This window comes from Symphodus melops, assembly GCF_947650265.1.
Source record: "Symphodus melops genome assembly, chromosome: 16".
Lineage (NCBI taxonomy): Eukaryota > Metazoa > Chordata > Actinopteri > Labriformes > Labridae > Symphodus > Symphodus melops.
This window is the reverse complement of record NC_136706.1, coordinates 17,901,240-18,385,126: the sequence shown is the minus strand read 5'-3', so window position 1 is coordinate 18,385,126 and position 483,887 is coordinate 17,901,240. Positions and strand designations below refer to the sequence as shown.

Genomic DNA, 483,887 nt, shown 5'->3' with positions numbered 1-483,887 from the left:
TTAATTATTGTCAAAAGTTATTAAAAATGCAACTGACTGTTCTGAGATAATTATCTCCTTTGTTAGAAAACCAGGGCTCATTTAATTTCTTCAGACAAACTTAAAGGCAGGGTAGGTAATTTTCAAAAACTAGCATGATTTTTTAAAGTATCATTATCTGCGTGCTCTGCCTTCACCTGCCCTCTGCGCCCCTGAGGTATCTGAATTTACTGAAACAAAATGTTCTGCCTTTGGGTGTGCAGCTGCATATTTGGGTTCATTGTGTCTGAGCTTGTGGGTTGATAAGGAAAAAGGCTGGTGCAGGACATAGATCTGACAGCATCTGTTGCCCTTTGTGTTACATACATTAATAAATCTGAGAGATATCTTGACATGGGAGCGTTTGTGTTGGAGCCAAAAAGGATGTTCAGGAAGTTCACAGAGTAAGAGGGATGCATGAGAAAAGTGTAGTCGAACTCCTTATTAGGAAACCGATGTTTAAAAGATTTTGATACAAATATGAGTGTATTTCCTTTGTTTGGGGCAAACATTCGACATTATGCCTCGCCAAGACTGTCCATCGCAAGTCTGTATGATGCTGATATTCCTGTTAAATAACTTTATTCTGCAAGCAAGTCAGTGTCCATGGAGATTTCTTAATCATTTGCATTTTGAAGAGATCTGTTGGTGTTTTGGACAAGAGAAACATCTTTTAAAAAATTGGGTCAAAAAGACAAAGACCATGTCCTCAAGGACTGGGGACATTTCACCACTGATATACCCCGCTCTCTGCCCCCACCGGCATATGCCTACTTTTAATTCAATGTAAAGTAGTCAATTTTGATGTTCATTTTATATACATGCATTCATCATGTTAATAATAATAAATGCTAATTAAATAATTTATAATGACAATAACAATGACTACATAATATAAAAGCTCAAACACATTTTTTATCAGAATAACGTATTAAGAATAGGCAAAAAGTAAGTCGAGCCGCAAATGCCATTGCAGGGCTATACACCTTTAAGATAATTGTAGTGGGTGAAACTTGTAACAATTACGCATTGGTGGGCAGAATTTGTCACAAAAATATATGGGTAAGCGGAACTTGCAATGTCTGCAGATAGGTGGGCCCAGTCTTGATGTCTACCCTCACACTCTCATTGACTTTGAGACGCATTCCCGTTAAGTCTGTGTGGGCTGAGGGCTGTCGTTCTCACTCAGAATATATGAGCCCTTTATGAACCCTTTGCTTAACTGGGCATTTCTGCAGACTTACTGTAGAAGAAGTGGCAAAGCCCAATTTCTACTGATACCCTTTTGAGCCCAACTTGTGCATTCAATGACTTTCCGGGTATTGTCAATAAAGACCTTAAGGGCTCAGGATTTATGGAGGAAATCGACATTCAGCTCTCCAATTGGGTGAGCCATGCTCTGAAAATGTTTATTCATGAATAACATTTTACGACTAGTTTCTTAACGGTAACAAAGAAAAGATAGATACCACGAGGGAAAAAACGTTTGGTAGCCGAGAGAAATTGATCTAACTTCTTAAGAACAGCTGTTCCTATAGCCCTGGCAATGTGGTTAAGTTTGAAAGGCAACACATGTCTTATTAGCTTAATCAAGTGAACAATTTAACCCAAAACATAATTCCTTTAACCTGAACCTAACCAAACCTTTGCCATTGATCTATAAAATAATGTCATCAACAGAAAAAAGTCATTGTATAGAGCACTCTATGGCCTACTCGCAATCTCCACCATAAGCACCAAACCTCAGGAGTTATTAGAGGATAGGCATGTTGTGCATGACACCGTATAGTCAAACTGCAAGCTGTCAAGCTTGCCCTTGATTTCATTTTAGCACCAATGCAGACATGTTAATATAGGCACACAGTCTGAACAAGTAGCATTCATGCAGATGCAATGCTCCAAATCTAGTCGATCTCAATTCTGTATGACGAGAAAGGCTGGAAATTAAAAGCAATGATGTGTGGACCCTGTGTCTGAGCCAGCTGCAGAAGTTCAGCATGGCCACCATCAGATGATGCTCAGATGGCCAGTGTGGCCCCAGGCCGAGCATTGAATTCATCTATGACGTGAAATGGTATAAGAAGACGAAAAGAGACACACAACAGTGACACATATAGCCTGGAAACAGTGCATCGCCAGTGAATCAAAAGAACTTAATGTCTTTCTCCAGCATGAATGTAGGGTTGTGACATTTTAGTTTTGATGTACTGCATACCTTTAGGGAAACTAAGCAACTAAAGAAAATAGATGACAAGCCATGAACACATTATAAATATTGTATGTATGCCAAAAACAAAAAAGGCCAGATGTCATTTGCAGATAAACTTCTGCATAGATTTCTTTCTTCTCAGAGACCTAAATGGCAACCAAGGCTGGTTATCAATATAAGGAAGACATTGGATACTGGACTGAAAAACCAACTCTCTCAGTTATCCACTGATTCTTCAATTCAGATAGACTGCAGCTGAGAGTTTTACAACATCCTGTTGGGGGGCACATCCAAGCCACAGGGGAGTCTCCTATAACTCTCTTGTGGAGGCACTAAGTTACAATTGTGTTCTTTGACACTTCACCTCCAAATAAGCAACCAACAGATTGTTTTTAGTTAACCATGAACAACCTTTGAGATGAACACATCAATTGACTGGGACCAGGTCAGAAGACCTCCTTTCTGTGAATTAATCAACATTAACTAAAATCGTAAAATCTCTGAGAAGGAACCTCTTGTTTGGACCTGGAAATCTTCAAGAAGACATAAAACTGAAAGAGAGACTTTTAGGTTCATCAGACTAAAAGACTTTGTGTATCAAATAAATGTCCATTTAATTTCTGGTTTTCATATCTATGTTTGTCAGGTTAAAAGGGACAGTTTGATTAGATTTTCTTTTTCATAAATTGCTCAAATTAAGTAAGACATGTTTAAAAGTGTTTAAAAGACCACCTTGTGGTCAGTATTTTCTAAGACACATACAACTTTAAACATATATTTAGACTCTGTATTATCATATTGCATGTTATCATCAATATATAAAGTGGGTAAGGTTATATTTTCTATGTTTTCATAGTATTGTCTTCATTGTTTTCTCGTCTTTCTGATTCTCAAGAAGGTGATCTGCTGGTCTGATCACTTCTCTCAAGATATCTCTAAGATGTCTTTTTATTTTTAAGCCACACGTAACTTCACGTCGTTTTCTTAACTATTTCATTCATCATCTTTTCTGACTCAGTCTAACTTGGTTTGGCCAAACAAGTTTGATTTTGAGTTAGTTAATTTTAATCCATTTTTGATCCACTCGGAGCCGATGAGACCGACACCCTGCTTCAGCTGTTGTGACCCTTGCACTGCTGTGTGACATCACTTCTACCAGATTGTTGTGACAATCATGCCGGCTTAATTTCTGGACGACAAAACGGTACCTTTTAAATGCTGGACCACCATGAAGTTGGACTGAACACCATGAACGTAAGATCCTGTCACAGCTTCGACATCGAGGGAGAAAAGTCCAGGAAGGGTCGTTGTCAACACAGTCACTCCGAGGAGATATTTATTTATACCAAATTCTCTAATCACATAATTTTTCTAACCACATTTTTCTTTAAGTCACTACCAACCGCTCATTAAATCGGAAGATGGTCCCCCGAGGAATATATTAGTATCTTAATCAATTAAAAACACTACATCAACCTGAAAAGTTAACCCATGGTTTCTGCGAGTGCAGTCACAGAAGAGAGGCAATGTCAGCTTCATATTACCAGTCTCCATGGTAAATAGGTCTGCCAACAGCAGAGTGTTAAGAACTCAGGGAAAACCATAACAAATTCAGACTACAATTACAAATACAGGAAGAACTAACCGGGGAAAAACATCCCTGACTGCGAGAATGTGCTAATTGAGGCGGATCACTGTCACTCTTTAGTTCACAATGGACCTGAATAAAACTCTATTTACTTACTTTAATTATTTTCTCATATCTGGCATGTCTGACTGATTAAGATATAATAATTCAGCTACAATCCCTGATGCATACGAGGGTGATTTGGGGTTTACAAAATGAATTTTAAAACATCATTTAAATGTTTGATATACATCTTAAAAGTCAAAGGCTGCAATGTTTGTTTAGTCTTTGTTGAAAGTGCTTGTCAATCTCTCTCTCCTTCCTTCCCTCTCATGATCTGCTACCTATGTGATCAAGATATCTAATTGGTCAGTGGGTGCAGGCTCCAGAATAATTTACAGATTGTCAAACAATCAACCAGCAGCAACACATACAAATGAAAAAAAATAGATTATTAGACACGAAAGGACACAAATAATACATTTTAACAACAAATATTTGTCAAGATTGCCCACAAACACATCAGGGAGACCATTTACAGTCACCTCCATATCATTGAACATCCTCTTATAATCATCATATAATCAAGTCTATGCTCTTTTTGGCAGTCATTCCAAGTTACGGGAATAGCCAAATGAAATGCCTTTTCCACTAGTTCATTTCTGACGTTTGAAAAGGTCATGGAATCGAAGAAGGAAATACACCTAAAATAGATTCATAGATATAAATTAGCCAGTGTTTAAATCCATACAGCACATTCGTACAACAAACAGTAATGAGTGAGGGAGTTAAGATAAATGATGAACCTGAGAGCATCATGATTCACAGAGTCCAGAGAATGTACGACACACATGAAGAAAACATCAGCGTATAGACCTGCACAGACACAAAAAGTGGTAGCAACTCTTCTTCTTGTAAAGTTCAAGACGTGAGAGGACCAGAAGAAAAATAAACATCAAACCATTTTGTTCACACAAACTTGTTAGTCCAACCTCTGCATGAAATTTCATGCCTGAGACAAACCATAAGGCCATAAGGCGTTCTGTTTGTGTCAAACATGAAAACAAACATTTTCTCTGTAATGTCATTTTACTTTACTTTGTTCTGTAAACACAATTTAGTTTGAGATATTAATCATAACATTTGAGCTTTCCTTATTTTGTTGGCTATCATTAACTGTAATGGCCTTGCCTGGAGTTACCTTAATATCTAAAAAATCCTGCGTCAAGTCTATGACTTGTTTGTGCAAAAAAATGAAGACAGAAGTGAGGAAAATGAAGAAATGAAAGATGATACCAACTTAGCTATGAACTTTGTACAAGTCCTTCAGGAAATTCTGCAGCCATACCGACCCATAAAAGAAATCACTTTGTTTCATGTGTTCCACCCTGCCCTAAGTCAACCCTATGGGGTGAACAATTGCCCACAAATTGACCCAGTGAATGACTGAACGAGGGTCAACAAAGAAGTAAACAAAAGTCAACACCATAAAAGCACAAATCCCTGTTGAAGAAGCAGCAAGGCAGCGTTCCGTTCTCCAAATGCATCTGCTTTCCGTAGTCAGCCCCAGGGTTTTCCAGCATGCAAGACAAGGTGCACACTGTTGTTAATCAAACTCACCAGCAGAGCAAGACAAAAGCAGACCAAAGAACAAAGAGAAACACTGAAAAGAGAAAAATTGAAGCCATAACACTGGGCCACAGGAACCCTCATAGTTCAGGGGTTCTAAAGGCTAAACTTTATAAAGGGCCTGGTCCAAAGTGTTTGTCGTGAGTGCATATGTGGCGCTGTAAAATAAGACCCTTGGACTCTAGACAATTCCGCAACATGGGGCACAACAAAGCTCAACTGCTTTTGTAGTTGATTCCCCAGTCGGGTTTTATTGTTGTCACAGTGAATTCACATTGCAATAATGATGGTGCAGAAATCTGACTGGTGAATACACAACAGGGGCTCCACACACACACACACACACACACACACACACACACACACACACACACACACACACACACACACACACACACACTCAGACATGCACGCACACTGAAAGCTGGTCTCCCCCGCTGGCTCCGCTGTCTTGCCCCTTTAATGCCTCTGTTAATAATGCCAGCATGGAGGTGGGACGACTTGATCACACCAATTTCCCTGTGTGACATTCATATTGAGGTGAGATTTTACAGGGACGTGAATACCTCACTTTGAACTGGAAATATGAAGAAGAACTTTGAATGTGGAGAGTAGGACTGGGACAAAGCCTTTTAATTGCACTTGGAACATATTGTTTCTTAGCATTCGATGACATAACAGACGCCATCCCCACAGACCCCTTGTGTAACATTAAACAAGCTCTTTGTAAATGTTCAAAAGCAAAGACTCCCCTTTGCCTCAGCAGCCTCTGCGTGCTAGCTGAGTGGCATCACCCCCCCCCCCCCCCCCCCTGTGTTATCATTGCTCCCTCTCTTCATGGTGGCCTTCCTCCTCTTCCTCCAGTATTTACCTGACATTTCTTTGCTGACACTGGCACCAACGGCATCAAGGTCCTATCTGTGGTCTAGGAGGAGGAGGAGGAGGAGGAGGAGGAGGAGGGAGACGGGGACAGGAGGCGAAAGGATCTCCGCAGCTCTGCTGATTTACAACCCTGCTTCCTTGACCGTGGCTCCAAGTGACAAGGCCAATGCCAAACCTCCATTGGGCAGCACCTTGTGCTTGTTAGATTAGTTTTATGGCTCTTGTCACTTGCATGCCCTAAGTGCCTTTCATGACCGAGCTACACTTCACTAAATGCCATCACCAGATTCTATTTTCCAGTTCTAAAAATGCAGCACTGTGTGATTGCTTTTTCAATAGTGCGGTTACAAATGCAAAGAGCTGAGGCATTGAATCCTGAGCACAGCTGGAAGAGAGGAAATGGTTGGCTTGTTAGGTGAAATCCTTTAAAATAAAAGTTGTATCATTGTTAGTGACTGGCTCAGAGGATCAGAGCAGGTCTGACATCAAAGGAGCTCTGACCCATAAAATAATATTGTGATCCTGTCAGTATGACCACACAATGCTGGAAATCTGCAGCTGCTCTGCACAAAACAGAAAAAAAACCTTTCAGTTAACATGATGTTACACACTGATGCTCAGTTTATTGCAATCTTTGAGTTATTCCTATTGAATGGCTTTCTGACACACTCACACTGCTCCTGAAAATTAACTGAAGAGACACAGTTCTAATAATCACCATATTAAAGAAATTACTCTCCTGGAGAGAGTTTATATGAGACTCTCTGAGAGATGATTTAAATTGTCTGCCCTCTGGGGAGACCGCTCAGCTGTCTGATATGTGAAAGAAAAACATTGGAAATAAAATTGACAAATTACAATTTCAAAAAAAGATGCATTTTACCACAAGTATGTGACATGTAGACAAAATTAATGTATGAATTCTGAATTAATCATTACATACAATCAACATTTTCTGCCTTCAAAAAGCAAATGTGGGTCTTTAGCAGCAGGCTTCTTGACCTGCTGATAAATGTAATCTTCTACTCAGTTCTTTGCATGGGGAGTGCAATTATAGTAACCACAATCATATATTAACACAAACGAGTCATGTGGCATTCACTGACAGTATTTCAGGCTTTTATGAAATTAGAGTATATGCTCGACTGTGCGCTGACATGATGCAGAATTAAAGTCTGAGCACAGCATGAAAAGAAAAGCTAGATGGTCAGAGCACCTACCTGACACTTCAATTTCATCAGGATGCTGGACTGCACTTACCAAGCAGCCACTGGAAATAGTTAATTCTTAGAACATTTTACACAGACTATTATATATTTTTAGATACAGATCTAATGTGCAGGGATATATTAGTGACACTATGAATAACTGAGAATATGCTTCATGGACAATCGATGCCTCAATATAACAAACAAAACAGAGGCTAACTGTTGAACCAAAATAAATCAAGGAAAACAAAAGACAACCAATTCACCTCCCTAACTAACCAAAAACACAAGAAAACAAGCTTATAGTAATAAACAATTCATTCAGCTATACCACGTCCAATACAAAACTAAAAGGAATCAAAAAGTATATGTGACGTGGCTGGTTAGAAGGTGAGGAAGATTACGTTCCCCCTGCCCGCAGAGACATCATCTTACTGCTTTTAATTGTAGAAAAGACATCTCTGCAGTGTATTATCGGCTCCTGGGGACGGCACACATATTCATGTACAAGAAGACAGCACAACCAACACATCCCAGAAAATGTAACATTTACATTTGTAACAGAAGTGGTGGGGGGTTTAACTGAAAATGTTCAACTCCTGGAAACACCCTTAAAAGAGTGTTGGCATTTTTAAATATTCTGAAGTTTTGTTTAGACTGTAGATTTAACTGAGACCAAAATAAGAAAAGGCATTTGCATGAAGATTCTTTTGAATAGGGAAAAGTTTAATAACAGGTTATTAAACAATTAAAACACTAAATATAGATTCCAAGGCCTCATTCAATTTACCCACCTCTGGTTTGAATAATGATGGTTCCATATGAGAGAAATAGATTAAAATATTTGAGAGATTACAATGTTACAGAACAAGTTCAAAACATTTATTGGAAAGCCTTTTCATCCTTATCCCGTCTCTAACGAAATAAACTGCATTTAGCACAGCCGCAATAATTATGCAACAGGAGGTGGGATAAAGCAGACTTCCCACTCATGCTATAACGATGACCACATATAGCCGTCAGCATATCCTCCACCACAACACCTGCATAATGGACTTAAAGAAGAGAATCTTGGTAAGGGGGAGCAAAGCTCCCGCATGTGTCTGTTTGTGTTTTTGGCGATGAAGATGGATCACGCATAACAATAAGAAAACAAAAGCCCAATCACATTCGACCAAATCAGCCAGCAGCTGTTAAACACTGCATTGAATGCCTTCTCTCTGACTCTGTCCCTCTATCCCCCTCCCTTTCGCTCTCTCTTTTTTTCTCCCACACGCGCGCGTCTGCACACGAGCGCACGCGTCCCCCACACAGCCGAGCGCGCACTCGCGAACCTGCTCTTCGATGCACTGCACAGGAGACCCTGACAGTGCCCGAGCCTCTCTGCCTGTGATCGTTGCCTGGTGTCTCCACTCCGCTGGATGTTTGCGCAGAGGACACCTGCCGCCTCCGGTCACTGAACCGATCTCTGCACCGACCCCCCCGCGGCACCCAGCGCGTTTCCACCTATTAACTTTTGCAACGTGTTACGTGTCAATCTTTCTTCTATTGTATCGTGAACCTAGTTCCAAGACTATGGTTCTGTTGGACAAGAAGACCCTGTAAATCCAGGCATTTGACTTCCAATTTTGGGATTGATGGAACGCTTGTTTGTGACAGATCTGGAAAGTTGCGCTGCGCAAGGGAGCATGGGCGCAAACTTTGAAAGCTTTGTATAATAAAGAGACAGTTTTTTGTTTTTTAGAATGAAGGCAGGCGAGTCAACCCCAGCGTAAGAGGCGAGCGGAGCTCCAGGTATTGTCAAGAAAAAAGCACGAAAGAAGTCGTGATCTGTGCGGCGGATTGCGCCACGGAGGACAGAGGAAACGCACCGATGAGACATCATGGGTAAGTAATCAGAGGAAGTCTGTCTCTTTCTGAAACGATTACCGCCAGAGGAAAAGCCCCGGAGTCTGCACTATTATTAGTTGAGCGCACTTATGCTCCTTAGACAGCATGGGTTGCGTTTCTCATCCTTAACGCATCTGTGAGTTTGTGGATAATAAGAACATTTCATCAAATATAGTGTTTCAGGGCTTTGCTCTTTGTGTATTTTCTGCACATTATTCTCTGCGATTTTCTGCTTTAGCGACTGACCTCATCACTAAAAGGGGATTCTTCTCTCGGCTTGAATTTAAAAAAAAAATGCAGGCGGGAGTGTACGTGCTTTTTAATAAGAGGGTTGGGGGACAAAAATACTCTCAGATATCTGAAATTTTAATATCAAAAATCTGCATCAATCGACATGCGATTCTGTGCACAGTGAGTTTAAGCTTAAAATAGCTCCCATGATTTCCTTGTTACTGAAGCTGAAATGACAAGTTGATTTAAAATATCACAGCTCTGACTTTACATTGACAACATGTGGTGAAATCTATCTTAGAGATGTTTCCCCCTCACTCAGCTTCCTCCGGTCCTTCAAATCACAGCTCTGACATGTTTTGACTCCGTCCTATTTCTTCTACCTCCTCTCTTCTCCTGACAGCTCTGGGCACCTACAATCTCATCCCACACTGCCTATCACCTCCTCCATTTTACTGACTGTGGGTGCTCCAAAACCTCAGAAACCCACACCACTGTTCCAGCAAGGGGCTTTGCGTTCAATTTTTCTCCTCGTGTTGTTGGGGGTGCTGTCAAAGGAGCTGTGGGTGTTCAGAATTGTCACTGAATTTGCGATGAAACGATGTGGACTTTCAAGTAGTCTCACAATGTTTCAAGCCCTTCTTTGAGTGCAACTTTTGCTGTAGAATTATCTCACTGAAGGATCATTATGTATATGCAGGCAAGTGCACCCATGCAGGTGTGCACACACATAAACAGGGCATGCTTGATATTAGGTGCAGAGGGAGGCAATTAGATCATTGTTATACCGTTTTGTTACGTTTGTTTATTCCTTAATGTTTCGAAAAGCTGTCAGGCTGCAGGGATGAATTCGACTCACATCTGTGCAAAAATGAAGCATTTCTCAAATAATGAGCAGCTTACTGCAACTAATGAGCACACACTGCTACAGTTTTAATTATGTCATCACAATTATAAGCCAAAATAAGTGCTTGCATTTATTTGTTTGTCCTCATTTTCTACTTCAGCTCTCTCAGCATACTGTATGCATCCACTATTCATACAATGCCTTGTTTTCCTCATACTGAAACACGTACAGATGAAATGGTGATAAAGGGTAGGTACCTTCTAAGCAGAAGTTTTCTACTTGAAAATGACAAGGCACCACATTAAAATTATGTCCAAACATCTTCACAGAAGTGGAATAGGATTTTGTCATGCCTGAGGGCTGTGAGGAGACGTTTGATTATTCAGTATTTTACTTAAAAGTACAAATTAGAGTTTAAAATATCATTCCCAATCTTAAAATAATTGCTTGTTTCACTTATTAAACAGTTTAAAACATTAAAGTTTTCCACTTACAGAAGACAGACTGGCATGAAATCTTCAAACTGCTTTTTTTAAATCTCAAAATTGATTTAAACTCAGCTTTAACTCAACTCAGCTTTATTTATATAGCCCCTATCATGCACAAAAGATGCAGCCCAAAGTGCTTCACAGAAGAAAAGGCAGTACAGAATAGAACACACAGAATACCAATTATTTGTATAGACAAAAAATAATAATAGTAAGATACAAGCAGCAGAAATCCCTGTTAATTAAAAGCCAGAATAACAAGGTGTCTTATATTCTCTGTTCTGATGTCCAGAGTCCAGATTTAAAGGACCATAAACATCTCTGTGTTTACTCAAGTTATTCACAATGATCATTTTTAATGCCTTATAGGTAGGAGGAAACTTGTGTCCTATTGTGGTCAAATAGACTTTAATCAGTGTTTCAAGTTGCAAAACTTCTGAAACACCCTTCTTTTACCGACAACAATAAAACTGAATAAAATATCGTACAAGTAATGAGCTGATAAAACATAAAGACCCCGGGTAATGTAATGCAGGAGTAATTGTGAACACTGCATGAGCCCCATGGTCTCTGACTGAACTCGATCGCCTGCTGTAGTAGAACTGCTTGGGCAAGAACAACAGGACAATTATGCTCAAATAACCTTCAATTTATTCAATAATCCATCAGTTTCTTAGCGCAGCCAGAGACAGTAATTGGTCCATCGAGCTCATTCCTGCAAAACCTAAGCTAAATTTGTTCCTTTTTTCCCCTCCAAATAGAAACCTGTGGACACACTTTTCATTCCACTTCTTAAAGCTTATAACTGGGCAGATAATTAGAGGATCCAATGATACTCACCGCTGGCAGAAAAAGCTCCAACTTTTCCTTACTGCTGTCTGTGAAACCATTATGCAGTCTTAGACAATGGATTTGGAGCAAGTCTCTCAACTTTTTGAATTAATTACCATATTCAAACTGCCATTTTTTAATTAAATTTAAAAAGTACATTCTTCTAAAAGATGGGTTCCTCTATCTTGCACATTTAAGACATATGATTTGGTTGAACCCTATAGTCTTCTTCCAGAGCCATGCTGCAGTGTGCAGCATGTACCATGCTGTAATGAAAATGTTGTACTGGTACTCAAACAAAATAAAAGCAAAAGACCTAAGGCTGCAGCTGAAAAGATTTGCTGTAAGGGTGAGGCATGTTTCCTGATTCTGAGGCAGAATGAAAGTCCCCATCAGGCACTTTTTTTTCAAAAGTTTTAAACATATTCATTTCACCACTACCCACACACACACCACTAAACCGTCACAAAAAAAGAGCATCACATCGCACGCCCTCACTCTATACCTTAGGGTCCTTCATTTTATTTGTCACATTGTTTGTGTGCAGAGTGCTGGGCTATCTTCTATAGTGACACTTTTTCCAAGTTAGCACTTTCCATCTGTTTCGTGGTTTTTTTGTTTTGTTTTTTTTTTCCTTCCTTGAAATTCTGAAAGACTCAAACAATGAGTAGCGCACGCTGAACTTGTGCAGTGAAATATGGGCAGAGACACACAACTGAGAAGTCTGGCAGTAAATACTGCACACAAAGAAAACTGCAACAAGAAGGACGTGATATTTTATTATCTACTTTGTATGGCAATGAAGCACACTGCAGCCTACGTTTGGTTGGCTAGATTCTGTACAACTGACAGTTTTTATATTTCAGATCAATTATTAACATTTCATTTAATCTAAATGACAACATTGTGATCTTCCATCTACATGTTTTAGTTTGAAATGATGTTTTCTGAATGATAAATTGTCATGACTAAATGATAAGCGATCACAGTTAAAGTTCAGAACCTTCATTATTGATTCACTTTGACACTTAAGCTGCACAGTGGGTTGACAAACCCCACAAACTGGCATCACATTACAATCTGAAGAATGCTAAATCCTTATCATTACATGAAAGTATGCCACATCCCTCTACCAACTTCTAACAAAAGACAGGTCTTGGATAAGAAGGTCTTCAGACCCCTTTAACAAATGGCCATAGTTTGCTTCCTGAGAACTGTCTTTTGGGTGAAGTACAGAGCGTAGAAAGGCTGTGGATATAATTATAATGTACTTTGGTTCGAAGAAATGTAATTATTCTGTCTTTTTTCACAACATTTAAACACTTGGAGGTGAAGTTCTTTACCAGATTCACTGAAATACAAGAAACAGAGAACAATAAACACCAAAATAGACGAGAACTTGGTATGCAACTTGTAGATTTTTTATTTATTTATTTATTTTAGGCGGGACTTGAGCTTTTTTCTGATTAGACAGTGGAGAGAATTGCAAACAGGGGAGGGAGACTGGGGAATGAAGTGCTGGAAAGGAGCCACAGGCCTGGACTTGAACCTGGGCCACCCGCTTGGAGGACTATGGCCTCTAAAATGGGATGTGACTGAACTGCTAGGCCATCTGTGCCCCTTAATGGAGATAGATTTTGGTTAAAAATGAATCTGTAGATATATGTAACACATTTTTATGACACTTTTAGGATTTCTATTGAGTAACTCTTTTGGTAACTATGTTCTCAACCGTTATGTTTTCCCTCATACGAATTCTATTAGTTATAAGCAGCAATGTCAAAGGCCAATTTGATGTTGACATTCTTTTTGGACAAACATACTTTAGATTTTTTTTTCTAAAGTCAGATCAAATAGAGCTGGTTTAAAAAATAAATGACATTGAAACACAATGGGGTCGACTATTTACTGGCATGAAGGGCTGAATTCTGATGAAAAATGTGTTTCACACTTTTGAATTGATTGGCTTCTTTAATTACCAGGATGCAACACATACAAATAACGGACACACACACGCACGCGCACACTGAAAAGCAGACATCTCTGATGTCTGCTTTTCAGCTTTCACAACAGGCTTGTCTCACTGTGACCAGCCTTAACCTCTCAGTTTGTGCTGATCTTTTGACATGAACACTCATCTATCAATGCAGCTCTCTGCCATCCTGCACAGATTTCTAGGCGAAAAAGTTCCGTGTGTGTGTGTGCATTTGAGTGTGTCAGGGTCCACAGGCATCAGCATCAGTGGAGTTCCATATAAGTGAGATACATTTGGCCTGTAAAGGGTTTTAGCTGTCACTTTTTGACTTGCTGGGTCTGGATGTTAAGCACTGTGAGGATCAAGACGGAACACTTACAGTGCTACGCCAGATTTATTGGGTGCTACGATTCACATCTGGAAGGTGGCAGATTGTACGATGAACAGTAACTCCATAAGAAAGCGATTTAATTGGATAAGAGGTATTCCATGGGTGCTGCTAGAGTGCAACAGTACTGCTACTTTATAACTACGTGAAATTAATTACTGTTAGTTCATATAACATAATTAATGCACCAAATATAAAAAGCTTTTCTTGTAAAAACATGTAAATTAATCTATTGTTTCTTACAACTGTAATTTTAGTTACAAAAAAGTCGAGTCCAATGTGGCTTTTTATAGTATTGTACAAAAGCAATATCACACTTAATGTCTGCTGTTGTGCTAATTAACAGCACAGTTGGGCTTTTCTTTGGTACTCTTCCTCCAGCTTCATGCTTACAACTTAATTTAAGACAAGTTTGGTCATTACTGTAAGGTCTGACAAGTTTTTAGGCCCTTGTGGTTTCAAAATTCTGTCCAGGGAATCAAGATGTGGAATGCTTTTCCTGTAGAGCTCAAACTGGAACCAGCCATTTTAAACTGGAACTGAAACAGTTCTGGACTGCACGATACTGCAGTGGTTTCCGCCGATTCACGCGTACACACCGCGGTCCGTCAGCGCCAGGGTTTTGCCCCATCAGACAGCGCACGCCCTTCCCCACTGGATCCGTTTCTGGAAGAACAGTGCAGCGGGGCACACCCATGTGTAGCTGTACACACACCACATGAGAATGACAAGATCACACAGGAATGAAGAAGGAATTAATTTGTGCAAATAACATGTTGCTTTGTCTTTCTGATGATGATCTGTTGTTTGTTTGATGCCTGTTTTAGCATAATGTTGATAAAGTGATGATAAATACGATCGTGAGTCCGTATATTGCGTTTTATTTTGAAATTGACCGGATGCTTTGTGCTTTACATGGTATAACGCCCTGTCCAGGTTGTCATATTTTGTCTAAATGACGTGTGCTTGCACCGTACTGAGTCAAAAAATAGACCTGCAGCGTATTTCAAATGGAGCAGAGCGTCTGTCGCTGGTGGCACGCTCCAGAGATGGACTGCAGCGCCCGCTGTTTGAACAAAATGATTTTTGTATTTCCTACCACTGCAGTATTTCTACCTTTCACTGAATTAAGAAAAAAAAGACAGAATATTCATAAAGCTCAAAGTCACTGAAATATCACACAGCACTACAGCTGAGAGCAAGCTGGAAGCACCAGACCGGAATGGTTTGGCTTGCGCTCCTCTAAAAAGTCATTTTTCCAACTGACCTTCCATCCAGCACATCTCATTACGACACATTTTTTCTATAGCGAGCAGCTAAGGCGGTAACACAAAACCTAGTAGTGTGAAAAAGGCAACACGCACAATAACCAATTAGCCTTTTATGAAAGGTCTCCATCCTTGCAAATCATATTTAACACCCTTGACATTTCAACTAAGTGGTCTCGGCAAAAAAGCTGTAGTAGGTACTGATTGCTGTGAGACAAGCGATTGTGATTGCATTTCCGCCTGTTTTTCTTTGTGATGTGCATTCGGGTTTGTGATGTCAAAACAATCTCATTCAATCAACTAAAGAAATAATACAGGTTTGTGATAAACATCTCATTGGGCATTTATTGTTTTTCATGTAATTGTCAAAACGATTCCAGCATTTCAAAAGTGAGGGTTGTTAAACTCACATGTAAAATCCACCACCATGGGACTCTCAATCAAAACACTAAAAAAAGATGATTCTTAGGCTGGCAGGAAATCATGGGAGTGATTCAGGCCTGAGAAAGAGAATATGTTTGCAGACGATGTATCCGCGTATAATTTGCATGACGTTCTTATCACAGCATCACATACAGTAACAGTACGGCTGCTTTCAGTAGCAGCTCACGGTTCCTTATGCAACGCTTTTTGAAATGTTTGACATCCTATGTTTCCGACAAAAAACATTTTGTGTCGGTCATGGAGGCTCATTACAGTGGCTGCTGCGACAAGTCAAGTCCTGTTACCACTATAAAATTACGGATTTCTCTGGCTTTGATAACTGTTGGAAATATTTGAAGTAATACAACGAAAAACATTTATAACATTGGTTAAGTTTATTTTTAATAATTAAAATATTTGAATGTTCACATTGTCATAAAATTCCACAAATAATACCTTTAAATGTAAGTAAAAAATACGTCCATTTACTAATATAACAAGGTCTAGGTCTTACTTTTTTGTGCTGAAGTTGATGAAAAAAATGCTTTTGTATGGTTTGACATCCTTTGGCTGAAAGGCAGAATATGCAACATTGTTCACCGAAATACAGCAGAAGTCAAGGATGTCCTTGGTCAATGTCTCTCTGAGTCATGACTGTCTGCCACGGGTGAGAAGTGAGTCTCGCTGGCTGTGTTGTTGTCGGAGCCGTGTTTACATCAGGTTTACGGGGACAGCCTTTATTGAGCATGAAAGATTTCTTTAGCCTCCACTAAAGAAATCCTTTTTGCTCTCTTTCACCCACTATCTACCAAACACTTCAATATTCATTTTATTTTTAGGAGAGTCTGATTACTGTCTTCTACTGCAGCTGTCCCTCACCTACAAGCTGCTGGCTTTGCTGTGGCAGTTATATCTAATGAAAATAAGTCTGTCTTTCGTCTGAACATTTATTTTATTAAGGAGCACAACATTAAAAAAAAATTAGCATTACCATTAGCAAATTAGCATTTTAATCATTACATAGTGTTTTCTTGTAGTTTTACTGTTATTTAAACTGGGCTTGCCTAAAGCACTTAGCTAAATCAAACTGTATCTTTCTTTACATTTATGTTATATTTACATATTTATATAAAGCTACAGACAAAACAACTACTACAACAATGGCATCCTAATAGTTTACCCATACCTTCCATCCAATCAGTAATGAGAATTACCTTGGCCATGGCAAACAGTGAATGATAAACACGTCAATCAATAGACATGGTGTCCATCACGGCTGCACTGCACTTACAGTGAGAAGCTAATGTATGTTACAGGCAGTTTCTCTTGTGGATAAATAAGAATTCTATAAACCCTATGTTGCTAATCCCATTGATCTGGAATGTAAATGATTAGAGTAAGTGAATCAATACACCTAATCATGGCCTGAGGTCTTTAAGAGGTAATACCTTATGCCATTCTCATTTTCCTATAAAAGGGGCCTGGCATGGAAAGCAGAACAATCTGTCTGTCATTCCCCTTTTTCACTGATACGCTTCAGTAGGTCATGGACTCACTAGACCCTAGTAACTACATCCCTCACAAATCCAGACAGAATAACTGAGCTAACATAACTGACTGTTCATTTCATTTATATGTTGAATGGATTACTACCGCCCCATTTAAGCAGTATTTTGCCATTACTGGTGTCATATAAACCCGCCACGCTCGAAATTTCCATTTATCTTTTTCTGTTTTTCTATAGTTTGTAGTTCAAACTCGCTGGTCCTCCTATCTATGCATGTGTGTGCAGCTCCAGAAGCAGTAAAATAAGCTTTTATCGTAAATCACCACTTTTATACTGCTTCATGCTTTTTCTGCTTGCCAAAATTACAGCTGACCCCCCCATTTTCAAATTAATGGGTGTAAAATAATGGGTTTTAAGTGTGTAAAAGGTACTTCATTTCAATATTGTAACACCAATGTGTTCAATTAATCACCGTCGAATGATGGGCTCTGTGACTGGAAATATGTCACATACTTCTGTGCCCGGAAAGTATTTTTAATTTTATGTGCCTTAAATCTGAGCGAACACACTCAATAATGTAATATATCACACATGCAGTACTGCACTAGAGTTTTGCTTGCCTAAGCTCGATCACACGCCACACGCTTTAAAAACCCTTGGCTCACCGAGTCAGTGGGAAAGACAGTTTGCTTGGGTGGCAGTGGGAATGGAGGAAATATCATGTCAGTATATGAAGCCCTCAAAACGTGAGGAGTGTTTTAGCTGAATATAAGACTGAACTTTTCAACAAAGCTGTTTTTCATTTCTGTTAACTGTGCAACCATGGCTTTGTCAGATGAGTTGATGAAGTTGTTAATCAGCTTCCTCTTACCATTTCCACCAAAAAGAATCAGTGTAAATGTGCTTCACTGGTTAAATTACAGAAATAAGACATTTTCGCCGAATGCACAAACAAGACAAAATCCATAAAGAGTGACATACTGTATGACTTACTGCTTTTCCACTAGCTAATGAAAATTCCTGACAGCCGCTTAATGAGAAAACATCATTCTACTATAAATGCTACAATGTCCTTTTTTCGCTTTCTTTGTACTGCTAAAAGTATGGTAAAGGAAGGAAAGGAACCCCTTTCTTTTAAATGTGCACAACCTGTGCTTCAGAAAACCATTTAATAAGAAATAGTAGATATATTTTGTTTTCGAGCGCACTTTTCATTTCTTTGAAGTGCCCCAGCGTTCAGCCTTAAACACTGTTGGCCAACCCACTTGGGCACTCTGGGTAATAGCCTTTGCATCAGTGCTCAGAGCACCGTGCATTCAAATGAAATATCAACTTGTCGCACGGCCAAGGAAGACGACAGCCGACACTGTTAGGTCTGCCAGAATCCACTCTGTCTTCATGGGGGAGGGGGGAAGGTAGCCTTTCGAACACAACTGTAGGTGAGGTAATAGAGGGAAGAGAGGTTTTTCGGAAATGATGTAATCATTTCACTTTTTCTACTTTGTGCATTTGCAAGCTCATTTTGTTTGACATTTAGTGTGAACATTAGAGGACACCTTTAGCAAACTGCTCCCAGTCTGTGAGTAGTTGAGCGCAGAGGGACACTACAGCACAGGTCTTGTAATTTAATTCATGTTTATTGGCTACAGTTGCATCTTAAGCTGGTGTTAATTGTGTCTGAGCATTGTTTTTTTGCACACAATAAAAGGAAGAGAAAGGGGTTTCCTTTGTGCAGTTCAAACAGTTAATCATCTTTGTATTTCGTTTACACATTGCAAACTCTGCAGGTTTAAACTGTACAAATTCATCTTCAAAATGCTGTAACCCCTTTGCAAGACAATGTTCACAGGTCAAAGTTCATGGTAAATTAGTAAACAATTCATCAATTGCTGTTCTTTTACAACAACAAAAAATGGACTGCAGGCTCAATCCATAGAAGGCCAATGATGAAAATAAATCTGTCTGAGTGTATAACGATAAGCCTTCCAGAGAATCCACTGCTGATCATTGTTTAAAATAAGTGGAAAAAACAGGCTTAGGACTTGAAAGTAGTTAGGATAAGATTAACCTTGGTGATAATAACACCAGTACTGCATGCACTTTATTGCTGTACAACATGTTCAAATCTCCAAGATGTATCATCTCTGGGAGAGATAATATCTTAGAAACCCTCTGGCTCAGATTGGTCATGCTCTACTGAGAAGCGAGCGCTAGGTAAACAGATGTGTGTAGCTTTCAACAAGATCAAATCTCTTCCAAGAGGGATAAAAAAACCTGCCTGAAGCGTGGCTGCAAGGTTTTATTTTAAGGTTCTCAGTTTACGTGTGATTTAGTTTCATTTATTTCTATCCTTTTTCAAACTGATGATGTAAAGACTCGTTACTTTCTTGGATACTGGTAACCTTTAGCTCTGTAAAAATAATCAAAATTGTTATTGAGCTACAGTTAATAATGTGTTGAGTGTTTTATACAAATAAGCATTACTGCGTATACATTACCTCTGCATCCACTATGGATTAGTAGGGTAGGTCTATCATTAGGCTTTCTTTCACTGAAAAAAATGGCAAACCCTACATATTAAATTACAAAGAGAGGGTTTGAATTTATTTTACAAAGATGAGTTTGACATGTGTTAAATGAGGAAAACTGGGGAAAGGTCCAGGATAGGAAAACAGCTTCTAAATTAAACCAGATAGCACATGAATTTGAGGCTTATGTTCAGGTCAATCTGATTGTCAGCACAGAAAATAGAGACCGTGAACTACTCTTACAGCTTACTGCATAACCCTGATTCTTGTTCTGTGCAAGCGGCAGCCTCTCGTGTTGACAAATGAAGCTATAGTGCAAAAAATTGCAATTTCTTAAGCATCCTTGAGGCTTGCTGCAAAAGCCTGTCAAACAAACTAAAAAAATAATTAAAACATAGAAATAAACATGTTTAAAGGCTGGTTCATAAGAAAAATGTGGTCTAGTTCTTGTCTTTTAAGCTCCACCTTTGCTCCATCTCTTCGCCTGTTTCTAGGTTGACCAAAATGGAGATTGAGGCAGCATTTTCAATATGTTATTGTCCGGGTCAAAAGTCTTCAGTGCTTGACATCACTGATACTACCATGTTTCATACAGTCGATGGTTCTTTTTTGCCAGGTTTTTTTTTTTTTATCCGTCCGACTGCATGGGTCTTACCCAGTAAAACTTTCACTGAAACGTATTGCAGATGGATCATAGCAGAACAACTGAATTATATGGGAATCATGGGAATAGCTGATATCAAACAAATATCAGCTAACTTTGCCCTTCTTATGTTGAGGGAGTCTGCACATGGTGTTTTATATTGAAATTGACCAGATGATCTATGCGTTCCCATGTCTGACTTCCTGTCTGGGTCGATCTTCTCTGTTTAGCTTGAGTTAAGCTGGATGTGGGCGGGGTAAAATAAACTTGGTGCATATTTAAAGAAGAGTACAGTGGAGTGGCACTTCTGGGAAGCTTGTAAGACGCTCTTACGAGAGAGGGTGCAATCTACTCCGAGGGTGTGCTGCGGACGGCACGCAGTGCACGTGTTCTGTGGAATCAAGCAGTGACTTTATTAAGGACAGCTTGTCAGGATTACTTACAATGTGGTTGAATAGTTTTCTAAGAAAAATCAAAGAACAAAATGCAATGGAGATGCAGATTATCAACAGCGAAATCTAATAGAAAGGACTACTCGAGGGATGAAAGCAAAAATTGGCATCTCAAAAGACATTGTTTCTGCAAAACTGGTGCAGCTCTCTGCAGTGTTGGGGTAGTTTTTTTTTTGCTGAACAAACAAATGTTTTATCACCACTTATTTGAAGGCTCTCTGGCTTTGCCACAGCCTGCAGATTTGTGCTTTGCCCTGGGCTGTTTCTTATGTTTTGTCTCCCTCCAGATAACTGTGGGAAGAGATTGTGTCAGTACATCCAGATGAAACTGTCCAGTCTGTCCCGAATGTATTTTAAATCAATATTCCATCCATCTCATCAAATCTCACTAAATTACTGGCTCTTCAAATTTCACCACATGATTTTTTTTGTTTGGCTTTGCATTCCTCTTAAACTATACAAACACAACACTTTCACACATTTGCTTTCTAGTGCCACTACAGATGGACTATTTTCCACATGTAGCAAATGTAATCTGCTGCTCCTGCTGCCTGTTAATAAACAAAAAACATTGCTTCAGCTTTTTAGTACAACTATATGGGTTCCCCTCATTTTCTCATCGATACTGACTCTGCAACTTTATTATACTATTGTCCTAGACTTTATTTTCCTTCCCCGAAAGTCATGAGACCCCACAAGGCTCAGGTTAGTAAAAATAAAAGGCTGTTTGTAAGTCTATTCAAACAGCCTATAAGTTAATTATCCATGTCCTTGGATGTGCAAATTGTGCCCACAGATTTGTGAATTGTGTGCACAGTTTACAAATCCCTGCACACACCCTGGATTTATAATATATTATTTTAAAGCCCACAGCTTGCTAATCAAGAGGTCAGCTTACAGTAACAAAATGGTTTTCCAAATATAAAAGAATGTGAAATGTGTTGGGTCAACTTGAAGACAAATTAGCCAATTTAATGTTATAGTAGTGGCACTGAAGGATAAAAACTGCACACTGACAATACTGGTATTGTCATTCTAATCATGACATTTAAAGAAGAAAATGCATGCCTTCATTTGCATCTAGTGCATGAAAACACACTTAACAGATCAGCTAACATCCTCACATGTGTAAATGCTCTGCATTCTGCAGTCATTGTAGATCCCTTTGCAGTACGGCGGTAAGATGGTAATGACTGTTTCAGGCTGTTTCAGACTCAGAAACAAGCATTTAAAATTATTTATGGAGAAATTATGTGAAACGTGCCTTAACTAGCCTCTCTCCATAATTATTATTTTTTTCTATACTTGCATATCCACAACAGAGGTGAAGAGTGCAACCATGACTCTTCCACATTCTGATATTTGAATAAAGAGTAAAGCCTGAGCGATTCCTTTCCCTCGAGTGAGAGTTTAGAAACTGTTACTTTCATTCTGATCTGTAATGCCTCACATGAGCACTTACTGCTGAATGACCAGTGGGTTCTTTTCATTTTCCTTTCAATGCAGAAATTTATGCTAAACCATTGTGTGCTAATAAAGATGAGGACACGCTAAGGCGTCATTGAGCCAGTAGCTATTGTTCTACTTTTTTAAAATACATACAAATCCTTTATTCATCTTTTTGTTATGTTTTCAAGCATGCACGATCCCAAACTTAGGGTTTAGTGATACGGCATAGGGAGATCCCTCTAAGGGGTTTCACAACAGACGCTTCAAAATGCTCCAACGGGATTATCATTTAGGGAACTGATGACTGTGCACAGAGCCATGGATGCTTGGCCAGTTCACTGAGTACCTAGTGATGGAAGTGGCGGTGCATTTATTGCTTGGAGGACTCAAGGGATTTATTTATAGCACATCTTTTCACATAGCCAGTGTCTCCACTCATTTTCAGATACTCATTATAGCAAGTTTTTTCTCTGAGCTTTTTCTGCTGTTTTGGCTGCAGAGTTTTTTCTTTTGCTCTTCTCTCCCGCTGCAGTCTGGCATACATACTATTATTTGACCTCATTATTTCCATTTGACTTTAATAAAGTCATTAAGCATAAAGCTACACAAAGCTTGACAGTTAGTCTTTTTGTAAGGTAGCATAAAGTGAAAAATATCACATCCATCAACAGTAACTGCATTGTGGCGTTAATGCTTTTTTTGTTGTTGCCATTTTTACAGTTCAACACTCACTTAAACATTTGCTATCTGAATTTAATCCCACTGTCATTAAGGTGATCCAGAGGCATACATTTTAAATCTTCCAATTCTGTACAGAAATAAATAACTTCCGAGGATTGAACAGCAAGAGGCATGTCCAGACTTTCCTTGACTGCGTTAGCCCATCAGGGGAACTAACTTTTGCAGGGGGGAGGGCCTTGTCCTTGCCAGCACTCTGGACATCCCCCTGTGTACAGTGGAGGTGAAGGTATTTGGTTCGAAAGTGGTCCCATCCTAATGGTACAAATTCATATAGATTGCATTGCAGCAATGCAAGTCATATTAGTTTATCTTGGTCATACTAATCATTAATTACTTGTTTATAATTGTAGCTAATTGTCATTATTTAATGTTTACATTGTACAGAGAGAGCACAGTCTGTGTGATAAACATGCCTGGCCAATAAAACTGATTCTGATTCTCATGTTGCACAGCAAATCACTTAAAACATGAATACTGCATTATTTCTAATCAATTCATTTTGAAAACATACAGCTCAAAATACAAGCCAACTTTGACATTAGTGTTGGCTGTTTGTTGTGTTTCGCCTCCTACTAACTGCAACATTGAAGAGATTTATACAGAGAGACTACTACGCAAGAGAAAAAGTGAAATTAATTTAAAATGTCTAAATAAGTGTCAGGGTATTCATTTGTTCTTTTCCTATTGACAATTAGATGGCAACAAAAAAAGCACGCCCATGGAGAAAGAGAATAGTGACAAACCAGCGGTACGTGATGAAGGCGATGATGTGGTACAGTGCATGTTTGGTACCCACTTTAGCATGAAACTGTCACAGTGCTGTTTGGCACTCAGCAAGTAGTGGTATAATGATGCATAATAATGTGCTCTCTGCTTACAACTTGCCAAACTATGCAGGGACAGCAGGTTAGCATACATAAATGACAAGCAATTTCCTGGACATAAAATACATCTGTCTCAGAGCATGGCTATATATTAAAGCTATTAACATCATTAAAGATAATGTACAGTATGGTTTATGCATCCATGATTTACTGTTCGTTCACAACTTTGTGAAGACGTGACAAGGATACAAACAATGTGCAAATATATCATTTGCATCATCAATTTATGCCCTCTTCCATCTTTATTATGGTCTCCTCTGGTCTGTTTCTCTCTCTGTCAGTCCAAACTCTTCTGGGAAGCAATTTGTGTTTCCAAAACTTATGTATACTGACTTGCACACTCTACCAGCAATATGATGCATTTCTTTTTCTGTGTTTTTGCTTTTCACTCGCTAGAAATGTATTTTACGAAGATTGTCCAAATTCGAGTTGTTTCGAGTTCATGCTTTATGTTTTTGCACTTCACTTTACCTTCAAGATATTTTAACGAACACTTAAGACAAAAGTCTCTAGCTCTATCAATGTATCAGTGACTGTCGGTAGATGAAGTCTTGGTCTCGGGCTGCTGTTTTTAGTAAGTTCAGGTTAAGTTGAGCATGAGGATGTTTGGATAAAGAATTGGATAATCATGGCTTCAGTTGAGAGCATTAACATTCATTGTGTCAGTAACATACCCCAAGGATAAGAGTAGACATGCATGTAAAAAGTCTATGCACATACAATCAGGTCAATTTTTGTGATGTTTGATACCATCATATCAAGCAGGCATAAATGAATACTAATGCTGGAGTAAGGAGGAATATGGTTTCCAATTCATCCATATATTTTCTCTTATCAGCAACATATAAAAAGATAGGTGTTCTTTATGAATATTTATGTCCAGGATAACCAAAGGTGCTGCATTAGAAGACATTCAAAGCATCACATATACATTTTATTTGACGTTGAGTGCGTGAGCCCCATGTACAGATTAGCCATTCAAGCCTTCAAGCGAGCGGCCCAGGTTCAAATCCGACCTGTGGCTCCTTTCCCGCATATTTCTCTCTCTCTCTCTCTGATTTCTTATATCTTTCCACTGTCTTAGCTTTCATACAATAAAAATAATAAAATAAAATTTGATACAAAGTAAAATGTTAGGAGCCACATTTATGTAAAAACACAAAACAAAACAACAACAAAAAAACAGAACAGAAACATCCAATCCTATTTCCTGATATATTGGGACATTGTGTCAAATGTGATGATTTCCAAAACATTTGAACCTCATATTTGATTGCAAATTGTATTAAAATAGTTGTGAAATATCACATGTTGAACTTGAAAGATTTGTTGTCCATGTCTGATTCGAAGTGTCATGCTGACAACATGATATACAAAAATGAGAAAATGCTTTAATGCTTAAAAAACCCACCTGATTAATCTCAGTTAATATTGTTAACTTGCAACAGGTTAGTAACATACATGGTCGTGTCTGGAAGGGGGACCTCAAAAATCCTAAATTATGATTGGCTATCGGCCTTGTCAGAAGCTGGACATTTGTTAACAACATTTCTGTCTTTTTTTCTTTTTACAAAGTCTAGTTCTTAAGGTTCTAAAGGCCAAGAAGATATATGTAGCCACTTTTAGGTTTCATAAAATGAGGTTAGATTAGTGGCATTAGAAAGGTTATTTAAATGAAATTCTTTTATATCTGTGCATTGAACTAACACTGACCCCTGCATAAGTCAGTGCTCCAGTTTGGCCACCCCAGTCAGTAAAGCATGGACACACCCCTGGTAACAGGGTCGTGTATAAAAAGAGAATCCCAGAAAAACTGAGTCTTTCTGAAGCAAAGTAAGGGAGGAGTGCATTTCCCTGTTAAAAACTACGCTGGAAAATAGTGCAACAGTTAAAGACTAATTTTAACTGTTAAAATTGCAAATAATTTGGTTGATTATATTGTCTACAGCAGGGGTCTCCAACCTTTCTTCATCTGAGAGCTACTTTGAACAAATAAAAGTGGACAAGAGCTACCTGCATCACATTGCTTGCAATTATTTAGATAGCAAACATCAGCTGAAAAAAGGTAATGTTTGTACACGTCTGAAACTGCAATAAACCAATGCTTATCAATAATCTTAAATTCACATTAAAGTCAGACAAAAAAAACAAACAAAACATGAATATTCTACACTACTTATTGTGCCAAATAATTAGCTAGGTTACTGAAAATTCATGTCACTGTCCAAGAAAACTTTTCTACTTTACTGTACTAGTTTTTATGGGTCAGATTATGAATAGTGAGAAAAAGTGCATTTACTGTCCTAAGATTTTTTTTATTTTTATTCAAATTTTGAACAGTCAGTCAACCTATAGGCGAGCTACTGAAAACCTGCCCATAAGCTACCTGTTGGAGACCCCTGGTCTACAGTATGCTATAACTAAAATAGGCAGAATACCAATGTAGTGGCATGTGATCTCGGGCAACAATGCATTAATAAAAAAACAAAATTCTTTCGTAGACACTGCTGCATATACTCTTCAGGAAGCCATTGTCTAAACACAGTTATTCAGAACAGTCATTTAATGCAAGCTATAACTCTACCATGCAAAGAGGAAACAGTACAGAAGTACAATCCAGAACACATCCGCCTTCTCTACATTAGGTTCATGTTGAAGGTTCCATATTATATGTTTTTTTTACTGGTTTTATAGGATCTTTAGTGTGTTTTCCAGGTGTCTTGTGCACATCTATTTGCAAAAATTCAAAGTCTATGGAAATGCAGCTTCTCCTACCTCCTCCTGTTAGCAGTAGCAATAGCTCCACACCGGTACTGTACAATCTATATATGCTGTATATCAGACCCTTTGTAACTCACAGCAACAGACATCTCCTCAATGTTTCCTTTCATCTTTGGCGAAACAAAATTAACATCATCCCTCCCTCTATGCCTTTGTCTGTCAGATCTGTAGCTGTGCACAGAAATGCAGCTGCCTAGAAACTAAACATGAGTCCAAAGGGGGCCTGCAGGGAGGTAGCAGAAGATTTGAAAGCAGTGTTGAGATATGAACATCCTTAGTCTCATCATTACTCAGAGTAAGAGCAGATGGTAGCCCTGGGTCAAGGATTTTACCCCTGACATTTAGAACTGACATTTAGAACAGTCAGAATGTATTAGAGCAGTAACACATTTAATGTATTTGGCTCTGCATAGCAGGATAAAAAAATAATAAAAAGATAATAAGGTTTAAAAGACCAAAGGTAAACTCTGATTAGAAAGTGCTTTTAAGGGGTGACTGAATTGGACAGTTAGAGGCCACACATCTTAAAATCAGCTAAAACATTCAAGATCTGAGCACCGTTAACCTAGATAAGACTGATTAAAGTTATTTTACCTTTTTGGATAGGACAGCTGAAGAGAGAAAGGAAATGTTGTGAGGAGAGAGTGGGCGATTCCATGATGCTGCAAAGGGACAAAAGTCGGATTCAAGCCCAAGGCGGCTGCAACAAAGAGTATAGCCTCTGTACACGGGGCGTGCAACTGAACCACTTGGCTACCTGCTCCCCAAAAGAGAAGATTGAAGACTGGGTTTAAAATAAAATGAGGTTTCGTCTTAGACTGAAAACAGCTTTTATTTGCTTGGGGGGAGCTGGCTGTCCTGTCTATGTAAACACAGCTCTGACAATAACACAACCAGTGGGGACTCGCACTTCTCACTTACTGTAGACTGTACAGACTCTACTTAGTATACTGTAGACTTATCACTGTAGACACCTCATGTGTCAAATATTGCACATTCATTCTTAAAGGAAGAAAATGCATTTCTTTACACGTTTGGTGGCAGGATTTCAAAAAATGCAAGGTCAACGGGCAGAACACTTGAGAGTTCTGAAAAACTGCACTGCAAATAACCCATGTTTTCTTTTTAACATAAAACATCTATATGATGGAGTGTAAAATCTTTATATCACAGGGCAAGGTTGGGTCATGCTTCTAAGGAAAGGGAGATTTATTATTTTTCTTAGCAGTGGGGACGTAATGTTTTTGCTATAGAATCCTCAGCAGGTTGAATCTTTTCACAAGAATACATAATGCAAATTGCTAATTGTTCTGAATTTTAATAGGTGAACATCTGAAACCAGAGTTGTTACTTGTGATCAAAGGATGGCTTCAAAGAGTTGTATGCAATGTATGTTGTGATTTCTGCTACAACTTTTTTAGAACACACTATAATTTTCTATAATAGTCAGTATTTTGAGGAACATATTAATGATTTTATATTTTACCCTTTCATAGACTTCAAATGTCATTCGTTACCTTTAAAGAGAAGTGATTCCATTTGTTTCTCAACACTCATAATTTTGAGCAAAATACAGAGCATGTCCACTAGAGAGTGTGTTATGCTAGAATACTTTCTATTACTATACTTTACTTTTTTTTTGAAGAAGAAGAAAATAACTTTTTTTTTAACTAATTACTTTTTCACTCCACGTCAAATATTTTTAATAGTATTGATAATAATGCTTTAATTTATAATAGATTTTAAAATAATTGTCAACTGCATTGTCAACTCTTTTATAGAAGATATTTCCTGAGCTACACAAATTTTCGAGTCTTCTTGGCCATCTTGGTTTGGAGACATTGCTGATACAATTACAATGGCTGTCGAGTGGCTGGTCGTAGATGACTTTCTAATTTCCACTGAAGTAGATAATATAAAACCACTCTCTGCTCTTGTAACAAAGATCTGGAAATGTCTTTTAACATTTTTAATGTGTTCAAACGGTTGTGAACCCCTTTTCACTTTAAAGGATGCTGAATAATGTGACTTGATCTTTGATGGATGAAATTAATTATTTACTTCTCTCTGTCTCTCTTTATCTTATATTCCCTCACAGGTCCATTGCTGTGTGATGGACGACTGACACACCTCCTCTTTCCTCTCCTCCTTCTTCTGCGGGCTCCCTTGCTGTTCAGCTTTGTTGAGCGCACATGCCCAAATAGCTGCCGATGTGAAGGGAAAACTGTACATTGTGATTCAGCCGGCTTTTTAGATATCCCAGAAAATGTCACAATAGGCTGCCAAGGCCTCTCCCTTCGTTACAATGAACTTCACTCCCTGCTACCATACCAGTTTGCGCACCTTGGCCAGCTTCTTTGGATATACTTGGACCACAATCAGATTTCAACAGTTGACAGTCGTGCGTTCCAGGGAGTCCGCAGGCTTAAAGAGCTAATACTGAGCTCCAACAGGATCAAATCCCTCCACAATTCAACATTTCATGGAATCCCCAACCTTCGCAGTCTGGACTTGTCCTACAATAAATTGGAAAACCTGCAGCCAGGTCAATTCCATGGCTTACGAAAACTACAAAATCTTCATCTACGTTCGAATGGGCTCTCCAACATCCCTATTCGAGCGTTCCTGGAGTGCAGAAGCTTGGAGTTTTTAGATTTGGGCTACAATCGAATCAAGGCTCTTACCCGCACTACTTTTTTGGGACTACAGAAGCTGATGGAATTGCATCTGGAACACAACCAGTTCTCCCGAATCAACTTTTTTCTGTTTCCACGGTTAGCAAATCTGAGATCACTCTACCTGCAATGGAACCGTATTAAGGTGGTCAACCAGGGCCTCCCGTGGACGTGGTATACACTTCAAAAACTTGACTTGTCTGGAAATGAAATCCAGGCCCTGGATCCAGCTGTGTTTCACTGCTTACCCAATCTTCAAGTTCTCAACCTCGAATCCAACAAATTGTCCAATGTGTCTCAGGAGGCGGTGTCAGCATGGATCTCACTGACCTCCATCAGCCTTGCTGGTAACATGTGGGATTGTGGAACTGGCATATGCCCTTTAGTTGCATGGTTGAGGCATTTTCGGGGTACTAAAGACACCACCATGATATGCAGCAGCCCAAAGTATCTGCAGGGAGAAAAAATTATGGATGCCACAAGGGACCATGGTATTTGTGAGGAAACTGATTATGTTCTGACTGAAACCCCATCTCCTATGTCAGAGCTCATTTCTGAAGCCACTGCTGAACCAACATTTGCACCTACTAGTGGCTCGCCACCTTTTCCACTAACTCACAACTATGGTCCTCTCCCCCCATTCAGACCTCGACCTATTCCTCACCCTACCTATCCAGGTCATTTGAGCAAAGATCCAAGAGACTCAGTTGCTCGCACGAGGCCGACTCACCTACCACCCCCAGAGACAGAGCACATGACTCTGCACAAAGTGGTAGTGGGCAGCGTTGCACTCTTCTTCAGCATGTCCCTTATCTTGACAATTATCTATGTGATGTGGCGGCGCTATCCAGGTGCAACAAGGTTGCTGCAGCAACGATCCATGGTGGGAAGGAAGCATCGCAGAAAGAGTCCAGAGCCAGAGCAGAACCTGAGCACCCAGCTCCAAGAGTATTACATGAGCTACAACCCTGCTGCCACACCGGAGGCATTGGAGGTGCTAGGCAATGGCACAGGTTCCTGCACTTGCACAATTTCTGGCTCCAGGGAGTGTGAGGTATGATCCATCGCATCAGCCTAAAATAAAAACTCAAAATCAAAACACAAAGACCCAACAGAGAGGTAAATCTTTTATCAAATATGCCCTGTAAAAAGCTATTGTTAAAACACAGTTAAGCTCCCTTGACACTTGGTTTATAACATGCTTGACTTCAGATGTTAGATGTCTCCAATTATTCAGGTTGTACTTTTAAAATCTTGAAGTGGAAAATGGAAAGCTTTTCTGATGTAGGGGAATAAATCTACCACTAAAGACCAGAGGAACACATTGTTACAATGACACAATACCAAATAGTGTTCTCTCTGGTTCTCTCTGGTTTTTGATGAAATTACATTGAAGTTAACTTTAATTTAAAATTATCACTTTAACAAAATGTATTTAATTAAATAATTTCTCATGTGTCGTACTCTTAAGGATGGTGAATAACTGGAAAACATCTAACTGTTTTGTAGACACCTCACCTCTTGCATGGCATGGCTCATGCATGTTTAAGCAACTTTTTAAGCACGTTTGTTTTGTGTGTGTGTGTGTGTGTGTGTGTGTGTGTGTGTGTGTGTGTGTGTGTGTGCGCGTGCATTTTTGTGTGTGCAATTATGTGTCTGTGTGTATCTGCTTGTGTGTTTTGGGGAGGGTGGGAAAAGGAGAACTTCCTGATTGCCATAACTCTAATCAGTTTGAAAGTTGCAACATTATCAATTTGTGCAAATGTACTGCAAGGACGGATCAAGTGCATTGTTATTGATCAGGATTCTTCTAATTCTGGTATCACATTGAAAAGTATGCAGAGTTGCATCATGGTGCCTTTAAGACGTCTAAAAGGGTTGGTGGTTTGGATGGACGTGCCCTGTAACTGCCCTTCAATAGGCTGTTTCTCTGGAATAAAGCACTCTCCCTGTTGTGTGGGGGAGAGTTACGTTAATCTGCCCAGAGGCGAGGCACTACAGTAATCCCAAAGCTTATGATGTGGCTTAAATGTGGATCCCTCCACTGTGATAAGGAGAATATTTATAAACCATGGCAATTACAATCAATGGCTGGAAAACTCAGAAATAAAGGTAGCCTTATAGTAATTTTAAGAAAAAATTGAACCTTTAAACAATGGGTGCACACCTTTGTTATCCTGCAATGGGTCAACCAGGGTTGAAAGTTTGTGTTTTCAATCTTTATGCACATTTATTTATTAGAGCAGCAGCTAATCAAGCAATCACTGAGTTGGTGCTCTCTTTGATTAGATGGAGCAATTCAAACTCTACAGTCCAGTGGAAGGGCTGACAACAATGTTAACTCAAAAGCCATATTTCTCAAGATGAGATCATTTAGTTATTATTGCACTATTGAAGTCAATTGTTATCTAATATTTAGTAAAAACACAAAGAGTAAGACCTTTGGTTATGTAGCACTAAACAAGGTCCCTGAGCAGGTTCAGTGGCATCTGCCCAATTCTGAACTAATCTCCGGAGATCAAAAATGAAGTTGCAGAATGTAAGCAAAACTAGGGCTTGTTCTGTTTGTGGAACAAGAACAAAGTCTTGCAAGAGATTGATAACTCTGCGTAAACATTGATCATTCAAGTTATTTTTTCAGTGCTTTGATATTTCATCAGGTTTTGTAGATTTGAAGCATGCTCTTCTCCACAGTATGTATCCAATATCAATTTTAATTTCACAGAGAGCCTCTATGATCCAATAGTTGCCCATTGCTATACTCCACAGTCCTAACAGGATTTGGTATGTGGCATCTAGGTTAGCTACTTTGAAGAACATTACAAAAAAAAAAGAAAAGTTTATTAAAAAAACATTAGCTATGTTCTAAAACTGTCATTTATGTGTAATCAATTTGGGGTTAGTGCAACGCTTTATGATGAATACAATGTAGACATCATAAACAAATTCACACAATGTTATGCTGGTTTATTTCAGGACTTTTAAAGCAGGCACAGAAAACGCTCCAAGACCTTGGCTCAGGCAATGGTATGTGCAGCCCTGTCCGTGCTATGTTAGTCATACATCTGGCACCAGAACAAAGCTTGACTGCAATTTGCTGCAAAACACAAACAATGTTCTGATTCTCTCCTCTAACATGGCAACATTTCTCTAACAATCAGCATCAGTGTTTTTCTCCCTCAACATAACCTTAATCCAAATCTCATCATCTAAAAAACAATCTGTCCTTTCAGTACCATTGCAGGTTGTCAACAGCAGTCTGTTGATTGTTGGGAGGGAGGTGGTTTCTACGCTGTTTCTTATTTCAGCTGTTCAATAATTGAGAGGCTGGCGTAGGCTTGTTTAGTGTGATGAAAGGACAATCTTGCTGGCCAACACAGCTGGCTGTGGTTTTTATTATGGGCCTGTACAGTGCCAACAGTCCCTGTGGATGGTAATATTGAAGAACAAAAGCCAACACACATATTTACCCTGCTGTGGTGAAGAAACAGTGAGGTATTGTCATGGGAGACACTGATTTACTGGATTGTGTCAAAGCCCGCCAGGAAAGGGTTCACGCTACCTTCTCCCGTTATTCCTGGAGGTTTTGGAGATTACAACATGAAAGCCTCATTAATCCCAAACAGAGGTTATCATTAACTCTGTCTTATCAGACATTTAGTTCAGGTTAAAATTGTAGGCTTTTCTCACAAAAGCTGTATTCACATATGCACTCCTGAAAATGTGTCAATAAAATGCAAGGACAGATCTGGGTGAGTAATGTAGCTGTTTGTAAGTGCACATGCGGCTCTTTTGTGCATGCATAAAAACCTCAATAGAATCGGTGATCCTACAGATGGTCCTGAAAATGTGCCTATTTAAACAAGAACAACCAATTTTGCCAGCCCCGGTAATAAAAAAAAAGTCTATGTACGGTCAGGAGTGAGCCAATGTGTGAATTCAACAGTTTATCTGTTTTGTGGCTTTTTAGGATCTTTAATGAATATGACAGCTATGAACTAGAGGAAATGTGTCGAGAGAGCGCGGGGTATGAAATCACCAAATAGCATCAGGATCTAAAATAGAAGCTGCACTGAGTGCAACAAAGACTGTCACTGATGTCCACAGGGTGCCTGTTTTTTAACTGAGCTAAACTGGTGCCCCTGAATACAAGAGTTACTGGAATAGGCTGAAACATTTTTTTTGAGTTATGCTCACCTCAGTTGCCTCTGCCCTGTTTTTTTTTTTTTTTTACTATTGGGCTGGTATAGCATAACAGACCTGACACACGTCATAGTAATACTCCTGCATGGGCTACCCAGCTGCACTCCCTCACCTGTACCAATTGGATTAGTTCAGCTTGTGCGTCAGACACAGACAATCAGCTGCTGTGAGGAGGAACACATGCAATAACAGAAAATCTCAGGACCTGAATGTCCTGAAAGTGACAATTTGAGTTCATATGTGTGAATTGAATATAAATATGAAGAGATGGAGGGGGAATAAAGTTAATCTCTTCTTCGTGGACCAAATTTGAATGTTTGATAGCTTTCTATTTCAAAACAAATATGAATAATGGCAACAAAGTCGTCCCCATGTGACTGACAGGCAATCAGAGCTGGCATAAACAGAACATCACAGTCGGCTAATTACTGCAGTTAATTGTTTATATATCTGGTAGGACTGAACAAGTATTATATTACATTCAAATCCAAGATTAAAAAAATAATTGATATTAAAATCCTGACAGTGTGACTAGCATATAACAAGGCTTTACATGTGGGGGTGAAGAAAATTAATTGAAAAGTATACAAATTGAGATTTTTGGCCCTCTGTCATTTTTTATCAATTTAAAGATTCTAAAAGAGGACGAGTTAATCTTCAAAGAGGGACAGTGTTTGCACATTTTGGATTTGAGAACTTGATAAGTAGCTTTCCCAGATGAAAGCACCTCATCACCCAGAGACTAACATCGGCGAGTGGATGACTGAACTATTGCACTGATACACAGGGTGGGCCAACATCCCATGCGTCTTCCGTTGCGTCCTTGAAGCCCCCCCCTTGCGTCTTATTCCCACTCACCAGAAATGCATGTTGAGACATGAGGAAACAAGCAGTGATGTGCCAATGTGATAAGGACATCAGTCGATGACCTCTGAGCTGTCAGTGGGCTTTAACAGCTGCACAAACGCACCATGTAAAAATACACACAGTAACAGTGTCTTGTCTCTGATTAGAGACACTTGCACATGAAGAACAACCTGCAGTCCATTTAGTCTGTTCATTTCTTTTGCTTTAAACCACATTAACTATTTCTATTGCCCAATGCTTTTATTTAACCAAGAAAGAAATGAATTGAGATTAAAAATCTTTTTTCTACATGTCTTGGCCAAAACAGTCAAACAAACAACCAACAAGCGATACATCGTACAATTAAACAGCAGATGTTTGTCAAGATCGCCAACAAACGCATCAGGAAGAACATGAACAGCCTGGTGTGTCTACCTCCAAGTCTTTGAACATCCTCTTATAATCATTCAATGAGAACAGCTCAGTGAGTCTCAGCTCTTTTTTGTAATTCGTTCCAAGTAAAGGGGAGCAGCAAACTTACAAAACCTTTTTCTCCCAGTTCAGTTCTATCGTTTGAAACAGACAGTAAAGAAAAGGTCCTGTACTCTCCTGACTGATTCAAATCAGAGGGTATGAAGAAAGTAGACATAAGATAAACTTGCGGATGAGAATACACCAGTGTTAAAGTCTGTGTGGGGTCAAAGACGTCCATCCAACATGTGCATACAATAAACTGTTGTGAGTGAGCGATTTAAGATTAGTGATATACCTCAGAACTCCATGATACAGGAAGTCCAGAGCAGGCTAAGCTTTTATAGGAGGCATGCATATCTAAAACCTCCACTGAGTCCAGCACAGACTTGAAAGTGGCAGAAACCAGCCTCTTCTTAGATTCAAAAGAAAGACAGGATTTGATTTTTGAATAGAAACCCAGTTTCGGCTTTAACCCCTTCGCCAGCTGCGACGTGTGACAAGAGAGATTCATCATGTAAAATACTAAGATATCGGCAGCTTGAAACAGACTCAGTCACTATACCATGTACTGTACCATGAGGAGTAAAGATAGAAGAAAGGTTGCATTTAGATTCTGGATTAGCAAACCTCCTGACTTTGGTTTTGTTTGCTTTTAAGACATGTTACGATTTAAGGAAAATGTTGTAAGGAAAATACAGTTCAGTACAAATAAGTTGCGTTTCATTATAGTGTTATACTTAACATGTATGGTCTGACAGAAATTCCTCTAAAGTTGAAAAAACCCACAAATGGAATCTATTGGTACGATGGAAAGACTGGTACTTTCATTTTCACTGGTCAAAATGCGTCTTTATGACAAAATAACATAAAACTGCCAAAACAACCAAGTCCACACGTACTACATGGCAGGTATTTATGAAAACGGAGGGGTTTTTAAGTTCACTGAAATCACACCTTTAGGAAAACTCCTTCTCGGGTTTAGATTTTCAGAAACTCTGTTTAAGGTGTTTATGTGTAGAAGGGGACAACTGAGCTTTGTGCTTGTAGTGTCACACTTTGCGCTGTTTTCTCCTCCATTTGATGATATTGTGTGACGCTGTCACTTTAGTTTACATGAGTCAGTGAGATAGCAGACGGAACCATGTTGTTGCTCACCCTTGACTGACAGGCAGGGGTGCCTGAATGGACAACTTTGTAAAATTAAATGGTCATTGCAGAGGAACGACGGGAACATTTCAGCATCCCAAGGACATTGTTGTTGACAGTCATAACAGTGCGTTTTGCGTTGTTGTGTGGACAAAGATGTTTTTGAAAACTAAGCATTTGTGAATGGGATTGTTTTTAATCATGGTGTGTGTGCTGTGTGAGTGTACTGGCTCTTTAAGAGTTGGAACTGCTGAACATGATCAAGGTGGGTCAAGGTATTTGTGCCATATGTGTACCACAATTGTGATGCAATTATTACATAAAATATCAAGATCGATTAATAATTGAACCAACTGATATAATATTTTTTGTTGTGGTTAAGTACTTACATTAATTACGATATTTCCCACAGTTAACAGGAAAGACGTGTCCAAAGTAATACCTTGCTCATCAAACATTTCACTTTTATTTACTATGAATTTAGCTGTTTTACATCAGTTTTTGATGTGGAACGAGTCTCTTTTTCTGTGGTTAGGTTCATGTCGGAACCTTCGATCTACAAGAAGGTCCTTAATTTATTTCAAAATAAAAGCAGGGTTGACTTCAAACAGCAAGTTCATATTCTCAACTAAGAAAAAGCTAAAAAAAAAAAAACAGTATTAAAAAGTAATTCAAACTTATCCAACAAGAGTTCTTTGTTGGGTCCAGCTATCATTTCTATGGCCACTAAAGTTTGTTGTCTTAAAATGAAATCAGTTTAATTAGGGGTTTCAATTTCTGTCTGAACAGATTATTATTATATTATTATAAACACATTGTAACAATCTTTTTTCAGATCATGATGACTGGTGCCCTTGACTTAACAATAACCAGTAAGGTTTGTGTTGATATTCTGCTTATTTGTTTTCAGCCGAGAGAAATGTGAAAGTGAAAGAAAACCTTGTGAACCTGAAATTCTACCCTATTTAAAAAAAAAAAAGGTTCAGCAGAAGAGTGCGACTTTTGTCCTTATCTTGCAAAAACAATTACATCCTAATACAAATAAAACTCCTGTGCCATGATTTTGCAAAGCTAATTATGTGTTTGGGCCTCATTATTGTTGATATCACTTTGTCATGAAGCACATTCGGTTGACCTCCTTCCCACAGGGACTAACAAGCTTTGTCATTACATCAAGCAGGAACCTCCGTGAATACAAGTCGTTGTGAATTCAACAGCTTGAAGCCTGTAACATAAATATGAGCATATTGTTATTTACTTTTTAAAGGAATTACAGTCTCTAGTTAAAGGTCCCTTATTATGCCCATTTTGGGGTTCATATATGTAATTTATGTGTCTACTTATGTACGCTCACAATCGCTAATGTTAAAAAAAAAAAAGTGTCCTGTTTTCATGTTCTGCAGCTCCGTCCAGGCTCTCTCATCCACCTATATTTATAAAGCTCAGAATCCCCCATGAATTAAAAAAAAGAAAAGAAAAGAAGGTTCCCCATGTGTGCCAAGTTTGATCTGATTGGTCGGCCGACCTGCTCTCTTGTAATTGGTCAGTTGTTTGTCTTTTTTCTCGGATATATTTCCCGCCCCTTTTATATTGGGAATGTCACAGTCAGTCCGAGGGGAGCTTGTGATTGCTACAACGAGCCAATGAGCTTGGATCAATGACGTCTCTGTCTTGTGATGTCACAACACACATTTTCAATGAGGGAGAAGAGGGACCGATTGTTTTATGCGGCTATTGCTACTGCTGACAGGAAGACGTAGGAGAAGCTGTGTTTCTATAGACTTTGAATTGGTTGTGCCTAATCATGTCCAAGACACCTGGAATACACGCTAAAGAGCATCTCAAACCAGAAAAACTATAATATGGGACCTTTAACACCACGTACAGTGTGTAATGTGCTTTCTGTAGTTTTTGATACTGCAGTTGTGACACAGTGTCCCTCCGTTACAAGGTGTGTTGTGTCAGATGTTTGCTTATGAAATGAACTGCAAACCATAACCAGCATTATTAGTGTTTGCTCTCATTGTGCAAAGACCGATGCGGACACAACAGGAGCTGCGTGCGAAACTGAGCACAAAACACAAAACTAACTGAGACAGGAGGGCAGAAATGTGAAAGTAAGAGAGCACAGCGTGACAGCAGCATGAAGCAAAGCAGTGCAACTCCAGCCCTCCTGTTCTAAATCTGTCTGTTTCATCAATGTTTGTGAGTGAAGACTGCTTTACCACTTTTCAAATCAGAGGGAGGAAACAAAAAAAAATGTCGGCCTGTCTAATGGAACTGAGTGTCCTCTGACAGAACCATCCAGAACGATATGTGGCAATCAATTTGATGTTTTCCTAACGTCTCCTCTTGTGAAATCATCAGCTCAAATGTTCTTTTTTTGGAAGATGCTTTGCTTCATGATCAGATTTCAGCAAATCAATTACCATCCAATCAGCCTCCCTGAGCTGCTTACATAGCCTTAGACTTATTTTTTATTTCTTCAAAGTCAAGTGTGGATAAGCAAAATTCATTTCGTGATTGGAAGGAGACTTTAAGGGATAAAGTTTGAACTTTAAACACACGACATATGTAGGCGAAAGGACACAGTAATCTGTCCTAGCAGTATCCTTCACACTGGCAGTGAAATGGTCGCAGTGAGGAACATCTGGCTTTATGTTGTGTAGATTGTGTTGACATCCACTGTTATCACAACACAGATGAGGAAAGTAAAATAATAAAGCATCAGATCAAAAGTGAAACATAAGTCTACTGAATGTAACTCAAACTGCCCAGCCTTGTTGGTCAGTTTCCTCTGCCTGTCTGACTTTACTGATAAATTGCGTCCCCTTTTCTAACTGCTTACATTTATGCAAGAGGGCGATAGTGCTTCAGAGAAATGGAGAGTTTTTAAAGAGACTGCATGTAATGTCTGATTGTCAAGATCTTATCAAGTACAGTAAGTGATAATGCATATTGTTTAAACAGCATGGAACCTTCAGTAGGACCACGACCTGAAACAGGAATCTTGTCTCACCCTGAAGAGCTTCCTCTGCCATAACAACCCACGCACTATCAATGCTCTGCTGCTTACATGGCTGTTAATTAAGAAAATCAATGATTTGACACAAAATATTGATTTGGATATTTACATCTTTTACACAAATCTAACTGTACAGGTAGTCTTATTTGTCCTGTGCTTTTTTTGGAGGCAAATGGCTAAAGAGGAGGTGATTCTGATCATAATGATTGCTGCCAGGATGCTGATTCTGTTTTAAGCACCAGGCGCTGTCGTCTGTCAACAGCACTGCTCGCACACTGTCTGGTAGCAAGAATATTTTTTTTTTTCTGTCACTAATTGTCACGGCTTGTTGTTAAGAAAAATAAACAGTGTAATCATGCAGCCCAGATACTGTTTGGTCGGTGAGAGCTCAAACTCGTTGTTTTTCCTCGTATCACAGGAATCTTTTGGGCGCACATTTCACAAATTGCATCATTCAAAAAGCTGGTTTTCCTTTATTCACTGAGCTGAGAGCTGAAATGTTCCCAAAGGGGCTATGTTATATTCAGTTTAGGCACCAGTGCAGTAGCCATTTTTTCTGAACATGAGGTGGGGTGAGGTGAATTCACGTGCAATTGTGATGGTGGCCTCCATGATGGCTATATCATGATCATTGATTTTGGCTGTTACTTTGACAGCCCTATCTATAATGTCCTAACATCAATACACCTATTCATAGTGAGTGATAATCCGTATAAGAGATAGTTTAATTGAAATAAAAACTTATCTAGTAGTAGACGAGAGTAAATGGATTGAAATTATTGAAAGAAAAATCCCAGAAGCAGTTAAATAAACCAACCTCGACTAATCAAGGTCCTCTTTGTCTTATTTTGCAGAAAAATCTGATTTGCCAGTTCACTGTCTCTCTCTCTCTCTCTCTCAGGTGTTTCTTCAAGCACTCTATTCCCTCTCGGAGATATACAGTGCCTGAACACCTTCTCTCCTCAGATGGCTTTGGAGAGAGAGGGATGTCACACATCCAACCAACACCGCTCACTTTGCATGTCCCCTGGCTAATTTCCTCCCTCCAGTTCCGCTCCACTTGACAGGCATTCGCCCAAAAAAACATTTAGAAGAACACATTCATTTTCCGCTCCCTCTCCCCTTCACCTCATCAGTTTTACAGAACCGTTTAAAGCTTAAGTGCAGGCACGCGGAGAGAGATCTCAATGAATATACAGAAGGTCTCATATTCCAGTTAAGTCCTTTGCTCCCCCACGTTTTCGCATCCCTTCAAATTCTCCCTCCCAGGCACAAACAGCAGCTTTTAATGTGTGCATCATGGAATCCTCGCTAGCCTTAAATTATTCAATTCATCATCTCTGTTATCAAGCAAGATAGAGTTTTAAAGGATTGAATTATTAAGAGGTCTTTTAAAGTTTATCGGGAGCTTTCTGTTTTTGTTCGATGCAGTGTCTCTACTCCCAGATTTTACCTCTAGCCTGTGAGAAGCATTATACTGCTGCTGTCAGCCAATAACTAAACTGCTATTAATGGCAACATGGGGGCTAATGAGGCCAACACACAGGTTTCTCTCTGCTTCACTCAAGTGTTTGTTCTAGTCAAGAAAACAAGGAAAAACATCTCAATTTATCATCATTTTAAAAAATGCCGACACCAGAACACCTGCCTGGGCAACAATGTCTGCAAACCACCTCAGTGAGAAATGTTTCCACTTATCCGGGACAACAACCTCTTAACTATCTCAGGGGGGCAATTTCATGGTCTCTTCCCTCAATTGCTGGGTCATCGTCAAAAGTGACTCCTCCCTGCAGAGGGTGAGCTGGATGATGATGCACGGACTAAAAATGGTGTAAACGTTGCTCTTTACTCCAGGCACTTCTCCCCTATCCACTTGCAGAGAGATACAGTCATAACCGACTCAAACCCCAATGAGCGGTATATTATTAGCAGCATCCGAAGCTCGGCTCGGCCCTGCAGCTAAGACAAACAGAGATCTCTCGTTTTACTGGATTTCACAACAAAAACACAGAGGAGGGATTCTACAGAATATTTTTGATCGTGCGCTTTTGTTTGTGTCTTCGACTGAGAGGGGGGAAAAGAAGCTCTGTGGCATCTTATATAAAAGATCCACCCCCTCCATTGCCCTAAATTGAATTTTATAATCTTGTATCTGCCCCGCTCCCCAATCCTTTTCCTCTTGCCACAGGCGTTGGCAGTTTCTGTATATTTCATCCGCAGATAACAGTAGCATCAACCCACCCACCTTCATTTGTTCTGTCAAAAAACACACAAACATCTTATTTTTCTACAGTCTTAATAACTGCACCGCCGGCAGGAATGCTCAAATGTGGAGATACTGATCTGTATCATGACATTACAACACCCCACGATGAAAGTGAACAACACACCTGCCCACACCCTCCCACAAAGTCACAACAGACAGTGCATCCATGCAAGTTTTGCACATAGAGCGTACGGTAACTAAAAAATTAAATCTGTGCTGAGATGGACTGTAAAATAAAATAAGCATTGTTTCAGGGGATTCTCTCATAAAAAAATGCTAATTTATGCTGTTTCTTCTTTTTTTAAATGTATGCTTTAAATGCCTGGGAGAAACGCGAAAGGGAATGAACTTTAACAAGCAAACAAACAGGTTATAAAACTTGCAGCTCTGAGAGGAAATGACTGGGGCAGAGGAGATTTGAAATTACATGTTGTAAAGGTTTGCTATTTTGACTTGGACTAGATCAACTGCTGTTACATGATCAACCCTCACCAAAGGATTTATTAATCTGACTAAACCAATATTTTTGTCTTAGGAACCATTAAAATGACTAACTGTATTTCTGACCCCCAGTGACGTGTCGCACATATGTCAGTCAGTTTCAAGAGGTTTCACTTAAATATATTTAGATTCCTTGATCTGAATGAGATAGCCTGCTGACATTGACGTCTTCCCCATTCCTTTCAAAGTGAAAGATGTATCCTCTTATCCTCTGCTCTAAATGTTCAGAGTTATTAATGAACAAGTCAAAGTATTCCTTTTTTATTTTTATTTTTTTACAGTTTTTGTTATTTGATAGGACAGTGGATAGAGTTGGAAATTGAGTAGAAAGGCAAACACTTTTCACATTCAGTTGGTGCCTTGCTCTACGGCACTGTTCGCCGACACTCTCGTCAATGCACGATGGTCCGTCTTCAGAGAAGGCCAGCAGAGCCAATATGCTCTGCTCCGTTTCAAATATGCTGTAATTCTATTTTTGACCGAGCTGGCTGCAAGGAGGCATCAAGCAGGACTGAGTAGATTGATTCAGACAGGAAACTTACAGAACGCCTTAACCCCTAGGTCACCTGCACCCCAAACCAGCAACTTTTTTGATCGTTAATTGATTCTTTTTTTCCAATTAAAACCTCTACATTGTGATGATTCCTGCTTGTGTCTCATGTGGTTGTCAACTGTATACAAATAGTAATTCCATCAACTTGGCTGTTCCTCAAAATAATCAATTTGAAGACGTCACCTCAGGCATTTAAGAATTTTGATTGACATTTTCTGGCGAATGGTCAATATAGAAAAAAATAATCCTTTTCATTCAGACAGCACACGATTTTAATGGTTTGAAATTGTCTTTGCAACAACATTGTCTGTGTTTGGCATGTGCTCCACCCCTCACAGAATAATGGTATATGCAAGGATTTTAGGACTAATGTGATAACCTCCCTCGTCAAAGTCTACAGGTGGATGCTGGGGTGGTGGAAGAGCTGCATGCAACAGTGCAGGACTGTTGCAGGGCAGAGCTGGCAGTGACAGTAGAAGGAGAGACCGCACATCGTTCAGCTGTAATAGACCATTCATTTGTGAAGATCTATTTGTCAGTGATTGTGGTCGATGACACATTTCAGTGTAAAATCCGTGCTTGAGTTGCCTGTATGGACTAGCTCGGAGGCATTGCTCCATCGATCACAGATGTGCTGTTTTGTCAGAGGTGTTAAGAGGGTGGGGTTTAGCTGACTCAAGATACAATCCTGGTTTGCTGATGGTTGACAGTCATAAATGACAAAACATTGTGCCATTGTTATTTTTGATTCAGTTAGCCCAGAGCAAAGACAGCAGTGCAGATGTGCATCATTTGCCCTGCCTCCCTAACGTCATGCTACATTACAGTTCAGTTGATTCTTTTTTTTTTTTTTTTGTCAAACATGTACACTGGTCAATCCAGCTCTCCTGAGTTCCTCTCTTTCTGTTTATCTGGATCTCCATTAGTTTTAGCATAGCAACAAGCTATTCTCCCTGGGGTCCCTAATGAAGTGCATACAGGTAAAATATAAATAAAACAATAAGATGATATTTCTTCACCATTATTAGGAGAACAAGTCTGTAGACCAGTGATGGAAAACTTTAGTAACACATTACACTCTTAGCTGCAGCTCATCAGGATATTAAAAACCAACATTGATATTTTCATCCTTAAATATGAAATAGACATTAATGAGCTAAACAGAATTGTGACCAATTTTAACCTCTTTTTCAGTGCAGTGAGTTTTCTTTACTGGTTAGTATTAGTATGAAAATACATTTGAAAATCTAGGACTATCCCTTTAAGCAGTCTTATTTTCGAGAAACCTTTTGTATGCATTGTCACCTCAGGGAGGAAAAGAGTGCAAGCTATGCAAGTAGCTCTGCAAAGCTGATTGGATAATAATTATTCTTGTTAGAAGAATCTGGCAAAATGAAAATTTGAGCTGATGATTGCCATAGGGAGTTGCAAAAGTTTTTCCAGACGGAGAAATATCCAATAAATATAAAGACATTTCAGATAGGTCCAAATGACAGATGGACGGACTCAATACTGGCATGGCTTAAAAATGGTAGAATGTCATTTCTTCTTCATTACCCTTTTACTAACCCTGAAAGTTCATGTTGAGACCAGGAGTAACTCAAACACTGAGGTTCGGGAACCACTTGGCCAAATGATTAATCTTGAAAAATAATCCATAATAAAAATTAATCAATAGTAGGAGCTAGTATGTAACGTTCTATTCCTACAGGGACTGAGCACACACACTCATCAACCCATCCGTCTTATTTAAGCTTCCCTTGTAGCACCTTTGATACCTCATTTGCAGTTTTATAGCCGACTGTGAGCCTACTGAGTTAAGACAATGATTGGAAATAAAAGCTACAGGAAAACAGCTGGAATCAAAATAGAAAAGGAAGGAGGCACCGTACCATTCCAGCTGCAATTTATATTCCTATGGGGTTGGTGGATAATGTGTTATCAGGAGAAATGTTACATGAAATCTCCCCCATGCTGAGTGAGAAAGCAGGGCTGCAGTAAAGTTGAAATATATGACCAGTTAACCAGTTATATCTATTATGATGATTAAGATGCAGATGTCTGTCTAATAATGTTTATTTCACGCTCTTCAGTCAGTCTGAAATTCTACTGAATGCTAAGTGCAAGAGATGTAAAGTGTAATTACATATCTAACTCTTTGTGCCTTTCGATATTAGTCAATAGAAGCCTTTTGTTAGTAGTTTATACTTTAATAGGACCACTACACAGTTGATTGTCCACCATCACTGCACTGAAAAGATGTTTTTATCTCACTTCAATTGAAAATGTGTTTTTAGTGCAGTTTAGTGCTTTTATCTTTGGTCTTATGTTCTCATCTTTTATCTGCTTTGTGACAAATTATTGATTTTATTAAATCTGAGTTGCCATTCTGATCTCTATCTGATAGCCTCAGCTTGCCTTGACATTTTTCTCTTAACCACTCTTAACACATTGAATTTAATTTCACAATGCTCTGACAGTTTTTCTTCAAATATTTGAATTATTAAAGAGTGGTTTTCAGAAAGAAGCAGAGACATTAGTGGAGACACCATATTTTGCAATGTTGCCCTATTGGCACATTATTCGTTTGGTGGAATCAGGCAACAGCCACAGATACCCACGAAGTCCACTCCTTTTTGAAGAGCAAAAATGGCATGGCCTCTGAAAAGTGAGCATCTCTGTATGCCAGAGGAACAAATGAAAAGAAAGTGATCTGTTCTTTCTCAAGTTCTGACCATTGAAAATATTAAATTCACATCTGAAGGCTGATTAAGATCTGCACATAACATGCTCCCTGTTTCGGTGTATACTGTGTCTTAAAATGACTTGGAGGCTCATAAATGGTATGATTCAATGGCTGTTCGCTAGAACATTTTTTCTGCATCTACTGGAAATGGTGTATTCTACATTGACTATGGACACCATAATTACCAGAGTAATTTTACTCTGTAGAAAAACAATATCTTGTTTTCCAATAAGAGATCTGAAAATGTGACCTTGGATTAGTCGTGGGCATTCTTCTCTCCTGCATTCATTACACGAAACGGGGAACTGTTGATTGGAAACAATGGTGAAAAGCGTCATTACTTAATGCAAGAATCGATGCAGGATTGTATCAAAGCAGTTCATTGTTATACACAATTTGCCACACACAGAAACACACAAAAAAATTCATTTCGATTGAGAAGTGTTGGGACAAATATTGTGATGCACTTAAAATGCAATTAATTTCGATTAATTAAATAGAAAGCCCCGAGTTATTTAGATATTTTTTTTCTTTGGCTTCATATCGTGCTTCTATGGCAGCATGTAATATTTCACTTTAAAACTAACACTAAAAGGGGCGCCGATAGCTCAGCGGCAGCGACTGCGCGCGTACCATGTTGCGAGGCCTTGCTCCTCGCGCGGGCGGCCCGGGTTCGCGTCCGGCCTGTGGCCACTTTCCCGCATGTCTCTCCCCACTCTCTCCCCCTTTCCGACTCTATCTGTCCTATCAATAAAGGCAAAAAGGCCAAAAATAATCCTTAAAAAAAAAAAAAAAAACTAACACTAAAAGACATCTTACAAAACCTAAATTTTGTGTTTTTCTGCGGTGGAGAGTCCTTGTAATCGAGGTTACCTAGCAAGATTGGCCTTTTTACCCTTGAGTGTTCTTGAATACATTTAAATGTAGTCTTTTAAAATGTTTTACTCATGACGTGTACGTTCTACCTTCAGAATGAAAAATAGTAATCCATGTGGAGCAAGCAGACATCACACAAAATGTCTCCACATAGTGGCAAAAAAACCATGTAGGTTATCGTTTTTGTAATGTTGGATCGAGAAGGACAATGTCCAGATGGAACCTATTAAAAGGCCTTCGATGTCTCAATGGTTTTTCTCCATTTCTATATTGAAAGTGTTTCACTTCACCAGGGAGTTGGTGGGGCGTATTCCAGTTTCCAGGATTAGTTGGAACTTTTACTATAATGTTTCTTGCGTGGCATTTTTTTTGAAAAGGTATCACATTGATGGTTGTGGGTCGTATTTGCATGCTATTTTTAGTTAAATGTCAGATTACACCTGCTCTTTAGTAACCTCTAATGACAGTCTAACACTGTCATTAGCAGTTGCAGTAGAAGTGCTAATTACTCAATTACACCCAGCATCAGCGTCAACAGCTTCATCCTGCACCTATTATAGCAGTAGTATCATCCAAAGTCAAAGCTGATAAGTTACATATAAACAACATCTGCATGATATTATTTTTGTCACAACTAGAAATAAAATTGGACAACACTAACATGTCATATAATGTCCTAAAGTCTTTAAGGACATTAAACACAGCACTGGAATAATTGATTTACTGGCAATGCTTGAGTATGGTAGGGTTTTGTGCAAAGTAAAGTAAAAAAGAAACATTTATTTGGCAGAAAATTATGGAACAACACTAAACTTATTTTACTGGGCTTGTCGTTTTTGGCCTTAGAATGAGAAAACTGGAGGCCTGGAAGCTCAAATACAAAACTGTGTTTTGCTTTTGTTGGATTAATAGCGCTCAGCTAGACCTCTGATGTATTTGGATGCATTTTAATATCCGTACCATGTCTCCAAAAAACCCTTAGAGTCATCCAATTTTGCATAATATGAGTTTTTATGATGTCATGTTTTATCCCCTCTGATCCAAGCCAGGAAGCTAACGCGGGATCATGCACATTTGGCCCCTGCAGTCCAGGAAACACGACAAGTGACACATCTATTTTTGGAATACCGAGATTAAAGTTGTAGGGAGGCAGTTTCATTAAACAATTCGTCGAATACAACCCTGGTTCTTATCAGGCTGAAAAATAAATCTTTTGATGAGCAGCCTTTTTATCAAAAGGTCAGATTTGTGGGGGTTGAAAAGTGCATGAATAACACCCATCCCACTCCCTCGTTCAATAACTACAAAACCAAATCTGAATGAGACAGCGTTCACTCTGAGTCTGGTATCCTGTGATTTCAGATAATTTTCTCCGTTATATTCACATGCAAATTCCCTGTTCTCAGTATGTGAGAAAATTGTTTTTCCTCAGTGAAAGGATTACATGAATGGAATGAGTGGATACCAATTGTTGTTTGGAGATGAAATAGTGCTATGAATAGGTATAAATTTGTCATTTGGCCCCATTTCATAGTCATTTCATGCGTCTGGTATTAGGGATGAAATACAGATGAGAAGTAATACGGTGTCTCTGTCAGCCAGATTATAAATATGATCAATTCAAATTTCCTTTGGATTTATACAAAAATCAGGCTCAACTTAACTCCAGATGGAGAGCCATCCAATGCTGTTCTGTTTCAACCAATACTACAGTAAAAACAACAACAACAACACACGAGTGAGACTGTTTGACAACTACAAGTGAGAAAGTCGAGTAGTTCTGCTCTCAAAGACATGAATCAGAAGTAGAAATAGTTGGAGCGTTTCCACAGGCTTTTAGATTCAGTAGATGTCGCCCTGCACTAAACCCCAAATGTAACTGCTGTTTGGCAACACCTCTGCTATTCTGAAGAGAATGGAGGCTTCGATTACCAGGGACCAGCATTGTTTTGTTAGCGGGCTAAGTTCGGACTTTAGTTAGCTTATAATTTCATATTGCACACAAATTGAGGAACTTGGTGACCGCTGTGGACAAAGTGGTTTGTCTGGACTGTTTTACAGACCTCATCCAGTTCATGTTCACATGTTTAAGTAGTGTTAACATGTTTTTTATAGTTTTTGTATTTCTTTTTCAACAAAGCGTGTACAATGAAATCTGAATTGCAGCATTTTACAATGAAATTTCTTTTCGACAAAATATGTACAGTTTTACATGGATGTAACTTTTTTTTTTTTTTAACCTGAGCCGACCAATAAATTGGCCAATTGGACATAGGTCCAGCAGAGTCTCAACTGGTTACTTTCCAGTTGAGTGACCATGACCAAGTGTTTCACAACTGCATTTGAGGGATCAACACAATAGATGTGTATATCTCTTTCTACACACTGAAGAAAGATCTAAGAGAGATATCAGCAATATTGTATCAGAAATTTTCTCTCCCTAATATTCATATCTGTAACGGCACTAAAAATCTGTTAGGCCTAAGTTTGATTAAAGATACATTGCTATGAATTCGAAACCACCCTAGAAAAACGCTTGTTTTAGGGAGAAAAAAAAGAAAGGCACAAAGAAAAAAGGAAGTAATGAAAGAAAGACTGCTATCTCTCATCTGGTAATAGAGGTGTTTCTGCTTACGAGCTATTGACAGTGGAGGGTTGCAGGTCTGTCAACCGAAGGATCCTAGACTAGAATTTCTTGCTTGATCCTCAAAGAAAGTATTTGATTTTTTCAATTCCCAAAAATATCATAATATCAGAAATCCATAATAATGCATGTGGTGGTTTAACCCTCCATGGTATGCATTATATATTATCAATAAAGAAGATATCCTCTTGTTGCGCTCAGCCAACATTGTACCATTGTGGAATACAATTCAACCAAATCATCATCTCTTCAAATGATCATATCAAACAATTACAATCCTTGTAATTTTAAAGTAAAACATTAAAATTCATCATGACCTTATGGAGCTGCATTTACCAAATCACATACACAAGAAATCACCTTCCTCACATATGCACATCATAGCTTATTAAACTTAAGGAAGCAATTACTCACACTGGTAGGGTGGTACATTTCGAGCACTGCACACATGGGTATTTGCCTTGCCCTTTTTTTCATCCCAAACAGGCCAGTGACCTCTTATCAAGCCTGCCAATCAAGCCGCCAGATTCCCCATTCTCACTCTGAACTTGTATATATATATGCCACCTGATCCTGACGATCATGCCATTGCCTCCAGGGCTTTATACCCTTTGCCTTCCAAGCGCCATAGAATAGGGGCTTGCATCAAATCATAGGTGCAGATATAAATCGTAGTCATGGAAAATACATTAAAACCATTCTCACTCTATTTCTTACAAATAAAATGTTCTTATATTCTAAGATAGTACAGTATACCAAGCATGGCCTCATGTGATTCCATTACAGTGCATTGTCTCTGGGCAGCATGCAATTTTTTGTCATTTCCAATGATACTTTTGATGATGTGTGATATAAAGTTTATCAAATTACTCTTTAATAACCAATGAAGATGACTAAGACATTTTGTAGGTGATTATCTGGGTTTCTTATTCTATAAAAAGAGAAGAAAAGATAACAGGCTATGTTGCCTGGAGGCAACAAGTTACCATAGAGGCTAAAAGATTTTTCTTCGAAAACATGTAAGTGAAGTCCTCTTCAGTGGCTCTTCAACAATCAAACATCCCATTGGGGTCAGGCTATGTTTTCGCCTTCCTATAGGGAGTATGGTGAAGAACTTCAAAGTTCATCAAATTTAGGCATGCACAAAAAGTCAAGTCAAGTCAGATTTATTTATAAAGCACATTTAAAAAACAATTTACAGGTGATCACAACATCCACAAAAAACACAAAAGAAAATATGATAGATTCAATTGTGGCTCTGTATCAGGTTGGGACTGAGACGACAGTCTGATAGTGGTGGCTGGGTGTCAGGCGGTGATTGAGACAGCAGTCTGATAGTGGTGGCTGGGTGTCAGGCGGTGATTGAGACAACAGTCTGATAGTGGTGGCTGGGTGTCAGGCGGTGATTGAGACAACAGTCTGATAGTGGTGGCTGGGTGTCAGGCGGTGATTGAGACAACAGTCTGATAGTGGTGGCTGGGTGTCAGGCGGTGATTGAGACAACAGTCTGATGGTGGTGGCTGGGTGTCAGGCGGTGATTGAGACAACAGTCTGATGGTGGTGGCTGGGTGTCAGGCGGTGATTGAGACAACAGTCTGATGGTGGTGGCTGGGTGTCAGGCAGTGATTGAGACAACAGTCTGATGGTGGTGGCTGGGTGTCAGGCGGTGATTGAGACGACAGTCTTATTGTGGTGGCTGGGTGTCAGGCGGTGATTGAGACGACAGTCTGATAGTGGTGGTTGGGTGTCAGGCGGTGATTGAGACGACAGTCTGATAGTGGTGGCTGGGTGTCAGGCGGTAATTGAGACGACAGTCTTATTGTGGTGGCTGGGTGTCAGGCGGTAATTGAGACAACACAGTCTGCTGGGGATGGCTGGGTGTATGTTATTGTTATATTTAGGGTGTCTCAAGCTTCTCAACGGAGAGCTGTTCTATGTGCTGCATCGTGTTGGTTGTGCTTATTGCGATATTTGGATACGTTTATTGTCTTGTCATTTTTGTGCTCATCTCGCTTCTACACCCTTCTTATGCCATTGCAAAATCTTCACTGGCTTCAGTAATGTCTTACACCTCTCCTCTTCAGATACAGATGCTGAACAAAAGTAGCCAAAGCGGATGTTAAAAAAAAAAAAAAATTATATTTGTTTGTCATAGATAAATATTGTCCGCATTGGTATTGATTTTAAAAAGGTATCCCAATGTATCATTTAGTCCCAAGTAATAGGTGTAAAACGTTTCATCGAAAAAGTCAATGTGGTGGTGTTTGTCTTTGTATATCTGATCACTTTCATAAGAAGTTAAACACTGCTTGGAAGAGCTTTGAGTGAAGGTATAATTGATATAACTTTAACTATTGCCTTTTTTGGCTCCATTAAAAAAAGAAGAAAAAAACAAACCCAAACACCAATTTGCGAAGTTATAAAAAAGTGAAATGAGTATTACTCTCACTTTTAAAAGAAGCAATGTGGTGAGTCAATTTTTTTCATCTCATTGTATGAATATTTCTGACTATTTTGATGTCACTAAAAGTGCTGGATAATGGATGCACAGTGTGGGATTCTTTAAGGGTTACAAAAACAATTCTGAAGTGAAAAGATAACCCTTAAAATAAAATAAAAATAATATGTGTCAACTCAGTATGATGTACACTGGAAATTATTTTAAGGTTGAGAGATTTACAATAATAAGCTTTGGCTGAACAAGCTATACTTACTAAACAAACCTTACATGACAAACAGATACGTTTCCAGTTCACTTGCAGGACACATTTAACCAAGAACATAACGGATGGACAGTAAATCAACTGCTCCATGAAGGAATTATTAAATAGCACAGCATGCTTTTTACATTACTTTGTTAATTCTTAGGACATGATTCTAAGAAAAAAGTGCATATATTTTTTAAATATATTTCTTTTTTAAACATTTGTTCATTTTAAGCTAGTTACCGTACAGCTCCACTGGTTCACAGGCTTAACGTTTTCTATTCATCTCTCTGGAAAGCTGGAGATGGAGTCACGCAGTGCCTGTTATGATCATTGCGACAAGTTTCAAGAGGGGCCCCGGCATGCTTGCTGGACAAGAATAGTCCAAGGCTCTATTCTATGCAACTGACCGCTATTGAGGCGACGTAACCTACTGCGTAACCTACAGTAAAAAAAAACTTGAAGTAAAACTCAGAAGTAGGTCCAGGAGAAAATTAGAACAATCCCACTTTTTAGTAGGTATACGCCCGACGAGTTCAGTGCTCAAGCAATCCCTAGTGTCTTCACCTAAATCAGTGTAGCCATAACAATATAGAGGTGTCAACGGTGTAAAAATCATGCAACATACTTGATGGGTTGAATAATATAAATGTCCCTAAAGCTGAATCTCTCAACAGACTGGATAATATTAACGCAGCATATCACGGCCGTAGTTCTAATCTAACAGACAACACTGAGACTCTGTGCAGGCTGAAAGATAGATCATTTAATGATCAGTGTGGAGCCATTATATACAGTACAACAGGTGTCATAAATTCCTTCCCACTTTGGATATTTCTATGGTCTGGAGAATCACATCACCTTTACTCTTTCAATGTCAACCCTCTATTTGAAGAACAATTCCTCATTCTACTGTCAACTGAGGCCATACATTATACTTTTGGAATACCTCAAATGACACGCTTCTCTTCAAAGATGGTCATAGCTTCTCAGAATAGATCATAGTCTGCTAACAACAAAGTCGGCTCTACAAAGTGTAACCAAACTGTCTCTGAACGTATTCAGAGAAATTCGCATTATCAATACTTATTCACACAAATAGAATCTTGATTTTAAGAAAAAAAATCTAGATGTTTTTTCCTAATCTTAAAACTAAAATGTGAAATACATGTTCAATATTTATGCCCCACCACAAGTAAATCTGTCAAGATTTGACAGCATTAGAACCTTTAAAGGATATCAGGACATAGTTTTAGATTGTAGGATGGAGGATGAAGGCCCAAAACAGGCTGGATTTTCATCTAGTATGCACCTTGCTTACATTGTTGATGATGCATTCAATCACCAACTGCTTGGTCTTCTGGAATTGCAGATTTGCAAGCTACACCTGAGCGACATGGAATTTTTGACATGTCATTAGCATCCATGGTGGCTCATTTTAAATCAGTCAACAGACACCTCTTCATTTAAAGAGAACACAGCTTTTCAAATTGCTGCTCACTGTGCATGAAAGGGTTCACAATAATCAGTTTAAGTTATTTGTACAGCCAACTGTTACATGGACATTAGAAAGTTATCAATAAGTACTGCGCTGTTCACTTACACTTTTGAATAGCCAACATTCATTATCGAAAACAATCATATTTACAGTATAGCAACTACCACAGCATTGCATTATGCATAAGCCACGGCTTGTTTGAAAGGCTAAATTAAAGCTGACTGATGGTAATCAAATATCTTCCCATCAACCAGAGTGCAAAATACTGTCCAGTGAAAATAATGGAACATTACAAGTGTTCACAACAATCCTAGAATACTTAATCATATCAAATGCATTGTACTGCATCCAGACGAGCCTGAGATGTATTTCATGAAGTCAGTGAAAGATTTTGATTCTATACAATGATGTTTACTGATTCAGCATCTGAAGTAAAGACATGAAAGAACCAAAAAAAAAAGGACATTTTCTCACATTCTCCATATTAAAAAGTATTTTTTGGAAGACTGAACAAAAGCTGAGCAGACTTGAAGTTGCACATTTTGCACTCTGCTTTTTGAAACTACATCGCTGACTCTTGGATCTCTTGAGTCTCTTTGGGAATGAGTTATTCATGCTTATAAAATGATGATTAATTGAAATGTCTCTGACTAAAGGAACACGAATTCTCATTAAAAACTCCTGTTCTCACTAAGATATTATTGAGTTATATGATACAGAAACTCATTATTGTGTGTCAGTGAACTATTGGTTCAATTTTCCAAGTATAAATAAAATTAAACAAAGGAAATTAGACAAAACATTTTCATTTTGTGGTACCTTGACAGCTATGATTTATCACAATGTGTCAATGGCCTTTACAAGACCAAATAGATAAAAGCTGTTTAATGAGAAAAAGCAGAACCCTCCTGTAGCTCAGCTTCAGACTGCACCATAAATGACGTTTGGGGAAAAAAGAGGGGTTTGAACATACTTTAGGTCATCAGCTAAAAAATTACATGAGCCAAGAGAATATAGGAATTTACCATCTGGTGTCTCAACTGTCCTTGGAGTCTTTCTGTGTTATACTCAGTGTGCTTTTTATATAAATACTGAATGCTGATGAAATGTAGGTCTTCTGCAGGTCAAAGAGGGCAGTTAATTGTGTTTATCAGAGTGGAATTACTTTTTTAAAAAACCCTAACCCTGGGCAAAAAACAAAAAACTTACTTCAGAGAGTCCAAATACAACAAAAACTCTAACCTGAAAAGAACACAAAAAGTCTCTACCAGAAACACAGGGATATTGGCACAAGAACACGGATAGGAAAACCTCTGACATCCGACAAAAACCGACAACGAACAAACACAGAGGCTGTGTCTCAAATCAGTGATTCCCAACCGGTGGTACGCGGACTCTCCGCTCGTAAAAATCTTTTTAACTGCAATGCATGATGGTATATATTGCTCGGAGTGTGACCATTGGGGATACACTACTTTTCAAAGTGCATTATGGGATACATTAATTGGACAGCACTACTACTGCCACCAAAGCTGGCAGTAGTTCAGTCTGCAAGGCAGCTCAGGAGCGCTCGTTGTGGGCAGCCCTCTCACTCTCTCCATTAATGTCCATGTCCATAAGATCCTGTTTGTGCATGTATGTGTATTTCAGCCGATGTGTGTATAGCATGTTCAACATATAACGAGTGTAAAACCAAATTTCCCCCAGCAGAATAAATAAAGTGTAAATTACTGTTATCATACAGTGAATAGGAAGTGATTTCAGACACAGCCAGAGACTAAATACAAAGAACAATCAAACACAGGTGAGACAAATGATACAGGCGAAGAGAATAGGGGTAATCAAAATAAAGGGAAACACACAAAGGCAGAGAGAAACCCTTAAGAAACGATTCAGACACAGAGAGCTCAGTTTAACAAAAACAAGATACACTGGTACGAAACAAGACCAAATGAATCATGACATATCCTCCAGTACCACATGTTCTTGAACACAGCTTAGTGGCTGTTTGATGTAATTCTTAATTGTATAATCCCATGGTGTATTCTTGCTGTTGCTAAGGTCAGTACTACTTATTGTTCTTAATGGGAATCTCTATGGGTAAAAAACCCCCCCTCTGCACTCTTAAATACTTCACCTGTTGAAACATGAATCTCAGCTACCTCAACTGCTCATCACTATATTTCAGCTCATTGAGATAGTCATGAACATCCGATTCAAAGCAAGGACCTTCAAAATCCCCTTCATCCATATCAGTTTAAAGTTGAAACATACTTTATTCATTATTGTCAGTTCTTCTCAACCTTTTCCAAAGAGTGTGTTAGCATAGCTTCCTAGCGAGATGGCGAACAATGCTTTAAGATTCTGGAAGTGAGGTCCCACCCATCTGTAAAAGGTCTGTAGCTTCATTGGGTCGAAAACATGAGGAACTAGCAATGTAGTTTCACCACCTCTAACTGTATGCACCTCGACAGCAGCACTCTGACAACCCCTTCCTGTCTCAGGGGAAAATGAGAGCAGGATACACGACCGTTCAAAAGTGCTACTTGATGTCAAACGCCGTTTTAGGTTTGCGTAAAAACTTTAAAATTCAAGTGGGGGTCTTAGCTAACGTAGTTTATCTCGTCTAACAACATGTCAACATCTCTTAAGCTTTTGTTTACCACAGACCTTATTTCAGGCGTTTAACCACAAACCCATTCAAAATTCCCATAGACTTTTAGAGTTAGGAACCCATGGCTCTAAAATGGTAACTCACTTCTGGGTTTTAGGACTCATTCCTGTGCTGGTGCATGCACCTGTCTGTTAGTCAATTTAGCATTGGCTTGATGTTTTAACAATGGAGGTTGCTGCTTGGTGGATAAACTTTTCCTGAATCACTGTTTAAAGCAACAACTGAAAGGACTTTCCACCTCTTGTAGAATGGTCTTTATTGAACACTGATGTCCTTATATCACCTTTTAAAGATAAACACAGCATCAGACAGAAGTCAGGTTCAGTATGAGGTGCTAAGTTGTAGGCTAGCCAGTTGTAAGGATTCAAGAGAAGACTTCTCTGTCGAGAATCCGAAGCGTGCATGTGCAGGATGGGAGCAGCATTGAGATAAATTTAATCTTTTTTTCAGGAAGGGCAAAAGAAATGGGACACAATTGACTTGAACTTTTGCTGCTTTAAATAACTGCAGACGAGAAGCTTATTACCACAACATAAGGGGCCATCGATGTCAGCTTTAGACAGAATCAGTCGAGGTATGGATTATCAAGGTCAACTGTCTGCTTTGAGATGATCCAAATCCAAGGACACCAAATGCTTGGAGAGATGATCTTATTAATGGTATCTCAAAGAACAAGTGGAAAATACTTACCAGTTCTGACACTGACACAATAGTGTGATACAGTCAAATTATGATCCTAACTTCCAAGACAACTGTTCTAAGAGGGGATGCTGAAAGATGCAGTTGTTTTTGGAAACACATGCCTCACGTGCAACAGAGACCCCTCTCTAGGCAAAGCTGCGCATACTCACTCATAATCACTTTGCACCAGACCACAGCAGCACCGTGTCCATGATTAAGTTGTACCTGCTCCAGGCAAGGGCTGAGTGATTGCAATGAGGTGGGAAAGTATGGATGGACGGACTTATACCACCAATGTACAGAAATTCTTTATAGGAAATTGTCCTGCTTTGCTGTGGAGAAATGAACACATATGGTCAGAGGGGAAATCAAATTATTTCAGAGAGCTATAAGTCATGTTTATGGACTTCTTGCAGATTAACAAGGACAGAGGATAGAAGAACCACCTTGCATTGGTTTAGGTTCTTGGCTTTTCCATAATTTATCATGAATATATTTGCTAAAGATTTTCTCAAGCTGAATATACAAGGTGAAGGAGAGCGATGTTATTTAATATCAATGTTTGGGCAAAAGAATGAGCATAACAAGTTAATTAGTGTAAAGTGTCCTGCAGGCTTGGAGGACAGCTGTGGTAGAAAAGCAAAGGAAAACGTACCTCTACCTGCTGAGGCTAACACGTCTGCACAGAAAATGAAGAAATTAGTAGAGTTCAGAAGTTCAAATGTGAGGGATCTTTTAATATCCTGCTGTGTTGGAGACAACACTTTTGTATACTTGTATAGTTGTAGTACACGTTTCCCGATATTTCCGATGTGATTATTGCTGGAGCTTTGTGTGATGAAACCTTATTTTAAATTGATCAAGGCTTAAAAGACATGTTGTTCATTCATCTTCCAAAGGGGGCACAGTTTGATTATCGACTTTGCACAACACAGCAAAGTTCTTAAAGTTGTAGAATTTTGATGCATATCATATTTAATTTGTTTTTAAAGGTTATAAACAAACAAGTACTGATATTTTTAAATGAGATGTTGAGAAAATCTAAATTCAAATTCTTTTATTATTGTTAAATTTATACTGTAATAGTCCAACATTTTGTGAATAAGCATATTGCACAGTTTTAGTGAAATAACATAGTCTAACATAGTCTCCTCAATGCCTCTGGAAACAGGAAAAAAAACTGCTTGACAGTAAAATAACACAATATCTCTATAAGGGTGCGGTCACACTGCAAATGCACGGTTCGGATTGCCAGGCGGGGCAATCGTGCTTGAGTACGGTATGGTACGGATAGCCAGAGTGGCCACGCTCTAATGCACTTTGCCCATGACAAGAGAAGCATACAGAAGCCTGACATTCTTTTCCGTCACAGTACGCTGTGTATGGTTAACTAGCAGCTATAACTTGTGAGAGGTGTGTGTGCAGAGTTGGACGACATAGAGGATGCTCATTGCTCACTTCACTTCGTCAGTCATCTTGCAAGAATACACCGTGCATAAACGAATAACGCTGCTAAACCTACGCATGTTTTTGAAGTAAGGCAAGATGAAAGAAAATTACACAACTAACAAAATGTTAATTTGGCGTGGTCGTAGTGGGAATAGACATTATGTGCCAGTAGAACATACCTTTCTGGGTAAAAAAAAATATATATATATATTTGCTGTGTTGATTTATGTTTTCTGGATTCTAAACTTGTGAAGAGAATTTATCGAGCACCACATGATACATACAGGGAGAGACTTTAGGGGGGAGGGTCGCTCTGTGGCTCCTAATGCGACCATCCATTACCTGCATAAATCACAATCATCATAAATCATAATGTTTAAGCACAGATAAACACCAATGCTTATGCACTTACATCAATATTGCACACACGCTGAGAGCTTCCATCAGGGAAATTTTCAGTTTGCTCCAAGCTGCAACTCACAAGATCAGAATTCAGCAGGAGTCGTTCCAGCTCTACCTTTAGACCACAGTTTGCATCTTTTGCTTTATACACATACTAAATCACTTTTGGTTTAACTTCAAATAATGTTTGCAAGAGAGACTTGGTCTCAGTGGCCCAAACACATGTGGGTCAATACGTCCTCACCTATATTAAAATGTGCTTCTTGTTGTCAGAGACAGGACTGGCATAGAAAATAAACAGACTCTGTTAAACATATTTCCTTTCTCTCATATGGGAGTTACCTTACTGCATTTCACAACGATAAAAAAAGAATTTAAAGTCAAGGATATATGAAAAGACAAATATATGCTCTTTTTTTAAACCAACACTTTTTTGGACTACATGAAAGCTGGCAAATCCCATTGCATCATATTGAAAGCTTTGAAACCAATACAATTCACAAGTAAAAAAAAAGAAACCCACCATATGTGTCTACTGTGCACTTTAGATTGATCCACACTAAAAAAAAAAAATAAAAAAAAGAGGGGAATATTAGCTATCTTTGCACAGACTTATTGTGTGAATTTTTAACATGCAATATATTCAACAGCGAGCATTCCATTGATTGTAGCATCCTGAAGGGAAACACACTCCCTCCATCCAGCTGCCATCCATTTTACATTTTAGATGGATAACTTTTGATTTTCTCTTAAGTGAATCAGGCGTTCAACAAAATGGATAAAAAAAGGTTTGTGTGCACAACCTTGGCTCAATTTGAATGGGGTGGTAAACACACCATTGCATTTAAGCAGTATGTAATATCTTTGTTCGGCAAGTTTGGAAGGAGAAAAAAGAAAAGGAATATCAAAAATGCTCCATTTCCACTGCAGCGATTTTTCCCATTGAATACACTTTTCATTATCATTTCATTGCCATGACTAGAAACTAAATTCTGGGAACACTTTTCCACTCCCCAAAAGGTCCCTCTCGGAAGGTAGTACTCTGAAAGTAAAGGGACTTTGGGGGTGGGCCTTGTAGCACTATATACATTTCTGTTTTTGCCACATGCAATGTGCACATGCACATCCACCACATTTCTTACTAGTCAAGTCAGCAAAGCATTAGAAAAATGTCTTGACATGTCAGCATATTCATTTGCCCATAGGTGTGCCTCATGCCAGGGACATACCTTCAAGGAAAACCTGACTTTGAAAGCTGCTGAGGATAAACTTAAATGCGACTGCAGGATTTCCTGTTTGTGTCACCTCCATTTTCCCCCTAAACATTTTCATTACTACATTTTCAACAGAGTTAAACCAATTATTTATATTCACAAGTGTAAAAGTTAGAAACCATCCTGTTTAAATGGACATGCAATGTATATTGGGTCTTAAAAGATATAACCAGATGCTGTCGTACTCATTTATTGGTCCCATTAGAAGGAGCCTTTAAAATCGGACAGCCTTCAAAGCTGCTATGATGCAATCAGTCTTCATATGTACCCTTGGAAGGAGGTAGCCCTTGAATTGAGACAGTATTTGTGTTTCTTAGACTGTGATCAGACAACATTGAGTTGAAGAAACCTTTGACTCACTGAAAAAAGTAATTTCCTTGGACTCAAAGTCCCAGGTACTTTTTACGGAGTGTTACTAAAACCACATAATCTCTTTCTATCAAGCCTGTCTGTACAGATTTGATTTGATTATACAGTACATGATCAAATCTGAAGGGTAACAGGAGCTAAGCATTTAATTTAGTCTTAACAATGAAGAAAAGCACATTTTATTCTCTCTGCTAATGTGCGTCACTGATTCCCGCTGACCTCAGGATCATGGGGAATCTCCTCATCCTAGCTACGAGGCAGGTTCTGCGGTCCACACTGAGGCACGCAGGCTTTGCTGATGTCGTTTGTCAGGAGATTCTCTCAGATTAGGCATATGCTGTATTAAAAGAAGGCCCTTGGTTTCAAAAGTGAAGCAAATGCAGAACCCCTTTCGCCAGAGTTTTTATTCAATTGCCATCAGGGGGCAACTCTACGTTGTAAAAATAAGCATCTGTGCATTAGCCCCTGTGTGAAATAATGACCTCAACTATTAATTTGCCTTTTAACCTTAATTCATATTTTCCTACTAAATTTATAGTCAATAAAGTAGGTCATTTTCTTAGGGCTAACTGTGGTTAAGAAGTCCTTTCTACAGCAATATAGATGCAACACTTTTTTTAAAGGTTGCCACTTATGGCTCTTAAAACCAAAGTAGGTGATGGTAAGTACGCATAACTGAAGACTGAAAAGAGGAAGGTACCTGAACAAATGGGTGACCATCGGCCTGTAGATGGTCTTTGGTGTATCAAGCTATACCGTATAAAAAGGTACGTCCTTTAGATGCCACAATGACTCACTGTTACATGCCAATCAAACAGGGTGCAAGAATAGGTCACAATTTTAGAGCATATTGAGTTTCTGGCTGCTGTCATTGCAATTTTTGCATTTTTAGTCCAAGTCATAAAATATTACTGGGGGCAAAATTTTGTACTTGCACTGTCAAGATTTATACATTCATATATGTTTGCCCTCAGCACCAATATCAATCTTGATAGTCTTTTTTAATAAATATTTCAAAACAGGTGTGGGTGCATTTCAGCAGAACAATTATTTAGTTTGAATGTCATTCTCTACCTTTTGAATTATTACTAATATGAGATATTCTTCCAAATGTTTGTGGAAAAGAGCCAAAGGTTTGATTCTAAATAAAGACAATTAAGTAAATGACTTTGCACTTAATAAACACACAGCCTCATTAATGTGTTTGTTTTTTTAAGGTGAGGCATGACTGCTTTGACCAGTCTGAAAACACAATGAGGAGCCATTAATGAATGTCTGTCAGACCATTAGCAACAAGTCCATTAATTTACCTTTTATTACCACTAGACACTGCCTCATCAAAGAGAGGATCCCAATTAGTCAAACCCAATTCCACAGATGCTTGTCCTGTGTAATTAAATAATGCTTTTATGACAATTACCGACAAAACAGACAAAAATGAATTATGACTGCTGTTCATTATGAGAGATTTGTTATTTAGCTTTTATTGATCAGAGGATTGGGTGTGTGTTGGTGTCTCAGAAAGCAAGAGGCAAAGTTTAAGTATCTGTGTTCTGAAGATCAAGGGCTTACACATCGCTCCCAGCAAAGTGTTACCATGTATAATTATTGTACTTCTCTTAACATGCTTACCTCTTTGATTTGCCATGCTTTGTCTAACCCATACATAAGGATTAGAACTAAACCATGGCTGCTGAGAGCTCCTTTGATGACGTGTGAATTTAATGCCAATATTTAAATACAAACATATGCACACGTATCAACTCACAAAAGAGACACTGGGTTCTTCAGACCTTGTTATATTTTATCAAAGTTGTTGTGGAGAATATTCCAATTATTTCAATAATTTTACTATTCACAAAAGAATTGGAACAATCAGTGGAGTTCATATAGTCTGCCTCCATATTCATGATCTTAAGGGAGAGAAGGGAACATGCAACTTCACACGAGTGAATAGACAGCTGGGTAGGGAGCTAGAACGGGGTAATTGGAGCCTTGAGTAGAGTAAGATTCTTGTGATTCCTTTGAGAATGGCAGGCATATGTCTGTGTTACTTCCAGCTGTCCTGACTTGAGAGCAAGCTAATTACATCATGTTTGTATCCTGTTAGTTAATCCTCTAATTAAAAACAATTAAAGGTGTTAAAAACAGGCAGATGAAAGTAGGGGCTGCTCTGGTCATGGAACCTGTGTTCTTAGAAAGACCTGACCTTAGTCTCAGAAGTGATCACTTTTAAAGTGCAATCTGTACATAGCAGGGGAACAGCATACATAATGCTGGACCTTTTGGTTATTGGCGTTCTGGTTTTGTTTTGTAATTAACCCTATAGAAATAATTGGAATACTCTCGGCAACAACTTGGGTAAAATATAAAATGACATGCATATACAGAGTTGAGGCCTATTGTTGCCTATAGCTTGGATTGATGCTCAACAGCTAGCTGGATTTTCTTTTTCTCCACTGCAAAGAAAAAAACATTTACATAATTCTTTCTCAGATTTGACATCCACACAAACCCTTCAAAAATGTGGCTGAGATCAGTAAGAGGACAGTCATCAAAATAATGTGTGAAGTTCAAAGCTCAGAGTGTTGTATTGGTGTTGATAATAGGTGCTATGATAGCAATAATAAACATGTATACTCTTAAGTTCAAAAAATGGTTTTCCTCTGAATAGCTCATGTCTTTCTTGGTACACAATGTGCCAGGGTGATTCTTTTTATAATTCATGCATTTAATGGTAATAAGTTTCATAATTACGGTTTAGGCTGAACTGACTGCAAATGTGGTTGCATTGTAGCCTTTTGCCAGGGGGTCTGTGGGTTTGTTTTCAGTTTATTCTTCAGGGACAATACATGTTACCATCTAACTAAAGTGCAGCAGATGTATTGTATAAAAGGACTTTTGGCCATGGCTTTTTTGCAATCCTTGTCCCTGGTTAGGCTTTTGGGTTTCTAGGTTGACCGAAAGTTAGCGAGACACTTCACAACCAATATGGCGACCACCAACAGCTAGCTGGATTTTATGGCTTTAAAGTTCTGCTTCAGAAACCAATGAGGAAAGTCACTGAGATAAAATACTATTCTAGTCTATTGTTCTTTCCAGTAAAATCTAATACATCAGTCATTTAAAGACAATAATTTGTGGGTTGCATATGGAAACATATGCATAGTCAATGGACTTTAAGGACAATTATACTAGTCCTGTCTTTATTACTCTTCGGGATACAGTTTTCTTGACCTCATACTGATTGAATAAAAATTTTATAAAATTTTAAGATTTCAAGAACTCTCATTACATACACTCGCCCAAAAGAGGAAAGGAATCAATAACAAAAAGCATTTAAATTCAGTGTGCAGCAATAATTAAGCATTTTAAATCATTCAAGTTTGTGTCCTCTACTTCCAAGGGCAGATGCAAGACACAAACCAGTCCCTCCCAAGTAAGAAGTTCACATCCTCACTTGGAGGCTATGTATGTCAAACAGTAGAACAACAGCATGTCCTATGACAGCGCTTTAGGGGAATCAATTGGGTGACTGCTACATATTATGCCAAGACAACTAAAAAAAAAACCAAAAATGTGAAGTCTGAAACCACCAGGATCACCCGTGGCCCCTGTCTTCTCCAAACTAGAAGTTCATTCTGGGGGACCAAAAGTTTTGATTGTTATTGGATGGAAGGAGATTCACAAAGAACAATGATGCAAACCAAATCTCTTTATCTATCCAAAAAATATTAAAATCACATTTTAATTTGTAGGCTGGTTGACTTGTCTCTGAACATTACATTAGCCCACAGGGAACTTGGTTTGTGAGGGGTGAATGATTTGGGCTCTGAGGTAGAAGAGATTCCTTGTGGCCCATTGACAGAAGTTCTCTGTGATCTTGGATGGTTTTAACCGAGAGCAGCCCTTGCACAACATCGCTAATATCCTGCATTTGTGGGAAAGAAGGACCCCTGACCAAAAGGGATTGCCAAGTTTATCCTGGGCCCTTGCCAGCAACTCGTAACTCCCACTTTCTCTTAAACCAAGAAAATGTCTTTGGGCTAGCCTTAGAGTTGATCTCCACACACTTGGATTGAATATTCATGGCAGTAGCATCCTTTTAAGAGGCTACCAGGAAGGTAAGGAAGGACAACTGCTTTATTCAGATCCATAAAGATTGTTGTCCTTGAGGACTATATGACCTATCCAGGAGTCCTGGCATTAGTCCTTTCCGCCCATTCATTTTTATTTTTGGGAGGGTGTAGAAGAGAGCATGCCTCTGGTGACAGATGACAAAACCTAATGTCGGTACAGCATCAAATCTTCCTCAAAAGCAGAAGTTCAGTGCTGACTGCCAGCAGCGGAAGTGATGAGAATTGGTAAAATCTGTACGTATCATGTCCTTTAATTCCCTGTGGTGTGGAAAGCAATGTCTCCAACTAAGGCCTGAAAGCCATCAAACATCCAATGGTTGTTTACAATGAGCAAGCTTAAAGAGGTGTGAGTGACAGAGAGAATTTCAATCTAATTGGACCATACACTTGAATAAAATCATTCTCAAGGACCCATATGAGTTTTTGCAAATAACAGCTCAGATGTCTTTGTCCATGACGCAAACATTTGAGCCGTATAGAAATAACCCAGACAAAACATTATGACAGCAACAAAAGCATAGCAAAACAAGAAACAAAACATTTCAGGAAAATTGCAAGTTATGGTTTTGTTCTTGTCGCAAAATTGGGGGCTTTTACAAATCAAATAAAGCATAATGAGCCCTACAGCAGCTGTCTCAGTGACTCTAGTTCTATAAGCACGGCACCCCTGCAGTCACACAACAAGATATGTGAACAGCTCTTGAATCAGTAGGAGGTGCGACTGTAATTTCAAATTGATGGCATTTCAATGTCTTTGCCCGTACACAACATCAAATCAAGTTCTACAAAGCACTGAGTACAAATAACAATTTTGAGCGATAAATTGCAGTAATTCATTTTAATTATTTTTTTTGCCTTCATCACAGAGACAGAACAGTGAATAGTACGAATAGTGAATAGTAGTAGTGGGGAATGACACCCTGCAACAGCAACCATCAATGTATGAATGTGGGAGTTAAGGGTTGAATGTGACTAGTATTGTGATAGGGCTTTGAGGAGTCCTATGACATGCTGTCTATACATGAAATCCATTTACTCAAACTATATATGAAAACCTCCAAATGCTAACTCATTCAATATCAAATTGAAGATCAAGTTGTGATTTTAAAATGGAGGAAAAACAGTTGTTGGTTTTGGATTTAGTCCAATAATGTTAATTTAGCTGAATGTTCACTGCAGCAACATTATAAAATTTTACCAAGCTCAATTGTGTTTCAGTCTAATTACAACATCATTTTTAATCAATTTCTTCTAATTTTCATACTTCAACAAAGCATGCTCCATTACCAGTCCTGGTTGGGCAAAACCTGTCAATATCATTGATCATTCAATGTGATGACAAAAGTCAAAGTGGGAAGAAAATCGACAGAATTATTGAATCCCTTCTTTATGCACCTCTCCCAAGGGATGATGTGTCTAGGATTGTGTGCCTGCATGTTCAGAGCGTTGTATGCCTCAGTGTTTGCATCAGAGTTGACGTGCATGTGTGCAAAGCACAGCCTGAGCTTATTTCTGTGAGCTGTTTCTGTTCTTGTGCTCTGTCGAAATTGTCTAAGGCATGACAATTTGTGCAGCTGTCTTCACATCACTCACATCCACCTGAGAGGTAGATAAGGAGTTGAGTGAAGTCTTATCAGCCTGTTTGATAACATTTATATAAAAGTTCCGCTCTGGGCATACGCGTCTGAGCCCTGTGTTACAGAGATCCTCCTCACACTGACAACAATCTAAGCTTGAGCAGCAGAAAGTTGAGCTGGGATAAATTTGAGCAGATCTTGAAAGCTTTGGGAAATTGCTTAGCCTGGCAAAACTCTTAGCATTTGTATTATTAAGGTGTTGTGGAATAACCTGTAGCCAAGCTGCAAATAAGCTGTCTTAAAAGGTTAAGTCATAAAGCACTGGGTTTCAGAGAGCCAATGCTCAGGGGCAAACTTGGATATGTGGGTTGAGTGTGGCTCGGCCTCTTTTAGAGTGAAGATCAATGCAAAGCTTGTGCCTCTTAAATGAGAGTAAAATGTCAAAATCTCTTACTAATTTGCAACAACATCTCAACAAGCTCTGTTTGACCCTGTGGGAAAACACTGACATTTAAAGGTCTTTCATTCACTCGCCATGATTTCTAATTTTTCTCTTTCAACAGACAAAATGATGCTATGTGAAAGAATTGAGCCTATTTACTTCGACGGAAATTATTCAAAGTAACCAGTCGAACCATGCGTTACAGTTTTAATGAAGTTGCAATTATGCAGATGATCAAGTACTGTTCTGTATGGAATTATTATAAATTGTAGTAGTGTCCTGAGTCCTTGAAACCTTACAGCTCACTTGACCACTTTTCCCAACCTGCAGTCTGTCAATATGACTACTGTGTAAATAAAGAAAAAGCTGTTAGTGCTCCGGCCCTTGTTCAGGCACCAATCAATACTCAACTGGAGAGTAATTGAAATATCTATTATATTAAATAATGTGGCATTAAAGGACAGAATGTCCAAAAATGTAAAAGGTTCTAGTGAATAAGTTTGTAAGTAATTCATGTTTAATTAAAATGTTAAATATTAAGACTGTAAGAGCCCTCTGTCTTTGGTTTTAGTTTAATCTCAGTGAGACATTAGGGAAGTCAATCCACCTTGACTTCCTAAGCCATCTATATACGTGGGATTTCATCATGTGCTTAATTGCCTACCCTAATTTGCTTTGCTGGCACTGTCACAGCCCCATTGTACCGTTATCAAATCACTGGGCACTGTAATTAACTTTACATTGTAACCACCACCTCCTGTAAGTTGCACACACCAGCTGTTAAACGGTTCAAACGTTATCGTCTTTTCACTCTCTTTTTTTGTTTCTTTCCAGCAGAATGAGTACACGTGTCCACGCCCCCTACCTGGTGCCTGGCTGGGAGATATGCCGACCATCCATTAACCCCCAAACAGGAACTGCTTTCGGATTGGGTCACAACACGCTAAAAGAGAGATGCAGGAGAAAAACGTATCCAGAAAACTTGTACGGATCCAGCCATCATAATTCAAACATTCAAGGATGCATTTAAAATGTTGCCTCCATGCTAACAAGGGAAACCACCGGCCAAGACAAAGAAGAGATAATACTTTCTTTTAAGTTTTCTGAAGATTTTATAAAGTCTGTTTTTTGGCCTGTGGTCTTTGGTCATCAGCTTTGCTACGTTCCATCCGGCTTCATCAGCACACAGATACTACTGACACACATAGTTGTGAAAATGCAGGAAAGAGCCGAGGCTTGGGAAAAGACTCTTGAGCACTAATGGATGGTTTTAACCAAAATGGAAGCGCATTGTATCGACAGTAATTGCTTATTGTCTCCATGAGGACAACATGGCATTGTTTCGAACACAGGGAGACTATAATAATTTAAGAGGCTTTAAAAAAGTGTAAACCGAGCAAAGAATCAGTGATGAAAATGCGCTGACGGCCGGGATCTTGAATGCTATGCTCACACAGCTGTGTTTAATTTAAAGTGGGTTTCAATATTTGATTAATACAAGGCATCATGTTGTCATCTTTAAATGCTTTTTTTTTTGTGCTTTTTTTCCTTTCTTTTTTAAGAAAGACTAATCAAAGGGGTCAGATGGTGTAAATGTGCCTCACTGGAGCAGAACATTTATGAAAGGAGTCACTGAGTTATACTGTGCACCTGTCAGTGATGAGGAATCTGCTTCATCAAGTCAGCAGAAAATCAAGAGATCAAGTCAGCAGCTGGAAGACTGTTTGAAGCCTGTGAGAAGTTGCCAGTGGAAAACAAGCTATCCCCCAGCCAATGACTCTGTGATTTTTTGTTGTTGTTGTTTTTGTTTGGTTGTTTTTTTTCTTCTTCTTTTTTTTCTTCGAAGTTGTTTCTAGTTACAATCAAACCTCGGATATCAACTTTGTATTTGAAGTTTGAGAAAGCAACCAGAAGCAAATAAGAGCTCCTTCTAAGGGTTAAAATTTCTGAGATTATAATGTTGTTAATGTTGTACTTTATTAATATGTGTTCCTGCCATTTTCAACGCCAAATACCATAGAGCCAAATGGAGCCTGTTAGGCCTTTGGCTCTCCCAAACATGGATTGTTACAGATCCAGGATTTGTTCTAGTAAAAGAAAATCCACAACAAATATATAATGAAGCCTCAATTTTCCTCATATCCAGCAGTGCTCTTTTACCAAATTGGCTTTTTCTTCTTTCATGTGTGTAATGTGTACGTCTTTGTGAACAAACAGTGACGCAAGGACAGTCTTTGTTGGGAAGATCCTGTCTGTAAGAGGACTTTGAGCACTGCTTTCATTCAGAGACTTATGTTGGAAAACATGCTACACTCCCCTTAAAATATTCGCCTGTCTCTCCCCCTTGAAGAGACTGCTGTTGTTGCTGTGCGCGTTTCTAAGTGTGCTTGTGTTTCATCCGTTCTGGGTTCTTCTTTATATTTCAGATGCATTGAGTTGTGTTTGTTTCGACCTTCTTTCTACACAGGAAATGGTAATTTTCTATTGTAAATTTTTTGCTCCCCCCCCTTGAATTTGTCAATAGTTAGTAAGCCGCTGTATTCTTTGTTCACTTTCAACAGTATGTTTTATAATGAAAATAACTTTTTTGGTGAGCAATATGAATTGGTCAAATTAAAATATTCATCAATCATTTTTTGTGTTCCAGATCAATGTGATATTATCTACAGTGGGTGTTTTTCTGAGTGCGAGCATGTGCTTTCCTTCTTCATCATGCTCCCAAGTCTGCATTCTTGGTTGTTGGAGTGTGTCGTACAGTATTCCCTGCAGAGCGGTGGTGACGAGGCTGTCACATCAACATTAGCCTCATTAATTTAGAGAGCAGAACATTGATCTCTGTTCGACCGTTCCATTCACCGTGGCGCTCAGTGTGGGCCCCACTAGACCTCTAATTACGCTTCTTGTGTAATGTGTTGCATATCTCAGGAGGGGGGACCATGCTTGGTGAATTTTCTCCATGTATATACCGTGCTCAAACCTGTCAAGCTGTCAGCTGAGCGGTCCAGATGGTCAAATTGCCTCACTTTCCATGTGGCGTTTTTGCATACTGCCTTCAACCTATCTGCCCCTACTTCTACTCGCTTCCTCTCCCAATCCTGTCTTTCTCTCTGTTGGGCACTCACACCTTACTCACTTTTTTTTTTTTTTTTTTTTTTAGACGCTCTTGGTCAGGTTTTTGAATCTGTGTCTCACATTACTCCCCTACTCAACCCCATCTGTTTTAAAATCTGAGTTCAACCAGAGTACAGAGAGAATGTTCTTACTTTCCCTTGTGTTAACCAGTCATGCTGATACTTTACACTCTGTTAAAATGAAATAAGATAAACTACATGGCAAAATTCCACCAGAAACAAACATTGAACCCAGTGTTAGCATAGACAATTTGTGCATGGCTCTGCTGAGCTGCATCAGCTCCGGCAGTCTGAAGTCCTCTGCAATAGCGATGTGTTGTTCTCAAACGATTCATTCAAAAGAACCACATTTTATGGGTAAATGAAACTCAACCGAATTATTTGTGAGGAGAATGAAGGTCTTTTTTTTTTTTACTCCTCATGTTCAGTATCTGTTTCACTTTTGCTATACCTCGTGTTCAGTGCTTTATAATATCCCAATAATTGTACAGTTTTCAAAATTCATAAAAAAAGAAAACAAGTTTGTCAAATAAATCAACTTTGTTTTGTGGCTCGGTGAGGAACCTGGCAGAATAAGCCGTTTCTCTTACAAGAGTCGTTCATTTCTCAACTTCAGTTGAGTGTCTCTCTCTCCACAAGTTGCATAATAAGAAGAGTGAGTCGCTCAAGCCTGCCCTCCCCTCATGTCTCCTAGCTATTGCTGGTCAGTCAGTCATTCGATTTGTGTACGGAACGTACTGCTGCACAACGCAGAAAGGGAGCCCTGTGTCGCTCGAGCCCGCCCCCTTGATCCTCCTCTCATGTCTCGAATATCACAAACATTTTATTTACAATTAACAATTATGTGTTACTGTCAGTTTGCAAACGGTTTATATATCCATACTTAATTTCACTCAGCGGGCTGTTTTATCATCCACTACCGACGCTCTCAATTCGATTGTGTTTCAGTACAATGTGTGGGACGGGTTGGAGATTCTCACGTTCACTGAACATAGTGTGGGAGCTCTGATTCTGTCTGTCCCTCGGCATCAGTCAGTCAGCTATTCGTGTACTGAACACACTACACAGAACAGTCAGGAGCGCCTGCTGCCAGATTAGCTCGAACCCGCCCCTCCCTCTCATGTTCTCTTAAAGTCATAAGTATTGCCTGGAAACCATTGTATTAAGATGTTGCTTAAATGTATGTGACTGTCATAGCAGCTTTCAGGCGCTTTATCTAACCAAAGTCTCAGCTCATTGGCTTAATATTTATGAAGGGTCATTTCAAGTTCGATCGCGAGCAGAACTAAACATGCGGCCCGTGTTTCAACTCATTGGGTTGTGATTTGCAGTCAAGGCTCCGGTTAAGCACCGAACAATACGGTTAAATCTTTCACTAAACTGATTCTAAGGAACTGCTTTTCCCATCCTTACTCTGCTGCAGATATTCAAGGCTTCTACTTTAGCCAGATGCTGGTGCATCAGTTTACGAATGAGCAGTACAGGAAGTCAGACACAAACGATTTTAAGACATCAGGCTTTCAAAATAAAACACATATTGAAAGTTAGGAACAACAAACGCACATATCAACCTGTGTTGAAGTGTTTACATCCAGTTTTATACCATCATACATTATATTACCCTGCGCTGACTCGTTTATTACTGCAGGACCTTCTTGGTCTCGGTGCTCCAGCTGTCTGGTGGTGCTATTCAGTGTCTAGCTCAGACACGCAATGCACATGTATGGGTTCAGAAATACAAAGCCATTCATTTGCAGTAGGGGTCCATATGCACTGCTGCAACAAAAACAACATGAATTAAATGTCCAGAAACAGAGGGTCTCACGGTCATCCCTTTTTGGCTCTGCAGGTTGAATTCAAACAAAGCAAATTGCTCTATGATACTAATAGAATAGAAAACAAGCTAAACAAACTTCAGGCTCTAGTCGTCTTCAAATCCTACAAACGAAACAACAACAAAAATCCTCTTGATTGTCTCACAATGTCGCTCATCAGGGTTTGATTCAGAGAGGCTGGACGTATCTATTTAACTGGAAAAATCATCACCTTCAGACTGGTTTCACTCCTTTTTGTACATTTTCCACCTGACAGGTTCATAATTGTCCCGTCAGTCTGAGAGGGACTTTAGCGTCATTTGTTTAAAGAACTCCAGAGCTACTTTTGTTTTCATGGCACTAAAACAGCAACAAATATATACTTCCACATCTGTCGTCTAAGACGTCGGTTTTAAAGGTAATCTTCTGGGAGGAGATTCTGTGACATGTGGATGATTTTATTTTGATACTGTTCCTAAACCTGAATGGACTACTCAATATACGTGTTCATTTAATAAATAATTCACTAGAGTATTGATTATACTAATTAACATAATGTCGAAGGTCTGAAAGAGAAAAGTAAACATTGCCATTGAGTGAACTTGGTCTTTAAAATGTGTCTTAAGCTCTATTTCTATGTTGTGTATGTTGTACATTCCATGTACAACTTTTTCAGTGTCCCCCTTTTCCTTTCTGTGTTTCAGTCTTATCTGCTGCTGTTCTCCGTAACTCAGTCTCTGTCTCCGTCGCTGCATGTGTTGTGGCAGCACAGACAGGGCTGTATGCCTGCGAGCAGACTCCATGCATAATTCATGCAGCTAGGGCTCCCTGTTGACCCGAGTCCAAACAGTTGGCAGTCTATAACACTTCCACAGAAGAGCCCCAAGAAGAAGATGCTGAACTAGAAGCAAAATGCCCTGATGTAAGATTTATCAAGCCCCTCGGATGACAATGCAGACAACACAACATTCACATATTTTCTCTATCTGCCACCACAGATTAGAGGACAGGGATAGCTTAAAGTGTGTGGAAATCTTTGAAGCGAAAAAGTCATGCACAACAGGCTGTGTAAGAAAATATATATAAATATACATTTGTTTTTATTTTTTTTTCGATGTGGAAACTGGAGAAAAGCTTACATTTAGAAAGGGAACATTTTCATTACATAGATAAGATCATCTCATAAATCTATGATGAGTTAAGAGATGGTCAGCCTTTACAGCACACTTCAACACATGGTCAATCAATGGCAGACATCCTTAAACCTCAAAATCAAACAATAGAGAAAAGGAAAACTTGATGAGATGATTTTAAGGCAGACTTAGTTGAAGAACTTCTCTTTGAAGATTTCCTGGTTGGCAAATGCATAAAGGAAACAACGACTTCAACTGAAGTGTTTCTCCTCTTTCTGCTATCCTGGGTCCTTGCTTTTAAGAAACCAATCAATCAAACTGTATTTGTAGAGCACCTTTAATACAAAGTTTATATCATAATGAATCAAACAGCAACAGCATGACTCCCCCAATCAACCCCACCATACAAAAACTCAGGTAAAATAATTAAAACAGGGGCTGATGGACCGAAGAAACTCTATCATTAATTCTCAATGAAGAAACACAGGAGGTGGAAAATTTGATAAAACTAATAGAGATAAAATGAGATTCAATTGAAAGCTAGACTACAAAAGTAGGTTTTGAAGTTTGCTTTTAAAACTGATTACATTGTGTTCTGCCCTCAGGTCTCCAGGTAGGTTATAATATAAAGATGCCTCACCATAAGTTTTAGTTTGAACATGCAGAACAACTAAAAGATCACTTCCAGAAGACCTGAAGGCTCTCGTAGGCTCATAAGTTAAAAGGATAAAGAAGTGGGAACAAGACTATCAAAAGCTTTAAAGAGCAATAAAAGAATCTTAAAATTAATTCTAAAACATGCGGATAGCCAATGCTGAGATATTAAGGTCGGTGTAATGTGCACTCTCTTTTTGGTCTTTATTAACAGTCTTGCAGCTGCATTTTGCAGAAGCTACTACTGAGAAATGTTCTTTTTTTGGAAGACCAGAGAGAAGAGCATCACAGTAATCTACTCTGCAATTGATTAAAGCACGAATAAGAGTCTGTGCATTGGCTTGAGAGAGAAACTGTCAGACTCTGGAAATGTTCTTTAGATGATAAAATGCATTTTTGTTTTACATTCCTAATATGTGGCTGGAAGCTGAGGTCTGTGTCAAATATAACGCCTAGATTTTTGACCTGCTCACAGGGATTAGAAGACAGTACTTGGAGATTGTTATTCAGTTTCTCTCTCTGGACCCCTGTACCAAAAACTAAAACCTGAGTTGTGTCCTGGTTGAGCTGTAAAATAGTTCTCTGCCATCCATAACTTAATATCCAAAACACATTTAAAAAGAGAATCAGTTGGCTCTGAGTCATCAGCAGAACACAACAATGTAAATGAGCCGCAAATAACTGACTAATGGCTGGCTGTGGATGACTGAGCAATGAAACATTATTTTTATGTTCAGCTTGTCACTTTGATCTGACAATTCCAACGTGAAGTCTAATTCAGGACAAGTGAGCATTGCAGCTTTAGCAATGCTCTCTAATCACTCAGAACCTCTTATATGTTGTACCTTGTAGTGCTTTCACACTTGCACAGAATTGCTGAGTTGCACCTGTGAATGCAGTCAGCCACATTTTCACTCTTTCTCCGACCAGGATATTTCCGCAGAAAGTCGCAGCTGATGTGAGAACACAGCAGGACATAATCAGATCAAATCCCCCTGCACAGGTGGGAGGGAGTAGAGACTTTTATTCCCTGTGATCTGTGCTTGACCACAGCCTGCATGCTCAATCTATATTCTATAACATGTTATTAAACCCCAGCATGGTGTTTTCTGTTCATCAGTATGTTCTTCTCTTCCCTTTTGCTAATATTCTGATTATGTTGAACTACACAAAGGCCCATGTTCTCATTCCAGCATCATATAGCAGACTCTGCAGGGTTTTTACTGCATTCAGAACGGCCGACTCCACCTAATCCCTCACCACTGGTTGTTTCTATGGGGAACACAGTATTCCAAGATGGCTACAGAACATTGTGAATAAGTAAACCCACGGCCAAAACAACAAAAGAGAAAGAAAAGTGAGAGAAGAGGAGCTTTTGTGTTTTTGTGGGGGTTTTTTTGCTTTGCTGCTGTACAGGCATGGCCTAAATAGTTTGAATAAAGTGGACTGGAAAAAAAAAAGATTCTAACAGCAGTAAAAACATAGAAAGTTAAAATATGGCTAATTTTGTAAAATGAGAATACATCTTGGGTAAAGAGGTACACTTCTCTCTGTGTCTGTCACGATTATCGTCAGGCTACATGTGAGCCATAAAACTTTGAATTTGATAGAATGTGAAATTTAAAATCCATGCGGAAAGTACCAGATATTTATTATTGACTGAAATCATTTTCCTCTTATGAAATGAAGAGACAATAAATAAATAATTTATTTTGCCAAAGTGTTTGATGCTTAAATTTCCAGGGGGAGCACCTTTTGATCCCTCCATTTCACTATTGCTTGAACCAGTAGCTTCTATTTTCATTTGTAAAATAAATTAGGCGTTAACATGATATCTGTTCCTTCTTCAACTACTCAACCATCATAATTCGGATGTTGCTTGTAAAAGTGTTGAACCAACATACGCACATACCCTGCTCTGTTGCTTCATCCGCTACTTCTGCGTCATTCTTTGTGCGTCACGTCTATCCTCAGAAGACCTACGGTCCCGTCTCAACAGGATAGCCTCCTGCTGTGAGGTACAAGTGTTGATGACCAGATTAGGGGGATTTCTGAAGCGGTTCTCCTGAAATTGTTTTGACATTATCAGGAGTGCATGTGAAAACTGCTTCGGAGTGAAACTCACTGGGTGGTGCTCACTTAATAAGCTTGAGAGAAATTAATCGACAGCTGCTTGAGTGAAAATAGTTAGGAGCTGAAATACCAAACATAATCACAGAATGAATAGCAACCCATTTATATCCACACACGTCAAAACAGACTCATCAGTAGTTTCGCAACCCACACCAGAGCTGCATTCAACAGATCATGTGCTTGAGCCATCTGCTCATGACTTGGGACTGCAGGGTTATCATCGAAATCATATCTGCTACTGTCACTGCCTACTGCTTGGTATAATGCTTCCCCCTGTTTCTGTCTTGATTTTAAACACATAATCCCCCAGAGCAATAGAAACTAAAGAAATGTTTTTGTTGTTCGTGTTTGATTGATCAGGAGAACGCAACCTGTAAAGCATGTCCCAATCTTCAGCATTTATTCAGAACACATAATCAAGCTCTGTCAAATTTAACAACTGTTGGCCTTTCAAACTAAATGGGAGACACAAGAGAGATAGCTGTGAGTAAGCCTTAGGCTCTGTGGACAGAGCCTTTTTTTTTTCGGGGCAGGAAAGCTGTGCACCCCGGAATGTTTGCATGAAGTGTTTGTGCGCTGAGAAGAAAAGTGCTGCACGTCCGTCCTGTCTCTATGACAACAGTGTGTTCAACACAGCTCTGTTACTTTATACTGCATGTTTTATATAATTATTTTATAATAATACTTTTTTTATTTTTTTTTATTTTGGAATGTGAACAATAATTGAGATGGATTATTAAAAAAATGAGTCTAAAACCTATTTTTGGGGAAATCCGGCAGTTTAGTGAACATTTCTCTATGCCAGCAACAACAAAAGACATTGTTGGGTAGCCGACTTAATAGGAACAAATAACTAATAGACCTTAAAAAACTGCATGGACATAATTTTATGGATAAATATGAGCTAGAGTCCAGGCTACAGGGAGGGGGGCAAGTAAGAAATAATGACTGGAAAGGTAGGAGTGATTGAAGTGAAGACCTGCTCTTAGGAAATAGTAAAGAGTTCAAATAGCAAACCACACTCAACAGTCCAATACAACATTTGGTTATAAAACACCCAAGGCCATTGCTGGACAGGGTCCATTTCCCCTCTTCCTGCACCAAGTTCCAGCGTCTTTAAGTAACACTGGGGTTGGCAAATGGGAAAATACATATGAATACTAAGTACCTCCGAAGTAATCACACACATCACACCACACAATCAAAACCACTGAATTGAGTTTAGAATGTTTTTGTTTTTTTCTCAAAAAGTCTTGCATTCACCTCTTTGTATACAACCATGGGAGTGTGTGGGTATAGTCAATGGGAAATCTGGCCTTCAACTTCAAACAGAACTCCAATGTATTCAAGTGAAATATCAAAACAACCTGAAAGTCCATTTCAACATTCTATTTACAGATGATGTGAAGTGCCTTTTGTGGCCCAACTTAGATCAATTTAGAGAAGCAGAAAAGAGATGCTCCCAAGAAAATGCTGCAAAATAGAAAATGGGGCTGCCTTCTGAAGGATATAAGTTGTTATTGAAGGATAAAAATTGCTATTTCATCCTTTTCCTAAATGTTGTTAATATAAATCTGACTCCTCTAAATAATTACCTCAAATCTCTGCGCATTCTTTTGATGGGATGAGAGGAATGACTGGAGGCGTCGCTTTCAGGTTAACAGAGTTTATTAACCCGATGAATCAAGAATAGAAGTTACAGAGTCTCTGGGTTCAACACTACGCGTCCCTGACAACAGACAGATGCTGGATCAGTTCACGAAGTCTGAGCCCCGACTATCTTTCCCTGAACCCTTTTATCCACTAGACAGAGATTATCTAACCAAATTATGCATTCAAGAATGTGCGGTTTCCATCCTCCGATTGGGGCAACTTCCAAATTATGCGTCTTCGGATGAGTGGTTCCCCTTCTCTCATTGGTGCATCTACTCCCGAATCCTTTCACCTTCTGTACGGGAAGACACATCCTACCTGTCCTGTTTCTTATCACAACCTGACATCTCGTCTAGTAACTAATTCTTTTTAAGGAGAAGACAATTTAGGTAATTAAGAATCAAGGCTCACTCAACCTATATAAAAGTGGGTGAGTGATTAACTGTTCAGGGCCTTAAACTAAACCTATGTTTGAGTTGGTGAGTGATTCAGTTTAAAGGGCCGCATCAAACACATGTTGGAATGTGCACTCACTTCTGCAAGCCCTCTTCACACAAACACCTTACTGAAAAGTATGACAGTTTTATTAACACACACAAACCTGGAATAAAACATGATAAAATAACTGGTGTAATATAAATGTAAGCGAACATCATTCAAACTGTAAATATCAAACCTTTCCTTTGCACCGGGTGATGAAACTTTATTGCAGTAAACACATTGATTATAAGCAGAAAAAGGCCTAATATTCTATCACTTCAACAACCGTTTTTGAAAGAGGTTTTGCAAGGGCACACTGTTGTAACGTCTTTGGGAAAAACTTCCAACTGTGATTTGGATTAACCCTCCAACACATCCATTTAACAAAAATTCCATACCAAACCCACCAGAGAAGGCTTCAGTCTATATTTCAAAGCAAGGCTAGATAACTTCCAGTGCTCAGGCTGCGACATGTCAGGGGCAACCCAAAAGCGCCATTCCGCTATGCTCCGCTCAAAATACTTCACGACTCTGATTTCATCTGAGGTAGATTGGGAAGATCAGAATACACAAAACATCTGGTCAATTTCAAAAAGTTCCCACTCCCAATCACATCACATTACTATATCTGCTTGACATCAAAACAGACACCTAATTAAAAACGAATTAACATTGGATAGGAACCTGTTGTTTGTATGCTGTTTAAGCCTTTATTCTGGCATGGTCTTTCCGTTCTCCTGGGATTTTGTGATTACACAAATCCAGCGTCTTTGAGTTGCGTAGCTGTGCTGTGCTTCACAAGCAGCCTCAGAAGGGTAATGATGTGTGCCATCGCACGCAATAAAATCCCGGTGCAGCAAGAATGGGGTGCACACACTGCACAGGGATGCTGTGTGGTCTCAGGGTAACTGTTTTTCCTTAGAAACTGATGACGTTGATTAAAGGTGAAGTAACATTGCATGTCGACCAACCCCACTTCATTGCCTTTGACATTATTTACAAGCGCTCCCCAAATGAGCACAACAGGGAGTAAATTCATCAGCCATCTCATAATAGAGGGACAGAGACTTTTATCCAACAAGAAATAATTTGATGACACTGACCCACTGACAAATGAGCATTAAAGACCCATAGCTTTATAAATATACAACATGGGGTCTACTGCTACATAAAGGTCAGCAGCAGCTGCCACTTCAAGACATAGAGACGGGGAATACACTTTAAATATCCTCCTGAACCTTGATAGATTCATCTGTATTGTAAAATCCACCTGATATGCAGCAGCAGGCTAAGACTTGTCAGCAGGAGATGATAATCAATTTACGGATATTAAAATCTGAAATTCATGCCTTGGAGCAGATAGTCTCTTTTATGAAATGCCACGTAGCTTGGAAAAGTGGCAGATGACCTTGAGTACACGGGTATGAATCTATGATAAGAGAAGAATGCTGCAAAGAGAAGCACTGAACAGAAGCTCAGCAGTTTAGATCAAACAATGATACAAAGGCTGGTAACGTAAGCTGACACATGGACACATCGCTCTCGCTGGCTTGTAACATTTCTGTGATAAGTAGGTTTTTGAAAAAAAAAAGCTAAAAAGAAGACAGAGAAGAAGTACCCAATGTTAAACAAACAAAAAAAATTGCAAACGATAAAATTCCATTCAACACCCTTTGACAGCAGAAATGAACATTACAGGCTGGTACAAAAACAAACTTTGAATAGCTTATTTGTTGATACACAATGTACGATCGTTCATTTTCAAAAAATAATTCAGATTGTTTTTTTGTTTTAAGGCATCAGTCATAGTGACTGTTTACCTGGAGGCTTAAGTCCCACCTCAGCTCCACCTCTTTGCAAGGTTGACCAAAAGACACTTTGGCCCAGATGCAAACATAGGTACCTACATAAACAGAATAAAAGCACCATAAAGCAGCTGAGAAACATGAACCAAAAGTCCATACACAGCAAGGACTTAGTCCCAGAGCCCAACTAAGCAGAAAAGCACCCACATGACATCCAGAACAAGCTGATAACACACACCAACCAAACATAGCCAAGGATAATAATGCACTTCAGCAGGAGCACTTACCTTTTTTGAGTGGAGCAGTGGTTTCTGGCATCCTTGCTAATGCTACGCTCCTCTTTAGAAAACTCTGTTGACAACAAGTTCATGAAAACCCACCTTCTTGCTTGAAGTGACAATTCAGAGAGTTGAATAGTCCTCAAACAGAAGCCTCTCTTTTTGTCTTTCACAAAAGGACTCAGAAGCACAATGTTGCTTGCAGTCTAGCTTGTTCAACAAGCTAACTGCGCTACATGCTACCTTGCCAACCACACTACACCTTTAAGGTACCAAAGAGACTGCCCCTTTGGGGTCCACTGGGTATATTGAAGCCAGTGATGTGAACTAAGGGACTTGGGTAGGGGCTTTACTGCCTGAACTGAATGGAAGTGTTACCTCCCATTTTTGTTCATTACATTGGGACTTCTTAAACATATTAAACAGACATATTTAAAGACATTTCCAGGATAAAATGTTTTAAATCTTCAGCTTTAAAATCAATTATTGTTGAAGTGATAATTTTCATACAGCGATGTTCTGAAGGCCTTTAAGAGTTTATGGAGCTGGGGATGGAACCCCTTACCTTTCAGTTGAGAGACGACTGACTCTTTCAGTTGAGACACAGCCCCCCCCAATTATCCTTTACGCAAAACCTGTAATAAATACATTGAGTAACAGCATCAATCGTTCAATGTCTTATTGAAGCTATAATGACTCAATTAACCAAAATGACCTTCTGTTTTCCATCCTTTCAATTGTTGCCGTTTTATCTTAACATGTGAGGTTGTGATAAACATGCAGACTGGAGGTATATATTATGAAGCAGTGCCTCGAGACAGTTTTGTGTGTGAGTGCGAGCGCTGTAGTGCTCAGTGACATTCCTGCTACTCTCCAGAGTAATGGCTGTCTAAAGCATTTCTACATGACAGTGTGATTGAAATGTTGACTCAATTAACTTCAGGACTGAATTTCTTTAGAAGGGCTGGGATGTTTCAAATGGGACTAGAATTATTCAAACATGCATGAGTAGCCCACGGAAACATTTTATAATAGCAATGTGTGTTATTCATTATTCAGGTAGATTATCATTAAAGATCATGATGGTAGATGTAAAGATGTTTGTGTTGTGTATGTATAAACACTTTTTAAATATAACACCAACAAACCGTAAACCAAATATGATAATCCTTAGTTGACCAACAACTGGTCATATGCACAACACAAATATGAATCCATTTCCATCCATTTATGAAGCCATTCAGACCTGCGGAATAAAGGAGGATTTTTGCCGTTTTGATTCAATGGATGCTTCTACACAGGCCAGGGCCTGCAACCTTAAAGCCTTTAGCTCTCTTTAAAAAAAAAAAAGGTTTTGTATGAGCCTAACTTAAAAGGTCTCCAAGATATCCAGCCCATTTAAAGGCTTAAGAACAAGCAGCAGAAACAGAGTCAAAAGGGAGACCCAGCAGGAGAGAAGCACCAGAATGAGGTGGTGTCATCTCTCCTAACAGCAAGGCCTGACATGCAGTGTTATGAGGCTTCAACAACACACCAACATGAAAGTAAGATGTTTCAAGGGGGGGTTACTTTCAAATGGGAAAAGATGTAGGTGTGGGTGGTTATAATCCAGATGATTCACAAAAATAATCCTGCTTTGAAAGTTGTGAGAGCTGGAAAATAATGTCTATCACCATCTATTTGTTTTTCCTGTCACACTCCAAAGATCAAACTATCTGTTTTAAGAATTGCGTGCATATTTGCCTTCCATTTTTCTGTCTTTACCAGCTTGTTTGATCAACCTTATAAGATGCTTAAATTGGAGATGCTTAAAGAGATAACACCCTGGCTATTTCTAGAGAAAAAGAGTGTTACTAAAGACATTAGAATTAATGATTTGTGTCTCATAGCAGAAGCCGATTAAGTATAAATTAGACCCTAAATTGATTCTTTTGAATGAAATACGGATGGCAGAAAAAATGTAATAGGCTAATTCATTAAAATGTCGGGAGTTCCAAATCCTATTGACTGATACCATGATGGTGTGCCAGTGAATACTTCTGCGTAGACAGTTGGAGGAGGTAACCAGTCAAATGCTACGTAAACAAAAAGATAATGATCTTATTTAGTTTGTTTCCATAAATGTATCTTTTAAGGATTTGCAGTTTTCACTATGCTCAAACTGAGCTGATAGTTTTTTTTTTTTTTTTAATTTCCCGTGACGTGTCATTTTTGATAAACCAGATCTGCTGAATGTCTACAATCTACCTTAAACAGAGTAACTGATCAACAAGCATTACATAGACAACTTTAGATTTAAACAAACCATCTGAATTTCTGTGATATTGTTTGTCAAATGCCACAGGCTTGGTCAAAGGCTGTGACAATCAGGGAGACAACGAAGGTAGGCTTTCATAAGTGATTTAATTCAACAAAAACATTGTATAATGGGGCGCTGTTAGTATCAGGGTACCAGCCATCATCATGCTGGCCTTCAGAGATGGGGACAAGTACGGAGCACACAAAGTCCAGGTGCAGCTCATAAATCTAATGATCCTTGCAAACACAACCCTTGTAATACGAACAACTCAGCAGAGCTCTGACAGGAACACCCAGTGGTGAGGTGGAGGGGGATCGCCACACCACAGATAAGACATATAAATCATAGTGTCTGCCTCAAGAACCGCAAGTGGTAACTTTAAAACAGTGTTGGCACTTTACAAATAAATATAGATGGATGTAAAGCAACACCATGATTAGTTTCAGTTTAAGCTAAGAATTTGTGTTTTTCCCAATTGACCTCATTCAAAAAGTTGATTGAGCCATTAACTAATAGACTGATTGAACTATGCAGGGAGACAACACCAACATATTACAGAAAGAACTGTGACACAACAACTCTTTTTGTTTTGTTTTGTGACTAGGTAATACTATATTGTGACATACAGTCACTATATACTGTAGAAATCTCCCTCTCCCTCCCATTGTCTCGAGGTGAATTCTCTGGAGGATCTGCTGCTGCGTCCTCTCCGGACTGGCTACACATATAGCACCTCCGGATAATCTCTAGAGTTTTTCGGAATATTTCCATATGTGTGAACAGGGTTATTGGTAGACTGTCCTTGGATTCAGGCCTTCTTAAAAAAAAAGAAAAAAAAGAAGATATTTAAGCAAAGATATGAAGTAGAAGAAAAGAAGTGGCACTGTGGATAGAAACAATTTGTTTTAATAGTTAAGGTGCAACCTTTAACAGGCAAATATGAAAAACAAGAACAAATCCTCATAACTTTTTTCTTGTATTCAAACCAGCTAAATTTAACATCTGAGCAGCTGCCTTTTGTCTTTGAATTTTCAGAACATTGGACTTGAACACTTGAAGAACACTTTTTTTAAGTGAAATATCTTTATACCATATCTCATATGTACAAAAATTAAATAAACTTAAAAGAGTTTCCAAAGACGCCTGGAGTAGTTATCCTCTTTTGAAGGATGGGGAGCCATGCCACTTAACTTAAGTGGCCTTATGTCTTCACTTTAGCAGTGGCTCCCACAGCATGCACAGTGGTTCAACTAAGCTTATGAAAAGGACATTTGCTGCATTGCGTGTAATCAGTTTACTCCTATATTCAGTTAGGATATTGTTCATTGTACTGAACCCCCGTTCAAATTCAACATTGCTTGCTGAGAGCGTGTCCACTGCCATGAGCAACCGACTCATCCTGCTGGGAATGCTTCCTCCTCCACTTGCCTTGGATTCAATGAACCCGAGGTGTGCCTCTTGTTCATTGAGATGAAGGACATAACACAAAGCCCTCACCTCATCTTCTCCACACCGAGTATTGTCATGGTCCCATTTATCAGGGTTAAGGACTGCATTTGATTTATGAAGCTCTTGTAAGCCTCTTTTTTGTTGGTTTTGACACTGGCCTGTGATCTTTTTACTGATTTTGTCTTCCTTTCAGTTTCTCTGTCACTGAATAAACTGTGCAGAATAAATGATGGGAGATCTGCCTACTCTTACAAGGTCCCATATTATGCCCTTTTTGGGGTTCATATCTAATTTAAGTGTCTAAAGTACATTCACAATCGCTAATGTTCGAAAAAAGTGTATATTTTCATGTACTGCTGATCAGGGCTGCCCCAGGCCAAGTGAGGGCCCTAAGCTGGATTTTATTTTGGGGCTCCCCTTCCAAGAACATAACAATAATAGAAAATTACAATTACTAATGAATCAAATGAACAGCCTCTATCAACAGTGGAACAAGAACTTTACAGATCAAAAGTGGAACAATAAAAGTATAGATTGATAGGCTATAAACCTGAGCCAACATATAACCACCAACTGGTCAATTGAAAACTAATTTTTTTCAATAAAGCTGAATATATTCAGTTAACAAGACATTTAATAAATGGTCATCAGGGCCGCTTGAAAATGTAATCTCCAGTCCACATCTAGACACAATTATCATCTCTTCTGTCTCATGATTAGCACGAGCAGACATGCCAGCAGTTTATGTTTAAATGCCACAAAGTTTTTTTCTTTTTTATTTCAACAACATACCCACCTTCAAACACGAGCTTCTTCTTGTTTGGACTTTTTCTTTCTTTTGCTAGCTCCCGAATCTTATTGACGTTTGGAAACCATCTCTCTCTCTCTCTCTCTACTCTCTACCTGCAAACTGCCTGCCGGCCCATCTGACCGCTGATTGGTCAGATGGTGATGTTTCGCGCATTCAATCATTGCGTCTCTTTTTTTTCTCTCTCCTGCCTACGGCTGACTTGGTTGCGGTGCTCTACGCGCGCAGAACAAAAAACAGAAAACAGAACAAAACAAAACAAAAAAAATGAGCAGGTGCCAAGTCTGATCTGATTGGTCGGCCAATCTGCCCTCTCATAACTGGTCAGTCATTCGGCTTTGTTCTCGGATATGTCCCGCTCCTTTAACCACATTGGGAATGCGACAATCAGTCCGACTGGGAGCTTGTGCTTGCTACAACAAGCCAATGGGCTTGGATCATGGGTTTGTGATGTCACAAACTGATTTTCAACGAGGTGGGCTAGGGACCGAGCGTTACAGCTTTAACTGAATGTTGTCCTGCACTTAGGCTTTCAATGTGTTTGACATACATTGCCATGATTTCATGGGCCTTTGGTAGTGTGGTCTTCCTGTTCTGAAGAATTTATCATGAAGAATCAAGAATAAAATGAAGTTCTTCAGTTTGGTCAGAACATCTTTCAGCAGTGCAAGACTTTTCCAGAAGTTAACAGAACACAACTTAGACTTCAGACCTCTAAATCTGGCCCTCACTTTACTGTTTCTTGTATCATCCTCTGATGCCTCTCGGAAATGTTATGCCAAGGCTAGATAAGTGTGCCAAACTGCAGTGACTGCTCTGCATGAAGAAGCTACCCAGCAAACACCGAACACTCTTCCAATCCTTCTGAGTATGATGTGTAGGTTGTAAGCATATTTACTCAGCTTCCGTTTGTTTTTGGGTTACTGGCTATATGAATAAATACAGGCTGTTAAGGAAGGCATGGAAATCGTTTGTTCCCCCTGTAGCAAGCGCTTGGTCCACAGCTAGCTCCAGTCTGTGATTAAGACAGTGCCACTGTACAATGTCAATCAATTCATCCTGGAGTAGCATTCCTAACACCTGGCTTCTCTTCCAGCATTACATTGGCTGCAAAATCCAATGAGAACTTCCTGCAGCAACTCAGTGGTGAGTACATTTTAAAACAAGCATCTCATAATCTGTTCTTGAATATAAGCAGCACACAGACTATCCAGATCAATCTGATCCAATGGCAAGACAATTGGCCAAGTATCCATCTACACTAACTCTCAAAAACACCAAAAGTGTTGACTTATCAGCCTGTAGTGTGATCTTGGATCGAGTTGGAAAATCATCTTGAAAACTCGAAAATGATCTGAAGTGACTGACTTCATATCAAAATTGTTTTTTTCATTCTTATGCTTTTTGGTAATTCATTTATGCGGATCCATTTTTGTTCAAATATAACTTTTAACATTTAAGTTTCACTGATCTTCTTTATAGCATCCACAGTCTTTTACTGTTACTACAATTTTCCGACCTAATTAAAATCACATGACATTGTCAATAAAAACATAGATTCTGCACAGCGTAGACAGAAAAAACACTGACACTGACAAAACCCGACGAGACATGGACTTCGAGATACAAGACAGAGTTTGGGTCCGAGCCCATCCCCTCTCCAAGGCCGAAAAATCCTTTACTGTCAAGCTAGCCCCTAAATGGCAAGGGCCCTATCGAGTGGTTGAACAGGTAGGACCAGTGAACTACCAAGTGGTTCTGGAGGATTCTGGGCAGGACCTGAGGGTTGTACACATTTCCCAGCTGAAGCCCTGCTATCCCACTGCTCAAGAGCTGGAGAAACGGGAATACCAGCATGATTTAGAAATGTTTCTGGAGGACTCTGATGAAGACCCAATAACCCCTGTCCTGCTTACTGCGTTGGAAGGGATAGACCTGCAGGAGGACAAGAAGATAACAACAACAACAATAACAATAACATTCATCAATTAGTTCATTCATTCACAAATCCAGCCGTTCACGCCCACCTAGCACCAATCATCCAATAACGCATGATTTAAAACCCCACCTCCAAACACTTGCGTTCGTGACTGCTGAAGAGACACGTCAACACACCAAAACTAAAATACTCTTACCTGCTTGCGGAAGTATCTGCCATTTAAATCCCATGATCGCTGCCTCTTGAGTAACGAGCTTCGTGACAGGCATGTCATCCCTGACTAACCTCAGATTCTACTGACGGGAGGGTGGGAATCCGTGGTAAAACCTGGAGTGGATCATTTATACATTGGATTGTTCACGGATTGAAAGAACGGGTGGTGGATTACATGGAATAGACTGTCCTCATTGAACTTCAAATAAACAAATGAAAACTGAACTGGTGTCTGGTGTATATATTTAATGTAGAATTGTATTGAACCTGTTGTTTGTGCACGTTTGTTTGTGCGGGTTTAAGGTCTCTTTGTTCAAATGTAAAGTATTATTATTTGTCAGACTGATTCTGGCACCCCTCCCTTTAACACCAGACCCATTACAACACACTGGAAGAAGGATTTGTCAACTTGGAAACTTGGACCATCCAAGCAGCATATGAATGCAGCAAAAGGCGGAGGACGATTGAAGTTCGGTTCATTTGATCAGTGTGAACGCAAATGTACAGGTAATCAGGCACTGTGCTCTGGTCCGCTTGAAGAGGTGGTCTTGATCACATTACATGTGTCCTTGTGGATTAGCACAGCCCGGGCCAATGCTAACCATCCTCTGAGCTGCACGATAGATGCAGAAGTAGGAAAAGGGTTGTTGGCATTTCAGAAAGAACAATAACATCCACTGTTAGCAGGATGTACTGTACATACTGCCACCTGTTGTGTCGGACTGTGTACTCACAAGTTTACTGAGGCACAATATAAACACAGAGCAGCAGGGGAGAGGGGAAGAGGGGAGGAATCGTGCTCGGGCACGGTACAACACACATACATGCTTAATGTGAAAACGCCCTGAGTTAAAATTAAAACATTTTTTAGAATAGTAAATTAAAACAGATATTATCCAAATGTCGTCAAAATTAAATATCTAAATAATTAAGTGGTAAGGTATTTGCAAGGACAATGTTTGCTTTAATTTATTATGATGCGTTTCTAATTAACCTTTAAATTTTAGAGAGAAAAAAAAGTGTATTTAGTCCCAAAGTTTTTTCAGGATTCTCTATTGAAAAGGATTCATAAATAAATAAATATCCATCGGTCTACACTTTCTCTTCCATCTATTCAGTGTCTCATAGAGGCTGAAGTTTGTCCCAGCACACACACAGAGAAATGAGTTTAGGGGTCACTGGTCACAAGCCAGAAATAACTAATACAAAATTAAGTTGAGTGAAGGCGAGCACGTGTTTTCCTCACATGCTGTTCACATGTTCACAGAGCAGCTTGAGCTCACCTCCCCACCGAGTGGCCGGCAACTCCTATACCAAAGAAACATTTATATCTGGACGTAATCATGACAGGATGAAGCCTCATCTCAGTGTTCAATGACTTACATATCTAAATCAATCACATTATGGGATTGTGCTCGTCATACTTATGTGTTCAACCTTTCGTTAACTCCTAAAACAACCTCAAAGATGATGAAAGAGGCCAAAAATGAAATATACAATAATACAATCTTCTCTTGTCCTTCCTCAATAATCTTGTCCTATTTTTTGCCATTTAATCTCCTCTCATCGACATCCTTCCGGCATGTCTCCTGGGAGGAACAAGATAAGACTTTTTAATATAATGAAGTAAAAAATTACATTTTTATTTTATAAGCAAGTGTTTTCTTTTAAAGATTGTGCCACGTTCGGAAATTAGATCCATATATGAGATCATAGATCGTGAGATCATATTTGAGGCAGCAGTATTATTGGCCTTGTATTGAAGTAGATTTTTTTGTGTCTTTCCATCTGTGTTTATAAGGTTCAACCTGTGATTACTGCTACTCTGTGCCCACTCACTTTGAATGCGTATGATGTTTTTAGTTTGGAAAGTTTTACTTTCACCAAAGTGGAAACTTTTGATATTTTGATACCAAAAATTCAAGCACCCTCTATCTGCTCGTTCAAAACTCTAAGAAGGTGAACATATAAATCAGGAAAACAAAAAGCACGCTTTAAACTTACTGCTAATTAGACCTGACCTTAATAAGATGTAGCTGGGTTTGTGCATTCCTCTTTTAACAATTGGAGGAGCATACTGTAACTACAGCCGAAATAAGAAAGGAGAACTTGCAATTTCTCGCATCTCATCAGAACAAGCACGGAGTGGCCCTTTTAACTTTCAGCTGTTTTTCGTTAAAGCTAGTAAAAGCTGTAACACTGAGGTATGTGGCAGGCTGTGGCTGGAAACATAATGTCAATAAAGATCTGGGATGTAAGGAGATCGTGCTTTAAGCAGAAAACCAGAGGGATAAAAAATATTATCACAGCTGGTTAAAGGGATACTTCACCCATTTACATAAAGCTGTGTCTCATTAGAAACATGGTAGAAGTGTTGAATGGTCATGAATCCAACCATCATTTTGCCCTGAGACGAGAAAAAATTGTTTTTCTTTGCTTGAAAGTTTTCTTCAAGCTCTACGGCCACAAATAAAACTAGGATAAATATAGGAGATTATTTTGAATAATGAAGAGAAGTTAGAATGCAGAAATGTTTCAAGGTTTCTGCGAGTGCATTCAGCTCATGGGTGGAAGGGACGGGGAGACAGCTCTTATTAATGGTTTAAATTTAGGCTGCAGTACCTATTTTAAATGTTAGGTGTTAAGGTTACATATTGCCCTTTTTTTGAATCTAGCTTTTTTCACAGTCTATCCTCCAGTCAGGTAGCGAGAATATTTTGCATATATTTTATCACAGAAGGCATTGATTAAAATGTATTCAGTAGTGAATTGACATAAATTATTATTCAACCCCTAAGCTGTAAAACCATGCTATTGTTAAAAGTATAGAAAAGGCATCAAGCTTTAGCGTCAACTGCTTCACATCAGGCATACAACCATCTATCCTCCTTGCAGCTGAAGTGAAGCTCGTTAACTCCCAGGTGCAACCTGTTAAGTCTCATTAAGCTTGTTAGCGGCCCTCCTCCCCTCTTAATGTTAATGGTTTAGGAATTAAAAAACTAAACAAAATTAAGACAGCTTCACAAGGTCCTTTAATACAAAAACAATCAGCTAATTGTTCACATAAATGCTTCAAGGATTGAGACTGTTTCAAATTAAAATATTCTTCTTTCTGCATCTTGTCCCATCTCCCCCAGCCCATTTCAAGCCCAGCACAGTTTAGCAGATGGCTGTTCCGTCATGAGCCCGGGTCTGCTGAAGATTTCTGCCAGTTAAAAGGAAGTTCTTTCTTGCCACGCTATGAAGAATTAAGCTGGGCTCTTGTAATATAGCCATAAGTAAGGTGATTTACCTGCTTTTTGTAAACATAACGATGAGCATGGTCTTGTTAACTGCTCTTTCGTTAATGTTAACAGACAAACAGTAAGGTCCTTTACCTGCTTTTGTAAAGTGTCTCGAGATAACGCCTGTTATGAATTGACGCTATACAAATAAAGATTGATTGATTGATTGATTGAAATTTACTATCATGACAGGAGGTTGTTGCAGAGGCCCATTTTGTGCGTCTAACAAAAGTGCACTATGAATAGAAAGACCAGCGCACAGCTCAACTCCAGCACTCGTCCCCTTCAGTTGTTCTGATCGGCTTATTTTTTAACTCTTGGCATGTTTTTGCTTCTGCTCTGATTATAATGGTATTCACATTCAAATCTTTCGGCTTCCCTTTGTTTAGTCTTGTGTCCTTGTCCTTGGTGCTGAAGCTTGGCTTTAACAGAGTATTGTTTAGAATACAGAGGCAATGTTTTTCTTGCATGAGCCTGCTGACCCTGCTAGACTTAATTTTGTATGCATGAATGTTAGCCATTGTTTGCTAATATTACCTTGCTGTCAGGTGGCTTTGTCATACTTACTATTTCAGTGATCTCAGAGACTTTACACCGTGTTGTCCATGCAGTTGTTTTATAAGTGACCCTCATGTGGAAATCTGAATTGAAATCAGTTTTGTTCTGGAGCTGCAGTGTATGTAGAGATTTTGTGTTGTTGGCCTTGATTCAGCCTGGACTGGCTAAATTAAAAAACAAAAAACAAAACACAGAGGGACAGGCGGTTGATCCAGTGCATGACAGTGATAACACAGACAAATAGAAAGCTATGGCACCAACTACTGTTCAATGATCAGCGGGTGTTGGTGATCCACACTGGAGGCAAAATTTGGACCAACAAAAATCCTTTGAATCAACTGTGCAATCAAGTGATAACAATTTAATCTCCTTTTTTCTGGGAAGTTTTCATTAAATGATTGGTTCATCCAGTGTTCTCTCCAAGAGTAAACACAGTCAACAACCACGACCTGGCCTTTTTGTTTCACTGGGAATTTTCTAATATTCCCTGTAAAAGCACCCATGTCAAAATAATGATACACATCTGGGTTTCGTCATTTTCATACAGAATAATAGTGACCATTTAATAAACCTCTTCTTTTGCAAAGAAGAAAAAAAATCAACTTCAAAAATGTTCGGAGCGTTGCAGCATAAGCGATAGCTTCACTGCGAAACAATAAGGTTAGCAGTTTGTTGTCATTGTAAACAAAAAAACAGAATTATTATATTAGGGATGCACTTTGTTATCAGCATCATTTCTGCGGATTTTAGACTTTCAGCTATCTGCCAACATGCTGATATCTGCTGATATAATAAACCAATAAAACAATAGGCCGTTGCTTTCGAGCTGACAAGCTTGAAGTCCACGTCATGTCTCCCTGGACGAGGGTGACATGCATGCAGCACATCATGATTACGTCATGTATGTCTGTGCATCATGAGAGAGGGACATGCTAAACATGCCCACGATGTGAAAGGGTAAATTCTCTGAAACATATAGAAAGTTGCTGTTTGCAGTGATTGTTCAGCTTCGGTGATTTGAAGAGGAACTTTGGACATCTCAAGAACCATCATTCCAACTGAAAAGCAGCAGAAAGAAAAAAATCACAAGAAGCCTCTTCTTCAGTACTTTAATAAAACCATGAAATACAGACCACCTCAGGGCAAAAATCATCACAGAAACCGATGAAGTGTTTTGCTCTGGACATGAGAGGTTTTCATTGAAGATGTCATATTCTGAAGATTGTTTGGAGCCTTACAACAAAGTTCCCAGTTGGAGTTATTTTTTTTTTTGATGTGGCCTTACCTGAGCTCTAAGCTGTGCTTAACAACATCACTGAGAAGCTAATCGCTATTTTTACCACAGACATCTGGACGTCTGCTGTTATCCATGCTAGCATGCTGAGCCTCACAGCACAATGGATAGACAGGAACTTTGAACTTCAAAAGGCTGTCCTTCATTCACAAAAGTGCAGAGGATCTCACACTGAGGCTGCAATCGCAACCGCCTTGGATGTCACGTTTGTAATGTGAAAAATCTCAAAGGAGAAAAAGCAAGTAGCAGTGAGAGACAACACACAACATGGCTTAACCCTGTAAGACCCAAATATAGAAAAACCTAAAAAAAAAATATTTGACCTTTCAGATGTTGTTTTAGGAGGCATTTGATGCAGAAATTAAAGAGTTTTTAAAAAAAAAAAATGTATGTACGTTTTTAGAGAAATGTTGTAATATTGCAACATTGGACTTAGTTGGGAGCAGAATTTCTGTTGTCTGAACAATTCAGAACAACTAAGGGTTCATTTGCAGGGTTGATTGCTTCCTTTGCCCCCTAACAGTATAACATTAATAATAATCACACATTAGTCATATTTTTATGAAGTCATTTATTAAAAACAATAAAAATATAAAAAATATTAAACAAGATAAAACTCTTTAAAAACGTTTTTCCCCCCTCTTTTTTTCTTTTCTTGACATTGGTCATGAAGACTTTCATTGGTGGTGAAAGTCCCAAAAACAGTCCCTGTCGTCTGTAAAGCAAAGGCGAACATCACACTTTCTGCATTGTGTGTTGGTGTATCCTTTATTGCAGTGTCTGCAGCGTCCTCTCCCTGTCTTCCTTGGGAAATGGGCAACTAGATCGTTGCGTACATCCAATGGGAGGTGTGCACATCTCTTGGATGGCCTCTTCTGAGCATTCAGAGGGCTTCCTGATGTCACTGTCTGTGTTGCTGGGCTCCCTTTGCCTGAAGATGGCCGTCCTCTCTTTGGAGTTTGAAGTGTTGCATTTACCAGGATGAGAGAGGATGCTAGCTGTGCCTGAAACTGTCTCCTGTTCATTGTCTCTTTGCTAGACATCTTGAGCGCTTTACAGTCCCGCTTGTAGAGCAGCCAGGCATTGACCACAGCGAGGATGATGGTGTGCCAGAAGATGTACATGTACCAGCGACGGGATTTGATGGGGAACTTATATTTGTCTGCATACAGTTTGTAGTTCTGACCTTCTGGAAGTGTGGAAGCAAGTTTCATCACAACCTCACCTGACAATCCAAGTTCAGATTTGGCTCGTATTCCGTTGACACTGCCTTGGTAGACATCAAAGTCACACATCATGCCAGAGATCCCAGTTCTCACCCACACTTTGAATCCCCATGGGTTTGGCTTGCCTCGCATATATTGCTTGATGCTGCTGAATTTCCCCTTGAAAGGAATCATCATCTCATCCACAGAGTTGTGCTCTTCTGGTACCACCTGCAGGCATTTCTCTCTGAATGAATCAAGCCACAGTCTGAGTTTCCATAGTTTGTCTTTCTTTTCCGTCTCAGATACTGTCATGTTGTTTACAAAATGTAATGACGTCAACAGGGATTGGAATCTGTTGCGTGGCATCACATCAGCAACAGGGGAGTACCGCGTCTCTGTCTCCCAATACATACGGGTTCCAGCCATTTGTACCAGGCCCATCTTCAGGTACATGCCAAGCATTTTTTCGATTTCCTTTGCTGTGGTGTTTACAGATGTTCCACGCTCCTGAAAGCTGTACTCATTCGTGTTTTGTGCCAGAGCCTCAACCATGTCTTCGGACACAAACTTCTGGAAGTATTCCAATGGTGTGTGGAGGGAAATGTCATCTGCTGTGATATCCAGACCAGAAAAATCAGTGTTGGGACTGATGAAATCTTTTTTCAGCCAGCGATACCTGTCACGGGACATGGTGTGTTTGTTTGTTTTTGGCTCGATGTCCATGTAATTATCAGCTGGACAGTCCATGGGTGGTTGGTTTTCTTTGTCCACTTCTTTACAGACATCTTCATCAGAGTCTTCATCGCTTTCATCGGTGTCACTGCTTTCCATTTCCACCTCACTCTCTCCATTTTGGACCATTTCAATGACATCCCGCACACAGTATCGTGGCTCTCTCCTTGCTGGTTGCATTCTGAAAATAAAATATAAATTAATTAACATGTGTATATATATATGTTTTATATATTGTAGTACATAACCTGAAGGAATAGAATAGGGTGGTGGACTAGGTGTTCAGGGTAGAAATGTTTTCGAGGCAGACAATACTGTCTGCCTGGTAAGTCGCTTTGGACAAAAGCGTCTGCTAAATACCCTGAATGTAAATGTGAATGTAAATGAGTTAATGGCTCTAATTATCATACTAAAAGGAAAACATGCATACCCCCACTTACATCCACACCCCACATTCAGGAACATTCCTTTCCCCAGAACTGAATTGTCTGTTGATATCCTCTTTGTGGACAAAGTCATGGAATTTTAGGTCAGGCTGATCAAATTAACTACATTTTTTAGAAATAAAACTTTTAAATCAGTCAAACTTGACCATAACACAACAGAAGGGTAGAATGTATAATATCCATGTATAAAGAAAATACTCTCTTTCAGGCAGTGGTGTAGTGGAGGGAATACAACCTGTTTGAGCCCACTGCAACAAGCCAGCTATTTTGACTACCACATTCACCCAGTGTTGTATAATTGCAACAATTATATAACAAGCTCTAAATGAAATTTGATGCATCTATTCCACAATAACTACATATGTACATGCTCTAGACATTGTAATAACAACCAAAAAAAATATAAAAGACATTACTTACTTGAATCTGATGAATCCAGTCCAATGAAACAAATAGTTGTTGTTCGAAGGAAACCTTGAGAGGTTGTGTGAGTTCATGGCCAGAAGGCGTGACTTGTAAACAAATGTAAGATCCAATAGCATTGTGAGACTGAACAATAGGACCCAATGACTATGTAAATGTGGTAAAAACTAAGATAAAATATAACAGATTGTTTTTTAGGATGGTTAAAGGTGACGTTGTAATTTTACAACAAGGGGTGTTACAGGCTTAAACAGTAATGGAGTCAGATGTTTCAAGTATGCCGTGTATAGCACACATTTTGCAGCTCATTGTGTCAGTGCAGCAGAAAGAAAGAAAGAAAAGAGTTGTGCATTTCAAGTATTCATAACTTTCATTCAGTTGACTCAAAGACGGACAGAATGAGCAAAGGACGCTGCTGTAACAGCTTTAACCAGGTGGAATTAAAATTCTTTTATGATGCAGAGCCTGCTGGCAAGGGTGCATATGGTGCTGATTTTGACCTCCAGGTGACACTAACAGCATATCAATGGGGAATACTGCAAAATATGATCAACCTCCTCGCCCCCCTCGAGCAGCTGACCAGAGAGATCAGCTCTGCACAGGCCTCCGCTGCAGATGTCATCCCAGCTGTGATGGCACTGACACGGCTGCTTAGCAGGAGGAGTGACTCAGACAGCGGCGAGTAAACTGCCAAAAGTACACTACCAGAAGCTGTCTGTGTAAAACTCTTCTTACATTGCAGCCTACATAGATTGGTATTCTGACACAGAAAAGGAGAAGGGAGGAAGCAAACTGCTACTGAATGAGGTGAAGGAAATGACAAGCAGCAGTGATGGTAAGCACTGAGATCCCCCCCCCCCATCAAAGATGAAGGCAAGAACTAGAACACTGGTGGAAAAAAATCATCCACCATGCAAAGTATGTTTGTATCTGATTATTTCAAAATGAAATACATGCAAAATGATGCTGCCGACTAATAAAGAAAGTTATTCCAAAGAAAGTTGGCCTTAAACCCTAAAGTTACTAAATCACAGCTGAAAATGCAGCTGCACAATTAACTTGTTAAATTCCTAGAACGGCTGAAAAATCCTGATGTATGTTCAGCAGGAGAAGCAGGAGAGCTGTTTTGGCAAAGAGAAGAGGCCATAAGTTAAAAATTTGCCAACATTAACGGAGTAGCAATTGGTATATTTGCATAACAAAACAACCAACTGCAGTCAAACCATAATTGCAGGAATCATCTATCCCCTTGATCACATCATTTGGAATAAATGATTTTTTTAAGCGTCATGAAGTATTTCGTTGCAGTTTATTGAATCCACTACACTAATCCTCTGGTAGAAGAGAGGCTGTGCGACTGGATATACAGTAAGTCAGTTCACAAGTACCTTTGTAACTTACATACCTTACGAGGGATGGGTATTGTTAGGATTTTATCCATACATTTACTGATACCAGTACTGCTTAATGAAACCAACAGTAATGATGCTACTCTTAATCATTTTGTGGCAACAACTAAACCCATGTCATTAAAGATGTTGAAAAAAAATAAAACTACAGATTTCCTTACAATAATATGATTCATTAAATGTTTATGTTAAAAGGAAACATTTCTTATTTGAAAAGGATATATTTGAAGTTGAGGCACTGGAAATGCAGTATATTATTGTTTAACAAACTCCCCAGACAGTTTAAGTAACCTCATAAACATGATGCTAGCTAATTAACTCTTACGCTACTTTGTTTTTGCAATTTAATAATTATTGCCATTATAGTGCAATTGTCTACAATGTGCTCTGTGACACATCTCGCTGTACGTCTGAGCCTATCTATCACAGTAAAACGCTGATTAGTTGAAATAAGATCTTTATTTAACTGAGAGCGAACACAACAGATCATTCATCCTGCAGTCTGTTGTAAAGCTGTAGGTAACAACCCTCAGACACATCACTGAAGTAAATGGACTGCATCTCTCTGTTAACAGTGACAAACAGTGTGTCGCCTGAATGATCCTCCACAGACTGAAGGGCAATGCTCGATCCTCCAAGTGATAAGGAGCAGAAATAATTCTTTGACCCAGACAAATGTGATGCTCATATAAAAAGATCATTCAGTGGTTAATTAAGTCATCATTTGGCACACACACACTGTACCTGTGTAGAGTACGCAGAAGGCTTTTCAATACTTGCTGTGCACGCCTCACATTGAGCCACAGGAGTTTTCTGTGGCAGGCTGTAATGACGAGCGTCTCTGTGAAGTAAATTCAATTATTTAATTGTATTGGACTGAACAACTGAAAAGAGGAGGGACTAACGTAAATAAGGACAAGAGAGCTAGACGGTACTGGAGTCTACCTGCACCAAAAAAGACAGGTTTTACATTGAATACAATTTCTAGTTTGGTGTTGTTAGGAAGTCCAGGATCATGTGACAAGTGAAAACCCTGTTCAAAGAAATAGGAATACAAAATTTAAAGCAACTCTTATTCATCGCAGTTTACAGTGACACCAAGTCCGTTACATTCAGTTACAGTTCAAGGCTATCGATCTGTTCATTACAAGTTATTATCAGTTGATTTCACCTGCTTCGGTGCAATTGAAAGTGACCAAAGGTGAAATGGAGAGGAAAAGCAGGATGACCCCCAAAAGACATTTTCACTCTCCTTATCCTTGCTGGCTGATTCTTCACTAGTTTTATGTTCTGCTAGTGTCCTTGTACAGTAATGATCTTGTTTCGTTAGCTACAAAAAGACTCATAGAGTCATAGTCACAGTTGCATTGAATTGACTTTAGATTCATCACAGCAGAAAGACACCTTCTTTCAACTCAGGCTCTCATTGACTTGGAAGAGTAAATGGAAAACAGAAATTGGTTAAAATGGAGTTTTAGTCAGGGGGTGGTTTTTCCATGAATTTCAATCAAAAATTCATGAATATGAATATTAGGGAAATAAAGTGGGGCATTGGGATAGTGGTGGCAATTTTTGAAGCAACACTGAGGGATGTATTGGTAAGATTTTTATCCGAATTGATCCTTGCTGATGTAACAGGACTGTTGTTGTCAGAATATTATAATCAGTTGAGTTCAGCTAATCCTCAAATATAACAGAAAAAGAGACCATAAAAATCATTGTTTATTTCCTGGTGGTCAAACAGATGCCTAGATTGTGGCTGCTGGGTGGCTTGAAATAGATTACACAATCTGAATCACTCGAAGCGTAGCTGTCTAGCAATGTATGGCATAATATTTAGAAACACAAGTTAAAATGTGTAAAGTGTAAATAATCATGATAATAAGAAAATACCCCCCCAAGACCCTGCCGTCCTGCGGGCAGGCCATCAAATCTTTCAGATTAACCTGAGCGGGAGAAACCGTCAGCGTGCTGCAGCTGACTGATATCCATTACCGCAGGGTTTTGGCAGGCAAATGTTTGTTGCAAAACCTTCAAAGCAAAATGTGTAGCAGAATAATTTGTGATTTTTTATTACACCCTTTTTATATTCCAACAACACCCACAGACAGCACCTCAGGTGAGCTGTGTGTGCGGTGACAGTCAGAGATTCCTCTGTAACTCATTTAAACGGTGAGTTGAACAATATGAAGTGATGAAGGTTGTGGTAACAGTACCAGCATACATTCCAAACTACATTCACCTCTGGCAAACATAAGGACGTGGCAAGAGTATGGAGCAGATACCATGAGAGCAGCTGTTGCACAAGGAAAGATGGACAGGGTTGTAAAAGGGCATCAACAGCAGGATCAGTATTTACTCTTTTATGGCACTTCAAAAGCCCGACAAAAATACCTCCAGCAGGTTACCAGGGTGAGGGTTTCTCACCAAACCATCAGAAACAGCCTAAGGACCCACAACCATCTTCTCCATGAAAAATCACAACATAAATGTAGGATATTTGTCAACCAATGAGATTTATATTCTGAAGAATTGTGCAGTTTGGACCTCAGTCGGTACAAAACATGTGACAGGAGAAAGAAACTGAACAAAACAAAAACGGTTCAAAAGTGCTTCATACTGAATAAACGGCTGCACAACCCACCTCTGGGTCCTGACCCACCAGAACCACTTGATCTAGTTGGATAGAGTAGGCAGGTCTGTGAATCATGGAGGAAATCGATTCAAAATCACTTGTTCCTCTTAAATAGAAAGATGTCTATCAGATAGGACTACAGTGGAATCTTTTTTTTTTTTTTAAAAGCTGCAAGAAATAATATCTTCCTAATCGTCTGACTTTGCATCTCACGTTTTCTTCAGCAACAGGAAGCAAATTAAATGCACTGTTTCATGCATAATGTTTAAAAACGCTTTTTGGGGTCTAAGTTGGACATGGCTTGAATTTGATGTTGCTGTTGTCTCTATTTTATGTGAAATCCTTTAAAAAAATGTTACTTTGCATTTAAACTTCTGTGTTACCATCTGCAAACGCATGAGCATATTCAGGCAAATGGCAACTCTACAGCACTGATTAAATCGTGTGCAGGGGGGAAAAAAACTCTCAGCCTTTATGTAATCGTATCTGGACAACTTTCACACAGCTTCACATTCATAACAATAGACAACAGGAAAGCAGATATGTTCACCTCTTTACAGATGCCACAAATTAGCCTTAATTTTACACACAAATTGAAGGTGTTAGGGTTTATATAACAGTGTTGGGGCACAGCGTTGTGTGAGGACACATTCATTTGCTTCTTATATAAAATACAAAGTAGATGACATCCATACAGGTGTCTGAAGATAGGTTTTTATACTATTTAAGGAGAGTATTGTGTTATATAACATACCTTAAAGAAGACTGGTTTTATTTCTGGGAAAAGAGTTCTTTGTGATTGTTGATTACGCGAGACTGCAGTGTATGATTTTTCTTTTTTAAAGTTGGTCCTTATTGCAAAGAAAGTGGCACAGCAGGTGGTTATATAGGCTACAGTAATTATACTTAAGAGCCTTTATTGGAAATATAGGGAATGAAATAAATGACACAAAATGTATGAAGACATATTCCTCTGTGCAGAATCAAAAGTGATTATGATGATGCCTTTCTGTCATTTCAGATTTTTCATTAAAGTGCTTTTGTTTTCAGCCTTGAAACTTTTAAGAGCTGAAATATTCATAAATGCCGCTCACCCTTCACTTGGGAACAACTCCATGTCAAGCAGTCTCTCTAACTTCCTGATTCTATTCACAGGCTGGTAATGTACTATCTGTATAGCTTCTAACTCATCCTTTGGCCTTGCACTGTTTCACATCGTTGACACTATCACATATAATGCTAAACGTCTTTTCTGTTTTGTTTTGTGAAGCTGTCTAACATCATGTCAAACAACTTGCATGTGAAGCAATGGACCATAGCACTGCTGTGCCAAAGACAAACGTCCCCCTCTGGGGAAATAAAGTTTACTCTCTCTCTGTGGCTTTTTAAAAGCTGAGCCAGCATTTCACAGTCATCACGCATTCACCATCAAACCACAGAACAAGATTGTGTTCAAAAATCACAAAACAGCAACTGACAAGGCACAGTGACAACTCCCCACATGGCCTTCTACTGCATGCCTGAAGCTGGCGATGACATATAGTGTATGAAGGAAACTCTTAGCCACACTAGAGTCCTTATCCCTGCACCTCACGTGGGGGTCAAGTTGGAATAAAGAAAAGAAAAGGTCATATTAGGAACTGAAATGGTTCCAATAATAATTCCATAATTAACATTTCTTTGATACTGTCTTTAAAAAGTGGTCAATCCAGGATATCAGTTTGTCAGCCAGTGTATGGGTATGAAATCTAAAGTTTTCAGGCCCGAAAAAATATTGATGTCGAAAGTAGACAGCACAGCTGTATTGATAAGTAGGTAGATACTTTAAGAATGCTGCTACTTGGAACAACTGTATAAAGTCAACCCTAATGTGATGAAGAACGAGATGGGACTTTGAGAACATTTATGAATAAAACTTGGATGACAAAATATTTGACAGGAAAAATGGTCTTTAATTTAATCCAAACTAACCACAGATCAGCTGCAACTTGTTCGACAGTTTTCACCTTAAAGAGAAATATTGTCACCTTTCTTTTTAAGTTCACTCATTACTACCCTATTGCTAACAAAACCTAATTAGGTTTTGGGGTCCTCAATTTTCAGGTTAGCGTTCCTGTAGTGTAGCAATCCAGGCCATACAACAACGATTTTAATTATGTGACATCCAATAACGCCATTTAACGGAGTAGTACTCAGTTTTAGCGAACACAACAAGTACAGAAATCTGAGTTGGTATCAGGATAATAAAAAAAGTGACCAAATGGTGGAAAACACCCACACATGTGGGTTGGTCTAAATTCAGCCTGGACCAGCTTAAATAATGCCAGGGAGACCAGGCAGTTGATTTAGTGCAAGCTGGAGATAACAAAGACAAATAGCAAACCATAGCGCCAGTGGAATCAGATGAGCATTCAATGACCAGTGGGTGTTGGTGATACTCTCCAGAAGGGACATGGGGACGGACCACAATCCTTTCAATCAACAGTGCAATCGAGTGATAGCGATTAAATCACTTTTGCTGCATTATCGTTGTGTGACCGGTTTATCCATCTTAGACCCATTTGAATGTCTGTTGGTGATTTTGTGGGAGCGAACAAGCCCATGTGGCTTTGCTCCAAGCTTCTCAAGCTGGTTTTACGGCTCTCTGGGACACAAAGCACAGCAATGCAGTGGGAAAACTGCATTTTCTCACTGCAACATGGCTTAAACACAACATAATCAGTCTGAAGGGTTGCAATAAAAAACACAGCCTTTATTTATGTTTCAACTGTTGTTTAATGCTAAAGGGCTAAATGGGTATGCTAAAGACATGAATTAGATTTTATTCTAATGGAGAAGAAAAGGGAACAATTACTGCAGTCTACTGTGATCTAGTCTGCTGTGTTTACAGCAGTCTTTACTATTAAGGAAGCCACTCGAGAGAGTGGATAGAGCTAATGCTTCAATTTACAACTCTGGTTCGTGGAGAAGTGTACTGCCAGTCTCGGCAAAGTGTTACAAGGAAACATTTACGATGTCGAAACAAAGAAAGGATCAACCACCAAAGTAGAACAGATATGGACAACGATGAAAAGAAATTAAAAACCCGAAAATTGCATGAAAGCAAAACACATAAAAGCAAAGCAACCGTCTGTGAGTAAAAACAAGGATAAACGACCAATCACTGCTTTGAGGTTGGAATGCAAAGTACCAATGAAATGACTCCTTGGATCCCTGTGCGTTATCTACCCTTGCCATGCACCAGCCTGAACTCAAAGTGCTTCAACGTCGCCAGAGGTATTCCACGTCTACCGTGAGAGACCAAATGACCACTGCCCATGGCTGACTGCAACATTCACTGTGATAATGTTCAGTGTTTTCGTGTTACTAAATGAGATATGAGGTAGTAGTTGAACAAACTTAAAAGTGGTATTCTGAGGTCTTCTCTATGCTCTGTTGCAGGGCGAGTTTCTTTAGAAGGAGCCCAGAGGAGATGTTGTTTTTCACATCTGGCTAGCTTTCCAGAATTGCAGACCCTGCCTTCAACGCCTCGCCCCATGATCTGGAACAATATAAGCTATTTTAATAATGAATAGATGTGACACACGTTTTATCATAGTCATTTGGAGGGAAATTAAACAAAGAACACTATTGAACTGCTGAAAGAGGTCTTTCTTTAATAAACACATTTTAAAAGGACACATAGTCATGAGGGAATGTATACAGTAACCCCTCATCTTACGTCACAATAAAATTCAATATCAGAGAAGTTTGTCAGGTTGATTCATCAAAGTTGTTACCACATCAACATACCCTGCCTGGTTGCTTAAAATCCATTGGTGATGTAAGACTTAACCTTTAGCAATGCATTTGGATGACGAGCCAGCAAGACGGCTGCACTTATAGTCATTGTAGAAATGACCAAAGTCTTGCCTGAAGGCAGGTATTTGAACCAGGATGATTGCCTTTTCTGGAAAGGAACCTTGACAGTTTGACCACGCCGCACTGCTTCCTGTTCCTCCTGGGTCAGCTCCGTCGGGTAGAGTTCAGCCAGGACTTCCAGAGCAGCTCGCTGACCTGATTGTATTGCACCACTCATGTACCCACACCACTGGGTGGCTGTTTCTGTGCCTGCCCAATGGATCCTGCAAATCAAGAGAATCAGTTTGTCATCGTTTACAATCAAAGCTTTGTATTAGTGTTCCTTTTCTTTAGTCTCTATTAGAGTAACTTCAGTGTTTTAAACTATTACAGCTCATTTACATTCAAAGTTTTACAAAGTCAAAGCTTCTAGCTGATGAGATTTCCACTTTGACTAACTGATACAGTTTAAGCTTTGGCCTTTCAAAACTCTCTGTTGGCTCAGGCGCTTCGTGTGTCTTGTGCACTGAAATTTGCAAGTACATGCTCAGCAAATTAGGCTGAGCGTCTTCAAAGCTTTTAAAAGAAAAGCCAAATAATGATGCTGCTCATCATCCCCTTTATGTCTGTTCCATGAAAAAGGCAACAAAGTCTGGGATGTCTAATAAAACGTATGACCATGGGAGCCAGGTTTGTTGTCAACATCCGTCGACAGCATGTGCTTCAGGACTCGCACACAACTGTCACAAAGTCAACCTCAGCTGGAGCATGAAGACCTTTAGGGCTTCGTCTTTGGCACGAAGGTGGAGTTGTGGGTTTGATTGTGTAACTGGCTTTTTCACAGAAATAGACAATAGACAACAGAGCTAGTGCAATGACAAAAAAACAACTGGAAAACACACACGCACACTGGAAACTGTGCGCGAGTGTGTGTGTTTCTTTTTTTTTTCTTCTTTTTTTTTTAAAGTGGAATGTGGCAGCGGATGCTCCTGCTGCTGCCAACTGCCAGTCCCAAAGAGCTTGTAGACAATGGCTGTAGAGCTGAAGAATCCCAAACTCTTTTTAGCAGTGTGAAGTCACACTAAATAGAGGACATTTCAAAGTGCAGGTTGGCTACTTCTTTGCCCGAACAGTAAAAAACCGAAAAGAGTTGGGGAATTTCTAACCAAACACTCGATGACAGCTCTATTTCGGAACTTTTCTTTCAAACACGATACCCCATTCTCCATCAGAACAGGCTGTTGGATTTAATGTTGCCAACTTGGAATGCTGGGTGGCAGAACGACACCGCGCTAAAACAGAAAATAGCAAATGTTAGACTGACACCATCAATTCTCAAGTCTTTGTTACAGTATGAGCAAGTTCTTGTCTATCTGTGGGGTACTTTGGGTGGGGGGGAGGGCTGTGGGGGACTTGTGTATGAGTGTGTTTTGGGGGTCTCTCTTTTGCTATTTTCTAATACGTACTGTACACAAACCCACACGGGAATCAAAGCTTTTGAGGTGAAATGTGACAGTTACTCATGCTACTACTGCTGCCAACAGCCAGCCCTAAATAGGTTGTAGACAATGGCTGCAGAGCTGAAGGTAATGAATTCCAATTTTATTTTTATAAGTGTGAACACACCAGCGAACTTAAAGTGCAGGTTAGCTCCTTTGCAAAATGCCTAAAGTCCTTGGCCATCGAAAAGAGTTTCAGACAGCTGCAAAAAAGTGAGAGATGCAGAGAAACATGATTATATAACTTCCACTTCCAGCAACACTGACCTGCTTATATGCTTACAATTTACAGTGGTTTTGATAAATTGATTGCATGTGCGAGCAAGGCATAGGTACCTTTTGTCTAATACAATACCTAAACTTGTTTACCCAAACACATCTGGACATCAGAGAAGCACTGTATTCTGTATTTGAGATGTTTCATGGTCTGATCTTTTATGTCTACAAATATCTCATAGAAAGAATTCTATGGTCTAATCTCTGAGAAACATCTTTGACAAAAAGTCTATATGACCCTCTTGATTTCACACGGGCAAGATTCAGAAGACTCAAATAATATATTTTTTTTATATATGACTCATGAGGGGAAATGACATAAACAGTAAACATGTAATAGAGTGTATTGCTAAGCCAGTTCTACCATGCAACAAAGTGACCTTGGTTGTGATAGTAACGGCAACGGCAACCCTATAAGTGCAGCTGTAACTGCTGTCATGGTTAGGGAGTGAGTGACTGTAAGTTATAGCAGAGGTCACTCTGAACTTGTAGAGTCTGTGACCCTGAACTTGACCGAGTATAAGATGATGTGTCCAATAAGATGTCTGAACATGTGTTCAGACTGTCACACGTGTGCGCCAGCGTGTCCTCGCTGCCGCCTGCCCGCACTTCAACAACTGTCCTGGACCCTTCACAGTGCTGGAGCCATGGTCAGGGGTTTTCATCGCCATCGCCTACTTCCGTGTTTATGCCGGCTTTTCTAGCGTGGACCAGCTGGAGCTCACGTGACCGCTGGATGTGCCTTCGTCCAGTCCCGCTCCGCAACACGGACACTACCTCCGAGACGTCAATCCACGTCGGCCTATTGGATGCTCGTTCAATGTGACTCCGACACTTTCAAGAGTCAACTGGGGACGTTTTTATTTGTCCAGGCTTTTGGTTGGTCTCTTTTAGGGCTGCTATGGTCTCTGTACTGTCTGTTTGTTGCTTGAGATGTTTTAAACCCTGTTTGTGAAGCACTTTGTGGCCCCTGCCTGCGAAAAGTGCTATATAAATAAATTTTACTTTACTTTACTTACTTACATATTATTATTACATACACACAGATTTATGTGCATTCATCAAGTGTCCTTCAGCTACTTCGTGTGTGTGTGTATGTGTGTGTGTGTGTGTGTGTGTGTGTGTGTGTAGGTGTGTGTGTGTGTGTGTGTGTGTAGGTGTGTGTGTGTGTGTGTGTGTGTGTGTGTGTGTGTGTGTGTGTGTGTGTGTGTGTGTGTGTGTGTGTGTGTGTGTGTCAGAGTCGGGTGGGAGGGTTAGTCAAATTTTGGCCTTCTGTGGGTTACCCCTTTCGGAGACAGTTGAGCAGATCTGAGAGGTTCGTGGCATTTAAGGACTCCCTCGCCTTTGCTCTGCAGCCATTGACAGATATCAAATGTGAAGGCATGTTCTAATGGAACGGATGGACACTTTGATTGGGTTATCTTGTGCTCTTCAGTTTCCCTTTGAGGTGAGTTCAAGGATTCCGTCACAGCTTCTCCATGGATGAAAGAGGCATTCTTCCAGGAGGCTTGAGGGCTCCACAGAAAGCGGGGATTTCTTCAAATCTTTAATTAATTTCTGGCATTCTGGATGACATGCTCCCTTTTTTTTTGTTTTTTTTGTCAAGGTTTATTTTTTGGCTTTATAGCCTTTAATCAATAAGATGGTGGATAAAGTCGGAAAGTGGGGAGAGACATGTGGTAAGGTTGCCACGGGTCGGACGCACGAGGACTTTAGCCTCAATACATGGGAGCTCGTGCAGTGCCACTGCGCCACCGGCATGCTCCCTTTTAACCATTTGTAATTATTTTCTAGATTCATTTTGGACTTGTTATGCCTTAAGACAGTGGATAGACATGGAAACCTGGAAGACAGAGTGGGGAACAGCATGCTGGAAAGGGGCAGGTCCGATTCAAATGAGAGATAAAGCCTCTGTATACAGGCCACGCACACTAACCGCACGGCTACCAATGCCCCAGCTGTTTGTAATTCCATGTGCCTGCATACATATTGAAGTTCTTCAACCAGGAATCACACATCACAGCAATGTAAGCAGTATGAGGTACATGTATCTTCAGATAACTGTAATCCTGGATTTAGTGAGGACGGATTATTGGACTCAACTGCTTAGGGGTCTGGTTTGTACCAACCAATTTGATCTGCCTACACATCAATGTACAGAACATCTACGACACAAAACACTACCTGAACTACATTTCAAATCATAGTAAACACGTATAAAAGATTCAACCCATGTGCTCAAAAGCACATCATGTTTCTCTCGAGTCTCTCTGTTACTCTCTTCAATACCTGCTCCAACCACTGACCACCAATCAGAATAATGGAGAAGCCCCCTCCCTTAGCGCCTTGAATCTGCCCTGGATCCCTGATGATTAATTCAAGTTATCTCAGCAGTCCTGTTGGAGACGTCTCTGGTGCTGTAAAGCAGGAAAGGACGAAGACCGTCACAAACTGATGGCTCTTTTCAGCAGTTGGGACGAGTAGCTTCAATGAGAAATGTTCACAAGCATTTTGATTGTTCAGTCCAGCCGATACTAAAAGATGAGGCTGAGAGCCTCATCAGCAGAATACTCGAGACCTGGAGACCTCACAGTGAATGGCCTCTTGGCAACATGTCAACACTTTGGAGTTCTTAATGCACACCAGCTGCCTATACACTAAGAGGTCTTGCAGCCTAATTTGTCTCCAGGAATTGATGAATGCTGCATTTCACAGTGCTAAAAATTGCTCCCCTAGAATATTTGTTGAAGAAGCTTGACGTCACACCAAATGCAGCACCATACACTGCAACAGACGTTATACACTCTGGTATGAGGGATTTATACAGCAGTGACTCAGCTAAGAATTCAATAAACGCAAAGATCTCTGTGTATTCTATATACAGTCCCTCTCTTACTCTGCCCCCTTCACTTGGAACGCCCTTCTGCAGGAACAGAAGCCGTCTCACTTGATCCCCTGAAGGGATTTAAGAGTACTTTGGTGATCTGTGAGGGTTTGTTCCTGTACATAGTCTTTTAAAATCCAACAACCACTTGTCACTGGACCTCTTCTCTTTATCGTTTTTATTCTACTCTGTCAGTGCGTGGAAAGCCTTTACTGTCTGCGCCTTTGTTTTGTTGTGCTGATAAGTCTGTCATTGAGAATGAATGTTGCAGTGTTTATAAAGACTACATTATAACTAATGTACAATATGTACGAATAATGTCAGAAAAATGTTGCAATGTATTGAAGTAGGATAATCAAGAATAAAATAGGCAGGAGCTGTGTAGGAAGAAATCAATCAACACAACCATTAAAGTGTCAGGCATAATAGCTGGTAGGTGGCAGTGAACGTGGTAATAAGTGGCATCATCACGATGAGGAAATTAAAAGCTTGTCAAACAAAAACAAGTGCTGCGTGATTATACTAAGATAAGACTAAAGTGAAACTGAACCGCTGAAAGCATGACTACGCAAGAAATAATTGATTCTGGGGGTGAATATACGTTTGTTATGTGATGCTGTTGACAGCTGAGTTCACTTTGGACAATACCCAAAAATCATATTCAGATAGTAGAACAGCATGACAAATAGCATACAACACAATGAAGAGTGCTTTAAATACTGCAGGAGTCCTGTGTGTTAACAAAATTACAGACATAATATATATGGCACAATTTGTATAACAACATGCATCATGGAGATCAACTGATAATGGCCTTCATTTAAAGAAAAAAACCCACCTCTGCCATGTTTCACCACTTGTTTTAGAAAATGTGTCCACAAAGAGTTTTTTCTAAGCAACTGACAACTGTTGGTCATACATTGGTCATTGTTGACAGATTGTTGCAGTTTCTGTACCAACTGTTTTTGCTTTAGGAGTTTAAACTTCTACTCGCGACTGAACGGTACTTGTGCAATTGGCATAATGGTGAAAGATCTGAAGTACTGGCCTGATTCATCATTTACTTGAATAAATGGATCTTTTAATCAAAAGAACGCTCCAAGATGTTTATTTACGGAAGGAAAAAATTTGTATGTAAGGTGTTCCTAAGCATCGGATTTTGTGGTACTCAGATGTCCACATTATGTTCACATGATTTGCAACATTTCCCATTAAATGTTTCTTCTCATGGTGCTTTTTAAGTAGTGGTGTAAGGATTAATCTTATTCATTGATTTATATTACTAAAATCCAACTACATCAAAAAGTGCTCGGCAAGTTGCCCTTCACAGTGACATAAATCGATCTAAAAATCAGTCTGTGGGGAAAATCTAATGTATCGATACTGAGACTTTCTACACTGCATTTAAGTGGGGCAAACTTTTTATAGATGTATTTTTAGCACTTGTTATAGTTTAATTAAAAAAAAAAAAAAAAAAAAAAAAAAAGTTACTCCGATTCGCTCTCCCTCGCTGCGCGTGATGTTATTGTCAAGCGTGAGAAAGACAATAACAACAACAAATGAAGCATGGCTGAGGGTGTGAAAGGTCCCGGTGAGCGAGGAATTTACAAGCCGCATTTAAGTTCCAGCGTGTGGAAACATTCCGACTTCTGCATGAAGAGAAATGTCCTTGATAAGACGCTCGCTGTAAGCATAGTTTGTAAAACTCCAATAAAATACAACGGGAATACAAATCTTTCTAGCCATCTGATGAGACGCCATAGGAGAGCAATGCTGAATGGCCCTCTTGCACAGCAGCAGCAAGGTGACGTTAGCTCTGCCAGAGTCTCTGGCCTAAACAGCATGTTTGTTCGAAAACTCGGCCGCCACTCACCTGGGGCTCAAAACATTATAAAGTCAAAGTTCATGTTTACTTCTTTCAACACTGGCCAAACATTACTTGTGCATCCCAGGCACTAGTGTGCGAGCAGGGAGAGTTTTTAATACTGCTGGTGATATAGTGAAAGCACAGAGAAACGTTCTGAGGCCAGATCATGTTGACCAGTTGAAATTTTTGGAGAAAAAAAAATGCATTGAAGAGAAGTTTGTTGCTCTTGATCTTTTGTTAGCTATTTTTGTACTACTTTTTGTATTTATAAAATTAGTAAAATAGGTTAAATCATTGCTCATTTAACCTGAATAGGATTTGCTATTATAGCCATTTCTACATGGAAAATGAGACCAAAAGCAGCAGGTAAAAACACTGTTTCAACATAAAGTGTAATAAAGAATATCAATCTGAACAGAAATCGGTTAATATTTGGTTAAACATTGCACTACATTGTGTCTTAACTGAATTGGCAGGTCCTGAAGTGGCACTTTAGTTCACGCTGTTGTTGTGTGTGCATCGTGCATCTGTGTAAAGAGGTGATAAGATTCCACCTGTGATACAATGCTTCTCTTATGATATATGTATTAAATTGCAATGAATTAATCACAACGCCTGACAAAATTCAAGTTTGTCAAAGGAAAAACAAAAATATGGCAGGGCTAGTTTTGAATGCGTATCGTTTCTGAGCCAGCGCTTTACCCTTAATGAACATGTTGAGTGCTGCAGAATGTACCATCAACAGTGTCTAACAATATTCATAATGTAACATTTAATATTAGCATTGAAAACGAAATAACAAAACTTGCAATTTGTCTTAACTACTGCAAAAGGTTTCTGTTTTGCAGTCGTTAAGCTCTTACATAGATCTAAGACTAAGAGCTTATGTGTTTCTATTCTTTTAAAGCTACATCAGTAAGAACTGATCTAATTTTGTAATTACAGCTTGGAAAACAGAAGAGCTTAATGTACGGGTTTATACAATTATTTTTTTTGATTGGCTGGCTCGGTAATGCTCTGTAAAATTCAAATTCAGGGTACAAAATGCATGAAGGGTCTCTGATATATCTTTGTTGTTTCTTGACAGCAGTTCAAAGCAATAAGGAAACAGTGTTCAGTCACTTTCACAGCTGTTTTCACCATTCTGTGGATTCTAGCTGGACTGTCAAGGATGCTATACCATATCTAATGTTGCTAACAGCAACACAATGTAATCACTTCCCTGACACTGAACATTCTGAGCCTGCAGATAAAAGGACGCCCCTGGGCCTGCCTGCAACAAGAATACATTTTTTTTTTTTTTTTTAAATGCAACACTTGTTAAGGGTAGAAGGTATGAGAATAAAGTGGTCTACCATTTACAGTCTCAAACGAGCAATTCTAGTTGTGTGCAAGTATGGGATGAATCTAATCTCTAAATGTAGGAGCAAAGACAAAAGAATCCCTCTGAGCGACTGGGATTATATATTATATTTTGACCTCCACTGTATACTAACTGATCTGCTGTGTTCCATTTAATCACATTTCCCAGTGGGCTGAATCAGATACTGTAACTGCAGATGAATACAATGGATTTAAAAAGAAAGTGTTCCAGATTTTGACTGTAAATGCTCATTCTGACTCGAGGTAGAATAAAGCGTTTCCTCAATTCCGTCATTGTTCTTAAGAATTTAATTACACTGAAAGCCTTTTCTGGAACACAACAAAATACAATGAAATGCTATCTGTCTGTTTGCTCGGGAAGTGTTCTAAAAACTGTCTGACGGATATACTGTAACTGTAGTTATGACCAGGGATGTTTCGATTTAGTCGACTAAACGCTCAAATTATCACCTTCACTCGTCGGCATCAAATAGGCAGTCAATTTAATTAATTATTATTATATCTTTGGTGCTGGTCGAAAAATATCCTCAAACTTCAGAACAGCCACCCGCAACTAACTGGTCCTGTAGCCAGAGAATGTTTGTAGCTCCCGTTAATGGGTCGCTTTTCCAACTCTACAACCAGGATGTAAACAAGAACAATGAAGGCAAGGAAAAGTGCGGCTTTAAAGTATTTTGATCAAGAGAATTGACATCAACATCTATGCAAGCTTCGTCAGGTTAAACTGGCATGCAATTCTGAGAAATGTGTAACCAAGTCATTATGGTGTGCAAAACCTGCAAGGAGGACATAAAGCTGGTGCTGCCAGTACTGCTAACGCTAGCCACACGTAAATAGTCTTTTGCAGTGCAGGGCCTGTTTGTTTAATTTGTCAGCCTTATTATCGCATGCAGGGGTCAACATATAGGCATTTTGCAGCACCATATCTAAATAATGTATATACCAGTAATGTATAACGCAGATAACATAAAGTTTCAGTAGCACTTTGTTGTCATGACTTAGCTTTCATTGGCTCCTAATGCCCGGTTCACACGGCAGGATTTTAAAATTGTCGACCGATTTCTTAAACCTAAGAGACCACACACATGGCGATAAATAATCTGAGGTTTCACAGTTTTGGTTGCACAGTGTGTGGTGTGTGGCCACACGGCAACATCAACACACCACACAAACAGATTTCACTCGCTAACATCCCCTGTCAGACGGGAAGTCTCACAAAACCTCCCGAGATCAAACATGATTCCAGAGTCAAGAAAAGGATGAAGAAGATGCTATGGCGATCGTTTGTGCTGTGTTCCTATGTGAAAAAACACGTTTTAAAATGAAGAGCCGTTGGTCAAAGGAGTGGACACCACAGGAGCATGGACTGTACTTGCTACATGATGATATGGAGGTGAGTTGTTGTTGTTGTTTTGCTCCTGGCGTTTCCTCGCCACCACGTCACCTCGCTTTGTGATTGGCTACGCGTCACAGTCAACAGGCTCGTGCTGGTTTCCCCTCGGGGGACACAATGCGATGAGAAATCGGGCCGAAACAATCCAACAAGTTGAATATCCCTGATTTCAGATCGAAGTGGTTCCGACGTCCTTCCGAGCAGAAATTATCGGAAGGGGAGAATCGGGGCCAAAATTGGCCTAATCATCATGCCGTGTGAACTTGGCATAAGAGAGCTCGGGTGGGAGGCTGGGGGTTGGATGAGTCTGCAAGTTCTAAGTGATTCACCCGTTTCTAAGAAATCACTTTGTGTACAGAAAATCTACTGTGTAGGCAACAAATTGGTTACTACTCAATTTTCCGCATGCATAGCTGGTCCACATTATGCCAAACTTACTACAGTACTGGCACTGCATGCACCACACCGCTTCTGTGCCAGTCCTTTGAATGCCATGAGGACTCAACCAATTGGAAATGTTCTGCGCCAAAAAGTCTGAATACTTTTGGAAAGTGCGACGCATAGATATAGAAAATATCTTTCTTAGGGTATAGTAAAGTCCTGGGACTTTATTTAATCCCTGTTAATTTTGTTGACAATACACTGACTTCTAAAGTTTTAAGTCCTTGGGGACAGTTCTTCCAGTGGAAACAGCCACAGTCCCTTGAGTTTTCTATGTGCTGCTGGGTTCTTAAAAAGATATTCGGTGATTCTCTGTTCACAGTCTAATCTTTGTGTATTCCGGAATGCTGCATCATCCTGGTTGTCTGGTTTGACAGTGACTTGAATCTTAAGCAGCACACAACAAATCTTGTACAGTCAGTTTTTATCATCTCAGAAATATATTCAGAAATTCTATCAATTTCAACTTTTGAATACACTGAGACATTCTTAATTGCTTTTATCTCATCACACCTCTATCAGTGTAACAGCTTTTTTTTTTTCCAGCCTGAGCCAGAACTGATGAACTCTGGATGTTGCACAACTCAGCTGCCAGGCTTTTGAACTGAACCAGAAATCATGGTCACATCATGACTGTTTCAGCATCTTTACACTAGCTCCCTGTAAGTTTTAGGATTGGTTTTAAGGTTTTACTGGTTACTTTTAAAAGCTCTCCATGGCGTTTTTCCCCAGATACATCGATGACTTTTTAGTAAATGTACATTCAGATCCTTGGTCTTCTACACCAATGTGTTTCAAATTAATCAAAAAAGGAAAACAAAACTCACTAGATTGATATCCAAAATGTTCAACCTAGAAAACCAGCAAGCGAAAAAAAACAGACAGCAACTAGCAAAAAAAAAAGAACTCCCTCAGACACAAATGACTGACCACCTACCTACTGTACCTACCTACCTACGCACTTCTTTTATGCACAGTTAGAACAATTCTACGTACACATTAGTGAACGAGGCCCATTAAGGCCAATCAAAGAGGAGGGAAACACACAGAGGCAGAATAAGAAATGACAAACCAGTAATCACTAAAGATTAAAATAGGAAACACACAAAGGAAACAAACACAAGTGAAGAATGAGAACTAAAACGACATCAAGAAATCTTAACTCTGGAATACAAAACGAGAAAAATACAAAATCATGACAACTCAGTAACCTTTTTAAAGTGCTTTTTTGGGACATACTTTTATGGTTGAGCCTATCCTGATTTCACTAGAATTTGAATGAAATTTGAGTCTTACAATATTAAATTTTTTATTTTTTTTTTTCTTTTATAAACTGCCTTTTATATTGTTGTATTAGTGCCGTCCTTGTAACTCGATTTTGAAAAACGTTCTCAATGAATAACGGTTTATATTATAATGATAATCCCCTTGTGCATGAGTGGTGTTATATACAGCACCATATATTATTTGTTTACTCATACTTTACTGAAGTCAGCAAACTTTTTATTTGAGACTTCTCTTGAGATTACAGTAGGTCGTTTTTATGCATGATCAGCACCTCTATTCTGGCACGATATCTTTCTTTAACTACATCCTGAATGGAGTCAGGATCTTCACTTTCCAATGGGGCTGGAAGCCATAGGAGGACGTGCTTCTGTTGAAGACAAGCACAAGTATCTTATTATTTGCTTACTTTTCCATCACACATTTGTTTTTGTCTTTCTTCCCTTGGATTTTACTTGTATAAACAGATGCTTTGCTTTTGGCCTGTGTTTGGCATATCACACTCTTACTGTTGGCAGGAAGCGATCCTCCCAAGGCTGTTTCTTGAAAATTGTACAAGCAGTGTGGTTGCACTTACAACTTTCCAACGGAGGATGTGTGCAGTAGATGTTTGCAGGATAGTCTGTTCATATAATTTGACTATGAAGTTTTGTCTTGAAATCAGTTCAGGCATTGACCTTTTGAAGCTGAATATATAGAACTGAGGAATTCTAATATACAAAAAAAGTTGTTCAGTTGTTTTAATGCATATTTCCCAAAAGTTTCCTTGTTGTTAGATACAGACACGTCATCTTTGGTCATAGTTGCAGCCATAAAGTAAACAAACATGGAAACAGAATCAAAAGAGCAACCTATAGTGTTGGTGCACTGTAAAGACATGCACGTGTCTTGAAGTCCAGTGGATGCCATGTTTTAGGTCAAGGAATATTGTTCAGTGACCTTTTAGTATTTCTGTCTGCAGTCAAGCTATTGAGTGGTAAACATTTGGGATTGCGTAAAGAGCAGCAGAGGCCAGCGGATAAATAAATAATATCCAAATGTAACAACTTTATTTGAAATAAAATGGAAACAGTTTACTGGCCAAACGATGTTTCAGTATCACTAATCCCTTTCAAATACTACACTGTATGAGGTCCACATTGGTTGCTGTTTGTAGCCCAACGATTGCAGACTCTTTTGGGGTCAGCCCAGAATTGTTCTCTGCAGTTCTGTAATCAAGCCAAGCAGCGAGCAGAGCAAAAATAAGAGTAACTATAGCAACGCTAGATAGACTGACAATCAAAATATTTGCATTACAATTAAAATGGAGAATCATCTGCATACTGTGGACAGGGTGCATGCACGGCAACAGCAAATGGTCATTCAACTGGAGATCTTGTGGTGAAGCCTGCCCATTTCAGCAAAGTGTAAACGCAGGTGGTCTGCATGTATGTTATTTGCCAGAATAACTTTCAGCTGGTTTTTGATGAGAGCGGTATAAATCTATAAACCTTGTCTTTCTACTGTAACTCTGCTTCCTTTACTAAAGGCTCGCTGAGGAATCAACCTGATATCAAGCCGTTCTTTTTCCACATCGTTTTCACATTCTCAAAAGACCTGAACTGCAGGTCTGAAAATAACAATCAGAATAACCACATAGTGGACCCTTTTTTACAAATTACATTTCCCCCTTGCTATGCAGCAAAGGGATTCTAAGAACAGGCAATGATTGCTATGAATCACCGTTCACCGTTTTCTAACTTCCTATGGTTGAATTTCCCTCGGGATCAATAAAGTATCTATCTATCTATCTATCTATCTATCTGGTAAAATAATTGGAGTAGGATAATCTGAGATATGTGAAAGGTAACAACCGCTGTTTCAGAGCGCTGCTCACTAACACTCATTATTGCTATTGCAAGAAAGTTACTTAGCTCTGTGTGCTCAATGTTGGATTTTATTGAAGGTAATACCACCTGAAAGTAATGTAAAGGTTTTGTGTCCAGTAAAAAGCTACAGATCTCAACCTAAAAACTGAACCCTCGAATAGAAGCGTCGGAATAGCACGACATGTTAAAAGATAAAATGCTGAACTACGTTGGTTTTTTATAGAATAAAAAAATGCTGCTAGTGCAACCAATTCTGTCTGTAGACACACAAGTCCACTGAGGTTTGAACAAAAACACAATTGTAAAAGATTTTAGATCCTATCCTATCCTTCCCTTATGGTTCTATTTATCCAAGGAATAAGAAAAGCAGCATAAACAATTAATTTTGTTGTTTGGAAATAAAAATCAACATGCTCATAAAAAACTCAGATGAGAAAAGAGCTCTGCGTGCATTTAGGAGCAGTTAAGGGTGGACATACTGCACAATACCGGTTGACACGTTGCAGGTTTCTTTCTTCCTCAACATTTTCTCCTCCTTTTTTTCCTCACTACACCTCGGCATAAGAAGAGAGGACCTATCTGTAAAAAGCTCACATACTGACCACTCAGGCATGGCAGGATAATTACACTTAGAGGGGGAAAAAAACACACACAGAGGGGTATTAAAATTCATGCAATCCCTAATAAAGTAACAGAAAATAACTAGACAGTCCTGAAATGTGTTGTGCTGTCCAATAAAGCACCGAGCATAGGCTCGTCTTCATGACACGTGCAGCATTAGTGTCAAGGTCAAAGCATGTCCTTGAAGATCCATTTGGTGTACGGAGAATGAATGTGGATGAGGGCTGCCGCTTCATGCTGCTGTTTGAGTTACGTTATGTAATGAGCTTCCTCTGCTCCCTGTGGACTTAATGTCATTATAGTAATACATTACCTGGATCCCCCTCCCCACCTCTCTGCTCTCAATCGCTCAGCTTTGTGCATCCCTGAACAGGCCATCTGAAATGGATTATAGGAGGTTTTCCTGCGAGAGCACCACTCCTGCCCTCTCGCCGTTTCTTTGGAACCTGACTAATATGTATGTGCAAAGGCATAATCACTCCCACGACTCATGTCAATGATCTGTAGGCACTGGCTGAAAGTGAGTAATACCTGGTTGGCAGGGTGAAGTGCAGACATTGTTTCTGTGGTATAAAAATAGCAAATGCATCAAGCAACTACAGTCAGTATCTCCCCTCCAGTCATCTAGTGCAGAGTGATACTATTTACTGAATAATAACCTCTTCATTTGGTCCTTTAAAAGATTTATGTCAAAGTTTTACAAACTGTCACGCCTGTTTACCTTACTACATCCCTCTATATACCCATCTTTATAACATAGAACACAGAGGAGAGGTGACTCTGTGGTGTGTTTGTCTTCAACGCGGTGATTACCTGCCACATGGATTCCTCAAACTGGGATGGTAATATGTTAGCAGACCGGGTGCCATGACGTTAACTGGGCCACCCCAACTGTAGTCCTCCTTGGCCCAATCCTATGAGAACACAAAGGTTAGTGAAATGAATGAAGTAGTGTTTTATGGCAAAATTCAAAAATCCTAGCTTAAAGCTCCAGTGAGACATTATTCGCTGGATATGACAGAAACTAACAAAAGTAAACAAGACCGTCAGCAAACAACATTTTGTGACAAAATGCTACCTACAGGACAGGATCAGCAAAGAGATAAGAGGCACTGCTTAGACTCAGAGATTACCAAATTAGCCAAAGTTCCTCACAGCAGATAAAAATAAAATGAAAAAATTACCCAAATCTAACCGAACTTAATTTAAGGTTATTACCGACAAACACACAATATACTAGTGCTGGGTATTTTCCAAAACCCCCCGATACAATACCTATCACAGTTTATTGATTTTGGATAATCACCAGGTCCGACACAGAATTCACCAGAACAGTTATTTATTGTTGAGACTAACAGTAAAGGTGACTTACAATATAGAATTTACTTTCAAAGGTCTTTCAAAGTGTCAGTGCTGAGAACTGTGGCCTCTTACATCCTCTGTCTATAACATTAAAGCTATTAGCAGGTCCCATCTCCAAGGACCCGATAAGTCAGTGAACGTAACATAATGAATTTAAGGGAAGGCGCTGCCCTTTCTTTAATTGTTTGTGAGAATGGTAGGGAATTTATATCCAACTGAAACATTTATTGCCTAAATGTTGAATGATTCAACATTGATATGGTATGCTCTAGACAACAATACTTACTTTAGGTCTCACAGATCATTGACATCCTGTAATGGTAAACAATTGAAAAATGAAAGACAATTGGTATCATTTAATTCTAAGTACCTGTGAGGCCACCATAAAATCAGGCTAATTGTGACTCTGAACACTGTATCAGAAATCTATCTATCTATCTATCTATCTATCTATCTATCTATCTATCTATCTATCTATCTATCTATCTATCTATCTATCTATCTATCTATCTATCTATCTATCTATCTATCTATCTATCTATCTATCTATCTATCTATCTATCTATCTATCTATCTATCTATCTATCTATCCATCTATCTATCTATCTATCTATCTTCAAGGCAATGTCCAGTCCTCTCTTGCTTTTCAACAGTGAATAGAAAAAAGCAGTCTAGTCTCACTCATGTGCTGTTTCACAGCCCCTCAATGCCTGGTGTACCAATGTAAGTCCATTACATTGGTACACCAGGCATTGACTAAGCAGCTATTCTGAATGCATGTGGCATGACTGAGAAAACTAGGATGTGTGCTGCATGTTATATGTTCAATCCCTGTAGCTGTGCTCACATGTAACTACAAAGCTCTTGTTCTTGCCTTTTGATTTTCTTGAGTAGCTAATAGTATTGAACTATAGCAAAACATAGCCTGTCTGTGGGGGTCTTGACTTGTCTTGATTTAAAATCTGGAGTCCACCCATTCTGAAACAAGACAAGGCCGAGTAAAAATGCTTTCAAAACCGAGACCTTTCAAAAAGCGGTCACAAGACTGGTCTTAAGACCAAAACCCATTTCGAGTACCACGACCCGAGTAGCTCATAACCGATGTAGGAACGTTTGAAACATTTCTCGTTGGTTAAGTTTATGCGCCAGAACTTTTTAACAAAAAAGAGCTCTGGTGGCACAGTGGTTAGTGTACACGTCCCCATGTATCAAGGCTATGGTCGTCACGGGCGGCCCGGGTTCAAGTCTGGCCTGTGGCTCACTTCCTGCATGTCGATCCCCACTCTCTCTCCCTGATTTCCGTCTGTATCCATTGTCCTTCCTCTATAATAAAGGCGCAAAAATGCTTAAAAATAAATCTTAGAAAAAAAAAAAAGAAAAGAAAAATAAAGAGTATGATTATGATCATTGGAAAGTTTAGTACCAGGACTAGTTGCATGATGAAAGTCAGTTACTTAAGGTACAGTACCTTATGTGACGCACACGTTAAATAAGGTAAGCCACATCGTACATGTTATTTAAACAGATAGTCTGGCTTTTTTTCGAAGAAGAGCTGAGGAACTACATTGTTTGAAAAAAATCCCAACAGGAGCCTAAACACTTGTTTTTGCCAAAGTAACTTAGTTTAAACTATCCAGTAAATGTAATCCTAATCTGAGTTAATGTATTTTGACAAATGTTGACAACTTCAGAGCAGACAAAGCCTCCCTGTTTTGTATCTGGTGAAAAAAATGGACTGAAATGTTGGCAACACTCAATACTGCCTTAAAGCAAACCATTACTGTTTTATTACACTAGATATTTGAAAATGAACCACTTACTTTTTCTTCATAGTGGATGAAAGATGCAGCCTCAGGACCAAGGTATTTGACAAGACTGGAAACAACAGCTTTTCTCCTGTCTTCACCCTGCAAACAAAAGGACAGCCTGTGCCAACTTGGTACTCACATTACACCGGCTCATAACTCACAAATGCAACTGCAAGGTGCTAAAATATGAAAGCCTATTCTAAAAACGGATCCAAGCTTGTCACAGGAACCGGCATTCAATTTGAAAAACATGGAAAGCACACAGTCCTGGTTGCGTTTGTGTGCATGGTGACAAAAACATCTTCATGAAACATACTGACAGATTCATCAGCATGTCACTTTCTGTTTGCTCTCAGTCCAACTTGGTCCTGAACCTCATAGTATCTGATTCCCCTCACAGAAATACAAGGATAAAAAAAAAAAAACAAGGCAAGATAAAGCATGCGCGCCAAAGTGCCTTCAATGTGCAATTAATTAACTTTTGAAATATGCTGCATATTTGCTTACAACGAAAAGCCATACCATTATGGCCACTGACATGTGAAGTGAATAGCAGTCATCATCACTTCACAGTGGCACCTGTCTGTGGGTGGGATATGTCAGGCAGCAGGTGGACATTTTATCCTCAGAGTTGATGTTGGAAGCAGAAATATACAAGGGATAGGAAGTCAGTAACTTTGACAAGGTCCAAATTCTAAATGCTAGATGACTGAGTCAGAGAATCACCAAAACTGACGCTCCTGTTTTCCTGGTCTGCAGTGGTCAGAACCTCTCCAAAGTGGTTCAAAGGCATTCAAGGCCAAGGCTCAATGATGTGCACATAAAGTGAAGGCTAGCCTGTGTGGTTCAATCCAAAAGAGCCACTGGAGCATAAACTACTGAAAGTTCATGCTGCGACTGATAGAGAGGTGTTAGAAACACACAGTGCATTACAGTTTGTTTGCGTTTTGGGCTGCGTAGCCACACACGGGTCAGGTTGCCCCAAGGTGACCCCTGCGAACCACTTATAACACCTGCAATGTGCATCTGAGCATCGGAACAGGATTACAGATACATGGAAGAAGGTGGCCTAGAGGACGAAGACAACTAAAATGCCTTCAAATTCCATCACAATCCTTTCAATTATTCCGTTTTTTACAGGCCATTTGGACCACGAAGTCTGATCAGAGAAGGCCCACATTGAAGCTTACAAGAGCCAAAACATCCCTTGTAAGATCAGGACTGTTTTGGCCCTGACCTGAAAAAGTGAGGCGCCTAATTGGTGTATAGTGTCTACTAAACATTTTCAATATATTACGATTCAATTGTAGAAAAATACCCTCTGAACTACAACTGCACCTGTGAAGCAATAAATAAATAAATCAACAAGTTTATTCCAAACAGGTACACTATGCAAGCAAAAAATAAAAAACAACAAAGTATCCTTAGCTTACACATAATTAAAATGATTTTAATATAGCACACAGCGTCTTATTGTAAATTGGATGTTTCCTGCCTCACATACAGCAGCATTGTTTGTCTCTGTTTAGTAGTGAGGCAGCAAGTGGGGGTTAATTATTTAGCAGCATGTGCAGCACAGGACAGCAGGGAGACAGCAGCTCTGGAGCGCTGAAGCAAGTCAAGCTAATGACCAAATGCCAAAACAACAGGAGAGACAATGGTGGATTTATTTATTTTTCAGGTAGAGGGAACGCAATGGGACTAAATGAAAATGTCAACACTGGAGGTAACAAGGAAAAGAAAGAGGTCAGGTTGTGCTAAAAAAGTGTGTGCGAGAGCAAGGGGATTATAGTTGTCTGTGGAAATACCCAACTTCTGGTAAAATATTTAAAATGTAATCTGCAACATAGCCATCAAGGCTTCATTAATCAAACAACACATTTGTTGGAGAAATCAATTAAGCAACGTCTGCAGGTGTTAATCCTGGGGTTTTAAAGGTCTACAGGACTGGTACTTGTTTGTGTATCTCGAAAAAAAGTTCAACCTTCTGAAACATTAAAGGCAAATTTTGGCAGTTATTTAAAACCGACAGGAACATCCTCGAGTTCTCTTCAGTCCATATGCTGCATATGAGTTCAGTTGGTACTTTGACTCACATGCCACTGGGTCGGAATCTCTGGAACAACCCTCGACTGGTTTAGATTCTGCGTCATCATTAACCGTTATTGAAGTTACAAGAGATCATTGAGCGTGACTGTCATTCAAAATGATGCTGAGAATACATACATAGTGGAGAAACACAATGACTTAATGCTACCACAGGAAATAAAACGAATAATTAATGCAATTTAAAATAATTTAGAAGGCTTGACATTACTTAAGTGAAAAGTCTCCAAGTAAAATCAAATAAAACAGTAACAGGCAGCTATTGGGTTGTTAAAAAGAACATTCCTAAAGTGACCAAAAAGGGTTAAAAGTACTCAGTTTCAGGTCATGTTGTAAAATACTCCTTCCTTCCTTGTGATTAACAACTCTTCATCCAAGTCTAAGTCCTTAGACCCTTCGTATTTTTTATTTACATGCCTCCTTTCGGTAAAATTGTTCATAACTACAACCTCTCATTTCACATTTACACGGATTACACCAAGTTATGCCTCCCTATTCAAATCAATGACCAAACACAAGCCTCCGCTCTTGCCAAATGTCAGGATGATATAAAGGCATGGATTGCACCACTGCACAGAGCTTCTCCATCAGTTTTCCAGTAAGATTGAACCCTAAAAATTCTCTGAATTATAATTGATTATGAAAAAATTTAATCGAAAAGGTTATGATAGACAGCATCTTGCTACTCAAGATATTTTCTAAAATCAGGACTTTAATACAACACAATACTTAAAAAAAGTCATGCATTCTGTATCTTGATATCACTCATTTATTTTAACTCTCTTTATTTTGATATAAACTAGGCCTCCATGCATCGATTCCAACTACCAGAATGTTCCAGACTGCCTTCGAGACAAAATTGAAACTTAAGGCTGGTTCACACCGCAGGATTTTAAAATTGTCGGTCGATTATTCCAAACTTGAGAGACCACACACATGGCGATAAATAATCGGAGGTTTTACAGTTTCAGTCGTACAGTGTGTGGTGTGCGCCCACACGGCGAGATCAACACACCACACACAAACAGATTTCACTCGCTAACGTCCCCCGATCTCGCAAAACCTCTCGAGATCAAACGTGATTCCAGAGTCAACAAATGGACAAAGAAGATGTAATAGGGATCATTTGTGTTGTGTTTTTATCTGAAAAAACATGTTTTAAAAAGAGGCGTCGGTCAAAGGAGTGGAGACTACGGGAGCATGAGCTGTACATGCTACATGATGATATGGAGGTGAGTTGTTGTTGTTTTGCTCCCAGTGTTTCCTCGCCACCACGTCACCTCGCTTTCTGATTGGCTACGCATCACAGTCAACAGGCTCGGGGAACACCACACATGATGAGAAATTGGGCCAAAACAATCCAACAAGTTGAATATTCCCGATTTGAGATTTCTTCTGAACAGATGAGAGCAGTCTTAACACACCACACACGGCAGGATGATCTTATAAGACTATGTTATGATGATCGGGGCATCCTTAAGATTATCGGAAGGGGAGAATCGGGCGTAATTATCCTGCCATGTGAACCAGGCTTAACAAATCACACCCATACTAGCTTCCCTGTACTTGCTTCCCATCAGCTGCACAATAAAAAAAAAATCTTCTGATTACGCACAAAAACCTTCATGGCCTTGACCCGACCTACATCACCTAACTCGCATTCCCCGACAGCCAGACCTCTCAGATCCAATTATTAGGAGCTCCTCACCATCCCACACATTAAACACAGTTTAGAGAGACCCAGACTGTGGAACAGCCTCCCAATAAATATTATAATGGAGAATCTCTTGCTGCTCTAAAAAATGCCTCAAGACCTTTTGCCTTCACATACAGCTGTCACACACGATGAGAGCCTTCATCGTTGTGTGTAACATTCTTTGTTGCACTGTATGCACTGTACAGTATGTGTGTCAGACTGTGCGCATGGTTTCTTGTCTCTATGTGCAGATGCCTGCACTGTGTTTATTCCACATTATGAACATTTTCTAAAATTGCTCTGTCCTTAAATTATCTCGTGAAGTTTGCTTAACTTCGGTACAAACTTTGCTTGTTTTAAAGCGCTCTGAGTAAATCTGACCTTGACATGCAATCTTCACACTGCTGCCCCTAAGCATTTTGTAGAACACACTAACTATCTGTTTGACAATGCTTTGGCTGATTGCTTTTTACTCAACATGAGATGTTAACAGTGCTTGTTAAAAACATCCATCATTGCTATTAATATCACTTTGTGATGCTTAAATCCAACTGCAGAAAGCCATTCACTTATTGATTGGCATTGAATATTACTATCATCTAACTACCAGACCTTAGATTTAAGCTTTGAAACATGGTGACATCCCACCATCTTGGAAGATCAATATTAGCTCCTGATAGGAGAATATGTCACCCCACTCACAGTTTTAGAGGAGATAAACCACAGTTTATGTAAACTCTCATCTTAAATACAACAACAGCCTGATGATGGGGGAAAAATGCATCAATAAGTTTGCTAATGTGCCATTTATAAGCATAATGAATCAATGAGAGTACCACAGCATCAGACTTTAGTCTGGAATACCAAAGAAATACATTGTTGGTTTCAAAACAATATGCTAAAGGAAGACTGTGTGATATTTTATACTTAAACACAGCTGCAGTGAAGTGTATCCTGTTTCAATCTCTTTGATCCATGACTGTCTAAAATAAGTGAGAAGCTCGAGTCCCACAAGCTGAGTAGGTTACTTTAAGTTAGTACACAGCTTATCTACTTATTAACTTTTACCCACTCAGTCGGTAAATGCAACCGAGTAAAGTAGTCATAGCTTGTCAAGCTTGCTACTATAAAAAGCGGTCCAGTTTAAAGGTAATTCATATTGTTTTGTGTTTCTGATGCACTCTGAATTGTTTACAGATAATGAAACGTGACAAATGATAAACTCTGTCAGGTTACGGTTTATCATGATCCGGTATCACCTAAGGCCAAAATATTACAACTTTGACTATGATGGGCAGTGCATGCCACTGTTTGCAACCATAAAACACACAGAGACACTGACAAAACATTATCATTGTGAAACTGACGAAATCCGTCATTGTGAATGAGAACTTCAATCTTAGCACTTGTGAGAGCATCTGCAATCACATCAATAAGTCATTACCTCTCTGGGGCTCCACTGAGTGGCAAGCTCGCCAGCAATGAAGCCAACCAAGGCAGCATTACCGCTGAAGCTCGTGGCATCAAAGGTGACACAGAATGGACAGTCGACGGAAGAGCCTGTCACTATTTCTCCAGAGAAGTCCTTCTCTCTCCAGAAAGCCTGCAAGACAAACAAGAGACAGTTAAACACAGAACACAGCTGAAAACGGTAACCTCCAGCCCTTTGGCCTTTCCTTCCCTGAGGAGAATCAACTGCACTTGAAAGATACTGGGTGACACAATGGGTGAAGCAACAATCAATTATCCCACAAACTATTTTCATTCAATTCTTCCCAATTCTGCAGTAAAAATATCTCTTTAAAATATCTCGAAACCTGTAAGATGGTGAGAGTTGGATGAGATTTCATGGCATTTAACTTTGAATGATTGATGTCTTTATTTAAACATGTTACAAATAACAGCAATACATGTAGTTAAAATATACAGAAATAAAACAAGGTCCCTTATATGACATCCTTCCTACTGTATATTACAGTTTACATGCCCGAAAATGATTTAATCACATCTCTTTAGTCACAACTGATTTTCAGTTTCTAATTACACTCCTATATTATAAACACCACCATTACCAGAGAAAATACAGGAGCTGAATAGTATATACCATAACTTAGTAATGTGTCAAAATATACAATAACAACATACAAACCTAGATAACGACTGACAAGCTATGATCCTCAAAGCCCTCCTCAGTCCTGTACCTTAAACAAATCAACATTTTATTACTACACTGCTTTAAATGGCCTTCTTGGATAAGAGGATTTTGCAAACATCCTTGACCAAACAAATGAATTCAGGGTTTTGCTCATGGTCACTAGAAAAGATTTCAAAAAAGATTACCTGTAATTGAGAAAAAAACAAAAAAACTTGGGATTCAATGCAAACTAAATAAATAAGAAACTCTGTTGCAAAGTAGAAAAGAAAACTTCAAGATTTCTGACAAAAAAAAAAAAAAGCACCAATGATAAAAAAAAACCTTTCACCAATGTAAGCATGTCCTATTAATTAGCAATGAAAGGGGAGTGTGCAGCAGAGAAGCACAAAAAGTCCAACTTTGACCCTGGTAAGCTGACATGTGACAAACATCTCGAAGTGTAAACACATCGTTCCTTTCTTCGACGTAATTAACCGTTGAAGCTGTTGAGGACATAACATACAGAAATAATATTTTTCACTTTGTTAAATTCTGTCTTCATTAAGTGAACGCGTACCATACACACAATGCATGAACACAAAGAGTGCTTTTTGTTACATACAGAAAGCTGCTCGTGGAATGGCGAGGTGACTTGCTGTTATTCTGTACAGCAGTGATTTAGGCAGAAATGGGAAAACGGGGTGCAAAAAAAAATACAGGGGGTGAATTTTTTTTTCAGTGTCACTCACGGCGGAGCGGAGGTTATGTGCTCCCTAACACACTGGTTTTGAACACACACATTTTAGTTTTCACATTTTAGTTTTCCCAAGCTTGATAATGTTAATTTACTGTACAGCCCCTGACGCACCCCTTCATCATTTGACTGCAACTCACTTGGTTCATGTTGTCTAACCCAGGGTTTCTTAACCTTTTTGACCTTGGGGCCCAACATTTTCAGGGCAAGGTAGTCTGGGGCCCAATCGAGTAAATGGTTCTGATTTAACTTTTGTGGTCATTTTTATTTAATAGCTATTTGTGTCACTATGTAGTAATAATGAATACTGTTCTTAATTTGTATGTTTTTTAATCAATATATAACCTATACATAGGCTAATTATGCATAAAACCTTGCACAAGTTAACAAGATCATTTAATTAATTTTGCTCATATAAAACCATGTTTAAGTGCATGTTTGTCAAATAAGTAACACAATATAAACTTAGCAAAAAAAGCAATAAAATTAGGTGCTCAATGAAGTTAGGTAGATTTGTTGAAATTAAAAAGAGCATTCTGTTTTGTGTAGCGCTGCCCCCGTTGCTGTCATTATTTTTTCGTTTTAAGAACCTCTCCATTACGTTTCCATTCAGATTCAGGCCCGGGGGGTGAAAACGCAAGCTTTTGAATTTGACCTCCAGGGTGGAGTGAAACTGATACGGGGGGCGTATTGCAGCCATGTGAACGAAACGGAGCGAACTCTCTGGCTGCGATGACCTCACCACACCTCCCCCCATACATTTGGACATGCGCAGTAGTCGATAACAAACATAAACAACAAAGGCGGCGGCTATGTGCTTCAGCAGCTATTCGCGTTGTGTAGTCTCTTAAAACAGAACCTTGATATGATACATTGTGTATGTCGCCGCTGAAAGAGCATTGAATACTTGCGTCAACCTTTACCCAAGCACAGGGCGACCATATGCAGCATTTCGGTAAGACTTGGGAGAAATAGCTGCTAAAGAGGATGTTGTGGAGGAAGTGGTTGTACTGGTGAGTGTTGCGCGTTGTAAAGTTCCACTGCCTACTACTGGCCGGGCATGAGAACTACATCGTTTTCACTCAGGCAAGACTGCCGTGTAGACGGTCTGTACTTCCAATCCGGAGTGCAGTCGTTTCAATGCGTTTCTGTCACAGCGTCTCCGTGTAAACGGGGCCTCAGGGTAGTCACCTAGCAGAGTTGAGACTTCTCCGTAGACGTTAAACTAAATATTCTTCTCCTTCTCGCCATGTAGGCCTACTTCTAACTGGCGCATTACTACCTCTGGTGGTCGGAGAGTATATTGCAGGCCAACGATCACGGCCCTTACGGCCCACAGATGCAAACATATTATCCCCTCGCGGCCCTGCAGGTGGCGCTCGCGGCCCCATGGTTGAGAAACCCTGGTCTAACCCCTTTGTAGTTGGCCCACTGCTTCTATCTGCACTCTCTTCTTTAAAAAACAAACAAACAAATAAATAAACTTATAATATTACATGAATCATCCAGTAATAATAGATCCCTAGACCTTGATAAGTCAATCATCTGTCAGCATGTGAATGTGAAGCCGACCCAAAAACGTGGAGCTAAACACTGCAATTCGTTGATTGGTTGAAAGAATCGTCACTTCCCGTGTTACGTCGGTAAACAGAACTCCGCCGTGTTTAAACCATTGACTGGAATAAACAGCTGATTGTTTACGTCTGTATTTCTACTTGCCGCACACAGCCTTCTCTGAAACAAAGCTGGATTGAGTTCTTGTAACAAAGAGTCACATATCAGTGACAGAGGAGATGAACTGCTGGATGTCTTCCAGCGTTGGTTTTGTTTGTGTAGCGTATTTCTTCTTTGTTGAATGTATTAGTTAGTGGATAGCTGTTAGTGGTTAGCTGCTATCATATGACGCTATTTACATAGCGGCTATCGTCATCCGGCTTACACGCCGTCTACCAAATAGGGCACGGGTGGCAGTAGAAACGGAAACGGGATCAGGCTTAAGCTTTTCAGTACCGGTATTCGGCAAACATATTCTTTGCCAGAATTAGAATGTAGCCCATCCATCCATCCATCCATCCATTTTCTGCTGCTTATCCGGGGCCGGGTCGCGGGGGCAGCAGTCTAAGCAGAGACACCCAGACTTCCCTCACCCCAGACACCTCCTCCAGCTCTTCCGGTGGGACCCCAAGGCGTTCCCAAGCCAGCCGAGAGACATAGTCTCTCCAGCGTGTCCTGGGTCTACCCCGAGGCCTCCTCCCGGAGGGACATGCCCGGAACACCTCCCTAGGGAGGCGTCCAGGGGGCATCCGGACCAGATGCCCGAACCACCTCAACTGACTCCTCTCGATGTGAAGGAGTAACGGCTCTACTCCGAGCTCCTTCCTGGTGACCGAGCTCCTCACCCTATCTCTAAGGGTGCGCCCAGCCACCCTACGGAGGAAGCCCATTTCGGCCGCTTGTATCCGAGATCTCGTTCTTTCGGTCATGACCCAAAGCTCATGACCATAGGTGAGGGTATGAACGATCAGGATGATTTCCATTTGCCAGCGAGCCTATAGAGAAGACAAGAGCCTACGGCCCGAACGGCAGTGTGGAGTACCCGGCCTTCTTGGAGTCCCTGGGAGGGGTGCTGGACAGTGCTCCGACTGGGGACTCCATTGTTCTACTGGGGGACTTCAATGCTCACGTGGGCAACGACAGTGAGATCTGGAGTGGGGTGATTGGGATGAACGGCCTCCCTGATCTGAACCAGAGTGGTGTTCTGTTATTGGACTTCTGTGCTAGTCACAGTTTGTCCATAACAAACACCATGTTCGAGCACAGGGATGTCCATAAGTGCACGTGGCACCAGGACTCCCTAGGCCGGAGGTCGATGATAGACTTTGTGGTCGTGTTATCTGACCTTCGGCCATGTGTCTCGGACACTTGGGTGAAGAGAGGGGCTGAGCTGTCAACTGATCACCACCTGGTGGTGAGTTGGATGCGCTGGCAGGGGAGGAAGCCAGACTCGGCAGGCCCAAACGTGTAGTGAGGGTCTGCTGGGAACGTCTGGCTGAACCCTCTGTTAGCGAGGTAGACCGGGGTGGTGGTCCCTCTTTTCAAGAAGGGGGACCGAAGGGTATGTTCCAACTACCGGGGAATCACACTCCTCAGCCTCCCTGGGAAAGTCTATTCCAGGGTTCTGGAGAGGAGGATCCGGCTGATTGTCGAACCGCGGATTCAAGAGGAACAATGCAGTTTTCGTCCTGGCTGTGGAACACTGGACCAGCTCTACACTCTCCAGCGGGTGCTCGAGGGTTCATGGGAGTTTGCCCAACCAGTCCACATGTGCTTTGTGGATCTGGAGAAGGCATTCGACCGTGTCCCTCGCGGCGCCCTGTGGGGGGTGCTCCGGGAGTATGGGGTTCGGGGCCCTTTGCTAAGGGCAGTCCGGTCCTTGTACGACCGGAGCAGGAGTATGGTTCGCATTGCCGGCAGTAAGTCGGACCTGTTCCCGGTGCGCGTTGGCCTCTGGCAGGGCTGCCCTTTGTCACCGGTTCTGTTCATTATTTTTATGGACAGAATTTCTAGGCGCAGCCAGGGGCCGGAGGGGGTCCGGTTCGGGGACCACAGGATCTCGTCTCTGCTTTTTGCAGATGATGTGGTCTTGTTGGCTCCATCGAACCCAGACCTCCAGCGCGCACTGGGGCGGTTCGCTACCGAGTGTGAGGCAGCTGGGATGAGGATCAGCACCTCTAAATCTGAGGCCATGGTTCTTGACCGGAAAAAGGTAGTTTGCCCTCTTCGGGTCAGTGGGGAGTCCTTGCCCCAGGTGGAGGAGTTTAAGTATCTCGGGGTCTAGAATGTAGCCTAATCAGATATTTAGCACGCCATATAGAAACACGTGTAGTAAGCACGTCTATTAAATATTAAATGTAGATATTTGCATGGCCTAGGTCAAGCCGTGCAATTATTTCAAGGCCGTGTTTTTTTTTAAATAGGCCGTGCAAAAAGCGGTTTTGCGGTAGGCTACCTAATTCTATGCTGTACAGGCTGAGTAAAAGAATTGAAGGCGGCAGCAGCTGAACCACCACATTCTATAAGAATATGTCCATATGCAAGAAATGTATGCTATGTCTACACATTTAACTACAGTTTAACTACATAACTTAGAAAAAGAATTGACAATAACACAATATAAACAAAAGGAAGATCTAGTATAAGGTTCTATGATTTCAACAGAAAATGTGAAGACAATTTGATGCTGTGCTTTCTTAAATAGCACGAGACCAACAGATGTAAACTAAATGTCTGATGGAATTTTAAGTTATTGGCTCCCTCAAGCATGGTTTCTGTAGCCGAGTGGCAACCTCGTGGCTTCTTGTTATAGTCAGTAAGGAATTCTTCGGGTCAGTGGAGACTATTGAAGACCAAGATTTCCAAGATTTGCATTATACCTTTTTGACTCACCTAAATTATACAACATTGGAAAAATCACATCTGCATTTTTTCATTTTACTTGTTATAACTATTGTGAGTGTATATGCATGTCTGATGTATATGCATTCCTATGAGTAAAGCTACACCTTAATGAATTGTGACCAGATATTTTTGTATCCACAAATGCAGATACTGTATACTCTAGGGGTGACTTCCCTTTGTGATGTCACAAAGTGAAAATCTCCAAATGAGCACACATTTTTCTTTAAATTTAAAGAGGCAAAGAGGCAAAAAGATGACGAGGATGGACTTTTCCCAAAACATGGGGGTTTGTTGACAGACTAGGGACACATTGTGTAAAAATCCAGTAAACTATATTTTGCCTTAAATGTGACCTTTAAATTACTTTTTAAATTGATATTAAATTAAATATTATTTTTTACTACCTTTAATTTCTCTTAATTCTGTTTGAACAACTACTGACTTTATTTAATGAATGGCCATGATACAAAATGTGCAATATTTATGTTGTCTTTTATTATATTGCTGAATTGTTAGTATGAATAAATGTTGCTTTAATTGTAAAAAAAAAAAAACAACAACCAGAAAACCAAAAAGCAGAAACAACACTTCTCTACATTGTACTGTGCTTGCTAACCCTATCCCATGCATTGCTTTAAGAACAACACACACCTGTTTTGCTGTATGATCTTGAGCTACCAAAAAAAAACAGCGGCACGAGCAGCAGCAGCGAGAATGCTGTTGAATTATAAAGCATTCAGAATCATACAACATTTAGGACTCTTGGCTGTCAATGTGTGTTTGTTTCAATTTGGGGTTTTTTCAGAACATCTGCCAAAGAGAACTTTCAGGCAGGCCAATTTGTGTGATCAACAAGCGTGAAGTTAAACAGCATATCTTCATCCAAATTCTCAGGCTCAGACTGAATTCTAAGGAGAAGAAGCACTGCCTTGCAAACCCAACAGCATGCTGGAGCTCTACAAACACACACGCTCACAGCTCTCGTCGAGGCTGTGTCAGCTGTCTACTTGGTCATGTTAACCGCCTACTGTTCAGGAAGACGTACATGGAATTTCTCACTCAAAACCGACTGTCATCTGTCAGCCCTCAACAATCCACCACTGGGATTGGACAGGTTTGCCGATAAGCAGGGTCCCTCAGGCTTTTGAGTTTTCTGGCGACACATAATGCAGAGAGGGAACAACAGCTGGAGGTGTTGCCCTGGGTAGTAACCCAACAAACTTTGTCACAGGTTAGTGAAGACATGGATATATTGCCCAGCCCAAGGCTGCTTCTTCTTGATCTTGCTTGGTAAAATCTCATGCTTCTAGGATTGTCTCCCATTTTGGAGAAGATAATCCAAGACAGGAAAATAGACTTTATGCTTTCAGCTTGCGAAAGTGATTTGACAAGAGAAATCCAGTGAACTGCTAAGTCAGCTCAGTGTTCACTGTTTTTACATACGAGGAAGACATTTGCTGCCGTCTGCTATCAAAGTGTCTCATTTTCTCGAGCTAAAGCTTTTCGACGAAGGTTTGTTCATAGCCACTGTCTTCCAATTTCGTTTTTTCTGACAGGGAGTACGATGGCAGTTATCACAACTAAAGTCACTCTTACTTTCTCTTCAAGGGAGATATCAGCAAATCATGATGCATTTTTAAAAAAGTTTGTATGCACAGCACTTTTATTTATTTAAATCCAACCGGCAGTGTGGCTCTGGATAAAGAATTCAGCAAGGTCCACAACATGCAGTTTCTGTGCAGCTGTGTAGCTCTGTACCATCTGTCTTCCCTTTGTGAAGTCTTCACTCTGACTCGCTCAGAAAGGTAGTTGAGCATTCAGCTTAATGTGAAAGTTCTGAAGTAAAAACCACAGGTGGCCAGTCTATTATCATCTCTCTCCCCTCTCCACTGGTCATTACCTTTCATTGAGGAGACTGAACAATCACAGGCGCAATTCACAATGTTCATTCGTCGAACAATTTTCAGGGCTAGCCTTGTCTCTCTCTCGATGTGAGCCTGGGTGTAAACCTTGATAGCACTCTCCTTTGCAGCGGACATCAATAGCATCGGGCACATTTCCATCTGCACGACATTGACCATGTCTGGCCGTCTCTCACACCCAACAGCATCGCCATCCTTGTCAGTATCCTGGTTACCTCCCGTGTAAACTACTGCAACTCTCTCCTCTCCAGTCGACCTCTAACTGGACCAAAACTCAGCTGGCCAGATCATCACAAGAACCCCCTCCATCGACCACATCACTCCAGTCCTTCAACAACTCCACTGGCTCAATGTCCAATAGTGCACTGATTAAAAAATGCTGTTTTTATGTTGTTGATTGTGTTCATGTTTGATTGTGTTGTTTTTAATTCTACTGGAAGATGACTTTGAGTTACATGATCAGCACCCATGAATAACATGCGTTATTATTACTTATGATGTATGCATGCTCAGGTTGCCATACTCAATGATTACAGCCTGGAACATCAGCTCAGGTACACTTCAGTATCTGTCCTCACGGACACACTGACCTGATTGACGTCTCAGCTAGATGTAACGGTTTGTTCGGAGGCTTATAAGCTCCAGCTCTCAGCCTGTTGTTAGGTTGACTGAAAGTTAGGCTGAGACAGAAAAAATCCAGCATGGCGTCACTAAGCCTCCACAGTCCTCTGCAGCAACAGATGACTGACGTCAATCAGGCTATGTCCATTCATATTTAATAGTCTTCGGAGAGAAGCCACAGGTCGGATTTGAACACGGAGTGCCCTCTTGGAAGAATATAGCCTTTGTACATGATGCAAGCACTAACCAACAAGCTACAAGCGCCATAGACGCAGGCAACTTTTTAGATAAATAAAATTGGGAGAAAAATTTGTGTACACCTTTTACAGTATGAGGCCCCTCTCCTATGAAACCATCTACAAGTGTCGGTCCGGGAGGAAGACACACTGTCTACTTCTAAGAGTAGCCTTGAAACTAAAAACTTCTTTTAAAACAAGAGGTTTTTAGTTCGGGCCTGCTCGGACCAGGACCTAGTCATGCTGCTTATAACGACAGGAAATGTAATACACTGAGCTCCTCACTCCTCCGCCCTCTCTAATTGCACGTCATGAACTTTTCATCTTTCCTGGAGGAGATGAGTTTTCTCATCTCGCAGGTCTCTGTGAAATGTTGTTACCAGTGGCTTCTGTGGACCCTCTTGACTGCCGATTTGACAGTCGCAATTATTTTTAGTCTGTAAATGTACATCATCTGCTTAATCTTATTATTATGTCAGTGTTGCAACAACTCCTTTCATCGCAATATTTATACATGCCGTTTCTCGAGGATTGGTCTCTGAAAAGGATATCATAAAATTACCTGTCAGAGTAGTTTTATATTTAGATTGAGTGATTAAAAACATTTCATATCAGTTGAACGAATAGCATTTTTTAAAAACAGGCTAGAAAGTGCTCTACAAATAAAACAAGAAAGATATTGTAAAAAAAACAAATCCACAACTCTCAAAACTAATTGATTAGACAAAAAATGCGCAGGCATCTGAAATACAAGCAGTATACCTGTGCCCTCTCACAGGACAAGAGCCCAGCAAAGAAATTCCCCATCCAAACCAGAAAATGACTAAAGGTACGACACAAAGGAGAGTCTGCAGAGTGAATGTTAGAAAGACAAGAGGGAAGGCAGAGTCAGGGTTAGAGGACACTTTGGGCTGCACGGTCTACCTTCCCCCTGATCCCTCACTCTTAGACGATAAGAGAGAATGCTAGAAAGAGGATGTAAAGGCAGAGTCCGGGCAGAGCAAATTGATACCGTGTCCCCTTATGATGGCTGCCATTGTTTCTGAAAATAAAGGCTGTATGACGACAGTGTTCAGAATAGCTATCATTTTGGAGACCGTGGAATTTGAGATCTTTCACCACTTGAAGTTGTTTCACCAAAAGGCATTTTATACTATCGCTTTTTAACAAAGGGATGAAGAAATTTGGGGAGCTACGGACACCCGGCGCAAGGTGTCCCAGCGTGCATCGCAGTTGTCCTTCCTTTTTTTCTCATGACGAAGGTACATCGATTCGATCTGGGTTGAAAATCTGTGACGTGATCCGACCTGTGGGATTTGTGATCCATAATACGGCTGAATCAGAGTGGCTCAGTCGCATAAAAGTCAGTAAGCCTTGGAGAGACAGCTCAGTATTATGCCTTTGTAAGTACATGTGAACTATTAAAGGGATACTTCACCCATTTACATGAAGCTGTGTATCATTAGAAACATGGTAGTAGTGTTGAATGGTTGTGAGTCCAGCCCTCATTTTGCCCTGAGACGAGAAAAATATGTTTTTCTTTGCTTGAAAGTTTTCTTCCGGTGATGCAAAAAGCATCATCATCATTCACGACCATTCAACACTACTACCATGTTTCTAATGATAAACAGCTTCATGCAAATGGATGAAGTATCCCTTTAAATGAGGTAAACATGTTTGGGAATGTTGTATTGAGAATAGTTTGAAGGTAACGAACACTGAGAAATTAAAAAGGATTGTATCGCTTTTCAATTTATTCGTTCAATTTCCTATTTCGAAAGAACATCAAGGTCATTTAACAGCAAATACCACAGTGTGAAAATTATGACAAAGAACATGACAAAGACAACAACCATGTGTGTCCTGCATATTTTGAATAGTCTCAACTATTTTGACCCCTTGATAAATTACAAGTCCATTTCATGAGTAGGTTGGTTGAAAGCTTTTACAAGGTCCTGTTAATACTTCTCAAAGGACCTTTGCCGAGGTCAGTTTCCAGCAGAACCATGAGCTTTGTTTTGCACAATAACCTTTTTTGACATGCAGCTTTTGACCATGACCAGTACCCTTCTTTAACCTTTATACAGAAAGAGACAAATTCATAGGCACCAGTCAGAATCATTAATGTAAATATGAATGTAGGAATGGATGGACGAGAGCAGCTCCAATTGGTAGCCCTTACTGCCTTTTTACATAGTAGTTAGTTTTTTTCTCACATGCCTGATGTACATATGGCACATTTAATGGTGTTCTGCAAGAAAAGAATAATGACCCAACAATGAGTCAAACTGACGTGGCCAGATTCACTTCAAAATGCACAATAATTGGATCCAGAAATCAAATGTTTGGCACACAGCTTAATATGTCAAAGAGAAAAGAAAATCAGACTTTCAATTACTTACATAAAAGTATCAGAGGGGAGACAAGATTGTTCTGTGGCTTTTCAGGTTGTTAGAGGGCTTTTTGAAATGCCCAGTGGTGCTGAAAAATTACTTATTATTTATATATATTTTTAAAGAACAACTGCAGAAGCAATGGGGTCAAGCACAGTGAGTGGCCCAATCCAAATGTTTACTGGCATGAGTTGCAGAAAAGGTATTGTTCATTCTGCTTCTACATCCGTGGCTTACAGGCACACTTCATGGAAGTGGGTTATTGTTCCGACATCTCTTTCAATTGCGCTTGTCCTACTTTGACAAGTCTAAACACATTTGCCAACAGCTGCTAAAAAAGAATAACAACATGTGAAGGTCCACAATCAAGAACTCTTCAGGTGCTCTGAACACACAAGCTTACTGGAACAAATGTATTACCTTGGCCTTAACACTTCAAATACAAGAGCTCAGGAGTGAGAGATAACTCAAGAGGACATTTATAATCAGTACAAAGTAATACTATCTCCATCTTGATCAAAAACTTCCACGAAATGTCTTATTTTCACTCGTACCCTTTAATCTCTGTGGCAAGGCCTTTTTCAGACCAAAACCAAATACTAAATTTGACAAATTGGCCAAAATCATTCAAAGACTGTTTCCACTGCAAGTCCTGTATGAACATGCTGCATGTCCAAAGGAAATAGCCAAACAATATGAGCAGAGCACAGCTTGGTCCCCACAGATAAAGGTTCAATTACATTTTACAATCACCCAAATTGATGAAACCCCATAGCCCTGATCTGCCAAGAGCTGAAGAGACCATTTCTGTCAGCCAGACAGTCCTGAGGCCTTCAGCACAAAGCCCGACATGTCCCAGTCAGCCTCAGGGCTCCATTTCAAATTTGTAACAATCATGTTTCAAAATGTATTGCATGATGCCAAAACGCAGTAGATGACAATGTTATCAGGCCTTTAAAAGATAATTAGCTTTAGCGATTGTTTAAACTTTATACAAACTAGAAGACAAATAAAGTCCACACAGTCTACTTTTAGAATAAGAGTGGCTGCTACAGGAGGAGACGCTCAGAAGAAAGAGAGCAGGAAGAGATAAAGGAACACATTAAAACAAAAACAACCAGAACAATGCCTGTTTTCTGGGAGATTACATTTTAAATGTTAAAAGCAGAACTTATTTACACGTCAAGACAGCCACATCTCCAGTGCTGTGCTACTCTTTTCATGACCTAATTAATCAAGCTTTTTTTTCATTGATCTTGATGCATTTGCAATATATTGGTGACATTTATGCCAACAAAAGTTAATTTAACTTTGAATGTAGTACATGTATAAATGAGGACCAGAAATACGTACACTTGAAAAACATAAGGGAGGGTAACTATTGTATCTCAGACGCTGCCTGTGAAATGGAAGAACGGTGGTTGTTCCCATTTAAACGATCATCAGTCAGTTGTCAGAATGTCAGTTCTTAATGTAGAAGGGAAATGTACACACAGACTTTCAATCATGTGGCAGACATATAACCGAGTCCAGCCGGCACTAAGCAAGACAAATAATACTTCATATTAGTGACCATTATTTTCATTTGTTCATTGAGATCCAAATTTATGTTGGACAGAAATCAGGGCGTCAGATCTCATACGTGTCTGCACGAGCACAACGGATTTTATCTTTATTACAGTAGACACATTTAATCTACTAACAAGGCGAAAGCATTTTGTTAATTAATTGTGTGGTTGTAAAGTGGAAAAGATTGAACAAATCGAATCCTTCCTGCTCCCTTCTACAGTCTGCAGTAGGCTGTCACAGGCCTCCTCTGCTATGAAGGAGGTAAATAAATACATGTTTGAAAATATTTTGCCCTCACTTCGGCCGGTGGCACGACTGTGAAGCCTTGTTGCACTGCAGATAGAAGCAAACACTTCTTCCTGGGAGAATGATTCCATCTCATAAATGTCTGAAAAGTTTTTTTTCTTTCGTTATTCTATTTTTTATTTTTTTTTATCCAGTTTATTTCCCCATTGTTCATTCAAGTTGCAACTGCAAACATAATGTAATTCCTTCACCTTATTTACACCATGTTCATGAATCAAAAATAACCTGAGTACCTGCAACCCACGCACGAGCCGAGCTTTCACACGACACAATCAAGTGTGAAAGTGAAGCTACTGTTCCTTGCTTACCATGAAATCAGCACTTCCAAATAGGCCTTTACGGCATTAAGTAAATATCAACAAGCATTTAATATGACAAAACGTTTCATTGAGTTCTACAATCAACACCTGAAACATAAGGTTTCTTATGTTGCAGAAATAAAAACGGTTTCACAGAACAACCCCTTGCAACTATGATCAACATGATCACTTTTTCGATAAACCGTATAAGAGATGACAAATATGTAAAAGCTGCACAGCCTGTTAAGATGACAAAGACTGATTGTTTCGAATGATTGCTTCTGTATTGGTATCAACATTATTCATGTAAACGTCTGTTCAACTGTGATTTATCTTCTGTTACTCACCGTCTGGTAGGTAATAATGAATTTCATCATGTGGCCCACAGGCATGTTCTGGGTAAGGAATTCTCTCTGGCTGGGCAGGGCTGGCTGGTACTGGATCTTTGCTGAAGGGAACAACAGAAGACCATAAATCTAAAAAAACCCGGCATGCTCTGTTTAGTTCACTTTAATCCACCTTTCCCAAGACTCACCTGATGTAGTATCTATGTACAAAGAGTAAGACACGTCTTTGCTTTATTGAAGAGAGACAATGAAGGAGGGGAATAAAAATGAAGACTGATGGCACTCTTGAGTCTGTGTCTATCGATCAGGACGGTTTTATCTTGAGTCATTGACCAGCATAAAAGGCCTTGAAAAAATCCCTATGACCTAATAGCACTCCGGCTACAGATGCGCAGCGGAGTACTAATCGCACTATTACATTTGTAAAAGCTCCATCTCACTAATGTGAGAGCAGTCAAGTAACTTCATCAGTACCATATGAGGTAAAGCATGTCATGCATGCAGAGAGGCCAGACTGCCTCAGTGCTTGATCTGGCAAGTGAAGCACCATCTGGCCTGAAGCCAGGCTTTTAACGAATGAACCAGTGGAAGATGTGAAACATCATTTTGAAACTGTCAGGAGACTGTCAGCAACCTCAAAATAATGCCCTTAATGCTAAACAAAATTGATGAGCCTAAAGCTGTAAAATTGAAAAACAGTGACATGATAAGTGGCTCCAAACTAATTTGACATGGTCACTTAGACGTTCGAATGACAGCACTGTACACATGACATAAGAGCTGTCAAGTGGTGTCATATCCATTATACTACTTGTTTTGACACCGCAGCCGTCGAAGTTGATAGCAGGAAATGCCGTCTACCTCATTATTTGACAAGCAAATCAAGCAAACAAGTTAAATCATTGACGACTAAATGAGGCATATTCTGGCACATTATTCTTTTGAACACGAAAGTGCTCTACAGTGACAACACTGTCATCGACTTCCAAATGCCCAAATCTGATGTGACACTTTTGAGAAGTTTCTCACAACTCAGCATCATACTGAAATCAAAATGACATGGATAAACAGGTTCAATGGGACAACAGTTTATGTAACTAAATAACATCGGAGTACACGCATAAATAAGGTTCTGTTTGCCTTTAGGTGGCTGTGGCTGGCGGGTAGATAGAGGTTGAGTGAACAGTCTGAGACATTTACAGAATGTCAAAATAAGATCATTTTTGTGCTTCCCTTTCCGAGATCCAGCAATTTTTAGACCTGTATTTTTGAAGTGGCTGCAAGGTTGGGGACCTTGTTTAAAATTGGCTTTGATAACAAACAGCACATGGAATGTCAAAGATTTCGGTCTGTAAAGCCAAAAGAGTTGCCTGGGAAATGCCAAATTATCTTCAACTTCTAACAGGTGTTTCCTTTTTGGTTGGCATAACTCCAATAAAGAATTGGCACATGAATTTGTCTGAAATCCAGTGTATTATTTTGGGGTTTAGAGAGGGGTTTATGAGGATATTGGGAGAACAAATTGACAGTTTTTACAAAACAGGCAGCATGGCTCGTCTCAAAGAGTTGTTTGGTCTTTCTTAAAAACTAATCGTCCGGATATTTGTCTTGTTGCCATCATAAGGTTGATATTTGTTCAAAGCATGACATTTTTATGGTGGGCTGAAATTGCCTATGGCCAATTTATTTTCAAAAAATGAGAGAAGAAAAAGTCTGATTAAAAAAAGACTCAGACATTTTCATGAAAACACCAATGCACCTCTTAATTACAAGCAAGGCTAAAAACCTTTTTGTTCGTATGGTTTGGTCTTTGCAGCTGCCATGGTAACGTCTGCTTGTTACAACCAACCACCTCTGCTCATAGCTGCTGATGCTCAACATATTACTGAATGGGTCCCAAATTAACATTATCATTCAGCGGCCAAGGTGGGGAGTAGATCAAAAAAATTCACCGGCCAAACATTTATTTTAAACTGACAAAACAACAAATAGTGTTTATGTGTCAAATACACATCTGTAGTTGTACATTTCATTAAGAAGGCATTACATTCTGTTGAATCAAACACAGATTTAATTCACAGATTTAAACATTTTATTAGATCAGGAAATTGAGTAGTTTCCAGACCCCCCTGCATATTACAGAGTAAAAATTAACATCCATCAGAAAATAATGAATCATTATTCCACGAAACAAGTTCTCTCTTGATTTATCTTTGACAACTTTAGACACTTCATATAATCACCCTGCTCATTATTAGACGTGTGTATCTCTGACTGTTCAGCACACACTATATCTGCAGTGTTTCTAACACAGCGCTGTTTCACAGAGTCTGAGTGGAGATGTTCACAGACTGAGACTACAGCGACTGTGAGAGGACCTTGCTATTGTTATGTTAGCTACAGACACTGTGACACTGAACGAGGAGAAGTTGTACTTATCACTACTTAGACCATATTACTTGTTCCTGACTCGGTTGTATGGATCACGGATCAACTGTGTGCTGGTGCACTAAAGGTTAAAAGGGGCGTGTTGCACGTGAGTGTATGTGTGTAGTTTTGCGCTGACGTGTCATGACAGCAGAGAGAGGAGCAGGTAGCTGCAGTTCGATAAAATGCTCTTAATACTCATAGCATAGTTTTTTATGACTGTATGGTAAAACAGTTAGCTTATAAAATGTACACTTTACATATACAAAGATAAATGACACAAAATTACTGTAATCTAAAAACAGTCGGCTGTGCTGTTGTTCTTTTCTCTAGTCCCTGATCAAAACAGCTTTTATAAGCATGTAGACAAGGTGTAACACAGCCAACAGGACTCGTGGCCTTACTTATTGAAGACAGTCATTAGTCTAGTCAGAGAGATGTTAATATAGGATACAACATGCTCACACCGAGTATTTAACCAGAATTTAAACATCCATCAGTTCCTAAATAGTCCATATGTGATGAGCTGGGATTAAAGTGTTTGTCATGAGGATTAAGTATGTAATGTCGAGCATAAATTCAATTTAAAAAAAAAGTGTTATATATATATATATATATATATATATATATATATATATATATATATATATATATATAGTGTGACAGGATACATTTCCAAATGATGGAAGCTATACACAAAAATAAATGAAGACATTTCGTTTCACTTCTTATTTATGTTGTTATCTTGGCAACAGTGTTTTTTTCAAGGTAAGGGTTAGATACAGATAGATACACTAATGCAATCTCTTTGCTGCTAATCGGTATCCTGAACCAGAAGAATCAAAGAGTCCCTGCATTAAAGTTTGACCACAAAGGATAAATAAAGAAGTCCAAAGGAGGACACGGCTTATCCTTTGACCAGACGTAGAAAATTATAGCAAGTTCCCTCCAAAAGAAGCCGACACAATCCCCATCTGTTCTGATCTCTGGAGGACTCTAATCTGACAGTCATCAGGCTGCTCTGTGCATCATTCTGTCATCTTTTAGGAAGAACAGCTGCAAGTTCTCAAGGGCTCAAATGGAGCATTGTGGAGCAATCAGCATGACTGCTGGTTTTTGACCATTCAAACTCTGACGTCTAATAACACTGCTCCTCCCACAGTCGTTTCCTTTCAGTCTACCCATCTGGAAATCAGTCTTAATCTCCCTGTCGACTTTGAAACTCTGTTGACAATTACTCCTCTCACTTCTTTTTTTTCCGTCTGAATGCACCCTGAGAGTCAGGACAACGTTGACCTTGTCACCCCATGTTCTCTCTCCCTGCGCTTCGAGTGATATCCGTTTCATAGGCTTATTTAAAATATCTATTGTTTTCTAAATGGGACTTTTTTTTATGCACAACCCACAGGCACTTTCAGTGTCTCAGACTGTTAGGAGGACGAGAAAAGGAAAACATGAAAAACCACTCAAATTAAGACATCACATCAAAGGGATGATGACTCAGAGATGCAGTTCCTGACTAGAGATTTATAGAGAGTGATGCTAAGACCCATGGAAAAGAAAAAAAACAAACTGAAAATAACTCAAGCGAACTGGAGCAGAGGTTTAGTTGTTTGTCACACTGTGAATCTCTTTCAACCTTGTAAACCAATACAGTGCAAAGTATGAGATGCAATTATTATTATCATTGTTTTATTTGGAGGACTAGCTCCATTCTAAAGACATACATCTACATATAAGTTAAAAAAATAGCTTTAAGACAATCATACCGATGCTTCTACATAGGTGGCTGGTGTCATACAGAACTGAGACGAGGATTTGAAGGCAACATGATGATAGGATTTTGAGAATCATTCAGGCGGCAGATAAACAACAGGTAAACTACCTGTTGTGGAGAAGATGAGAAGTTATTGCACACGCAACCTGTGTGGCACGGATAAAGCTCGTGACAAGAGAAAAAAAGCCTTCAGGGTGGATTTTCAGAGGGCGCGTGTATAATTGTGGTTGAATTAAGTTAAGTAACAAATATCAAGTAACCTCTCAAGGTCTGCAAGATGTCTGCTCACTGAGAAAAAAAGGAAGCACTCTATATCTTCACATACGTGAGCCACAAAGAAACTCAGGCAAGCTGCATGCGCAAGTCCTGCCAGTTAGCAACAGTTCCTTTTCATTACCTACAAAGAACAGAGACATGGCATACAAATAAACCCCTATTAAAACGAACATAACCGTGTGCAGGAGCTTACTGGACCCCAGCATAATGCTTGTTTATTGGCCATTGGTATAGAATCCTTTCACTGGAAATGTGCATCAGTGAATAAGGGGGGCGGAAGCTCTTTAGGACCACTGATGAGGGATGTATTTGTTTAGTCGTTGAGTTAGGATATTAAATTACTTCCTTTAGAATCACAGACAACATTATTTGTCCTGAACTCCTTTTTTTTTATTTTAAGCTGAAGACGCTGGAACCTCTTTTACCATATCTCAAGACAGCAATCCTTACAGGAAAGTCAATAAAAAGAATGTGTAAATTACCGACTGACAGACAAAAAATAATCAAAGAAAATAGCCCACAGTGTCATTCATCTATAGGGCCTTCAGAGTTAGGTGGAACAAGCACTTAATCCAAATGTGAAAGATTGAGTCAGGTATCCAACAGCATGTAGCATTACTGATCTTTCATTGAATTATGCCAGCAGCCCCTTGACACTTATTGAAATTGAAGACAAGGTAGAAGCAGAAGACACCATCCCCCATCTCTCCCTCACACACTGTATGGAGGACATTACCTAATGATTTCTGCTGGACTTAAAAGGAGGCTGATTCTTTGGGCAAACATGGATCCCAGTTATTTGGTTTTGATGTCTCGTAAATGAATGATTAGGAAACTGGTGAAGTGGTGTGAGTGAAGAGACGAGGAGTTAAAAGCAATCCATTCAAATAAAAAAATAAAATAAAAAAAACCCACACTATTTCTTATATACATGTGAAATATTTTCTTGACTTGACTTTCTGTCTAGTTTGAGTCATTTCAGTGTACCTGCACAGCAGCGGCCCTGTATGGAACATCTGTGTCACCTGTGAAAACATCGACTTACTGTCATTTCTCATCCCTGTCATGTAAAAAGCATTCTAACACTGATTTCCTGGTCATAGCTGGGTCATACATTTTAAGCCCAAGATGCAGTTCTTATGCTGTGCTGCTCAATGCTGCCAGCTAAATGCTTAGCCACAAAGTGAAGAAGTACAGGATTGGTGTGTTTAAAAAAAAAAAAAAGAGAGTACAGGTTGACTCAGGTATTTTGATCCGATCATTCAAGTTCTCAATCTTTTGAGGGCAGCTGTTTGTATTAGCTGAACATTTGAAGCGTCTGTGAGTAATAGACGTTTTTTAACTCATCATGAAACACTGAAGTTATTACCGATGCCTCTTTATGAGCTATATACGATACACAAACAAAGCCATCCACTACAGGACTGACTTTTTCTGGGCAGTTTTTTTTTTTAAATCCCCATAACTGCATTATGGGACGAGATGATGAATCAAGGAAAAACAACATGGACCACACTCCAGAATTGTACTAAAAGGGTACTAGTCCATCCCAGGGAGTCTTCACCTTTCATTGTTCAACACCGAAGTAGTAAACGTAGACTAAGAAACATAGTGCACAAAACACTAGTACTAAATTCATAATGACAAGTCTCACAGCAGATAAAGAAATGTCTGTGATCAGTCCCAAGAAACAATTAAATGAGACGTCCTCATTTAAAGCATCCGGAATGAGGATAACTGAAGAATGAATCCAACAGGTTTCTCTCTGCAGAAGGATTCTGTCTCTGTCCGCACCTCTGCGTGGCATATTTACAACTTCACTGCCCACGTAATGCAAGTCCTTTAAATTAGGATGGGTGAAATGATTACCCTTGATCGTAGAATAACAATGAATGCAATCATGGCAGGGAAAGTTGCCGTTAGGGATGTGAGAAAGAAAATGTTTGGGTTTCCAGAAACGATTACGGTAATTACATGCTGAAGAGACGCCGTTTGTTTCACAGCAAAGATTCAAAATTGGATTAGCGTGAGGGAAGGTTGCTGTTGGCAGTTTGTGTCAAAAAAACACAATGTTTGCATGTACAGGACAAAATTAGCAAAGAGATGAGAAGAAATTGGGTGGTAAATGTTATACAAACTGGAAGTTCCTTAAAGAAGCTTTCACACGATGACAAAGGTGACAAATCCTTAAAAGAAAAGATGTTATATTGAAGGAGAGCTGTGGGTGTCATGCATATCCAATCAACGCAAAGCACCCGGAGGGAAGGGCAGGCAGGCACATTTTCTTCCATTACCTTTTGTCGTGTAAATAAGTTTGTTCCTTTGTTTGCTGATCAGAAAGGCCACAGTTGTAGTTTTACAGAAATACAAAGCGACCAACTTAGCATCTCCTCGCTTAAGATATGATTTATTCTTTTTCTAATTTTTATGTAAAATATAATGTTTTAGACATTGATTGTGTTGCGAAACCTGTAAGCCAATAAAAGCAATATCTATAATTTAATAATTATCTATAATTTAACCATCAAGCCAATTCAACAAAACAGACTGCCTGGTACATCGCTGAGAAAGTCCCCCCCCCCCCCTCCCATAGAAGAAAAAAAGCACCAGCTGCCCTTGGGTGGAACTCCTTTTTCAAACTATTTCCACATAACAAAGGGAATCCATTGGAAAACAAGTTCTGTTTTCACAGAATTATACCGCAAATAAAATGGATCTTCAACTTAAATCCATTATATTAAACACTCCCCTGTGCTCTAAATTATTATTATTATAAATTGCTCTAAAGTGTTGTGCTTGAATGAAGCACCAGAGGAGTTTGTGTCCCTGTAGAAACCAGTGTGTGTCTCTTTAAATAAAATGAGCTCCCTGCACAAACATTTTGCTCTTGTTTGGAGGTGGAGGAGGCCATGGGTGGAGATACCAGGGGAGGGGATTTCCTGGCAGAATCAAACTTGTGATGTCACAAACTAAGGACATTTGAAACAGAGCATTTTTCTGTGTTGTCAGACTTATGCAAACCACAAACAAAGGACTGGAGGGATTTATTTCTAATTGTGTGGGTCAATTGGCACTCAGGTTACCAACATAAATGTTTAAAACCACAGTTAAAGAGGATTGTTCATAATATGTCCTCTTTAAAGTCAGTATGAGTGTCAAGGTGTCAACATGTCACATCTCCACAGTGAACTGATAACATCTCTGGTTGTCCTTTAAAAAGATTCACATTTTTCACAAGTGAACAAAGCTACACTAAGGCCCATGTACTATATTAGTGTACTCATAAGTGCACATCAGGAAACATGTAAATAAATTCACGTAGGGAAAGCTGAATTAATTTCCATAGATTTTAAACTCATCAAGATAAAAATCCCACTGCGTTACTTATCATCACAATCACTTCAGCTCCCACTTTTTGTTTAATCCTTCAATTAGGCTCCATTAGTTTCACTCACAGCGCAGCAAAAACTGGCCTTGAATCCTGGCTCATGGTGTTGGTTGGCAAATCAATGCTAATGCACTGCTTACTGTTTCTCTGCGAGTGATAGCAAAGCTGTGGACTAGATGGTGACAGTCAGATGGAACAGTTTCCTCACCACTGACCAAGCCCACTGTCATTACGGCAGCTCCTCCTCCATAAGAAGATAGACAGCGATATCAGATGAGGAATTGATTGGCTGCTTTTAAAGTTCACTTTTAGCTTGATAAAATTCCCCTCGAGTCAGGCGCTTCAACTTTAAAGAGTTCGGTCAGAACACACATACAAACGTACTGACACACTGTTAGCATATGGTGCCACAGACTCTGAACTTCATGAAGTGGGACAGAAAAAGACATTGAAATAAAATGTTTATTTAGGAACTGCAGAGCTGTCTCTGTAACTATCTCTGAATATAAGCCTGTATGCCTAATTGCATTATACACCAACTGCATGCTGAGAAAGCTTAATTAGGATTCCTTTTGTCATGCAATCTCAGAATGAATAAACATGCAAACCTACTTACCAACTAAAAAATGCACATACTTCTTCAGCCATATCTTCAAGAGTCAACACAAAGCCAGCACTCTCATCTCCAAGTTCATTCTTCCCATGCATGGCAATCTCATATGCAGTGAAACCAAAACAGTTCATAAATCATTGAGTTAAGGGGGAGAGGTGGCAACCAAAAACAGGAGGGGAAGGGGTGACGGGAGTCATTATAAAAGATGAATGGATAAACAGGGAGATAAATTCAGGAGCCAAGAACAGGACAAACGTGATATGCTCGGGAAACACAGCTCATACCCAGCAATTTTTTTTTGTTGTTGTTAGTGTTAGTGTGTGAAGACACCGTTTAATGCCAGATACTCCCAGAATTCCAGGAATTTTTAATATGCATTCCCCCATCCACCCCTTCATTGGTTCAATGCAAGTGAACTAACTTGGAATAACGGACACATGAACGCTGCTTTTCACTTCTAGTGTCCAAGTGAGGATTGGAATCCTCTAGAGTCATTATCATCTGTCCTGCTGGCTGCATTAAGCGCTCTTTTTTCCTGCCTCACTAACGGGAAAGCCGCTCAGGTTTGCCCACCTCCAGAAAATTCTAACGAAAACATTCCACACGGATGACATCAAGGAGTGATCTTCACTTTAATCTATCCCTGACTCCTTTTCGAAGAGGCGACGTCTCAATCACTGGCCTGACTTTGGCTTTTAAAAGTCCCCGTCAGTCTTCCCACACTGATTTAAGGCCAAAGCGTGGCACTATGGCATCCGAGCCAGAGCAATCCATGCTGCATAATTCAACACCCCTCTCAAACCTGTCTCATTAAGGAACCTGGCTCCGGTCCACGGCTCAGCGTACGAGGCTTTGACTGACACATCTGTTGCCAGCTCAGTACAAACAGGCACAGATCCACAGCAAGTCCGAGCTTTTGCTTCGCCACCTTCAGAACCCAGGTTCCATCCTCAACATATAGCAGCACCAAACCCAGTCTTAATGAATAATAAGTAAAAAGCCTTGTTTTCAACTTGGGATTTTTTAAAAAGGCGATGCAAGCTGGTTAAATTAAAACGTTCTGGTTGGTGTGAACAGAGAACATTTTCCTGCGGGGGTCCATGTTCTTCTCTCATCGGTAGCTCCATCCCAGAGAGGTTGTTAATGACGTGTTTTTCTCTTCTCCAACATAACAAGTGCTGCGTGAGCCCTCTGTTAAAACTTTCGCCTTAACTTTTTGCCCTTGAGAAAGTTAGAGCACCAAACAACTCCTCCCATGGGACTGGCCAAAGGCAGGATTTACTCCAACCCAAGTTTCAGTGCAACACCAAAAAAAGGTTTTGGGAAAATCAATGCTTTATCTGCATGGATGCACGGTTTGCCACATTTGACGGACATGGTGAGAAAGGAGGATGTTTGCCTCCTGCTTCAGTGAGAATTTAATTTAGCAAGTCAACGCGTACTGACCTGCCAAATGTGGGGGGCAGCTGACGATCACAGCTCTGCACTTGAACGTGTTGGTCGCAGTCATCACCGTGGCCCACTCAGCATCCTGTTCAAACAGACAGAAACAGAAATAGAGCTATGCTATAGTGTGGCTGTTTCTAAATTTGGACACAATTTTAATCAAACACAGAATGCAAGTGTAGTGATGTGACTTGTTTTTCCAGTAGCTGAACCCATGTCTGACTATTTCTAAATATCTTTATAAAATAGTGATTAATTTTGATCCAATTTGCGCACTTCTTCATGGAAAATTTCTTGATTCTTTGCACAAAAAAAAGTCTTCTTGAAAAACCAAGAAGAGCATGATTAAATGTGAGACATTTGCTCATGGGCTCATTAAGCCTGCATAAAACGGTTTAAATACATCTATATATCTATATCTTGCTTAATGGACCAATAACTGTAATGTAGATATTTTATTGCCTTATAAGGAATGAAAATGGTCTGCAAACAGAAGAAGATATTCTAGTAACCTATGGCAACATGTTCTACTGTGGGTCGCTGATTTTCCAATCAATACACACAGTCTTGACCAAAAATTACAGAGTTCTTACATGCTGGCTTATTTTGCTCTCAAACTCATCTCCACCATAGGCTTAAGTTGGCCTCTGGTGATAATTAAATCTCACCCACCAAAGAACATCACAGGGAAACACTGAAAGGTCTTATCTTCAGAGACTGTCAAAGCACTACATATTTTTGGATTAAAAAAAATTGAATTTATTAAAATTGTCCTCTCTAGATTGATTCCTAGGAAAGAGAAAAGAGAGAGTAAAAACCCATCAGTGAATAAAAGTTCACATCTTCCATCACCACAGTATCAATCGCTTTTTCTTTAAGGCTTACTCAAGGTGAGAGCTAAAAATTATCATTGTTGCAGCTCCTGTAGATTTGCCAAGCTTCCCTCGGACTTTGTTCACACTGCCGCCCGAATCTGATCAAACGAACTGACTGTCAGCATTACAATTGCAAGTGACCAGATCCGATCTTCCGGTCTGTATTGACGTGGTCTGACACAAATTGATTTCTATGGTACCAGATTACACCCACACAGGAAATACAGGGCTGCTGTTTTCCTCCATGTTTATTTTTATTCTTACTGTTTACTTCCAGCTCAGACCAGTTCGTATAATGTGCCTTGAATTTACTTCCGGCTTGCTGGATCTACTTTGTTGTTGCTATTGTCAATGATGCTACGTTGCAAGTGACGCAGAGGACACATTGAATCGACCATGATGTTCAGGTTGAGTCGGATCTGTAGGAATCAGATTTTAATCGTCTTAGAAACCACCTGTGTGGTCATGTGGCTTTTTGTGTCCATAACGGCAAAAAACCCCCAAAACAAAACAAAAAAACTACATACGAACTGGATGTGCAAACAATCTAATTTGGAGTTGCATTGAAGTTTCAAAGAAGCTATTCTTTTATTACAACTTAACGGTCCTCTTCATGAAATAATAATTTGGTTTAGTTTCTTTTTGTTTGGTGCAGTCTCTGAAACTAAATATGGTGACTGACACGTCACTGTGTGAAGTCCGCTGGCTGTCCGTCTGGGTTCCCTGAGTGCCCTGGTCAGCTTAGGTGATGTGGAAAATGCTAGTTCCCTGTAGCTGTGAATGTGAGTGTGAATATATTTGTGTCAATATGTGTTAGCACTGCGATAGACTCGGAAAATGTCAAGGTTGAGTCCTGTCAGCTGGACAGGGAATGCTACAGCCTCCTCTGAGTATAGAAAGTAGATGTCTTCCTACTTTTTCTTTTGTTCTTTCTCTCAATATCTTTCACTTGGGCGAAAGAATGCAATGACCAATCAAATTTTTTTTTTTTAAATAACCTGCCTCTTATTTTCTTGACACTGTAGGAGATGGTTTCACATTTGGGACCCGGGCCATAATCTAAGAACGCTTAACTCCAAAGTTTGATTCATTTGATCAGTTGGGACAAAAACGCACCATACACATGCCGTAATCAAGAGATGGCCTTGTGCGCGATTCATGTGTCTTCAAGTACGGTCCGTAATGTGAACGCAACTGTGCTCAAACACGGAAGTGGACCGCTATTTGACGTAATTCTGATTAGCTCCTGTCGCTTAAAAAAAACATTGTATCTACTCTGCGTGAGTCTGTTTCATCCTGAGCTGCACGGTAGATGTGGAAGTAGGAAGAGCGTCGTCTCAGAAATATCAAAAACATCCACAGTTAGCAGGATGGAGTTAGCTTGCGGTTGGTTGCCATGGTTGCTGCTTCTTCTTCTTCTTTTTGCTTTTTGGCAGATTTTCCAAAGCCAATCATTTACTTTAATTGACAAATTGAAAAATGTTTTTTTTTCTGCTATGATATTACGTCCAAACAATTCCTGACATCTGGAATGTTTTGACTTTAACTGCCAAGGCATTGGTTTAACAAACCTAACAAACTATCATTTATGTTTCCACTAAGTCCTGGCATAGATTCTACATGAATGGAGCACATTCTTTATGATCCAATTGTCTCTCACTAATTATTATACTTGGATTGCTTTGAGTTTTTTTTGCTGTTCTTTTTTTGTTAGAAAAGAACAGATGGAGCAAAATGGCTGTCCTCCAACTAATTTGAATCAGGTATTTAGTCCATAAGTATTTCATAAGCTAAAATCCAATTAAAATATTTGTAATCCTGTATGGACAACATATTTACACAATTAAATATATAACCAGTAGGACCAAAAACTATATTGAGGAGCCGCTCTGTTGAGTCTTCCTGGTCTCTCGGCTGTGGATAAGAATGGCAGTCAGGCAGAACACACCGTGCATTCGCAGGAGAAGGCCTGTTTTCCCATGGAGGAAGCTGTTATCTCTGCGTCGCGCCTCATCAATCCCTGAGTGAGCCGTTACTGTACTCTACCTGCCATATGGCCTTCACAGCGGAACCCAGCTGGACGTTCTTCCACCCAAGACGTTCCGCCAGATGCTCTGAAAGCTGTTGGGTGCCTCCCTGTGGAGAGACAGATATTACATTTCCAGGAGGGTTTTAAACCCATCGATGGGGAGCAGCATGTTTGAAAGTAAAAGGATCACTTCACCCCAAACTACAAAACAACAAACCACAGGTGGGATCTGGAAATACATCCAGATGATTCAATTGTATTTCTTAAGGTTAGGAAACCCCTTATTGTGTAAAAGCAACTGATTTCGTAAGCAATTGAGCATTTTGTCTGATGACCTAAGCAGTATAAGCAATCAATGTTTTTGCAAAGAAAAAACTCAGTTTCATGATTTGTTCTTGTTTAGTTTTAGATTTTGTTAATTTCAGGGTTTAGAATTGTCTCTTTCTTCCTTCGTGTTGCTCGGTCCCCTTGTGGGCAGGGTCTGAAATTAACACCCGCCAAATGCGGGTTGTGCATTTTAGATGGCTATCCGCCACAGGGCGGGTACATTATTTACCAAGAAGTCATTAAAACTATGCTATGAGTTTTAAGCGTGTTTTATGTAGCTGCCCGCATAGAATTCATGACTGTGAGATGGGTAACATCAACTTATCTAAACATGCACCCCTTTCATTAATGCTACAAATGAACAATGACCTCGGACAACCACTATGGAGTTAACCTCCATAGTGTTTATTCAGGCATACTTAAGATATATCCATTTAAATTACGAATGTAATCAGAAATAAAAACCTCCCTTGAATTTAATAACAACGGTTAGGTTAGTTCAGAATCGCGTGCGATGCCCGAAAAGCTGTCATCAGAAGAAACATTTTTTTTGTTTCTGTGAAAAAAGAAAGAAAGACGATTAAGATTATCTAAACTAAACAAAGAACTGAAAAACTTTGAGACAAAGCACAAAAAAAGAACCAAACCCAAAACTTACAGGTAAATTAAAAGGCAGAAGAAATTAAATAAATATAATTTATTCCCAAGAAATGGAGGAAAAAAGGATTTACACTGAACAAAATTATTATGAAGCTGATTTGAAATGTTCTTGTTTCCACACAATTCATCAGAGAAAAGAGCCGGACTCAAAAAACAGTGTACAAAGAGGGCAAAATTCAAATAGCTTTTAAAAAGTATCAAAAGCAGTTATAGTCACAGCCACGTTTAAAAGATGAACCACAAAAACCACAAAATGATTGGAATCCCTAAACTTAGCCTCTCCATCAGAGGATCAAAAGCCTAAATTGATAGCTGATGAAATTCAGCGATAACTAGGCTAAAAGCAAACAAGTCACCCAGCCTAGACAGCTATATACAGAATGGTATAAGACTTTTAGAGTTGATCTAATCCCTCCAGGTCTCCTTTATACTTTTAATGCAGCTTTAAAAGATGATAAGGTCCTACAATCATGGAGGGAAGCTAAAATCTCTGTCATTACCAAAGAAGGAATAAGAAGGATACGAAGGGTCGTTTAAACCAATTTCAGGTCTTAATGTTGATTATAAAAGATATACTTCAAAACTTGCAAAGATAGCTTATCCACAATGACCAGACAGGTTTCATCTCACAGAGAACAAACGCATGATAAAAGACGCACACTTAACATAATGGATCATATTCACGGACAGACACTAAAAGCCCTGCTGGTCAGTCTGGATACAGAGAAAGCTTTCGACTCTGTAAGCTGGAAGTATTTATACATATAAGGTCCCAAAAAGGAGATTTGGGTTTATCAAGGAAATAAGTATGTTATTCAAAAATACAGCTGCCCACATTAAAATAAATGGATTGGATTGAGTGGATTATGTCCGAAAGAACAGAAGATTGCAGTATACACATAAGATGTACTTGTACACTTAATTGAACCCTCTAATTCATTTGCTGAACTGATAGAGCTTTTAGACTCCTTCAGTCTATTTTCAAGGTATAAACTTAATGTTCAAAAAACTCAGATAATAACTTTTAATTTCACTCCAACAAAACCTGCCAGAAAAAGTCTTGAAAGGTTGAAGTGGGATCAGACTACTCTGAAATACTTAAGGCTTCTGCTACCATAAGAAATTCAGACTTTGGGGAAGATTAATCATGATCCCCTCCTGGCTAAAATAAGATAGCATATAGCAAGATGAAAAACAATTTTCTGAATGGGACAGAATTATCTCCAGATATATTAAGCAGGGGAAAAAACCCTTTAAACCATTACAACTCCCAAAAAGGGATGGAGATGAGGCAGTACCACGTATAAAGATTATTTTTACTCAGCTCAATTAAGACCATTGTTGAATCTATGCGACAAAGATTACAACTTCAGACAGAAAGACATTGAACTCTCATTTACTAAGAACTGCCCAATCCAGTCAAAACTTGCTAATGATGATTAAGGGAAACATTTAGGAAACTTACAGAACCCCTGGATTAATTTCCAACTGAAAGTCTAAAAAGCTATAAAAAAAACATTATAATCTACAAGATAAAATAGGACTACTAAAATGGTGCACTGATGACCAGGATTTTAAGCTGAACCAACTGGACTCCAGATTTAAAGACTGGACAAATAAAGAAATAACCACACTATTTCCAGTTACTGAGAAGGGAGAGAGAAAATATTTCCTTGCACAACAGGATTTCTACAAATATTTACAATTACGGCATTTTTTTTGACAAAATCATGAAACATTTTCCCACCAGATATGGATGAACCTGTGCTGAAGGAATTTATAAAAGCCTACAAATCAGAATTACAGAAAGGTTTGATATCCAGACTATGTAAAGACTTAAAAAAAAGAAGAAAAAAAAAGAAAATCATATAATCATAAAATCAAAAGAATGCAATTTCGCTCAAATGGAGCGTAGCAGGACTATTGTGAATTTCTGTGGAAATGTACTAATTCACATACGTGGAGAAAGTTCGGATGGAAGTGTCTGATCAGGTTTTTTATAACCCCAAAACAAAAACCATCATCCACAGGAGAGGTTCCAGAATGCTGGAAAGAACATGGGAGCCAGGATGCCAACCATTGGCACATACTGTATTTTGAGACTGCCCAACAATTAGACATTTCTGGTCAACAATCCACAATGTTTGTCCACAAATTTGAGTTTTGTACTTAGTTTTTTGGGGAAAGTTGACGGTATAATGGCCTTTAAGAAAACCATTCCTAGACATTGGCTACATCCTGACCCACCACAAATAGAGGTCTGGGAGGATATACAGTAGTTAATAAAATGTGTATTATGGATGAAAATGACCTTCCCACTTCATTTACAAATGGATAAATGCATGCAATTATGGTTCTCATACGTACGTTTTTCATGGCCACACTTCCCGGAATTGATAAATGAATGGATACTATACCGTTGAGGTTACCCTCTCCATAAATAAATGTGTATGTGTACTGATGTAATGCATCTCTGTCATGCATCATATATGTTGTTTTCTGTATTTGTGCTCTTAGCTTTGAGACGTAGAAAACACGTAGAAAACATGTTGACTTGTCTCCTTACGTACTGTAATAATAAAAAAATAATAATAAACGCAACTCCACATTCCTCTAAACAGATGGTACATAGTGATATAGTAATATGATAAATATTGTTTAAAATAAGTTTTTTGAAGCATACTTTCATTGTACACCCTTAATGCGTTCAGTAACTACATTGCTAATTGTCTGTGAACTGTTCTCAACCATCTCTAAATAAAGAATTAAGAAAGGATAAAGATGCTTATTGGGTGTATTTCACCATACAGTCTGTGATGTTGCCATGCCTGCAGATTAGTAGCTAGATATTATAAAAAGCTTAATAAAATAATTGTTACTACTTTCTTTAGGCTCATGATTGTGTTTGTCCTAGTCACTGCTTCAGTAGTTTAAGTGTTTACTAGCAATGATGGGAAGAAGAGAAAAAGTTTTATTTTTTGACAGTTTTGGAGACTTTGTGTGAAGGCTGCACTGTTCGACAAGAACAGAGAAAAACAACCTGCTTTGGTTTCCCCTTTAAGCAATTCCACAATAGAGCCATTAAAGATTCTCAGCCATCATTATGACTTTTAAAGGAAGAACAAGAAACTTTTTACACATAAGTAATGTCTCTCTGAGTCCTGCCTGACTGAGCGAAAGAGAAGCACGAGTCCTGCTGGCTGTGTTGTTGCCGGAGCTGTGTTTACATCAGGTTTACATGGATGGAATACCCTTACGTATTAAAGCTGTTTTAGTCAAGGACTAAAGAAAAGAAGAATAAAAAACATATTTGAATGTCACACACGTTTCTAGATCACGATGATTCTCTGTCACTTTATATGCAATGTGAAGCTATGAGCTAATTAAACAGCCCTAACATTAACCTGCTAACACAACAGTTCAGGCCACAATCAATTACAACGCGAGCCGAGGACAATTTTGTCTGCAGTTTGTGCTAAATGGGGTTTAATTATGATGCTCTCCATTTGATGACTCCTCTGTGTGAGCGAGACTGGAGAGGGTTTGGAGGTGGGTCGCTGGAGGAGAGCGGAGGCTTCAGTCTGTTTGAGCTGCAGCCAAACAGCAGTTTGTTTCGGTTTCATGCTGGTGCTCAAAGGTGATATCTATTGGATCAAAAAGTTGCACATTCTTCCTTTGAGACATTCATGTTGACTACGTGTCCCAGTCTGTGAATTCACATTGACTTATGGCGTAGCTGAAGCTTGAGAAAGCAGGGCTCAACATATAAACAGTCAGATATGCACTCACGCTCTTGTGACACCTGTGTTACTACAATGCATAGAGAGGGGATCACTGGGATGGACATGCCATTACGCCTCTGAGGCAGACTGTGTTGTGGATTGTAATTTGCCAATAGAACAAAGAAATAGACAGCTGTGAGAAAAATGGGAAGAAAAAAAAAGGCCTGAATCAAACAAAGTTGTGCTTCAGGAACTATGTAAGCAAGGTACCTTTATCTTCATCTCTTGAGCAGAACCTGGGGTGGTCTCCAGCAGTGGCAGTAGCCCTCCACTTGAAGCAGCATACATGAGGAAGAACAGGAAGGACATCTGGGCTGGCTCCATGCCAAAGACAGACCTGCTACACATCCCGAGCTCCTCTTTCAGTTCTGTCACACAGGGATTCATGCAAACATACCTTGGCTTTAATTATATGCATTCCCTCGCGGTGACAGTCAATCTGTAATATATTCTGCAGCATGAAGGTGAACAGTTGGAACAGTGCTCAGTCAACAAAGCACAATTTACAGCGGAGAACTATGTCATCTGGGAGGACAATGATTAGTGTTTCTGGAGTCTTGTCAAATTGAGATACCTTTTTAGTCTGCCGTAAAAAATCGGACACAGCAATGCATTTTTTTTTTAAATTGTTCATTAAAGTCGAGCATAGAATATGGATCTTTAATGTCATTGAATACCTCAAGCATCGCTCAAATAAAAGGCACAGTGGGCAGTCACTGTTTGACCGCCTGGCCTTTTATCAAGAGCCATCTTTCAATGGATGTACTGCTCCAGCATTATCTATATCAGCTAACATTAACCAGTGTGAGTGGGGATATAACACATAATTATAATCTGCATGCTTTAGAGGTGGAAGCTTTTACAACACTTGTCTTAGCTGAGAAAACGGTGAAGTCAAAGTCAGACTCTGGTCTGGGTTTGACGAGAGACAGGACGAGCCTGAATTGAATGCCACATACATTCTGGCTGAAGCCTCCGCTCTCCTCCAGCGACCCACCTCCAAACCCTCTCCAGTCTCGCTCACACAGAGGAGTCATCAAATGGAGAGCATCATAATTAAACCCCATTCAGCACAAACCTCAGACAAAATGATCTGAGACAAACGAACGTTTCATACGACAGGACAGTTCGTTGACTCCTGGGACGACACAAGGAAAGTTATGGAAGAAAGAGGCTTCAAGGACCAGAAGGAGACAAGAGTATGAGCTGGGACATCTGCAGTAGGTTGTAACTGGTTAAGTGAGGTTAACGTCAGCTAGCTGATGTATGACCAAAAAGGCTACATTAAGAAGTCACAGTGTGGAAAATGCTATTTGCAATTAGCTGTTACTCTCTTTCTGCTTACACAGTTGCCAGTTTGTTTACAGGCTTTTACACAGTATTGATATTTTCGAACACGACTTCTCTCAGTTTTATCACAGCGTGTTTGTATTCATCAGCTGGTTGTTACAGCTGACAGCAATCAGAATTACAGAGTGCTGTGCTCAGTCCAAAGCTTAGCATGTAGTCGCTCCTAAACACATTCTAAAGCGATTCACTGAACGATGTGTGTATGTAACATGTTCAACATTGTCGAAGGGGGCTCCAGGAAAAAGGGCCACGCGAAAAATATCAACGTTTGCTTCTCATCTTTTCAATACAGTCACAAATCACACAGCTGTGGCAACTGTGTTACCACAGCAACAGAAGTTTAGGTTTGTTAAACAGCTCGTGTTATTATTGTACTGATAACATTGTATTATCGTTTTGTTTTTTTCTTCACACACACTGACCTTCAGTCCATGCGTGTTGCTCAATGAATGAGTGCAGCGTCATACTGTCCAGTTCTGCGGCATTGGGTGTCCTCGAAGGATCCTCAACACACACTGTGGCACACAATCTGTCTATCTGAGAGCAAAGTACGATCACAGCAACACACCCACACTGTGAACAGCTTGATTCCCATTGATAAAGGAAAAAAAACAACTAAATAATACTTGGAGGCTGCCAAATAGGATTTCCTCCATTCTTCCAGCAATTTCCCCATGTTTACGACTTCCCACTGCTGCTCTAACATTTTATCCTGGGCAGAAAATTCTCCCACACTCTTCCTTTAAACACAGTTTATTGTTCGGAAACAGAAACAATTTTTAAATAATATCTTTAAATACCTATGACATGCACTGACAGGTGTGATTAGTCAGTCTGGTATTTAGAAGCATTTAGAGAAACGCTCTGAATGAACAGTCCTGAGCACAAAATGAAGATGTTTACATGCATTGCCTTACCTTCCACAGTATCTGGGCAAAGTCCAGCATCGTCAAGGGTGAGAGGAGAGGGATACTGGTGTTGTAGGTTCGAACTTTGGCATTTGGTCCACCCATGTGGTGCACCTTGTTGCCATCATTGTACTGCGGGTAGGTCTCTAAGCCCAGCTCCTTTATGAGCTCTAAGACGTGTGTTTGGGTGCTGAAAGAGAAAGGACACCAATTTGGTGCAGATTGTTGACACTCTTTGAAAAGTGGTAATCATGTGGAGGCCCCTTAGAGAGGCTCTCTCTTTAATGAAGCTGTTATCAAAATGCTCTCGAACAATGTTCTTAATCTCTCTGAAGAGGAAGAAAGATGTTCAGTTGCTGACATTTGAATGCAGGTTGTAGCCTGTAGTGATACACTGTCTGTACTCTGAAGCAGTGTGAATGCTAAAATAATTTTCTAATTAACATACTTGCTCAAACAAAGCAGGGCAGCTGACATCGACATCCTTCATCTTGTCCGGAACGAAGCAGTTTCAATATACACTACATAACTTTGCACATAAGTATTCAAGCTCTTTTAGCACACAACTCAGGGTGTCTACTCTTCGTCGAGGAAATTATCAAGACTTGACTCCACACAATAGGACCCCTTCAACTCGGATAGCTCACGTTGATGAAGGTTTATCAGATGAATACTCGAGGAGACATGGTTCAATATCACACTTGTGGTTCAGTGTCATGCTCAGACACAACTGCTGTACTCTTCCAAAGGCTCTGCATATATTCAAAAGACATTGTCATTATCAGGGTCATATTGAGCCTGGAGTGAACAGCAAGTTCTCCTAAACATCCTGCATATATTCAGGAAGAGCTGTTGTCTCTCTCCCAGCTGTCCTTGGTCTACAGAGCTGAACTGCATCAGGTTTGACTGACATCATCAACAGTGAATTAACATTACACATTAATTAATTACAGAAGTTCAATAACACTCTTCTTATAATAAATCATTTAAACTCTTTATCTGTCATAATATTTAAGAGTCCTTTTAAATCGCCGGTATTGTCTGTACTTGCACAAGGGCGGCCTCAAGTTTGCGTGCACACGTGAATGAAGATTTATTTATCCCCTCTGCCTGCACTCATCACATCGACCCTTTCAAGCTTTATTCTTCAAGGATTAGTCACAATTGAAAGAATTGTAAGAATTGCAAATACACATCTGCACAATGAGAACTATGAGCTGCCTGTTGAAACACAGCCGGAGTGGTGGATGTAAACACAAGTCCCAGACGTAAAGCAAAAAAAAAAAAAAAAGAAAAAAAAAGTTGATAACACAGTCTGTTTACACAGAAATGTGTCTTGCATTACAAGCTCAGAAATCCTTGCATCCCAATCAAATCCCATCACTGTGTTATTCCTGTAGTTTTTAATCAACCTTACCTTCCTACCCACTGCCCCCCGAAGTCCCAGCGATCCACACCATTGGCTGCCGGAATTTCCGTGGACAGTGTTCGACCTCCCACACGATCTGTACGGCACATCAGACATTATTCAATCCGAGCAATAACTCTTCAACAGCTTCACACGCAAAGAAACACCTTCTTCTGAAATGACTCACTTCTCATACTGCTTTCACTCCTGTTACACTTGTACAAACCTTTTCCTTCCAACACCAGTATAGTCATATCTGCATTCCTTTTTCGGAGCAGATGAGCTGCACTCAGTCCAGATAGTCCGGCTCCAACAATAATAACGTCCCAAATTTCTGCAGTCATGGTTTAGCTTAAGTTACTCTGTCTTTTTTTTTGTGTGTGTGTGCCAACTTGGCGTGCCGTCGAAAAGCAGGAAAGTAAAAAAGAGAAATCCAACTTGTCCAACCCATTTCTTCTCTCTATCAATTAGGTCATCCTACAACGCCTGGGCAGCTTTCACAACATTGCACTTTGGAACTGAGAACAACTGAGCTGTGGCCTACTTGGCATACAATCAGCTGTGAAAACTCCAGTAATACAAGCCAGCAGAGGGCTTTTGAATCCCTAACAGTGGAGACATTGTCAGATGGAATGTCTTTTTACACTGAGTTTGAGTTTAGAGATTTCAAATAAATGCTTTGATAAACAAAGTGAATAAGTCTGACTGGAAAAAAGAAATAGGTTTGTAATGGCAGGATATTTAGGTGTGTTAATTAGAAAATATTGACACTTTTATAAGAGTCAGTTACTTTAAATGTTACCCTAATATAGTTTGAATGGATCATACTGCTGCATTCTGCAGTTTTAGCACAAAGACAGTGCATAAAGAAGCATTATCTAACCGTTATGGTGACTCAAAGCAAGCCTGATGTTTATTTAGATTGAAATGAAAAGATGTTTAATTGAAAAACCTCAAACTGGGACACAGTCAAAGGAGATCCATCCTCAGTGAAATGTATATAATAGACACAGAATGGAGTCATTTATAGTAAATCAGGAACAAAAAAATTGATCAAGCTATTACAAGCATGGCACAAATGAGAGTGATGCAAAAAAAACAAAAACAAAAACACATGATGGCGGTCTGAGCTTAGAGAATGCAAGGAAAATTAAACATTCCTTCAAACAGAATCTTATAAATAAATGTGGAGCAACAAGCAGCGTGCTGGAAGTAACACGGAGGACAATCTGAAAACTACTGGCATGGTTTGGCTTGTGCAAGTTTGTACCTGCAACAGGTAGCTCGTGGGCAGGTTTTCAGTCGCTCGCCTATAGGTTGACTGACCGTGTTAAAAAATATAAAATCCAATGACAGTAAATGCACCTCTTCCTACTATTGACATACTTGGCCCATAATAACAAGTAGTCATAGCTGACTATGTGAAACAACAAGAATTGTAAAATTTCATGTTTTTTGTTTTGTTTTTGGACCTTGATGTGAATTTAAGATTATCAATGAGCACTGTCACACGTGTAAAAACAGGAGCTTCATTCAGCTGATGTGTGCCATGTGAATTAATGCAAGCGATGTGATGCAAGTAGCTCTTGGCCACTTTCATTTTTTCAAAGTAACTCTCAGATGAAGAAAGGTTGGAGACCTCTGTTATAGACTGATCTGCATATCTTTATCAGAGATGCTCTTGGAGGTATTTCTGCAAGTGAAGAGTCTTTTTTGTAATTTTATTTTTATTTTGTTAAATGAGGAGAGAAATGCTGCTTCGGGGGAAAAAAACACAAAAAAAAAACACTGTCAGCTCCCAAGGACCGTTCAGATCAGTCTTCCAAGAACTGACGAAGCCTTTGAGAAACTCGGTAAAGAAGGCATCAACTATAAAAATGATTTCCTATTTCTACCAAACGTGACCCAAAGTCAACATTCATGATTCAACGGGTGAAGTATCCCTTTTTATGGTTGAATGTGTGCAAACAGAATGGGCTCTCAGATACATTAAGGGGTGCTTTAACCCTCTGCATGTGTTTGGTGAATTACATTCCATCCTATCCTTTTAAAGATAAGTAAAGAGGCACGCAAGTCACACAATCCTTGATGGCTTCAGGATCTCGATGTTTCATGCTTCCAAGACTCAAACAGAGAAACTCACTGCTGTACTTGCTCAGTTTGGTTTTATATGTTTCTTGTTATCTGTCCAACTTAAGTCAAACTTGGCATGGTGTTATTTTGTCTAAAACTGAAGTTAAACAACTGTGTCGGGCTTTTTTCTTTGTTAAGTTATTCTCTCAAACATTCTATGCGTGTGTGTTTTACTCCTAATGCTGTAGAGCGAGGAGCAAGTTCCCATAAGATTTATTAACTGGCTTCTGAATCTTGACTTCAGCATTCTGCATTTAATTCCAAGTTGGTAAAACACCAAAAGCAAACATATGCTTCTTTACACACCCAGCAAACAAGGAACATTAACATTTGTATGAAGTAGTGATTGTGTCCACCTGATCAATGTTAATACTTTCTCTCTCTCTCTCTCTGAAGTTTCGTTTTTCTTTGTCCTGTTTCTCAGGGTTAGGTATCAGGCTCTTTAGCTAAATGTTCCATTGTGTTCACAAGTTTGTCCCCAGCTCAAGTATCAATCCAGCTGAGGTTAAGGGCCTGTCAGATTACATACAGAACAAGAGGAGGTCCTAAACACTTTATTCAAATGATTGTTCTTCAGTATTGAATAAAAAAAAAAGTAAGGAGGATAAGTTTCATGGTTTTATCTTAAGGAGAAATATTGCTTTTCCCAGAAGTTGTCTTAAACCAGTCCGAATCACTAAAGATGAAACAGGTGGGCTTGTGGGGTGTATCATGGCTTGCTCTGGTTCTGTGTCCAACACTCTTTAGCAGCATCTGGTCGCCATAAATCAGAAATATCTTTCAACTCGCATTGCCCAAAGCCTGCCAAAACAAATAGACTCACAACACAAGAAAACCTGCATGCTGATTAAAAACATTTTTTGATTCAGATTCAGAGGTCTTTATTCATCCCAAAAGGGCAATTCAGTTTACAGCCGAGCAAGTCTTATTATCCTTTTTCTATAAACTAAACGAGTCCTCTGAAGGCCACGACAGTTTCTCATTTCCAAACGCTCTTCGGGAGAAAACAGCATTAAGATTAGCCTTCCTTAAAACCTGGTAATGCACAGAAACCCTGCTGTCAGGTGCTTCTGACAGAACAACCTGCTCACCTGAAACCTTGTGTGTTCTTCTTGTCCTTTATATTTTTTGTAACTAGTGGTGTTATGGATTACAAAAAAAGGACATTGGTAACACAACGTTCCTACTCTTCAGCTGGACATGCTTCAACTGTAATTTAACATCAGCAATACAAATCAAAATGCTTCTTTATCAAACTCAACGTATTACTTCTTCTATTCCTTCACTGTAAGCTTCATTTAAATGATAGAGGAAGAGCCCGACTGATTTATCCGACCATAATATCTCTCTCTCTCTCTCTATCTCTAAAGATCAAAGAAAGGTCAAATGAAGATGTCGGCCAAAATATCAGTATCATTGCTTAATGATTAAATAACTGAAACCTGAACTATCTTTTTATTTAGAAAGTACTTCTAACATCTGAGTACAGCTGACTGTCATATGATTATCGGACCTCAAATTACCTATAAGCTACAAAAAGTCGATTTCAATCTCTTTTTGCTGTATTTTTTCTTGAATGAAGAACATTGTTGAACATCTAACACAAGTTTACAGCAAACAGACCACAGCAGGCTGTAATGACAAAACATGAAGCTAATGAGTGTTGTCACGCGCAGCCACCAGCTGTTCCCTGCATGACAACGGTGGGGCTACACAGAGAAAAGACAAAGACACGTTTGAAATATTAAAGCTTGGATCTGTGTGAAAGTCTGACATCTATTTTACAACTACCATCGTCGTCTTCCTACTTTCTACACCCCCTCCACCATGTTTGTATACTTTACATCAATATGCGTCACAGATCACGTGCGATCCATTCCACTATTTCACACAAAGAACCTCATCATAGAGGTGCTTTAAATGGTGTAAGGTTTATATAGATGTGTAAATCCAATAAGACAGAGCAGTGGGCAGCATTGTGTTTGCTGAAGCATGTGGAGGTTTTCAATGATTTACCCAAAACATGTGGACTTCTGACGTTTTATCAACAAAGGACCAAAAAACAAGTAAATAACTAGACCTACATTTCGTTTTGGTTTTTTTCTCCAAACAATAGTTTTGATCTCACTTAAAGGCAAAGTATGAAAATTACGCCACCAGGGGGCTCTTAATCAAAACAATAAGAAAAAGTGACGTTGAGGCTGGAGGGAAACATGGGAGTTCTCTCTGCTACTCCACCCCCAACTGAACCCACGATGAAAAAACTCCACATCAAGAAGAACGGGCGAAACCAACTTGAGAATAAGAGTGTTTACCAACAATGTTTTTAAGTACGTTTGACTCGACGTGTTTTTAATCACAGCAGCACTACACAGCAACAGTACAGCAGCTTTTAATAGATGTTCACACTTCCTAAACATCCTGAGTTTCCACCAACTCATCATCAGAAACCTAATCTGCAGTAAGTACATGGTCATTAATCCTGTTTACAGAGGGCTTGCTTTGTATTGGTTCTAAAGCCGCCCTCTCTCCGATTCTTCTCAAGCAATTCTGACTTGTTGAATTTCATTTGACTAAAATTGTATTCAGTGGGAGTGGTTGTGGCAACTACAAATACAAGGGAAAGCAGAGCTGAATAGCAATACCAAGGCAACCTCCTGGTAAACGAGTAAAGCAGGTTGAGCAACCATCCAATCAAATGTCTTCATTGTAATGAGGAGGGGGCGAAGGAGGAGCTCCCTGTGAGGTAAGAAACAGTGTTGGCAGCACAGTCCTGCTTGATCCTTTGACATTTGGATGTAGTATCTGCATTCAGGTAGGATCAAATTATACTACGTTTGTTTTAGTAGTTTTTTACATTTCCTGACCTTTTACATATTGGTGCACGGTTCTTACTGGATGATGACATTGAATATGACCACGTGCTCTTTTTGTGTCTTTAGTAGGACCACCATCATGTCCAGACAAAGCTGCACTTTTTCAGTGCCAGTGTCCTTCCTCAGATGTCCGCCCTGGTTGTCTGTTTATTTGTTCTGCACTGCAGCCCTCTTGAGCAAAGGTAATAAAACATAATTAAAAACACACAACATATAGGTACCACAGGAGCTGTAGGTGGTGACTTTGGTTTTCTGACAAATGATTATTGATTGAAGCATCATCGTGGAAGTGATAACTGAGACCTTCAAGTCTCATCTCTGTTGATCACTGCTCAGCCAAAGGCCTCAGTGGAGTAAGCTTCCCCATGTGTTACCATGGCGCTCACTGTCGGTCCAATCAGACTTAGAGATTAGGCCTCCAGATGAGTGCGTACTCCCTCATGTTTCCAGGGATTTGAGCTTATGTGTATGTTGTTTAATTCTCCACTCAGGGTGGGGCTTCTGATAAAATGAGCTGCAGATCTGAAACATATATATTTCCCTTTAGAAAGAGACTTGTTTTTAATAAATGGAAGTGTAGTTTTCTTTGTATATTTGAACAGTAAAGTCGTATAAATTAAAGGTCCTCTCCTGGTACATGAGTGATAGTAACAGATTGAAAAGATGCCCTGAAATAAGAGTGTTTCACTGTGCTTAAACTGGTCTGAAACACACAGTATGTACATTCCACCACCAGGGGGCTCTCAATCAAAACAATATATCTGAGCTCACATACCGTGCAGTAGCTTGTAGAAGTGCAAAAAAGATGGCACTAAAAGGGCAGCACAGAAACTGACCGTTGTAGACTTTGCGGTACAACGCGACAGGAATCATCACGCAGGAAGATTGTCAAAACATTTTCTGTCCCTTACATACGGCGCTCTTATAGTCCGGAATTTACAGTACACAAAAAGAAATGGGCAATTATTTCCTATCTCGATGTCTGTATGTACATGAACTTCAAATGCACTTTGAACTTTTAATGTACTTCCTGTGCAACATTGAAGAAAAAAAACAACAACATATTCTTACAATTTCTTGGGTTAGCATACTTTAACTTTTGAATTTCAAATTTATTGTCTCCAATTTAGTTTAAAGCCGGATGCAAACAAGACAGAGGACCTTTTTAAAAAACACAGGCACATACACTCAGACAAAAGAAACAACATACACTGTGAACAACATTAAATACAAGAGTTCAACAGGTAACAACAGGAAACTGAGACTCAGAATTAAACCCTCAGTCTTCATTAGAGTTCAGTTCTCACTGAATATCAGCCTGTTATCGATAACAATACCCCGGTTTTTATAACACTGCACGTTTTTTTTTTTATGATAAAAAAAATAATAATCATGCAAATGATAATAATCTGCAAGTACTCGTTCATTAGGTAATCCGAGTACTTGAGTACCGATATGACAGTCAATTGCCATCCCTTGAAAGAGTACACATGTAATGAGAGAGGACATTCAGGGCTATAATGTGGAGTGGGATTGTGTTCAAAGCAGAAGAAAACTTTTGCACGTCTGCAAGATGCAAGCATAGAAGTCAATTGAAAAATAACCATTGTTGTGGGCATAAATTATGCATGGAAACATGTCCACTTCCCTCAAACCACTGAAGAATAAAAATAGGATTCTCACAATAGCGGAATTTGAAGGACAGAGTCGTAAAGTACAAGCTAGTGGACTGAAGAGTCACTGTGCTGTCCTCACAATATGTGTCTGTATACTGCTAGACAGCCAGCGAACCAAAAAGAAAAACTCCAGAGACAAGGCTTGCTTTTCTTGCTTCGATGAAGCTTTCTTGTAATCACTTCCGTGGTAAATGAGTGTGTGAGTGAGAGTGTATGTATGGTAACTGTAACATACAGAAAAAAGGACAATCACCATCTATTCTTACATGTAGCATGTTAACACAATTAGCCGGTCAATGCACATTAAACAGTGACTGCAACATCAAGTGGCAAACAATAAAGTAACATTTAACAACAATTTGTGACATCTAAGTAAGTGCTTTGGACACGTAGATACTTGCAAAGACGAAAATTTCCCAAGGCTCAAACGTTTAGAACAACACAGCGTGTTTATGAGACCTTTTCATACTGTTTCTGCGGTGTGCAGGCTAACTTGCGTCTACCGCGAGAAAAAACACCAAAGATTGTCTATGCACGAAAAGAGTGCTCACTCTGGAGTAACCAAAAACAATCCTCACTGGAGAAGATGTATCACTCTGATAATTTTTCCAAATATCTTTTTAACACTTATGAAATAGCTTTTTAACTAACTTAAACCTTATGAAATTATAAATGTCTTTAACCGAAGACATGACAGTCACCAAGGGGAACAACTTCTTACCTTTGTTGCCAGAGGAGCATAAAGGTTTTATCCAATCTAATCTAGTCTAGAGAGGGACATGAAGAAATATGGAAAGTGACCAATGTACCTTGTTGCCAGTTGGCCAAGACGGAAGTTTATAACTGAAGATCAGTAACTCTGTTGTTTTAAGAGCAGAATAACTTGTGAACAATTTACACCATAAATAGGTTTTTAAGTGACTGGCATCTCCCTTACAGCTATTTACAACACAAGAGAAGCCAATGAATTGTTACAAACTAAACATGAAATGACTGTTTGTTTGTTTTTTAAACTACACATCTACCAAGTCTACAAACAACATACTTAAAAGACTAAATAACTAATACTATTTATAGAAACACAAGTGGTATTGTATTTTGGGCAAATCAAGCTGCACTGGGGACTGAAGATATTCATTTAAAAATTAACTCAACTCTTTACCATCTGTTTGAACTCCATGAGTCCTCAGTATATATCCTGCCATAAGCCATATTCTCCCCGTGCACATTGCTTTTTCAAAACAAACTCTGGACTGATTGACTCGAGCTGTTTACAATGAAGGGCAGCAGAGAGAGTTTGAAGATTGCACTGGTTGCACAGCAATCACTGACACAAACATCATCTCCGAGTATTCTCGTCCGCAGTGATTTTTTTCTAGAATATTCGCTGCTGCTTGCAAACATTGGCTCACTCTCCACTTCCTTTGGAAATGTTAGCAGGAGCCTGGCACCAACTCGTCAAGGAAGAGTGGGCGTGTACACATTCAGCCAAGTTTACACCCCCAGCTAGGCCTACGCAATTAATAAAATTCTAATTGTGATCACGATTTTGACCCAAGCAACACAACTGACACTGATTATTTTTGGTTTAAATGTGTGCACAGTCGTTTAAAAACTCTCTGTGGTCCTCTACTGACAATATGAAAAGAAGTACAAACTTAAAACCATGTTAGGTTATTCATCATGTTCAGTATATTTTCTAACTTACAACTTTATTTTGCTCCACTTGGTTGACTCAGTCCAGCCTTGGCATGAGAAGAGTGGTGTGATATCTTATTCATATAAACAATAAATTGTTTTTTAAGTACCAAAAAATAATAAAAAATTGTGACAAATTATCAGGAAGTCAAAATAGTTAGAAATCATCACGATTACCCTTTTGACTAAAATTGTGCAGCCCTATGACTAAAGCGTTGTAGAGATATACAAAGTTTAAAATGTTCAATGTTTCGCCAAGAAGGACTAAAGTGGCGTCTTCTGACCTTCAATCACAGATTTATGTTTTTAATCTAAACTCTGTGATTACTGTATGAATGCTGTCTTAAAATGGTCCGAAGAAGCAGAGGGTTTTCTGGCACAAGCTTTACTAACTGGTAAAGTGAATGACAGGTGAAAGGCTCAAAATGCTGTAGCAACACCTGTAGCAAGAAGATCAACTTTATTCACAATTTAGACAGACACGTTTCAGCTCGTTGTGTTTACCAATAAAACAGATTTACTAACATAATTAAATAGTGTAGTAGTCAATTAAAAGAAAGCTCAATCAATTAAAAAAAGGTTTGCTTAAACTATAAATATGAAGGGAAGTGTATTTGATACAAGGTCCTCCTGATAAAATATATGTAGGTGAAACTTCCCTCTCATTTAAAGAGCAGATCACCGAACACACGAGTGCTATTTAAAGGAACGACATCAAGAGCCCTGTTTCCAGACATGTTAATGAAAGAAAACAGCCCATCTCTGATCAAACTGAATCCAAGAGGTTTTGAGGTCAAATTCATCATATCAGAAAAAAAAAGAGAAGCATTTTGGATTATTGATTTCAAAAGTTTATTTCCAGTGGGGATGAAAGAAGATTTTTTTTAATCAACGAGTTCCTATTATGTCCTGATGCTCTTTCAATATTTAACAATGTTTGGTGTAGTTGTTTTGTGACACAGCCCTCACCTCCACGTTAACCGTCCAACAGACCCAACCAGCCCACCGTGCATGTGCCCTATTGGTTGATAAACACATATGAGAAAGGATGCATTTGATTGGATGCCTTTTTAAATTGTATTCCCTTCCTTTTAATCAAGTGCCCACCCTATTTCAATGACGTTAGCAAATCTGTTTCTTGATGACCCTGATGAACATCACGAGCTGAAACACGTCGGTCTAAATACTGAATACTTACTTTGTTACTACAAGTCTTGCCGGATCGTTTTGACCTCATCTTTAAACTGCCATTTTAATGTGCTTTTTAGCCAGCCTTCCTTTGAGAAATTAATCCAAATAAAAATTAAATGTACCCATTAAAATGTGAGCATGAATGCCATAAATTGCAGCTCAGTGACAAAACGGCTTCTCTGAGTCAGAATTCATTACATTCATCCTTGAGGCTTACGGTTGGGGATTATGGAACAGCTAATTTGTGTGTGTGTGATTAAATTCAAGACTTGCCTGACTTTCTTTAGAATTGAAGACTACACAAGGGATGCAGGTGACGTCGAGCAGCCCACAGACCATCCAGAAGGCTGAGGGAGAGAGTGTGACTTTGGGCTGCAGATACACTCCGAGCCCCTTCGACACCGGAGAACTGGACATCGAGTGGTCTGTGGTCAGTCCAGACCCTACGCAGAAAGATCAGATGGTAAGAGCCGCAATGAAAACGTTTAATTAATACCATGATTGTACATGTAGGGTGTTATATAAAGGGATTATATAGCAGAGCTTCTAATTTATGCTAAGATGCCCTTGTGTGTGCCAATGTGGGTCCCATTTCGCCGACATTTGGGGACACATTTCAGACTTAAGACCAGTTAATTGGGGACGGATTATCACATTTTGGTCCCAAATTGGGAAAAGCAGATTTTTGGCTCAGTGAACGGGTGACAACGAGGTTTAGATGAGTGAAAATCTTCAAGAAATGAATGTAAGTCGAAGTAAATTTCTGTGTTTCTGTGTATGCGTCTGTTTCCTATCCAACCTATTTCTAAGTTTCAGAAAGTTTCTGAGAACAAGTACTCAGTTATACAATGTGAAGGCTATATAGGGCTCTGGAAATAATACTAATTTCTTTCATTATTCCATGAGACTTGTAAAGTGTCCAATCCAAAAAGACCTAAGGGTTGCTCAAGCACTCAAGCAATTACTTATCTGAGTTCCAGTTAAAGTCCCCATGATTAGAAACACATTACAAAGTTCCTCCTTAAGACACACCTTCTACGGCCCCCTTCGGATTAAAACAGGGCTTGACCAAACGTAACTTCAGAACACATGTCCGCACAAAGGTTGGAAAGTGCAACAAAACCCGTCTCGAGCCATTTGATAGTGGCATGAAAAAAGCTGCTTTAAAACATCAAAGGAATTCAGATTGTTTGCCTTGTCATCATCATGTGGTGTCTGTCGAAATAAAAATGTAGAAAACAGGGTGATTTAAATCATTCTCTCTTTTTCCCCCCACTTGTCTTTGATATAGGATGAGTCATAAGTGTTTGAGTCCTAAAATGATGTTTTTCCCTTTCATCTTTGGCCTTAGGCAGCAGCTGTTGATCACAGTGAATACAGGGACTGATTAGGTTCTTCTTCTCAGTAGGACTGGGTCTTTTGCAAACATGTTCTGAATCTGACACTAAATATAGTATATCCACTGCAAATCCGTTTACCTGAAAAGATGAAAGTGGATCTCCGAACAGGCTGAAACAAACAGGCATTATTATCACTCTATGACGTTTATGCTAATGTGGTTATTAGATTAGAAGCCATACGTTTTGTTGTGAGACCCATATGTCGACTCTGTTTTGTTCAGCTCATTTCCTACACCAGCGGCACTACATTCCTTCACAGTGACAAAACCCTCGCAGAAGGCCTTCACTTTGCTTCTCCTGACCCGTCGGTGGGTGACGCTTCGCTCTCAATATCTGTGCTGTCGTCTGCTCACAGTGCCACCTACCAGTGTAAAGTGAGGAAGTCACCTGGAGTGGACATGCGTAAGGTGTCACTGGTCATCATGGGTAAGACAGGGCATTGGGATGGCAGTATAGAAACAGAACTGTTACCTGACTGCATTATTTATGTGCATCACCCTTGACAAGAACAAAGGGTTTGGTTTGAAAGGAAACGTACCTGCACAAATTAAAATTGAACATTTTGGGATGTTTCTTTTCTGGAAAAAAAGTCACATGCTGATGTAGACGCAATTGCAGTATCTCACTTCACTACATTGCGAGTGATGCAGGCATATCCTTTGAGACTGCTTCGTTTTATTTCAGTAGATTTTAAATGCCTTGTGCATTAAAAAAAAGTTTACTAAAAAGGAGCCCAGTTTAATAAAACATTGTTATATATTCTTTAAAAGTGAAAGCGAAGAGCACCTTTATGATTGGCTATGAAAAAAATGAACCTCAGTTTTTTTTGGTCACAGGTTTTAGTTTGGTTCTGATGGCCCGTGCTGTTGGATTGGTTTTATTTTATTATTATCATTTTTAGACATTTTAGGCACATTTTACAAAAACAGCAAGGGCTTAAGGGGAACAACACTCCAACAGAATTTCTTTATTTTCCTTTAAACCAACATTTAAAAAAAAAAAAAACGGTTTCCATTTCTACACATTCTTGGTGTTTGTTGTGAAGTCTGAAATGAAGGCAGCATTGAATTAGTGCCATCTAGAACATGTACAAAGAAGTCATATAGAGGAATATCATACAGTATTTGATCTTTTTTTTGTATCATTTTGGCAGAAAAAAGGTCATAGAGCACTCATAATTCATTTCGTATAGAAGTCTCAAACGCTTCTTCATTTACTCTCACCCTGTCCTCCTCATCATGCAGGGATCAGCTGGTGATTTATCAATCTTAGTACATGGTGATTGGATATTAACTCGGAAGGCAGGTTTCAATAATATATTGAGAACTAATGCATTCCTAGAATATCTGAATATGCACTGAATCTCAGCGCCTTTAATCAAATTCAACAATATGTTCCTTGTCTATTGTCGAGCAGCCTGACATGATTGTTAAAAAGGCCTACAACACACACAAAAACATACAAAAGAACTGGAATGAAAAGGTATGAAGGCCATGGTTGGTGCATTATGCATTATCAAGTTTCATAAATTAAATCAAATGATAATGTTGAGTATTTGGGTCAGGGCTTGACTTGTTGTGTGAAAGCCTACTAAAAGAGCACAGGAGTTGTACAGACAATACAAACTCCACAGCAGATGCTGCCCACAGGATCATGAAAAGGCAAAGACAGCCTGTACTCTCAGCACCACACAGGGCGCACTGACAACAAAACGCTACGTTGCTAGGCAACACAGTGGCTGTCGATGTTCCCCTCTTGTGAATGGTTTAAATCAATCAGTGAGATTGTTGTTGTTCCCTATGCCCCTGGCTGCTCCTGCGTACTATTTCCTGCTCAATATGGTCTAAACCCAGCTGCTTGAACTTCAACACTCCTGAAACATATCAACAGTGACCTCATAACTTCATCGATTGTTAAAACGCATGAAAGCCTCTGACATTTCCCAAAAGGTGGATGTTTCTCATTTGACTATAATCTCCTGGAAGCGATAGCATTACAAACAAAGTCTATTGAGTTAGTGATAAATGCCTGCCTGCTTGTTGTGTCTACACTTGACATTGAGATTTATCCTCCTGCAGAGCTGCAGTCACATCAGGAGCTCCTTCATGCTGCAGATGCTAATTCCTTTCACTTTTGTTCAGTCCTCACAGTCAACCCTGACTTTAAAACAGAGATTAAAAAAATACCTAAAAACAAGTGTAGATAATGGTCACAAGGCTGTGAGGGAGTATTAATATAGTGGCTTTTTCTGTCATTATTTAACGCTTTTACAGGCCAGGTACTTTCTGTAAAGTTAGCAAAGTTTGTTCAATGAGGATTCAATTCAAAAAAACTATTAGTCCCCGGGGGAGCAATTCAAAGGCACACAGAGCAGTAAACCTCCCAAAGTTTGGGTCAAAATGCACATGCTTTTAGCCACTCAAAAAAATGACAAAAACAGACAAGTTGGACAGTTTTCCCCATAGTTTCCCATTTTTTTCTGTTAGAATTGGCATTTCATTCAAACTATAAGTAAATGAACATACCATTGGAGCTTTCACTGTATGCTATGGCGTTAAATACCAAAAACAGATTGCCAATCCGCTGTTGGTCTGCTGCTGTCAGACTCCTAGAGACAGCAGTGATCTTAATTTTAACCACAGGGATTAAAAGAAAACATATTAGGAAGACAGCTTGACAAAAAAAAAAAAGCTATGTTGAACTAATAAAGATTGAGCAGTGGGTGAGACACTGAAAAGAGGCTCCAGTGATTTGAAATGACACCTCACTTTAAGCCATTTATCAGTGCGTAAGTCTTCACGTTAGCCAGAAGGTTAAAGTCATTCATTTGATTCTTGTCCAACTTATCTTATCTGAAGAGCAAGAGCACATACTGTGCTTGAGGAGGTCACCTCATTGGCAGATTTATTTATCAGGATTTGATGACTCAATAAATAAATTCAGGCAGCGACGTCTCATCATGACTAAGCTAATTATCGCCTCAGTTTAAAAACAGCTTCCAACTCAAAGTGAGGGGAGTAAAAAGCCAGTCAGGAAGTTGTTATCGAGAATAATTGAGGATTTGATTTGTTGCGACTTTTCCATTTTCTTTGGGGAAAGCAGAGTTACAGCTATTATGAAATTTAACTCCATTGCAGAAACCAAAAATGAAACTACCTTTGAACGTAGATATCTTATGACTTATTCATTATGCCTCACAATGTAAAAAAATATGTACTGTACGTGATCTACTGCTCTCCTGCACAGCTAAAAATATCATCCTCAAACCAGTGCGTCTACATCAAACTCAGCCTAAGTAATGTCAACATCACTTCCTGTTAAGAGTCAAATGTTCAAGTGTTTGAGGCACACAGTCTGCAGTCTTAGATTCATTTCAAAAGACAAACATGTTTATGCTCAATGGATGCAGATTCCTTTTAACGCAGTTCAAGGAGAAAGCAACTTTACCTCACTTCATTATGTCACAGATCAAGTATGTCTCCAGCCTTTTTTCCCCCCTCACATCAGAATGGGTATCAAAGCTCCGTCAGATGAAATCACCTCAGCCCTCAGGTGGAAACCAAAGAAGTGTGAAACTGCAGTGCTTTGCTTATCAATAGGAAACCTTGAGCAGGGATTATACAGACACAAACAGTCCTGAGAAGGAAGGCCAAAAAGAAACCATGAGAATCAATGATCAAGATGAAAAAGAATCTTTTGAGTGAAATTCTGAGGTCTAATAAACACTCCACTATCTCGTCACACAATCAATCCCTTTTTCATCAGGAAAGATTGTGATGATCTTGTCCTTATTCCTGACATCACTACTCTCTATGTCCCTTCATTATTACCTCAATGCTCACATAGAATCTGACGTATAAATATGTCTTTAATGGTGTCAATTCATCCAACTGGAACTAGGCTAAAAATGCAGCATCCCTTTTCATCACAAAGCCTTGAAGCTTTCATGTTTTTCACAGCATTGGAATGGGAATGGCAGCATGAAATTATCCATTTGTTGTTTGATTTCAGCCAAGCCGTCTGTGCCTAAATGCTGGGCGGAGGGAGGGGAGCTGGTCGGGGAAGCCGTGTCTCTGCACTGCAAGTCTGCGGAAGGCTCCACTCCCTTAAAGTACACGTGGAGGAGGGAACGCGGCGGCCCCATCCCCGCTGCAGCCTCACAGAGTAAGTGTGACCTCTGCTGATGTCATCATGGTACTACACATCAAAGAGAGGAAGGAGAGGTGGGAGTATTGGGGTGAGGTCGAGACACTGCTGTTTAAACGCTTCTCAATTATGTGCAAGCTAAACTCATTGTCTTGATGCCAAACAATGAACATTATGATTTTGTTCATCAGCTATTTTTCAAGATAGTGGAATTGAGAACTGCATTGCTTGATCTATGTTCAGTCCCTCCAGGATTTCGCAAACTTTTTGGGAGATTGTTGCGGCCTAAAATGGATGATTTCGCGGCAGCTTTTGGAAAAAAAATTGCATGCATTGCAATTTTTTAGAAAAGAAAAAAAAATCGCAACCATGGGTCAAAAAAGGATCAAAAATATTAAGCATGCAGTAAAAAGTGACGGAGCAGTATCAGCTACACAGCGGCACTTTGTCAACAAACATGGAGACAGGACAGACCAGGACGCTTCATGCTCACTCTCCTGTGCAATGTGCATATTAACAGGGAAGTGAGTTTGGTCCGTGGTCACCAAACTTTGGTGACATATAGCTCGCTGTTTTCGCGGGGGACTACTCTGATTGGTGAAAGTAGCGGGGAAAACTATTTTGATTGTTCAAATTTGCAGAAAAGTTGTGGTGATTGGACAAAATTGCAAGGTCGCCCAGAAATCGCGGGGATTGGTTGAGTTTGCGTGAATTGTTGCGATGGCAACATCGCGACTTCCTGGAGGGACTGTATGTTGTATTTGGACCAAAGCACTGCACAGATTTTTATTTATAGTGCAGGGGACTGTTTGAAAAGGTGAGAACGTTGTGTAATATGTCCCCTTTAGGGTGGTTAGCTATACAGGACTTCTGGCCAGGATTCCCTTTGCCAAGACGAGCAGTTTGAAAAGCGAGAACAGAGTAACAGCTGAGGGATGATGCCTTTGAGCAGACTGTTAGCTTCACTTGCACAACACAATGATTTGAATACTTATAATACCGCATTGAATCTTTTAGAATCATGTATGTTTAATTAATTGAACATGTGCCGTTAGTCTTGTGAAGGCACACAGACATGCATGTGATTTAACACTTGCAGAAGGATCCCTTTCTGTGCTATCCTCATTGAAGCCCCTTGAGTGTTAAGCACATGTACAGTACATGAGTTAATCTGTGTTTGTGGGCGTGTGTATGTGTGCTCTGTCAGACAGCATAACAGGGGAACTGAGAATCAGCAACCACTCACAGAGCTTTGCAGGAATCTACCTTTGTGAGGCGAACAATGCTGTTGGAGCCGAACACTGCAGGATCAACGTGAAAGCGAGCAAACGTGAGGATAACACACCCCCGTGCACAGTGTTTCAGTCCACATATATCACACATGACACACTCATACAATCGTCAAACACCCTACTTTGATCCTCTTTAGTCTCCTCTCTTTGTAGCTCTGCCACAATCTCCCCGTTGCTCCAGTTCTCCCTCACAGGGATTTAACTGTACAGTGTTCTGAAACATCGCCTTGTTATCTTGTCTTACAATGACAGAAGAAGGTCAAAACCGGTGTAAAAAAAAAAATCACTTAAATCATTAGATAAAAATGTCTTTGGCCTTGAGCTGTTCATCACAGACTTCCTGCTGCTCTGTCACAAAGTCACTCATGGGTGATGGTGAAATGATTCCGCTGCCTAACACGTCAACAGACACTCTCATCTTTATACAGTTCGACTAATGAAGCAAAAAAAATATGGCAGCAACTGAAAATAAGTGGACTCCTTAAAAGCAACTCAGATCATGACAGAAAGCAGAGAAATACCAGAGCTGCCTCACAGGGAATGAATCTAAGGATGGTAAGTGCACTGGGGGTGCAGTCTGTGATTTAGTGCCACATTATGTGATAAATCATATCTAGGTTGAGACTCAAACAGGTCCTCCCCTTTCTGTAGATCCATAAAATAAGTTTGTCTTCGTTTACCTTATGATCTGTGGAGCAGAACCCCCATATTACATCTTGTTGAGTCCATAACTTCTTCTCCTGGTGCGCAGATCTTTGGCTTCAGGGAGGGAATCATTCATTTTCATGTTGTACGCTGTCCTAGACCAGAGGTTTCCCGATCACAAGGCCCTGTAAAATCATTTACAAGACATTATAAAGCAGGTCAACCACACTACATTCATTTTAGTAGTGTAGTCGTTCACTACTTTTTATTGGACTTAACATCAAAGCTTGTATAGAAAGAAATAATACAAAAACAATCATTTGTTTTTCTTCAAAAACATATTGCTGACCACTGACAATGTTTTAATAGTTGACACAATTCTGATAGTTTTAGGATTGATAAAATTAAGAAAAGAATAAAAGCAAAGTGAATGTGATAGCCTGAAACAACACAGTCTGGGTACAATAGGCATTAACCTATTTCAAGAGTTTACTTCACAAAGCCAAACAATTACCGCTGCACAGATCCTCTTTTAAAACCACAACAAAATGTTTGTGCCCCATAAAGATGAAAACAAGGACATTTTTGTTTTCTAAAGTCTTAATGTGGGTAAAGGTTTGTGAAGAGGACTGAAAACAAACCCCACCTGTGACTCCATGCAAATTGTAACAAACACATCTCTAACCTAGTTCACGGCATTCGCCCATTTAGTAAAACATCACATTTACTGTAAAGCCACAGGTTAACATGTGAGTGTATAATAATAACAATAAATATAATCTTTCTAAATAAAATGCCAAATATGATTATACCTACTAAGTTATCAATGCTACCACATTTCATTTCAAATGCATCTCTCCTGATGCTAGCTTACATTACAGTACATTTCTCCACATGCTCTCAAGTGCGTAATGCTCGGTGTACAGTAATTAGGTCGTAAAGTGCTGACAATATTTTATGAAATTTATCTTAAAAATTTTGGAAGTAAAAAAATTGAGAAATGACAGAAAAAGTTTTTTGTCGTTGCCTAATACCTAAGCAGTTGAAATGTAGGCAATCCATGGAATTTGTTGAACAATGGCAATACAGTGTGTGTTATAGTGCTGTGAGAGGGCAATATTTATTTTTTAGAGTTTGCAGGCCAAAAGTGAAAATAAAGAATATAAGAAAATAAGAATAATAGAGTCTGGTACATTTTTCACAATGTTCTTCCCTGCAGCAGAGCTTCTGAGAGAATAATTCGTTGCTATTCATACTGATTTTACAGCTCCAAACAGAGCAGCGGTGATAGTCGGCACCGTCGTGGGTTCTCTGCTTCTCATCTTCATCCTGCTGGTCTTCATTGTGCTGTTATTCTGGAAGTTGAGCGGCAGACATCGCCATGAAAAGGAGTTTTCCAATGAGATCAGGTATGGCACTGCACGGCAGCTCCAGCAGAGATATCAGGGCACAGGTAAAAGTGTTGGCAGCTTGATGGTTAGATAAGTGAGCCACTGCGAGGTGGGAACAAATCCACAAACTGTCTGACAAGTTTCTCCAAGTGTTCATTTATCACCAGAAAGTCCCATGAGTCAGAAACTTGTGCCTCTGTTATTCATGAGCAATGCTGTCAGCTTGTAAGCGTATGTTAGAGGATGTGAGCATTTGGTCAAACCATCATAGTGTTAATAGAAAACGCACAAAAAAGTACTAATTTTATAGATTACTTTTTGATGCACGAAAAAAGTTATAAAACAGACGTCGAAACCAACTCATAAAAGAGACAGACACCTTTATCAAATTAACACACAGTAACACCAATCAGATAACACAAGAAATATACCCCATAATAAAATAACTTCAAGAAAAACTGTGAGAAAATTAATTTTTTGAGACTTTTGAGATTACACAAGTCTAGACAACACACCGCTTTCTTTTTTCCTATCAATCCTTATCAATATTGAAGTCAAAAGGACTCACGTCAGGTGGAATCAACAAAAATGATGTTGCCTATTGTTGGTATGAAGAAACAAATCGTACCTCCCAGAAGAGTTCTGATCTTATCGGCCCTCTTTCTTTGATTTACAACAAAAATCTTAAAAAGGTTTTTTATGATGCCTCACTTAGTACTAAACAATTTCAATTTGTGTGAAAAGTGCAGCCTCTCTTCAGGTTGATAATGATGCAAATATAACTGCTGACATTATAAATAACATCAGTTCCACTGCATGCTGTATCTGAAAGTCAGAGTAGCATTCATTAAAAGTTACTAAGTCTCTCTTCTTGTTGCTCGTCTCAGTCTTCCTTCAGAGTGAGAAACATAAAAGGCTTGCTAGTGTCAGTCAGCAAACACTCGCTTGTTCTTGAGTGCGGCTTGCAGCATTAATGTGCAGTATTGAATGTTAAAAAAACATTGAACAGCGACATTTTAAATCCTCGCTTCTGATTTTAATAGACTTCCTGTGTTATAACTGCTGCATTTATTCAATTTTTATATTTAACGATCAATCATTCAATCAATCAGTTTCGATTTAAACCGCTCCATGTTATAACAAATGTTATCTCATGACACTTCACATGAGGATCTAGACTGTCCTGAACAAGTACTATGCAAGAGTGTCAAGAAAAAATGTTGTTATGAGACAAACGCTCATGCAGAAGCAGACTCATGGTGCACTGCCAACTGCATTGAAAGGTGGGGTAAAGACAGTTGGGAAACATAATAAATGTAAATCCCAATGAAGCTTTTTTTGGTCTGAATTTTCAAACTCTGGAAGGAGCAGAAATAATGAGCAAGCATCATTTGATAAGAGAGCAAAAGTCTGACATATTGGAAATACTCTGTTTCCCTTCCAGAGACGAGGGGGCTTGATGCAGTTCTTTCATTTGTTTGTTTAATATAAAACTCAAGCTGAAACAAAATCTACCTGCCAGAAGCAAAATGTACAATGACAATGTGACATTTTTGTTTTCGTTTAGTTGTAGAGCACTTTCTGTTGCTCTAAGCAGTTTCCAGGCAACCAGAAGATATTTGAGCAGTCTATTTTCCTTGCACATAGATAAATAGTCTAGAAGACAAACCTCCATAAATTATCTGATCGATGTGACATTCTTTTGTTTCCTATAGAATAGAAAGGAAGTATACTTCACTGAAATGGGAACTTGAGAGGTGCTAGGCTAGTTATTTAGACCTCTTGCGAGTCTTTGCTAAACTCTACTGATGCTGTCTGTCGTATTATGTAAAGGAAGACTAATATCTCAATATCTCATTGAACTAATTCAACTCAAGAGACAGCTGTTGCTCTATTTTGACCCAACTTATAAACCCAGGGACCATTTTCTCAGGAACTACAAGGTTCCTTAAGCTGATGTGTGACTTCAGACTATGTTAAAGGACTCCAGAGACCAGATCATCAGCAACGCTGCTCCACCCCTGTTGACTGGATGGAAATGTGAAACAGAGTGATATTGTAGGGCACGTCCAATTGGGAAGAGGAGGCTTTGGCCTTACAGCAAGTAAGCCAACTTGACGTAAGGCCTCAACATCGCATAGGGGAAAATGGTGGTCGACCAGGTGCGCCGTCTCTCTTGTCAGGCAATGGCAATGGACGAGGTGGGAAGGCCTGGAAAGGAAAAAGTTCCGCTGGAGGAAGCTCTTTTAAATGGAGGCAACATCAGCTTCATCATCAGAGCCACTTATGATGTTCTCCCTTCTCCAAAAAACCTCCAGCAATGGTATGGCGAGGATCCAACCTGTGCCCTCTGCCCAAATCCAGCAACTCTCAAGGACGTCCTGACCAGTTGTAAGACCAGCCTCACACAAGCTCACTACACCTGGAGGCACAACCAGGTCCTCAAGAATCAGGCAGCAGTTCTTGAGAACAAGAGGATTACAACCAACGCCTTGCCCCTGAGAGCAACAAATTCTATCACGGCCCCATCCTTTGTCCAAAAAGGACAAAAAAGCCCAATCATCCCCCTACTAAACCAGAAGATGGACAACTCGCCATGGCCCGGGACTGGAAAATGCTAGTCGACATTGGCCAGCAACTAATCTTTCCACCTGAGATTGCAGCCACCACCCTTAGGTCAGACTTGGTACACTGGTCCCCATCATTGAGGTCCGTCTACATCACAGAGCTCACAGTCCCATGGGAGAATTTAACAGAAGAAGCCGATGAGCGCAAGAAACTGCGCTACATAGAACTGGCAGCAGAAGCTCAACAATGAGGATGAAAGCAAAAGTCTATCCAGTTGTAATAGGATGCAGAGGTTCTGTGGCTTCTTCTACCATCAGGCTGCTGAAAGACCTTGACAACAAGCTCTGCAACAGACTACTAGATTAGTCCCTGAGGCAGCCGAACGAAGCAGCCAATGGATCTGGGTCAAGCGGAAGGACCCTTGCTGGGCTCAAAAAGCAAGACCATAACCGGCTCACTAATCCCCCCCCAACCCAATCTGAACTGCTAAGCGGGCTTTTCCAAGCCAGCAGTGTCAGCCATCAATAATGGAAGCGACACCTCACTGACCAGAGACGGTTTCTTCAAGCCGAAATGCTGAGCGGGCTTTTCTAAGCCAGCAGTATCATAAATAACAAGGATGCAACACGTCACCAACCACAGACAGCCTTTCAAATCCTCAATACGTCAATCTGAACAGCCTATCTAAACTGCTGAGGTGGCATTTTTTTCAAGCCAGCAGTATCAGCCCTCATCAACCATAAGTGGGCCTATCAACAATGCGTTGCTGAAGGAGGCTGAAGGTTTACTGCTGATGACATGTCCCGTGTTTCATGATTCTTAAGAGTCCCTGACTCTTTTCTATGGGTCCCTGAAGCTTTTCTTTCTTGCAATATGAATGTAATTGCCATTAAGCAAAAATAAATAAAGGCATATCTCTGTGACATTCAGCTCATTTTATAACAACAGGATAATTTGGAGCTCAAACATTACTGAGAAAATAATGTCTATTAAATCTTTGAAGGTTCTGTCATGGGAGTGAGCATTAGTTTAAAAAGTATAGTTATTGTCACAGACAGACGCCTTGGTCGAAAATTGAGTCATATTAAAGCTCTGTTTTGTCTGCTCTAATGAAATTCAAGAAAATAGTTCTAATGTTTAAATGCCAAAACCTTTCAGCTGAACAACACGGTTTTGCATCCTTATAAAGTGTTTTTAAATGGAAAAATGTCACTTGGTTACATGACTAATTTGGGCAGTAAATCTTTTCTCCTGTGTTACTTTTTCTGTTTTCAATTTGCATCTGAGACAGGCGGCACAGTTTGCCCCATATGCCCTTTAGATATATACAGGCTGTTATATGAAAGGAAGGAAAGTGTATTATGGATGCCTATCAACGTGAGTCAAAGGCATCCTCCAAATGCAACTTATACTGTATGTACCTCCCCACCAAAGAGGCAGAAATGAACACATCTCATCACTTGATGTTAAAGCATCATTCTGTTAAACACAGCTGTTCTTTCTGGCAAAGCAAAGCAGGCCTATTCATAGAGCACCTTTCAAAAGTACACGCTAACGTGCTTTTCGTGCTCACAAGAAGGAGTAGTCATATGAAATGCGCCATAATCAAGCATCATTAAGCTTAAGCAGCAGACAACATTGTCATTGGCTTGAGCAGTTGCCTGTGGTCTGCATTGTTATGTTAGCAGGCTAATGGTAGCACACTCTAAATAGTTTGAAGCTTCATATTGCATGTATATGTACTCAGTTATGTATGCATATTGCAGGCTTCTTACTCACTGTAAACAGTCATGACTCAGAGAGACATTTACAGAGGATATCCTAGATTTCCAGTTGTATTTATGAGTAAAATGTCACACATTCTTCCTTTAACATATTTGATTTTTTAAATAATCTTCCACTAAAGCTTAAAAGTTATCCACTACTGAAGTTCAAATCAATCAATCAGCTTTTATTTTTGGGGTGCCAATTCCCAACAACTGCTATCTTTAGACACTTTATCAAAAGGGCAAGTCTCGACTGTACTCTTGCAACGTTAAAGAAACCAAACACTAGACTAACATGAGCAAAACACTTATCAACTTTTTAACACTAGAAAGGAAAAACAAACAGGTAAAACCCCTAGACTAATGCTGAACAGCCATCTGTTGCCTGAGACTGTGTTGGACTTGATAAGAGAGGTAGAAGGAAATGTAGAAAGAAAGCGATGGATGGAGACAAACAAAAGAGAGCAACAATAACAACAGCAGTTGGTGGCGACAATTATGACAAAAGTCTGTGCAACATTAGAAGGACCAGCTAATTAATGATTTACCAGCTTCAACAAAGTTCTCTTCTTAGCGTATAGACTCCTTTGAGTATAGACTCCTTTGAGATCTAACTGCCCTCACAGGGTCTACATTTTTATTTTAATGACGATAGTTTTTGTCATGATGAAGATGAGTGATTGAGTTTAGAGGGTTCTTGTTAGAATGTTGAATATTGAATGTAACTCTATTCAACTTAAATAATGTTGAGCTATTGAGCTAATGGTCTATTAAAACAATTAAAGGTTGTAGCAATATTCTATGTTGTGCTAAAGAGCAAAAGGAAACAAAAAATAAAATGCAGCGGACATTTTTTTTCCAGCATTATTCTCAGTCTTTTAGTAGCTGTTGAATCGGTGGACATCCTATTTTAGGACTTAATTTCACAACCGACATACACAAGTATCTATGTGTATGATTCTTCGAACACTGGTAAGCTGTTGATATTGAACATGGGCTGGAAAAGTGCAAAAGTATGCTCTTAGTTTTTTTTTAAAAAGGGCAGCGTGGGAAAATGTGTCTCAAACCAAGGGTCCTGGTTCCCTACTGGTTGCTGATGTTCTGTAGATGGCCTCCCTGACATCCCTGAGTGTTTCTACTTTTGCAAGTAAACAATGTCTCCCAAATAATTTGGAGTTGTAGTTCACATGCAGTTGAACACGGCCCACATGCTTTCAAAGTAGATGGATGAAATGAGAGCAGTGTCAGTGTGGGAGGAATGTTGTGCACAAGAGACAGAGAAGCACTTCAAGCCACGATCCTGACAGAGCACCTCCATATCTGTGACATACAGGAGGAGAACTCTCCTCATGTGAACATTGTGGCAGTGGTGAAACGCTCGAAGGGGAAAGATGGCAATGCAGTCATCGTTTGAGCCATGACAACAGCCAATATCACTATCACATCTGCAATTGTGTTAAAGATAAAAAGTTAACACCGCAGCCTGAGTGGGGGTGGAAAAGTTCAGTGATGAGTCATGCAAGGTATCAAAGCAGTTCAAGTACTTAATTCTCTACATTTGTACAGACGGAAAACCCTAAAGCTCTTCATGAGGAACAAAACACCAGAGCATTAACTGTGCAGTAAATTTGAACCAAAGAGGGAGCAACTTATTTATTTATTTTACCTGCAATATATTTTTGGACAATCTGTAAAGTTCATGCAAGCCTTAAGCACAACACAGTTACATCACCATCCGTATACATAACTGAAGCTTCTTATGTTTAAGTATTCAAACACTTATTTGACAAGCATATTATGAAGCAACAAAAGCATTCATCAGGGCTCTGATTATACATGCACGTACACTTACCTTTTAGGTGTGGAATGTCTTTGTAAAAATCCTTCTCGGAAATATCTGACTTCAAAACTGCCACCAGCTTAACATCTAACCAGCAACATGACCATCTGCTGCATTATATGTGAAAGTAAAGACATCATGGTTTATTAAAGCTGTCCACTGCAAACGACTGCTTGCAGCAAATTAAAAGAAAAACACTAATGAGAGTGCCAAGACTTAACAACAACAGTAGGGAAGTAACACAGAAAAAAAGCGCTCAATGATTCTATAAACATTTGTTGACCTGTTTGGAACTACAGATGAAAATTCTGGAAAATGTTATATTCCTTTTTAACAAATTTAAATAATTTTAATAAGTCTTAGAAGTTTTCAAAACATTTGTATGAAGATTTGTGCTCAAAATCCACTCTGACCTGTATTTAAGCATTTCTATAAGCTATTAACTATAAACTATTTCAGCCCTGCTAGGACGTTTTTTATGTGTCCGTAGCTTTAAATGCAAATGAGATGTGTCTGACCAGTGTCTGACCACACCCCTCTCTGTAAAGGGTTTGGTGCCTTAGGCTTTCTTGCACCATGTCCGATAGTTTATGGTAAAAAAGTGCAGACTCAGAGGGCCGAAACAAACATCTGAATAAATCAGCTGCGGGAGTGTCACTCACAATTTCTGAAAAATGAAGCAAGCAAAAGACGGATAGGATGGACTTTCCAAGTCAGTGTGTGTGTGTGTGTGTGTGTGTGTGTGTGTGTGTGTGTGTGTGTGTGTGTGTGTGTGTGTGTGTGTGTGTGTTGTGGGGGGGGGGAGCTTTGTAGACAGTCTTGAAAACCATAGTAAAGTTTTTTTTTGCATAATATGTGACCTTTCAATTTTTCCATTATACATTGTAATGTAACCTGTATTTTTTATGTTTTGCCTGTTTTGCCTTTATTAGTGATAGGACAGCTGAAGAGAGACAGGAAATAATGGGATGGCGGGGGGGATTACATGCAGCAAATGGCAGAGGTCGTATTTGAAATCGCAGCTGCTGCAATGAGAATGAGGATTATAGCTTCCGGACATGACGTAACCACTTGGTTATCTAGTGCCCCCAACTTAACCTGTTTTCATTATAAGCATATTATAACAGCTTATATAGCAGCAAATAACACAAGCTTTAAATGAGTAATCATCTTTCTACAAACCACAGAAATGGAAGGATTTTACTTGACCTTAAACAGCAAAGAAAAAGTCTCAAATGTAATCCTCTTCTCAGGTACACATGGCCTATCGTTTAGGTCACACCCTATGTGCGGACTCTATATTCCTCAAAGCCGTTGGACTGGGGTTTAAGTCTGACCAACACGTCATTCTCCACTCTCTCTCCTTTTAGGTTTCCTACTCTACCCACTGTGCCATCACTTGAAGGAGAAGAAGCCCAAAAATTAATTAAATCAAATGTAGTTCTTTTCAAATCTTTCTCAGGAAAAACAAACTGCCTGACACCGTGCAAATTGATACTTACAATTAAGTGGGAGTTAATTTAATGCGTGTAAATTGCTTTAAAACAACTTTATGTAAAAAGATTTGCATCTTCCCTTGCAAACAAAACAATTAACCGGTAATTTAATTCACTGAATGAGTTCAGTAATTTTTACTGCTAACACACATCCTTTCAAACACATTCACACCTCAATCACAGCCTGCCTAAACATCAGACATTATTTCCCATGTCAGATTAACAAAAACATATTTATTCCATTTACAGCAAAAATCTGAGTTCTCTGCAGAATCTGAAAATGCCAAAGTCGATCAGCTGTGCGGGCGTTATCTTTGACAGGGGAACAGATCCCAGCTGCTGCTGCTGCTGCTGCAGAGTTACATAAATGCAGTATGCAAAGACGCTTTCTGAGTTTGAACGTTGGCAGCGGTGTTGACGAGGGAAGATTGTACTGTATGCTTCTTGTCAGCGTTTGATGGTTGAACTACCACCAGAGTGAATTTTATGCTTCAGTGGAAGAGGAGGAGAATAACAGAGCCTCTGAGAAAGTAGAAGCTCGAGGGAAACACATCTAAATAGGCAAAGACAACAAATATTTATGCCCTTAACCTGCGGGGCAGCGTTATTTTGCTCAGGAGAACGTTGCACAGCGGGGTAAATAAGGATACAAACACACAGAGGACGGCCAAAACAAGCAGGCGTTCAGAAACCTAGTAGACATAAAAGCTACAAGAAAGTTACTTAAAACAGCATTTGTCTTTCAATGTAAAAATTACAGAAATACAACTTAATCCATAGGGAGGAGAAATATTGAATCTTTTATGTAGTGGACAGAGAAAAAAAAAGAAGGCTTGAGCTTCCTGGTGTAAAGAATTGTTTTTTTTTTCTCCTTGATATTTTAATTCTTAACTGTTCATGAAGTTTTAGCTAGGGTGTTGTCTTTGAAAATCTAACCATATTGGGATATGTTAATGGTCAAACAAGGATATAATAAGGGAATTGTCAGTACCCACATGATGAGAAAGTAGTTTAATGCAAATCCACCCAGCCTGTCAGTTAATGCAGCCTTACCCGAAAGCTCCATAAATAGGTTCTGATTTATTAAAACGACAGCTCTGTCCATTCACTCAGCCTCTTCAATTGCCTTCTGAGCCATTTCCCCATGAAAAAAGGAAGCCCTGATTCTCTGTATTCAAATGACTGAACCTATAAGCTATTTCCAAAGCAAAAAATCATTTAACTTTGTATTTTTTCATTCTCCATTCTGTTCTGATATCTAACAGGGAGGATGTTCCACCTCCTGAAAGCCGCCCTGTGAGTCGCCACACGAGCCGGAGCACCACTCGGCAGCCTCAAGTTTCTTACTGTCAGGTTGAAGGCAGCGAGGTGAACTCTTTCAATGAGGCATGCATGCATACTTACTCACACAACAGATACACACCAGTCAAATACACAGCAGTCGAATATGGCGGCAAGGATGGAAATGCAGTCTAACGATCTGTAGGAGATCTGGACTGAGAAGTTTGGCTCTCATTGTGATATTTGCAGTGATGCTTTAATGCCGCCTGGACGCTTTAATGCCGCCTGGACGCTTTAATGCCACCTGGACGCTTTAAAAAAACAAAAAAACAAACAATTTATAACAGAATGTGCAGTAAGAGGACTTTGTCATATCAGACTGGTATCACTGAAAAAATCAATAAATGGTAAATGGACTTGAGCTTGTATCGTGCTTTTCTAGTCTCATTTACTCAACGTGCTTTAACACTGCAGGTCACACCTACCCATTCACACACTGATGGCAGAGACTGCTTTGTAAAGTGGCCATGAGAGGTAACCAACCCATGCATCCTATGCATCCTCTATATACCGCTTTTCTGGTTCAGGCTAACAGGGGCTGGAGCCTGTCTCTCTATCTCAGCTGTCATGGGGCGAGATGCAGGGTACTCTCGGAGTACTCAGACTCGCTGGGGAAAAAACAGGAGAGGTCTGAGTAAAAAAATGTGTTTGCGTTCACACATTCCTCTGACTGATTCTGTCTTCTCATCGTAAATAATTGGACATAGTGCAAGAGAGCCCAAGCAACCCAAGCCTTTCGGGTGAGGTCGGACACAGCTCATTTACATTTAAAGCTACAGAAACAGCCTGTTTTGAGCAGGGCTAAAATACAGGGTCAGAGTGACAAGAAACTTTGCAGACACTTTTTTATAGAGGTTGCCAATGATTGTTAATTTGATGTGTGTTTAGTCTGAAACCAAAGCTTGGAAATAATTCAGTCTGAATTTTAAACCAAAGAAGAAATATTTATTTCATGATAGACCTTGTTTGGAAATATCAAACCATTCAAAAAAAATGTACACATTTAAGTACTTATGTTTCTGAGGATGTATTGACAGGACTTGAAATATCAATAGCCACATGCAATGGGTTCCTCTCCACTACATAAACAGCGACTACATCCCTCCCCATCTTCCTCATTCGAGACAACATAGAGGTCTCCTGTGTGTCTCCGTCACACAGTGCTAAGACTTTTCGTGTTTCTTTCTCTGAGTGGTCCTTTTTTCACCATTACAGAAATCACAGACAGTCATGAGTTTAGAATCTAAACATATTACTTGGACTCCTTTAGTCTTTGTGAAGGGGCTCGGGGTGACGTGCTCAGTGTTTGCAGTTTACTTCTCAGTGGAATGCAATTGAAGAATTCAGATGGATCAGCTTTAGTTTGGTCCATTGATTTATTTTTGACCCATTTGTATTTCACAGAGAGCTACTAATAGAGCAGTTTTAAGATAATGATCATTCCAATTCGATTTGCCAACTCACTTACATATTCAGTATGTCATTCCTTTATTTTCAGGTCGAGAAATTGGCGACTCCATTTTTCACTCTGAGCATCAGGTTCAACATGTAATAACCTTCTGAAAGTTTTGACCACAACCAGCATTTAAACTATTTATAAAATAATCCGATAAAGTTAGCTAAAGTTAACAGCAACTCAGCTCACAGTCTCTACAACCCTGCAAGGACTGTGAGAAAAAAAACATGAATAACATGAAACTGTAACCGGTCAGTTTGAGTTTGTTTGCCTGAAACCTTTTTAAATAACTTTGGGCTTTAATAGTCATTGGAGAGAATAGTGAACAGGGTTGGATACAGTGCTGAGAGTGGAGAAAGTACATGCGGCAAAGTACTGAGGGTTCGAGGAGAACCAGGGCCGCATGCTTGGAGGTGACCCTACTGCTTTATTAAGTTTGCTTTAATGAGTTCAGTTGGTGTTGAACTAAAAAGGCCTCTGCTAATAGTTTGGCTCTCATTAGACCAATGATGAACACTGTAGCAATCATAACAAGGTTAAGGACCAGTAAACAAGCAGCAGGCAGCCCATCATGCCATCTTGAACCATCATTATGGCATCCAACAACCTTTTCTTCTCAGATGTACTGTTTTACCTGCATATAATCATGTTTGTTTTATGCTGGGAATAAGATCTCTAATGATAATTCCAATCCCACCCATAAAACAAAAAAACAGGGGGATATTAATCCTGTTTGAGACAAGATTTTGTAAAGAGTACAGGCCGCTGCTATGCTGGTGATCTTGCATTGCTCTGTGTACATGCTACAGCGAAAAAAACAAACTTGCAAAGATTTGACTGACAAAGTGTGTGTTGACTCAGGGTCTTCTTGACTGCTGATGTAAGTGGGCAGCCCATTAAATTTTTTCCCATTATAGATACATTTACTTTCTATCCATCCAAAAAGAAAATTCAGTGTAAGCTGTAATCAATATAAAAAAAATATATATATATATCTTGCTATTGAAATGTGTCGGTTGAACAAACGACGGTTAGAGGTACCGCTTCATATTCTGTATTAACAAAATGGTTAAAGAAAGGTAAGCTGAAAGGGTCATCGAAAATTTGCATTTCTGTTTAACTAGAATTCGAAAGGGTTCTGGTACATCCATAATTTAAAAAAAAGACTTATATAAGCTGAATGCCAACATAAATCCTTAAAAGGTTTTGATGGTACTAAGTAAAAGGAAACACTGAGCACAGCAACCCTCAACCAACACAAACATCTTCAGGGCTTTTTTCCTGTGGATTCATGTTAATTAGCAAACACAGTTTTCCTTAAGATTGACAGACTTTTGATACTTTAATTTTTACCAGTCTGCACAGCACCAGAATGGATTTCACACATTTAAAAAAAAAAAAAAAAAAAATCAATAACATTAAGGGGAAACAAAACCCATCACCTGATCATCTGTAAATATAAGGCAAGGTACAAAAATCATAACAATGGATCAAAACTCCATGCAGACATTAAAACATGACTGAATTTGGCTTCAAATAATAATAATTATAAAACCTGTTGGTCCAGTTCTCAAAACTTAAAAAATAACCTTGATTTTGTGCAAATAAATCAAAGAAGGAAACAATGAACACAGAGATTTCAAAGTGTGAAGTGGTAGTCGAGCGGAATGTCTTGATGTTTCCCTTTTCGTGTCCAGGTTATTACGCCCACAGCCAAATCTGACGTGCACCATATATGTCATGGTTGTTGTCAATAAAAAACAAACAAACCAAAAAAAAAAACGTCCATCTGTCTCTCTGAGTCCATCCAGTCTTCAGTATGGATGAGTTAAATGCTTCATCATCTTGTTTTTATGAGGGCTCAGAAGGCAAGCTGTCCCCAGTATGTTCTATAAGTGCCTCTTCCCTCCTGGACAGATTCTTTTAGGGGATGTCAATGTTCTTTACTGGCTGATGTTGAGGTTCAGTAATCGACCATTTTTCAAAGGCACCAGACTGTACATTGGTCTGTGTATATGTATACGTGTGTGTGTATATGTGTGTTTTTGTGTGTGTGTGTGTGTGTGTGTGTGTGTGTGTGTGTGTGTGTGTGTGTGTGTGTGTGTGTGTGTGTGTGTGTGTGTGTGTGTGTGTGTGTGGGTGTGGTTGTGTGAGCCGCTCGTGGGCACATGCATACATGGAGAAGTAAAACCAGTCAAACTAAGTCAATTCCCTCCACTGGTGTCAGCCCACAAGGCATCACCATGACAACTAAGGCAAAATCTCTCAACATGAAAAACGCAAGCGTCAGTCTCTTTTTTATTTCTTGTTTTAGGTTTTCTCATCTGATTCTTTGCTGTTTCAAAAACAATTCCCCAACAGTAATCATTAGTAATGATAATAATCTCTATTCAATAAATTATCTATACTGTACAATTATTTCAACTCGCATAGACCTGCAACAAAGGGGCGCCTTTTTCCAAGGTAAAGCCTTCCATAGTCCTTTTCTGCCGTGTGCTCAGTTCAATACAGCAGACAGAAAGCTTTTTTTTTCTTTTCTTTTTCCTGTACAGAAATCAAACAGGAAATCCTGCAACAAAAAAGCAAAGCTGACAAAGCATATTTGAAGATAGAGAAACAGTGTAGAAACACTTGCTGAAAAAATGGTTTGTAGCAAAACAAAATAAAACAAAAGGTTGTGTTTTCTTTGTGTTATTTTCCTGCAAAGAGAGAGAGAGTGAGAGAGAGAGAGAGAGAGAGAGAGAGAGAGAGAGAGAACTTTTCTCTGAGAACAGTAGATAGAAGATGGGTCCTGATTTAAATGGAGCAAGGCCAGCAAACATCCAAGCTTTACTGCACTCCTTCTTCATCCACATAGGTGGAGGGAAACCATCCAATCTGCAACATAAACAAGGATTTATCAGAATACAGCCTTCAAACCTTAAAGAGTCTATCTGTCAGCTTTTAATGGAAGTAAGCTGCAGAATTGAAAAGATAAACATTTAATAACACTGAAGTGATTCCATTGCATGTGCAGTATTTAAAGATCACACAAAAGCTACTGAGCTGTATAAGGCAGCAGCATCAAGGTTGCTAATTGATTGCATTAAGGCACCTTTTACCTTGCATTTAAATGCATGTGCATTTAGCCAAACAAACACAAAGGTGACACCAAAGTGAATGCATTGTAGGATACACGCGGCATAGCTACTTAAGACACTCTCCAAACTTTCCTCCTATTATCCAAGGATGTGCATGATTTCTGATAACTTCAAAACTCAGATAGCAGTCTCGACTGACACACTACTTGAAGCTGTTGAAAAACTACTTCAACCTGTTGCTAGGCAACAACTTTTTTTCCTCATTGGAACAGTGGGTACTGAACCACCAGAGATAGAGGGCCAGTGAATTTATAAAGATTCAAACATTTAACATGAAGAAAATGGGCCTCTTGTTACAGACTCAAAGTGATTATTTCATGGCTAAGCATTAAGTATTAAAACTTTAGAGACAGGACTCATGTGCTTCCAATGTTTTGTATTTTCTGAAAAAAGAAACTCCTATTCATACCTGGCACTTTGCCTATCAAAATAATGACAGTAGAAAATGAAGCATTAACATCTTATATTCAAAGGGATTCTTCTTCCCTTAAATCAAACAGCATTTTTAATAGATGCAACAATTCAATTTGGGCAGGAGCTACCTTTTCTGAACTTTAGTCAAGTGACCTTTCAACCAGAAACCAACTACATTAACACTTGTCTGGGATCCAATAACACCATGAGCCAAAACACCTCAGAAAGTGGTGTTAGTAATCAGAATAAAAGCAATATAAGCAGGTAAGGGACCTAGAAGGTTATACAGTATCTGGTTTGATAAGAGATGTTCTCAGACAGATGAAAACGATGCAAGAAATGAATTTCTGGATCTCCAGCAAAGACATTATAATTATGTTCACAGAGTCTACTCAATGAAATTGGTTGCTGACCCTTCTGTGTGAAGACTACTGGTACTTTTCCCCACATGTACTTGGTCTTGTATTAAGTGGCCATATTCTTGGGAAGGTCTGCCTTCAGTCTTTTGGGCATAAATTTACCTAATTGTCTTGTACTTTCTTATATGCTGTCCTTAACTTGGCATTGACGATAGATAAAGGGAGTGATTAGCTAGTCTTACAGCAACAAGGAAGCTGATTGCAACATGCTTAAATGTTCCACTGTCACTTTCCTCTCCAGTATGGATTTAAACAAACAATAGGCAATTTTGGACCACAGAAACCTTTTATAGTTCTAGGAAATGTTGGAGCCCTCCTACATGTTTAATAAATCAGCACTGCAGAAACTAAGACCTAAGTTAGTGAATATAACTCTGTTTAGCTTCTGCTTCAGAGTAGGTACTGTGGCCTTGTGAATACGCACAGAAAAAAGTTTCCATGGTGTGTCGTTTTCAGGGAATTAACTCGTGGATAGTTCCACTTTTGGCCCCTATGAATCTGGCTCTCCACAGAGACTCCTGCCAATGATACTATCTGATGGGCTTCAGGGCTGACCTTTCTCAGCTTAGTAGGTTCAGTTAGCCATCGTACTTTCTTTCACCTCTGTCTTTAAAACCAGAAACAAAAATAAGGAAAAGCAAAACTTAATTTTGTACTATTGGGGAATTCTCAATCATGTATTTAGCTAGTTGTAGCTAAATGCTAGTTAGTTAATGCATGTCAGTTGTGTTGGTGTTAACCTCTATTAACTTCTATCAACTCTTGTAAATGTCAATAAATAAAAAAGATCATATTGTATCTGTGGAAAGCTTTAGAGATGGGAGTAAGAAAGATGCAAACACTAAAGTGTATAAAATGACATAACATCATACAACCCAGTTTTGATGTTCAAATACTGAATACTTGAGTGCATCCATCCTTTTAGGCTTCAAAGCAAATGAGTCACATTTATAGCCTAATTGCAAAGATCCTACCATTTAAATCTGATATCACATCCAGTTTTAATGGCTGCCTATTAAACTGACACCTTATCCAGCTCTTAGTCTTTTACTGTTTTCTTTCAACCATTTACTTTCACTGCACTTTACAATTACACATAAAGACTCATACAAGAGCCTACAAAGAGCCGTGCTTAAAGTTTAAGTCCTAAACTTGCATGAAAAGGACTTTCATTAAGTTCCCACCTTTTTCATGAAGCCAGTCTTAATAAACCAGGAAATGGGGCAAATCTACAAAGATTACAGTACTTAAAGCCTCGTCTGTCATCCAAGGCTTTTCAGCCTGGATCCATCATTCCCCGCTTCGTGGTCAACTCACTCGTCCATTGGCCTCTCCTTTCCACCAGCCCTGGTCTCCTCCGATCTTGCTGTAGATTTTGACAACGTCTCCCTCTCGGAGTGACAGCTCTCTCATGTCTCGTGCTGCAAAGTTATACCTGGCCACTGCTGTGCTGACCACCCGTGGAGTAAACACTGTGGAAATGGAACCAATGAGAGCTCAATCAATTTGCATCGTAAGAATTTGAAGGCAATTAGTTGAAATAATAAACTCATGTAACAACAGGCTCTGTTTATCAACGGGATGGTGAGGAGGGGAAAGGTCATACTGAACTTTATCCTAATGATTAGTTGTGAAGAATTAGCAGGAACAAAGATGGTTGGTGTTTTCAGAGTGTAAAACATGACACAGTGTAGTCACACAATGATAAATGAGCATGAGACAAGTTGTTTCATCATGGGAGAGGAAATTGGTTTTCTTCTCTTGATTTAATGAGGTAGTGTCATCCTGGGAAGAACTAAAATGTTCTCACTAATGAAAAGAGCGCTACAGAGAAGAAGTAATGAGGTCGAGTGCACAGAGGCTCATTATGAAATTACAGGCGATGCAGGGAAAGGAAGACAACAGCAGCAAGATTAGAAAGACAAAGAGTACCTGACCAAAAGGGAGCTGGGCTCTGAGAAGACGAGAAGTTGAGGCCCTGCGGACTGAGGAAGGAGAAGTTGTAGGAGGCGCATGTGGCTGCTGAGAGGAGGAGAGACAGAGAGAGCGAAATAAAGCTGGAAAATGCTTTAAGGAGCATGCAGAGCCTGAGCAAGAAAAGCAGAGGTAAATTCAAAGAAAAAAAAGACTTTAGAAGAAGACTTTATGACCTTGAGAATGTCATTGTCTTGATTTGACGACTTATTTAATGTGGCTGAAGACAACTGTCTGTCTGTCTGTCTGTCTGTCTGTCTGTCTGTCTGTCTGTCTGTCTGTGTCTGTCTGTCTGTCTGTGTCTACATTTTGACTTGTAATGTGTAATAAGGTTTAAAAAAAAAGTGCTGTTGAATAAAAGCAAAAAAGAGCTACCTTAAACATACCTCATGGTCATTTCCAAGAGAAGCAGAAGTTAACGTTCGTAACCTTAGCAACAACAACCGGGTTGCAATCTTTCTTTGAAGCTTGTAATCATGCATATATAATTGGAAATAGTTTATCCTTCACCTGAATGGTTATACATGGCGTGAACTGAAATGCGTCACACACAATCTTTCATGCACAGTTTTCATACTGGTTTGCAGTATGCCTGACACCAAAAAAAAAACATGTGGGCCTACAATGTTGCCCTTGACAAATACAAAAAATTAAAATTAAGATTCAAATCAAGAACACACCATCAAAAAGAAAACACATTTTTTCTCTCCCATTAATTCAGTTCAGCCAAAACCCACAGGAAACAATCTGCATGCAGTGGCCAGTTCTTCCTGCTTGTGGAACAAAGGCAGGCCACAGCCAGTATTGATACGGTTTAATGAGCTAAGGATGCTGCCAATTTGGACAGCCAGAGAACAGGCCATTGAGTCAGCTGACAAACTCTCAAACTTCGTCTTTCTATCTACCATAGTTCAAACTGCAAGTCCCTATCTCCTGCTTTGCTCCATTCCCCTCTGGGTTTCCTCTAATCCTCACTATATGAGTTAGAACAGTCAGTGGCCTTGGGAGGAAGAGCACCAGTGACGACAAGGACAGACGGAGGTAGTCTGTCAGTTTTATTTTAGCCTTCTTTGCCGTTTCCCAAGCCAAGTCGACAAGGGTATCAAATTGATTCCTGGATCTGCACATTATAATGTCCCTTCAGAGACAACTTTGTATTGTAGAGATTCATGGAAGCTGGCAGTTTTTAGTGCCTGGGCAAAACATCCATCCATCCGTTTTCCACTGCTTCAGCTTTTCCCGCTCACAATGGCTGAGGGCGAACTAAGGAGGTTCCATATATCCTTTGTCCTTCACTTTGCCATCCAGCTTTTTCTGGGGTCATCTGAGGTGTTCCTAGGCCTGCTTGGATATCTAAGTCCTACAATTTGTTCTGGGTCTCCCCTACCAGCAGGGTAGACCTTAATAACCACACCAGGGACATGTCCAGGAGGCATCAGAATTATATGCCTGAACCATAGACAACATAAAATCAAAGGATAGAACCAAAAATTCTGGCCTCAACATTTGATGTTTCTGCCATTTCATTGGCAAGTTGAATGTGTGATTTGGTTAGAAGAAGAACATGACCTCAAATCTGCAGCTCAATTAATTGATCCCAACTTCGCAGACTCTAGCTCCAAATGTGCAATGTGTCAGTGCCTGCCACTGGGGGGGGGCTTCATTTTTGAACAGCGGAATGAGCTGGAGAGCCGTCAGCTCATTAGCATTTAAAACTATAGACAGTAACTGTTCCGAGCAGGGCTGGAATAGAGAGGTTTCAAAAGCATGATAAAAAAACGCATGAGGGTGGGTTTTGAGCAAAAAACGTCTAAGTCATGTTTTGGGGAGCTCAGACTTAATTCAATTAGTAAAAGTAAGGTTAATACAATATGTATAATAAACCTTTAAAGTTAGTAGGGACTTCACCACCAGCCCAACATTACGACATTCATCCTCTCTAGTTTAGCTCAATGTCGCAGAGGTCTTCTTTTGGTCATTTGTGGGGGAAAACAAATCTAAAATTGAGTTTTGAATAGTTTGAAGTACAATATATTAGTGGAGTTGCTAAGAGGATTTCATAATCTCCCATGAGCACTGTCAAAGGACCCAAATGGCAACAGGAAGTGGCCTTTTGGCTGCTCTCATCAATTGATGTTCATGTATCAGCTTCCTTTACATGGTTGTTTGAAAACGAACGGAATATGATTTAGGTGACGAAGCAGAGTTAAAATAGTAATAGTGATGTGGGGACACTTACCTGGTGAGCGTGTACTGGCCCGTGTTAGCGAGCGTTCCCTCGATTTGTAGGGGTATCGCAACGTAGTATCTAACAACTTGAAGCTTTCTTTCAGTGAATGTGACTGATAGTACTCAACCAGCTCCTGTAATAAGAATCAGGATGGAAGAAAATGGAAGATGGTTTGAGTTACACATTGCATGGTATTGTGGGTATCGTTTGTGGTTCAACTTGAATAAAAACTTCAAACAAACTATGACTTACCAAAAGACTCTCAAACTTCTTTGCCTCAGTAATGTGAATCCAGCTGTCTTTCTCAATGACTTTGATGTGTTTTACCTCGTCATTAAATCTGTGAAGCCAAACACCACAGTTCAACCAAACAGTTCTTCAGTTCCCAATCTCCTTGGTACTTTCATTTTGCTTGTTGCTGTTACTTATTGTTTTGCTTCAGAGTTATGTGCCTGTGGGGTGATGTGTTCAGCTGCTGTCGGCATCAAATATTTAGATATATACCTGAAGGACTAAAACAACAAAACACCCTTTTTACAGGTTCAATCTGACAGCCAGACCTCTTTCATAATTTGTCTGAAGGCTGGTCCCTGAGACCCATTTTCACCTGTCTTAAAAAACAAATGTGCAGAAACATTTCTCCCGGTTCATCACAAGTAAAATAATAGAGTAAAACATCCAGTAAAAAACTTCTGCATATTTGTCATGCATTCTCTCAGAGGAAATACACACAAAAAACCTGAGGTTGAAAAAAAACAAAAAGAGAAGCAATTACCGAGTGGTAATTAGCCGCTAAAAGATGCAAGGAAAAAGCTGACGAGGGGAACCACGTGAGAATATTTATTTCCCGTGAGATATGGATGAAAAGCTTCCCCTTGAGATTCCCCACCCCTCTCTAGAGATGTGGAGCACTCACTTGATGCTAATGGCGAACCTCTCTGCCTCAGCTGTCCTCTCTCTGATAAGATAGGTCCCACTGCTGTGGGATTTCAAAAGGTTGTCTGCTTGCTGGCGCTCCATGTTCCCTGCAAACCTAAAGAGCAGTGCAGAATAAATGCTGTGACCTCCAGCTGCAAAGTTAGATCATCAAGTGACATATTTGAAGGCCTTGAAAATCCTTGACATCAAACATCCAAGTAGTAATTAATCTTGTGGCAGCAGCCATGTTTCGGGGTCAGTGCTTCTTAATTTAACTATCACTTATGTCTATAGTTTTCTTGTACTGTATTTACATTCATTGATCTGAAGTAATTAAAGGGTAGTGACCTGCAAGAAATTGAAGAACAAAGCGTGCAAGGCTTTGATAAATGAGAATGAAATATTATTAAGTCCACAACCTTCAGGACATCGAAGTCTTACCAAGGATATCCATAGTAATCTGCTTCCCTTGAGGACTGCCGGCTGGATAATGACTGGAAAGGCTTCCATAAATAACAAACACAGCACATTAAATGACTCATAAACAGAACCAAAACATAGCACAGAAGTGGATCATTTACAGGTCGAACCCACACAGGTAATTAAGTGCACACTTAAGAGAGAAAGCTTGCTTTGGAATGCTCGACTACCACACGGGTTTACATACCTTAGGGTCCAAATAAGGTTTGACACATGAACTGGGGAAGAAGCCGCTCTTCTGAGTTTGCATCAGCTTCCCCTGCAAAGAAAAATGAAGGGCATATTTAATTCATAGTGCAATGCAGACGCTGCCCTTTAAAAGGCAACTATAAAAACATTTTCACAGAAGACGAACAGATCAATCTGATATTTGAAATAATAAAAACTGAATAAATTGAATTAAAAAAAATTAGTGTGTCAGAAAAGTTACAGTGCTGTTATAAATTGCCCTCAGATTTAATGGGGGGGGGGGGGGAATGCACTAGAGAAAATTAAATTCAGTTCATTAGATAAGAAGTGGCTTGTAGGGAGTCAAAACTTAAACCTATAATACATTTTGAATTATAACAGTTAAAATGGCTGACAGGGATGTATACCAAAGCCCTGTGGTGAACAGAAACACAGACTGTCTTTATGCAAAAGGTTTGGCTTATTTTTCTAGAAATAAAGACGTGGGAGGATAGAAGATATGAAAGATGAACCTTGAAATAGGACACGTTTTTAAAACTCTTCTGTTATGTGAAGCCGAGGTAAATTCCAATTTTACACATCAGAGTCACACTGCATGTGGACAACATGATACATTTATGTGGCTTATTTGTAAAGACTGTGAATGTAACAGGGGTTAATGTACTTGTGCTTTAACGACATAACCATTGGAATTTCACTCTGATGTCAAGTGTTGCTGCAATGTTGAGAAAAAGAAACGTTCGACAAATGTAGCAGTCAGTGTTCAGACAGAAGTTCAAACGACTGGACTGTCTGCTACCTGAAGCGATCGACTCTTCAGCTCGAAACACTCATAGACCTTTGCACAGAAAGATTGAACTGCAGAGGCATATAGTTAACAGGAGGGTTTAGATTAATGGCTTCAGAAGGTTGCCCTGGGTCTTTTTAGGAAAAGCTAGCCTGATGCAAGGAGTTGAAAGTGTAGAGGAGCCAGTGACTCAGCTGGAGTGTCAAAAATGCCCAGAGCCAGTATGTAAGAGCTGCTGTCATCCAGCCTCAGTCACAGGTGAGGATCCTCTGGGTTTGCAGGTACAGCTTCATTGATGCTCAACAAAGAGATACATTCGGGTTAACCTCTCTAAAAGATAAGGCGAACGATTGTTACAGTAGTGTCTGTTTTTTCAGACACAAAAACATCAATATTCTGGCATTAGTTAGCCCTGGATTGCAGCATGACTTGAAGAAAATGAAAGAAAGAACTGAAAACCAAGTGTCCTTTTTTAAATTTTAGAATCATAAGTTCCATGCGAAAGCACACAGAAAAACAAAAAAAACAATGCAACATTATATCCCAATTTGATGTATACTCTTTGTGGAGCAGCCTCAATAAAATAACTGCGCCACTGCACTATTATCTTATTTAGTCTTATACATTTTAGTCTTTAATTACCTGTTCATATTTTTAGCTAATTTTTATTATTTAATGTTTACATTGTACAGAGAGAGTAGTCTACCGAAGTTAAATTCCTTGTGTTTTAAATATATCTGATTCTGCTATTTATGTGTATTTTAGAAAAGGTTATCTCCCCAGAAATAGTCTTACAAAATCATCATGTGTGCGCTTAATTTTCTTAGAAATTCTTCAGCTAACTAAAGGCATGAACTAACATTGGAGTTTACAAAAAAGTTAACAACATTCCTGCAAGATTTTAATCAATGTGAGTAAGTGTGTGTGAATAAAACCAACAAACACAGATTTAATAATGTGAAAGATGTTGTTTTTTTTATGTAGACGACTTACATGACCTGTAATTATTACCATCTGGTGACATGGAAAAGTAATATAAACCCACACCTGACACGAATAAGTGGACAGCAAACTTTTAGGTAGTTAGAGCAAATGAAGGTTTAGGAAACATGCTATGTTAAAGAGTTTACTTCTCTGACAACAACGCAGCAGCCTGTATGTGCTCCATCTAAGCCTCAAATCAGGTCCGGCATGGTTTGTTTTTTGTTTTGATGAGAGATGGTAGACGGTTTTGAGGTGACCCCACAGAACCATTCTGGACGGCCCTCAGTTCACGAGGTAAATGGCAAACCAACAGGTGTTGCAGCGTTAGAAGAGTGCAAGCCAAGTAGTTCTGATATAACTGATTCTAAAAGAAATATTGGAGATGGTTTTGAAAAATGGAGAGAGGGTCTGCAAGTATGCTGAAAGGTTTCAAGACTAATGCAGAGCTGGTTAAACACTGAAACCTCCCTGACATGGCAATTTGGGTGTACATCGACTGTTACGAGGAGAGGGCAGCAGGAGACAGCTCTCGCATGTGCTGAATTTAGAGTGCAGTACCCATTTCAAACGCTAGGTGTCAGAGTAACATTTTGCTCCTTTAAAGTCATTCTGAACAGTCCTGCTGTGCGCTAGATTACTCTGACCTTGGCTGCATTTATATCTCATAAAACCCCAGTTGCTTTTGTCGCTTGCAGCCTTAATTGTCCTTCCAGACATGTGGCATGAAATGTTCTTTCCACCTTCATGTTCCAGATTGCAGCGACAAATCACAGCTTACATCAGAACTATTCTAGTATTTGACATGTATGTGAAAATAATCTAGTGTTAAATAATTGTTTAATGTAATGTTACAATTAGATTTACCTATTGGAGTTGTACAACAATTTAAATGTCGGGGGAACCGAGGCTTTCATCTGTTCGACATGCTGCCCTCTGGCAGACACTACAGGTGTGTCCGAGCTCGGACAAACAGCTTCTTCCACAGAGCCATAACCACACTGAACCTGGACATAAGCTGACCATCCTACCTCTACCACACACCCTCACACACTACTGGCATGTGCAATACTCTACATTTCAGACTGGAATGTTTATTTATTTAAATTTACCCCACACTGTGCAATACTTATTGTAAATTTTTTCCACTATAGTTTACTTCATACTGTGCTATATTTATTATATCTCTGCTACAGTTTACATCTCATTCGGTGCAATATTTATATTTATATCATATATCCTGTTGTAGTTCTACATTTTTCATACTGTGAAAATATTTAATTTTTTTATATCCTGCTAAAATTACATTCAATACAGTGCAATATTTATTTATTTTTTTATATCTCATATACTGCTAAAATCACATCCATACTGTGCAATATCTATATTTTTATATTTTATATCCTGCTTAAATCACTTTCATACTGTGTAAATATTTATATTTTTTCTATTCTATATACTGCTAAATTACATTCTATACTGTGTAAATATTTGTATTTCTATATTTTATATACTGCAAAAATTACATTTCATACTGTGATATTTATATTTCTATATTTTATATACTGCAAAAATTACTTTTCATACTGTGATATTTATATTTCTATATTTCATATAAGGCTAAAATTACATCTCTTACAGTGAAAATAGCTATATTTTTGTTTATACCCTGCCATGGCTCACGTCTCATACAATGCACTATTTATATTTGACACCCTGCTATAGACCTGATATCTCGTACTGTGCAATAAGAAATCTGATGTCTGCAAACTGTAAGGAGTCCTACCACACATATCCCACCTTTCGTTAACTAGGGTCACTCTTTTTTCTTTTTGACCCATACGCTTCTTGTTGTTGTTTTTTTTTTTTTTTTATTCTTAGCTGTGTGCACTTTAAGGTGAAGCCAAGTAATCTCGTTGTACAATTTGTATAATGACAATAAAGGCATTCTATTCTTTTCTATTCAATAGCCTGGTTTAGTGCGCATGCACCATGTTCAGTGGCTATATTCCTCCAACCAGGCAGCATAGGTTAGAATCTGACCTGCGGCTTCTTTCCTGCATTTCACTGCCCTGATTTCTAACTCTCCTGTCACTCAAGCTTAACAAAAAAACACTTTAAAAGGGAAAAAACTGGGAAAAGAATTACATTTTGGCCCATTTGTTTATCGCCTAACAGAGGGAAAAGGTTACAGTTGGATTAGAATAAAAATAATTAAAAACAAATAGTGAAAACAGTAAGTCTGGTTCTGTATGAACTGTCCAATTGTTTCAAAAAAACAAGTTAGGTTGTTGGATAGCAGTGACCTATGAAGTCCCTGCACCAGATCAAAACAAGTTGTGGTGTTTTTGTTTGGATTTAACTTTACAAAGTTAACGAGTTGGAGTTGTGGGTGGAAATTACATTAAGTTACCTCTGAAAAACTTAAAAGTCACAGAATATCATCCAACATCCTCACCCACACTAAGACTAAGAAGATTATTTTTCAAATATTTCTGGAATTTGTCTGAATGTGTTCGACTACATTAGCTAAAAAATATTCCCTGTGTGATTTACGAGTTTGCCACTCCATCAATGTGGCTGTATTTCAGACTGTGATGCATTACTTTTGCATACCAGAGGTGGCTGAAAAAACTAGGGGCACTGAATTGCTACATTTAAGTACAAATCTCTGGTACAGTTTCCACATTTTCTGCTATTTTAACTTAGGTCCAGCACAATTCACAGTACATGCTGTACATGAGTGTGGCAAGTGTAGTTCAGGTTAACTTTTATATTTGAAACTTTTCAATAAAATCATCTCTAAAGAGAGGCTAGAATGTAAAAGCTGTAGCTTTTTCTCAAACACATCCCACTGGGTAAAAAGTCACTGAGTGCTACTCTGGGCACAGTTTGAATCATCAACTTCAAGCTCTTTCAAAGCTGAAACTCAGCACTTTAAATTCATAGTCAATGTTCATTTCATGACCAATGAACATGTTCACAGTGTGCTGGACAAAAAAAAAAAAGGAAATGGTTTCAGATAGAAATGATACCGTACCTCCCACCACGCCGTGTCAGGATCTCCCTTCAAGAGTTCAATAAAATCTCCTGTTTGGAAACAGAGCGGCGTCTTCCCCGTAGCTGCTGGTGTGCCGTGGTAGTTCCTCACTGCCACCATCTTGGGACCTGGGAAACACAGACAGTATAACTAAAGGTAGGGGAAGTATAGCTAAAAAGGCAAATATGTTGTGCATAAAATGTAACAATGTGATACATGCTGAAAAATGATACAGCAGTTTTTTTGCATAAAATGTTGTCCACTCAGTGCTAAAGTATACTGGGTTCAAATCTGTGCCAGGACCTATGCATTATCCATTTCCCTGTCTCCTTTGCTGCTAATAATCACAATAACAACAATCTCATGAAAGAACTCTGAGTACATGTTGTATTAAATCTTATTTTGTACACCAAATTTCACATCCATCATATGTCAAAGGTGTACATGATTTTGAATATTAAAACATATTTCAGATACGTAGTCCATCTTTGTCATGTATGCATTGCTAACCAATCTACATGGAATGGAATGCTTTGGTTTTGTGTGCTGCATCTCTCCACTAGATGGCAGTAGAGAGCCATGCTGCTCAAGAGCAAACTCCTTATTTGACAGCTGATCAAAGTCTTCTCAATCATGTGTTGCTGCTCTTACCTGACGATATCCCGGGTTCCTGTCGAAGACAAAGACAAAGACGTGGTCAACAACAATATCTCAAACAGAGGCTTCACTTTAACAGGAAAGATTCTGTCTTTAAGGGGATCACTATAATTATAATTATAAATGCAAATATAATACTAATACAGAATGTATTGTGGTTTATTTTGGGCCTTTGTTTAGAGACAATACAGTGTTTAGAGTAAGAAATCAGGGAAAGAGGGCGAATGGCATGCGTGAAAGGAGCCACAGGTTGGATTCAATCTTGGGCCGCCTGCCTGGAAGACTAAATCCCCTGTAACATGGGGCCCGCACAAACCACTGGCGCCCACAAATACAGTATTTTGACTATTAGAAGATCTACTTACCAAGTCAAGAGGATCTGAAAGGAGACAAAAGATAAAGTGTCAAAGAGGGTTCATAACTCGGCTGAAAAATCAACGAACTAAACAGAACTTTTAACCACTGCAGCTGTCATAACATGTTTCAGGGCTTCACAAGACTCTTAACTACTGTACGCAATACAGCAAGATATTATTGTTAGTTTTAATTTGTTTTGTTCCTTCTTTATTACAGACTAATCCAGTAAATGACTGGGGATTGAAAAGCCTCGATCACTCCACTGGTTTCTGCCTCCAACATCTGCAGGGTTGAATGTGAGCTGTCAAAAGAAGTGAACTATTTTCTATTTCCCTGTGGTTCATAAAATGTCCCCACTGTATGACCACCTGACAGTTTGATGATATGACATACTAGAGAACATAATGTGAGAGCTGCATGGAATCATTACAGACCAGATGCATTAGCAAAACCAAAAAAATAAGAAAAGGAAACAGGAAAAAAGTGCTTTGAAACATCACAAATAGTGCAGCTGTCAAAACTACCTAGCTAGTACAAGGTACACTACACAACACTTTTCAATTACCAAGTATGAAGCAGATGGTTCAGTTTTTAATTTCTCCATTATGCAATCTCACTTTCTAATATGTTAAATCTAAAGTGTTAAAATTCCATGATTAAGGTGCCTACATCAGTAGCTAATGTCTGTTTCTGTTTTTTTTTTTTTTTTTGACATGCAAGAAAAGAGAGGTTAGCATCCAGGCTGTCGGCTTGGAGGGTCATCAACTCCATAGGGTGTGACTAAACCAGTAATCAGTCTGCACTCCTTCCAGTATGTTTAATCCAACAATATCTATGTTGTCACAGTCAGCAGGTAGCATCTGACATTGAGTTGCCACCACAGTTATGGCGACCATAGCAAGATAACAGCGCCCGAATATCAACCACTGGACTGGGGATGCTGGCCTCTTTTTAGTTCCATACCCAGTTTACCCAGTTACTGAACACGTTTACTGAGTTTATATACACAGCCATAGGAGTTGTAGTTCATAAAACGCTTAAGAGAATACTTTTGGTAAATACATTTAAAAACCCAAATGAAAGTAATTTTGACCCATTGTGAGGAAGTTTCAAACAATGCAAACAAGACCCACAAAATAATGCTGGGCAAACGTGAGAAAGCTACAGTACAGGTAAAACCATTGTTCGCTGACAATAAAGTTACAGTAAAGTACTTTCCAGGGCGCCACGATTATTGAAATATTTTTCATTGTGTGTTTCTGCAACCAAGCGTTACCTAAGAACGTAGGTTGCTGTGCACAGAATACCCCGTTGGTTATTGTTTTTAACGTGTTGGTTTAATTAAAATTGCTAACAAGTCTACATATGGAAGTCATCATGATGAGCCACAGAGAGACTTTTTTTTCTTTTTTTACTTGAAAACCATAAAAGGTTTGAAACAATGGATTTAATTAAAAGAAAAAAATACCTGCTGTGAAGGCTGTGGCACATTTATGCTTATCTTTCCTATCACTCCAAAGTTGTAGTTTTTTTCTTCACTGGTACAAAATCAAGTGAAATACATCACAAAGTAGCCCCACTGTCTCATAGGAAAGCTACATAACCCCAAAGAACCCACCCCCCATTTTTGTATCAGATAATGTGAAAACAGACCAGTGCACAGGTATCTACAAATGGACACAAATACATTTAAAAAATCAGCGTGTATTTTATAAATACACAAATACAAGAATCTCAGTGTCAAAATTATTAATGACACTTCTTTTACCTGCATTACCAGTTTACTATCACACTTTGACTCTTTATATCCACAATCCAAAAAAAGGATCTGAATAGGCATTACTGCTAGAAGATTAAAGGAAACACCTACTGATTTTACAGATGGTGATGACTTCCAGACACTCTTTGTGTGCTCCTGTTCCACAGCGAGAGCAGTAATAGCCCTGGTAGAAGATACCCCTGGAGGGAACACACACACACACACACACACACACACACACATTAGTAATGCAAACAGGAAGTGCCTCAGACACAAATTCACTTCATTGTAAAAACGACACACAAGGGGAGCTGCTGCTTGGTACAATAAGCCTGCGATTGTGCACACACGATCCATCATGTCGACTCTTCGATCCTTTCAAATCACTGAATCAACCTGATCCATTAAAGGCTGTGCACTACAGCACTGTATTTGTTACGGATACAGTAACACTGCATGAATTGCACACTGCCATGTTGAATAGTGAGTGCCATAAATCACGATGGGATCTGCTGGGGCTGCAGCAGTAATTAGCATCTAGCGGGGAGTGCTAACGCTGGTCCCTGCTTCCAGTGGCTCTGTGAATTTAGGTCAGCCAGGCCATGAAATTTGTGGGTCAATACACAGAGTGGAGTTTAGCAGGCTGACTGTAGTGGTGAAAGTGGTGGCTCAGTGACACGGGTTGTCCCTTCTGAAGTGGAGCAGCACTCTCACACAGGAGGAGGTTTGCTCAGGGACAGAGTGGAAGGAGTGGGAATGTTTAAAAATAACATCAGAGTCTCAATCACACTTAGTGGGACATTTTCCAAAGATGACTTTAACACTAATGAGGGGCTACGTTCACCAGAAAGTCTGTTTGTTTGTCTGTTGCTCTCCTAATGTGGCTGAATTTCTCTCCAGTTAAGAGCTTAAGCTCTGTTTGATCTTGTTTACTAGCAACATTAAATACTACAACCACTCACAATGTCCTGTACTACATTACAGTTGCATATGTTGCATCAGCTTTAAAACAAACATACGCAGGAGCAAATTATGGGAAAAGATTTTCTAATTTCTGTTGCTTTATATGTCAGTTCTACTGCAATCCACATGTAAATATGTAAACAGTATATGTGTGCAAATATGTCATTATTTATTTTGAAAAGAAAAACCTAGGAAAAAAATTAATCACCAACACTAATAAGCCATACAGTACATTAGTTAGACACAACTGTGATACAAGCCCAGTATTTATCTATATGGATTAGTTACTGATAATCTGGAATTGGGTTTTGTTTTGGCTTAAATTTAATTTATTTTGGGAAAAAAAATGTATTTGTGTAAATACTGTCTACCTGCAGGGTGCAGTATTGGTAAAGAAAACTGAGGTTTAGGTGCATCCCGAAAAATGATATTGAGATTATTGAGAGCATTTAAAGCACGTCTCCCACAGCAGAGGTGATGACCTGCAAACCTTACTGAACTAGACTGACAAACATGTGCAATGTGACCAGACAGCTTTCACCTGCAGAGGTGCTGTTTGATTGAATTCCTAACCTCCAATCAGGGTTTCCCTTTGCACCAAGCTGAGCTGTTTCCTCCCCCTTGCTTTCTGGTTCTAAGCTAAGTGAGCAGGTGACACGTTGTCATATTCACATTTAACACTACAGAAATGAGAAACTATCTTCTTCTAAAGCATGTTTCTGAAAACACCAACATTTCTGTTATCGAAAAATGTCTCGGCGCAGGGCTTTCTTTTTAAACAAACGTTGCCCATATAAAAACACAAAGTGTTTTGAAACTGAACATTGCTGGATATTTTAGATTCCCTGGAAAGTCTGGAGGAGGGAGCATTTATTATTCATTGTGGAACAGAAACGTGCTGTGATGTAGCAGTGGAGTTATCCAGGTCGTTACCTTAGGAGCTTCTTGCAGGCTCGACAGTTGGTGTTTTTATCAAATGTGTGCATTTGGAAATTATGCTGATTGGCTGTGGCTCTCTCTGGCTTGATGTTGGACCTAGGGAAACAGTCAAATAACAGGAAATGGATTTTGCTTTTATTTTAATAAAAAAAAAAAAAAGGTTGTTTGTTGGATTTTGAATTCACTAGAAGAGCAAAAAAAAGACACTAAAAGTTTAAAATGACACATATTTACATCGCTGATTTTATCCATGTTGCCAAGTCCAACATGTAACAATACTCACATGGCCATGTCAAACTGTTCCATCCACTTCCTCTTTGTCTCCTCAGTTTTACAAAAGAACTGGAAGCCATGTTTCCCTTGCAACTGGATTAGGTAAAAACCATACGACCACTGAAGAGAAAAAGTGAGTGAGGAACAGATGGTAGAGATAAATATGGATGGCAATGAAAGAGACAGGCACAGAAGCTTGTGATACCTGAATAAATATGTAGGAAAACATATTGCAATTACAATCGCATTTAATTTAGAACTAACAGACGCTCCACATGCTTCAGCGATGCATCTGACTAAAAGCTGGAGGCGGAGCCGGTTGGTGCCAAGCAATCACACCCAACAACACCATTGCCAAAAATAGGCCACTATTATGAGAAGATGAGCTAAATAAAAAGGGTCAGTTGAGCTTACCATTTTTCCACTTGACTGGTAAGCATGCAAAAAGAAAGACACGAGAGAAAGACCCAGTTACACATGCAAACATGGAGAGACACATGCAGATTCAAACCAAAAAAAAAAGAAAGCCATGTTAGACCGTCGGCGTGATGCTCTGCAGGACGATTTCATGAATTCTAAATGACCTTCATTTCATTTACATGGTCGTTCAAGCACGGACGGGCACAATGCAGACCTTACACTTCAATGCATTACTCATAAATTCCATATCGGAAATTACCATCAACATGGTCCTTCAGCTCAAGGGCAACATTTGTAATGATTACACAGGAGGTTTCATCACCTGCACTAGCAAGGCCGTTTTTTCCCAGATCTCACCGTTTTATCAATATTTTCGTTCCATTGATAGATTCAAAATTAGAGTACCATTCTTACCTTTTTCATGTCTCTGTTGTTCATTGGGTCGTCTGACATTTTATACGACTGAAGTTCAATAATCTCTTTAAGCTCATAGCTGTAGCCTTTCCTCTTGCAGACTATGACCACTTTATCAAACAGGAATATATACCTGAAGACACAAACAACGAAACACAAATATTCATTTTTCATTTTGCAGTGAGGACATGTCTTAACATGCACTGAACTCCTCTATTTCTGGTTGGATTTCCAGTGCAGTTTGACTCACCGATCCTGTTTCGTTCGGTTGACGATGGAGCACACCTTCAGTTCTCCATCTATCTTTGGCCTCCCGTACTCCTCCAGTTTCACCTGCTGCTTAGGTCACAATCAGAAACAGAATGTCAACTCACTGTCGGCTACAACGTCTACATTTAATGAGAAACCCATTCATAATTTAGCTACCCTTGAATATCTGAGAGAACCACTTCGATACATACTAAAGGATAAAACTGGAGACCTTTTCAGTCCATGTGTAGTTACTTTTTTGAGTTGTTTAGTCCATATGTTGCCATGTTCTTGTCCAAAATTAACCCATTGGCCATTAATAGTCAACTATGGGAACACACTTGAGCAGTTAAACAGAGTAGCAGTCAGAGTGAAAAAAAAGAAAAGGCTTTGTGAAAGTCAAAGAAACCAAACCTGGGAGAGTGTTGTGAAAATAAATACGGGAAATAACTGGAGTCTCGACTGTACATAACGTCTCTTGATCATGTTCTACGACATGATTTATTAGGGACATTTCACTGTCAGTGGATCATGACAGGTGGAAACAAAATGATATCATTTTTTGAGCAGTGGATTCAATGGTTGACATCTTTAACAATACTCTACTGCTCTGTGACACTTTGTGACTAATCATGCTGACTAACTTTTAATCCCAGCCTGTTGATTGCATTGGTCATGGTGTATTAGTTTCTAAAAACAAAGAAAACTGACTTTTAAATTAGATGTCAAATCTTGCAATATACATGAAGAAAGAAGCTGGAAAATTGAATCATCATTGGGAACATACGGTTCTAAATTCCAAAAAGACAAAGCTGGTAGCATTTTAAGGAATGTGGTTTCAGAAATACTGTACATCTTGACTCATAAAGCAGAGGGTTGAGTATAACAGAAAAACAAATTGCAGTCATCTGTGAGCTTCAAAGATGTTGACAGGTTTTCTAGATATTCTAGCTTTGGTTGAAAGAACAAGGCTAGCTGCTTAAAGTCACGCGGCAAATAAACTTACGAGCTGCAGTCTGCAGCTTCATGTTCAGCAGTCCTATGTTATCACTGTGTAGTAAATAAGCATTTTCCCCTAATATTACAACACATTCCTTAAAAAAAAACATGTGTCAGGTGTATACATATTCAGGTTGATTCCTTAAAACAGATGAACTTGCACAAAGGTCAAAGGTCATGCCTCATGTAGGGAAGCTATAGTCCTCTTATAGGTTGGTGGCCCCGGTTCAAGTCCAGCCATGGGCTAATTTCCTGTATGTTATTAGCCATTCTTTCTCTCCCTGATTTCCTTCTCTATCTACAAGCCCAAAAACTGTATCTAAAATATAACTGTCTTTAGAAATAAGATAAGGATTCAAAGACACAGTCAGTGAGTGTAAGTTCTTTGTGAGACTTAAGTAACACTTTAGAAAATGAAGGTCACAATATTCACCATCAACTAGTTCCTTATTAGCATGCTGGCTTCTTATTACTAGTTATGAAGTGCTTATGGCCATAGTTTACAGCTTAAAAGCCATTCGAGGTTTTCCCTTAATAGCCCCGCAATTTTTGTTTGATTATTGATAGCAAGTTAGGAAGGTGTTATACATGAGTTGTGCTCTTCATAGCTTTCCTGCTGTCTTGTACTTCATAAGAGCCATACTAAGCACAACATGTTAATGACATTATCAACAACTTAACTATTAATAAGTAGCAATTAACGATTAGCTGATGACCTATTAGCAATAAACTAATACTGATCACACACTGGTCATGTAGAATTAGGTCTCAATCAGCACTTAATAATAATGCTGCCAGCATAATTAGCATGTTAATAAGCAAGTTGAGGGTGAATATTGTGACCTTAATATAAAAGTGTTGCCAAACATGCTTATGATATCATTTCTCCAGCTTCTATAAAATTCATACCAGTCAACAAGTTGTGATAGTATTAAGTGGAATTGACAGTTCAAGTACGATCGAGCAATCATTTAAGGCCGATTCTTAAATTTGTATTTCAATGCCTTTAAACAGACCAAAGCCAATGTTTGGAAAAAATGCTCCACTTGAAAAGAAAATGATATTTCAGAGGAGTTCACAGTACTTACAAGATTCTCTATTGAACTTTGAAATTCACTGATTTTCTTTAGTGTCTCGTTGTCCCTCTTGACTTCGTTGATGTACATGGCCAGATCCTGTGAGAGAAACACAAACGTTCTTTCAGCCTTCAACTCAAAATCTTTCTGACATCTGTCATATCATGCTAGGTTTACACTCCTTTGAGGCACAGTAGCTGTTTGGAACAATTTATACAGCTATGCCTTTGAGCACTGTGGACTACTTATGTAATATTCTTTAAAGCCCACTTATGAACCCACATTCATGCTCATGTGTTACACAGACCTGCATAGCCTCCAGAGCCTCCTTTAGTTGTTGTCTCTCTGGTCGGTCCGTTGAGTGACTAAGAAGTTCCTGCAAGAAGCAACATGAAGATATACATCACACTTAATATATCATACCAACAACTACTCAAACTAATATAAAGGCTCTGTTTTGACATGTTGAGCTGCTCTTTACTGTGATTACACATGCGACACTGATTTTGCTGAGATATAGATTAATATGAGAACCACTAACAGCAACACACAGGTTCTGCCTCCAACCTTGTTCTCTGGCAAATTGGGCTGGTTTAAAAAGTGGAAAAGGAATATGGCAGAATATGACAAATGTACAAATTAATTTTAGAAAAATGGTGTCATTAAATCCTTGATTGTTTTATTAATAAAAATGAAATGGTGCCAGCTTTCCTACCAGTTGGCAAATCCAATAAACTCTGCTTTGGAAATGCAATGTGACACACAATGAAATTGTTGTACTTCTTTAGAAAGCTCATTGAGACACAAGATCTGTTTTCAAGAGAATCCTGTCCAAGACAGCAGGATTAAAGTTTCAAACAAACAACAAAAGACAGACTATAAACAAACATTAATCAACACACCTGAAGTGAAACCATACACTTGTCAAATTATACTTCATCTCTGCATTTAAAATAATCCAAGTGCTTCAATCTTGTAAATGCTCGTTGAAGGTGAGTCTGCATCACAGACTTAGATGATGGAGCAAAGACGAAAAGCATTTCCATCAAAGACAGAGTGAGTTACTGAGATACTGACGAGTCCAGCTACAGCTGCTGACAGCTTTGGGAATCAGCAGAGAATGTACAGAAGAAGGCACTTCATGTAGTATGGCCTTATAAAGATAAATGTACCAATGTTCCATCCTTTGGTTTTACAAGATAGACAAACGTACTCCCTGATAGAAAACATGATGTGTCTGAGAACGACCGTTTATGACAGACTTTTACAAGAAATCAATGCTAGCAAAGAGTTTCATAAGACAGTTGTAACGCTGTAGATACTTCCGCCACTTCCGCCACTTCACCACCCCAACTGTGCAAACATCCTGAACTAACATTCTCAGTAATTATTTTATTAACAAAAGCAATATCCCCGACTGGATTTCCAACAGCAGCAGCACCAGCATCATCAAGTGAAAAGCACTGCTTTCGAGCTTGGTTTCACCTCCTTTCTCGACTTTCTTTTTTTATCCAAGTAACCAAGTAACCTGCTTACTCAGCAGTTTTTTGAGCATTTGAGCAGGAGGTACAGCATGCTGCTGTAAGAACACATTCACCCAACTTCAGATGAATAACCTGATCACATGGGTCCCTAAAAAACACTGGGAGTCCATCAAAAATTCAAAACCCTTCTTGAGGAGAATGACTTATGAGATGATGTCGCTGAACAGACTTTATTTAGAGTGCAGCTCTGATACATAAAAGATGACGAGAGACGAGTATTCAAGCCAAATTGTATAACACTGCTTTGATGAAATCTATACAAAATCAGCTGAAGATGTGCCCTTAGGCATGACTGGACACACACACACACTCCCAAACAAGACTTGTCAGTCTGACATGCCCGGAAGCCACAACACAGCTGAGTTTTACGATAGAGCTGTGGGAAGTTGTGAAATGGGGTGCGTTTAATCTGATTAGCGCGTGGTTGACTTCACCTCAGTGCCTTGCTGAGACTCCTGCAGTGGCTCCATTCAAACTAATACACAAGAAGCAGTACTCTCTGCATAGTCCCACAATCACCTGACGTAAACACCCGCCTCCACCCGAGTCCATTTCCCACCACATCATAAACTCTGATACTTGCTCAGCCGTCATTTACATGCAAAATAAATCACTGGGATTATTATAATGGAAGGCGTGTCTTATACGTGACCACAAGGAAAAGAGCCGCAGGGAAAATGTTGGCAGGAAAATAAGGTTTTCAATATATTTTGCAGTTATACATTTGAATACAAGAACAAACAGAATCCCTGCTTGGAGATGGCAGTCGCTTAATTTGCTTTCCAATTATCAAAAAAAAGAAATTAAAAGCTATATAAAATATGTTGCTCAGAACATGCACACAGGCACAATGCAGAAGCTTAAATGATGCAAATGTTTGCCGTTTTTTTAAGTCCTTAACATGACAGCTAATTTATACTTTCAACTTTCCCTTTATTATCCCTTAGGGGAAATTTGTTTTTCAAGGACACAGGTGTAATTGTTTTACAAAGAAACACTGGCAGAATGCCGGTCCTTGTTAATTTTTTCTTTTGTATTTTTCTTTCTTTTTTTTTTACATTTGCGGGCCATTTATGCCTTTATTGGTTGAACAAGAGAGACGGAATAAATGTTGGAAGGAGAAAGTGGGGGATGACATGAGGCAGCTGAGGGTCTAGGTCGGATTAGAACCAACGACTACTGAAACAAAGACCCGAGCCTCTGGTCATGGGGTGCATGCAAAATTAACACGAGGCTACCTGGCGCCCAAGAATGCCTTTCCTTTTCTTGATTGACTTTTCTTTTGTCGCTATTTTGACATAGAAATATGCGTATTTGTCTCAGAAGACAGAACAACACAGAAGGAAACAAAAATATTTAAAAATCAAGGCTGAACCAAAGAACAAGCACAGACGAAAAAAATACACAGCCTAAGCAGTATAGTTTTAAATGTCAGGTAGCAGTATGTGTTACCACGGTGACTTTTTAAAGTAATAAAGTGCATTTGACAGTTTCCAAAAGGGCAAAGAGTGGCTGCGCAAATGGTTGATGAACTGGCCACGAAAATAACAACAACAACACAGTTTGGCAGGGCGAAAAGTCAGTGAAACAATAAAAGACAAAGGGCAAACCAGAAGAAAACGATCATCAGTCAAACCTCAGTAACAGACAGACCGTCGTGCAGGGTAGATGGTTCAGACAGAATAAACAGTAATGAATCTTTCTGTGACTAAATCTTTCTGTCTACATATAACAAACAGAAATAACATGCTGTTCTGAAAAGGAAATATTTACCTTGAAGTATTGCAAGGCTGAAAGCACATGTTAAATGGCCTCTACTCTCATTCATAGAAAATATCTATTGTTTTATATAAGTAGCCCAACAGGGACCTGAAATCGTTTTTGAACAATCCTTGTTTTTGCATCGGTAGAAAATGACCACTTGCATATTTTTTGTTTGTATCTAGCCTTTATTTAACTATTTAATTAACCAAGTGAGATCAAGATCTCTTTCACAAGAGTGACCTGGCCAGGAGGGCAGCAGCATACGTCATAATAACTATCAAATTAGTCACAAATAGTGAATCGTGATCACACAATTTGAAAACACAGGCACTGTCCAGTTGCCTCATGTTTTTTATCTTTTAACATCAAGTGAAATGAGATATGCCAGATTCAAGACACTTTGGAGGCAGTTCCTTGCAGCAAAACTTAACGCTCTGCTCCAGAGCTCAGTGTGGAAATGAGGAACAGACAGTATGTAGACTAAAAACCAATGCATGTAAACTAGAGTGCCTTATTTCATTGATGTACCAATGGAGGAGCTTTTTACTATTTTGGGAAATGATGCAAAAAAAAAAAAAAAAGGCAGTATACTACAACTGAAATGCATCGTTCATAAAAAAACCTGGTTGCAAAATGATGATTGTTGATATCCCATTATCATGCAACATATACAGTTTGGAAAAAAAGATTTTGAGGAAATTAAGCTAAAAAGAATTTATCTGACAAATTTGAAACTTTTTTTGGTTACAGTGAAACTGGGCCACTGCTCAGATGCATAGCACTGTAGATGCTGTGAATTCAAGATGACTCCAGCTTCCTCTAAGAAGAGACAAGCTACACAGTTTCAGAGCCTTCTTTCAAGCCTCAGGGGGAAATGAGTGTTTGATAATTAAAAGATGGAAAGTAAAGTGTGAAAAAGCTATGTCCATTCCTTCTGCCTTAGTCATCAAAGTGATGAAGATTTCCTTTCTTTAAGAAAGGGAGAGAGAGAGAGAGAGAGAGAGAGAGAGAGAGAGAGAGAGAGAGAAATTCAAAGAGCTGTGATGCACGCAGAGATGGACAGTCTATTCTGAAATCAAATGATTTGGATAGAAATATAAAAAGTGCTCTGCTTTGATGTTTGACGCTTTTTCCTACTCTTCAAAGTTGCAATTAAAAATGGATTGTATTGTAGTTTCTGCTGTGTTGAGATGCCTCCTACCTTAAGTAGTAGGTGATACTTCAGCACCCGCTGCATGGGAACCACCAGCAGATCCTGCAGCTTGAACTTCCCTTCCTGCACTTTCATAGTGCATTCCTGCAAAACAATGACACGAGCAGCAGGGAAGTTATTACACGTTGCATAACGCTGCATTGCACATTTCCTGCTAAATAAGCCTTCATTCATTGTTTAATAATTCATTGTGTTTTGTTGCACTGCTATAACTGCTGCCACACATTCATGGTGCATTCCATTAGTGACAACAAGGCCGGTTTATTCACTGGGGACACAACAGCTCTGGTGGTGCCAGTCGTTTGTGACGCAGTAATGCCGAATGCTGACTGGCAAATTCTTCCGACTAATGAACATTTCTATAGACTTTTGTAAGATTCACACTATAAGGCTCCCTCACATGGTGTGTACAGGCATTTATTTATTTACTTTTCTCAAACTGACAGGAACTGTTTATCACTCTTCTGGTGTTGGAAAACAGCGGGAAGCTGTTTAACCCGGTTTCAGAGTGCTTCTCTTTTCAGAGAGAACACCACATTGTCAGCATCCCTGGTTGTAATAATTGATTAATCTAGTCATTAATCCTATCTTTACAGAAGTTTGTTAGCCCTGTTCCAAAATCCAGACAAAAACTTCCAAAGAGCAATGGTCTAGAGATGATTAGTCAATTAAAGTAGTGTCAACAAAAAGGGCTTCACCAGGACTGAACTCAGACAGCATTAATATAAACACGGACAGTCATTTCCAATCCTCTCCTTCCTCGAAATGCAATTGAATGTGCTTTAAATGCGACCCTGAATGTTTATTTTGACAGAAATGTTTGAATCAAGCCTTTCTGATGCCACATTTGTAAATCACATTTTTGCCTTGCTGATTTCATCTCAGTAAGTCCACCACAATGGCAAATTTGAACCCAAATTATGAATCTATTCAATGTCATCCTTTTTCCACCAGCACTGATGTTATGAAGGCTGTCACATTCTGTATTATTTTGTATAATTTTCCCTTTGAAGGTTTATGTGTTAAAATAACTTCTTTGGCTTTTAACCTGGTTAAAAATGTTTAAACACATTTTTTTTTACATGAATTCATGAACTGGTATTTTTTCCTTTTTCTAAAAAAGTGTATCAACACCAATCAGATGATCATATCTGAGAATCATGTGTTAGCATGTCTACTGGTTATGATGAATGAAAGTCTTAACCTACTTTATTGTTTGTGTCTTGGTGGTTGCTGGTTTGAGATTTAATGTCACTAATGTCCTGCATCTGATCACCATGATTTTAAAGACTGCTGCTTTCCCTGCAGGCACATGAATATCACTGTGCTTTGTTTTCTGGAAGGTGGGGGAGTCTGATGTGTGACATGCTGTCCTGCAGTATCACCATCTTTCTATTATGGAAAAGTTGTTTTGGCCTGTCTTGTGGCTTTACATTTTTTTGTGGTTTAATTTTTATTAATAAAGACACTTTCAAATTCGCCATTCAAAATGTTTACCTGTCCTGCACTTGCACTTTAGACACAGATTTAACGAAGGTATTGCTACTGTAACTGTGTGCTGCCTTTTTAGTTTTCTTCTGCTTTATTTAATCGAGGATATTTTTACCGGGAAGATTTTCCGTACTTTCTGAAGTTATTTTATTGATTACTGCTCAGTAGATTTTTAGGTATATTTATGTGTCTATACTGTTACATGTTTTCTTTCTTGGGGCTGGGAGAGTGTCTCTTTATGTCTGCAGATGCATGAAAAAAATGACAAACTGAAACTTCAATCCTGAATATCCAAACAGTCCGCCTCAGTGTTTCACAAAGGCGTCAGTTAAACATGGAGTTGACATGTCTCCTGAGTAATCGGCTCACAAGTGGATGGCACCATGCACAAGGGTTCAGGATCAATATAACCGATGCTATTCAGCTTGTTGATCACAAATTTTTCTTGTGCAGTCTCCAACTCTGTCCACCTTGGTACAATATTATCAAATATTAAATACTTACTGAATGAAGACCGGACACTTTAAATCTGTATTTTTAAGGACAACAAGCTTCATAAACAACGTCTTCACATCCTGAAATGTCATCAGAAATTATTCTAAAAATACAGTGCTCATGAGGCACAGGAGGAAAACATTTAATCAGTCATGTATAAGAGTTAGTGGACTCTACATGTTGAATTAAATTTATGCATAGAGAGTTGTTGCCCTTGACATGGCCTAGGAGAAATGAGTGTATATACCACCAGACCAATGTGGAAAAACGTGTCCTCTGACCACCTGTGTGTGTCACATAATGCTCAGATCTCACTAATGTTCTCAATGTGTCCTGGATGCGTTTATATCCTGTAAGTGAAACTGTCCACCTTGGACTGATGTTGATGTTGATACACGGTGTCATGGGAGTCATAACATCCCCTTTTTTCATCTCGTTTTGAGGCATTTAGACTTGTTGAAAAATCAAAGAAGACATACACATCCCTCTGTGGGTGCTGCATCCAAATAACAAGAAATGTCAGGAAAGCAAAACAAGATCTGCACACATCCTGCACAGGAGCTTCTTGGTGTGTAGATGCAAAGTCAATCGTATCTCATTTGTTTTGGTATGCGTGTTAAAGGACATTACCTCTACTTTAATCTTGACATCCTCTCGTGTTGCTATGAGCTCATCCAGTGTCTTCTGGGCGTTCTCCATGTGGCTGCAGTACTGACCGTAGATCAACAACCTGGAAATGGACACAACAATCAACAATTGATTAGTATAATTCTGTGTCAGAGCTCCTCATTCTCCAATTCTCCAGTTACAGCCATCTGAAACCAATCCTATTTTCGGCTGAAAGCAAAGAAAGTGTAAAAGAGTAAAGACCCGATATGGCGTACCAATGAAGTACTATAGAGACAAATAGACGGGAAAATTACAGACTTGCTGATTACATTCCATTTTTAAGCTGCAACTGCATTCACTCTCAAAAGGCCCTCTGCAGCTGAACACTTGTAAAAAATGTTCTTGCTCATAGCAATAAAATATTAATGTCTGTTAAGAGAAATCTGCAGCTGAGATTTGGAGTCGGATATTTTCTGCTTCCTCTGTGTGAAAACTCCAAGACATGAGGGCACATCAAACCTGTCCATAGCTTAGCGTATGGTTAAAATGAGGTTCAAACAGGAATAATGGGGTTATTCTTTATCATCAAAATGTTGGAATTATATCATTTCTTTGTAAAAACATAGAGACAAGGAAAATTGCTGCGAGTCAGCAATTAGCTTTGCGATGGTGATCGTCTTGAAGCCTTCAGGCGACGTACTGCACATTAATTATTTGATTAATAACACAATTTGAGCGGTCAGCTTGAGAGTCATTAGGCACTATATGGGCCAGATAAATGAATGTGTATAAATGAATTATGATTAGGAGTGGACGTGAATACCATGAATAACAAATGACTGAATTCTGATCCCAGGGTGACATTTAAAGGGGCCTGCATCGTCTTGCAGGCTCACTGTATTCACAGAACACTAATGAAAGACTCAGTTTTGTATCAGCTGCTCAGCAGAGTTCCTCTTATCAGCGTGTGAGTAAAAAAAGAAAATCTTAATTTCAAGCAGTGAGGATATGAGAACTGCGTTCATTAGTTATTACAATGGAACCCTGACACAGATCTGTGGGTTCAGCTGGGAGGAAGTTCAAAGTCATCTTGCCTGGAGGATGCCACTGCACGTGGCACACATTCCTCCTGCTCACTCACTGACTCAAAGTAGGGCATTGGCACTGCTGTTATAGTGCTAAACCACCCCACCCCTCTGTGCTCCCCACCCCACTAGAGTTGGCGAGGCAGCGCAGAGACCTGGCCCCCTGAAGTCTAATTAAGCCTCTTATAGATCTGTGACGGAGACAAGGGCAGAGTCAAACATACATCTTTTGTGCTTAGTTTTACATTTTTCGTTTTTTTTCTTCACGTTTTTTTTTTTCGTAAAAAAAGTTGCTTCAGTTTAGCCAATAGGGTTACATCCAACTTCATAATTTTAAGAGCATGAAGTCCTGCAAGATGACTTACACCATGTTGTTATTGAAGAACTTGCATAAAGATGACTTCTTTCTCCATGTCCTGTTCTTTTAATACTGCTGACTCATCGTTTATTGTATTTCTGCTTATTCTTGATGTCTATTGTTTGTCTGCATTTCTTTTTATACCACTAGAGGAAAATTGATAGTAAAACAAAGGTTAAAAAAACAGACTAACCTTTCTTATGTTCCACACATAGTTTTTCAAGAAGATGCCATGTGCCAACTTTACAGCGTTTCATTTGCTAGTCAAGGAAAAAATGTCTGTCCTGCTTTTCTTTGTCTCATATTATTGCCATGGTCTTTGAATTTGTTGGTTGGTCCAAAAACTATTTTGAAGATTATTTCCTTTAGACAGTTACAACCATGTTGAAGGCAGAGTTGGTAATTTTTTGAAAATAAGCATGAATTTGAAAGTAGCATTCCTTCAGCCCAGCCCCTCCCCTCTGTGCTCCCTATAATCTACACCCTTCACTTAAATGCATGAGTCACATGCATTGTGTCATCCCATGTCTCATTCAATGGTTACTAAAAACTAAACTTTATCATAATACATGTAGAAAAATAAATATTCTAGATTCTAAAATCAGTGACCAGCTTTGACTGTGGGCCAGTGTAGGCAAGGGGAGTGAATGAGAAGACAGGGAGGCGTGATTGGTTCATCAGATTGGTTCCTAGTGGCAGACATTGGTCGAAGTTTTTACAGGTTTACAACTGCTACAGATGATGGATTTACTTTGTCCCCTTTTCAGAGAACATGAATGATGCAATTTCCATCAGGACCTAAAGACAATTTCAAAGAAAATCTTAAAAAGTGCATCTGGAGGAAATGACCAACCCTGTCTTTAGTGTATTTCTAAAATCCACACAAATTAAATAAATTCATTAAATGTGAATGGAAAGTGACTTTATTCATTCATAATGACAGTGACACTAAAATGTCCATTTAACAAAGCAAAAACAGTTTTTTTCTCTTGATCTGTAGTATATGGGGGGCTCCTGTCCTAATGTAAGCAGACTTGGAAATCCAATTATGAAATAAGAATATTTGTCTTGGATTATAGAATGATTACAGTTTCAGTTCTGTACCAATCTCTTAAAGGAAAAACTCTGCACTCGTAATGTTGACTGAAAAACTGTGTAGTGGTGTGATATTTTTGTCAGAGGTGGAGTTCTTACAACTGAACCATCATCTTTCTCTTGAATAGCAGAGTTTTCTGTCATATCCATTCATCAGACGGTCATCCTGTTTTCCTGAGAGCTCCACTTATGATTACTCAAGCTTTACAGGAGCCCTGGAGACGCCTCCCTGCAGTTAGACTTCTACCCTGGTTAAACTGGCCCTGGGCTAACAAGCTCCTGATTAAGACTTGATCCACACTCATGAAGACAGGTCCCCTCAGCTCTCATCCATCCAAGACAACTAAGTTATTGAGATACATGGGTGGTTGATTCATTATGAAACAGCAGGTGGACCATGCAGGGCAGCATGGTTTGTAGCACCGATCACATATCAGATATGACACAGATTCTTTAAAAGCTTCACAATTTATTTTTGGGCTTTTCATCCTTTTAATAGCCGGACAAGAAGGTGGAGTCAGACATCAGGGAGAGTGAGAGAGAGAGTCGATAATGACACGAGGCAAAAGATCCACAGGCAATAATTTAAAAGATCAACTTGCTTAAGATGAACACGATGAAGGATGAGCACTTACTTCTGGGGTACATAACACTTAGTCCTCCTCAACAGGGACATGTGCAGTTTCTGAAGGCTAGATATTATCACGGTTGTTTTCACGATCATTTATATTCATCAGTTTGTGGCCTTAATTAAGAAATGTTTTCACAGGGACCTAAATGTTTTTTGTGTGTTTTTTTCAATCAAAGCACTTGCAAGTGAATGGAAATGATTCAAAGAGGAATTTATCTGCTCCTCTAGCTGAACTTGAAAGAAGGCTATCGTTCATCTTTTATGTGCAAGCATGTGTGTGTGTGGTTGAGTGGGTGGATGTGCTTGTTAATAAGTGTCCCACTATGTCCCGGGTAGCGTAGGCTGACAAATGTCTGAGCTAATGTTTCATTTGCTAAGGCTGATGCAGTAAACCCCCTCCTGTAATTGAGGCATATTCAGCAGATCTGATTCGGCCATGATCGACCCTCTTATCCCCCACACAATGCACGGCAAATAACACAGCATTGAGCCGTGATTTGGCCGGAATCAGTTGTGCAACTTAAAAAAATCTAAGCTGTATTTGCTCAGTGTTCCCGTCCTCTGTCGAGATGTGCTGCTTTGACGACAACGATAGCAAAGACTACCTGTATCACCTGTGAAATAATTCTACCAGGACAAAAAAACTTGATTTCAGGGCAATGGTATCTTGACAGACTATTATTGGCGCTCAAACAAGGCTTCAAGTACAGAATCACTTTAAAACAGCACTTCAGGCTACATACACACTGTCAGGAAACAAGAAGCACGTGATGATTCGCTAGAATAAAACCTCTATTTAAGATATCACAGGAAGAACTGCAAACAACTGCCTGTTAGCACATCTCAATGGGTAGTACTAATTGATAGAACGCCGGCTGTACAGGCTAAAAGAGAAAACGAAAAGAAAAAGAAACACTTCCTCTCATCCAAATGTCCCGTTAATGAAGTATGTCATATATTTGTCTGACTTCAGAGGCTAGTGTCAAGCTTTGTCTGCCTCCATTGAGAATGCCAATGAAAAAAGGGCTAACGACATGCAAGCACCCTACTTCCTGTGGCAGGCATCCTTTCTTCATACATAATGAGGTCATGTCATGACAATAAGCTCAAAGCTTATTTCAGCCAACCTCCGGAAACACTGTTGGAAAGATAATAACTCATCACATCATTTCCTGTCTCCAAAATGTTTACAGAAATATTTGCAATACAAAGTATTTATAGTATATCAATCAAAGTCTGACTGTAGCATTTAGTATCTTTTTTAAACTGTAAATGACGATCTGCATTACTCAAACTTCTGATGCTCCTTCTCAGCATTTTCAACAACTTATGATGCAAGCAAATGTCAAGTTTCCCTTTTAAAAGAGTCATGAAAGAGTTCTATAGACTAAATGTGAGTTTGCACTGAGTGCATCAAAATTGATTATGTTGATATGTAAGTATCCTAATAATATGCTGAATGATATTCCTTCATCAAGAAACATTTACAAAGATAATAGAATAGAGTTTTTTTTTTCCTTACAAATGTACATGTGCTCCCTCACTTGGCTCAACTTTGATTCCTCGGTCAACAAAAGCTGACATGCTATTTCTTATATTGTGCAATCTATAATTATAAGCAATCATCATTGGAGTGGATACAGACACAAGTATGAAGAAAAACATAAACAGTACAACCACAAACCAACTGTTTTTTTTTCTGTTTTTTTGTCAGTTTCCCTTTGGGTAAGAGAGTTACGCAGGTGCAGTCAAAACTGGCTGTCGACATTTGTTTCAGTGTTGTTGATATGGCCCTGCTGTGCTGGCCTCTTTCATAATGAGGATGCTGTCGGGCATGTTATTTTACAGAAAATGCAATTTTAACTTACTGCGCTCTGGGCCTTCACCCCCCCGCCCTCGTGCAGCCTGAGAGCCGAGTGAAATGACTGAGAAACTCGCCAAGCAAACCAGAAGTGACAGGCTGTGGAGCCAGCTAATATTCTCTGACACATGGCATTGGGACCCCCTCACCTCCACTCAACATATTCAGCACACAGCAAATGGAGGAGAACATAGAGCAAAGACCTGCAATAAAGAGGCTCATAGTGCAGCCATGATTAGGCAATGTAAGAGTATCAGCGAGCCAGATTACTCCGGAAATGAGTCGGGGAATGTTGGAAACAAGGATGTCAACAAGAGGGCACTTAGATGCCCTTTTAGTTTTAAAGAGCTTCCTCTGAGCCCACTTTTCTATTCAGGTCAGTTCTGAATGTTGAGAAGTGTTTGAGATAAGCCAATGACATTTTTAACCATGGCTTTCACTTCTATGACGAATAGAACAAAAACAAAATAAACCTTTTCATCTAGTGAGCCGACGTGAGAAAAAAAGAAAAAGAAAAAAAAAGAAGGTACAAGCACATTGTTGTAAAGGTCACTGGGACTTACACGCATGGATAACCAAATTAATTATTCCAAGTCAAGTCCTCAGAATAATCGCCAACATGCCTGTTGTCCAGATCCCCCGGCCACTGTAGCTTATCGCAACGGACAAGAGGGGCTCATAATGAGGCAGGTATACATGTCAATCACATGAAGAGAGGCAAAAGCTTGTGACGCACAGAATCTGCAAATCTAATGAACTGCTCTCTCCAAAATAACCCAGCATTGCATTCTGGGGAATGTCACCAACAGTAAATATGAATGGTGTGTCATCAGAGGATTTGTGTATGAATAGAAGGTAAATGTGAGCTGTTTCTGTCAGAAATAGAAGGTCAGAATCCATCACAAAACAACCTGGTAGACTCAATGTTGTGATCTTTTGTCAAGGTAAGGTCCTTATTAAGTACATTTATAATGTTAAAATGTATTGTTTCATATTTCAGTGTATTGGTTGACAATATTTTTGATTACTGTTTTACGATCAGTTTTCAACATAATCCTGTCACAGGAACATGGTAAATAGATGTGAGCTTGGAAATGATTTTCTAGTCTTCTGACTACTCAAAGTAACTTTAGTTTAGACCTTGACAAAGTAACTATATGTGTATATATATATGAACTGTATATATGTATACTGCAAAGAAAAGCATGTGTTGAGAAATATTAATACTGCAGTAGAAACATTGTATTCATTGGCCCTGGATAGACAAGCACTAGCCCCATGTACAGAGGCTGCATTCCTTGACCCTGCAGCCATGACCTCATCCTTTCCTCAACAAACAGTTGTCATTTATTCAATTTAATACTTAACTCCCACTCATGCACCACTTTGCCTTTTCCTGTACAGAATTTATTCTTGTGATATTTATTAAACCAATAAGTGGACATAGTTTACAGTTCATGTCCTTGTAACAGAACTAGACGACAGGAGGACTAATAAAAGGAGCTCAATGCAGTCAAACAAAAAAGAAAATAATGTGAAGTCAGTTCAACAGTCATTTCATTTAAAACTGTGATATATATATAAACTATAAACATGAGCCAGTTCATTTTAACATGTGTGAAATGAACCTTAAGCTAGCTCTATTAAGTGAACTTACAAAACACTGCCTAAAACAAGACCTATGACTTTAAAAACAACATATCCGGTAAGAATTCTGTTCACTGCTAATTGAGTCCAACCTCAGAAGAAAGCCTAATGTTAATAACAGCACATTCGCTGCACGGCCCGGATAAAAGATGTGCTGTTGGTTCAACCTTTTTGTAAAACCTTTTTGCCCTCAATAGGTACCTAGAATCATTCTTGGGTCCATGACTTCAAGAGGACTTGAAAAGACCTTAATCCTAGTGGACAAAATCAAGTCCACAACTATTTGTCTTGAATTTAAGGTAAACAATCTAACTGAACCTGGACACAGCACTGACCTCAAAATGTGTGTGACCATATCAGTGGTCAGTGTGTGGTTTCAGTCTTGTGAACAAAAAGGAACAAATTCCAAGTAGACACATGTCAGTTGTGCTCCTTGCCCACTTAACGTTTGTCATAATGCAGTAAACCCATTACTACTTTCCAGGCCAGTTTTGTTCAGTAAAAAAATCCATTCTCAACATTATATGAGGCATTATGGCTTTCATTAAGAAAAGCACAATAGACTAAAAAAAACAATGTGATCTACCACAAATCAACAGAAGATTTTCTTTATGTATGAGTGCATTGACATGTGACTGAAGCAGCATTCTGGGCTGGGAACTGGAGTCCCAATGTGGACTAAAATATTGACGTTGGTCTGGTAGCTAGAGAGGTTCCCATGTACTGCTAAGGTGCCCTTGAGCAAGACAACAAACCTCCAACTGATTTGCTATGCTCCCTGGTAGCAGTGTTAAAAAAAAAATAAAAAAAAATAAAAAATTTCCCTCAGGGATTAATAAGTAAAATAAATATATATATTTACAGGGAGTAATATAATCTCAATAACAACTGACCATCAGCTTACTGAAATCATTTTATCTGGGATTGGGCGCAAATAAGGATTTCCAACCGCTGCCCTATCAGATCAGGGAGTCGTGAGAAGATAAATGAAGAATAAGTAATAATAATGCATGTGTACTGCCTTTATCTGTAAGTGGGAATAAAGTCTCTAAAAGTGTCACACTAACTTTGTGTAATACAGCTCTCCAAGGCTTCAGGAAGAGGCCTGCTCTGAGCCTTTTTTCTGTATGCAAACTAACATTGCCTAAAGAAATACAAAGTGATTGCCTGGTTCAGGTTGGAAGGAGAAGGATGATGAGGAGTAAAAAATATGTGCTATCAGGATCACTGTGCTGGGGATTATAATGCATACTTCTGTATGCAAGAACAGGTACATGCTGTGAAGTGTGTGACTCACTCTTTCAGTAATGGCTGCATCATTAGAGGAGAGTGGCTTATCCATGGCTGTGTATGGAGCCATGTCCAGGGCCAGAACCTATCATCACCGTCATTACCATTACCTATGAAGAAGCGGTACTCAGCACACAGCAGGGAGGCAAATCGCTGCTCCCCTCAGGGATGCAAATTACCCACACATTGCCCACAGCAGCAGTGCAAGATTGAGATCCGTCTGAGAAATCCCTGTTCCCTAATAAACCTCAGCTTTCCCGACTCACAGCGCTTTCATGTCCCGACAACACATAAATCTCCTGCTAATCAAGTCCTTTCCCCAAACACTATCAAAGTCTATGGGAAAACCTGAAAGAGCTTTTTTCAATTTCAATGTTCGAAATAAAATTTTAGTGTTTTGAGGGGTTTTTTTTATCCGTGAAACACAAATGATAAGACTTAACTCCACTGGCTCCCAGTTACTGCTCACATTAAATGTAATCCTCTGCAATTCGCTTACAGAACAGCAACACATTTGGTGCCTCCTTACTTAAACTCTATTATCCGCCTTGCCCTCTACGCTCTGCAAATAAAAGGCGTCTGATCCAAACTTGACAGCGGGGGCCGAAGGCTCTAACTAAACTCTTCACCTGATCTGCAGTCCCTTTGCACCTTTAGGGAAAAGCTAAAGACCCAGCTCTATTCATGAACACCTACAGACACCTACAGAGATGATGGTTTTGCTCTTATATGGCTGACGGATGCTCTTATAATTGTGCTAAACATAAGATCTGGGTGCAGACAACCGTTAGGCGTTAATAGTTTTATTCATAAAATAAAATGGATACACCTTATTTATGATGACAAAACTCAATGGATAGGTAAGAGGTATGCATTTTAACAATGAAATTAAAGCTGTAGGAGATTGTGAGTCATGTTTAAAGATGATAAACAGCTAAATCTAAAAAAAAATAATACAGCAAAGACAATCATGACAAGCTAAAGCAGTCTTAAATGGATTAACGAGTTGAATGGAGAACAACTGGTGGCATGCTCTCTCAGCTTTTCTCTAACATTTTTTGCTTTTATTGACTTATTCTTTGAACACTAATCCCGGAAATCCTTCCACTAATCTGTGGATGCTCAACTTGATGCAGCACCAACAATTTGAGAGAGCAGACAAAGAAAATCCAGCTTCCTGTCAGCTAGAAGAACATTTAGTCACTAAGAATGGAGCGTGGGCACTTATAGCTCAAAAACTGTTCATCTCCTTTTACCTGCTCAATCTCAAGGTCTATTTCACAAATCTTTTGGTGCTAATGACTCTTAAGGTGCAAACATGGCCAAAAAGTGCCGCTCAGTGCAGTTTGCCCTTGTTGTGTGTTTGAACATGGAGAAAAGTAAGGTCTGCAACTTTACGCTACACAGAGTTGAGCTCTCATGCTGAAGCTGTTTTTGTGGATATAAACTGATGAGCTTGAGGGTTTATTTTGTTGCCCGACTTGAACTTAAAACGTGTGTGGCAGTGCTAAAAAAAGCATGAGGCTGTTAGCGCGGGTGTTTTAGATGCATTATTTTCTCTTAATTATTGTGTAAAAAAAGGGAAAACCTTCCCCCAAATGACTGCATAATGGCTTTTTTTAAAAATATTTGTAACCAGCATCAACACACAAAGGTGAAGTTTGCTCTGCAGCAAAGCTATGGGTGGATTCAACCCCATGCATGTCTTCTGTGAGACAGATGGAGACTTCTCGATTCATTTGAAAACTTTTGCTGGTGCAAAAGTTGTGCATACATATTATGCATTAGGACATCTATACATTAAGGCAAAAATATAAATATGTTTGTAACGTAATGCTGAGGTTACAAACCTTTCTTTGAAGTCGAGGAAGATCTTCCCAAGGCCACTTCCTCCACTCACCATGTTCAGGTCGATGGCACGCAGCAGAGCAAAGTGGACTTTGATTACATCCTGAGTGGACATCATAATAAATATTACAGTCAACAGATTTGAATACACATTTCTTCCGTTAAATACCAAGTTGTTTACAGTTCAATGATGTATTTATTCAGACTAGTTCAGTATATAAATAGTACAGTTTTCTAAGTCTTTTACAGTCTGATATAGTCAACTGCATGTCTTGGTATATCACAAATACATAATTTAAAATAAATGCTGTTAGTGTGGACATTTTTTCAGATAATCATTGCAGTTAAATATAATGCTAGTCTAGGTTTTTCATTTCTATTCTTAACATACAATATGAAAAGTACAAAAAAACTATTTGTCAATCCTTCTCCTCGTGTTTCAGAATCAGTTTTTATTGCCAAGGACATTTATATATGTTTGTCTTGGTGTATTTCTGTCAGTGATTCACAGCCATAACCTTATTAGTCAACAAGGCCGGTTTTCATTATGAAAACGAAAAGGCTCATTTTTGAGGCAGGACACTCAAGTCAAGGTTTTCACTGTTTATTCCAGCAATTTGCATTTTATTCTGCCGGTGTGACTCTATTCATGTGTTGCTCTGAAACACGTCTGAATGCAGACCCGTCCCTGAGCTCACACCTTCCCCTAGCAGAGTCTGAGATAAACAACTTTTAATGAACATGATTCAGTGCTAAACATTCCAAATAAGCAATGACAAAATGCTAATACAGGAGGAGGCTCAGGGATGAGGGGAGTTACATTTCTGAAGGCAGATAGCTTAGAGTTTGTGTATGCACACTGAATAAGAAACACAAATTTACAGTACAGTAAATGGAAAGACATGGGTCAAGGATTTGTACATGCGTTCATGGAGTGACTTCCAAACCACCTAGACTAAGACCTAAGTTTGTTACTCATACATACACTTGTGTTTCATATGTAACTCCAAAATCTCAGCCTGAGGCCTCGAGTCCACCTGACGTTATTTACTCAGCAGCAGTGTCTGTTTTCAATGAGGAGCGTTTGCAGCAGCAGGCGGCCGTCCGGAGAAAAAGCTTAGCGCCTTCTGTCCTTTTTTTTCCCAAATGGTCTGCCTTTTTTGTGCCACCACGCAAAGCGATTTCAGTTGAAAATCTTTTAACTTTTCAAAAGGGTGTTGTTGACCTCACAAATGCCCTTTTAAAAATATATGATATTCTCCTATTTCGTGTCCTATGGATCATGCCCTGTATCAACATGCTCCCTACTCTGTGTTCAGATGAAGTAAGAGAACAAGCATACTCCTTTCGATGCTCAATTTATAAAAGGGACAAACTTTTTTTTAATTTTAAGATACTGTTGTCATAGAGACCACATGACACAAGTGCAGCACAAGCAATTCATCGTTCGTTTGTTGGGAATGTATTATTGACCAGGTTCTGCGAAAGAGTTTTAGCCAACTCTTTTCATTGAAAGTAAATAACATATTCTTGTCCCCACTGTGATAAAAACACTGAAGCCTGACACCAAAGTAGAAGTGTACACCGAACCGTGAATTTCGAATCGCGTCACACGGCTAACTTACACAAATACTACACATCCTGTCATTCATTCAGCCATCCATACACATATTGAATTATTCACACGGAGTGCGGTACATCCAGGCGTGCTGTATGTTCATCATTTTCTCTGCTTGAGCTGATACTCACCTCAAGATTGACAAAGATAGCCTCCATGTCCTGTGGACTCAAGACTTGCTTCAATGGGATCATGTAATTCTACAGAGAAATAGGAGAAACATGTGTTTAAAGGATATAAATAAAGGAGAAAACAAAAATAACAATAATCTTCATATTTGAGAATTGTATTGACCAAAAGATCTGTAAGAAATCTTAGAGTCAAATGTGAGGGTAGAAATTAAGATTTAGCTATACTGTGTAAAAACAGCAGCTGTAATGTTGTGAACAAAGACGTAAGGATATTACAGCTCCCGCTATGAATGCACAAGCACAGCAGTTCTCTATTCTGCTTGAACTCTAAGAGAGGTAAACCTCCCTATTGTTTCAATAAAATTGTTTTATGGTTGTCACATTCCATCATCGTAAATATAACAAATACATCAACGAAGAAGCAATGAAGAGTTGACAGGCTTTATTAACCCCAACTCAATTAAGCTTAACGAGTCCTCTGATCATCCGAAGGTTATTTATTCGTATTTAGTCCCGTGCTGGCCCGACGTGGAAAACACAGGACACACATTTTGTTTAATGAAATTAGCCAAGCTGATGATTTGTGGGGCCTCTATCACATCGCAGTGTCAGAGAGAAAAGCGATGTGTTAGCAGCGCTGATCTCAACTGTGGTTCATTTTCACACTGGGAGAGACGGGGTATGTATGTGTGTATGTGAGAAAGAGAGAGAGAGAGAGAGAGAGGGATTATGACTCTTGAAGCACACAAAATGTGTATTTTTCATGGAAAACCTTGGAAGTAGACAGTAATAACTTCCCTTTATATGGATCAAATCTCCAACACTTGTTGACCATGTGTGCAGGACTGTGTGTTCAAGTATACAATATGTCTCTGTGCCTTTGATGTCCAGGTCTATACTTAAAGCCCCAGGGGTCATAGTCTCCTATGGGGCCTGAGCTAATAATAACCAAATTGATCTGAACCTGACATTTGTGCCCCCCAATGAATCAGCCAATAGCTGACATTTCCATGCTGCGACCCGGCCCACAGGCCGGGAACACAAAGAAGACAGCAGGACAAAAGGAAACTCCCACATGCTGCACTGCTTCTTCCAGGATACACATATACAGTATGAGCCCGTTAAAATATATGTGCACTGACACATTCTCACAATCACCTTCTCGATGTCCTCCAAAGTCTTGTAGTACTTTGCTTCAGTCTCCTGGATCTCGACTAAGCAGCAATTTCTCTTATCATCTTCAGTCATACCCATTTTCTACGGAGAGAATTAGACAGATGTTAGAACAGGAAGATCACACTGTGTGATTGTTAGGGTTGTTTATTTAATTGACAACACAATGTGAGATCGTTGCCTTGTTTCTGTTATGATTGATTGGCGTTATAAGTATGACTGTGGAGGATTATGTATTTTGGACTTTAGTGATTGTTTCTAGCTAATTTTAAGGGACCAAAACTCATCCCAGGTTAAAATCCAACCTGTAGCTTCTTCCACGCACTCTCTCTCTCCCAATTGCTGACTCTTTCAACTGTCCTGTCTCCTCAGTCAAGGCATATAAAGCCCCAAAATATACCTTTAAAAACATGTGGGGCACTAGTGACCTAGTGGTTAGCTCACCACATACCGAGGCCGCAGTCCTCTAAACTGACAGCCCAGGGCCTTTCCCACATGTAGTTCTTCCTGATATCAGACTCTATCCACTGTCCTAGCTGTACGTGAAGGCTTAAAAAGCCCCCAAAATAGAAGTTAAAAAAATGCCTAACATCATATATATTATAAGGGACCACTACATTATTTTCTTTTCATCATTTTTACTGTTTTTAGTGAGACCACCAGGATTATGTTTTTCTATATATTGGTGATTTATAGCTTAAACGTGGACGTGTAATATGCAAAAACTGTTTGGCATTTGTTGGTTTCTTTTCATTTTCAAACAGCGTAAAACTTGCACAATCCTGACCATCGATCCATGAAATTGCAGCATCTCTATAAGATTATGCCATGGAGTCTTTCTCAATCAATATACACTTATAGTGAATTACCTTGTGTACATAATGAACCACTGACAAACACGTCTGCAGATTTGATGTTAACCATGATGGGATGACAAAAAAATCAAACTTCAAGAGTCTAGTTTATCTTGTTTTTCACCTGATTGAAAAGTAAAATAACGCCTTCAAGAGAGTACTGGCCAAAACACTGATTGTTATGGCTTACTAACACACTGACTAATTAAACTAAAAGCTATTGGAGCACAAGAAAATTACAAATCTAAAGCTGTTAAAAAAATAAATACAGACTGTGCGGAGCTACAGCACTGTCCTTCAGGTTGGACTCTGCAAGCTTGTCACAGTATGTGTGGGTGGACTAGCCCGAGGAACAATGAATATTTATGTAAATGTGGACAGTTCAAGGTTTTCAGTGTATGGCTATGCAAGCAGGGGTGTTGTGAGGGGGTGGAAGATGATGGGGAAAGACACAAACGTATCTGCATAAAACATTTCTCATGAGACCAGATGTCTGGGTAAGTCAACATGAACTAACATGGCATGATTTTCTTTGAAAGAACAATGCACTGCTGTCTGCTCTAATGAGCATGTTTAAATCCTACATAGGTACAGGTTTCAGCTCCGTACATATTGTTTATGCTTTCGCAGTGCAATGAGTAGCTCAGCTGGTAAATTACTGATTTGGCCATTCAGGAAAGATTTGGCTGTTCTAAACAAGCAATGACGATACAAATTTGGAGATAACTCTGTAAAAACGCATGTCCAGTCCAGGCCTCAATCCAGCATGTAATCAACCAATCAGAAGCACGACTCAAAGCCAGCAGGATAATTACTATTGTCTTGTTCTTTCAGGTTCAATGTAGCAGCTGTGTTCATCGGTGATGTCAGTGAACGCTGCAGTCACCAAGCTGAAGTCACAACGGTCTCCAAAGGGCCCTGATTCAGACTCTGAACCAGATGGGATCCCCCTTTTTGTCTCGATGGGCTCAGCTCAGTGCTCTAATTGGCGTGGCGTTCTCTTGGGACTGTTTTTAAATTAAGTGTTGAAGGGAGTTAGCCGACAGGGTGGGGATGAGTCACAATCACATGAGCACTCACCTGCATGTATCTGATCTGCAGCACGGAAAAGGCAAAGCAGTGCAAGTCAGAGACAGTTAAGCAAGAAATACAAAAAGTGTGTGAAGACAAAAGACGTCATTCAAACACTCACATAGGAATAAAAAGGGAAAAAGGGTGTGATTGCTTTATTATAGTTTTGAATGTACAGATAAATCCTTAAAGAAAACAAAAAAAGTGTCCATGTCACTAGAAAATGTGATATTTAAAGTAAGTCACGTACTTTAAAATGGCATCAGATTTACGGTATAAAAACACTCCAGACAAAACCACTATCAATAACTGAAACAAAACAAAGAAAGGAACTTGTGTCACTAAATTCTTACCATGGGTTGTCGTACTTCCACCTTAATGATGTCCTCATAGATGTCATCCCCGTCGTCCTCGCACGGCACACAATCGTAGATGTCATCCTCACCCACGTCATGCTCACTGTGAGAAGAGAGAGCCTTCTGTCACTTTATGAACTGAACCATGTGGCATGGAGAATTTATTTTCAGATAAATACATACTGAAGCTTCAAAAGAGATGAGGAGGGAGCACATCAACTCACATGGCTCTTATTCGATCATAACTAAAACATGTGCATCAAACTATAATAGCCGTTAAAGCACATTTTTAATTATTAAAATGTGACAGTACACGACAATTAGGCTATTAAAATGCAATGACAGTAATGCTCATTAAATGTGCCAGTGGTGCATGTTCCAGTTTCATGTGGTTATGGCTCATACTGCAATGATCATTGGACATAAAATGTGACACACAGACCCAGGTTTGTATTACAAAACCATTTCTTCTTATGACATAATGTCTGTATGAAGTTCAAAATATCGTTTTGTATTGTAAAAAAAAAAAAAAAAAAAAATCATCTTGTTATGTCAAAACATTTCAAGTTTTGATGTGATACTCTTTTAGTTTTTCGTTGTTTATTTCTGGCTTTGCAGTCCGAAGCATCAAAACACAACCTGAAATCAAAACCACTACTTTCACTTTGCCCAAAAGACTCATTATGTCTCTTTTAAACTACTGTGACAGTCGACAGGCACGGAGTCATCGAAGCAGTGCAAGCTCATTATCTTTCACAAGCCCTGCCTGTAGAGTCCTATTGGAGTTCCAAGCGTGGGGACACAGAACTCAATGTTCAGAAACATCCAATGCACTGCGTTATTGAGTGGCATTTCCCTTTAATGTGTTTAAGTTGCTTCGGCACCCAGCTAGCTAACTGACCTTTAATTAGGCAAGCAGCCAGCAGAGAAAAGACAGTTACTGTGGAGAGGAACGTCGTCTGGGAAAAATCCTCATGCTCCGAGAGTCCACACAGAATCTCTCTCTGTTGTGTAAAAGCAATTATTGTTTTGGAAACTCATTGAGGCGGTGGAGATGCCTCAGCAGGATTTCACTTTGGCTATGGGCCCACATCGATGATGTTAATAAACAGGGGGCTTAAGGTCGCCGAAAAAGGGAAATAAATGATTAAAAACTGTAAATAAATAAAGATAGGAAAGAGGTGTCTGCTAAATAATGGAGGACAAAGCCTGGCAACTCTTGTTTTCCTAATTTACACAAAATTCCACACTCATTAATTGTAATGAGGCACAGTATAATGGCCATGTTAAATGTTTCCATTGATTCAGTTGAGTACAGTTGGCTCCAACTTAATACCCCTTTAAAAACCTAGATTACATGTTTGAAAATGTGCAGAATATTACAACAAATATTTGGATTGCAGACAAAAAAACAATATGGACATGATTCCAAGGTATACTGTAATCTGGAGTTATAAGCAGCTATACATACCCTTTATAGAGATGGACATTGACATAAAGCCATGGTTAATGTTTAAAAGTAATTGTGTTTTCCATGGTGGGGAACAGACCTATAAAAAGAGTGTCGAGGATTTTTTTTTTTTTTTTTTTTACACCGCAAAAGGCCCCTGCTCTGGTGGAAATACTTTGGAAATTTACAGGGATTTTCAGGTGTGGTTTGCAGTGCTAGATGTTTCTGTTTGGTGAATTAAAGGTGTAGCCTTTTCTCACATCAGCAGACTTAACTTAATGTGTCATCAGTGGAAACAAAGACCACAATGGGCTTCAGGTAGTTTATTTTAAAAAGGCTCAAGGGAATTAAAGTCCTTAATAGTAAAGCAGCTTTCAGGTCGATTGGTTTCTAAAGCAGAGTTTAAAGCCAAAATTTGGCAGTCACCACATAAGAAATTACTATTTCTAAACTAATTCCTAGTTGGTTTAGTAGAAAAAAATGGAGCATTATATATTAGAAAATGTTTTTGGGGTGCACTGCTGCCGCAGTGGTTGGTGCGTGCGCCCCATTTATGGAGGCTGTGGTCCTCCAAATGGACGGCTTGGGTTCAATTCTAACCTTTGGCTCCTTTCCCACACGTTATTTTCTCTCTTTCCCTGATTTTCATCCCTGATTTCCATCTGTATCCATGTCTTGTGACAAAATCCCCCCCAAATAGATAAAAAATCTTTGGTCAAACAATGTCCTTTGGTTTGCTAAATGTGGCTAGCGTTATCATTAGCAGCCTCTAATCCCCCCTTTAGAATAACATCCACATAACATATTTGGGTACATGGTACATACACATGGGTATTATGGTACAACAGTATATGGAGCACAATCAACCAACGACAAAAACTCCATTCTCCTAGTTTAAGTACACCAGCATTCACCTAGCCTTTACTGAAACTTGAGAAAATGAATACATAAACATTATCAATAAATAAAAGCTGGGATTTAAGGGGTAATTGAAGGAGACTAAGTTTTAAGCTTTGCCCCTCTGCTGAAATGTCCTTGAGCAGGACACTTAAAGCCCACCAGCTCAAGGGATGCCATTTTGCAATTTGAGCCAGTTTGTTCAGGGCACAGAGAAAAGAGGATTTCTCTTCGTTGGATGAATAATTTCTGATCCAAATATATCCGTCAGGGCCCCCAACATGAGTGTTCTTAAAATGACTCTTGAATGGGGCTATAACCTGGCTGCCCAAACACAACTCAAGGTTTAGACAACAGAGTACAGTTTTACGAGGCTCCACGAAATAGGATATTTTGAAACAATCTTTTTAATGAATTCACATATTCTGAAGCAGCATTTACAGGTATTAAACATGAAAATGACAGGTTTCGAGATTTGCTATTATTCTGACACAACCGGCTGAATCTGCCATCTCTACGACAACATTCTTTGACCGTCAGTATGAAAAGGGGACATAAATTATCAGAGAAGACAGAGCTGCCCTCTATCAAATATTCAGCCTGTCGTCATGCTCGTGCAGGGCTTGTTTGAAGTTTTAATTGAGGTGGCTTGGTTCACTCTCAGCCCTGTTCTCCTTCGCTCTTCATTAAGTAAAAGTGGCTGATGTTGAATACTGAGGAGGCAGTGTGGGAGGACGGCGGCCAGCCAGCTAGCCAAAGCTGTCCCATCGGTGTCTCCTCTCTGAAAGCTCCACAGAGACCCATGTGTTGTACGGCAGGGACGATTCAGAGTGCAGATGTCGGACTTCATTTTGCTTTGATAACTCAGAGACAGAATTACTGCACGACTGAGGTCTGGTGCGAAGATTTGAATAAAACCTGTGGAAAGATCTAAGATGAGGAGGATCTCTGAGGAGAGGATGAAGCAAAAGTTGATTGTCTAAGTTTTTTTTTAATTGCAGACTTTGTAGTAAAAACAATGAACAACTAAGCCCTGACAATAAGCGAAGACCTTTTTATGCTTTATTTTTTTCCTCTAGCCTCCATCTATTGATTCTGAACTTGTACTGTCATTAGTGATAGCTTTTAAAACAGAAATATTCTATTGATCAGTGATGACATTTAAGCCACTTCCTCTTTCCCAGTTGGTAATTTTGTCAATATCCAACGATCCATCGGTCCAACTAGTCAAGTCATGATATTTTTAATGCATTTCATCATTGATTACTGCATTAGACTGACGTGAATTCACAAGTTCAGAGCTTCTCATTTATCAAAGTTCATTTCAGACAATCAGAGTCGATTTGGCCCTTTTCCTAAAGGAATGGTCTGTACTGATTATTCCAAATATAATCCAGATGATTCAGTTCATTTCAAGGATTGTATAGGTCCAAATCACTCTGCCTGATTGTTTTTGGCAACCCCCAGAGGGTTCCAGGGGCCCCCCTCTCTTAAAAAAACATTGTTTTAGATTAAAAGGACATTTAGATTTGAAACTTCCAATAAGTTGTGATTAAGTCATATAATTAATTAACTGCTTAGTTGACTACTATTTGACTCTAAAGTCAAATTACTCTGTTGTAGCTCCTTAAAGTATGCACGTTTGTTTCCAAACAAAGAAAAAGGAAGGTGTGTATTGTTTGTGCAACTTTGTGAAGACATATATAAGCTTAGATTTTGATGATAATGCTATTATGTAAAGTCAAGTCAACTACAATTTCAGGTATTTCTTTATTGTACCACTAATTCTGGGTCGGGTTGAATTTTAGCCTAATTGTCCACTGTTCAGCTTCTCCTGACCAGTCAGAAGGTTTTTTGGCACTGGTGGTACGACTGCACACACAAAGTTAGAAAGGAGCCACAAGCTTCTTATTCTTCAGATTGTGCATGCACAAACACACAGATAGTGTCCTAAATCACCAAGGTAACAGTAGGCATGCCTGTCTAATCTGTCTACTGGAGAACACAAGGTGGACAAAATCTGGTCCTATTCACGTATTTTTATGTGGGTTAAAATCTAGTCAAGGTCATAAAGGCTTATGTCAGAAAAGGTAAGGGACTTAGGCAGGTAATATTGATGGTTGCATTTAAGGAGCCAGGACTGTGGATGGGTTTGTGTGTGTGTGTGTGTGTGTGTGTGTGTGTTTGTGAGAACAAGTGTATTATAAGAAAAAGAAAGTGTGACTAAAGAAAGGGACATATTTCTTTACCACAACTTTACAATTTATGTCGCCTTGTCTCCTGGGCTTTAATGGACCATGATAAATCATTTAAATGCATGCTTGTGTGTGTGTGTGTGTGTGTGTGTGTGTGTGTGTGTGTGTGTGTGTGTGTGTGTGTGTGTGTGTGTGTGTGTGTGTGTGTGTGTGTGTGTGTGTGTGTGCGTGTACGTGCATTTGTGTGTGATCTAGCATGTGTGTGCATCACAATGCATCACTAAGAAGGGGAGTGGGTGTAGAAACCTGAGGACTCATGAATTAGACCTCATTTTCTGTTTGATTACACAGTGACAGGCCAGAGGGTGTCCGGTGCTTTTGCACGCAATAGGCCTGCCAGCACATTGCTCTCAGGCTTCGGTGCCATGGAGTTAAATTAGTGGAGGGGTGGAGGATGACTCACCATATCAGAGCTACACATGCAGTCCCCAAAGGCTGGTCTGGCTTTTAGGTAAGTACTTAAATAATGTTGTGTTTTGTACGTAAAGTTCTTTTTGTTATAGCCACATCTTAATAAAGCAATGCTGGATCTGTACAGCTAACCAACAGGCATTAAAAACACAAACTTAAAAGTAAACCGGAAATGTTCTGTATGTTGAATAAATCACATGAACTCACAATTTGAAAAACTTATTGAAATAAACGAAATGCAGATTAGGTTTTTATTTTATAATCTGCATGGAATTAACTCTCGAAGTCTGGACTGATCGAGGCAGAAAAAAAACAGGAGAAATCACAATCATTTGAGCTGTTTTTCCATAATGCAATTCTTCTGAAACTCCACTATGCCACGCCACAATGAACATGCTTTCCTTTAAATCAATGCTACATTTGGTTCAGCAGAATCACAATGACAACAAAAGGGAGGAGAACAACATCCTGGCGAACAGAAAACAGAACAAGTTAAGTATGTGCGCGAAGATTGTAGCGGTAGCAGGCAGACAATGCACTGGCTTCAGTGCTACTACCCATCCCGCTCGGACTTGCTGCGGGAAAGATTACAATGATGTGGCGGGAGAAACTCTGGGTGAAGTCAGAGTAAAAAACGTGGCTGTTTGCATTCACATACACAGCTCCTCCTGGAAATATCAGGAGTTTTCTGCTAGTGTTTCAGCCCACTTATAGGAGCATCTTCAAAGGAGTATAATTATCTATCTGCACCCTATCTTATGGCCACACATCTGTCGTTGTCACGTAGTTCGTTAAAAAGGACACTGGAAAGGAACTTGTTAAGGCTCAGCCACGAAGACATCACATAAGATTAATAAAGAAATACCTCAATCTGAAGTAAAAATATTATCCTGATTGGCAGGACAAGAAGAATTACTTTGGGTTCAACAAAAATAAAAAAAATACTTTATAAAAGCAATCAAACAAAAGATGCATAAATGCAGGTCCCCAAGCCCTGGAAGATATTATTTAATTCCAGAGAGTGAACTGTGAGTGTAATTATTCCCTGCTTTTTGAGCCTTACATAACATCAACAGGTGAAATTTTAATTTATTTCACACACTGCCAAACTCAGACTCCAACACACCCATGATAACATTAATAACAGAGAATGGCAGCATTGGGTATGAATGAGAAGTAATATGCAAACATGTAATTGCACAGTCTGGGATTAAAAATAATTAAAGGGAGTTAACTGGTTGACTATTGAGAGGAAATGTTTTTCAATCAAACAGCCTATAGTGTATTAGGTCATGTTAGAGGAAGCATTAGTTTCAAGGCAAATAAATGCCAAAGTTTCAGTCTGAATAAGCAAATTACATCATCACAAGAAAAATGACAAATAGTGTAACTATATTCTGTGAATTTAATGATGTACTTTTCCAGCTCTAGTGTATGTAAAAGTAAACCCTTTGTCAGTGAGAACTCTGGGGTCTTTTAGGATATGAGGCAAATATTCACAAGATGCCTCCTCCAATCAGCATTAACAACCATTATCTCAAAATCTCTGTATCTGACACAGACAAACGGCAACATGTTAGAGGGAGTTAGCAAAGGTACATAACTGTCAATAAAACTTTTTGAGCCACACTGTGTTTTAAAGTTCATCAGCCTGGCAGACGTTGATGGCTGAGTGTTAGGGATTCTATTAGTTTTCATGTTTAGCTTAGTTTTTTTAATTCAGTCATCCACAGTGAGCACTAACCCTGTGAGCGGGTGGAGGGGTCAGTGCTTTGCTCAAGTCCACCTTGGCAACTGTCCAGCTATCAGAGCAGGATTTCCAGACTTGGCCTGCACTGGGACGTGCACCAGTGACCCTCAGTTCCCTGTCCAAGTCCCTACAAACTGAGATACTGCCCCTCCCCCTCAGGCAGGAAATAACACATTTATAAAGTTTTAAATAAGGCTAATAAAGTGTGTTAATGCCTATAAAAAATTTTCTCGGTTTTATTTTGTATCTTCTTTTCACAGCTCATTGGATTTTTTTTTCCATATTTTTCAAAGCTTTTTAGAAGCTATTACTTTTATATAAATATGTTGTTTCTGAATATATGACAGTTGGTGACATTAAATCTCAGTTTGAACACTTCAGACTCAATACCTTGCAGTAAATAATACCTTGGCTGAGCTCCATCCGTTTCCGCTATTGGCTTTTCATGTCAATCTGCCCAAGGGATTAATGGAGCAAAATAAACTGCAAAACAGTGACACAAAAGCCTCCTGACACGGTTTGCTTCGGAATGGAAATCTATGTGTGGCTTTCACAGAGGCAAAAGTCCCTTGGCGACTGTACCCTATCCACCCCCATTTCATGCTTTGTCAACTCCCGGATGGAGTCATTGAAGACGAGTACTCAGAGTCAAAGTAAGAGATGTGACATCCTGAAGCAACAGGAAGGACGTATAGAACAGAATCACCACATTGACCCAGGAGACCTCACTTAGGCAAGATGTTGGCCCTTCACCTGACTCAGTCGAGCAGAATGCAAATCAAAGGACACTCTCTAAATGCATACACCTGCACATTCCAGAAAATTGTAATGCCTTTTATTTACAGAAACCAGCTCTGACAGCTTAAAGCCTCAACAGCTCACTTCTGAAATGACAGTGTAAATATGGAAATCCTGAAACATGGCAAGTGACCTCGACAAAACCTCTAAAAATATCAACTGTCAACCACAGGTACATAACAAGCCCCTTATTGTAAATCTAATAAAGTAGTTATCTCTATAAATACAGTGTAGCATCATTGCATTACAGAAGATTGAACTCCCAGCCATCCCCAAGAGACCTCTGGGGGTCCACCAGTTCATGTCTTTTAACTTCACCACATTAAAATGAAAGGTTAATCAATAGTTTCTGCTGCACGGGCTGCTGGAACAGTTTCCAATTTAACTGTTGGTGCTCTGACATGAGATCAGTTTTTAAATCTCGCCTCAAAATCCATTTTATAGATTGCCTTCCATTGCAGTTAGTATCTTTTGTCGTCTCATCACTGAACCTAATGATGCCATTTTATCCATTGCATTGATTTTTATCGTACCCTATAAAAGTGCCATCTTACTCTTCAATGCTGCTTTATTTTCTCACACTAAACATGTTTTGGTTACAATATAGCTTTTTATTTGTTATTTTTTATTTGATGACTTATCATATGTTCTATCAGTGGATTCTTTTCCTCCTCTAGGAATCCATACAAATTCCAGAAAAAGAAAAAAAAAGGGAAAAAAAAGAAAATTTTCATATAGTAAGATCATAATTGTGCTCCCACACACTCCTGCACTCAGGGTTTATTATGCATCAATATTTCAGGCTAATTAATAAGTCTTTGAGAGCAGGCTTATTGCAAGTGTGGCCTGTGTGCTACGCGTGTCAAATTGGATTAGGTGCAGGACCTGCTGATGAATCAATTGTGCTCTCTGTCCATTGATGGAACTAAATGCATATGTGTTCTTTGTTAAAGGTCAAGAGCAGCAGTGTTGCACAGTGAAATGATTAATTCTATCGGCGCCAGCCGGCCTGTACTGACAGGTTACATATAGAGCACCATGTTAAAACACCACTGACCGTTTCAGGAAAAAGAGGTGAACTTTAGCTACATGCTAATAAAAGGTTTAACAGGCCAAAGCTCACTAATGGAAAAAAGGGATTTAGAAGGTGAAAGGTTGGAGGTCAATTTAAGACCACTAGCCTGAGAAATTAAAAAGTATATAACTGCATCAAATCACACTTTTAAGTTTAACAGCTTTACAGGGAGGCTTGGTGATGTGATAGTGATAGTATGATCACTAAAAACTGATCAATCTAGGCCCGACTTTTGCCCAGTTAACTTGTGCAAATCAATTCAAAAGACACTGTCTAATTCACAAATGCCGATGCTAACAGCCATACGCAGTTAGAGCAGAGCAAAAACGTAATGCTGGCTGAGACAAGGTTGTAACTTCTGTGTTACATTTTTTCTTAAAAGATGTCAAATTCAAACTTTCCAACTCAAGACAATGAATCATATAACAAAGGGTTAAATCAGGCCCAGACTCGCAGTGGCTCAACACTTCATCCAAATCTGTGAAAACGGTCAGGACTTGGGAGCAGTTGCACGCCAGGACGTAAGATTCCTGTGCTGACTGATTCCATTCAGACAACAAGCTTTTTTGAAATTCTGTGAAAATCCTTTTACAAGTAAACAATAACCAAACCGACAACAAAACAAAACTCAACCCTGAAAAAGTGCCCCCTCCCCTCATAGCTCATCAGATCATGTGGATGAAACAGCTCTGTCAGCATGAGGTGCATCGGCACGCGGAGTAAAGGTGCAGACTGCTTTCCTCCACAGTCAGACACAAAACAAAAGCAAACCACACACGCTTGAATGCCCCTGAATATTATTAACTTTGTTTTTACTGAATCAGACCTTGACATGGAGCAGATAGCAGGAAAAATGCTTTTGGGAGATATTAGTTACTGCAGTCCATTGTTAGTGAACCAGGCCATTTAAGTTACCAGACCTTTTACAGGGTATATTTCATGCTGATTGATTAGAGATGAGTTCTGAACCCTGAGTAGAGTTTTCAGCCATGTAAAATAAGTGGCCACAATGCAGAGAAAAAAAGGTGCATTCAGAGGAAACCGGGAAAAATGTTGCATGAACATATGAAGGAAAAAAGTTTATCAGTCAAATAAAGAAACATGCATAACATTTCCTGATGTGTATTGGGACATATCAGTGAATATGTGTCTAACATAAACTTCTCTCGATTGACGCCATGCTTTCATACATGATGGACAATTTTAGTACATGAAGAAAGACATGAAGATATTTCATGTTTTATTTTCTTTCAATGAGAACATTTAAATCACGTTTCTCTTTCCTAAAATATTAAAATCTGTGTTCTCTTCTCTCTTTAGGATGTCCTTTCTTTGCAAGATGCTCACGATGCTCATCAGTTGTCAAGGTAAGAGCCCATGTTCCAGGCTTTCAGGGCTACTTGTTTGGCTAAGATGCACTCTAATCCAGTATTAGCCTGCTTGGCGGTAACTTCTGTCCTCCAGCAAGAGCACTCTCTGCACCACAACAATTCAGCGAGCATACACTATACACACACACACACATATATATATATATATATAACCTACATTCTCCCACTCGCCTCTCTCCTATCTTGTAGTGATGAATGGCACCCATCTCAGAGTGATTGACTAATCATTCTCAATTAATCTGCTGTCACTGCTGGAACTCTCAGACCCTTCGACTCTTTTTCACACCCGACATAACCCGCCCACCCATCTAACACATTGCCAACGAGGCGAGCAGAAAGGCAGCTCAAACATAAGCCTGAACAGAGATGGCGTCACTATGGCAACGGGCAGAGTGACAGAGAAATTTGCGCTTATGTAATGAGACAGTTCGGGGGGGGGGGGGGGGGTTGGAAGAAGTGTGAAGTGTGAAGTATCAAAAGCTGAACATTGTAAATGATAGATAAGACCAAGGGTTATTTTAATTTATTGTTTGTTAAAGTAAAACTGAATACACAATAGGAATTATTCATTGAGCAAAAAATATTCTGTCCTTTTTTTCTTTGATGGTATTCAATTAATTTGCAGCAGAGTAAAAAAGTAATTTGCAATTTTAATCAGTATCAAGTAATTGTCTGGTTTGTTCTTGTTGGAATACAACTCGTGTTACTGCAAAGGGAAATTAACTGTTTTATTTTGCAGCAGCTGATTCAACTTGTTGACTTATGTGATCTGAAAAGAAAATTGCTATGAAATGTTGTAAAATATTTCTACCACCTGTTTTGTGCAAAGCTGACGACGCCTCATCTTCTATGTTGAGAAGTTTTTAACTTAAAAAAAAAATATATATATTGCTTAAATATAAAAATCAGTCAGACGGGGAATGTTGTGACATCACGCCCACCTGTCAAGCCTCAAACTTTCTGTCCCTATGTGTATGATGGAAGTGGTATTGCATTGTATTGTATGGTGGCATAATGTATGGTATTGTGTCACATGGCAGCATATCGTATGTCATCTTATGGTATCGCATCATATTGTAGTAGAGAAGTACTTGCACATTAATTATTGCAGCCTCTGTTTACAAATCTGACAACATTTAGGAACTAACAATAAGTCTTGATATATGTGATCACCTATTGAAATGATATCGACCACACTGTGAGGATAACATTCAATCAAACATTGAGAACATAAACATACCAATAAGGTAGATGATGAATATTAAATGTAAATCATTCATTGTTTTTTTTGTTTTTGTTTTAAATTATATGGTTAGGGAAGTAAAGGTTAGGGTTGGAATAAGATGTGTTGGTGCTTCAGGTGAGTTGAAGTGTCCAGTGTGTTCTAATTTAATAAACTGACAAAAACAAGGAATGTGTACTTACTCTGCCAGCTCTTCAAGGCTCCGGTACACATCATCCTCATTCAGAGCTGTGTCCTCTGATGGAAAGGGCCTGTAACACAAACACACACACACACACACACACACACACACACACACACACACACACACACACGTGAGCAAGTGTACAAAACACATTATTACGACACACATCGACCAATGCAGGAAAAAAAAAACAACCAGTCAGAAACAGCGCATTCTATCTACCAAGTTCTCACTCTTCAGCAGTTCGACAGCAGGGTTATTCAACAGAGGAACTGGTCACAAACAGCAATGTCAAAACACATCATACACACTGCTGCTGACAGCTAACAAAAAAAAAAAACAACAACTGGAAGAATGATCAGGTGTCTTATAAACCCTCTCCAGAGGTTTGGGGCAGCTTTCAAGGACCCTTAAGGAATAAGTGTGAAATGTTGAAGAGAACAAGTCCAGAGCAGTTATTTTTTATTTATTTATTTATTTTTTTACATAAGAGAAGCCTTCTCTGCCTATATTTAAACCTTCTGTTAAAATAACAATTTGATGTTTATGCAAGTTACAACAGCATAAATAAAAAGCCTTGAACTCAGCCTGTTACACAATTAAATCCTCGTCTTAAATTTCATCTTCCTCATGCTGTATCAACAAACACGATTCTCCAGGAAGTGACGGAGCATAGAAAAGCAAAGTGACTAATCAATTAGCTCATTAAACCGGCTGGATTTAATTCTAATCTTTTAAAAGATATCTGCAATCCATAAACATCTCTGAAGTGCATGATTAGATCTCGCTCGCCTTGCCGTGTTTATGCTTCCTTTTTTCTTTCACGAGAGGTGATTGCTGCAAATTATAGCCTATTAGCGTAATGTTGTGCACAATTGAAGCTCTTTGAATCTAGTGAGGTCAAGAGTGGCGCTCATCACCTACCACGCTAAAGTACTGAACTGAAAATAATCTGCAATATTAAAATAAATCCTGTGCATGAAAAATGAAAAAGTATTTTCGAAGCACTGTAAGTGTTGAGAAGCTTTGTAAGCAGGATGTGATAGATTTGGAAGGATTGAAACCATATCTCTTCACTGATAGAGCACAAACACATGTGAAATTTGAATACTGACAAATATTGTTTATGAAATTCTATGTAAAGGGAGTTTGTATGGTGCACTTCTAGTGTTCTGACTACTCAAAGCCCTTTAACACTGCATTCTATAAGACACCTACTCAGTCACATACTGATGGGAGAGGCTGCTATGCAAAGTGCCAATTTTAATTTATGCAACTTGGGGTTAAGTGTCTTGGGGATTGAACCCTTAACTTTCTTATTGAGAGACAACCAACTCTACTACTGACCTGCCCCTATATGCCCATTCGATGCCGGGAACATGTTTGAAAAAAAGTAAGGACAGGATTGTGTTCATCACTGAAAAGCATCGCCTCTTCTTTTCTTTTCCAATTCTTGTTTTACGTAGGACTTTAGCTGTTCAAAAGTCCAGGGTCTCCTTTTTCCTATTTTACATTTCATAATGCCCCCCACATCGTCAATGGGTGACAAGACGGGACAGCAGAGCAGTTCAAAACTCTTAACCTTTTACTGCCATGCTTTTGAAATATATTCCAGACAGCAGTTTGGAACTTGTAGTCCCTACATTCAATTTTATATTTAAACAAAATCATCCTTAAACAGCAGTTAGATTATTTGCCCATGTAGCTTTTTACAGAGCGGTGATTCTCTCACCATCTTTGCTTCAGACAGACTTGGCCTCTCCATCATGTTACTCACCAGTTACTGCCACTTCACCTTATTAAGTGAGAGAAATTCCTTTCGGGTGTTTTTTTTTTAGCCTGTTAAAAAGGTTCAAGTCTTTTGTTGCCATTGTCACAACTTTTGTATTTTTTTAAAGGTTCAGTTTTGGGCCCATTTAGATAGGACAGTGGAATCCAAAATTGGGGAGGGAGAGTGGGGAATGACATGTTGAGAAAACAGAAACCGGCTGGACTTGAACGCAAGACCGTCCACTAGAAGGACCGCAGCCTCTACACACAGGGCTCATGGATTAACCAACAGAATCATAGAATGATTGCAAAATGATGTTAGTTGTCACACTCTGTTATCTTTATATTTTATACAAAGTCCAATTTGAGGCAGGACATGGGGTTAAATAATAGTGACCAAAAATAAACAACCTGAGATTCAAACTTGAAGTAAGTATTGTTCCAGCTTTCAAAGCATCCAAAGCCTCGATCTTCAGATATTCCTTAGCCTTAAGGATTTGTTGTTATTTTTCAGCCCTGTGTGTTTGTCATCAATATGACAGAAGGATTCTGCGTTCGCCCTCCTCTCCTACAGCAATAAATCCCTAACAAAGCAGCAGCCAGTCGTGGTTGCTGCTGCGGTAAACAGCTCCGCAAGTTTGACCTTGACTTCCCCTGTATAATGTATCTACTGAACACATGATTTGTTTTCCCACTGACAAAGAGCCTCTGGAAACACACACACACACACACAAACAAAAATAAGGGAATCTATCATTATTTAAGAAAGAGATGGAGGGTTACAGAGAGTGAGGGTTTCATGTTCATGTGGAGAGCTTGTTGCACGCCCACATCTTTGACTATTAAGCAGTTTAAAGACAGCCCTTCAAATTATTCTACTGTTCTTGTTTCACACCCATGGATTATGTCTGCCCCTTGAATACTTGTAAATTTTAAATTATGCAAAGTGCACATCACCTCACATATTGATCAAATTTCTTTGCACAGTGCCATTCCCTAAGGTTCAAACCATTCTTATAAACAAGCTCATAAATAGTTTTGGGATTGACCATAACTCCACGAGTTCAGCCCTTATATGTTTAAAAGAAAAATGAGGCAGAGCTGCCACAGTAATCTCACAGAAACTAATACAAAAATAAAACCTCAAACACTGTTTATACTCTGTTTACCAGAAATGTCATGAAAGTAGCCAAACCAACTACATTTAGGTAGTCCTCAATATGCCTGGAACGGATTATAAAGTAATTTAGTCAACCAGCTATATTACCCATCATGCAAAGAGAGACATACCACATTCAAAAATAGCTAGAAATTACATTCTGTACTTCTCAGCCTGCATGAGCTGACATACAAAATAAATAAGTATGAAATGTGTCTTCTCTTTTAGGCTTTTTGTGCCTTCATTAGAGGGACAGGACAGTGCAGAGAGAGCGAGACGGTGGGGACATGCAGAAGGGGAGCCACGGTCTGGAATTGAACCGGGTCGAACCCTGACCACCGCGCAACAAGCACCCCCGATGAAATCTGTCTTTTGATTAAGACCTTCTACATCTAACAGAGCATTTCATGATGATTCATATAATGTTAGATATTTCAAAATGGTAAAGACTCGTCACCTGAGTAGGAATCTTGAAACCGATCATCCTCTGAGAGAGATACCAATCAGTATTTTTGTTGTAGCCAGTGGTTGATGTCAAATGAGTTCCACCTAAGACTATGTTAAGCTCCATTAAGCATAGTCCTCCTAAATCTGTTACTTCTGAGTTTCAATTCACCATTAGGTAACTATTTCACAGAGACTTAACTCAAGCCCAAAAAGGAAGAAGAAGAAGAATTCTGACCCCCGTAGTTTGTTGAATGGAGCTCTGATTAATCATTTATTTAAATTTGTATGACTTTATTTAGAGATAGTGCAGTGGATAGAGTCAGAAATCATGGAGAGAGAGAAAGGGAGGGGAATGACAAGCGGGACAGCCGAAGGTTGGACACGAACTTGTGGGCCACAGTCTCTGCACTAACCACGACACTGACGGCACCTCGAAATTGATGATTTCTGATGGTATTCTAAAGGCTGATTGACTTTCCTAACACAGCATCAGATCAGGCAGATTTGTTGTTGCTTGATTTAGAGCTGATTGGTGTTGTTACATTTTTATGGGGATATCTGTTTCAAGAGAAAATAATAATGATTGTTAAAATATTGCTGATGGGAACCAGGATGTCTTAAGCGCCTGCTATTGAAATTTGTTTCTTCTGCATTACACTGCTGATACATAATTGGTCTAAAAAGCTTGGGATACAAATGCAGGGAAATCCTACCACTTCCAATGCTATAAATCCAGCCCCCAAAGTATAGATTGGTTTTTTAATCTGTGAAGACAAAACTTCAATATTAAAAGATCTCAAACGCTGATAATGTTGCATCATCGACCTGATGGGCTGTGTCCTCAATCAAAAACAAATTTAAAGATCATGTTTATTGATGTCATCTAAGGTGTGCAGCAGATATTGCAGCAGGAAAGAAAGAGCAAAGAGGAAGACAAGGACATCTCTGAAGTAATAAGGACGATGATATGGGCAGTTCAGATGTTAAAAAGCCTGCAAAAAAAATCGCTCTGCTCCCTATGAACTCTCAGACTTAAAGTCCTTTCACTGCTTAATCCCAATTTATTGTGATAGCTGCCCTGAGACTTAAGAGCAGTGGGCCAAATATCACACACGAGTTTGGTCTTTGTTATTTGTCATTTTCTTCATGTGTGTGTGCTTTTGTGAAAACTGTGTGCGTCTGTGTGACACCACCTATTAGCCTCTGTGTAATTAAAACAGTGGTCACACAGAAAGTGTGCGTCAGCCATCGAGTTAATGAATGCTCAGCTCAATAGTCAAAGGTCAGCTGGTCACCCTGAAGCCTCACACACACACACGCCCCCACACACGCACACACACACACTCACGCCTTCACACACACATACACATGCATGCTCAAGATTGTGCAAAGAATGCAGCAAACTCAGCCTTTTAAAGTCTTTTTTTTGATTCATTAACTTTGCTAATTGTTGCATGTTGAAGCTCACAACTTCATTAAGACTTCTATATTTTCTAAAGCTCATTACATGTGGAAATAATAAGAGAAAAACAGCCTCATCTGATTTATGTAACTTTCTGTCTCTCTGTTATGAAAAGAAACACAGCGCAGTGGGTGCATCCTCCAGAGCACAATAACACACCCACATGTGATGGCCCCCCTACAATGAAATGTGCATTATATTATAAGTTATTAATGGAGTCCCGCAGGGCAAAATTTAATTACGTAGTAGTTTGGGGAGATATCTATCACCTCAGTGTTGTTTTGCGGAGCCAAGCATGGCCCAATGCTGCCGTTTTAATTTCAGCTAAATGGTACAACTAGGAGTAATTGAACTATGTTTATAATTTCATCAGAACTCCGATGATGAGGCGTCTCTAGGCTTTTCAATAATGCTTCATTGTCTTTCCTGGAAACGTGTGAACACATGCTGTTCAGCTCTTTACGATGTTTGCTAAGCTGGAGCGTTAAAGTTTATTTCTTAATATTTGTCCGTTTCAATAATAAATAGATAAATAAATATTGTTTGTTTATCTCTAACAGGTTTTCTGTTATACTCACATACTCTCAATATTTGATTTTTTCAAGTGTCATCTTTTAAATTAAATCTGTAAGGTCTGGATACAGCTTATTCTTTATTATAATTGTGAACTCAACATAAGAAGACTACTTAACACATGAGTTGCTTTACTTTGTTACTTTTAGTTTCAAAGCCAATCAATAACTAACTGTAGTATTTTTTTTCACACGTCACATATTATTGTCCTTCTTTGTTTGTTTTCCTTCACTTTATTTCGAGCAATGATGTTTCTGTATTTCCTCCTTTTGTCTGTTACATTGTGCGTCTGTTATGTTTGCTTTATTCCACTTCATTTCCTTGCACGACGTCTTATTTCTTCAGCACTGTTTTTACTGCCAGTGTTGCATAAAGGGAATTGTTGTGCACATGTGTGCTGGACAAAGCCGCAGTGGGCCGCTCCCATTGATCAACTGTTGTCAAACAGCACAACAACAGTGTAGTCATTAGGTGTGAGTGCAGCTCCGGTGGCCAGCTTTGGTAGCAGTTTCCTGTCCCAGGACACGGGCATGTTTCTGCTGGGGTCGATAAATTGCTGGAGCTGGAACCAGCCGGTGCGCTTTGATGCTTATTGTACCATGCCTGTCCATAAAGACTCCCGTTTCCCCTTTAATCCTGAAAATACAGCTCCATTTCAGAGTCGCTGTTGCCTCAGGGAGGGTGTGTATGAGTGTAACATATGAGTAAGAGGCTCTTTCACCGCATGTGTGGTGTTATTTCCACAACATTTAAGTGGGAATTTAGCACACGCGATGCTTTCAAAAATGCCATGAGTGAAAACCAAGGAGTGGATGTGTAATGTGATAACTGCATACTAATGTGAATGATGTAATGCAGTGTCGTGAGGGAGCAGAGCCGAGCGAGAAAGGAAAAGTGTAAACTGTGATTGTTTACACTCAGTTTGCCCCCCCCCTCCAATCATCTTGAAGATAAAAGCAAAGAACAGACACGCACATTTCTAATATGGAAAAGTGCTACCAAAGCTGGCCACAGGCGGAGCTGCACTCACACATGATGAGTACACTGTTGATGTGCTGCTTGAAGAGACAATTGTACATTAGATTCATTTTTAGGATTATAATTACATCATTTCATCCAACACTGTGTTTTAATTGCTCTTAATGTCTTGTGTTTTTTAGCTTTTGTAGCTTTGTAAAAAGCTTTCATGGAAACAGTTTCGACTTCTTTTTTTAAAGAAAATTTAAAAAAAAAAGTGTTTCTATACAAACAATTTATTCTATCATATTAACACATCCCATAATAAAAAAAATCAAAGGAAATTAAAATACAACATGTGACTCACAGGGTTTAAAGGACTTTGTGATCTAAACCTCGGACAAACTTTCTCCTCATCTGCTCTCTCCCTTTGTGCCGACATCTCTCAACAACGCTGATCCCCCCAGCCCCAATACAGTACCAGCATGGATCAATGGTGAACTAGGGCAGTGCAGCTCAGTCAAGTTAAAGGTTACAGTGGGGTTAGCTGAGGACAGTACAGATAAGCAGTGGGAAGGATGGGAAGAATAACAGGACAGAGCATGACGCAGGCTTACACTGGAGATAAGCTGTGAGAAACAAGAGGTCAACGCTGAGGGCACAAAGAGACGGGAGCATGAGGCCTCGACACAAAGAGGATTTTACAGTTTGAGACATAAAGAGGGACAACCAACTGGGATCAACTTGTGGTTTAAATGGACAGTTTTTAATATTAGAGCTGGATGGGGACAGCAAGATACAATAAAGTTTAAAGAATTCAATTCAAATACAAATATTTGAAAGTATTGCAATGGTTCTCAGTAGCAGTTTTAAACAGTAGTGTTATAGGAGCGTACAAGGTTTTCAAAGAGAAAACAGAGCACCAAAAAACAACAATTTGGAAGGCAAAAATAAAAATAAATCTAATTTAAATATTTCAAAAATCATTTAAGACTCTTCTGTGCTGTATTCAAATAGCAGGACAGTGAAGAGAATTGTTTGGCAAGATATGGAAAAAATGAAAAGTCTTGGGAATGTGGGTTAGTAAAAAGTGAAAAAAAGGGGGCCTTCACCCGACCAATATAAAATAATGCCTTTGGACTTATAAAAAACATCAAGTTGTTTGCAGAGTCCTGGATGATTACATAATGGGTAGTGTGTTTATCTATTTCTGAATGGGCACAGTATAAAAAACAGAGCCTTAGTTTCCACCTGGAGCTGGACTGATATCATAGTGAAAGAGACACATAATGTCTGATTACAGTGAAGGACATCAAGGACAAGATCAATGAGCTCCAACAGAACGTCAATGGACATGCCTGTGGTGATGTTAGACTTGTACTTCAAAAAAGGGGCTCTCTGGCATTTTTTAAACCCAATGGGTGGTGTAATGTGACGACCACACTGATCTGAAAGAGCTGAGATATTGCAAAGCACATCACCCTAAAAAAAAAACCTAAAGCTAAAGATCCTCAACTGTCCTTTTTTATCACATCTTGTGTTTCTTTTAGGCAACGAGGATCAAAGCCCGATCAGACTTTCAGCTGAGGAGCAGCACACCTGCTTCCTCTTCATATTCTGTCTGAGCTTTTGCCAATGGAACCACTTCTTCTTCTGATACAATTTTAGGGAAATGAACAGGATTCAAGAGAAGACCTTGGAGGGTGTGAATCACAACATGAAGCACCTGCCAAAACTTTAATCAGAATCCTCAGGCACTGATCTTCCACCTGCTAGTGAGTCCTCACTTGAACACAACATGTTGCTTTGATAAATGGTTTTGTGGTTATTTTGTCTGCCTCAGAATGATAAAGAATGGTTCCGTTTCATCTTTATCAAGTATTATAACTAGCTTTCAATAAAATGGTAAGACAATAAAGTTCCTATTTTAGTGTCACTTTTTCTTCAAGTGTCTTATTATGCTTCGAGCTAATAGCTACAATTGCCTTACTGTGCCATGATGGTAAATAGACATTAAGGGCAAAGCATAGTGTCGGTTTGTACACTACATGTGTGACAGTGTATGGTATGTGTTTATAACGGTTGTCATGTCTGTGGATAGTTGACGGGGTCTTTGATGCGAGACAGAAGAGGTCTGACAGGTCCTTGGACCGTTGAATGTGGCTCACCTTGCCCTGAGCAGAATCGCTAAGAAGCGGGTGAGGACAGCCTTTAGAAGGTCAGTGAACAATTATACTGTGCAAGTGTTTTGCTTGATGGCTACATCCTGTTCATACTTGATCATCCAGTACATTTGCCTCAGACCTCTTGACACGTGTAATCGGCCCTTGAGCTTTAAACCTTGTAATGACGGCAGTTACATAGAGAAGAACGCTTAAAGCTACATTAAGTACTGTCATGTTGGTATGGAACAAATCTACTGCCAAATGAACCTTTACTGGTACTTGCAATGTGTCACGTTCTGAACAATGCATTTGTGCTGGGTAATTACTCTCTGAGTTGGAACAATGTTTTTCAGATGTAAAAACAAATAGTCCAAACCTCTCAGCTTGGAATTTTATAGAAGATATACAATATGTAAATCTTTCATACAGCTCCTACTAGGGTCTTTCAGCAAGAGGCAACATTTGATTGTGAATCTGCTTGGTATTGTTGTGTTGTCTGCCTCCTGTTAGATGTAACCAAGTGAGATATCCTTTTCTGCCCAGAAGGCCAACATTGCGTCAGTGGACAAGAACATGGTTGGTGCTGCTGCCAAACAAATTATACTCCAACTAACTAGATGAAGCCGGCCTACTGGGACTTGACACATGCAGGGCCAATACAGTGAATTTGGCCTGGTTCAGTTTAAAATGAATTCATACGGAGGAGTTTGTATGTAATTTGCACCCACACCTACTGTAAATACCACAGGGAAACTGTTCTTGCTTTATAAAATTGTATGGTAGACTACCAACACTGTCCACTAGGGGGTTGGACTGTCATTGGATGGCAGTGCAGGTGTTAGTGTTCAGCTTCAGGCCTTTGTACGTGTTGCAAAATTCAACACTGGACTGGAAACAACATTGAGACATACACTTATAATGGGGAAAGGTTGAGAGAAAAAGCAGACATTTTCAGAGACAAAAAGGTGAACAATATTTATGTAGACATACATATATATATATATATATTTATTTTGTATTTAAATTGAAATGTCATTTTTAAATTGACTTTTTTTGAGTATACTTTGCACTGCCATTATGCTACTGCTCTACATGCCTTAGAATTGACCCCAGGGACAAATCAAGTTTTTTTTCATTAAATTGAATTGATATGCTGTTAATCACCTTATCTGACACCTACCCGACACAGCAGAGATGACACATATTTTCAAATTATATATATATATATATATATATATATATATATATATATATATATATATACACACACACAGCCTTCTTCTGGAGCATCTTGTTTGCTGTTGTAGGTCGCTTAAAGGAATTAATACTCTTTCATTGTCATGAGCAACTTAAAACTCCTTACAGCTTTAAAATCGACATACATTTTAAAAAGCTTCCAATGAGTAATCTTTGAGTTAATAGTGTGTGGTAAGATACATATAGTCGAGATACCTGCAATACAATTCATATATTGACACATCCATTTGAGAGACTTTAGTTCAGTGTACCATTTGATAACCTAGATCAATCATTTTTTTTGTTCTGGTCATGACCTTAGTGAGACCTTTCCTGATGAATTCATACTGTATTGATTCCCATCAGCTCATTGTACTTTTACCTGATTGCCATCAAAGCAGGGTAAGGTCATGGTACCCTGCAGAGCTAAAAGGAATTCAGTGTCTTGTTGAAGCACACTTGAGTGATGACACACTTGTTCAGTTGTTGGACTTGTGCTACAATTGTGGGAGCTATTGTCCACAAAAGCAAGAAGCAACTACAATGGCAGGCTGTCAACGTATAACTTTGAACAAAGTCTTTAAATTACCAAAAAAAAAAAAAAAAAGAAAGACTGGGAAATAACAAAAACTGATTAGCACTTGGCCTGACAAGAGAAAAGCAGTGTTGGCTGCTCCACCACTTTCTGGTTCTTAATGTAAAGTCGTTGGTAGAAGAGATACATCTCAACATTTAGTATGCATATGTCCATGAAAGCACTGTGGAAAGCTCTCTGGAGAGGGAAATTATCTATTGTCATTTAGCATTCCCTTACACTGTATACTAATCTGACTGATGATATTGCTGTCCTTTTTGGAAAACAGTCCTTTTATATACAGTACAATTCTTCTTTTATCAATAACCAGCATGGTCTTCTCTTCTGACCAGCGATTTGAGAATCAAAACCATGAAGGAAAGTTAAGTATTTAATCAATTTCATGCCTGCTGAATTTAAGATCAACTCAGAAAGTGTGACTTACACTGTGGTCATATAAGGTTTAATTTTGACACCTCCAAAGCCAAATGGTCAGAGTGGACAGGCAGTGAATTAGCCAGCAGTCAGCAGGTTCTGTTGTCTTTATCAAAGGCGAGGGAAATGTTTCCTCCCTCTCCCCCTCTTTTTCTTTCATTTCTTGGCACAGCTCCTAATGACTGATCTCCATCAACTCATTGCTCAGACAGATAAAGTGGATTTTTATGTGTTGCCGGTGAGGCACCAAGCTCCAAACAGATTGAGCAAATGAAGAGGAATCAGCAGCTTATTCCGGGCCTGATACAGAAGGTGAATGATATTCACAGCTTTTCTATTATCTGTGAAAAATGATGACCAGAGCATACAATATCGAACTCTGACTCCTGCAGCTGTGTTTATGATGTTCTTCTACATACAAAAAACACTATCTGACTGACAGATGGAAAAGGGTTGTGGATTATTTTGTTCCTCTGAAAGATAACAGCAACTAAAAGCTGCAGCTAATTGCCTCAAAACTGGAATTGACTATTAAATGAGCAGCAGATGTTAATAGCCACCTCTATCTCAATACAGGCCTGTATGTAAATGTGTAATACATTCATCCAAATGGATTTTGTGACATTGAGCCTCTTGAGTGCTTTGGCTCATCAAGTAATAAATGAGAGAATTACAAATGAAATGCTTACCTGATGCCTTTGATTTGGGCGATACTGTGGTGGGAGATCCTCGACAGAGCAGAGATCACCTAGAAAAAAAACAAAGAGCGATAAGAAGTTACAATGCAATCAAGGACTTGATTGTTTACCTTGAAAAAATAAATCAATACATTTTTGATGTCTTATAGCGTTTATCCTGACATTTTCTTTTACTGATATGGTTATTGTACTGTGATCCTGTTTTACTTTGTGAAGCCCTCAGGATAACTCTGCCCTGTCTGGGGAAGATAATGGTACTCAAGCAAAAAAAAAAACGGCAATTGGTTACAAACAATTAGCTGTACAAGTATCCGAAAAAGAAACCATCAGAGGGAACAACCAATTATAAACTAATGTAGTAAATAAAAGTAACCATTCAATATTCATTAAGAGGCAACAATCAGTGAAAGAGTAAACAAGTCTCCAAAGAAAATTATCAACTCTAAAAGAGACTAAAAACATATCGTCAGAGTAAACTTTTTGGGTGAATGCAACATATAACATCAGTCATAAGATCTATAAACAAACACAGCAATTAACTTTTTAAGTACTTAAAAAAACTAATCATCAGAGACAACAATCAAATGTGAAAAAGAAAAACATTAAAACAGATCGTAAAATGTAGCAATTTACAATGATTAGAGGCCGACTGATGACTCGACCAGCCGATAATATAATAGCATTAATAGTCGATATTAGCATATCCAGTGTCTATTGGTAACGGCTCATTTTATCGCAGAAATTTGTGATGAAATGTATAACCAGATTTATTCAACGGTCAAATAGCATTTAATTTGTGTCTCGTATTACACTAGCAGTTTTCTTTCATTCTGTTGATTAATAGGTCGACACAATAAATGTGTATAACTATTTCAATCTCTTAAGATCGAAATAGATTTAAGAAAAATATTGTCAGATAAATTAGTATGGGATTTTTGTCTCTCCTATTTATCAATACTGATATCGGCCCCATAAATGTTGTATTGGTCAGGCCCTTATAAGAATAAACTAAATTATTTTACAGTAAGTATCGACGCAATTAACAACTAAATCAATACATTCCACAAAGGAAAGCAGTGTTTTAAACTGCATTTGATGAGCTACTCGATAGTTCACTCAAGCATTCAAAGTACTTTAAGCGTGATTATCAAGCCTCACTCGCATGTTTCTTAGCAACCCCTCAGAGGCATACACAGTGTCACACAGGACTGTCTGTAAACATAATGCATGCCACCATGTTCATGTCGACATCCGAAGACATGTGTTGCAACGTCACGGATGGATGGGTATGACTTCGGTTACATTGCACAGTAACACACACACACACACACACACACACACACACACACACACACACACACACACACACACACACACACACACACACACACACACACACACACACACACACACACACACACACACACACACACACACACACACACACACACACACACACACACACACACACACACACACACACACACACGCACACGCACGCACGCACGCACAAAAACACAAGCAGTCACACATTCAACCATCCTTATATGTTTTATAGTTGAGCTTCTGTTTAGTTTCTTGTCTTGTTTTTTCTATTGCTTTACCTTTACTGTTTTTTTATTAGGAGAAGGTTTAAATATGGGCCATATCTAAGCTGATATAACGCTGCTTTGGAGCCACACACTAGTGGACTTATAGAGAAGGACTACAGATGGCGTGCTTCCAGGGTCTACAGAGAATGGTCTGGAAAAATGAGCGAACAACCGACCCAACACACACACACAAACACACACACACACAAACCCTGTCTCCTACGCCTCATTACCCACTCCTGGGTGTATTTGGACTCACAATGCTGTGGCAATGCCAGATGTCTCCTTGACAGGGAGGAGAAAATTGTTATCTCAACCCCTCGTCCCTGGCAGGTGTGTCAACCAGAGCCTCTCATCAAACACCCTCTTCTCTAAACACACAATGCAACAATCCCAGCGTACGTAACATTTAACATTGACGATGAGGTGCTTCTAATGGCTGTTGTGAAGAGAAGACCGCCACTTTACCCTGGCAGAGAACTCACACTGAAGCACTCTTGACCAAGACCTGTCTTTCTCTCCATTTAAGTTGTTCTTGTGTTTAACAAAATCAGTAGTCGAGAGTGGAGGGATTACGCGGACCACTGTTATGGAGTGTGTATACATCTAATTCATTTACATCTAACCACTCTATGAAGGGAAACCTCGAAGGGGCTATTGCTTGACAGGATGATGAGGGGTTATTCCGCTTTGTTGCTAAAGACCCGTGTAATAGGCAGCCGTGTTCATGCTTAATGGCTCCAATATGGGGCCAGTCTACCATTACACACCTCCTTTACAGATATTCTAACTGCACTTAGCAGATAGAGACCAAAAAGGAAGAGGGAGATGGAGTGAATAAGAATGGCTTGCTAATTTAGCTTAGCGTCCCTGTCTGGCCAATGGTTGGAGTCTTTAATAAATCACTGTGGAGAAACCCATTGTGCTGCTGGATGGCATGCTGCCCACCTGGACGTGCTTCAGGGTGGGATCACAGATGGCATACAGCCCCACAAGCCTTATTAGCTCTCTTTTTAAAGGTCTTATTGGCCCATTATTGTCTATATGGGAGTCTGATAAAATGTATAATTCAAAAAAGGAGTGATTCTCAAAATGAAAGTTTTAAATAAAAGAATTGTTTGGATTGATTGAGTCATGGACACATTTAATAGTGCTAAATAATTAAGGCTAGGTTGAGAGATCAGCTGTGGTCCCATCCAGTTTACACAGCTGGTCTCATCTAGATCTGTTCAGGTTCACAGGGCAGAGTGAAGCTGCTGGCTTTGAGCCATGAGGTCACAGCAGACCCACTTCCTTATCTGGGCCCGGGGAGACGAGATGTGAGAGTGCCAACACTGAGCATGCTGGCGTGACTTCCGCACATCATCGGATAAAGTCCATTAATATTAGATCTCGAGTTTCCTTAAAGATTGAGGCATTTGTTCTGATTTTGGAGTTCGTGTAAGACACGCTGTAATGTGAAAAGCATGTTTCAATCATGTAAACAATGGCGTATCGTGACTGAAGGCGAACTTGCAATCTGTTTAACAAGCAGCTGATGTTTTCACACTGTGACCCAGTGCAGAAAATGTCAGCGGGGTTCCTCATTTATCTATGAATGGAGAGCTGCATTTACATTACTTTCTCCTAAAGTGTCAAATACAGCAGCTTTGTGAGAAACATGACTACAACTCGGTCAAACAAAATCAGGACTAAATAATACTGATGAGACTTAAAATAAATGTTGAGTTCTTTTCAGAATTTCCACCTTTTAAGTTTTGTAATTTACATTACAGGCTTGTTCACACGGCAGGATTTGAAAATTGTTGGCCAATTTTCCAAACCTTAGAGGCTACACACATGGCGATAAATAAGGTTTCACAGTTTTGGTCGTACAGTGTGTGGTGTGACTTCGGCAACATACGAAAACGTACTCAAATAAATCCAAAAACGTCCAAAAAGCCATAAGCAGAAAACAAAGTAAATTCAGAGAACTACAGACCACAGAAGACACACACACTACGCGACACTCAACAGACAAACTACAATGAACTGACAAAGAGGTTAACAAACACAGAGACTAAATAGACATGGGGTAATCAGACACAGGTGAGACTAATCAGGGTAATCAAGACAGGTGGGACACACACAAGGAACCAAGAAGGCAAGACCAGAACACTGAGGACAAGTACAAAGTAAAACCTGATACTAAAAACACAACCTAAACAAGATAATACAAAATAAAACAGGAAACACTTAACACTGGACTAAAAAACACTAAACCAGGAACCCCAACACAGAAGTAAAACAGGAAACAACACCACAGACAACATAGAACGACACAAGGATACAAAGTAACACAGGAAACACTGAAGACTGAACTAAGAAACGTGTTCAGTGAAATAATGAGAACTAAAACATGACAGGAAATTAGAACTTAATCAGAGTGTTTTAATCATATCAAGTACAATTGTTATGCATATATTATTTGCATTATAATTGACTGACGGGTGGGCGAGTCGTAGCTGTTTGCCAGGAGGCTTAAGGCTTGACTCGACTCCACCTCTATACCTGTTGCTATAGCTATGTTGAGATAACAATTTCCAATATGGTCACGGGCCAAAGATGGGCTGCAAAGCTGTCTTCAGAAACCAATGAGTGAAGTTGGGGAGACAGTACATCCATGTTTTAAACAGTTCAACCCTTTCCACAGTGTTTGTAGAAAGGGTTGGATTTTCTAATCACTTGAAGGAATATCCAGAAGCTTTCTAGAAGTTACCCCCTTTCAAGTCAATAGACTGTACATGATGCTTAGACTTTAATCACAGATATCACATTCGATATCTAATTAAAGGTAGCCAGTCTGCCTGATTGTCTCTCCCTTCTCTGCCTATGTTTGTTTCCCTTCCTTCTGCCTCTAATGCACACTCTCACCCTCTTCTGATCCTTTGGTTCAGTCAAAGCCTTTGAGTCCCCACACATTATTAATTTCCCTCTCATCTCGTGCTCTCCGGGGGGTCTTAACTCCGGCTGCTAGCCAGAGAATAAAGCTTCTTCCACCCCTCTACGAATATGGAAAAGACAAGTCTCACGAAGGAGTGAAAGCTTTGGTTTCTGAACCGTCAAACCAATATCTTCACTTAATCATCACCTCTGTAGCCCCTGGCATCCCCTAACCCACATTTGACCCCTTCTGTCAGCCAGAAGGATGTAATTAAAGGCACGTGAAGTCAGGCAGGCTCACTGAAGCTCACAGTTTCAACACAAGGCTGACATGCAACATTTGCAATCCACTTACTGCATAACACGTTTGTGTGCATCTCTGTTTAAAATGTGTGTTTTATGGGGGAGGGGTAGGGAGGGATAAAGATTGCATCAATAGATTAAGCGAGAGGCGATGCCAAGTGTTTGCAAACACACGCCACACTTTCACCTCAATCACCAGACGCACCACATGTGGCCTTTGTGCCAGCTGGGGGCAAAGTGAAACCTCATGTGACCAGCCTGCAGCCAATCAGAAGACCCTACTAAAATGTGTAACCCCTGGCAACCAGGCTTGAATGATTATGCATGGTCATCATTCAAGAGTGAGATCAAATCAAACCTGCAGCCATATGCTGTTAACAGTAGGAGGGCAGGGCTGGGATGTGATTATGATCTGAAAACATGCACGACTGGACTATTGACAGTCCATCACAAACCACACCCAAACCGCTAATTCTGTTTATAACTGATGTGGTTCTGACATGATTATATTTTGCAACACAAATCAATGCATGATTTGGAAGTCATCCAGCAAAGAGGCTAAATTAATGAAAAATTCATCCCATTACTGTTGTGCCTTTTTCATATTTCCCTCTCTCTCTCTTTTTTTCATCCTCCGACAGCTAAGTCCCTGATAGTGTGAGATATTTATGAAGACTTCACACTTTGATAGGACAGCATTGCTCTGCTTATGCCAGGCTGCCAACGTGGTAGGAATGAAGCAAAAGGGGCACGGCGTGGGAGAGCTGAGAACAGATGGCTGAGTGGGAACCCTCCATGCCCGACATCAATAATAGACAGACAGGGAAGGGACGTCTCAGCCTGTCCTCGTATGTGTGTGTGTGTGTGTGTGTGTGTGTGTGTGTGTGTGTGTGTGTGTGTGTGTGTGTGTGTAAGAGAGTGCGTGTGTCCCACTGTCCCACTGCCTCTGGGAGTTTCTGTCTTCTACAAACCCTCTCTTATTCTCTGTCTACTTTTTTCTTTGAACCCAGTCTCCAATTTTCTTCCTTTTTCAGTTACGCATGCAGTTCAAACACATAAATGCCAAAAATATTCAATACAGTCTCCTCCCTGGTTGTCACATACCAACACACTGTCACAACCCTTTTGTGTCTTGAACAAATGCACAAGGTAGCTCTGTTACTCGTCATACAGAGAGATGGCTGCGTCTACATTATTCCTGTCTAACATGTAGTGAACGTCAAACTGTCTGTTGGTTAGCTTGAAGCATAAAATCTCAATGGGTTAAAACTAGAAGATATGTCTCTGTGTGGGTTTATTTTAAACCAAAAGGACCCAATGTATCAAACTCTGTTGCAGCCTTTCTTCTCTTCTGGGGGAAGTTTTTTTTGTTGTTAAAGCGCCAACCACAGGGCACTGGTGTTGCTTAGTTGGTAAAGCAGGCTTCCTCGTGGGGATGGTTTCAGGTTTGATTCCTGATCCTGACTATGTCTGGTGCCTTGTATGTGGTCATTCCCCATTTTCACTCAATACATTTCCTCTAACTCTATATGTTTTACCATGTCAAATAAAGGTCCAAAAAAGCCAAAAACAAATCTTGGAAAACCGTCTTCCATCACTCCCAACAACAACCCCAAACAGACATTATTTGTCTTTTGACTAAGCAGTTGAACTACTTTCTCTGTATCTAATATTGCAGAGTAATGGTGTAAAATTGGAGTTGAAAGTCTGGTGAGTCTTCTTCAAAGCTTAAAGGTTATTTCTGTATCCAGCATTTATAAAGCAATGTAGACATGTTCACATGTCTGGTATAAAAACAACAATACATATGGGGGTTGGAGTTGGTAGGTATTAACGGAAATATTGATCTAGATTGACTGAAAGTTAGAAAGAGTCAATATCCCCAAAAAAGTGCCCGCCATCGTTTGGCTTCCAAACACCTCTTAAGAAGACAATGTTTGTCACCACTGAGACTAAGTTTGTCTTTCATAATGGAAAAAAAAAACCCAACCTAAACCACACATTGGATAACTTGAATGGGTTCCTGCATTCCTTGTGTATGACACAATTACTTTTTCAAGAAAACTCCTGTATGAGCGCGATTGGCCTTGGGGCATCAGCTCATCTTATAGTTGCTGAGTGCCTCCATAAATCCTGATTGCAGTCAGATTGGCACCTGACACATTGCAATAAATCCTCTCAAAGCAGACCTTCCAGCTGCTTGATTACAGGGGATTTATTTCACCACATACATCCAGACTAGAACAGCCTCCAGGCTGGCCTTAAGGACCAGAGTAAGCCCGGCTGCTGACCCAAAGACCCCGTTTACCACCGCAGCTAGACAAAATGGCCATAAGCCGAAAGAGCGCTTTAAGCCAATACAGAAAAGGGAAAAGAGTTAGAACTTTTGCCGTACACTAAAAATGTAGGGTAGCTTTACAACATGTAGATGGTGCTAAAGGTTTAAATAACATATCGAAAAGTTTTCTTGCATTTCCCACAACCATCAATTTGAATTATTGATGAGAATATGTGCCTATGGATTGCTGCATGAGCTTATTTAGCTTTGAGAGCTCAAACATCGATTTGATCTGAACCTGTGCTGCTTGAGCTGGAAAGGCCAATAGTGGCTAATATGTGCAAATTGTACTCCATAGATCGTGTCAACCTGGTCAACACCTGCCAATGTGTTCCAGCCATGTCCATGACCTGTCTTAATTCACGCTAAATCACCGTACACGGGCCTGCTCACTAATGCGTGACAACGCACATGTGTCTCAGCAGGATGAACACGTATGAGCACACAAACACTTAAGCCTGAATGAAATTCATGTGTGCTGTGGATGGACTACACTTTTCTTTCACACACTGACATAGGTACAAACACACACAAAAAAATCAATGGTACACAAGCTTGGAGAGCTCGCAATATTGGTAGAGAGGCAGGTCCGGGATGAGATGGGGCTTAAGAGCAGTTGATCCAGATGTCTGCGTTCTAGATAAGAGGATGATGGGAACAAGAAAATATTGGAAGGGAGAGACAGGTAAAAAAAAAGTCAGACTCAAAATGACTCAGCCCTGTAATTACCTAAATATCAATACAATGCAGCAGTAGAACAGTACATTCCCACACATTAGAGTTGGTCTAATGTCAATTCCAGAATTGGTCTCTAAAATGTTTGACCAAGTTTTAGCATGTATTATATAGTCAATGAAATGTTTGGATAAAGTCATCAATAAGCTATATTTTACCATACATTTTTCAGTTAAATATTTAAGGCTGTTTACTGTTAAAGTTTAAAACAAAGCTCAGTTTTAAGTTAGAGCTGTGGGTTAAGCCCACAACTGTCAATTTACTGAATGATCTAGAGGTCATTTTACCAACAGGTTGACATACTTCAGTCACTTTATGTCAGCAAACACTCATGACTACAGGCATAAAAATATGTTTAAAGAAGAGAAATCATGCAAGAACAACTGTATTACACATACCAATAGTAGGCTCGAATTGAAATTTGAATAACCATTTAGTGAAATTATCTTTGTGGATTGTTTTTGACTTGTTGGGTTTCACCTCTAAAGCCAAGGCTGAATGCAAAACAGAAGATTGACGGGAGTAGAAACCAATGTGCTTGAGTTTAAAGTCAAAACAACTAAACATATACCAGGGTCTTGATATTGTTGACTGCACTGTGATCATTACAAGTTGCCATGGATTCTTTCTCTTTGTGTGCAGCATTTCGTTTCCCCATAAACCGAGCTTAATCGTTTGGTTAAAAGGTTGACAGATATGCTGCCTGAATTACTCGGCATTATTACCACTGAGTAAATCTACAATTGAGCTGCCTCAGCCAAGCAGCATTAATAACCCCAATAAGATTAGCACAACAATATAGCACAGAAAGATGCTGCTTCACTCAGCAGCAGCAGCAGCAATAACTGATCGCTTATGATGGTTTTGCTTACAGCTCATTTGTTGCACAGCCAGTTCATCCATAATAAATGAAGAGGAGATGTGTTGGGAGTGTCACAGCAGTGTTTGGGCTCCAGGCTGAGGGGGGGGGGGGGGGGGGGGGGGTGTTTGGAAGTGAGGAGGAAGTTGGAGGAACTAGCAGGTATCTGGTGACTCAGCAGCAGCCAAGCAAAGCTCCCTTTACTGATGAGCACTGAATAAAGATCTCTACATGACAAGTGTTGAGATAAAATCAGTTTTAGCTGGTTTGGGCTGTGACATATAACTGATTCATAAGACATTTTTGCATATTTATTGAGAAAAATGCTAAATTTCTGCTGGTTCATTGCTCTAAAATGAGAGAATTTTCAGCCAACATGCCGCTTGTGGTCAAAGCAATTTACATTGTGCAGAATAGAAGTTTGATATGATATATTTTAACACACACATTTTTCATCGACAAGCACTATTTACACTCAAGTGGACAAGATCAGCAAAGACAAAACTTTCTCTTCATGTTCCTCCAAAATCAAGGGAAAACTTCAAGTTGTTATAAAACTTCACTGTGGTGAATTTTTTCAAAATGTTTGCATAAATTCAATAACTACTCACAGACTTTGAAGGGCACAAAAAGATAATGTATTTGACAATGACTGTCTACATTGGGATTCAAGATCAATGAAAGAAGTGTGTATTTGCTTGTCCCCCCTTCTCAAACGTCAAAAGCTCTCCCTAAAGATTCTTGAGGTGAGAGTTCAACTGAATGTTTATAAAAAAATGGGATGTGATAGATGTGTTGCTCAAGTCTTAAGGGTTCAGTCAGAGAGGTGAGTACATAAACCCATCTACCCTCCCTCACATTAGACTCTGACTCTTAATCACATCCTGCAGGCTCACAGTTTCTGACCTGCCTGGAGGGTGATGGCAGCACGACAACTTTGCAATGAGCAAACCATGGAGGATGCCTGCCTTTACACATGTTTGAACAAAACAGCTGTTTAGGGACATGGTGGCAGCTGACAAAACAGTGTGATCTAGTGATGAAGAACAGCTCCTCCCCCCTTCATAAGATGGCTTCTAAAGCCATGCTGAGCTGATGCCTTTCGTGAAAACAAAGGCTGAGCATGAGGATGAAATGATCACACAATGAGCTGAAAATACAACTGTGATTGTAAGTGAGAGCCGAGGCGAAACTTGGAAAAACAAAAGAGCTAAAATTCATCTGCAGGGCACATTTTCACGAAAAAAGCATAACGCAGGGTGAGGGTGATCAATTCAGGGGCATCTTTGGTGTCTGGCTGCAGGTTACCATGCAGAAAACAACACAAGAGCCAACATCAGACGTGCAATCTGTCCACTGTTGCTCGTCCAAAATCCGTGCAGGTCAATTTTTCCACTATTACTCATGATTTCACCACACTGCTGAGAAAAATCACAACCTCACTCAAAGAAAATAATTATAGACAAGGAAATGAGAAAATGTGTATGGGTGCAATTTAGAGCGTTTCTGTCTTTCTGTGTGTTTTGTTTGGCTTCATTATTCACCTCTTCCCAAACATGTGTTTGACATGTCCATGCAAGAATGACTGAGCCTCCTGCTGAGATGAATATTTCCCAAGCGTCATGCCATATTTCATCAGGCGTCTTTAAGCATCCAAACTATTGGGCCGTCATTGACATTTTAATCAGTAATATCATGCTATACAGGTGATAGACTTTGCCATTATAAATGATGGTTTCATGGCATTCTTGGTTAGGTTGATTGTCAATTCTTCAAAAGGTGTAAGAGAACTTGTAAGAGGCAATTTTGTGCAGTAAAATAAAGTGCATCATTAAGTGTAAATCAAAGGCACCATTTGGGCAGCTTGAGTCCACATTGCATTTCTGGCTTGAGTGGATAATAGTTTTAAGAGGATATTCTGGATCTGTGAAAACATCTGCATCAGGGCTGCACAATAAAACACAATTTTATTCTAATCGCAATATGAGCATTTGGAAGAAAAGGGATTGCAAAACACTATATCAATTTAAAAAAAACAAACTGGCAATGTACTCTCACTCACCATGTATACATTGAACCTGATGAATGGAGACCTGTGTATTATAGCCATGCTCTCACACAATTTTGATAGTCAGGTGAAGCTCATGCTAACACACAGCTATCCTTTTGATGTTTTTTGGTGTCAAGAGATATAGGTTTCAAATAGCTATAAATGAATGCCAAGATGTATTCTTAGACATTGTTTTATTAATTCTATTCCATATCATTATCGTAATGTTTGAGATATCTAACATTGTCTAAGCCTAAGATATTAGTAGACAGAAAGTCCAGCTGTGATTCTAAAGTAAATACTCCTTTCTGAGCAGTCATGACTGATTTGTTTCTGTGTCATGTAAACTACGAGAAAGTCTAAATCAAGTTTCCTTTTTTCGCCTACCTGCCACTGTGAATATTGGATTCAAAAATCTAACCGTCACTCTTTTTTTTTTTACCTGCCACTTCATTACCAGCAGCAAAAAAAAACAAAACAAAATGTAACGCTGATAATATAAAATAGGATCACAGTAGTTAAATAATGTACTATTGTATGGAGCAACTATTAAAGAAAATACTGAAATGTTTTTTTTCTCACTTATAAATCAGGAAAAACCCTGTGTGTTGTCACAAAGCAATCTTACTTTTATTTATCTGCCCACTGTGACGGGTAGGTTGAGCAAATCACCCGCCACTGCAAAAAAAACAACCGTATTTGGCGTGGGACGGCTGCTAATTTCCAACCCTGGTCTAAAATAGATTGTGTAAGGGTGAAGATTAAGGTGCTCATTACTTCTTTGACAATCGAAGAGCAGCTTAATTCCTTGCTCTGTTACTTATTTAAAAAGTGAGAGTTAGCACAAACCTTTTCTTGACCCTTTAAATCACAGCTCTGCACCACAGGATTACATTTCACATCTGTGGTTTGAATGCACTTTAAAGCTTGCATAATGTATCTTAAAGTTCAATGCTGGGTTAACAATCATATTCTACATTCACTGCTGAGTCAACTATCTACTGGCCCTCACAAGGAGGGGGAAGCAAAGAGAGAAGTTGTTTTTTTTAACTCAGAACAAATTTCGCAGATCAAGCAAAGGCAGCATAAAATAAGATCATGCAGAGCTGGAAGCTGAAGGCAAAAGAAACATTAACTGCTAACCACAATTTTCCAAATGTGTCATTACATAAACACGGGCAGGTACAACATGTGCTTGTGCATATGTGTTTGGAGTATATGTACACATCTAACTTCATGTACAGCATTATTATTGTGTATGCATGAATAATGTGATATTGCATCAAAAGAATGGGCTTGCAATAAGCGATAATTAGTTCTGCCTGTTTGTTGAATGAGGAATGATAAGGTCAGGCTCCAGTTATACTTTGTCTTGCTCCAATCTCAACAACAAACAGCTGCAGCCAATCCATTAGTCATAACACAGACACTGGCCCTTCACTTCTCAGCTGCGGAGGACAAACACAGCAAGAAAACCCGCTGTAACCACAAGCATAAAAAAACATTATGAAGTGGCTTCCTTCCCAGCTGACATCAAGTATGCAGAAGTCGAGTATTATGAAAAAGCATTGTAATAATGATAAATAAGCAGGAGGGAGAAAATAACATTTCGACACTTAGGGTACACAACTAATTTAGTTTTAACTTTAGAAACAAGCTGAATGTTTGCAAAATGAGGAGCTGACTCTCATAAAACATAAAACAGCCTTTTTTTTTTAAAAACAATCTCTAGGTTAACATCTAACATTTAAAGGCTTCAAATGATTTTTTTGTAAACATTATCACCCCAGGAGATAGATATAAAGATCAACAGGATCAAATTACTAAGTTTAATTTAAAAAACAAGTGCTCTTTTTATGCACTGCAGGTTTGCACTGGGGGTTGGGGGGATTGCAATTTCATCTGTGCTGTATGTTTAACATGGAGCATATTTGACAAATAAAGAACCTTGAACCTTGAAAACAAAAAAAAGTTTCCTTTTTTTCTGAATTTTTAAGACATCAGGTTTGGTTCAGTATAGTTTGTGCAGACAGTTTGGAGTCCGATTGCCAAAAGAGTGTCTGTGAAAATAAACCGAGGGCATTAGGTTGTGCGATATTTATTTACCACATTACCAATTCTTTTACAAATGATGAAGGAACTGTATAGATATTTTTTGTGATAGTAATAATAATAAGGTTAGCTTTATGTAAGAGCAGAAAACTTCACAAATTAAATCAAACACAAAGTATACAGTCATGCAGGAAGCAGAGGTTCAATATAAAAGGACAATCATCATGCAGGCTCTGTCCTTTTCAAATGAGGGCTATAATGAACAAATTGGCAGGTGCCTCCATTTTTCGATTGTTTCAGTAGTTCAATGTGGTCGTACAACTATCACAATGGTTGCCGATCTCTCTGCTCCAGTGTCGACATTCGAAATGATCCGCGACGCAAAGCTGCTCAAAGCGTGCGGTGACACAAGGGTTTAAGGCTTTGGAGCAGGTCGTGGTGATAAGGACAAACTGGGGATCACGGGAGGAAACTGGATTTCCCATTGATGTGTTAGGGCTGGACTGATGAGGCTAATACTTCCTCATAGTCCTTATCAGACACAGGCACCTGAGTCTGTGTGTGTGTGTGTGTGTGTGTGTGTGTGTGTGTGTGTGTGTGTGCGTGCGTGTGTGTGTGTGTGTGCGTGTGCGTGTGACATGATGGTCCAGTACATGTCAGTCTATCAGAGAGCACTGAGAGAATGAATGGGATTAGACCAACATGCGTAATCCAGCTGGCCTGTGGGACGGAGGTCTGCACACACCCCTCTGCTGGAGGAGATAAAGCTGCTTGTGGGGGGGGGGAGCAAACATCTGAAGCTTCTTATTTTCTGCACAATGTCAGTTTCATCTCTGTGGGGAGTACTTGAGGAAAAAAAATGAATGATGTCATCTGGGGGGGGGGTCTAGGTTTTTGGACAAGGAAGGTGCTTTTTTAAATTCAACCCAGGAGATTGAATGATATAGCACAGAGAGGACAATGATGCAGACTTTGGCACCTTTTTAATCAGGCTCTTATTGGTCTATTTATTCAAAAAAGGTGCAAGACCAAACTCTTGAAGTACCTCTTTAAATGACTTCGTCAAGAGTAATATATGATAATAATTATGTTGTAAAATCTAATAGCTGATTGAAGAGCTGAGGATATAAAGTTTGTGGAAAAGAGAGCGGGGTAGACTTACATTGAAGGATAGAGGCCAGGTCCCAAATCGACTGATGCATTGAGACCTGCAGCCTTGGTGCAAAGGGCTCCCGTTCCATTGACCGAGCTAAACCAGAGCCCCTACTGGACTTTTCTACAAAGATACATTTCTACCTCACTATTAAGGTTTTCCCATTTTTTTTAACCACACCTTTTAAATCTCAGTTTGCTTTTGTTTTTTTGGGGGGTTTTTTGTGATGACGTACCAAATATTACAGAACCTTCCGAAAAACAATGATCATCAGTCTTTTGTTATCTTAAAGTGAGCAAGAGAGACCTGCGAAGCTCCACTCAAACTCAAAGGTTAGCAGATAACGCATTTCATTATGACATATTGCACGGCCCTTGGCAATGAATGTTTATAGCAGTTCAGCCTGGTCTGACGGACCCTGAATCTTCTCCCAGAGAGCAAAGACAACTGCACAAATGGATAATCTTGGCTTTTTAAACACTTTCAACCTCAGACTTTTGCTTTTCATGTCCAATAAATTAACAATTTTCTGAATATGGTGACGATAAATATTCTATTCCATGGATAATCTTAATCAATACATGTCATCCTTTAACTCTTCTGTATTTGTTACCGTGTTTATAACCCCTCCTGAAATGCAGTTTGCTGTCTCAGTGTGAAATATATTTGATCTTGGCTGCATCTCCTGAGAGACCATTAAACCCTATTTACTGCATGGACGGAAGAACATGTGAGTGTGCACATGGAGAAACATGTGGAGATGCATGTTTTTACGTCTGCACAGCCATGTTTTGTTCTACATCAACTCACAGAATCAATCACACACATGCAAACATACTGCACACGTGCATCCATGCATGCATGCTCATCCACACACAAGGGCTGACATGATTAATTCAATATTGCACGGGTAAGACTATCCAAATCTACGGGGTATTTCTTTCAATAATCTCTTTAATCATTTTCTAATAAGCAAAATCACATTAACTGACATAATTCCAAACACCAGACTGTATCATATTCATACACTTGCCTGGCTCCGGCGCTCATGCACAACTACACTCCAAAATATAAATACCCCTCCAGAGTGGAGAGCTTATTGGTGTCTTCTTTCAGACACAAGTCGACAGCTTTGCCTCGTCTGACTTTAAGTCCTGCACCCCCTGGTCTTTGGAGAAGTAGTTTTTCTGGAAGACGAATTCAACAGCGACCCATTGGTGCTTTATATTCCAACTGGCTGCAGCTGAGCACAGAGATACACATGATCTTTCTCCCCCTCCCTTCCCCTCTCCTTCCCTTCAACTCTGCCAAGTCTCTCTTCTCTCTCAAGCCCTTATCACACACTACAGTGTTTACCCGTCGGGAGGGACGCATTTAGCAACTGCTACCTTTATATTCACCTCGTAGAAAGTCAAGTGGGAGGTATCCGTATCCACTTCAGGGAGGGGATAAGCTGGAAACGCTGGCATCTAAAACATTTTCAAAGAAGAAATTCCTTGCTCCTTCAAAGTAAATCTTGACACTGCAACAATGCAGCTTTGCTTCTAGTTGTGTATGCATGGGGGGGGAGAACATGGTTAATGCCAATTTCCCTTTCACTTGCTTTCACCTGACACAACAACTTCACCAATCATGCCCTATAAAAGATTTGTAAGGCATCGTCAAACATGTGCTCAGTGGACGGGGGGAAAAAAACGAGCATGCCAGTGAGAAAAAGAGAGAAAGTTAGGGTAAATTCAGTGTGATTGATACCTTAAGTCAATATGTGACAGAAGCTTAGTGGCCACTACCTAGAGGGCTTCCCCGATTGGCCAGGAGTATGTTTCCATGGGAGCAGTGAAAGTGACAACTGAACAAAGGGCTTCCATTAGAGGCCCTGTCCCCTCCGCCCAGCCTCTATTAAGACCTGTCTGTGGGACACCTAAAGCTGCTGACAGATGAAGAGAAGCACGAGGCAATGGGGAGCAATCTACACGATCTAGACAGACCGCCTTCACTGCTGCAACCAAAGGTCTAAATATTATTAAAGCAAAAAAAGGAAACACATACAGTGGCAGGAATGAATGACATGGGATTGTGTAAAGAGCAGACTGATTTATTAGAGGACATATTTCGGCCAGTGACTAAAACATCAGTATCTGTTTATGTTCATCGATGTGCATCGATATGTGAACTTGTTTTGTACATCTTTTAGTTTGTTAAGCACGGAGTGACTTGATGAATGTTTTCTACACAGCCTGTTCAAGGTGTGAATGTTTCCCAGCTCAGTGTCTGTGCAAGAGGTATTAAGACATTAAAGTGAGGCCATGTTAGATCACTGTTGTGCTGTTTACATAGAAGTGGTAATATGTATTTTTTAATAACTTATATGTTATAGTAAAGCACCAGAAAGACTCAAAAGCAGCATCCTGGTTCAAATGATATCATTGTGCAGGAAATGCAGAACCCTGCCCTTGAAAGAACCGAGTTACACTCCCCCTTCCTGTTGACTCGCAAACTGAGAAAGCAACACGACAACGCTCTTTAACTCAGTCGAAAATTCTGACGCAGCAGAATCTTGGTAATAAATAAAATATGAGAAAGACAGACTAATTACAAAACTTTCAGCACTTGTATGCCTTGTGTTCTCTCTCTCTCTCTCTCTCGACCGGATTCCACCCCCTCACCTGCTCAATACCTGAGTGAAATCTGTGCTCAGGGCGGAGGGGTAATTCAAGCAGCCAGGTACGAAAGATGGAGGCATACACACCCTGGTCAGCAAGGTGGCGAGGAGCTCATGTTTCCCATGTTTTTTTACGTTTCTCCCTGTAGATCTGTCTTTTTGTTTCTTTACATTAATTTGTTTGCTTTAGTTTAGTGCTGAGAGCGACGACCTGCAGCAGCAAATGATACAACCATTAATGCTAAGCAGACATTACCATGAACAAGAATTGGGTTCAAATATGATAGTCATTTTATTTAAGTTATTTGTTGAGGATAGTATTATTCTGAGGCTTCACTTGATTTATTATAAAATACTGAAACAACTACGTTTTATTTAAGTCTCTGTGTGATTTAACTCAAAATATGTTGATAAAAAAACAGGATTTGTCTACATATTGATATTAATCACGTCAGTCAGAACTTAGTACATTGATAAACATTTTATCAGTGAAATGCAAACTCTCAAACCAGACTGCTCCAAAAACAGATGGCTGCCTTTTTCAATCAAAACTAGTGGGGCACATTTCATGAACCCTGATCACTCATAAATTGGAAGCTCTTTCATTGGAACTTAATTATCATGAATTATGCTGTATTACTCAACGGAGAACATAATCATAATCCTCCAGACTTTAATGACTTTGCAGAAGAGGGGACTAAAAAGGAGGATTTCAGCAGTGTTGAAGTGAGAAAAAAATCATTTGTTGGGGGGGGGCTTATATTAAGTACTAAGCTAATGCCAATTACAGTCTTACAAAGAGCTGATAAATGAAAAAAAAAAAAAAAAGATGAGGTCATGAGCCCATGAACACCATCGCAAATCAATGAGAGAGAGAGGGGGGGGGGGGGGTTAAAAGGGAGGGATTTGGTTTACAAATTGGCAAAAAACAAGACAATTAAGCAAAACAAGACGCCATTAAAACGAGTCAAAGAGAGCTGTGGAAAACCAAGTCTGTGTATAGTTTTAGCTAATAATAGCCTCTAATTACTGGATAGACAAGCCAAGATCTTCATAACAACATTTAGACCATTTGAATGTACTGTATGTAAGTGAAAGAAAAAATCTCTTAAGTGTGTTTAGATTTAGTTATGGCACATTAAATTACAGATTTATGTTGACATTTTGTGCATCCACAAATATGTCAAACAAAGAGTCCACAAACACTACAATCGCCTGGAATTTAAGCGGCAGGCAAATCATGAATAAGACCTGCTGTTTGCAAGGAAACCACATTAAACTAAATGAAAAGACAGATTGAATATTTAGACTGGCTTAACGCAGCTCAGGGCCTCCTCTCATATTCACACAAATAATCTCCTTTACCTCAGCTTTGCATTATTCATGAGATCAGAGGTTCTGCGACACTGCAACGACTCATAATACAATGTGTCTGCCTCCTACCATTGCACTCTACATACGGCTGCATATGAGAGGTGAGGGTTGCGTGCACCTCCATTGTGTGATTTTCTATAGGTCACTGGTGGATGAATTCCTCACATATGAAAGCGTATGTGTAAAAGCCCCATACATCCCCATTGTAACAGGATCAACATGAACTGTCCATAAGTATGAAGAATGTGTCAGTCACAGTCAGGCCCTGTTCCAGCCTCTGGGCACAGGAATATGAGCAGAGTAATGGATCCTATCCTCCTCGGAGCCGTTTCATTCTCAGAAAAACGCAAACTGAGGAGCCATCAGAGGGGAAGTAAATGACATAGAGTAGCAGGATGATACCTTGGGGATACATGTGCATCTTATAGATGGCACAGTTCTGAAGTTGTGGAGATATAAAACTATATACAGCATATAAAAAGTGGGCACAGCCTGTTGGTTTCAACTGGAAGGCAATTTGAAAATGCCTTTAACCTGCAGGCTTTCAACAGGCCAGCAGGGGGAGTGGGGAAAATAAAACTGATCAAACATCTACTAGTAAACAGAAATCTCAGTTGTTTTACTTCATAAACAAATCCTTTAACGTTTATGCTTAAATTGTTAGTTACATGGTGTATTATTTAATACATTAGGATGTTCTCTTTGTCAATTATAGTTATAGTTCTTTTTTTATTTAAAGATAGATACAATTACAGTGGCAAGATGTTACCACAGTAACCTGTCCATCCTGTCCAAGTACAGTATGGTCACTCACAGCATGCCTAAAAAAACAACAACATTATGACAACCACAATACAAGAGGCTTCAAAACTGAAGTCCACAACCAATAAAAGTGTCTGCAAAAAAAACTTTGTGACAACCATTAAAAAAGCGACGTTCCTCTCAAGAGGGATTTTTTTTTTTTTCTTGGAAAAATCGGGAACATTAATGAGCAGGCATACACAAACCTAGGATCTAATGATAAAATAAGGCACATTTTGTAACATTAACAGACACATAAACAGACAGGGAATTTATGACACTAATGAAACACTAACAATCCTCACTTATAGTACTAATGTACACACAAACTTCGTAGTGCCTCATTGGCTTTGGACAGGGAAAAAAAAAATCCCAGTAAATATTATGAAAATAATATTGTTATATTTTTTTATTGGGCCTGAATATTGTTCCATCACTGGACATGCGGATATATTCCAAACAAATATATGTGGAGGAGAGTAAAATAATAAAACCCTGAATAATTAGCGTTCTCTTTGTAGTGACTGTATGGTTCGGTTAGGTTAAAGATTATATTTGAATCATCACAGCTATATTGAGAAAAGACTCAAGGGAATAAATTAACACCAAAAGTCAGATTTCTGACGTGTGTGGGTTTTATAGGACCCACTGTATGTGTGAGAGCGAATGTGTTTCCATCTGTGCCTACAGATGGGCATGCTCACATGTTGTGCATCACTACTGTATACTTGTGCATGTTCATATAAGCATACAAACGCATGACGAGATGAACAAATGCTTTTAAACTGATGCATGGGTAGCAGTCATTGTGTTTTAGAATAGGAAGGAATTTGATGAGTAAGTAAGTTAGGTCAGAATACAGTAAGTGTGGCAAGTGTGGATACATGCGGCTAATGTAAATGTTCATTATGTACATAGTGAAGCAGGTGGTATTGTTTCACCCAAACATCCAAGAGACAAAGAAGATTGAATCGTAGAGCTACAGCACAGAGAGAGGGAGTCACATCTTTCCTTCAAGTCTAACACATGCCTCGCAGAGAGGCGAGAAAGTTGGAAAGTGTGAAATGAGCCGGAGGTATATGGAGAAGGGGGAAGATATGTCAAGTCTGACTTTATCTGTAAAACTGATAGAGTGGCGTGACGTACTGCTGTGCACACAGTATGCATATCTGTAAGGCATTCATCTGAATGTGCTGTACTTGGACAAAGCACTCGTACAACAGTATGTGCTCACGTTGTTATTGAACTCTTTGAGATATGTTGAAGAAGCCTGTATTTTTTTTTACCCCCCTGGAACCAATGATTCAGTTAAAAGGGTGTGTTCAAATTAAAGAGAAATTGCTGTTGAAAGGGAATTTTAAAAAGAATCTAATGTCAATAAAGCTATTCAAAGGTGATAATTACTGTTGTGCCATAACTGACACTTTACTTAATAAAGGGGAAGTTGTTGGAATTGAATAATGGCAATTAGAAAATATTTAAATTTGGATTAAAACAGAACAAATTCCCAGACTGCTTGAACTGCTTCATTAAATTCCCCTGGTATCAAAGGCACGTGTTACATCAGTCCTTGTTCACAGTGAAGCAATGACTGTATTTGTGACCTGACAGGAAACCTTCACGCCCTTTATACGCCATGAAAGGAATGAAAAAAAAGAGTGAAAGGCAGTGACTACTGTTTCACAACAGGGGGGATTCACAGCGTGCGACTGACACCAAATGTGTGATGTGTGTGTGTGTGTGTGTGTGTGTGTGTGTGTGTGTGTGTGTGTGTGAGTGTGTATGTATGGAGGGGATGTTAAACATGGGCGGTGCCAGGGTGGGGTTACGTGGGATTAAGGATGTTTTTAGCAAAAAAGTCTTTATCGTTCATCATTGCGTACATTTTTTCTGTATTAAACCGGAGCATAAACTGTAAGAATCAATTTGCTAAAAAAAAAAGAGAAAAAGAAAGAAGAAAGACACATGGCCCTTAATCTCCCAGATACAGCATTTTTACAAAACAAAGAAATATCAGCATTCATTTTCTTTGGTGTATCTCGAGCTCTCTGATAATTAATCACAATTTGATGCCCCAGACTTACTGACTTCAGGTACAAAGACCCCCAATCTTTCCTGATTCTGGCTCTGCCTCCTGTTGCTCAGGGTTACAGAAAGGTTACCAGGTCGCTCTGTATTACCAGAAGCACTGAACTGACAGACAGATCTTCACACATGTGCAGTACATCAAAAACATCTAAGGGGTTGTTGGTGGGGGTTGGGTACTAATGTCAAATCCTAAAGACTTAAGCTGTCAAATGGGGGAAATAAAAAAAACAAAAAACATTCACACCATATCCCGAGTCAGAAATGTAGGGGGGGACCCTGCACTTGTTTGAAATAAAATAGAATAAACCAAAACAGCTGCATAAAATGATCAAGGGAATAAACATCCAATAGTTTGACACATGAAACGTGTAAAGCCACAACAAGGGGATGTTTATGTTGAATGCTGTTCTGCTGATATAGTGTAAAAGCATCCAACAGTTCAAAGTGATGGGAACAGCGGGTGAGAGCAGGAGAATGGAGAAAAAACACAAAGTGTCACTACCTTGAATTTCAGCCAAAACGCATGCAGTTGCATAAAATAAAACAGACGACAGGAGCAGGAGGGGGTGCAGTGTGTTTTTCAGTAGGTTCGATTAAGGCCATTTGGATTACATGTTGAGAGAACACCTTTGGGTTCAGAATCAGCTCACAGCACCCCGAACTCACAGAGGCAGGTTGGATGTGTGGGAGAGTATGTTAAAAGGTGGGAGGAGGTGCTATTCTTGGGGATGATTATGTCAGTTCAGATCTGACAGCTCAAAGCCTGACTTCAAAAAGACTCATTCCTTATTAATGTCTTTTGTGAAGGGAGACAATGCATTTCTGGTGCGCCGGGGGTGGGGGGACCAAGTACATTCTATGTATGAGTGGGTGGTGCATGTGTAGGCTATGAATGTGTGTTTACAGCCTCAATGCATGCATAAGTGACAGATCAAAAGAGAGCAACAAATCCCGAAGATAATAAATTGGGTCCTCTTGTGTGCTGCCACTCCATATGATGTCCTACAGAAACAGAAAGATGCCTCCCGTGGCTGTGACTTCATGAACCGTGAAGGAACGGCACATCAAACTGGGCGACAAGAGCAGAGAGGGTGTCATGTCACATTGGACAGAGGGGAGTTCCTTTCCTCTTAACCTTTGATGATGGCCAGACACATCAGCAGTCTGTATGGTGTTTCACTTGTAAAAAAAAAAAAAAAACCCACACCCCACATACTTTTTCTTTAATCCTACCCCCTGCTTCTCGCTGCATATTTTCACATCCCCTGACTCTAAAAACACTGTTAACAGCCTGTGCGACAGCGAGAGAGCGTCAGAGTGTGGGAAGTGTGTGCTGGATGTGTGATGTGGTTTGAGCTCCAGGCGACGCCAACCAAACTGAGCTCGTCAGCCAATGTGAACAGACACAGAAAGAAGAATAATACATGCTGATGAGAGGGGGTGGGTGGGCAGAGAGGTTGGGAATAGGTTTGAAAATTAGGTGGCCATCATTGACTGGTGAATAATTCTCTCTCATGAAGCTGGTTAATGCCTCTGCCAGAAAACACTGTGGCACTTTGTTGCAGCCACTGTTGGGGCTCACATCTCGTCCTACCTTTGTTTCCCTCTCAATTATTCAAAATCCTTTAATCAGTTTAATTTTAAAGTAGCTGCATTCCCAGTTGCAAGCAAATACGTTTTCCACTCAAGGTCCACTTGAGGTTGAGTCCAGAAACAAAGGAATCCTTCTTAGAGCTCATATTAACATGACCATTATTATTATTATTATTATTATCTATACCAGGATTAAACACATCTGCATCATTGTAAGCTGCTGTATAGACAGTTCACTTCATTATTGGTTAAAATTGTACATAATGTTTTGAAAACTCATCCGTTTGAGGGACTCACATGAGGGCTAAAAGTTTTGCATCGTAAGGGTTAAAAGGGGGCGTGGCTAAACTGGCTGACAGGTGGACATATTGTAGCCACTTATCAATGTTTCACTTGAGCCAATTCTGACCTGCCATAAACTGTCAGCTTTTTAACTGTTTTGAATATGCAAGTTAGATGACGAGCCATTGTTAAAAAAACAACATATTCATTCTCTTCTCTCTTCTCCCCTGCTTCTCCACAGGAAGTCGTGTAAAGTTGGAATTCCAAACATGGCGACCACTTACAGTAACAAGGCCTCTTCAGAGAACAGTGTTGATGTCACTGAAAATAAATCCATGTTGTATTATAGTCCATGAGACATGCACATTAACATGACCCCTGAATTATAACGGCATCACACAAAGACAGGTTAGATCTGACCTACCGGTACTAAAGATTCCATTGTGAAGGGAGCTGCAGTTCATTACTCATCAATCAAAAAATGTAGAACACACGTTACACATTTGCTGATGAAATGCACTGTTGCTTCTGTTTTGGGTATGACTGATTACTTTACTGATCTTTACTTGAATGTGGCTGAGGAGTATCCACTGAAAAGATAATTGTCTCCTTTTAAACTTTCCTAAGTACATGTCGGTGTGCACTTTGCTTAGGATAATGTAACTAATACACTATCTGTCTGTAGGCTTTCAATCACTAAGAATTTGTCACACTTGTATCTGGTTTGGTTTTAATTGATTGATAACTGATCGATAACCACATCTACTCCTTACAGATGCTTAAAACATTGCCATATTAAAGTTGACTTACACAGTGACTGCAAAGCTGAATAACTATAATAAGATGTCGGATAATTCCTCATATATTGTTCCAGTTTAAATGTGTTAAACACTTTTCAGTATTTTTAGTTACAAGGCAAGAATTTTTCATTTAAAATGAACTTTGCTGCGACAGAAAAAAAAAAAAAAAAAGCATGCAGCGTCTCTCAGCCACCATGTATTTGATCCATGTTTGCTCTGGAGCAGAACTCAGGGAAGTGGAGATGTTGTATCAAGGGAATGTTTTCAGACGCAGACAGCGAGGCTGAGCAGTGTGGTTAAACAAGTGCAGGAATCTGAGGCTTCTTACGGCTTCTGTGGCGGCAACACAAACACTCGCTATGGTTAGGAGGGAGCTTGCTTAACAGGATGTGGGAAGCTTTTCTTTTTGGTGTTTCCACCTCTTTCTGTATGTGTTCACTCGAGCTTGTGTGACAGTATGTCTACTGGCTGAATTTCCATAATATGAGCACGAGTGTGTGTGTGTGTGTGTGTGTGTGTGTGTGTGTGTGTGTGTGTGTGTTTGAGGCTGAGAGAAGAAAACCTTTCTAAAGGGATTCACCACAGACTGACTGTCAGTCTCTGATGGGTGGGGCCCACTAGAAGGAGGAGACACATTTTGTCTTTAGCGTTTACTAAAAACAACATTTGTGTTTTAAACCAGATTATGGGAAACTGGTACCGGAAAAGACAGACAGGCATAAATCTCCTGAGGATGATCATCATGTCTCAACCACTTACAGACTCCACCCAAGACGAAACGTTTTGTAAAGTACAATACTCTACTCGCTGTAGTGTTATTTTTGAATGATATAAATCACTGTAGATTGGGATTAGTTTAAATAGGATTGGAATCCATGCATCGTCTGTCAGCAGACTACAATCCCATTGCATGGACACCTATATACTACAGGTCCTGCAGACAGCATTGTTGTGTCATGGAATAAAGCTGAACACATTACAAAAGTCCATGTTATTTAAACAAAAGACAAATCAATTCTTCATACATTCTGTGCTGCAGCCAGTTGTGGGTGGTCATTTATTCTGTGTATGATCAATAAATACTGTATAATAAATCTTAGTAGTGAGTGCTTCAATGTACAATAAACACCCTCTTCCCTGTCAATGAATGATTGATGAGAAAGTATTATTATCCTAACAAAGCACAAGCGTTTCAGATTCTTATCACGTGCCTTCATCTGTGTCACACAAACAGAATTATCCACAGTTTCCTTAATTTGTACTCCTAAAGCTAAACAGTAAAATCATGTGTTACTTAATACTGTTTTTGAGGGTCTCCACACTTGGTCGGGACACTTCAGCATACTCATTACTTTGGATGCCTCTTTCTAAATATCCCTTAAACATTAGACTCATTGTGTGACAAGTATCCTTGACAACATTTTGCAGTGCTGTATTCATATTTTCAGCTATTAAAAGTTGATCTTACTGCAAAAATGCATGAAATGATTGTATTTCCTTCTGACATATTTACAACTAAATGTTCACATATTTAACACTTCAAAATTATAGATTTTCCAATGCAGGCTTTTATTAAAACCTTAAAATTAAACTGAGATGCATCAACCAGGGCAATGCATATAACCACACGTAGCACAGTCACATGGACCAGAGGCCAGCTGCGCTCATAATGCTAACATTAGCCACACTTGGCAAACCAAATTACATGTTTACCCCCAAAAACTCTAAAATAACAGTGTTGAATTTTGACTGATGTCTCAGTGTCTTCTGTCTTTTGACAAGTCAGTTATTGTCTGAGTTAAAATTTGTGTTCAACCAACTGAAAGGCACAATGGAAATCCCTAAATAATCTAGTTGATCTTCTTATAACTTATGAATTAGTTTTGTTTTCCCTTTAAATCATAATAAACAAATATTAGTAAACTAAATAAAATATTTTCTGAGAGCTACCTTAAGTTTTAATATTGAATGTTTAAATCATACTGTATCTACAGTATATATTTTATCAGAGGTCAGATTAATTGTTTTCTGCCGATAGTAGAAGTTGAAGAACTTGCTAGTTAATGATCAAGATTAGTGTCCCTTCATCTTTAATGGTGGATCTGAGGCCACTTCTGTGGAGTCAGTGTGGGAGCAGAGCTACCAAACCTCAAGCCACAGTCAAGTTTCAAGTCCCCAGTTTTGAAGTCCCATACGAGTCCCTTTTACCTGAGTAGCACTTGCTGTGCCTCTTTCGGACTCCACTCCAATAAAGAAGAACTCGAGAAGGGCCCAAGTCTGAATCCTTGACTGGAGTACTACAACACTGTGTGGAGTGTACATAGGCTCAATAGCAGCACTAACACTTCACTAAACATCAGAAACTCAGAGAGAATGTCCCTAAGTCTCCATTTGGCCTTCACCTGAGAATACCTCTGAAGATAATACCATTTTTATTCTTATTCGATTTGTCGAAGAATTCAACCAAATATGTTTCAGAAAACAGATGTGGCGCCTGAGTGGCAACAATATCACCAACATTTTAAACATTTCCAGTATGAGGCACTGGAGGAAATCCGATAAAACAGTCTGGTTCATCAGTATGCTCCCTCAGATTGCAGAGGCAGACGTACTTCCAGACAGCGGCTGTCAGGCTGTCGTTCCTGCTGCTGCTGCTGCCAGACACATGTGCTGTTGCCAACTGCCTCACTTACCCTAATGAAAAACAAACACTGCTCTGCACAGGAGGGACCACACGTTGAAGAGTCTGAATTAAGCAATTTGCTGCGATGCATAGCCTCAGAAAGTGACAGAGACACAACAAATTACATTGTTTGCTGTGATTGCTTTGAAGGGAGGCTGAGCTTGTAATGCAATCCCTAAGCTGAACCCAGGGGAGCAATGTAAAGCAGTTGAACAGGATGTTTCCCCTAATTATCCCAGTTATCCAAACAAAAAAAGAAGGCTTAGAGATAAAGAAAAAAAAAGACAACCTTTATTGTTGGGTAAATGTGCAATGAAGTGAGTAACACAAGTCAGCGCCATATGACCTCGCTGACGGAGGTCTGAATCTCCTCCATCCCCCTGTGGCATTTTGGAAGCATTTCTAGGGAGGGATCCCTTTACCCCACACACAGACGTCTCCAAGAGAGAGAGGGAGAGAAGCCATGCACGAGTGACACATCATAGCCTCAGACAGCTCACTGTGTCAGCTGGAACAGACAGAGGCTCATTATGGGTCTCCATTCAGTGTGTCTCACCAGGGATAGGACTTGGGGGGGAGGAGAGAGGAAGGGGTCTACAATCAGCATTTTTTCCCCTTCGTTTCAGAAAAAAAAAAAAAAAAAAAAAAAGATGCAGACAGAGGAGTCCTTGGTGGATAAGATCAGAGACAACAATGAAAGAGGGTTACACGTCTTCAGCTAGAAGAGGGGAGATGCCCCATGGCTTGTGGCAGAATACTTTGGATAATTTACAGATTCCACTGACAATAATGTTGAAACCAGCTGAAATGCATTTTCTATTTAACCTATTTCACACTCCAAAACTCAAAAATATTACACCTTCATTCAAGTAGATGTTTTTTGTAACTTTTGTGCTTAAACCTAAAAAATAAGGAAGCGGAAACAAGGTTTAAACATAATACAGACACATTAGTGCAGTGTGTTTATGGAAATATGAGGGTGTAAGGTTACCTACACATCCTGTTAGATATAGAGCAATATTAGTTTTCGTTTGGAGACTTAATCCATTTGGAAATCTGATCTGTGCTAGTGTAAAATTCTCCTTACTTTACACCATGTAGCTACTAGATGCCATCATGCTGGTTGTCAACTCTGTTTGCTGTTTGGTGCTCGACAGACAGCTTTGTCACAAAACCTTTTTGGCAGTCTGGCAGTTTGATGCTACTTGACTCTCTGAAGACAGGGAAACAGCAAGAGGCTCGAGATATTTTTCTTGAGGTAAATATACTGTACATATAGGGTGTGATAAAAACGTCAAAGTATTCCTGTTGGTTTCAGGGATATAAAAACAAAAAAAAATTCTCTGGTCCAATCCGTCTAATAACTTGGGGTAGAAACGGTCCACGTCATCCAACATTTCTTGTTTATTCTCTGCATTTGTACAAAAATGCACCTAAGCCAAGGAAACATCTTCGCCCTAACCTCTGTGGAGTTTTCTCTATCCATGAGAACCAATAAGAGCAATGTCTGACTAGGATATCATACTCACATGAACCCAAGCATGCACCAGATATGCAAATATCAAAGGATCTCCAGAGCAAGTAAGACACAGCACATGCGCACAACATCGTTTGGTGAGAAAAGCTAAAAGTAAACGTATCATATTTGACAATGAAAGTTCCCAGGATGCCTCTAACTTTAAGTATGTACAACTCATTATCATAAAATATTCATCATCCCAAAAACTAGAATAAGAGTACCAGTAAGGCAGCAAATGACAACTTGGCTGCCAGAATCTCAAAGGAGCTTTAAATTATTTACCTGGCACTTTTTGTACAGGACTGGGAAACAAGTAAACATCCTTTCTTAGACTGACATTGTATGTCAGGCTGGTGACAGTCTGTTTTTTTCAGACTACTTTCTCCCCCATGGGACCTCATGAGAGTGAATATCTGTTTTCTGAGCAATAAGTTTGCACTGTTAAGTCGAAGTACGATAACTGCTGAATTTGGCGATTTAATTGGACTACCGTCCTTGTCCCAGTATAAGCGCACTGTGGTAGAATCTATTTATTGACACAACATGTCTGACTCCACTCAATGTCTAACTTGCCCTCTTTTAGCTAGTTGCTATTGAACCTTCTTCTGGTTGACATTGCTCACAAGTAAACACGTTAGCGAATGTCAAACTTGTGTTTGTTAATCAAACGGTAGAATGGACAACTTTACAGGAGAAACACGTTATTCAAGACATACATGTTAACATGCATTTTTTTAATTAGATGGATGGATGGATGGATGGATGGATAGATGGATAGATGGATAGATGGATAGATGGATAGATCAAGTAACTAACACAATAACTTGACTTTTCTAACTGCATGTAAATTGAAAATACAGTTACTTTCCCTCACTTCCATGTCCATCCCTTCAGCCTTTTTACATCCACAAAAGGGAAAAAAAAACCTCACGTCTCTCATGGGATTTTTGCAGTTTTAACTCTTGGAAGAAACATGAACAGAAAGGCCAGCTCACAGCACGTTCTAAGTTCTCTGCCTTTTCTCATGCAATGCAGCTAGAGGGATTTTTAAACAGGGCTTTCCAACCAGGGAAATCCATTAAGTTGTCAGTTGTCGCAACAGGGCTGGGAAAGTGCTGTACATATCTCACTTGTCTAATTTTATTACTAAACCATGCTCTTTTCCATAAAGCCTGGAAGTGCTATTAGAGGGCACGAGAATGGCTATTGGAATCACAATTGCTCTATAAGGCCATTTTCACATTTCCCTTCACAATTTAAGAGCAACAAAAAAAGCGTGCACATTTTAATAATGTAATACAATCTGCAGCAGTGCCTGCACACTAAAAGGACCGAACATTTCCCATACCTCTTTCTCACACTCGTTAGAAAGCTATCTCATGAAATAGACATCATATTATTTGGTTTGTTGTGCGGTTTATGCATGTCAGGATGGTAAAAATGTTTGACAAATGATGTTCCGGGTAAAACTGACCTGTCTCCCCTGGTTCCCCTCATCCGAAAGAACACAGGCAAGGAATGCACGCATGCCGTGTTTATGTCCATTTTATTGAGCAGACGTGCTCTCCACCATCAGAGGATGTCATTCAGAATCTTTGTCAAACACCCAGATAATAAATCCAACACACATGAACAATGCCAGAGGAAGACAATATCCTGTACCTCAACTCTGCCACCTTGATGGAGTTACTGGTGTCAGCAGTATCATCGAGTGTGTCCCTCTCACACACCAAACAATTCAGTTTGACAGCTGGTTTTTATTATTGATGTGAAAGCTCATCCCTTCGAGGACGCCACTGACCTGTCTGTCACTTAAATGTGACCCAAATCAAAACAACCGAGAGTGGACAGGACAGCTACATGCACGTATAGACAGGACATACACACGCAACGAACACTGAAAAAAGGAGCACCAATGCCAACATACACACAGGAAAAGGGCTCCTGAGCAACAACACAAAGAGAAAGTGACACTCCCAATAACCTTGAATCCGTTGGGTTTGGAAGAATCTGACAAGCAGCGCTACCACCCAGGAGGGGTTGTGGGGTGAATCCAAGACTATCACAAGTCCTTGAATGTAATCTCTGGAGGAAACAGCAACATCCCAGCAAGCATGAACATATACCTCTTACATGTCTTACATCACACAGGCCCTTCCTAATGGATGTCTTTGAGTCACCCTGCAAACTCATACACATGTTTGTGTTACTCAACATAGTGTTTGTGGTGTGTTATATGTTTTCCTAATCCAATATGCATATCATTGCTCCAGGTGGGAGAGTCACCTCTTAAAGCACTAAGGATGATGTAATCTGGCCAGGAGGTGACTGACATAACACTTGTGGACAGATCCTGAAACCGCAACCACCATCAGCATAAGTGGGCAAGACGCACTACCGCAGTGTTCCAAAATCACTGCTAAAACAAGAGTGGAACAAAAGGGGTGAGTAAAACCACAGAGGACTATGGGGTCAATGAGGTACTGGAAGGAGTTCTCAGCCTTCACTGAAAGTCTAAGACTAACATGATGTAATGTTTTCCCAAAGCAACAGGCTTGCTAATAGTATTTTGTGGGGCTAGACCACAACAAAAAGTTGAATTTGACAAATATCATTAGAGAACTGTACCAGTAGTGGAATCATTGCAATAAAGCTAAATACAGTGATTATGAGAGACATTCAAAAATAACTGCTCAACTCACTGGTCAGTAGTTGTCCATCTGGTAAAATTGAATTCAATACTTTCCTTTTAAAAGGCAACTTTCATATCCCTTTATTCTGACAAAAACAAATGATCTCTTTGGACATACCTCCTTAATCCTTCAGCTCCCAGCTCTCCTCTTGCTTCCACACTTTTGAAGTGTCAATATGTATTGGAAGTTGTGTTGCTGTTTTTTAAATGTCCTTTAAGGCCAATTCAAATATTTTCCCTTGGTTTAAAAAGGCTGTTGGTTCTCCTTTAGCTTTAGTCTTGCTGCAACGCTACTTCTTTTTGCCTAAAGACCCAGTGTCCCTGAGAGGACGGGGCCAACTCTAATTCAAGGAAGTAGTTACTCCACAATATGTGTGTAGTATATATTGTTCTTGATATATTCATATCCATTGTTTTCCATTTTTAAGTCCTTTAATGACCTTTGATCTTTACCAGTTCCTATAAAAGTTTCTGATTGTAGTCATTATTTTTAATCTCCAGCCATTAAGAGATTGTTAAGTAAATTGTAGAGGGTAAAACCAACAAAGGACTAAAAGGGTCTAAAAAGTTCTGCTGCCCTCTGGAGTCTGGGCTCTATCTTGAGTTAATATGGTTATTAAGATACTTTTCGATTTAACTCTCAGAAGAACAACTGTACCACGTCCCTGAACCATCCCCATGGTCAAATGCATATCCCATGAGCCTTTGGCCAACAATGAGGACTAAGGTCATGGCTGGGAGAAAGTCAGTCACTGTGGCATGAATAATGCAGGTGCCAAAATGGTGGCTCTTTTATATGTGACAAGACCACGTTGTCGTGCATGCTCTTCCTCTTCCACAGAGACCCCATAGTGTAAAGGCACTCTCTGTAATGAGCAATAGTCAGCTGTTCTCAAAAGTGGCTTTCTCGCTTTCTCGAAGTGAGAAAGCATGTTGCCCTTCAGCCCAACTACCACTTGAACTCTTTTGCCCTCAACTCTTCTGGGACAAACCAGGTGATCCTAATGTGGGATAAAATTAGCCAAATGTGTTTGTTTCATCTCAGTAAAATAAGTATATTTCACCAGATTGACATCTACTATAATTTAGCATAATAATAGTTTTATATATATATATATATATACACAATGGATATTATTTATTTTTTAAATATTAAAGTTTAGCTATTTAGCTACAATTTAGATTCTGTTTAGTCAATCAGTAAGTCTGCCTTTCATCTTCAACCCAAAATTAACATGTCGATTATTCTATTTTTCCCCCCAAAAAATACAAATGCACCTCACAAAGCTAAAACTGACATGAGCTGATAAGTTAGGATTTACAAATGCTCTCCTACCTTTGGCTCCAACATGATAAATACCTCAATGCAAAATGTTGCTTTTATATTGAATCTAACAAGAAACTGAGGTTACATTTGATAAATCTTTTATAAATATAGTCAAAGGGGTTTACTCTTGGGTATCAAGTCTTATTTTGCAAACTGTTTGAATACAGAGGGACCATGTCTGCTGTTAAATGTGTTGATGAGCATCATGTGGCAGAAGAAAAAAGAAAGAACTATTACCAGAGGAAGACAAAGTCAAGGTTAAAAAATGGCCTAAATGTCTGTGTACACATATTGAAAATACTGTACAAAATCAGCAAAACATGACTTTGGACATGTCTATTTTGTAAACTGGGTTATTACTTGTATTTAACATAAAAGTGGAATTTACCAGTACTTCATTTTAGAAATTTAAGAGGATGGAATAGATTACTGTCACACTTTTTTTTTTTGTTTAAAACTGCATTACATACCAAATAGACATTTTAAGTCAGTAAATGTGCTCCTGTGTTTAGACTTACCTTTAACTTTAAAGAAGCTGCATGCACCATCATCTCTGCCTCCCATTATTTGAACATACAAAGCCTCTAAGATTGCATTTGGTCTTCTGAAAAGCATCAAGCTTTGCCTTTGTTTGGAAAGAGGGTAATTTGTAAAATGTTTGATGCAGCATAAACAAGGCTGACAGGAAGGGAAGGCTTTCACTATAATGTGCTTTCTCTTGTTATTGTCCCAGGAGAGCACCCATAGATTCCCATAACATGTTTAGAATGGAGATACTAATATTGTAAATACTAATATTCAATTTGGTTACGTAAATTTTGAATTAAGGTGAGCATTTGCACACATCAGGATGTGTTCTGGTCTGGTCGTTTCACACAGGGATCCTGCTGTGACTGCAGATGAGCCGTTTGAATGGCTTCGATAGATGCCACAGTCAAGGACATGATGACAGTGCATGATTTTTTTTTACATTCCATTTCATTAAATGGTACATTAGCCCAAATGTACCTGAGAGAAAGGGGCTGGATGAGGATGGGAGGGGTCTTCGGGAGGAACAGGCGGAAGTGCTGTAGGAGGAACAGCAGATGGAAGGACACAGAGAGGCAATAATGTAACGTTTCCAGATCACTGGGCCACAAGCCACTTCAATTACTCTCTTTTTAATGGTATTATCTAGATCTTTCTCTTACTTCCACTGTCATATCTTCTTTCACACTTGCAACAAGAGGAAACAAATTAAATATAAAATAAGGGTTTTATTTGTTTTATACCCTTTTTATAATGGAAGATGGTGCATACTGATCAGCAAATCCTGGCTAGGAAATGGGATGTGTCCACTAGACACAAAGCAGGAAGGATGCAAAATGTGGAGGCAAACAACTCTACATGTTTACTGCTCTGGGCTGTGCATGTAACACTTGCTACCTTTTTGTTTATTTATTGCTTCCTAGACCACACAGGGAATTGAAAAGAATAAGCATAGAAAGAACAATAGGGGGAGATGATTGCTGTTTTCCTTACTTAGTGACAATTCTGTTCCTTAGAGAAACATGCAACACACAGCCAACAGCTCCAGGCAGGCCTCTCACATGGTTTACAGTTTGTACGTTAATAGGAGCCAGTTGAGTGCTGGTGTCGCTTTACAGTGGCGGGTGGAAACCGCTCGTAATGGTGACTGGCTTCATTCAGACTGCAATAACAGAAAGAAACATAAAAAGCCTCTCGCAAACATTCTAATTAGGCCATAACATTTGTGTAAACACATGACGGACAGCAGGTACAAGGCAGTGAATTAGCTTTAAAAAAAACACACTTTTTTTCAAGTTTCTTCCAGCCTTCATGTTTGTGTTATAGCCACCAAAAGCCAAACATCTTGGTCCCTCTTATTCCTGAAACAACAGAAACAAGGACACTCTTCTTATTTTTTTAGAATAATATTATCACAATTCTCCAACTTATGTCATTTTCACACCTGCAGAAAAACTCAGGATATTTCCTGGAGGAGCTGTACAGTATATGTGAACTCAAACAGCCACATTTTACAATCAGACTTCATCCGGAGTTTTTCCTGACAGATGCAAACAAGTCTGAGCAGGCTGATGTGAGAACGCAGAAGGATATTCTCCAGAGAATTCACCTCGAGCCAATAGGAGGTGAGTGACATTTCTATAATGTTACTGCTGCACACTACTTCCGCCTTGTTTTTTAACATTGTGTCTAACTCCCCCCAGCTGAGGTGTTACTTTTGAGCATCGAGGGGAAATATACATGTACCCATCGAGACGAAGCTCCAAATATGCTTTTACAACTCAAGTATGGTAGTATAAAATGGAAAATGATTACAGGTACAGGAAAATGAGGCCATATATTTGCAAATAATTGTTTATAAATTTCACATGGGTAAGAATGTAATTCTGTTGTTAATGCAAAGGAATATGCAAGAAAAGTTGTTACAAGTCAATGCCACTATGTGTAAGTTAACGTAAGAAAAGCTGTATGATTATTTCCATATCTGAAAAAATAATGTTACATACCAATTAATCAAACATTTTATCACCTACCCCTACCCTTCACACTTTAGTTTTAAAGTGCCACTACCAACGCAGAAGTCAACATTTGCATCATAACAAAGCAACATCATCCAGCCAAGAAATGTGTTGGTGAAACTAGTATGCGCTAATGATATTCCTGCTTGAACCATTTTTAACATGAACATGAATTTTAGTGGTAACCTGCCATCATTGTGGCGAATGCACTAAAGGATTAAATGCATTACAACGGATTTAATCTTCCTAGCAAAATATCCCCTGTGTGTGAAAACACAGCTTTGCCATGGTTGCTGAGGTAAACATGACATGCTATTTTTTAGTTGCTGTAATCTGATGCAGGTGGCTAAAACAATATTGAGGCTATGTTTCCCGCTGTTCAATTTCTCAAATTTCTAAACTTCTTTATGAATAAGGCAAAACAACAACATTGTGTTCAGATAATACGGTCACCTAAATAAGCACATCATTTTGAGGCTGCAGTGTGGTATGGCCACTTTTTAAAGTGGAAAACATTTGTGAGATATTCCAAAACTATCTAAATGAAGAAATTTTAAAAACTCTTGGAATGATAAAATACTTGCCTGTCATCCATTAGAGCTTTTTGAACCACTGACGAAAAGCGTCTGGTAGCTTTAGCACACTTAACATCTTAAATTATGAACTGTTATATGATTATTTGCATAAATGGCAAAGTGGTTGCATGAGACCCTTCCAAAAAAATGCAGCTAATCCAAAAATAGTTCTGCTCTCCGTCAAAGGATAAATGTGAGCTGAAGGGATTCTGAAAAGACTATTAACAAAGGCAGGTTTGTGGTCAGACCTTCCATTTATTTTCAGTTATGGAGAAATACAGTTCATGAAGAACCACAGCAGCAAAGAAAAGGGGAATATACGAATACTAACTAATGTGCAAAAGTAGTTCTTACAGGTGGGTGAATTCCCATATTAGCTTTATGGATAGTGAACCTTAATATGATGATTGCAAGAGAAAGTTCCCTTGTTTTAAGATGTGATGAATACATACTGGGTGTCCCTGTTACTTCACATCCACTCCGCTAAATTGCTTATTAGCAGCTTCTAACCCACTTGTGCCACCTCCATCTGGATGCAATAGAGCAGGTCAAATACCCAGGCTTTTAAATGGGTAAGGACTTTCTGAGAATCCTAAAGGGTGTAATAACTGTGCTGCTGTGGAGTAGAGACAGTTTGGAAAGACTTGGCCTAATTGGCAGGTCTAAATTCTCAGCAGTCTTCCTATAAAGCTGGTTCTCTTCCTGAGGAAAAGGCTCATTTTGAGGCCGGCAGGCGAGCATGCAGCAGCAGGCTGTGGACAGGGCTGCACTGCAAAGAAAGCTGTCTCTGTTTCAACCTCACACTCCTCAACCTCTGGCTACACACACACACACACACACACATACACACACATACACATACACACTGCATAGAAATGCAGACTTTCAGCAGGGAGACATTCTGGCTTCACACAATGTGCTCTGACAGAATTTCAGCTACTGGGCTGAGTGACTGAGCTACCAAGTATGTGAATGACCAGTGTGCAGTGCTTTTGTGTGTGCATTTGTGTGTGACATCTCTATTGCCACCATTTCTCCGAGCCTCCCTCTGGGGGCCCTGCTGCTGGGAGACAGAAAGCAGTGGACAGAGGCAGCCTTGTGCGTGTGTGTGGCTAAAGTATTGACTCTATGTCGTGTCCATGTACTGGAGGCAGCTGTGCCAGTTGGCATTTCCACTGGGGCTTTGTAATAAAAAGACCTACTTGGCTGTGCATCAGCGTCACAATGACTTATCAAACAAAGCTAAAAAGGACAAGAGACATTTGTTTCCATGGTTTTATGCAGCAAATCAAAGACTATTTTAGTCAATGGTTTCAACTGTTTTCTACATGAATCTGGTACATGACACACACTTTGGTCATATTAGTGCGTTTTCTCTTTGGTTGTTTATTTTGTTGCGAAATGTTAACATTTTCATAAAAAAATCATTTCAGTAATGCCCATGTATATCATTAATGTATCAGCTAATTAACATTAAACAAAAAGTGAAGCATCTCTAAACAAAAACATTTTGACCAGATAATACCATGGCATAACAATGGCCACAATATTGTCGTAAGTCATTTTGAAGGGGCCACTCCAACAATCAGTGGCAATGTAAACCAAAGTTGTTTTTTTGGCCATTTTGCCTTCACTTGATAGAACACCTGAAGAGAGACAGGAAATGTTGGGAGGAGAGAGTGGGTGATGACATGCTGATGACAAAGGGCCAAGGTTGCATTTGCACCCACAGCCACTGCAACAAAGACTATAGTAAGTGTACATTGGGTGCGTGACATAACCGCAAGGCTGGTGGCACTTTAAAAACCCATATAGTAGTTAACAAGAACAATCCACCACAGATGACAAACTCAAGTCAAAGAAAGTCATTGGGGCACTTTCCAATAAAAAAGTGAAGAATCACATAAATCAGAATATTTTGACTTGAAATCATGAGGAAGCAACAGCACAATCCATCCACTCAATCCTCGTAAACTTCCCCTGACATTTGAACACTACCACTTCCTGGTTGAGCTTGTTATTGGTTTGACTGTTATAAACAACATTTTACATTTTGCACTAAAACATTTTTAGTTTTGCTTTCAAAATAAAGATTATGGTGAAAATGAAAACAGGGAAAAAATGCATAGTTGAATGGTTACTGTTGCAGACTTCTATCTTTGGTGAAGTCAAACACAACTAATAATAAAACAATCATTGACAGGATCTGTTTATGTGTAACAGAGGTCCTTCAACTACTGCTTCTCAGAGAAGAGGTTGGATTTCTAGTACAAGGTTTCTTAGTTTGAAGCATTTGGTTTAAAATCTGCAGAAACTAAGACTCTTTCTTTCCCATGTAACTGTATCATTGTAAAACGCTAAAAAATTTTATACTATGTTGCTGCTTCACTGTGCTGGTCTTTTCTTGGTATGTTCATCAGGTTTGTCTTCATCAAATGTATCTGCTATATTTGGAGGAGTTGGAAGGTCAGCTCTCTAACGGCCATGCCTTGGGACTCCCACATCCATTAGGCATTATTTCAGTGAAAAGCCTTGTCGCTGCACGGGCCCAGAACTGCTTACTCATGAGACGCACTGCCCTCAAAGCAACGACAGTAGCTTTAGCAGTCACAGGATCATACTTAACGAAAGGACGACCTCAACTTCAAGCCGTTTACCCTCAGCATCAGAGGAACTCTCAGAGGAGGGTAGAGCGACGACAGACCAGAGCGTGCAAAGGAATAGAACTCATGAGTGTAATGCCTGAAGGGCCTGCCATTAAATATAAATGAAAAGTACACTGAGAGGCGCCACCTGTGGAGCGGAAAGTTTGCCCGGAAAACACAAAGATCAGTATTCTGTTTGAACAAATCAAACTGATCAAACAGATTGCTGAGAAAGAGAGGAAAGACACAGGGGAGAGAAAATGTTCGATGACAGAATTGCTCCTTGTTTGGAGATATCTAGTGATGTTGGTGTGGGGAAAAAAAAGATGCTTTGTTGATTCAAATGAATGTTTCATAAAGAAAGGAAACCATAATGCGCAAAACTCCACATGTTTCTGCATTCATGAATATCAAAATAAAAACTGAAACATTTGGGTTAGGGTTCAAATAAAGTGCACATATCCCAACTCATTAGTTGCATGTTGCACACTTTTGTTATAACAATCTCTTTAATGCCTTTATTCGAATTACTATATTTCTAGAGCTTAACTGAGAATTCCTATAACAAGCCTGCAAGTAAGAAAAACTACCGCTGATACAGACTTCAATCTACACATGCTAAGCTAAGTACAGGCTTAAAAAGGCCACACTGTCACAGTATTGAAGCGCAATTTAAATTTACTTCAACTCATTTACATACTTTAAGTTAGCAGTTTCAACTAGATGATGGCAAGAACATGAGCAATAAAAAGCCAACATCCTACAGATACGCTAATTATTAATGGAGAACACATGCACTTAAATTTAGTGTATCCTCAATATCGAGACATCGATTCTGACTTCACGTATTTTTCTTAACTTCTACAAAGTGTTTTAATGATACAGGCAGAGATTTCAAATGCATTTGTCAATTGACGTTAGTTCCTTTTTTTTTTTCCTGAATGCACTGATTTTAAATTTCAGTACACGTTTCAGACTCCAACAATACCACATACATTCAAAGTCTGAGCTGTAGCACTGCAACACTGCTGCCTGGCATCAACTCAATTTGATGAAAACAGTAATCATAATAATCAAATCTACCGCCAAGGAAGATAGCACAGAGGGGTGAACACGGGGAAAGTCTGCTGTCTTCTATTCCACTGCTCGGTTTAATAGCAAATACAGCAGGGAAAGGAAATATTTCTAGAGGCAATATAACCAAGGCCATCTCAACCAATAATCAGAGTGGTGACCTCCTCAGTGGAAGAGGACAGTATCCTACTGGAGGGGTTCAGGAGCAGCTGGAGGTCTGATGAAACATATTATTAAGCAACAAAAAAGAAATACTATTTCAGGGGTATGAAACATTTAAAAAAGATGATAGAAATGTTGGATTTGTTCACTTTGACAGGGTAGAGCTTATAATGAAAGTTTTGACAGTTGGGGCACTTCTTTCCAACACGACGCGTGATTAAAAAAAAAAAAAGGTCAAATTATTCATGATTAAATGAATTTTGAACAAGTAAAAGGACTTTGAGGAATGAATCTCAAAGAGCAATAGTACTAGATATTGAATGAAGTAATTTATTCACTGCAATGGTTGGCACTGCACACAATGACATGATCAATGGATGACGGTGATACTGATCCATCCAAGATGTGTGGATCAGTCAAAAACCACATCTTTCAGATTGGCTTCAAAGTTTCTCATTAGTCCGATAAAACACCCCTCCATCCATTCAGAACCATGGAACCATGTTAAAGGGATGATAGAAGTCAGAAATGACCAACGAGGGTCTTTAAAAAGACTGAGCTTGACAAACTACATGCTATAACTGCTATAATAAGATGATACACTTAAAAACTGACTCAGGTTGATTTGCAGATCAGTGGTCTATGACATCACTGGCAGGGAACCCAAACAGCCGTAAGGGGTGTCTGGCCCATGTCCACCTTTGTGTTTTTTTCTGTCCATCTTAGTGCTTCTGTTCGCCCTCCACTCATGCAGGGTGGCTCTGCAGGGGGTGTCAGGATGGAACAATTCCCTCAGGACTGATGTGCTATCGTGCAGACTGCTGGCTCTGCATGAGGCCAAGATGCAGCAAAGCTGGGCCTATCTCTTCCAGTAGAGAGAACCTAATTAAGACACAACTGTTCCCAGCAAAACAATGCTGTCTGCTTCACTCGCTTCATAATATTAAGTAATTAAGATATTTTTGAGAATAAATCAGAGCATGCTTAAAGTAAACACGATAAGGATGTTATTAAATGAAGCCTTAATGGCATAAGAATCATCCATTCTTCAAAAGGACAATTATCAATGAGTATCAATTTACAACTGTTTTTAGTGAGTGATTTAAAAAAACTGTTTTAAATAATTTTACATTTATTGTCATAAAATTAACTTCACAATGGCCAAAAAATGTCTTGATTTACTTTCATTTTTAAATCTTAGTGTATTTGCAAACAGGGAAACCCCCGCTTTACCACTTGGGTGGAATTTGAATAAATACAGTATGTGATGTAAAGTTGTATTAACATACAGTATGCACTCCTGTAAGAATGGAAAACCCTGAAATCAGACAAAGCTTCACACCCCCTGAGATCCAGAACCCAGGTTGGGAACAAATGTCCTATACAACACCATGATGAGATTTGTTTTGCCTGCGTGAAGGATGTAATGCTTGCATGCATAGAGTCTATGTATGTCCATGTGCTGGTTGAAGGATCTACACCTCACCACCCCAGCCTGCGTGCTTACTACATACATCCTGCTGCATTGTCACATCACCTGACCCTGACTTAACGAGGAGCATTTACTATGGAGCATTCGGAAATTCAGGGTAAAGTCAGATTGAAACGTTCTACTATTTGCATTTGCACACACATCTCACTGCTGGAAGGAGACCAGCTGAAGGAAAATTCAGGAAAGCGTCAGGACATTTTTTGGGTTTTGTTACATTTTAAAGGAACTACACACATGTATCTTATTATTCATTTTAAGTACAAACTGTGATGGTCACTGCTGTAGTGTACTGAATGTCTCCCCATTGTCAGAGGATATGACTGGTCCAATCTGGAGCACCTGGGCTGGTTTATCTCAGGGCATAAAAGCCAGAACCCAGAGTGGATCTCGCTCTCTCTCTCCTCCGCACACACTGCCAATTACTGCCTGCTTATTTTTGCTGGGGTCGTTGTTGAAGTTGTACGAATAAATCATTGTTATTTGCAACTTAAACTGTGGTCCTTTGTCGTATTTGTCATGGCCCTTCAGCCAAGTTATGACAAAACCAGTACATCTCGTAACCAGAGAATCTAAACTTGATCTTTGAAAAAAAGGTCAAATAATCTCATTTTGGAATAAGTGGACTGTAACTGAATTTGTCTGTACTCGTACCATCGTGTCTACTTTTTACAACTGGCTCTTCTTCTTCAGCGTCTGATAAGAAAAAAGGGATGCCACATTGTTTGCCTTTATCCGTCTGCTGCCTCCTTGCTGCCACTCACACAGGACCTGAGAATGATTTCTTATCTGCTGTGTGTGCCACACACACACACACACACACACACACACACACACACACACACACACACACACACACACACACACACACACACACACACACACACACACACACACACACACACACACACACACACACACACACACACACACACACACACACACACACACACACACACACACACACACACACACACACACACACACGAGACCTGCATAACAAGCACAAGGGCCCGATAGATGGACCACAGAGATACCATATGAGCGAGCAGGAATACATTAATAGTCAAGTGAGATGAGCCATGCAATATTAATCAGAGCATTATCAAACATCATCTCAGATTGACTCTCACATGCTGAGGAGCTGCATAGAAATGTACAGACACACTCACATATCTCCTGATGGAACCTGAAGTGGGTCGCTGCGGGAGCTAATTGAGTTTAATTGAAGGAAAATGAGGGGAGATTACTATTGTTGGAATAAGTTCATCAGTATATCCAGTGTCGGGGAAGTATGGCGACACGGATATTCCCTCAAGTGTTTGAGAGTCATGTTGTACTAGCTTATAAAGACTGAGCCATCTGTTTGGTGAGGGGAGGTTTAGAGCAGAGCCTCAGAGGGGTTTAACTGCTCAAATGAAGCGAAGAGGAAAGCAGCATGTTTCCATGATGTCTTGTCCCTATAGATAAACACACGCAGACATACATAAACATCCATTCATTGGCAGTGGGTGCGAGGTGACATTGGTTGGGCTACGAGGGGGGTCAAGGACGACACTTTGCCTAATGCACGAGCTCAGCAAAAAAAGTGGAGCCATGTGTCTGTAAGCACTGACCTTCATGAGGCTTTGGTATGTCTGGCTAAGTCTGAGGTGTGCCATTGGTTGTTTGTTCTGGTTCAGTCAAGTTTGTTATGGTAGCCTATTCGCCACAAGTCTCAGAGGGTTTAGCTTTGGACATATTCTATCCTTAGATGCTAAAGTAAAAGTAAGGAAAAAATATATCATATAAGCAAAACAACTCAAATTGGAGCTGCAAAAAGGGAATCTCAGAATAAAGAAAGAAGTAGGATTAAGTTTGTATAGTCATGCTACAGAGCCTGAGAGATACAAAATTACAGAATGAAGACATAGTAGACACAGACAAGTGGTGATCAGAACACAACTTGGGCTTATGTGTCTTGCCCAAGTGCACACCAGGCATGTGGCTGAAGGAACTTGGGATTGAACCCATGACCTTTCGGTTTAAGGGACGACCAACTCTACCAACTGAGCTGAACACAGCCGTCTCAAGATACAGTGTGTCCAATCATTGTTCTTGTTGAACTAAATGAATGAATTCAGTTGTATGTATACAGCACCTAACAATTTCTGTCTGACAAGAAATTGCGTAAAAGAGAGGTCTGATCTGTGTTTTTTTGGAGACCCAACATAAATTCTCTAAGAGGCAAAAACCTCGAGCTGAAGCAGAATCATGAAGAACATGGTGAACAGCCATCTACTCAGACAGTTTGAGAAGAGACAGAAATAGAGGGATGGAGAGAGTGAAGTGCATTTGTACTGGGTTTAACTCGACAGAATTAAATCTAATGAGCATTAGAATATAAATGTGCCGATGACTAACAGATATTCAATTACTTTTTTGATAGCACAATCATCTCAGCTCTCCATGACACTAACTTAAAGTGTTTTATGACTCAGATGAGAAAACCATCAGACAAATAGGCAAAAGAAATAAAGCCAGATGCTGCATGAAGCTGCTCTTTTTAGTCCTAAAGTACCCACGCAAAAGCTTTGATTTTGCACAGCTCTGATGAAATACATCGCTGCACTGATTTGCAGTAGCCAACATCTCTCTCTTGCTAAATAAAGCAACACATTTTGACAAACTGCTTCAAACTGAGACATCCTGCAGATATTTCACTTAATCAACTGGCATGTTTCTTCGCTAACGGAGTCACATTCATTAATACACTTCATCTGATGTATCCGGAAGGAGGTTTTCACCCGGAAGTCAGCCAAAGATTGTTGTTTTCTTGACGTCAAGATGATTAGCTCAGTCTCTTTGATACACACCCCACTGAAAAAAAGGATAAGGCTCCCAAGCCAGCTGCTAGGCGAGCAGAGGAGGCGATAGACAGTTTTTCATTTCATGCGCTTGGGTGACTTAAATAGAGCTGCAACAACCCAAGGAAGCAACATGCCATAAATTAGAAGTCACTAAGCAGCGATGTTAAAAATGAGTGTGAGAATAACCATAAGAGAGAAATATGACGCTGTGAATGTTGTTTTCATAATCCAACTCTTTAAAACGGAAGTTTCCCCCCAAGGAACTATGGCATGTTTGTGGGAATTGAAATAAGTATCATTACGTCTGAGTATGTATGAGGACAATAAGGAATATGCAAATACTAAGCCAAGGGGCAGACAAAGAAATAGGGTGTACTTAAACAGCAGAAAAAAACAATGTTATACTAACAACCCAACACATTTTACATACAACTTAATTTTCATTCATATATTATAGTTTAACAAGTTTTGACTTTTTTTGTTCTGTTTATACCCTGATCTTCACTTGTTACAGTCAGAACAACACTGAAAGTACATTAAACTTTGAGTCAAGCTAATGTGCACCATTTCCTATTGATTTATGTATCAAACTTCATCGTTATTGCATTGCACATATTTTTCTCCTATTGTGCAAGCCTAATTTTCAGCAGCATTGTGCTATATATTGTATAATATTTAGAAGCGTACACTGAAATCCATAAAAAATAAACAGAACGATGTTTACAGGAGACACACGTTCCCTCTACTGTATATGTCTCATAAAATATCCTTTTTGCTGTTTCTCACTGTAACAGTAGCTAAAATGGAATGATGCTCTTTTGGGAACAGTTTGTTTAGTGGTCCTTTAACCCCCTCTGTAAGCATACGGTACTGTATAGATCTATTGAACCACAACACTGACAGACAAGTTGGCTGTTCTACAAAACAACAGAAGATGAAAACAGTAGGTATATACTGCACTCTCTTTCATTCCTCTCCTGTGCAGATCAGTCTTATCCTATCTGCTCTCATAGGACTCTAAAAGACTCATTCATTTCCCCAGCCTGTCAGTAGGCTGGGCTAGAAAGGATCCCATAAGAAACTGCCATTTATTCAGAAGGCTAGAGATATAAATTCCATATTCACGCCTTCAGACTTATCGTTTTCTCTTACTTCTCCATCACAGAGGCAGAGGAAGTCATTTAGTGTTGGAATATGGAGAGTGTCGGCCAGTGGGAGATAAACATGCCGCTTCTTTTTCCCTTGAGGGAAAAAAAGGGATGCTGTTGCTTTTTAAGAGAAAGGTCCCGGTTACAAGCACGAGAAGCAGCTGTTGGTTGCTAAGCAATGTACTGTAAGATGTATTAAAACCTACAAATACTGCATCTCATACGCTGTCATGTCAGAGCTACCGGGGGTTGCATAGACTACATTTCAAACAGCAAACTCTTGAGGGATGTTTAAGGAACAGGGAAGGCCGGAAAATCAGTGTAGTTCACAGCTGTTTAAGGAGGAGTATATAAGTGGAAGAACTACATACACATTTATTGTAAAGATGCAAGAAGACATGAACAGCCATAAATTCCCTTTACTCAAACAACTTTTTCAACTATGGTGATAAATCTGTGCTTGTTCCATACAGTAGCTGTGTGGATTTACTTCATCTCCATACAGTAGCCAAAACAAAGTCTTTGGGGGGATTTGGGGTTCTGTGTCTTGCCCAAGGACCCTATGACATATCAAATTGAGAGACGACAAATACTGACTGACTGATTTGGTTCCTTTTGAAGCAACCTCCTCGTTTTAGCAGTCTGGATGTAGCTGCCATAGTGATATTGAGTGTTGCAGGGGAGAGAGCCTGGCCGCTAATTGATCTGATATGAGGCGATGGGCCTGTGTGTGTCTCTGTTGTTCTAACTGCGAGATAATCATGATCCATTTCCCAGCCGGCCATGCAGGGCCAAGATGTTGCATCCTAATATAATCCATCGAGCTGGGTTTTGTCTGGTCAGATAAGTGCTGTAATTAATTATATTAGAGTGGGAAACTTCATTAGCTAGCAAGACCTTGGCACACCTCAGCCTGAGAAGCTCACATATAAACAGATCACAAGCATTACAGCAGATATATGCACATACGCTTAGGTGATGACTTTCATGTCATTTTTCATGTTTATTTATACAGTCCCCAAGGGGAAACAGTCGTCAAAGACATAGTCAAAAGCACAGATTTAGGTGGTAAGATGACAGCAATCAGTCATCAGATTTTACACTTGAATCAAAATGTAACACTGTATATTAAATCCTATCCAAATGTATAAACCAGGAAGAATATGTTTCTGCAAGTCGTCCTCATATTCCCAGAGCACCCCGGGGTTCTGGAAGCAATTTTAAAACTTTATATTTCTTAAAAGCTCTTGATCTTGGCAAACTGTTGACATTTTTTTCTAGTAAAAGAGGCATAATTTAGCATTCATAAAAGCATAAAACGTACAAGGATTTTTAATAAGTTTTTTTTTTTTTTTTTTTTTTTTTTTTTTAACAGCTAAGCACCATTTCTTCATTAAGAGCTTGTTAAGTATTTATTGGAGGGAAAGGAGGGGATAAGAAGTAAAAGGAAGAAGAGAAAAGACTCACAGTTAACATAAATGGATAAAAGAGGCTTTTTTCATCATCCTAATTATTCACTTGGGTGTAGCATGCTCTGTTTGGCATTAAATATAAATCGCAAAGCAAGTAATTACCTATATATGGTGACATCCTGTTCATGAAATGTCACAAAGTAGCAAAATGTGAAGTTATTTAGTCGACTCTGCTATTTAGTTCTATCCGGGAATAAACATAAGACTTCAAAGTGTCGGTATTTTTTGGGATTTCCTTTATTGTAGGAGAGTGGACAGATTTAGATATCCTGGAGAGAGAGAGTGAGGAACGACACGTGGGAAAGGAGCCACAGGTCAGATTCGAACCGAGGCCACCCGCCCTGAGGTCCACAGCCTGTGCACATGAGGCACGCACATGGTATCAATATTTAAGTATCAGCTACCATTTTCATCACCATTCATGAACCATGCATGAAGCAATATCATATCCTACCCCTCATTTACTTTTCACCAATATCTTCACTGTATCAACAACACAGAAAATAAATAAATAGGTTTATATATTAAGCATCTCTCATGGTCTTTCCTCGTCTTTATACCTTCTGACAAACATCATTTTTGTACAATTTCTTGAATAGAATTCAACTTTGTTTGGATTCCCAGATTAAACTGTTCTACATATCTACCCCACAGATTTGTATGCATGAACTCTTCCCCCGATCCCACACTGGACACTTTAACCTGTGAGCGATCCATGTAAACAAGCTACTCAGGAAGATTTCAGAGGCAGCATCTCTGAAATGTACTTGAGATTTTCAGGGATGCATGTGTGAAAACAGCTTTAGCGAGGGTTTAGATTATCTGATTATCTTTGCTCTAACACAACATATTGGCTCAGATCATAAACTAGCTTTGAATGTAAACACGAGGTCTTGGCCCCTTGCAGCGAAAAGTGCGCTAAATAAGCTGTTAAACAATTACTGCAACCTGATGAACTCATAGGACACAGGGCTTTGTTCTGCACACACTATATTAATGACACGAGTACACAAGACGGATCAACAGCTGGACTTGCTGAATCAATAAAATATTCAGCCGACGGCTCCACACCCAGCTGAACAGCAGAGCTGCCCTGGTTGCTTATTCAGAGGAGCAGCGTCTTGTTTGTCCATAATGAGCTTCCTCATTAAGGTATGGAAGGACGGATGGGGAGAACGAGCGTGTGTCAGAGGGCAGGAATGTGTGTGTGCGATCTTAAGCGTGATTGTGTGTGTAAAGAGGGAGAGAGAGGCTGCCAGCAGGAGAGAAGTGGTGTGTGCGCTGTTTGTTTGTGCTGCGTTTGTGCTTTGTACAAACAGCATTTAGACCCACAAGAGTTTTGTAGGTGATTAGGATGAGCACACAGCCAAAACAATGATGTAGTGCTGTGCATTGTCTCATGAAATACTGATGTTTGAATCTTCCTCTGATCATTTTTGAAGTTATTATTGAAGTTAAATGTATTATATATTATTTTAGTTTTTCGTGGGGGAAACTACATCTGTGTGATAAAAGAGTAAAAAAATGTCTCACATGATTGAAAACAAAAGCTAAAGCATTTTATAAGCCGACTTTTTGACCAACTCACCTTGCCCAAACTACAGACAAGACAAGACCTTTCTCAGGTATTACTGGATTTTAGCAGAACTAGTAACTAATTCATTCATGCTGTCTGGTGGAAGGGTGGAACATCAGCGAATATCGGTCACATTACAATCTGAATGAGACACAGGTACAGGCAGCAACCTGCGGCCAACACAGAAGTGCAAAAAATTGTAGTTTCAAGACTGTGCACTTAAGGCAGTCTGCAAAAAGCCAAGTCACTTTCACACTTATTCAAAAAATAAATATGTTCACAGCCTGGCTAAATCACTTATTTGGTCTGAAAAACCCATGTTTTCTGCACTCACTGTACCAATACTGTTTTGAAGAAGGATAAGGGGTGGGGCTAAGCTAACTGACAAGCACCTGTTGTGACTGTTTGTGACTTGCTCCAGCTCCAGCTCTTTGACTGTTACCACGCTGTCGCTGATATAAACTTAGTTTCAGAGAGCATTTAAAATGTAGCCACCACTGAGAACCCGCTTCAGAAACCAATGGATGACATCTCTGAGACTACATAAATATTTTTTTCAGTCTATGGTTCACAAAGATGAATTTACAGATTTGAACACGAATCAGGACTTTTACTATTTGTGACAGAAGTCTGCTCTACAAATATTTCTTCTCTGGGTTAGTTGAGATTCTCGTCTTGTATTTTCTTTATTATACATATTTGAAATTATAACCATAGGAAAACTTAAGGAGGACAAAGAAACTAGTTACATATCACTGTGATTGATGGCAAGGACCTATTTGAACAATACAATTCATCATTGGTGACATCAGAAATCACAAGACGTATTCATTTATCAGAAAGAGGACGAGACAATTGTCTTTAAATACAACTGAAAATCTGTTTGATTAACATTTTAAATTAAATCTTTGTACAAAGCGTCATCATGTCACTTCAATGTTGATCATTCAACCTTGGATTTAGTCCGATTTCTTATCAAATCAATTAATTACTTCTTTTCATTGCATTCATTTGAGTTGGCTTGTTCCATCACTTGAATGTTCTTTGTTTACATGTTTCTCTCTTTTGTTCCCTGCCTCCACTTTCTAAGTTCCGCCCCCTTCCCTCTCCGTCTGGCAGACGGTCTTTTGGGACGATGAAAAAGGGGGTTGAACAAAAAGGCTTGGAGTCCAGCTGCATGGAGGAATTGATCAGTAAGAGGAGGTAAGAGCAGAGACAGAACTACTCCTGCGGGTGAGTTCAAATTCCTTTTCTGCTGGAATCCCGAGCAGAAGAAAAACACCTTCTAAAACACACAAACACCACTTTGCGTTCAAGGACAGGGCAGAGGCAGAGTAGTGAATGTGGTAAGGGTTTACAGTGATAGAAACAGAAGGATAAATCCAACATAGGTGGACTTTTTTTTCCTATAAAAAGAATACATGTTTACTTAAGTTTATGTCCAATAAAGCTCTGGCGAATTTGAAGGTCACATTAAGACCAGCAATCCAATGAGAAACTTCGACATGTCCTTCACAGGTATAAACAAGCAGGTCAGAGTCAAACCATCAGGGGGCCGCTATGATCTACTGAAATCTTAAATCACTGCATCTGATGAGCTGAAAGTAGGCTAGCAGGGTCTGTAAGGGATTCCAGGGCTATCTATAGTGAGTGTGTAATGATAACCCAGCATGCAATAAAATCTCTATTCCACAAGGTTTTACAGGATGGATTTCATCAGGGAAATTACTCATTCTAACAGCCACTTTATCTACATCTCCTCTCTGAAGACTCTCTTTGTACAGTATGTCTCAGTCACCTGTACGTCTTCTCTGCCACTTCAAAAATGACAAATTCTTGTTCTTTATGTGAGGTTTTCTCAGGGAACTGAACAAACATTTATTCAGGGATGCCTAGTCCACAAAGCTTTAAATGTTACAGATCTTCAAGGACATTGTGTTAGGGAGCAAGCTCACTCTGACTCTTCAGAGAGTGAATTCAATTCAATTACAAACTTTATTTGTTCCTGGGGGAAACCCCTTACTTTAACATTAAAGGTTTAATATGTAAAACTAAAATATTTAAACTAATCAAAAATGTAATAAAAATATGTTTTATTTTGTTATTGGGTACTTAAATAACCTCTTATATTTCCAACAGTTCAAAGTCAGAGAAATACTTAATTTTAGTCGTGACGAGACATCGTCTTTGTGGCGGCATGTTTATCATTGCCGTGGAAACACATGTTGCTACGCTAAAGACAGCTGCAAAAAGGAAGCGGGAACTGCTACAGAAAGCTGTCTGTTGGTGTATCTGCTGCTGTAAATAAAATGAAATGAAACTTATACTTCGGTAGATCGTCCGGATACATATTGTCTTCCTCCTCAGGTCCGTTTGACCTGTTACTCGTTAACGCCATTACTTCCTTTTTTAAAATCAATTTATGGATCCCTTGAATGTTAAATGGGCTCTCCTTTCAGTGAACCTAACAGAGGAATCATAGGGGTTAAGTGAAAGCAAACAAATGGCCAGACTATTCCCGCTCTCAGCACTACGTCCTTAAAGCTCCTGTGAGGAACTTTCATTTTGTGCCGTTCTTGGTTACCCCTGTAAACAAGACAGGTTGACTTACCGTAAATTCCGGACTATAAGCCGCTACTTTTTTCTCACACTTCGAGCACTGCGGCTTCTACTCCGGTGCGGCTAATGCATGGATTTTTTATGGGGGACAATGAGCAAATTTGACTTCGTCACGTCGGATCTTAATATCAGTCATTTTGCGCTTCATGCACGCACCCTCATGATGGAAAACACACGGAGAAATACATATGATGCAGCTTTCAAGTTAAAGGCGATCGACCTGGCTGTCAAAGAAGCTAACAGAGCTGCTGCACGTTAAGATGACACTGACAGCGACAACAGAGACTGAGGAAGAGAGTAATGAAGTCATTCTGAGGCAGTGAATGGATGGACTTTTTCTTGTGAAATATATTACGGTCATCTTTTTCATCAGCCGTGTTACAGACACCGTCGGCTAGGCTTCGTATTGTAACGGTTCATGTTGTAAAGTCAGTAGTTGATAATGTGTTCATAATTCCGATTATGTGGAGAGTCAGTGAATGCACCAGCGAGAACGTGTTGAGTGGCTGTATGAGAGAACGCTGGGGGAGAGAGTTGGATTGTTACGGCAAGTTATGTGTTGCTCTCTGCTGTAAACGGCGTGGTCACGGCCGACAGTGATCGGGTTATTAAAAGTTATTTGAACGCTCTCGTCGTCCTTTAACGTCCGTACGGACGCTACAGTATTTGCGGATGTTACCGGTAGCCTACGTCTGTGTAAATAGCTCTTGTTATAGCGTGGACACCTGCGGCTTATAATCAAGTGCGGCTTATATATGTACAAATACATTTATTTACTTATTTTTAGCCGGTGCGGCTTATATCCAGGTGCGCTCAATAGTACGGAATTTACGGTATCTTTTTTTCTGGACTTCTCTCATGCTCTTTTGGCAGTATGCTTTTCATTCTTTTGACTGAAATAGACCTGGTTGCAGAAGTATAAGGCATTAAAAAAGTACTTTATAAATATAATTAGTCTCATTCCTGATGGTCTATAGTGCACGATTATACATCATGAAAAAGTATTATAACCAGCTTAAATGAGCTTCAAAGAAAGTCCTCTCCTCACCCCACCAACAAGTTTAGCAAGTTGTGAAACACAGACCACAGGCATTATGACTAATGAAGCCAAGTGAATCAGCCCTGAGCATAAGAGGGTCACTAGTTATGTTGATGGACATTATGTATCTATTCTAGAGCCCAGTCAACTGCTGCAGCCCTCAGGCTTGACATTGAGAAGATCACTTATGATCACTGATGTTTGTTTATGTCTAGACTTTGACAGTTTATGTGTAGACAGCCTTGAGCCTAAAATGCAGGCCGGGGTTTTTAGGACATGGTGTAAAATAAAACTCTACTCTGCACAGACAACCTGAACCCGCTGATGATGACATGTTGATGATAATTTAAATGATCATGGAAGTTCAGTTAAGGTGATACTTAACATAATGCTGTTATCATAGGAATTATGTTTATTATTGGCAATATGACACCTTTCAATGTGGTGTTGCATTCTGACTGAATATTTCAAAATGAAAAGCATTCATCACTACATCTTTATTTTGAGGGGACAATTTTATTGAGGATTGGCATAGAGAATTCGGGATGAGGACAGAGTGAAAACTTTGGATGAAGTCGTTTAGACTTGAAGCTCACCCTGGCGTTTTTTGTATATTTAAAAACATTATATATGTTGTTTTACTGTAACTGATCTCCTAACATGGAGTTCTTTTTTTCTAATTACCAGCATTCGCTGTGAAGCAAGGTTGGCATCTGGTATTGTGAAACACAAAATAAAAGAAGAAAACATAAAAATAATCCCTTTTTGGAACGACATCTGTGGATATTTAAGCACATACCCTACTTTTTTGTTTTTCCACACTGCCAAAATGAAATTCACCAGAAGCCTCATCTTAATTCACATCATTTGGCTCAAAATAATCCCACATGGGACTCATTTTCTCCCAAATATCTTAGACATGATTTGTATAAACAGGAGAAAAAGCTTTTGTGAACAAGGGGAGAGCTGTTTCTGTTAAACTGCAGCACCAAGGGACAAATGATGCCAGAGAGATGCTCAGAACTTAGTGGTTGTCATCTGGCTCGAGCAGGATTGAAAAAAAGGTTTGAGTAACTTCAATCATTAGGAAAAGTTTGAGACTGTCGTGGACATTTGAGACCTCTGACAGATGGAAGTTTATAACAGTCCTGTGAGTCCCATAAATTCCCTCAGGAAAGCAGCACAAGGGATGCTGGGAGTTTTATCCTCAAGTCCACAGGGGACAGTGTGACGCCACCTTGACAGGTCACAGCTCTGTTCTGTACTGCCCAGAGGAGGATGTCAGGTGTTTACTCTGAAAAGTCTCGCTAGATTTAAGTGGTATATATACCACACAGAATAAGAATATGTGTCGGTTTGCAGAATAAAGTTTGAAAAGTATGAATAATTCAACACTCTAACCTTTAAACAATGCATTTATTCTCAAATAAGCATCAAAAGGAAATGTCTGCCCAGGTCCACTAATTGAAAATCTATGTGAAAAAGCACGGACTGGTTTTCCTCTTCTTCTTTCTCCCTGTCAGGCCTCATCGTGATGTTATTCTGGTCGGCAGATTTACCCAAATACTGCGGGGCTCAATTAGCGACTGTGAAAGGAGGTCATTGAAAACAGAGGCATTGTGTTGCTGGTTGTTACTTTTTGTCATCCAAACCGTGGCTCAGACGCAGCAATAAATAAGAGTCTTTAAACGTCAACAAAGGATATAAGTGAGAGAGGAAAAGGCAAAGAAAAGGGACAAAATTATCTGAGCGGGTGTTGATGGATCTGTTTTTCAGTTGCCTTTTGCACATTGCCACCCTGCACCGACCTACATCAAACAGGCGTCAGGGTGGTGATGGCAACATTCTGCTGCATGCAAGCTTGTTACCACAGATGCTCAGTGCAACACAGAGCATCTGTGAGAGCTGTGGGAGCTGTCTTAACAAAATAACAGACAAAGTTTGTGTCAAACCGTTTGTGCAGGTCTTATCTCTCCTTCTGTTGTACTACTTTTTTTTCGTGCAAGACAGAGCTGAAAATCAAAAGCCCTTCATTTTTTAAATTTTGATAAGATAAATCTTTTAAAAATAAAACCAACAAAATCTCCTCCATGTTTTTCAGTTTCTGCACATATCAAGAATGGGTGCATTATTTATATAGTAATGTTTATCCTCTAAAATAATAGATTATAGTAGTTAGTATTGCAATAGTTTCTCTTTCTGTTTCTCTGTAGTGTGCTGACCCTAAGCTGTCTCATGACTCATCCTGTCCTTCTGATGCGTCTGTGATGGTATGATGGGATGCTGCATTAGCCCCATTGCTGTTTTTTTGTTTTGTTTTGTTTTGTTTTTCTGTGTGCGTGTGTGTGTGTGTGTTTGGGGGGGGGGGGTCTTGTCCTCTATGCTGCGTTACATTTGACTCTGGGGCGGTCCATTACCTCTTACTGTCTCTCACATTATATGTAATGTGGACGTAGCAGTGCACATCATTGTCTGCATCATGAATGGCTGGTTTTATACCTGTGATTCTATCAAAGTCCTCATTAAATCATTCCTGATGCAAAGAACATTTATTTGGGGTCAAAAACTCTTTTGGGGTCAAAAACAAATGATGTGAAATTTCAAAAACAAACAGATTAAGTCACAGTTAATAATTGTAAAGGTTTGTTGCCAACTCGTGAACAGGAGCATCTCAGACTTGATGGATGCACAACATTATTTTTATGGATAGGGAGAAATTATGATCAAAGTTTACTCATCACTCCCTACTGGTTTCCAACTTCAAACTATTTTCAGGAACCATGAGAAATTCTTTGCCCTGATGACATGATGTGGGTCTACACACTAGCTTAATTATGGGAACAGCTTCAAGACTGATATGACCCTGTCAACTGTCCACTTGACATTGATTGTCATCACTGTCACCAGACCTGTGAATTTTAATGTCAAAATCAAGCGGCAACCTCCAGCCTTGAAAAAATGAAGCCGATGCGGAAGTGCCAGCTCCTGCAGTTCCCCAGGTGTCGGCTTGAGGCTGGCTCCAGGAACAGTGGAAGCCACATACACATGACTGGCAAAACCTTTTATAGCATAAAGACACTTTTTTAATGAATATTTCACCACATTAAATAGAGGATCTTTAATCATATACGAATCCAGCAGTGTGCCTTGGATTGTTTTTGAAGACAGATGCAGTGTGTCTTTTTTTTATCAAATTTACTTTCTACCCATGCAACCACATTTACAAGATAAATCAAGCACATTAAACCCAAAGTACCCAAAGAGCACCTGTGTGTGGTTATTACAAAGAGCCTGCAGCGATTCTATGAATGAGGAATTAATCGTCAAAATAGTCAGACTTTAAAACTATTGTACACCCTGAACTTGGCTGCTAATCCTCAAATTTAAGAAACTGGATTGCTTTCCTTTCTTGAGAATATTTAAACAATAATTAACAGAATAATTAAACAATTACATCAACACTTTGTTTGGTATACAACAGAAAGAATGAAGGGAGAAAGACAGAGATAATTAAATAAAGACAGATAGATAATCAAGGATTATATTTTTTTACTACTCTCGAGGCCATGGTGTATTTTTGTCAGTTGGGAATTGTTCCTGATGGCGGTGATATGATGAAAGGATACATGAAAGTGAAAAACAATCCATTTCCCGCCAGCACCTGTAAAATGTGATCTCTTCTGCCACAGTAATCTCTTAATACCTTTGTAAAACCTGTCCTGTGTGATGGTAATGATGGCCCAGAGACATGAGAACTGATCCACACCACGCATGGGATGTAATAGCGTTGGGTAATGAAGCTGAAAAGATGTCTGCATCAAACACGACGCCAACTCATTTCTCAGTGGTTTCACTTTGTGTCGTCTATTCTAGATTATATTAGCATCCATTAATGACCCGAGCCATACTGCAGCACTCAGGGCCTCTTTTGTTCCTGCTGTGTGATGACATTCATGTTGTCACCTTCCTTTTGATTAAAGATCAAATCAAGATCGGGGCTCTTCCATGAATTCACACATCGTTACAGTATTGTCTCCGCCCGTGAGGGGAGACAGCTTCTGACAAATGAAAGGCACTAAATGTAACAGAGACGGTGGGCTAAGATGTCTCAGAGCTCCAAGTATCTTTGGTGGAATTGCTGGGTGGAAAAAGTACCCTGGAGGCCTGTTTGACTGACTTCCAGAGATTGGTCTATGTGTAATACTTAGAGGGAGACGAGCAGGTGCGACTCGTATCAGGACTGGTGAATCAGGACGTTATCACTGATCTATAATGGATCAAACCCCTGAAGAAGAAGCAAAGAGGAGTATATGGGGTACAGAAAGATGCAAAAATGAGCCAGACAGTAAAAGAGAAACACAAATGATTGAAATACATCATCAAAGTGTCTCCCTCTCAGATTTAAAGGACCAAGGCTTTGCATGTTTCACACAATGAACTACAAATTGCATATTCTTCCCTCAAGGCAAGACTGCATTCAGGCAGCCATTGGTTGCCACTTGGTTTAATACCCAATAAAATCAACTCGGAGACATGATACATCATTGAAGAAGTCATTCAGTATTTTTTATCAAGTTAGAGTATGTTATTGCTGCATGCTTCAATATTGCTCTTCCTCAGAAATTACAACAAAAGTGAGGTTGGTATTTTCCGAAAGGACATTAAAGGTCCCATATTATGCCCTGTTGGGGGTTCACATAATTATTTTATGTGCTTACTAAAGTATGTTCACAGTCATTAATGTTCAAAACAAGTGTCTGTTTTCCTTTACTGCCTTTCCATGAAGCCTGTCTCATCTGCCTGCATTTCTAACGTGTGCTAAGTCTGATCTGACTTGTTGGCCGATCTGCTCTGTTGTAATCGGTCAGTCATTCGGCATGGATCTCAGAAATGTTATGCCCCTTTTGCTATATTGGGAATGCTGACTATTGCCCTTGGCATGGATCAGTGACATCATCGCAGTGTGATGTCACACTTCAATTTTCACTTCACTGAGGGGGGCTAGAGACAGAGCGTTTCATGCAGCTATGGCGACTGCTAACGGGAAGAGTTTGAATTTTTGTAAATACACATGACATAGCTTGTGATTTCTTGATGAAATTCATTACTCTCTTACAAGCCTGTCTTATGAAATAGATTTTGTATTATTTAAAGATGGTGTACTTTTGGGTAACAAGGATCGTATAATTATTTCACAAGTATTACAAACAAGGATTGAAGGATCAAAAATTTTGACAACCGTAGTCTTTAAACCTTAACATTTCTCAGTTAGCCAGTCATCTCCTGACGTTGTTACTGCAGATTAAGACCAGGACATTAAACATGTCAAGCTCTCAAGACATACTGCTGTCATAGAAACAAAAAAAGACAAAAGGTATTCAACTTCTTCAAAGAGTCTGCCCCGAGTGTGTCACTTTAGGACAGGCCAAGTTTCCGGTGGAAGTGTTTCTGCTTTACTTTTGCCAGGGAATAGAAGGCAAAGATGACAGCATTCCTGGTTCGGACTTGCAGCATTTTGCAGAATCTGTCCTGACAGAGTCTGGAAATCTTCAAAAAGTATTTTCCCTCACGAGTTGTTTTAAAAAAGTAAGTGGTCGTACTTTTCATACTTCACTAATGTCATAAGGTAAATTGAGTCTACATATCAAATTTAATTTCAAGACTCTCAGTTTTTACTGTCTTAATTTCTTTTTTAGTCGATAAAAAGACCCGTCTTCGGGTCGGTGGGCAGTCCTTGCCCCAGGTGGAGGAGTTTAAGTATCTCGGGGTCTTGTTCACGAGTGTGGGGGAAGATGGAGCGTGAGATCGACAGACGGATCGGTGCGGCGTCTGCAGTCATGCGGTCGCTGTATTGGTCCGTCGTGGTGAAGAAGGAGCTAAACCGAAAGGCGAAACTCTCGATTTACCGGTCGATCTTCATCCTACCCTCACCTATGGTCATGAGCTTTGGGTCATGACCGAAAGAACGAGATCTCGGATACAAGCGGCCGAAATGGGCTTCCTCCGTAGGGTGGCTGGGCGCACCCTTAGAGATAGGGTGAGGAGCTCAGTCACCAGGGAGGAGCTCGGAATAGAGCTGCTACTCCTTCACATCGAGAGGAGTCAGTTGAGGTGGTTCGGGCATCTGGTCCGGATGCCCCCTGGACGCCTCCCTAGGGAGGTGTTCCGGGCATGTCCCTCCGGGAGGAGGCCTTGGGGTCGACCCAGGACACACTGGAGAGACTATGTCTCTCGGCTGGCTTGGGAACGCCTCGGGGTCCCACCAGAAGAGCTGGAGGAGGTGTCTGGGGTGAAGGAAGTCTGGGCGTCTCTGCTAAGACTGCTGCCCCCGCGACCCAGGCCCGGATAAGCGGTAGAAAATGGATGGATGGATGGATGGATGGATGGATGGATAAAAATGCCACACAATTGGTAAAAAGAAGCAGTCAGGTGTTCTACTTTGTCACCTTGCTACTCGCAGTTAGAAAAAAGTTATGATAATAACCACAGCCTAGATTTGGTTTGTTTTAGCCACATATCCATGAACAATATATTTTGAAACTTGAACTTCAAGATGGTTAGATATCATTGTGAAAGACTTTAAAAAAAACCCCCAAAAAACATAAATGGTACTGTTTCTTCTATTCAAAGAGGCTGTCAGTAAAAATAATCCATGCTGGAGTTTCCTTGAATGCAGAGGGTTCAAAACAGCCCCTTTTGCTTGTGCACCATTAATTTGTTTTGATTAAAAGATAACACGTCCTTCAAGTTGTGTACTGGGATGATGCGAAAGGTTTTGACGCGTTTCCTCCACCACACATCGCATTGATTAACATTCATCTAAATGTGAATGAGCGAAGACAGCAAACTGCTCACACTGCATCTTACAGACCCTCAGCCATCGATCCAGCCATGTGCTGAAAAACACAAAAGGAGAAGGCTTGAAAGGAAAAGCTGCTGATAGGATGAGGGAAGACAACTACAGCAGAAGGAAGAAAGATAAAAAAGAAATTACAATGTTGCAGAACATTGAAATCTTATAGAAGATTTTAACCAGGCTTGCAGAGACACAGCAGGCTACTTACTTGATTAGGGATGTACAAAAGCGCTAATGACTGTGAAGACGGCATCTAGCACACCTTCACACCTGGCCTTATGTGCTGAAGAACATGCTGTCTTTCAGTTACTGTGGAAAATTCCAGACTTCAGATTGCAGATGGTGATTTCACAACATAGAAGAGCATCAGCACAAATTAAACTTAGCATTTAAACAAAGTTAGCCAAGAGCCAACTGTTGTATTGGCAGAATGGATCTATCACACAGCCGGTCTCTTGTTTGTCTGTTTGTATTGTATATCTGGCCATTTCCACAACCACACTGCATGGACAAAAGTGTGTACTGGGACTTTTTTTCTTTTCTTTTACAACACTCCAAAGGAATTTAGAGAAAAGAGTCCAACCCACAGCCAAGTGTGGAATCCAATCCTTTCTAATTTAGTATAATCTGTTGGGTGAAATCTGCATTTAGTGATTCACCATGTTTCAGCACAAAATGTGAGGTCCAAAAATATATGGAACTCAGGGGGCTTTAACCCTTCTCATTTTAGAGACATCAAGTCTAACAGTTTGTCCCAGGCCTTGGCATTTCATAAACTCACACAAGGTAACCAGCATCTACATTAGACACAACTAGCTTTGAGCTAAACTAAGCAAGTCTGATTGGAATGGCTATAGACAGTCAAACAAGAGACCTAGACCTGAGTTTAAGTGCAACGTACAACATGATGCCAAAAATAAATGTTGCACTATTGTTTTGACCAATAACTTTTTTGCCAAACATAACCAATCATGTCACCATCCATCCAATCATCTATCCATTTTTTTTGCTTATACAGGGTCTGGTCAATCAATTCAGACACCCCTCTCCTCAGACACATTTTCCAGCTCCTCCTGGTGGATTCAGAGGCATTTTCTGTCCAGCAACAATATCTAATTCATCCAGTGAGCTCTGGGTCAACCCTGGGGTCGACTCCCAGTTTGGCTTGCATGCCCGAGCCTGGACCACCTCAACAAGCACCTTTTGATGCGAAGAAGCGGTTCTACTCAGATGTATGAGCTGCTCACCCTATCTTGAAGGCTGAGTCCAGCCACCTTTTGGAGGAACTATGGAAATATCAATTCTAATTCTAATTCTAATGTGTATCTGTTGTGTCGTATCACTTTAATGTTGGCAGGCTGGAATAAACAATCATGTGTTGGACACACTCTGATTTGTTTTTATGTTGGCATTGTCGGAGTCTCACAATAAAGTAAGTCAAAGAATAAAAGTCACCAAAATGCAGTATAGTGTATAGCACATGTTCCAGTGATATTTTAAGAGGAGGGACTAATAACCACAACTTAAATACATTGAATCACAAAGCTGATTTAAAAACAAGACGTGAACTATACAAATAAGTTACGACAATGGCACTGGAATCGGCAATTAGCTAAATTGTTTTTTAAACATTCACAGCGGTATCCACATATCACTCATGCAGGCCTATGTGTCAGTAGGCTACTGTCCATTGTGTGCAGCGCTCCTTATGAAATGACAGCTGGGACTGACTCCAGCCCCCTGTGACCCTCTTTAGATAAGCAGTGTGGATTATGGATGGATGTTTACCAGCCTAATAAATAGTGGCAAACATCAAACGCTCCACAAACAAGTGACAGCCACTCAGTTTGTCTGAACTCTTTTCTCTTGTGCGTCTGAGCTGTGGTATCTCTGCTGCTTAATCAACCCATTCTCTCTGATACCGCACCCACCAGACTCTTTGAGCTTCATTTTTGTTTCAACCTCACTTTCCCATCTCTCAGCTAACATTCATCAAACATAGATGGTGTGTTTTATGCACCATCATTAGTTTGACTTTACCACACTCCACCTCTCTCTCGCTCTCTCTCTCTCTCTCTCTCTCTCTTAGTCTCAAAAACTCAAATCGTCTAACCAAAACATTGTCTGACACTCCATTTCACTTAATTTAGGAGAAGACAGAACCCAGCACTAACAGCTCTGAGGGCAGGTATTGCTTTCTGAGTTTGCTTCATATCCATTATCGGTGCATTTAATTAACACGATGTAGAGGGCGCACCATCACGCTTTAACATCACTCAGTAATTAATGGAGTCATTATTTTAGAAGATAGTTCACTCTGCAGCTGCATATCGGTGGCCTGTACTCCTCGCCCTGGTGATTAACATCCTACGACATGATCATTTGACTTTGCATTTGACTAGCGTCTAAATTGATGATCCTAAACCGACAGTATCCTTCAGGTATATCCATTATTTTGCATTAATGGATCCCACAGACAGCTACTTCTAAATCATGCATTTCAGAAGAAATTTATGTTAAACTCTGTTGTGCATGACTAAGAAGCTGAAAAATGAACCCATGGGCTATTTGTTTTTGGAGAGCCTTGCAGGTGTGTGTGTGTGTGTGTGTGTGTGTGTGTGTGTGTGTGTGTGTGTGTGTGTGTGTGTGTGTGTGTGTGTGTGTGTGTGTGTGTGTGTGTGTGTGTGTGTGTGTGTGTGTGTCTAAGTGTGTCTATGTGTGTGTGTGTGCCTGAGGCAAAAAAACAAGCCCACAAGGCCATGTGTCAGCCAGAGGAGGGATTATGCTTGCTATTACTGACATGGGATCATATCTCAGCACATGAAGAACTGAGTCCCCAGCCTATCATAACATAGAAGAAAGGAACAAATTGGCCTGGTTTAAAGTTTCCTGCTGGCTGCATCAATATAATATCTAAAAGACGACCTTTCTCAATCAGGATTAGTTTTTGAACGAATTGTCCCCAGAAAAACTAACTATCTACTTGCTGAGGTTTCTGAAAGGGGAAAACAAAGGAAGGCAAACTCGAATTAAGAAAGAAAAAACAATGAAAAGCCTTCAATGTGTAGTTTCTATCATGGCTGATTAAATCTTCCTGATTATCAGCACAACATAAAAGAGTCTGAAGCCATGCCAGGGATGAATGGGTCAAGCAGATTGCCTTTTAAATTGACATAATCTGCTTTGTAATGGCTGGTTAGCTTTACGGTTAATGGCAGACAATCTAACCCTACGATTGCTCAACCTGAACAAAAGCATGAAAACAGAAACAGTCTGCTCATTTCCTCTTCTAAATCCAAAGACAAACTGCTTTCAAAGACACTTAGAAAAGGGATGTAGTCGTGCTAATTGGTCTACTCCTCAATTTTTCCATCAAATAACCCTGAAATTGACAACTGCAGTACTTGTGTGTTTCAATGAATCCCCCCAAAAAATACATAAAATGCCTGCAGAGTGAAATGCAGCAACATTGAAGGGTATCTTTTCAAAATACATTTTCACAGTGCTGACAATTGTACATGTCGGGGTCTCTCTCTATATGAACTCAATGTAAAGGATTGGACATTTCTGGTTTGGGTGTTCCTCTTACTTGTAAATCCATCCACTCTAACCATCTTTTCCTGCTATTTTCCTTCTGATATTATTTGTAATGGACTCTTGTGACACTCAGTTAATCTCTAAATCAATAGCTTCATGTTATATGGAGCTTAAGCCTCGTACGCAATAAACATAATCTTCAAATGACTCACTTTTATTGACTATAAGGCCATTAGTGTTGCTGTATGAAACGATTATGGCTTAGAGTTTAATCTGCAGGTTTTGTTTTTGCACTTATACTGTTTTCACCACAGTCAAATACACAAGTTATTTTCATGACAGAACTTAAAACATTCACTGACGCACACAAACTCAGTGGTCCATTTTTATTGTAGCATGCAAATCAAACGTCCTCAAGCACTCTAGCATGAAACAAAGTAAATAACTTCAGCAAATCCATTAAAGCGTGTTGTGTGTGACTGTGTTTGCATGCTTGTTTTACTGTTAAACTGGAAAAGGTCACAGAGATTATTCACTTATAACAGCTCATTAAGGTATTCATTTATGTGTTAATCCTGAATCAACACGAGCGCAAATAGATGGTCGATGTGCAGGAGGAATCCAGTAGTTGACTACTTTCACAGAGGGTGCCGACAGTTTATGCTGCAGGCATTTTTACTCGACTGGCACACTGCAGGGAAGCTCCGTCTTAAACTAGACTGTACCACATTTGAGCACATGCAGTTTGCCATGAATGCTTTCTCGCTGCCTCCATTATGTTTTCAACAGCCCTGACAATGAGCTAGATTTGCTGCAACAGTTTAAAGGCATACTCCCATAAAAACGTATGTTCTTAACCTTGAAAGTCTTTATCTTTGCTTGTATCTGGACCATATACAGCAATGCAGCATACTACACTTCCTCCATGTCAAGCTCTATGTACATTTGAAACACATATAGTTATTCAAATATACATATAAACACATTGTGTGTCTTATTTTTAGGTCATCCCTTTTTATTTGTTACTTATGACCAATGTGGACCATTTCTTGGAGCTGCCGTTCTCTGAAAGAACAAGATCCAACACTTCAAAGCCATCTTTCAATCCTGTGCGATAGTAATGAAGAGAGTTTTCCATTAGAAAATTCCATTTAGATCAGAGATATAACCAGAGTGGGCGACATGAGGAGGCCTGATGCCAACACTGATATCGGTTTCTGATGCAACCTAAAATGCAGTATTGGGTGTCTGCAAGCATTCCAGTCAATACACTAATCCAGGCGCATAATGAAAAGGTCCCAAAAAGCAACTGGTTTCAGATAAACTAGCTGGTGACAAGAACAGATCATGAATAGTGTGTTGCTACAAGAGCAGAATGCAAACCAGTAACCAAGGGACACTGCCTTGGCTTCAAAAGTGACTATATAGGCTCTATATATCTTTTGAAGCCATGGGAATGTTTGTTGCTCAAGCAGAGTTTTCCCATGAGAAAACTTCTCGAGCAGTGACAACTTATTAAAAACTAGGTCTCTCTGCAAATAATCAGCTCGCACGGCATGAATTAATGCTGTCTTCAGATTATTAAAGATCAGAGGCGAGTGCCACACTGCATAACCATCAGGTTTCTGTCTTCCCCATGTGTGACAAAAAGAGGCCTATTTACACTTGGAGCATGCTGGTTAAAAACTGATGAGGCCCAAGGCCCATTATGAGTCATCCAGCCTGAAATAATGGCACTGAGAGCCTCGTAAGAAAGGGGGGTTCTGAAAGTATCTACATTTTGACTGAAATGGTTAGAAATAATTATCAAGTGAAAACCAGCCCTGCACCAGGTACAGAGTTGGTACATTTAGGCCTCTGGGAAAAGACAGGATGAGGGATGACCATCACTTTGATGGGGGCAACAAGGGCATAGTGGATCTAACAGCCCACACCTCTCCAGTGTGTTTCCTTGGAGATACAGACTAAGTGCAGTTGACCTATGTAATTGTTCCCGACAAGGACATGGCCCAAGTGGGTTATTAACCTCCCGTACACCTGGGACATGACTACTTTTTCCCCAGATATAACTAGGGCATGAAAAGTTGAAAAATATATACTTAAAGTAATCAGCCGAACCCAGTAACATTTCTATCTTTTCGGAAAATGCACTAAACCATAAGATGAAGGTGTGGTGCTGAAATTAAAAAAATAAAAACATGAACAAACACATCTAACAGATTGTCAGGTCTTTGGGATAATGTCTTGATGGCACTTCTAAATGTCAACAAAGAAGATTGATTAAACTGGATCTATTCTTGGGGCTGCAAATTACAGCCTACCATTGATTTCCACTTTATGGTCCCGCACAGACAACGGCTCCCTTTCTCTGGGACATATAAAATATATAAATAAAATAAAGGAAAGCAAATACTGCCACTGTGTTGTGTTTAAGCCTGAGGTTATTACTTCACAGGGAGATATTTCTATTCACCCTCACCCGGGAGGAGCATCACAAATCACAATCTCACACACATGCAAACCAATAAAGCGGCAACACAAATTCATTCATGCACACGCTCACAGATAGGAGACCTGCTCCGATGTCCCTCTAATCTCCAAGATCCCAGGGTGTCCAATCTAATCAGTATTTAAGTGATGGACTTAATAAACATGGCTCTGCAGCCCAGAGCTGATGCTTCTATGAAAGAAGAAAGAGGTTTTAGAGCTGTGCAATGAGAATAAAAGCTGGCTAAGCCTAAAATTGTTCAACGTGTGAAATAAATCACACATCGCAGACAGAGTTCAGATAGAGAGAGGGTGGGAGATTAAGGGGTTTTGCTCAGGGGACATTTTGGGGTTAGAAGAGATCGAAATGACCAATTCCATTCCAAAAAGACTTCCTATTTCAAACCTTGGAGCCACCAGCAGGAGATAAAATAAATGAAATATTGTGATACAATATAGGTAATTGTAATGACAGCGATGTTTCAAAATCTATTCTTCTACAATGAGCAGGTAGGATATTAAATGCCTCAATTAATTGTAACATTCTCTCATGACTGATTTATCTATTTGTGTTTTGTTTAAATAACAAATAGCAAAGAAGTATAAAGTAATAGCCATTGACACTAAAATGATAATGAAGCATTGCATTGTAATGCTTTATTTCATACGGGTTGGTACTGTCCTACCCTGAACTGTGCTGTTTTCTTTTTATTGACATTTTCATTTCTTTGATTCTTGTTACTCCTGCCTTGGCCTTCCTTTTACTTTAGTTTTGCTTTGTCTTGTTTTTACGAACTCCATCCCTGATCATCAACGCATCGAAGGACACTGTATTCTACTTTTGGATGATTTGGACACATACTCTTTTTCTTTTCTTAGGGTGGCAGGTACTTGTATTTCTTTTCTGTTTTCTTTTTCTTTTTTATGTCTTATAAAATCAAAAATGTTTATAACAAAATCTTAATGAAGCGTCAGAGTGATATTAATTTAATTTGGACAATTTATATAAGCACGACATTAACTATATTGATTCCATCTGTATGGACTATATTTTGAGTTTGTCCATATCAGGGCAACAGCGACTGCGAGTAATGAGACGGACCACATTTACTTTTGTATTAGCTGTCATAAATTACATTTACATTTTTTACTGTTGAGTGAATACAAATGTGAATGGTTAAAAATCTGCCAATGGCAAAAAAAAAAACAAAAAAAAAAAGAGAGAGCTAGTAAAGCTTTTCTTAAGGCCGTGTTCATTAAGTTTCTTGGAGCTGGCAGCGCTAACAACCTCAGTTTTCATCAGTGTTTATGGTTGTAAGGTTTAAAAGTTTATTTTACATTTTCCTCAGTAATGACCACATTTTGGTCTGTCTGCCTAATTTTTGCTTTTATTCATCAAGAAAACATCTTTGGATGTTGACATGTGTTTTGTTTTTGTGATGTGCTGTCAATAATGTGAGCTGTGATGCAACTACACATCCTAATGGATGAATAAAGTGATTTGAAAAAGCTGAAGAGTCCCACCCCCTCTTAAGTCTGATTGGTATGTTAGAGCTAGTGGCATTGACAAGCACAGCAGTGTTCGAAGATGTTTTTCAAACAATAGCTCCATGAGTGTTAGACTCATGGAGGGACCTCCCTGTTGGACCTCCCTTGGACTTACAACATAATATTCTCTTATGAATAAAAGGTACAATTAGGAGTTTCCAAGATCTCAAGAATACATTTGGTCTTCAGAACCAGGATCTCTTCAGATATCTACAAATAAGAGACTACATTGGGGAGAAAATTCTGAGAAATTATGAATCTGATAGCGATATTCTACAGGTATGTGTAAAAGCTTACCAAGATGAACCTTATAGGAAGGTAATTTCAAAAGTATACACAAGTCTTCAACCTCTTCACAAAGAAGATATATCTAATGTAAAATCTAGATGGGAAACAGAAGGCAACATCACAATCGCAGAAGAACTGGACTGAAATGTTAAAACTATGAAAAACAACAAATTCTCTCTGGAGAGAATATGCATGGAAAAGTGTTATCCGCGGTTTCTGCACTCAATATCAAAAGAAATCATGTTCAAATCAGACAGAGTGTTGGAGATGCTGTGGAAGCAAAGAGGCAAATCATTTTCATATATTTTGGGCCCCTATTCTGGTCAAGCATACATCAAGTCTTGTAAACTGAAAAAAATATATAACTTTGAGCTTCAATTTCTTATATTTGGTTGATCTAGAGGAACTGGAGTGGAGGAGCAAAGATAAATATTTACTAAGAATATTACTGGTGGCCTGTAAGAAGTCCATAACCAAGAAATGGCTGAAGAGGGAGGTTCCCAGTGGAGATGAATGGATTGATAGTGCACAGCAGATCTATGTGATGGAATGAACATGGATTATATATGACTCTACCATTAGACCAGACTTGAGACAATCTTTTTCTATACTGTTGTTATAACTCTGATTTACTTACCTTCAATTTTATTTTATAACTGGAGGTGTTTAACAGTCTCCTTGTGTATGCTTGTACTTTCTCCCCAATGTTTTAGCGCTTTATTGAAGGTCTTCTTGTTCATTGTTTTGTTAGTTTGTATGTACAATTAAAAGTCAATAAAAAGTAAATGACAAAAAAAGAAAATGCTGCTGCCATTGCAAAAAAAAATGGCATTAGTGGACACATGCCACCTCAGTCGATATGCTTCCTGATAGTGCCTCCAAAGAAAAAGTGTAATTTTAAATATGATCACTTCAAAGTTCACTTTTTCTTGTTGTGACTGCGAAAGCACAAAGGCGCCCTTGTCCCTTATTATCTGACTGTAATGAGTGCACAAATGTACAGCTGCACATGTTATTATTGAAAGAGATATACCCATTCACACAAAAACACACAATGCACAAAGACAGAAGTAGTAAGAATGCGTATGGAAATTAGCATGATTGCGAACAAGTTTATTTTGTGAGGCTGTACCAGACTGAACATGTGCATCCAAGTGAGAACATGGCTTTGTGTTTAATATGCAAGTGCATTCAACAGCTCATGTTGAAATCACATGATTGCATGTCTTTATGTAAAACTGTGAGCCAGTATAGAGAGTCTAAACAGATGTGGTTCCAGAGGGAAGAGCACCATTCAGGTTCTTATTTATGCCTTTCTATCCACTGTTGGAATGAAACTGACAGACCGACAACCTCCTTTTATTTATCTACATCTCTCAAATAATTTTTCTCTGAGCTTTAAGCAACATTCAGACTTTCTCCAAACTCTACCGCCACTTCTCTAACCTCCTACACGTATATACGATCCCTGCTAATTAACTGATGGAAACGTTAAAGACAGCAAAATTAGCATCTGTAACTGGAAATTTGCAAAGACTTCTGTTAGTTGACATATCTGACAGTGAACTCAAGACGGTCTTACTTTAATCAGCACCTCTCTTCTCTTTCGCAGAAGGTCCTCAGAGACTTACATCCACTGCGGCTGGGTGGATCTAAGACACCATAAAGTTTTACCATATGTGGTCTGATCGAGAAAGACTGATACACTGAGTGACGACAACTTATCCCAGAGTTCTTGAGATATCAAGGAATTGAGGTATAAGATTATGGGATCTAGCTCCAATGCATCCTTCAATGCAAAAAATGTGTCATGTTTGTATATTTCATGAGTTTCAATTGGTTGTTTTTTAGTAAATGTGTTTCAGCTATGGAAAAGGTAGTCCTTCCATTTAGTATAGACACTCATGATCTCCTGACTGAATTGTAATACCCAATAAATATAGCAATAGGCAAGTATAGTAAGGATAGGGGCAGGTTAAAGAAAAGGGTTAGCAAGCAGGTGAAGCTAACTGGTTAGCTAGTATGCGGGTCCTTTTGATATGGTCATTGTATACATTTACTACTTGGAGGAAAAAAAAGAAAATTGAGCCAAAAAACTATGGGTGATGAAGATATGTAGAAACAATATGAAAAAAAAATGAATTTAAATAAATATAAATACATTTTAAGAAATAGTATTCAGGGCTTTTAACGTTGATATGATTGGCAATGAGCTCAAGGTCCAAAATTAACACTTAAAAAAAAAAAGTGAATTAGTCGCATGCTTTTTGAACCTCAGTGTCTCCCTGTAGTCACAACTATGAAGAAGAAAGACACTTCATTTCAAACCCAAAAAACTGAGCTGACTCGTCATGTCAAAAGTAATATCCACCAAGTGACATCAAATTCAGTCTTTTACTGTTCCCTTGAGCTATATTTATTTATTTTTCAATCTGAAAATGGTTAGTTTTACCCTGTGGCGAATTTAATGGCCTAACCTTCAATCTAATGTAAATTAATTGCCCTTAGCGTAAGATTTTTTTCTATTTTTTCCAAAAAAAATTGAAATAAAAGACCAAGAAAAACTGTTTAACTTGCAAAATAATAAAATGTCAAACATATTACCGAAATGTGATTAATTGCGATTAATTATGTAAATTTAACAATTATTCACAATTATTCCATTTTAGTAGAAATAAAAGTATTGTTTTTGCATGTGACCGTATTGAACAATTTAAAGTAGGACATTACTTAAAGCACTAGTTTTCAAAATATGTAATTATTAATCTTCATTAAAACACCGCCAATGAGGTGAAAGAAGATGGTGAGAACAAATCCATTTTTGGCCTCATTAAAAGGTCCACCTGCCTGCCAGTGATTAGCATTATGTGAACTAATTGTGTTCTGCTGCAGGTAAATACAGCAGCATAGCCTTTGCCATCCGCCTTTAGTCTCATTATCCCTCAGAATTAGAGGGCCAATTACAGGGCATTACCTTGACAGCAGGAGAGCACAATCCCCTCCACTGTTAGATTACACATAAAAACGACCGCCCAGCTAGCTTCAAAGGGCACACAAAGGAGGGGAGATAGATTGTATTAGTTAGATTGCCTTTGCCCATTAGTTTTGTTAAGCATGAAATCACATTGTAGAGCATCTTAACTGATGAAAGCACTATTTGTTGAGGTTAAATTAGTCCTACAGGAAATAGTGCTGAAAATATGACAGCTATTGATAACTTTAGTACGCTTAGATGGGAGACTAGGGGGAGAGAAACTGAGGGCGAGTTTAGGGATTCTCTTCTAATGAGCCTTTTGTGCTCTGGTACCTCACACCACATTTGACTGCAGCAGTAGTGAAAGTGCAAAAGGAAAGGAAAGAGAAAGTTGTGCAGCTTGCTGATTCAAATTTGACCACTCACACACAAAGAAGGAAAGAAAGGCTACTGATGATGGGCGAGGTCATTCATGGTGACCCAGCTCTTCATTAAATCACCAGTTCCAGGAATAGATGGAGTGGGGGAGGTGAACAAAAGACGAAAATGGAGAGAAAGAGGGGGAGGCAGGCAGAGATAGAGAGAGACATCGGGTAGTCATGTCCCGTGGGAGCAGTATTAACAGACAGATGAGATGAACAAAGAAGAACATGGCTGCTCTGGTCAGGTGAGGTCACGATCAGGACAACAAAGACATCCTCAGTGCGTGACACTGCTGAACATCTCAGTACCTAACTCCCAGACTGAATGGAATATCTGACCTGTGACCTATTCCCTCCAACATTAAAGAACAAAAGCGTGATCAGTTAAAGGGTGGCTACATTTTATCTTTGATGAAGTTTGATTTTTCATTCAAGTTTTTAATCTCATCCTTGATGTTTATCCCATGATAAAATCTTTTTTTCATATTTTATCCTTGCCTGAGGAGCTTATTAACTCTATTTTGATAGTAAATCAAAATGATTAATTTACTGTAGAGCAATACAGTACAGCAATTACATGTACAGTAAGTGTGCTGCAAGGCATCCAGACTTTTCTTCATAGACATTTATTCAGTCACAGTAAGGAGGACGGACCATTTAACTTTGGAGATTTATACTACCGGCTTAAGTGGATGCATCACAAACTATAAATACTTTATTTCAGTCTATGTTCTCTTTCTACATTAGGGCATCTGCACTGTTTTAATGGAGGTACTGGCAGTAGACGTAGCCCAAGTAAGTGCATCAATTATTGGTCCATTGCTAAATTTAAAGCTCCTGTTTAAAAAGACTATGCTGTCTCATCAACTTTTTGATTTGGTCGTTGAGGGTCCTTGCAGTGTAAATACAATGACAGTGACAGATCCAGTGAATGGCAACAGATTAAAACAGGACAGAATGCTACCACACACTAGCCTCCATCAAACGATAATCTATTTTAATCCTGCTTTTAGTAAAATTGTCTTTAGATTTAAGAGTGTGTCAGACACTGGTTTGAAAATTAATTTGACTGTACTGATACTGCAGACTTGGGAGAACATTCTGGTTTTGCAAACTAGAGACACCTAGAATAGGTAGAGCCCCTTGTATCACAAAATGATGACAAATGATATTGCTCAGTAGGACCCCAGCATTACAATGCCTCTCTCTGTTCAGCTATACAGTCAAATTTGTCTTTCACTGTCCGATTTCATCTGTGATCTATGACTTGCTTCAGATGCATGCTCTCAAGCATTCTAAACAACCTCACAGCTCGTACTCCTCTCTCTCTCTGAGCGCAGTCACGGTCCAGTGGAGCCAAAAATTAGCTATAATCCACCTTGATATAAATATGCTTTTTTTATATTTCTTCCTTTTTTGATTTTTGATCTAATTTCCAAAAGACTAAGTTAGGTTAATCTGCTGCAGGCAGATAAAGTTGTATTGTCATGGATCAAGCACTGACAGAGAAAACATGGCCCATGCCTATCAAGGTGCATGTGTCAATGTGTGTGTGTAGTTTATTTTGGGTGGAGGGGATGGAGCCTCACTGCCAGCCTGTCAGTCCCTGATAAATGATTCCTTGCAAAATATCTCCATTAAATCTGCCTTTATCAGGGACAGAAGCCCGTTCAGCCCTGCCATTAGCATTGCAATTTATGGGACGGCTCCCAGGCTCAACAAACCAATTCCCGAGTGTACTTTGGCAATTCAGGCCAGATTAGCTGAAATTAGGCTGGGCAGGGTTTTAATAATGCGTCTGATGATTACTGCAGCTTGAGATACCTTTGTTTTTCTTGCAGCATTTCACACACTTTGCTGCTCTTTTGAAGCTCGTAAACTAATGTTCCACTGTGACATTGTCTCTTCTGTTATTGCTTGTGCCGTTTAAGAGCACAATACTGCTACTGATGCTGCTGTGTCAGCATTGTTGATAGAGAATATTACCCCTCTGGAAATGCTTTATACAATAACCAAGGCATAAAATTGGTAAAATGGACTCCGCTTTTTTTCCTCACCAAAAAGCGCCTCAATCTTGTTTTTGTTTTTTTTTCTAGACTTTATCAAAAATATATATCTGACGGTGCTAGGGTTTCTTCTGACAAGCTGTTTGTCTCTGCCAGTTCTTATTCACAACAGCAAAGATATTTTCAGGGAGAAGACAAAAACCCATGTTCCACCTCCGCAACCAAGATTGTTAGAAAACAAGCCAAAGCTTTTGTTGATTCTGAATTCATTTGTGTCAAGAACAACCCACCAGAGGCCCTATCTATCTTGTGTGTAAGACATTCGAGACAGACATGTATGTGAGTCAGAGATATTGAGAAGATGTGAGTCCTCGCTTTGGTTTAGTCTGCTGTTTTTTGGTCTTTTTATCCTGCATTTCGCAACTCCCAGCTTCTCTCTGGCTGCATGTCTTATTCCAATATGGAACAAATTGAACTCCGTGAGAGACATTTGTGGAAATGTTACATGACTGCAGTGCTGATATATCTATCAATATGATGCACCTTATAAACTAGCTGACGAGCACTTTTTTTTAAATGCAGATCTTGTGCAACATTTAATTTGCGATACATGCTGTTTGTGCTTAACTTGGTATGTTTTTCTTTGTTTACATCTTCTAAATTATTGATTCTACACTCATAACCTCCACTATAACCTGTGCATTATTTAAAATGAATCATTTTCCTTGCACCCTAGAAAACCAGATAAGTGGAGGGCTGATAAATGAGACCACACATGAAGACATCTGAACAGAAAAGAAGGTGGAGGCTCATTATCTCTGTGCAGCTGAGGGGGTGGAGTCTTACAGATGATGCCGAAAGCCTTCGACAAGCTGTGAGAAATGTTTGGCCTTAAAATGGAAAGATGGTAGAGGGCTCTGTAAGGTTGAGATTTTCCTTGAAGATGTGGGGGCAAACACATAACAGCAGAGGCCAGGGGTTGTATAAATAGCAAGCCGTCCTTCCAGGCAGGAAGTACAAGAAAATGAGGCAAAAGCAACATCCTGTTCCTTGCATGACTAAGGAAGCCAGCAGTAAAGAAGTTGCCACAAAATCATCCTTGCAAGGCTTTTCCTCGTTTGCTACACTTGATGTTCAAACAGTAATGAAAAAACACTCAAATGTCAGCTTGATGAGTGACTGCTGTTTAGGTGTGCGAGTGTGTATTTTTGTCGCGCGTTTCTGTGCGTGCGTTTGTCATGGACCCAGCCGCAAGCTCGCTGCTGTGCTTATTGGATTATATATCTCCCAGTCATAGAGGATAGAGGCCGCTATTAAGGTCAGAAGCCCCGGGTGGAAGGAGATGGAGAGGTGAAAAGGAAGAATAGTAGAGGAGGACACTGTAATGTAAATCTTTGTCGGTCTGAGACATGTGCTGTCTCTTTGTGACTCGTCACTGTCGCTGTGTCACGGTCCTCTGCAGCACCCAACATCCTCAGCCAGAGAAAAAAAAAATAAAAAAAAATAGTAGGCTCCTGGCAATCCCCCCCTGCGACAGCTGATAGCAACTGACATTATTAACATCCTGACTCTACAGCATATCAGCATGCAAATGTAACTAATCCATTTCACACTGCTGAAACACTGTCGTAATTAGAAAACACTCGGACTGAGTGATGAGGTTAACATAATTCTCCATTTAATATGCGCCTCACTTTGCCTGCTTGATACATTTTTTGGTCGGAAAGGGGAAAATGTCAAAATGTTAATGCCAGTCTGAAGTTGCTGCATATTAGGTGCCATTAAAATGACAAATGCAAAATCGTATTTCTTAGATTTATAGCTTCATATGAAGCTTGGTTTGAAAAGATTCAAGCCTAAAATGACGCCATCAGGAATTTACTCACTTTCAATGTGTAACCCTGCAGTTCACACACAAGAAGTGATGTATCCACTGTCCACACATGTTCAAAGATGCAGTTAAGGGGTTATTTGACTTCAGAACTTCCAACCAAATGGTTGTTTTCTTTTGTATCTTAAATTATTCATCATATTACAATACTTCCCATCAAAGTTTATAGGAAACAAATGTCCCAAGTATCTCTGAATCTATGCCAAGACAAAAAAAGCCAAGCTGTCTTCAAAGAACAAGGATTAGTCACAGTTTGATCTAGTGACTTTTACTTTACTACAACCCGGACTGTATTAATATGTTTTTGTAATTTGGTTGATCGGACCCTTCTAAAAATAGAGAACATTTCGATCCATTTGTCAATTATGCTGGATCAGGTCCCATCCTGTTTTCAAACTCATCTACGACAACCTCTCTATCGCTATTTTAGCATGAAATGGCAACTGCACTGTACTTTTGAGATCAAAGCAGCACATTTTCTATGCATGTCAGTCTGAAAGTGTGTCGAGGTCACACGTGTGGGGGGGCAGAGACACCCTATGAGCTCCCTCTGACACGCAGCACCCAGCGGTGGAGCTGCAGAGGGTGCTGACCTCAGTGCACCAGCCTGCTTCCCTCACAGCCTCAACATGCAGACGGATTATCTAAGCTTAGCTGACCCTGGTCGGCCCCCCCCCCCCTGTCTATCCACTTGCATAATGACTTTGCAGCAGCCTCTGATGATGCGGAGCCTACAGTGAATACTGAAGCAGCTGTAATGTGTACACATCAGCTATAAACAACTCATCGTCATTTAACAATGCAGATGAGCAAGCTCAAAATGTTGAGACCAAGGAAGGAACCTTCCATATTGAGCAGCTGGGGAGGAAAGCATTAAAACAAACTGTCGTTCAAGGATATAGAATCTCAGCCTGCCTCAAAAACCCATCATAAATAAATCCTCACTCAACAATATTTCAGCAGAGCTGTGCATAAACAGCTGATCAGAGGGAGGATAAGGGAGCGAGAGCTACGAGGAATATACAGGAAACACGGTGAAGGAGGGTAACACACTCAAAAACGAGACGTTAGGACTTTAAAAACCTGAAAGCTCTTCATTTCCCCGGGCTACATAAATCTCTTTACTCCCCCTGCATTTCCTCAACAAATAAAGTGAAATATCGCTGCATTTTATTACAGTGCTGAATAATACAAAGATATCCGAGTTGCTTTTCAGGGCAGATTAAAGTCTTTAGTTGAGTAGAGCAATTTTGTGATATGAGTGAACTTGTTTCAAAGGGCTTGTGGTTATGACCACAAAGACAACAGAAAACATACAGTAACAGATGTCTGGTCTTGTATATGTGTTTGTTATTTTACTGTGATTTCGGGTTCAGATGGGTTAGGGTTTTGTCATGAAAAAGTGTTATATTACAAAAATGTCTGGGTTATATAAGACATGGTTTGCTCTACCTTTTTAAGTCTCTGGGGCATTGCCTAAGCTACTTTTTTTTTTAAGTTTCAAAAACTATGCTGGGACACAATTTGCTGCAGTGTCTGTCTTCTTGTCTATCCGCACACAGTTTCACTAGGGGCGGGGCTCACGCACGCACACCTCCCCCCCCCCCCCCCCCCCCCCCCAGTCACTCTTGGCAAGGTTTCCACTCATTGCATATGGATATAAGTGAGGGTTGTGAAAATAGGAAGAGACATGTTAACAGAGGTTGATTATGTATTCTACTGTGATTTGCAAGTGTCGGGTCCGTGTTCATCAAACCTTACTTTGAGCCGGCATGTAAACATTACGGTAGTTAGCAGTTAACACAAAGTACAGCTGATCATCATGGCAGTGTTATTAGTTTCTACGGGTACATGGGAAGGATTAAAAATGTGTCACACCTGATGGAAATGTAACCCTGTAAAGGAGCTATAGATTCACATTGTGCTGCACTATCTCAAGAATGATTTATCACTGATTCATCTTCTTTTCAGAGGGTTTGCATATGCTTATTTTTGTCAGAAGATAGCGTCACTGTTAATTCTTCCTTCTTGTGTTCCCTTGACAAACTGCCATATTGTGAAACAGCAAACCATTTAGCTCCCTGTTACTATTAGCTCAATACACAGCAGTACTGTCTGGCAATGGACAAAGAGACCTTTCTTGGCCAATGACACACACACACACACTTAAGGCTACAGACATCATGTTCACTTCATCTGAGTCACTTCGATCAAATGAAGTCGTGTCAGGACCGATACAAATCAGAAAGTGTATGTGTTTCTCTGTGAACACATGAATGCACCTAAAGGTAGCCATGTGCCAAAATGTGTATACAGTACATGTGTGTGTGTACCATCTTGTTTTCCATCTTTGTGCACGTGTGTGTGTGTGTGTGTGTGTGTGTGTGTGTGTGTGTGTGTGTGTGTGTGTGTGTGTGTGTGTGTGTGTGTGTGTGTGTGTGTGTGTGTGTGTGTGTGTGTGTGTGTGATGGTCTGGTGTTTATGACCTATAACATCACCCCGTGCTGCAGCTCTGGCTATAACATGTGCAGTGCGGACACCTGCAGAGTGAGATCAATGCTGGAGCTTTCACACCAGGAAGTGAGGAAACAACTCTCTATGGTCCATAAGACTCTCAGCACTACAATGATTTTCAATTTCTGGAGACCAGGCTCAACTAGCAACGAGCCTGGAATGAAAAAAAGAAAATAGAAAAAAGAGCTGTCTAGAATGATCCAGGCATTTCAGATGCTGTTAAACATCCCTGAGTGCAGCACAGAATGAGCTCAGAAACCCTTTTGAAAACAACAGAACCAAGTGATATTGGAAAAGCCAGAAGTAGGAGGTGATATATTAAACTGCCAGTGGAAAGGTGCAGCACAGGCGCTTGTTCTGTTTCTCAAAAAAAAACAAAAATATGTGCGTGATAGAGGCTTGGCTTCAGGGAAGCTCTATAGTGCCTTTAGATGTTTTATAATGTGCCCACTTCTGCTGAATTTCAGTGACAGCTATATTTCCTTTGTTTTCAACCAACACTGAACGTTAAGGGTTTTAATAAGTTTGCTGGATTTCTATTCCAAATTTTAAATTGCATATTAAAGGTCTTTAGAGGCTAGTTGACATTTTTCATATGTTCCAATAAGAAAAGTGGTTTGCAGCAAAGCCTTAGAAACATCTCAAACGCGACATTTGACTTTACAGTTCATAGTGTGTCCTTTTGAATGAAATTGTGAGATTACTGCAAATTGTAGAGTACGCACATTCTTCTGCTGACAGTGAATTATGCTGAATAATAGTCTACAAGCATCCCTCTGTAATGAACTCCATCCACTGTGAATCCTGGCTGCATGCATGTGTCCACACAATGCTGCAACCGCATGCACAACGACCACACTGTTCTGGTCAGGGTGGAAACATGCTGTGCCGGAAAGCATGACTGTGCCAGCTAGGAAGACAAAGTATCCACTGTGTGCGTGAGTCTGTGTGCATGTGTGCGTGTGTGAGACAGAAAGACAGAGAGAGAGAGAGAGAGACAGAGAGAGAGACAGCGAAAGAGAGACAGAGAGAGAGAGAGAGAGAGACAGAGAGAGAGACAGCGAAAGAGAGAGAGAGAGAGAGAGAGAGAGAGAGAGAGAGAGAGAGAGAGAGAGAGAGAGAGAGAGAGCGAGAACCCAGGTTTGCAGGTGTGAGTAGATGGAAGTTGTACTTTGCTATTAAATGTTGTGCACTACTTGGCAGCTTTTTGCTGCATAGTGCAAATCCCCCTGAGATTAGCTGAACAACATTGGCTCTCTTTTTGAGGGGAAATTGCAGCACAGGGACAAACTGAACAAGAATAATGTCTAAAACAGAAAGTGATCGACTGCAGGATAAAGACATCGCATACTGATCTGGGAGCTATATTCTGAGGGCTTTTGCCTGAAACAGAGGTTCACAATATTTATGGGAAAGTTGTTGAACCTTTTTATTAAAGCCTGACTTACTGTGACTGTAAAAGGAACAGTAAGATAAGAAATTGGCGTAGTTTAGCCGAGGAATAGACTCCAGTTGTCGAGTTACAGGTTCAAGGGGTAGAGCTTTACTTAAACCCCCCCAAATGAGGTTTTAACTTGAAACTGTTGAAATGTCCTCTACATTTCTTTCCACCGCTGAAGCTGGACTTTTGTCTTTTTAACCATTGCCTTGTTGATTTATAAATGGCACAATCATGTTACTGTATGTTAATCCAGCAACTATATGGTAACAACTAGGCTTTTTTTTGCCACATATTTTAAATCAAAATCTATCTAGTATAATAAACAAGCTGACAAAAAGCAGTGTTAACTATGGTTTGTACATATAATTGCAACTCAACTTAGGTTATACAGATTCGAGGGATTTGACGAATTTTAAAATACTACCAGATGTGACATCCTAATATGCAAAACTACTAATAAAGGCAATTTTTAAAGGATTGCTGCTTTAACAGATATTCAATGGTCATAGATTTGTTGGGTTTCACAAACACCTCAGCTCTATATGCATCTCTGCAGTCAACCTCTCCGGGTGAAATTGACTGAGGGGATTATTGATTGTTTCCATTTAGTCTGACACAGGCCTATTCTAACCGTAAGCTTGCTATCCTGGCAGTCATTGTCTGCTCTTAAACCTCACTCCTTCATCACAAAAGGCACCGAGGTGTCACACTGAGTGAACAGGCTCCCTTTAGGACTGGAATGACAGCAATGTCACTGCCCATTCATAGTGTCTGTCCTCCATCTCTATTATGTCCTCAAGTACCTTCTTTTTTTTTTTTTTTTTTGTTCCAATTCAATCCCCTGCAATTAGATCATCTATGAGTCTGCACCTCTTGATTCAACCTCAAACTTCTTATTCCTTATAAATGTTCCTCATTCTGTCAAACCCTCTTGACCTCTGGCAGCGTTTGTGTCGTCAGCTCCCTGTCACCCATGCGACTTCTACGAGGGTGTCCTCTCACTTCAGCTGTCCTACAACTTCATCTTGCATAATCAGGTGTCTCTTTTCATTAAGCTTTCAGGAGTGTGAAGAAGAGAAAAAAAAACCTGGCACTTTTTCAACCAACCTTGTTTTTATTTGATCCAAAATATATGAGACCATTAGAAAAACGCAAGCAGATATGTAAAACACATAAAACACAAGAAAATCAATATTTTAGAAGCTGGAACCAGAGTGTAGTTGGCCATTTTTTATAACAAATCTCTTTCGTGATTTTCAGAATTTGATTGTTTCCAAACTGCTCCCAAGCACTGGGAGTTTGACAAGACGGCTATCTGACGAAGCAAGATTAGTCTGTTTCTGTCCCTCCTTCTACGTTGCTCCTTCTCTATCTTTGCCTCCTCTTTCCTCTCCTAATCCCCTTGTCTTCCTTTCCCCTTCTTCTTGAGCCTTTAAGGATCATCCAGAAGCAAACTAATTTCCCTTTCTCTGAAGCCTCGCTGCTCTCATCGAGTCTGTCTACCTCCACCTCTTTGTCAATCTCTCACCCTAATCTCCATAATGCAGTCTCTGGCAGGAGCAACTGAATTCGCTCCGTCCAGGGCCGGGCTTTTGCTCTGGGATGATGAGCAGGTAGCAACAGGGACTCTTTCTGCTGGTAATTGCAGCCGAGGTAGACAAGGCACAGCATGAGAGCGGTGCTTGCATGCACGCAGACACTTATGTGAAGCCAAGCACAAATATAATGCTCAGGGGAGTGTGTCACTGAGTCAAAGGTTGGAGAAAATGTCACACATGTGACACCCTTTGCGACGTGAATATAACAACCTGTGGTGCTTTAAACAAGCATCAGTCTGCAGCCAGAGACCGGTAAAGTTCTGAGCCTCGTGTGAGAGGGGCCCACAAATATAAAACAATGACTGTCTTTATGGTAGAAGTCCAAAGAGAATGCATGTCTGTGGCTGCTTAAAATAATTATCAATGACTGATTTTAAAATAAATTTGTGGACTGCAGGAGCTGGGCTCAAACTGACAACCCTTCGAATGAAAGCCAACCAAATCTTTCACGGAGCCACCCAAAAAATACTGCTGCATACAGTATGCCTACTAAATTTCAAACCTATATGAAATGTATGTAAATCCTGCTGTTGCAGCTGAATGGTAGAAATGTTGTATTTTGAAAAATTCCTGAACGAGAGTATTAAACTTTCAACTTTCTCCCCAAGCCTGGTTTGCGCAACAAATTTGTTGAGTTCATGTTCAAAAACTACAAATTCCACCCAAAATAAAGCAAATATATTCAAAGGTGCTCAATTGAGTGTTTGACCAAACAGTTTACATTCTCTACCTAACCGAGTCTCTATGCCTCAGCTCAGTGTACAGGTACACTCATAGTGACAGATCACGGCTTAGACAGACGGTTTGTGAAGATCGTGGGTTTTAAAAGTGTTGTAGCTCTCGCCTTAAGGGATCCTAATACAGGAGGCTTGTATTAAAATACATAATTTCTTGTTGTACTCATTTCAACTTTATCTGAACAGATTTCTGTCATTCTAAAAACTTAAATTGTTTGTTATAAAAATCCACTTGTAAAAAAGCTGTTGGGTTTTCACTTGTGCATGGCCCAGCAGATTATTGGACGGGCCGGGCTAAATTATTTTTATGATATAATTTTTTTGGTGAAGGTTTCTCTGTAGACAATTGATGAGTATCCGATGTACTATATATCACCAACATCTGCATGTGTATAACCAGTATCAGACTATTTCATGAAAGTCATAATTTGGCTGGATCCTCTTCAAAGTGGCTTAAACAAATTATCTTTTTACATCCACACTCATTTATTTATTGATTTATTTTCTGTGTGTTATTGTTTGTTTTCTGAACAGTTCCCTCCTTTTTCCTTCTAACTTTCTTAGTTTTCAAAATGTTGCTGCTATTCCCCTAAGTGAGGGAAGTTTTACCTTCACTACACATCACGCAGCCCAACCCATTGGCCGCATAAGGGCTGTGCATTATTACTACCCGCTATGAGGCACCTGCAGGGAAATAAATGAATAGAAGCACTGAGGTGGGCATCAGTTTAGTCCTCGCTGCAGGGGGCTGTTTATAACACCTGGCAAGCTCCCCAACTCCGCACAATAAGGATTCTGGCTGCTAGCTTTTTATCGGCCGTGTCAAATTACCATGCGGCGTGCTGAACACAAGCCACAGCCACGGGTAGAAAAGCAATGAAAGTAACCAAAATAAACCAAAGATGACAAAGAAAAGAGAGAAAATGAAATCTGGTGGGGAAAGGAGACACTGAAACAGGCACAGTGGGATAAAAAGGTGAGGAAACCGAGCAGCGGGGAACATTTCGACTATATGAGGCAGAATGTCGCAAAGGAAGGTGGAACAGAGGTAAGTGAGTTGTAGCACTTTGGCACAATCAGTCCATCACCATCAGAGTCAAATGTGTCTCTACAAGTTTCTATTATACATTCCACAGATAATGAGAGACCTTGTCATCCACTCAGTCTAATTTCCATTTTACAGCCCTTTGATAGGAGGAATCAGAGAGCACTGGCTCCAACAGAGACTTTATAGTGTCAAACTGAGAGTGTGTGTGTGTGGGTGTGTGTGGGTGCGTGTGCCCACCCCTGCCTGTGCATGTCATCAAGGACTTCGCTGTGCTCCTGTTGATGAACCGGACCGTATAAAAAAGAAATGGGGAATTTAATGATAGTTATAGACAGTGCTGTCAATGTTCCAATTGAGTAAAGTGGTTGTTTCCTTCCGCAGTCACGCACATCTGAAACAGTAGTTTTTGGTCAGAGCAAGTGATAATCCTGTGTTTGGGTGCTTGACTAAACCTGTGGGATGGATATTAAAAAAAATAAGAGACTAGGCTGGGTCTTTCGTGGTCTTTGTTTGACCATAACATCATCCAGTCTTCAGCTTCTGTAAGCTTTTGTTTGCCTGTCTGCAGCACAAACGTTTTGAGACAGTGTCGATCTTTCGGTGGCACGTTTACACTTTTGTGCTTGAGGGGCAAAGGTCAGCGTAATATCCGTGGCATTGGAAGAGTATTAACATCATGCAAGTAGATAAAAAGTGACATATGGTGATCAGGAATGAGCCAGACATGTGCTCCAAAGTAACAAAGTATCTACAGACAGGGTCAAATCTTGGCAGATGTTACAACAGAAATAAATGTACTTTATTACTTCACAGTGGCAAGAGAAGACACATCACTACTTAATTTGTAGTAAAGACCTAAAAAAAAAAATGTATATCCACATCGGTTAATTTAGACACAACATAACTAAAACATAGCTGTCCAAATGCTAGTAAAAGTAGCTATTCCAACCTACAGAAAATCTTGCTTTAAAACCAAACCTTAACCTTTTATGAATCAAAAACTAACCTTTTCAGTGCCTAAACTAAGAGTAACGCCACCTAAAATAACCCCCAAAAATGTAGATCTCATTAAACCAGACATCACAACCTTGTCCATTATTGGCCCTACTTTTTATTAGTGGAGACAAACGCTCGCATATTTTAAGATTTTAGATCTTTCCGGACTGCTGTTTTATTAGTTGACAAAAAACAGTATCAGTACTCAAAACCCTATATTGATCAGGCACTATACTGCTGTGATTTTAAGGAAATAGGACGCCATCATCACACTCATGTTCACATAGCAGAGATCTCTAGTTGAGCTCCCTAAAGGATCCAAGCCAAACCACTAATGACAGGCTGATGGTGAAATCAGTGAACACATGGTCCATTAACACTTGTGGGGTGCAACAAACTGGTAGAGCATTACAGACTGTCTGTGCAGCCTCGTCCCACAAATCCGTCCACTCATCCCTGGAAAAGTAAGCAACGCTGCAACGGCACCACAATAAACACGTAGCTTGTAAAATACAAAGAGAGTTCTCCGGTAAAACTCAATGGACAGTTCGTCCCATCTGTTGATGATATTCCGCCAGCGAAATCAAATCAAACAAACCCATGGTAAGTGTGATGATTGAAGCATTTTAACAACACTTAATTGTGATCATCTTGCAAAAGCTACCTTGACATTCTATGATCTGTATGAATACTGTCTCCAAAATCAAATATCTTGTGCCTTTGTTTGAAATGAAATGAAACTTAATTTGAGGACAAAAGGGGTATCATTACATAACCAAAAGTGTACACTGAAAATGCACGTTCAATTTTGTGCACAATAAGCATGATTTATGAGAGAAGAGGGTTTAGCATTCTGCTCCATATCAGAGTATTCCCTGCACAATAGAAAGATGATCGCAGACGTATTCTCTTCTTGGTGAATGTCTTTTCTTTTTCATGTGAGTGATTCCTAAGAGAATGTACCTGTCCATCATAGCCATGCCCGTGGGGCCTCAGATGGAGGAATCAGGGGAGGAGAAATAATGAGAGCTCATGCGGGCTGCATGGAATTCAGATACTCCCACTCTGTAGGGGCTCTTCCTCTTTATCCCCGCTCTTTAGTCCTGCAGCGCTCCAACGACGCCACCCCAACAACAGAGACACACCCTCCAGTGACCACTGAATCACAATCCAAAAATGGAAGGGATGATCGTGATCCCATCTCAAGCGGGCCTTTTGGGTCCTCAGACCGGTCTACAGTAGCAGTGAGCAGAGATACTTCTCGATCATTTCAGTGTGGAGTGACACACACTGGGGCCAAAACAAAAGATGCCATTATTTCCACAACAGGATTCAAACTGCAACAGGCTTTTAGAGTCCTATAAATGATTTTTATAAAGCTATTGACGTTTCGCTTGTCTTCAGTCTTCTCTGGTGGATTTAAAATGACACTTTTGTGCAGTGCTGTCTGAGGCTGTATAAAGTGGAGACGGAAGAGAGAAAGACAGAGTCATTATTTGGTGAAAATTGTTTTCAGTGAATTTGGAAGGAGATACATTTTACATGTATTGGAGTGGATAAGCTTTAAGGACATGTTAAAAAGGTGTACAACCACATCTATAGCACCAAGAGGGGGAAAAGTAAGACATTTTCTCATTGGTCAGATTTCTGTATATGAAGAGGAATAAAATCATTTTGTCTCTTATCTTGTAAATATGAAAATTGAAGCATGTCATGTCTGGTAGGAAGGAAGAATAGAGGTTGTACTACTAACATTCAACAATAGCTACTTTGTTATCAAATGATTATGTTGTGCTAAGTCAAAATAATGGCATTTCAACCACAAGATATCTGTATGACTGCAAAAAAACAACAACAAAAAAATATATATATATATATTATTATTTTTTTCAATCTTATTATGTTCATTATTATTTACCTATTTTGATACCTTAACGTTGCATGTTTTTTTGCTGCATTTCCTTAGACCCACTTAAACTAGAAATATTTTTGTTAATTTAACAAATATCTACTGGGAAATAATTCAGTTAAGTCTCAAGTGTTAACTAGATGGTGTGATAATTGGGCTACGGGCGATCATAGCTTTGGGAATGGCTCAAAAAAGTATTTTGTTTTCTTCCTTTTTTTGTATTGTGCTCCCATAAAATGGGAGATTTTCCTGTTATAAAAACTATTAAGCAGGTGGGCAAGGAACAGCTGGAGGGAATCCAGATGGTACTAAGATTCATCAGATGACACATTTCGGGTCATCTGGAACCTCAAGCTTTTGCTCGTCTGTCACGCAATCCAGGCTCTGCTGTGCACTGAATGATCTTTCATGTCGACATCAACTCGTCAAATCTCATCTCTGTTGTTCCTGGAGGTGTGAAATCACACACCTTGTGGCCCTCACCCATCGCCTTCCAACAGTTAGCATCTCTGAGCAGAGCACCAATACATGCTGTATCCCTGACAACAACCCATTGCTCAGCAACCACCTGTTTCCTGGGGTATCACCGTAACGAGCTGCAGGGATAATGAGGTCGTGGGAGTGAAAGGATGGGAAGGGGGTCTAAACACAGGAAGAGGGAGGTAGTTCCATTTATAATTCATGTCAGGAGAATTATCATCAGCGCTGTGGCATTTGGAATGAATTATTGATTGTGTCTAGGACGCTTTGTGTAAAAAAAACTTGCAGTTAGGGTGTCCTGATGGACAGGGTGTGAAGTAAGAGGGCACAGGGGCAAGAGAAGCAGCAACAAAATTGTCAGCTGAGGAGGGACGATGTGTTTACAGAAAAAAAAGTTATGGTGATAAAATTCTCTCTTGGGTGATGCAATCTTGGATAAAGAGATGAGAGGGAAGATCAGCAGTGAAGGAGGTATTTAGATTATATTTTGAAAGTGATGAAACCACATGGCAAGATTACCTTGGTGTAGTTTTGAATTAGATAATATCAACAATGCTAATATTTTTTTTATGATCTGACAGCAGGTTTTGGATGAAAGAAGTATCTGGAAAACAACTCCAAAACATGAATGTGATATGTAATTGATACAGGCACAATGTCCCCCAATAGAAAATGGTAAAGTTGTTATTTTCTCTCTTTTATAAATGGGCATGTGTGTGACTATCACCTCCACATTTTTAAAAATTAAGATTTTTTTAGGTGTTGCAGAATATCACACCAGTGGCTGAAGTACATTACTTATCAACATGTGCTACTTTTCAAACAAGGACAATAAAGCTCTGACATATACTTGTGTATATTTTTACATCGACAAAAGGATAAGTACTTGATTTGATTCTCATTGAAATCCAAGCTCATTTCCAGGATGCTCTAACAACATCTCAACTTCATTACAAAAGTCTCCAGTGTAGTATTCCTGTTTATTTTCTCATGCGTTGCAATGAATCTCTTCAGACCACTCAAGCCACTCAAGAAGTCCAAGGTAACACCAAGAATTATGGCTTTAAAAAGCCACTTGTGCTGTGACAGTAAAGGTCTGCTCTAAGGACACAGTCACTAATAGAAGGGGATGCATTGACCTGAGCATATGACCCCAACTGCTTGACCCTTAAACCTTCCATCCATCACTTGATGCAGTGTCTTCAACCTTGCAGAGTCTTGCAGGCATGAATCACCACCTTTTCTACTGCAATTTATGTTCATCCCAAAAAGCAGAGTGTGAATCAATACCTGTTCCAACATACAGCACATGAACCCTCCAGGGTAAATGGACGTTTTTCAGTCATTGTATAGAAGTTCTCTTGTCAAAGAAACACTTCTTTTATCTGAAATAAATGTCCACAAGTTTCATTTCAACTGCACATCCTAAATACCATAAAACATGTGACATTTGTACAGTATGTAGAGTAATAGTTGACTACCATGCAGATGTTTACATAACTGAAAACAAGGTTGTCTCTGGTTGTCATTTCAAAGGCTGCCCAAAAGGATTGGGTCACAGCGATTGTTGCTCAAGTAGACGCCTAATGCATCCTTCAGCTTGTACAGCTTGAATTGCAACTACATTTGAAAAAAGGCCCATATGTATTGAAATCAGACATTTGGTTAACGTGGAAAGACAATTAAAGTACGTTTGGGATAATAGATGAGCTAAACAAAGCAGACCATGACTGCCTAGAGAGACAAGGGATTGAATTCCATATGTGGACCCAAAGCACAAGTTAGCCTACCTGAATTTAACAGATCGCTGATGTAGAACATGTCACAAGATAGCTTCCTGTAGCCTAACTAATCCATAAAATAATAAATGAAAAGTCCTACTAAGACATGCAGTAACTGGGCCATAACCATGTGAATACCTCAAACACTAAGTGAAGCAAAAACGGCTTAAACTCTCTCTCTCTCTCTCTCTCTCTCTTTTTTTTTAATTCTGCATGTTTGAAAATGTTCACACAGTTGGAACAAATGAGCACAGGGCCAGGCTGAGGGCTTGTGACTGAGGTTAAAAAATACTTAAGTAAATAGCATTTAGGCAGGAGAGCCAACTGTGGCTGAGGCACGTTCCAGATGTTAGTAGCACTGGGCGTGGATGCAGAGCAATTCACTATTTTTAGCCAGAGAGCAAAGGAAGGAAATGAAAGCAGCAGAGTTCAGTGTGCACAAGATTCAGAGCATCAGAGAGGCTAATCAAACACTGCCCACCAATGGCAATCATTCCGTTCTGACACAATGCTGGCTCGCCTGCCGCTGGCTAAGTCTTATCACAACATACTCACACTGAGAGTGGGTGTGAGATGAATGAGTGGCGCGAGGAAGACGCTTAGGAAAGGGAAGAGATGAATGGGGGAAGTGAGCGGGAAGGAAAAGCAGCTCGGAAGGGAACAGTTGGTACAAATTAAATTGGGTAAATCGTGTGTTTCCTGCACATTAAGAGTCTCCGTCTGTTTCAAGGTGTGTTTTGTGTATTTGATTTTGAAGCCTACGGAAATTTAGTTTGAAACACCCTGAAGTTGAGTGTCATTACGCATCCATTGAGATCTGGGAGAGAATAGCCTGTCATTAAATGTGGATTTCATAGTTAAATAGAGGCTCTTTTGGCAGTTTGGACTTTTTTTCAGGCTCATGTTTGCATGTCAATAACATTTTGACATCTACCTGGTACAATTGAACAGTAATGACCCATAAGACAATCTGTTTGAGTCATCCAAGTAAGAATAAAGACATATAAGCCCCTGTTTGTTTTGTAAAATTATGAACGCACTGCTGAATGACACCTATTGAGGGTTAGTACATTATAATTCAATTTAATTCAATTAAAAAAAATTGTATTTATCCTCTGGGGGCCATTCAATTATAATTGCAAGACTTCCCTCCCTTTGCTGACATTCAACACCTGCATCAAAGGAGATTGTCAATGGTCTAAACTAAACTCCAAGCTCTGTCAACATTTTTCATCCTCCACTCTATACTTAAGACTGTGGATGATGCTAAACCCAGATTTTAGCACTTGTACAGCTGTTATGTAAATGTTTCTCTGATTAGATATAATCAGACCTAATTACCTTAAAATAACGTACACGAAAGAATAAACCATATTCAAACCAAATATGAAGAACATTTACAGAAATTTAGAGTTTCAGAACATACAAACATTTCAGAGTTTGACTTAAAACGTTACAGTTTTAATCAGACAATTGTGAACAAAAGACCCAATAATTCAAGGAAAGTAACTGAGATAACTTTTATCTCTCCCAGAGTCTAACTAAGCTGTAGTTTGGAAAGAGTTCGAAATGTATGCAAAGTGTAAAATGTGTAAGTAATGTAAATCCATTCACTTTGACACTGTACACACAATGATGAGCATCACTTGGATGGCTCTGACAATTCATGATTCAGTGATGACTTCGAGTGTGTTTGGACGAGAAAGAAACAGATGCATGCAACACTATCTGCATCTGGAATAAATGATCTCTTAATGAAGACGACAAATCTGTCAGAAAGCTTCCTTCCTTCACTGCTTTCCACTCACAGATGGAAAATTACCAAACTGTTGATAGATGGCTAACAGGTGCAGGCTAATTATGCTAATCATGGCAACAGCCAAATAAACTGATTGCCATGTTCATTTAAATGACAGCAATGTTCCTTTGGTGGCTAATTAAAATGGGTTGGGAGAAAGGAAGCGAGGCGGTGGGTTTCGGATGGGAGGGAGGTGTTTAAATAAAAGTCTTCTCTGGGGTCTACTGTAATAAGCTGTATTTCATTGGTTTAATGATGTCATAATGAATTTCTAATGATGGGGGATGGGGTAGGGTACAGAGAAGAGATGTGTGGTAAAACATGCATGAAACCATGATGCTACTTTCTCCCTCTGCGAACAGAGAAGGCAACAAGGGAGCCCGAGCTTATGTTGCATGTGGCCTACGGTATTCCTGGATGAAATGAGGTAAGTAATAGAAATAAAAATCCGTAGAGGACATCAAGTGGGGTATGTGCTCCATCTGTTTCAATACTACCCCCTCTGGAAAGGGTAGCAGAAGGTTTTGAAGGGGCAATTACTTTTTCTCAGCACTGGGCCCAGTCGGCCCCAGTCTCCATTTACATGTGACCTAGGAAACAGGCATCATTAGAGGGAGAGATGGCGATCAAAGGCCAGGGGAGATGAACTCCGGGGTCCCCTGAAAGCCACTGTGGAGGTATGAAAGGTGCACAGAGCCTGATTAATGTTTATAGAGGCAGCTGCTATGAAAACCATCTCTCCTCCCTTCCTCTCCTCAAAGTCCTCTGTTTTAATTCGGCTCTCTTCCAGGGGAGATTAAAAATCCACAATCTTTTCCAACGTCACATTTGTTTTTCAACAAGGGACATGCTTCATTTTCATGGAGAAATCACTGGTTTTCTTATTCTTCACAAGACGTAAACGATCTTCAAAATGATTATTGGCCCAGAAAATATTGTGTTGAGTTCATTTCTTAACTGCCAAGGCTAAGCTAAGCTGTTTCAGTTTGGTATTCATTTCACACTGCAGGAGAAAAGAACCTTTGGGTGCAGTCAAGCGAAAACTGTCATCTTATGTGTCTTTGGAGGAATGAATCACACAAGTGGCACCTAAAGCGACTGCAAAACTCAGCATGATTTACAGTCAATGACAAAGGGGATGAATCTGCAAGCCAAAATAAAATATTCTAAACTCATTTCATAAAACGTTCAACCAGAGCTTAGAAAGAAAAAAAAAACATGTATAAGGGCCAGGCATTTAAAAATACTATTATTTTTTTTAAATTTAGCTTTCTGGAAGGTTCATTTCATTTTCAATTTAAAATGCAAAATGGTGCATGGACTTGCGCTTGTAAAGCACTTTTCTAGTCTTCTGACTGCTCAAAGCGTCACACTTACTGTACCTGTTCACACCGTGATGGCAGAGGTTGCAATGTAAAGTAACCATCGGAGGTAACTAATCCCCGGAGCAGAAGAGGGAGCAATTTGAGATTAAGTGCTTTCCTCAAGGACACATTGGACATATGGCTGTGGGACCTGGAGATGGAACCCCTGAACTTTGGGTTCTTAACAACTGAGCCACAGCAGCCCAATGCATCATAAAAAAAGCAAGATAAAATGTGCAAAAAAGAAAGGTGTTGTACACCAACTTGTGTTTTTTTTGGAGCCTCAAAATGTCCATCTCTGTAAAAGAGAAGAATGGCAAAGGAGAAGTTTTGAATAAGTGGCAACGCACTTTCCAACAACGCTGGAGAGTTATTGTTTTAATCTTTTCTCCATTGATTCCCTATTCTTTCTTTGTGTGATGTTAAAACAAAGGATTGATAAACTAATGATATAGAGAGAAGAGATGGATAATACTTTGCTATAATAAATAAAAGGGAGGTCAGAATTTCTTTTACTTGTTATCAGTGTGAACACAAAGAAACTTTTGTGTCCACGTAACAAAAAGGAGAAAGACCACAAGTGATGAGCTTCAAATATTCTAAAGCATTAAGACAATCTGACTGCAGGAAAAAAAAGGGCCTTTATTCTGTTTATCAGGCACTCTCACTATTTAAATGTATGCCACATTAGTAGGGATCTGCTCAATTCAATATATTATAATGCGATGTTTGGCCTTAATGGAAAATCAATGGTGAGACAAGCCCGCCACCGATGAGACCATACAAAAGCAATTTCCAAATTGACATATGGACGGCCCGTGTGATTGATTCTGACTGCTGTTGGATTTTAATACCGTTCACCGTGAGCTCATTGACTCACAGACATTGTCTTGTGGTTTATCTACAAAATGCCAAATGAGTCCTTGTCTCCTTTTTCTTCTCTCTCATCTTTTTCTTCTGCGTCTGTCTCCAGCCAAAGCAAAGAGAGTGCATACGTTGAACTATGAATGTTAGATAAATGAGCAGATGACTTTCAGCAGATGCATCCTCTTTGTAATCGATCATAGCAAGATGTAACATTTTATTCACACTGCACCTCAAGTATTTCATGTGTTTTTATTTTTTCTGCTGGAAAGATGCAATATTGAGATTTACAACCGCACCTACCCTGAGACAATGGCATCAAGTGTTTTCATCAGTTAGACAACTTCATACTTCAAATAGGACCCCATTACCACATGTAAAACTGGACTGGTATCAAGTGTCATTTTCTTTGGTCCAACTAACTAAAGAACATCTTCCTCCATCTACAAATCTTTTACGAAACAAAAGGATTTTTTTCCACATATACACACTTCAGCATTCAGTGCTGGCCTTTGCCAGAAAATCCTGAAGAAGGGAATATCAAATAACAAAATGTGATGTATATGGAAGCGTATTATCCAAATGCAATAACCAAACAACTGTTAACAGAGAAAAATAGTATTTTGGAGGGAAACACGGGTTATGTCAGGTGTTCATACTCCGAGTAACATGATTAAAAACTAATTCTCCCAATTTTAACTCAAAATGTTGAATATTGCTAAAAGTAGACATTACATTCTCACAAATACAAAACATAAATTTGTTGACTATAATAAGAAGTGAGCTTTAATGACGGGGTGTAAGATAGCTCTACACTGCTATAAATTATCCATTAAGTCAAGTTTTAGACAAAAGATAGCGGTATGGCAGGCTATGAGCGGGGTACTAATATAGTGACTGGGAGGGAGGATCTATTTAATGAAGTGTGTGGTCCTTTCCTCACTCATTGGATGGATATAAATGACTGATGCAGTCAGTATAGATTTATAAGGTTTTCTTGTTTGTTTGTGTGTTTTAAATTGTGTTGTCCAGTCTGACTAGACTGCTGTGTTACTGACAGACTATGGACTGAGACGATATCAACACAGATAATCAGAAATTTTCTTTCATCCAACTCATTCATTTTTGTTGAATCCTTCAGCTTGACAGTACATTTATCCATTCTCTACCAATTATCAAGGTTCAACTTCTGGGTTGCAATGTCAGCAGGCCTGAAGGATCCAGATGTGCTCCACTCTAACCACAATCTCCAGCTGTTTGCAGCAGGGGATCCTGAGGCATTCAACAGCCAGGTTGGAAGTGTAAACTCTCCACACATTTGGAAACAAGCCCAGACCATCACAGTAGGAAGGCCTTCATGAGGCATCCTGATCAGATGTTTCAATGGCAAACAGCAGTTCCACTACGATCTCCCTTCAAATGTCTGTTCTGCAGGAGTTTCTCAGTCAAACTCCATGCACCAAACCTCAACACAGGACGATGAGAAAAGTAACACATGATAACCCACAAAAATCCACTTGGATATCCCACTGAAACACTCAATAAAGTTATAATGATGTGCCAGTGAGTCATCCTCCTTTACTGGTGAGCCAACACAATCATCCACACTGAGCTCAGACTGTAAAAAAAGCAGAGCTGAGTTCAAGTCTAGTCACTCAGTGACATCAGATGAGATTGCTGACCCTGAAGTGTTAGATCGAAAGCTCATCTGGAGTTCTTTGCTCTATAGTGAAGCTAATGTAGATGACAGATTTGACTTTAAACAACCTTTAAACTCAAGGAAATCATGTGGACATACTGAAAATTGTATGACTTGTGAAAACTAAGAAGAGAGAACTTTCAATTCCAAGGAAACATTTATTTGACAACCGCAGTTTATCAACCAATCTGAACAAAAAATGTCATTAAAAATACCAAAACCCATATCTTGTCTTTTCATCAGCCAACATCAGAACATAGCTTCTTCTGTTAAAGATAGGATCAGTTCCACAAGTAGCATCACGTCTCCAAGGACTTGCTGTAGTTAGAACGTAGCTTCCAGGCAGCACAAATCACAGTGTCAGTTACAGTGCAGAGTACATTTTACAGAGATGAAAATAGATCTTTCATCCATTCGGTAAAAGTTGAACTTACTTTGCCGAAGTCCCTGACATCAAAGAGGTCGTAGGGGTCAAACAGCTCACTGTTACGCAGGCCGAACTTGTCGTGGCACACCTTGAGAAATGTCCGGATGTTCTTCAAACACAAGAACTGCAGGGAAAGAGAGAAAAGTACAATAAATCAACCATGAAACTCAATCTTGCACACATAATTCAGGCAACAGTATAGGGTTAACATGGAATTCTGTAACATAATGATTGAAGCAGCAGGATATTTGTCCCCAGAATCATGTTACAACACGCTGTTTGATGTCCTGCATCAATGAAACAGTAATTTTGTAACTATTCAGTTTCTGAGATGATGATTGGCATGTTTTCCTTTTGTATGTGTGATTATTCCACAGCAGAAGGAGAGCAGACTGATTGCTGCTCCTGAGGCTGATGGGCTGAAGCTCTGAAGCAGATAAGCAAAGCCACAGAGGAGCCAGAGAGTAGCCCGTCTACTAACATCAGAATGCCAAAGCACAGACCAACCCAACGGCAAAGAGCTACTCAGGGGTAAACCTGGTCTGCTGGACTGAGATAATGACCTCACACTGAAAGGTCACAGGTCAGAGAGCTGACAACACAACAACCATGTGACCAATGGAATAACACTGAAGCTCTTAGATTAAGTGAATTCATGTTAATGATTCGAATGCTTTCAAAGTAAAACGGAAAAAGAAACAGCAGTGGATCTCTACACATGACACATGAAAGATCATGCTAGAGTAAAACGTTGTCAAGCACTGCAGTAGATAAACATGACTACTTTCGTCAAGATTTTTATACTTTTAATCAATTTAATGTCAAAAAAACTAAAAGAAAGCATACATATTGGGGCCTTTGATAAATTGTGTTTCTGTTCCTGTGGTTTCAAAAAAGAGATACTATTCATATGATTTTGTTTTTGTTTTTCAGAATGATATCAAAGTTTCGATCACTACAGTGAAAAGAGGATTCCACAGACTGCTTGAATTGATTACTTGGTTATGAAAATCAGTTATGTTTAATGACAATGTTCAATATTAAAATGAAATTCAAATGTATGGTTAATATTTCTTTCTAGCAAACGAGCAGTACAACGTATGTCTCCCTGCTGTACACAATATTACTAATAATAATAATAATAAATAAATAATAAATAAAATAATAAATAATAAATAAAATAAATAATAATATAACTAAAACCTGTGTTTGTATGAAAAAAAGAAACAATAAATCCAACAACGTTTAAGTAATAGCGTAATGAAACAAAAAAATTATCTGCTGACTGATCAATGAAAAAACATATTTTTCATTTGCATCAGCTCTCAGTTTTCAGGATCCCCTAAAATAGAGCAAATCTTTTTTTTTCAATAAACCATGAAACTTTCAAGCTTGTTTTTACAAAGTTGTCTGAGAAATCCTTCACCTACACAGTTTTTTAATCATAGCTACAAGAGAGAAACCTGGACAAATGCCAAACGGATAGAATCTCCAAGCCAGTACACCAAAGGAAGCTGGTGATTGTTATCTGCAATTGCAACAATGGCTACTACCAACTTATGATGAATAGACAATAAATGGGGGAATGATTGGGTTCGTAGAGACCCTGCAGCAGCCAAGAGAAACTCATAATAAACTGCATAATAAATACTCTCTGCTCACAAGATATGGATGGTTCCTGTCCCAAAAATATGCCATCCTCACACAGACAAAGCTAGAGGGCTGGGGTACAGACCAATAACTTCCCAGGAGTATTGAAATATTAATGATAAGCATTACTGCCTCCCATTCACTCATACTTGTGGGTGTTAAGAACACATCACCTCGCACCATAGTTTATGCTCTTTCATTTATCTGTAAGTGAGCTATAGAGAACAGATGGTCATGGATCTGAGTGAGGGAGTCGATGGGAAGACAAAATGCTTGACTGCATGTTCCTTTCAATGCTTATACAACATACGTCAAAGTTAAAAAGCCGGCTGCATTATACTAATGTAGTTAAGCAGGCAGAAAGTCGCAAATCACGTTTAATTTATGCTGCATGCTTCTAAAGCAGCAACGACAGCCTCAGGGGGTTTTCAGGTAGAGTAATTCCCCATTCATCAAGCATGAGAGGCACACCAGTGTTCTTCTTTACTATTAAAATACACATTTTTACAGATTATAAATATGCACTGTAACTAACGAAGTTGAAATAAAACCAACATATATATTGGACCCCAACCTCTTGACCACTCACATTTATTCCAGCATTATAGTATTAAAACTTGTCGAAAAGGAGTATAATGTGTCTTTTATTTTTTAATAGTTCTCAGAGCTTTACAAAACATGTCTTTAAAGTTGATTATGCTAAAAATCAACTCTGATCCTGTATTTGATAAGGCCTATAAACCCCTCTATTTCAGCCCTGCTTAGAACAGACTGTTTGTGTGTCTGTAGCTTTAAATGCAAGCAAGCTGTATTTGACCACACACAATTTCTGAAAAGTTGAGCAGGCAAAAGATGAAGAGATGGCCTTATATAATATGAAACCTTTAAAACCATTGGGTATTTCTATGTCGAAAGGCATAACAGTCATGTATGTATAATTGACACAGCAGTATTTTATTGAATGCTCCCTTTGCTATTCTTGTATTTGCAAATCAATAATGCTTAAAACAAAACATTTTCTTTCAATGCTACTGAAAAGCAAAAATTTTGCTTTAACTTAAGTGAGCTAACAAAGAAAATTGCTCTGCAAAACAACGTAAATCCTCGTTAAAGTAAGCACATTAGAGGAATACATTTTGACTAATATGTCCATTTTTAGCATGACCTCTTTTTTCATAACATTATTATGAATTAAAATCTGTTTATTCTATTTTAACATACTTCAACATGATTTAATTTGATGCTCAGACTTCTTTTTTTCTTAATGGGTCCATAAAATATTTTGATGTTCACATGACCACTGTGGACAAAACCGAGGCTGTTGTTTTTGGAGCAAAGGAGGAGCGAGTCAGAGTAAGCACTCAGCGAGAGTCAAAACACTCAAAACCACTGAGCAGGCAAGAAATCTGGGTGTAGTGATGGACCAAGACCTACATTTTAAAAGCCAAGTCAAGACAATTACAAAATCAGCCTACAATCATGTGAAGAACATGCCAAGAATTAGAGGACTTTTGTCCCAGCAGGACCTGGAAAAAACTTGTCAATGTTCTTCAATGATCTTCGTCTTGATTACTGTAACAGGGTCTTTAAAGGTCTGCCGAAAACATCAGTCAGACAACTGCAGCTGATCCAGAACGCTGCTGCCAACCCTGCAAAACCAAGAAAATGGATCACATCGGTCCAGTTCTGACGTCCTTACACTGGCTGCCAGAGAATAGATTTTCAAATCCTGCTGCTGGTTTATAAAGCGCGTAATGGTTTAGGGACAAAATACATTAGCAACCTCCTAATTAACTTCAAACCATCCAGACCACTCAGGTCGTCTGGTACAGGTCCGCTGTCTGTCCCCAGAGTCAGAACCAGACTTGGAGAAGCAGTGTTTAGTTTCTATGCTCTGTATATCTGGAACAAACTCCCAGAAAACTGCAGCTCTTTTAAATCACGGTTAAAGACACAGGTGCTTTTGACTAATCAATTTTAATAAAGATTTTAATCTTTCACTCTGCACTGAAAATTATTTTTGTATTTTCACTTAAGTTAATTTCATTGAAATTATTTTTTATTTGAACATATTTGATGATTTAATAACTTCAGTGATTTTTCTTTCCTCTGTCATTATGCTTCTTGATGTCTCGTGTGAAGCACTTTGAATTGCCTTGTTGCTGAAATGTGTGTATATCAATAAACTTGCTTTGCCTTTAAATAATTACAGAACATTGGTAGTTTAAGTGTAAGCCATGCTGTTTTGTGTTGCTATATCAAATATGTGAAACATCCTCATTAGCTTACACACTTTGGTAAAATATCACAAAATCTACTCCTTGTAACCAGTCCTGTAGTTTCTCTGATGAAAGCTAAGTTCTATCTGATATGGTTTCCTGGTATTCTGTGGCATTTCAATCGTCTTTTCCTGGCCACACCTGAGAGTCCTGCTTACTCATTCTCATTCATGTGGGCACATCTGCTCGGTCCCAGTGTCATGGGTGTGAACCCCATAACAGAGCCACACTGGCCAGCAAAAAGAACCGCGATTGGCTGGCTAGCTGAGGTGACATTTGCAGTTCAGCAACGAAGGTTATCATCTCTGCAGATCCTAACGTGCAATGGCGAAAAAAGCTTATTTTCCCAGCCCAGATATGAAACGGTAACATTTGCTGGAGTGGTTTGGAGACGAGAGAGGCCTGGCAGATATGGATCACGAGGGGGAAGATGTGTCTGACATTCTAATGTATGTTTGGTGATAGTGGATAGGAAAGGGGTAAGGAGAATTGTTGTGATCTTTGTGAGAGAAAAAAAAATACACCTTTTCTTGGGGAGTATGGGAGAGTGAGTGCGCCTGGGAAATAAACAGGTCGCAGTCATCTCTTCAGGCTGAAGCTGCCCTCAGCACAATCAATCTGGAATAAGTTCACTGTGGTCAGCAACAGTCACTGCAAAATACAGGATTTCCCCTTTTTCAGATCTGAGGCCAAGACAAATTGACATATTTGACTACAATGTTGGTTAAAAACTGCATAAAGATATAAGAGAACCTTTGAATCTCAATCAATCAGAAATTGTATTTTCCCCCTAAGAAGTGGAAAAATCATCTAAAAAAATTGCCTCTTTACGTTAAGGCTCTTGAGTAAAACATTATCTTGGCAGTTCTTAATTAATCAGCAATAAACACAAACCGGGTCAAAGGATCTATACGTTCCTGACAACTGGGATTAAAAAAGCGCACTGCAGTTAAAATTTAAAATCATGTACCCGGAGTTCATATGCTCGCAGGCTACCATGTCCTCCGTGTTTAACCATCTCTGCATCTGTCTTCAAATCTTTCTGCCTTTAAACTCCTTTCCATTTTTATGGTTGGGTAGGGTTATATATAAAACATCTAAAGTTTAAATCTGTAGATTTCTTACAGATTGGATGACATCGATACATACATATATACATAATTATCCAAATATTAACTAATAATAAAAAGCAACAATCACTAGTTGAACGTAAAATAAAATCAAGACTTTTTGTTCATCAGAAAAACCCTCTCTAGAGCCATTTTCTTACAATAGCATCAACAGATTGGATTTTTCATTTTAAGGACTGCAGATTGGGTCATTATTGCAATACTGCTGTAATCTATTTCACTACTCAGGATCCCCACGATTGCTGTTTCAAGCAACAAAAAACTAACTTTCTCCCACATATGGTTTTACTACTACGAATTACAATAAAAGCTGATTGCAAATGAAGACAGCCTGCAGGTGTTTATTCTCTTTTGGCAATTACATTACTGCTGCTTTGCTTGTGCACCTGTCGCCTTAGACTCATATGGTTGCAAAATCACTATTTGAACATAGTCTAGAGGAAAAGAAACAGGCTTTAGTAAGACGATTTGGACAGTTCTATCATTTTCATTGTCATTGACCATTGTGTGAACATTACTCACAACTCACTGAAGTACTGATAACATACAGTTTTTCTCAAGGCTTTTAGTCTGAGCGAAAAATGGATCCATCCAGTTACTGATGGTATTGTGAAGTATTGGAATGTGAAGAGAATCTGCAAAAGCAGAGATATCGTAGTATCTTAAAACAGTACATATTCTATCTGTAGAAGCTCCATACTCACGAAGATACACCCAAAGTCCGCCCCCCCCCCCCCCCCCCCGTGAAATCACACTATTAGCATTAGCTAATATGAGCTCATGCCTTTTTAACAGATATAGAGACAATATGGCCTGTGTTGTCATTCATGGCTAAAAAAGGAAACCCAATTCAACAGGTAATTGCTGATTTTTTTTGACCTCTGTAATATGGAACACTTTTTTTCCCCATCGCTTTTAACATTATAAAACCATAGCCAAAGGTTGTTTGAAGACATATGTTTTGCAGGCTGGGTAAACAAGGTTTTAACCATCTATTGTCGGCTAAACAATTGGCCACAGCTGAAACAACAGTCAGCAGAGGTGCATCTAATGCTATTGTTTTGTTGCTGTACAAAAATCCACTTTCAACTTTCTTTAGCGAAAAAAATGCAAAGTGAAAATCAGGCAAAATCTGAAGTTATTAAATAAGGAGAAGAAAAGGAGCTATGAGGGAGTAAAAGGAACAAAAATAGAGAGGGACAGCCTCTGGGTGGTCTCAGCTGTAGTCAGGCAGTAGACTTTTTAAAAGGTGGCTTGCGTGCTCCACTGGAGCGACATCTCTGATGTCACTTCTCAGTCAAGAGCAAACAACTCTTTAAAGAAGCAGACTTGTTGTCAGGAAGGCAAAGAAGACAAGGGAGGGAAGCAGGCAGAGCGAGGGGAACCCCAAAGACGAAAGGAGTCAGGAAACAAAGCCCCATCACATCCCAGACAAGCCCCTCTGCCGTTTCACTGCACATCACACAGAGAATAATGCATTGATGCTGAGGGAGGGCAGCCCTTATCTGCACACACACACAGACCTGCTCATATCTGATGGGATACAAATTAGAACTTCGTCATGAGAACCTGAACAACAGAGATTCAAACAAGTGTGATGCAGGAATAGTATTCAGACACTGATGATGAGGGAAGGAGAGGGTGAGAGGAAAAGGTGGAAAAGTGTTTTTTTTTTTTGTTTTTTTTTCCCCCCCAAACTGAAGCTCTTTGGCATCAGAGAAAAAGAGGGATATGAAAAGAGGAAGCTCAGATTGAACACATCCATAGGGGACAAACAGCAAAATGCTGCAGTTAAGAAGATGAGACTAAAGAAACATTTGTATTGTATCAACCATATCGTAACCAAAAAGGCCCAAAAAAATCAACTGCTTTCAGTATGACTTAATTAACTTAAGTGTGGTGCTTGCTTGTATTATGTGTATATGTGCAGTATATATGTCAGGGATCAAATTAGTCGATGGCCTAAACTATGGCCTCGTTATCAGAGTGGTATCAGTAACCAACAAATACCAAGATGTGTAAAAAGCAGGATGTTCTGTGTCAAAAGTTGTTTAAGCCCATCCGATACAATATTCTGCAGGGCATATGAGAGAGAAAACACGGGTTCATCATGAGCAAGAGAACTCATAAAGTAAGAAGGGGAACACAAATCCCTGATGCAGAGTAAAAATCCCTCGTGCATCTCTGTTGTCTTTGTCTGCTTGAAAGAACAAAAAAACAGATACACAAGCAGGTCACATAAAAAAAATAAATAAATAAAAAGTCCAACCATTTTGCAAGACCCATCATGTTCACAAACACCCAGGCAGGGCTTGCAGATAAGTTGCAGATGCACATCATGTATTTGGCTCAGACTCAGCTTATTTCCCAGGGTGGTGATAATGCTTTTGTTGCCTCGGGAAATAAGCTGTTAAGAGTTAATTTAATAAAATGTATTAAATCACCAAACGAAAAGAGGATCATTTCTGTCAATTTGAGAGTCATTCAATAAATCCCGGAAGAAGCATAACTTTGCCCCATGCAGGTGCTTATTTGAAGAAGTCGGGAAATAATCAGCAAGGAGAGCCATTATTGTCTTGTTCTGTGGCCTATGATTGTCAAACAACAGATCCAAGTGTCCAACAATCTGACTTCTAGACTCATATCTAAAAATTACAGGATATTTTTAACTTTAGCTGACAATATGAGTAGAGAGCAGAGCAGAGGAGAGGAGAGATTTATAACCAGCAGACTGAGGTGAATCAGATGGATCATCAGATACTCAGACAGCCAGTCAGAGAATTGGAGTCAGTGAAAGAGACTGATGCCTGTCTGGGAACAGTAAGACAGCCAAATACACATCAAAACACACACACACACACACACACACACACACACACACACACACACACACACACACACACACACACACACACACACACACACACACACACACACACACACACACACACACACACACACACACACACACACACACACACACACACACACACACACACACACACACACACACACACACACACACACACACACACACACACACACACACACACACACACACACACACACACACACACACACACACACACACACACACACACACACACACACACACACACACACACACACACACACACACACACACACACACACACACACACACACACACACACACACACACACACACACACACACACACACACACACACACACACACACACACACACACACACACACACACACACACACACACACACACACACACACACACACACACACACACACACACACACACACACACACACACACACACACACACACACACACACACACACACACACACACACACACACACACACACACACACACACACACACACACACACACACACACACACACACACACACACACACACACACACACACACACACACACACAATATTACCCCATGTTGTGTCTTGGACAGTGAATCATCTGGCACCTCTAAGACGAACAGGAAGGAAACTCTCAGCAGGTGATAAAATAGGGGTGGAAACGACCTTAACGATAAAAAGGTTTTCTGCGCCGTTTCAGACAACCTTTAGACACATACTTTCACAAAAATACACAGACACTCACAGTAGAGCTGATGATGGATCTTGTAAACTGTGGCTCTGTTTAATGATCTCGTAGGCAGGGTGTCGATTGCTTTCTGGTTAGGAAAGATTTATGTCTGACAGTAATCAGCGGTCCAACCTTTCCAACAAACTTTGTCCAAAAACGTGGGACTGCAGTACAACAAATGTCCATTACATTGGCCTGATAATGTCTCTCTCAGTCTGGAAAGCTTACATCTGTGAACACGGAAATTAAGTAACAAATGACAAATGTTTTTTTGTGTTTGTTTGTTTTTTTCACCTTAGCTTTGATTCTAAGGTTATTTGTGGTTCATTTATTGTATTTTTTACTCCATTTATTATTCTTTAATCTTCTGCAACTGTATTTATAAAGTCAATCATCTTTATTCATGCAAATATCTACAAGATAATCATAGGAAAATAGTCATGGAAATGGTTCCCTAATTACCTTTGCCATTGAATTAATTACACATGATGCGAGGAGCCAATTTATAATCCTTAGCTTTGATTTTGTGTCCCACAAGTCGCCTACAGGTGTTACCATCAACCATGTCGATGGATGAAAATCTCATTCCTGTCAGTCTGCCAAGTTGTATCTCGTCTGTTTGAAAGATGCAAAATAAATCAATCCAGACATTTTTCAAGAGCACAGACTTCCTTCTTTGTGATCTTTTTATTTATTTTTTATTTTTATTTTTTTTAGTAAAAATCTGCTTTGATGAATATTTTAAAGCAGCAAATGGTTCCTCCAAGTTTCAGAAGTTACAAACGTGAAAGAGTTGTGGAAAAAAAAAGTTAACTGTGCACAGTTTCTTTTAAATACTTCGACATTTTTAAAGGGTTACATTTTTAATAAGTAAGCCTACACATGTTCCACTGTACCAGTTAGTAAAGTAAGTAAATGTTTAGGTGGTAGGCAGATGTACACACAGTGGAGATTAATGAGCGCTGGGGCTCTTTTGCCCCACTTCCAGGTCACCCAGATGTTAAAGTCAGTAAGGATAAAGGCCCTGCTCCTGCAAATTAGAGACGAGGATGCTGCATGAATAATGCATTGCAAAAGTATGCAAATGTGTTAATCTTATCCTATTACCCCTAAAAGCCTGTAAGCGGGCATGGATTGACCACAGTTTTAAGTCTGGTACAACCCTCAGCAGATGAAGCAGAACTGCTTAGTTCGCGAGGCCCACGTGGCTCATGTTAAAATATGGAAGTTAAATAGGCTAAGTACGCTATATAAAAAGGTTAATCTCCATTACAAAAGGAGATAATTCAGCTCAGAGTGTAGACTATGGAGGGACGGAGGGGGGTCACCATGACTATAGAGCACATAATTAAATCAAGTCCACCTTCACCTTTACACTGGCAACTCAAAAGAACACAAGCACACACTCTAATTGTATGTATAGGGCAGGCCTGAGATTAGAAGCGCACGGCATAAAGAAGAAAGCATCCGCTGAACTCCTGCAACCTGCCATGAGTAACATGCTCGCCACATGGACGCATATTAGGTCATTCGTGAGAGAAGAAAAGCAGTGAACCTGAAGCTAACTAAAAATGAAGCCCCCTTCCTGTGAGAGAGAAGCTTTTGTGTGGGAGAGAGTGAAACAGAATGGTGAAATGAAAAAAAAAAGAGGCGATATGTCTTCAAGGTACTGCTCTTTCCTCTCTCTACTGAAGTGGAAACGACCACAGCCAGGAACAAAGACTTGGATGTTATGGATGAGGAGACACAGGCGAGAGAGGTGGTGTTTCAACTGGTAGGGGGGTGATTTAAAATTTAGGCTGGAGTGCTATCAAGTATATTATGGTCTTTATAGTTTTAGAAAAATATGACAATTTCATTTGATTTTGTTTTAGCAATATATGAAATTCTGCAATGCATGGAATATTGCTTTATGAACATCATGTTTTTTGTCAGTCCACATCTTATGTCCACATACAAATACATTTGTTTAACCATTGGCTGGATTGGCATGGAATTCAGTTTAGACATTTATGTTTCCAATTGACCCAAAGAACATGGCAACAGCAGGTCGACATTTGAATCCAATTTAATGGCTTGATGTCTAGTGGGGTAAAATGTAGCAATTGTTTTAATGAAAGTTCTTGATTCTTAGGGGATAAACATTACTGTAGGTTCGGCATTTGTAACTTATATTAGCTGATATTTCTTTAAAAAAAATTATTGGATTGTTTGGCCTTGAATTCCTTCCAAATTCCCAAAGTAAAACCCAATGACATATGTTTCCTCTGGTGCCATCAGCAGGTTGAGATTTATAAAATGTCTTACCATCGTTAAGATAAGGCACAATATTCAAGCAGACATTCTTGGCTCCTTAAAGATGAACACTAAATCACTTTGAAAATTCTCAGAGCTATTTAATGAATTGACAATAAATAAATGCTTCCAGAAGGGGAACCCTTTTCACTTAATGATTCCTTGACTTTTCTTAGAGTGCCTAAGTTAACATTTTTGAGTTTGACGAAAGTATCTCAACAACAGTTTGAACGAATATGGTATAATTCTATGCTCACATTTCATGTTTAAAGCTGCAATGATTGGTGGAAAAGAAGAAAATCTGCTGCCATTGTGATAACCTACCCATACTTTAAGTCATAAATCAATCAGACAATAATTAGTTGTCTACTCTGTATAAATTAATGACCCCCTCAGGATCACTTGTAATTCCACTACAGAACCTGCAAACAAATCTAATTCCCATTAGCCTCACACTACCTTCTGTGAAGTGGTAATTTGCAAACATTAGAATACTAACAAGATGAACTAAAATTGGCAACCTGATAAACATGCCTGATAAATGTAAGCATTCTACTATATCCATTGTTACCATTTTACCAGAGATCATTAGCATTTGCTGCTTTGTACGGTCAGTGCTGAATTGCGTTTATGGTTTTGGTCACAATTTCTTGGACAAGGGGATCTAACAAGGTTTCAACTTGAAGGCAACGCTGCACACAAACGGAACAATGCTCTCTTGTTGCTAAGTCCTATGTTTTGATCGTCCATCAAACTTCCTCCCTCTATGGCTTTCCTTTATGTACTCCTCTGCTCACAATCGAAACAAATACATAAAACATTATGCCTAATGTTTTTCTCTCTTCCTCCTATAGTGGAACGTTATTGTGCTGAATATTTAGTAAAAAACCTACAATGATTCAAGGGAAGGCTTGGTGTTAGATGCTGAGATAAAAGATAAAAGGTGAGAGCGGCAGGAAGCTTTAGACAGAAAAAAAAGAGAAATAAAAAACTCAACTATTATTATCTTAATTCTACCAGACTGGCCTTTTCTATTTCCCCTGACCTTTAATATGTTTTTCTCTTGGACCAGTAATAATTCATAAAGCTTCTTTCCTCTTCAGACATAGACCACATGCAAGATTCCCACTTTTGTTTTTCATGTTTTTGTTGTTGTGAAGAGAGGCTTCACCTTTGCATGACTGACTCTAAATCCATTTGCACTTTCAAAGAGAGGCAGCTGGCTTTCTCAGCAACCTGTTATAAATATCATCGTCATCATCATTTGCCAGGATGACCGGGTGGCTGTCCTGTGTTTGTTTCCTAGATTGATGTTCTGTTTCAAGCTTTCTCACTCTGAAGACACAGAGAGATGGTACATGGTTCAATTGCTAGATTCTGTAGCTATATGTCCAACGTATCCTTGGACAAGACACAATGAAGCGGGGCGTATAAATGTGGAAGAAAGGGATTTGTTTAGACTAATGAACATTTTACAAAGCAGCCTCTGCCATCAGTGTGTGAATTGGTTTGAGTCGTTAGCCAGAAGACTAAGCGCTGTACAAGCTCAAGTCAATGTGTCCATTTCTCTGAAAAGGACAAACAATCTACAGTCAAATAATCTCACAATGGCCAAGATGCCAAAATAAACTGTTGCATGATGCAGTCCTGCAGGTTCAATCCAATTTTAATTCAAATATGAATCTATGTTTTGTCCAAGCAGCAGTAGCCCATTGTGCAGAGACTCAGGAGAAGCATGCATGTTTGAGGCATTCCCATCCAGGCTTAGCTGCAGACTACAGGCTTGATGAATGGAAGAAGGAGGTCCACTGAGATCGCAGACAGCCATGGATCAATGACCAGGTAATTTATGACATTGGACCGTAGAGAGGAAGACTGCATCTATCTTTTCCTCTGTGAGTTTCCCCTCACAACGTTTGGCTCATTGCGATGATTTAGATCCCCCACAAGATACTTTCACTTTTTTATTTCTCCACACAAAACAAACCCTTGCATCAAACACATGAGTTCAACATTACTCCGATAGAAATCATAACTTCACTTAGCATGGACACATTCACACTACATTAAGTCTCAAGGTTTAAAATACCGTTTGGCAGAGCAGTGCTATGTAGCTCGAGGCTTAAGCACACATGGCTGGAGTACTAAAGAGAATTGAAATCTGAGCAGATTAGAGTGTTTGACAGGAGAGTTACATAAACATTAGCACTCACTTAACACTCCCAATTCATCCTCCAAGACTTCATCAAAATGATTGACATATCTTTGGCCAAAAGAACGAAAGATCTAGCTTTTTGTAGCCCATGTAATACCTTAATAATAGGCAGCAATACACTCAAGTAATTTCTGCTTTCACTTTCTATTCTGTTGATTTGCTTGATTGGCCTTTAAGAAATTCCTCCTGAGTATACTGCAAAAACAGGAAAAGTAACAATATATATATATATATACGAATGAGGGTCGCTCACATAGTTTTTAGTTTGTGCATATTTCAACAGTTTTTGAAGTGAAATCGAATTTGATGGCAAAAACATTTGCTCAAATCAGATTTGATCCACCAGAGTTGGTCCTGTACATTGTATCTACAAAGAAGCTAGCGAGAAAGTTCCCTCTGAAATCTTGGCTCTGAAACTTTACTGGTGAAAAAATGAAAGGCCGAAATCCAAAGCCTTGTTATCGGTGGATGTTTGCCTGTCCTTTGTTGAAGGAGGCTATCAGGTACACAGGGGGCTGCAGCTCCATGCTCCTGGTGCCTGCGATTATCTCCAAGGTGACTAACACTATTAACATGGAGAACAGCCTGTTAATTACCCAACTGGCTCTGGGGCCGAGCTCAGCCGGCTTTAATCATCGTACCCACAGCTTGGATAAACAATCATTCAATCATCGCATGAGCTTTGCTCTGACACACAATACAGCAATCAGCCAATTTACAGATTAAGTGATTCCCAGGGTGGATATACTGGGAGATACTTTACATCACATCTGTGGTGCAGTGGGCAGTAGTAGAAACAACGGTCAACGACCAACACACTGGTAATACTTAGTTCATGCTCGCACATCCTGATTATATTCTGTTTGCACTCAACTTTTTGTTTGCAGTATACTTTAACTGACAGCCTAACGATTCTATTAAAGCCAAGGTAGATGTGTACAAACAAAAGCCAAAGTAGAATCTGTTTTTATCCAAATAATGTAATCAACCATAAAACACAAATTAACCGAAGCCATGTGCCATTTGTGAAAAGTACAGAATAATTATAAAATTATAATTTTACAATTTATTTAATATAAATGATTTATAAATTACATTTAACCTGATACAATATTGAATAACTCGTGTTTAACTCTAATTCTAGGAAATGAGAAGAGTATAGTGTAGAAGTTGACATTTGCCAAATGGTGACAGAAGTTTAACCCGTGACCACCACCACTGTTACCTCTGGATACATGCTCTACCAACAAAGTCGTCGTCCCTCAATCGGAGGGTCGAGGGTTAGATCCCCAGCTCCTGCGAGCAACATGTCCGATGTGTCCTTGGGCAAGACAAATTGCTCCCCCTGTTGCGTCAGGGGCGTATGAATGTGTGCATGAATGGAATTAGTTACTTGCTGGCCACATAACGAGCCATCAGTGTGAATGGGTAGGTGGGATCTGGTATAAAAGCGCTTTGAGTAGTCAGAAGACTAGAAAAGCGCTATATAATCTCAAGCCCATTCAAACTTCTATAACATTTGCTTTTCTAACAAACTGTAATAATATGTTTTATGAATTTAAGCAGAGTTTTGTGGGGAGTCGGTAAAGTGCATGCCTCCACGTGCAAGCAGTTGTCCCACATTCGTCTCCAAATGTCAGTCTTTTCCTGCATGTCACCCCCAATTCTCCTTAAACTATTTCCCATCTCTCATCAGCTTTCCAATAAATATACCAGAAAAATGGCCAAATAATTAGCCTGATGTATATTATTAAAATCAATCAGATTAAAAAACTATTGTTGTCACACATTTTAAATGAAATTCATTGATTATATTTTAAAACACAAAGCTAATATAGTGTATTTCAATTTAAGATTAGAGATGCATTGAATGAGGGTCAATGTTTAAAAAAACATTGATCGCTGATTCCAATAGTGATTTCCGTTTCATGACTTTTTTTGGTGTGAGACTCTCTCAGTTTGTTGAACAAGTGACTTCATCTGTAAAATAAACTAAACTCTTCTCTGAATCAGTACTTAGGTCTCCTAGATGTCAGCACTGTATTAGTTTGACATAACAAATAAACACTGGTTACTTACTTTGGTTCATGCAGCAGTGTTTTCCAACATGCTGATATTTGTCAACAGGTCCAATATCAGCAAACACCTACGTTTAACCAATATATTGGTGCATCCCTAATTAAGAATCTCATGTCATTCCCGATGAGTCATATGTAGCTCTTCCTCTCAGTGTTTTTGTTGTGTGTGTGTGTGTGTGTGTGTGTGTGTGTGTGTGTGTGTGTGTGTGTGTGTGTGTGTGTGTGTGTGTGTGTGTGTGTGTGTATATGTGTGCGTACGTGCGTTTGTGTGTGTGACCCTGTAATTGGAGCCAACAGTGAGTTGTAGTTTTTTCTTTTTTTTTGGGCAACTCCAACGTGTCAACAGTCTGGCCTTAATGAAGCATCAATGTTTACACTGGAGCCTGACAGCTTGAGGTCAGTGAATACTTGAGCACTGTCCTTTGTCACATTGTATCACACTGTCACTGCTTTAAGTGTGTCCCCCTATAGCCACGTTAAAAAGCATTCCATATAGGGAGGACATCTCAGTTTATACTTTTGCTGCAAATTACAGTGGAGGGCTTTTGTTGGCACTGTCTCTCACAATTAATCGCAGCCAAGATAAAGGTGGTGCCACAGCGAATAAAAAGCGAAAGGGCTTAAGCGGGGGAGGCATTCCGGCAGGGTGTGTATGTTGTTGTTTTTTTTGTTTTTTTTAATTTATGAGCAATATACATATATGTAAAGGGAGCACTGGTAGTGAAAACCTCTCATCTTTATGACAGTTAATTATACATTTACATTACTCCTTCTGTACTATCTGAGGTTATACTCATCAATAACCCACACCTGTCTCTATGATCTTTTCTGCACTGTTCCTGGTGAAATTGAATTAACTTCTCACATATTTGCGACCATGCTATCCTGTCCACTCACAGGTAGAGAAGAGCTACGTCTGACACATCAAAAGGCAGACAGTGAAGAGGCTTAGCTCTTATCCTTAAAAAAACGAGAGTCATAGTGAAGTCTGGAAGAGAAAGAGATACAAAGAGCCTTGTCAGGCGGATATAGCAGCGTTGGAGAGCAAGGCAGGATCAAACGTCCAGTATCTGCCGGTAATCCTCCTCGAGAGCCAGGGAGAAGAAGGAGGAGGAGGAGGAGGAAGGGGATGAGGCAGGAGGAATTGGAGGAGAGGAGGAGAGGCAGGTTGCTGTGCCACAGAAAGCCAATGTTACTGGCGTTTTTATCGAGTAGGCGAGGAAAACGCCTGCCCCTCCACAGCTCTCCAGACAGTCTGGCACACGGGCCACAGGAGGAAACCTTTGGAAAGATCAGAGCCCCCAGCTTCAAGCATGGAAAGAGTATGTGTATGTATTGTGTGTATGACTGTGTGTGTTTGTGTTCCCATATGCAGCTGCTTACGCCTCACAGATGTTGCTCTATGAGCCAGTTCTATAATTGGAGGTTGTAGCTCACATACAATGTCAGTTAAATTTTCAAAGAAATCCAGAATCCGTATTTTAGTCCTGAAAGATGACTTTAAAAAAAATGTGAATGTTTTTAGGTATTAAACAGATACCATATGTCACATAGTCTAACATCAGACACAGTATAAAATATTCAATATGAGTTCTAAAAATATATCAGGGATCCTTTAAACCGATAAAGTCTTTGTGTTCACTGCAGGATAGACACTGCAGGCAAAGGGGTGTTTTATCCCCAAAAAATATGTCTGCACGCAGAAATATTACCAAATTGTTTTTACCAAAAAACGTAACATTAGTCAGAAGCAATAGCATTTAAGTTAGTCTTTAAACCACAGTTTTATGTATCCAAAATGACACCCTTCAAACAACAACAGGAGAAATCTGTATTGGGCTTTGTTACTGACAATTGTTATAGATTGTCTGGAAAATTCAGGGAAATATGTATCCAGTCTTAATCTGAAAGATTTCTGTGTTCACAATTTGAAAGATTACATCAGTGTCTGAGGAGGACTACAAAATCCCAAGATGATGAAAGGAGGAGGTGGAGATGTTGATGTTATTGCCAACAAACCGTCAACAATCTAGCCCTTTAGGCTCACATTTGGAGGCACACTATATGGTTGAACTAAAACCAACAAGTACAAGCTCAGTCTCAAGAACAAACAATTCATCACTAAACATTTTCCCATCAAGTTTGTTAGGTCTTCTTCTCACTCTGCAGAGCAATACAGCGGAAAATTGTGTCGGAGGTGGAAACCAGTGTCGGAGGTAATTCTGTATTGAGTGATGCATTACTCTATTTAGATTATGTCAGTGACTTATCGGCATAAGGCATTACTGTTGCTAACTTCAGTAATCAAATGAGTGTTACTTCTCAAACAATGACTTTGTTACTTGTTTTACCTTTAGTTCTTCCACTGCTGGTATCTGCAAAACAGTGGCACAGAAAATCAAATCAAATGCATGCCTCTGACCTTACACATGGCTGTGTTGTTTGCTCAAGTCCATGGAGGTGGAAAACGACAATGACAGAGCGGTTCACATCAAGACATCTTTTGAGGCTTGAAAAATACGCATGCTAGTTCGACTTTGTTTGGGAAAGAACGTGACGGTAAAGTGTAAACTGTGCCCAGGCCAGAAACAACTCTCTACTGCTGTGTGCTGATTTTAACAACATCGCTGTCGCTTTCTTTGAGTACATTAAAGAGAGATCTTGTTTATGTACTCCTTATTAGAGTAAGGATTTGTGCTGAGGTGGGCATATGTAAGGTTTAATTGTATATTTTTAATTGGCAATTAAGTCACAGTGTACCTCTGGTAAAGTTATGGAGAAACACAAAAGTAATCTAACTAGTGTGAAATTAAGTAAAGTAAGGCATCACTTTTTGTGTTTTTTCAAAGCATCTAGTAATGTGTAGGAGTAACTATCCCAACACTGGTTCCACCATCATTGGTTTCAGAGGAGGATTTTCTCCCAATTAATCCATGTTGATCCTCAATTATGACCACAACCCTGTTCAAAAAAGGTCAGGACTTTAGAGTGCAAACAGGAATAGTTTATTCTGGTGTGTTGACTCAGCCTTTCAAGCAACCTGGCCCACAACTTCAAGAATCAGTGGAAGAGCAACACAGCCTCTATCATCAACAGCGAAGTGACGCTATGAGCTATGGTTTCAGGAGGACCCTGGAGGGCAGAGGTGAGAAAATGTGAGAGGCAGAAGCAGCTTGATAAAGCAGCTCTCCCTCTCTCGCTCTCTTCTCCATCTCCCCCCGCACTTGGACAGCGCCTGCAGCTCATCTTTAAAAATAGGAGGCAGAAAAAGCTGTCACTCTGGATTTAGCCTACTTTCCAGCATGCCCATTAATTTCAAAGCAGATGGCAAAAAAAAAAAAAAAAAAAAAAAGAGTGAGAGTGGGTAGGCCAGAGAGACATTCACTAAGCTGCTAAATAACAGAGTGGAGAGCTTCAGACTGAGCGTGTCGTGGCTTTCAAAAACCAAAGAGCAGCAGCAAATACCTAATAATCAATTTAGATGATCAAAGAGACCTTCTCACCAGCTGTCTGATAATAAATTAATCCTTTGATTGTTATTTTTCAAGCAGAAATTCCTGGTGTCACTTCTTTTGTGTGGAGTTGTTGTTGCTTTTTTCAATGACATTAAAGACAATAGGAAGGAAAAAGCTTTGTTTTGGACAGTTGGTTGCAAAAAGAAAATAAGTGAAGACATCCTATTTGGCTTTTATGATGAACAATTCCCTGTTTTATTTGTTTGTTTGTTTGTTTGTTTGTTTGTTTGAGTTGGGACTATAGTAGGGCATAATCAAAAATAATTTGATTATTGAAAATATTATTTTTTTGGCATGGGGTGCAAAAACTCAGCAAAGCACCAAACTGTGCAAAACTGAAAAAAAGCTGCAGTCATCAGAACAAAGGAAGTCCAGGACTTTTCTTGCATTGCCTCCTGGGGACAAATAAAGTGTTTTGAATTGAAATGAATTGAAAAGCCTGTAGGAGGCGCTTCTTTAAACTCTAGTTCTCTGAAGAATCATTCTTGGAGAAGCAATCAACAAAGAGGATTCTGAACACTGTCAGGTGGAAGTCTTCAGGCCTGCAGGCGGCCTGGACAGGCTGGGATGAACTCAGTCTGCAGAGACCAACAAGACCGATGGGATATTCTTGAAACGTTGCAGCATTATCTGTGCGTGTCCACCATTATGGTGGTAGTGTGAAACAGGAGATGAGATTTTAGAAAGCAGAGAGCCTTTAACGGTAATTTAAAAAGGCTAATTTTGAGCTGCTACACTACATTGTTTGTCTGTGGAGCTCAGAGTACGAGCTTCTGAAGCACTGGAAAGTACAAGTCTGTTCAAAGTTGTATCGATCAGTGTAGCCACTTTTCCCTTGTATAGGCACTTATCATCTAAGCCTGTCGGGGGGGATTTATGAGGTGAGAACTGCTGCTGTAACTCAAAGATATCATCTGAAATAAAATAAAAAGAGGCAGAGATGGAGAAGTGAGCCTCAGGAAAGCTACATCTCGATACCACGATGTAAACTTTCCCTGCAGACTGGGAGGAATTGCTGGCAGTAAACATCTCTTGCCATAAAGAACCTAACAACCCCTTGCAGCGCTGATGAAGCTGTTCCTAGACGCTTGGAGGAAGGTGAAGCAATCAACCCAACCGCTATCAGTCTATCGCTTATTAATTAACACGTAAACCCATTGCAGGATTAGTTTATGCATGGCGAGTTTGGCAAATCATATCACAAACAAGATGTCCTCAAGGGGAGCCGTTAATCACCACATCAGACATCATGATCATCGTCCTTGTGGCGTGCATGCATGCTTCGATTTACAGGCCTGCCCGCTTCTCTAAAGGTTTCCATATTGTGGTATTAACATGAGCACACTTGTGGGAATTTCTTCATCCATTAATTGTTGACACTGTGGAAAGTTGTCAGCTTTTAGACACTGCAGAGACATGATGTGGCTGAGTAAGAGGGAGAGGGTGAGAAGAAAGAGATAGATGGACGCGCGAAGATGGGAGGGAAGAGGAGGTTGTGAAGGAGCATGTTTATCTCTAAGACCAACGGAGCGGAGTAAACTCCCCTCTCCAGCTAATCGAACAGGGCTGTGATGGTGACGTCAGCCTCTCCCACGCCAGGATACCAGTCATCCTCTTTACGGGGGGGGGGGGGGCAGCTGAGCATGGCAGGAGGCCAACAGGCAGAAAATGAAGCTGTGTTTGAAATCTGTAGTGCATAAAATGTTCATCACGTAGACCGAAGTGAACCTGCAGCTGTGGTCAGCAGGGTGGGGTCAAGATTAGATAAAACAAATGTTCAAGCCCTCTCCCTCCAGAGAAAATTACCTACAATGAAATGATCAGCTTAAACTAATTTTGAGAGCAAATTTAAAAGCCCAAACCCAAAAGTCTGAATGTGTAATGTAGCAAGGGGACCTTAAATCCCACAGCACAATAGATCCTGCTCCAGATTCAAATCTGACCCGTGGCTCCTTTTAGAATGTCAGTCCCCACTCTCTGTCATACGCCCCCCCCCTTTTTTTTTGACTTGCCACAGTCCTTTCCAGAAAAAAAAACAAAAACATCAAAACATGTAGGTTACCTAACCCATTCGTAAACATTTGAATATGTTACAGAATTAATGTAATTACTTAATTAATGTGTAATGTTAATTCACTGTTGCTGATGTCAGTCAGACCTGATACAGTTCAGTTCTGTAGACCAAGGACAGCTGGGAGAGAGACAACAGCTCTTCCTGATATCTGCAGGATGTTTAGGAGAACTTGTTGTTCACTCCAGGCTCTTAGACGTCAGAGATTATTCTCGGTGGGTCAAAATGACCCTGATAATGATCATGTCTTTTGAATATATGCAGAGCCTTTGGAAGAGTCCAGCAGTAATCTTTGAGCATGACACTGAACCACAAGTGTGATGTTGAACCATGTCTCCTCGAGTATTCATCTGATGAATAAACCTTCATCAACGTGAGCTATCTGAGTCGAAGGGGTCCTATTGTGTCAAGTCTTGATAATTTCCTCGACAGAATGTGTTTATTTGAAGTTTATCACATGTTACTGAAGAGCTAAGTACAAAACCAGTAGGTAGGCTAAAACAATAGTAAAGGCTTTTCAAATAGAATGAATTAAAAAAAAAAACCACACACAATGGTGTTTCATGAATTCAGTAAAAATGAGGATTCAAATACCCGAAATCATGAAATCGTTCTTTAGAAAGACTAAAGGTGATCACTAAAATCTTCACGAGTTTTCACGTGTTATGGAAAATTTTACTCCATGTGTACTATATGTGTTGTACGAAGGTCTCACAGAATCTGTCATATGAAATGTATCTGAAATGTCTTAGAACACTACATGCACAGCATATTGGGTGTTTTGTTTCCCATCATTTTGTTCCCTTTATTCTGTTTCTCACACTCTGTACATGTGGGAAGAGTCACCCAGGCTCTTTCTCACTGGACTCCATCTCCTTCTCAGCCTTGGGAGATGGTAAATAGTCATGTAGTGTCTTTTCTCACACTAGGGGATAGATGGTGCCCTGCCAGGTGGGGAGTGTCTCTATGTGGCGTGATGGGGGAGTGATCTGTGTAGTGTGATGGAAATGTATAAGTTTTCATGTTTGCCTTTTCTCGGGGCCTCTTTCTCTCCTCACCGTGTGAGAGAGGGGTCTTCGAACGCTTATCTTGCCTTCGAATATATGTTCGTTGAGACCAGATCGATCTTGGGGTTCCTTTTTGAATAGATCTTCTCACTCTTTATTTTCACTCTTTGGTAATGGAAAAAATTCCACAACACACGCCTGTCTGGCCTAAACATAAGAATGCATCGAGCAATAGATGCACACGTTGTAGTCCATCTTCGGTAGATTGTAGTTTTTGCACTCAGACCTTAACATATATTTCTAACACCAGTGTGAGTGCAGTCATATTCTCCTATCATCACGGTTTTCTTTCCCGGCCATCTTGTTAACACCTTTCTTTGACCCCATGATGTTGCCTATCAGGGTCAAGAAAAATTACACAAGGGAGGACTTTTATGGATTCCCTGTCTTTGTTTATGGTTGCTGCAACATATAACCTTCACCTCCAACCCCTAAGACAAAGGCTGCCTCAGGGCTGCCTGAGGATTTTTCTTTGACAATCAATAGAACATCACCACATTTAAGTCCCCCCACACACACTTTTACACACACTAGCATTAAATGCATTAAATACACTCAGATGTTCATCTAAAATCGGTAACAACAACAACAACCACAACAACAAATGATCAAAACAAACATAAAAAAAAAAAGCACAGATGCGATGCAACATTTGTATTGCAGCTCTGACAGATGGACGGATTCTGGTGTTGTGTGAATATAACACAATGGAACAATCATTTCCATCAGCCCGTTGTACACATGAGGTGTCACTCGGCCGGCCAAGACTGTAGCTGTCTACTGCGAACAGATGAGGGGACATGTAATTATTTGGATACTGTTGTGAGAGAGTGGGTGTGTTAAAAAGTCTAACACTATTTGGATATGGATCCGGTCCACTCTATTACATGCAGGAGAGCTGGCAGAGTAATGGAATATTTGATAAGCACAGACGCACAACAGCTCCAACACTGCCAGGCTAATATCTGGATGCTGGACAAGTCAACTGCTGTTTTTTTTTTCCTTCAATCCTCCCGACATGGGGCATGGATGAGAGAAGAAAATACTGATTAGACATCCTTAGAAAAGAAGACTTTTTCCCCAGCTCACACTGAAGCAAAGACTTTTATTAAAGAAGAATTAGAGTGATCTTTCATTTGGCTATGGGGAGCCTTGTCAAGGTTTAGCCATGTCCTTATCAAGTGGACTAAAAAAGAACCTGTTAAGTTGTGTGGAGCCAGGCTGACAACCGTAAAGACTGGCTCACACTGGAGGATAATCGGGCCAATTTGAGGTCTAATTCCTCCTTCCTGACAATCACAGGGTCGCTCTAGACTGAAGGCTGCTTGAAACCGATTATCTGACCCTGATTATCTTATAGTGTGAGTGGTACAGAGTTCTGATTTTAACATCCCCGATTAATTTCAAACATTTTTGATATTTAGAATGTAAAATCTTCTTCATTACAACATAAATGTGTATAATATATAATCAAGCATGACTACAATATCATCATTCTCTCTGCAAATGGAACAAACCTACAGTCCTCAGTGCAGCATGCATGCGAGCCCATACGCTGCCATTTTTTTTTTTTTGTTGAAGTTTCGGTTCACAGGTTGGCACAGATGATCAGTGCAGCACCTTTCTGAAAAGTTATATCCATATATCGATGCGTGTATCAACTTTCCTATATCCTACAACAACGTCCAACTTCCTTCTCTTTCATCAGCCGCTGTCCCCCTGGAGTCCGTTGGAGCTTTTAAATGAAACTTTATTAATATTTGTCATCGCTCCGTCCCGATTTCACGCGTATAGTTTGAGCTCTCGCGTCGTGCCCGACAATCGGTTCCGACCATTGTGAGCACATAAATCTTAAGGTCTAGTCGTGTGTGGTTAACTGTTCAGTCTTACAGTGTGAGCCGACTTTCTCCCCCGACTTTTATACCATCGGGGAGAAGTCGTACAGTGTGAGCCAGGTATCTGATCATCTGAACTGTATTTGTACATCGTGAATGTGCGCAGCTCCATGATGTTGTTCAAACATTTGTGTTTTGCTGTGATTTTGCGTCTTCAACAATGGTTTTCAACAGAAAAGGAGGTCATGTTCTTTTTCGTTCCTATTCTGATATCTAACAGCACAACAAGAAGAGCATCAACATGTGCCTGCAACTGCTGTTCCAATAAAATTGGTCTATTTGAATGCATCATGAACACATTCAAGTACAAGATGTAAAACAATACTTGTTCAGGCTTTGCAGAGAATCTTAAGATTCAGAGAGTCATCTTAACGAAACGTTAACTGTCATTACCGGAAATGCTGGTTAGATCACTGTCACATAATAGACAATGGAATGTTGTATAAATGATCCTGCAGCACTTAATCTAACACACTGATGTGCACACCCCCACACACACACCCGTGTGGACCCACACACTGATAGAAGTAAGATGTGGTTATCCACATAAAGCCGCTAATCACAAGTACAATCTTCCTCTCTCTAAGACTCTTCAGAGTAAACACAGGGTCTCATTTCATCTGAAGCACAGATCAATTTTTTTTCTATCACTGTTCTTTCTACTCAGCCCTCATGTGAAAACAGACAAAGGTCTGAGGAATTTCTCTGTTTTTCATCTGTTTTTTTTTGTTGTTGTTTTTTTACAAGTGTAGGCAGTAATTCACAAAGAACTGGAAATGAAAAGGGCTGCATGGATACTAGAATTTGTGTAAACCAACATAGTAATCACATTTAGCTGAGTTAAAAAAGTGCTAACAGAGATATGTGGTTGGGTCAATGGAGCTATGGACCAAAGAAGCATACATTTTCAAAAATGCATAAAATTCCTTCTTTTTTTTTCTTGAAGTCCATTTTTACCTATTATGGAGAGGACAGTAGTGATTTCTGTAGGGAGGACAGACATTCAGCAAAGGGCTGAGGCCAAAAGTCAAGCAGATGCATCTGGGGCTGTAGTCTCATACGGGCGTCTGCTACCAACTTAACAAAACCAATTATTCCACAAAATCTGAAGCACAACTTTATCCTTTTATGTTCAAGTGGTTAGGTCTCTCCCCATATATGGCTGCCTATAGTCCTTCAACTAGGTGGCCCGGGTTCAAGCCAAAGTATCTTAATGAACAATATCCTAATTTGATCTAGTATAATAATAATCTATGTTACATGGGTAGTGCATTTCGAGTAAAACCACATGTAATACAATGGCTATAAGGCAGTATAAGACTGAAAAGTGCTCTATTAAAAACTTCCAAACACAAAAAGGAAAACATTCTGAACAGCTCTTTTTTGTTATTCAGTCAATAGCACTGACCATGTTTGAGTTTTGGCTTCATTCATTACAGTATTTTGGTTGAATCAAACTATAATCGGACTTGTACAGCAGAGTATTTCTTTGGGCCCGCAGCCCAAATATGTCCACACTATCTGGTATCATTTCTTTGAGTGTGTGTATCTGCTGCGTGTTTTGTCTGCCTCTGCTCCAAGTGTGTATACGCACGCTCATCTGTGCACTTGTGTGTCCATTCTGATGTGACCGAGATAAGTCAAGAGACAAACAGTCCATTTAGCCTTATCCAAGAAGTAATCGTGCTGACTACGGGAAAATATATACAAGCAAATAAACTCCAGATACTATCTCAATACAGCGACACACTTCTCTTACACAAACTTTTATCCCTGAACACTCACCGCGTAGACACAACCCTCGAGGCAACTTCACTCTGTAATGACTCAATACTATGGTCGATATAGCAGGCACACGTATACTCAGGTGAGCTGAGCTGGCATGCTGAACACAAAGCTTGGTTTATGGCTCTCACTATGATACTTAATGGGGTGAAACCTGAGGTGGAATACCGCACAAAAAAAAAAGATCTTAGTGATCCAGAGCTCAAGTACAAAGTATGACATTAACATCAGCATATAATCAGGTCATGTTTAAAAATCACACAGGGGAAACGTTTTATGTGAATGTGGAGAGGTTTATGGGCAATGGTTTATGTAAATTTGCAACTGTGAATGAGAGTGCAACAAAGTAGAGTATATCTGCAGGATGAGATTTTGCATGTTGTACCAAATAGAAGTTTAGTTTCAGGCATACACACGTTTCTGACAAAGGAAGTGAGAGTAAAATGCGACTGAAAAATGTAAGCTGCTTCCTACGCCGCGGCAGGTAGATGCTGAATTTATGCAAAGATGTTTTGTTTCTCCTCTCTTTCATATTCTTTGGCATAAGGCCATGCAAGACCAGCCACAGGCCAGATGTGGACTGCGTGTCTCCATAAAAAAGACTGCCTGCACCACATTGTACAAAGAAAGCTATTTATAAAGAATGTGCATACCTCCAAGCATGCCTTACAATAGACCTTTCCAATGCTTCAAATGCTGGCAATGGAAGGGCCATTTTTCTTCTCTTACTGTCAGGTTTAGATTGAATTCAGTCCATCCTGTTTTCATTATCACCAGGAGCAACAGCATGTATTTGAAGTATTGTAGCTTCCAACATCACTAAGCTAACAATATAACACAAGTATTCACTGAGGTGCCTCTTCATTCCTGTGAGATAAGGATTTTTATGTACCATCTAAAGCCTGTCAACTATCTTTGAATATCACTTTGTCTTGACAGTGCCTCCGTGAGATCAAAATGTTCCTTTTGAAATTACCTAATTCTTTACTTTGATTTTGGATACTTTGAGTTTCTCACTGGATGCGCTTACCCAACACTTTTTTTGTATTTATTTTTGATTGTTGCCATATTTCTACAGTATCTTCTGCAAAGCACACTGGGTTTAGATTTGTATTAGGGTACTTCACAAAAACAACTGAATTGAACTGAATATTAAAAACCTATATATGCTGATATAGGCCTTTATCGACCAAACAATTCAAAGATGTACATCTAAGTCAAGGACACCCTCCTACACATAATTGAACTCCACTGAAGTGGCTCTTGAGTAAAGATGTTGAGTGTGTTTAGATAAAATATGAAGTCACATCATTTTTCAAATACTGGAAATTAAAATGTGTGCTTTTGTGTTTAACAGTTCTTAATCAAAGCTTTGTTATGCAGTTAAAATGAGATCTGTTGTGAATATGCTGTATGTATCTAAATCACATTCATTTTACGTAATAAAGGAATATTTTGTTTAAAGCTCCTGAGGGGAGTTTTCAGATGATTATGAAACAGACTGAAACAAATGCTGATGTACCTTAATGACCCACAGAGGCAAAGAAGACCATCAGCAACAAAATTGAGTAATTCTATATCGTTTTTTTTTTTAAGGCCTGAAATTAGTGCTGCTGGGTAGGTGTCAGAGAAAGTGGTCAAAAGCACAGTGCTGAAATGCTCCTTAATTAAAGTACATCTTCAACAGCAAAGCTGCGATGCATCCGACTGGAGAAAGAAATCAGATCAACATTTTGTTAAAAATACTGTATGGGACAAGATGAGCAAACAAATAAGGGGTATTGTTTTGACCACAGGGGGCGCCAAAATTGACACAAAACAATGTTTTTAATAAAATGGCATTGAATTACATTGTTTTTAAAATGAAAAGTTCTGTATAATTATCAGCAGATAACATGATGTATCAATGCCTTACTGTGTTCTATGCTGGTTTGGAAGTGGTGAAGAATCACATTATAGCTTCTTTTCTGAGTTCTGTGAAAGACAGACGGTCATCGCAACATTGGCTGAGCATAACAGCAGGAGTGCAGCTATTTGCTGGTAAAGGTTTTACAGCAATAAGACTGCCCATTACAACAGGCTTTTCTCTCCAGGAGGCTAATGATAATTAGACATAATACTACTGTCTGTCCATCAATCACACTGCAGGCAGTGAGACACTGAGCCCTCTAAAGTAAGAGTTAGTCCTCTCTCCTTCAGACACACACACACACAAAATAAAACACGTCTAATAAAGTGATGTAAGTGGTTACGATGTGTGTGTTGAGGGAAAGCAGTAGGAGGATTATGTTTTTCGGATCAAGGCAACAAATTTTGATGATTACACTCCTCCAGCGATCCTAGGACTTGCTGCTGATGTACGCCATAAAAAATATACATCAAGAATAACATCTTTTGATGACTGAGGCTTAATATGTTTTATGTTTATGCTGAGCTCATAAAGTTGATCCTGCAAACCATTCTTTTTTTCTCTGTGAGCAATGAGCGAGCAGCATAAAAAAAACAAACACTTAAAGCGTATGGCTGGTGTCTTTTTTTATGGTTTTCTATGTTTTGTTTTTTGTTTTTTTTGAAGAAGAAGAAATCTTGTCGATTTTTATGCTGATTCTAATTACAAATTATATCTATCCATCAAGTGACAGTCAGATTGTGACGTTCTCTCCGCAGCAGTGCCAGTCATTATTCCGCTCAGTGTTGCGTTATCATCCAAAAAGGCATCATTCACCAAAGTGTCGGCGTTCACATGAAAATGTACTCCATGATAAACCCTCAAATTACACGATGGGCTCATGCAGCTGTCATCCAAACTAACCACAATCTGTTTCTTTTTTTCTCACCCCCTTTTTTTCCCCCTCAGCTGCCCAGGAGCAAATAGCGCTGAACATTAACACACTGAACTCTTCTTTAATCTTTTCCTTTGGAGCACAGAGAAGGTTCATTACACTTCCAATAACAGATAGTTAAACGCACATTAATGCAGTTAATTAAGTACATTTATAAGGTTTTAATTGTTAGAATATTTGCAAGAGGGATAGAAAATCAGGGGAAATATTTAGAAAAAACAAAAGATGCACTTGTTCATATTCCTCACCATTGCCCACTTGGGTTGTTGTTTCATATTGCGTAATTTGAGATGCAACTCCAGGGCACGATGCCCTATTGAGCGCGAGCATATTACAAAACAGCATGGTGGCACAGCGTTTAGTGAGGAAATTACACATTATGCCGCTGTGTCCCATAAGAAAATTTTTCAATTACACTTTCATTGCATTTGTTGATGCGAGTTTGCCTGAAAATGAATCTCAATTGCTGTTGGGAATAGAGCATTAAGAGATAAAAGAAAAGAGGAGGGGGAATCGTGCGCAGATGGAGGTCAATCATTTTTATTTCGACGGCGTCTTGCAAAATGTGACTGGCGTGCAGAGATACACTGTCTGCTGAAAGATGTGGAGGAACAAGTGAAGCATGGCAAGCTCGGAGAAGAGGCTGGAGGATGATAAGGAGAGATGGATGTATGAGACGGAGGAGAGAGACAGTGTGAAAGAGGCAGGGAAAGACAAAGGGGGGAAGGGAGACTAAATGATGAAGTTTGCTCAGTGTGACAAGCCATGGACCTCCTGTTCTCAGTTCTATAACAGAAACATACCCTTTACTAACTGGGTCTGGACCAGCTTGAACACAGCATATTAACCAGCTGGGAGAAACACAAAAAAATCACTAAATATTAAGCTGAATGCATTTGGAAAACTTTTAAAACTCATAGGTATGAATGTTTAACCAGATTTGGTCTGCTGGTTCAGACAAGACATGACAGATCCAGAGTGATAAACTTGAACAGCACAGCAAGTAACAATATGCTTGTCAGTAGCAACTACAATCATTAGTGTTTTAGAGCAGCAAAGGAGAATAGTGGGCTACCAATGGAAGTGTAACAACAGTTTTAGACCACAAAATGTCAGCAACCACTGCTGTTCAGTCACACTTTTTAAGGTTAAATTATTTCTCCAAGTTCAAGTCATTTTGACTGATGAAAGCGTACAAAAAAAGCACTTCTAGACTAAATTTCTTGATTTTTCAGCCAAGTAATGGTCAACACTCAAGTTTCCATTTAGGAATTAAGGAATTGGGAAAGTTAAAATGTTAAATACAGCAGACAGAAAACGGCTCACAGTGTGCAGAGAAGCATGAGTAATAACCCACATTAAGAACTCAAATTACATCTGGGTTTTTAAAAACATTAATTCTGGGTGCACAGATGGCCTAGCGGTTCGGTCCCGCTCCATTGAGGCTATTCCTCGATGTCAATGGGCCTGATCTGGTTTGACCTGTGGCACAGATACTGCCTGACTGGTCAGCTATCGAGACGTATGTCAAATTGTAAACAATAGTCATGAGTAAATTTAACAAATAATTTTACAGTAGCAAAGTGAATGTCTGTCAAAGCTGTCTGTTTTTTTTTTAACCAATCCTATATATTATTATATACAGCAGAGTGTGTGTGTATATATATATATATATATATATATATATATATATATTTTTTTTTTTTTTTTTTTTTTTTTCCTAGCTGTACTTGTATCAGAGGGATCTTATAGAGGCTTATATGTCTCTGGATCATAATCAGTACTGCTAAGGAAAAATTGGTATCAAATCGCATATAAAATTTCTACATCATGCCAAATTCTAAATTAGTACAGCAAGAACAGACATTACCACGGCAAGTAACTACAGATAAACATTTTCTTTCTAGGAATTCACATTACAGACTTTAAAACTCTCTGCTTGTGTGTCAGAAATTGGCCACTATATAGCACATTACCCATTTATTGTGCATCCGACAGTTCATCTTGGCTCGTTCAAACTATCTGGGACAGAATGACAACCGAGTTGCTGTTGATGCTGCTGTAAACAAAATGTTTGTTCAAAATTGGCCTTGGCAACCTGAGGAAATATTACCTTAACACACTCCAACTGTTTACTTTATGAGCTGAGTGTTGAAGCAATATACTGTCACCCTGGGCGTAGGTGATGTAGTGCCACAACAGGCTGAAATCGGCCAATTGGCCAGGCTTTCAGGGTATACTCAGCACTTAAGCCTCGGCCAGACTGTGCAGTGTAGTGTGAATGCGGGGTGTTTTATCCGACGAGGTTAAAAATGTTGCAGGGAATCCATTCTGCTCTTTCTTGTGCTTCCTGCCCAGTTATCAGGATGTTGCCAAGCTTTAACAAACAGGAACTCTCCGCTATCAGCCCTAGTTATCAGCCCGTCACACTGTATGGGGAAGATAAATCTAGGCAATTAAAATTTAAATTGCCGTGTGCACTGCCGTGACTTCTCCTCTTTCGTGCGTCTCTCCACATCTCTCTCTGGCACCCGACTGGTCTACTTCAGTCCTGTGTCGGAGACCCAAAAAGAAAGGCGGGCTGCCGGGGATGGAAAACATGCTGGTCAAACACAGATACGTCTCACTTCTTGGAGAACTGTAGTACCTCGCCTTAAAACGGGATCTCTGCAGCCCCTCCTCCCACTCTGCTGGAAGTATAAGTGCATACTCTTTCTCTGAATGTTTCTCTGTGATTTTATTGAAGCTAACTTGATGGGAAGGTTATCAAACTGAACCTGCAGATAAGATAAGACATCCTGGCTGTGTGAATATGTGTGACGTAATAAATATAGCTGAAGAGCAAAGTACTGAATGCTAAACTGCTCAAAATAAATGCTGATTAAATTAAAGCTAAAATGATGAAGCTCATATATTGCCCTGAAGTAAACTAGTGTTTTAATCTGATTTAGCTTCCACATTTTAAAATTAGTTCCTTTTATATTCATCCAAACAATTTAAATTTCTGACAATTAGAGCTTTTCGGTTCCTCTGTTCTCTAACAATCTCCTGTAACACATTTAAGATAAAATACGTTCTGAAATCGGGGAGAGTGTTTTGCGCTTCATCTTGGGTATCTTCCACAAAGGATTCCCAATAAGCTATCCTGTAATGTTAATGGAATCGTTTCCCTACATAGCCAGCAGCCCTTTCTTATTTGGCTACAGAAAAACTGACTCACTACCCCAGGTGACTTCATTGCCAACATCTGACTAAACTATTGTTTCCAAACAAGTCTGAACTTAGATAAAACTGTTCACCGATTTTTATACAGGTTGGAGGGACTCTGAGGAAAAAGGTTGGGAACCACTGCATCACTGCAACATTCCTTTTCTCTAGAATTTATTTTGTAAATGTGCAAGTACAAACATGGAGACATAACTATGGATAAAAAAAAGTCTATGGACAGCTATAGAGCCAGGCAGAAAAGTCAGTTTCATCAATTATTTCATTAGAAATGTTGTTGGCAGTGTTCAAAATGAACACCAGTTTCTCAAATTGTCAGGCAATTAGAGTACTGCAGAAAAAGTGCTTCCCTAAATTCCTGTAGTTCATAATGTTGGAATTTTCCTCACACGGGTGAAATGTCAACATTGTGAGATTTACAAGTGCTGATAAGTCAAGAGTTAGCACTATGCTTTGTCCATCTGGAAACAGTTTAGTTTTGAATCACCGAACATCCAAAAAGCTACGGTTCATTTTCTTGCAATTACAACAAATGCGTGAGTAATTTATTCCAGTGTGTCAAGCAGACTGGGAAAGGGAAATGTGTGTGGTATTGCAAATAGCAAAGAGAGTTACCAGCTAATACAAAATAAATACAAAAATCTCCAACAGCAAGGCAGCGAGCATCCACCACATCAAATGTACCACATATTCAAATCAGTGTGGTACATAGATTTGATTTTATTTGTCCATAATTTCGTATCACTTCTGACACTGTCAATTACCTGATTATTTGGTCAATGTACCCTTATCTTCCCAATAAATGGATCAGTAGTTGAGGCCCCTGTAGTGTTCTGCCCTGACCTTCTTACTAACGGAAACGTTGCAAAAATCCATCTGAAACTCAGAGCCAACTCAATAAACCCGAAAGAGAAATGCTTAAATCTGAAGACTTACAAATTCAGTCCTCATTAAACAACAAAAGCATCTTCCTTTAGTTGTAAGTGTAGTTTTTGCATTCTCAAAAGCTTGCGAGTAAATGGAAATTCAGTCACATTTAACTTGATGTTTCAAACTGAGTGATGCTCGATGGAGACAAAGATATCTGATACAACAAACCCCTCTAAACTCTTCCACAGAATCATTCCATCCCACTGGCTGAAGCAGCTGTGTCTCTATTCAACTGGTTGATCAATAGCAATAGATCTAACCCTAGAGCTGCATTCACTGTTATCAGTGCACATATTGACAAGGTGGTGGATCAGCGTCAGCAACCAATTCAGGCCCGAGAGTCGACATTATTAAACGGCTAAAGATAATGCACATGAAGTCGTTTCTCTCTCTCTCTTTTATTTGGGGGTGTTAGCGGTTTTAACAAGCCTGCTCTCAAATCAACCATTCAGTCGTTGCAAACAGGATTTGGAACCAAAATAAGTCAGATCCAGATACAGCAGTATTTTGGAGAATCACGCTTATCCTTAACACACATGCACACACTCGCATTTTCTCAAAGCCCCAAGCAAGGCAAAATGGTATCCTGAATTTTCACGAGCCTTTTTGCCTTTACCGCTTTTCCATCATCACATACACTATCTTTGATCTTTGATCCATGACAATGCTCTGGCCTTTCCCTGCCCCTCACATCCTCCTCCACCCCGTCCCTTTGCTCTGTACCTATCCATGTGGAATAACAACGCTAACATCTCACTACCAGCAAGCAGTAAATCCAACAAAATGCAGTCGTTGTGCCCAGATAATGCAAACGACCAGATAAGCTTTAGAGTGATAAACACACACACACACACACACACACACACACACACACACACACACACACACACACACACACACACACACACACACACACACACACACACACACACACACACACACACACACACACACACACACACACACACACACACACACACACACACACACACACACACACACACACACACACACACACACACACACACACACACACACACACACAGAGGCTGTATCTTAGAGATGCAAAGAGCCTGGCAGCAGCAGCACAACAGGCCCGTGTGAGGCCTGTATGAGGCAGGAGATATGAGGATGATGAAGTCTCAGAGGTGCAGTGCAGCGCCGCGATAATAAGAGAGCTTCTCCATCTGCTGGAAGAAAGGCCGAGAGCACAGGCGTGACGGAGCGGCAACAGAGGCCACGCCCTGGAAGCACAAGTGTATGCAAAAGCACACAGTCAGAGAGAACGAACGGGAACGTGAGGATGTGGAGAGAGACATCGCTCATTTTTCACACAGGGCTTTGGCTTTGTGATAAATCCCCATCCACTTTGCGGCGATCAATCTTGCTAATGGTACCACTCTCTTATCCAAACTGCTATGTAAATATCATCCCTTATAGCCCGTAGGCAGGGTGTGCCAATAGTGGGTTTCTGCCTCTTTGTATGTGCATGCACACACATACTGTATATGTGTGCTGCTATCAGGATAAAGGTTTGTTTGTGTGTTTGTGTGTTGTGTGTGTGTGTGTGTGTGTGTGTGTGTGTGTGTGTGTGTGTGTGTGTGTGTGTGTGTGTGTGTGTGTGACTTTGTTTGCACAATAAAGCCAAGCAGTAGTGCAGTGCATATAGTTTCATAAAGGCAAATGTGGTCCAAATCATTTCTACGTGATTTGGTTTATTGGTGCAGGCGATTCAAACCTGCATTATCCTTAATATAAAATAAAGTACACATCATCTAGAATGCTCTAGGGAGGTATAAACAAAGCCTTGGAAAACATTTTCAGTGTTTGATTCCCATTTTCTAGTTTGCTATCGTACAATCTATTTTTTTTATTTTTTTTTGGGGGGGGTGGAGGGTTCTGCGGTGCTCTACACCCTGTGTTGCTAACCACTGATTGATTGAATGCTAATTGTAAACATAGCGCGCGGTGTTGTCACGGTGATGGTTGCAGGCAGCGTGAGTAGCCCCTTCTCTGCGTGACTTGCCTATGTGGTAACCTCAATTTCAACGCGTAAAGCTGCAAGCATGAACTTCCTGATCTCATCACAAAGGACAGAAAATGAAAATAGAGTGCAGTCGCTTGCTTAAATCGTACCTACCAGGGTTTCCCATTCAAGGTAACTGCAGCTGTTTTTTTTGTCTTTTTATTTTCATCACGTGGAGCTTTTAATCCATTGAAATGTGATTGTGTTATTAAAAACACAGAGCACAGTTCATCAATATAATAATAAAATAAAAATAAATTAAAGTTCCATTGAAGCTATATTATATTGTCATCACAAAAACACAAATCCAGTCAGGGCTGATGACCTCAGCACTGACTGAAGGGATTTTCCTAGAGCACGGGCGCAATGCAAACTTTTACAGGCATAACTCTGCCATACAGCTACTTTTAAATCTGTAAAATGAGTCACAGGCCGAGACATGAAATCATTTATGAGGCTTCCTCTGGCTGTTTGGTTGACTCCGAGAGTTACACAGAGAGGGGAAAGACCTCAGTGCCCTATAAATAAACAGCACTCTGTCCTGACTTCCTCTGGGCCCATGCAGCTCGGAGCATTACAAAAACTGAGCTGAAAATGTCTGCAGACAAACTAACTTACATAACGCCAGGGACAAGCTTGCCTAATCAAGACTGAAAGTAAGATCCTAGCGAAAAGAACAACACAAGTTGTGCTGCTGTTAACGATTCTCTGGGCAAAGTGTTCTCACGTCTAATAAAACGGTTGTAAAGACATGTGGTCTGAGTGCTACTGCAGCAAACAAGTCTCATAAACTTCTGAGCCGTGAGGTCAAAGAGTCAGTGTTACATAAGTGGGCTAACCTCAACATTTCCTGACAATTAAAGTAACATTTAGATGGCATTTAAATCAAGAGTAACATCATAAACAAAAGAAAAGACACACTATCACAGACAAATCACAGATAATATACCGTTTCTTTTTCTTTATTGATGCCAACATTCATTTCAGATAAGATGAGTTCTACTTCTGATGACTGTAAATCCTCAAAGAATAACTGCGTCCAAAGTACCAACATTTACATGAAGAAAGGCTTGTATCTCAAATGCTCTCTGTCTCAGAAGCTTAACAGTTCATACGTCAGTACAAAGTGAAGGTTTTTCAACAAATACCCTTTGCTCAATTAAAAATAAGACTGGATGTGTTTTGCCATTTTTACAGGTAGGCCTACAGTTCTTAGTTGCAACTAAGAAAAAATGTACATATTTCACTGAAATGTAACGTAACAGCTGCTGTCTGCTGCTACTTGTAATTTTTTTATGTGTGTGCTTTGTGAAGTTGTGATATTTGACATTATTACATAGGCTCACGAACGTATTGAATCATACGAGGCATGTCTGTGGGGGAAAGAGAAAATCTGAGAGTCGGTCCATTCATGATAAAAAATTTCTCTCTCTCTCTCTCTCTCTCTCTCTTTTACCGCCTTCTTTCAGACAGACTTAGTTTCTCACTTTGTTTCTTAAACTCATTAATCTGCCCTTCAGCTGTTTCTGTTCACGTACAAAGACTGGCCTGAGTTAAGCATTTGATTGGCTAGGCAGTATGTCATGATCGCTACCATAAAGGCAAGAAAAGCAGCGCAGTTTAAAATGCGTTTTCAAAGAATCATTATACTATGCACTGTTTCAAACAGAAATGTGTGTGCATTAGAATGTACATGTATTATATGAGGATTTATTGTAACCTGCTTACTAGTACATAAATAAAAATAAGTTGACTACACAATGTTGATTAATTATACAAAACATTCACCAGACTTTACTAAATCTATGTGACTTTTACAAATGTCTTGTTTATCTGAGAAACAGCCCAATGGGGCGCTGGTGAACTAGTGGTTGGTTCACACGTCCTATGTACAGAGAGTGGAGCCCTCAAAGCAGGCAGCCCGGGTTCAAATCCAACCTGTGGCTCCTTACATGCATGTCATTCCTCACTCTCCCTCTCTCCCGGATTTATGACTCTATCCACTGTTCTATCTCTACAATAAAAGCATGAATAAAAATAAAAATAAAAATAATCTAAAAAGCCCCCAAGCCCGAAAAAAATCTAAACTTTTGAGTTTGGAATGCTAGAAAAATGATCCTTCTTGAATCCGAGAAGCAGACTAGCATGTTATAGCGTTTCTGCTTGAAAACATTGTTGAAAAAATAATAGAACTTAAAAAAGTGGTGAAATAAAATACGGAAATAAATAAATTGTATATAAAAAAATAAATAAATAAAAGCTGCCTCCAGTCTTAGATATTATACTCTTTAAACTCAGCAATTAATTGTAAATGTTTGCACTGATAATTTTATCATCCAGCAAGTGAGATTCAAATACCAAAAGATTCCAAACAGTGTCTAATTTAATCTATTCATCTGTGCCCTTTAGCTTAAAATCACTCCTCTGCTTCCTGTTAACCAAAAGAAACATCAAGTCCATATTCATCAACATTGCTTCCAATCTAATCAGCTTGAGCTTTTTTCCTCCAGGAGTTACATCACAACTTCCTCCCAGCGGAGTCAACAGTCCCCTCGGTTACCCGGAGGGGGGGTCGTCCCGCCCAGATTCCGGGAACGAGTTCCAGCACGTCAACCTCAGCAAGCCTTCAAACCGGAAACCCCCACCTCCCCCCATCTCACCCCCCCTTGTTCCTGACTCTTTCAGCACCGCATTAGAAGCCTGGCCGTTAGATAGACAAGCTTGTTTTCTCTCCACATCCATTAGAGGCTCGGCGTGCAGCGGGGGCTAACAGCTCGCTAGTCTTAAAGCAGGGCAGCCACTCTGAGAGACACAGAGAGATACACGGTGAGGCCCTCAACATGGAATAAAAGAGCTTCAGAGGGGAAATAAAGAAGAGGATAGGCACTTGTCTGTAATGATCTGATTCTCATCATTAGTGATGCTACAATGGGATAAAGAATCAGCCTCATTGTTTAGAAACTCTGTTTTTCTGCATGCGGACAGATCATGGCATCAAGTATAAGGCTGCAGCAAATTTCCTCATCTATTTATTAGCAGGTTATGTTTTATTAATAAACGTGGAAACAGCTTCTTGGACTTTAGGTATTCAGTTCTGCAATGAAATAACAGACATTCTGAGCATAATGAGAAGGTTTTTGCTTGGAGGAATTGCAAATGATTACCCAAGTATCGAAATATAGTTGGACTCATTTTATTTTAAGCAACTGTGATCAGTTGATCTTTCTAAATCAATTTATACGCTGATTATATGGACTTAAAATAACGTGAAACAGAAAAGGGCAGCACATTTTTCAAGCTAAAACCAACTCAGGTTGGGGAATTTTACTTGACAACAACACAAACAAGTAGTCAATTCAAATCCATCATCTTTCTTTGCCACTAGAAATCAATGCTGCATCCTATTTCTAAACAAAAACAAGTCATTAAAAGGCATCACTGCAGGCCAAAGAAGGAGCCAGAATGATTTTTCATAGTTGGAAATTAACTTCTCCTCTGCTCTGTAAATTGCTGACAGTATCAAGGCAAGTTGCTTTAGCTGATAAATAGGACAATATGTTAAAAATGTTTGGATGTTTTGCAATGTAGACTTTCCTTTGGTGTCTGTCCCTCAAATGATAAATAAGACTTCTGCGGAAGGATTTGAACTTGTCAGAATGACGAGAGATGAAGTTGTTTTTTTTATCAAACATTTGCTGTGGTCATAAAACTGATATCAGCAAAGGGACCATCTGGGGAAGTTGCAACAAACAATGTGCAAGTCTAACTTCCATGCTTAGCGTATATAAAATGAATTCTGCAGAAGTATAACAGGAGAAAGTGAATTATTGCATTCTAATGCCACATAAATCAGCATTTCTCTCTCTCCCCTTAAACAAAACAGACTCAGTTGGATTTTTTTTTTTTTACAGTATATACTTCAAGTGCAGCAAACACAGCTACAAGCGCTGAGTCATCATCCACATGTTAAATTATTCATTAAACCTCAAGCTGGTTCCGCCCGCTTAAGCTTCCTGATCAATTTCTGTGCCCGACTGTGCCGTGATCAGCTTGCTTTCACCAGCGACCACCAATCACAATGTTTGCTTTCCACCCAGAAAACATCCATCACAATCTGGAAACATATGCAGAAGGCTGTGAGAAGAATGGTTGGTAAATATGACTCGGCATACTGTTTCAAATGGCCTTTAAAAAAAGCATGATGGGGGTGTGGTTTAATCCTTTTGAAAAAAAAGGGGTCTAATGGTTTTTTAATGAACCTTTCTCGATGGATTTAGAGAAAAAAACATTTACAGCTAGAGCCTCCATTTCTTTAGCAGCTGAAAGCAAAGATTCTCCTCCTTTTCATGGATACATTGTAACTTGTATATCTGTTAATGGAGCTGTTGTACTGCTCAGAGTGAAGCTAAAGGACCAGTCACAGTGGGTATGCCGCCACACACACACACTTAAGCATATCTGAACTGCACCCCTCAAAAACATGTAATAACTTGGAAGTAGCTACTGGAGTTTCCATCAATATTATATTCATGTTCCGACATCAACTATAGCAGCTTCAAATCCATATGTTTTGTTTGTTTATTTGGCTTTAAAGGAGGAGTTTGCACATTCAAAACGAACAAAGAAATTGGCAGACGGGCATTCAAGTGCAAAGCTCCTTCGGACTGGAACAATCTACCTATAAATATAAAAACAATAAACTCACTTTACCTCTTTAAGAAAGCACTACTACCTTTTTTTTTTTTTGACAAAATCAAGCTCCTGCTTCTAATGCCATCTTGCTACCTTCATAATATATCTTTGTCTTGTTGATTGCACAATGTCATGTATATCTACCTCTGATGGTTTTGTGAAGGTGCAGGATATGTGGGCGGAAGGGTGAACGAGAGCCTTTGTGTGTATATTGTATGTAACTGTCTGTATTAAATTGCACTGATTGTGTTTTGTAATGGATCTCCTTGAATATGAGATGGATCATCTCAAGGGGCTATCCAACAAATCAACACAATTTGTTAAAAAAAAAAAAAAATATATATATATATATATATATATATATATATGCGTAGAACATCAAACTACAACATTGAAAAGAAAAAAATCGTGCACCTTTGTCAAGTTTGATCCAAGAACTCAGCAAGGTTCAGAAGGGCCAAAACGCTGTGGTTTTATTGTTTTTTGTTCCAATAAATAAGTGATGCCAAGCAAGAGAGTAGTGTGAGGGATAACTGGATTGTCAATAGTGTGCAGGATTTTTCCTTTAAATGTTGGTTTATTTGGCAGAACTGATATTGCTGAAAATATTACTAGAATTTTTTTGTTCTATTATATATGGATCATTTATCACAGATTCTTAAGAAAATGTAAGACACATCAAGAAATGACACCATCACAAGCCAAAGTACAAAACGTGTGCAATTGCAGACTCATTTCTATAGCAGAGTTTTGGAAGTAAAAGCAGTTGGGTGGGGTTCATTAAATCAACACTGCTTTAAAGCAAAAAGTAAGAAAAATGAAGAATAAAAGGACAAGAGTTGGTGGGCATGCGGGTTCAAAACAGAGCTGTAAACTTGTTAACTAGAGTCAAGATTTACAGATGGCACTGCATGTGTATTTGCATTCGTGCACATCTCTGTCCATGCATGGCTGAGCATGTCAGAACCCTATACTCCCACCCTCTGCTGCTGAACCGTCCAGCGTGTGTACGCTCATTGTCTTGTCAGTCTGCGGCGCTAATCTAATTGGACTGTCGAGGTGCTTTACATGCTCTGTAATGAATGGCAAACACACGACACATCAGGGGGATGTCCTGAGGAGGAAGCAAACGCCAACAGATGGCTTTAATATTCTGCAAACGAACAGTCAGATCTTTCACACAGGCACTCCACATAGTCCAAATGAGACAGAAATGCAAACTAGTGAAAACACCCCACAATCACTGATTCAATAAAGGCTACTGTTGGCCTTAAACAAAGCACAGAGTTGAACTCAAGAAGAAGAGGTGGAACAGGATCCAACACCTATTGAATGTTTCCAAAACCACCAATTCATCACTCTGTCCCTGCAATCGGTTTGTCAGTGCAAAGGGATTAAAATGTGTGCCCTGCAATTTATATTTGTTTCTTACACAGCCACTTTAACAAAAGTTTTTTTTTTCCCCAGCTGCTTAACAACTCAACATCAAGCTATAAAGAGTGAAATAAAAGCCTTTTTGTTGTGAGCTTGCCTAGCGAGCAAACGAGCAAAGAAGGCCTGTTTGAGGTTGTCAATTTTATCTTAAACACGTCACACATGACAGCATGTTGTTTCATTAAACTCTGTTCAGTTAAGCATGGGATCAGATGCTGCATTTCCATAGAATTGTGTATGTAAAGTACCATAACTTCAAATAAGAGCCCATCATTATTTAAGGCCAAGTCCCTGTTACTAGCCTGGGGTTGCTGCATATTTTGACAAATGAAATCAGCTCTCTATTGAAACTCTATGCATTTAGTGCAGATTAGTTTGTACATCAAAAATATCTTAAGAAAGGTGTCCGTCTTTCCCCCACAGTTCAGCAGGTTGGTATGGATGTCTGACAACAAAGGGAGAATAAGTGATTTCTGGCATCATTTCTCTATCGATATCTTGATTTTGTGCACATTTCTGGAAAATGCTAAATGGACTTCAGCTTGAATATTTATAAGATATAATTCACAAATGTGTAGTCTTTTTTCCCTCTTTGCTGCGCACACATTTTAATAATAAATAATAACACATATTATTTAACAGTGCTGTCGAGGATGATGTCGAGAAAGATGTAGAACTTTGCCAGAGTGGATTTGGTTCCAAGCAGGAGAAAGTTATACGAGAACCTTCAAGGAGGCAGTCTGAGAGGGATGAAGGTTGGAGGGAGTGTAGCAGTGAAAGTGAATACCAAATTTCCTGAAAATGTGACCGAGGGGGGAGATGATGAGAAGGAGAGGACCCAAGACAGGGCCCGAGAAAAGTTTATTTTTTGTTAAAGTCATTATGAGCCGGTCTGATATAAGCAAATTAAATATAACCCCGGGCTGTTACTATCATTTCAACAATATATGTAGTCACAACATTGATATGTATGATGCATTTCAAGTAAAGTATATATTTGACTGTAAAAAGATGAACTTCATGTTGTGAGGATGTAAAAATGAGGCAAGAAGTACATTTCCATAAAGCTTGCTGATAACAAGCACGCTTCTGCTGCAAAAATTCAACGTGACATTTTAGAGGAACAAACATGTTCTCACAGAGCATGCAATCAGACAGAAACTAAGATCATTAACTGAACATAATCATTGACTGCCTGACAGAAATTAATCCATAACCACGGTGTGCATGAAGCTGTACTGTCACTCTTCCTTTCCCCCGTTCAATTCAGCATATCAACATCACACTGTCTCATTGTTTTCTCTTACATGGACAATTTCGTAGAATTCCACTTTGTTTTTGTCTGACACACTGCCTTGCACACAACCTTCAAGTTGAACTTTTTTTTGACAAGGTGCAAAAAACTGCACGTCACATGGCCTGAGTCGCACTGTGTTGACGGATTGAATACATCTTCTTTTTTTTTGAGGGCTTGTTTGCTGAAATCGAAGGGAAAAAAACTAATGTTCCTAACACACACCTAAGTCCCTATATGTGTTGTTTGACAGCTCTAACTGTCTGACCGCCAGTGTAGCAACATGTTGGGGTAAACCCATCAGCCAATCGGAGAGAGAATATTCAATGGACATGACATCCCCATATGCATTTTTATCCACATTGACTCACACCGTACAATTCCACGCAGAACACATCTACCAGTAAACTTCAAATGATGTGCTTGTGTGTAACCATTACAACAATCTAAGCCATCTTCAATGCACACTTGACTCACTGCAGACCAACCAATAACTATAAAGTCTCATACAGCTGTAATGACAGTTGCGGCTCCTGGTAAGCAAACCAGCAAACAGGCCTAATGATCTGAAACAGTTAAATAATTCAGGCAGCAGATGCTGTAGTGAAGAGTAAAGTCATGCAGGAGACAACTTTCCAGTCCATTCCGGCTCGTTCAACTGTTCGGGGACACAGCTGCTGAAAATGCGCCAGAATAGCTCTCCTGAAGTTGTTAGCTAAAAGTTTTAGACTGTTTTAGCCCCGGGCTTGCGAAAAAGAAGAGGCCGCTCAAACCGCATTACAACGAAATAGCCATTTAATCAAGTGCATCGTTAAAGTCCGTATAAAACAAATGGCAGGGAATCCTGTGTTCCCATCACATTTTGTTGCCTAGCGAGCCGTCCCATTGTTTTTCTCATTACAGCGCTCTCGTTTGTCCCGAGGCCTTCCTCAGGCATTAGGAACCTGTCATTAACGAGATGAGAAAATGGAAATGTCTACTTTTTGTTCTGCTGGTTTGGTTTAGCTTTGAGAGATAAAGTTCTGAGGATCCTATTTAATAATATTAATAATAATGATAATAATAATTTATTATTTGTAGAGCAAAGTACTTTAGAGTTGTAGAGTAAATGAATAAAAGGAATTGTTCAAACATATAAAACATACAAGAGAGAAAATTAGAGAAGGCCTTTTATAAAAGGTAGGACTTTAGGCTTCGTTTAAAAGCAGCTGTAGTCTGCGGGGCCTTCAGGTTGTCAGGGAGGGCGTTCCACAGTCTTGGTGCAGCAGCAGAGAAAGCCCCGCCGCCCATGGTGCGCAGCCTAAGGTGGTATGAGGGTGTGTGTGGATGTTGAACGAAGGGTGCATGAGGTGGTCTGGATGGTGATGTGTATTTCCTGTGAGTCCAGTGGTGTATTGCAGGTGGTAGAGAAAGGTTGTCGTGGTCGTTTGTGTCGAAAGCGGCTGGTAGATCCACGAGGATGAGAAGTGATGGGAGTACTGGTGTCCGCTGCCATGTTTGTTCTCAGAACCTTGTTTAAATTGGGAAAGAGCTCTGCAAGAGGTTGCAGCGGCTCTAAAGTGTTGGCCTTCCTACACCTCTTGCAGTGCGTTTGATCCTGTTCATCTGAGAGAGAACAAAAACAATGGGAAGATAATAATTTCTGTGGTCTCACAACCTTGATAAAAGCACACCGTTAAAAATAGACGATGATGGAAGAAGAATTAGAGTGGTTTGTTGCACTTAAGGAACTCTCTCTGTGATAAAAGAGGTTGTTTTCTGAGCTTTAATGTTTCTAATGGTGACTTAAAAGCCCACACTGACAACTTCATCAAGGTTAAAAAGGCAATTAGTGTCAATGCACTTCATTATTAATGGGTAAAATGTACATGAAACATTCAATAACAAAACAAATTACAATTCAGATACTTAAGCCTTTTCCTAAAGCAGGTGATTTGAACATTTTTCTCTAACCATAACTGAGAACAAAAAGTTGTAAATTTGGGAACATTTGTTAATGTTTTATATTTCTCTCTGATGTCCTCAACCAGAGGTTAAGTACTAGTACCAAAGTTAAATATTTCAATAGTCTTTTCCTCTACCGGCCAGCGATGAGAGCCAGACCTGTTGTAATTATGGAAGAGGAAGCAAAGACGATGTGTCAGCAAGGGTGCAAGGGTGGGAGGCCTCAAACATTCAGCTGTCAGGTTTCATTCAATTCTTCCAAGAGGAAGTTACTGATTGTCACCCTGAAACCCTCAAAGTCCCTTCCCCCACCCCCACCCCGTTGTGATCTCAGCGATTTGGGGTGACAGCCAGGGCATCACCCTCCATGGATGCACCTGAGGGACTTCAGCTAACACATTTCTAACGTCTCACACATACAGTCACAGCTTTGGCCAGGCTCGAGGGAAAAAACACACACACAAAGTATACATGTCACAATATTTGTGTCAACTTTTTCTTCCCTTGTTATTTATAGATAATCATCTTTACATAAAAAAAAAAGAACTCAGCAGGCTGAAAGGAGCACAGCTTTGCTTTTGAAGCACGTTTTGAGGTCTTGAAAATTCTGACAGCCTTTTCCTACTAACCTGTCTGCAGGTTAAAACTGGTATAGTAGAGTAAATGTCTTGTTTCTTCAAGCAAGTGAGGCACCGGAGTATATAATCAGCGGTTTCTACAACAAATGAGCCTGCAGCTATGCCCGTGGCTCTGTCAGCTTTAGACACTGCCTACATACACATTCCAACATGCTTACAATGACAATCTCACAAGCAGAAAATTAAACAAATAAAATCTCATATTGTGTGTTAGCACAAAACACAACAGCAGGAATATTGTTAGTGCGCAAGGTGCTTGAATTTCAGCCTGTTACTGGAAATCTTCCTCTGCAGAATTTCAATCACAGGAACATGAATGCATGTTCAAAATGTCACCGCGGTATATCCAAGTGCTGATGGGATATTTCAGTTTGGATGGGCCAACCCTCAGACAGGCCAACAACCCTGGAACCATGCTGCCATGGCAAGGAATGAAGGTTTCTGACTAAATAAGGCTTTGACTGCGGTGCCTTTTGATTGCCATGAGCTCAGCCTGCAAACAGAAAGCCTCGTTAATAAAAAATAAAGGCTCAAGAACACCACAAGACACAGTGTTGTTAAAGGCTTGGAAACAACAGCTCAAGGCTGCAAACACAACAGGACACATAACACTTCCACTATGTTGATGATATTATTTTTTACACAGCCAAGTGGTCCAGACATGTAAATGAACAAGACTGACATGTGAATGACATTTAGAAGCACTACAACATGGAGGCAAACTGGTGTTGTTAGACATTAGTAAATAAATCCACCTGTCGAGGATAGATTTCTTTTTTGAATGAGCTTTCTTTTCTGAAACAGTAAACATACCAGACAACATACCAGCTTCATTTCTGCTTTTAAAATGTATGAGGCAAAAAAAAAAAAAAAAGATTATTTTTCAGATCCATTTTTGGTAACTATTTTGTTTCTCACGGATGACAAGAGCGCATGAGTGACAGACCAAGGCCCAGAGTGGGTTTGGTGGATATCAATCAGACGGATGTTCAACGATGCTGCAGATTTCAAAAAGGTTGCCTTCATGATTACACAAATTAAACTCCAGCAGGGGAAAAAACATGTCTCAGCTCTGTCAGTCAAACAGGGAATCATCAGTGCCATTCAGCTGTCTGGTTAGGAGTAAGCTTATTTAAGCCAGCCAGCCTTGTAATGATCTCCCAAAAGTATCATCACTCGCGCTGACATGTAAAGACAATTAAATACCGAAGAGAGGCAATATGTCTGCACATTAACTCTAAACCAATACGACGTTTGGATTAACCTCTAATGGGGAATATCATCATGCATCAAGCTCTGCTGTCATGGTATATGGGAAAATTTTACTAGAAACTTTAAACATTTTATAGGCCACTTAATGTCTTTTAATAGAATCTAGAGTCAAATGCATTAAGAGTTTCATTTTTTTCTGACTGCAAGGTTTTCAATTCTTCCCCCGTCTGAAGTGGAACAAAAAGACAAGCTGAGAAAAAAAAAAAGCTAAGGTAGGGCTGTTAAGAGAAGAGGAGGAACGTTTGGGTAAGATGAATGTCGCCCGGCCCTGCAGTTCATCATCTCATATCATGTGAGGGTGGCGGTCAGGGAAAAAACGATCCTGCTCTCCCCCTACACTCCTCTGTCAAGGTCAAGCCGGGAGAAAAAACACAAAAACGAATAGGTTGAGAGAAATGAAAGAGCACTGCCAGCGGCAAAGACAAGCAGGTCAAACTCAACATACATTCAGCCCTTCGGCTAAATGTTAAAGTGGAAACAATCATATGTCTGGGTAGATCAGAGACTACAACCTTAGCACAGAAGGTACGGATGGGGTGGGGGCTGTGGGGGGTGGGGGGTGGGGGGGGGGGTGTTGAGACAGCACAGGGTCTCATAAATGTAAAGATTTCTGTGGGGTCTATCTATTGTCCATGACCCTAAAACTGCATGGCATCACCCTAAAACTGTGATGCCATGCTGACATCACACTTTTAGGGTTTTTAGTTAATGCCTTCTGTTGAGCAGGTACGAGGGTGAGAGAGAGAGAGAGAGAGAGAGAGAGAGAGAGAGAGAGAGAGAGAGAGAGAGAGAGAGAGAGAGAGAGAGAGAGAGAGAGAGAGAGAGAGAGAGAGAGAGAGACAGAGAGAGAGAGAGACAGAGAGAGAGAGAGAGAGAGAGAGAGAGAGAGAGAGAGAGAGAGAGAAAGTTTTGGGGTTTTTATTAAATAGAGATGAGGGAGTAAAATGTAAATGACAGAAAAACCACTGCATGGCTGTAACCTTTGAGGTCAATTATTTTTAAAACTGAGTGTTCAATGTGCCCCTTCTTTAAAAACTTGCACATTATGATGTGCTCTCGTGATGAATTAGGTCCGCTCCACTTAACACACCATGTAAATGTGTTCGTTTTAATATCTGGACATGATGTACCGAACATCTGTAAGCCATGAACCCCAGGCAGAACTTTAAAACTTGATAACCCAACACTATTTTGATATCTCAACCTTAAAATCATAGGACATGGAGAAATTGCTTAAACCTGCCTTTTACAAGGTTTTTGTTGTTGAAATTGAAGTGACATTTAATCACCTAAGACGATAAGGCAAACTTGAATATAAACTTGATTTGACCTGGTCTCATTAGATTATTTTACATGGCATGTTCAAGGCAGCACTGTTATTCTATCTCACCATTCAGTGACATTAGCTGTCATCAATCTAGATTTCATTTGTGTCATGTTATTATATTGTGTCGTTCACATTGAAATCAGCTCTCTCCCAGCCTTTTGTATTGTATTTGTGACACATTGAATGTGAGTTTAAAAACTAGTTTAAATAAAACTAATCATAAAAAATGTTGTTTGTAAGTCAAAAGTATTTGAATATATAATAAAAATAAATAGAATTCATCAAATCAAAAATGCTGCCTTCCCTTTACCTGGGGAAGTCGGAGCTGGGAATGACATCACACCCGAGTTGAGCGTGTTCCAGTTGCAAGTCGGAAAAGCAACATGGACACCTCCAGGACTACTTTTGTTTTGTAAGGTAATACCAGACGATAAGCACACACTACGTCATAGTTTGTGCCCAAAAACAAGATGACAACATATCCCCGGAGAGAACTTGCACTATCCTATCAGTGTGATTGATTCAATCACAGAAAAAGAGGAGCAAGCGGCTGATAAACAGTACAGTTACAGCTTCAACGTACGGTTGATACATGTAGCCGCCATGTTGGATTCTAACTCAGGCTACTCTGGGTTGCTCCGACTTTTCGTCTAGTAAATACGACTCCCGGGAGCATTCCAATTGACACATCCGACTGGGAACTTGGAATTTTCCACCTCACAGTACAACTGGAATACAGCCAAATTACTACAATAAAGCAGAAATGTTAAATAACTGACAGGAGGTTTTTTTGAGTTGAAACTTTTTCTCTTTACCCAACAACTGTGTCTCGACGTGGCAGGTGGGCCGGCCTGTGCCATTAAAGTGCTCAATCGTGAGCAGGAATGACCAGAAACAGACACAGTTGACTGAAAAGGCAAATATAAGGGTCTTGTAAAAGCAGAAGTCAGCCTACTTTACTACACAGTTCTAATTCTGTCTGCAGCACCTGTACTGCATGGTCACAGGGGATCAATGATGTAAAAAAAGAGCGTGAGTGATATAAGTGTAGGAGGTTTTGGATTTCGAGAGCAGTGTGGAAAGAAAAAGAAAAAAAACACTGTTATAGTCATCTAAAGCAAGACAAACATGAAATGGTGTTGGAATGTATTCTTTAAACGAAGGAAGAATGAGTGAAAACCCTCCAGAGATGTGAAAGCTGGTAACGAAATGCACCTGACAACATGCTGATATGCAATGTTTCACCCTGTGGATAAACAGTTTCAGCCTGTCAGGATCGAAGTATAGGAGGGAAAATAACACCTTTTACCCCACTCAGAGAGAGAAAATTACACACTTTGCTGTAGCTGAGTGTCCGCTGTGGTGTGCAAACACCCACACATTCTTCTCAGAAATCAGAAAAGTCAGGATAAGAATGCAACACTTGCACAGGGTTTGGGAGGATAACAGTGGGGTGTCCAGACTCCAAGTGCAAAGACTGAGCCAAGCATTGTTGGACTCTTCCAAGGTGGGGATGGGTGTGTTCTGAACTCTCTGTTCTCCATCCAGATGTTTCTTGTTGTCTGGCTGAAGTGCAGGGGAAGGGAAGGGAAGGGAAGGGGGATTACACAACTTTCTTTCTCTCACTATCTAACCCACAATGTGCTTATGCTAAGAGGGGAAGTGGGCTGCTGTGAATGTCCTTAGAGGGAGGGGGGGTGGGGTGCGCTTGGATAAATACACACAGATATAAATCAACCTGTCACTGTTTATTGCATTTTGCAGTTACCTAACAAGACGGTTTCATTAAAGTTGTTATTCTACCTTAATGCAGTGATAAAATTCACAGCTTGCTAACACGCTGACGAAGGAAAGATTTATTGAAGGCACAATTTATTATGCTGTATTAGTTTTTTCTTCCAGATGTATCACATCAACTTGAAGCAGTGTCTTTGCCACTATAGTGATGAATCATATGACCAAATAAACAGACGTATATAGTGCAGCAAAAAAAATACATAAATACATTATATAAAAAATTAAAACAAATCAAGCTATAGCAGTTATTTTCCTTAATTCAATTAAGGAATGTTTTTAAAAAAAAACACACATTTTCTGTTTCCACATTTCACCACATTTAATTGATATTTCATATCATTTATAATGTCAGTACAAACATAACCAACTGCCTCAGAAAAGTCAAAACAGTAAAGCTTTTTAAAAACCATTAAAAACTCCCAATCAGAATGAAGACTCAAAATATAAACAGATGCCTGCTGGCTACTTTTCTTTGTGCAGTGAGCAAGATAGTCTCAGAAAACCTGTTGATGTTCTGCTTTTGTATATTGTGGAGTCTCTCTCCTGCTAAGGGAGGAGGGTCAGTTACAAAGAAGCAGATGAGCATTATACGTCACTGTGAAGGACATGCTCAATTTCACAGGAGAAAGCTACTCAAAGCCTCGCCTCAATCAAATCCTCTGGGAGACTCCACCTTCCGTGAGTCTAACTCCTTTTTGTTTTCCCCAAGAGCTTCCGCTATTAATTTTAAATTGTTTAGCTTTCCGGTCTTCACACTTCATTTGCTTTCATTATCCTAACACTGAACTGGTGGCAGGTTTAATGTTTCCTCTGCTCCTTTTCAGATGGGAAAAGGGATCGAGGAAGCTCACCTGCCTTGCTCGAGCTTCCACTTATGAGAAATTGGTTTTTAGAAATGTCATCAATCAAGGCTGGACAGGACAGCTTGTCTGCTTTATAGAGGACCATGAAGAAAGTCAATTTTGTCTGGAAAAAAAAAATACTGCTTTCCTTTTTTTGTTGTTACAGACACTGAATTAGCTGTCTAACGTGTTGAGTAAGCTGACAAGTGTTGAAAACTTGCAGCTTTTACAAGGATACTAAATGACATGGCCATTAAATAAAAATGTGTTTAAAAAACTCATGATAAATTACATAAACTGAAAAAAGTTTGAATTACTAGGAGTAATCATTTTGGAAAAGAGTGCATTACTAGGAATAATCTGAATCTATATTAATACCCCATGAATGCTAAAAACTTAACAAATAGTGAGCTGAAAGATGCTCAGAAATCTTGTTTCCATCCAAGAAGCAGTGGATAAAGATTTTCAACATGAAACTGCTTTAAAAGGTAACATATTATCCACCTTTTCAACAAGTTTAAATAATCATCAAACATCTGTAATACATCTTTGAAGATTCTTGCTAAAATCCATTCTGATCCTGTATTTGAACATGCCTATAAACACCTCTTTTTCAGCCCTGCACAGAACGGGCCTCTTTTCTGTGTGGATAGCTTTAAATGCAGATGAACCCTATTAACCCCGCCCTTCGATTGAAAGGGGCTGTGGCTCGGTCTTTCTCGCTCCACGCCCAATTGTTTACATTGATAAGGCAAAATCAGAGGGCAGAACAAACACCTACTTATAGGAGTGTCACCCCCCTGGGGGAGGAGTTACTGTCCTCTGTGATGTCATGACGGGACAATCGCCAAATGGTCTGTTTGAGACATTTTCTGAAAATTGAAGCAAGCAGAAAATGAAGATATGAGACATATTAGTGTTTTGAAACCATGGTAAAATAAAGTGTGTATGGCATGTGACCTTTAAATACTTTGTTTTGTCAGTTGTAAGCCACATGTTTGTTTTGATATGATGACTAATGAAGGGACCTTAAAGGTGGACAGCCTAACATGATTCTGCTCTCACAGTGCTCCATGTTCATGCACTGATGCAGGAAAAGTGTGAACTCGAGTTTTTCTGACAGACATTTTGCAGGGGGAGGGGCTTAAATCCCTGTTTAAGACAGCCTTGCTCTTGTTGATTTCTCAACATCACATACTGCAGGCTGCTACAAATGGGGTAAAAAAAAATCAGTGTCATTCTGAGAGATAATAACACTGTGCAGGTTCAACACACAAACTCCACAGTGAAAGATAACAGACTCAAACATTCCAGTATGACTGTAGACTAAATATAAACACAATTTCACACAAACAGACATTCAGTTTCAGTGTTGCAACTCCCCACATGTTTGTAATGTAATATGTCCATTCTCAGAAGTGTCTTTGGTCTGATTTCGGTTTCCCGTGGGCTTCTTCAGTTTCCCTCCCCAAAAGCTTTTGTGTTGAAACTCTCCTCTCAAGCAGAGTGGTTTTTAAATTGCTATGAGAATTCAGCAAGATAACTTCCAAAGTAGATAAAAGCTTGAAGTAGGTTACCGTGGCCATTGTTAATAGTAACAATTACACTGTCATTAGTATGCCAAGAGGCAGCTTATTTCAGACGCATTAATGAAAAAACCTGCAATGAAGGATTTTAAGGACTTGGAGAGCTGGGTTGAGAAGTACAGAGTACAAATGATTGTCTGCAAAAGACTGACAAGGTGTTTTTTTTGGCTCTGTCTGGATGGTCCAGTGGTCAAACAGGCTGACCTTCAACTGTAAAACTTCAGGCCTGGCTGAAAAGTGTCCTTGGGCCAAATACATGAGCTTTCAATAAATACTGCATCACATTATGGTGAGATTATTTCTCTAAGTCTATGATTAGTCATCTGCTTAATTCATGCGTGGGGAAACTGATCTAAATCCAACAGCAGAATCAAAAACCCACAGCTACGTTCATACTGTTCAGAAAGCATGGCAGTTTTAATTTCAATTTGTAGTTAACAGTTAGAAATCTTAAAAACCAGTTTGTGACAGGGCCAGAAGAACTCCCATTAGATTGCCTCTCCCGATGTTTTGTAAACCCTTCATTGCAGAAATAGCTAGTTATTTCATCATTTCAAAAAGGGTTCTATATTCAAAGAATGACGCTGTGTGATGAAAGCCACATGGAAGCCCGAGAAACGAAAACCCTTCTGTCAACCAGAGACAAAATAAAAGAACTGCCATTCAATACATGTGCATGTAGGTGAGATGGGGATCCAATACACTAAGACAGTATGAACAACTTTCAGGAAAGGGTCGTAAAGTGTTGATTTTTCAGTGTGTATGGCTACTCATATCAAACTGTCAGTTCGGCTTTTCTCCGATCACTCCACCTTGTCTCCATTTATCATGCAGGTATCCACTGGTTGTTGTTTAGTGACAGAAATAAGTAACCTATTTTTTTAAACATTATCCCAAAGCCTGTTGTAGTCTGCAGATGCTGTAAACATATACAGAGAGACTCCATTGAACAGCGCTGTGTGAGATCCAAAATCTTATGATACAGTCCCTGAAAGGCCACGCCCCATTCGATTACTTTGTCGTCACACACCAAGTGTGGCAGGGGAAGCCAGTGCAAAGACACAAGCATCATTTAGATGAATGGTTCGCTTATTATTCATGATTTCAAAATTGTTAAAGCTCAATGGTTTTAGCTCCATGATCTGATCTGAGTCATGACTTGTACTCCCATTATTAACACCACTTGGCAAAACACTTGGCTACCTCTGATTATTTGAGTGTACATTTGGTGGCAACTGCAAGGTGGAATGACACAATGACTGCAGCATTAGAAACTAGCAAGAACGTGTTATTGACAACGATCTTGTAGTGAGTAAGAGCGTGATGTCTGCTTCTTGAAATGTACCTCCAATCAGGTAAGACAACATATTACAAACACTGACACAGTGTTTAAAACACGCTTGAGCGTCCTCGATTAGACATTAAGAGAAAGAATGCATGCCTCAATATTTTATTCATGTGCATTTATGAATATTATGTCGTATTATCACAGTGTGTTTGCACATTGCAAATCGATCTTATACAATGTCGAGAAGAGATTAAACAGTATCTGTAAAACACACTGTAACATTAAACCAGGACGATCCATGGGAAGAGTTTATATTAGACATGACGAAGCAGCGCAGCATGAGCGAGAGGTGGAGCAGGGGGGAAATGATCTCTTCCGACCTTCTCTTACCCCCGCAACACACTGTTCCACTTTGTTTGCATGATTAACAAGAGACCGAGCTGTGGAGAAGATCAATAAGTGCTCGCCTTTTATGGGACTGAGTCTCGCGCTGTAACCCTACCTTTGTGCCCTTCCTATTCCACAGCCAATTATGTGATGTGATCAATACACGTCAGTAATGGGATATGTTCTCTCCATGTGGTGATATTGTGGCAAAGGCCTGAAAAATCCATGGCTGGTGCAACACAAAAAAACCCATCTCCTATACTCAGCTTTAGTCTCACTGTGGAGTGTGTTATCTGTATCGTTTGGCGAGGATATAGAGAACATAATGTAACTGTTCCTCAGAAAGAAGCTGCTATTAGAATGTGTGCATTTGTGTGAGTGTGGGATGTTTTATCTTTTTTTTTTTTTTTGCATTGGAAGGGGTGTTATTGCTGCTCCTCTCCCCTGGAGCACAATCCAGATCCTAATCTGTGTTCTAACACAGGAAACGGCCACAATCAGTCTTCTCACCACACCAATTTGAATAAGACTTCCCTGGCAACAGCACTGTTCTCAACAACCCTCCATGTAACAGGCTGACAGTCATTACTCACAGTTTGTAGATGAAGACATATGCCAGTCAAGGCCTGCAAGGGCATAGTGACCACTGATTAATGACAAAACAGTCTAAATCAATTTAAAAAAAAAAAAAAACATCTTCTGTGGAAAGGTTTTAGAAGAACTGCAGGGGAGAGATTTAGCCATCTGGCCCACCGCTACAGAGATGGAAGTGCTGGAGCCTTTTTTTTCCCGTTTCTCTGTGGAGTGATGGCACCCAGCAGAGCAGAGCTGGCTCAGGGAAGATTCAGGGCGCCATTCCACTGCACGCCCTTGCTAATCACCCTCAACAACCACCATGCAGATGGAGCCTCTTTAGAAATCAGATGGCGTCCATAAGGCTCCGTGATCTTTTTGTCCATCTCTAGTGGAATGGCAAAACTGGCAGTGTTTTTTTTCTTTTTCATGGTGGCTGGTTTCCTCAAAGTGCTATGTGCCTCTAGAGGCTGGTTAGGTAAGATAATTATGCAAGGATGCTAACAGAATAGGTCTCTATTGGGTGTTTTTCATACATAACAAAGTTGATGGTTATACTGCAATTATAAATTTGCTCTCCTCTCTTGGCACTGCGTTGCTTTTTACTACATTTGCGGTAAAATGCCTTTTCATGACATCACTCAAATCTTCCTCTCAGACTAAAAGATTAGGTCAATCCGGAGTTCCCCACATAAACACGGTGCTCGCATTTCAGCTGACAGCGTTCCCTGAGGAATGCAGGGGGAAGAAAGAAGGAAGTGGCAGATGAATGTTCTGCAGGTTTTTAGGTGGGGGAGTTTTTTTTTTTTTTTTTTAAATACACATGATAAACTGCGGGAGTGCTGGTTTTCTGTTCAGACTAGCTGAGTCATACTCGGGCCACTGTTCAATATCAAATGAAATAGAGGGGTAGATGAGACAGTAATTTAATGTATTACTATTTGGTATAAAACTCTTAATGACCTGCAGAAACACGTTCTGCTATGGTAAAATAATAAATCATTTCTGGTGCAGCTGCCAAAACTAGTATCCCTTGTGAGTAATACATTATTATAAAGTCATCACTTACTAATAACTCCACAGACCTTGTCCTCTAACGTTACTTGTCGGAGAAAAAAACATTCCCTCTCCATGCTGATTGTTAAAGATTTGCGAATTGTATTTTAAATCAAACCCATAATTGTTAAGATTGATAATGAGGATTTTTCCCCCTCTACATAAATTAATTAGCATGTGCTCAAGAAGTGTAAAGAGCAGTAAACAGTTGTCTACTCTTGTTGAAAAATAAGTGACAAAGTTTCAACACATATTTCTTTCTTGTCATTCCCATCACTTTCTTGTAGCTACCAAAATATTTGCAATGAGCTCCTATTGGCTGAAATATTGCCTTTGATTATTTATTAATTGGAACCAAAAACATTCATTGTCCTTAAATAGTTAGCTAACAAGTTAGGAGAGCTACACTGACCAGTGAGCATGTAATAGTTAACACATTAGTCTTTCACTATTCTCACCAACCTTGGCTATTGTCTTTGAAACAAGACTACAGAGATAAGAATATGGATTAGAAACCTGTTCTAATAGCATTCTTGCATAATTCTCTTACCTAACCGGCCTCTAGAGGCACATTATGCTTTGAGGAAATCAGTCACCATGAGAAAAAACCTGACACTAGAGATCATAGAGCCTTATGGACACTGTCTGATTTCTAAAGAGGCTCCATGTGGTTTTTTGGGTCGATTAGCAAAGGCGTTTAGTGGAATGACCCCCGAATCTTTTCGGAGCCAGCAAGTTAAGATAAGATGAGATATATATTAGTTTTTCTTGGACATGTCCAGTTGCAGTTTTCAAGTAATACAGAATATTAGCTTGAAATTCCTGAGCACTGTATGAAGAAACTCCTCAACCCAATCATGACAATATGCCCTAACGATATGTTACATAACCTACCCTATGACCCTTGGTTGCCAGAGCAATGAAGACAGCATTGCCGCCTTCAACAAATCCAGGCTTCATGTATGCAAGCTAACCAAGTAGTGACAATCATCCTATTACCAACCCTACCATATGGTCCCTACTGGCCCACGCAAGTTAAAGATGGATCAAAAGAAAACTCTGTCCCACTCCAGCTTGTTGAAACAGGCCTATTAATCTTTGATAAGAACAAGTCTTGTTGGATTACAGAACAACCCAGCCTTGTTCTGAGGCATAACCAAATATCTGATGATAACACTCCTCCCAACCATCCAAAGGTTCTCAATCTTCACATTCATGTGTCCTTTCATCACCCATCGCCATGGCACATGACGTCTAGTGATTTTAGAACTTTAAATCAACATGCTGAACATTGAAATGCTCTGCTGCAGCCATTCCAGTCGAATTGTCACTTCACAGCCAGCGTGACCCAAATTCAAATAGAGGCTTGTGCAGCTGAGTGCTATGTGCTTCCATTTGGATTTAGACCATTCAAACTGTTATGGTTTGAGTGGAAAGAATTAAGCTGTGTACAAATGAGGCATATGACTTCAAAAATGGGATCAATGGACCAAAAGTCACCAGTTTATCTTAAAGAACTATATTTCTTTTGATCAACATTATTAAAGGTAACTGACTATGCTTTAAAGTAATCGATCATTTCCGTTTACATTTAGATTTACATTCTTCTTTCGACTTGTGTCTATACCCTGGGCTTATTCTCTGCAGAGGACTACAGTGTTTGCATTTGGTCTAACATCTGCCAGTACTTCATTTTGTGGTAGCTGTGGTTTGTGTGCATACATTACATGCATATGTGCCAGGGATTAACCGTACGTTTAAGGTCAGAGATTAAAAAGAAACCTTGTTTGAATTATGAGTTCACTTCCTGTTATTTTTTTTGATCCACTGCACACACAGGAAGCCTGCTAGGAGTGCATGCATGACCAATTATTTGCACTTAATGAATATCGACTTTAACCGCTATCTGATTTATTCAACTGCTGCATTATACAAGAAGTACTTAACTGTTTCCTATTTACACCTGATGCTTTCTTTCTCTGGTACAACACCTCGAGCTGTATGCTTTCACAGCCTCATATTTATTTATACCACGAGCACCTATACAGGCCATGAGCTGTTATCAATCTATAGAACATATACAAAAGCTGAAGCTTTCCATGCGGCATCATTTTGAGGCAAACCACTTCATCTGACAGCTCTCTGTTCTTTTTCATGCTAAATTTGGACTCAAGGATAATAATAAGGTTATAAGTGTTAGATTATGAGAATGTGGAACACAACGTTGCCAGGTTTTATTTTATTTTCAGAACACCCCGACTGTTGCTAGTCGGAGTGATTCTGTTGCTTTTATTTTACTTTGAATGTTAACATTATGAAGAACTAACAGCGCGACATTGAATGCCATGTATGACAGTGAAAGTATACAGACAGTATTCAATATAAGTGTTACTATATAAAGTCTTTTTGTTTAGTTTATATCACAAAGCGATTTTTAACATTACTGTGAATATTCCAGTTAGCACAAAGGCTAGCCTCGAGGTTATGTTGTGCACCCCATCGACAGAGGAGACTACAGTCCATGTCACAGCGGCCTCAGGTTCAAATCTGACCTCAACCCACTACTCTCTTTCCATTTCTCATCTCTCTCTTCAGCTGTCCTAATCTTAAAGGGCAAAACTAGCCCGAAAAAAGCCTCACTATTTTTTAACGAATTCACAAGCATTGAGGACTATAGCCTCCATACATGGGGACATGCGCACTAACCACTGCACCACCAGCGCCCCTAAGTAAGGAGTATTCAGTTACAGAAAACAAAACAAAGAACTGAACAAATCCTTAAGAATACTTAGAATTATCCACAAGGGTTGTCTTTTTTTTTCTTCTAACTCCAATAAGATTGCAGTTACGATCCAACAATATTGATACCAGTCGCTATACCACATCAACACAAATATAACTCCACACCTAATATTGACTCATTTCTTCTCTTTAACTACCTATGAAGAAATTTAAAATTTCTGCATCCATTCTAGCACCCTTACTGTGCTGTATACACGGACAAGAAAGGAATCAGCTGCAGTGATGAGAATCATGTGTTAACTTCTACCTAGTTTAATATTAAAACAAAACCTGCTTGAGTGGTAAAACACACACAAGGAACTTAAAGTGCAAAGTGCAGAACATAATTAATTTGCATGCATTTTGTTCTAATCAGATTTCCTTGTCTCTTTGTAACAGATAATAGGATGTTATAAAATAACAAGGAACGAGGAAGAGAAAAAGAAAAAGGTTTGTTCAATGATATATTGAACTCTTGGTCTTTGGTCTAGTCCACAAATTCCTTATCAGGAAGTGCAATCTTCCGTTTCATGTTATTTTCTCTTCCTGCACACCAGACAGTGTTTTAGTCTTTGGAACATTTCATGCATTGCTGCAAACATTCAAATTGTTTCTTCCATAGTCTGATTGAAAAAGCCATAATGGAGTCACATCAATACAATGTCATCATGTACTTGTGCTTCTTTAAAACTATATTGTAAAAGGTGACTGGAAAAAAGAGATCCAAATGTCACACTTGAGTATGAGCAGAAGGTTATTCTCTGGATTTAGAGGTAAATGTAGGATTGTTCATGAAGCCTTTTGAGAGGATGTGGGTTTAAAGTGAAACTTAAAGAGGGAATTTTGATACTCCTAGAAAGTGTCTCAGTACAAAAGAGGTTCTTTCATCAAATCTTTCCATATTCTAAGTGTCCTACAACTGCTACACGGCTAACGCAAGCACAACTCAGGTTTTAAGCATACAAAACCAACATTCAGCTTGATAAAGCATGACTGAAAGCTCATCAAGCTGTACAGTCATCAACAGAAACAGGAAATGCTTCAGATGAAGCTTCAAAGGAAAGGACACACTTGTTTTTAAAGATACGGATTCCCTGGATTCCTTGCATCTTCAGTTGGATGGAACAATAGAGAAAAGTTTTGAGTGGGGACATTTCGGAAGCTGTGAAGGAAATTCCTGTGTAACCTCAGAAAAGATTTGTTTCAAGATGAATTCGCATTCCGCTTAAGAGATATTCTAATAACCTCAGGAGAAGCAGCTGACAGGAAGAGTCTCTCTGTCTTTCTTCTGTTTATGAGTAGATATGTATTTTAAGACAAAGAGGATTAAGATCAACACTGTCCTTCAGCTTGATAAAGTTCAAGCTCCTTCCTGCTGCCAGGCATCTGCCTGATGGAGGTGACCTTGAACAGGACACTGAATCCCTCCCAGCTCTGGAAATACTGCTTTATGCAACCTCAATATGAAAAGAGGTACACACCCATCAAGGAGATCATTGATTAGTGCCATGTCCTCTGATGTATCCCCTGGAATCATTTGTGTTGACAGGATTTTTTTTTTTTGAATCAGTTTCAATAGGTTATAACGATAGGGGGGGAAAAGAAAAAAAAAAAACAAGAGTTTTTTTTTTATTGCCAATAACAAACGAAAGAGTGTTGCTATCAGAGACACTGACAACAGTAAGCAAAGTCATCGAACAAAAAGCAACAATCAGGTGGTTTTAAACCACTGCAAGTACGTTTTTGCGACTGACCAGGTAACTGAGGGACACTTATTTCAGACCAGTTAAGGTACCAGAAGTAGTATTCTAATATCTACCTGAATCTCGGATAGTTCAATTTTAACAAGCCAGAATCAAAAGGAGTGAGATTCATTCATTTATTGTATTTGTTAAAACTGGTCTTTCACTTGGGATAAATTCCATTTGAAGGTGCATAACTGACCCTGAGTTGCTGTTAAACACATATTGCCTGCCAGTGACAGACAGGTTGAGACCAAGGCTTCTTCCATTCCCTCAAGAAATGACACACTGTTTATAGACCAGTGAGGGAAATGTCAACACGCATGTGGAGAATACCTACAATGCTACAGCTAAAAAGAACTTTGTGACCTTAAGAAAAGGATAAGCCCACAAACACGGTAAAACACTCTGGCCCAGACCAATTCCCTTCTTGTCAATCCCATTAGCTCCCAGGAGCACTATCCCAGCTGTGCAACCCAGGACGTGTCGCTAACGAGGTCCATTAGGGGTATTACCTGCATCCGGTGGGTGCTGGGGTCAAGGGGTCAACAGAAGACCAAACGCTGAGATTAAATTACCCCTGAGGGAAGCAGGCTGGGTGGTTGTCTACAGTAGTCACTAAACCCCCTTCATACACTAGTCCTGAGCAGAGATTTTAGACTTATGGGTGGGCATTTACTATGTCCTTTTCACTCACTATGATCTTATTTCCAACCCCACAGAGTTCTGTAAAACGTCTTTAAGACTGAGCTCAGTTTTTTCAGAAGGAGGCGGTCTTTGGTCATTAAACAAATCAAGGCTTAGGTTTGATATACTTAAGAGTCTTGAGTTGTCTTTAATTGATGAATATTATAATATCATGAAGTACTTTGTAAAATCCAATATAGAAAAAAATGGTACTCATATTTTCACTAGAAACAATTAAAAATGAAACAGAAGGAACAGCAAAACAAAATGAAACATTAACAATGTGGCATTCAACACGTCGCCTGACTCAATTACCCCGTTTTGTTTTTTCAGAAATCAAGCTAAACTCACTGCAGTCTACTTACATGGCATCGAGCAACAGATAAAGTTCCCAAATACCTCCCTGAGGAAATTGTGAAGCTAAAAAGCTTTAGAATTGAACATAAAAAAAAAAGAGTATTCACAGTGGCCTTAGATCGTCATTTGGTGGTAAGAAAAGCAGCTCCAGAGAAAAGCTAATGATGCTTTGTTGATTTACTGCTGATGGGCAACTGCTCGCTTACACATTAGAAAACATGAATGGCACAAAGTCAAACTGAAGTTGTTATGGCTAATGTCATCTCTAAATCAGTGCCTCAACCATTTACTTTTATTGTTCCAGCTTTTTTATGAGGTTTCATGTAGCTTGAAGTAAACAGATGGAAACCCAACTGAGTGTGGATTTTAATGTATTGATGTGCTAAATTATATTGCCTTACCCCAGTTTTGAGTTAAAAAAAAAGCTGGAACAGGTTTTCTGTCATTTGACCCCAGCACAAACACTATCCTTCCTTCAAATGGTAAATTGTCCAGAATGGGAGCTAGTTACCGCCTGGATAGCAGAACTAAAAACGATAATGAAATTCCTATCAGCTCCAGGTGTTTTCCAGCAGCAGCTAATATTTCTGATGTCAACTGAACAAACAGGAAGACGCTCAATTACTGGGAGTGGAAGCAGCCCACTCTGTGTGAGATCTGGAGCCCTGTGGAGCAATGAGAAGATCCAGGAGAGCCGGGGGTTTAGCCGGCAGCGATTCAGTCAGAGCACAGGTACTTCAACACACTCCGAAACACACCCAATACAAGCAAGTGCACACACTGACATAAACAATGAAACAAAGGCACTGTAGTGCACACACATATACACACACACACACACTTCCGCTCGAGTCATCCCAAAGGCATTCAGAACTACCTCACTAACAGGGGAAAAAACAGCAAAAAAAAGCCTTGCAGAACACACAAAAGGCTTCAGAGATGACTGCTCAGTCTTGTCTTTCAGATGCAGCCCGAGGCACATATATACCCTGATCACGAAGTACTGTAGAGAGGAAGGCCTTGCAATTAAAAAAAAAAATACATTGAAGGATTTATTTTATACACTTAAATAAAGGTCATTTCTACAGATTATTGTAAGAGGTACTTCATCTTCACTCATGCTTGCAATATGGCAGATATGTCACAAGAGAAACAGTATTTTCACAATTACTGTAGAATTTTGGTTTTACAGGTTAATGGCATGCTTCTTTTTTTTCTTTTTTTCTTTTTTTTTGGGGGGGGGGGGGGGGGGGGTCCAGCTCGCCTCTCAACTCAGCTTTATTTAGCACCTTTCATCCATAAAACATAAAGCCCAAAGTGCTTCACAAAAGGAAAGACGGAACAGAATTGGACCACAAAGAATATCAAAGCCGCTCAACATGTACATTGGCTGACAACTGGTTGGAGTGTACAGGATTTTGTTTCTCTTTATCCCTAAATCACATTTCCAATAATTTGATAACACATCCTTTTTTACTCATGCGCACATGACAATTTCCAGGACATTTCAGGGAAAAACTGGCCCAACAGTTTTCCAGACTTGCATTTACACAGGGGCACTTCAAAGCGGGGTACTTGTCCTGATGGACAGGAGGGGGGAGGAGGATGAGGTAGAAATGGTGGCTGGAGCAAAAGCGCCCAATGCTTTGATGCCTTTAGGTGTGTGAAGATGGCGTCAGTCGCTCAGCAGTCATGTGATGTGCATGTCATCCCACCTGCACCTTGCAGTGATTTTTCCAGAATATTTCATGGCTTGCAAGGAAGAAGTCCCGTAAAAGTCGGTGCTAGACAGGTGAAGTCACACGAGCAGCTCATCACAACATTTCAGAGCTTCTGTGGATGTGACAACACCACACAATGTTACCTACCCAACAGGTATCAGTGCAGATACAGACACATTTGGTTTCATGTTGGACGTATAGTTTCTGTTCTCTACTTTATGAGTTACTCCGTAAGTATGACAATAAACTGTGAAACTTCCATACTGTGAACTGGAAGTGGATGCATGAATGAACGTTTCCCTTTTTAGCCACTTGAATGCACAGTCTGCTGAATCGATTCTGCCTCCGCCTTCCTCTTCTTCTTTTTTTTATGTCATTATTATCATACACACGTCAACAAGTTCCAGTCAAACAGAAAGTCCAGTAAATCAGCGTTCAGCTTTGCTTCGAAAAAAGGTGCACATAAGACAAGTGAAACATCATGAAATTAATGAAAACATCACATAGATTCTCAGGATTTGAGAATCCTGTCGATCGACTCATTGAAAAATTAAGTTAGTATTTTAGAGGATCAAATAGCCGAATTCACATGGGGGACATAAACAACAAAAAAGACAATTTTTGAGTGCAGTTTTTTTTCCTAATCCAGTCCTTGTTAGGCTGCAACACTCAACAGTATCAATGAAACACCATGAATTAAACAATATCTGCTTGAGGTTTTCTGCCTGTCAGAAAGGAAGTGTGTCCTCGTCACTGCTGCCAAATGCTTGCTGATGTTGGATGGGTGTTGAATCTTTGTGTGAAGCACATTCAGTTTATGTCCGTGTTAAATTTGCAACAACAAAAAAAGCTCACTAAATCAACATGTGGTCTAACAAACACGGATTCAGTGACTGGCAATGAGAAATGTAAATGGACACTTTCATCAAAAATGCCTTACAGCAACTATACAGACTGACCTCAGTTTTGCTCCAATAACTTCCCTTGGTGCTCCACAGAAAGCAGTAAAACACAATGAAAATGCACTTGAGCACAAACTGGGACCAATGCCAGAGTTAAAGCATCACCGTGATTACAGGCTGTTAACAGCAGCAACTGAATAGAGTTAACGTGTCAGTCATAGAAGAAGTGGATTCATGATGACTGAACATTTTTCTTGCAGATAAAAAAAAAAAAAAAAAAAAAAAACACCTAATTGTGGTGTTTCAGACCACACAGTTTCAACTTGCTTTAACACCATCTGCCAGAGTCTAACACATTCAAGGCGCCTACAAGCACTTAAAAAGGGAGAATAAACTCAATTTTGGAAACTATCAATCATTATGCAAGGGAGGAGCAATCAGGGGGGTTAAAGAGAAATTTAGTCCTGGGGTAAATGATGTAATTGTTCGGCTTCGTCTCGTCTTCATTTGGCTGAGCCGTGGACTCTGTGTGTTCTCAGTGTTGGAGCACACGCGCTCTGACCTTTTCCTTATCATAAATCACATACGACTGTGCTGCTGCCAGGATTTTGTTTAACCCAATTTGTCAACGAGGACACCACTTCCACCCTCAGTGCAGATCCACACAGTTGGGACTGGGAGCGTTGGGATTAGTGGGCGGATCAAAGCATGCCATCCAGTGCTCGCTCTCTCTCTCTCTCTCTTGCTTTCTAGCCCTGTAATCATGAAAGTCAGAGGGTTCTTGAGCTGATAAGTCAGGGCTACTGGTGGTTACTAGGCAAAAAGAGAGAGAGAGAGAGAGAGAGAGGGTGAGAGAGAGGGTGAGAGGGAGACCAGAAGCAAGCGCAGCCGCTGACATTTACTTTTGATGCTTAATCTGTCTTTTTCTTGTTTCTCCCTTTTTTTGTAGTAGAACATTTTGCAAGAAATTAATGCCAACACAATAGCTATACATTGGCTCTGTACACGAATGAAACACAGGGAATGCTCACATTTCAGAGTCAAGAACCTCAGGATGATATCAACTTTTTGTCATGGTTAACAGATTTTATTTAATGCCTTGTTCACAGGTCAGGAATGAGAGGCAAACATAACTGTCTTTATAAAGGTTAACACTGCCAAGCTTAACATCAACATGTCAGACATAGTGAAAATCATGTTTAGATTAACAGAAGCACAAACATGGTTTACGGAGATGTCATCATGTGGCTTTGTGCTTTCAAATGATCTCAGTAGAATTATTCAGGTTGGTCAATATTGCCTGGATGCCATTCAAAGTAATCAAACAAACCCTGCTTTAAATCTGTATTCTGATACTTCCTCAGGGTTCATCTATCATTACAACCTCTACTGATTCAATTTCTCTTCCTTGTCCGACTTCTGAATTCATAATGCTTTGAAACTTTCAGGACTTATTTACAAGAAAGAGGCAATCAACCACGCTGACTGAAAGCCAGACACAGTCAGACTCGCACACACACACACACACACACACACACACACTCACACATTATTGTGACAGAAACAGGTCACGGAAGGTGTGCCAAAAACATCAGACAAATGCACTGTCAGAGGGCAATCGCTCTGGTGTGATGGCTGTTTCAGCCTCTGAGGGGCATAACGCTGAGGACATCCGGACACAACCAGCATTTCCACAACATGGATCTATACAAAGTAGCAATCAACGGCCATACAGCAATAAAGACTCAGTGGTATTTAAGGCTGGACTTCAATGTGAGCAAAAGTCAATAACAGCCGATGCCACAGTGCACTTTTACTCCAACACTGTGGTCAATTCAAGCTTCCTGTGGTACTCTACACTTCATGATATTGGCTTTGGAAACATGAATGGGCTGATGTGGAGTGTGAGCTTTATGTAACTTGAGTGCACAAACCTCTAATTATACCACCACGTAGGCTTATGTTTCCTCTGAGTGAAGCCACTTACCAACACTTACTTCTCTCAAGAGTTTACCCAAAGAAAAGGGACGTCACTAAACTACTGTCATATATAATGTGGATTAAAAAAAAGGAAATCATCATCAGCACTGTGCTCCAACTAAAGCTTGACCGATATTTCAGTTGGTTGATATTATTGGATGATATCGGCCCAGCGCCATAATATCGGTATCAGCATACTTCTGCTGACAAAAACTTATTTACATGACATTTATTTATTTATTATTTGTGTGGATTCAGAAATGGGGTCATCAAATATTCCAGTTTTTCCAGCTGAGCTCTTCCAGCTCTACAAAAAGTGGTGGAATATTTAAAACAGGGTTTAAGATCGGGCAACATGTTATCTGTTCGACAAAAAGGGTATATCCATTCCATTTTTGCACAGAACTGCAGCTTATTGGTTGATGCTGGAGTTCCTGAAACCAACAAATGGGCTGAATTTCAATGACTTTTGTATGTGTTGTCATACTGAACTGCCACACCCGCCTGCCTCTCCGAAAAGGTCAACAAAAGAAAAAAGAAAACTGCTCCGAATAACTCAACCTGGGATCTGTTTGTGGTTCACTTTCCCTATTATTCCAAAGCCCATGATTATTTTTGATCCTATCCTCTCGGGGCTTGACTGACTGGATAATACTCAATTAACATCCTTTAATCCAAAGCAAATGTGTTGACACTGTAGCTGTCATGGCAGAGCAACTACATATTTATCCCACTGACACATTTCATATTGCTCCAACAAAGGCTGCGTTGCAAAATGTGCAGAAGTGCATAAAGATGGTATGTGTCCAACAGTACTCAAAAAGTCATCAAAAGAACACATGGGTCTAGAGATATGATTAGCTCAAGGCCTACAGCAGAAGAAACCCCTGACTTATTGGGCTGGTACTTTGTTTCATCACCTGTGCAAACCTGCTTGACCCTGCACTCTCCCACTGTCAGCACCATGAACATCTGTTCAGCTCCTGTATTCTCACAGATATCGACACACAGGTTCTAAAATGAGCTGAGGCCAAGAAGTGGGCTTGTTGAGGCAGGAGGGTTTGTGTTTATCATCTGCAGACCAACTGGGGGAAATCCAAGAATGAAATGCTGTAATCATTCAGCTTTCCAAACAATCAAAGCAAAGCATAAAATATGTGGTGGGGCTTCCCTGACAGTTTTAAAAGAGTAATAAAAAAACAAAAACAAAGCGAGCCGCTTGTGCAATTGTAAACAAAGTAAAAAGACAAAACCTGAAGGTGTAACTCAAACATCATCTGCTGGTTTGCGGTTCACATCTTAAGCAAGACTCACCTGTGACATCTGGGGTCTGAAGTTGATCTCCTTCAGGTCGACTGACCCTGGCGAGAGGTTGTGCAACATCTGGCACAAGAGCACGCCGTCTCTTAGAGCCTGTGCCAAGTCGAAGACGGCCGCTGAGGGCCACACGACCCGGTGGTTCGGGGGCAAGACCTTACAGTCTATCAACCACCGCCCGCATTGTCTCCACTCCTCCATGCCTGCTCCGGAGACTCTCCTCTCAAAGTAACTGAGTCCGAGATGTGGTTCACACCAGGTTTAAACCGGAGGTTCACGGCGCACAAGCAGACGATACGCACAGTTCCCCACCTGGTGTATTAATCATTCACTATCAGCGCAATAATAGGTGATTTCCCTTCTGTATTTTAGTGGTAGTTAGTCACTGCACTATATCCCCATCCCGGGCGCATGTCAGCTCTGCTGTCTCCACAGCATGGAAATGATGAAAGCTTGAAAGAGACTAAAATAACAACACGGTTTCAATAAATCCAGCTCAGCAGACGGAGGCGATGTAACCACAAAACAGAGACGTGCTACGGGAATTTTCTCCTCTTCATTCTTAAAAAGTTTTCTTTGCATGTCCAGAGCAAAGCGCGTAAATGAAAGGTTAAAACGCTAGGTAATGTAACGACTGTGTACAGCGGTTTGTCATGTGTCGACTTCACTAGTGTCTCACATTTCAGGCTACTACACAATGTGGAAAAAACAGCGTTTCAACTCAGTTTATTTGATGAACCAAAGCCCAGAAACCCATTCCACATTTGCATGTAACGTTCCTTCAGAGGTTAAACGTCCAAAACAAGAACTTTCCGTAATTTCCAGGGCGAAAAAAGAAAGAAAAAAGGTAAAACACAGAGCAGTCTTTCCCAAGCGCACAGGATCACCCTCGTTTCACGATAACACAGTCCAAACAACGCGCTCCAGCAGCGGAAACATGTCCAAGGAAAAACAAAAACAGTGTTTACACTTATCCGGTTAACGTTACTTTGTTTGGCGCCTTTACGCACGCCCAAAATATCCTTACGCGTGTACACAGCTCTGCTTTTCAGTGATTTCTGCCTCCCTTCCGCTCGTGTCCTCTCTCTCCGCGACTCCCTCTCCTCGTTTCCCGTTCGGAATGAGATGTTTAGCGGTCCTAACTCCCGACCCCGAGTCTCACAAGCCTGGGGAGAAGGCGTCCAGGCTTCTCGTGTGCTGCTCACCCAGTACCTTTAACGAGCTCGCACGTGCTCAATGTATCCTGCAAAGGTGAGAGTTAAACAGCGTTTCCTCACTTTGTTGAAGTAGATCCATACTCCAAGAATGGGAGTTTCAGGGAATATTTTTGAAGTGGGCGCTGTGGATGCGCCCTCTGACGGATGAAGCGCATACTGCACAAGGAACTAAAACAAGGGTACTAAAGGTGCAATTCATAATAATAATAATAATAATAATAAAAACAAACACACACATTATACTTTGCTGCAGTGCGATTCCTTAATGGAATGGGAAGTTCCGCTGCTTATTCCTGGAAAGGCTTTCAATATAACAAATATACAAAGAGCTAAACTGTGTGTTCAATTTGGTTGACAATTATGAGAAGTTTGAAGACTAACCAGCATGCATATATATACACATACATGACTATACTACTACATACATCATATATTTATATATAATGTTGTTGATCTTGCTTTGTTGTTGTTGTTTTGGGGTTTTTTTACAACATGCACTACAAACTGGGGTTATTCAATTTTAAAATGGGAAGTGTATTCTAATGGACAATATAAAGTCTGATGATGGGTATAAGGATCCCACTTTGGAGCTTGATCCGTTTTCACTTCTTTAACCATGGAATCCCTCACTAAGATTATGGAGCTAATTTAAAAGAGTTCCCCGGCCAAGAGAGGCAGCCGCAGAGTTAACAAGACACAGACATAAAACACAGAGCAGATACAAACACAGACCAACATATCCTGAGTCACAGAGCAGAAGCTTTTAGTCAAACATGAAGCATCTTCCTCTAATGCAATTTAATCCACTTCTAAAAAGATTTAAAAAAATAAAAATAAAAAAAAAAGAGAGAGAGACCAGCGTCCCCAGACCAAAATCATCCTGCAGGAGATTCCTAGTCACATGAGCAGCGTATACCCAAAACTGCTTTTTCCCATTTCAAGATGCACTTTGAGGACAGATAACAGGTAGCAGAAAGTTGCATCACTGAGTTGCAGAGCGAAGACGATAGCTTTAAGCATCTTTCATGTAAATATAATTACACAAGTCTGAGTGAAGCAGGTGAAGATCAGCCTTGTGAATAAGGATATGCTGGTCTATCATTATTCTAAACTTAAAGGTACATTTGCTTATACTACTTAATTTTGTTTACCTTTTATATAAAAACTCCCATCATTACATACAGAGTACCCCATACATTTTGAACCTTATCACACACTCCTTAGATACTCTCTCTCAGAACAAATAAAGAAAAGGACAATCAAAAGTCAACCAGTAAGAGAGATAAGCTTAAATTGTTTAAAATGGTAGATGGTATTCAACTGGTATTTATGAAGAAGAGAGGACCCACATCTGTTACCTCATGTAAAAGAAGAAAAAAAAACAGCGTCTTTAAGTGTCTTGGCTGAGTTAAAGAAGTCAAAGACAAGAAGAGAACAGGCACTAAAATCATGTTTAAAGAACACAGCAGTAAGTTTGTCCTATTTTTTTTTTCATTACAGACTATTACGAGGGTAGAATCATTGAATTCAAGGACAGTCATTGCTCTGATTTAAACAGGACGAACCGTGAAGCTTTTCTTCAAAATAATATGTTGAACTTTAATTCTACTCAACTTTAATTCCACAGTGAAACATCTATTCCACAGTAGAATAGATGTTTCTGGTGGGCTCCCTTTTGCAGATAAGTGTCAAGGACTAAAAAAAAAAAAAAAAAAAAGTAAAAAAAAGATAACAAAATGGAATTGGCTTATCATTACTTGTCTGATGTTACAACATTGGAGATAACACACGTGTAAGCTCTATGACAGATTTTTTTTTCTCTTGATGTATTTCAGCATGTTACAGTATTTAAAGGACAGGTGTAACAAAATGGCTCGAAGTGCTCTGCTTTTCATCTTGTGCACACTGACTCACTTTAACATTGCCATGTTTTACTGGAGCCCTTCAACAGAATGGATTTATTGTGGATGATATATTTAACATCTGTACTTTTTGTGTCTCCGTTTAGCTGAAATGTCTGAACAAAACAATCACACACTGCTGATAAAGGTTGATTAAATTTTACAAATGAAAACTGAACCACTGACCCTTATAACCCCATCAAACCTCACTGCACGGTGTGACAGCATGCATTGAGCTGCTAATATCTATATTTTTAATATTAACAATGAAACTGATGACTGAGCAGTTAGGTGTTTCCAAAAGAGACAGACCTATCACCTACTTGTTTTGGTTAATTCTTAGACCTCAGAAAAAGGAGGTAGTTATACGCACATCACGTAGTCGCAGAGCAGTGCAAAGTCAGCAGACTTAGAACGAAGATTGTCATGGTCGAAGTCAGACTTCACCTTAGGTTGACATATTAAAACAGACACAACTCAAGAACCCAGACTGAAACACAAGCTTCAAGTTTTACTTGGCCAAGAGAAGAGCAGATGAGGAGATCTTTCTTTGCTCTCGGTCAGACTCTCTCCAACAAACTTCCTCTGGAGCACAGCTTTTGTTGTAGAGCATTGTACAAGAAATAGGCGTACACATCAGCAGCAAATGATTAATTGTATCTACGTGTAAGTACATCTTGTGGGTGTGTCTGTGTGCGTGTCTGTGTGTGTCCAACCACTTGTGGCGTCTCTTAGTTCTTAAAAGACAAGTCTTCCTGGGACACAATGTACCAATGCGCGGTAAGATGAAGTTACACAGCAACATAAAGAGGACATGCTCACAGTGGGAAATTACTGAGACCTGTGTATGAGTGAGTGCTAGTAAGTGAAGAATACATGAAATGACAATTATATACATATTAGCTCCAACAAGATAGGCCCACACACATGCTCAAATGCCACAGAACGTTTTAATTGATCACAACGTTTTGACTATAGAGGTCTTCTTCTTCTTATAACCTGAAGAAGACCTCTGGTCCAAACATTGTGGCAGGTGTGCAACCGATCTTTTTCCTAATTCTGAAATCTCATCAGCATTATTTTCAGGCAGCGCAGGCGACTGTCAGCAAAACAGCTCTGATAAAATGATTGTATGATACATGCGGCACCAAATGGGAGGCAGACCAGGTACATAAAAAAAACAGCTTGCAGAAAAACAAATAGGCCTTAAGGTTATCAGGTAGCTGGGATGAAAAAATCTAAATAAATAATCCTTCTGTGTCATTTTTGATTGTTTCGTAAACTAGTAAATGTTGGCTAACAAAATGTTAAAGGTTTGTATCCTTTTTATTTTAATGTTGTGCATTCAAATGAAGATGTGTTTTTGGTTTATCTTACTTTAACTGAAAACTATAAAGGGATTTTCTTTTGGTGGTTTATTTGTTTGCTGCTCTGGGTCAAAACAATCCTTACACTCTCCATACACTCTACAACTTGTACCAAAACCAATAAAGCATTTTTCTCAATTTTTTTAATTTTGTACATTTTAAAGACTTTTTTCTGTTCTTTAATTTGGACCTTTTACCATTAAAAATGTCTCCCATCTAATATATTCCCTACTGTCTTTCCTTGTTCATAAATCAATCAAAATTGGCCAATTAAGGCTATTAATATCAATGTGCCACCTGTTTCTTGTTAAACCTTATTTGTCACGTCTAATTACATTCTTGTCTCAGTCATAAGGTTCCCTTCCCACCTTCACATTTCCACAGGGATCTATCACATTTGGCTCATTTATCTCCTGGCATAACAGGCAGCACGGGGAAGCCTGATGTACTGGGCTTCTTCTTTTTTTTTTAAATCTAAAAAACTATCATTTTGAGAGTGAAATGCTGGATGCATGAGAACCGTGTATTGGTGGTTGTACTGAAACTACCAGTACATGGTCTCAGGAGTTAAGCAGCCACTTTCAGTTCTTTAAACTGCACATGAATATTCAGTCTAAGCTTTTTGAACGCTTCAGCTTTCATTGCAGCTGGCCAGTTGTAAAGGCCTTGCACCTTAATGTGTTACTCCACTGGATGTCAATTAAACATATTGGTACAATAATTTGGTATACATTTTGATGTGGCAGAACGACAATAATTGTAATCACCTTTTGTTCCTTCTGCCATTTAACACTTTACAGGGAGGAGCTGTTGGAGGTGTTATATGTTGTGGAAGGATAAACCACAAAAGAGGAGTTATTCTTTGACATTAGGCATATAGATTCACCTCCCCATAATTTGAGGCAGCTGGTTCCTTTAAGAAGCATCTCACTGCAGAGTATGGACTTTGTCATTGAGCTACACTGGTATTCTGTTTGTTGCCAGCTTCAACTCACAAATTCTACAAAATTTCACTGACTTGATCCATGTTGTCTGCAGCTACCTACAGCTAACTAATGGCTTGTCAGACTTTTAAGTGTTGTATTCATGGTAAGACAACATCGCTTTTGGTTGCAGAGATTGCAGGGAAATAGAAATACCATGACCCCTATATAAAGAACATGCAAGCAAATTTCAAGTTGAAAGTCAAGCCTCTCAAAGAAGACTTTAGTATGCAACTCTGGATTGTGCATTTTGTTTTAAACCAGTCGAAATGGTACCCATTGTCTGGGCTCTAGATTGATCCTGGAATCACCCAGAGATCAGCTTCAAAGGGTGCTGTTTCACGTCAGGATAAGGTCCCACACACCTTATCCTGACATGAAAGAGAGAGATTTAGATTTATACATGCAGTATATGAGGTTCAAGAACGTCTGATCAAAACCTTCATGAAACATGTTTGATAGTGAGTGCAAGTTTTAATGCACTTGCCTCTGTTAAACTTATGCTTAGGCAGACTCATTTGAATTCATGGATTTGTCTGGCATTGTGACATGCAAGACTGGTTACAAATCCTCCTTGAACCCGATCAACCCCATGAATGGATCTGAAGCCTCTATCAATCTGTTGAAAGAGTTGTGAAACTATGTGCAACCTTCCACAGCCAAAGAGCAGTTAACAACATCAATGATGAATACAATAGACGAGATGTTCATTGTGACAAACTGACAATTTATCCTGATATCATGCTTTTGATGTAGCATTTGTTTAAGATACCTGATTCTAACTTGTAATGGTTAAAAAAAATCCTGTATGTGACAAAGCTCTGCATTGTTGGCCATATAAAAAGCAAATGGCTGGGTGAATGGCTATTGATAGTCTTTTGCACAATGCATTCTGTGATGTTCAAATGGTCTTTGAGATTGACTCATGGCGCCATGAGCTCACTTAACCTTTAAAGACCTTTTGAATCTCCCATCAGCCTAAAATATGGCTTATAAATCTTTGAGCAGGCGCTTTGCTAAGGCAGGATTGAGCTGCCATGCCATGCCTCTCTTCACATTTTCAAGGAACGGCTCTTCACCCTGGAAAGTTTTTGAACAATTTGTAGTGTTTCACTGCAAAGAATGTGGCTTTCCTTTAAAATACATGATTTGGTGTCCAACTGAATAACTGTTGTTAAGCATGATTACTCTGAAAATCCGAAGAGGACAAGTAACTGAGCGTAACAATTCAACTAAATGCTTCTGGAATACTTGCTACACTGCTTTGCCAATTAAAATGCAACAGAGAGCATGAAACAAAAACAGACAGTACACTGCATGCATCTGTAACCTTCATGTCAGGGGCGTGTCTAGACGTTTTGGACTGGGATGGCCCAACTGGGGCGCTGACTTTTGCAGGGGCGTACGGCATACATTTTAGGACATCCTCAGGTCTCAGACGAAGGTGTCAGACCTCAGACGAAAAAGCATCAGTTCTCAGGAAAACCTCCGTCGGGTGTCAGACCTCAGACTAAACGGCCTCAGATGAAACTGTCTCAGACTAAACGGCGTCAGACCTCAGACGAAACGGCCTCAGACGAAAAAGCCTCAGACGAAACGGCCTCAGACGAAAAAGCCTCAGACGAAAAAGCCTCAGACGAAACGGCCTCAGACGAAAAAGCCTCAGACGAAACGGCCTCAGACGAAAAAGCCTCAGACGAAAAAGCCTCAGACGAAACGGCCTCAGACGAAAAAGCCTCAGACGAAACGGCCTCAGACTGAACGGCCTCAGACGAAAAAGCCTCAGACGAAACGGCCTCAGACGAAAAAGCCTCAGACGAAACGGCCTCAGACGAAAAAGCCTCAGACGAAAAAGCCTCAGACGAAACGGCCTCAGACGAAAAAGCCTCAGACGAAAAAGCCTCAGACATATTTATTTTATTTATTTTTAAATTCGAGGGGGGGGGGGGGGGGGGGTGACTAAACGGCCTCAGATATAATTATTTTATTTATTTATATATTTTTAAATTGGGGGGGAAGCGGAGCGTTGCCGGGGAACATGAAACGTCATCAAGATGCGACCACAACAACCCTGGCGCGTCTATGGGCGCGGAATGAAAATACAGTAAGTAAGTTTTAGTTAACGTTCGCCGTTCTGTTTCTTTTGCTTATGCCATTGTTATATATATTGATTTATTGACTTATGGTTAAAAGGTAGGAAGAGAGCTAGCGTTATATTATATTTTTTAAATTGTAAAATTAGGCCGATACTATTGTGTCTTGCTAATCGTAGCTAGCTTCAGTAGTAGCAATTGCTACAAATGTACATAGCATACGTTTGTAGCAGACACATATTTTAGCTCCCTTAAATGATTATGGGAGGCTTTAAATGATTAACGCTGTGAGGCTATTAAAGCACTTAAAACAGTGAAGTGATTAGGTCGTGTATTGTAGTAAATCAAATTCTCACATTTTGTTTGATATTTAAAATGAACCAAGTGTAAATACTGACCATTAGTCCTAAAATTATAGCTCGTTAAATTTCAAATGACGTATTGTATAGAAAGCTGTCAGTTGTGGATTTCTACTAATTGCCTAACGCTATTATTTTGCAATAACATTTTTGTTGTTTACTTTTTTTCAGACATTGGTGCAAGATGTCAACTGACAGCAAGAGTGAAAGGAGTATCCACAATCATCAATATACTTATGAGGCTATGTATGTATGAGTTTTAGCTGAATAAAGTTACTACCTCTTAAGTAGAATGTTCACACCCAGAAATTTCCATAATTCCACTGGCTAGCTATTTTGCATCAGTACAGGTGTTAGAATATCATTCAACCTATGGTTGTCACACTTAACGTTTTGTAGAGGATATGATAATATTGTTATTCAGAAATGGCTTGAAACAGAAGGAAATACGCTCTGTATTGGCTTCATCTGGACATGAAATCAGGTAGGCCTGCATTTTGAGAAATGTGTTGCTGTATCAGATACCATTGACATGACACATCTCTGATATGCACATTGTCTTATAATTACAAAAGTCTTTTCCTTGTGGACAAGACACAATGCATGTGCTTTTATAAGGAAAGCATGTATTGTGGTTGTTTTGTGACCTAACAGTGAGAGACACATGAGAAGGATTTTGAAAGTTCTGGGATTGAGGCGGAGAGACCCCCAGCGACCTCTCACTGAAATCCGCAAAGCTGTGGAGGTAAGCCTTAATAAAACAAGTATCGTCAATAAGGCTAAGATATTAATATGTTTTTCTGGAACCTTTGTTGCAGGATTTTTGCCGATATATTGAATACATGTAATGAAATGTTAGTTGCTCAGGTTGTATTTGCAGTGTTTTTCCTTATGATAATTCAAATGGTTTAATATGTTGTGCAATGTGTTGATTTACAGAGTGAGATGAGACAGTGGTCACCTGAACAAGGCATCAGGGCAATGCTGAAACGGGTTCGGGATATCAGAGGAGTGCAGCCTTGCTACAGGTTGGTCTCTATACTTTGCTCTTAATGTTATGAGGTAGAAGCTCATTTCAATTAATTTGTAGGTCATTTTAATTAATTTGTAATCTCCTGTTAATATAGAAATGATGTTGCTGAAATAATGAGGGATCTGGATGCAAGTGGTCTTCAAAAAAGAGCTCCTGGCAAGAAGAAAATTCACCGGAGGAATTACTTCTGCCATGGCCCAAATGACACCTGGCACATTGATGGTACATATCTTATCTTTTAAATTTAAGTGATCAACTTCTAAGATGGTAAGTTTATACTCATTCAGAAACATACATTGTTCCATACAGGTAATGACAAACTGAAGTTCTTTGGCATGTGGATACATCTAGGTATTGATGGGTATGTTGCATTTTCTTTGCAGTCTGTAAATTCATTGATAATTTAATGTTCCATGAAGATTAGGTGTTGATGTAGATTTTGTCACATATGGCCATGTAGACTTTCAGTAAAAGTCTTGCTATGATTACACGTGCCATAACGGTAATTCAGTCCTATTATAGTAATGTGAATATGTGCACCTTTTCTGTTGTTGTCCACTCAGTTTTTCTAGGAAACTTCTTTGGTTGAAGCTAGGCACTTCCAACCGCAAGCAAAGATTTGTTGCAAGATACTTCTACGATGCTGTTCAGGAGCAGGGTGGTATGCACTGTATTGTTTTTAATTGGTTGGAATTCCTAGAAAACAGTTACCAAGCGAAAGATTTAAGTTTTGGTAACAATAGAATGTCCTTGATATGGTTTCAAATACCAAACAGTTATGGCACAAACAAAAGATTTTCTTTTTGTATGCTCAGGCTGTCCCAAATTGATTCGAGGTGACAGAGGAAAGGAGAACCTTGTTGTTGGTCAAATGCAGATGGCATTTCACATGCGTGAGCAGGGGAACCAGGCACAGCAGTGCTTCAGAATGGGGACATCAGTGCACAACCAGGAAAGTTTTTACATTTATACACAAATATTTTTAGACCGGCACTGATGGCATTCAAAATAATAGTGTAATTTTTCATTGTTTAGAGAGCCGAATGGTTCAACAGCATTTTAAAGAGGGCATGGATCAAGAAATGGCTGATAACATTTGAGGTATAAAAGCAAATGATTTAACAATACAGACGTAATAAAAAAAGTACGCTCCTAAAGTTTAATGTTTTTTTGCTTGACATTTACACCAGCTTGATGTAAAATGAACATCCAACACCAACTGACAATTTAGATGTTTGACTTTCTTTTGTTTTTGGACCATATCTTGGATTAGATAGTTTTCTAAATGTAATGTGTTGCTAGTCAAGGCTGATTGAATCTGTCCCCAAGAAACACATATAAACTGTAGAGTATAAGATCAAAAAAGTCCTCGTCAAGCAGGAGCATTTGCTTTATTCTATTGCCTTCTGAAGTGATCCTAACTGTTGTGTATGCGTATTTAAGGAAAAGCATGAGGATGTTTTGACTTAATATAAAAGAAAATAAATGCTGCATACCCTGATTTTCTAGTTACTTTGCTACATGACTTTATTTTTATTTAAAAAAACCCACTCATCTTTGGGAATTAAAATCTTGTAGTTTTTGGGCATTTCCTCACTCTTATTGTAATCATAGACTTGATTGACATAAATTTAGAATTTGGTTCACTGATGTAATGCTAAAACATACAACTTCTGTCTTTTTCAAAATCACATGCTTAGGCCATGATGGAGTCTGGCATCCTTGAGCTTGACAACCCTGTACACATGTAAGTCAATAATGATCAGATTAATTGCATGTCACTAACAGATTTAATGTTAACATTGAGTTCCATTTCTTTCTCCAAAGCAACTGCTTGCAGTACACACACCTTCCACTCCTTCAGAAAGATTTGAAAACTGAGCAGATAACATGGAACATCCATGACATCCGCAAACAACGCTATGCTGCAGGTCCATTTGGGAAGCCAGATGTTCTCTACACGTCCCCACCTCCTGGTATGTTACTTGCAAGTTGCAACAAAAGTTGATAATCTTTATTTAACTTAATTCTAACGTAACAAAACACACGTCATTTGCCAATGTAATCACACCATTGCATCAGACTGACAGATTATAGGAACAAATTCTGAAATTTGTAAATATTTGTTTATGTTTTAGTGTTGGCTACCTATCTTTTTAATTTCATATTACTAAATCTGTAAACCTACTTAAAACATTTCATATTTAAATTAACATGCAGGAAAGACATTGAAGCTTCAGCTTAAAGCATTGTAGGTCATGGTGAACTGATTTATATGCATGCTCTGAAACAGCTTTGCAATTATTGATGTACTTGTCATTCTAATGGAAAATGTTCCCCCAATTGCAGGTTTTGCTGACATGCTGTGCCCAGTCGACACAGACCTCCTCGACTACGCTAAAGAACTTGTCAGTGAGAAAGATGAACCATTAATGGTGGCAAACCAGGAGTTCCGAGACATGTGCCATGCCATTTTGGAAAGCAGTCATTTTCCAAACACAGCAGATGGTTGTCTTGCTGCATACCTCATGATAGTCCAAGAATTCACCACTGCCATGAACAAGAATACAATTCCTACACCCTGTACATTTGCAGAGGCAAATGAGATATACGAAGTTCTCATCAGACAGAGGATGGGAGGGGAGTGAGCAAGTGACATCTTTAAAACACCTCACCAGTCTTCCTTTGGCTAAGACAAGCGACAGGGCTATCAGCTGGAGTATATTAAATACCTTTTGAGAAATAAAATGATACAAATAACTGGCAATGTTTTTATTTGAACATTTTCACAGTATTGGAAGTTTAGTGTTCAGAAAAAGTGAAACTTTCTTGTTAAACAATGTTTTCCATGTTTCAAAGGTCCTAACCTACATTTTGATTTCTTGATAATTTTCAACTGTAAGAAAAGAATTTCAGTGCTTCATAAACAGCAGACTACAACATACAGCAAAACATATTAGCACAGTGGTAAAAATGTACTGTTGAACCCCAACTTATTGCTTGATTACCAGCTGTAGCCATATCGGCTTGCAAGATCAACTCCTGACTTGAGGAACTGTACAACATCAGATGCGGCAGGCCTCGATGCGGGGTCATAGCTTACCAACCCACTAAGAAAACTGTACCTCTCACTGAGATGTGCTAGGGCATGTGGTGGGGTTTTGGCAGCCATTAGTGCAACCAGCTCTCGTTGTTTCTTGACCTTCCACGGAACAGACCCAGTGAGGAGCTCCAGGTATGTAGCTCCCATGGACCACATGTCTGTCTGCAAGGAGGCCTCTTCAAAGTGTAGAATGCATTCGGGAGCCATGTAAAGATAAGTACCACCAGTTGGCCCTACAGCCTGTGCAGTGAACCTACTGCCTTGACGAACCATCACAGTGTCTCTAATGTTTGCCAGGCCCCAGTCTGTCAGGATTGCCTTCTTAGATGGGTAGTGAACCTGTAAGGTATTGAAATACAAATCTTTTAAGGTCAGGTTGTCCAAAATCTCACAGATTGTATAACTGGTCAAAACCACGTGGCTGCAACAGACATAATACCTATATAATTCCCATACTAATTACAGTCCTATCACCCATAGTGTCCAATGTTTATGGTATTCAGGTAGGATGCACTTTTAACTTTTTTTTTATTGATGTGCAGTGAATCTCAGGAAACAGATGCAAGGCAACCTTGGCAGAGGGATGAAGCTCACAACTTAGCACCACACCCACAATATGGGTTAATTTGTCTTTACAATTTTTTTTCAGTTGCTTGATAGATTTCTCAGATCAGAATTTAAAATCTCAAAACTTATTATTCAACCTCCACATGTAGTCATTGGTGCACATCATAAAACAAATTTCTAATTGTTTTGGACAAATCCTTTGGGACATTCATGCAAATTATGTATAGTCGTCCACTCTTTCCTACATTTAAGTGATCATGCCATGTCGATCAAAATGTGTTACAGTATTGAAAATGTGACATGTTCAACCATTCTGCATGTACTGATTCATGCAATGAACGAATGATTAGATGTTTCAGGGGGCAAGACAATCAAAAATAACCTATGTAAAACATGTTTATCTACAGTACATAACATACGCTCTGGATAATGTAGGAAATTGTATAAGTGTACATAATCCTTTGCATGAATATGCCAAAGCATTTGCATCTGCAGTACTGTATCTGTTTAACTTGTTGAAAAAGCAGAGAAATTGCTTTTCTGATGTGCATAAGTGACTTGATGACGTGGAGGTTGAACAAATAGTTGAGAATTTCAGTTGTGATCTGGGAAAATTAACAAAATCAGGGAGAAAAACTGTAATTCAAGACAAGTAGCTTACCATGACATTTGCTGGCTTTAAGTCTTGGTGAATGATTCTTTGTGCATGGATATACTCAACAGCCATTGAAAGGTCCAATGATATGAAACTGGCATCATGTCCTTCGAGCTAACAAGACAAAAGGTAAAATATATGTAAACTAAAGAAATAGTGAAAATGTTGCTCAAATTAAACATTATGGGGTCAAGTGTGCAGAAATCGTAACTATGTCCTGCATCTCTTCCGAAATAAATGTACACGTATTGACAAGAACGTCAACTTCCAAATTACCCATAGGTGGAAGTGCAATAAAAAAAAGGCACAGATACAGCTCTAGCAAATAAAATGCCTTTATGGCAAACATCCTGTGCTTCTGTGGCAGCAGACAAAGTAAGTAAGCCCCCCCCCCCCCCCACAGACACACCTAAACATTGTTCATGCAGACATAAGAGAAAGAGTAATGGCACCTTTACAAAGCAGTTGTCTGTATGAAGCACTGCTTCCAGGGTGGCTCCGTGAATGTATTCGGTCGCCAACAAAAAGCAGGTCTCACTGCGGGCTGCTGCCATGAGTCTGACAATGTTGGGATGAGACAGTCTCCTGATAAAATACAAGACAAAGAACACAATGTAGTGTCACATTGTTTTACAACATTGATAAATACAATGATAAATGTATCATTATAAAACTTTCGCAAACACAGCACTATCAAATAAAAAAACAATATAAATCACATGTAAGTTCTTACAAGGACACGTTTATTTCATGTTGGATGTCGTCGTCCTCACATCCTGCAGAGCCAAATACTATCCTTTTAACAGCTGCCGGAGTACCATGGAAAGAACCTTGATATACCTTGCCAAATGTTCCTTCACCAAGTAGGTTTTCTTCATCGTATTTAATTAAAGCCTTGTCCACATATGGAACACGTGGAAGATACACTTGGGGATAAAAACACACATTATCAAACAGCTGCCACTTGGTGCTCCAATCACTCCTGTCATGTTTGTAGAACAGTCATATCTAAACCATGCAAGGCTATCTCCAGGAGCTGTAGTCAGTTTCTACCCCTGAAATATGACAACTTCTATTCTTTCTTTGGTTTAACTCAACCTCTGCTTAAAAATATGTCTAATGATAAATCTAACAAAAAACATTACTTACATGATGGTAAAATGGGAGTCATGCTGGACGATTCAGGGAGAAACATATTTGCAGAACCTACAAATAGCTCTTCATCTCCCTCCACTGCTCTCCTTTCCCCTATAGGTGCACATGGTGACAGCCCTTGGCTTACAGCTCTGCCTATAATTGCAGATGACCCTGAATTTACATCCACCTGTGACCTGCACTGGCTTTCCTTTCTCGCTCTCCCTGTCTCCAGTTCACCTGAGCTGGATGTCTTAGGATGGATATCCTATGAACACATTTGGAGAAAATATCTATACTGCATGTTTTCCACTGTGTACTAACTAATGTCCGTGACACAAATAAGACCATAATGAAGATCAAGGCTTTACCTGATCTGCAAGACTCCTACCCACATCAGTTTCAGGGAATTCATCTGCAAAATAAGACATGTATTAGACTAAAATTGTAACCATGCAATAGTGCACACATACTACACAACCATATACCGGTTCAATATGTAATTTCAAGATACACTAAAAAAAGTCCATACATTCAGTATCGGCAGACATACAGATGCCACTTTCATCATCGCCCACATCAGTTTTAAGGAGTTCATCTGCAAAATTAGACACATTACACAAAAAAATATAAACATACATTAGCAAACACATAGTGCACAAGCTTATATAGGTTGGAAATGTAATCACAAGACAAAATTTAAAAAATCTTTCATTTAGCATTGGCAGATATACAAGTACACACCTGAGGCGGAACTTAGATCACCTGAAACCATGACATCTGCAAAAAAACAATATTTCTTACAAAATTAACAAATTGGACATTAAAGATAAAAGCAATACTTATTACACTATTGCCTATTAATTACCACATTCTCTTCGTCCAACATAAACTGTCCTTTTCCATGGAGTCGAAAGGTCTGAAACAGTCTTATACTCTTTGTGAAAGTCCTCCTTACTCCACCTGGACCCATCAGAATGGCAAAGGGTGAACTCACTCCCCTCAACATCCCCTGGCCAGAAACTGTTTTTGCCTATGTTGACCAAGTCATCATAGGTTTCATGGCCTTGTAGAAGGACGCGAGGTGGAGTTTCATCCAAAATCAGTTTCTGGTACCGTCCATACTTTCTGAGAGTTCTAGGCTTCCACTCCATTGGAGCCAGTCTTATCTAACATCAAGGGAAAAAAATAAAATAAAATGTAATCATAATAAAAGAAGGTCTTTACAAAGATATGTATACAACACATTCATACAATCTGTGTCTGTGGCTTAGTATTCACACACCTTCACTAATGATTTTCCACAGCCCAAATCTTTATCATTGAGTGGAAATTGTTTTTTCTTTACTTGGGGCTTTAGTAGCTTTTTGGCTTTGCCAAATGCCTCTGCTGCACCTGTAAAGTAGTTATACATTTAGACTGACAATTGTGTCAAGCCAAGCGATCTAAACTATTTCTTAGTAACAGTACTAGCTCTTACAACTGTGTACAATTTTATTTTTCCTTACTTAAAAATGCATTGGCCCTTCTTGAGTTGGTGTCATCTGCAATATGAGAAGGGCAGTGTTATGAAACAACTGCATTAATTCCACAACTGCCACAGGCTTCTGTACAGTGAACTTCATATACAAATGTGATGTCCTCATATTGTACGTTCAATCAGCCTGTAATTTTTTACAAGTTGTGCAACAACTATCAATAGTCAAGCCTACCTGTTTTGTCAGCTGCCAGGAGCTTTTTGACTTTGGCATCAAAGCCTTTTTTGGTAAGCTCACCTACAAATTAAATTTGAAGTGGAGGGAGTGACAATAATGCAGTAGTCAGTCACCAAATCTTGAATCAAATTCACCTTTTATATTTTAACAACAAAAAGTACACATACATACAGCGTTGTGTGGCAGTTAAAGTCAGCATGAATGTGCTACCATTACCGTTAAACCACAATGAAACAGTCGTTACCGTTTTCAAGTTCTTTTTGAAGATCCTCATAGGCTTTCACTTTGTCCATCTGCTGAAATATATATGGATCAATTACTGACCAATTTAGCAAAACATTAGCCATTGCTACTAACGTTAATGTACTGAAGCTAGCTACGATTAGCAAGACACAATAGTATCGGCCTAATTTTACAATTTAAAAAAATATAATATAACGCTAGCTCTCTTCCTACCTTTTAACCATAAGTCAATAAATCAATATATATAACAATGGCATAAGCAAAAGAAACAGAACGGCGAACGTTAACTAAAACTTACTTACTGTATTTTCATTCCGCGCCCATAGACGCGCCAGGGTTGTTGTGGTCGCATCTTGATGACGTTTCATGTTCCCCGGCAACGCTCCGCTTCCCCCCAATTTAAAAATATATAAATAAATAAAATAATTATATCTGAGGCCGTTTAGTCACCCCCCCCCCCCCCCCCCCCCCCTCGAATTTAAAAATAAATAACATAAATATGTCTGAGGCTTTTTCGTCTGAGGCTTTTTCGTCTGAGGCCGTTTCGTCTGAGGCTTTTTCGTCTGAGGCTTTTTCGTCTGAGGCCGTTTCGTCTGAGGCCTTTTCGTCTGAGGCCGTTTCGTCTGAGGCTTTTTCGTCTGAGGCCGTTCAGTCTGAGGCCGTTTCGTCTGAGGCTTTTTCGTCTGAGGCCGTTTCGTCTGAGGCTTTTTCGTCTGAGGCTTTTTCGTCTGAGGCCGTTTCGTCTGAGGCTTTTTCGTCTGAGGCCGTTTCGTCTGAGGCTTTTTCGTCTGAGGCCGTTCAGTCTGAGGCCGTTTCGTCTGAGGCTTTTTCGTCTGAGGCTTTTTCGTCTGAGGCCGTTTCGTCTGAGGTCTGACGCCGTTTAGTCTGAGACAGTTTCATCTGAGGCCGTTTAGTCTGAGGTCTGACACCCGACGGAGGTTTTCCTGAGAACTGATGCTTTTTCGTCTGAGGTCTGACACCTTCGTCTGAGACCTGAGGATGTCCTAAAATGTATGCCGTAGGGGCGGCCTCAAGTTTGTGTTCACACATGAATGAAGAGCTATAATTTAGTCTGTCTGTCTGCACTAATCACATACTTTATCACAGATTTATCATTTAGAGATAGGACAGTGGATAGAGTCAGAAATCAGAGAGAGAGAGAGAGAGTGAGGAGTGACATGCAGGACAGGAGCCAAAGGTCGGAATCTAACCCGGACTAGTCTCTGTACATCTAAGCTACCAATGCCCCTAAAATCACATTGACTTTGAGTAACACAAGATAATGGAAACATCTGCATCTTCTAAGCTTAATTCTTCAAGGACTCAACATCATATATACATCTAGAATCACAATTTAAAGCATGTTAAATATGGCAAACAAACATCAGTACACTGAAAACTATAAGCTGCCTGTTGCATCAAATCCTGAACAGTGGATTTCAACATAAATGATAGGTAAATAGCCAAGAAAAGTCCAGGATTTTTGGGGTGGTACCTGGGGTAACAAAAAGACTTCAAGTCCCATGCCACCAATCTTGCCATGCCCCTGCTTAATGCAAAAGAAAACCATCAGTGATGACCTTAACGTTATAGAAGCAGAGTTGCGACTATGTTGCCCGAGCTGATCCAGCGTCACAGCTCTGTAGAAGCTAATGGTCCTGGACAGCCCAAAGAGGTGACTATATGAATATTGTGCAGTACAAAGAACACACTCAGCAACTTCTCCTGGATAAGTAATGGCTTTAAAATACATTAACAAGCATCATATATTTTCTAACAAATTGAGCATGTAAAAAAGAGACTCACACGATCAGCTGATTTGCAATTAAGATTTTTGGTATATGTCACATTAGCATTAATCGTTGACTGAACAGAAGTGCATACATTTGCAGTTCATTCTACATACCTTGATTCAAATTGACATTGTAAGGTCCTGTTCATTGAGTCTATATATTTTCTGGAATGTTCTTTTACTCTACACTGCGGTGCAAAGAAAATGAAAACCAGAGATCCATTAATCAAAGCAAACACAGTCTCTGTGTGGTGTGTCTGCAGAGTTGCACGCGTGTGGTCTTTTAAACATTGGATTCGTATGCTGTGAACGATGGCCAGAAGTGGCAGAAATGACGAGATGTCATTAAAGTTGTGGCATTGATCAATCATGCCACAAGGTTGTTGGTGGGTGAGAAGTGACATGTTTCATGTGGCATGATGGGAATGTGGGTCGCAAAGAGCGCCTGTCCCTGCAACAGACAGTGAACGGGCAGATAGCTGAGCTGGGAGAAAATAAAGTATAAATGATGAATGACTCCACAGTGTGCATACAGTTATGGACTTCCTGTTGTTTTTCTGCCGGCATTAATGTTGGAACACAATCATTCATACTGTTTCATAAAACTATCTTCTCTGTTCTTTATTAAAAACAGTCATCAAGAGTTACTTGTTAGACTTAATTTTCTTCTTTGAGCTGATTTACTTTAAAATAAAAAAAAAGAAGAAGTGTACATTAGTGATTAAATAGCAGCACTTGTTTAAAAAAAGTGAAACCATGAGCATATGTCACACTCGAGCTGAGGAAAGATCATGGAGGACATCTGCTGGTTTATGACTGAACTGCAAGCACACATCCAGATCATCTTCTCTGCCAATACAGTCAGCATTTTGGAACAACAGAACCTCTCATACAAGCAACCACGACTATCCCCCAGCGCCTCCAGCCCTGGTTGGAAGCAGTTTAGCGCAGTGATCTGATGGAGCATAAACTGGAGGAGGCACCAGCTGTTTGGACTGGTCAGCGTTGGCTGAGGGCCAGTTTGTGCAAAGCATTTGGCACGCCAGCTGTAAGTGGAGTAAATGTTACAAGCAGGAGAGCTTTCATTGACTCTGATGTTGAGCCATTGTGGTATGTTTACAACAAAACCATTATTCTGAGCATTTCACACCTATTCTGTTCAACAATCACATTGCTGACTGTGTGCTGTAGAAAATGAAGGCATTCTGAAAGGTGTCATCAATTTCACAAACGAGTCCATGTTTTTAAATACTATACATAAAATGTACAAAGTTCGTTTGAACATATGCAGGTTAAATACCAACACATAAAATAAGACAACCGATAATTTGATGAAATGTTATTGAATAATAAGACAGGACTGTAGGAGAGTAATGTGTCCATTTAAAAAACTTAAAGATTAACTCCCACATACTGTCTGAAGAACCGGACATGTTTCCAAGTTCTCAGTGCTTTACGCTATAAAATAAAAAAATATTTATTTCCTTAGCTAATATAAAGAATCATACTGCCTTTATAATGCAACACATTCTTACCCTGATTTCTGAATTTACAACTAACAAAAAAACAATTCTACAATTTCTTCAACAGAACATTAATCCAAAGTGATATCAGAGTTAGTAGGCTACAACACAAGCAAAGACCTAGAGAGGAGGAAATGTGAGGAAGTGCAACCAAACAGCTTTCAATCTGATCAGTCACAGGTGCTGACAGGTATGGAGACAAACAACCTCGACAGCTAATCCTGAGAGGACTAATCAACATCAAAACACTCCTCAAATCGTCATTATCATACAAATCCAACACCAGCAGATCGATCGAATGGAGTTCAGAAGTTTATTCCACAAAGAAGAGTCTATTTAGAGGGTGGACAATTTATTTTTTCAAGAGGCCACATGAGAAACCCACATTTTGTCAGAGGGCCACACCAACAATAACTTGAATTCTGCTCAACTTTCTCTCACTGTGAAATGCACAAAATGATATAATTGGAATAGCAATCAGAAGAATAAATATAGTCTGTAAATATTTAGAGAATATAGGCTTTGTTAAATTGTGGTGTAGGCCGACAGGTCAAAGACAGAACTGTTTAACAAATTAAGTAATAAACAAAAAAGTGCAATTTATTTTTAACTTTGTTATCTTCAAAAGCAAAGAAAAACCTCATAACATGTCCATACAACAAACTTTGAATGAGAGGTGCTCATCATTGATAGAGGCATCTGTGTTTGGATTATGGTGCGTCAGTAGAGTGGCACGTTCTCATGTAATTCATTTTTCTCCAGTCGTGCAACAGAGTTAAACAAAATAAAATAAAAGACACTTTTTGTAAAAAGTACTTGTTGGGTTTGCAGTTTTGCTAACGCCGTTCACCTTCACCTTCTTCTATGGACGTACAAAAGCATCCCATTGAGCCGTAGTTCGCCCAGGTCTGTTTGAGACTTCACTTGAGTCCATGTTGTGAAGGCTGAATCATACGTCTTTCATTGGCAGAACGAGTGGTCGGGAGGGAGGGATGATAGAGTTTTGGTAAGGAGGAGCTATTTTTGTCACTGTTGTCAACGAGCAGCAGTTTTACATTTGATGAAACAGTTAGACTACTGGGAGCCAGAGTGAGGAGATGAACAGCAGAGTGACAATTGCTCTTCTGGGTAGGTTTGAAGACCTAAGCTGCTGAATCACCTGCAAGGGTTTGATAGTGACAGGGACACTCAACATAAACGCTACAGCAGCATCTATGAATGGAAGAAGTAGAGTAAACCAATCACACTAACTACTGAGACGTGCTTAAAACAGTGCAACATGAGTGACCTCCATTTGAGCCTCATACTCAAATCACTGCGCGGCTGATTTGAGTATGTCGGTTTTAGTTTTGTTTGTAAATACTACATTTGTAATTCATTAGAAGATAACCTGTTGCCAAATGTCCCTGGTCACAACACTGTGAATTGACACAGAATCAGCATTTCTATGAAGACTTTGAAGAAAAGGCCTGTGCTGTAATTAAACAGGATGAAGATAAAGAGCTGACCGAGACAGGATATTGTTTGAGACGCCAATGTTATGAAATGTGCTCCAGTCCTAGAGGCGGCAAGATAGTGAGTTTTCCAGATTCTGATAAGAAACCCCAGAGACGGATATTGCGGTTTATAAAGACAGCGAGCCACACTGAATACAAAAACTTTTTTTTTTTTGAGAGAGAGTTTTATTCCTTCACATTAAAATACAAAAATAAAGTGTTGAACATTGTTTTTTTAACAAAAGATCAAATAAATAAACACTGCGTATATCACAAGTCACTGTCTTCTGCACTGGAGTCACCGGGGCTGTTGCTGGTAGAACTGGAACTGCTGTGGCCCGTGTTATGAGAGCCTGCTCGACTGCTTTTCTCTACAGGTGAAGGAAGGTGAAAGGAGTCATCGTCACCAACATATGAAACGATTTCAGATTTGACAGCAGGGGAAGTTTTCATACTCACTTTGACATTTCTTAAACCTCTTCGAGAGACAAGCCTTCACGTATTGTTGCAGCTGGCGCAGAGTGGACGACTTCAACGTCTCGAAGTCGATCTCGAACTCTTCCGGGTTGGTGCCGCACGTCGACGGCTCCAGCGACTGGATGATCTGGACCACGCGGCCCAGCTTCATGCCAGACAGACGATTAATGTCCAGGCTCAGCTGGTGCTTCTCTTCGTAAGTCAGCGACAAAGACTCGTCGTCTGAATCCCAGTCCGCGCTGCTCTTCCACACCTGCCTGAAATGTACAAAAAAAAAAAAAGTCAAAACATCTCCAGGTAAAAGAGAGGCCCAACATGTGAACAGTGATTTACTACATCTTACCTGGATCTTTTAGTAGTGCCTTCACTCAGCCGGCTGTCTTCTGTCTTGTCCTTCCCCTTCTTCTGTTTGACCCCAGGGACTTTAGAGATTGCAGCGAGCTGCTCATGAGCCGCTTTAAGCTGAGTAAAGTGTCGACAAAAATTAGGTAAGTTTGGTTACAACAGTCGTGTGAAAATGATGAGGGTGAAAAAAAAAAAAAAAAAAAAACACCAAGGAAACAAACACAAGTACAAGTGTAAAGGTAGTTTCTGTTTCCATGAGGTTGGGTAGGTAGTATTAGCGTTATCATTACCTGGAGCTCACGCTAACAGCGCACAAGTCTGTTGAAGGTTGAAATAATGTTTTGGGTTGCTGTTATCAGCTGGGCATAGTTGGGATGAGAGGAGTCTATCCTTTCATTAGGGCTCAAGTATCAAAGTGTTTATTTCTCCCCTGTGTGCAGTGGATGTGACACAGATTAGAGACAAACAGTCGAGGTGTAAGATACATTTGTAACTCATGTAATCAGGTTTAAGCACAAACCAAACCAAACCCCTTTGTAACATGTTTTCCAGCGTGTCGTGTGTTGTCCATTCGTCTATCCCTCTAATTGTTTATTAAAAGTATTTGTTAGATCTGAAAACTGAGAGTTATTGAAGGTGTTCACACATCCAATGTTCTCATGAAGGAGCGGAAGATGTCAAGCTGTCACATTGAAAAGAAAAATAACCCACACACCAGTCTTGCTAAGCGTCAAACAGCTGTCCTCTGCTTTCACGTCAACCCCAGAAGCTGAAATGACCACGTTCCAACATGTAATGCTCAAAGAGTCTTATTGATTGATTTCACTGTGTATCTGTTATCTCCATTGTAACGATGGTCAAGGCTGTATTTTAATTTCTGTTTTGGCCTTCGTATATAAAATGTAAATATTGACGACTGACTCCACCACCTGAGTCACTTTTGAGTGACTTCTGCACGTTACTGCGGGTGACACGGCTCAAATGAGAAACATTCCTGAGCGTAGGGGGTCGCAACACATTCAATGACAGACACTGAACGCTAACGGTACGCTGGATGGAAGTAACCGCCAGCGTCCAGGCCACGGATTCATTCTAGACCAGGGAGCCCTCCCCCCGTTATCGCACCGACGATAAGCACATATTAATACCATGTATTCATGTAGTCCTTTGCAGTGATAGAATGGGGCTATACTTTCCAAGTTATTCATTTTAGAAAATTAACATCACAAGATTGACATGGCCTTTCATTTTAATTCAGAAATCTTGTCATGGATGCTAAAGCTGACCTTCAGGAAGTGATTCAACTTAAAAGATGAATTCTTTGCTCCTATTTCAAATCACCGGCAGGAATTCACAGCATCTATTTCACAGTGTTTCACATGAACACATATTAAGCTTTATCAAAGAAGTTTTTGATTTAAATTGCTCACGTCAAATAATTCACAAATGTTCACTTGATGGGATGAATAACATTAAATGGGACCGTGTGAGCCCGTCTCTCCCTGCACAGCTTCTCCATTCTTCAACTAATGGATGACAAGCAGACTCTCTCTCTCTCTCTCTCTCTCCACACACACAAACGAGCCCTGTGCTTTGTTTTCATCACAGTCAAAGTGGAGAATGATGACTCGCAGAGATAAGTGGTCGGAAAGGGGAGCAATAACCAGCATGGCTTTTCATCGTGAGAGTCCGGGATTCGGAGCTTCAGGGTCCCATCACAGGATAAGTCCAGCAGCTCCTCTTTCAATTTTACCCGTCAGGCCACTTGTTGCAGCTGTGGTAAAGGGATCCTGAACCTAATCCCAGGCATCGACGTTCAAATCAGAGAAATATGAGCTGAAGTGTTCACTCGGTGCTGTGGGATGAGAGGTGGCCGTCTCTCTCACAGTGGCCACAGAGATTATAATGTCTGAAACATGTCTATCTTGTATCCTTCTCCTCCACACCTCTGTTTTTCTCACAAAGCCAGTGATTGTGTCGCTGACTTCCAGGATGGATGCAGAGTCCTTGGATCGAGAGGTTCAGGCTCTTGAGTGAGTTATATTATGTTGGCAAGATATGCATATAAGGCCACGAATTCCGGGTTGGAAAAGAACCTCTCTTATTAAACTTTGACATCCTTCGGGAGAGCCGTCGCACCTCAGTGTGATACAGCAGTGCGTCATAGCTCAGCCTCCATGTCCAGACAAAGTGGTCCACACGGACCAGACTGCACTGCTCTTCACTAAATTGGCGGCGTTCACAGCAGTGATGCTCTAGATATACGTCCATGCTTATTTATTCTAATTTAGGCCTAATTGAGTTAGTCTGAGGCGTTCTTTGTTCGTATTTGGAGTTTTGTTTAATCGTTGTTTGAAGTGACAGACATGTCAGAGTTGATCTAAAGTGGGCGGGAGTCTTGGACCAAACAGCTGATTTTATTGGTGCAAGAGGTCCCAGTTTAAAGATATGCTTTTTAATGATACAGCACACTATTATAATTTTTTTTGTAAAGGATTCCACAGATCACCAAAGCTATGGATGGTGGACCCCTGGACGACCGCCGTCCGGGGATCCTACTTTGGGAATCACTGGTCTAACAACACTTATCACAACAGGTGAACGTCCTGAAAAACTAAGCGACAATTTGAAGCAAGCTGCAACACAACACAGGAGAAGACCTCGACTGAAGTTTTGTGTTTCGCCTGCAAAGACCAAACAGCGGACACTCAATAACAAACGTGGTGCACTGGTCTTTAATGCTGATCATGGGGGCGGAAAATTCACAGAGACAGCAACTAGCACAACATGCTGCATCAGTCCATCCCACAGTTCGAGTTTTGACAAAAACCCGCCCTTTGACCCTGTTACCGATTGGCTAGTAATGTTCATTACTATCAAGTTGAGAGTGAGAGCTGCGTTACTTACATACCATTAGTAGGTGAACTTCCATGGATTGAACTTCATCGAGCGTGTCCACAGAGGACCTCACTCTTTTTTTTGATTTGTAATAAGTTGGTGATGCTTAGCAAGAGTAGTGTGTGGCTTTTTTTTTCCCAAAGAAGGTGGTATTTAAAAAAAACAACTAAACTGTGGTTAGTACACATTGTACGGGTTAAGATTTGCGAAGCAGACAATGAGAAAAAATAAGATCCATGGAGGTAGAAACCCACTTGCTCATGCAACTCAGCAATGCGGGTGGTCCGCTCCTCTTCTGCGTCATATCTGTACAGGTTGGGGAACCTGTTGACACCTGAGCTGCTCAGACCTGCAGCGTTCATCGGGGAATTCAACTCAACCGGCTCGTCTGGCATCTTTGCAAACATCCTCTCGAACACACTCTGAAGAAGACGCAAAGCGTGAAACGAACCACTCGGCTAAAACAAGCAGCATTTTAATCATTGGAGGTCATAAGTCAAAGCTCACCTGAAGTTTTCTGGCCATAGTAACAACCTCTTGCTGCGGAGGGTTGTATTTGTAGCAGTTGGAGAAAATCAACCTGACGTCCGCAGCGAAGCTTTGTGCGTCCTGGTACTCTCCTCCGTTCATCTTTTTCTGGAACATGAAACGTGGTCACAAAAAAACCTCCACCATGAAAACAACAAAACCTTCTGATAAAACGTAAACTGTAAATTCCGGACTATAAGCCGCTACTTTTTTGTCACGTTTTGAACACTGCGGCTTTTACAACGATGCGGCTTATTTATGGATTTTTCTTGGGGGACAATGAGCTTCTGCCGCAAAAACATTTGACCTCGTCACGTCGGATCTTAATATCAGTCATTTTGCGCTTCATGCACGCACCCTCATCATGGAAAACACACGGAGAAATGCATATGATGCAGCTTTCAAGTTAACGCCGATCGACCTGGCTGTCAAAGAAGCTAACAGAGTAATGTTGACACTGACAGCGACAACGAAAAAGAGACCGAGGAAGTGAGTAATGGAGTCATTCTGAGGCAGTGAATGGGCGGACTTCTTTTCTTGTGAAATGTATTACAGTAATCTTCTTCATCAGCCGTGTTGCAGACACTGTTCGATAAAGGATTTCCAGTAGGCTTCGTATTTGCGGATGTTACCGGTAGCCTACGTATTTAATGAAATGTTAAAACAATGTTTTTGTGTCAATAACTCGGTTACAACGTGGACACATGCGGCTTATAATCAAGTGCGGCTTATATATGTACAAATACATTTACTTATTTTTAGCCGGTGCGGCTTCTATCCAGGTGCGCTCAATAGTCCGGAATTTACGGTACAAACAGTTCCTACTTTAACCGTGCTGAGATCCATGGGGTATTTGATGATCTCGTGGTAATCCTTCAGCTGCAGAGCTTCAGCGTCCACGGGCTTGTGGAATGGCCAGGCGAAGGGGAGGAGCTTCTTCGACAGCAGCTCCTTCAGGATGTCTTTGCAGTACTTGAGCTGTTCACTTTCTTGTGGTTGGAGCGCCTTGTCGTCTGAGCCCTTCTGGTGTTCAGATGGCCGCCTTTTCCGTTTCACCACTTTCTTCTTTGTTGGCACATAAAGAAGGAAATCACCAAAGTGAGTTGAAGAGTGTCTCTGGGATAAAAAAAAGAAAACCAAACCACTGATGGAGAGTTCAAACACACCTTTGTGATGGGTTGCTGTGGTCTGGATGTGTTGCTGGGGACGACTGGTGGTGGTGGTGGTGGTGGTGGAGAAGTGGGCGCGGCAGGTGATAAAGGCGTGGTCACAGTGTCATCCTGTTTACCTTTTTAATATTTAGAAACAGATAAAAGGGAAATAATATAAACAGAAGTTTAAATTTACAACTTTGAAATGTCACATTTCATGTAAAAAAACCCAAAACCAAAAACTTCACTTTGTTACTGATCATTTTAGCTGCTTTCTTCTGTGGTTAAATTAATGTTGTAATCTTTGACAGAACAGAAAATTGAAGAAAAAAAAAAAAAAGGTTGATGTCAAAATAAAAGCATGGTTTAAATTAAACAGCAGGTAAAGTATGCTCACATTAAGACAGAACAGCATTTCAAAATAAAAGCTTGTTTCTTTCTAAATGGGAAATAATGGCATTTTAAACATGTGAGTAATTGCAGTTAACTCTTGAATTTTAGTGATTAAAAGATGTAATCTCTCGACAGCCCGACATAGAATGTTTCCTTCACATCTTTTTATGTTTCTATGTGCAGATGTGTTTTCTCCTCTGACTTAGAAAAGCCAGTGTTTCCCCGAAATCAAATCATTTTTTTCTCACTAATCTGACTCATCCTGTCGTCTGTGAGCCGTTCGACTGAATTCATGTGACCTCGTCTCTCACATTCGGACTCCTCCGTCATCTTCAACATCTCCTTCATGTCAGGAGCGTGTGAAGTCGCCCTGTGTTTGTATTCCTGCCGTGTATGTCACTTCTTTACCTGGAGAGACATTTTTCTTGCCCTTCCCCTTGGCTGCGTCAGAAATGTCCACCTCCCGCTGAGGCATCATCGCAACTTTTTGCAAGTAAACCTTTTCCAAGGCGAGGGCCATCAGCACGATGTCATCTGTAGGCTGGAGCGCACACACAGGGAAACAGCACGTTTAGTTTGGAGAGGCACACCTCATGTTCAGCACAGAGCCCAGGTCTGGAAGGGTGCTGTGGTAGTCCCCGTTCCCAAAAACTAGCTGAGTGATTGTAGGCCAGTTAAACCTTCTTTGAGTCTTTGAAAAAAGTGATCGAGGTAAAGATTCTAAAGACAACTGAGCATGCACTTGATACGCTGCAGAGTGAATTTCCCTTGGAATCAATAAAGTATCTATCTATCTATCTATCTATCTATCTATCTATCTATCTATCTATCTATCTATCTATCCCAGATTTATTAAGTCAACATTACATTTAAGCTGTAAAAGGGAAAAGCTGCATTAATTAAAATTTAATTTCAAAATTCTTTTTTTCTAAATTGAAAGTCTAATTCAATGTCTAATGTCACTATCGAGACTAATAGTGACATTATCCTTACAAAAGCCCAGCTACTATCCATTGATAGGCACAGAGAGGTGCGGAGGACGCTGAGGTGTATTCACATCGCTGAAGCTGCTGATGAAACATCTGGAACAGGAGGGGACCCGTGCTAGACTTTTATTTGTTGATTTTTTTTCTCCTCTTCTTTTAATACTATCCAACCGCATGGGTTTTTAAAACAAGTTCATTTAGGTTAGTACCGTAATCTGATTGGCTGGATGCTTGACTTTTTAGCTAAACATATTAAAAACTAAAGATACAACCACCGACACAGGAAGTCACACTCATTGATGGTCAACCCGTTGAATGTTTACAATCATACAGATACCTCTGGACAATTACTGACTCTAAACTAGACTTTGAATTGAATTGTGAAGCTGTGTGGTAAAAGGGGTCCCAGCGTTTATCCTGTCTGTTCTCATATTGACTAAACCATGATGACCCTTTTTTTTTTTTTTTTTTTTTTTACTGTGCTTTTGTTGAGTTGATCTTGTCTTTTTTCTGTTGTGTCATGGTTTGGAAACCTCTCTGTTAAGAACAGAAACTCTCTGAACCAGATCCAGTAAACTGATGGGAGAGCAACAGTTGAGTGTGGAGACCTTGTGCAGCAGGTGGAGCAGCTCAGCGTTAAAAGATGAGTCCCATCCTCTGTACTCTTGAGTTTCAGCTCCTTCCTTTCTGGACCAAGACTTTCAGTTCCAACGTGCAGAACGAAGCGCTTTAGGAGCAGAGCCAGTCCAAGTGTGTGTGTGTGTGTGATGTCTTTCCTCTTTGTGCTTGTTGTAACTTTATGAAGACCTTGCATGGAGGGACGGAGACAGCAGCCTGAGAAGCTGCCGTCATGCTTCTTCGTTCACGTCTTATTTATTCTGTAGCTTTTACAGATGGACTTGTTTGATTAATTGTGATTGGAACCTGCACACTTTATGCACCTCAGCACTGTGTATTTATGTAATGTCTGTGTCGCATTAAGTGTCTCTCCCTGTAACCAAATCAACCTCTGGGTACAAATAAAGAAACCTGAACCTGTGTTATATAATAAGCGGAAAGCAAAGCTCCTCACCTTATTATAGATGTAACAGTTAGTGAACATGGTGTTGAGGTCTTGCATACAGTCACTTGCACTCCAGTAGTAGTTGTTTTCTAGTCGTTGCTTGATGGTTCCTAAGTCCATGGGAGACTTTATTATCGTGTGATAATCCTGAAGAAGAAAACGGAGGTTTTATTAAAGTCTGACATTCAAGTGACTTAAATCTTTGGATGCTGTAGATCATGGTGCTTTAAGGCCCTCACTCATTGTGCATTGTATGGTTGAGATGACCGGCCTGTCATTGTCAGGTCCTCATGCTCACACTTTCATGCGTATCTCACAATCCCTTTTAATATCTGCACTGACTGTTTCATGTCGGTTTTCACACCTTTTACCTTCACTCCCACCTCAAATGCCCCTGAACATGTATTAAAAACCCTCCTATCTATCTATCTATCTATCTATCTATCTATCTATCTATCTATCTATCTATCTATCTATCTATCTATCTATCTTCTAATGCTATACTTAAGGCCACTGCACACTCTTTTTGTCCAAAATTGACACTCGTTTAAAACGAACCTAAAATACATTTGTCTGTCATTTCTTTCAGCACAGATTTGATTTTCTGCATCTCTTCTCATCCATCCCTGTTTGAGTGTCTGTGTCAAACATGCTGTTAGCATCCTACATCCTGAAACACAGCTGGGAGCTGTTTAACAGGAAAAACTGTTCACTCTTGTCTGGTTTTTCATGTGGACGGACCCCGTTGATGTTTTTTATTTTAAGTGTAAGGACCAACAAATCAACTTCACTACTTGATCGTTTTGCGTTATGAATACATGACATTTTTCACTGAACTGCAAACTGTTGAAATGAACGGAAAAAATAAACGGTGATTATATACAACAAACTCCTCACCGGTAATCCAAGTTGGACTGCATCAACTGGCTGATGAAACGGCCAGGCGAACTGGTGGCGCCACAGAGATTTGATCACTACAGTCTGCATGAACTTCAGCTGGTTGGTCCTTCGACCCGGTGACTTAGGATTGGTCACCTCAGGAGGGGGAGGGTTGACAGCTTGTGAAGGGTGCTGGATCCCTGACATGATGAACACGGCTGGAACAGCCTCGTATCTTTGATTGGTTTCTGGTATCCTTTGGGAATTCGAGCTTTCGTCTGTCAGCTCACTGAAGGCTCCGAGGGAAAACCAGGATTCTTCATTCACAAGTTTCAAGCAAGACAAGACTATTTGAACTGTGGACACACAAACAGAGTAATGACAGTAAGATCACATGAGCAGCTTAAAGGACAAAGGTTATGAGAAGTAAAGCTGTGTAATAGAAGATACATTTTCAGCAGCTCACATTATTATTTTCTGCTTTTCTAAGCTGTGCATGAATGCTGGATTCATGATGCTTCGTATTGTGTTTCTTATGAAAACAAGCCATGGAGTGACTGAAAAACTATATCTCGATGACAGGCTTTTTAAAAAAAGCACAAAAAAACCATTATGGCTTATTATGTCAAAACATAGTAGCTGAATACAGGTGTTGAGTCTCACACAGAGCACGTGGAGCAAGCGGGTGAAGCTCGTGGAGGTGTGATCTGTGACACTAATTCTGCCCCGTTTTCTTCTTTATTTAAGGAAACGCCTCGAGAATAACAGAGGACACATCAAAAGAAGGGGCTGCAACCCTTTAAGGATTTTTTTTAAAAAAGTCGTTATTTGTCATATTTATTGAAACAAAACAAATAGTTCACATGCCGACTTGCGAGGGTGCAGCTTCATTTCTAACAACATGTTAGAGTAGAGCTTATTGAACTATTATTATTAATTAAGCATTTAACAATCCTCCTGGAGTTTGTTTGTTTTAGCTGTAACTCTAATGACCACGTGTGACAATACAAGCTAACATGGAATCAAATATGTCACTGTGACATGGCTTCAGCTGATGTTAACAGTTCAGAGTTAAAGGGGGGGGGGGGGGGGGGGGGGGGGTCAATTTCACTGTTCAAAAGTTATTGTTAGCTTTACATTATTATGCTACGTTAGCCAGCAAAAGCGCAGGCAGGGCAACTAGAAAATGACAATTTGCAATTAAAAAAATGAGACATTTTGTTAATGACTTCTTACTGGGAGTAGTTTACTAACCATTAGTCTTTAGAGTCCTTCACATGAAGGATGTGAAGTCAAAGCACCATGTTGTGTTTGTTTGTCTTTTCCCCACAGACACTTTACGACCTACCTTGCAGCGTCGCGTTATCTGCATATAACTCCGATGAAACTTTGTACTTTCACAGAGGACGATGGAGGATGGAGTCACTGTCCAGAGGAAGAAGCTCCTGGAAATGTTACAAACTGGTTTAAGCGAGAAAAAAAAAAAAAGAAGAAAAAACTGGTCGGGACTGAAGTTCAAGCGCTGTTAAAATTCAAGAGGTTCAATGCTACAAGCTACAAAGCGCACTACGCAAATGAATCATTTTTTAAAGATAATCTTTCGGACTAAATCTTTTTTTTTAGGTACAGATAAACCAAACCTGCAACACGGTATTTTCACTCCCACCGTATCATCCTGGCGGCTTGTCAACAAGGTGCATAACGCCACCTAGTGGGCTGGAGTGCATTGACACCGATATCTTACGTAACACATTGTACTAAAACCTAAATGATAAAACATGTATACAAAATGACACTGCACCATTTTCAGTAGAACAAAAAAAAATGCGTATTAAAAAAACGACGCTTGAAGGTTTCAGAACTAATGACAAGTTATCTTGCGTTTAGCGATTACTGTCCCTCAATTCTTTCCGTAGTCTCATTGGCTAAGACGCATGCGCAGAGAAGCACAACGACACCACATTCCCCGCTTCTCCTCACAGCTAAAAAAAACCAGACGCAAGCTTATTGATTTAAACGTTTTCAATGATCGTCTGAGGAACTGCACGGTATTTTTTCGCTACCAATCTAAAAGCAGCAACAAGCTAACCACTTAGCTGCCTTAAATCCTCGTAAGTATCGCTTTTATTAATGGTTTCTCATTGTTTGAATGGAGGGCCCCCTCCTTTACAGTTTGTCAACAGCACCAATGCTACATGATCAGACTGCCATAAGCTCTGCACATAGACCACGAAATAAAACCATGTAGTTGTCTTATTGCGGCGGGCTTTACCTTTTTCACGTTGAATTAAATGTGTCTTTACAGTAGGATAATGTAGTCTCGAGTTTCATTTCTAATTCTCATTAAAGAGCCCTTTGTTTCTCTTCCTCGTTTTCATATGGAATGTATTTAAACTGAAGTAAATGATATTTAGGTAGATCTACTGCTCTTATCTACGTGTGATGTATGATGTCTTGTGTAATTTAGTTCATCTAAACACGACAAATAATCGTCTGCAAGCTAAATGCTAAGTAAGCTATGCAGGCTACATGATAGGTTAAAGGAGAAACACGCTGCAGAGGGACTTTAATACAAAGAGATCTTCATTCGAAGAGACATAGCTTTAAATCCACTGTAATATGCACACACACACACCTTTGGTCTACACATTGTTTGTATAGTATAAAGTGTTGTTTTATTACACTGAGTTATGATCGTCTCCTTTATAATCTGACTGTGTTCGCTCCTGCTTGTTTTAGTCTTTTTTTTAAAAAAACAATCCTGAGATATGCAGTACGTTAGACGTGAATGTAAAGTGAGAAATTGCTATCATTTTTTAAAATCCTCTTGTGTGTTTCACCTCTGTCAGGAGTTGACTCATTAGATGCTCTTGGCGTCACCATGGCAACAGAAGATAAGAAACCAGACACAGACACAAAACCTCCAGTTGTCCCATCAGCATCGGCCAGTCAGAGCAAGGTGTGGATTTCAGCTGTGTGTGTTTCTGTGTTATTCCAGCTGCAGTGATTCATCTGTTGGATTGGAGCTCTCTGGACATTTCTTCTTTGATGTCATTTTATTGAATTAAATGTGTTCTCATTTCCTCAGACTTCAGTCGGGAGAGAGAGTTTTTTAAATGCTGTGTGTGTTTTTAATTTCCATTACATTTCCAGTCTGCACCAGCCAAACCAAACTACACCCTGAAGTTCACGTTAGCAGGCCACACGAAGGCGGTCTCCTCCGTCAAGTTCAGCCCGAGTGGAGAATGGCTCGCCAGCTCATGTAAGAGTTTATTTCATTCCTTATATTTTCACTGTTTCATTCCTCTGCAGCTTATAAACTGTACAATAAGGACTGCAAAGAACAATTTATTTGTCTAATTTATTGCTTCTCCTTTAGTTTCTCTACTGCTATTTTTTTTGTCACAAAAAAGGAAGACGTATATATATTTTATTTTATATTTTTTAAACTGGACACAGATAATATTTAGCATTTTTCTTGAGAAGAAACCTGAATTCATTCATACTTCATCCCTTCCACAAAAAGTCAAATGTATTGAATTGACCAATGAAAAGTCCTCACTGACTCCCTGCTGATTTAAAATAAACCTCCGCTCATGGAAGTCTATCTGTGATGTTTCCAGCCGCTGATAAACTCATCAAGATCTGGGGAGCGTTCGATGGAAAGTTTGAGAAAACCATCTCTGGACACAAACTCGTGAGTTCTCCACATCCTCTCATCCTCGCTGCTGCAGTCGTTCTGCCCCTTTGGGTGTGTTTTTTAAAGAATGCCGCTCCTTTGTTTTGACTCTGCAGGGTATATCTGACGTGGCCTGGTCCTCAGACTCTAACCTCCTGGTGTCTGCGTCTGATGACAAAACCCTGAAGATCTGGGACGTCAGCTCGGTAAGAGAGAAGACGCACGGCCGTCGTGTTTGTGAAACTAAAAAAAAAACACAAAACGACATGATGTACATTACATCCATGCACACTCTTTAACCTATCTGTATTTTAGTCACTGTTTGAATGCGAGGTTGAGTCAAACGTGATCAGCTTGTTTTTTTCTTCACTTCAGGGGAAATGCTTAAAAACTCTGAAAGGCCACAGCAACTACGTATTCTGCTGCAACTTCAACCCCCAGTCCAATCTCATCGTGTCAGGATCGGTGAGTGAAACGCACGAGGCGGGAAACGGACAGAAGTCTCTGTGCAGAAAGAGAAACTTTTTTGTTGTTCTTCTGCTTCCAGTTTGACGAGAGCGTACGGATTTGGGACGTGAAGACCGGGAAATGTTTGAAGACACTGCCGGCTCATTCGGACCCGGTTTCAGCCGTGAGTCGTGTTTGAACCGTCTTCTTCTAAATGTGAGATTCAGTACGTTTGAATCGTCGTGTAAACGATCTGTCTCGGCTTTTCAGGTTCATTTCAACAGAGACGGCTCCCTGATTGTGTCCAGTAGCTACGACGGCCTTTGGTGAGACGCGCTTCAGTTTTCATGTTATCTTTTTAACAAAACGAGCTTGTCTGGGTGCCTTTGGTCCACCAAGCATATTTTTTTTTCCCGAGCAGAAAAGCGCTGGTTGTGCACTCGGGAGCGTTTTGCACGAAGCGCTTGTGCGCTGAAAAGAAAAGCGCTGCACCTCCGTCCTGTCTCTATGGCAACAGCCACAAAACATCCTTTATTCGAGATGCATTTCAGTCCAGCCGACACAGAGCAAAGAGAGCGTGGTTACAAGACGTCAACGTGTCTGTCTGAAAGGCTGAACGGTTTTTAACAAAGTTCTCGGAGCGGCCGCACAAAAAAACCAAAAAAAAAAAAAAAAAAAAGGCGGAGCACGCTGGGTGCTGCAAACACTCTCCTCATTGGAAGAAAAAAAATGCTCAGAAAATAATGCGAGGTGTGCACAGGGCATTATAGTATGTATTTGTTTGGTAGCCAATCAGAGGGAAGTTTGTCTTTCACAGAGGGATAAATGATGTTGCCTGGCAGTGAACAGAACATTTAAACACAGTTTAGTTGACATTTTCAGACTCTTTCTTCAAGGAATTGGAAGTTAGAGTTGATAATACTGAAAGCATCTCGCTGATGTGAGTGGTGATTATCTTTTACTGTGTAGTCCTGTCTGTTGTCTCTGTCTGAAACGTGTTTATTCATCCCTCATTTATTATTATTATTTTTTTTTTACGTTCTCAGCCGAATCTGGGACACCGCATCGGGGCAGTGTTTAAAGACACTCATAGGTAAGATATGGCAGGACGTGTACTAGTTTCCACTTTATCAAATCTGTATTGGGGGGGACGTTGTCTCACGCTCCGGTTCTTGTGTCCGTGTTACAGATGATGACAACCCTCCCGTGTCGTTTGTGAAGTTTTCCCCCAACGGGAAATACATCCTGGCGGCTACATTGGACAAGTGAGTGTGAAAGGGAAAAAAAAAGCCCCTTTCAAGTACTTTATTTATTCTGCACATCTTCTCCAGCAGGGGGCAGTATAACACTATCACTACTTTCATTAATCGGGGGGAGCACACGAACCACTCTGCTGCCAGCAGCCATTGAAAAAGAGTGAAAGCATGGTTAGTTTGAGTGAAAAGCACTGATTTATCTGTGATTACTTTACAGCACGCTAAAGCTGTGGGACTACAGCAAGGGAAAGGTAAGCTCGAATATCAGTTTGAAAAAATACAAAGTTCATCTTGAATGTTGGTGATTGACATTTTTTTTTAATAACTCTGTTTTAAGTGAGATTGAATTATAGCATTTAAAGCCATCTCATCTATTTACATACATTGTCAAATCAGTGTGCTACTCTGAGTTGTACTTGTGACTTTTTTTTTGGTTTCCTCTTCTTTCTACATTTCAGTGTTTGAAAACGTACACGGGACATAAAAACGAGAAGTACTGCATATTTGCAAATTTCTCCGTCACTGGTGGAAAGGTAAAAACAGTCGTTTGTTCATGTCGGATTTACTGAAATGTTAAACGCAAGGTTTTATTTTTTTTGTTTCTCCGTTCGAGCTTTAAAAACAAAAGTTTCGGTGTCGTGTCATGCTGCTACTCACCAGTGAATTGTTTTGAATGTCTCGCAGTGGATCGTGTCGGGCTCCGAGGACAACATGGTTTATATCTGGAACCTGCAGACAAAGGAGATTGTGCAGAAGCTCCAGGGCCACACAGGTACCGTGTGTTTTGACTATTTTCATTTTTTTTTTGTTTGCTTGAAAGCACAGAGGAAAGGAAACAGAGCACCCTCACCTGTTTAACTTTTAAGAATAAAAGAGTTTAAACGATCAAAGCAGGCAGCTGCCTATTCTGAACACGTGTCCTTCTCTTTTTTAGACGTCGTCATTTCCACCGCCTGCCACCCGACAGAGAACATCATCGCGTCCGCAGCGTTAGAAAATGACAAAACCATCAAGCTATGGAAAAGCGACTGCTAAGCCTTCTCGGATCTTTTGAGCCATTCATATTTCCTCCTTTTTTTTTTTTTGTGTTTTTTTTTTTTTTTTATACACTTTTTTTCTACCTTTTGTTGTAAGAAAAGAGGACTCGTTTTTTAAACCGAGAGCTCCCGCGGGGTACAGAGAGCTTTCCAGGTAATGAAATTCAGCAAAGCAGAACCAAATGAGACCCATCAGCCAAACACAGTATCAAATCACAAAAGCAGACGCTGCGCTGGATGTTGTCCTGTTGTCACATCGGAGATGTTCCCTGTTTGTTCATGAAACGCTCTCTATGTGGATACTCTGGTGCTACAGTATCTGTGACACTGCTTCATACCAGCTCTTCTGTATTTGTACAATAAATGTAATGGTTAAGGGGTCTTTCTTTGAGTTCTTTCTGCCTTTGAATGTGTCTCTTTGATTGTGTAATGCTGTCTTAGTAACTTGAAAGTAGAGCTGTGATTTTTCCCCTGTCAAGAATTAGTTTAAAAAGGGTTAAAAAGAAGTATTCTGTACTCTATAATTTATTTAAGTGGTGTCTTTTCCCCCCCCAAAAGTATCAAATGCCAGATCTCAAGTAAGTGCTTTGTGCCATAATGAGATCTACAGTCAGTGTGAGGGGAAAGGATCTGAAGTGAAGTTAGGACTCACTCTGAACAAAACAAACTGATTCCCCCAAGAATCCAAATGTTAGACATCACCTTCTCTTTTTTTAGGGATGCATACGCCCATGTGTTCAAATGTCTTTTACAGTTTACAACAGTGACCAAATGCAAGCTGTGTTGTAGGATTTGCTTTGTACATATATTGGCATGTTATTTTGATTTTTTGATTATTTTTTTTTTATAGCTGTGTATGTTTTGTTCTCTTCTGTGCCGCAGCTCGTCACAGGAAGCAGGCAGCGTCTCTTCTCTGTAGTTAACCCTGGATGTGTGTGGAGTCTCTGTTTGCGTTATACAGCTATAACTAACCTGCCACTTAATAAAAACACCTTTTTGTACGTTTCATTCTGCTGAGTCGTGAGTGAAAGTGTCGTGTGGTATTCCTGCCTTTTCACGCATCTTCAAACATTACCAAGAGTCCACTGTTATCACTTTGAAGTTTGTTTTTTTTAATAACCGTTTTTTTTCTGTCAATGAAAGATAGAACATCAGAGAACAACCCACAAAGAACAGATGACAAAAAAAAATCCATCTTCTTAAAAACAGACCAAAAAAAAGAAAATCATGAGAGAAGACGTTCCCATCTTGCAGCGACAGGTTGAAAATGGCAAAGTAAAAGCGACACAGTTACCGAGGCGCCAAAGCAAACGACTTCTATCGCTTTAAATTTTCAATCTGAAAATTGTCCCTCGCCTCGGCTAAAGAAGCTTTTCCACAATGTATACAACAGGCCATAGAAGAAAAGGAAAAAAAAAACAGAGTACACAAGCGAGGGATAAAATTACCTTTGTACAAAAATAGATCTTTTTCCAAGTGTTTTTTTTTTCATCTTTTTTTTTCTCACTTGAACATTTAGTTTTTTGTCTATGCAACAAAGAAAGCAGTGATTGTGTCACAAGCTCAGCTTTTTCCTGATTACACTTTTTGAACACAATTGCAAAGCAACAACTAACATTTGAGGCTTTAAAGTCTGAACCTGTTTTGCCTTTTTTTCTCTCTCTTTTTTTTTTTTTTTAATTCTCGAGGTTGTAGAAACTGCTGGAAAGCTGGTTGTTGTTTGTCTGTTTAGACCTGCGTGTCTGCTGGTTGATCAGGACTCTTTTTTTTTTTTTATAAAGTCAGGCTGAAATTCAAAACACCTCAGAAATGTATGAGAGAAAGAACATCGTAAAACTCTGAGTTGAAGAGAACACCTGGTGTGGAACGGTTTGGTCTAAAAGACTCGTCTCCCTCGAGGAACAGCTCTGACAATATATATTTATAAATATATACACATATACATATTAACAAAATAGAGCTTTATGTTATAAAGCATTCATGTAGCTATCCAGTCTATGTTTGTTAAGATCACTCTTAAGGTTCTTACGGTCTGTATTTTTCTGGCAGGGGCGGAGGGAGCTTGTACATAAACGTCCACCTTATGGCTTAAGATACCTGCGCTCATTGATCACAGTGAACTCAGAGGGGGAGACATCAGATTAAGGGCATAGAAGGATGTTTGTCTTAAAGTTGGGACACCGAGTCAGATAATGAACACTAAATTGGTTTCAAATCAGGATTAACATTTGCAAATTCCCTCCAAAAAGAAATCTGAAAAATCTGAGCGGTCTTCAGAAAAATGGTCTGAGTAAAGCTTCTCTTTGCTGTAATGATTGATCCAGGGTATAAATACTGTAAACTGACAGTTAATACTCTCTATCCCTGGATGGATTATTTGAACACAGGCCACCTCCATGTCAAGGATCATTCAAACAAGTCAATAAGTCACACTGAAATTCTTGCCAAACAGACTCGTGAGGTTTTGTCGAAGCCGGAGGAAACGATGATGAGAACGTTGTGAGACACGTGCCACGTTTTCAGCTGATTAAATACTTGAATACTTAAATACTCATCTGATGCAGCACTGCTTCTCTACCACCAGAGGGAGCTCACAGCTCTTAAAAAGCCTCAACATCCACTAACACTAACAACATGTTCTTGCCGTCCTGCGTGAGGTGGACACTGTGACGTTTCAGACAAAGCGAGGTCGACTTTTCATCAAGGAAAGGTATCACAGAGGTGTCTGAAAGTTTCTGTGAGAGATTCATTCAAAAATGTTCAAGGTTTTTATTATTCTTTATATTTGCATTTTTTTTCCAATTCTATGTTATATTTGTATTTCCCTTGTTAACTGTTTTTGCACTAATACACCGAGACAAATTCCTTGTACTGTAAATGTACTTGGCGATAAAACCTGATTCTGATTCTGCTCGATGTTAGGACTGGAGTCAACCGCTCTATGGAGTCCTGATGGTGCCACGAAAACAATCTGACTTTTTGTTTGAGACAATAATTGTCAAAGATGAATGCAAAGAATGCAAAACTAAAAAAATTTGAAAGTTTTTCACTTTTATTGAAGCTTTTTTTTTTTTTTTCAATAACAAGACAAATCTAACGAAACAAATCTCAAAACCCTATTTAAAATCGGTGTTCTATTCAGAGTTACAGATCGATCATTAATTTATAGGTGAAATAAGACATAGTTTTATTTGTAATATATTTCTACATCTTTTAATATGGGAACTTGAGCGCATATTTCAAATGTAATCAGATACAGATTTTTTTGAATCTTTGAATTTTTTTCCATTTAATATAAATGTTTACTTTTGTACAATAAATAAAAGGTTATTCAAGTGGCACTCTCAGGACTCCATACATGAATGAAAGGTAGCTTTAAACATAATGTTCACTTTCTGATATCAGGTGATTTGTTTTTTTGTGGCTTTTTCTCACATCGTACTCAGCAACAGTTCATTCGGCTCTCAATTTAAAGTCTGCTGCTCTCCTCTGTTTGTTAAACATTTACCAGAGGGGATGTTGTCAGCTGATTGTTTACTGTGTTTCAGTCCAGATTGAATTACCCCGCGCAGAATGACTATCGTAGATCTGAAAAGTGGAAAAATAACCTTTAGAAGATATTTACTCCCATCCAGAAAAAAACAAAACAAAACAAAAAAAAACATGACACCAAACCCACACCTCCAAGACTTGTGTTTTTAAAAGGTATCAAACCTGTTCGAGCCAGACTTTCATGCACCCGCTCTGTAGACAATCTTTGGAAATGCACTCTATGCATAGTTTTGCAGCAGCTGCAGCATTTAAAGAAAACGGGAAAGGAGAAAAAAAAAAAAAAAAAAAGAAAGCAGAAAATAAGCACAACGCATATTTATACACAACATGGAGATATCTTACATTTTAGGTCGATGTGAATGACACTTGGTTGTCCAGAGAAGTGCAGAGAGAGCGAGTGCATGTGCCTCTGAGGAGGATAACTGTTTAGGCATTCCTGATTGGGCCAAATTCCAACTCAGAGGTCGATTACATCAACATCAGCTCTCCGATTAGAAACCTGACTCCACTGTCATGAGGTTAAGTGCCAAGTAACGAACAAATAAACAAATAATGGCTCTGCTGCAACAACAAGCACTCTCCGGCATACTGAAAATGGTTAGATGAGTGTCAGAGACTTGAACGTCAGAGGGATGGAGACAGAGGTAATAGTGCATCGCTGTTAAAATGAGAAACTGATAACGTCAATACTGTGTATGGTTGTAACTCTCTGTACAGGTAGATATGAGGTGATTTGAAAAGCTTACATCTGCTGCGTTAAGCAGAGGGATTTCTGAGTGTGGAGGTGTAAATGGTGTGCTGAAATTCACATGAAATGAGAAGTGGAGATGTTTGAGAGAGGGACAAAATGGGTCTCAGGCGACCGGCGAAACCACAACACATCCTCACAAGACGAGACCGCGTGCTCACTTTACAGCCGTCCTAGATTGTTGTGATCGCTTGTGAGGTTTTCGGCATAGCCAGTTTGTTTTAAAACGGTATAGAAGAAGTTGTTCCCGCTCCTGCTACTAGCCTTTCAGAGCATCATGTAGCATGAGGCTAAAGTATGGCTAATTTACAACAGCCTGTGTGCAGACGTGCTGCAGCGATTGTACATAACAAGCTCTCCAAACTCTTGTTCAATCAGTTCACGTTAACTGACGGGCTGATTAGTGAAGGAATATGTCATCCTCACGGACGTTGCACAGTGCTAATAGGGTAAGACATGGTTGTATCTGTTGGAATTGGGCAGACCTGAGGTTTTTGCAGCACTTGCAGTTTCTGTTAACCCACCTCTGAATTCTGCTCCACAAAAGCTCACGCTTAAAAAAAAACAAACAAAAAAAAACGGCTAGTGCAAGACCTGACATGTTCAGTCGAGTCACGCAGGAACGGACGAGTTCCTTTCTTGAGTAGACGTGCTGTCCCCCCCACTGTCCCTCCCCCAAAAAGAAGTCCAGTCCTGAAGAAGAAGAGAGAGAGAGAGGGCTGAGGTCCAAGTCTACACAGCCTGAGGCTCTCCCAGTCCACGATTGTCCCGATCACAACGCTGAGTGTCCAAAAAAATGACATCACGGCTGTTTGTTTGTTGTTTTTTTTTCTCTCTCAATATACCTGCAAGCAAAACTGTGGGTGTTCAACCTGATCATCTCAGCTTTTAGTTGACAAGGAGTACGTTAAAAACAAGGATGAAAACGATGGCTCAATACGTTTTTTGTCCTCTGTCCGACCTTATTTCAGTCCACTGCTGTCACTCGTGTTGCGGTGAGTTTTTCATATATATATTTCTTATTTATATATTTTTACAAGGTATAAAACAGACCCAAAGACATGATGAATTCATTGTTTTGCAACACATCAAAGGGAGCCGAGGAGAAAAGGGAACAAGGGAGGATGGGAGACAGGGAGCGGTTCTCCATTCCAAGTCACCACGTGATCTGTCCCTTGTTGGAGACAGGATTTTTTTTCGTTGTTGTTGTTGTTGTTAAAAAGGACCCTGCTCCAGATCCAGGGCTGGCGGGAGACATGGTGGAGGAGGGATACAGAGGGTGGAGAGCTCAGCCGCACTCTGCTATTATGTCATTTGATGCGGGGCTTCGAGCATCTCCATGAGGAACGTGTCGATGGGCGTGTCGCCGATGAGCTTGAAGAAGAACAAGTGCTCCAGACACTTGAGGCCGATGGAGCGCAGCGCTGGTAACCGCAGCAACAGCTTGGCGAACCTGTCACATCACAAGAAAAAAGTTTGATTCACCCGTTAGGTGGGGATGAGAGGATAATCTTTAAAGATTTACAATAGAACCAAAGCTACTGCAGCAGTAAAAAAGTTTGCTCATGTTACGATTGTGGGTCGTACAGAAATGTTTACCTCATGAAAGGTCGTGCAGAAGGAGATTAGTGATGATAAAATCTCATTTCAAAGAGCACGAGTTGCACTTTTAGAAAAATGCGAGCTCATGAATCACACTATTTTTGCTTTTTCTCTGTCTGTGGAGTTAAACTCAGCTCGGAGTCTGGGGATCTTGCACACTCATTCCTGTGTTTGTGTTCATACCTGCCAGGCTGCTCGGGGTATTTCTGTTTGCAGTAGGCCTCTAAAGACGCGTACACTTTCTCTCTCAGAGCTTCTACCTCGCCTGGGTTGGACAGACCTTTAGAGTCTGTTGAAACATCAAAAAATAATGGTTAGAAAACAAACAATTACAAGCAACAAGGAGAGGGATCCTGAACATGCATTGTAAACATTCTGAAGATTTCTTTTTTTTTTTTTTTGTATTCTCCAATATTTAAATCAGTTAATCGGAATGATGTCACTTTAAGCTGGTGAAAACTCAACTGTGTACATAAAGTAGTTACCCTCGAGGAAATCTATTCGCTCATGCACAACTTGCAACATTCGTTCATAAAGAACACAAAGTGTGTTGTTGTGATCAAACTTGAACTGGTCTCGCATGTACCGGACGATAAGAGCAAAAACGTGGTTGGAAGGGGTCTCCAGGGTCATGTCCTCAGGGGCCCACTTGCAGTAATGCATGACGGGGGAGATGAGCCGGACTGAGTTGAATACTGAGTTTTAACCCCACAGACTCAGTGAGGACATGTGTCACCTCATTCTGGGTTATTCCAATTAGGCCTGTCATGTCGAAGCTGTGCTAAATTAGGCTTCACTGGAGAGACGCCTCTCTCATAAACAACACAAACGGCGCATTGATTTCGATTTCTGACGGACGAGAGCATTGCACAGTTGATCAACAATGAATGAACATTTGTTGTTAATGGCTGGACTTGATCGCACAGTGTGGGAAAGGGAGGGCTGAGGGCCCTTTTTGAGGCTCGCCACCCTGTCCTCCAAAGCCCCCAGCTTTTGCTTTCTCAGTCAGAACAGTCTAGTCTCGCACCCCTAATTAATAAGGAACCAAGCCGAGGAAGCAAAACCGGGGCCACTAGGCTTGGATGGGACCGGAACAAAATATGCAACACAGAGGATTACTGTGTCTCTGATGAACAGAATAACAGTGGCACCAGAGGGACGGAGGGAGGCTGCCGCCCAGAGTCATTAAAATCTTGGGTCACATTAGTGGTCTGGTTTAGAATACTTGTGTGCATACTTTGCATACACAACTGCACACTTACAGAAGGAGTGGCACTATATTATGGTATTATACAGATCTCAAGAAATGCATTAAGTCCTGTAACAGTATTTACCCGTTTGCCTGTAGCCTGTCTGACATGAGCTTAATTTATTTTTTTATTAACTGTACTAATATAGATTCTTAATTTGTCAAAAAAAAAAAGTGGATACACTCAGTACTGATTTGAAAACACAAAGATTCTCAAAAGGAGGCTTTTTTGTTGTTGTTGTTTTGTTGTTTGTGTGCATGCCCCATGTGCAGAGGCTGTGGTCCTGCACATGAGCTCACTCCCTTCTCTCTCTCTCTCTCTCTCTCTCTCTCTCTCTCTCTCTGATCTTATGACTATATCCTCTGTCCCATCTCTAAATAAAGGCAAACAAATCCCCAATATAAAAACCTGACAAAAAGGATGCTTTTTCCGAAGAATAGAAATCATCATCATACGTCGTTACAGGAGCTGCCAGTCCTGACAGACTGTTAGTTATCCTGTGATATGACTGCATCCCATTTGGGAGATCATTGTAATAAACAGATGTTTAAGGACGAGCCGGCTGACATCCTGTTCATGCTCAGTGTACATTCATCAAGTATTTATAGGTGATGTTATCATGCGATACATGTACAAAGAATGAAAACAGAAACTTCCTCTGACGACGATTCAGTGTTAATTTTGGGAAATTTGAAAGGAGGTCAATAAAACAGCAGCGTTCAGTACAGCAGGGGTCTGCGGCTGGTCGGTTATGCAGGCTGCAGTCAAATGAGAGCCGCTGGCGTTCTTTGATCCAGAAAGACCTGGATGTACTGTGTTCGCGGGTATCGGATCACACCTGCATTAGGTAACTCCTCTTTCTCTTTCAGACCTGCTGAGTCTCCATCTGTCTACTCCTGTCCCTCAAGTATCCAACACGTCATAGTCGCTGTACAAATTGCTAACTCTTTGGGTTTGGTTGTATGTGCTGTCTCTGTATTTGTTGACACGAGGACACGTGTGGTGGGCCAAAGTGTTGCCTAAATTAATTAGGTTATTGACAGTAAGTGTAGCGCTGAAAAAAAATATCCGAACATAGCATACATTTACAGTATATCGTCATTGATTTCTAAAAATGGGGCCAAATGGTGGGGTCTATCAGAGGCACGCAGACATGGAACAGGCTACCAGCCCATGTCACTGAAACAATGGTTGAAAACTAACCAGACATGCACGCACACGTAGATTATCTGCTCCTTCCCTCGGATCTTAAAGTCTTATATGTAACTTGTATGGTCTACTTGTAATGTGTGATGTCTTGTGAATTATGTACTCTTTTGTATCTGTCTTGTTGAATGTTCGCTACACCTGTCTTAGGACTACGGATGAAAATTAGCTATTGTGCTAACTCCGGCATTTTTACATTGCTGCTTTATGCTGACATGTTGATGAATATGCATTGTCCTAATTCAAATAAATAAATAAGTAAAATGACAAACGTGGTTAACGACTCATGTCACTCTCTCCAGGCATGTATAGCCTAGAGACTCCATGCATGACACTCAGTACCTCATACAACCCCTCTCAACAGCACCCAACTATCTCTTTAAGCTTCTAATCACTTCTCGGTCATTTTCTATTTGATCAGTATGAAGGTCAGTTCATGTTTTCTCCTCATCTATAGCAGCCTATTTTGAAAGCTTCACTGCTCTGTTCCACGCTGGTTTGTCAGCATCGCGCTCTGAGATAAGAATCATTCATTGGAAATATGTCAGCAGTGTTGTGGATGCTTAACATGCAGCTTAGTGGCCCTTTTAGCTACAGCTGGATTAGTATGGCATCTAAAACGTGTACGCCCTTCCCCTGATGACCTCGACTTTGTTGTCAGCTGATCCTTTTGGTTTCATGTCAAATTGGAACTTGAAAAGTTAGCAGGTTAGTTGCTTTCATAAAAGCAACAATGCCAACGTTTGACAATACCAAGTCCAATCAGCCTTGAGAGTCACAGACTCTTCTCAGCTGCAAGCAGCAAATAAAAGTTGAATAGAAAAGGGAGAGTTACCTGGGTTGAAAAGAACTATCGCTCGAAGGCACCCCAGCTCCGTCTTATCCATCTGCATGTCCCTCATCTTTGACACGAGTTCTGTGAGCACTCTGCACAAGAGAGACAAAAGAAACAAAGAGAAAACAAAGTCACGTCTGGCTCATCTTTTGAAAATAAGGCAAAGTTAAAAGAATAATCTGTTGTGGTTTGTAGACTTCTTTTTTTTTTGCATTTGATCTGAATTCAGGAGAGAGAAAACAAAAGTTAAGATCACAGGAAACACTTGAGTCTAATTGGTGCATTTTTAAAGATACACTCAGCTTACTAAAAGTTATCCAGACTGGGGCTTTAAAAATGTGTTTTTAACGGCGAGCCTGCTCAAAAAAACAAATACACACAACTAGTCTCTCAGTCCACAAAGGCACCGTAATATCAGTGGAAAAGTTTACAACCCTACAGAGTATATTTAGTACCTGTTTTTTTCATAAGAGGAAAGCCACAGATTAAACACACGCTGTAATCGAACACCAGCACTCCCACTGTCTGTGTGTGACATCACTGGTGGGAGTGTTGGCGTGTGGAGTCACTCGAACTCCTCACCCCTCTTTGACTCGGTCACACCCTCTACTCGGCGCTGTGTTTCCCCCTCTCACACGTGTTGTTTTTTTTTTGTTTTTTTTCTTGCCTCGCATAGTAAAGTCAATTGTGGCTCTTCGCTCATTTTAATTCAATTTGCTCCAAGGAGGAACAACAGGGCTATAAAAGAAAGAGAGAGGAAAAAAAGGAGAAGAAAAAGACTCAAGTGTTTCACTTAATCTGTCTTTATTCGTACAGTGAAGAGAGAGAGAGAGAGAGAGAGAGAGAGAGAGCGAGCGAGCGAGAGAGATCATTATCAGATCTGTGTGTCTTGATGTGTACCAATTTATGCCAGAGATGGAACATATCCTGTGGCTATGAAGGCTGGTGTTTGAGAAGAAAGGCTATCGATCAGTGGGGAAAATAAATACAACAGAAGAGAAGAAGAAAAGATGGCAGAAAGAGTTTGATGGTTGCAAACTGTTTCATTGTAAACTTTTTTTTTTGCCTTAATTGTAGACAAACGCATCTCATTGAAACCTTTGTTTTTTTCTTTCTTTTGTAGCTCTTTAAACTGTCTCCCTCACCTCAGCTCAAGGTGCGATGCAGCAGAACAGACACTGCAGACCGTCTGTCTGTCAGTCTGTCAGACACCTGGAATGTCAATAACAGTCACCAGGGTGTCTACTCCACACACACTCCACTTCACTGGAGTCACTTGTCTATGGATTTTTTGTCTGTTTTTTTCTTCTTCTTTTTTTTTTTTTTTTACATTTTCTGAGCTGAGCTGTTCAGTGTTTCTGTGTTTTCTCTGATGCATACAGGTGTACATATTTAATACACTGCAGTCAATCAATAGCTCCTGTTCTGATTTGCCTTTTGGAAAAGTGCACTCTTTCATTGTAGGTGTTATATTTCACAGATAGTAACCTAAATGTCATAGGCCATCAATCATGAATTGACTATGTAAAAAAAAAATCTACACATTAATAGGGGCGGTGAGATTTTCAAATAAAGCTTTTGTAATCGTTAAAACAATATCCTAATACTTTTAAGATAATTGAATAGTAATTCATAACTGTTAAAAGGATGTTGTATTGTCAAAAATAAACCATGTTACAACCTATCAAACCAAAATTAGGAGAAGTGTTACTGGTTAAAAAAGTGAATAACATGTGACTGTTACCACTCTGTAACCAGTCGTCATTGAAAAAGTCTGCCAGTTAACATACTTAATAAAAAATGTTGTGCAAAATATTATGCAAAACACACCTCACCATCTCTAACACAAGCATGCATCCTGAGTCTGTCTACACCCCCCCCCCATAACGTGAAAAGTCCATCCTCTTCATCTTGTGCCTGCTCCACTTCTCAGAAAATGTGTGCACAAACAGGCGTATGGAGGTTTTCCTGTAGTGACATCACAAAGGGCAGTAACCCCTCGCCCAGGTGGGTGACACTCGCACAGCCAGGTTTTTGCTCTGGCCTCTGAGTCTGCGATTCTCACCGTAAACAAAAAGGGCATGGTGCAAGAAAGCTCGAGCCACCGAAGCCCTTCAAGAGAGGGGCGTGGTCAGACACAGCTTATTTGCATTTAAAGCTGCAGACACAGAAACAGCCCGTTCTGACCAGGGCTGAAACGGGTTTATAGAGTTTGCACAGTCGAGACATTGATGCTGATTAAGCGTATTAATGTCCAATTTAACATGTATACATTAAATACAAGTTTAAATTAGCTGAAAACGTATTTATTTTATTAAAGAAATAGAAGGGTTAACTTCTATTTGTTTAGCGGTTTAAAGTAATCTGTATATTTAGTGATATTGTAATAAGTACCTGTCAAAGATGGCTCCAACTCCGGCACTATGGGCGCTGTTACGGTGTACGTGCAGCCCGGTCGCCAAAAGAATCCCGTCTTTAATCGCTATTGAACGGTGGGAGAATGATGCAATGAGGAGTTCATTCCAACCTGCAGCAGAGACGGGGGAGAGAGACATCGAGGAAAAGTATGAGGGAGGGGGGAGAAAAAAAAAAAAAAAAAAAAGAAGCAAATCCCAGTACAAAAGTTCACAGCATTCAAGAAAAATGAAACTGACAACAAAGAGGGAATTCCAATGAATCAATTAAGCTGGGCGGTGAAAGCGTGCAACTTTCTCCCGCACAGGCATCAGGTTATTACTAAGACATTTGAATCATGCTTTCTGAAGAGACAAGCGTGTAAAAGGGATGAACTGCGCCTGCCATCACAATAAAGACAACAGGCTTGATGTGCCAAAGCAGGGGCTTGACACCGGGCACACTGAAGACACAAGACGCAGCCTTTTGAGTGACAGGGCTCCTTTAACTGTTCTGCCTGGCAACACTCGCCTCTTCTCCCCGGAGTTGAGTTGGGTATGAGAGGAGCCGGCATGCTTTTATCTGTGATACAGCAGAACTAAAGCGGTTATTTATAGAAAACCTGAGAGCCGAGAAAAGACGAGCTCTCCGGAATAATGTCTCTCTCTCTGCTCTGCTGACGTCTCTCCATCATTGTGTGTGCAACGGATAAGAAGTGATGGAAGGGTTTTTTTTTTTTCAGGCTTTGGGATGGGTGTGTAATAGCTTTCTTTCCCCCTTAAGGTGGATTTTGAATATAATGGTGTGATTTGGAGCGACAAGCAGGCAACAAGGGCAAAGTGTTGGGAAAACCCAACAGGACCCTCTTGCATGTGATGTTAGTGGATGTAAGAGAAGTGACAGATGATTCAATCTGTTTTTCGTTCCAGCTTCTGTGATCCAGAGCGGTTAGCTTTCTTTTCCACATACAGCAGATACACACACTCTGTTCAAGCTGTTCTGACCTTGGTTAGGCTGACATTTCTTTTTCTCAGTCAGTTATTTATACAGATGAGTCTAGTGCGAGCCGTTCCTTCCACAGCTCAAACATTTCACTGTGTTTGTCTGACTGTACAGTAGCAACAATATTTATTAACTGCCATTAAACATCTGCTCGTTCAAATCAAGAAAAAGGGAGAGAGTTCAAGGGTTAGTAGGCTTAATAAGTTATGATTCTAGAAATAAGCAGACGAGCAAGGTGGACACGAGATGTTGAGGTCTAAATCTTATTTTACCTTTGAAAATCTGGACAGGATTTTCAAACTCTGCCATTATAAAAAGTAGTAGATACATATTTTTATCCAACAGCCGTTAAGAGTTAACTGCACACTCTTATGAGTCATTTTCACAATGTTGTACAGCTCAGCTTGACCGGAATTTGGGGCGAAAGTTCATTTCTTAATTTGTTTTCTACTGTAGGTAGTAGCACTTTATCGCAGACAGGGCTTGTTGATCATCATAGCAACACCACATGAAAAAAAGGCATCCAATATGAAGACAACTGTAGCTATTTTTAACGGCTCGCGTCAAGTAAGAGACTACTCTTGTGTGGTTTCCCTTTGTCTGGCCAGTGTGTGGTGGGTTTTTGACACCACTTTTGTAGCATTGTCTCAGCTGCATAGAAACCAAAAGAAGTTCCAGATGCTATCAACAACCAAAAATGAACAGTTTCCAGAAAGGAAAGCTGAGCTGTGCTGTGCTGTACCAGGCACTAAAACGGGGCTTTACATTACACCTTCAGCAGCTCAGCCAAACTTCACTTATCAGTGTTCTAATCAGCCAGGAACAGAAAACATATGTGTGGGCGTACAGGACCTGTGAAAAAGGGCCCGGTACTAGAAAAATCAAAGATCAAACTAATCTAGCGACATTTGTTCAGATAACAAAGGCTTGATTCAAGTACCCACAAAGCTTTTACCTGTGTTATTCCGTGCATGTATTTATGCAGAATTGGACGTCAACTACAGGCTGCCAGTTACGTCTGTTCTCTTCCCAGTTTCCTTTATTTTAATTGATTGTATTCATGTTTGGATAGGTCCTGATTAAATTTCTTCACCATTTTAAATTGCCTTTTTTTTGTTGGTTGTTTCGTGTGTTCATCTTTTACAATATTTTCTACCTGCTCGTAGAAGGATGACCTGGTCGTCCAGTGGCAGCTCAGAGAAATGGGGGATCCTCTTGGCCCACTCCACAAGGGTAAAGAGCTGTTTGTCGGCCGCCTGACAGATATTAGTCACCGGGTCGTTGGGCTGAGGAAAAATGTAAAACAAACATCAATGAATCAGAACGTTGGAAACTAAAGTGATGCTTGAAAAGGTGTCATATTTTGTGTTTTTTTATTTGATCTGTTAAAGTCTTTTGGATGAGAGCCTGGAGCCACCTATCACCACAACACATTCACACTTAGTTGAGTGCTGGGCTGTGAGTAATATCCTCAAAAGAGGAGCAAGAAGGAAGACAAAACAAACAAGTGATTCTGTTCCAACTTGTGGAGGAAATACCTGTAGAGAGCTGCTGGTGAAAAAAAAAACAACTTTCACTACACAGACTCTTTTCTTATGGGACCTTTTAGTGGACACACAAATCACTCTGAGACAGCGAGTGGAGCTCAAGAGGCCCCTCCTGACACTCAACAAACTCTTCACTACATAACAAGTGCTTAGGCGCTAAAACGGGACTTTCTAAGCAGACAGGGCAGGGCTTTGTAGAAGTCAGCATACCGTTTATACAAGTAATATTTTACTTTAGCAATGACACAAAAGACTTTCTTCATTTTAGTACCATCAAATACTACTAACGGCAGATTGAATGTACTTTTCTTATATTACATTTGTCATCTCTGATAAAGACGTCTAAGAAGGAAGAATGCATTTCATTTAATGATTAAAAAAACAAGCAGTTCATAGTACTGGTTGGTGATAACATTTTGGAACACACTGCACTTTACCATTTAATGCCCAAAGAAGAAACAGGCTGAAGTATCTCTTTAAGGTTGAGGTGACCAAGGAGGTCTTTTTTTCTGTTTCCTTTCCATACATTAACTTAAGTCCAATAAAAAAGGGATGAGCATAACAAGCTGGATAAATGGCCAAAGGCTGAGTTCTGAGAAATGGACATTTCTGTTATTTTGATGTCACTGATGTAAGACAGTAAAGTGCTTCTCTGGGCTTTTGTTCCAGAGAGCAATCTTATTCGTGATTAACTCCGGACATACACTGTAGCTGGAAAAGCATGTTTAATCCATTAAAGCGAAAGATGTCTCTGATTGTTCAACAATGTACCTCTTCATACTCGATTACAAGTTGATGCCACTTAGCTTGCCTGAGCTATAAAATACAAACAATTATTGAGGCTGTGGGGAAAAAAAATCCAACCACAGAGATTTAAATTGTTGAAAATATCTATTCAGTAAGTGTTTCACAAATAAAGCCTTTATTAAATACCTATATCACACCCTAAAAAATGTAGATTGTGATGCGTAAACATAGGTTTAGAAGGAGAATCTCAACATTTCCACACACAGGAAACAAAGACTGTTGTTTTTGTACCCCTTTGTTCTTAGTCCTCACTACACTGCTGATGCTGAGGAGATTTCCTGTTGAAGGATCATCTCTGTGTTTAAGTGCTAAACCCAAAAAAAAACAAAAAAAAACAAAAAAAAAACAAGGGCTGCTTGTCCTCGTCTGCAACTGATAAATCAGACTAGGCATAATTCTTAGACCACGGGGAGTTTATGAGCAGTGGAGGAATACTAATGTGAGTCACATTGAAATCATTCAAATATAATATGACTAGCTCACTGAAATGTAAATCCATCTGGGCAGGAAAAAAAAAGTCCCAAACAATCCTGCCAATCTCTAACAAGCAATTTACCCTAATCCCAGGAGTGTATACCCTTGATATGCATGTATGTAAACAAAGGCTTTGTGCACAATGTTTTTTTTTGTGTGCATCATTTTAAATCCAAGTAAACATCCTTAAATTCTAAATATCCCTATGTGAACTTACATTCTAACCAAAAGAAAAAGAAGAACAGCGAGTAACTTCTCCCCAACTCCCTTCTTCAAATCCCACAGATCGATGCAAAAAGCTCGGAGGATCCCGACATCAACGGCAGCTCTCAAGAGGAGATTAGTTCAAGATGAAGGAGAAAACATCCCTCCTCTAAAACTCTCCTTTTATAAAACACAGGCCAAAGACTCTCCCTTCCTCTACCCCACGTTTCCTCCCTATGGTGTGAAACTCACACTGACTGCAGAGTATCAAAGATATGAAAAACTTCAACCAGACACAAAGCCTACACTGTTTTGAAAAACTGAAAGTCTATTTTTTTTTCTTCGGGGGGGGAAGAAAACAGGCGCCTTATGAATATTTCAGCATCTGATCTCCGTGGGAGACATGGATTGCGCAGCTCAACGCGACAGTTTTCATGAGCTGCACTTCCTCTAAAAAAGAAACCCCACATAAACAGTTTCAGTTCATTCATTCCAAAGGGCAGCCCCAGCCAAAACAAAGAAACACACACACAAAAAAGGGGACTTCAGTGTGCGCCACGGTCGAGCCACCCCTCCTCAACTCGAATACAAGTCCCAGGGTTCTCGTTAAACATGGCGAGCCTCATGAATGTTGGATGGCTATCTTAGCCATGTTTACACTGACCTGGTTTCGTTGCTTCAGTCTGTGGAGATGACAAGGGGAGAAGAGCTTACGCCTTCCTGCAACAATCCACCAGCATCACACTACTGTACTTACTGTTCAAGTCACTGAGCAGCTTTTAGGATGTTATAGGGCCACAATGGAGAGGCCCACTCTGACCTGTGATGGAATATCAGGAACCTTCGTGCAAGAAAGCACAAAAAGCCCAGCTGGGAATATCCAGCAACTCGACTGCCAGACACATCCTCGACTGTGAACATCACAGCTTGAAAGGCAAGTAAATAAGAAGATAAACGGAAACTTTAAACACCAAGAAAGAGGAGGAATTTTAAATTACAACATTTAGCCCTTTAAGCGGATTTTTTTTTTTTTTTTTTAAACGCCTACCACAAACAACACTTTCTCCGTTCCCTGGAAATTCAAAGAGTTTTGTTGGTGGAGCATCCCGGCGAGTGAAGAGAAATGCCAGGCTTGCATACTGTCCTATGAAATTTTCATCACTCGAGGAGGTGAGACGAAAGATTTGCCTTTCAATTTTTCATTATGCTGCTTGAACCAGACTACACTGCGTGACAACCGAGGGGAAAATTGGGTACTCATACAGATCAGTATAAAAATGAATTGCTCAAGTGTCCCACTTTTATTTTATTTTTTTTAAGATCGAAAAAGAAGCTGTCCTCATACGTCGGAGTGAGGATGAATCATCAGCTAATTATCATCGACAAAAACAGCAACGCTCCCCGCTTTAAGTCTGGAAGAGATAAGGTACTAAACCTCTGTGTGAGCACAAAGAAGGTAGAACAGCCTGAAATAATTCAAGACAAAAAGATAGAGAAGTAGAGGAATACATTGAAGTAAAGAAACCTCCCCAGGATTAGTAAACGACAGCATGTTGGCCTTTTCCCTTTCTTCTTAAGTGCTCCTCGTCAGACTGAAGGCAAATTACTAACGCCTGTTTAAGTGCCGTTCTAGGTCACCATGAGATAAACACACGTTATTCAGGTTGGCCGGACCCCCAGTTATTAGAAAGGGCTAGTGGCCTTTTCATGATGAACGCTCATGGCCTGGGCCCTGTGATCAATTATAGCACGGGGCAGCGACTCTCAATAGAGAGATTTGGAGAGAAGGGGAGTCCTTGTGGTTCAGGACAGCCTGCACACAGAAGCTCTGCCAGCATCCTGGGTCAGCTCAATGTAATGTTTACTTGTTTCTCCCCAGCCATACCTGCAGTAGAAATCCATCAGATACATATTAAACTCGCCCAGGTTGACCATACTGCGAGTCCCCGGTTATCTTTTCTCCTCTTTTTACTCCTCTTTTAGTAGTTTTTCTACTTTTTCTTTTGACATTGCTCTATATTTTTGTGTACATTCAATAATCTTTATGTAAATCTTGAACATTAATTTTTTTTTTACTGGACCCTGGTCACTTTTACACTTTACACACTTTAAACCGTTTACAGTATTCTATATTTCATATTTTGTACATTCAAATAACTCTTTTTATTCTTTAGTTTATATTCTATTATTGCTAAACTGAGTGTTTATTGTAATTATTGTTATTACATGGCCTGCGGAACAGTCCTTACATTTCACTGCACATCTGTATGAGCATGTGACAAATAAAAATCTTGAATCTTGGTATGAAAACACAATATACATCCTTGTTTTGTTAGCTTTACTGCTAGCAGTGTGAGCATAATGGTATAATTCTGATACTATGGTGAACTGATCCTTTAAAAGGGATGGGATGATAGAGATAAACCAACATAATAACAGTCTGAGGCTTCACTTCTGATACAGAAACATCTAACAATGTGATATAACTTCTGTCCAATAAAACGGGTTCAATCAGTACTCTACTGTTATGTGTTTCAGAACTTGCATGCAGAATGCACACATTGCTCTGCATTGAAATGGTTTACATTAAACTATAGTGCCACCTATGATCTGAGCTTAACAATATGAGTACAACTTGAAATGTTTATTCTCATATCAGTGCTCTCCCTTTCCTCTGTTGTCCTCTAGAAATCCTGCTTTTCCCACTGTCAGGCAGGCAGCCGGCATCGAGGGACCCACTGAGCCCAAACACACTCAGTGCATTAGTGTGTCTGAGCTGCCAGCCGCTCCCCTGTGCCCCCCTCCCCCATTTTCTCTCTCTCTCTCTCCCTAATGTCAGCGCTCATCTCCTACGTTTCCATCTGCCACCCTTAAAATAGCTCCCATTTACTCACATAACAGCCCTCACATTTCTACCTTTACTTCACAGGACATTTCCCTCCCCTGAAGCAGATGCATTCAAGAAGAAGCCCCCCCCATAAACTCTTTCAGTCTCACCCCCTTGTCCCTCCTCCCCCCGTCTCCCCTGCCTCCTTCGGTAGGCTGCTGCTCTGCTCCACTGGTGCTCCTGTTCATGCAGAATTCCAGAGAAAGCCCAGGCTTTGTGGGATGCTTTCAGGAACAGTCTGCCTGTTGCATTATTCATCAATCTAAGTCTCCTCGGTGTCAAAGGCAGCCCACAGTGCCCAGCTGATACTGAGGGGATGAATGAGGAAACTCACAGCTGAGTGAAGGAGCTGAGACAAGGTGAGCAGGTAAAGAAGCGCTTCTACACTACAGGCAGGCACCTCCAAAGGGAGGAGAAGAGCGAGGACACACAGTACCGTACCTTAAATTCATTAAAACACTCTGTCGGCCAAAGAATCCTCAACAAACAACAACCGAATCTTCATCAACACTGAATAATGTTTGCCCTGAGTTGTTAAAAGCATGCTGCTCACAGTTCGGAAACAGTTTCTGAACCTTTATGTTTCACAGGAAATAAATCTGGAAAAAGACACAATTTAGTTGCACTGACAAAAAGCTTTGATTTGATCATAATTAGAAGAAAACAATGTTGTACTCCCTTGCAGCAAAAACACTCCACTACAGGTAAGTCAACTAAAGATCACAATAGTTGTTATTGTTTTGACACATTCAGAAAGTTTTAAGATTGAAGAAAACTTCATTTCCAAGTCAAAGTTTATGAGTTAACAGAGGGCGAGCGAGATAGAGAGAGAGAGAGAAATGTGTATGTTTTCTACAGCAACATGTTTGTTGTTTTACAGCTTTTGACGCCACAGTATTTTGCTTTATGCTGTGGCAGTTATATTATATAAAGTGTTTTTCTGATGAGTAAATATTCTCTTTTTTTCTAAGTAAATATGTACGGGATGAATATGAATAAGTTGTTTTCTCTATCAGGACTCATCAGAGAGTTTTAATGTGCCTTAAGGCTATTTCTCACATTCGAAAAGAGAGGCTGTGTTCAAACTGGGAAAGTTTTGATCAGGCAAAGGTTAAACTGGGTTAGAATGAAGAAAAGCGACCATTTAAACTGTAAAGCTGTGATAAATGTGATAAAATAAGAGTGAAATGTAATGTGTGTGTGCCCACAGGCTTTAACATGTACACAAAGATTTCACTTGTTGCAGAATGACACTGTATGCGAGTGTGTGCCAAGAAATGCATAAAAATATAATCTCACCGAGTTGGACGGCACGCCAAGGTTGGTCTCAATGTAGGTTTCGGTTTTAGGTTCCACGGCCTGCTCCGCTTCCAGAATCTTCTCCACGGGCATATCCTCGTTGGCGCAGCTGGTGGACTCCACCTCGTTCTCATTTCTCTCCTTGGCTCGCTGGCGCTCCTCCTGAACGGCTGCATGTAACAAAACTGGTTCCGGTCACTACTGCTGTTTTTTGTGTTGTCTTTTTTTTTTCTCAAAGTGTTAGTTATTATGTGTCCAAGAGCATGTGTGTGGAAGAAGAAAAGTTAAGGATTGGAAGCTAACACAGTGCAAGATTTGTGTAAGGGTCAAAAGCTTACAAAAACAGAACTGATCAATAGATTTTACATTGACAAAGAATGAAAGTAGGCCTACTCTTGGTTATCAAACATGAGTGAATCAAATTGACAAGTGACCATATCATTATGACCCAAGTCCTGACTTCTTTTAGATGATAATTCTCTATCAGCAGAAATCCCTTTTTTTACAGTTTAATACTAAGTAAGCAGCAGGGCAGTTTTCAGCTAACAAGCTAGCAAAAGGATAAAGACAATTTTCAAGAGAATTATTTTGGGTGACTGTTTTTTTTTTTTTTTTGCCTCTATAAGTGGAAGAGTTGAAAGAGACCATTGGGTAGATCTGCATTAAAGCTTGAGGCTGGGAGTCAAACCTTTGGATGGTGCATTGTTTAGCATCTGCATCTTCCTAGCTGAACTGGCACCCCCATTAGTGCAAACGTAGGTGCAAGTTCATCATAACAGATCTGGATTATTCTAACGACACAAAGGCTCTCCTGGAGACGTCCGTTTTGATGGTCCGACTTTTTGCTAACTCGCTAATTGAACGTGGTTAACTTGGGTGTGAGATCATTCCCAGCTCTGAGATTTGAGGTCACCATTATGTTGGTGTCTCTCCCTTTATTTGCCCAGCACTGACAGTCTAAATACGTGAGAACTTATTATGTACAGTATTTGGTCTTTGTTTGTATCTACACATACTTTTAAATACATTTTCTGAGGGCAGGCTTGAGCGTATGCTTACCGATTTGTCTTTATCTAACAGCATGATCCCGCCAGAAAACCTATCTTAGAAAATGCAATCATCAACAATATGTTCGATAGAGCGGATGAAATATATTTGGGACCTTAGACCTACATTATGCACAATGCATCAGCGTGGGAATTTTCAAGGACTTTTCGAGGCTTCACCAAGAAAGAGAAGTGTTTTCCAGGCAGTGCTCGGCCAGCTTCTTTTTCTACACAAATCATTTATAGACACACACATAATGTACGGCCTGTCACTCCATCTTTAGGCTGTACGTGGTCTTGTATGAAAAAACCCAGAACACAAATCAATGAACACTTTGTCTCGTTTTTTTTTTTGTTTTTTTTCCCATGTCCTGTATGAAAAAGTGGTTGAGGCCGGTTCTGTCGTCTGATTGGCTTGGCGAGGAGACACAGGAAATGGTTTGTGTGCTGAGCAGACACCGAGACTCACTGTGGCTGAGGCTACACAAACCGCACCTCCACCCTCAAGTGTGGATGGAAAAAAAGCATTTGTGCGAGTGTGTTTTGTCTTTCACAAAAGGCTATAATTTAGTCAAATCAAGAAAACCACTGAAAAAAGTACTGCGGCTTTTTCTAAGTTTTATCCTCCCCACATGGATTAATAAAAAGTTTTGGACATAAAATGCTGAATGATAAAAGGCTTTTAGAAATTCAATGTCAGCGTGCAAGCTTACATACACACCTGGAGAGTCTGCTTGTCTCGCATACACACGCTTGCTCTGCGGAATGATCTGTTGTCTAATGTTTCCCCCCCCTACTCTGGTTTCTATTCCAAGCCCTGAATCAGAGAGGCAGTGGTCTTGTTGTAGGGGGGAGTAAGAGAGGGAAAAGGGGCCCCATTCTGGAGGAACTGCTGTCTGGCAGTAGAGGTCAGCCCAAGGGTAGAATACTTGTGTTGGAGTCAGCAAGAGGTGAGGAGGGCTGAAATCATGTTAGCTTTATTCCCCTCCCCCCCCACCTCCTCTCCTCTCCTCTCCTGACTGGGAGAGCATAAATTCATTTAATCCTGTTTTTCTGTGGATTCGCTTAGCCTTTTGGGCTACTGCTGCCTTGTTCCCTAACCACAGCCCTCAGGGTGCTGGGGGAGGCTTAGGCAGCACTGTAAGTGAGGCAAAGAAGCCGTAAATGATAATATCCTTGAAAGGAGTACGGAGCCCAACAATGATATGAAAAAAAAAAAAAAAAAAAAAAGCAGAAGGGAGGGGAGGCCGACTAAAGGTTGAGGCACAATGGACTTGGATGCATTTGTCAAAAAAAACACAAGAAAACAAGGATTCTTCCTGTTCTCCTGAACTTACAACTCACATGCACCTGCACACCTTGTTTACAGCTGCTGTCATGTTTGTCTTCAGCTCCCTCCGCTTCACATCGTTCAGTATAATCTATGTGCTCGATCTGTATTCAGTAACCGTGGTGACCACAATGGGGAGGGGCAGTGATTGATTTATTTAATGTGTGAAAGAGTGCTTAACAACACTGCTGAGAGCGCTAATATTTCTAACACCCTCATGAAGTGTTAAAATTCACACCTCACTGTCTGAAGGTGCTTTACTGTTCAGCCGCACACTCGCACAACGGAGTGGATCTTAAAGCATCCTCCAACTCGCACAGACTGGAGGCAGCGTCAAACAATTACAACCAATGTTTTTAACAATGTGAATACTAAACAGCCAGTGTCACTTATTAAAAGAACATAGAGAGGGCTGCAATAAATGTTTTGCCATCTTCCTCCCCTTCTGTAGTTATACAGATTAGAATTTGCACCTCAGTTTACAAACTTCTGTGTGTGTGTAAAATCAGATTACACAGCAAATGTTGTTATAAGAAGTGTCTGACACATGATACTGTCACTCTGTTTCCAATTTCTTTAAACGCTTTGTCCAGATGAGAGGTTTGAAAAGCAATCCTCTCTACTTGTGTAAATGTATGTACAGTATGTACATATAAGTAAGCTAATATACTGGTGTTAAAGTCACAATATTTGACCCTTCATCAGATTGTCTTCAGACCAGTTTTATTCCACTTTGAACAGCTATCAGTTTGGCCTATGCAAGAACTGTTCACACGCAAAACCCATGCTCATTTTTTTTTTATTATCAATTTTTCAATTTGAGCTGAAAAATTTGATTCTAAAACTGGATATGAACCAAAACTAAGAGCTACAGATTCATTCGAGGACAATGGTGACCCAGGAGAGTCACTTAGAATTCAAGATACATTGTTAAAGATTTGTTTTCTACGAAATATCGATCCCCTCCAGTCAGAGGTGGATCACTGTGTCTTTATCTTTAAATAAGTGATGATATATGATGGTAATCTTTCAACAACAACATGGACTGTACAGTGTGTGTAACTAAAGTATAAGCTACATGTCAATGCTTGATTAATGCTCTGTCCTGCACGACGACATGTCCTCTATATGTGCGATCATCTAAAGGGCAGGGGCAGGATGTGAATGTGTTTAGTAGCGTCTAATTTGGAGAAACGTGGTCCAATGTTTTCTCTGTGCTTTGCATTGACAGGAGATTATCTCATTTAGAGACCCTGATTTAATTGTGAACATTGAGTATCCTTCCAATTTAGCACACAAAAAAGTTTGTGTCTGGTAAAAACGAGCTGGCTCACTTTAACTAGATAGGTGGTTTCATGCATTTTCTAAGTTTGTCCAAAGCGTTAGGAGCCCAACAGAGGCATTGAGGATGCAAAAAAGGTCAAAGTTGACATGACTGCACAGTTGTGATTTTCTATTTATATTGTCTATATGAATTAACTCCCTGAGAACTGCTGTTATTACTGTTTACACATTTAACTCTCATGTAAGAGATGAATTCATTATTCTGTGCATTTTGTGGTTACTGCAGAACATTTTTAAATACTGTGAAGACTATGTCCAGACTATGCAGTCTGCTGCTGCGTAGCTGCAAGCTACAAGCACTCATGTGACATTTAAAAAAAAAAAAAAAAGTGTCCTTATCTATCAGGAGCAAAATCAAAAGATTCATCTTCTGACCTTGCAAAGCATTTAGCGTTATTTGTCAAGTCCACCTTAAATGAAATAAAAACTTCTGTTTTGAGGTTTGCAACCAAAATGAGGCAAATTGTTTTGTTCTGCTAACCATATCAGTCGAAGGTATGCCTTGTTTGTATTCCTGCTGTAAGATGTTATATTGTCTGTGGGTTCCATTAAAAAACAGTAGACAAAGTAGTATGAGTATACTGCAGCAAAGTGAGTTATAGCACAAAAAGTCAAGTCTCTCATTTTCTAACTATAGAGCTGTTATCTGTGGTTAAATGTGTGTTGATGTGTGTCTGTGTGTATTAGCAGAGTCTTGAGGGAATGGGTAAGTGGGACTTTATCCTCAAAGGTATGTGCTGTACCTTCTCTCTTCATGCCCATGGCTAAACACTTCTGGTAGCGGCAGTACTGACAGCGGTTCCTCTGGCGCTTATCGATGACACAGTCCTTGCTGTCGCGACAGGTGTAGGTCAGGTCTTTGCGCACCGTCCTTTTGAAGAAACCTTTGCAGCCTTCGCAGCTGTATACCCCGTAATGTTTACCTGAGGGGGGGAGAGAGACAGAGAGATATGGTGTATCTCAAGCACAGAGAGTAGAACATGTGTGTGTCGCTGTGAAGCTGGCAGTGAGGTGACAGAGCCACCGGCTGCTGCTGACAGACACATTAGTTGCTCTCAGTGGCTTATCTTGCCCGCTGTTTTGTCGGCACGCTGCTGACCACCAGAAAAAGTGAACATGTGAGACAGCCTGCAAACACACTAACAGCAAAAAGCAAATATATGGCCTATGTAAGTGAACAGCATACATGTTTTTTTTTTTTTTTTGGGGGGGGGGGGGGGGTGGTTCTGTACTCTGGCATCGTGTCTCTTAACAGTTCATTCTTGTGTTTTATGATGGATGAAGTGCATTTGCATTCACTTGTTATTTTAAAATGGTTCTTTTGTTCTTTGTTAGCTCAGACCACCAGAGAAGATAAACACCCCCCCCCCACACACACACACACACACCACCCCTAAGTACAGCTAAATGTAGCATGGCCTGCTACTAAAGACTGTTTTGATTTTGCCCCTGGGGGTCGATGGAGCACCGATGACGCAGGATGACACTAAAGCTGTCCAAGGAATTAGATACTCCCCTTCAACACGGGGCTGAAGACTTTTTATGGATGACTTTCAAACACAGACTTATTTGTTGTACTTGGCAATAAAAGCCGATTCTGATTCTGATTGAGTGTAAAGAAAATAGTTTGATGACCTTACAGATGACTTTGGCTGAATGATCTTGTGGTTTAATTGCTGAGCTCACTCCAAACCAAATGATAGCTGATGATGAATGGAATGCAACAGTGAGCTTGTGCTGTGTAAACAAGCAATAAATGTCCTTCAATAAAAGACAAGTTTGAACCATGTAAGGACTCCTTTAAAAAAACAACCCTGAATATTAAGACATTTAACCAACAAGTAAAATTTGGAATGAGGGAAAATTCTGCAATTCCGAAGTTGAAAAAGCAAGACAACAAAAGCATGATAACGTGACAGCCATTTAAAAAAAAAACAAAAAAACACGTTAGTTGAGTTAGCTTTGGAGGCATTTGGCGCCCTCCAGTAACAATGAGCTCATCTCATCCTGATGTATGTTGACCATTTGAATGATATATTTCAAGATAGAACAAAACAAACCAACTACAAGCAATAAATGCTGGCAGCTGATATTTGACTAAAACCTCATAAAAGTTTAAAATGTTGCCGTCCTTCATTTGAAATATTTCATAGTTCTCACACATACATATTGATCATTGAGTCAGTTCAAAAAGTTACCCTTCATCTTCTACAAGCGGCTCCAGCAGAAAAAGCTCACCCGCATCATGACAACGTTAGCGTCACCATGCTTCACGGCAGAGATACTTTGAGATGACTGATGGGTTTTGCCTGGTTTACCTCACACACAGCGAGTCTCTATTTCAGTCAAAGCTGAGCTGAGCTTTGGTTTCATCAGACCGTACAATCTTTTTGCCTCATGATTTCAGTCGCTTTCATGAGCCTTTTCGGTGCTGACCTCATATGCATGTTCTCAGGAGTGGCTTCTTTTTCTGGCCACTCTGCCATTTAGCCCAGATTTGAGAAGAATCCTACCGACTGTTGTCCTTCCAGGAAGATCTCCCACTGCAAGACTGCAGTGGTATGTAGTTCTGCCAGAGCAATCCTCGGGGTGTTCACTGACCAAAGTTCATCTTTGGATCTTCTTTGGAGGTTTCTCAGAGTGGCTATAACCCCATCTTTAGTAACATGCTGTTTAGTCCCACTTTCTTTTCATTTGGTTATAATGAAGTCTTGTGTAATACCAGCTGCTGAGAAACTATTTTTATATCTTTCCCACAATTCTTCCCTCAATTACAAATTCCCCAAAACTTCTTGGTTATTCTGTGAGTCAGGCTCATTTTTTTTTCTCGATGTCATCTCCTTTTAATTATGGCGAAGGCATTTCATATTTATCATTCTAATGTGTTTTTAAGAAGATGTTGATGAACAACACTCACATGAAAGCCTTTTTGGTGAGTTAAGTCACACTGCCCATTATCATTTTTACAGTCTCTTAATGCTGCGATCCACAAACCATCAAGGGAAAAACCATCATAAGAATATATGAGCTGGAACGTTTGCTAGGGTGCACTCACACTAGACAAAGTTGTCCCGTACTGTGCTTAAATGCAAATGCCCCCCTCCGTAACGCAACATTAAGACAAAACATATTTAAATGAAAAACGATGGTGAAATCTGGGTTCATAATGCCACGATGAATAAAGACGAAACAAAATAGTAGTCACTGTTTTCTTCTTTTTTTTAAGTGTTAGTTGGCTGCAGGTACAAGTTCTCCATCGTGCACTGACTTCTCTGAAGCTAAACTGCCGGGTGCTGGAGTCTCAAAAAAAACAAAACGGCAGTCTGTCGTTTGGGAAGGAAAAGCAGAGAGATGTTCTGTTGACACATTTGTCTTACATTCAAACCACTCAAGAGGGCCGCTGATAGCAGCATGAACTGTGCGTCAAATCAAAGTCACCCCTGCATAAGATGAAAGTATTACTTATACCAGCTCAGGTTTGCTGAGAGTATCTTAAACTCATCGCAGAACGGAGTCACTCACCTGAGGAGCGGTCACCACAGATGGCGCAGATGTGTTTCGTGAGCGACAGGGTGGTTCCTGAGGGCTGGGCGGGTACCTTCATCACGCCGTTTAGACCCAGCGGGGGCTTTATGTCCTCCGTACTGCTGACCGAGTTCATCGGAGAGTTTAGCTGGAACATCAACACACACAAACACACACGTCGACAGGTCACAAATCTGCTCCCGCTGAACTCGACAAAACACGCCACACACCACACATTACACTGGCCTGTCACGTCGCTGAACTGTTGGTGCATAGTTATCTGATGACATTAACTATTGAAGGAAGGCCAGGTCTGCTGGTGAAACACAAGGTTCTTCTTTTTTGTTCTCATACAAGCAGTGAAAATAAATCAGAGTGCATTATGTAATCGGACATCGTGTTGAACATTTCAGAAAAACAAAAAGTAAAAAAAGGATGTTATGACTTCTGATAGTCAATGCAGATGGTCAGCAGCTCTTTTGCCTCCTTTTATCGCTCCCTCTGTGGCTCTCCTCCCTCCTGAGTCAGATCTAAATCTAGCACAGCAGGATCCTGCGCCACTCCACCCGAGGAACTCTTTTATTCATGCTCTCGACGAGCCCCGCTGGCACCCAAATGTTCGGCGCGAGCATAACTCCGCTGCAACATTGAACAGTACAGTGGAATAAAGAGATAGCATTTGTTTTAGCAGCAGAGCAACTGCAGCCTTTACTCTTAGTCCCAATGAAGCCCCCCCCCCCACCCTCTCCCTTCATCAGAGCTGTTCGAAAAAATTAATCTGGAAGTGACCTCTCCTCACCTCTTGCTCAAAGTGGAAAGCGAGGGGAGGCTAATTATGCTAACTAGCCCCATGCTGTTTCTAGTGGATATAAACATTAGGAGGGCAGAAAATATGTCATCCCAAATGTGTAGAGGAAAAAAAACATCTGAGCTTAGTGGCAATTAGCACCAGCCATTGTAAAAATTTGGAAAGTAAAAGCACAAGTCTGCTCGACTAAGCTAATGCTAAAATGACATTACAGAGAGGAGGAAAAGGGAAAACAAATTAAATACATTCAGACAAGTGGAACACACCCACAACCGGCAGGAGAGAGACAGAGCAGCCACATGGTCTCATATAGCCAGACGTGTTTTCATTAAGTTACCACATACGAGACACGTCTGATAGTGCTAACATTTCTTGGCTCTGACTGTAAGAGAGAGAAAATCCTGTCTCTTGTCTGCAGGGATCGGGCACGACAGAGCAGCCTTTGTTTTTGTTTTCATGAAGACGAGACAAACACAAGCGTCGAGGAGGGTTTGTTGTCCTCAGCTGTGTTTACAGTGATCTGACAGAGAACATTAGCTGCAGACTGGAAGGCCAAAGAAACGTATACACGGCAGCAAATAGTGCCCTTTAACAAACATAAGGTATGTAAACAAAGAGGCGCACAGTCCGTTTGAATGTTAGCATGTGGCTAGTATATTTAGTCTTCATGTGAAGGAGTGACAACTTTGTCTTTCTTTTATATAAATGAACAGCGCTGAAACAGGAAGTAATTCATCCATTTGTTCATCACCAAAGGAGACTAATTGCATGAGTTAATTTAACATGACAACACCTTGTTCACTGGGATATTTTCAGGACTATGTTTGCCATCACCAACAACACTGTCACCCTCCCAACAGCAGCTGTTTTTCCTGAGGTCGCTGGAAAAAAAGAAAAAAAGAAAAAAAAAAAGCTGGCCAGCCTCAACAACTGCTCGTGACCTTCTATAGATGCTCCACAGAGAGCATCTTGACACAGCGCGTCTATGTGTGGTTCCACAGCTGCACTGCCGCTGACAGGAAGGGCTTTGCAGCCGAGTGTCTCCAGCACACGGAGGATCACTGGGACGTTTAGCTCCCAGCACTGGAAGACATCCAGAGACAAGCTTCCAGCATCTGGAAGGACCTCACCCATGTCACCCTCTCTTTGATCACGTTCTATCCATCATAAAAAAAACAGGGGACCTCTCTCTGCGTCTGTTTACTCTCACTTTCTGTATTGTACACTATTGCACATGACAGACCCTTTAAATCTGCCTCTACTGCTGTGATGCATTTGTTTACCACTGTTTCATTGCTGCTATTTACTTCTTCCACTGTTGCATGGATGGTGAGTTGCACACTCATTTCCCATGAGAATATTCTATCTATCCCAGCCCTAAAAAGGAAAGCTGAATGTTTGTACATGTTTGCATGGATGCAGCAGAGGCCCACACATTCTGACCTTTTTTATTCCAAATCATCTAAATAAACCTGGTTCCTGCAGTTCCAATAATACAACCTTATTATAGGTTATTTCATGAAGCACTTCTACCTTACAAAGCAGTCAGAGCTCTTGATGCAACAAGAGTTGACGTCCAAGCCAAACGTAAGGATATAAGCCTCCCTGGGCTTCGAAGGAATCTGTTTGGGGAACTCTTTCAATATGAATAAAAACTGCTGACTCTTCCCGATCACAAACTGGGTGCTGGATGATAAATTGTGAAACTTCTCATACATGCAGCTTTAACTTCACCATTAAGGCTGTATGCTGAGCCTGAAAGGTGATATTTCTGATTCAACAGAATAAATGCAGATATACTTTGACATTAAGATATGCAAAATCATTGAAATGCAGCGTACATGAACGCACACAGACACAAAAACAGAACCTTTCATCGACAGATATTTCACATGGATGTGTATGGCATTTAGTACACACATTTCATGCACACACACACACACACACAAGTACACACTGCTGCTGCAGCTCCTTTCACCTTACGCTCAAACATTTGATTCCTCTTAAAAAGCTTCAAAGTAAAAAAAAATGTAGCAATTCTTCATATATTTTTTTTTTTTTTCCTTGAAGTAAAAGTGTACTTACATTGAGTGAAATATTCCAACCATGGTTCTTTACCTCGACTTCAAACAGAAATCCAGGATGTCTCCTGCATCATTTTTATACAAATTTCCACATAACTCAGCATGATGTGTGGAGTCATGGGAACTTGACTTTGGGACCTGTCTAGAATTTTAAAATCTGAAGCTTATGTCGGTTTGAATGTTTGGTTCAAACTTTCTGCCACATGTAAATGTTCACTTCACCCCCCTCACACCCCGCACTAACCAGCACTTCACACTCTGTTTACACAAACACACATTCATATGCAATACAAAAGAAAAGTCATTCATCTTTGGAAGGTGTTTTTTTTTTTTTCTTCAGGTTTTCATCCTGCAAAGGCGTTTTTTTTTTTGCAGATTATAAACCATGAGGGTATTGTAAGTATTGAAGTGATGCTCGAGTGTGATTTATTATTACACGTTAGAAAAGTTTTCATTGTCAACTTGTCTGCTGAAAAATCCTTTTTCTTGCCTTTTTTTTTTTTCTGAGGGTGTCTCTGAGTCTCAAAAGGCACCAGCACAGCCGCATTGGTTGCTTGGAACCTCGCCTCGGCGTCACATGCACACGCCCACACCTCTGCGAGCTCTCCCACATCACTGCACACACGCACAACGTGACGTCTTACCTCGGTTAAACGACTCAGTCTAGTCTTTCCCCCTGCAGCGCGGCGCTATCAGAGCTGTCTCCTTTGCTGATATCGTCTCTATCAAAAGCCCACTGTCTGGCTGACAGAAAAGGCGCTTCTACTCACAATCTATTTTCAGTAAAAACTGCAACTCAATCTTAGCAACATTGCTCTCCCCGTGGTGGGGTTGGGGCGTGCTGGTGGGCTTCTTTCTTTCTCTTGTACCCACAGCAATGGAGGCAAGGCAGAGGGATTAAAGTGGCTCAGGACTGACTCTGGAAATAGAATACGTGCGATCTCCCCTGCAACACATACATGTGACCCTTCACTGGGAGCTACGCCAGCTGTGTGTATAGCCACACCGTCTTGGGAAACCCCTCGACAATCCTCCCTTCACACGCAGTCAGTCAGTCTTTCTTTCTTTCTTTTTTTTTTTTTTTTTTGAAGTAGAACGCTTTAAACTTTTAGAGACTGACGGAGAGAAACAAACGAGGGGCATTTAACGTCAAGGACTTGGGAATCTAGGACATGAGATTCCCTGCAGTACAATGTACAACACAAGCGGCCGTAATGTTCCAGCTAAACAACAGTGTTTCATGCGCTGCAGGTGTTACATAACACGGTACATCAACTGGTACATCCAGTACGTTTGGGGGGGGTCTCTGTCTGCTGGTGGGTGTCAGATTCTCCACTGAATTATAATATGTGATTATATGTCCTGCACCACCCGCTGCTTTCCGCATAATGTTGCTTTAAGACAACATGAACCAGTGGATAAACGCTCCCTCAGATGGATGTTAGCCCCGAGGAGAAGAAGGTGAGGATAAAAGTTCTGACACTGAAAGCTGCTGCTTTGATGAAGGGATGCGTTCTGTGTTAAGAGTGATACGCATCATTTTTTAAGTTCCTTCTAAAAGGTTGAAGACAGATTAGCATTGGTTCCGTTATGATCACTCAAACGCTAACATTATTTCAAAAATAGCTTTTTACTGCAGGGCGACACAAAAACTGCTAAGGCAGGTAACGGGGGAGAAAAAGGCAGTCACACATGGCAGTATGCACTTACCCATTCAAGGTGGTGGAAGTGACTGGACAACAAATAGTAGAGTAGTAGACACAACAAGACACAAAGTAATATCAAGATAACACGGTGGGGATGGTCGAGCTTGTGGGAACCGCAGTGCAGTAAGTTATTGGCAATGCGTCAAACATGCTACTGTATTATATTAGCACGTTAATGCACCACCCACAGTTGCTAATCATCAGAGCGAGGCAAAAGAAATCAGGTAGCAACAGCAGCTAATAGATGTGCAACACTCAATACAATGTCCAATACCATGCACACATTCTCCGCCCTTCACTGGCTTATACAAGCAGTGGCTTTGCCCACTGTTCACTAACGACAGATGGATGGTCCTCCTGTGCTCTCATTTAACACTCACTTCATCATCTGGGATTGATCATTATGCACCTTTAAGAACAAACCGGAACTGACACTACAATAAGTTTCAAATGAATGAAAGGAATTGAAAATGATGCATTGATGGTTTTTCTCTTGTACCGAGCATGGATCCCAAAAAAAAGGGAAAGAGATGGGAACTGAGCTACTAATAAATGCGATCTGCCAAAACATCAACGGTATCTCTTTAGTCCACCTAATCAAAAGTTATGCATGTGAGCTCTTTAATAAGATTCTACATGACTTGTTTTTAATGGTGGAAAAAAAAAGACATTTATGAATTATTTCATACAATTTTCATTTTCACCATGAGTTGAAGAGGTTTCCTTTTGTTTTGTTACAACACAAATGAAATAAACTCCTTTTATAAAGTGAGAGGTGCACCTCATGAAACATGAGATCGATTTCTACTTTTTTTTTTTTTTTTATATCACAACAAAAGTAAGCAATTTATTTGAAAGGACATTTCTGTCATATCTAGCAAAACAACAAGTTAAATATTTGATTTGTAACAAACTGTACTTTGTTGCAAGAGTCTGCCCAACTCTTTCATTTGGACCTGAAGTCATGCAGTTTACTCATCGTGTTTGGGGAAGGTGGCTATGACATTTTCCGGTTAGATACATGTAATTTGCAGCTTCCTGTTCCAGGTTTCTTTTTCTTTTTTTTTACAAGGGGATACAGTGAATTGTATCGTGCTATATTTTTAATTTCACAGCGTTTAAAAAAAGTATCCACAGCCTTCTAGATTCAAACAAAGTGAGGCACAGTATAAAATTCAAAGATGTTCAAATCACAAAAGCATAAAAAGAAAAGAAAAACCTGGAACAAGCAAATGTTTGTCTTAAATTGATAATTAAATTGTAAAATACTGCTTTCTATTAATTGTCTATCACATATCTGATCATTTCATCACTCTTTTATGTATATCCAAAGGCCACAGCTTCACTTAAACAAGTGCCTTAAAATCAAATGCATGACTAATGAGCGACCAATAAGTGACAGCCATAATAAATTGAATACAATGGAAACTTAAGATGAAGGGCAACAAACAGATCCAGTTTAAAATTGTAACAATATGCAAGAACAAAAAGAGAGAGAGAGAGTCTAAAAACACATTGTATTGTTATTCTAATTTAATTAGGGAGAAAGAAAGGCCTTGGCAGTAGAGCCGGTCCTGTAAACTATTAGTATGCTATGACAACACACGTGGAGCTGAAAAGAAAAGAGAGGAGCCGTCCCTCGAGTGAGCAGAGATGGAGAGAGGAGCAGAGACATAGGGGGCCTCTGCTTAAGACGGGCTTAGCTCGATTCAGCGAGTCAGAGCACAGACTTTGCTCATAAAGACACTTCAAACGGAGACATCAAATCCTATAGCGCACCGCTCCTCAATGCACAACCCTCATGTGGAACTTCAGTTGCTTTCCTGTTCAAGGGCACCTTTGCCAACACAGAGAAAAAGTTAGACTGAGAGTGTTCTTTCAGGAGAACTCCATAAGGTTTCCCTATACACAGCACGACTACATACCCCGGATTAGAAAACTCTCGTTCCCCAGAAATGTATCACTGCCTGAACCAATATCTCTTTGAGTTACTTCAATTCACTTTCGCTTCAAGGCAAGAAACACGGCTTAAATAAAACGAGTGAGGAGGTGTGAGACAGCCAGGATACAAATCTTGTGTTGACAGGAGACAACACCTAACCAGTGAGATGTGGCCAGGGATCAGATCACCATATAACCTCGCGATAACCCCGCCGCGTCACCTCTCACCTTCGACCCGACCTTGTGACAATCACTTCCTCCTAAAAGCAAACTTATCTCAGAGGTTCCACAAAGTATGGGAGGAATGAGTAAAAAAAACGTTCCTCTCGGTATCTGTGGTGTGAGCGTGTGAGTTTTATCTGGACACGTATTGGCAGAGCAGCGGCTCACGTTTCACACATACTAATGGGTCGGCTGTTTCGTGGCCCTCAGGGTGTATTCACAGTTCGACACTGGTCGTTATAGATTACAGCACCGGCACCAGTTGGAATGACACCTGTTTGAGACACAAAATAGTTTAACAAATGGAAGAAAAAAATAATTTACATGTGTGAGCACGCTCACAAATTCAAAATAATCAAGGCTGCAGTTCAGTTATTTGCGGATGAATTTCTGTGTCCCTGGAGGCGCATTTGGTCAAACACAGGAGAAGGGAAACTAGAAGAAATGAACCGTTTCGGTTCCTAACGCGCGTTAACCTGCAACCTTTAAAAGTGTTCCACTGATCTATTAAAACAACACAAGGTATGCTAAAATGTACTGAATCAATATATGTAGCCTGGAGCTCTAACACGGCCGCATGAGGGGGGATTTCTAAACTTCAGTAAAGGAATCCATTCAGAAGCTGAAACAGAAACAGAGGGAGGAGTTTATATCTGACAGACTGAAATGAATTCGGATGTCTCAATCTGACCCAAAAAAAGCTATTAAAACCAT

General features: G+C 39.7%; 9 protein-coding genes across 43 annotated transcripts in view; 4 read left to right on the top strand and 5 right to left on the bottom strand.

The window, feature by feature from the left end:
* Positions 1-8,916: 8,916 nt before the first annotated feature.
* lrrtm4l1 (leucine rich repeat transmembrane neuronal 4 like 1) lies at positions 8,917-68,698 on the top strand. Of its 4 annotated transcripts, none has more exons than XR_013780789.1 (3): positions 8,917-9,460; positions 28,998-30,693; positions 66,902-68,698. XR_013780789.1 is itself a non-coding variant. In XM_079363659.1 (3 exons), exons 1-3 carry the CDS (start codon positions 9,457-9,459, stop codon positions 66,965-66,967), a joined length of 1,701 nt encoding a protein of 566 aa, XP_079219785.1. In that variant the 5' UTR covers positions 8,917-9,456; the 3' UTR covers positions 66,968-68,698. The 4 variants fall into 4 exon arrangements, 2 of the variants coding, with proteins under 2 accessions (XP_079219785.1, XP_079219784.1); XR_013780790.1 differs by having other exon boundaries at positions 66,899-68,698; XM_079363659.1 differs by having other exon boundaries at positions 28,998-30,628.
* Positions 68,699-101,478: 32,780 nt separating this feature from the next.
* Positions 101,479-158,957, bottom strand: LOC306836528 (putative flavin-containing monoamine oxidase A). The gene is made up of 12 exons (XM_079363666.1): positions 158,702-158,957; positions 158,485-158,572; positions 157,077-157,257; positions 156,582-156,696; positions 155,020-155,177; positions 150,058-150,147; positions 147,137-147,221; positions 137,210-137,310; positions 123,615-123,773; positions 118,381-118,467; positions 116,012-116,112; positions 101,479-101,966 (listed from the first exon to the last, which is right to left on the bottom strand). The coding sequence occupies exons 1-12, from the start codon at positions 158,817-158,819 to the stop codon at positions 101,648-101,650; spliced, it is 1,602 nt and encodes a 533-aa protein (XP_079219792.1). The 5' UTR covers positions 158,820-158,957; the 3' UTR covers positions 101,479-101,647.
* A 9,370-nt stretch (positions 158,958-168,327) lies between these two features.
* On the top strand, positions 168,328-186,166 carry vsig8a (V-set and immunoglobulin domain containing 8a). Its single transcript, XM_079365001.1, has 6 exons — positions 168,328-168,512; positions 169,671-169,875; positions 173,461-173,613; positions 174,803-174,925; positions 176,800-176,941; positions 185,859-186,166. The coding sequence occupies exons 1-6, from the start codon at positions 168,357-168,359 to the stop codon at positions 186,067-186,069; spliced, it is 990 nt and encodes a 329-aa protein (XP_079221127.1). The 5' UTR covers positions 168,328-168,356; the 3' UTR covers positions 186,070-186,166.
* Positions 186,167-188,719: 2,553 nt separating this feature from the next.
* Positions 188,720-414,360, bottom strand: vav2 (vav 2 guanine nucleotide exchange factor). 9 transcript variants are annotated; one of them, XM_079363647.1, is made up of 30 exons: positions 413,038-414,359; positions 346,824-346,940; positions 255,124-255,182; positions 243,655-243,723; positions 232,200-232,305; positions 231,856-231,870; positions 229,907-230,005; positions 228,749-228,817; positions 227,002-227,102; positions 217,206-217,305; positions 214,578-214,673; positions 210,376-210,444; positions 210,081-210,167; positions 207,995-208,083; positions 207,745-207,877; positions 207,325-207,339; positions 206,921-207,030; positions 206,632-206,733; positions 204,847-204,935; positions 202,985-202,998; positions 202,614-202,632; positions 201,963-202,090; positions 197,153-197,224; positions 196,927-196,988; positions 196,484-196,600; positions 195,820-195,907; positions 195,577-195,700; positions 193,296-193,385; positions 192,681-192,835; positions 188,720-190,267 (listed from the first exon to the last, which is right to left on the bottom strand). In XM_079363647.1, exons 1-30 carry the CDS (start codon positions 413,239-413,241, stop codon positions 190,220-190,222), a joined length of 2,646 nt encoding a protein of 881 aa, XP_079219773.1. In that variant the 5' UTR covers positions 413,242-414,359; the 3' UTR covers positions 188,720-190,219. The 9 variants fall into 9 exon arrangements, with proteins under 9 accessions (XP_079219773.1, XP_079219774.1, XP_079219776.1 ...); XM_079363648.1 differs by having other exon boundaries at positions 207,995-208,080; XM_079363650.1 differs by lacking the exon at positions 207,325-207,339 and having other exon boundaries at positions 413,038-414,360.
* Positions 265,039-424,557, top strand: LOC306836534 (uncharacterized protein). 11 transcript variants are annotated; one of them, XM_079363686.1, is made up of 12 exons: positions 420,468-420,612; positions 421,132-421,206; positions 421,385-421,444; positions 421,615-421,705; positions 421,900-421,988; positions 422,088-422,215; positions 422,303-422,354; positions 422,557-422,654; positions 422,809-423,094; positions 423,694-423,740; positions 423,821-423,969; positions 424,343-424,557. In XM_079363686.1, exons 1-9 carry the CDS (start codon positions 420,563-420,565, stop codon positions 422,988-422,990), a joined length of 825 nt encoding a protein of 274 aa, XP_079219812.1. In that variant the 5' UTR covers positions 420,468-420,562; the 3' UTR covers positions 422,991-423,094; positions 423,694-423,740; positions 423,821-423,969; positions 424,343-424,557. The 11 variants fall into 11 exon arrangements, with proteins under 11 accessions (XP_079219818.1, XP_079219816.1, XP_079219810.1 ...); XM_079363692.1 differs by lacking the exons at positions 420,468-420,612; positions 424,343-424,557 and adding an exon at positions 265,039-265,045 and having other exon boundaries at positions 421,135-421,172; positions 421,360-421,444; positions 423,821-424,302; XM_079363690.1 differs by lacking the exons at positions 420,468-420,612; positions 424,343-424,557 and adding an exon at positions 265,039-265,045 and having other exon boundaries at positions 421,135-421,206; positions 423,821-424,302.
* Positions 424,558-424,750: 193 nt separating this feature from the next.
* On the bottom strand, positions 424,751-429,813 carry LOC306836530 (cyclin-dependent kinase 2 homolog). 6 transcript variants are annotated; one of them, XM_079363677.1, is made up of 15 exons: positions 429,713-429,813; positions 429,412-429,463; positions 429,165-429,227; positions 428,961-428,996; positions 428,738-428,847; positions 428,389-428,621; positions 428,197-428,232; positions 427,985-428,050; positions 427,824-427,867; positions 427,693-427,720; positions 427,468-427,608; positions 427,052-427,244; positions 426,771-426,903; positions 426,325-426,432; positions 424,751-425,435 (listed from the first exon to the last, which is right to left on the bottom strand). In XM_079363677.1, the coding sequence occupies exons 6-15, from the start codon at positions 428,459-428,461 to the stop codon at positions 424,998-425,000; spliced, it is 1,260 nt and encodes a 419-aa protein (XP_079219803.1). In that variant the 5' UTR covers positions 428,462-428,621; positions 428,738-428,847; positions 428,961-428,996; positions 429,165-429,227; positions 429,412-429,463; positions 429,713-429,813; the 3' UTR covers positions 424,751-424,997. The 6 variants fall into 6 exon arrangements, with proteins under 6 accessions (XP_079219803.1, XP_079219798.1, XP_079219799.1 ...); XM_079363672.1 differs by having other exon boundaries at positions 427,468-427,720; positions 429,713-429,811; XM_079363673.1 differs by having other exon boundaries at positions 427,468-427,720; positions 429,412-429,460; positions 429,713-429,811.
* Positions 429,814-434,401: 4,588 nt separating this feature from the next.
* On the bottom strand, positions 434,402-444,780 carry LOC306836526 (bromodomain-containing protein 3-like). Of its 5 annotated transcripts, none has more exons than XM_079363662.1 (12): positions 444,582-444,780; positions 444,290-444,386; positions 442,960-443,297; positions 442,072-442,209; positions 440,422-440,554; positions 439,636-439,757; positions 439,295-439,534; positions 438,449-438,577; positions 438,196-438,363; positions 435,042-435,160; positions 434,681-434,955; positions 434,402-434,592 (listed from the first exon to the last, which is right to left on the bottom strand). In XM_079363662.1, exons 3-12 carry the CDS (start codon positions 443,146-443,148, stop codon positions 434,492-434,494), a joined length of 1,614 nt encoding a protein of 537 aa, XP_079219788.1. In that variant the 5' UTR covers positions 443,149-443,297; positions 444,290-444,386; positions 444,582-444,780; the 3' UTR covers positions 434,402-434,491. The 5 variants fall into 5 exon arrangements, with proteins under 5 accessions (XP_079219788.1, XP_079219787.1, XP_079219786.1 ...); XM_079363661.1 differs by having other exon boundaries at positions 444,608-444,780; XM_079363660.1 differs by having other exon boundaries at positions 444,290-444,601.
* An 87-nt stretch (positions 444,781-444,867) lies between these two features.
* wdr5 (WD repeat domain 5) lies at positions 444,868-450,366 on the top strand. Its single transcript, XM_079363682.1, has 14 exons — positions 444,868-445,052; positions 445,791-445,900; positions 446,095-446,203; positions 446,565-446,638; positions 446,737-446,826; positions 446,996-447,085; positions 447,168-447,251; positions 447,338-447,393; positions 448,114-448,160; positions 448,257-448,332; positions 448,541-448,574; positions 448,782-448,856; positions 449,008-449,095; positions 449,258-450,366. Exons 2-14 carry the CDS (start codon positions 445,823-445,825, stop codon positions 449,356-449,358), a joined length of 1,002 nt encoding a protein of 333 aa, XP_079219808.1. The 5' UTR covers positions 444,868-445,052; positions 445,791-445,822; the 3' UTR covers positions 449,359-450,366.
* A 4,354-nt stretch (positions 450,367-454,720) lies between these two features.
* The window catches only part of rxraa (retinoid X receptor, alpha a), a 100,975-nt gene continuing 71,808 nt past the window's right edge, over positions 454,721-483,887 (bottom strand). For 3 of the 5 annotated variants that reach the window (XM_079363667.1, XM_079363669.1, XM_079363668.1), the window contains 8 exons: positions 476,410-476,560; positions 473,631-473,810; positions 469,168-469,352; positions 463,106-463,235; positions 460,948-461,080; positions 458,554-458,645; positions 455,446-455,551; positions 454,721-455,113 (listed from right to left, as the gene is read on the bottom strand). In XM_079363667.1, the coding sequence (XP_079219793.1) occupies positions 454,966-455,113; positions 455,446-455,551; positions 458,554-458,645; positions 460,948-461,080; positions 463,106-463,235; positions 469,168-469,352; positions 473,631-473,810; positions 476,410-476,560 (1,125 nt within the window). In that variant the 3' untranslated portion in view covers positions 454,721-454,965. The remainder of the gene's footprint in view (positions 455,114-455,445; positions 455,552-458,553; positions 458,646-460,947; positions 461,081-463,105; positions 463,236-469,167; positions 469,353-473,630; positions 473,811-476,409; positions 476,561-483,887) is intronic. The other 2 variants (XM_079363670.1, XM_079363671.1) reach the window with 1 other exon arrangement.

What these genes read in the sequence shown, in the direction of transcription:
- lrrtm4l1 (XM_079363658.1), top strand. An exon ending in CTGGCTCCAGGGAGTGTGAG is followed by an intron (nt 30,629 to 66,898) that starts GTATGATCCATC and finishes GTTTCTTTCCAG; the next exon opens with CAGAATGAGTACACGTGTCC.
- LOC306836528 (XM_079363666.1), bottom strand. Translation starts at nt 158,819, where the DNA reads ATGACTGCAGAAATTTGGGACGTTATTATTGTTGGAGCCGGACTATCT. An exon ending in ACTGGTGTTGGAAGGAAAAG is followed by an intron (nt 158,573 to 158,701) that starts GTTTGTACAAGT and finishes TGTGCCGTACAG; the next exon opens with ATCGTGTGGGAGGTCGAACA. An exon ending in TCATTATTACCTACCAGACG is followed by an intron (nt 123,774 to 137,209) that starts GTGAGTAACAGA and finishes TTTGTCTTGCAG; the next exon opens with GCTTTCTGGAGAGAGAAGGA.
- vsig8a (XM_079365001.1), top strand. Translation starts at nt 168,357, where the DNA reads ATGCAGGTGACGTCGAGCAGCCCACAGACCATCCAGAAGGCTGAGGGA. An exon ending in CTACGCAGAAAGATCAGATG is followed by an intron (nt 168,513 to 169,670) that starts GTAAGAGCCGCA and finishes TGTTTTGTTCAG; the next exon opens with CTCATTTCCTACACCAGCGG. An exon ending in GGTGTCACTGGTCATCATGG is followed by an intron (nt 169,876 to 173,460) that starts GTAAGACAGGGC and finishes GTTTGATTTCAG; the next exon opens with CCAAGCCGTCTGTGCCTAAA.
- vav2 (XM_079363647.1), bottom strand. Translation starts at nt 413,241, where the DNA reads ATGGAGGAGTGGAGACAATGCGGGCGGTGGTTGATAGACTGTAAGGTC. An exon ending in TTCCTCGACTTCAAAGAAAG is followed by an intron (nt 217,306 to 227,001) that starts GTTTGTAACCTC and finishes GTCCATTTCCAG; the next exon opens with GTTGTTGATCTACGGTCAGT. An exon ending in AGAAGTTTGAGAGTCTTTTG is followed by an intron (nt 195,701 to 195,819) that starts GTAAGTCATAGT and finishes TTCTTATTACAG; the next exon opens with GAGCTGGTTGAGTACTATCA.
- LOC306836534 (XM_079363686.1), top strand. Translation starts at nt 420,563, where the DNA reads ATGCGACCACAACAACCCTGGCGCGTCTATGGGCGCGGAATGAAAATA. An exon ending in GGGCGCGGAATGAAAATACA is followed by an intron (nt 420,613 to 421,131) that starts GTAAGTAAGTTT and finishes ACTTTTTTTCAG; the next exon opens with ACATTGGTGCAAGATGTCAA. An exon ending in TCATCTGGACATGAAATCAG is followed by an intron (nt 421,445 to 421,614) that starts GTAGGCCTGCAT and finishes GTGACCTAACAG; the next exon opens with TGAGAGACACATGAGAAGGA.
- LOC306836530 (XM_079363672.1), bottom strand. Translation starts at nt 428,461, where the DNA reads ATGTTGAGGGGAGTGAGTTCACCCTTTGCCATTCTGATGGGTCCAGGT. An exon ending in TGATCTAAGTTCCGCCTCAG is followed by an intron (nt 428,051 to 428,196) that starts GTGTGTACTTGT and finishes CTAATTTTGCAG; the next exon opens with ATGAACTCCTTAAAACTGAT. An exon ending in GACTCCCATTTTACCATCAT is followed by an intron (nt 427,245 to 427,467) that starts GTAAGTAATGTT and finishes TTTATCCCCAAG; the next exon opens with TGTATCTTCCACGTGTTCCA.
- LOC306836526 (XM_079363662.1), bottom strand. Translation starts at nt 443,148, where the DNA reads ATGTCAGGGATCCAGCACCCTTCACAAGCTGTCAACCCTCCCCCTCCT. An exon ending in CAAGAAAAATGTCTCTCCAG is followed by an intron (nt 439,758 to 440,421) that starts GTAAAGAAGTGA and finishes AATATTAAAAAG; the next exon opens with GTAAACAGGATGACACTGTG. An exon ending in TGGATCTCAGCACGGTTAAA is followed by an intron (nt 438,578 to 439,294) that starts GTAGGAACTGTT and finishes TTCATGTTCCAG; the next exon opens with AAAAAGATGAACGGAGGAGA.
- wdr5 (XM_079363682.1), top strand. Translation starts at nt 445,823, where the DNA reads ATGGCAACAGAAGATAAGAAACCAGACACAGACACAAAACCTCCAGTT. An exon ending in CATCGGCCAGTCAGAGCAAG is followed by an intron (nt 445,901 to 446,094) that starts GTGTGGATTTCA and finishes TTACATTTCCAG; the next exon opens with TCTGCACCAGCCAAACCAAA. An exon ending in TCTCCGTCACTGGTGGAAAG is followed by an intron (nt 448,857 to 449,007) that starts GTAAAAACAGTC and finishes AATGTCTCGCAG; the next exon opens with TGGATCGTGTCGGGCTCCGA.